At 41.9% G+C, this 534,107-nt stretch overlaps 6 protein-coding genes and 2 long non-coding RNA genes across 10 annotated transcripts; 5 read left to right on the forward strand and 3 right to left on the reverse strand.

Annotated features, from left to right (window-relative positions):
- Positions 1-38,331: 38,331 nt before the first annotated feature.
- On the forward strand, positions 38,332-53,762 carry CSRNP1 (cysteine and serine rich nuclear protein 1). Of its 2 annotated transcripts, none has more exons than XM_053960761.1 (5): positions 38,332-38,405; positions 45,372-45,567; positions 47,872-48,131; positions 48,610-48,906; positions 49,891-53,762. In XM_053960761.1, the coding sequence occupies exons 2-5, from the start codon at positions 45,396-45,398 to the stop codon at positions 50,872-50,874; spliced, it is 1,713 nt and encodes a 570-aa protein (XP_053816736.1). In that variant the 5' UTR covers positions 38,332-38,405; positions 45,372-45,395; the 3' UTR covers positions 50,875-53,762. The 2 variants fall into 2 exon arrangements, with proteins under 2 accessions (XP_053816736.1, XP_053816742.1); XM_053960767.1 differs by lacking the exon at positions 38,332-38,405 and adding an exon at positions 39,389-39,545.
- Positions 51,713-55,952, reverse strand: LOC128797872 (uncharacterized). Its single transcript, XR_008434261.1, has 3 exons — positions 55,686-55,952; positions 54,020-54,075; positions 51,713-51,799 (listed from the first exon to the last, which is right to left on the reverse strand). It is a non-coding gene; the product is annotated as an uncharacterized LOC128797872 (long non-coding RNA).
- A 31,207-nt stretch (positions 55,953-87,159) lies between these two features.
- Positions 87,160-95,983, forward strand: GORASP1 (golgi reassembly stacking protein 1). The gene is made up of 9 exons (XM_053960779.1): positions 87,160-87,327; positions 89,263-89,343; positions 90,375-90,578; positions 91,252-91,338; positions 91,681-91,811; positions 92,331-92,472; positions 92,980-93,124; positions 93,419-93,574; positions 93,854-95,983. The coding sequence occupies exons 1-9, from the start codon at positions 87,265-87,267 to the stop codon at positions 94,135-94,137; spliced, it is 1,293 nt and encodes a 430-aa protein (XP_053816754.1). The 5' UTR covers positions 87,160-87,264; the 3' UTR covers positions 94,138-95,983.
- Positions 95,984-99,125: 3,142 nt separating this feature from the next.
- Positions 99,126-126,500, reverse strand: WDR48 (WD repeat domain 48). Its single transcript, XM_053960750.1, has 19 exons — positions 126,089-126,500; positions 117,997-118,137; positions 117,609-117,687; positions 117,259-117,341; positions 117,014-117,143; positions 113,417-113,505; positions 112,456-112,557; positions 111,913-112,137; positions 110,489-110,563; positions 110,028-110,130; positions 109,630-109,727; positions 107,930-108,037; positions 107,469-107,565; positions 106,878-106,973; positions 104,735-104,840; positions 103,249-103,336; positions 102,633-102,709; positions 101,721-101,913; positions 99,126-101,153 (listed from the first exon to the last, which is right to left on the reverse strand). The coding sequence occupies exons 1-19, from the start codon at positions 126,134-126,136 to the stop codon at positions 101,058-101,060; spliced, it is 2,034 nt and encodes a 677-aa protein (XP_053816725.1). The 5' UTR covers positions 126,137-126,500; the 3' UTR covers positions 99,126-101,057.
- Positions 126,501-141,306: 14,806 nt separating this feature from the next.
- LOC128785727 (sodium channel protein type 5 subunit alpha-like) lies at positions 141,307-173,946 on the forward strand. The gene is made up of 25 exons (XM_053938521.1): positions 141,307-141,598; positions 143,002-143,120; positions 143,632-143,721; positions 144,785-144,913; positions 146,973-147,064; positions 147,906-148,148; positions 148,713-148,776; positions 149,393-149,537; positions 150,752-150,946; positions 152,038-152,229; positions 155,823-155,925; positions 156,344-156,573; positions 156,697-156,849; positions 157,155-157,508; positions 158,248-158,700; positions 160,553-160,667; positions 161,340-161,494; positions 163,361-163,599; positions 165,020-165,089; positions 165,228-165,482; positions 166,379-166,432; positions 167,336-167,477; positions 169,449-169,549; positions 170,346-170,610; positions 171,954-173,946. Exons 1-25 carry the CDS (start codon positions 141,326-141,328, stop codon positions 173,096-173,098), a joined length of 5,376 nt encoding a protein of 1,791 aa, XP_053794496.1. The 5' UTR covers positions 141,307-141,325; the 3' UTR covers positions 173,099-173,946.
- Positions 173,947-196,515: 22,569 nt separating this feature from the next.
- Positions 196,516-228,980, forward strand: LOC128784944 (sodium channel protein type 5 subunit alpha-like). Its single transcript, XM_053936897.1, has 27 exons — positions 196,516-196,770; positions 197,778-197,896; positions 199,953-200,057; positions 201,632-201,760; positions 202,531-202,622; positions 203,340-203,543; positions 206,115-206,172; positions 206,846-206,987; positions 207,436-207,633; positions 208,688-208,864; positions 209,408-209,809; positions 210,937-211,066; positions 212,869-213,107; positions 213,451-213,651; positions 214,413-214,766; positions 216,410-216,847; positions 217,721-217,867; positions 218,969-219,089; positions 220,169-220,323; positions 220,982-221,155; positions 221,384-221,491; positions 222,924-223,202; positions 223,799-223,852; positions 224,753-224,894; positions 225,429-225,529; positions 225,949-226,219; positions 227,782-228,980. Exons 1-27 carry the CDS (start codon positions 196,516-196,518, stop codon positions 228,978-228,980), a joined length of 5,994 nt encoding a protein of 1,997 aa, XP_053792872.1.
- Positions 228,981-235,265: 6,285 nt separating this feature from the next.
- On the reverse strand, positions 235,266-246,931 carry LOC128784951 (uncharacterized). Of its 2 annotated transcripts, XR_008429697.1 has the most exons (6): positions 246,863-246,931; positions 244,662-244,725; positions 244,287-244,481; positions 242,915-243,035; positions 240,485-240,694; positions 235,266-235,531 (listed from the first exon to the last, which is right to left on the reverse strand). It is a non-coding gene; the product is annotated as an uncharacterized LOC128784951 (long non-coding RNA). The 2 variants fall into 2 exon arrangements; XR_008429694.1 differs by lacking the exons at positions 235,266-235,531; positions 240,485-240,694 and having other exon boundaries at positions 242,733-243,035.
- Positions 246,932-249,760: 2,829 nt separating this feature from the next.
- LOC128786511 (sodium channel protein type 5 subunit alpha-like) lies at positions 249,761-456,789 on the forward strand. Its single transcript, XM_053939812.1, has 29 exons — positions 249,761-249,802; positions 287,129-287,447; positions 289,146-289,264; positions 294,520-294,609; positions 298,110-298,238; positions 303,029-303,120; positions 311,347-311,577; positions 324,919-324,982; positions 338,005-338,146; positions 339,800-339,997; positions 343,655-343,828; positions 346,246-346,647; positions 354,702-354,809; positions 355,220-355,352; positions 358,913-359,151; positions 364,008-364,181; positions 365,592-365,948; positions 386,569-387,036; positions 401,594-401,752; positions 408,559-408,679; positions 417,787-417,941; positions 421,818-421,991; positions 438,292-438,414; positions 444,788-445,069; positions 449,990-450,043; positions 451,600-451,741; positions 452,186-452,286; positions 452,769-453,039; positions 454,711-456,789. Exons 2-29 carry the CDS (start codon positions 287,181-287,183, stop codon positions 455,943-455,945), a joined length of 6,204 nt encoding a protein of 2,067 aa, XP_053795787.1. The 5' UTR covers positions 249,761-249,802; positions 287,129-287,180; the 3' UTR covers positions 455,946-456,789.
- Positions 456,790-534,107: the final 77,318 nt, after the last annotated feature.

Here is a 534,107-nt window from a genome sequence, read left to right on the forward strand (position 1 = left end):
CCTTGAGCTCTTCACTCTGCCCAAGGCTGGCATGAGCTGCACGCTGGGTTTTGTTGTCCACAGAGAGCCAGGTTTAAGGGGAGTTGCCCTTATCTGACATCCATTGATTTAGGCCTTTAATCTGGGAAGGAATTTGCTGCAAGTCACAGGAAGCCAGTGGATAGTTCCACAATCCTCATGGTGTCCCAGTCTTGCAGAGTAAACCTCTCAGGCAGGTTTTTCACCAATGAAGATATTTGTGCACTTCTGGATGAGGAAACCAATCCTTCAACTCAGTCTCCTTACACCCTCTAACCCCTGCAACCTGGAATCTTTTTTGGAAAAAGCCAGGATTTCAATGCTAACAGCCAGAGGGCAGAAAGAAGAGCCCATCCCTAGCTCTGCTGGCACTGCTGGAATCAAGTGCCATGGAGTGAGAAGGATGAGATGGGGAAACCCAAGATAAACAGGCTCATATTAGTTCTGGTATCCCAAGCCAGCAGTGGCTCTGCTCCCACATGAGAGCAACCCTCGCTGAGCTGGGGAGCTGGACTGCTTGTGGAGCTACAACAAAGGATTCAGACGTGTTTCCTCTTGGAACAGGATGAAGCAAACTGCCTGCAACCCCATCCAGTGGGCAGGTTGTCGTCCCCCCGCTCCCTGCCTCCCTCCAGAGAAGCAGCTCTGCTTCTCATCCACATCCACCCTCCCCTTTGAAAGCCAAGCTTCCTGCTCTGGGCTATTTCTGATCTCCAGAGCTGCCAAGTGCCCAAGGTTGGGCTGGCCAAGGGGGGGCTGGTGGGGCAGGGCAGGGACCTGAGGTGCTGGGGGGTCATTGAAACAACTTTTCTCATTGAAACAAGGCAAGATCACAGAATCATAGAATGGTTTGGGTAGGAATGGACTTTAAAGATCACCTACTTCCAGCTCTCAAGATGCTTTCCTGGTCAGCTGTGTCCAAGCAAAGTTCTCCCACCCCCATCCCAAGGCAAACAAGGAATTGCTATATTTTTGCCCTCATTTTCAGATGTTCTGGTGTTCCTGCATGTGCATTTATTCCCTCCTATTCACACGGATGTATAACCAGGCAGCAGCTGTAATGTAATACCAGAGTCCTGTATATAACTCTGAAAACACCACTGGAGCAGCCCTATTATCGTGAGACCAATCTGAGCAGGAAATATTATCATTACCAGGGGGCATTATTTTTTCCAATCACACTTCATATCAGTTGTCATCAAACCCTGTGTTTTATATAGTGTTACAATAGCCACAGTTGCCATGAATTGTCTCTGGATGGACTGTAAGTATTAAAAACAAAATAAGAAGCATATGTTGGAATGTCTGAAACTAGCAGACAAAACTCAAGGCTTTGACAACGTTACGGGTTTTTTGGAAGGAGCCAGATTTTAGCAATAACATTCCACTTTTGTGAGTCTACCCACCAGCATCTAACCTGCCCTATAACATCTCACTCGAGTTTACAATTTCCTTCACCTCCTGTTCCTCTCTAATGTAAACTCTCTGGCTTTTCTCGAAAAGTGTGGCTTGGAAGAGGAATAGCTCCAGCCTCCCAGGTGCCAACTGGAAATCTTCCTTCGCAGTGGACAAGCAAGAAAAAATGTACAATCTAAGGAAAGTGCTCATCCATAGCTCATTTTCCTCCCCCCCCACTCCTGTTCTAGCTGTAGCAAAATGTCAAAGGCATGATGCACACATTCCTTTGAAGCCATTCCATCGCCTGATGATCCATTTTGCTTATGAAAGGAATGTACACTCGGTGCTGGGATTTTTGTTGGAAGGCCTCAGCAGCCATGGAATAACTGCAAGGAACCCTGCCAGGTTTCCCCCCCCCCTTCCCTACACATTCCAAAACATCCATCCAGCGAGCAATAAATAGCAAAAAAATATTAATTACCCAAAGGAAGAATTCTCTCCTGAACAAATATTGGCTTTGTGACAAGAAGGAGCTTGTGAAATGTGTGTTTGCCTACCAAGCCCACTCAGTCTATTTCTGATTCCCAAAGAACATAATGACCTGTGTGCCAGATTTTAGTTGGGCTTTTTTTTTTTTTTTTAATTTTTTTTTTGCATGGCCAGCAAGAACTGTAACAAACATTCAGGAGGGAAAACACCCCATTGTTTCTTTTGGTCTTATGGTGGGTTTTGTTCTGTGCTTTTAACTGTGCTTCACTTCTGGAGCTGCACAGGAAAAAAACCCCGTTATTCATTTTTAACTTTTTCACCAGTTCTCCCAGTTTTCCTGAATTCATTTACTGCTTAAAATTGTTCAGGAAATGAGCTTGAAAGAAATCAGTTTTGAACTACACAAACACAGAAGCACATGCATACTTTATATATATATATGTATATATATATACGCACTCTCATATATATATAAAATAGATATATTCATATAGATAGATAGATAGATGGATAGATAGATAGATAGATAGATTCACAGATACATGGGTAGGGGCTTGATCCTGGGGCTACATGGGTTGATTTAAAAAGTATAAATATACAAAAGCCTCCAATCCACACTCCAAAGCAAAACTGATGGTCTCCATCCTGTGCAAAGCGCTGTGCACGAGGGTCAGTCTTTGGAGAACTTGTTGCAAATGAAGGTGAGCAGCTGATTTCTTTGATCCTGTGGCAAACCCCACCCACCCTCATCCCTGCCACCCGGCCTGCAGGAGCTCAGCTCTTGGAGCTGTGGTGAGCATGAGAGTGGCTGGACTGGACCGGAGAAAAGATCCAGCCTGCCTAGAACCCAGCAGAGCCAAGCAGAGATGCCTGGGGATTGTGGGAGGGATGCAAGATGCTGTCCCCAGGGTCTCCCCCAGCCTTTCTCAGCTCAGGGGCTGCCTGAGCTGATTGTGGGGTTTCTGTGTTTAAAAACCCTTTGCCTTTGACTTCTCCAATCTCCCTTGAGCCTGCAAACTGAGAAGTTTCCTGCAGACTGGGAGGGAAAGGGAACTGGGAAAAGGGGATGTTTCTGCTCCCACTTTGGCTTGCTGGATGGAACTCCCTTCTGCCAAAAGGAGTGTAGGTCACCATGCTGCAAAATTCCCATGGCATTCCCCCAGCAGGTCCCACAACCTTCACAGGCTACTTCCCTTTGAAACAGGCTCCAATCTTGTGGTCTAACAGGAGCTAAAATACCATGTTGGCATTTGCTCCTTGCTTCATTTGTTTCGAGGCTATTCTTTTGGGAAAACAAACATACAAAAAAACATCACCTGGACAGGCACTTGGAGGGAACCAGGAGGGAGTTCAGGTCTGTGTAGCCCCAGGGCTTGGTAACCACAGTCCCAGGACATGGAATGCCAGCCCTCTCCTGCAGAACAGCACGGCAGTGACATTTGGAGTTTAAGTAAAATGATGGCAGCCCTCCTGAAAGCAAAGCCTCCTTCAAAACACTCAGAGGAGACCACCCAGAGAAGACATGCCTGGAGTTCCCTGTGAGCAAATCTCTTACATCCTAAGCTATCCCTCATCTAAGTTGCCCAAGGCAGGACAAGATCCATTCATAGGTTGTGCCCTTCCCTGCTCCAGGGAGCCGGTTGTATTGTAAAGGCAGTCAGCAGTTAGGAGCAGTTACATAGAATTATTTATCCACATAGAGATCTTTTCATGAACAGAATAGTAAATCTTTTCATTCAAGAATTTTTAGACAAAAGCTATTTGTTAATGTGACATTTTTCAGCTGTATCAGCGCAAACATCCATCCACTTAGTTTTTCACACACAGAAAACTTCTTTCTTGCTGTTTGCAAGGAAAAGAAAAGAGAGGGAGGGTGAATGAAAACTGAACGTATTTTTGTTGTTGTTGTTGCTGTTGTTGTTTGGGGTATGTTTTGCTGGAAAATAAAAAAAACAAAGGTTAAAAAGTAAGATAATGCTGTGAGTCTTTAATTTAGGGGAAAGGTCATTTTTAAGCATCTAAAATCACTTGATTCAATAAGTGCTGCCCAGATCCAGTGTCATGCTTTGCTAATCAAATTTCAGGAGGCATTCAGCACAGTAAATCACGCTGCCTTGTCTTATCATCCAAACTAAACGCTGTGGTTCCACCATGAGGAATATCACAACTGGCTCTCCACAGCTGGCCCTCGTAGGACCCTGAGCAATGCTGATGGGCTTTGGGGATGTGCAGAAAAGAGGGGCAAAAAGACAGGGAGACCAGGAAAGGGATTGCAATGGTCAGTAGCATTCACTGGGATTCTTCAGGGCTGAGATCCACCTAGCTTTATCTTCCCTTCCTCCCCTTCCCCACAGCGACTCTAATGGGAGGGATGCCATCCTCTCTGCTTGTCATGTTTGCTTTGAATCTGTGCTGTGGAGTTACAATTTCTGATCACTGTCTTTCCCCCCAGTGCTTGTCTACCCTTTCAACAGGATTCTTTTCCCCTCCACCAGCAGACGTGAGAGTGGATTACAAAGTGATTCAGCTGGAAAAACTACCAGGAAATGAAACAAACAATTGATTAAATTGTTTTCTGCACAAAAATCCAAATTCTGGCTTGAATTTCTGCAGCTGGAATACCACCCAGGGGATTATGTGCAGTTATCTCCAACTGCTGGGTATTCATCTTTCCTCCTAGAGTGTTTCTGTGATCATCAGTGGGTTGTAGCAGAAGATAAATTTCTTTCAGTTTGATGCTATTCCTGGGGCCTCTGTGGCGTTCCCACACAAAACTTTAATTGTCATAAACACCTTGAGATTTGCTGCACATAAAGAAATGAACTGATTTGATAAACAACACTCATCGCACCAAAGTAAGCACAGGCTTGATTTCTATCATGCAAAATCAGATGTGGTGTCAGAGTCAGAATAGCAAACAGGAGGTTTCATGGGAAAGGCTGCTTGTTTGCAGCAGGTAAGATGCCTTTGAATATTTCGGGCATGACTCATTCGGCGAGAGGAGACACCCAAATTGCCCATCTGAGCAAGTCTCCCCAGTCTCCCTTTGCAGTCACTGGAGATCTCATCAAGGGAGACTGGGACTCCTTCACAAACAGGCTCCTAAACCTGGCTTGATGTCCTGTGCTCTCAAGCCTGACCATGCCAGTGTCCCTGTGGTGATGCCTTGTGAAGGCTGACCTGGAACAGAGGCTGGACAGAGCTAAAGGATAAAGTAGGGATTTATTAAAAGGCCTCAATGGATCCACCTTGGGCAGCACAAGAGCCCAGCCAGGGCTGCACCCAAGGTGAACCAAAATGCACAACCGGTCATGGGGTCTCTCACCTTTAAAAGTTCTGCTCCATTTGCATATTGGAATTCATTGTCCAGTTCCAGCTTTAGCCCATGCAGTCCTATCCTTCTTGTTTTTCTCTCTCCAGACCACGTTGTTTGTGCTTTTGGGCCTGAGATTTGGATCATTTGTCCTTGGTCCCCAGCTAGAGCAGGAATTGTGTTGTCTCCCTTCTCTGTGAAGAGAGCTCACCATCCCATAATATGAAGCCCAGACTCACACACTAAAGCAGCACAGAATCTGAAAATATAAAAGCTAAAACCTGAGGCATCAGTGGTTGGCAGAGGTGTTGGGCTGTAACACGTGATGAGGTGAATGGTATTTTTTTGTGTTGGAGCATATTCTAGAGTTCTGGCGTGCTGCAGGGCATGTTAACAGCAGAAATGATAAACCCAGACCTTGTGCCTCTGCAGGAACAAACCTCTTGGTTCTCTGTCAGGTTTAACCCCACCCAGATCTGTGTTCAGTGTGAACTTTCTCATTTGATGCAATGCATTTGTGAGCACCTGGTGGTTTTTCATGTTCCCATCATTCAAGAGGTTGCACCCTCAGCTTGCTCGGGCTGCATGCAAAGCCTTCAATTTGCAAGGAAGATTTGGCCAAAATCTCACTGTCCTTGGCCAAACCTTGTGTTGGCAGCTGGGTCTCTTTGGGGTAAGATATTCCCCTCCCTAGTGCTGGTGTCCAGCTGAGTGGGGATCAGAGATTGTCTTAGCACAGCTTGGGCACTGGGGGAAGGACAGACCTCCTAAAATACAGACTCATGAAACCATACAATGGTTTAGGTTGGAAAAGACCTTTAAGATTGTCAAGTCCAGCAGTGCCAAGTCCACCATTAAACCCTGTCCCTCAGCATCACAGCTACACATCTTTTATGCCCCTTCAGGGATGATTATTCCACCACTACTCTGGGCAGCCCCTTATGATACCTGACAATACTTTCAGCAAAGAATTTTTCCTTTTATCCGATCTACACCTCCCCTGGTGCAACTTGAGGCCATTTCCTTCTTCTATCAGACATCCATGGCCATGGGGAAGGTGAGGACATGGAGCCAAGGCCAGATGGATCTCTACCAAAGGATTAATTCCTCTGCTCCATGAGCTTCAAAGGGAGTAACCTCCTGTCTTGCCAGCAGGAAAACATCTCATTTTGGCCAAGGCAGTCCTGTGAACCTCTTGGAGTAGTCAGGAGTTGCAAGGAGGAGCAGGTCTGGTTTAGCTGAAAGATAAATCACCATTCCCAGCTGGCCCCTGGAGCTGTCACTAGCCTGACCACACCTGGGCATTTCCAACAAAATGTCCAGTTTTCACCCATGCACTGCTTTGAAATCCACCAAAATGGATCCACCACAATTTCCACCTCCTGCTCTTCTCGTGTGGTGATAAACTGTGTTTGAGCTGCACAAAGACCTCAGCTGTGGCATGTATTTTCTCCTGCTAAGGCAGAGCCATCCTCTCTATCCCTGTGTCCTACAACCTCTAACACAATGTGGTGTCACTAATAATGAACCTGAAATTAATGTAGCATCAGACTTTCTAAAATCCAATCTTGGCCCAGCCTTGTATTCTGAATAGATTAGGGGTTATTTTGCTGTTGGACTTTTTTGTTTGGTTGGTTTTTGTTTGTTTGTTTGTTTTTGTTTTTTAAGCAAAAGAAACCCTAACCCATTGAAAAATGTTAGAGGGAAATTGCAAATGTTATGCTTGTCTGAACAGGAGTCACTCTGGGAAACACACTACAGACAAACTAATTTCTGAGCAGTTCCCCCCCACCTCCCCCCCATCCTGTGTGTAACTCAGACAAGGAATGTTCTGGTTTAGCTTATTCCCATCTTCTAATGCACACTCGCTGCTTATCAGAGATGCACTAGTTAAGGTGGAGGAAATTAAGGTGACCTCTACTAGTTCAGGTCTTTATGCAATTTGAGATGGTCATTAGTCACATATCTTGGCATGCAGTGAATTAAGGCCTCTGACTTACAGAGCATCTCACTCCTTTTGTTTTGTATTTTGCTCTCCTTTGTGTGACTGAACACCCAAGAAGGTTATTTTCTTCATCTGACTTAAAACTGATTGTTTTATATAATCTAAAACAATAATATACAATTTAAAAACCTGTGTGTCTTCTCTGGCTCTTTTAGCTAATTATGTGTGAAAAGTCCTTCCAGACTTGGTGGGAAAAATGTTTCTCAGCTATTAATCAAGCCACTGATTTAGGAATTTTGCTCAGGGAAAGAACTTAGCCCTCATGCAGGGAAAGGACCATAAATCTGAGAGAGGAAGAACTTCTGGGGCTCTGTTACTCATCCTCTTCCTGCCTGTGTGAATGGAGTGACTTTTGCAGACCAGATGCAGCAGTCAGCACCACGAGAGTGGCAGGGAAATCCCTTCTTCCCTCTCAGCATGAAGGAGAGACAATTTGAACATGTTTAGCTGCAGCCAAGGAGGAAAAGGCAGAAGACAAGTTTAAAAAAAGGAAGATTTTTATCCAGAGGTAAAAATCACCTCTGGGCTCTGCAGTTGTGCTGACACACAGAAAATGGACAGCAGAAAATGCTGCTGTTCATAGAATATCCTGGGCTGGAAGGGACCCACAGGGATCATCGAGTCCAACTCCTGGCCCTGCACAGGGCACCCCCAAGGGTCACACCATGTGCCTGAGAGCATTTTCCAAACAATTCTTGAGCTCTGTCAGGCTTGGTGCTGTGACCACTGCCCTGGGGAGCCTCTTGCAGTGCCCAGCCACCTTCTGGGCGAAGAACCTTTCCCTAATAAAGTGCTGGGACACCCACACTTGCACCATACGTGGGTCTAAACGCTGCACAGGGAGATCCCACCACTCTTCCCTTTGCAACACACCTGGAGCCACACCACCTTCCTAATCCCAAGGCTTCACAGACCTCTTCCTCCTCCTCCACCCCTCACCCCACCCTGGCCAGTGCTTTCATCAAGGCTGAGGTGCCCCTGGGGACAAAAGCCCTGCAGAAAAGCTCAGTAAGTGCAAAAAGGAGCAGCCAGGAGTTGTGGGGAAGGTCCTGAATTTGTGCCTTTACGGCTAAAAAGGGCTGTGCACAGCTGATTTGGGTGAGTTATCTCGCTGTTAAACAAATCTTCCTGTTTGGGGAAACGTTGCTCAAGAGCAAAGGGGTCAGTAAGTGCTTTTAGAAGCTGATTTTTTGCGTGGGCTTACACACTTTTTGCCTCTGTCCTAAGAAGCACAACTCCCACTGACTTACTAGAAATATTAAGAACTAGTGACTCAATTTCTAAGAATAATTTTGGGTGTTTCTATTTATAGGTATCAGCCCTAAGCTCAAAAGCACTGGCAACACCCAATCATCTATTTTTCCATTATGCTTTGATATCTCACTGAAATAGCCTGGAAATCAACACTTTCCACTGTTCCTTGTCTCTGGATATCTGCACTTTCCAAACCAGATAGCTCACAGCACTCGATTGCTCAGGAAGGGACACGAGCCATCAACTATTTTCAGGAAGTGCCTGGAAGCCCAGATTAAAATAGAAATGGAGATGCTGGTGGACAGATGCAAAATTGTCCTTCTGTGGTGGATTAAAGCCATTAAAGAGCATTTCTGAGGGGCAGTTGGAGGGCTGGAAGTGTCACTGGTGGAAAGGGTGTGGGTAAAGGAAGTTCTTTTGTGGGGCTGATGATGGAGAGGCAGAAGATGGAGAAGGAAAGGATGGAGGGGCAAGGCAGGGCATGCAGAGGTAGAGGCTGGAAAGGCAGGGGATGGATAAGCAAACTTGAAATTATTTCAACTCGTGGCAACCAAAGTACCTTCAAAAACGTCCCCAAAGATGAATAATCAGACCCACTCGAATCACTTTTGACTGCAATTTTCAAATGTAACACATGATTTTTAGAGGAAAGACAGACTCATAGAATTTTTCCAGCTAAGGTTGGAAAAGCTCTCTGAGATCACTGAGTCCCACCCTTAACCCATCACTGCCAGGGTCACCACTAAACCCTGTCCCCAAGTTCCACATCTACATGTCCTTTAAATCTCTCCAGGGATGGTGACTCCACCCCTGGCAGCATCAATAGTCACCACATACCAAAAAATTTGGGCTAGAAAGTCACTCTTGAGCATTTATACCAAAGAAATCAGTAGTGCATGCCTGTAACCAAATAATGAAAACAGACACCTACAGGATTTAAAAACTCTGCAGAAAGAAGAGATATCTACTTGTTACAGGAATCTCCCAAGCCAGTTAGTGTCCTTTTTTTAGGATTATAGCACACCTATTGCTTTAGGGCAAAAAAAAACCCCTGCTTGCTCATGTTTATTATGTAGAGGGATGGGAAGGTGTGAGGGGAGGGATGGGCTGCACTCCCCCCGCCGTGCTCAGCACGGCATCCCCACGCCCCCAGCCGTTCCCAGCTCACCGAGGTGAGCTTGCAGAAGAAACCCTGAACGTTCTCTTCCCTTCCTCCCTGCTGCCCCGGGCTCGGGGTGAGAGGCAGGATGCCGGATGTCAGCCGTGACTCATTCTCTGGGAAACAGAGCGTGGTGTGGCTTTCTGAGGAAAGAACCCATGAGTAAGGGCTTTTTTCTTTTTTCCCCTCGCTTTTTTCCCCCTCATATTTTTTTTCTTTTATCACTTTTTTTTTTTTTTTTTAATTTTCAAGGGGAATTGGGCAATGAGGAACAGGTTACATAAGTTTTTCAGGGAAGAAGGGCACTGCAAGAGCCACAGTGCTTCCCCCTTGCTCAGAAGCCACACAGTTTAATACTGTGGTTAGCAGGGGTTGTTGCTTTCACAGGTTATAAAAGCTCATTTTGAGCAAAAAGAAATAATACAAAATAAAACACAGTTGAGTTGTTTCTCAGAAGTTGTTGTCTCTCCTGAAAGGGTGGATTTGAACAATATTATTTTAATCAAGTGTTTGGCTGCTGCAGGATGTCGTAAGGGGATTGGGATACACATGGATCAAAACAGGTTTGAACCAGCTTTGCAAAACCAATGATGTGTATTTCCTTATATGGCTTCAATATTTATTTTTTCTTACCAGTTCTGCTTAATTACTGGTTTAGATGGCAAAACCAGTCCACCTCTGATTTTTAGGAGAGGTGAAACAAGCCTTCCACCAGTAACAGCACCTCCCTGCCACACCAGGTGCTGTGAACCTGCTGCTATTAGGAATTATTAGTCACGTAGAGACTGCCCGTAGCCCTGACATGCCTGGATGGGTTGTGCTTTTTGTGGGGTGTCCTCTGCTCAACAGCATCCTCCTGCCATCAGCCAGCCAGCCTGACCCAGGGGCTGCTTGCTGACTGCTCCTGGGCAGGGTGACACGAGCTAGCACTGTCCTAAACCTCGCACAAGCTCATTTTGGTGAGCCAACAGCCCCAAAGTTGGGAGGAAAGTGGACTCCAAGAGGGGCTGTGCTTGGTGTCATGGGGAAAGCTGGTGGGACCTGGCACCTTCTGCCAGCAGGGAGGGTCTCAGAGGTGCTGTGAGCCCACAGCCCTGTCCACGGTGAGTTGGGGTCCTGCCAAAGAGCCCTCCCAGTGGCATTTCCCAGAAACAAAGCAGAGAGACAAGAAAAAGTCAACTAAGTTTTCTAATAGGTGCAGGAAGGCTGGGGTAGCTATTCCACCTACTCACATAATGCCCAAAGAAAGGGTTAAAAGTAAAAGGGAAGGAGTCAGGGCCAGGGGGACATCCCTGGGACAGGACAGCTTCAGTTAATGGGTCTGAGGAGGGGGATTGTGACAATATCCCCCCCAAAAACTACCCAGATTTGCAGGAGAGGTCACCCCACTGGCAGGGCTGGCACAGAGGTGGTTAAGGTTGGCGCAGGTGTTTCCCTGTAATAGGCACTGTCAGGTGCCTTTGCAGCCTTGATTACCATCTGGTTACCATAAAGAATGGTTTATGGGATCTCATCCTGGCTTCTGATGACTATAACATAAGTATTGAGGGCCTGCAAGGTACAGCTTCATAAAAATAACAGCTTAATAATGAGAATTACTTTCTCCTTCCAGAACAGGGCAAATTCAGGTGTATTTTCCCCTTTCATTAGGATTGTAAAATGAGACAAAAGAGACCCAGTCATCTAGGACGGGAAAAAAAGCCACAATCCCACAAACTTCTCAGAACTTAAGCAAGGTGCAAGCACATCTCGCAGCTGTCTGTAGGGCAGGACTAAATCCCAGCTTCTGACATGAAGAAGGGGAAACTAAGGCACAGAGGTGTGAAACAGCTGGAACAGCATCATCCAGGCAGCCAGTGGTCAGCACAGGAACCTCAGCTCTCACTCACTCCTGCACTCCTGTAATTAAAGACATCAGCACAGCTACCCAAGGGTTGTCACCTTTTATCACAGCTCTATCTTGATCCTTCAAACTCTTTTTTTGTGTTTCCAAAAAGCACTGATTCTCTTCAGTTCCAGTTTCTCACTGGTTTATAGAATATCAGGGCAGTTTGTAAAGATATTACTTTCTCTTTTCAATAAATGTCTGGCCCAAAATTCTTTTATTTTCTCACAAAGCTATGGAGGACCTTCTGCTATGCTTTTCTTCAGGACACTGCAATCTTGTGTAAAATCAATGGTTTAGAGGTTTTCCTTGAGCATTCGTCTCAAAAATATTTTCTGAATTTGCTCTTGCAAAAAAAAAAAAAACAACCCGAAAACCAAACCAGAACAGAAAACAAACCAAACTAAAACAAGACAAACAAAAAAAGCTCTGGAAGTTTTTCATGCAAGTGTTTTGAAGGAAAGATTGGAACTGGCTATTTACAGGCAACAGAGACAGCAATTTCACCTGCAGACAGGGGTCTAGGACCATCCTTTGGAGGCACCTATCCCTACAGAGTGGTGGGCTGGACAGACAGGCCAGAGGCTGATCCTTGGAGAAGTGAGATCAGCTGGAACTGAAGCCTCCCATGGAGCAGGGACATCCTGGTCCTCTCCTCACCCTTCTTTTGCAAACCAATCATCAAAGAGTGGAACCACCACCACGGAATGACACCTGACCAAGGGCCAGGGTGGGCTGGGGACTCCAGCCTGACCCTCACAGCACCCACACCCTGCTTGGATAGCAGAGAGAATAGCCCCTTGCATGGGGGGTTTGGTGGTCCCAGAGGCAGGGAGGGCATCATTCCCATCCTTCATCTGCCAGAGAAAACTCCCTCTCTTCTTCCTTTTTGGAGCCAAGCCACCTCCTGATGTCCTGAAGATGGGCTAGGGGAGCTCTGGAGTGGGCCAGGCCACTGGAGACCATTGGCTGCACGTCTGGGAGGAGGTAGGGGTGGGATAATCTTTCTTATGCCTCGGGTTTGACCTCTCTGCCAGCAGATTGTTCTGATTTTCCACATGGCGGGATCTAGGGACCCTCTCGAAAGTTCAAACTCCCGGCGTCTTCCCGGCCAGCAGCAGCAGAGCTCTGGGCTCAGCCCTCACAGGGAGCTGGGCTGCACAGCAGCGTCACTGACCCAGATTGCTTCATGCACAAATTTGGACATTTCATGACTTTTTTTACTCTGGGCCATGAGGTCTTTCTGCTAGTCAGAAATTTCCATGGAAAAGTAGGAATTCGGGTTTGCATTTTTTTGTTGTTGTTGTTGTTTTTTACCACCTCGCCAAAAGACCTGAGGGAAATTGCTGAGATGATTTCAAGTCGAAACAATTCCATTTTTTCTTATTGCAACAGAATTTTCTTGCAAAATTTGCGAGCAGTTAGCAACCAAAAAGCTTAACAAGTGAAAAACAAGAAACAGGGTTGTTTCTTTCAGATTTTTCCTCAACTCAAAAAAGCAAAACATTTCCATCTTTAGTCAACCTGAATTCATAAATTTTTTTTTTTTTTTTTTTTAATTTGCTTGAGTCAGCCAGCAAACCTGAAAGATCAGCTCTTTGCACAGCTTCATCTGACAACGTCCTTGACTTCCTCTGTGCTGGTGCAAAACCCTGGGCTTGGCTTAGCCAAGTATTGTCCATCAGTGCAGCACAACACAAAGCTAAAAAACACGAGGGAATATCAAGCACTGTCCTTCTGCCCTTTCCAGCTCAAAGGAAGCACTGGGGCATCTAAAACCAGAATTTCCCAGCCCGTGGCTGGAGCACAGAGTCTCCACAATATCTTAATACCAGGTCTGACCCAGCACAGGAGTGCTCTGTGGCACGCATGTTATTGCTCCATCTGCCCTGGCTGCAAACATTGATTATTCTCTGTGACACACGTTGTAAAATTGCACTGAGGGAACCACGTCTAGTTAGTAATTTCCATTCAGATGAGCTGAAGGAATTAATGAATTTGGAAGATCTCAGATCTTTGGAGATAGGGACAGGCGATGGCAGGCTTGGAAATAATCACCCTGGACTGTGCACAAGCTTGAAACCACGCTACGAATCACAGGCAGCCGGAGTGCTTATCGGGGCAGAGGGAGAGCTCAAGCACCATTCAAACTCTCTAATAATGGTAAATGATTCCACAAACGCACGTGCTCGGGGCTCGGACTGCTTCCAGAGCTAAGTGCTTATGAAAACTTGAAGTGCTCCACTGGTTTTAAATCACTGTGCAGGGTTGACTGATTTAAACTACCAGAGCACTTCTCTTTTCCTTGCATTTTTTTTTCTTCCCCCCTCACCACCCTCCCCTTTCCCTTTATTTATTTATTTATTTATTTTTTTAATGAACACTTCGATTTGGAAGCAAGTCAAACACTCCAGTTTAGCGGTTCGAGACCATATTGAACCGATTTAGAAATATGTCAAAAAAAAAACCCCAGTAAATTACAGTTTAAAACCTTGTGTTTCAGAGCATTTAAGAAGCAGGGACTGCAGCTAGAGCTGAGACGTGTTAGCAGGGGCTGGAAAACAGGGCTGGTTGAAGGCATGGACACTTACTTGTTTGATCACATACCTACTGCAGGACAGATCTGCCCATGTGCTGCTCCCTGCCCTGCACCTTTGATGTGCTGACTTTTTCCTCTGATCCTCAGTGGCCTCTTGCTGCAACTGGAAAAATTCCTCTGTGGTAGGTGCAGTGCTAAAAAGGGCCTGAAATTGAAGTGCTGTGCATGGAAATGGGAAAGGATGCATCCCTGATACAGGGTTTCTAAAGGAGCAGTGATGGAGTGTTGGCAGCCTCCAACACCAACAGCACCACAACCCGAAAATGAAACTTTCTGGTGGATTCATAACTCTCAAAAGACAGAATAAAACTGAAGAAGACAGCATAAATAATGGAAAAGTGAATTAGACTTTAAAAATTCTGTCCTGTTTAATAATTCAGAATGATTGTAACATGCTGAAAGGAACTTTTTTTTTTTTAATTACTTCTAGCCTGGCAATCTCCCATTAGTGCACACACATCTCCATCAAAAATCATCAGCTAACAAGAGCTGCATTAGTGTGAGACAAGTGGCAAAGTACATCCCTCTGGAAGTTTATTCACACCAAGGACGTGCCCTGCGCAGCCTTCCCACACCTACAGACGTGTTCGGGGTGGAGGAGATGCCAGAGCCCCCAGGAGCACAGCCCTGCCCTGGCTGCATAAAACATTCAAATAGAACTCCCTGGGAGCCTGTGAATCGAAGCTGCTTGTCACCCTGGCTGGGACACGAGCGCACGGTGCAGGCGTGAGCTGAGGTTTCCCTCTCATGTCATGTGGCGAGCTTGAGGCACGGATAGAGCCACGGCCCGTGGGGGAGCTGAGGACATGGGAGCACACCAGGCTGAGTACTGAAGGCAATGTCAGCAGAGCCTGAACAATGAGTCCTCCATCCCTAAGGTGACAGCAATCCTTGTTTAGTGACTCAGGCTGTGCGCCCTCCCTGAGGATGCTGTAGGTAGAGAGAGGTGTTGACTTGAGAGTGGAGGCTGAAACACAGGCAGCATTCCCTCCACCCAGAGCCACATTTGCTGAAACACAGGCAGCATTCCCTCCACCCAGAGCCACGTTTGCTGAAACACAGGCAGCATTCCCACCACCCAGAGCCACATTTGCTGAAACACAGGCAGCATTCCCACCACCCAGAGCCACGTTTTCCTCCTCCCAGAGCACGGAGCTCCCGTGGTGAGAGCAGGGAAGCATTGCCCGGGCGATGCTTTCCACGAGCCGTGGAAGCAAATGGCACGTGGGTGAGGAGCAAAGCTCTGGAGATGTCAGAAGGGACGAGAGCAGATGGCAGGAGACGAGAGGTAGGTGTTATGATTGATAGCTAAGAGCTCTAGGTGCCTGGGTCCAGCTGAGTCACAAGCCCTGGCACGGCTGGAGGCCGTGGGACAGCGGAGCAGCCTGAGGAACGGGAGAAAAAGCACAAAGGACTCTTTTGTAGTGGGAGGTGAGCATGGCTCCGCTTGCACCACTCAAACCTGTGGTCACAGGAGCCAGGCTCTGCTCTGAGGCTGCAGCAGACTCATTTAGCATTTTGAGGGCTGTAATTTACAAGCAAATATAAATACTGGCCACCCACAGAATATGCCCAGCTCCCGTGGCAAAGCTGGCGGGTGGGGAAGCACGGCCACCCCTCAGCCACTGCCCTCCCTGTGCCATCTGGCTTGCTGTTGCCAGGCCCGTGATGGCCATCTGCCTTTGGGCTGCCATGGAGAAAGTTAATTATATTTTTTTGTAGAGTCTCCATGGCAGCTGGAGATGCCAACCCAGCATAAGTGAATAAATCACACCCAAATTCCATTGCCAGAACTCAAAGGGAAGTTGTTTCTGTGTTAGCCATGCTTCAGCCCCACCACACCAGCAAGGACAAGGCTTTCCAAGGAGCTGCTTGGCTGTTTAGGAGCTGCTGCTGTGTCATGCTCAGGCTTTGCCATGGTGCCTCAGAGAGAGGGAAGCTCTCCTCTCTCAGAGGATGTGTGGTGGGGCATCCTGCTTCAAACCCTGCCTGGACTTGCTGGGGGACAGGAGGAAACACTCCTTCACCTGATCTCCCAGTTCCCACATCCATTAAGAGAACACAGCCATTCCCACTTCCTTTGCAAAATGCCTCCAGCAGGAAAACATAGTGTAAGGACAAAGTACAAGAAAAACAGAGCATTCTTTGGCTCTGCTAAAACGCCTGTGAGACAAGGCAGCTGTGCAGGGGCACTGAACAAATTTTCTTTGCCAAACCTCACCTTTCTGTAGCAACCGATATTCATTAGCCTAATCAGAACTCACAGACATCCTCACTGTCACCCCTGGTACATTAGCACAGTCCTGAGCCCAAACTAAGCATCTTTCCTTTGCTCCTGGGGGGCACAGAGGCAATGCCACACTCCTGCACTGAGGCCATTCCAGGCTGGCATCCCTGCACTCCCCATCCTCTGCTGTGCTGACAGAACTCTGCACCTTTTCATTTTGCTTCATAGGTGAGCCTCCAGGGATCAGACCTTTCCTCCCCTGTGATTTTCAGGGCACCAAACATATTCTGACAGACACTCAAGGGTCCTGTTTTCATTTAGCTCTGGAGGAAGCTGCGTTGTCCTCACACAAAAGAAGCACCAGGGCATGGATTAAACCCTCTCAAGAGACGGGAGTTTTCCAAACTGCCTCATAAAGGGAGCAGCACGTTGTGAGAGAGAAAGCTCCTTTGTTTTGGACAGCAGCTGTAATCTCCACATCAAGCACGTTGGAATTCGTAAGTGGCCATTTAGCCATATTCTGACAGCAGAACAAGGAACCTCGGGGCAGCAGCCAGGCCTATTTATAGCGAGGAGGTTTGAGGTAATATCCTTACCTTGGATGCACTGTCTGCACTTAAGAGCCCAGCTTAGGAGGGAAAGTGATGCCAGACAGGCAGCCAGCGAGGAAGGAAAAGAGTCACAGCTCACTCTGCCTGGCTTGCTCTGCAGCAGAGCAAATTGCGTTTTACAGCAACAATAGAATTCTCTGAAAACTCAGTTTCTTCCCAGGCCTAACAAGAAAAGGAGTGGCAGAAGATAAACAGCTGGAGAGATTCCTCAGGCCAAACCTGCACAAGCTCATCCAGTTAATGCATCACTGTTGTCACAGCACGGGAGCGTTGGGAAATCATGAGCTGCCCAGGAGGTCAGAGATCTGCCCACAAAATGTGCTGACCTTTTCCTTGTTGACGTTGCTGATGACACCCAACGGCTTAGGAAAGCTCTTGGGACACTCACTGAGTGACATCACTAATCGGGGCTGTCCCCCCTTACTGTGCCAAATATCGACGCTTTGGGCCCTCTAAGGCCAAGGTATTTGGTGAAGCTCAAGCAGTGCCAGCTTAGGAGTCCCATGCAGATGGGCTGGGATCCAAGCCCAGCTGAAATCACACCTGGCACACCTGAGAAATGTGGATTTTTCCAAAACAAACAGGAATCGGGAACCCATGGAAAGCACGAGAAGGGGAGAGGACACCAAGGTGGTGGTGAGACACCTTTGGTTAGCAGAGATCTTTGTACTCACAATAACAGGGTGTAGATATGACAATTCAAGGGTAAACTGTGGCTGGAAACAAGGCATGGTGGGAAGAGATTCAGCTCACAGACAAAAAATATCGAAATGTAGCCATTTCATTTAAATTGATTGCTGCACTACCCTAGGTCAGCTACAGGTGTTGCCTGGAGGGGGATCCCAGTGGCCCCAGGTGAGTGGTCACCTTCACCTTCAGGGATGTTGCACAGATGAGGTCTTTATTCAACACTGGCCAGCCCAGCACTGCTTTTTCCAAAGGAAGGATGGTCCTTTATCCTGACTCTTGAAACCATGCCAATGCACCTTGAACCTTTAGGTCATACCTGTCATTAACTTGCTCTCCTTCTGAAGCTCCTCCTCCATGGAAGTAAGATGCTTTCCCAGTCATGGAACAAATATTTGATTCTTCAGGTAAGGAAAAGAGGAATATGTATAGGAAGAGGAATGTGTATATTTACATATACATATGTATATGCAAATATATTGCTCTATATTTATAGGAATATCAATTCTAACATCAAAGTCGCTCTAAGGAGTTTTAAGAAGTTGCCAGCAGCACATGGGAATGGGGGGAATGCCCCTCTGAGACACCTCTGAGTCCTTCTGCTCTCCTCCAAGTTAAAGTTGCTGCTACTGCTGCTGCTGCAGGGACAGCTGAAAAAAAAATCCTGGTGTGGGAAAGCAGGAGAAGCTGGCAGGTATCCAGCACCAGCTTCTGCCATGGGGGGAGTGTCCTGCTTTCCAGCAGATGTTTGGCTTTTACAGCTCCTGAGCCCAGCTCCTTTATCTTCCTAGGACATCTCCAGCTACTCCTTTACTGCCTGAATTAAACAGAAGCAGGGATTGAACTGGGAGTATGCAGATTGTCTACTGTGCACACAAAAAGCAGCGGATTGAGGAGAAAATCCACATGCATGTACACACACACACGTGTGGGCACACTACTTGCACACTGAGCTGCTAAAAATGGCCAGCTTCCTGAGGCTGATATCAGTTACAGGCCAAAAAAGTTAAAATAAATAATTTAAGGAAAAATGTGACTGACAATTACAAGTTGAGTGAAGCATATTTTGCCTTTGCCCCAAAATGCATATGCACTACCTATAGGGTAATGTCTGCGTGACCACTGACAGAGTCAAACATCCAGAGGAAAGAAAAGGTTATTTTAACAATAAGTGAAAAGGAGGAGTAAGAAATTGTAGGATATTGATAAAGGAGGCAAAGGGACAGAGGGAAGAATTTCAGTGACTACCTCTGTGCTGTATTGGTGAAACAGCCCAGTGACAGAGTCTTATTGTGTGTTGAAAATTAAATACCTCCGCTCCACCAATACTTGTTGTGGTCATTAAGCAGCAAGTGACTCAAGCTAAATGGATAACTTGAACCCCAGGATTTTCACCAAGCTGCCTGAGGGCTATTAGTATTGAATTTCATTATTTCCAGAGTGTCTGCGAGTTACAATTGGAGACTGTATCAATTCTAGCACAATAATAAACTGCTGATAAGTACATCAGTTCAAATGTACCAGATTAATAAAGACACTAATGTAGTCAATACCAATCAGCACTGGTTCATGGAAAGGAGATCCTGTCAAAGTAAACTTACCTTTTCCCTGTTGATAGGGACAACAGTGCTAATAGAGTTGGCACTTTATAAAGGTATCAGTAGCACAAGGTATTTTAAGCTGATTAAATCCACTTGGCATACGTAAAATCTGTTAAGAACTGGACATTTGATAGATCTCAAACTCTAATTGCCACAGGAGACAGTTCATTGAGCTCCTGTGCTTCTAGTGGTGTTTTGCAGAGTTGTTTGGGTCTTATACTTCAACCTCTTTTACTGATATTCTGGAGAAAAACATGTTATTACTGTCTGCAAGTGATGGGGAAATCTGGGAACTGCCAAGGAAAGAAGAGATTGTGGTAGTGGCACCCTGGATTGGTTGCTGTGCTCATTGCAGGCAATCAATATTTGATATATATTGTACATCTATCTTCTGAGCAATGAAGATTTTCTGTTCACATTTACTGTGCAGCACAGCATCCCAGGAAACAAAAATTTTGGAGAATACCTTCCAGGGGTTTAGAGGGCAAATTGAAGAAGTGTTAATAAATTGGAGGGAGTCACAGCACTGATGAAAGGATTTAAATATATATCTGGCTTCCACTGAAAGGCTTAAAGGGCCCTCAAGATGTATAGGAAAGCAAGGAAACAGCTAAAGGGTGGCTTGATTCTGGTAGGGCATCAAAAGATGACAAAAGGATATTCTGACATGGGCATAATAAGATTGGACATCAAAAAATTGAGACAGACAAATTTGTATTAGAAACAATATTTATTTATTTGTTTGTTTATTTTTACTACATTAAGAACTGTCAATCCAAAAAAAGCAATTTCTAAGGTTAGTGTTTGATTTTCCACCTATAGAATTATTTTCTTAATGACATGTTTTTCCTTTTTTTCATAAATTATATACATTTAAGTGATAAACCCAAGAATTATTTCCTCCAGGTCATGCAATGAATAAATCCAAATAAAATGTAGATCTATTAGGTTTATATTTGCCCAGATTCCAGGAGATACCTAAGGGACCATGAAGTAACCTACTCTGCCTCTTGGACCTGGGATGGAAAGCCAGGACCAAAGTGATCACCTGATGGAAAATTCACAGCAAAATCAGTTCTTCTGCAGGTCAGTCTTTATCTGCCAGGCCATGGACATTGTCTCCACTGTTTTTTGTCATTCTGCCTTTCAGGTTCTGCAGGATTTACCTGGATTCTGTGGTGTGCCTGAACCCCTGGATGTGTTCATACAAATGGAATAATAGAGGAAATAAATCTGGAGTGTTTCTGCCTTGTCCTCTAGTCTGGCTCTTCTGAGTCATCACTTAATGACATATTTAATCACATTAATGCTTTCCCTAGTCCTGGTGAGACTTACTTGTGTGCTTAACTTTATACTTTACCAGGTTGACCTACTATTTAATGCAAACCAGGTACAACCTGGAACTTCCTCCCTCTGAACTCAGATAAATTTATCTGCTAATGCCTTAATGGTTACTGTGTCACATGCAAGAGGAGAACATGATAGCTGGATTTTTAAAATTAATTAGTTTGTCAAGCTTATTTTAAAAAGGAGAAACCCGAGCCTAAGTTTGCCTGTCAAGCAAAAAAATACTATGGCTAGGTAGGTTTTCCAAAGCATGAAATTCAAGAGGAGTTAGGTTTCCTTTTGTGCCTTTGAAGAACTCTCCTTAGTGCCCAAGAGCTTCATCATGGCTAAAATGCTCCAGGCACTTCCCCACAGCCATTCCTGGGATGTTTGGCTGTTTCCAGGAGGCCCCAAAGCACTGCCATGCTGCCAAAATGTCACGGTGCTTTTTGCAGCATCCCTAAAGTTCATCCCCATTTCCCCCCCTCCATATTTAAAGACTCAGTCACAGAAATGCCTTTGGCTACACACTGGGAATCAGACCACAGCATGATGACTCTGACCTATTTTCCTGTCACAGCACATGTCTGCTTGACAGCACTGCCTCCAGAGCCCTGGAGTTTTCCAGCCAGCTGGGCTTGGAGCAAGGAGAGTGGCCTTCCCAGCCTCTTCAGTCAGTCCCAAGCAAGACCTGAATAAAAGCTGCTGTGGTTTTAATTTATTTTTGTATTTTCTCATTCTCAGCAGAGATTCCAACAAAGCTGCTTTGCTGCGGGAGAAAAGGGAAATTCTCCACGTCACCAGAGCGTCCAAAGATGAAGGGGAACTAATTGCAATACCAGCTCAGTTTTTGGTGTGAAGTTCAGCTGAATGGTAGAAAAAAATAGATATTTATATTTGCTGTTTAAACTAATTTTATTAAATAAGTGACTCATTATGGGCAAATTATGCAAACAGACTTACATGAAAATGTTAGAATAAAGTCTGGAAACATCTTATGAGAGATTTATCATAGAATCATCTCATGGTTTGGGTTGGAAGGGACCTTAGAGATCATCTCTTTCCAATCCACTGCCATGGGCAGGGACACCTTCTACTATCCCAGGTTACTCCAAACTCCATCCAGCCTGGCCTTGGATACTTCCAGGGATGGGGCAACCACAGCTTCCCTGGGCACCTGTGCCAGGGCTTCCCTCACCCTCACAGAGAAGAATTTATTCCAGAAAGCCAATCTAAGCCTTAGTTTTAATTTCTTCCACTGCTGCTGCTGGGGAGGACTCTAATTTGCTTTCCAATCTCAATGAGCCTTGCCTTGTATATGTGTCTTAAAGCCTTCTATTGTCCTTCTGAAAGGGCATTTTCAATGTCAATGCTCCTTAAAACATGAAAATTAGCCTCCAAAATAAGCCTGATGAATCCAGATGCTCCTCATGTAGCACATCCTCCCTGATGTGCTCCATTTATGTTCCTTCTCCCTTTTTCCTAGCATGCTTTGCCCTTATGGAAATTGAAGTGCAAAATCCAGCCTGGAAGCACAGGAGCCACATTTTTGCCATCTTAAATTAAATCTCCAATCCCTCTGCAGAGAGCCCAGCCAGCTTCAGTGGGGTCAGGTGACAACCAAAAAATACCCCCAAACTGGGAATTCCAAAGCACCCTTCAAACATTACAGACTCAGGAGCACACCCCATGTCCTAAGGAGTTTCCAGCCAGGACAGAGGAAGAGGAAGAAGTGAGATGAAGAGCAGCAAAGGCTAATCCGTTCAGTGAACACTGATGTATCATGTATATTTTATTATTCCCGCTTTGTAGGATTCTCATAGGATTTCCTGGGAAAAAACATTATGCAGCACATGAATATCCCAGGCTTGTCAGACTGCTGCAAATGCTCTGTATGGATGGGCTGAGCACACAGAACATCTGTGGCTGGGGCAGGCTGAAATCCCAGGCAAGTGTCTGACATCCCAAACACACGGAGCCTTGATCTCCGCGCTGAGACACACACACGGGCTGCCTGAGAAAACCTGGGGAAATATTAACCTCCCCCATTCCTCTCTCCTTTTTATTTCCTCACTTTGAAGTTTTATAAGGAACCAAGACATCAGTTTTTAAAGATTGTTGGGGGGGATGGGAGTTCATTGTGGCTGGCCATAGCTCAAGGAAGGCTTTAGGCACTAGGAGCCATATCTGATGCTTTGACTAAATGTCATCCTAATTTAGCTGCCTCTTTTCCTTTTAATATGGTTTTTTTTTTTTTTTTGGCCTTTAGGGGCCATCTTTAACCCCAGTCAGAGAGCTTGTTTGTGGCTACAGCACCAAACCAAGCAGGGCCAGATTGATCCAGACCCACCTGGCCCTAGAGATAAAGACGAGAACATGGCTCTTATCTACAGAGTTACCTCCTCCCTGACCCTTCAAAACTCCCCACAGAGTGCTCTTGCCTATGAGGTCACACCCCCTGGCCCTTGCAGTGCCCTGAACAGTGCCCAGATGAGAGCCTGAGCATGGGCCAGAAGCCATGCCAGGCAATGAGAAGCGTCTTGGTGCTCTTGGGAGGGTTTTTGATCCCATGCCCAGGCTCTGGGGAGCTACCAGAGCGTTCAGACCACCTACTACCAACTCATTCAAGTGCTGCCATCACCTCTCCCCAGGAGGAAGCAGGAGCCCCTTGGATCTCTGCAGAGAAGGTGACCACACGTGTGGGCAGCCTGCGTGCGACCCGAGTTCATCTACCCTCAGCCTCTGCTGATAAGCTGTACCTGGGCCAGGGAAGTGTTACTGCCCTGTTTGTACCTGATGGGGATCACCTGGGAAGGCAGACAAAGCCATCCTACACGTCTCTGCAGCTCCCTGCCTCCCCAGCTGGGCTCAGTCCTGCTCTGCCCCCCTCTGCAGGTTAATCTGGGGGTGCCCATCAGTGACAATGCAAACATTGTGCCTTGAGGCTCAGCCTACTACTTCTTCATGGTATTTTCTAGTGAGAATATTTATTAATATGCCACCACTGCCTCTATTGTATTCTGGAGTGGGGAGATGGTTGTTGTGTTTTCATTTTCAGTTAGACATGAAGACTCAGCATGAAAAGCTTCAGACTTTTCATCTCTAATGCCACAGGAGCACACAGAGGGCTGTTTTTCAGAGCCAGGCTGGCTAGGAAGCCCTGGGAATACATGAAGCTATTTCAATACTTAGTCAAGCAACTTTCAGATAATAAGGAGAATTTCTTTACCAGACCTTAAACTACGTTTTCCACCAGACATCTAAGAAACCTGAACCCCTCTATTTTTAGATTTTAAATTTTGATTTTTTAAGAGCTCTGTCTAGTAGGATGTGCAATGTAGAAATAACTTGCATGGCTTCTAATGATGCCAGTGTTATATGTTAGGTTTTAGGGCCCTTTTCTTATTTAATGACAAAATAGGGGTTCCAGCCCCAGTTTTATCCTGCCCATTTGCACCCTGCTGCAGCAGCAGAGTGTGGTTGTTGATGCATTAATGGGCTACTGGCAATTTGGATATCTGTGCTCTTACTGCCTTTTTTTTTTTTTTGTGCTCCATAAGATTTTGGGAACTTTATGTTTTATTGATTTTTTTTTTTTTTTTGCCTTTCTGAATCTGGAGAAAAGCTCCTTAACCTACCAGGGAGTCATCTGCAGATTCAAAAACCAGAAGGCATAAGCAGAACTTACAAAGCTGAAGATTTTCCATTAAAACATTGTGATTCACAAGTCAAACTTTTCCTTTCTGGGGGGCTCATGAGGCTGAGACCTGACAAAACCACAGGTGGATTTTGCTTTCAGTGGAGAAGGTGTAAGGCATAAACTGAGTACCTGCAAAGGGGTACTGCTCACAGCTCTCCCAAACTCACTGCTGAGGGACTGAAAAACTCAGTTCTGGCTCATTATGGACTTGATGGTATCTGCCTTGTAAGTTACTAAACCCCTTTTCTCCATTTTGCAACACATCAATTTTATGGCTGAGGTTGAAGTATTTACTCGTCCTTGGGGTTTGCAGTTGTTGAGATACAGGCTGGAAAAGCAGCCTGCATGTAAAATGTGGCTGAACTCTGCTATCCATTCAACAGAGAGTCAATAGTTCAGGAGTTAATTCATGAGAAGAAGGGAGTAAAAACACACCAAGGTCAGGATCTCATGACCCACAGGCTGTCTTATAGCTCCATCTGAAAGACCCTGTAATAGATAGGTATGTGCCTTGGAAAACGCAGAATATTGTGGTTAAGAGAGGCATTTCACAAGTTCTGTAACATCACACTCCTGGCAAACCTTCTCGAGTGCATATCATATTCAGATCAGAGCTCTCTGCAGGATGGGAAACGTGAGGGTGATGAAGGTTTTAAATCTCATGACGCACAAATTGATACGCCAGAAAAATATTTACAAGCCACTGAGTGTCCCATAAACTCCCACCAAAGATTTTTCTCTTCAGGAGCTGTGCTGATTTACACCAGAGCTCTGCTCCTCTCCGTACCATATCCAGGAGCCAGGCAGTGCCAAGCCCAGGTAGTTTCTCCCAGTTTCCCACTTGCTGCTCCTCACAGCGCAGTGAGATTTGTGTAGTGTCAGCACTGACAGCCAATTTCCTGCCTTTCCCTCGGCTCATCGCTGCTGTGGTGCAGATAAGGTTCAGGTTTCCAGCTCTGCAGATCCCAAAGTGCAACAGGCTCACCTCCAAGTAGGATTTCAAGGCATCCTCCTTCCTGCCTTGCCTTTAAAACATCAAACTGTCCCAGCCCAGGAGAAGACTGCAGAGAGCAAGCACCTCTATAGTGAAACACAGACCAAGTGAGGCAGGAGAGCAGAGCTGAGATCAGCAGGGCTCAGGGTTTCCTGTCCAGCTGGCCCTTAGCCTGGAGACCTTGGGATTCCTGGCACCAGCCTTGCTCCATCACTTGCAAGCTGGAAGGGGCTGGAAATGCTCTAAGGGCTGGAACACCTTTGCAGTGTGGACAGTGGGTTTGATCCTTAAAGGATGCAGTGGTGGCACCCAAGGGGTTGATGGCATGGTCACACTTGGCCAGCCTCTCTCTGCCACCTCTGACCTGGATCCACTCTCCTAACTGGCCTCAGGAGATGACCTAGCTTCAAAAAAAGAAAGGGAAGGGAATGGAAGACCAAGTTTCCAAAATCTGGGCCCTTGAACAAGAAGGGAGCAGGGGTGCCATGGCAGGGGAGGTGTCAGGGAGCAGGGAGGATGGGAAGGGGGGCTGCTCTCAGCCACCGCGGCCTCAAGCACTTGTTTCATGATTCCTGAGGCTGCCACCAGCATCGTGTGTGAACTGGGGGAAAATCTCTGACTTTCTGTTCCTCTTGTGCAGGACGAGGCTTTTTAACTTCCCTTCAGACCTGTCCTGTTTGCTTGCAGCGTGGGACAGATGTGGCAGAGGTGTCCCTTGCTGCGTGCAAGTGCACAGCACCACAAGCTCCCTTTGGGGCCCGGAGCCGCTGCTGGAGAATTCATTCAGAGGAAGATTTGCACCCCAGCCCTCAACGTAGCCTGTGCCCATGGAGGGCCCCTCCTCTTCCACTTGTAGGTTTTTCTTGCAGCAATTTGAAAAGCAGGGGGTAGGAGGAGGGAGGGAGAGAGCATTAATGGAACAAATGCTCCAAAAGCGGTTCCAAAAACATTTCCATCTTCCGGCAGAACAGCAGCTGTGGCATGTCCTACGCTGTGCTCGGTGTAATGGTCACCAGCTGTGAGGAACTGCTCTTTTATTGACCAGAGCATTTCCTTGGGGCTGCAGTGAATACCAGACACCTCCAGCTCCAAGTTTTGCAGGTGCCCGGAGCTGGCTGTGCCTTCCTCGTGCTTTGCCAAGGAACTCCTGGGGCTGAATTTCCCCCGTGCCACTCCTCTGCCCGTGCTGCCCTCCAGCCTCCAAGCAGCAACAATCTCACCCAGGATGGGAGAGCTGGTGCTGAGCTCTCCTTGCCCAATGCTCCCCAAAGCCAAATGCACACCAGCCCTAAAGCCACAGTAATTAAAGGACATTTAATGAGGTAATACCCAAGATAAATCATATGGCAATAATAATTTAAAAATAATAAAAGCTAAGGCTTTTATTTCAGGAAGATCTTTTGAGGAGGGGGGCTGGATATAATCTTTTTGAGTGCTCTATTATAGGCTCTGAGTTATAAATAAATCCATATTTTAACATCTGGGATTCATAACATCTTGCTGACAGTCAAATCTCATAAAAGATGTGGTGACTTCTACAGATGTGGGAAACCTCATTCAATGAGCTGCGTAACAAAGGAAATCTAGTTCTTTTTCATTATTTACTGTTCAATCTGTGTCTCTCTGGCTCCAGAGAGGGAGCAAAGCTGTGGGGTCACCCGTTTTTAAACATACCCTTGCTAAGAAACTCAAGCATTGCCTGAAAGCCAGGGGTGAAAGCAGCACTCTGTGCATCGTGGGCTGCCTGCAAAGCCCAGGATTTTGATCCCTCCCTGATGCTCCAGGCTGGGTGTTCATGCAATAACAAGCAGTCCCTGGGAAGCTGGCAAATGGTGGGGGATGAGAAGGTAAGCACTGCCTGGGCATCAAAGACATGAAGATTGGCATGAATCCCTTCAGTCTCAGCTTGGGATTTTAACAAAGTGAAAACAGAGGAAAGGTAAAAGAAGAGGAGAGAAAAGGCAGGACACCCCATCTCCACACTCTCACAAGCAACTGACTCCTCAGTGAGGATGTAGCAAATCAAGGCTACAGCTCCAACACTTTACAATTAGCTACATTTCCAAAGGAAGGAGGGGAAAATATTGAAGTATTTTCCAGCTAAACTTAGTAACAGCAACCATATCCCCACAATCTGCACCCAACACTCGCACTGGCACAGGCATTACAGCAAACTGGAATCTCCCTTCTACTGGGTAAACCCAAAGAAAGTAAACACTTTATTATGGTCACATTTAATTTGGGTTTATACCAACTGGATCCCTGTAGCCTATGTTTAATGCACTTGTGGTGGTGGGGATTTGTTTTTCTCCCTCCCCAAATAGCTTGCTATTGATTTTCCTCTTAACAGGTGCTCTTGTTCTGACAGTCCATCTCACCCTCTGTGTTCAGACTGAGGTTGTAATCTCCGTGTTGGTGATACCTGAATCCTCTGGCCATGGGCATGTTATGTTTTCACTAAAATAGGATTATGACCTCTTAATCAATAAAGATGAAGTGGGTTAGCCGAGCTGACAAAGACGTCATTATTTTGCACGGTCCTGGAGAAGCAGGCAGGTGTCAGGCATGAAAGAAAACAGCACTTCAGCAGCCTCATCCTGGGTTTTCTGTGTCCAACAGAAATGGGTGGTGTAAAGAAAAGAGTCACACAAAGAGCTGCTGTTTGTCTTTGAGTGATCAATCTGCTCTTTTGCAGGGACCCACTCAGGGGGAGATGCTTCCCTGATCTTCTCGGTGCCAAATCTCAAAGCACTTTACAGCAGAGAATAGAAATCTCTGTATTTGACAGAGGGGGAAACCGAGGCAGGCAAAGGTGCTGGGATTTGTTGGTGAGCCTATAGGAAATGGGAACCAGGGCTGGATAACAGAAAATAGGCTTTGTGTGTTTAGTGAGTCCAGCCCAGCTGGCTGCACTGTGTGACTTGCACTAAGGGCCTGGCAGGACTCTAGAGCTGAGCTAAAGCACTGGAACTATGAACTTTCAAGCTTTCAAATATTTGGATAGCCTATAAAAATAATTTTAAGCTCCTAATCCCTCCCTGTCAAATGGTATAATTTTTTTTTCCTTCTTTTTGGTTTCAACCTTCCTTCTCTTTTGGTTTTGCTAAAGCAGCCTCAGCTCTGACATCATCTGAGAATTTCATTTAACAAAATGTTTTGAATCATTTGTGCTGGTTCTGGCAACTTTGCCAATGGAAACATCCCCTGCAGCAAGTGATTTTAAACCTTGAATATGGATTTCTTTTTCCCCTCCTGTAGCTCTATTCAGAGCAATACTGTTCCCTTGACTCCTGGCCAAATGACCCTGAGGAAAGGATCGCTCTGGGATGTCAGGAGAACATGGTTTGCACAAGCTGGGAGAGCCCATCTGATGACAGGGCAGCTTCCACCCATGTCCCTGTTCCCTCTCAGTCCTCCTGGGTGGGTAAGAGGAGGACGAGGGTGGGCTGAGGGAATGTTTGGGCATTTTTGGGGCTGCATCACAAAGTGATGGTGAAACTCACAACTGGTAAAGGGAGAGGGCACAGCTGGGAATGAAAGCTGTGACCAAAGCACACTCTGTACCCACCAATATTATGTTTTATTATTATGGCAGTGTTTGCACGTTCTGCTAACCAATGCTGCTCCAGAAATTGATGTTCTTGTATTGGGTTCTCCTTCACCCTCTTTTCAATGGTCATGGAACATCATGTCCTGGGGCCAAGCAAGGCAGCGATGCAGGGTTCCATCCTGGGGGCCACATTTAATACTCAACAGCCTTCAGATATCCAAAACAACCCAAAAACCCAATGTGGCCCTCAGATATCCCTGATGCACAACTGCCAGATCTCCTCCTTGACATGATGCACAAATATTTGGTGCTTGAGGTCGTCTTTAAGAAGCAGGAATGCACTTTGCAGATCCTTGACCCTCCACAACGTATCTCTGACCTACCAAACCCAAAAGACACACATTAAAAACCTGGTACTAAAAGATCAGGACTGGGGGAGTGAAGTTATAGGTTAATTAAAAAAAAATGCTCCCTGAGTCCTTCTGCACCCCAGAACGACCCCATGAAACCTGTGGGTGAGGTGACACCTCTCTTCCAAGAGCAAAAGAGATTCCAAAAGGGGAGATGAGGGAGATTTTATGGCACCATTGTGGCTCTAGTGACATTATTTGAAGAAAATGCAAACACACTCAGGCGTATAATAAGAGGGTGTAATAGATAGTAAGTGCAAATGACTCATTCACTGAGATTTTCCAGGATTAGACAGCAGCAGAAGGACAACAGCTGTGTAAAACGGACTTTAAAAAATAATCTTCTAATAAGATTTTAATAAACCTGTTAGTAAATTATAATGCTTGATTTCAAGAACTATTTCTCCCCTGCAGTGTTTCTCTGTGGAGTTGAAGCTGTGGTGTTTTCCAAGTGTGCATGATACAACCTCAGCCGGGCAGGGATTCCTTAGGTCCATGGATGAACAGAAAATCACACCTGTGGGGAGAAGCTGAACCCTGAAAAGCTACTTCAGGCCTCCTGCAACATTAACTTTCTGAATTAAATTCAACCTCAGTTTTTATACTATTCTTGCCACCTTTTTCTTTCTGTTGACCCAAGTGGAATAATTTCAAAAAATAAAATAAATAATGTTTTATGAAACAAAAAGCCTGCTCTTTTCACTGCACTCCAGACTGCATGTAGTCAGTGCTGGCTTACCAAAGCCTTCCCCTAAATCCCATGTCTGGACACACATGTGCACATTGCCATGCAGGGAAACTGCCACAGTTTTGGTCCTTTTCTCAGCAGTCTGTCTCCTGGGGTCACGTCATTACATGGCAATCTTGGCTTTTCCTTGGAGGAGAGAACTCGTTTTTGCAGCTGCCACAGTTTAGGAGAAAATCCTATATGTGCAAAGGTTTAGGAACTCAAAAACCAGAATGGAAACCAAACGGACTCAGGTTTATTTCCCTTCCTTAATCCTCTCTGAATTGCAGCATGGTGGGGTTTAAGCTGGACTGGCCAAGCTGCTCCTATTTCCTGTGAGTTTTTGGGTGTTTCAGCCTCAACAGAACAGTGTTCATCTCCATTTCCCCCTGTCTCTTGTTGAGTGAGGTGTCAATCATTCATCCTGTTGTCTTACAGAGGTTTCCACCAACCACAGATGTCACCACAATGTACACATTATGCTAATAAGTGTACCTGTAAGTGTGTGTACTACAACTCACATCTTCATTTTTGCTCTTTGGGAGGGTTAAGGGGCAGAAGCATAAATGCAGCTCCTCAGTTTTACAGGATGATTGGGGAAAATAATCTTCCTGTGGGGTGAGATGCATCAAACCCCAAATCATCCATCCTCCTGCATGGGGGCAGGTTGTGTTGTGGGGATCTCTGGCTCCCTAAGACCTTGGCAGGGTTAATGGGGCACAGTGTGAACCAGAAAGTTTTGTCCTCTAGGACTTGAGCACTGCAGATTTAGGAGATGCTCATAACCCTGATGGAGTGTCCCAAAAAGTGAGATGTCCCTTCATGCAGGGGCATGAGGCCAGCTTAGCCCAGCACTGCCTGCCAGACGAGACCTGAGTCTCACTGCCACCACCACTGTAATGTTTGCCACCCCTTTTGTGGGTTTTCACTTACAGCAAAGAGTGTAATGGCTCACACAGAGCAGCCCCAGTGAGGCAGGAGCTCTCCCTGTGCCCCAATTTCTGCCTTTTGCACCCCACATGAGGTCGGGGGTGCTGAGATGGTGCCCCATGGTGGGGCACAGCCCCACTCCACGCTGGCTGTGCAGCAGGAATCACCTCCTTCAGACTCAGCAGCAGCAGCTGAGGGCTGTGTAACCTTTCAGAGCACAGCAGCCACTGCTCCGTGGAGAGGAGCCAGAGCTGAACAGCATCTCGAGGTAAGTGCAGCGTGCCAGGGGGGCAGCACTTGCAGGGAAGCTGGAGAGGAAAAACCCAGATAAATCACAAATTACTTAAGCAAAACTGATGCAAGTGGCTCCTGGCTGCGGGTGGGAGGAGAGGTGGATGCTCCCAGGTCCTCTGAGGTCTGGCCTCCAGGTTTTGAAGGTCATCTCTTTTGTCTGGCAATGAAATTACCAAAGGCTCAATATTTTGCCAGAAAATATGCGGGGGGGGGGGGGGGTTTTCTCCTGCAGCTTCCACCTCACAGAGTGGGGCTTGTCCTACCTGAGTACCTGTGCTCAGTAGGTGCCTGCAGTGAGGGTTTAGGATTACTACAGAAACCCCTGAGCTCCTGCATGGGGTAATCCAGAGTTCCTGCTTTTCCCCTGCACTGATATCAGAGCAGCTTGGCAACAGCTGCTTTAGGCTCAGCCTCAAAACCTCGGGTCTGTGCCCACCCTTCTGCCTCAGTTTCCCACTGGTAAAAGTGGGGTAAGACCCAGGATCCTGTCCCCAGGGAACAATGAGGGTGGCACAGTTACACTGGGAACACCAAGACCCCTGGACAGGGCAGCCCTGTCAGTGGCCTTGCTGGGAGTTAAAGAGCTTTATAGCACATGAGAATTTGGCTCAGAAGTCCCACCATTGACCACAAAGACTTTGGGAGCATGACCTGCCACCAAACCCCTATAAAACATGCCAAGACAAATAATAATTAGCTCTCTGTACTTAATTCCACACAGCTGACCTTTTCAGAGTAAGTTTTTCATGCCACCAGGATCTGCCTCTGAAACCCAGTGACTCTGGGCAAGCTGCAAGTGTCAGGATAATGACAGCTCACAGATAAAACCAGCACACAAATGTGTTGGTGGCTCCCAGTTTTAAACATGCACCATCATCTAGAACTGAGTAAAAAGCACTGAGGCATCACTTGTAGCCACTGTGGCCACCAAACACTGCTCCAGCTCTTGGTGATGCAGAAGAAGCATTTTTATCTAGCTGGGAAATCTGCTGTGAGTTCTGTCCATCAAGTAAAATATAAAGAGATGCACACACATCTACCTGTATATATAATTTTCACGTGGATTTTACTGCTGTTTCAGTCCAGCTCAAGCATCATAAGAGCTGCTCAGGGGAAGCAGTGACATTGCCCTGTACTGTGGGCTTGTAAAAGGAGAAAATGGAGAGAGGAGAGAAGAAAATTGAGCTTTAGTCATACTGTTATTTTGAATGGATTTGGATCCTGACTTCTCTGCTCTGAAGCTCTGAAGCTCTTAAGGAGCCACTGCTCCTGTGCTGGAGGCTTCACCAGCACTCATGGGGGCAGGTGTGCAGCACCCCAGATGTTCCCATTCACAGTCCAGCCCATTTTCTCCGACTTTGCATCAAAATAGGATCATGCTGAGACCCCGGATTCAACTCATCAGCCTTTGCTGGAGGCAGGGGGGTAGTAACTTTTTCAGAGAGCTCAGGTATTTCCTCCAGAGCTTGTCTATCACACCACTGCAGATACGTCTGCTCTGGATGGTTTTTGCTGGTTAAGAATGGGCTATGATGAAGGTCTAGGGTGCTCTTTGCAAGGAGGGCAGGGGCTGGTGGGAGCTGGCAGGCAAAAGCCAGACAAAGCAAGGGAGACTGGAGTTGTGATGTTGCCATTGTGAGCCACCAAAGTGACAGGGCAGGGGCTTACCAAAGCTCACAGGGACACACTGGCAAGGGTAGAAAATGAGCCCCAGTGGCATCTGGCCAACCCCATCACCCCACACAGCTTGGGGTCTAGAGCAGCTTCACTTCAAAGTGACAAACAGACAACCAAAATTGCTTTTTCTCTCTAAATGCTGTCCCCAGCCAGCCCAGCATTAGTGAAATAACCCTCTCACCCAGTCTCCCCCATAGCTTACGATAAAGAGCCTTTTGTTGCAATTTAATTTGCAAACTTTCTCTTCTCTGCCATTCTCATGTGCCACGGTTCTGGAGACTCATATAAGTATTTTTACAAGAAACTCTTTCAGACAAATAAGTCTGGGGAGGTTTGTAATTTCTATTACCTCATGGTGACTCCATTGATAGACAGCAGCACACCTTGGGAGAATTAGAGAGCATAAAGTAATGGAGGTTTTTGTCCTCTCAAGAAAGAGCTGTGAGTGCTGCCTGGCTCACAGCCAACACCACCAATTACCAACCTGGAGCAGGAGACAGGTCCTAGTGCTGAAAAATTGCATTTTTCCAACAGGCCTGGTAATGATGGAGCTGTGCTGTGAGCTACCATTTCCTCCTGGGCCTGTTAGGCATCCAGGACTGTGCAGGTTTTGGGCCACCTCAATGTTTAGGGACAGTTGCTGTCCTTTGCGGGGAAAAGGATGGAGTTTGTGTTGCTTCCTCTTGCCTTTGCTGCCACTCACAACTCTTCCGGCTTATTTTTACAGAAGCCCTTTCTGCCAGGAGACAGAACAGTCGAGCATAAAGAAGCAATTTCGGAGGCACTGTCATTGGCAATTATGCTTGAAAGCCAGAGATTTAATTATTGTGTGAGAGCGATACCCTTGAAAGAGAAATTGCAGCGGTCCCATCACTTGAGAGGTTTCAGCGCTAAAACAGACAACTCACGAAATGTCAAGGAGTGAAGAGCGCAGCACTCCTGTGCTTCCCACCTCCAAACCCTGGTGTGAGGCTTTCTGATGGCACCAAAGTTAACTGTGAGCTGGGTTAATTGAGGACACAGGTGCCCCACTTGAATGCAGCTGCCTGCAGAACGTGGGGTTTTGTCATACTCATTTTCCCTGCCCGCTAACCATCGCTGGCGAGCGGCTGAAGCGACGTGGCACTTTCACAATTCCCATTTCATGCCTGCATTTTAAATTAACACTTATTCACTCAGAGTGACGATTTTTGTGTGTTTGTTGGGAATCTAACAGTAATACTGGCGCTCACCAGCAAACAGGTCACATTCTGCATCTCTCTCAAGCTGACAGGGTGCCTGTAGATTACTGTAGGAGAGCACTGAACTACCCCATCCTGATCTCCACCAAGGGCTGACAGCATCAAGAAAGCACATTTTGGTAAATGCATAAATAATAGCCCAGCAGGTCTATAACAGCACAGCACACAGGGCTTTAAATCCTATAGATGTGACTGCCTTAGAGCATTAGCTCAAAACAGGAGCAATTTTGCAGAAGATGGTGGAGCTGTGTTGGTGCAAAATCAGTCAGGGCCAGGGTCAGAAGAAAAGCTGGGGACACGGGGATGATGCTGGACATCTGACTGCTCAAGCTGGGTTGCTTTAGCCACGATTTCTTTTCCCACGTCCCCGTGTTGTCGCTCTGGAATGGGTTGTTACAGTACCCAGCAACACAACCACAGCCAGATACACCTGATAAGCTTTTTTAGAACTGCAGTAGGGATGTGACATAAACCCAGGAAAAAAATTCCTACCTCCAAGCCCAGATATTCCTGATTTATCCATCCTTAAGCACCAAGAGGCTTTTAACCCCAGGAAAAAGCGCTTCTCCTGCTGCAGGGCAAGCACAAAACCGGCAGCGAGGGGCTTGACATCCCGAGCTTGTCCAGCTCACACCTCTTATCTCACTGCTCGTGTATCACGAATCCTCCCCCGGTCCTTCCCCGCTGGGCTCCCCGCTCCCTCCGCTTGCTCTGCGGCCGCTGCTCCGTGCCAGGGCACTTATCCCTGCCGCGGCCGGTCAGCAGGGAATTTCCGCCGGAGCAGCGCTCCCGTGGCGCCCAGCCAGGGAAACCAGCTCCAGGCCACTGCTGCCAGCAGCCCTTGCCAAAGCAGAGAGGGTTTTCCTGGGCGCAGGGGCTGCGAGCCGCTCCAGCTTCGCAGGGAAAGGAGGATGCTTCTTGAGAGGTGAAAAAACCGCGTTAAAAACCTCACCAATCTGGCTCGGGGTAAAGAGAAACTGATTTTTTTTTCCTCTCTCTCTCTCTCTCCTTCTCATGAATTAATTTGTTGGAGGAATGAGGCTCAGAAAAGAAACAACAAAATATACGTTGAGTCAAACTGAGATATTGCATTTAACCTATTTCTTTCAACAGAGGAAAACATCTTAGATTGGTTGAGGGCTATTTATCCTCCAGTGTAAGCTTCCAGTTATTGATAGTAGTGCTTTTAGGTTGATTTTAAAAAAAAAAAAAAATTGTTTCAACTCCCCCTTCTCTTTCAAACACACACAACTACAGGCAGCATGGAGGCAGAATTGTTCATAAACTGAATTGCTAAATAATTTCTGACCTGTATGGGACTCCTATCTCAGAGTGGCTTTACTTTCATTAAAACTATTGGAAGCAAAAGAGAAAATGGGTTAGCTGGGGGTTGCTGGCAGCCTTTCCGGCTGATTTCCAGGATATCCCCTTTCCCCCATACCCTGGGTTCCATGCCAAACTCAGCTCGGGGAGGGCAGCAAGAGACCCCCCCTTCATCCCACAGACACTGTGCAGAGCCAGGTGACATTACACCCTGATCTAGTCCCATCGAAGCTCTCTGGATCCCCAGGGGCTGTGTGGTGACACCTCCCTGGCGCCAGGAGCCGTTTTGGGCTGAGCCCAGGGCGACTGCGGGGTTGGCAGGGAGGGTGCAGCCTGTGAGGTGGAGGAAGTGAGGAGCCAGTGTACAACCTGAACTTGGCCACCCTCGACCCAAACCCCGAAGAGGAAAGCCTGCATGCATGACACCTTCCTGTCAGGAAATATTAATCACAGCCATGTCCAAACATGGTAAGTGAAACCTCAGGGAAACCGCTCCTTTGGCCATCGAGGGCTGTGTGCTGGTAAATTCAGGAAGGCCCCTGTGCCTCAAAGACAGGACCCACCCGTCATCAGGGCACCACTTCCAATTATGGATTGCCTCCCTGACATCTGAAGCAAAATCTCAGCTCGTGCCTCCCGTGCCTCTGTACCCAGCTGTTGTTTCATGGGCTCGGGAGAGAGCCACGGGGTGAGCCAGGTAGAGGGGTGAAGCACCTGGAGAGGAGAAGAACCAACCAGCAGGAAAATCAGCTTGAGGGTGTTCTCAGCTCACCCTCGCCCTTGCAGTGGTGTTGTTGGGGTGACCAGCAGGGTTGGCACACCCACAGGAATCACTGACACACACTGGGGCAAGACCAGAAGTGAAAATTCTGATGCCACCACTTCCCATGAGACACCTGTATTAAAAAAAAAAAAAAAAAAAAAATCAAACAACAACAACAACAAGAAGCCAAAACAAGCAAACAAAAAACCCATGAGAGGCATCCCAAGAGGTTTACAAGTAAAATAATGTTCCTGGAAAGAAGTGTCAGCATTCTGGCTTGCAGCACTGTGGAGGCAGCCTCTTGGAACTAAGGAGCTCACAATAGAGCATGAGAATAATCCCACATAACCCAATCCAGCCTCATCCACCTTCTTAGGCCAGGCAAATCCAACCTGACTCCCAGGTCTGGATCCCAACCACCAGGGGTCAAAACTCTTTTTGGGGCCAATTCTTGCTTGAGGGCCAAGCCCTGCTTTTGGACCTCAACCCAGTGTGGAGGCCAAGCTTCTCCTGTGGAACTCATCATAGGGCTCAAATTCCTTCTGGGGGCTACATCCTGCTTGTGGATTCCTAATCCCTGTGGGACCAATCATCTTGTGAGGCTCAAATTTGCTCCAGGCTCCAAGCCTTTCTCAGGGGTCCCAAATTACATGTGGTGTCTGTTCTGCGATCCAAGCCTTGCCTGTGGGTCCCCATCCATCCGTGGGGTCCAGACATTTTCCAGGGGTCAAGTCTGCTTGTGGGTCCCAAACCATTGTGGGGTTCAAAGCCCTTGTGATGCCCAAATCTCTTTTGGGGTCTGAGCTTTGCCTGTGAGTCCCCAGCCCCTTGTGGGCCCCAAGCCCTTTGAAACAGCCACATCCATTCTGGGGTCCAAGCTGTGCCTGTGGGTCCCAAATCCCAGGCAGAGATCCAAGCCATCCGTGGGGTCCAAATCCCTTTCAGAGCCCAAGTCTATTTGTGGGTCCCAAGCTCCCCGTGGGACTCAAATCTGTTTGGAGTCCAACCCTTGTGTGGGTCACCAAACCTTTGCATGGCTCAAACCCTCAGTGGGACCCAAATGTGGGTCAGGGTCCAGGCTTTGCCTGTGGGTACCCAGTCCTTCATGGGCTCCAAAGCCCTTGAAGCACCCAAACCCTTTTTGGGGTTCACACCTGCTTCAGGTTCCCAAGCCCCCTGTGGTATTTAAATGCATTCTGGGGTCCAAGTTGTGCCCGTGGGTCCCAAATTCCAAACCTTTTCAGGGACCCAAACCCTCTGAAAGGTCCAAATCCCTTTCAGGTCCCAAGCCTGCTTGGGGGTCCCCAGCCTCCTGTGGTGCCTGAATCCATTTTAGGGTTCAACCTTTGCCATGCAGGTGTTCAACTCCTTGTAAGACCCAAAGTCCCTGTGGTACCCAAATTTGTTTCGAGGTCCAAGTTTTCCCTGTGGATTCACAACCCTTTGTGGGCTCTGAAGCAGCCAACACCCCCTTGCTTTGGGGTCCCCAGACTCCTGTGTGCCCAAATGCGTTTAGGGGTCTTAGGCGTTGTGCCTGTGGCTCCCCAGCTTCTTGAGGGACACAGCTTCCCCAAGGGACTCAAATCCATTTTGGGGGTCCCAGCACTCCATGACCACTTGGGGTTCCAAGTGGTACCCATGGCTTCCCAAGCCCTTGTAGTATAGACACCCCTCTTTGCAACCTAAATCCATTGTATTCTCACTTGGGGTCCCCAGCCCTCTGTGCTACTCAGACCCACTTTGGGCTCCACGCTGAGCCTGTGGCTCCCCAACCCCTTGTGGGACGCAACTTCCCCGTGGGACCCAAATCCATTTTGGGGTCCCCAGCCTTCCGTGCTACTCAGACCCGCTTTGGGGTCCAACCTCTCTCTGTGGCTCCTCAACTTCTTGTGGGACACAGCTCCCCCGCAGCGGTGCGCGGCGGTCCGGAGCGATGCGGGAAGATGCGGGGCGGTGCGGAGGGATGCGGGGCGGTGCGGGAAGATGCGGGGCGGTGCCTCCCGCCGCTCCTGACTCAGCGCCCCGCCCGGCGGGGGCAGGAAGCCGGGCGGGCCGGCCGGCCCCGCTACTGTCACCGCCTGCGTCAGAGCCCGGAGTTTTCCACTGACGGAAAAGGGCAGCGCGGGGCGGCGCAGCCCGGCCCGGCCCCGGCAGCGGAGCGGGAGGCGCCGCGCCAGGCACCGCCGCTGCAGCCGGAGCCGCCGCGCCGACACCGCCGCCGCAGGTAGGGACCGCCGCGGGCAGCCGGCGCCGGGATGGGGATGGGGGGGAGACGGCGTGGGCGCCGAGGGGGAGGCTCGCCTTTCACCACCGGGGGCTGCGGCTGCGGGGTCCGCTCGGTGCCTGCCCAGCGCGGGGTTCGGCCGCCGGGAGCCGGCTCGGAGCCGTCCCGCCGGCCGGGGGTCGCTGCCGGTGCCCGGCGCCCGTTGCCGGCGGTCGCGCCGCCCCGGCGCCGTCTGGCCGCGCTGCTCCTGCCCGCGGGCGAGCGGAGCCCGGCGGGGCTGCGGCTGGGGCTGAGCCGCCGGGAAGCTCCGGGAGCCGCCGGGGCAGCGGGACGGCGTTCCTTGGGGGAAGGGGTGCGGGTTTGCTGCGCCCCCGACCCACCCCCCCCGCACTTTGCCATCGGCTGTGCCGTACAGACAGCCGAACACCTTTATAATATTTATTAGGAGTAGCGCGGAGTTCCCCCCTCACCCCCGCCCCGGTAAGTCCAGGCTCCGCTCCATCCCCACGGCCGCGGTTCCAATTTTTTGATGTTGAGAGAAAGGCTGGGGGGGGGGGGGGGGGCGGGGGGAGCCTTGCCGGCTCGCTCTTCCCCAAATCCGCCCGGCTGGGGATGCTTTCCCGTCGCTACAGCAACACCTACCGACGGGCGCACGGAGGGACCGACGGGCGGACAGACGGAGCGGGGCACCCCCCCACACACCCCCCGCCTCCCGAAATAAGACATCGCGGCTTTTACAGCCCACCTGAAAAAAAGTGGGAAAAAAAAAAAAAAAAAACAAAAAGGATACTCCGTGTCCCGCCCCCAACTACTAAGTTTTATCAGGTTTTTGTAATTTTTTTTTTGTCTGCTTCCCCCCTCCCCCCCCCACTCCCTCCTCTATCCCCGGCATCCTCAAAAGTGTCTGTCACCTCCGAGTTACATAATGTCGCTGTAGGAAGAGGCTGACACACAGGGACAGCCCTTTCCCAAAGCAGCTCAGCCTTACTAACGCCTGAAATGCCAGCGCCTGGGTGGGATGGATGGAGAGAAAACCCTCGCGGCCGTTTACAAACCTCGAAGTCACAGAATGAGGGAGTCCTTAAGGCTGGAAAAGCCCTCTAAGATCCCCGAGTCCAACCCTTAACCCAGCACTGCCAGGTTAAGTCTTATCATTTGTTATCAGGAATTGATCACCAATTATTAATTGATTTTATTACTTTATTTTTCTCATGAAAATTATTTTAGTTTTGCTCTGCTGAGCAGTTTGCAGATGTAGCCCGTCAAGGTGTGTGTGGGGTGGGGGGGGCGGGGTTATTTTCAGGATGGTTGGGTTTGTTCTCCTCCCGGAGAGACTCCGCAGCTCCCGGCAAAGGCTTTAATAATTCAGCGCAGGAAATGCGTGCGTATATATAGCAGGGAAGGTAACGCACAGCGTGTACCTACAGGAGGACAAATATGGAAACCTGGTGTGAATTATTCATGAGGTGTGATCAAATAGAGGATTTTCCTAGACAAAGCACACTTCGCTGTTTTCCTGTTTGTTACAACACAATCTGCGCCGAGTACATCTGAACCTCCTTTCATTTCGGGCCGTGTCAGATAACCTTTAATGTATTTGCTGAAATTTTTTATTTACCTTTCAAGCTGTCGGTAAGAAGTGAGGGCTTGGTAGAAAAATCTGACAAGCCTTTTTTTTTTTTTTTTTTTTTTTTTTTCCCTTTCTCTATTTCTTTTTTCTTTGTGGCCTTCCAAAAATTAGTAGATGGAGTAAACACTTCTGCTGCTCCTTCCGGGGAAGGTGTTTTGCTTGTTCAGTCTCTGACAGGAGCATAAACTCATGGTGCTACGGACTGATTCATGCTCCCACTCCGCAGCACGACGTACTTCGGGTTTTGCTGTTGCATAGTAGGCAGAGGCTATTTTTAACCGGAGCAAGGTTATGAAACCTTAGACCCAGCTGGGTGAAAATAATCTGGTCTGAACTGGAAAGCACAGCTTTATGTGGCTGGGAACACGCGTGGGACTGTCCCCTGGAGGCTCCTGGTGGGATGATCCCGCTCCCCTTGGCTCCAGTCAGCTCCGAAATTGAGAAGTGTTGTCATCGGGAGGCTGGCACGGTGGCACAGGGGAAACCACTTAAGTAAATATGCAAAGAATTAAAATAGTTAAATGATTGAGCAATGAATTAGTGCTGATAGCGTGGCGATTATTAAATAACCCTGAGGTGTTACTGGGATCACCACTGCTGTTAGACACCGGGTTTCTGGGATAGCTGAGCGGGAAGCTCAGCTCCGCAGCACTTTTTGGGGATTCTCACACCGAGGTCTCTCTTTGCCCACAAGAAACGGCAGCGTGCAAACAAACACCAACCCCAGCAGCTCCCCCAGCGCTGCTCCATGAGCTGCCCTCGGAGCCGTACCTGGCTAAAATATGCGGTGATGTTTTTTAAACTAATATTTACTCCTGCTAGACCTGCACAGCCACTGCGGCTCTGGGGGAGGGAGCGGGAGCCGCTCTGACTCACGGCTCAGCACGGTCCTGAGCTCGCTCCCAGCACCTGAGCCCTCGTCCCGAGCTGGGAAGAGTCCACCTTGGTGTGCTGGAATAAGTCCACTTTGTCTTCCTGGGCTGCAAACAGATGGCTGAGCTTTAAAGTCAGCAAACCAGCTCAAAAAGTCACCAGAAATCAAATATTTTTAGTGCACTGTGCTGAGTTTTGGGGGGTCGGAGGGGTTGTTGTTTCCCTGGTGTTCCCTAAATCGCTTGGCAAAAGAAACTTTGGTTTCAATAACTCATGCACAGATCGGGATCCTTCCATTCTTTAGGATGCTCCACCGACCAAGCCCCAGAATTTGAAATATTCTTGCTCCCCGGGTGTTCTCCTGCAATACCATGGGAATTGTGGCACAAGCAAAGGCAGCTGCTGGAGTCGCTGTGAGGAGTTTCCTTTGCTTTGCCTGCACTGCTGCGATCGCCCGACGCTTCAAAGCACATCTACAGCCCCAAAATACAACACTGAAACATCTTCTCATAATTCTGCCCAAAGCCACGGTGCCTCTTTGTTCAGTCTCCTGGAGACTGGACACTGCTAGGGTTTTTTATTGCCTTCCTCTGCACTTGGCTAAACAAATGCCAAACCTTCTTAAATCTAAATTACTCAAAAATATTTACTGTTGAGACGTCGTCCAAGAGGAGGATAGTTAAAACATTAATTCCTTGCATTCCAGTGTATTAGGGCTTTACCCTGCAACTTGCTGGGTGCCAGAAATGGGACTTTGCAGATTGGATTCCCTTCCCCCCCAGCTGGACTGCCCCCTCCTATTCCCCCCACCCAAACTTTAATGCTTAAAAAAAAAAAAAAAAAAAAAAAAAAGAAAAAAAAAAAAGGAGGGAGAGAGAAAGAAAGGAATGCACATCTGGGCTAAATATTTGTTAGAAAGTATTCCCAGGATAGTGGGAGTTCTGGTGCCAGAGAGGAATTCCTGCGGGTTTGATCCATTGCATTATGTACTTGTTCCAAAAGCTGTTTTCAGTAAAATAGATGAGTAAGAAGTCTTAGCCAAGAACAGAATGTCTTTTTTGGCAACTGAAAGGAAGATAGGATTATTTTATTTCAGGTTATGTAAAAAAAAAAAAAAAGAGAAGGTGGTAAAATCCTGCACTCAGTGGTGCCTGCAGAGATTTGTAATGGCAAACTCAGATATTTGTTTTTTCCATGCTGCTGTGGACATTTTTGGGACTTGCTTTTAAGACACCACTGTGGGTTTAAGGTTCTTTGCAAAATTACTGCAATTAAAATATCCTCATTGTGCCTGAATGGGCCTCTGGGCTTTTTTGGCTGAGTGACCAGTGGCCTTGGTGACATGGCTTTAAAGGCAGCATCCAAATTGCTGGTGTGAATTCTGTCTCCACATGCCAGGGTGAGGAGGGGAGCAGAGGATCATCCTGGCTTTGACAGTAAAATGCCCATCCTGAGGATTTTTTGGAGTAGGGTAGAAGCAGACACTGATGGGTGAATCTCCACTACATCTCTCCTGAGAAGGATTTGAAAATTTGGCTTGGAAAACCTCACAGCCGTAAATCAGCGCTAAGGGGGAAGGTGTAACAGGAGAAAATCACTATATTTTGGCTGGTGGGCAGCAGGTTCACCAGCTTTTTCCCATTAGCTGGCAATCCTGTTTGCACAACGCCTCCTTTGCATTAACAAAACAATAGGTGTCTTAAAGAAGACAACGTGCCAAAAGTGGTTTTTTTTTTCCCCTATCCATTTGGCTCATTCTCATAGATGGGGAGCTGCACAAACCACCCTCCTGGCTGGTGATAGTATTTAAAAAATAAATAAATAGAATTGCACCATCTTATGCACAGCTTGCCTTGGCTCTGGCTTGGTGTTTGTGTTAGCTGGGTTCTCTGGCTGCAGGAGAGCGCTCTGGTTTCCCTGTGGGGTTGGTTTGGGGGGATGTGGTGCAGCCCCTGATGGGCTGTTGGGTTGCCAGGTGACCTGAGCATCAGGGCTGCTGCACCTTTGGTCCAGCCCTGGGAGTTATCCCTGTCTCAGCAGCATGACCTTGGCTGCTCCAGCAGCCTCCACTGTCTCCCACGGGACTTGGATGTGGTCAGGATCACATCTCTGAGGGTGTTTGCTGTTGGAAATGTGTCCTACAGGCATTTTAGGGAGCTGGTTCCTCCCTCCCTTGGCTATAGTGGCATCCCTCACTGTCATCCCTCTCTGTCCTGTGGAGCATTCTCTCTGCAGCAGGAACTGAGGCTCTTTCAAGCCACATGTGGGATTTTTTTTTTTTTTTTGCAATTTTTTTGCGCATTCCAGGTGGACAGTGAGGTCTGCAAACCTCTGCAAACAAAAAGCAGCCCAGGCTTTGATTTGGACCCCTGACATGGATTTGGAGAGTTTCTTTGCTCCTGGTTGTTTCTTAAAGCAAACATGAGACAGAGCAGGAGGCACATACACAAAAATAAGGCAAATAAAAAGTTTGTTTTTTGCTGTTTTGTGGCCACCTGCGAGCTCAGCTTTGCCATGGAGCAGGCAGGAAGGGGGTTAATCCAGGTGTCAGGTAGGACATGTGCTGCTGGGGCTGGAGGGTGGCCAAATCCACCTTCTCTGCATCTATTTTGGATTAAGGCCAACAAAACAACAACCCCTCTGTGGCAAAACCACCTGCAGCTCCAGGTCTGTTGAGGAGGAGGAGGAGGGATGGAGGGATCACTTCTCCCCAGGTTCAGGGGGACCTACTGGCCCTGTAAGCACGCCTTGCAGCGAATGATTAACTCCTCCAGGCCAGAGAAGTGCTTCAGCCAGGGACTTTTTTGACCTTTAAGGTGACTATTGTCTCCTGGGAAGCTGGTGGTAAACACAATTAGGGAGGGTTGGTGCAGGACTTGGAAGGAACTGTGTGCTCCTGTCCTGCAACGTGATACTGCTTGGTGCTGTCAGGACACTGAAAATCCCACGGTGGGGAGGTTCTGCAGCTGATGTGGTGTCTGTGCTGCCTCCTCAGGTCTGTCAGAAGGGCAGCTTTTGTGCTTTTTTTGTTTTGTTTTTTTTCTTTTTCAGAGACTTAAATTAACTTCAGACATGCAAAGCAGGGTGAGAAAGTGTTTGGGTTGCGAAGAATGAATTTGGCTGGTGGAGAGGTTTCGTGTGGTGGGAGGGGATGTGGACTGGGTGTCTGGCACCCCTGTATCTGCACTGTCACCATCCCAGGGCTGTCTACTGTCCCAGATTATCCAGGTTCTAGGGATGCTTTAGCTTTTGTGTATTATGGGGTGGCTGGTAGCATCCCACATTGCTGGGGCTTGCTGGAAGGAGTTCCTGGGCTGGTGCTGCCTCCTTCCCACCGTGGTTGTGCCTTACAGCCTGGTGGGATGGGGTCATGGCAAGCCACCCCTCAGGCAGCAGCCTGGCTCTCAGCTCTGGGGGTGGCTCACTGGCTCTCAAATAAGCTGGCAGTGCCTTCTGCAGGAGCAGGGGGAGCTGGGGTGGTGTTGCCGGAGTCTCAAAGGTGGAATAATCCATCATCAGTGCAGGAGCACCCGAGGCTGAGTGATGTCCATTAGAATCATAGAATATCCTGAGCTGAAGGGACCTACAAGGATCTTCAAGTCCCAGCTCCTGGCCATACACAGGACCAACCCAAGAATCCCACCTAAACGTACTGTGGGCAAAGTCTGTAGCTTTTGTGGGTTTTTTTTTTCATCTCCCAGATTTACACAAACTTTATAAAAGCAATGTTTAAAAGATGCAACACAGTTATTTTTGGCTTTCTTTTATTTTTTTTTTCCTTTAAGATGAGCAGGGGCAAAGCATGCAGGAAATTTAGGAATCTAGGCAAGTACAGAGCTCCTTTGTTTTTAATTAGCTGCGTTGTTTTTAATTGCTTCTATGCTTGATACATAACCCAGCCTAAACAAGAATAGCTTATTGAATGGGGGACTGACTATGAAAGGCACTGTGAGGAGAAGGGCTGTTCTTCACAGTTGATATATTTGTATTTCAGTGCTTCATTTAATAAGTCTGTTTCCCCGGGGGGCTGTAGCAAGTAAATCATGCCAACAGATTGTTTTCTGCAAACTGGCTTATTTTTGTAATTAGCAAGACGTTAAAGCTGTAACTGCATAGAAAGCGATCTGGGTGAGGAGTGAACATAAAAGAATTAGTAAGCAAAATGTAATACTTACTGTTTGATGACATTTGTGTTGATTGGATTGGTTTCTGGGCAGTTTGTTTTCTGGGATAGTCAATTTCTTCTGCAGTGTTGTGAAATGGGCGAGAAATTCATAGGTGTGCACAGCGAGTGTAGCAAGACGAGGTGTTTTAGGAGCAGCATTTTTTGGGAGTCACATCTGCATGGCCACGTGGATCTGATGGGGAAGCCTTGCTGGGGGTTACAGCTGTCCTGCTCATCACCAGAAACTGCCACGATTTCCCTGGCTTCATGTTGTTTTTTTTTTCCCTTTGTTTTCCAGTTATATGACAAAAACGGCGTCACCATGAGCGGAGTATTGAAAAGGAAGTATGAAGAGCTGGGGGATGACAGCACCTACTGCTCCTCCTCCTCCTGCTCCCCCCTCTCCTCCTCAGCATCCTCAGGCTGGGACACTGATGAGGAGAATTCCCGTGGAGAGCCCAAGCCCAGCTCTGCCTTAATGTCCAGCTTCACCCGTGAGTACCTCTGGCTTTCCCAGGACCAGCTGTGCCTCTGCACGGGTTTTTTGTAGGGTGGTGGTGGGTCATCACCACACACAGATCCCCTTGGGGTACACCTTTATGGCTAGAAGTGATTGTGGCACCTGCTGCCTGTCATGACACTGATTTATAATCATCCATCCTCCTCACAGTGGTCTTCCTCAGCACTTCCTTCCAGTATTTATTATTCCTTTGGAATATTTTTGCTGAAGTCCAGGTTTGCAGGAATCGAAACCCAAGGATGGGTGTGCAGAGGCATGTGAGTGCCTCCAAGCCTGTGCTGCAGGACCATCCCACCAACCCTCAACTCCCTGTCAAGCTGTTTCACAGGCAAAACCTAATCAGACAGCGAAGGCCCGTAATGCTGTTTTTTAAAAATGATTAACCAGTAGTGTAATTACCATTTCAGAACTTGTTTCCTACGTAGATTGGGTACTTTGCCAAAGAACATGACACGTTTGACATTGCCTCTGCTGCTAGTACAGATAAAAGCTATTTTGTTTTCCCAGCAATGTAAGTTTTGAGAGCTTTTAGGAAAACACACAGAAGGCAGTGTTGTAAAGCCCTTTATCTGCCATGTGAAGGGAAAAGTAAAAAGTACAATAGAAGAACATCTTCATGGAGGAGAAATAGTCCAACCTAGTAAATTATACTGAACACCCACTGTATATAGCAGTTAAGGTCCACTTAGCAGACATACACAAACACGCAGTGGTCTGAAAAGGCTTTAGAAGTCTTGTAATAATAAAGAGTCTCATTCTTGCTTGTCTTCCCAGGTTTTGTGACAAAACAATGAACTTTTTGTATTCTCTGGCTCAATTGGAAAAGGGTCAGGAATGGGAAAACAATTTCAGAGGAGGGGTGCAGGGAGAGAGAAGCAAATGCCAAAGTGCAGCAGCTCGGCCGATAGATGATTGTGGTGGTTAACTTGCCTTCTGATAAAGAGCTCATGTTTTAGGAGATTGAGTCAAGGTTATTGTGAAAATGCAACGCACAGTGCAAAGATATGATCAGAGTGACTGCAGGACCCAGTGTGAACCCCCAGCTATTGAGCAGAAGCTGCTGACACAGCTGGGTGAACACTTCTTTTTTATCTTTTTCTTTTTTTTTTCACATGAAACCGAAACACTGTATTGTGGCAAGTGAGACCTGTGAAGTGTGGGTGCAGTTAACTGTCCAGTCTTGCACTTTCACACCCTTTGGGGCCCGCCAAACCAGCCGAGCCCCTCGGGTTGTTGCAGTCTTTACCTTGGGTCCCACTGTAGGGCTGCTTGTGGCTTTGCCTCCCAAAGAGCAGGGCTTGATCCCAGCTCTGCAGCAGTCCCCATCCTTTCTGGGTTATTTTTTTCCATTGAGGCAACCAAGGCACCCCTGCACTAGCAGAGAATGGGACCAGAAATACCTCCCCACCACAAATTCGGGTGTAGCTGGCTCTTGTTCCTGCCACACTCACGCGGCTGTGCCTGGCTTTACTTTCTTGGCAAGCCACACTCGTGGAAACTCACTGACTCTGAACCTGCCCTGACTAATTAGTCATTAGTCCCCCTCCATCTCCTGTGTGTGCACGTGCAGCTGTGCAGGGCCAGCTATCTCTGGAGAGGCTCTGCTCTAAGTGATGTGTAGCATGTTTCAGCAGTTTAAGATAAACCAGAGTCGTGTATTGCCATGTTTACCCGGGGATCACCTGCGCAAAGATTAACATCTTTGCAGCTGCTCTCAAATGAGTCTCTTGAGAAAAAACCATAGATTCAGAGTTCCTCCCAGTGGATGGTGAAACGAAGCACCAGAAAAAACAGCCGTTTGGGCTATTTTCTGCCATGCCACAAAAGCTGGAGCCATGAAGAGCCAGGAGTACCAATGCCTTGGCCTGCCAGGTGCAGACCAGGGGCTCCTGAGCGTGGGGCAGAGTGGATTTAGAAGAGACAGATGTGTAGGATGGCTGGTTGCTTGTTCATTATGCTCTGCCACACGTGAAGAATAAGCAAATGGATGTTCCTGGGGGAAGTCAAGCGGGAAGGAGAAGCAGCAGCCACCTCGTAGGGTGAATCTCGTCGGTGACTCTGATGCAGCAGGGCTTGGCTTAGCTTCCTCTCCATCCTCATCCCACCTCTGAAGTGTTAGCTCCTAAAACAACACCAAGTGATGCTGTAGCCTTGTCCCAGCGTGTTCCTCTTGTGAGAGTAATTACAAGTCCTGCCTGTTTGTAGTATTTCTATTCCATCTGCAGCATGGCAGCACCGACTTAGTGCTTTTTCTTTTTTTCATTTCTCCCCTTTTTAGCCACGTCAATCCTGAAGAAATCCAAGCGACTAAAGAAGAACAATGTGGAGTTTGACCGGGTCACTGTGTTTTACTTCCCACGCTGCCAGGGCTTCACGAGCGTGCCTAGCCGTGGGGGCTGTACCCTGGGGATGGTGAGCAAACACAGCTCCTCCCGGCAGTTCACGCTGGCAGAGTTTTCAAAGGAGCAGGAAAACGTCCGTCGGGGCAAGCTCGAAGAGAAATTAAAAGAGGAGAAGTTGGAAGCGTTGAAATGGAAAGTGAGTGAGGAGCGTGGGGCTGGGTTGATGAGGAGCTGGTGGATGCTGTTGGTTAATTGGCCAGTTTTTAAGTAAAAGCCTCTGAGACCTGTAGGCATCAATCCTTAGCTCTCAGTTTGGGTCTCCAATAAAACACAGGCTCCAGTGGGGGATTTTCATTTAGTTCTCCACTTTTGAAAAGTGAGAAGACACAGAAGACATTTTTGCTCTTTTGGTAGTACCTCTCTGTCCTGGGATCCACTTGAGACTCTTCTTGGTGTCTCCCAAAGTATTTTCATTTCTGATTTAGACACTTGATATGCCAGGATGCATCCCCAGTCAGGTGTCAGATCTTTGTGGGCTCTGACTTAGATGTTGATCCTGAGGTTGGCCACCATGGGGTAGAGGTCATTCCTTTCTTGTTTCCCCTCAGCTGGGGGCTCCAATGGCTCTGAGTCCCAAACAAGCCCCTAATGCTTCATCCATTTTTTGCCCTCAGCTCACCATGAACGGCACCAAGGAGTCCGAAGAGGCCAACCAGCTCACCATCGAGGACATCTCCGACGACGACATCGACGTAAGCAACGTGGACCTGGAGGACGGCTTCTTCCTGCAGCCCTACCCCGCCAAGAAGAGGCGCGCGCTGCTGAAGGCCGTGGGGGTGAAGAAGATCGACAAGGAGGAGAAGCGGGAGCTGCACAACATCCGCCTGTCCCGGGAGGACTGCGGCTGCGACTGCCGCGAGGTCTGCGACCCCGAGACCTGCAGCTGCAGCTTGGCAGGCATTAAATGTCAGGTACAGCCTCACCCCTGGGCACGGGGGAAATGCCGTGGCTCAGAGCAAGGGGGTGTGAGCAAGTTGGACAGAGTTGGGGCAGCCTGTAAATCCATCTGCTCCCACCTGCGCTTGGCGGTGAGGAAAGCTCTTGGAGCATCCCTCAGGCTGCAAGGCAGTCACTGCTCGAAAGCAAATCCTCTTCCCAAATCACACGCACTGCCATCCCCACACTGCAGTGAGAATGTCCCCGCTGTACGTCCCCACGAGATCCATACCTGCTTGGTCTCCTGTTGGAGGTGGGCCACATGGCAGTGTCTGCAAGGAAGAGCTCCTTGCTCCTCACACGAGGCTGCTCTTTCTCCCCCTCCCCCAGGTTTTATTTTTAATTCCTTTTTCTTCTGGTGTGTGTCACAAATCACAGTGCGCTCAGGGAACGTGGGAGTGTCAGCTGAGCGTCAGCCCACAGCGGAGCTGTGCAGGCCACCTTCACAGAGGGATAATCCCCTTGTATTCAATTAGTGAGTTATATTTTACAAGGTATTTTTTGCGGGTGCCTGCCCAGCTGTATTTAGGGAGCCTCATTCCCTATTTCGGGCGCTGCTTTCTCCCTCTGTGCCGTGTTTGGAGGCTGGGGGTGGCGGAGGTGGGTGCACACGGGTGCTCCACGTGTGTGTCACAGCCCCCCTCTAGTGGCTGCTGCAGATCAGATAGCATTAAATAGCAATAAAGAAAAAACTCACTTTTGCTCCCTTACCTCTCCTTTTGGACCATTATATTTTGCTTTTTTTTTTTTTTTGGAATCTTTTTTCTTCACTTGTACTGAAATCCAGCTTATTATGACAAATCTTCAAAAGAGCAGGGTGTCGGTTTATTTTTTTTTTCCTGCTTTTAAACCCCTCAGCTGTTACTTGGTTTCTCAGGGCAGACAAGTCACTGGAAGTTTTGGTTTTATGCCACTGGGTTCAATCCTAACCCTCCCCCTCTGCTTCTCCCTGTTGCCAGATGGATCACACCTCCTTCCCCTGTGGCTGCACCAAGGACGGCTGTGGCAACACCGAGGGCAGGATCGAGTTCAACCAGGCCCGTGTGCAGACGCATTTCATCCACACCATCATGAAGCTGGAGCTGGAGAAGCAGCAGCAGAGCAGCGAGAAGGTGGCGGAGGCCGAGCCCCCTTTCCGGGAGCGGCTCCCTCCGCTGGGATGCGCGGCAGGGAAGGGCTCGCTGGAGGAGCGTGCGGTGCCGCTGGCACCTGCCTTCCAGTTCAGCCCTGACCTGGAGGCCCTGGGGGAGAACAGCTGCAGCAGTGACATGACAGACTCCTCCATCTCCTCCCACCCCAGCGAGGACCTGGAGGAGCCCTACGAGAGCCTCCCCTCCGACAAATCCCAGTCGGACGTGGACGACGACGGCTTGGCGCGCATCCTCCATTTCAACGACTCGGATGCCGAGGAAGAGAGCAGGCGTGGCCAGGATGACCTCGGCTGCTTCCATCCCACCGACTTCTTCATCGAGGACCACGGCAGCGAGGCCAAGCCTGTCCCTGGCCACTTGTCCCACCTCTCGGAGTGCCTGGATGAGAATGCCAACCAGGACAGCGGGGGTTTGCTGGAGGATGCAGCCCACGTGAGGTGCGATGGGCTGTCCTGCTGCGCCTCCTCCTCCACTGAGCCCTGCTCCAAGAGCTACGCTGACCTCAGCCTTTCCTCTGATTCCTTGGATTTCTTCCAGTCCTTCTCGGACTATAACTTGGGACCCCTTTACAACTCCTTAAAGGAGTATGAGAACCTGGATAACTTCTCAGCGTTACAGTTTCAGTTGCCTAATTTCCCTGGCTTCCCACAAGCTGGAGATCAGGGCTCCTGTTTCTTGGAGTCCCTCATTGGTTTGTCCGAATCCGTCCCTGAAACCCCGGCCCCTTTCACAGACAATCAACTTTTGGAGGATGCCATCAAGTCATCGCTGATGGAGACAGTGAAAGTGTGAAACACCAGTGTGGCTTGGGCAAGGACTCATGCAGAAAGGAAAAACAGAGGAACAGTTGGACAGGCAAACTTTCACTGAAAGGGTGGTGTGCTACTCAAATATAAGGAGGAAAAAACAGCAACAGCAGAAGACTTTCTAAGCAAATTAACTATTTTTGGTCTTTATATAACGTGGACATTTTGACATACTGCAGCTACAATCAGTTCTCTTGCTGTTTGTGCAAAAATTTCTAAACTTTCATGACGGGGTGGGGAAGGGAGGGAGGGAGAAAGACTTTCACATGAGAATTTCCTTGTGTTTTGTACGAAAAGACCTGTTGAGAAGAACTCCTCGCTAACGTTGCCAGTCATCCATACAGCCCCTTCTAGAAATGTTTCAGTGTTGCAGGAACTTTTTAAGGCAACTTTTTGAAGCTGTATTTATTGTGAAAATTTGTGGTTTGCGTAAGAGTTGGCCCAACGCACTCTTACGTTTAAATCTGATGAGGTTTACAGAAGAGATCCATACACTATATACATAATCATTCTTCATCTATTTATTGCAAATTCCAGAATTTAACTAGCCACTGAAGCTTGAACTAGCATGAAACCTTATTTAAATTGGTAATACCTCAGATGTATTATGTGTACAATCATATTTTTTTGCATAATATATCTGTATTTATTTATTTTCTACCTGTAGTACGTGAATAGCACTGTGGTTTGTCGATGACCTGGAAGGGCAATAAGGTCTTCAAGAGGAAGATGACCCTGATTTTTCTGAGTCTGAATGATGTTAGCTGTTTGGTCTTCACTTCACATTTCTATAAACACTGAACAGAAGTGGTGTGGGAGGGGAGGGATGAGGGAAGAGTTCATGCAACATCCCTTGGTTTCTCCCAGCCTTGTCGTAGACATGAGAACGGTGTCTGGTCTCCATAATGTCACTGTGGAGAGCAAAGAAAGTAAAACCTTCAACTATTTAAGAAGTAACATTAATACTAGCACGAAACAAAACCCAAACCCTTTTTGTAAATTATTTTATAATTTATTTAATTTCCTAGGGATTTGGCCATGAGATCTTTCCCCATCAGTTATGGTGCCTGAATATGCAGAGGAACTGTCAGCAGCGGTGGGGAGGTATAACCATAAGGACCTTGGCTGCCCTCATGGGGGGCTGTGGGAGAGCAAAGCCAAAACAGCAACAGTGCTCAAGCTCCTCAGCAATGCTCCTTAGGACTCCCCAGCACCGAGGATGTCGCAGCTCCAAAATCCAGTGGGTCACACTGGTTGTACTATATTTTTATATAGGTGAATCGAGTAATTCAAGCAAAACAGATGGATATGAAGTTTATTGGGTTATTTGTCCTGTGAGTACAGTTTTTGAAGACCTGAAGACCAAGCTGAAAAACTGAAGGCTTTTGGTTTTTAAAATGAGAGAAATATTTGTGTTTAGGAAGGATACTGGAGGCTGCCTTTTGGTATTTAAGTCAGTCTGAGAGCATGACACTGTTTGGCCACGAGATGTAACTGGACAAAAAATCTGTGCATCAGTGATACACTAAGTGCCTACACCAGTGGTATGGAAAAAGCAAAACGGATTTAAAACCTACTGGCTTTAAATTCCCCCTTGGAAAATTTGGTGATGGGAGTGATTCCTGGCATTACCAGCACAGGAGGAGGAGACAGTTCTGGTGTCCCCAGCTCTGCTGCCCTGGGAGCAGCTGGAGGGAACTTCTGGGGGTGCAGAGACACACAGACAAGGGAACCAACCCTGAAACATGGATTTGAGGATTTTTCTATTGGCTGAACTGTTTCTATCCCCAACCACAGGGATGGTGCTCTTGGATACCTGCTCTTCGACAGGTGCCTCACTGCAAACCTGCCGGCAATTTAGGAAACTTGTGGCGTACGAAACGTGGGTTGCTTGGGGTTTTTTAAAATCCTTATTATTGCTATTTAATTGTACATCTTCTCTGGTATTGAGCCGGTCAACTTGGAGGTGGAGCTGACCCCCCACGGCCACGAGCGGGTCCTGAGCCCGCGTCGCCGCCGCTTCCTCCTGCAAGGCATCGCCCCCGGGGCGACTGTAGGAATACTACTGGCAGATGGAGGATTTCCTGGATATATCTATTATTATTGTTATTATTATTATTATTATTATTTTTATTATTATTTTTCATTGTCGTCATTGTTTCTTTAGACTGAAAAAAATCCCCTTTTCGGTTATCTCCTAGGTGGTAGTTCCTTATCCTTCAGACTGCATCAAAAATACTGACAGTTGGAAGTCTGGTAGCGTTCTGTATTTATTGGCACTAATATATTTTGTAACATTCCTAGGTTTCTCTGCATATATATATTTATATATAAAATATATGCCTGTATTTTATATATATATATATATATATATATATATATACACACTTTTTTTAAATGAATGATTGGGATTGACTCCTGCCTTGTGGATTTTTTTTCAATAATTTATTCTTTTTATTTGTGTTGGTGCCAAAAAAGAAAAAAAATATTTTTTTTCTCTTTTTTTTTTTTTTTTTTCCCAGGGCACTGAATTGTAAATATATAATTTTTTTTTTCTTCTCGGTATCTGTGTAAAAAGTTGCCTGTTAAACAGTTTAAAAACTGGGTATTTATTGACACAATCTGTAATTATCTAATGTATTGGTTGAAACACTTTGGTTTCAACATAGCTTTATTTTAGCTTTCTTTGTGTATATATTGTGATTATGTTGCTTAAAGGTACAAGTTAAAAAAATGCTTTATTTTTACCTTATCCATTTGCATTTGTTTATAAAAAAAAAGCATATTTGTCTACAGCTGCTGTCTCTCATTTCATCAAAGCAATATGAAGAAATTTCCATTACACTTTCAATAAAAGAATTTTGTTTGAATACGGCAGTGTCTTCACTAATGTCCTTTGTGTGACACAATAACCTTTTCTGTTTTCTCTAAATAAAGTAAAAAATCAGTGCATGGGATGTGGTTTTCCCAAACTTTTTGGCCTTGTGGATGGTGGCTGCTTGTCTCTAAGGGAATGATGGAATAGACAACAGTCATGGCAGCATCCACATCACCAAGGAGAAATCTTGGGAAACCTTGGAAACCACTTTCCCTCCTGGGTTACAAACCATTTCTCATTGCCCCATGCCTACCCCATGGGACCTGGAAGGATGCAGCTGGACAGAAGCATCACCATGGTCCCGTGCCCCTGGGGAAAAACAGAAAAAATACTCTTGGTCATGGCAACAGCACGGAAAGAAGAGAGTAGCATGTGAAGCAACCCATGGTACAAACAGAAAAAGATGAATAAATCCCAGGAATCTAGATGGGGAAAAGCACACCTCTCCCATGGGTCTGTGGCTGTCAGCACAGGCATAAATCATAACCACTGCCATTGACCTGAAAGCAAGGGAAATTGGCCAAAGAATGCCATTGTCTAGTTTTCCATTGGGAATCCATTTTTAAAGGTTGCCATCTGCCCCCAGAGCAGAGAAGCTCAATTAATTGAATAAACTATTTGTTACAAATTATTTGCTGAGCTGTAAAAGCAGAAATACTGAAAAGAGGCTCATCCATGGAGGCTCTACAACACACAGTGAAGCTCAGCCTGTTTCCCCACCCAGAGGGATGTGTTTGGTTGTGTTTTATTTTGTTATGGAGTTTATGTCTGTAATTCCCTCTTACATTACCTATTTTCTGACTGGGAGCAGAATAGTCCCCAGCATACAGCTCCAGCTGCAGCACTGGTGGGTTTTTGGCTCACGGTGATGACTTTGTGTCGTGCCTTGGCACAAGACATCATCACCAGGGGACCCAACAGCCCCAAGGTGCTGCATCCCATCAACCAGCCTCTGGCATGGACATCCCCACAAGGAATGACAGAGTCCTGGAATGCTTTTGGGTTGGAAGGGATTATATTAAAGACCACCTAGTTCAACCCCTCTCCTAATGTCTTTCACTTCACCATGTGGTTCTAAGCCTCATTCAGCGTGGTTTTGAGCACTTCCAGGGATGGGGCATTCACAGCTTCTCTGGGCAACCTGTGCCAGGGCCTCACTACCCTCAGAGTAATTAATTTCCTCCTAATATCTAATGTAAACTTGCCCTCTGTCACTTTAAAGCCAGCTTCCCTGTCCTATCACTTTGTGCCCTTGTCCAAAGTTCCTCTCCAGCTCCTTTAGGCATGCTGCTTTGGATGCAGCCCACAATGTGGCTGGGGCTTCCTGGGCTGCCAGTGCACTTTGCCAGATTGTGTCCAGCCTTTCATCAATCCCCTGCCTCAAGTCCTTCTCCCCAGGGCTGCTCTCGAGCCATTCTCCGCCAAACCAATGTTTGTGTTTGGGATTGCCCTGACCCAGGTGCAGGACCTTGGTTTTTTTTTCCCATCCCATCCCAGTGACAGACTAAAACTCAAATGGGAACACGGCAATAATTGGCGATTCTGCAGTGCCCTTTCCCTGGGAAAGCCAAGCTGACCTCTGGTCTGAGTTAAAGCTTCAGCTCTGGGAAACTTCTGCTGAATTCCATGGAAAATGCTCTTGGATGGGCAGAGGAAGTCCCTGTTGCAGTAACACGGGGCTCGAAGCCCCAGGAATGCATCACCTGGGATGCTTTTATTGCCTCTGCAGAAGATCTAAGACTCCCTTACCCACTGCAGTGTCACGCTGCTCAGACACGCTTTACAAACCTGCCCTTTTTCCTTCTATCAGCCAGACAAACGACGAAAAAAAGATTTCCCCCCAAATCTCCAGCCTCCAGGGCAAGCATAAGACCCTATGGATGCCCTCAGTGCTGCAGAGCCAACACCCCTGCCCTCACCTTGCCCTGCAGCTCCTGGCTTGTTTGGTTTGGTTGGTTGGTTTGTTTGTTTTAAAGTTTCCTCTGACGGAGTTAAAGTCCATCCTATCCGTCAATTTTGTAGCTGCTCTCGACGAGAAAAGTCCTCGGAACTCTCATTGCCGCTCGGCGCCAGGTCTGGAGTCACCGAGGCTGGCGTCACAGCCTGTTCCCGTCCCCGGCGGCCCCGGGTCGCCAAGTGACTCATCCCTGTTCCGGAGGCAGCTCCGCCACCCGGGGACAAAATGCTTTCTAGTCTGGTGGCTGCACGCACAGCCCGACCCGTGCTGGCACCTCGGGACGAAACGAAAGCAGGCGATGAGTAATGCTGAGCCTCCGGGTGCTGCGAGCAGGGCTGCGCGCCGGGAAAGAAAAGGGAAAGAAATGGAAATAAAGAGGGTGGTGAAGCCCTAAGCGAGGTGGGGAGTGCACGGACGGGTTTGTTTGGGGTCGGTGAATCACCGATCGCCAGGTTTGGGAAGGAGAAGCGCTGCTTGGTGCCAAATGGGGTGGGAGTGGCAGCTGGGGTCACCGGGCTGGGACAGGTCTGTGTGCAGGCAGCTGGCTGGTTTCAGCCCTGCCAAGGAGAGTTGTGGGTTGCAGCTGGTTTAACCCCTTCCAAGGTGCAGCTCTGTAAAAGCAGAGTGGCTTTTAACAGCTTCAACAGCAGCACCTCACAGAGGGACCATCTCCAACCAGCCCAGAAACTCCTCCAGGGCTTCTCTGGCCTCACACTTCAAGGGAAATGTAAACTCCTCTTGGCAGAGAAGCTGTGATAAGCTGCTGCTTCCAGGCCATGAGGATGCTCTGAGAGCTGGAGGTGTTCATCTGGAGAAGGGAAGGCTCCAGGGAGACCTTAGAGCCCCTTCCAGAGCCTGAAGGTGCTACAGGAGAGCTGGAGAGGTACCTGGGACAAGAGCATGAAGTGATGGGTCAATGGCTTTAAAATGAAAAGGGAGAATGGCTTTCAACTGAAAGAGGGAAGGTTTGGGTTAGATATTGGAAAGAAATTCGTCCCTGTGAGGGTGGTGAGACGCTGCCCAGAGCAGTTCTGGATTCCCCATCCCTGGAAGTGTCCAAGGTCAGGTTGGACAAGGGTCTGAGCAACCTGGTCTAGTGGAAGGTGTCCCTGCTCATGGCAGAGGGTGGATGATCTTTAAGGTCCCTTTCAACCCAAACCAGGAGATGATTCTATGATTCTCCTCCACAGCTACGACCATTAGGAATTTTCAGGGCTGCTTAATCCACACACTCCCATCAGTTTGTTTTACCCCTCCCAGCCTGCTGCTGAATAAATGGCAGTATTGCCATCTACTGGGCAGCTGCCTCCTTCTCCCAACCTCCCAGCTGGCCAAATTGCTCCTGGGCAATGCTTGTCTCTGTGGGACCACGTGCACCACGTATCTCACTAAGATATCATAGTAAAAGAAAACAAAATACAGCTTCAATGGCCCACTGGGGTTTGGAGGAGAGATGGGGGTGTCCCGGGGCTTGGCTGGCCTGGCACACACATCCTCAGCTGGGTGAAACCATCTCCAGAAGGAAAATGGCTCAGACCCCCTCACCCCCATGGATGCACGTCAATTTTGACCAGGGAAGCTGAGTGAGGACAAAATGTGCCGGACATGCCTGACTCCATTACATCAGTAGGTGCATGAAACCCACCAAAATTGGAATATCTGTAACCACAGAGCTGAAATATTCTGTCACAAGCACACAGGCTTTTAGTCAGCCCAGCTGAGAAGGCTGAAAGGCTTGAGATTCCCTGCCGACCACATGAGCCACACACTGGGCTAAAACATAACAGACTTAATAACATTCAAGGATCTCCCTCCAAAATAAACCTGCTCCCCTGAGATCCTCTGCAAAGGAAACTATTATCTATTACATTACCTTGGAAATAAATACTTGGCTACTACTTTGGAGTAAATAGAGATGGGAACTTAATGGTACCTAAGTGCTTTTCATAGTCAGAGCATCCCAAAGCACTCTCTGGTAATTAAGGCTGAATGGCTGTCAGGAGGCAACAGGGCCCCTTGTAGCCACACTCCCAAATATCCATCACTTTTTGCCTGTGAGTGAGCAAGAATTGATTGGTGAAGGAGTGGTATAAGTTCAGCTGCAGAGATTTTGGGGTTATCCTGATAAAGGACAGCAGTGCCAGGGTAGGATTTGGGTGAGGAGATGTCTGTAAACAGAACATTTTTTGCAGCCATGGTGTGGCTGAGGCCCTATTGCTGAGCTTAGCTCTGTGTGACTCGAAAGCTCCCCAGCTCTGTTGTATTTTGGGCCAGCTGAGGTCCTCGAGGGTAGGGAGACATCCCCATGGGGGTGGTGAGATGACAAGGGACCTCGGGAGAGCTGTGCCCCTTTGACACAGAAGGATGGGATGGGATGGGATGGGATGGGATGGGATGGGATGTTCTCAGACATTTCTAATGGCACTGACCCCTATATTTGATCTGTCCATCCCCTGTTTCACAGCATCTTCAGCCTCCCCTCCCAAAATATCCCAAGGTGTTGCAGACAGCCTTACACCTCACCAGAGCACCCTACACCTGGTAGAGCCAGCCCCCCAGGAGCTAATTCTCCTGTTGCCATGGTTATCTCCTTTTTCTGCTCTCCATAAACACATGGGCAGCACCAATTTTCCAAAATCTAGTTAATTCCCTGCTTCAGCTGCACCCTTACTGTAAAATGCAGGCCAACCCGGTGGGAAGAAATGATGTCCGACTCCAGTTCAGAAGGCTGAATGATTTCTTTATTATAACTATGCTATAATACATTAATACACTATTTAAAGGAAGATACTAAAATTACAAACCTACTTGTTCTAACTACCATATCTAACTCTCTCACAGCTCGTGACCCTCTCTGAAGAGTCCAGCCACAGGTGGATTGGATTGGCCATCAGGCTCAAACAATCCTCACCAGAATCCAATCAAGCAATCACCCAGGTAAACAATTCTCCAAACACATTCCACATGGGAAAAACAAGGAGCAGAAATAGAAATTGTTTTCTCTTTCTTTCTCTCTGTGCTCCTCTATGAAAAATCCTGAGAGAGAGAGAAATGTGCTTGCCACAGCACCCTCAGCACTCAGCTCTGGGGAAAAGGACGTGGACATTCCCTATGAGCGTTATCACACTGTGCCCAGCTGTGTTTTCCCAGTACCACTGGATATTACATTGCTGTTAAATCTATCCTCTCCACACAGTAAATCCCGTCGAGCTCTGCATTTTCCACAGGCTTTCCAAGGTGGGCTCCTGGGATCAGTTTTGCCCAGCAGAGCTGAGGAACACGCAGCTCTAGCCAAGCACTTGGAGAGTGAGAAGGAAAGGAAGCACGGGAGAGGCACACATGCCCTGACCATGTGCTGCCAGCTCCTGCCTCCCTTTTATCCTACACAATAAATGATGGCTGAGCAGCACAAGCTGTTCCTGTCAGCAAAACACAGAAAGAAAACTCTGCTCTTGGCACTGGGGACGTGATAATGACCCTGAATTAGAGCTGTGTGTCTCCAGCACCTGATTCTCCTGCTTCTGTGGGCACAGCCTGAGGTTTCTCCTCCTGGCAGTTGTAGGAACAGGTCCAGGACTTGTTTAGGTAGAGGAAGGATTTAAAGGAGCAATGTCCAGCCTGGATTTCAGGACAGCTTGTGACCAGAGGTTTCAAGCATCTGATGCCCTGTGGAGACCACAGGGGTAGTTGCACAACTGTGGGCAGAAGCAGGGACAGCCTGTCACTGCTGTCACATCAGGGGACAAACAGGGGATGGCTGTGGTGGTTTGGGTTGTGGCAAGGCACGTGCACACTCACTAAATTCCTGGTGTGGTCCCAGTAGCAGCAACATCCCCAGTGATTCCCAGCTCTGCTCAGCCTCAGGGATGGAGGCTGATGAGAAACTGGGATGCCCTGGGACATCCCCAAACCCCCCTTACACCAAGAACACAGGGTTAGACCCCCAGCCCAGGCAGCAGGCACAGTAATACTTCACTTCTCAGCCTCTGAGTAATTTTTGGAAGTAGTTTGAGAGGCTCCCTTTGTAAGCTGTCATTTCTCAGAGCCTTTGATCCTGTGTCTTTTTAATTCCTTCTTTTTGAAGGAAAAACTTGAATACAGCCAGGCAAGATCTCAGGTGCCACTGAGCTCCTCACAGATGGCTGCTGAGTGCTCTTGGAAGGGACATTCCTGGGACAGAGCACACCCAGGCTCTTTCAGAAGTGTCCCTGGCCATGGCAGGGGGTCTAGAATTAGATAATAACTTTAAGATCCCTTCCAAACCAAACCATTATGGGATTCTGTGATGTAGTGCAGAAATCACACATGCTGTCTTAAAAGGAGCAAGAACCATTCAGTACCATTAAGGGGTGGAAAAACTGAGATTCAGGGGTTTTTAATTTGTCAGAAGAGGAGAGCTGCCAAACTACTGAGCACCCAGGAGACACTGCCAAGTGCAGCATAATAAAGTTGAGAGCCAAGAATACAACCAGGACTTTGCTCCTTCACAAGCCTCACAGAAAACACCCCTGCTTTCATTTTCATTTGCCATAATAAGGAAGATTTAACTGTTTGCAGAGCAGAGCTCTGGGAAACAGAGGTGAAAAGCAGCTCCTGTGTGCCATTGCTTATCTGTGGGTCTGCAAGCAAACACAGAGGGCAGAGTGCAAGGCTGAGACATGGCACGTTATCAGTCTTGGCCCAAAAAAACTCCTTTAGCTGTCGGTGATAACCGTGTGTGACATTCCCCTGGTTGGCCAATGCCCTCTGGTGGCTTCTGGAGAGGAGAATTGTGCATTCCCCAAAGAGAGAGGATTTTGAGTGCTGTGCCCCAGGTGTGTGCAGGTTTTAGGAGATATAGGACTTAGGTGGTTTAAAATTATGAAAGAGCTAAATCAAAATCCTTCATCCATAAATGTCCATCTCACACACAGCAAAAGGGAGAGAGGGGAGGTTGTGGGATTCCCTGTGTTTTCCAGGAGGTTGGTTTTGTGGTTTATAGAAACATAAAATGATTTGGGTTGGAAGACACCCTAAAGGTCACCTCATTCCAACCCCCTGCCCCCTTCCGCTCTCTCAGATTGCTCCAAGCCCTGTCCAACCTGGCCTTGAACTCTTCCAGGGATGGAGAAGGGATGGTTTTGCAGATCATCAAAAGACAAATCCTGCTTTATTATTCACATACATATTTTCCTTCCTCATTTTCCCCCTTGCCTCCCTTTACCAGCTGTGCTGTGTGTCTAATATTTGCAAATATTATTCACTGCAGACAGGCTTGCCCAGCTGACTGAATAAGGGCCTCTGCACACCTAACAGCACAGGGGACTGTTTTACATGGAATTTATTGCTTCCTGCCTAGAAGAGCACACACCAGAAATGCCCTTTTCTATGTTCTCAAAAAATCATCCTGTGCAGAGTGAATTTAAGAACAAGTTGGATGGATTGTGCTTTCTATGGGTTGAGTTTGCCAATATACTTGAGGAAAATGCTCTCTTCAGGAGCATCTTTATGATTGAAGCTGTTTGTTTGGGAATATGAAGAGAACCCAGCTCTGCAAGCAAAACCTCTGCTGGCTGCTGTGAGAACAGATCAGGACAGGAGTGTTTGCACTTGTGCCCAGCAGCATCACACACTGCTCTGCTCCCACTGACCTGGAAGCACCGAGCTGACCACCTCTGCCTCTGGTGGGGTTATCCCTAAGGAACCCCTCAAGGAGAAAAATCCACCATGACCATTTTCTGCAGGTTTGGTGCCAAAATGACAGCCTTGCCCAGCCCCAGGTTAAGGGCACTGTCACAGACTGGGAATTCCCTGAGCCTCCTTCCCTGCTGACAGGGCTGGACCCAGTGCCTAAGGCAGAGCAAACACACCACCAGGTCACTGGCTGCACTCACTGAGACTTCATTACACCAAAAATTAGCCAAATCTTGCTGTTAATAACCCAGAGAGGTGCAGAAGGGATGAGAGAAGAGTTAAAGAGTGCAGGTCCTTAATTTCATCTCATATATTCATGCACCAAGTGATCCTTCCCTAGAAACCTCCATTTTTCTCCATAGTCTGGAAAGCAAAAACCAGATTAATTCAACAGAGAGGCAGAATAAGGCATGTCTCCATGCCAGGGAATGGTCTGAAGAAGGGTTTATTCCCAGCTGAGCCAGGGGACTGCTCTATCAACCTATTCCCACCCAAAAAGGTTTACGGACAGCAGTGGCCTCCCTCTACCCCACATTGATTTAAAATACCTCTCCCCACCTTTCTTTCCAGCAGGACCCACAATTTACAGAGGCTTTTCCACAAAACCCTCCTCTATACCTGGGGAAAGGCTGCTCCTTGTGCCAGTCATTATTTAGGACTGAGAAAAGAACTCGTTGTTCATTCCCAAATGTAAAGCTGAGTGTGGATAGTGTAGCACTGCAGGATTTGCACTTCTAGAGATGCTTTATGTTTGCTGCATTTCTCATCCAGCTAATTCCTCCCACGGTTTCCTGCAGCAAGGTTTTGTCTGGGTGAATGGTGATGATAATTTTTTGGACACGGAGCCCAGTTCCTGCCTGGCTTGAATTTTGTCTGTGGCCCTCAGCAGAGCATTTCAGCTCTGAGGCAGCAGCTGCTTCCTTAAAATTGTTTGACTACACCAAAAGTGGCATCAAATTTCCTGATTTTAGACCTTCCTGTTCTGCTCCTAATGGTTTAATTAAAAAAAAAAAAAAAAAAAAAAAAAAAAAAACCCAAAAAAAACCCAAAAACCCCCAAACAAACAAACAAAAAAACCTACTCTGAAAGAAAAATAAATGAAAAATTCCTCTGGCCAACTCCTTGCTTTCAGGGGGGATGCACAGGCATGAAGCAACTCATGCTGTAGATCCAGTCCATGTAGGCTGACACACGTGTGGAAACTGTGGGCTGCTGGTAGGTGTTAGAGTGGGGAACTAACCCAAAACTCACTATCCCATGGAATTCCCAGTGATCATCCCTGTAGCAGTAGAGAGGGTCCCCAGACTCCCCCTGGATTGGAGGAAGGAAAGGAAATATTCAGCCAAATTATCTGGATAGGATTAAGGAGCACTAAAGACTTAAAATATGTGAGAAGATAAAGGCTCTTCCTGGGCTCACAACCTGCCACACACACAAAAAAATTACACTAAATATCTACAGACCTATAATTATCCCATATCTATAACTGCATTATGCATAATTGTACAACCTGCTTTATTTCTATATGTTCCTATATTATATTCCAGTATTGAATCACACATTATGTATTTTTCCACAATTTTTTAAGGTTTCTGCATGGCTGCTTTTGTTAGAAGCCACCTTTGCAGAGAAGAGAATAGAGAAAGAGGTATCAAGTGTTTCTTGACTTCACGTGCCAAACCTCCTTGCCATGATGCTGAGGCCACCTGGATCCTCTGGGATATTGGGAACCTCACAATATCTTCCTTTTCCACCTAATCTGGGCCAGAGGGAGCTGTTGGACATAGCCCAAACTTGCAGCAAGCTCAGCTGTAAACAGAGTGGATGGGAAGGAGCAGGGTGACAAGCAGGAGGCAGCAATGCCTGGCTCAGGGTGCAACAACACAGCAGCACTGGAAGAGTGGACAAACTTCCTTGTAGCTTCACCCTTTGGGTCAGAGGCAACTGCCAAAGTTTCACCCTTGTCCCCAGGATCTGGTCCTTGGGACAGGCTGCTGAGGAGACAGGGCCAATCTACTCTCCAAAATCAGATGGGAGAGGTGCATCCTGAGGGTCTAGATGTTTTTTCCTCTGGAGGAATGTGGAGAAAGCCTGGTTCAGAAGATACTCAGCAGAAAGCAGCAAAGGGGCCAGGATTTGCAGGAGAACTACTGCAGGTGGAGAAATGCCAAAACTAGAACCTGAGTTCTGGTTTTCTTCTGGTTTTCTGGTTTTCAAAACCAGAACTTCAGTTCTGGCAAAACCAGAACCTGAGGCACTGCAAGGTGAGAGAAGAAGGAAAAAGAAAGAGAGTAGCTTGAAACCCCTCTGATTATAGGAGCTCTTTCACTGCATCCTGCCCTCATGCCATCTCCACCTGCACAGAGCATGGTGCCCTCTGCCTGGGATCCCCACCAGTCCTCCTGGGAGCAGATCTCATGGTCCACCACTGGCAGCATCCCCTCCTGCAGCCTGTCCGTGCTGTGCCACCCCTGCACAGGAGAGGGGACACAAGGAAGGGTGACACCTTGGCCCAGCAGCTCCAGGGGCTGAGGAAAGAAGCTTTATCTGTATGGTGGTCCCCCCTGGACACTCCTCCTTCCCCCTCACTCACCACTGACCCCTCCCCAGGCAGTGCCATAGCAGGGATATTCATTGGGCAAAATTTCTGCCTTAGGTGGAAGTGCTCCCAGCTCAACGAATCTGTTTGCATTGGCAGGAGATTCAAAGTGCATCAGGGCAATGTGAGAGCTGAAACAAGGCACAGGTGAAAGATTCCTCTCTGAAAATCCTGGATGAGGCATGAACCACACATCTTCACTCCCGTTTCATCACTCACACAAGGCTCCAGCCTCGGCGTGATGATAGACAAGCACCTTGCAAATATAATTAATTATTCCTTGCAGCTATCACAGGTGACAGCAAAATTAGAGAAATTAAGAGAGAAAAGGCCAAAGTACAGACTGATAAAGGGATAACATTCCCCAAAAGTCTCCTACAGGTTTGGGGTGAATTTTGGTGGACCCTGGGTGGACAGGCATGTCTCTGAGGGGGGTTTGAGACAGTCCTTCACCTTTTTCCTGCTGGCTTTCCTTCATCCTTGAGCACACAGGGCTGTGACTGCAGGCAAGCCCCTGAATCTTCTGCACATCCTGGATCCATCTCTTTTTTTTCCCAAAATGGGGAAAACAGGCCCATCTTGGGTAAAACAGGACTGAGATCATCCACATGGACACCATGGAACACCTCCAAGAGACAAAACCATCTGGGAAATGTCCTTTGCAGCGTCTTCCAGTGCTTCCCACAAATCCAGCCTCACTGGGAGTTGGACTGAACATACACATAAATGCTGGGGAGAGAGGATGCTCAGTATCCTGCAGCTATCTGACAGTAAAAATAATTACCTGTTGGCAGTGTCATTCGGATTCCATCCACCATGGATGAAGATTGCATCCACACCAACGTAGTACTCAGTGCCATCCACCTCCAGGAGGTTGTGCTCACCCAGAGCCACCCAGTAGGATGTCTTGGGGGCCTAGAAATGAATCACAGAGTAATTGGTGCAAAATCTATTCCGCACTGAGCGCTTTGCCATGCAATTCCTGCACAACACAGACCTTCCACCCATGTCACCATTTCCAAAGCGCCCTCCACCACAGGATTTTCCATACACTGTAGCCAAATTTGCTGTGAGTGGGTCTGGAGAAGGGCAGGGAAGCTGGCGAATTAGCAGCTGAGGGAGCTGGGGGTGTTTAGCCTGGAAAAAAAGATGCTCAGAGGGGACCTTGTTGCTCTCTGCAACTGCCTGAAAAGAGAGTTCTAGCAAGGCGGGAGTTGGTCTCTTCTCCAACGTAGCAAGTACAGAATGAGAGGAAATGGCCAATGGATATTGGGAAAATTTTCTTCACTGAAAGGGTGGTCAGGTCTTGGAACAGGCTGTCCAGGGCAGTGGTGAAGTCAGCATCCCTGGAGGTGTTTAAAAGATGTATAGATGTGGCACCTGGGGACAAGGGTTTAGTGGTGGGCTTGGCAGTGCTGGGTTAATGACTGGACTCAATGATTTTAGAGGACTTTTCTAACCTAAATTTTGTTTCTACGTTTTGTTTTTTGTTTTGTTTTCTGAATCAGGCACGTGCTGCCTGCAGTTTGCTGGTGAAGAACCTGAAGGTGCAGCATCAGCTACTGCAGTGCTGAGCTTGGTCTTGAACAAGAAGGTTCATTTTTCCATTTCTGCACCTTTCTGGAGCAGAGTGTGAAGGGCCAGCTGGTTACACTTTATTTTAAGTGCAATCACTAAAGGCAGGAGCAATTAAAGGGGAGTGTTGGCTTGCTGGTGTCCCATGGCATTGACACTTTGTGCAGCATGGCCTGAGAGCAAGCAAACACCCCTTTTGTTCCACCTTTCCATCTCTGTGCAGGTCTCTCAGGATGCACACCCATGAGGAATGCTCACACTCATGCAAATGCACCTCCTCTTATGCAAATCAGCAATCAGCTTGATTTCCACTCCCAGGAAGTCAGCGATTAGTATGTGAAATCAAGGCTGAAGCCAGCAGAGGTTTCCAGCTCCCCTGATTAAGTCAGCAGGGAGATGTCCAGCTGTGCAACGCATGGCACCAGTGGGGAGCTCTGAGGAGGAAAAGGGTCTGGCTCCCACCTGCAGCAAGAATGAGGAGCAGAATGGGAGTTTTAACTGTTTTTATCCTACTCACATACTGTAATAATGCGGTGACCCCAGAAAGGGGAAGAAATGCTGATGTCGGGCTCCAGCTCAGAAGGCTGAAGGATAGTTTTATTAAAACTATACTATATTACATTAATATATCATTTAAAGAGAGTCTATCCTATTCTACATAATTACTTCTTACTTACCTATCAACTAACAAACAAACTTGTGACTCTCTGCTGAGAGTCTGAGCCACAGCTGGATCCCATTGGTCACTGAACCCAAACAACCTTCACCAGAATCCAACCCAGCAATCACTGCAGGTAAACAATCTCCACACCACATTCCACGTGGGGAAAACAAAGGAGCAGAGATAAAGATTGCTTTCTCTTCTTCTCTCTGTGCTTCTTCTGAGAGACAGAATTGTGTCTCTCTGTCCAGAGAATGTGAATGCCACACTCACACACTGAGGCAGTGTGCTGCAGTCATGACCCATTTGCTGCTGAAAAGGGCTCCACCACAAATGTGGGTGTAGTACTCTGGGTCGTTGGGGTAGGAAATCTGAAGTGATACCTGGATCTAAAAACAACATATATTACACCCAAGCCATGCCATGCCTCTGCAGAAACTGTGTGGTTTTGGACAGTGGAGGATGTTATTTTTCTCACTGTTTGTTTTTTTGCAGCTGTTTGGTTGGGCTCTGTGGCCTCCAGTCACTCACCCTGCCAGCACATCCTTCTGAAGAGCATCCCTCAGGGCAGTCCCAGAGATTGCCCCTAACACAATAAAGCAAGGAGAGCAGTTTGTTGTGTACTAAAGAGCAATGGTCACCACAGCCAGCCAGGTCTGGAAGATGGAGTGGCTGAGGCTTGCACGTGGTGACACTGTGGTCACTCTCCATCCTGGAGTAAATTTTTCATCCTCCCTAAGTGAAAAAGACCGTAAGAGTTCTACAAGATACAAAGCTCTCGTAGAAATTTATTTGTTTCCCACACTCCAACCCCACATTTTTGCACCATGCTACATCCCCTTTTCTTTTGGGTTGCAGGTTTTTGCTCCCTCAGAAAACTCCCAAATCTTTCTCGTGGAGATAATGCTCCCACAATGGAGGAAAACCCTTCCACATTGGGTTTTGGCCTAGCACAGAAACAGAAGAGAAAAAAAATTCAATATGCTCTAATCTTCACCACTTAGAAGCTGAGAGCTTCACCCTTTCCCAGCTCAAATAAATTGCAACTTACCCAGGCAACTGAGAAGAACCAGAAACTGAAACATCTTTAATGAAATGGTTGCAATTTTTTCCAAGAAAATGTCTTTTTATACTAAAATATCTGCCAAGAAGCTGTGTCTAAATCTGGGATCAATGCAGTTCATCTATACCCATAACTCATTAAGCTGATCAAAAATGTTCTCTCTGTGGAAAAAACCCAACTGCTCAATGTAGAGCCCAAGGCTACACAAACACCTCCACACTGTATGGTTCCCACAGAGACACGAGGCAGAAAAATCCTGAGAAATTTGGAGTTCTCTCAGATCAAGTCAAAAACAAGGCAGGGCAGACCCAGGCTCGAGAGGCCGTGGGTGCACATGTTGTATTATTATGCAGATGTTGTGTCATCTCTCTTGTAAGAGATTTGTTTGTCAGTCCAGCTTTCTGCTGCTCCATGTGACGTGAACTGATCTTTGTCAGAAACCACAGCTTTTTTTTTATATCCCCATTAACTGCAGTTTTTTATATTTTGTGCTTGTGGAATGTTATTATTTATATCCATGTAATGGTTGAGGGTGCAATCAGGGAGCATAGTAGATGCATTAGTTCTTCACTTAAATATAGATATAGATATAAATGTAGATAATATAAATATAAACACAGCCCTACTTTTTGTTTCCAAAGAGGAAGGAAACAAGAAATGCCTGCAGCTGATGGAAATCAGACTGGCTTCCATGGTCAAGGGAAATCCTCTTGGGACACAGAGGCCATGGATGAGTGGGAAGTAAAGCTCACCTTGAACTGCAGTCAGAGAGCAGCTGTCAAGTAAAAAAAGGGAAATGTAAGAAATGAACTGGAGAAGACAGCAAGGGTCACCTAGCCAGGTGTGCTAATGGGATCCACTCTCCAAGGAATGGATGATCCAGGACCTTTCCCATATAGACCCTACAGTTCTCTTTCACAAATCATTTTTATTTTAGTGGGAGCCATAAAAAGTTCAGGGTGGTATTTCAGCACTGAGACCCCTTTTTAGTCCTTGAGCACATTTTCCCCCTTACATCACAGGTCATTTTTAGCTCCCAGTCAGTTTTGGTAGGAGGTCAGAAAGTGGCCTCCTACCCAAGCAGTCTCTTCCCTCACCTTCACTGCATTCATCATCCCTGTTAGGCCTGGCCAACTCACTCATTTCTTACCACTAATTTATTTTTCCAAAGGCTTTCTGTGTTCCCTACAAACAGCCATGTTTAAGAATGCAGTTGTTTATTCTCCTTTTGGACATCAGGCATTTATCTTGAGCAGTTGTTTGTCCATAATCTGTCCTCCACAGCCATGCACACGCCATCCTCGCCGTGGCTTTGATGCTGGGCTGTGTTGTAATGCCCAAAGGAGAAATAAATTACACTGGGGATGATGAATTGCAGCTGTTTTCAGAATTCCTCCACTCCAGGCATTGTTTTAGTGCAGAGCTCTTGAGGGATGTCTGCACTTCCTCCTGAGACCCACAATGATCATCACATCCAACTCCAACACCACAAAACCAACTCAAGCAGCCCTGTTTGAGTCCACAGGGCAAAAACCTTTTATCTCTGAAACAGAAAGGTCTCATCCATGCTGCCTGTGGGGCCTTGGCCACAGTGGCTTTCCAAACCATGTGTAAAAGTTGCTATGAGGAGCACAGGCTGGTGCAAACCAGTGTTAAGCCAGTGTGTTAACAGTTTTCTGTCCAGAAAAAGCAGAATATCTGAGTTGGTGCTCTAGCACTGTTTAGTTAATTGGACCTCTGGCATTGTTTCAGTAATTAGTGACCTAGCACACTTTAATTGGTACACAGCCTTTTGTCCTCGTTCACAGAGGATCAGGATTAAATATTTTGATGGCAGAAGCATTTTCTAGGTGAGCAGAATATTTTAGGAGGGATAGGAAGCATAAGGAAGGGTCTTGGGGAAAGATTCCAGAACTGTACAAGCAAATAGGGATATTTGGGTGGACTTGATCAGATCCAGTGCGAGTTATTGAGCACAGAAATGAGGATGAAATAATCTTTTAGGGAGGCCTTAAAGCACAAACTGAATTCCAGACATACATATATATATATATATATATATATATATATATACATACTCACTTCAATGTTTAAAACGTTTATCATATTTAAAGTTGCTCTCATGAAATACAGACACTTACTCCATATTTACTGATGGTTCACAAGGGGATGTTTGATGGAGAGGAAAATGGGCTGAATAACATCCCAGTTCAGCACACCCTGGGCACACACATTCATGAGAAATGCTACCTGATCAATTTATTAGGCAGCTGAAGTTCAGAACTGCTGCCTGATAAATTTATAGGGCAGCTGAGGTGCAGGGAAGTTCTAATGCACACAGAAACTGCTCTGAGAGTTATTTTTTAAACAAGTTTGGGGGACAGACTGTTGAAGGCACATGGGACACGGTAAAGTTACAAGATCAAGGGATCCCCTGTTCACAGGGGATAACAAGTAAAAGGGAAAGGGATAAACAAAACACAGGGACACAGGTCTGGCAGACAAGGAATGAACAGGGTGGGGATTAACAAAAGTGTCTAAACCAGCACTAATGGGACATAAAGGAATTAACTACAGGCAGAGCTTTGGAGAGAGCTAATTGGGAAGGTGCAACTGGTAAGAAGGAAAAAAGAAGGTGAACTTGAGAATTTGGGGTACTCAAGGGGGCTATGCAGGACAAGTGGTTGGACTTGGTGATCTTAGAGGTCTTTTCCAACCTTAATGATTCCATGATTCTGTGACTTGGAGGCAAGGAGGAGATCACCCAGCAGGTGTGAGGGTCTTGTGTTCCCACTGGGGGCAGCCCAGGCTGGGTCCCAGGAGCTGGGCAGCAGAAATCCCAGGTTCTGGGGGTTGCTGGAGATGTCAGGCCTCGTATAATGTTCTTAACATGGACCACTGCATATGGCAGAGTTACTGGTTTTATTTAAAGCCTTTTCTGCACCATCTGGGGAGGTGATGGATTCAGGACTGCTCTGGCACATGTTCTACACAGAGAGTAAACCAGTGCATAAGGCTCAGTGAGTGGGGAGATGAGTAACAGCAACTAACACCCCACTTTTTATCATCAGCAGCGTGTGACAACACCCAGTTTACTTTTGCTAATTGTTTCAGTTGAATTCTGGCCTTGCAACTCTGTTTTAAGTATCACATGGACTCGGGTCACTGTGAAAATAATTTGAATGTTTTCTTTGCAAGAAAAGAGCAGCTTAGAGCCCCCTCCAGCACCTAAAGGAGCTACAAGTGAGCTGGAGAGGGACTTCTGACAAGGGCATGGAGTGTTGGGTCAAGGGGAAATGGCTTCAAACTGACAGAGGGCAGGTTTGGATTAGATATTTAGGAAGAAATTCTTCCCCATGAGGGTGGTGAGGCAGTGGCACAGCTGTGCACCTGAATCCTTACAGACAGATATCTCTTAAAAAATAAATTTATATATTAAATAAAAAAATCGATATGGTAAATATTTATATCAGGGCAACATATTATTGGCAAATTGGATGGAATAGATGAATCAAACGTTCTTATCATTAAACCCCCATAAAAGATTTCAGCTTGTCTGAGAGTAGAAGATACAAAAAGAAAACCATCTCCCCTGGTACAGGCAATGATACAATTTTCAGGAATAACATTTTACAGCTGGGTGCTGTAGGAAGATTAAGGATGGTTAGACTCTTAATTATCCAAAACACTGCTCATCAAATCAAGGTCAAAGGGCTCCTTTAAGCAGCAAAACTTGCTACCTGCTTTAATATGTTTAATGATTGATGATTAATTTTGAGCATCCATAAAGCTCCATTGAAATCATTAACTGTTCATTTGCAGCTTGTAATGAAATGTTTTGTTGAGTCAGACCAAAGTGCTCAGTTAGTTGTAATTTCACAGTGTTATTTCTTAATATTGATTTGATTACACTGAAAATTCTAAAGAGAGGAGCAAAACATCAATAATTCAAATTATTTAAGCATCACACAGAACTGAAAGAAAAGTCTTGAGAAATAATGTCTTATTTATTTACTTCTAATAGCAGAGTAACTTGATCTTGCTCCGAATTCTGCAGAACCTTCAGTCTATAACTCAATCTCCTGTTTCAGTATTTAAGTAACCACTGCACTAGAAAGCAGTTTACTGAAATCCACAGTTTTCATAACTCTTAAGAGTTATGGGTGTGATTTTTCTACAAGCAAATAAATTGTATACTTTATAAAAGTTAGTCTGTGGAACGTTATAAACACTCCTAACTCCACTGAATTAAAGGAAAAGTTTAGTATTTATGACATCAGAATCTCACCCACTGTGCTTACTGGAAAATCTCATTTTGACTTTAAGTAAAGAGGAAAAAGTACAAGATAAACAGCTTACATTCTGTCTCTGAGTCCTTACTCAACATGGAAAAAGTAGTAAAAAACATTAATATATAGTGTTTCAATATGCTTATTAATTTAATTTCAGTGCTTTTCATTTAAAGTGAAAAAGAAAATGCTATTCACTGAAGGAAAAAAAAGGTGGAAAAGCAAATCAGGAGCTTATGTGCAATTTGTAACAGGAAGGAATGTACATTAAAAGATCTAAAGGCTATTTTAACTATTTTTTTTTTAATTTCTACAGGTAGACTGAGAGCTTTTCCAACATCTTCTCTGTCTGTAGTAGCCATTACACAGTATTCCTGTAATGTCTTTAGGTATTTGAGCCCTCTTGCAAACAAGGACAAAACTCCTTTAATCACTTTTCTGCTGCTCTTACACCCTGTTGCCCCTCTTCCTTCTCTTTATCTCAATGACAACAACATTAAATTCTCACTAGCATTTCCCATTTTCTCAAATAGTGACTAATACAAAGCAAAATGCAGTTTTTGTTTATAAATCCTGACTTCCCCACGTGTAAACAGGGTGGTTACTCATTTAGTTTTCTAATTATCTCATAAATCACATCTCGCCCCAGACTAGAAATTCATCACCTTAAATTGCTACAACCTGCTCTGTAGCTGATGCCATCCTACTCTTGCAGCATAGAGGATTTTAAAAGTTCTGCAATTTAATTTATTTTTTTTTAAATGAAAAGAGTTGGTTTTTTTTTTAATAATGTCTAAAAATTAATATTCTGTATCTAAGCGGGTTGTCAGTATGTACGTTTGTGCTTTTCCTACATGTGTATTCATGCACTCAAGACTGACAAGTTTTTATCTCAGTTGAATGCTCAGGGAATAGCATCAAGGCACTTTTTTCTTATCTTCCCTCCTTTCTTCTTTTTGACATCACACACAATCTCTGCCATACCTGTTCTTCTCAACATCAGAATTTCTGGCAAAAAACCCCAAACCAGCTTGTGGCCTCAAAGCGATGGACACAGGCAGGAATAGACACACAAAAACATATCTGAAAGAACAGGATTTCAGCCAATGTCAGGAAGCTCAACATAAAGAGCAGAAAAGGGCTGAGTGCTTCCATGTGTGGATGTGGCTCAGTTTTCTCTGGTTGGGGTAGTTTAGCTGCAGATTCTCTCTGTTTGCAGTGTCACATGTTCCAGCCAAACCAACAAGAGCCCCTGAGAAGACTGCAGCTGAAGAACACGTGTACCTGGATGCACAGCAAATTATTTTTGCCCAAGGATAAGGATTTCCCTTGCTGGGAATTCAGAGAATTCACAAAATATGAAGAGGTTGGAAGAGACCTCAAGATCATCGAGTCCAACCCAGCCCCAACACCTCAACTCAACCCTGGCACCCAGTGCCACATCCAGGCTCTGTTAAACACACCCAGGGATGGGGACTCCACCACCTCCCTGGGCAGCCATTCCAGAACTTTGTTGCTGCAGGCCCCCAGCTGGGTAACAATTAGCATTGACTCCATGATTCCAGAAGGCTGATCAATCACTTTATTATACTGTACTCGTTAAGAAACCCATCGCCCTTACAGAGAGTCACGATACAGGTGAACCCAATTGGTCCTTGAATCTAAACATCATCACCATTGGCCAATTAAGAAACCACCCTTTGGTAAACAAATCTCCATAACACATCCCACATGTTCACAACAACAGGTGCAGCAAGTGAAGATAAGAATTGTTTCTCATTCTTTTCTCTGAGCTTCTCTCAGCCTTCCCCAGGACAATGCCTGGGAAAGTTGTGCATTGCACGCTGTGGCCAGAGAGCTGCTGCCACAAAACTTTATCACAAAACTTCCTGATATCCAACCTATATACACTTGGTGCAGCTTGAGACTGTGTCCTCTGGTTCTGTCAGTTCCTGGAGAAAGAGCCCAAGCCCAGCTGAGCACAGCCACCTTTCAGGAGCTGTGGAGAGTGCTGAGGTCAGCCCTGAGTCTCCTTTTCTCCAGGCTGAGCACCCCCAGCTCCCTCAGCTGTTCTTCACAGGGTTTGTGTTCCCAGCCTCTCTCCAGCCTTGTTGCCTCCTCTGGACATGCTCAGCAAGGGAAATTGCAGGTGTGCTCTCATCCAGCAGGAAAACCAACACCAGCACATTGAACAGGGATGGCAGAGCCAGAGATGACAGGCCTGGCCTGAAACGAGTACAGGAAGGGCTGGAAGGAAGGACAAGGCTCTTGGACTCACTGGGTACCTCCAAACCTGAAGGAGATCCTTGGCCAGACTAGGACCAGTGGAATCCCTGCTGGCAAACCCCACTTGGTAAGGGTGTGTGTGCACCAGGGAGTGCTGCAGCCCTGCCCTCCCATCCCTGGGCACTCAGCTGTCTGTGCTCGGGGCCAGCTCTGACACAGTGGAGCTGAGAGCTTGGGTCAGACTGCTCTGGAAACTGCTCCACTGGAGGAAATGCCAAATGAGAAGGAAAAGCACCTGAGAAGCCCCATCTGGGGCTGTACCCTGGGAGAGCTTCTCTGGCCCTTGCACTTGGTTCTGCTTGAGCTGTGTTGTTTAGGGTGCAGCTCCCCATCCCTTCTTCCCCCACTCCCCATTTCATGGCCAGCACTTTAATTCAGCATTTTCACTGTGTTTGGAGCACGTGGAAAATGAGTTCCTTGCTGTTAAACTTGATGGTAAGTGCTTGTTGGCACAGAAGATGGGAACCTTGCAGGATCTTACCTGTTGATGTCACAGCAGTGGGATTCCCTGTTACTGTGTGGGGTTCATGTATTTTCTCTATGTAAACCCTTGGGATATTCCCAAACATGACAAACTTTGAGCTTTCAGATCATTGGGATGAGCCTTCCAACCAGGCAGAGAGGCAAACATGACTGTTAACTAGAGTAGCAAAGATAATATGAAAGGCATCCTGATATCCTTTCTCTGTGTTTGCCACGGAGAAGTAAAAGCCCAGGACTTTGTACAAAGAGGGATATTCATGCTGATGAAGTGCTCAGAGAGCTGGTGCACTGACCAACTCCATGCTCAACACTTTCAAGATCACCAATCCCAAACCAAAGGTTTAATCCAGAGGTTTTGTTGGCTCCAAGGGAACTTTTCCACACATATCTTCAGACTCAGATCTCTTTCTACACTGAAAACTAAACTGCTCCAGAGCCCAAGACTTGGCATTTCCTTCTGCTGCCTATGTTGTGAAGCTGTTTGCACAGTTCCTGGTGTGGTTTTGCCCCACGTCAGCCCCCACAGTCCCAGACAATACTTGCTCATATTTTAAAGCATAATATGGGCCAGGAATGATTCCAGTGGGCAATTGGGTTGCCCACACTCTTGTTTAGAGATAAAAGAGTTGAACCACATGGATGTGAGATGTATCTTGCCATCTGGACTGAGGAATAAATAATGTGTGTCACCCATTTGGTCACTAATAATTGACTCAGGCTGATTTATTCATCAGCTGAAACCCTGTTCAGATGCCTCCTTTTTAAGGCTGATGCAAAGTGTTGCAATTAATCTTTTCACCCTCAAGTGTGTGATGAGCAATATCACATTTTAAAATAATCTGGATGTTGCAAAGCAGTTGAGCATCAGAGTTCTCTACTCATGGTCATGGTTCTGACCCATGGTAAACAACATGATTCAACCTGACTGAGACCAGAAGACAGTAAACCAATATCCTAATGAGGATTTTCAATGGCAAACTTTAATAACAGTGTTTAAATTACTGTGTTCAAGTTCCTCAAACCCTCAGTGGTTTCCCAGCCTCCTCTATTCTATAAAAATACCAAACAGCTATTAGGAACTCCGCCCTTGAAACATTTTTAGACGGGTTTGGGTATTTTAGGGTAAGACGTTCACCTGCAGCAGTGGCAGGTCCTGACTGGGATCTCCTTTCTGCCCTGAGAAATCCAAGGAAAAGGACTCCAGGAGAACTGAACTGTGCAACTCCAGGGAAGGATGCTGAACACTTTTGGCTCTGGGGTAACAAAGCTGACAGCTTTGCACTGAACATGTGCTGATGCAGAAAGGTGGGAATGAAAAGGAAAGAGAAAATGGTTTTCACACCTGGAACACGAACTCAAAATGCCTGTTTGGGTGTTAAAGGCCATGCCAAGGTCCTCAAACACAAAGCACAGGGTACTGTCAGTACTGCCAGCTTCATGCTGTTCTTGAAGAGCTCACAGTGACTGAAGCAAAGAGAACATTGTGAGTTTAAAGGAGCTGAGGACACAGTGGCACATTGTTCTCTCCCTGGAGAATAACAGGATAACTCCTTGGAAGAGGTGAATCAAATTAGTCCTTTTCAAAGTATCAGAACTTGGTTGAAGAGCTGAAAAAGGACTTCACAAATTAGTTCTGTACTTGACACTTAAATGAAAATGCACAGGAAAATCTCAGGATAGCAGCCAACCTTCCTTACAGACAGCCCTACGTGTACAAATGTTGGATTTGATAGAGACAAAACTTGGGAATAGAGCCTTATCCCAAACAATGGAAGGAGTGGTTAAGTTCACCAGAGCAGAAAAATCACATCCAGAAGTTATAAACAATCTGTCTGAGAAGTTGTGGTCCTGTTCCACATGAAGAGCCAAAGCCCCAGAGGATCAGGACAAATCTGAAGCATACTGTTCATAGCTCTCTGTCCTTTGCAGCTTTCCCAAATTATCCCAAAGCTTGATTAGATTGTCCATGTTCCTATTTGGAAAAAAACAGAGGCTGACCAATCTTCTCACCATGAAGTTTCCATATTTACCTATATAAAGCACCATGAAATAGAAAAGTTGTTTTACAAAAAAAGAGATTTTTGAAATATTTGCAGTAAGCACAGGTCTGCATATAAATTTATAAACAATAAGTGCATGGTTTTCTTTCAGATAAATGTCTCATTTTTAACAATATATTGATGAATACACAGGTTTTCTCATACATATGCCATCCTTCACATGCCACTTATAGCTTCACAGTTCTTACAAGTTTTACAGATCGTGTGCTTGCCAGTTCTGATGCACAGATTAATGGAAAATCAACCACTTAAAAAAGAGACAAATCAGGCACTAAGCATATAAACTCTGCCAAGGAAGAAGTCAGCCTCGGAGGAAAATTAGTTTGTTTGCTTTTCCCCAAGTACCACAACTCTTCCATCGAATCATGACAGCTTAAGTACCTTGTTTCTGATTATATGCTTAGACAAGGAGTGCTTCTGCAATTAATGAAGTACTTCTGTCAGGCACTAAATAAATTTAAACTCTGCCAATGGCATGTGTTGCTGGAAAGCTGCCAATTCAAATCTCTCCCTGGGACACAGATGCCTGCATTTCTCCAAACTTCTCCCTTAACTCCCCAGGCTGATGCTCCCACTCTCACCCTGAAATCGCAGCACACCCCTGCACTCTGCTAAATGCACAAAGCCCCCTTTGTTGAGCAGGAGATTTTTAGGGTCGTTCCAGGTGTTAACTGAGCAGTTTAACACCATCCACAGAGACACCTGCACGGCGGTGATGATGACAAATAAAATCAAGCTCAGTGTTGCTAAAGAACAGCGTTTCCTTTAACAGCAGTGCTGGGGAAGGAGCAATCCCATGGAGCAGCTGGGGAGGATAATTTATTTATCAGGGGAGCACTGGGGCACTGGCTGGTGGCTCTCCCTTTCCAGGTACTGACACAGCTCAGAAATGATGATCAGCTGTGCTGGGGGTGATGTTACAGGCACGGCTGAGCTGCTCCAACAGCTTGTTGCTGCAAAAAGAAGTGACTTGTTATCACTCTATTCCTGGCAACAGATCCCTCACTTGCCTTGAGCTCTGGAGCCTTTCCTCTCACGGGGTGAAAGGATTTGATTCACTAAGCCAGGGAAAATGTATTCCTATTTTTGCTGGTTGTTTCCCTGTTGTTTTAGAAAGCCGAATCAGGTGCAGAATTAGAGGCAGGTGAGACCTTGTGGTGAGAATTAAGGCTGGAGAAGGAGCAGGACCTCCCCATTTCAGCACAGCAAGCTCTTGAGGGGCTTTTTAGTTGGATATCAGTGTTTACAGAAGTAAAAAAGATGTACATCTAAATAATGAACATTTTACTGTGCTTTTCATCCAGTGCTGCCAGTCCCATGCAGGATAAAAGATCTGTGCCATCCGCTCTCACACAAATCCCAGCCTGTAGGGAGCTACCCTGGGCAAACACGAGGAAATCACTAAAGATGGGAACAGATTCCAGTCACAATCTGGGTTACAAACTGAGCCTTAGAGCCATCACACAAACTGCACAGAGGTGTTCCTCTGAAAATCCCAAATCCACAAACATCCCCTCGCATCCCTTACCAGCAGTAGAGTCCTTTGAAGTAGTTATAGCCCGATTCCAAAATTTATTTTTTCTTCAACATTCCAAAGATTTTTTTTAAATTTTTAAATTCCTTTCCAGTTTTATTAAGATTAATACTTCTCAGAAATTTTAATATTTCCAGGGCTGAAAAGTTGCCTAAAAAATATTAAAGTACATTTTATCACTACCTTACAATAACTTGTAAGATTATATCAGATTATATCAGATCTGGAAAAATTTAAATATTGACTTAAATAATGCAGACTTAATTTTGTTTTGTTTTGTGTCTGTAACTAATCAGATAGAGCAATACTGCTTTTCTCTTGGGAAAAGAGTAAGGTTTTTAAAGAAATAATGGTAGAGCTACAGAGCCAACAGGAATTCAGATGCTGCTGACATCTCCAGATTCTAGAAGTAGAAAGCTCTTCCAAAACTGTCAAATCTATTAATTCTCCATGTCACACTACAGAAATGCCTGTGAAATCCTGGATTTTACCCAGAAGGGGAACATTTTGTAGGTGAAATTAAGATAACAGAGTTTTCATCTTTTCATAAGTTGTTTTTTTAAAACTTGGAGTGGAAATCTGACTAAAATCACATTCTTCAAGCTTATTTAATGTTATATATTTATGATTTCTATACAACATTCTGGTAAAGGTTTATTGCCTGTTCATATTCCTGTTTCTTAAACATGAGATCTCTCCTCATCCAGAATACAAAAACTTGTGAAAATAAAAGGAAATCAACAAATAAAAAGCCCTACACATGAATTGCCATTAATCAATATTCCAAATTTGTTTACTTTAAATTTATCAGAATAGGTAATAAAAGAACAAGTATTACCATCCCGAGAAGCATGTAGGACATTTCTCCTTTTTAGAAAGAGTTCCAAACCCATCATTAGGTGTCACATTAATGGATGGATGGATCAGTGTCACCACTTTGGTGACAATTACCTGCAAAACACAAACATTTCTTCTATTTTTAGATGTGTGTATGGAATGATTTTTTTTTTTTTTTGTATTACAGAGACAGCTTTTAGTGGATTCAGATTTCTCATTTCCATAATTTTATTTCTTTACTCCTTTTCTATGACTTTCTCTGGAAAAAAAATTTGAGTGATGCCAACCTATTTCATGGAGCAATTTCCTGCTTGGTGCTTTTATGTAAAAACAGTGTGCTGGTGTGTAGACTGGAGAAACAGTTATTGCATCTTGACAATCAATCACCCAAATTAAAATTAGCCAACTTCATTATTGTCTGAGAAAATAAGAAATAATTAAAAATGAAGTATTTAGATAACAATTGTAATAAGTATCAAGAGCCTCTTATTTTCTCTCTACTAAGTTCTATCATAAAAGACAGAAACAGAGCAGATCAATTTTTTTTTTCCAAAACAATTTCAATCTAGTTTTATAATTAAATCAAAGATAGATTTCCCCATTAGCACAACTATTGCAGTATCTGAGTAATTATGAATAATCAGCCAAGGGTATTCTTTACTGATTTTCCTTGTGCATCGTTAATTATCTGAAGTGACAGGCCTAACATAATTTCTATCATGAATAAACAAGTAGAGGAAACACAGAGGAAGTCAAGTACAAATAACAAGGAGATGGCCTCTCTTTGAAAATCAGAGCAATCCTGCAAAATGTTAATGGCTGTTCTATTTAAATCAAGCTGCAAGACATTAAAGCTTGTGATATGTTGCATACCATTAATTCTCAGTAAAAGTGTAGATGGAATTCATACTTAATTCAATGCAATTTTCTGCCAGTTAATGGCCCTGAGAATCAAGCATTCACAAATGTAAATGGGAGTTTTTCCATACCAATACTTTATGGGCATTAAGAACTGGCTTTTACTTTAAGTAGAAAACTATACCTGAGCAATTTTCCCTTTTCTTCAGTGTGACCTGATTTTCATATTTGTAATATGATGCTCTCTTCTGATGATGTACTGTATTACATGTGAATTTAAAAATATTTTTCAATTTGATACATTTTATTTAATGGATAAATAAGTAAAAAAATTGCTAATGTGGCTGGATTTCCTTTTTAAGTTTGTGTTCCTTTTTTTTATTAATAGTTAACGGTTGTTATTCCATTTCAATGCCAGAAATACCATTTAGGAATGCCCCCATGATAATTCCATGGTTTTGAAAAAATAAAGCAATATTTCCTTTTCTATATTTTTGAAGCTGTGACACCAAAAGAACAATTTCTCTCATCTTGTATAGTGAGATACTGATTGAGATTTTTAAAAATACTTTCTTTCCTATCTGTTGGAGTGGAGATTGCTGCATCTTCATAGCTTTCAGCAGCTTGCACTCAGTCCTGGTGCTGGTGGTGCTGGGCATTAATCAGTGCTGCCAAATTCTGGTGGGAAAAAAATTGGTCCTGGCTGCTTTGAAGGGTCAGGGCTCTGTGTCCTCTGCTGTGTTTCAAAAACCTGCAGCAACGATGAAAAGTGCAAGAAAATGAAGTAACAACCACAACAACTCCTGAAAGCTTTTCAGAGCAGTTTCATTTGTGTCTGTGTGAAGGGAAGGAAACCTTGAAATCTCCTTTTCCTGATCCAAACCAGAGCACTCCATTCAACAACTGGCTGGAAACTTCACCTTCACTCCCAAAGCTCTGAGGTGACTTATCCCAAAATCCCGGTTTCCCCAGGGTGCTGATGGCTGCATCACTGGCTGCTGCATCCAGCAGTGCTGCTTAAATGCTGGAACATTTCCAAGGGCTCTGTTTGCACAGGGAATACCTCTGCCTACCAACCCAAGCAGCTCTGATAGCACCAGAACAGTAAAGGAGACTAAAGAATGAGCTGGGGAATCTCTGCAAGGCTTTGCCATAAGAAAAATCAGACTGTTAAACTCATGTAATGCTCTATACAACTGTGCTGAGTGTAGCTGCACTCTAGAGATTTGGAAGCACCACAACTTCCTTTACCATCAACACCTTATTTATATGAAATGGAAATTCTGTTTTGTGAATACCAGAGGGAGCTTGAAACACACCAGAACAACAAAATCCACAAAACTGGACATGGCTGAACACTTGCCTCTGCCTGGCAACACTTAAATGTCGAATTATCTTTCTTTATGCTTCTCCAAGGTTAAAAGATTCAGTGCTTTACAAGTTCTGAAGAGGTGATATTGTTAACGAGGTGATATTGTTAACAAGGTGATGATAATTTAAATTCTTTATGTATGATGCATATATGAAAATGTTGTCTAATCACTGTTAGAATTCCCATTCATGAGCATCCTGTGCAAGCCTTCCAAGAGGTATGAATAAATATGACTGAGGATCGTGACAGATTTATTAATATTTACCAGTGAAGTGGATAATTCCATCAGATACATAATTGTTCAGGACTAAATTCGCTTGTTCACATGATAAAGGTCCTGAAAATCATCTGCACAAGTGGAAGATGAAATGAATCTCCTTAAGAAAATGCAGTTTAAACTGGTTTGATCTAAGAGGTGCTCTTCCTTTTAATTTTGAATAATGACTTTCTATAAACATTATTGTCCTCTGTAATGTTGAGTTCCTATTCCCAATTATTTTGAGCACAACATTGTTTAGGGTCAACTTCTTTCTTAATCTTAAAATTCATTATAGGTGTATTACTGCATACGTATTTTGCATTGATAATGAGGGAATAACTAATATTCTATTAATATTTTCAGCATTCTTAACTAATGAAACTCATTCACAGAATTTCCTCTGCATTGCAAGCTTACTTCTGAAGCCTACTGATTTTAGACAGTCAATATTTGAAAACATGAATCCTCTGAGATTTTGCATGTTATTCCTTTATAATTTCTGATGAGTTCAACAGTGAAACAGTTCTGAAAGAAACCAAAATCTTTCTACTACACAAACCTTCTGCCATACTGAAAAATTACTTGTACAACAGGCTTGAGAAATCTTTAATAACAGCTCCTGTCAAGAATTGCCTGTTTTTCTCCATGGACTGAAAAAAGAAACCTACAGCTAGCTCAGCTGCAGCTTTTTATACTGTATCTACAGATCCAAATGTAGAGCAGTCAGCACACATTTCACATTTACACAGGAACCTTTGGAAAAGACTGATATTGCAGGCAAGCTGTAAGTGCTAAGCACACAAAGAGCTTTGAGAAATAAGCATTTAAAGTGTACAGCTCTCTGCAGGATCTGCCAGCTCTGTGTGACATTGTTTTAGTTCCATTGCCGTGGATGATAAATGACATTTCTTTCAAAATTCAGTATCTGCAAAAGCAAAGCCCCGATGCAGATACCATTGTGTGCAAATGCCACAACACTGCAGTATTTGTAGTGGCTTAAAGCCCTGTAACAACCACAATATATTTCTCATTTTTTTGCCACTTGTTATGGCTTTAACCTTGCATTACCTATTACCCGGTTTTTATCATGGACTGATTTTATTATAAAAGGAAAGTTTTCTGTGGACAAACTGTATTGGAGAATGCCTAAAATATTAATCTTAGCTATTTATTACCAATAATACAATCCTGTTTTCATTGTCTAATACACAATTAACAGAATAAAATTTTAAAAACTTAAATTTCAAAAAGTGTTTACTAAGAAATTTGGCAAAAATTTTCACCAACCAGTTAAGGATTTACCAGTTTTTATCTGACATGAATGTGCCACCTTTGTTCAGTGTCACATGGGACCAAAAAGTCTCCTTTGCCTGTTTTCAGAAACTCTTTTAGATGCAAAAACTTGAACTTTTAAATGCAGACTGTTTCCTGTAGAGCACAAACAACGAGGAAAGAATAATTACACAAAAAAAAAACTAAAAAAAACCAAAAAACAACAATAACAAAAAAACCCAAAACAAAACAAAAACCAAAAAAACAAAAACCCACAGGAAGAAGAGGCTGAAAATCTTAAAGTTCTTGTACTTTTTTTGTCACTAAGTCAGGATTTGCCTCTTAGTGGAACACTCAGTAAGACCTATTGAGAAAGCTCTTTAATTCCAGCTTCCTTGCCTCTGGCACATAATGACATCAAAGTAATTCCAAAGTTACAACCAAATATAAGTAGACACGATGAAATAGTGTTATCCCCAACTATTATTTTAGTTTCCCCTCTGTAGAAACAAATAAACTTTCTTCCCTGTCTGAAAAAGTTTTGGAATAATATGGAAATATTCACAAAAAAAACCCCAAAAAACAACCAAACTTCAATGAATTATCCCAGATTTTTTAGTAAACAAGAAATGTAATCTAGATAATTATAAACTAAGGTACAGTATACATTAGTGTTTGCATATTTATACTTATTCATATTTGGCTAGAAGTCTAATGATCTCATTTTACTTTTTAAATAGTGAGGCCTTCTGCCTTGCTATGGGTGAAATACCATTGATACACTCCCTCTCAAGATTCAGGAGTCATTTTCAGCCTCCTGTCAAGTCCTTCATCATTTTTATCCATTAGCTATAAAAACATTCTTGTATAATAGAATTAATTAGTCCCCACATTCTTCCTGTTTCTTTGATTTTCCAGCTCTAAGCCAGTCTCAAAATCTAAATACGGAAATATTCAAATTCTAAAGACTAAACCAAAAATTTTCTAAGTGTGTAAAATTTTGAAAAGTGACTTAAGAGAACAACACTCAAACAAACAAACAAACAAAAAAATCCTCCTAATGCTTGAAACACACGTGCAGGGCTTCCCAGATTGTGGTGCTGAAAGCAAAATTTTCATCATTTGCCAGATTGGAAAGTAAAGCAGTAAGTTTTCTCCTTTAGAAAGTATATTTTTAAAAAATTAAATATTTTTGCAAGAAATGTCACACCGAATATACAACGTATATATTCAAATACATATTATATATATAATTCTCCACTGACAGATCTTTGTTTTCCTAAAATTTATTACCTCTAATGGAATAAATAACTTTCTTCTCTAGTGTCTGAAACACTCTCGTGCTGATGTTCCAGAAACACCCATTTAAAATAAATCCTCAGTGCAGCCCAGAATCACCCTCGAGGGAGCCACATGAAAATAAAACCTGATTTCTCTCTGTGAGAAGACACAATGTGTCACTACAAATCCTGCTATGCAATGCTGCTCTTTCATAATTCCTTGGAGTCTCTGGGCCCTGGCTAAGCTGACAAATTTAATATGGAAGTGCTGCTAAAATGTTGAATAAACATGAGCTAAAGTATTTTTCCAAACAAACAAAACTGCTGCAAAGGAGTGGCACGGGGCAGATTAGGTTTTCTTCCAGTAATTTATTGACAGCAGCACTATTTTTGGTGCTAGTTTCTTTAGTAAATTAGATAAAATACTACTTAAAATTGCCTACATTTAACAAATCACCCCTGGATTTCTTTTCTTCTACAGCTCCTTATTTAACCTGCACAGGTGGATGAAACATTGGGCTAATGGATCATCAAATTTCAGACTGCTGGAACTTGTGACAGGCAAAATGTAAAAGCAGAAGCTGAAAAAAAGGACCACCTTATCCATATTTTTACACCTTTTGTCATCTCAGCGTGTATCTCTCTTCCCAGGCTTTTAGATTAGGAGGAAAATCAGTGTTTGGGTTTTTTGATAATGCTTTGAATGATCTTTCAGTGATCATTCACTCTCATAATCTATTATCTTTTAGCCACTCATTGATATAAATATAACTCAAAGCATTGCTGCTTAGTTTCCTTAAAAAAAAAAAAAAAACTTTGATAAAGCTTTGATGAGGGAGTTTTTGAAATCCAAGGCAGCAGATTGCTCCTTTCTATGTATTTCCAGATGTGTGAGACAGGATATTCCTTTACCAGAGCCATGTTGGCTCTTCCCAAGAATATAATATGTGGCAGGCACGTTCTTCTCTCTCTCAGGATCTTTTCATAGAGGAGCACAGAGAGAAAACAATTTCTATTTCTGCCCCTTGTTTTTCCCATGTGGAATGTGTTTGGAGAATTGTTTACCTGGGGTGATTGCTTGGTTGGATTCTGGTGAGGATTGTTTGAGCCTGATGGCCAATCCAATCCACCTGTGGCTGGACTCTCAGAGAGGGTCACGAGTTGTGAGTGAGTTAGATTTGGTAGTTAGAAAAGTAAATATGTAGTTTTAGTATCTCCTTTAAATAGTATATGAATGTATTATAGCATAGTTATAATAAAGAAATCATTCAGCCTTCTGAGCTGGAGTCAGACATCAGCATTTCTTCCCACCAAGTTCACCTGCATTTACAATAATAATACTCAGGTACCCACAAAAAATGTTACTTATTGGAGTTTCCCTTATTTTATTAAGGCTTGCAGACCTCCCCTTCAGATCTCTGCTAGAATTCCTTGTTAAAAATTTGGATGTTTAGCACTTCCCTGTGGCCAAAGTGCTTGAAGTGAGCAGTACAAAACCTCTGCTTGTGGTGTGCCAGCTCATTCCCCTGCTCCTCCAGAGAGATGGGATAAGTGCCACCTATCCCTGAAAAGTTCCTGCTTATTTTCTCTCTTCATGGGCTCTTTCACCTCCACCTTAACACAAGACAATGCAAAAAAAGGTTTGGGGATGGGAACCTCCTCACTGCCTTCTGTGATAAGCAAAACACAAATGCAAAAATGCAAATAATTCTTCTAGATTTTCTTTTGTTGTTGTTATTGTTGTTGTTGTCTTTTATTTCCTAAGTACTAATTTAGTACTGGAATCAGACTCTCTCCTCTGGCATCTACTTTTGGTAAGTCTGAAGAAATATTTCTGATTTCTGTTGTTTATAAAAATACAATTACAGGGCCAGCACTGCAGCTCCTCATTGGCTCACCCATTACAAAAGACTGAAAAAAAGCAGTTTAATACAAAATAAACCTATGAGATAAGGTTCCTAAATATACACAGCAAAAGAATCCCACAGATAAATGTTAGGAATATTTTCTTTTTCTGAATACTTTTATTTCCCATCTGCTCAATGAATGTGATGCACAGATCTGCAGCCACAGCTTAGAGACAACTCCAGGGAAAAGTTACTTAAAAAGGCTCCTGAGAATATCCTGTGCTTTCTTTGGATAAATATGAACCGAAGTGTGTGGATCTCCAAGCATAAATAGCTCCTGAAGTGACAGGGAATGTAAGAATTTCACTTGGAAGCAAAGGCACAGAATGGAAAAAGCAGCTTTTTTTTTTTTCTTCCTTTTTTTTTTTTTCTCTGTTTTTATGCATCACACTTGAACCACAGAGATAATGTGGATAGATCCTTTGAAAAATGAAATCTTGGAGGTGACAGCAGTATTACCAAGGAGTTTTAATGAAATCAGTACTTCTATCCTGAAATGAAAATGTTCACGCAGGAAATACAACTAACATTTTAACAAGATTAATAGAATAACACTTGCAATTAATTCTGCTACTTTGAAAATTTTCAGAGCTTTTCCATTCATGAGTTAAAGGCAGAATCAGAAGGACCAACCCTAAGTAGAACACAGCGGGGCAGACATGAAATTTCAGGGGGGTGCAAATAGCACAACCTCTTAGAAATAGAAATACCTACCTAATTAGAAATAAACTTGTAAAACAAATATTGAACTATTGATTTACCTCTTCAGCTATTAATACCAAAAGTTATCTCAGCTGGTAGAAATACTGTTCTTGAGCACAATTCTCTGCCGACAGAGAGGAGCAGAAACACAAAATTAGTAAAAAATTAGCAATAACCTCCTTCTGGATTGTACTAACAGGGGGATGATTTTTAAAGGCTGTTGGAATGAGAACAGTAGTGGGCGAGTTTGGGGTTTTTTTCATAGTCTTAAGCTGTGCCGGGGAGGTTTAGGTGGGACATCAGGAGGAATTTCTTCACAGAAAGGCTTGACCGGACATTGGAAGGGGCTGCCCAGGGAGGTGGCGGAGCCGCCGTGCCTGGAGGTGCTTGAGGGAAGATTGAGGCGCCATGGTCTGTCCCCACGGTGGTGTTCGTTCATGGGTTGGGTTAAGTTTTATCCCAACCTAAAAAACTCCACGATTCCGCGATTTGGTGATTCCGGGACTCCAGCGCTGGCCCCGCCCCTCGGGTCTGGCCACGCCCCTAACACAGACCACGCCTCCTCTACATTAACCACGCCCCTTTCCCCGCCCCCAGCAACGCCTCGCTTCTCCCGCCCCGCCCCCGTCGCTAGGGGGCGTTCCCCGCCGGTCACGCGCCAGGCCGCGGAGTAGAGCCGAGCTCCCGCATCGCTCCGCCGTGTCCCGGCGCTGCGCTCGGCGCTCGGCTGCCCGCGCCTGCGGGAGCGGCGTGAGGGCGATGCTGGGGGCCGCGGCCGCCTGAGGGCCGGCTCCGCTCGGGTCCCGGCGGAGCGGTGCCGGGGCGGCCGCCATGGGGCTGGGATCCAGCTCCGAGGGCCCCGGCGGCGGCGCCGAGGGCTTCCACGTGCACGGGGTGAGGCGGCGGCCGCCGGGCCCGCGGGGAGACGGAGGGAGGGAGGTTGGGAGGGCCGCGAGGGGTGGCGGGCGCTGGGGCGGCTCCGGCGGGGTCGCGCTGCCGCATCCCGCCCGTGGCGGCCGGGCCGCCCCGGCTCCCGGCTCTCGGCTCCTTCCCGGAGCTGCCACGCCGGCAGGGGCGGGGCGGCCGCGCCGCTCCCGGTACCTGCGGGTGCCCGTCCCGGCGGCTGCAGCGAGCTCGGGGCCGCGACCTGGCGGGACTTGGGTGCCGAACAGCCTGGGGGAGCCTGCGGGGCTGCTCTCGGGGAGCTTGAAGTAGTTCAAGAGTAGAACAGCGCTTCTCCCATCCCTGTTCCCCTCCTTTTCCCCCGGCTCCCCTCCATCGCTCTCTGTTCTCTCTCTCTGCTCTTCTCCTTCTCTCTCCCTATTCCCCTGCTTCCCTCCTCTCCCTGCTGCCTTCTCCGTGGATCTCCACAGCAGCGCGTTATGGGGTTAATTCCCGCTCCAGCCGTGCTTTCCCCCGTGGCTGCCTCTCCCAGATGCAAGTTTGTTGTAACTCCTCTCTTTAGCAGATTACACCACGTACAGTGGTGTAAATGCGTATCTGGAGGTTTAAGGATGGGCAGATAACAGCTGTTTGCATGAGTTATCGTTTCTTTTAGTGGGTATTTCCCCTCCCTGGAATAAGAATGGGAGCGTTGCTGCCACGTGCAGTTTCCATTTCATCTGCATTCTGTGTTTCTCAGCGTCAGTATAAATGCCTGTTTGATTTTGATGCCGTTCGGGGTTCTGGTGAAAGTTAATACTTCTACTCCAGCTGTGGTTACAGTGCTCAGTCTTGACTGTTTAAAAATAAAGCATGATTTTTATTCTTATTTTTGCTTTAGAAGCTTTTGCTGAAGTAACTATGCTATTAAATATATCTTATAACTTCTATAAACAGTTCTGCCAGCAAAAGCCCCAATACCAATACAAGTTTATTTATTAAAAAAAAAAAAAAAAAAACAACGTATCTAGCATTTTGGTAACACCAGACCAAATATAAAATGTTGGAGTTTTAACTTTCCTAGCAATGAACTTCCCAGTTTAGGTGATGAGTGGGTTGTAATTTTGTGCTTAAATTGTGAGGTGGCCCTCAGGAGTCAAATATATCTCAGGTTAAGGGCTGCTGAGTTAACAAAAAGTGAAGTCAAGAGCAAACTGTCAGTAGGTTTGCAGTGATTCCTTAACACCATCTTGCTTTGTCAGTGCACTTTGAAGTGGGTGGACTTTAATGTAATTGCAAATTTTTGGTGGGGTTTTTCCTGGTATGAATGTGTTTTATGAGTGTTCTCTCTGTTGATGGCATCTCTTCTATGACAGCTTTGCTTCTAGTGAAATTGAGATGTCCCAACTCTTATTTCTTAGGAATCTTTTGTAAGAGGTGGCACTTTTCTTGACCAGAACTTGTGGGAAGGTGTGTGCTTGTGTAAATATTCCTGTTCCAATGGGCTGGAAATGTGGGAACCCAGCTGTCCCTTGTGTTCAGGGAAATGGCTCTGATGCAAGTGGGGACTCTCACTGTGCTCAGGTTGTTAGAACCATGGAAGAACATTCTGCAGAAAATCCTGCAGAAAACTCTGCAAATCATGGCAGAAAACCAAGCCTTTCTCCAAACTTCAGTATTTAATAATTCCAGGCTGTGAACTCTGAATCTCAACATTTGTGTCATATATGGGGTTCAAAACCTGCTTTTTACAGCTTGATTGGGATATCTGTTCATAGTTACATAAAAGTAAGAGCCTAATTATGCACTGCTGCTTGAGGGTGGTCATTTGGTGCCTTATCTCTGGCTCAGCTGAAAAGTAAATATTGAAACAAGTGTAAAGATTAACACTCTCACTTATGTAACTGGAGGTCAGTGTGGAATAACAATAAAATCTGTGTTCTGCAGGTTCAGGAGAACTCCCCAGCCCAACAAGGAGGACTGGAACCTTTCTTTGATTTCATCATAGCCATAGGACACACGAGGCTTGTAAGTCTCAGATGATTTCAGTGTTGTTGTTTTCCACCCTACATGAGCTGTGGGTGCTGCAGTGATGATGAAAGGTGAAAGCCATAACTGTCACAAGCAGAGAAACTTTTCACATTGGACATTAAAAGTAATGGAAAACTTGCAGGGGTTCAGTTTCTTTGGCTGGACCCAAGTTTGAAGGAAAGGTTTTGTTTATGCCTTTGCTCACCTTAACTTCTTAACAGGTTGATACAATGTTTATGTTATTGCTCATTTGTACATATTTTCCACCACAAGGTGAATAATGAACTGGTGATTCAATAGAGCTCAACATTTGTTTAAACAAACTTGTTTCAACATTTGATAAAACATGAAAAAGAATCAGTGTGTCTACTTACACTTCTGAGACCAAGAACACAGTTCCTGTGTGTTGAGTTATGAGAGAGTTGAGTTTTGGTTTGATGGTTTTTTTTTTTGGGTTTTGGTTGGGGTTTTGTAAGTTTACTTAAAAGGCTCAGAGCTTTGCCATGTATGCTCCACCCTAACCACGTTCAAGCTGAATTCATTAAGTTTGTCTTGGTTTTATGAGGGGAGATGTCTTTTTTGGAAGTGATCATTATAAGGGCAGATTTTGGGGGAAGATAATTTAATCTTCTAACATGACAGAAATGAAGATATTCTTTCACAGTCAGTGTGCAGTGACTTTGAAGGGCTGTTGAAGAGGGATGAAGCTCAGAGACTTGAAGTGAAATGTTGCTGCTCATTGTTAGGACTACACAGTTGGCATCTGATACTACTGGTATTATTTAATAGCAGTTGTGAAGGACAGGAATGCCAGTGATGAAATGGAGCAACAGGAAGTACTTATGTAAAGGGATGTGTGTTGACAGTACTGACTGCTTTCTAGTAAAAGAAAATCGAACTGGAAATTGCTGGGATTGTTTGTGAGCCACAGAGACTAAACTTTTAGTTTTGGTTCTTTGTATTCAAATTCTGCCACAGATATTACAGGTGCAACTGGAAATAATGTTAATCCTGTATCTGCTTTACAGAACAAAGAGAACAATATGTTGAAAGATCTGCTGAAGGCAAATGCTGAGAAAGCAGTGAAGCTGGAGGTGTACAACATCAAAACGATGAAAATCCGAGAGGTGGAGGTGATCCCCAGTAACATGTGGGGAGGACAGGGCCTCCTTGGAGCCAGCGTGAGGTTCTGCAGCTTCCAGGGAGCCAATGAGCACGTCTGGCACGTTCTGGTGAGGAGCAGTTCCTGCCTGGCCCGTTACTGTTCCTGTAGCCCTGTTTTACAGTGGGATGTTTAGCAGTAATGGCAAGTACTGGGATGCAGTCACACAGAGGAAGGGAACAGAGTCTTGAAGGTTTGTCTGAGCTGTTTGAGTAGGGACAAGGAGTGGGTGGCTGTCAGAGCTCCCAGTGACAGTGACAAAAATAACTCCATCCCAACCAGACCAAACAGTATAGGTGAGAAGGGTTTTTTTATTTTATGTTGAAGAATAGATGGCAAAAGCAAAAAGATTCTGCCCTGATTGATGTCGCTGTGTTGGCTAAATTCACTGAAGTAATATTAATGTTACAAAAAGCACCACAAATTTATTTTAAAATTAAGAGCTAAAAGACTAGAACTGAAGAGGAAAGAACATTTATGTTTCTGGTTGTTTAAGTCAATGCAATTTCTCAGCATCTTCAGAGGATGTAATTTTAAATTGGTAAGATTTTCTTACTCATCATGTTCTACATCTTTCTTGCTCAGAATGTTTTACAGGATGTTACTGGTGGATGTATCCGAGAACTTCTTTTTTACCCCATTAACAAAATGTTCTTTCCTTCCTTGCTCTGGGAGTTAGTTCTTTTTGATCTTGGTAGTTTATCCTGCTGTGGGTGCAGATGACTTGTGTCATTCTTTCACAGGACGTTGAGCCTTCGTCTCCTGCGGCTCTGGCTGGTCTCCAGCCATACACTGACTACGTTGTTGGATCTGATCAGATTCTCCAGGAGGTAGGGTGCACGTTCCTTCCAGCAGCCAGTGATTGTCTTTGTGCCTGCCAAGTGTTTATTGTAGGATTTGGTTTTGTATAAATCTCATCAAACACATGGGGGTGGCATTGAGGGATTTTGGAGCATTGGTGTTTATGACAGAAGCTTTATTGTTAAGGTAAACATTATCTTTCTTCTTAATCTGACAATAAAAAGAAATTGCCACTAAAGATCAAACTACATTGGTGATTTTTCTGTCTCTGGGTGTTAAATATCTCACATTGAGTAAATAACTATGTAAAATGTTGACTTGCATGTATGGTTTATTAACTACTACTTTCTATCTTTTTTTTTTTTTCATAGTCAGAGGATTTCTTTTCCCTGATTGAATCCCACGAGGGGAAGCCACTGAAGCTGATGGTTTATAACACTGAGGCAGATTCCATCCGAGAGGTAGTTGTGACTCCCAATGGAGCTTGGGGTGGAGAAGGAAGGTACTGATCTCTCTTGATGACAGGTTTTACACTTGCTGTAAATGAGCTCCTCTTAGGAGTATGACTATCAGTTATTGGTGTTTCCAAGTTTAGCCTTCTTTCCTCACACTTGTCACTGAAAACTGTTAATCTTTATGTTGAAAAAAATCAGTTTAGAACTAGGAATTGGGCACATTCAGGATCTAATCCTGCTCAAGTTGAAACAATTGGCAGAACTCCTATTAGCAGATTCATTATCTGCATTCTCATAGTCAAAACATTCAGCTAAAGCAAGAACAAAACCCACATCAGGTTAGATTAAATATTTTGTAAAGATATAAAGTAATTCACTGACAGCTAAGCTGTCAGCATGTCTCAAAGTTGATTGCAGAGTGTTCCTTGACTACTCTTAAGTGGAAATTCTTGCAGGTAGGTATTTCCTGCTATAGATAAAAGACACAAACTATTCTTGTTTTAAAAAGTCAAAATTTAAAATATTACTTTGTTGAGAGCACCTTTTTTGTGTCTTGATTTGTACAGTTTAGGATGTGGTATTGGATATGGCTATTTGCACAGAATTCCAACACAGTCCACAACATCAAGGAAAAAGCCAGAAAGCAAATCACCTTCACCCTCACCAGAAGCTGGAACTCCTATGCCATCCACTAATGGTTACACAGAGGTAGGAAAAAAATAAATTCCAATCTCTGCCACATTCTCTGGAGTTTCAAAATTTTCTGCTGTTTGGGACAGTGGTCATACAGAATGTTTGAGTACAGCATTCAATTTTGTTGAATGAAGTGGAGGTGGGTGAAGGAAAAGGGAGAGCTGATGCTGCTGAGCAGGTGCCAGATCACCAGTGTCAGCTGATATAAATTCTTGCCTGATATTTTCTCCCTATTTTCAAGTCTTGCATCCTACAGCTGTGCCACTCAATGAGGATCATGTTAGAGCACCTATTTCACTAGGAGAAAGATACACCTCCAGGAACCAAGTTCTGAGAACAGATTGGCTTTAAAAGGCTGAGCTGGAACATGTCCAGAGTGGTGTTTGTCTTTCAGTTTCAGCGTCACAGCTTCTCTCTGAACTGATGCACATGGAGACAGGCAGGATCTTTCATGGGAAGTTTGGCTACAGGTGAAGCTTTTGATGTAAAACAGTGTTTTTACTTCTTGCTGTCTTATTCCAGACTCCATTGTTGGCACCTACCTCTCAGAATGACAGCTCTGAAGCAGTTATGAACGTGGATCATTCCACAGAGCAAGAAATGAGTGGTTACTCACCAGAAAGCTCCCTTTCTCCTCCTCCCCCTCTCCAGAGAGTTATGGATCCAGGTATATTTTTTTGGGTGCTTTTTTTCACCAATTTTTTAGAGTACATCTACATAAATTAATATGGTCTTAAACAAGGTAGAGATTTAAATTCAGAACTCTGAGCACTGGTGGTGGTTTTCCTTGAGGTTTTTGACTTCCCTGGATTTCAGAGCTATAGAATTTGGGTACCAGGTAAGCTAAATTTATTTGCATTTAGTAGGAAGGGGACTTCACTGACTTCAGTCTGGATAGAACACGTCCTTTTGAATCTAGAATTTTGTGTTGCATCTAACTAATACTTGCTTTCTCCTTCAGGATTTCTAGATATGTCTGGAATTTCAGTTTCTGAGTTCACAAGCTTTACAGAAGTGTCCAACTTGTCCCCATCTGCCTCCTTCAACGTGCCAGCAGCAGGGGCTTCTGTAGGCTCTGAAACATTAATGCCAAATAGTGAAGCCTCTGCTTATTTTGGTAAGTTCACTCAATATTTCCTTTGGGTCTTCTTTCTGGAATGGCACAAACTCATGCTGGCTTAACATTACAGTTTTTGGAAATAGGCAAATTTTAATAAAATTCAGCAAGAATGGCAAAAATGGGATGGAAGAAGTAGCAGAAATCAGGATTAGAAATGGAAAAATCTAATGTGCTTTTCCTTAAGTTTATACCATGTGGGTCTCTTTCTTTAAATGAAAATGCTGAGAACACTGTCTGATATGTTTTGTTTTTTTACAAACTCTCTCAATTTCCCAGAAAATGCCTCAACTTTGGACCCTGAAGGTTTAACCCTGTATCCTGAAGGATCAGGCAAACAGCCCACACTGGATGACCTCCTGCCTTCAATTCCATCTTTACCTTCTCTCAATCTTCCTCATGACATTTCTTTAAAGACAACACTAGGAACTGATGCTGATAGCCAGGAGTCCAAGCTGCTTGTGAACAGCATTGAGAGCTCGTTAACCACTGCTCCAGAGGCACCAGAGCATGAAGCAGCAAGTGAGCAGAAAGGAGAAGCAGCTGCACAAGATCCTGAGTGAAATGGACCCTGCTGCTGTTTACAGACTGCTGAATGCTGCAGTGCTACAGCTTGGAATATTTTTCTGATCTTGAAAGAATTACAGTTACTCTATTTTGTCAGTGTAGACAATACTAGAAAAGAAATCACATGAAGTACATATCCTGTTGTCTTTTCCAATCATTGTTTAATGGATTGATCTATGCTCAGAATTTGAATGCTGTCCAAAATCACCCAATCAATAGAGAAATTGATGCAGAAACAAGTTGGACACTGGCAGAATGTCAAGTTCTGGAGTTCACATTTGCCTAGAAGTGCTCCTGAATGTATTTACAAAGGCACTGTGCCTGAACAGTGATACTTAGTGATGATTTTTATCAGTATGTTTGATGGCATTAAAAAATATTTATAGTTTTGATTTGTTAGAAAACTTTTCTAATGGTACATCTTGGTTAGACTCTTCTTGTGACTTGCAAGGCATTTCTTAAACTAAGATACTTTTACTTACTACTCTAGTACTCTTACTAGACTATTTTTCTTGGTTTAATTCCCTTCTCTGCAACAGTCATTTGTGTACCTTCTTTATCCCTCCTTGGGCAGGAAAGAAATACAATGGGGCCTGAAATTCCAGCCTCAGATGGGACAAAGCCATGGTGGTGGGTCCTGTCATTCACTTCTGCTCTTGAGTGGAGCTGGTGGTGGCCTTGCAGTTAAATAAACAGTGAGGAGGGAGGGAATGATGGTGGTTACTTGAAACAAATTGAAGATGATTTTAAAGTAGGGGTGAAGACTGAATGTCTTGGCTCCTGTAGAGACCAAGAAATAGCTTTTCTTTGTGCTTTTCTATTTACTCATTACTATTTTTATACAAATTGTTTTAAGTCTAAAACAGGGCTGTTGTGCAGCACCAGCAATTGATTTTTGTAGCTTTTTATTTGTTTGCCTTTGTCCCCAAATCACTTCTGAATGTAACGGCAAACATGACATAAACAAGAGAAGACATGGATGGTTTTATAATCCTCAGGGCAGTGATTTATCATGGAATTTCAAAGCTGCTGGTAGGCAATAATACAGCTACTGCAGTGCAAATCCTTTGTAAATGAAGAGAATGGGGTACAAGGCTGGTGTGTGTTTAGGCTATAAACTAAAGTACACTTATTTAGCACAATAGTGCCTGATTTCCTTTGCCCTGGCTCCTGCTCTCTTTCTGCTCTGTCAGTAAGTGACAGCTGACCAGGCTGAAATCTGGTACTGATGAGGGGACTCAGGCTCCCACAGCTCTGCCTGTGACAGCTCAGCTTCAGCCAAAGGGTGCAGGCAAAGTCACAGCACATGAGGGATTCAGATGAGTCCACCCTGACAACAAAGTCTGTCCCTGATCTGTTGTTAGTCTGAAAGACTGCAAGTACAATAGTTCTGAGGAGGACTGTTAAAGTATCTGTTGCTTTAAAGAATGTATTAAGCTCTAAATAAAGGCATAGAATTGATAGTGGATTCTAGTCTGCTAAAGGGTCTGTTCATTATAAGCCAGTTTTATTTCCTATGTTGCTAAAATAAATTTCCTATTTTGTTCCCCCAGCTGACTGTTACAAGGGTGATCAGCCAAACACTAAAAATAAATGTAATTTAAACTATTCCTAGCTTTGTTTGATCTTGGAGCCTGATGCCTGAAGACACCTAGGTGGTGTTTTATTCATGTTGTTTATTTAGAACTGTTTCTATTCCTTTACCTTTCTCAAAAATGGCCATTGGAGGGTAATAGCTTATTTAAGTGACTGTACCGTAAACACCTTTTAGAAATCTAAGAGCAGGGAATGTCAAAACTCATGCTAGATTTCAAATGTCACCATAATAAAAAACTTACTTCAGTCTGTGTCCAGCCTCTGTGTGTTATGTTAACTGGCTCTGGGAAAGGGTTTGGAAAACCAAGTAGTTAAACCTTGAGCCAGAGAATGTTGTGTTCTCCAAACCTGAAACCGGATCATTCAAGTGCTAAATGAGGTGAAGAGTTGGACCTCCTCATCAAATTTCTCTTACCAACTTGGATACTCCCTCACAGCTGCAGCCCAGCAAGTGCAGAGTACTCCTGTTTGTGGGTGCAAAAGTGAGGAAAGTGACTGGAATTTTAGTTTTAAAATAAAACCTAAAAAGAATGGGAGAAGCACCTGAGGGTGGCTGGATTCAGAGCCAATACCAAACAGCCACTCAGCCTGCTGCTGTCCCAAACACCTGTTTCCAGGTAAGCAGGAGCTGGATGTGACCTTTCTCCCACTTTAAACCTGACAGCAGCAGCTCTTCTGCAGACACAAGAAGGATTATCTGGGCAGCATCAGGAGAAGGGTAAAACAAAGGGAGGAGGAGGAGGAGGAGGTCACCTCAGATGTCACAGCAGCAGGGTGATTTATATGGCCAGACACAACAGGATGAGCTGCCAGACCTAAAATTACCAGCTGAGCCTGAGGACACAGGTCTGGCAGACATTAAACCCACAGAGGCTCCCAGCAGCTCAAGCATTAGAGTGAGGATTAGGCAAAGCCCATCTCCACGGAGCCCTGCTCCTGCCAATGCCACAGAACCCAGGGCTGATGGGGCTGAGCCAGGAGGAGCCCTCAGAGCCACGAGACCTCCTCTCACCTGGGTGCTCAAACCTCTGTTCAACAAAGGCCAAGCCCTGCCCCAGCTGAGGCTGACTTGATCCATGGGAACTTTCCATAGAGCATAACCCTCTACTAGGAATGACTGTAAACCCCCAAGATCATTATAAGGAAATAAACATGCAAACCTCATTATTAACAGAATATGGATGCTGAACTCATTCTGGCTGAACTTGAATGAGTGAATGTGGATGTATTTATTGTCTTTCAGTTGAATACCTACTAGTAGAACTATTTTAACACTAAATTCAGGCAGTGATGATTTAATTTTACCTCTTAAACTTCCACAGCAGGCCTGACAATCTACTGAACCTCCTACTGTACTGCTCTAGGCTCTGTGTAGAGGCTGCTCAGCCACACTTGGCTGAACTTCTCTGAGCTGCAACTCAGAAAAGCTGCAGGAAAAATGGATCTCTGCAATGCTGAGCAGAGATCACACCACTCACACGAACTGGGCTTGTGTACTTCCACATGCATTCTCCATCTTCCCCCAAAACTGGGCACGTATTTTCACCTGCAAGCAGTTACACAAGAACAGGCTCTTAAGAGAAAGCGGCTACGGGTTACTCATTGCATTGAGTGTTCCATTTCCTGGGCACTGCCCACACAACCTCCTTCGTGGCTTTTGCCTTAAGCAAACACTAATTGGCATTGCTTCTGCTGTAGCAGAATTTCAACTGTTTGCTCAAAGTTACATTTTGAAGCTACAATATGTAATTAATATGTAATTATTACATATTACATATGTAATTAATCAGTCAGAGTCCCCTGAAAAAGACATTTAGAATAGTGTCACAATATCCTCAGATTGAGAATCAGCCATGTCCCACCCAGGCTCTAGTCAGCACCTCTGCTCTGCACGGTGTTTGCACAGCTCTGTACAGAAAAACTTCCACTGTAGTACAGGGAGCTCTTTCCATCAACCACTTTCCTGTTAAGCGTGTGTGTGCTCCCAGCAGCTCTGTTATCCAGCTGGGAGGTGATTCTACCTGGCTCTGATCAGGAGCCAGCACCACATCCACAGTGTAAGACCACGTGCTTAAAGATTGATTCTAAATGACAAGTTCAATAAATTTCTAGGGATAAACCTTGCATCAAACAGGACCTCTGTGAAAGGAAAAATAATACCTTGGTGTAATGTCTCTATACCAGTAACTGCCCTGCAAGTCCCTGGCTGCCCCACTCCTGAGGAATACATGGACAATCCAGCTAATAAATCTCAAGACCAAGAGGTAGAACTACACTAAGGCCCCTTCCAACCCAAACCATTTATGATTCTGTAATAAAGCTCATCCAGTTCCAACCCCCTGCCACAGGCAGGGACACCTTCCACTAGAACAGGATGCTCAGAGCCCCATCCAGCCTGGCCAAGAACGCTTCCAGGGAAGGGGAGTCCACAATCTTTCTGCCCAGAACTTATTTTGAATACTTTTTCAGTGTTTCTTAAAGTTACTGGTAAATCCTTCAAGCAGTTCCTTCTCATCCTAAAATGATACTTACACTTCAGCTACAAGTTCTGAGTCAGGTTCTCCTGTTCTCAGCCCCAACCCATCGAAAGAGAATAAAAAGTTACCTGTCATACAAAAATTAATGCTTTTCTGGGAGACAGGCTGCACTACTAAACACTAGATTTGCAACTCCTTCCCATCACAAACTTGGAAATTAGGTAACTTCTGCAAATCTGCAGCCTTCTCTATGATTCTGGCAATCTGGAACTCTGTTCACAATGTTCCCAGGAGCTGTGACTCCCATATTAACTCAATGCTCTCCTACTTCTGCCTTCAGGACTCTTATGGACAGCACAACTCCAGAAAAGGTGACAGAATTTAAAAGGTAGTAGCAAAAGACCCTTTCTCTCACTTTATATACACCATGTAAGTCAGAGCTGGGAATCTGGGAGCACACTTGGGCACTGAATTACTGTGTGCTCAGACAGTAGCTCAGCTGACAATTCCCACAGCAAAAGCTCTGAGCATTCTTTCCTGGCATTTTCAACATCAGGAAACCCAGCCTGATTTCCCATGTGCCTCTTACAACCTTTCCACACCCAGACAGCTCAGCAGCAACTGGGATGGGTCACTTGTCAGAACAAAATACTTTCATGGTACAAAAGCAGCACTGCCCACGTGACATTCTCCCCTCAACAGGACTCAGAGCTCACATCAGAAGGTCTGCTCACCTCAGAAATTCTTACATTCAACCACAAGATTATCTTCACAGATATACATTATCTGCTAAGGCATTGCCATTTCTTCAGCCATTGCATCACTTGAGGCTTCAAAGCACTCTGAAGCCCTTTGTTAAATTCAAGCTCCAAAATTGCACAATTTATCTAGCACACAAAACAACTTGAAAATATTTTAACTAAAGCCGTTTATTCTATACAACTGTGAAACATCATTTACCCTTCTGGCATTGCAGACTCTTCCATTAATCTTGCCTGTTACTGTGTTTCGGGATGGTTAGAAAGAAAAAAACAGAAGGAAAGTTACAACCTTGGGCTGATTTCAAACAAAAAAATTACTGTGAGCAACTCCAATGTATACAATAGAACAGGAAGACAACCAGGAAACAAAACAGAACCCAAACAGTGCCTATTGGAACAGACAAAGACCCTTGCTATTAATAAATACAAGTCAGGACAGTTTACCAATGGAAGTTACAGTTCTGTTTAACCATTTAATTCACAAATAGCACTAAAAATGTGCAGTTAAAGCACAATTGTGTCAAACTAAGCACACACAGAAATGGGGATAAAAAAATGAACCTGATTCTTGAAAGATGGGAAAAGACATGCTAACTTAATTCTGAACCATGGTTTTGTCTAAGCAATGAACTTGTTTTGCTGAGTTTAAAGTGCAGAAGGGAATGACTACTTTGACTACATTTTGACTATTTTTTTCAAATAAAACATGATGAAAAATACTTTACTTTTTGTCTGACCAATACAATCCCAGTAATATAATTTATTGGGACTTTCCTTAGGCCTCAACCTAAATCTTGATCACAAGATACAGGAAGGGCTACAGCATGTGTCTCCTGAAGAAACTCCAATAATAGACTGCCCCTTGAAGGCACTTGTGCTTCTGCTTCAGACAAGAGTAATTTTTAAACCATTTCTCTATGAGGATTTGTAATTTGCTCTGGCTACAAATGGTTTTCTGGGATATCCCCACATTTTCTCACAAAAAGCTGAAAGGCCCTTACCCCTCCCTCCCCCCAATAAGTTAAACTTCTATAAAAGATTACCATGAGCCTATGACAGTCACAGATTTTTAGAAATAGCAGTGAAAACAAGATCTGCATAAATCTCTAACAAAAGAACAATTGCATATAAAACCTTGGAAAAGAAGAATCAGTATTTTGATCTCATGAATATGAAATCTGCTGAGAAGTTTTTAAAGTTTAACATTAAACATATGAAGTTATAATCAGAATGATTTGAAGTTTTAACAAAATGTCACATACTTTTGGAGCACAGTTACCAAAAATTAGACTAGCGTGTCTTTAGAACACCTAGGACACAGTGCAGGAAGTAGTTATATATATTCAGAAAAGAAAAAAATCTCTAAGTTGCTGCAAAGCATGTTCACTCTATTATGATGCACAGCATCACTGGACTCACATCGCTCTGATATTTTTCTAGTGTTCTTATCTTGCATGTCAACAGCTCTCTAAAGCAATTAAAACAATTCTCATGTTAACTCTTGGTTTGCAATTAAATGGGCCCATTCATTCAAGTATGCAATACCTATTTTCTGGTGTTTTCTTTTCCAAATTTCTTTTAGTGGTAGAAATGCTTAAGTAACCTGTGAGAAATCACTGCTGGAACTTTATGAATGGAATGTACTAAAAATACCTTGTGTGCAGTTCTTAATTACATTGTGAACAGTGACTAATACAGCCAAACCTGTTTGATACCGAGCACGAGCAGATGAGGGGATTATGTTCTGGAAAAAAACCAAAAGCAAAAAGGAGGAAGCAAAAGTCTGCACTGGGTTATCATCCACTCTTTGTTCACCTCACACAACACAAACCACTCAGGGACCTCCCATCTCATTGACTGAGACTAGGACAGACTTTAGTTTAAGTCATATAGATTTTTTTTTTTTCTTTTTCCTCTATATTACAGGTCTATTAGTCACTTCAGTTAAATGTTTACTTCCCATCCATTCTGAGGCATTAGAAGTCTCATCTACCTTAGGGGTTCAGGGCTGCTCTAGAACTACTCTTGGAACCAGCACAGCAAGGTCAAGTCAGTAATGACCGCTCTGGGTCCGCGCTGCCCTCACGTCGATTTCTGGCGGTAGTGAAGCGTCAGGTCCCCACCACTCTTCCAGATGAAGTGCTTTACAGTCCGAAGGTCCATGTTGGGGTCCAAAACCTACACAGCAAAAAGGCAGCTTTTACTCAACAAGTCTGCTAGGCTGGCAGAAATTGAAAAAAAACAAAGCAAACCAAACTGAAAACTGATAGCAAGATAAGCCATGCAAAAGCTCAGATTTTTTCTATTAGCAACTGAGCCTGATGCATTACTGAAAGATTTCAGCAGAGTAACATGTAACTTCAGATTACAACTACCTCCTCAGTACCTAATCTCCATTGCACTTATTAGGCAGCTAGTGGTTTAGGACCAATTTCGAAAACTGCCAAAGAAGCAGAACTCAAAACATTCCAGAAATGCTAAAAATACAACTCTGGAATTGTATTAAACCCATTTGTTGACTATGAGTAAGTAAGCCTGTAAGGACTCCATGCCAGACCAAATTGAACAGGTTTATTATGAAAATTCTATCTGCCTATCTGGAACTGTCAGTACTAATTTAATAATGTCAAAACATTTACTTAGTTTTAAAGGTAACAGATAATCTATAGCGTATTTCAAGCTCAGAACTCAAAAGTTCACAACCGATTTACTGCTAGAGCTTGGTTTTGATTACAGGGAACTTACCTGGTCCTGGCACAGAAGTTCAATCTTCTCCTCTGCTAGCACAGCAATGTCCTCCTCCTTTTCTTGTTCTCCTGCCTTCTCATTGTTGGAGGAGCTTGTTGTCTGAGACTCGTTGTCCAAGTTGATGATTTTCTCATACACGTGTTCCATCACCTTTCTCACCTGAAGCATGTCACTGGCTGACAGCCGGTCTCTATAGGAGTTAGAGAAGGTTTTGTCAGGAAAAACCTTGAGAAACAAACTGTGTTTCTTATCCTCACAACACCTTCCTTAGCTGTAGCAAGCTATGCAACTACACAAAGATCATCTTTATGTTGTCTAGTAGTAAATTATCAGGATCATCCAGAATGCCATGACCATAACAGCAACTTATCCAAAGACTCACACAGCAAAAAACTCAGAAAAGAAGTTGAGATATTCAAAAGACCAGATAAAAATCTGCATTGTTTTCTAACCAACCTAGCTCATGTGATTAGCAAACTAGTTTGTATTCCCTACTTGTCCCTTCTCCTTTCAAAAAGCAATTATTCATCTCTGTTAGCAACAGGAAACAAAGCTGTGGTTCTGAACAGAGCAACAATCTATAAATTCATCTGTTTCCTGATTAAATACCACAAAAGACAAAGTCCCATTTCAGTAGTTAGTTCTTGGACATTTCTTAGCATAAACTTGAACAACTGCCTGTTGAACCCAAAACCATAGTTCTTTTAAGTATTCTGGTATAACTTAGTGCTTTATAGCAACGCTGCTAAACGACTAAGAACTTCTACAAATTCATCAAGCACAAAACAATTCTCTAGAAAATCAGTGAATTGGGTTTTTTTTTTTGTTTGATTTTTTTTTTTATTGAGCTTGCAGGATTTTTCCTGAATTTGGATATTCCATGATCATAGTCATATTTGCATTACTTACTTTTTTAGAGTTTTTGCCCCTGATGATGAATGAGGTTGGAGGTAGAAGGGAATCTTATTGAACTTGGGCATATTTTTCTAGAAGAAAACAATTTTCAGAAGTGTTAATTTAGGATGAACCATTATCAGCTCCTATTTGCAGCAGCTGCTATGTTAAGTATATTCAGCTCCTAATTATTAAAAGTCATGAGAGATTCCTAATCAACACCCCCACCACAGCCAACTTCCAAATTACTCATACTCCTGAGGCACAGATCATCTAGCTTTTGAATATAAATTATTTATTTCAAAGGCAATTAGACAGTAGCAAAAGACAGCAGCAATATGAAGTGTAGTCTCTATTCCTGAGTCCTTTGCTTGGAAAGGATATACCAATTATGCACAGGACTTTGAATTCTTTATCCAAAAAAACTGAGCAAAAAGTACTTTAACTAGACACATCAAAAAATGATACATCTCAAAGAGTCTTGATTACAGACCTTAAGACCACTTATTTTAAATACAAACACAGCAAAAATTTAAAATGTCATTTTAAATTAATCAAAGTTAATTGCAGTGCATCTTAAAAAAAAAACAAACAAACATAAAAAAGCCAAACTAATACACCCAATACTTACATCCACAGTGATGTCAATTACCCATTGTGGCACTGTTTCATTAAGAAGCATGGATTCAGTTTCACCACCTGAATCCCGACATAGCAACCTGAGACACACAGAAATAACCTTTATTGTAACAACAATTATTGCCATTTGCATTGAAAAGCTTTCAGGAGAGCTTCTGCCCTTTTAATGGGCAGGGAGCCTGAACTCTGTTCAGATCATGAAGTGATTATTTTCTGTAAACAGCAGAAGGAGCTGTAGGAAGACAGATCCCAGAAACAGGGAGTAGGATCTCAGGAGACTACAGCTATGACACAGAAAATGTATAAAATGTATAAAATGTATAAAATGTATATACTTTGCTCTGGATTCTGTTATGTTTGTGTGCTGAAGTACAGAATTGTCAGGAGAAGGGGAAAAGCATCTGGCATAAAGCAATTCTCTCCTTGAGAAAAATGAGCTTTGCATACAAAGCATCTGCTGAGCCCTCACTTAAAGGAAAGAATAAAACCACTTTCAGGAAATGTGCACATGCAATGATGCAAAAAAGTCACATTTCATTTTATAAATTGCAATAAATTTTGTCAGAGTCCTGCAAGCCACCTTTTATGTCCCATAAACATAGCTTGCTCCCTCCAATGGGGTCTTTCCAGTGTTCTCTTGAGAAGCAGGAGCAGCTGCATAAGAGGGAAGATCCACCAGAACAGAATACAGGCAAATATTAAGCCCCAGGTACAAAATAAATACATTGATACTGTAGGAAAAAAAAAGTTTTCCAAGCTGAAAATGGTTTCCCTATTTCACTGACTAAAAGTTACATCATTTTGGGGCCTGTTCAGCCTGGGAAACAAAGCCAACATATCAAACATGCCCCACCCCTTACATTTAAAATCCACTATATCAGTAAATATCAAACAATTCATAGTGTTTGCAAGCTCAGCACTTGTTTTGCAGCATTATTAAACTGTCTCTGATGTACCACATATCTCAGTTGGGTTTTTCAATGTAGAAAAAGAAGAAATAGAAGGGTAACCAGTACACACATTGCAATACAGGATCTGTGTTCCTCCCTGCCAGAGATTAGGCCCTTCTACTGGATCATCAGCTAATTTTGGGAGCAGAAGCCAATTCTCTAGTGAGTAGCAGCTCCTGAGTAATTAATGCTCAGAGATCAGCACAACACCCAAAAATCTAAAGCAGCACAATTTCATTCTAAAACACAGTTTAATTTATCAGTTTGCAGAAAGAGGTCACCCAAAAATATCACACACAACTAAGGACTATACACAACTCTTACTGCTTTCAAACCCTACACCTTGCTGATGTTCAAACTCACATGCTCAGTTGGACAATGACAATCATTAACAGCTGCTTATTTTGCCTGTCAAGGGTGTGTGTTAAATGTACAGAACAGACCCAAAGAACATTTTTGATAACATTTCTGCTTGCACTAAGAAAGGGATTGTTCAGCCAATGAACTTGTATTTTAAAGTTTTTATACCTGAACAAAGTGCGTCCTCCAGCCTCACCAAAAATAACTGGTGTATGTGGTGGCACTTGGAAGTATCCATTTCCTTTTTGGACTCTGTTCTCCTGCTCCCCATTCACTGTTGGAAAAAACACATAAAACAGCAGTGAGATTGCACTAGGCCTTAAAATTGGGCACACATTCCCAATCTATCTACAGCAGATACATTTTGTAAATTAATAAGATAAGTCTCATGAAAACCAAGAAAATCTCCATTTCCAAGATACAACACGTAAAAAAAAAACCACTACAGAGTAACAAGATCAATACAGGTTTGTGGAAGGCCTATTTCAAAAGCCTGTGCAAAAAGGAAAATAAAGTCCAGGAGTCAAAACCTGATTATGAGTTTTTTTTCCCCTGTTTGTTTTGTCAAACTGAACAATACTAAAATTAGGCATCAACTAAAGAGACTCTGCTGAGACAAGACTGTTCTTCCCTCTAGAGTGACAGTACAGAACTCTGAAGGGTTGTTTGCACTGCTCTTCTACCTGGATTTGCCAGATGTCAAAACAATGTGCTAGGAAAACTCGGGCACAGAGTGCCTTGAACTTCCTCTGTTATAAATTCAATTTATTACAGTTAATTCCAGCAGTATGGCTCTTCAAAGACTGAAGAACCTGATTCCATATCAGGTGGATAGGACAAGATTAAAGAAAAATCAGCATTATTTATACACCTCTTGAACAGTGCAGCTTCTAATCAGTAGGTATCTTGAAACAATGTAGAAGAATTTGGATGCCTGACTTGCACGTGGGGAAAATCATCTCCATTACACTGTAGCACCTCATTACTGCATTTGAAGAGATGTTGAATTCAAGCAACATTAAGAAATTTAAATAGTACAGACTGATAAGATAAATGATTCCTCAGCTTTCTAATCAGAAACATATGTAGGCAAAGAAAGGTCAGAAATTGTAACAAGCAAAGAAACAAAAAAAGAAAACCTGTATTGGAAGGGGTAAACATGATACTAAAGTTACAGCAAGTGAAAAATCCTATAGTTTGAAAGATTTTTTTCATAACACTTCTCTGAACAATTGAGAAGAACACTGCACGTAATTTGTGTTTATTTAAATTGGTATCTCTATAAAAATATAAGTGTCCAACAGGCAGACTTCACCTTCTCAAGTCACTGCTCAGTGCCAGTCTCCTAATTTTTTTCTTTTGGAAAGGCAATGAAAACATTCCACTACTCCACAACTCTACAAAGGAATAAGCAGTGTAGCATCAATAATCCAACACTACAGAAGCCTGTGAGTTACACTTCTCAAACCTTGTCTGGCTCTTAGCTGTAAATTGCCAATACACAACAGTCAGAATCAGCAACTGGATCCAGAAGAGTCTGCCAAGAGCTCTAAACCTCCAAGGAGGCCAGTTTTGAAAGAAGAAAGCAACTAAATCTTGGCACAGTCTTGTCACAAAGCAGTGAGATATGCTGAATGTACAGTTTTCTTAATTGCATCATCTAGCTATAGAAAGTAATTTCTTAATCACCAAATATGAGACATCAGTCAACTCTGACCTGGGTTGAATTGATTTCCAGCTCAGGAGTTACAGAGTCTCTTATTTTGCCAAATTCAGCCTCTACCTTACATTTCACATGGCTTTCCTCTAAGGCCTGATTAGACTTAGCATTATTACCCGAAACACCACTTTAAGGAGTTTTCTATGTATTATTACACTGAAGGTATTTTTTCCAATAAAGCTTTTATTTTGTTCACAATACCTAGAAGAAAACTGGAATCATGTCAAGAAGATACTTGCTAATGTTGGCTAACTGAATACAACTGAATTATTGCTATTTACTGTCATTACCTAGTGTTTCTTTTCCAAGTCAAGCCTCAGTTTGCCAGTAATTGTTTTTCATCATGTTTCTGTAACTTCAGAATCTTTTTTTTTTTTTACAGACAGACCAAAGATTTTTGCTGATACTTTCAGAAGTACAATATACTTTTTAGTGTAAAGCAAATTTAGAAGTGCTAAAAAACATGAAAAACAGAGTGCTAAAAACAGAGAGAGAGGTGTAAGACAACAAATGTTGTATCTGTTTAAGGAACACATATAAGCAAACAATGCATGGACAAGTAATAAAAAAGGAAAATATTAAAAAACTAACCATGGTTTATCTCATTTTCTTCTTCATCCATTGGATTGATATGTGTTCTAGGCCAATACTCCAGAAGTGCTTGCAGCAGAAGCCCTCCAAGGTTTACTGTCAACACACAGTGAGGCACAACTTAAAAAACATGGGCAACAAAATATTGTCCATTTGATCCACAGTTGAAAATTCCCCATGAGTTTGAGCAGGTCTGTTCCCAAAGCAAACTATTTATGGGCACAGAAATCTGCTTGCCACAATCTGAGAGCTGCATGTTACAATCCTTCAGGAAAAGCTGATTTTAGAATCCCTGCTGTTGGATCACTCTTGTGCTTTAGCATTCTCTACATTAGGTTATAATTACTTTTTCCCTTTTGCATCTTGAAGGTTTAAAACAAAATTAAATGTAAACCCTGAACATGACTGTTGCAGAAAAAAAGGGAAGACTTTCTTTGGAGAATATGCTACAGAATTTAGTATTAAGAAATTAAGCCCCAAAATCCAACCAGATACTGACATAGGTGGCACTGGAATACTTCAAAACATATATACTGGAATTTATTCTGACTTCTTTGTTAAAATAAAACACTAATATTAGTTAAAACTTACATTTTGGATCAGAACCATCGGGACTGCTAAATCCAGCATCCTTTGCTGAAACCCAGGCTGCAAAGCAGTCACTTTCATCCAAAGTAATTGTCAACATCTGTTGGCAAAAGACCATGAGGAATGTAGTAGTTTTTTGGGATTAACTAAGTCTATAAATTTCTAACTTTGCCCCTACAAACCAAAGAATTTCTGAAAACATGATAGCACACTTTGTTTACCAAACTGTATTAATTCATAATTGGTATTAGTGGATTATACCACAAGCAAAATTTAATTAAAAATCTGTTATTCAGATTATTAAGAGATAAAATTTGCTGTTTTACTTGAAAATAAATTTAATCCATTACATAAGCAATGAATGTTCTTCTAAAGTTAACAAACTAAAACCTTTTTGAACAAACAATACATGAAAAAATGTGAAACATGACATTAAAACAACAGATGTAGGAGCTGTATCTCACCCCGGTTTTCAAGTCCACTGAGAACCAGTTTGGCACATAAACCATTTTAAATCTCTTCTTAATTTCTTCTTCAAAATCTACTTTCCCAAGGTCTTCAACTTTACATGCCTGTTCACCAAAGGAATCATACAAGGACTGAGTCATATCAACACAAGTCTTTTCCTTGATTTTCATATACACTTGGAATAATTGTGACTTATCTCCCCCTGAGCACTGCAGTCCAAAAACATAGAAGTTAAAGGTTAAATCTTTTTAAAAAGTCAAACAGTGATTTATATGGCAAGTAATTTTTATTCTTCATTTATCTCCAAGGTAGTAGCATCAACCCAGTACAGAGGTCTGGAAATATTACTTCAGATTCCTTGAAAATATTTTCCCTACACAGAGTAGACTGCTGTCTTCTAATACCCTGTCATTTTTCTCCCCATCAGTACCAATATTTCAGTACTACATCCAACACCAGTACTTCCTGCACATTAAGCAACAAATTCAGCTCAACAACTGCAATGGGAACAGCAGTAAGTGAATTTCTGTGCAGATGCTTTATTTCTGTTTTTTTCATACTTTTACTTTAAAAGTCCTTCAAATAATTTGGCTAAAATCCAAATTATTATAATCCACTTGCAAAGTCATCCTGAAATACTTGTTTTAGGCAAACACTAAGGATTGCAACCTTGGAATTTATTCCCTCAAAATCCAGGAAAAGTTACAGGAAGCAAAGACTGAAGGGTGCAGCTTCAGGTAGGAAAACCTCCCTCTCTTCTTCCAGCATCCTCAATAAAGTCTCAGCTTTTGAGTGCAGGGAGCAACAGTCTGACCTGGCAAATCATCTCACCTCTACAGTGAATATATATTTACACATATATCAAATTACACTTTTCACAGCCTTACTAAGAAAAAAAAAACTGAATGAAAGTAAAAATTAACATTAGCATTTGACTTTGGTCCTGAGATCTAACATTGCACACTTAAATACACACTGAAATAAAGAAAACTTTTCCAAAAATAATCTAGATAATTTTTAGTATAAATCTATATCCTCCAACTTAATTTCTTTCTCATTTCAGTCAACAACTCAGTAAGTTGGCTGAGCATACTTTACCTCATTACTGATCTTGGCTGCTGCACTGCATAGTTCAAGAAGAAAATATTTAGAATTTAAACAGGCTTTTGCCAGAGAAGAAATTGCTGACCATCTCACTGATGTGGGATTTGATTCCTTTCTCTCTGCACTCTTTCCCCTCTCCTCTGAGCAATCACTGGGTAAAGCAACATGAAGAAATGTCACACCAAGTCTCCCCAGGCAACACCAGGCAGGAGCCAGGCTTCCTTCTGTTCATTTTCCTGCCATTCCTGACTTACCAGCAAACACAAGCCCTCTTTGAAACAAAACCCCATCAAAACACACATTACTATTTCCTGGAAAAAATGCAAGGGTCTGAACTTCAGGAGAATGCAGATGTCAATACTGGATTGAATTCAGGTGAATGCAGATATCAGCCTTGCATCAGGGAAAGCTACAAAAAAAGCTCAGAAATGCCTCCTCCTTTTCCAAAAGGCAAACTCTGCATGATATCCTGAGACAGAAAGATGATTTACTTTCTACCACAGAAATCTCAAACACTAAAAATGTATATGCAAAAAAGTGGCACAAAATAATTAATCATCCAACAGTAGAAAATCCGAAATTAGATCCTTACCTTCAAGACATCCCAGTATGCCACATTATTATTTGTGTCTTTGGTTAATATGTGCCTCTTGTCATTAAGAATGTGGCACTGAATAATACTAGCACCCCCTGGCAAACAAGGAAGAATTAAGGTTACTACTGTCATTATTTTTTTTCTAATATCACATTAAATTAAATTGCATGACATGACATATGCTGTTCATTGGTTTCAATTTTTATGTAAACCTTGGATACTGCCAAGGTTTCAACATGATTTTAACTGTAACCAACAGTGGATAGACAATGACCACAGTGTTCCGGTTGAAATCATAGTATCAATTTTTTAAAAAACTGAGCCCATCTTAAAGATCTATCACTTGTGCTAAAGATAACAGATTTTACAAGGTGCTCTGCAGAACACCTGCTTACCTTTTATAACTTGGTCAGGCTGTGTACACAGGGGTGGTATGGGATTGGTACAATCATTATCATAATCTCCTGATGCTCTAAAATTATGGATTCCCTTCAAAGTCTAAAGAAAGAAAAAATAATGACATATTCATAATAATCTATAAACTCTGCTTTTATCTGCAAGTAACAGCTGCTAATTCATGCTGCTATTTAGATGTTAACTCTCCAGTTCCAAGGAATATAATTTATTTCTAAATGTCATAAATACAGAGCAAAGGAAGTAATTCAAAACTTCCAAATTCAAATCCGCCTTTTGAGCAATTTCAATATTAGTATTTTATGATTTATTCTAAAGAAAGCTTACAAATCACAGCACATCCCAGTCAAATTGAAAGCAACAGCTCAATAGTTCCCAAACCAAGACTGCAAATCCCACGACTACTTAACTGTATTCATAGACTGTAAAATGTATCACTTACCCATTTATTCACAGAGGATTTAGTTGTTGCTACCCAAAGTGCTGGAGGAGGATCAGCTGATCTATCTAGTTCCATCTAAATAATGAAACAAAATTTCAGTCATGCTTAACTTAGTTTTCCTTTGATAATTAGTATTGTCTTGTGTAGACCTGCTCCCATAATTGAAAGCATCTCAGAACAGCCCTACTTTCAGCTTACTGCAGAAATAGAAAGTTTAAATGAAAAGTAGCTAAAATAAAACTTTTGAAAATCCAGAGGAATTACTACAAATATTCAACAAATGAACTGTAGACATGTGCAAGAATAGATGCAATGTGTATTAACACAGTAGTTAGAGTTCATTCCAGCATGATGCAATCCTGTCTGATGGACAGTTTCCTAAGTACAGTATTTCCTCAATTACTTTGTGTTCAGGCACTTCATATGGTTAAAATAACAATGTAAGAAGTCCTATACTAAAGAAAAAGCAGAATTTTATACATTTGGCTCTGACATTACATTTCTCAGATTAATAAATCACTGTAGCCAAGATTAGAGGCCACTTCTGACCTTTGTACAGCTGACCAGCTCTTTCATTTTCCATTTTGAACAGAAATCTCACATCCTGACTTTTCCAAAACTAAATTAACATATCCAGGATTTTATCTTAACACATTAAGCTAGAATTCAACTCCCAAGGAAAGACAGGCTGCTCATATCTATTAGTATGGGTTTCAATTGCACACTCCTTATACACCTGCAGGTTCCAAAGTCGTGCCACTAAAGTTAAGACAGCAAAAAAAAAAGTCAAAAACCAGCCTCTTTGAAAGATTCAGACTTGTGCATGCAAATATCATACTTAGGTGTTCAAAAAAATCCCCCACACAACTTTACTCCTGGTTCCCATGAGTATGTAACAGATTCTAAAACAATCCTGTGCACATATGCTGCTGCTAAGAAAAATCCACTTTTGCAAAAAGTCTTGGCAATGCCAGCTCAGTTTCTTAAAACTGTACTAGAGCCTGATAAACCCAACTTCTCATGTGTAAAGCATATTCATTTTCAGTAATATTCAAATTTGCACATTTTCAGTAGCTGCCAGGCATCCATCTTCTTCACACAATTCAACTTCAGATGCAATTTAGGAGACAGAGCCAATCTGCTGAAGATGTGGTACAGTAAACACTTGTTAGCCAATGTGAATTCTTTAAGCAATTTATACCTCAAGCTACTGTTTCATGAGAAAACATGCAATTATCCTTTTATATTGTGAGAGTGACAGAACACTGGCACAAGTTGTGAATTCTCCATTCTTGGAGATACTCAAAACCCATCTTGATGTGGTTCCAGTGCTCTTGGGCAGGGGAGAGGACTGGACCAGATGACCTTCAGACATCACTCCTAACCTCAGACATGCTATGATTCTCTGAATTAAACTCAATTACCTTAAGAACTGGCGCCTTTTCTTCACAGATCAGCACCCGGATATCGGGATTTCGTAAATCTGTACAATAAATCTTCCTGTCTCTTCCTCCTGAATAAACATGAGTGAAGGCTTCATTGACCTGCAGAGCCCAAACACCCTCATCATGGACTCGATACGTGGCTATGCACCTTTGCTGCCCAAGGGACCACAGGCGGATCGTCCCGTCAGAGCTGCCTGAAAGACACTGAGCAACAACCAGCACACTTCAGTCAGATATTTCAGTATTTCAAAATATTTTTCCCCATAAAAAGATTTGATAATTCATATATCTTTCCTCTAAAATGGGGCTAAACAGGTACCAACTCTAGTCATGATTTCCAGTATTTAATGCAAACCCACTGCACATCTAGATGAACATGCAATAAAAACAGCTTTCATCCATCAGCCTCCCCCCTTAACCACTAAATATCTGTAAACTACGACAATAAATAATTACATTGAAATGGACTAATGACATTTCTGCTCTCTGTAAAATGCTTTTATCTCAGGTTAAAGCACATACCTGGGTGCCATCTCTGTTCAACAACAAAGCTTTGACATTGTCCGTATGCCCTTTGAGTTTCATTAGTTTTGCACAAGTTCTTGGATCCCACACCCTTAGAACCTATGGAAACAGACACTAGATAAACGACATTATCACCATTCTTCCCACCAATGTGCTACCTCTGCAGAAATTAAACATTTCCAAATGAATCAACCCTTATTCCAAACATGTGGACATCCATCACTGAAAATATGTTAGAACAAGACAGACATAACCATATCTTATGCAGCTCTAATAATCAGATGTGCTCTTCTCCTGATTTTAATTTAATTTGTTCTGTCTTCTTCTGTCAAAGAAATTAAAGAATGGAAGTGACTGGAAACAGGACAGCTTGATATGGGCAAAAAATGTGCTTCTGAGAATCCTCTCAGATGCTTCACTGGGTTACCCTATTTGCTCTTTCATATTGTCCTGGAAACAAAATTCTCTCAAGGCTAGATTAGGTAAAAAAAACTCAGAGACTTAAGCCTGTTTTACCTTCCTTAACAAAGAGCAAGGGCTGTCTCTTGGGAACACCTGAGCTTCATTAGCTCACTTCATTTCCCACCTCCTGCAGGGATCTTGCAAATTGCTGGCACCTTCTCTCCTACCTGCAGCAACTGCTTCAGTCTTGATAATCATCTGACTCATGTGCCCTCAAAATCAGAGCTCTTGTGGGGCAATGTAATGATCCCTGACAAAGAGTTACAAAAGATGATCTGATTGTCTCCCCTATGTATTAAAGTCCTATGGATACATCACATCTCCAGACTGAGGCAGGATTTGTATCCTACACTTGTACTCCCACTTAAGAGAAGTATCTGCCCTCACTATTGAAAACACAAAAGATGCTACAGACATGACATTGAAAATTAATAAAACTGTCTCTTTTTACTGAAATTGAACTGAAGTGAAATGAACCCCACCAAATTTTGCTTACCTTTTCAGTGGACCCTGATACAATAACTGTTCCCATTTGATTCATTGCAAGGCTGTAGATTGAGTCTTTGTTCCCACTCAGGGAAGAAGCTATTTCAAAATAAAATTCACATGTTCAATTTGAATGCTGTTATTTGAAAAACATACTTATTCACTCAAAACAGGTATTTTAATACTCCTTGACTCATGAAAATAGTGCCACTCTGCCCCATGTATAGAGTTGCTTTAAGAAAGACTATAGTCAGTATAGTGCTGGGAAAACCCCATTCCAATTCTTAATCTACTGCTGCATAAAAACAAAGTAACCCCTCAGATTTATGGTCATTACAATTTTGGTGACCTTTTGGCACCACAGTACTGTGCCAGGGCCATCAAGCTGCTCTTGCTCAACTATGTCATTGGAATATGACATTTTGTGATCTTGTAACACACAGCATTTGGATTTAAGTGCAGAGATTTTTTTTTTTCCAAACCAAGGAACAGTAAAATTCTGCATTTTGTATTAAAGGCTCTTCTCCTAGTACAGCAGAAATGCAGAGAAATTACATTGCAGCACTGAAATCTGTTATTTAAGCAGGGATGCTACCTCTGCACTTGTGAAAACCATATGGCAGCTCCTTAGCACCACACCTACCATCAGAGCTGAGGAATTCTATACCAACCAGCCTAACCCCTTTTTGGAGATTAAAGTACCAGTCCCTCAACTCAGAAAAGCACAGACACAGCAAATTAAAATCATCTATTTGGAGAGCACAATCAGGCATTTCATCAAGCCTCAAATCCATACCATCAGTATGCCAAGAAGGCTGAGAATAGCAACAAACTGCATGGCCAGATGTAACTTCACACAATGATTTATTTATATGATGGAGCTAAGTTTCCAACACAGGATTTGTAACCTAATCTCATAATTTAATATCACATTTTGTCACAGTGGAGAAACCTGTGTCAGGGGGGTTTAGGCTGGAAATCATGAAGAGGTTCTTCCCCCAGAGGGTGGTGGGACACTGAACAGGCTCCCCAGGGCATTGTCATGGTCCCAAGGCTATCAGAGCCCCAGGAGCATTTGGACAGTCTCAGGCATATGGTGAGATTTTTGGGGTTGTCCCATGTAGGGCCAGGAATGGGACTCAATGATCCTTGAAGGTCCTTTACAATTCAGGATATTCTATAACCCTATTATAGAATTATGCAGCTTTACTTCAGAGTCCTCTTAGTCACTGGTTATAGCATCCAAATGCAAACTGTCAAATGAAATCTATTATTTGGAAGTAAAATAAAGTGAGAGTTTTCCACTGTCCCCAGAGAACAGCTGAAAGCAAAACACAAAACTGAAAACTCTTGAAGGTTGGCACACTGTTCAACAATCATAATAACTTAGGGGAGGATAATACACAGAGTTATGAAAAGCTGGATAGCAGGAATAGGAGAGTCTTAAATGTACAGAAGCAGAATTTATGCCAGAACAAAAACAAAGCTTAACTCCACTGTCTTCTGGAAGGGACTACCTCTCAAAAGCTGAATCTCTCCACTTAATTTGAATTATAGCTCTGCTGACTGAGTGACTCTTGAAAAATAGGCTTCCTCTTAATGCTGGTTTGTGTACACTGCTTCCAGGTAAGCAGATAGAAAACTAATGCACAAGCACAAGTTTCACTTGTACTCTGAAAAAATCCATGCTGCTTGAAAGGACTCAGGAAAACAGGTTCTATGAGGACATACATTGAGTTCTTTCCAACAGAAACAGTTACTGGGGAGCACTAAAATGAAAGGAAAAACTCCTCTGCTTCCCCCCCCTTATGAAATATTTGCATTCTACTCCAGAAATGCAAATTTCTCCCTGTAACCTTAGAGGTAATGTCTCCACTTCCATTTGATCTTGGGTTCAAAACAAGCACCAGCTCCTCAGCACTCCCCATCTCCCATTTCTGATTCACTTCAATCATTTAGGTTCTGTATCACTGTTACAGTGTATAATAAATGTTTTTATGTTTCTTTATTATCCCATAACTGAGTTTTCCTGTGACCACACAAATTCTTCCTTCAAAAACTCTTTTGAAGTAGAAGACAGCAAAACTTACAGTTATCAGCAAAGTTTGGCTATAAAGTAATTGTACTTTCAGTGAAAAAAGGAAGAAATAGAAGGATTTTATGTTTCTGGGAAATACAAAGTAAATCTCTCTAGTCATGTGCCATCCCAATAGCATTCTGCAGTGCAACACAGCTCTCTAAAGCCATGTCTCCTCCAAGGCTACTCAGACATGTCAGCACAAGGCTATACTTGAATTAAAAAGTTCTTTAGACAACAAATGCAAAACTGACAGTTCTGTCCAGCAGATGCAGATGGTTTTAGAAGCTACCAAAGGTATAAAATTAAATACACCTTTTGAAATCAGCCCAATACAGCAAATAAAAACCCCCACACCAACTGCCTCTCACTTACAGAATCACATATTCCTGAAATGTCTTAAGAATATGTGTGCCAATTCCAAATTTTAGTTTTGCAGATTTTCCTTGAGTCATTACTAACCTATGACTGAGGAAGCCACTAGGCTTATTTAGAAAATTAACATATGGCACTGTGCAAAATGGTTCTGTTCTTTCCAAATGCTATTGTTTAAATATCCATCAAACTAACTAAAAAATGACAGATCAATCATTGGGAACACAATTTTTCCAACCTACCTAACAAGCAGCAATGTACACTGTAGTCACACTAGACTTTTTCCTCAAAATATCAAATGTAAAAACAGCCAAAACAAACCAGATGCCATGACCCAGACCTATGCTATTCACTTAAATCCAACTGAACCTAAAGACTGGTATGACACTCCCCAGAAGAGCAACTTAACCAGCTCTACCCTGACCATTCTAAAAAAGGCGGTGTTGGAATTGCTGTGTGAAGGAAAGATTTCACAATTTATATAATGCCTTTCTGGGAGAGAGAAGCAGGACAGGTGACTTCCTAAAAGATGAGGGTGACATTGAGAATTAACCCTGATGAGTAGAATCTAGTTTCCCCTTGCCTTTCAATCTCAAGTGAGTTAGATCACACCAGTCTGTTATCCTTATATGTAATCAGTGCTTTGTGTTACTCTGTGTGGTTTTTAGTCTAGCTTATCTAGTAACTATTCTTCTGACAGATTTGACAAATGTAAAGTCCTGCTTTAGGAGCTGTACTTTCTGGTTTTTTTTCAGCATCTGTACAACCAAAAAAACCAGCCCCAAATTATAAAACACAGAAAATGTTGGAACAAATAAGCTAACAGAAAACTTCTATAAAAGGCTGGTTGAGAGGTCAAAATCTTCCCAAGTTAAAGCTTTATCAACTTTCAGAGAAACCAGCATGTCACAGTTCAGGAGAAACAGTTCAAAGAGACTTGTCCTCTATTCTAAATGCCATGACTGTTGGCTGCTCTAGATTTCTAGCTATTACATAACACAACAAATGGACTGAATGCATACAAACCCTCCTTCAAATTTCTTGCCCATTTTTTATGTACAGACAGAAAAAGGCATCCATAGTTTTAAACTGACTTCACAGATTATGCTACTCAATAAAATGCATTGCATTTGCCTCCCCTCCCCAGGTACCTACTTGTGACAGTATTATTTGAGGCAGTCAGTGCTGTGAGAGTATTTACATCCCAGAGGAATATCTGTCTGTCCAGCCCAGCAGATGCTACCAGCTCCTTATCTTTTGCATATGCTAAGGCTTTCACATAGTCCTACAATAAAATAAATGTAGCAATATGAATCAATGTTATCCTTTTGAAGTCTGCATCTTAATAATTGTAAGAATGGCATTGACCACACACAGTATTTACAGATAATGTTTTTCACCTTATGCGTCCTTAGTGTTGACATGCAAAATCCCTTATGTGCATTCCACACTTTAACAGTAGTATCTGAAGAAGCAGATATCACTAAATTGGAAAGAATAAAGACTAAATTTTAATGGCTTATATATTACTTTAGAGCATATTCATACTACTTTAATTTGTTTTTCAAAAGAGATTAAAATAATAATGTATATAATATTCCAATTTTCATTAAAACAGCTGCTTACACTATTTACCAAAGTTACAATACACATCACAAATTAATTTTACATGCTAAGATGGATAAAAAGCAGATAATTTACTTGTATATAGTTTCTGAATACTGCTGTTCTGAAACTTTAAAGTACTTACATGTTTTGCCATTGCAGCAGAGCACAATGTCATTTACCCAATCTGTGTGATGTTCCATAGATGCTATATAAGGGTCTTGCTGCAAATTAAGAAAAAATAAGCTCATCACCAATGGAGAAGATTGCAACTATCACATCCTGTATATTCTTCATCCTGCATATGGATCCAAAGTTTCCTAGTGCAGAGTTGTTTGAAATCCCAGAACCCTTTTTGTGAGAACTCCAGAGTTATGCAAGATATCACAGTATGAACAGTATCAAAAGGAATCTGTGATCACAATAACTGGCAGCTGTTAAAAAACAGCATCAGGTACAGCCCTGGAGGAGCTTACCAGCAGGATAACTTGGGAAAAAGTAAATTTAGACCCAGGAAGGCTCTCCTGACTGACCTTGTGCTGATTGACACTCCATATCCTTATGATGGAGTCCCGCCCTGCTGTGAAGAGTCTGTTTAACGCTGGGTCCAGCTGAAGTGCATTTACCCCGTTCCGGTTGTACTTCTCCACTTCATCTCTAATCACATAGGAAACCTAAAACACATTTGCACAAATCCAATCATGGTATTAAGATATTGACATGGCCATAAAAGCTGAACATCTAATTCCATCTTTGTAAGGTTCTTGAGTAGAAAATATGAAGAGTTTTACAAGCATTGTCTGTTAGTTTGAGAGTTACCAGCACCACCAAAGTCATTTGCCCCCAAAAATGGAAAACAGTGATAGAGAAGATTCAGCAGTGATAGAACTGGAGCCCAGAAGATTCTTTTAATCACTACAACTTAAGCTGAGTTAGACCCAGAGAATCCTCAGTTCAATTCCCTGCTGTGTGTGCATATTCTGGGTGATCTCAGGCAACACACTGAGTCTGGGTATCACTTCCCAAGTGGGTTCCAGAGTTCCCACAGCTGCAATGCCAGTATTTCCTCACAAAGCCTCACAAAGGAGAGGATATGTTCACCATGGCTTACAAAGCACTGAAAGACTGCAGATACAAATTCAATAGGTGTCACTACTGCTTTTAAACCAATTTTTTAAGAACTACCTACCTGCCAATATAATAAGAAACTCAAAACTGCTCTTTCAGATAAATTATCCCATTAGTTTCTTTCCTTCCATGTTTGACAGTACTGTGTGTAAAGGTTATTTCACAGATTTGTTCAGAAAAACTAAAAGGAAATTTCAGGAGACCCTGAAAGGCCACAGCAGTCTCCATTATTGGTGTTCAGTAAATACAATTACAAGACACTGCAGTTTCTTCAGAGCTCCTGTACTCACTTTCCTGATCCCTGCGTTTACACACTGCTCTTGAGGAAAGCCCTCACACTGAGGGAGAAGGAGGGGAAGATGCCAGTTATGCATCTTCCCAGATTCTATAAAATATAATCAGAACAAGGTAAAATTTCATGCTTGGTGTAATCAAACCTGCTCAAAACAGGAAACCTCTGGATACACAAGCACCAGTGTTTTGAAAATGCTTATAAGGAATAGTCTTGGGCTAGAGATCTGAAAGCAATTTTTCACTCCAGTAACTGTGTTACAGTATAAAGAAAATGTTTTCCAGATCAGATCTCAGTGACACAAAATAAATCTAACAAATTAAGATGTTCAGCGGTCCTTATCACAGAAGAAGTATTTTACAGCAGCTCAGATTCTGCACCATGAGAACTGACAGGTCCATTGGTGAATGTGGGAAACACCTCTCCCATCCTCAGGCAGCACAGCCAGAGCACTGATGCCTCCAGAAAACACATGTCCAGTGCTATTCTCTGTTTGAGAAACAGCTGCAGCAGCTCTGCAAACCAACACTGAAGGATCAAAATTAAGAGCCTCCTGAATCCTTGTCTCAATACTCTCCATTACCATTGCACAAGTCCTTCACTACACTTATTAATGTGATGTACATAATACATAAATGTATATGTAAAATACATGTACATAAGTGTATTATTATATCCCCAATGCTCTTAAAGACCTTCTGTCAGCCACTCTCAGCCCTTTTAGTATCACAGCTCTTCCTCCCAGTTTTAGATTATGTCCTCATTTCCAATACTTTCAGCTTCTCTCAGCCATTCCAGACTCATCCATAACATTCTTGCTATCTGTGCTCAAGTTTCCACCTACACACAGCTCCAGAGATGCTGCTGAAAGGAGACACCATCAGCCACACAGAAGTGTTATGTTAAAGCACTTCAAGCACTTGAGGTATTATTTCTTTGTGAGATGCAGGGAGCCAGATCTATGTGCCACTTCTTACCTGGGCTTAATCATATCATGGCTGTATTGCTGAAAGACCCACACAGATTATGTGTACAAAAGTCAAGGTTTAGCATGATTCAAACACAAGGCAAAGGGATGCCCATCAAATTCACATTGTTGTCAAACTCTTTGAATAAAACCAATGAAAACACACAGTTAAAAACTAAATGTGAGCAGCTAAGACACAAACCTAGAAGACGGTAGATCAAATTTACTGTTATTCTTTTGAGAGAACAATATTTTCCTGGCACAGTATCAGGCTCAAGATCAGCAGGGTCCTCCACCTCTTGTTTTCCCAAATGCTACCAGGATATTCTTTGAGAAATCCTTAATTTTTGGATTTGTCCCTCCTCTGTCAGTCACGTCCCATTTGTTATATTTTCAGGTATAATTTAAGAGCTCTTCATTCCACTCATAAGTTAGATTGTCAAACTATGTTAGTCACCTAAGCACAATAACGCAGATGCTTTTTGCACATAGTGATGTTACTTCTTTTTAGTTTAAAGGAAGTCAAGAAAAACACTGCCATAAATATTTAAAAATGCAAAAAAAAATCCCCAAATGTTGACGTACTTTAGTAAATAAGGTACTTCTCATATATAATTAAAACTTTCAGAGGACTTTGGCAATTGAGTCATATTTCTACATTAATCTTGATGAAATTAAAGTCAGCTCAACCAAATGCTGTTTTCCCTCACACAAAGACATGATCAGAGGAGACTGACAACCATTTCTCGTTATCACAAGTACTGAAATAGTCAAAGATATTTTGCCCTCTATTGCTTTTAATGACTTCCACATATTAATTTAGTCAAACATCTCTTGGCAAGCATTGTTTGTATTTTAAAAGAACTGGGATAAAGAGAGGGGTTATATTGTTTCAGTGTTACTGTTCCCTGGTAGATCTGAACTGGATCTCAGCAGAAGCTGAGCAGGAAACCCAACATCATCCTTCTTTCTCCTGTGACAAACTTAAGAAATTAACTCTGTGTAAGTGTAACAACTGAATTAAACAAGATTAAAATCTTATGTTTCCTTTTTTTTTTTTTTTTGGTGTAAATACAAGAGATCTTTGATGTACAAAAATATTGCAAAACAACAAAAAGACCTTGATACAAAATTCCCCATCAGTGACTGCTACTGTGCACAGAATCCAACCAGTTACTTTTGTCTCTTCTCAGAATTTTACAAGGTGTTATTTATTGCCCACAGAAGGAATAGTATACTTGTCCTGATAAACTGTCTTAAAAATTAAAGGAGTAACAGCAAGAAGAAAAAGAAATCCCTATTTTATTAGGTAATGATAAGTTCCTCCATGTCATGGGAACAAACTGTGTCACAAACTGTGACAGGTATTTTTCAATCATATTTCTAATCCAAATTAAATATGGACTCCTTAATTATATTTTTTAAAAATTTCTGATACTAAAAAGACAAAGAAAATTATTCCGTAGTCAGCAATTTGATGGGACACCACACCAACACTTCACACAAACACTGCAATTTGAGCAGCTGGCAAAGGACAAGGCAAACAATTTGTCCTGAAAACAGTATGAGCTGAAAAGGACTACAGCAAAAAAATGCACTCTCCAACTCATTTTGGAAACCTAATGATAGCCTAGTAACTGTCAGCTGTTTACACTGAAAATACTTAATAAATTTATTTGCTCATCCAAAATATTGGCTGGTCCACTCCTGCTAAACTTGGGTAAGAGGTGGTGCACACTCAGCCAAGTCCACAAAACCAAAACATTCACTAGTAAGAACAGAGAAAGACTGCTGATAACCCACATGTGGCTCTCCATTATGTTCTTATTTGGAGAGAAAAAGGTGAGAAAGTGCTTTTTAGTTTGGTTAGGGTTTTGAGTGACACTTAGCATAGACTTAAATATTAGAAGATTTAATAAGTACACAAAACAAATACAAAACATAGTCTATTTTCAAGCCTGTGTGTACACAAACACATCTCAACAATATAAATGCAGTAAAGTTCTGGTTGAGGAGAAACTGCAGTGATAAAATTCACCTCTGCTCCTGAAGCACACAGACCTTATCACTGAAGATAAAGCACTGTGTTCTGCCTGGAAAGGGGTGTGGGAACTCCCAGGAAGGGAGGGCTCCAAGACCTCAGTGGCATTTGCTGCATGCAGGACAGGCTGGAGCACATCCCTGCTGAGCCCTTTCCAGCACAGCACAGAGCCAGGGGCAAAGCACAGACACAAAAATTGGGATATAGACCACCTTTACTGACACTGCTGGATGGGAGGAGCAGGGCCTGGGGGATGTGAAATATTTTAGTAACAACCATCAACACTGCTGCACCTTTTATAAGCTCTCAGAATGAGGAAGAACCTTCCACAGCAGCAGTGCATAAACATCCACTCATTACAAAGGGTTTATGGGATTCAGTAGCCTAAATGGATCAGGACTAATCATTTTAATGACTACCTAAGAGCTCCAGAGATAAAGCTACTGCCAACAGATACATTTTGGCACACAAAGCCAAATGAATTTCTTGCAGGCCCTATAAGTGTTTCCTGCATGGATAAGTGTATCAGCTGATGTGGGATCATGTTACCCTTGTTACATTACATGCATTATAACAGACTTTTTCTTCACAGTTGGGTAAAATCTGCTTTTAAAACATCCCACCAAACCATGTGGAGGAAACAGTAACCAGCTGAGCTCTGAGGATACTCATTCCTTGTTTCTAAGTGAGCAATTAAAAAACAAAATGTATTTCTCAAAATCACAGGAGGGTTCCATGAGATCTGAATTGCATCAAGAATGAGATAAGAAGCAGTGAAGTACCAAGGGGGGAAAAATAACAACATTGTTTTACTATCTCAGTGCAGCATATGTATCCCTAAAAACGTGGCTTTAAATTAAGGAGACTATTTGAATTTTTACCTAGGCTCCAGAATAAAAGTAATGGAAGGCTTTAAGAAGCTCATTTTATCCTTTTACAATGGAATCAACATACTGGCAATCTATTTGCTTCAGCATTATATATGAAATAAATATATTTGTAATTATAACTTTTACATTTATTATATATGAAACATAAAAATAACATAAATATCACATCTAGTAAGCTGCAGTATTAGTGCACAAATATGACAAAGTCAGTTTAAAAAGATCACAATTGTTTGGGTTGGAAGGGACCTTAAAGACCATCTCATTCCAACCACTGCCACAGGCAGGGACATCTTCCACTAGACCAAATTGCTCAAACCCCCATCCAGCCTGGCCCCAAACAATTCCAGGGATGGAGAATGAGATTTTTCTTATTCTGTACAAGACTTAAAGCTAAAAAGTGCTTAAAATTAATGCAATCATATTATAAGGATGCTGATCCTTGTACACCAAAATTCTCATGTGTTGTTTTGAGTTTGGGGGTAAATTTACTCTGGCCAGGGAGCAAGTTTGGGAGAGCAGTTACAGTGCAACTCCTCCAGGGCAGCTCCTTCAAGGCACCTGCTGGGAAAGCTTCACCTTGACTTGACTGCCAGGACAACATCTGAAAGCTGCAGCACACGGCCAACAGCAGTGTCTGACACACCCCTGCATCCTCCCTCCCTTCCCAAATCAGTGTCTGACACACCCCTGCATCCTCCCTCCCTTCCCAAATCAGCGTCTGTCACACCCCTGCATCCTCCCTCCCTTCCCAAATCAGCGTCTGTCACACCCCTGCATCCTCCCTCCCTTCCCAAATCAGTGTCTGACACACCCCTGCATCCTCCCTCCCTTCCCAAATCACTCAACCTCACCCCTGCAGCCTTCAAAGAGGCAGGGCTAAGCTTCATGAACACCTGCCATCAGACACTTCAAATGCCTGACTCCCACTTAAAGAGTTTAACTAGTTTCCTTTTTCTATGCATGGAATTCATTTTGAGGCCTAAAACTCTGATTAAACCATTAGAAACTAAAATTATATGCAAAAGCACCCTAAACTGACTATTTTGGATGGCTTTGCTTACCAGTAAAACAGGTGCATCCAAGCTAATAATAGTTCTGATTTCCATAAACTTCAACCAGCTCTCCCGCCATGTAAGGAATCAAGTTCCTCCTCGCTTAAGAAATGTCTTTTGTAAAAGCTTCTTCTTCCAGCCTCATAGGTTTGGAATAAATTTCTCCAACTCTGTCTCTCTCTCAAAAACTCTATGTAGAAGCACCCTAAATGCTTCAGCATTGGGAATTAAAATAAATCATGAGTAGTTTTATTTTTCCATTAGCAGCTGATGAATAAAACAATCACTTGAAACTCCTTTACTTGAACAAAGTCCTGTTGCAAACCAAGCAGGTGAAATAGTAAGAGTCAAGAAAAAAACCCTAGCTGCTAGTCAAGCTTTATAAAAGTTTGTCATGGAATGGTTTGGGTTGGAAGATGCTCTCATTCCACCCCCTGCAATGGGCAGGGACACCTTCCACTATGCCAGGTTGCTCCCAGCCCTGTCCAAGCTGGTCTTGAACACTTCCAGGGCTGGGAAGCTTCTCTGGGAAGCACAGCCAATCTGGATGTAAACTCACAGTGCACTGCTGAGACACTGTGGGGTCATTACCAGGGTCATGTACATCACACGCCATTAGTACATGAGGTGAAAAAATACCACACAGCACAATGAGAACAGACAAAACATCAGAAACCAGCACAAAACCATCTGTAAAAACAAGCTTTTGAGCTAAGCAATGCTTGGAGAACAAAAGTAGTAGTAAAAAATGAGCTCTTTGATGCATGCTGCTGTCAGGCAAATACCACTCCATAAATAGGAGTGCATCAAACAAATATCAAGGTATAATCAAAGCCCCCTCCTTAAGGGTATAACCTGCAAAAACTTGTTCATAGCAGAGATATTCTTTATATTTTAAAGCATGTCCCATTTTTATTTCTGGGAAGGCAAGGGGATTCTTTATATAGAACTGAAAGAGTGCTTCCCTTAACCACAGAAAACACTAAATGCTCTGTAAGATGCCCATTTCCTCTGTGTGATAAATGATAAGTCCAAATGATAAACCAAACCCACCTCTGTTTTGAAAAAAAGCTCCTAATGCTATTTCAAGCCTAATCAATATTTCATTTGATCACACTGTATAGCTACAGCTGAAACTGGCACTTGCCACTAGGCAGCTTTGCACATTGATAAAGCATTAAATCTTTTCCATAATGAAAGCTGTAAAAACGTCTAAAGGGCAGGCAGTATCAAAAACAAGAAGAAAAACACTGAGAACCATAAAATAAAACTATTTTAATGACTTTTACTGTAAAAGAGTCTTGACTTTTTATACACACTTTGGTAACTCCAGTCTCCACCAAGGCTACAACAATCCACATGTGAGCCCAAACAACCACAGGGTTTAATTCTTCCTCAAGTGTGCTGAGAAAGTCTACACCCATCTGACTGCCTGTGCCACGGGTTTCCTTCAACAAATGCTGCCTGGAGCTGGCAAGGAATACTTCTGAAATTTGAGAAGAAAAAACCCTGCTCCTCGCTCACGTGTGTGAAGGGACAGAGTGTTTTACAGAAACTAAGCAGAAATATGATGCAAAACAGATCACAGGATCATGGAATGGTTTGGGTTGGAAGGGACCTTGAAGATCACCTAGTTCCAAGCTCTGGGCAGGGACAGCTTCCTCTAGACCAGGCTGCTCAGAGCCCTGTCCAACCCGGCCTTGAAAAATTCCAGGGATGAGGCATCCACAGCTCCACTAGGAAAACTATTGCAGTGTCTCACCATGCTCGCAGTAGAGAATTTCTTCCTAATACCTAACCTAAATCTACTCCAGCACCGGACGCAGCCGAGACAGCCGCGGCAGGAATCTGCAGCTCTGTCGCTGCTGGGAATTCACGTTACACCAAAGCAGGTCGGGGGGCACCGTTAGCTCGGTCTCGGCTCACCTCCCCCCGCGCTCCGCCGCTTTTGACCTGAGCTGCTTCAGCTCTGCCTCCTGCGGGCTGCGGAACCCGACCCCGTTCGGCAGCGAGCAGCAGCTCATCCCCCGCGGCGCCTCAGGCGGCCGCTCGCCCCCGCCACGGCGGCCAGAGGAGGCGGGGGAGAGACCCCGGGGGCGTGCGGCGCTGCCTCCCCTCACCGCAGCGCTGCAGCGGGAGAGTGGGGCGACTGCGCTGCCATAGAAACCCCCAAGGCCTAACACCCTGCAGCCGCTGGCGTGGCCGGCGAGGCTCCGGGCTCTCCTTGAGCCGTGCCGGCCCCGCCGCGCCCTCACCTGCACTTTCCGCCGCCCCGCCGTGTTCTGCCGGTGATGCGCCGCCATCTTGCATGTTGACACTGTGGCGTCATGTCCGACCGGAAGTGCCGGCCCGTCGCCGGCCCGCGCGAGGCTTTTATACGCGAGCTGCCAGGTGGGCGTGGCCAAACGAGGCGTGACCAATAGGGGCGTGGCCACGCTCCTCCCTCACGCGGTGCCCGCCATGTTGCCGCCTCATGAGGTGCCGCCTCAGCCCGGCCCCAGGGCGGGTCGGGTCTCGTCTCTTCGCTGTCCTGCTGCTTTTGCTTCGGTCCTGTTCGCCTTCTGGTGCTCCAGCGGTGTCTTCATCCTGCTTTGCTTCGTCTCGAGTGGTGGTGAAAGGCCTGTGTTGAAATAAGAAAGGGCCCACTTGAATAAACAAAATCAGTGGTTTCAGCTGCCGGTAATAGTCCGACGGTCTTTTATCAGTAGTTTTGTACTTCAATAATAATAGCCAGCGATTCCTCTGTGTGGGATATTCTTGTCGATTAAGAAGTAGAGATGTTGGGTAAAGCACGGTGCTGATAACTCACCATGGGTTTGATCCCCATATGGGCATTCTCTTAAAAAGTTGGACTCAGTCATCTTTGTGAGCCTCTTCCAACTCAGAATATTTTGTATCTGCTTCTGTATCTTCTGGGTGAGGAGCTGTATGAAACTGTGTGTGAGACTCTATTCTCAGCACACCATTTCTTGGTTACTTCTTTGTGGTGCATCAGTAAAGGTGCTAATCAATGAAAAAAGAATACTGTGAGAGAGAAAATGTAAGGGGTTAGGGATGAAATGAAGTATTCAGGTATTCCTATTCTTCAATCCTGGCTGCAAGGCTAAGTAGAAGATAAGGATATTTATTACTTCTGATTTAAACTTTGCTTGTTTTGATACAGATCACTTTTTCTAGCAGTGAAGAACTGTATGTCCTCATTGCAGTTGGAGGTGGAGCGTGTGGTTTGTGAAATGACACCTGCCTTGGCCAAAGTCTTCCTTCACTGCAGTGTTTCACAGAATCACAGAATGGTTTGGGTTGGAAAAGACCTTGAAGCTCATCCAGAGCCATCCTCTGCCATCCCAGCTTTCTCCACTATCCCAGGGAGCTCCAAGCCTTGTCCAACCTGACCTTGGACAATTCCAGGGATTCAGGGGCAGCCACTGCTTCTCTGGGCACCCTGTGCCAGGGCCTCCCCATCCTCACAGTGAAGAATTTATTCCTAATAACTGAACTAGAACCCAGTATTTACTGGTTAGATAAGCAAATTTAAGTCAAAGTTAATGCTGCAGTAGTAATTTCTCTCTAATCCAGCAGCAAGAGTTGCAGTTACAGACACGCCACTTCCAGAGAAGTATTTTTGTGGCTTTTACAGCAGATTTTGGACATGATGGAGTCTAAAACTGTGGGTTGTTTTACTCAAATGCCTTGCTTATGCAGACGTAGAATGTGATATCTCAGGAGATTTGAGTCACACAAAACATTAAAATCGTATTTTAGATCACCAAGTTTCACATCCCATAAAGCACAGCCCAAATACAGTATTTTCAAACAGTTGCATCTGAGTCATGCCCATAAATTATATATAGCCTACAACGCTTTTGGTTTCAAGCTACGTAGAATCTACCATGTCCTTTGGGTATTTTTTTCTGTGATTATCTGATCTTAAAATGCATGTATTTATATTTTGAATTTGTGTCGCTCTTATCCCGAGCAGAGAACCTATTACAGCTTTTCCTGGAGGATTAGGGAGGCCTTTTTTATGCAAAATATTTTCTACTTGTAGTTGTATAATTATATCTTTTAAAAATGGCTTTGGGAGTGATGTCCTAAAACAAATTAGTTCATTTATCCCAAAACAGCATCAATTCCACTGATGTAATTCTTGGAGATATCTGTTTAGTCCCTAGTTGCAACAGATGGTGATTCCAATACCTTCATCTGCAACATATTCTGCTGCTTCACTGTTCTCACTTCCAAAAATGGGTTTTCTTGTGTTTCATCTGAATTTCAGCCTCAGCCTGTTACTGCTTGGTTCACTCCTCGTGGACATGAAGATGAGTTTGTTCCACATTTCTTCTTGACTATTTGTCATGCTGTCATGTTTCCTTCCATCTTCTCTCCACTGGACAAAATCATACTTCTCAGGCTGCAAATCATTCTTACAGTGTATTTCTAAAATCTTTTAACATTTTAATTCTGTGACTCTCAAGCTTTATGAGAGAGAATGCAGCAGCACACCGAGGGAGCTGGGAAATTCCACAGTGTTCTAGAAGTCACTGTTATTAAGGAAATATAATCTCTAAACTCTTACTTACATTACTTGCTCTTCATTACAATGTTTATTCACTCAATGCTTACATTCTGGGCATTTCCATTCTTCCTTCTCTCTCTGTCTCAACATCCTGGCTTCACTCCTGAGACCTGTTTGGTTCTCCACCACTTCCTTTTTGGCTCAGCAGCAGTTTGCTCACTGCAGTGTTCTCAGAAATTCACAATCTAGCCTAAGAAGATCAGATTTTCATGGAAATTGAAAAATAATCCCTAGGCTCATATAAACATCATATTCTTTCTCTTGAAAAGCCTAAAGCAAACAGCTAATGTTACAGACAAGCTCATCTTACCACTTTCCTACTAGGAAATGACACAAACTTGATGAAAGGCTGGAAGGTTTCCTGCATAACAAAGAAATCATTGCCTACCATATTTTTTATGTAATATTGCCTTTAGTTCAGGTTTGGTAAACATACACACAGAAACCAGAAAATTATCACTATTATGATACTCATATTTTTAGCTGCCCTCAGTAAATGTGATCTATGTTGGACCAGGCAATCTCCAGAGATCTCTTCTGACCACAATGGTTCTGTGATACAAAGGCATCGCTGTGCATTTTTTTCACCTTAAATTTAATGGCCTGACAAGTTGAACAAACACTGCATTATATACACTAATAGCAGCCACAAATGCACAAAAAAAAAAAAAAAATAAAAAAAAATAAAAAGAGGAAACTCCATTTTTAAATTGTGTAGAAATGTAAAAAGCAAACTTCTATGTCTACAAACAAAGTCAATTTCAAATCAAATGTACAAAAGATGCTGACTGCTCCTAAAGACACAGTAGTATTCTCTCTTAAATGAATAATCTGCTGGTGATTATGGATAATGAAGTGATGGCTGGGGTTTATGAATGAAATTAGTACTTCATTTTATCAAATAATAACACAAAACTAACATCAGAATTTCACTATCTCTGAGACAAGACAAGAAATCACTTAAGTGTATGCATGAAAATGACTGTGTTATGAGAAGAAGTAATCTGCTTCTTAATGGACTAATGTATAGTGAAATGTAGTCAGGCACTTTGCTCAGTATTTACTTACAGGGAAAACTTCACTTTGCCTCATTCTTTTCCAACCCAGAATCCAATAAACTTCTATACTGTGTGCATGACAGCATCTGAAACACCTCAGCAATTACCATTAGCCTGAAGCCAGCATGCAACTAAACTGAAAAAAACAAGCCTTCATTTTATGTTTGAAACAAAATAAACAATAAACACATTTCAAATTTGTCTTAGGAGATACCTTAAATCATAATCTTCCCACTGCTGTAACAAAAATGCTTCCCAGTGTGAGTAACAATCAGGTTCACAACAGGTGAATGTACATAAGTCTATGGAACCTGATGAGATACATCCTAAAGCCTGGGATGAGGGATTTGTCTGATGTAGCTGCCAAACCTCTCTCTAAGTGTTTGAAGAGTCCTGGCAGTCAGGTGAAGTCCCAGGTAACTGGGAAAAGGGAAACATTTTTGCCCATCTTTAAGGAGGGTAGAAAGGAGGCTGCTGGAACTCCCACCCTGTCAGCCTTCCCTCTGTGCCTGAGGAGATCACAGAACATCCTCCTGGAAGCTGCAATGGGGCACACAGAGGACAGGGAGGTGACTCAGGACAGCCAGCACAACTTCACCAAAGGCAAGTCCTGCCTGACCACCCCAGTGGCTTTCTGTGATGGAGTGACCACATTAGAGGACAAGGGAAGGGCTCTGGATGTCATTTCTGTAAAGCCCTTGGCATGGTCTCCACAACATAACTCTCTGTTATGCCTCAGGTTTTAGCTTTTATATTTTTCAGTTTCTGTACTGCTTTAGTCTGTACGCTGCTTTAGTCTGAGCTTCATATTATGGGATGGTGAGCTCTCTTCACAGAGTAGGGAGACAGACAATTCTTTCTCTAGCTGGGGACCGAAGACAAATGATCCAAATCTCAGGCCTAAGAGCATAAACAACCAAAGAGAGAAAAACAAGAAGGACGGGACTTCATGGGCTGGAGCTGTAATTGGACAATTAATTCCAATATGCAAATGGACCAAAACTTATAAAAGTGTGGGACCTCGTGACCAGTCATCCATTTTGTGACTATTTTGGTTCATCTTGGGTGTAGCCCTGGCTGGGCTCTTGTGCTGCCTGAGGTGGATCCATTGAGGCCTCTTAATAAATCCCTACTTTATTCTTTATCTCTGTCTAGCCTCTGTTCTAGGTCAGCCTTCACAAGGCATCATCTGAACTGGAGAGAGATGGATTCAGTGGGTGGAGTGTTTGGTGAATAAGGAATTGTGGTTTCACCCCAGCCAACAGCCAAAGCCCCTCAGAGCCACTCATTCACTCCCCCACCAGTGGGATCAGGGAGAGAATCAGAAGGGTAAAAGCTGGAAAACTCTGGGTTGAGTTAAAGACAGTCTAACAGGGAAAGCAAAAGCCATGAACACAAGCAAGGAAAACCAAAGTGTTAATTTCCTGCTTCCCATGGTTGGGCAGGTGTTCAGCCATCTCCAAGAGAGAGGTGCCCCATCATGTGGAACAGTGACTGGGAAGACAAGTGCCAACACTCCGAATGTTCCCCCCTTCCTTCTTCTTTCCTCCACTTTTTCCTGAGCATGATGTCACATGGTCTGGAGTATCCCTTTGGTCACTTTGGGTCACCTGTCCTGGATGTGTCTCCTCCCAACCTCCCATGCACCCCCAGCCTCTTTTGCCAGTGTGGCAATAGGAAAAGCAGGCTCTGTGTAAGCCTTGCACAGCAATAACAAAAACATCTCCATTTTAGTTTTTTTATGAGTTGCATTCTTGACATGTTGAAGTTTAGACTTTAATCATACAGGGAGGTACAGTAAGAAATAGGTGTGAAAACAAATATCTCAACCTTTGCTGGGCTATTGGCATTTCTCATTTCATGGTTGTATTTGGAGGCCCATGCAATAGAATGGGAGACTTCATAAACTGTGTTAACGAGACTGCATCAGAAATGCTGGAAATCTTTCAGAGACTGTAACAGCAGTATTTTGCTCTTAGCATCTGACTCTGGAGAAATGTAAAATGTTTCAAAAATGCTAATACTGTTTTTCAGCACACTAAGAAGAAACAGATGGAATAACTTGAACTTCAGGCACTGAGATCATTTTCAGGCTTCTTCAGTGTACATTAGGTCATTAGGCAGAAAGCTATTTTGTGTAACAATGCCTTTAATGTGTACTTACCATAAAAGCTATTTCCTGTTGTTCTGTAAAGTCAATTAGCCATTTACCAAATACCAAATTTCATGTCTGTCAATTTCTTATTTCATTGTGCAGCATGAAAAAAGGGAAGTGGCAATCATGCAAATTACTGTCTTGATAAATACAGCATGTCCTTTACAGTCTTAGATTCTTTTCTAAGAAAGATTGAGTTGCACATTTTGTTTATCTCACAGATAATTTGCAAAAACCCTTCCTTTTTTCTGGACTTTTGCCTTTGGAGATTTTGTATGTTACTTTCTCTGTGTATTGTTTTGGTTTTACTATATATGTAATATTTAGTTATTCTGTGTTCAAGTGTAACAAAGCAGATGAATTTCTGTATTTTCCCACCCCCTTTTTTTTTTTTCCCTGATGTCCCCTATTACTTTTGTTCTTATTCCAGGGTTATGATATTTTATAAGACATTCCAGGAATCTCCTCTACGTCTTGCAATTAGTCACCCTCAAAATTAAGGGGAATCCTGAAGCTTCTGGCCAGCAGCTGAATTAGTTCAGCCCACAAAGGATGCATTTGAGTTTACATTGTAATAAATGTGTCTGCATTACTTAGAGATCACTCTTAATGTGATATTCCAGAGGTTATAGTGCTTCCCAAATTGTGGGCACTGCATTCCCTGTGTGCCAGTTTCAATTACAGACAGGAAGGAGGATGGCAAATTCTCTGAAGCTACAATCGGAGTAAACAGAAATCTCTGCAAATAATTTTCATTGCAAGTGTCTCCAGTGCAAATCCTTGAATTACCAAGGAGTATAAAAGTTTATTGCTGAGCAGTGAAGGACCTTTTAAACATAAATTTGTAAGAAATATAATTTATGAGCTGTTAGCATCAGAGTTAGCAACTGTTACACTTGATGCCTAAAGAGGCTACCTAAAACAGAGGCTAGACAGAGTTAAAGGAATAAAGTAGAGATTTATTAAAAGGCCTTCAAAGGATACACCTTGGGCAGTACAAGAGCCCAGCCATGGCTCCACCCAAGGTGGACTACAAGTCATGAGTTTTCTCACTTTTATAAGTTTTGGTCCATTTCCATATTGGGGTTAATTGCCCAATTACAGCTTCAGGTTTTGCAGTCCCATCCTCCCAGATTGCTCTCCTCAATTCACTGTTGTTTGTACTTTTTGGGCCTGGAGCTGCATCGGTGTCCTTGGTTCTCAGGCTGGAAAAGGATTGTTTTGTGTGACTGAACTGTGAGGAGAACTTGCTACACTTTATATGAAGTTCAGAGTTACATATCAATGCAGTACAGAAAATATGAAAGCTAAAACTTAAGGTATTACACTGCTCAAGATCTCTGTTATAACGAATTATTGCCCTATGAAAATCAGCTGTGAATTCCTTGGGTACATAAAGCAAGGTGGGGATGCAAAAACAAAGGTCTACTGACATGATCAGACACTAATTATTTTGAGTATTTGAGAAGGCCACAGGTGCTCACAAGCTGTTTTGGTAGGAAATGATCCATCCTGTTAAATACTGGTGCCATTTTATTGGTCTGCATTTGATAAGTTTTAACTTCAACTTGAAGAGCCATCCAGTATTAAAACTCTCATTCATCTGCAAAGCTTTATGATTTTCTGTTGAGAAATTCTGTCATGCAATCACTTGTTCAGGTTTACAACATTTAAACAGTTCCTCCTCATTTGTGGAACTTTCTGATTTTTACTTCTAAAGTTACTTGGAAAACGTTTTTCTTTGCATATTGTAAGGAGACAAAAATAACATCTGATTTTTGTTAATAAAAGCTTTTCTGTATGATTATGATTTGTGTTTATTTTCATTATATCCAAAAAAGACAACCTCTATTCCTGTGGTGCATCTATCTTTAACAAAACTCAAAATCTGCCCGTGCTCCCTTTGACATGATTTCCATTCCCTGCTCTCCAGAGTCGGAGATTTTGCTTTCAGCAGACTATTTTGGTGTCTGTGTTCACACCTCTTTGCTGTTACATGCACAGCTGAATTTTCTGTGTTTTGTGGGGTGTTCTGTGTGAAGAGTGATTTGCATTTGCTGATTCTAATGGAGATCATTGGCATCATTGTGTTTGTCTCAGACTCACTTGTGGTTGGTGCTGGCTAATGGACAGTGAACCATAACCATAAACTCTGTAATTAACAGTCGTGATTAGCCTCTGTTAGAATCTTGACCTAAATTAAAACACTCAAAATGATACTTTAAATCAAATTCAATAGCATTCTTTGTCAGTGGATGACATTATCTAGTTATGGATTGTAAGATTTTGTTTTGCAGGAGCCATTTCTTGAAAATATGAAATATCTTTCTCAGGCTCAAGTAATTTTCCTTCCAACTGTTATGGTCAAAGTTGCTGGACATTCTTAGCTTCTAAGTAAATTTTTAGTAAATGTATTTATTTTGTCTCTTAAAACACTTCTTTACTCAAACTTTCTGTGCTTGTATGAATCATACAGAGAGACTGCTGGAGAGGTCAGTGCACAGATTTCAGGATTAGATTTACAGATACATCAACTTATGGCAATGATTTGTTTGTTTCAAATTCTTGTTCCATTCCCTCTTGTGACTATCTGGGATCTTGTGTCCAGCTTGTGATTTTAGCCAGTTTGAGACACAGTATATTAATAATACAGATGCATCTTGAAGGATAATGTTGTGAGAAAGAGATTTTTGGTGATCTTAATTTCAGGTGTCCACGGCAGGGCTTCCATGGTCAGCAAGTTATTGAGGGAAAGTCTGAGTCACACAGGAAAAGGATGGAGGTGTCTGGATGGAACCTGAGGATGAGAGGGTCATGCAGTGTGCATGAGTTGTCAGATGCCTTGATGTCGTTCATGACTTCATTTCTGATCTGTAATTTAAAGCAGCATCTAATGTTTAGAGTTATGGCACAGTTACAAGATACATTTAATTATGCAAAAATCTGGGTTTTTCAACTCTTGACATCTGTACACTCTTAGTCATTAAACTAATGGTGGTGTGCTAATGCTACCAACAAGAAATATTTGTCTTGTGCTCTGGCAATAAAAAGGAAAAAGAAAAGTGTTGTACTTTGCAGTTAATGGAGGAAACATCCACGTCAAGAGCATGGTGAATAAATTAACAGTAATTTCTGTAATGAATTTAATTTTAGTAATTTATATAACGAACATTATGTTTTTGTTGTTAAACGTCAGCTTTTTTATTTCCTCAATTTTCCTCCTCCTATTTCCGCAGGAATAATGAATGAAAAAGGGAAGAAGAGACTGTTGTTACTCTGGGGCTGGTTTTCTGCCCTCTCCCCCCTCTAAGAAACTGTCTTCCTAATGGGAGAAAGGAAATTTTCCACTGTAGCACAAGAGGAGTAACTTGTCTAAGTGTTTTGTGGTTAGCTGCAAGTCCTAAGATGCTGAAGATAAAAAATCTTGTTCTCTGAGCGCTCGCTTTTTGGATTTTAAACATTAGTGTCCAGGAGGAGTGCAATTCTTTTTGCTGTGTTGAGGTCTGTGTTGATCCCCTGTGCCCCATTTTTCACAGGGACAGATGGATGGAGAAGATACAGCAGAATAAATACGTGCAGGTAGGGATCTTTATTGCATTTAGTGGTATTAGCTGGTACAGCATTGTAAATGTAGCAGCTATAGTGCCTTTATAGTGTGATGCATGAGTGATCTTTAAAATTCTGCTCTCTTAATTGAACTTGTCTTGAGAACATAATCTTGCTTTCTAGAAAAATAACTTACACTGGGACTTAAAATGTCCTGTTGCTGCTTGCACCACAGAACACTTAGAGTTTCATTTCTTTTAAAACCATCTGCAGTTGTACGTATCCAGAAAAATGTTTAATCACTGTTTGTTCTTTGTGTGCATTAGTGCTGCCTGGCTTTTAAGGACAGCGTAGTTCCTTCAGTAGAATTCTTCCAGCAAAACCCAGAGTAACTCTCTTATCATCAGGAAAGTTGATAGGAAAGATTTATATTCTACTTAATAAAGAAGAAAAGAAATTTCATACAGTAATGGGTTCTGTTGATGTAATTAAGAGAAATAACTGTACTTATCATTAGGGCTTACCATGAATGTGGGTGTATGTTACTGTCCAGCACCTGTTGCTAGCAGGCTTTATATATCACTTTTTAAAGAATAAGTAATTTCAGATATGAGGATAAATGCTATGATTTTCATTTTGCTCAAACAAGGTTTGTATGTTTTACTGGAGGTTATGATATGATATTGAATGTATTTTGGGCTCTGGTCTTGTGTATAACAGATAGTATATTTGAGTTTCAGCTTTTGTCTGTGTAAGATATAATGAACATATGTCAGAGCCTGGGAATAATAACAAGCAGAAAATAATGAATGAAAAATAATAATATATACTCTAATTTCTAACCAGAAGCTTTTAATGAAAGGCAAATTTTGTGCCAATATTTAATGCATGTCTGCATGTTTAAAAGTTTAGAATGAAACGTGAAATAGGAAACCTTTTGTTTTCTTACCATTTTACACATATATTTCCAATTGAACAAAAATACATCTTTGCTTTTAATAAATGTAGCTATGATTCCAGCAGAAAGAAAAGAATTAATTCATATTTAGGTGATTATTCCTCAAAAGTATCACCCAAGCACTTTTCCCTTTCTTACAGTGTTGTCATTGAGAGCACAAAATTTCATTTGCTGTTTTCAGAAATGCAACCAAGCTCCTCCCTCCATCCCTCCCACAGGCATCCCACTACAAAGAAAACTTTCTGCATGGGAGCTGGCTCAGGAGAAATGTTGTTGTTGGGAATGGAAAGGTGAAGGTGAGAAAACCAAGACTTTCTGTCTCCTTGGACATAAGAGCCAGCCAACATTACCTTCAGAAATCTGTGTGCAGGCTTTTCTAGTTTGAAGAGGATATTGTAAGTATTTTGTTTTTGCTAAATATGCGTATACTAGAGAAAACTCAGTTGCTGATTATCTTAGTTTAATTCTATGTCTATTTGATCAAAATATTTGGGGATATATGTATACAAGTGTGTGTGTCTGTATATAAATAAAATATGTTTTCAAGTATTAGATGTGGTTTTATTTTAGGTACAGGGAGCATCTCTGTAAGAAAATCTGTCATTAGTGTAAAACCACTACATTGCTGTAAACATATAGCTCTTCCTATAATTTACCTGTGTCAGTGAAACATTTTGCTGAACATTGATGTATTTGCCATATTAATTACTATTTATTATTATATTAATTATTATCATATTAATTACTGACTGGTCTGTTTTGTTCTATCACCTCATGCAGAGTATTCATCAAATTTGCTTTATTATTAAGCAAACTATCTAATCTTAGTAACACTGAACTTGACATACTAAAATTTCTTTACCTACACAACTCTGGGATGTTTTTCTCACAAAAATACTGGTGAGTAATTTTTTTTTCAGGATGTTTAAGTAATGCACAGTCTAGCCCATTGCATAGATTTCTGGATTTGGAAGTAATGAGTGAGTATGTTATGTTATGTTATGTTATGTTATGTTATGTTATGTTATGTTATGTTATATAATATTGTGAATAGCTTTATCTATTACATGTGTTGAAAAATCAAATCAAACAACACAAAAAAAAATCAAAACAAAACAAACAAACAAACAAACAAACAAAAAAAACACCAAAAAAAACCAAACCAAAAACACTCCCCCCAGAAAACCCCCGAGAAACAGCACTGGTAGGGGAAAAAATCCCAAAAAGCTGCACTTGTAGATATTTATCCAACCCATCCAAACACAAACTTTTCCTTGAGATGGAGTTACAAGTGAGAAGTGGAGAATACGGGACAAAGTGCTGTGTGGAAGAAATGGCCTTGCATTTTAGAAACAGCAGTAGTCCTCTAAAATGTCCAAGTTGGATTTTACTAAGGACTAAAATCTGTTAGACCTTTTCACCATCAATGGCAGTTAAATATGAGAAAATGGTGATCAGAAACAGAAATTCTTTTCTGCTTATTGAAACTGAGTAGGTGATAGCAGAAGCTTTTGGCAAGGTACAGGACAGAAAAGAGGGGATTCCTGTCCTGTTTCATAAGGTGTTGCTGTGAGCTGCTTTCTCTTTTTTTTTCTTATTTCAGGTGAAGAGGTGAACACATCTTTATTCTTTATTCCCATGTGAAAGACTATACTAAATGCACACTAAAACCAAACTACAGTTGGTTTACTCTTTATTTTTTTTTTCCAGATCCAGGTGCTCACAGGAAATATTCAGTTGATGGCCCTTGACAAAGGAGTTGATATGAGTAATTTGGCACTCAGAATTGGTTATAATCATTCTAAAACTAGATTGAAACACAAATAAGGACATTTTTATATTTACCTTCTTACTAGTTTTCCTATTTTGAGAAACATCTCATAAATGCTCCTTACTGACTTTTATAGTATTTTCCTGAGCAGTTTTATCAGTTTCAATTCTACTTTTGTGGATTGTTGATTTCTTATCATCAATAGCTTGATGGCTATCACTTCGCTGCATTTAAAAGGAGCTCTGTGCTTTTAGGGAGCTGAAAAGAATTCTGAAATTCATACAAATGGAGCCAAATCAAGGAGTTGTACATAAGGCTTGAATTTGTATTTTGCTTTTCAGTCTAAAAGTCTAAATTTGTTAGTTATCATCTCTAATGATTAGTCAGTACCCCAGAAAGCATTTTGTAATTCATATCTCTGAAACATGGTATTAATAGACTCATTTTTTGGCATTGCTTTGCTATTCTAGAAAAACTCTTCATCTTAAGAAATTTTAGTAGCAAATTGTACTTTAGTATTGCCCAATATCTGTTTCACTTAATGACTCTTTGTTGATCTCTTTCTAGTTGCTTGCAGATCATTTGTTCAGTAAATTTCATCAGTGTATCTGGAATTCCTTGGGTTTTGACATAAAATTTTTCTGTGTCATTTTCGCAGCACCCTTAAACCAGCTAGATTAACCTCAATGTTTAGCTTTGTACACTGAATGCAATTCCTCTCATGATGAGAAAACCAAGTCATTTCCACTTTAATTAAAAATAAAAATGTGTTAATGCATCCCTGTTCCTGTAGAAAGTGGTACTTTAGTAACTGAAGGTACCAGTGCATTTGTACCTGTTACTGATGGACTGGTCTCTGCTACAGGACCAGAGATATCAAAATCTGTTGTAGGATTTCCAACCCTTAATTTAATTTAAATGCAAATTTCTTTCATTTGCTATACTGGAAATTAACAGATCTGAACTGTAGTCTTGCATCTGCCTTCAGCAGCATATTGACATTGTACATATTGACCTACAATTTCTTTGCACTAATTTGTAGTCACACACCCAAGTTTCTTCTCTCAAGTTTCTAGAATAAATCTTGTGCTTAGCCTACTACTAAGAAAACTTGTTCTGTATCTTCCCTCCCAGAATCAGTTACTGGGGAAGCTTTTGTGTCCCACGCAAAAATTGAAATTATTTCTCAGGGTAACACTTTACCTCAGTGTCTTGCCTTAAAAATTCAACTAATTCAGCAGTATATGGTGAGGTGGCTGAGTTTAGCTGAGCTTCAGGAATTCCAAGTAGTCACTTGTTGCCCTGTTCTTTTAAAAGTTTTAAAGTTCTTTTAAAAGAATAGGGCGACAGTCATTCTGTCTTTTTAATATAATTTTAGTCCTTTGTATTTGAAGGATTTTTCAGTCACATCTTCTTAGCTTCCTTTTTCCTAACCAAGTAACAATCTATAAGCTCTGAAATCCTTAATACAAAAAATGATGTTTGCATTTGCTAAAACCATTTTCTTTGCTTCATTTATTTCAGTTGACGTAGTTCTCTAAAAGCTGAGTTTCTGTGTGGTCCTTGAAACTGCTTTGAAGATAAAATTGATTTTATTAGAATTATTAAAAATTAAAATAAAAAAAAGAATATCTTGATTTTCAATTTATCTTTTGAGCTTTCCATTGGAAATGGGTCTGTGTGGTCTTTTGATTGGAAATGGGTCTGTGTGGTTTGGCCAAAGTAACAGTTCTTTGGTTATATACTTCCATTTTGTTACCATGGTAAATTCTGATCTCTGAGTTGCGGTTCCTGATCAGATCTGAACATGCTTGGAAAGTCCCAGAGGAGAAAAAAAAACCCTCCCAAGTCCCATAAACCCCAACAAAATCACTGCAGAATCATTCTTGCTTGCATATCCTTTTGAAATAAATATATCTGCATCTAAAGATGAGGGCTGTAATTGCAAGAAAGTATTGATTCTCTGACATGGTCCTCATGTGAGCTTAAAAGAAGTAGCAGCACAGCTGGAGCTCAGCAATCAAAACTGCAGAGTGTTTTAAAGACTTGGCAGTGACCAAAAGTGTTTATTAAATGGAAGTAATCGGTTTTGACATGAGTCACAAAGGATAAATCAGCCTGTAATGGGTCAAAATGTTCTTCATCTTCTGTGGATGAGAACTGGTGTCATGTAAATTGCTGCATCTACAGTAGTGTGGTAAATTCGGGCATTAGTAACTGAATACTTACAGTGATTTGCCTTGTCACCTCAGTGCTTCTCATTGCCACCCTTCCCCTTTGTCAGGGATTTCAGCCTCAAGCAGAGTAATTGAAAATGCAGCTGGACAAAGCCTTGAGCTGAACTTGGTGTTGGCCTTGCTCTGTGGAGGGGATGGATCTAATGAGCCTTAGAGGTGGGACATGTGAAGCTAAATTCTGTTTTCAGGAAGAACAGAGGAGCAGTAGCTGAGGTGCAAGGCTGCTGATACTTTAATCTACAGTGAGAAACAATTAGATGATTGTCAGAGTTTTGATAGAGGTGTGATTTTGACACTTCCAAGCTGGAAAGACAAAGGAAAAAAATATCTCTTCTGTAACTTGAATCACACAGGGTAGATCCAGATGAAGTAGTTGATCTTCATTTGCTCTGTTTTTCATGGCTCATTCTTCTAAATCAACGTACTTCTGGTTGCTTTTGCCTTAAATCCTGGGTGCCTCAAACACAGCAGGACCAGCTGGCCAGAAGAGGTGATTGTCCTGCTGTGTCCATTGTTGGTGTGGCCTCATCTGGAGTACTGTGCACAGTTTGGGCCCTGCAATTTAGGAAGGATGAGAAGGTCCTTGAGTGTGTCTGGAGGAGAGCACCAAAGCTGGTGAAAGGGCTGGAAGGAATGCCCTGCGAGGAGCTGCTGAGGGCTTGGGCTTGTCTGCTTTGGGGAAAAGGAGGCTGAGGGGTGACCTCATCGCTGTCAGTGACCTCATGTATGGCTTCCAGAGGAGGGAAAGTGGAGAATGAGGTGCTGAGCTCTTCTCCCTGGGATGCAGTGATAGGACATGTGGGAATGGTCCAAAGCCACACTGCAGGGTTTTTACATGGGACATGAAGAAGCGTTTCTTTGCCAAAGGGTGGTCAAACACTGGAACAGGTTTCCTAGGTGGATGCTTGATGCCCCAGCCTTGTCAGTGTTTGAGAGTTAAGCACTTGTCAGTGTTACAATGGCAGTTGGGTAGGATGGTCATTGTAGATTCTTTTCAATTGAAATAGTCTATTCATATTCTACTCTATTTTATTCTATTTTATTCTATTTTGATGCAGAGTTTCAGAGAAGTAAAAAATCATTTATCTAATAGATATTAAAGCTGTGTGTTATTTCTGGTATTCTGTAACTCTCAAGAGCTTTCTTTCTTAAGTTACCTCTAGTACTGGAAACAAACCCTCAGAAGGAAAAATGGATCCCTTGTTTTGGCCATCAGAAGCTAACAGATTTCGACGATTCACCCCCGAGTCCTTGGCAGCAATTGAGGAAAGGATTGCCAAAAAAAAAAAGGAACAAGTCAAAGTTGAAGAGAAGAATAAGGAACAAGGAGTTGAAGAAGATAAACTTACTCCTCAGCTTGACCTGAAAATTTGCAAAACGTTGCCATCTCTGTATGGGGACATTCCTGCAGAGCTGGTTGGGGAACCCCTGGAGGATTTTGATCCATACTACAGTGATCACAAGGTTAAAACTTCCCAAAGCTTTTTTTTCTTTTTTAATTTTTGCCTGCTGAGCTCTTAAGGGATAGTAAAAGCTCTATTCAGGAGGTGCTGGGGTTTGATTGCTCTGTAGACAGAGCTTTGAACATTACTGACAACTTTTGGGGGGAGCTCTAAGGTATGTTCTGCATTATGGAATGAAGAGGTATTTTAAGTTCCGGTCAAAAATCAAAATTAACTATGAAAACATGATTTGTGATTGGTGCACTTTAATAGTAAATATATTCTGGGATTAGTGATGCTTTGTTTTCCAGAGCAGTTTCTCTGATGCCTGTGGGGCTGAGCTCCCTGTTGTATAAACAGTGCCTGTCCAACAGTCAGTCACACTGGAATTGCAGATGCTTTCACTGAATTACAAATACTATACAAATTAAGAGAGGAAAATTTGAGATATTTCCATTACTTTGTGTAGCAAACAATGTATTTTCATTGTCTTAAATTCATTTTCTGTAACTTTATGTCTCACTGGCTTTGTTTATTGTTCCATATTTATATTGCACATAGTTCATGCTATTCCAAAGTGGTTGGTGATGCTGACTATAACAGTGTAAAAAGCAGATAGTCTAGGAATCCCTTCTAAATTAAATACTTCTATTAAATTATTACTACTGTCAAGGAAGAGTTGATCCGAAGAGCAGAAGGTTCCACCCAGTCCCAGCTGCTGTTTTAATGTATGCCAACAAGGTATTGGAGTGTAATCATTTTATCAGAGGACATGCTTTAGACTTTGATCTTCCAGATACTTTTTTCTCAAAGCCATCAAAGTGATTCTACTGATGAAGAGGAACTAAGGTTGATTGAGTGGAAGAAATTTATATTAAAGTTAGGAAACTGTGTTTTTCATTCAAGAGATTTCAGTTTTACTATATGGCAAAAGTGCTGAGCTGCATGGACCTTAAGGTAGCTTAGAGGGAATTTACCGTGTTATGTGACAATATGGATATATTTCAAAATTTAAAAATTTGCTTTGACTGTCCAGGATTTTGGCAGTACTACACAATCTGCATCTTGTAAATAATCTCTTGTAGCCTGTAACACTAAGAGTAAGGTATTAAGACCATTGTTACAGTCCCAGAGTAGTAATTTAATTACTTTGACCAAATGAGTATGATTACTTGCTCTTCATATTCATTCCCATTATGGCTTCTTCCTTTCAGGCAATAATGAACTTAAATAGAGCTGCTCTTTTTCCTTCAAAATGTGTATAATCAGGTCACAGCTCCAAATAAGAATAAAGGAAAGCTGTACTCCTAACTGCAGTTAGATATAGCTCTAGATGCATACTTGAAAAACTGAACATGTATTTTTGCAGACATTTTAAATTCATTCAAATGTTTCATGTACAATGAATATTTTTTTTTTTAATAGACTTTTATGGTGTTAAATAAAAGGAGGACTATTTTCCGGTTTACTGCCACACCTGCCTTGTTTATATTTGGTCCTTTTAATCCTGTCAGAAAAAAGGCAATTAAAATTCTCATCCATTCATATCCTTTCATTGGTTTCCCTGATGTGAATCTTAAAATAGTCTGTGCCATTTTCTGTCATTCTCTTCCTCCGTTTCTGCTTTTTCTGCTTTATTTGGAGTTATTAATTAGTGGATATAGGTCTTTTTAGGTTAACATGTCTGAACATGTCAAACATGTTATGTCCCACTAGTGTCCTAACTTCCAAAACCGTCTCCACGTGCAGATAATTCATTTTCACATTTAAAACATGAATTTCAGCCAGCTGAGAAGGTTTCATCTTGATAGGGGATTCTTGGGATGGTCCTTTGCAAGGGTAGGAGCTGGATTTTGGTGATCCTTGTGGGTCCCTTCTAACTCAGGATAATTTGTGATTCTAAGTTTCCTTGGAAAACCCATGAAAAGTTCTGAGCATATTCAAATGAAAAGTTATTATTTGAATGCTTGCGTGGTTTTTGTGTGTGGAAATCAGCAACTTGCATGAGCTTTGTTTTGTATAATATAGAGGTTTTTTCCTTGACTTACTATTCACAGTTTTTCTTGGCATTATTACATGTACTGTGTTACTCAATTGTATGGCTATGACTATCCCTCACCTTCTTGGAGAAGCCTACTGGACTGAGTAAGTACCTCAGTGGCCATGTTCTTACTATTTTTCCAAGGATACTGACATGCAGGACTGAAAATTTTCAATAATGCGATGGTCTAATTCTGGGGCTTGAAAATTCTCAGCTAGACAGACCCCTGAGGAAGGCTGAGGATTGTTATGATATCACCCAGTCTTTTGTGAAGATTCAGTGCCTTTTCTTAGAGGCTCTCACCATATGCCCTTTTTTCTGTCTTGCCTAATTTTGCCATCTGGTGTAACGTAGGAGGTTGGCCCATTTTTCTTTTTGAGGATTAAATCTTTCAGAGACTGTGCAGCAAGATTTTAACTTAATATCTCTCATTCTACAGCAATAACCTGAATGTCTGTTGTAGCTGCCTCATGCAAAAGCTATAAATGAATAAATCTTCATTCTGTGCTTTCCTCTGTTTCCTCTCCTAAGTCAGTTGTTCCCACTAGGAAGCCATTTATTTGTAATGTCTTGCTTCCTTTGGTACTTGTGCACTGTATCCAGTGTAACTTGAGTTCATATTCCAGAATTAAATCTGGAAAATATGCCTGGAGCCTCAGAAGGTCTATAATTTTAATTCCTTTTTTTTGGGGGGTAAGCATAGTGATAACTTAATTTTCTGTAGGATTTCTTTCAGTTATAGTGTATTTTTCAGAATAAATATATAAAATGTGCAAATTTTACAGGCTGAAATAAATCTTTGTTGTTATTGTTCTGCCAGAATGGTGAGGCTTTGAAATTTTCCAGCCTGCTTTAGAACATAAACACAGTTTTGAAAATGTTTTCCTAAGGAAATGTGAGCTGTCTTTCATCCAGAAATAGCATCATATGCTTATGTGAATGTTTGTGTTTGTAGATTTATATGGAAAATTTACTAAAATTCAGGAAGACATCTTGTCCCCACGATGCTTCTGAAAGTGATGCAACCTGTCCCATTTTGCTTCACATTTTCTACCTTTATCTCCATGCAGGAACTAAATCAGAGAAAAGATAGAAATGTGCCTGAATGTGTATGAATCTCAGTTATATTTTTATTTCTGTAACTTTAATATACAATTTCCTCCTCAGACATGTTTTCACTGTTGTATATACTACTGAAATATTGATTAAAGTAGTAGCGAGAGGATTTGTTTGGAATGAATTTACTTTTCTTCGAGATCCATGGAACTGCTTGGATTTTTCTATTATTATTGTAATGTAAGTCAAACTCAGTTTTTCTTTTACACTTAGGGGACAAAACCACAGAGAAAATAACGTTTGGTGTTGCTGAAATTCCTTACAGTTGTTGGCATCCTCCCTGCTAAACTGTGCTTGAATCACATTTTGCATGTCTGCACTGAGAAAAACAGACTTTAAAGTAAGACCTAAATTAAAAGCTCATCATAAAACTGCATGATTGTTCTCAATTTAGTCTATATTTGAATTTTGTCAGGGGGTAATTGCATTAACAGCCCAAACCAAGCCTGCCTCTTTATGGTGTCTTAGCAGTACTCTGATGAAACTCATTTGAGAAGGGTCCAAAATGGGTCACAAGGTGTTGAATGACTTGGTGGTAAATAACTGATGAAATCCCAGTGCCAAAGGGTGCTCAAGGAAGAACGCACCTTGCTTTACATACAAATTCCTGGGCTCTGGAATAGCCTCCACTTGTTGGGAAGATGATGTTGGAGTTTAAACAGACAGTTTTGTAAAAGCACCACTCCAGTATTCAGTCACAGTCAGAGAGGGAGGTAGAAAATGAAGACATTGTGAGTAAGAAGCAAAGAAGCAGAGCGCACATTATTTCTCTGTGTAGCCTGTATTTTAATTCAGGACTTTGTGTAGTTTTGCTCCTCACATGTCAAAAGATGTCAGAATTAAAAAAGATCCAGTGAATATATATATCTGTAACTCCACATACCAAAAAAACTAAATAGAGTAAAATTTGCATGAAAAGACAATTGCAGTGCAAGAACACAGCTGAAATGTACAGCACAGAGACAAAAAGAGAATAAATAATATTTTTCTTCCTACAATGAGAGCTAAAGGCACCAAATGAAGTTGTCAGGTGGCAGAATAAAAAAGAAGGGAGTAGTTTGTAACATTACATGTAGGTTTTTCCTCATTTGTAAATAATAGATTATATGTACACAGGTGTCATCACACACATCTATGTGTATGTGAACAATTACTCTTAAGGGCAATAATGAACTGCTAAGGAGCTCAAATATTGTTGATCTGCAGCATCTATCACTAGGTAGTTACTGATAGTTGCAACTATCACAAGACAGTGCAAGAGCTGCATGAAAAATTTAAGTTATGGTCCTTTTTCCCTACCTGCATCCCTAATTAATTAGTGTTCAACTTTACAATATAATAACTCCACCTGGTTTTTTCCATGTCTTACAGTACAACAAAAAAAAAAACCTATTTAGAAATTACCTCAACTGCTAACTCAAGTGTAATTATTGCTTAGGGTACTTGATAATTATTCAATCTTACAGACTAGGCAAAGCCAATGTGCTCTGATCTGCTGCTGACAAAGTCATGCTTTGAGGGGGAGGTTGCCTTTTCAACCATTGTTGTCTCAGATTTTATTATTGAGACTTTACTTTTTAAGGAATTCTGTTACCAGTTACACCCTTGTCATGAGATGAGTCACAATTCATGTCCTTTCTGACATGAAAGAAGTCTTAGAAAATTTGGGGTAACCTGTTAAAGTCTCTTTAGACTATGCAATGCTTTAAAATACTGATTTGATGAAATTTTCTAATTGTTCAAATGTTAAAATTGAAACAAGTTGCAATACTCAAATTCTCACTGACTGTTAAAGGTTAGAAAGACCTATGTGGTACAGAATAAGCACATTATAAATCTCCTGCTGCTCAAATTCCTTCTCCTGAAGTGTGTATTTTGTTTTGAGATAGCTGCAACATGTACTTTCATGAGAGAAGTCCCAGTGTAAGAGTGTGGTTATGACGTTGGCAGCTTTATATTTATTTGACATTTTGATGGGTAAACTCTTCCAAAGTTAAAGCATCCAAATCCACACTAAGTAGGAACTTACTGTATTTCTTTTCAGAGGCACTGCTCCAAAGCCCCTTTACTTTATATCCATGCCTAGAAATGGACTTAGATTCCTAATTTTAGGTGTGTATCTTAGGACATATTTGACCTGTTTATTTTCTGCAGTGTATTCATTACTGCCTGCTCCATAGGCAAATGCTTTGAGAAGCTCTATCTTTGTCATTCAGTTGAGTGTGGGTTAATTTTACAGGTACCTTACTGCATTTCATAGTGTTGGCAATGTTTCAATTCTCCGAACTTTCAGAGTACTGAGGACTTTAAAAGCTATTTCAGTAATACCAGGTAAGGAACAGCACATCTTACTGATTTTCTCTCTGCTTCACCAGAATGCAAATTCTAATTCCACTCCTGTTGTTGTCTTCCAGTTCTCTGGTCACTTTTTGTGACCCCAAGGTGTGACTGTTTTGCACCCACAGCAGCACCCTAACACAACTTTTTAAATCATCTTTCCTTCAAATGGTTTTGACAAAGGCAAATTTATATTCTGCATTTTTTTTTTATCCCTTCACTGATGTACATTTTTATTTAGCCCAGTGCCTTTGTCTCTTTAATTTGTCTTCCTGGAGCAGCCCACTGTATGTAATATATTTTCCTAACATAATAGATCTGAACCACCATGTTTCTGGTTCCATGTTCTATCTCATTAGCTAAACCTTGTCTGGTTTATTTCCCAGAGTGCTGATTTCACAATTTGAGAGACTTTCATTTGTTTCCTTACTGACCACAGCCACTGTCTAGATTGTGTGTAATACTTTCAACAGTATGTTGCATATGCCATCCAGATATTCAATATTTTTGTAAGTTGTGTCCTTAATTAGGGTACCAAAGAATGGTTTCAGAGTCCAACTGCAAAAATACACCTGAAAATCTATAAATTACTATATATCTCATGGTCATAATTATATTAACTATATCATTTCCATGTAATTGCAAATATATTTTGATTTTTTGATGAAATTATAGCATTAATGAAGCATTGAAGGTGTTTAATTTTAGTGTAAAAGCCACACATCAATACTTTTCCTTTGTCTTTAACAAATTTGCAGCTGTCGTGTCTTGTCACATAGGAACATCACTGCATTCCTTTTCTCACTTTCTATGTTATTGGATCTTATTTTCCTAGGTCTGAAAGTCATTGTAAATTCACTTGTTGAGTCTGTTAAGAAGCTCTTGGATGTGCTGATCCTGACTGTATTTTGCTTGAGTGTATTTGCACTGATAGGCCTCCAGCTTTTTATGGGCAATTTAAAATCCAAATGTGTCCTCAACGTAACTCAGTACAATGACTCATTATGTAAGGATCCCAAGATATATGTACCAAATGATAAAGGTAAATGTTTTTATTTTCTCCCTTTACATAATCCGTGTATCTTTCTAGGTATGTATTGATTTTTCACAGGGATATTAATATATAGTTGCATGTATTTCTTCCAAGAAGGTTTGTCCTTCCATATGCACAAGTAGTAGTGTGAAGTCTCTGGGACAACTGACTATCAGATCAGTGAATCTTGGATTTGGAGAAAGATCAACAGTCTGTGGGATAGAAGGGACTGAGTTTTCTATAAGCATTTTCTTCTTTATCTGTTCATTGCACAGGGATATTAATTTTAGGGGTATGGCACAGAGAATTATTTTTTCCATCACTTACTCAGTATTTAATGGATTTTGTCTACTTTTCACAGAGATTCTTATTTTTATCAAAGATCAAATAAAACCTTACATTGTTAGTTGTGCAGCAAATTGTTACTATTTATTTTAAATTGCCAGAGAGAGATCTGCTGAGACTCACTCCTGTTGGGAAAGGATCTTTCACAGAGGTTTGATCCATCTGAGTGTTTATGAAGTGCAGTAATGTTTGGTTTACTGTCAGAAAGCTGTAGAAACTGAAAACTTCTCATTTTATGATTCTTTGATATTTATTTGTCATTAGATTTCTGCTACAGATTGAAAGACTCTTCTGAAATATTGCTTTGTGGGTACAGTGCAGATCCCAAGTAAGTGAACAAAGCAGTTTCAGTACTTAATTTTTTTCCTCCAGATGAACTATGGTTTTATTTTTGGTCTAAAAGAATGGTGATGATTTTTCAGGAGGAGGAAATTGATCAGTGGGTGTGTTATTAAATTAAAAACCACATATTTCACACCAGAAAAGGAATGAAGGACAAGAATGCAGCCAATTTTAAATGTACTTTGTTGCTAACCACTGGGAGTACAGTGGTAAGGTAGAATGATATAAATGAGAAGGGAAACAGATCACTAAAGACTTTTTAGATGTTAATAAATTCTCCTCTCTTTATCTTGGTGAATTATTTAAAAATGAAGATATTTCCTTTTTTCCCCACTCTCTGTATTTGTTTGGACATATCCTACATCAATGAGAGTTTTTGCCTAGTCCCAAACTAAGGTTTCTGTCTAGTTTTCTTTACTAGACAAATGGTTTTCTGGGATGGTCAGATATGAATCAGCCCTTCTGGCAGGAATATTTTGAGGAATAATGAAACCTCTTTTAAGACAAAATGAACAAATCTTTTTTTGTCACTGTGTATTGGATGCTTTCAGATTCAATTGAATCTCCACATAAGTATTGTTTAACATTTCCTTTGTGGTTAGAAAGGAGTGTCCAGAAAACTACACCTGTGAGAAGATTGGGAGCAATCCTGACTTTGGTTATACAAGTTTTGACCATTTTGGCTGGGCCTTCCTCTCTGTGTTCCGTCTGATGACCCAGGACTACTGGGAGCGTCTCTACAGACAAGTGGGTACTGTTTTTACCTGCTGGAATGACTTTAGATGTGCAAGTCAGAGCTTTATGTCCACTAGAAAAGTCTGTATTGGTTTTAACATTACTGACACCAGTTTTCTTCTAAAATCAATGTAAAAGTTAAAGAAGTAGAGTCAAGAGACTGAGCTGTAACACCTTCTGCAAGTGGTATTGGGTGGGAGCAGCCCGGCTGTGAATGCTCATAGTTTTGTTGGAGAACACACTGGGGTCAGTGGTTAAGAGCTAAAATAAGAGTTAAATATTTGTATGTAACCACCCAAGGACTGGGATATGGAGCAGATCCAGCCAGGGAGCTCCCTGCTGCTGCAGGGAATGTGAGGATTTGTCGTATTTGCTGTTTGTCTTTTAAGTCCTGACTACTAAACAAACCTTTGGGTTCAACACACACACTTTCATTTTTGACAACATGGTACTAAAAAAATTGAAGACTTTATGTTTTGATTCTGAGAATTGAATGTAACTTCTCAATTCTGTGATTTTTTTGAAAAAAATGATGTAAAAATACCTGTAGAGAACTTCCTGGATCCCTTATGTCTATACAGTGCCTTTGCCAGACAGGAACAATACTCTCTGCCTTGTTCTGTACCTTTCATATTGCTCCATTTTCAATCTTTTTTCCATCAGCCTTTATTAACTAGGACTTTTTAAAATGGATGCAACGTCTTTTGCCATTTGAAGGTCATGCTACTTTTAGTTTTTAATGTCTCAGAGCTTAATTTTGAACCATCTCCTCTACTACCATTTAAAAAAAATATAAGAATAAGATGATCAGTCTAAATGCTGCCTCTGATTCTGTAATTAAAACATCTTTCATGATTGTGTAGATAATCCTAGCTTTCATCTTTATTACTGAGTTTCATTCATTTCTTCCACAGTCACCTGTTTATGTCTTTGCAGATGAGGTTGTTTCTCAAAGCTTAAATGCTGATGATCATTTGCCTGCTTTGCTGGAAGATATTTGATTTAATTTTAAGAATGGGAAATGTCAATTCTTTTCTGCAATATGTGACATTTTTATCTATAACTAAGACCAGAAGCAGATCCTACAGTTGTTCATTCAAAACACTGCAGTACATTAACCTTTTGTATTGCATAGGGAAATAAACTGTTTATAAAGTTTTTTTTATATTGTTTTGTAAATGTTAGTTTGTTAAGATTTTATTACCACCTTTACCTTTTCCTCATAGACCATCCGTACATCTGGAGTGTCCTGCATCTTTTTTTTTATGGCAGTCATTTTCTTCTGCTCATTTTATCTCTTCAATCTGATCTTGGCTGTGGTAACTATGGCATATGAAGAGGAAAACAGAGCTACCCGTGCTGAAACAGAGGCAAAGGAAAAACTGCTTCAGAATGCCAGACAAATCATAGAGAAGGAGCAGGTTTGTAAATTATCATATATAATCTGTAGTTCCTTTTGTTTTCTCCTGTTTGTGAATTAGGGAAATAATTCACAAATTATTTGAATTATTTTGAATTCATGTTTTGAATTAAATATGGGCTTCTTACAATACTTTCTGACACTTCATTTCTCTTTATGTCTTTACAAATGCATATATGCATGTATATATATGTTTAAATACATAAACATTCCTGTGATACAAAAAACCATCATGACTCCAAGTTAAAGCTTACTAAGTTTTAGGATTTGCAGACCTGACATTGTACAGGAATGGCTTTCTGGCCAGAAAGTAACTTTCATGGTATTGCATGAGTGCTGCACTCCATAGTTTGCCCTATTCTTGTTCAGTATCATTATTGCTGTGCCCAAAAATTCCTTTCTCTGGGTATTACTGCAGGAAGGAAGCATAAGTGGATACATTTTATCTTCTACCTTAAATAAAATATATCTCTGGTTTACTGCTAGCAGTCAGAAAAGTCAGACTTGTAAGAAGACAAAGAAATATTCTCTAGCAACTATCAAATTTCACCATTAAAGTGTTAAGCATCACCATTTTACCAAGTTCCTCCTCTACAGTTGTTGAGAGATCTGTTATGTTTCTGTGCCTGGCATTCATTCCACCTTGCCAAGCTTTGCTTAGGCTTTTCTTCCTTCTGTTTTTCTTTTTTCTTCTTTCTATTTTTCTTTCAACAGGATTAGGTTCTAGGAAAATTTGACATTTTAGCATTTAGTTTGAGCCCTTAGTCTTCTGCTGTCTTGGACTCAAGGTCCTTTTCAAATCAAGAAAAGGAAAGTGAAAGGATAAGCCATAATACTTTGTAAATCAGATATAAAATACAATATTTAAAGTGACAAGGGCAGACTTTAATTAGAGTAGCTCACAGGTAACCCTGCTTGGTCTTTCAGAATTGTGAATAGCATTTTGTATTCCTGTCTTTTGGTGGAAATTTAACATTTGAAACCTACGAATTGTCAGTGCAAATAATTCAGATAGCATAATAATTACAGGTATATGATCCTAGTCCATTCTTCTTGAATTAACAGACAGATGTTTTGCTTTCCCCGTTACAGATGTTGGCTGTGGAAGAAAGCAGTAAGGCCTTGCATGCTGAGCCTGAAATGTCAGTTGCTGACTTGAAAAATTCAGAAGGAAAAGAGAGTAATAAAGAAACACCTACTTCAAGGCAAAACTTAATTTCAGATGGCCAGGAAAATGAGGAGCAAATATTTCGTTCGCAGCCTGATCGCTGCCACAAGAAGCTTGTAAGTATTTGAAATAGAAAATGCATTCATTAGATTTGCATATGATATGACGATTCAAGGATGAGATTTTGGGACCAGGGGGAGCCAGCATTACTTGCACCTGAAGGGGAAGTTGGAAGTGGCTGTCACTGGTACACTTGTGGCACATCATAGACCTGTGCTCTGAGAGCTGTGGTAAGATCTGTCAACATCTCTGTTTGTACTGCAGAAATAAATGTACACAATTCTTAAGTTTTTAGAGTTTCCCTAAAGACCTAACTATTTCTTTACATTTTATTTTTTTAATTATTATTCTTTTCTACAGACAGCTCATTCTCTGACCTAAATATTTAGGATAGAGTTTAGTTCAGTAGGAAGATTTCTGATCTTAGGGGTGTGATTCACTTGCTGACTTGAAGATTTCTGATCTTAGGGGTGTGATTCACTTGCTGACTTTAAGCATCTGGTGCCAGTTTAGATGCTCTTGCATGTGGTGGATGTTCTAGATACCTTTGATATCTGTGGCACATCTTCCAGCACTTCTCTCATAAACCCTGCAGCATCTCAAATGTTGCTAAATTCCTACATTTAGGCAACTAGATTGTGTCCAGGGTTTGAATTTTTGGGGCGTTTAAGCTTTTTACATGTGTTTTAGGTTCTAAACTCCCAGAGTGAAGTGGAGATTTAATTTTTCAGGTCACAAATTGATACCTAGTGACATTAGAGCTTTTCTAGTGTCTTACTTGGCTTTCACCTCCTCTATGGAAGGGCACAGATCCCATGTCTGCTACTGTGGATGTTTCAACTACCAAATGTCTCAACAGACCATCTCAAATGGCTTCAGAAACATTTATTTATGTGAATTAAACTTATCAGAAACATATGTATCCCATTTACTGGGATTTTAAGTGCATTGCACACATGGATAAATTAAAGATGGATATCTAAAACATTAGGCTGAATCTTACATCTATTGTTCCACATCTTTACAGCAGTGATTTTTGGCTCCTCTGCTGACCACTCATTTTTAAGTCCATTAAGAAACTTCTATTAAGACTCATTATTCTTTCTTTGCTTAATTTTTGAGATGTTTTTCCGCAGTACCTTTGCCACTGACAAAATACTGCATCTTCTAGAAGACCATCCCAACTTTAATCTTTCTCTGGCTCTTTGTCAACATCTTCATTTAGGTATTTTAATCTTGAGCTGAATCTTTCAAAATAATTCTCAGGCAATTATTCATATCCCTTAATTATTTTCAACAATATCTAAAAAAGAAAGCTTCTAATGCCCTTATGCTGGTTTCATCCTCCAAGAGATTCTCTTTTGCTTCTGAGAGAACATCAGAATTGTTCCACACATCTCACTGAAAATGAAAATTTTCCCATAGCAGAGCTAAGAGAAATAATGCTCCAACTTCCATCTGTTTGAAAAGTATCCTTGAGGGGCAGTCTTTCTCAGACATATAATCCTAGCTAAAATTGATTAAATTCTCATTCTGACAGTCATCATAGTCAGAATTTCTAAATTCCATAATCCTAGCTATAATAAATTCTGTATTTGAGCTGAAGGAATCCAAATCACTCACTTGGCAGCCACCTGTCATCTACTTGAGTAAAGCATTTGCTTCTTGTAGTGTCATTAATGTTTCCCCTGCTGTGTTAAGAATATCATTCAATTTTGTGACCTAGTTTGGTTCTGCTGCACTTAAAGGAAGTGCTGTACCACAGCCCATGGTAGTGTTTTATTGTAGCTATTAAAAAAAAAAGTATTTTCATAATAGGTGTCATATCTTCTGTATAAAAATCATTTTTATGGCTGATTATTCCTATTTAACTTCATTCTTGTAAGTCTGTGACTGTGTTGCAAGAGATGTATGAGACACGAGATGAATTTGGATTATTTGCTAGACCTTACTTCTGCAAGGCTACAAAGTCTGCACAGGAGGATGCCAAATGTATTCTGGATTTTTATATCTCAAAAATAACATCTTCAGACCTTTCCAAGGTCTTTTCCCCTCTCTCTGTCCAGGGAATGACAAAGTTCTGGAGATATCTAGGAGAACCTAAAGCATGATCCAAGCAGTGTGAGCTGCTCTAATGCAGATTTTTACCTTTAGTCAAATAAGAATAATCTGCAACAAATGTGGCAGTTTATTTATTTTGTGACAACTACTGGTCATACAAGCTCTGCTGCAACTGAGGACTCCTCAAACAATGTCCTCTCTACTTTCATCATAAAAAGAGGCTAAAGGTGCTAAGTCAAAGAAAAGAGCATTTTGGGTTGAAGATTTTTGTAGGACAGAACGAGTTTATAAACATTATTTCTCTAGTGCACATCCCTATTTTAATCCCGGTTTGTCAAAGGACTTCTCCTGCCCAGTCATTTCCTTCAGCTAAAGATCAGCAGTAGTAACCAGTTCAGTGTGGGTACATGTCCTTGTCCTTTCCAAAAACACAGCTCTGAAGGTTCCTTAACAGCTGTGAATTTCAACAAGAAGACTGAGCACTTTAGTCAGGCTGGCACACAAATTATTCTGGGTTTCTGTTTTCTGAGACATCAAATCTTAGAGAAAGGAATGAAGGGTGACTTGCACTGGCCATGATTAAAAAAGTCTTTGGAGCCTTTTGGATTCATAAAAAACAAACAAACAAACAAACAAACAAAAAAAACCCACAAAAAAAAAAAAAACAGAGGGGAAAATGAGCATTTTAGCACTGTACTATAAATTCATTTTATAGGTCTGTTCTCTGACAGCTCTATCAGCTAAGTTTTGCTTAGATTTTCATGAAAATATCAATGACAATGAGAAGTAATTATTATTAAACCTTTAAGGCCAAGGATATCAGTTTCATTCCCTGAATAACAGTTTTACAAAATATGTTAATAAAATTCATAATAGCATAAGAGTTTGAGGTAACATTATGATATATTTTTTATTCATTTATCCTTCTCAAAAAAAGGAAATTATGCAAATCCAGTTGTGCTGAGAGGGAATACTAAAGTACAGTGCATTGTGATGTGGTCAGCCTACCCATGCCCAGTCTCTCAGGTTCCTTGTTTTAGGCAGTTCAATATTAGTTAGATCTTGATAGGCTTAATAGAAAAATCCGAATAATTTTTATTAACTATGTGACTATTTTTCATATTAACACATGATTATTTATTACTAATCAGTAATTAATAGTTAAATAGCCAATGGTTTATTCAAACTGATGGCCAGTGTTGTTTTTGTATGTTGTTCTTATCATTCACTGTAAAGACAGACAGATTCTTTTCCCTTGCCCCCTGTAAATGTTTCTATACTTCTTTTTTAATGGAATTATAACTGCTAATTAAATATCCTCAAAAATAAAAAAAATCTTGAAATATTGTACTGATTTTGATGAAATGTCCTTTGCTTTCAAACACCTGATATGTTTATATTTTTATATTTGTTTTGTTCTATGTTTTTTCAGCAAGTAAAAGCTTCACTATAATGTATATTTGAAAAGGCGTATTTATCTCATGCTGGATATAATTTTTGTATTGCAATTATTGTAATATTTGTGTTGTAATTATTATATCTTCATGTTCCCCTGTTATATTATCATCTGCTGTCTTCCTAACCAAAGAGGCAGATCCTGCTGTCCTATGAGGTCTCAATGGATGCTATCAATGATCCTGTCCGAAGACAGAGGTTAATGAGTGCAGCCACAATTCTCACAGATAATTCAAGTAAGTCATTCTTTCCTCTTTTTCCTGTGGTGATTGCGTAACTCAACCTGAGAGATCAAACTATCACAAACACCATTATTTTAAAAGCAACTAGAGGAAATTATGTAGATAGATGTAATATTGTAATATTTTAACACCATTATTTTAAAAGCAACTAGAGGAAATTATGCTGCCAAATGTAAATTTCAGTAAAATAAATATTCTCATATCTCACAATTACCAAGGGTAAATTTTGCCTGACCTTTATAAGTTTGTGATTAGTTTGTGCAGAATGAGCTAAACAATGTTTTTCAATGATGCCATTCTGCTCATATGAGATTGACTTCTCAATCTTTTCAATGAATTATTGTCTTTTTCTTCATTCTGTGATATTCTACAAAGGATTATTCATATGTCATTTTCCCTCTTTGTCCGACAGAGTCAAAACTGAACTGTCCTACATTTTGGAAAAATTTCCCTCAAAAGTATCTAATTTGGAATTGTTGTCCATTCTGGACAGCAGTCAAAGAGAAGATGAAATTGGTAATTTTGAATCCATTTGTTGATCTCTTAATCATGGTTTGCATTATCTTGAATACCTTGTTCCTGGCTATGGAGTACCCTGGCATGCACCCAGATTACCAACAACTCATTTCTCTAAGTGACAGGGTAAGTTAAGTCTATGTTAGAGTGAAAATGGAGTTATAACCCTGTATTTATACTGGGACACTCCCATAAGGAGACAGACCTTTTCAGTGACTTCTTTTCTGGATTTCATTATTGTCTTTCCAGGTCTTCACCCTGATTTTTACTGTAGAAATGATCTTGAAAATCATTGCTCTAGATCCTTACTACTACTTCCAGGAAAAGTGGAATGTTTTTGATAGCTTGGTTGTTTTGATTGGCCTAGCGAGCTTTGGAACAAATCTGTCACCTTTCAGGCTGGTAATTATTTATTTTTAAAAAATTAATTTTTATAAGTACATGTGTTGTACAGTAAAATACCCTCATATGATTTTACTGATGAATATGTTAAATCTGTTTTCTTTATTGGCAAGTAGTAAGACAACATGAGCTTTTAATTGGAGTGATTTTAATTTCATCAAAACATTTAAAAGGCTTTCTTGTGGAAAAAAAATAGTAATAATACTGCAGTAAAGACATCCTGGTAAATGTGGGGTCTGGCTTTCTTGTGTGCTGTGCTCTCTGGGCTGTTTTAACTTTCTTTTTATCTTGTGTTTCATTTACAGCTCAGGATCTTCAAACTGGCAAAGTCCTGGCCAGCCTTAAATACTCTTATGAAAATAATTCTACACTCATTTGGTGCACTGAGTAACCTCACTCTGGTTTTGGCAATCACTATATTTATTTTTGCTGTAGTAGGAATGCAGATTTTGGGCAGTGATTATTGCACAAATTCCGAAAAAATAAACCCCCGTGGCGAATTACGCTGGCATATGATAGATTTTAGTCATTCAGTCCTCATTATATTCCGAATATTATGTGGAGAATGGATTGAAACTATGTGGGAATGCATGGAAGTGGCTGGAAAAAGGAAATGTCTCATCATTTTCTTGCTTGTCCTGGTGCTAGGAAACCTGGTGGTGAGTTTGAAGTCAATTTTCAGTCCCTACTGAATGCATCCAGTTACTTTTTTCTTTGGAGGAAAACTTTACTGTTTGAAAAGTATTCACTTTGTTCTCTTTTCTGGGTGTCACTTGACATGTGGGTTTGTTCTGTCTCCTTTTTCCCTTTTCCCCTTTCTTTCTCTTTCTCACACAAGACATAGAAGCAAAATAAAATTATTCCTTCTAGCCAGAGTTTAGAAATGGAGAGCTGATCATAATTTGGTGTCAGATGTCTTCATCTTTTGTGTTGATGGGACCAAATAACCAAACTGTTGAGTGCCTTTAATGATTAACACGTTGCCCCTATGTTATCAAAAGTTTACAGAACCCAGATTTTTTGGTTTATTCTAGATCTAATATAAATTTACTGGCAGATGAAATCTTTTTCATCTGCTTGCTTTGTTGGTCTATACCAGATCCTTTTTGATGGTAATGTAATTCAAATTCATCTTTGCATGCTGTTTTTCTACGTCTGCCTCCTCGTACACTATGGACATCAAAGTATGTGAAAATATATTTGATATACCCAAACTCTCACTTCCCTCCTTTTTTCTCCTGCCAGTCCTTCCAGAAGGAACTATATCATGCTATGACAATATTCCAGTTTATTAGTAAATAATTTTATTGTTTATTAGTGGTTAATAAAAGCGAGTTTGAGGGTCTCTGAAGTGTCTCTTCTGTTAGCAATAGTGTCTCCAACTTACTTTATTTTAAGGTGCTCAACCTGTTCATTGCTTTGCTGCTGAGTTCATTCAACCTTGATGGCCCAGAGGGACAAGAGGAGCCTGGAGAAGGGACTAAATACCAGATTGCCATTGCACAGATTCACAAGAGCCTGAAGGCTGTGAAAGACAGAATTTGGGATCACTGCTGCAAAAGAATGAGGGGAAGCCTCAGAAGAGCAGACAAAAAGAAGACTTTGGCAGAAGTTTCTGGGAAGGGCATAGAGGTTACTAATTATGCCATGACAGATGTCAGGAAATATATAGACAACGGCTCCTTTGATATAGAGCATTGCCACATGGAAGAGAGTTCCTCACTGGCAAGGAAATATGAAGAAATTCTGACCAGCCACAGTACCTGTGTTCCCATTGCAGCAGCAGAGGCTTACACCAATGAAGGTGGTGATGGGCACATTTTGCACACAGCTGCAGAAAGCAGGAAACAGGTAAAGAATATTTGAATCTTTGAAAAAGTATTGTGACTTGCCTCTGTAAATGCAATCTCAAAGATTCATCAGTAAATATTATCCTTTCTGTCATTTCTGCAATTTTGCTTTCTTTGTTCTTCTAGTACAAGGGCTATCAAATAAGTCTTGGTTATTCAATGATATGTTGAATATTCACTTTTTCATCATTCTCCTCAATGACAGCCAAAAATTTTGCATCTGACTCTTTTGTTTCCATTTGTTACTGTCAATTGATAAACAAAGTTAAATCAGGACAGACATTCTTTCTTTTTGTCTCCTTTGCCTTATACCTGGAGTGTTTGGAAGGCAGGCCTCTTGTGTTGATTATATGTTGCTCCTCAGTTGCATGGAATCCAATGGGAATGTAAACAAAAGCTATACCTTAAAAAATAAATTCTTAGTATTGTTTGGGGTTTTTTAATCACCTGTTCACTTCCATGGTACTTTTGCCTCCCCTTTATATCTCTTGATTTTGTTATGTCGGGTGGGATAAAGCTCAAGTCTTTCTGCATGTGAGTGAGACATTTTTACTGCCATGACAACTGTACAGAGGCAGTTAGGAATATTGGAGATATTTCAGGCATCTGTCGCATCCACACAGGATTGTCAAATATGGCACAGGAGCTATAGGAACTCTTTTCACGGAATCACAGAATTGTTAGTGTTGGAGGGATCTTTTTTGGGATGGATGAGCACATGGTCAGTGTCTAGGTGGACTACCAGGATCCATTTTGTGTAGTTTTGGTCATATTAGGAAGCATTATCAGTGCACAAATGGACAAATTCTCAAAGAAGCTTTGGACAAAATTCTCAAATTTCTCTTTGGACAAATTCTCAAAGCAGCAAAAATTGTTGATCACCTTAGAATCATCCGTGGCTGTTTCAAATGTCTTGCCCATAAGCATTTGATGTCACAAATTCCTTCCCTGCTGCAGTGGAGTCTGGTATTTCTTGGAATTTGTAGTGTCAGAAGGACTGAGGACTGATTCTGATCACTTAAATCTTCTGCCTATAACTGGAAGCATAAATCTTTTAGATGCATTTTAGGGAAACTATTTAATTATTTGTAAAAAGAAAAACTTGCTAGTGAAAGATTCTCTTCTCTTGGCAGAGGGGCTGAACCTACATGATCTTTAAGGCCCCTTCCAAACCAAACACCCAAATCATTCTGTGATTATATGAGTCTAAACTTCACAGATGTTTTACATTCTGTTAAATAATTTTGCCTTTCAAGAATGACTGTCAGGAAAAAAAAAAAAGTGGGAAATCAACTGATTTGCATAATTTCATGCAGGGAGACAAATTAAAACACAGAGAACAGTGGCGGAATTCAATCAGCTTCAATCAGAGTTCTGGGACTTCTGAAACTGCAAATGTTTTCACAGTAACACACCCAAAGAAAGATCAAAAAGAGGTAATTATAACTTTTATCATTTTGTGGAATATGCTGGACCTTCCCCTCTTCAAGCCTTTTGCGACATGATTTGTATGTCTAAAAATTGATTGGCATGAAGAAAGCAGAGTTTTCTCTAAAACTGTAGCATAATATAATCTTTTCTAAACATTTCCCTTCCTTCAAGTCCACTGTAGATAATGAAAAGAAACAAAGAAATTGGTTAAAATAAAGTGATGGAAACAAAATGTAGGGATTGGCTATTTCTATCCTATTATTTATAATTTATTTTGGTAGTTCAGCAACATAAAGATAATTTACACACTTCAAATTTCTTTTGGGGAGGGAGAGAAGATGATAATTTTCATTTATTTTAGGTTTGTTAACTATATTAATGAAAAGCAAATAAATTATTTTCTTACTCCTTCTCCTCTACAGAAATATCATTCTGTTCGTAGCTTTTCTGAAGCCAGCACTGTGGATCCAGTTGTTCTTCTGGAGATGTTTTCCCACACTAAAAACTCTCAGCTGCCTAAGGACTGCTTTGTAGAAAGTAGGAATCCTTTTTTGGTTTTTTTTTTTTTTTTTTTGGTATTGCACTAATGCCAAATGAACCAGTGTTCAAAAAAATCCATATGGAGCATGTCCAGATTAGCAGGAACTGTTTGTCTGCTCATCCCAGTGTGGATATCTGCCTTTGATCACCTGAACTTCTCCTTAGACTCTATTGGTTCAATCCTGCTGCCTTTGCAGATTAATGAAGAGTGCTTCTGGCACAGGGCAGTGAAGAGAGTCCAAATGTGATGTCTCTGCAGTTCAATAAAGTGAAATAATTAGAAAAAATAATAATTTACTGACCTGCTAGTAAGGTAATATCCCTTTTCAAAATTAAAAAAAAAAAAAAAAGATAAAAAAATGCAGAAAATAAACACATCTTTAGATAGAAGTAAAAGCTTCTTTTGTGCCCACAAACCTTTCTGCAGAAGGACACAAAAAGATGTCTGTTATTCCATGGATGTGTTGCTTTATTAAAAGAGATTATTTTGGCATAAAAAATTTTACTTTTCTTTAGCTTCTGATCATTTCAGTAACAGCATCACCTCATAGATAAAAGAGCACATTCTTCCTATAATATGTAAAAGGCCTTTTTAAGATGTTTTATACCTTTTAAATCCATTTCTCAGCATTTTCCATTGAACCAATATGCTGTTCTCTCTCTTTTCAGGTTGTATTGAGTGTTTCCCATGTTGTGTAGTGGATATCACAAAGTTTCCAGGCAGAACTTGGTGGAACTTTAGAAAAACCTGCTACAGAATCGTGAACCATAGCGGGTTTGAATATTTTATGGTTTTTATGATTGTATTGAGCAGTGCAGCACTGGTAAATTTCATTTAATTTCTCCACATTTGAATTAATTGTTGTCAGTAAAGGAATAGTATTGAATTGATTTCTTCTGCTATGACATTCCTTTCCCCAGAGGGAGACAGGAGTGTAATAAATATAACCTTTAGAAGTTATAATGCTTTCCTCCACTTGGATAAGATATTTAAATAGATAGATTTAAATATATGGAATCATAGTTCTTCATTGAACATAGTTCTTTACACTTTTGTGTTAATTACAAACCTAAACCAGAGTCTGATATTGCTTGGGAAAGCTTGAAAAAAATAATAGCACTTCTAAATTTGTAAAGCAAATTAGCTACTCAGTAAAAATATAGATTGAAAATCATCCAAATATTCTGATGAGAAGCTAAAAGTGAAGATGCATGTAAATTGGTAGGTGAGGTAATTTTTCATTGCTACTCTGATCATATCCATTTCTACTGAAGAACAAGGAAAGAATTATTTTATTTATTTATTTGAAAGTATATTCACTGTCTACTGAGAGTAACTTGTTAAATAAAATATTATATAATGCAGAAGGAACAAAACCAAATAGTCTGAAGATGATCTATGTGGTAGATGTCAGAATAATAATTTTAATATTAAATAATAATATTTTTAATAGTAAATAAAATATTATATAATGCAGAAGGAACAAAACCAAATAGTCTGAAGATGATCTATGTGGTAGATGTCAGAATTTCCAACAAAAGTCAGTACCTTACATTCAGGTTGTTCCCTAAACAGTAGGTTTGAACTCTCTGCTTTAAAATTCTGCTGACAAAACCTCCAGGGGAACTCCCTGGGATTCCAGTGAGGGCTCTTCTGTGTTCATGGGGAATCAAACTGAAGTAAGGAAGGAAACTGAATCATTTTTCATGTCCTGTTGAACAAAAAGTTAGTTGGTACCCAGGTGCAAAATAACAAACCAATAACAATTTCTTGTCATCAAAGATGATTTTCAGTGTTGGGAACTTTCCCATTTCTAAGATACACTTGTCCTCTTGCAGAAAGGGACTTGTCTATTTTTTGCTTGTTTATAAAGTTTACTGGTATGAAAATTTCTGAATGAGTATGAATAGCACCAGACCATCACACATGTCCATGGCTTGTAGTGAAATTAAATGTAATGGTGATCACAGAAAGAATGCTCAGAAAAGCAGGGGAGAAGTGGCTGAAAGGAAAATTACAGACATTGCCAGAAGCTCAGTGAGGAAATAATGCAAGGTGTTAAAAGCAATTGGGAATACATTGGCAATATAAAAAAATCTAAAATAAATTTGCAAGGCAGCAAATACTTTAAACATGAGCAAACACTGATGTGAATGACAGCAATCAGTGAAACATTTTCCTAAAACCTCAAGGTCAACGTTTAGGTGAAAAAACGTGCAACTTCAGGAATGAGCAGTTCCAGATGAGGTGTTTGTCACATTTTTCATGTCCGTATTACAACTCTGCAGGATGACTCAAGATGACTCATTTGGAAGGTCAGAATCTGACAGACACTGGATAATGTATTCAATTCAGGCTTTTTTGTGAAGAATTTTAGATCAGCCCCTTCAAAATTGTCAACTACCTTGGGAAGCCAAAATTTTTTAGCCACAACTGGCCCTCGTCAGACATTTTTTGAAGTGTTGAACATAAAAACTTGAAAGTATGAGATTTTTCAATCAGTGTGAAAATGACATTTTACTTATTTTAAAATTTGCCTTTTTACTTTTAAGTATAAAAATAAGTGGTGGTTGTCCATAATTTAATATGAAATGGTTATAATAAGCCAAACTATTTATTCTTATGCAATTTGAAAAGAATCTCCCATAAAATTATTGACCTGTTTTAAAACTGAATTCTGAAATTCCAGGCATTTGAAGATGTTCACCTGCAGAAGAGGAAAAAAGTTAAAATTATCCTAGATTATGCTGATATCATATTTACCTACACCTTTTTTACGGAGATGCTTCTGAAATGGGTAGCTTTTGGTTTGCACAGTTATTTCACAAATTCTTGGTGTTTGCTTGACTTCATCATTGTGTGTGTAAGTATTATACTCAGCTTGTCATACATTTTAATTTTTGATATTTTCTATACAGAGAACTACCTGTAAATTGTGATTATGAATTAATACAAGTCTTAAAGACAGTTACCAAAGGCTAAAAAACCTTCAATCCAAAAGAGGCTTTAGGACTTTAAATGGAAATTGTCAGCAATAGTCAAGAAGTTGCTGAAGGAAATTTCATTAGGTATCACCATCATTGAGGACCATGATGGTTCTAAAAACCTTTTCAATTGTAGAGAGAGAGTTCAATTAGTGATCGGAAATAAAATTAAAATAAATTGATTAAGACAATAGAAAATGTGAAGCTACTGACAGTTCTGGAATAGATGCTTTTAAAGGTTCCTTCCAACCCAAGCCAAATCTGTGATTTTGGCAGTTAGAAAAAAAAGAAAGAGTTCCTTCCTTGAAGGAGAAGGAATTTGAATGGCAAAGACAGCTGAAAAGCATGCTTGGAAAAATAATTTACCAGGGAGTTAAAGATAGGGAAGTAACTTTTGCTTTGCACAGCCCCAAAGAGAAATGCTGGAATCACCAAGAGTGAGATAAGTGCAGTGTTCAATACATACACATTTGCTCTGAATGTAGAAAATGTTAAATATTATAATCTTGCTGTATAAAAATGAAACATTTTTCTTGTCAACATCACACTGGGACTGTTCTGAAGTTAAATATTTTTAAGTGAGGATGTCTAAACTGCTGACTTGTGACATCAGAGTAGCTTTTGATAGACTCAGGATAGTCAACATTGAAAGTTGTGAAGTACTAGGAAATTTCAACTGAAAAATCTAATATTATGACTATTTGTAAAGAATACTTGAGCAGTTACAGTTTTCTAATGTAAATAACAGTCCAAAACAGGAAAAACATGGAAATATCCAATGGCTGAACACTGAGGCAGCAAATTCAAATGAGAAGAGACAAATCATGAACAGTGAAAATACCTAATTATTGAAATTATTTTTAATGTCTTCTCTCATAGAAATATCTAAAATGAAACAGATATATTAAAAAAAATTGTTTCCACATCCCCATCCTCAGTTATGATAATAAATTCCTGTGTACACTTTTGAGAATATTTTGGGAGTATTTTATCTGAATAAACCTTTCTGGTCTGGTAGTGTATGGAAGTATGATAGCTACCAATTTGATTGTTATACTAGTACTAAACAAAACTATATGAACTGTTTTTTAAAAAAATCAACTTAGAATTAATTCCATTTTTTTTCATGTGTTAGGAAAGAATGAAGTAAAATTATATTATGATAACTTTAAATGTATATTTTCTTCATTTGACTTAGTGGTGAAATAACTTTCATCTCAGGATTGTCTACAAATATAGATAAAATAAAATTTTGTATGCCAATTAATGATCCCAGTTCCAATTCAATGAACACAGCTGTCCTTTGTTTCCTGGGGACGAAATTCTGTTTCTGAAAACTCCTCACCTTGTTCCTCTGGGACCAGCCTGAAATCTCTCAGGACTTTTAGAGCACTGCGGCCTCTACGAGCTTTGTCAAGATTTGAAGGGATAAAGGTAAAGGTATTGGGGGATCTGGGTTTTTATATGGGTGAGAATTTTCAATAGATACAGAAGAAGGAAAAAGCAGTGGCTTTCTGGGAAAAGTGATCTATTGAATGCAGATAATGAATTCTTTTCAATCATTTCATTCAGGTTGTTGTGAATGCACTCTTTGGAGCCATCCCCTCCATCTTCAATGTTCTGCTCGTCTGTGTTGTCTTTTGGCTCCTCTTTAATGTTCTAGGAGTAAAATGGCTTGGAAGCAGATTTTGGAAGTGCACACTCAAAAAAGAAAGTGCTGATTTCATTAATGGCAAAACTGATTGTATTTCCAACAATGGGACATGGACAAATAGTGTTGTAAATTTTGACAATGTTGGCATGGGATACTTGGCTCTTCTCCAAGTGGTAAGTTCCATAAAAACATGCTCATTTTTGTTTTTCTCAAGGAATGGGTTGAGCAGCCCAACCAAGGCACACCACTGTGGTTCTGTTTATCTCACTGAAACTGGGAATTTTTTAGCTCCCATTAATATTCTCCTCATCTATAAGCTGCTCACCTCCTCCTAAAGAGCACTTGGGCTCATGCAGCCTTTTGTTAAAATCAAGAACTCTTTCACAGCTTTTCAGTCTTGTTTTGAATTTCACTTCTGTTTTAATTTTGATTGACAAACTAAGCCTGAAATAGCCTGCCTGTTACTGTATTTAAAGTTATTCTTGTTTTCTCTAGTTCAGAGTGGATAAGAAAGAAAACTCATGGACCAATTTATTTAGAATTCTATGTCTTCTTTTGCTGTAAAAGTCCTGAAGTGCTGGGATGCTAATTCACTGAGCTCCCTAGTACCACAACAAAGGAGAGAAAGGCATTTTTTAAAAGTCTCTGTTATCCCTGTATATTTTATAGATGAAGCTATTTGCTCTGGATCCTCCAAAATGTTCTATGATTGATAAAAATTGCAGGATGGAACCATCTGCTGTTTTGTTAGAAGTTGTTTTCTTCCTTTTAAGTTATATTTGCTAGTTAACCTGAAACTTTTAGTGTTCTTTTGTTTTTACAAAAATTTCAATTTAACAAGAGTTAGCATTAAAGCATTTGACATGAATCATGACTTTTCATTTGTTTTCTTTTCAGGATTTTTTTTTTCTCTGTAATAAACTCCAGTGAATCATACTTCCAAGCATATCTTAGAATTGATGCATATTTTTTACAGCACACTTCTTATTTTTTCCACAACTATTAACACATTTATATTAGCAATAGCTATTTTTTCTTAGTTATAATAAACAATGCTTTTTTTTATCAGGCAACTTTTAAAGGTTGGATGGATATTATGTATGCAGCAGTGGACTCACGTGAGGTATGTCACTGAAATGAAACTTTAGTTCTTTTCTCCTTCCTTCTTCCTATTTATATCAATTTTTCAGCTTTGTTTGCAACATCAGGTCAAAAATACAAGTGGATGAATGCATCCAGCTACACAGTGAAACAATAATCCTTGGAGTACCAAATATCTCAACTTAGATAAAATAAACTGGTCACAATAGAAGGATAGCACACAAAAAGAGGGCAAGATCATATACAATTTTGTACAAATCTGATTTGGAAACAGAATATGACTGTGTCTCTGAAGCAAATTCTCTTCCTTTTTAAAGATGTGCAGTAGAACTGAAACAGCCTGCAGCTTTATCAGTTATTTGAGAAGGTTTTCTTCCCTACATTTGACACCCTCACTATTTCTTTCCCATTTTCATGTCCTGTTTCTCACTCTCATACTAGCACAGTGAGTTTGAACTTTTCTATATTTAGTTGACTTTGCATTTTCCCCCACCCATTCCATCCCACTACTCTTGACTGTAGTTAAATAGCTGCTAAATAACAATATTGTTCCTTGTACAGCTAGTTTAAATTGCTTCTTGCCTGGGATGGCATCTCAAAGGATGGAATTCACCATTAGGTTTAGTCTGAGCTGTTTTTCTAATCAGGGCATTCACAGGATCTCTTCTAATTGGAACTGTTTATTTATTACTAAAAAAATTGCTAGAGCAGGATTTGTCTTTGTTTTTCATTGTCTTTACAAACAGTAACAAGACAGAGCGAGACAGTTCTACTTGTACATCTAGATAAAGGTATAAATGTGCAGAAATAATTTATCCCTCACGACAATAAAAAGATCTGCTATAATAAATTGGAAATGCTAAAGCTGAGATTATCTCATTTTTACCAATATTATTTTTCTGGTTTGATTTTTTTTTTTTCACAGATTGATCAACAGCCACAGTTTGAAGCACGCTTACGCATGTATGCGTTCTTTGTGGTTTTCATTATTTTTGGATCTTTCTTCATGCTGAACCTTTTCATTGGAGTGGTTATCAGCAATTTTAACCAGCAAAGGAAAAAGATAAGTACTACATGAACTAACCCATGGTCTCCTGTAATCCCAATTTGATTAAGTGAATGCTGGCTTGACATCTAGAAATCTAACATTTTGAAATAAGTGTCTGACTAGATAAATTTAAAATGATAACATTTCAAACCAAGTTTTGAAAACAGGAATCCCTTCTTCCTCAAGGTTTTTACCTGTGAATTCTATTTTCCTGCCAAGTCCTGAATTTTTTCTAAGTAGAGAATGAGGAGGAAGGAGTGAGTAGCTTTAGAAATGAGAAGTCAAAAAAGTTACCTAGACTTTGCTACAGAAGAATGAAATTCTTTTCTTTGAAGATTTGCTTTGGGGAACAGAAAAACCCTTTTTGCTGAGAGTGAGCACCTCACGAATGTGAGCAGGGTAATCAATTATGGAAGAAACAGTCATGGAGGGAGTAACCTTTGCTTTCCTGGCAAAGAACCTTGAAAAGGTCCTGTCAATAGAACATCTTGTCAAACTAGCTATATTTAAAAAAAGCCATTCATCTCCAAAATAAACCTAAAGATTAATTTAGTGAGGTTTTAAAAAAAAATTCTGCATTGGGATCCAAGCCATGACCCCTGGAGGAGACTGTGTAGAAATTTAAAGGCTGTTTAAAGCCCATGAAGCAATGACTTCATGCTTCAAGCACTTTTCTCCTCATAGTTGTTACATCCCCTGTTCTTGTTATTCAGTAAGAAATGGAAGGCAAAATCTTAGAATGGAAAATGCAGCAAAGAAAAGCAACAGTTATATCTGTCTGGAATACTTCACCTTCCTTGTGTGAAGCTTATTTATCAATTGAATCCTGACTCATTTAAGGGTTTAAAGTATCCAGAATATTGAGGGGAATTGTGTCAATTTATCCACTTGGGAGTCTTACAACAAATAAGCATCTTGCTCATTGAAAACATACCAGAAAAGCAGACCCCAACAGGAGGTTGACAATTTCAAGGTTCCCATTTGGAAGGCAGAATTTCTACTGGAATCATTTATTATTTCCATAGGCTGACTTACAAACCAAGTGTCAAAGTATTACTGCCTTTGGTAGAGAAAGATAGAAATAAAACCCACAAGAAATTCTTCTGTTCTCTGAATTTGGACAGAGAAAATATGCATAAGGATTGAGGAACAGCAGTCCAACTTCACTGTAAGAATTTCTTTTTATAACAAAGTCCCAGTTACAATAATCCCAATAGATAAAAAAGTTAAATAGTTTTATAAGCTTGAACATTTGCTAGAAGTTATGTAGATGTAACACTTTTTTTCTTTTCTTAGCACATGCGGCAACTAACATTTTTTTATTTTTAATTTTTCTCTTTCATTTCTTTTCTGCTTCTTTGGGCTTTTCACCGAGAGTCCATGTAGTGAAGTTAAGCAGAATTTTCAGAGGTTTTGCTGGAGTGATTCCAATTGCAGATGCTCTGCTGAGCGTTGTTATGTGTTTGTTGTACAAAATGCTGATCACTCAGTGCTTTTATGATAAGTGATTTCTGATTATTGGGTTCCACGTGATTGCTCAATAATACAGGTGGTGTGGATGCTAATAAGAAATTCATTGCCAGGAATTTCCCATAGAACTTGGTCCCAAAATTCTTATTCATCATCCTCTATTTACTTGCTAGTCCAGCAATCTACTTCTGCTTCTGCCTTTCCAAAAATATAAAATACTCCACTTCTTGATGAATCTTACGTAATTTAAAAAAATAGGAAATAGATTTGCAAAACTTTGAAAAGGCTTTCACACTTGAGGGAACTGACTTGGGATCACTGCCTGGACTTGACTTTCATGATCAACCCAGATCAGACCAAAGATCAAGGGGAAAAGGAGAAATGGTGAAGACACATTTGGTCTCTGTGCTCTCTTAGGTCCTACTCATGACAACTGTAACTTACTGTCTTTAACATAAATTTGTTAAAGACAAATTTATTTGACTTCATCTGAACAACAATGTTTTTTCTCTTTACTTAGGTGGGAAAGATCTATTTTTGACTGAGGAGCAGAAAAAGTACTATAATGCCCTAAAAAAACTTGGATCTAAGAAACCCCAAAAACCCATCCCAAGACCATCGGTGAGGCCACCTTAAGAAGAATATGACAGAGGATATAAAGATGATGATATTTAAACTCAGCAGCCAGGAATTGGGAAATAAGCCTCGCATTAGAGACCCTCATCTTCCTCAGTCAATATAGAATTTAGATTTTACTCTCTTTTGTTTAAAAATTCCATCCAACACAATCATCTTTGAGGGTATTAATTAAGGAAATTTACAACCTATTTATCACCTACTCAAATGTACAAACTTTTTAAACCAGTTCATATTAAGTATTTGATATTCATAACATGGTCTTGGTTATTTTAGTTGCATGATGTTGCTTCTGCAACTAGATTGGATTATTGCAGGTGAGAATGAATAGAGAGCAGTACATGCCCCGTGGCTGTTATTTGCTTTTAAATGATCTTATCCTTTATTCCTTACATTTTCTTAAATTTAATTCCAGGCCTGGCTTTACACAGTAACTACTGAGAGTTTTTCCTGCTTATGACATTTTAATTAGAATTGCTTATCCTAAAATATCTGCTTCAACAAGTATTTCTATTAAAGGAGCAATCACAATCACAATGTACTCTGAATGTTTTCCTGCTATATATTTTTTTCTAAGCCAATGTGCTTGCATGATGCCTGAAAATACTGAACGTATGGTGAGTTTTCTTTGAGGGTCTAAAGAAATCACCAAAAAAAGCTTCTAGTAGCTTGTTGTTAATTTATGTTATCTTAAATTTCCTTTCTAAGCACAAATTACTGATTAATATTTGAATGCAGGCTGGGTCTCAGAAGTGGCATTAAGTAGTTCTCCTTTCCACAGAATGCATTCCTGGGATTGCTGTTTGACATCGTATCTCACAAAGCTTTTGACATCACCATTGTGATTTTCATCTGCCTAAATATGGTCGTTATGATGGCAGAAAACAACCACAAAGGCACCAAGGAAGTTCTGAATAAAATCAACTATTTTTTTGTGGCTGTATTCACTGCAGAATGTGTCATAAAAATACTGGCCTTAAGGCACTACTACTTTGGAAGTGGCTGGAACGTGTTTGACTTCAGTGTTGTGATCCTTTCAATAGTGAGTGAGTATCAATCACTAGGTCAGGTAAAGTGTCTTACCAGTATTAAGCCAAATTCCAGTTTGAAGTAACCACCTACATATTATGTTTCATAAACAAATTCCAGATCCACTGTACTATTTCAAACTAATCACTGCTAAGTGATTCCTTCTAAAAGGATACATTTTTGTTTTCCCTTATATTTTTGCAGAGTACTAAAAGGTAAATGGAGTTTTCAAAACTTTAAGTATGATTTTTATTGAGGAATTAACAGAATATTAATTTAATTCAGCAACATCTTTTTAAAGTTAATGTACTTAAACTGTTGTCTAATGTTTTATGCTTTCAATTCACATGTTGTCATATTAGCTGTTGTTTTCACAGTAAAAGAAAATTCAGGTTAAAAATACATTTCCATCAAAAATGGGGATTAATTTACTTTTCCAGGACTTCCTCTTAAGAAAGCAAAGCCCAGTTGTAGATTTGGAAAGCTCAGGAAAATTTGGTTGCTCAACACCATACTAAACCTGGACCACTATTTATGACTGAAAAAAAAATATTAAAATTGGCTTGTATTTTTTTTTTTGACTCTTAAAATAAGACTAGATGCTGATCAGTGACTCTGCAAAGGATCATATACAGCTCTAGTTTCTTGTACAGTTTATTTTCTCTGTTCTTCCTACTCAGGCTCAGGTCTTATCATCTAATAAAGGATGGGACATAAAAACTGCTCTGAGTTCTCTGCTTCTTGCCTAAGCATCGTAGGCTTTTGCCATCCTGTACAACCCAGAAAAATTATGACTTCTTAACTCTTCTGTTTGTAATCATTTGCATTGCTGCTGTGTCATTACTGTGATAGCAGGGTCATAGAATGAGGTGTTATGGGAGATAAACACTGACAGACAATTTTCCTTTATTTTCTTCTTGCTCTTCTCTGATCTCATTTGAGTGCCAAGCATTAGTCAAAGCCTCACGTGTAGGCTTTGGCCTAAAGAAGAAGCAGCACTCAGACAGTGGCTCAGAGACAGTCCCAGAGCTTCCAGCACAAGACCTGAATGGATTTAAAAGTATTTTTTAGGTACTTGAGCAATGAATGCGTAAATTCACTCCCCAGATTAGAGAAACTTGGAAGAATTAAGCTTCCAAACTATGCAGTAATCTTGATGCCTCTTTTATATTGAAAGATATTACAATTTTTCTTTCTTTACCGAAGCAGCTTTTATCTGAGCAGTTCAGAATTGATGATGTTTATATTGAGAGCAGCGTGATGTGTTACTGCTGACACCTAAAGCACAGAATATAACAAAACAGACATTAAGTTGACTAACTTGACCTGACAACATTTTGTTTTCCTTTTCCTTTCAAAGGTCTTGGAGTTTCTGAAGTGTTTCAATCTTTCTTCTCCCCTACGGTTTTGAGAACTCTTCGTTTGGCGCGGGTTGGCCGAATCCTGAGAATAGTTCGCAAAGCCAAAGGAATTCGAACTCTTCTCTTTGCACTGCTGATGTCTCTTCCTGCACTGGTCAACATTGGCCTTTTGCTTTTCCTGATCATGTTCATTTATGCCATCGTGGGCATGGCAAACTTTGCCTGTCTCCCCCCGCAGGGTGGGATTGATGATATTTTTAACTTCCAAACATTTTGTGGTAGCATTCTCTGCCTCTTCCAAATTACCACATCAGCTGGCTGGGATGGTCTTCTGGCCCCTGTGCTAAAAGAATCTGATTTATGTGCTCAACAATTAAACGTAACAGGGACAGTGAAAAATAATTGCATAAATAAGGGCTTTGGTATTTTATATTTTGTAAGCTATGTCATTATATCGTTTCTCATTGTTGTAAATATGTACATAGCTGTCATTTTAGAGAACTTCAGTGTTGCCACTGAGGAAAGCACAGATCCTCTTTGTGAGGATGACTTTGATATGTTTTATGAGACATGGGGAAAGTTTGACCCTCTGGCAACACAGTTTATAGATTATTCTGCCCTTTCAGACTTTGCAGATGCACTGGCAGACCCCTTGCGTATCCCAAAGCCCAATAAAATCCAGCTCATAGCCATGGACATCCCTATAGTGAGTGGAGATAAGATCCACTGCTTGGATATCTTGCTGGCTTTCACTAAAAGGGTCTTGGGAGAATCTGGAGATCTGGAGAGTCTTGAATTAAACATGGAAGAAAAGATTGCAGCTGACAATCCATCTAAAAGTTGTTACAGCCCAATTTCTTCTACTCTTAGAAGAAAACAAGAAGAAGTGTCAGCTCTTGTTATTCAAAGGGCCTTCAGGAGGTATTTGAGACAACGTTCTCTTGAAAATATGTCCTTATACCATTGTAAACATAACAGTGCTGTCTTTGAACGAGAAATGCAGGACAAGCAAAGGCTTCTTGAATCACTGCTTAATGAAAATCATGGTAGGAAGGCAGATAAGTTACGTCCTACTTCTTCCATATCCCTCCCTTTATTTTATGATGGCTTTGCTGAGACAGACAGGAATAGGCTTGACACATGAGCTTGCCCCTGGCTGCAGCATTTTCAATTAAACCAATGTCACTTATTTTCAGATGGAGGCCATATTTTGATCCCACAAATACTCTAAATTTAGAATAATAATGGCAGTCTTCAAGTATTGTAATTGTTCAGATTTGCTAATGCTCCTTAAAGCACTTAAGATTTTAACAACTATGTCATAAATATTAGAGGAAAAACAAACCATGGAATTTTTTTCCTCAGCTACTGGAGTTGGTGAGTTAATTTTTTCAGCTGTCATTTTTATATTAGTTCACATGTTTACAGAAGAAGTCTGTAAAAGATCAGTTGTTAGCACTTATTTATAAACATACAAGGATATAGAATAAGGTACATGTCTTTAGGGAGAACCAATTTTTCCAAACAGGTTTTATTGTAGAAAAGTTAAGTAATAACTGCACTTCTGTAAAAGAGCTCACTCAAGACACTTGGGTATAATTTTGATGGTTTTGGGACCATCCTCCTCCTAATATCTTTGAATGGATTTGTTTATGTCTAAGAATTTTTGAAGTGTCTTTACACAAACTCCTAAAGGGATTTAACAGATCATCCTCAGTTGCCTGTGCCTGAAAGTTGTACATAATTTGTTCTTGGTATCATTCAGTGTATGAAAATTGTTGTAATCATAATTAAAATCAAATAAAGTTGTGCAAGAGATACTGTTTCCAGAAAGGAATAATTGTACATAAAATCCCATCATTATACCTTTTCCCTAGAAAGTACTACTTAGTAATCTGAAAAGAATTTCATGGTGTATCTTGTGAGGTAGCATTTATTAAATTTAGAGAAAGCATTTATTTCATTGATTCTGAAAAAAAAAATGTATGAACAATGTGTATTATTTTACTGATTTTTTTTTTATTTTGCAGTTTGGAATATGACTGATTTAGATTCTTCAATAAAGACTTCAGATGCTTAACATGTTTTCGTCTATTTCTAAGAAGTATCTTCAATTTCATTTATTACAAGACAATCTATTATTGAGTGGTAGAACAACAATAATGTAATTTTCCCAAAGCAGCTACCTATTAGCACAAGAAAGCTGAAAATATTTTGCTATTCACAGGGAGTCAGAAAAGATTTAGCATTTTCAGGCCAAGAATATAAAGAACAGTAAGGTAGTGAATTTTTAATGTTGCTTACCTTGTTAAAGACTATTAAAATAGGACAGATTTAGTCAAAACTAAGCTATTTTCAGGACAAATAAAGACACAGGCAAGCTAAGAGTTAAAGAGCTCAGATACAGTCTAGTCTGAACTAGATTTATTATGGTCAAACACTGGAACAGCCTCCCCAGGGAAGTGGTGGAGTCCCTGTCCCTGGAAGCATTTAAAAAATGAGTGGATGTGGCACTTGGTGCTGTGGCTAAGTGGGCATGGAGGTGTTCAAAGGGTTGTTGATGATCTTGGGGGTCTTTCCCAACCTTAATGATTCTCTGCTTGCTTTCAGAACCAGCTTCTGGTCATAAAAAGAGATCTGCAGAGCTCTCAGGAGAGCTCGGGGTCAGTGGGATGCAGAGATGCCAAGTGGGTCTGTCTCCTGTCCAGCCTGGATTGTTTCATGCACAGTGATGCTGGTCAGGTGAAACTATAAATTTTATTCATTGTGAGCTGGAATGAGCTCTGGAATGAGCCAACAGCTTTTGTTCAACGATCAGGCTCCATTAGATGGCAGCATTTACTGTGGTTTAGGATGTGGCCAGTCTTCAGTGAAACAGGTGAAACTCGCACACTTCAGCACAGAGGTTCTAAATTAATTCTAAATTGTTCAGAAGAAAATTGTCACAAGTCTCTTGTTTTCCTGTCCTAGGCTTTCAAGTTAGCCACAGGTCTGAGTAAGTGCTTGTTTGCTGACTGTTCTGGTGTCTGATAGACCTTAATGGTGGTGAAAAAAAAAAAAAATTGCTCTCCTGTGCTTGGACTTTCCAGAGGGGTAGTTCAAGCATTTCTCTATTGCACTTTAAAAGGAAATGTTTCTTAGAGAAGAGGTAAGACTGCTTTGTTCTTGCATATTGGAAAAGAAGGAAAGACTGGAAAAGCCATGTAAGAGAAATTTAAACATTAATCACTCTGATCTTTGCAATTAAAAAATATTTGTTTGAATGCTACACCAAGTTCTCTGTCCATACCTAGAAATACTTCAAAGATGAACACTTCATTTCTGTTGCAGGGGGCAGAAATTTTGGGGAAAATCACACCTGGCCTGTACACATCCTTAGTGATTATGTCACCTCAGCAATGTACAAAACCACCTGAATTCACCATGGGGCTAATTTAAAAGTCTGACTAATTCTTTAATATTGCTTAAGCATTAAAATTGGCTTAGCAGGCTGTTGCAGGAGAATGGTGATATTCAGCTGCTGCAGCTTCTTCCTGCTGGATTTGTCCAAAAGCCAGTTCAGCTCCTGAAGCAATATAGAGATTATTTTATAAGTCTGTAAATGGTGATGAGTTAAAGCAGTGAACAGGTGGGAGCTTTTAACAATTCTGGTAATCTGGAACTGTGAATTCCTCCAGGTAAAACTGCCTGGATTTCTGTGAACTCCGTGAGAAATTCAGGAATGCTTGGAACACAGAGGAAGAATATTCCTTTCTGTTTGTGAAGTTTGACACTTGAATCAGAGAACAGCAGAAACAAAGGAATATTGGATCCCTCCAGTGAGGAAATACTGTGACCGTAGAGCTCCCAGGGAATTTCTGAGGGTCAGCAGCAGAGTACAAACCAGCATTTACTCTTTAGTGGTGGTGCAGATCTCTGTTTTACATTTCCATGTGTTACTGATCCTGTGTAGAAATAGAATGAAACAGACCCTTGGGAAATAAGAGTTTTTTTCACTTTTGTGTAGCTTTGTATCCCTCAGAGCAGGATCCCCAAAGGTTTTGTGGAAATTATCCTTTTACTTTTTGGAGTTCCTCTGTTACTGCTCACCTTGCAATGTTTGCACTACCTACTGTTTCCTCAGAACTCAAAAGAGGCCCCATGTGTAAATAAGTTATTTGAAAAGAAATATCTTCTAGTAGAAGGTCCCTGCCCATGGCAGGGAGGTGGGAACTGGTTGATCTTTAAAATCCCTTTCAATCCAAATCATTCTGTGATTCTATGAAAGGTACCAGAAAGAGAATCTCATCATTTCATCTTATCCCTGAACCTACCAGGTTTACCTGTGCTTGACAAGTGTGTCATCTGCAATGCCACTGTCCTAAACATTCTCTCTCAACATGAGAAATCCTCACAACTTAGGTGGTGCAGGAAGACATCCCAAAAGAATATTTTATAATTCATGTTTAGAATGAATATTCCCATAAGATGAGCACACCAAACAACCTGAGCAGCTTTAGGCAGAGGTCAGGGTTATGGCTAGAAGTGGTGAGGAAGAGATCTCTTGTGTTGGGACCAAGTAGAAGAACTTATTCAATATTTATGGTAAAAGTTTCAAAGATGCAGGAACTGTGTTTAAATACTTTCATTAGCTACCACTAGCTAAAAGCAAGCCTGACAGCAGTCAGATGCTTTTCAAACTTAAATATTATGGCTAAATAGACACTTTAATCAACAACCTGAGGGGTTATCAATTGATTCTATTTGGACATGCACTTCTTGTCTCTAGTCTAGGGCAAATTAACAAGAGATTTCTCACCTGCCCACCCCTGGAAATTAAATTATGAATCTTCTGTGACATGTACAACATGTCAGATTTCTTTCTGCAAGTCTCTTCAGTACCCTCATCCATTAAATATATTTCAATGAAGGTACTGAGTGGTGTCAGAGCTGAATGTGGTGGCACAAGTTGTGACTCTTTGCCCTGCCAGTTCCAGGGAAAATATGTGAAGGCATCAACTTAGTAAGTGGTTTTATTGATCTTCAGACACTTTTGAAAGAGCAATAGAGATGTTTTGGCAACTCCTCAGGAAAAAATAGCTGTTTGGGCAAATCTGTTGCAGTTATCTGCTTTGTGGCTCCATGGAGTTAAGGTAAGACAGGCCAAGTTGATTTTAATGACAGTCTTTACCTTAATGCAGAGCTGTTTGAGTCCTGGGCAGACTGAGAGCAATTGAAGTTTCCTCTCCAGTTTCCAGGGAAGCTGGGTTTATGCAGGAGCATTCCAAAGTTAGATATCCATAGGTTAGATTTCAGACAACAGCCATACTACCTTGCTGCCCAAACATTTGGAAGAATTTGTCCTTAGGGAAAATTTAAAGTGGTCACCAGAAAGAGCAGCTCTTTCCTAAGTTTTCTTTTATATATTCATACCTTTCTTGAAATGAAGAGGGTAGAAATGGAGGTAGTATTTTAGTAATGCTACCAGTCTCAGCAGTCTCTGCAGAATTTATCAGCCAAGATTTCATAGCCTTACTCCAATTATCTATTTTTTGTGCTTGTGGCTGAAGTAATAACACAGACATGATGAGGCAAATAAAAAGCCATCCTTGTGTTCTTCACTTGCTATATTTTTTGCTGCTGCTACAGTGAAGCCTGTAACTGCTGCAGCCAGAAGTCTGTGTTTGCATGAGAAGACAGATTCTCCAACATCTGTGCACAGAAATTCACCAGAATATTTCAGCTGTTCCTTTCTCCTGACCCCATCCTGAACAGAGAGAACAGAAAATTTCTCCCCCTTTCAATGAGATAACAGTAAGCTTCAATGGAAACAACAGCAACAGGATTCCACCACAGCATCTTTAGAGAATGACATTTCCTTCCTAAACATACCTGGTGCCCATCACTCATTTATCAGGCTCTCTGACATCCCATTCAATAAAACACTTGTGCTTATGTCCATTATGTCCATTGCACTTATCTTCAGCTTCCTCCTATAAATTATTTTGTCTGCCAGCTCTGCACAAGACAAATCCCATGGCTCCCAGAACATCAAATATGATGGGTAGTAGTTAATGTCTCTTACTTTCCTAAATGGGGGGCTCACCCCTTAACAAGCAGCCAATAATACAGACCTCCAAAAAATCCAGATAGGAAAGAAAGAATTCATGCACAAGATTGGGTAAAATCAGTGCAAGACTGGGTAAAATCTTGGGCAATGGAGCTCACAGGTATTCTGATTTAAACCTTATGTTGCTGTATTTTGCTAAGTGTAGCCTTATATGTGTATAGTGAGTTTGCCATAGATGAGGTTTAGGTTGCTCAAAGAATCACTGGCTAAGTCAGGTCCAATATGAAACTGAAAGCACGATGAAGTTCATTAGCAAGGTTTTCTCTACTACTTACTAGGTGGCTAAAGCACACAGAGAAAAAAACAGGCTAAAATCTAAAATCAATCAGTCTAAAACTAAAATCAGCCTAAAAGGACCTGTGTGGATGGAAAAAGAGTAAGGCTGGGAAAGCATAAGGATAAAAAGGAGTCACAAGGTTCACAGTGGCTCATCCTGCCAAACTTAGCCTGGGACTTGACCACCAGTTTAGGCCTAAAGGTTTTAACAATATTTGAATCTAGCAGGGTTTAATTGATAACCTAATTTAAACAATTTAACAAAAGAGTCTATAGAATTTATATTGCATATTGGAAAAGGAGGAAAGACTGTTGGGCTCTAAGCACAACAGTAACTCCCTCATGGGCCTACTCAGGACTCTAATGAATCCAAGAGAGCACCATTCCTGGTACATTTCTGTCTCATATTCACACACACACACACATAAAACCTAAAGGAATCTGTGCAAGGAGAAAATTCCCACTCGGGTTCAGTGAAGTGCTCAGGGCAGATGCCTTTGCATCTTCCCAGTGGATAAAATGTTGAGCTTTGAGGAGTGGGAATGTCAACCCAGGCCCCATCATCAGCTTTCAGCAGTGATCCTCTGAGCACAGAACCTTGAGAGTTCACAAGCTCCAGAGGGAGATTCTGGTCACAGCCCTCTCTGACCAGGAGAGCTCAAAGGGTCTCACTTTGGGTGCTGCTTATAGGGTTGCAAGAGGTCTTCAGTCATAATGATTTTCCACCCTGGACAAAATTTGGGTTGGTAACTTTCTTTGCAAGTTCAGTAGCAAACATGTTGTTCCACTTGGGCTGCTATCCAGACAAGATAAATAAGTTTCCGAGGCTGTTGGTTAAAAAGCAGGAGCTCATTAGACAGCCCAAATTCCTGGGAGCCCAACAGTGTTCCTGATAAGCTCAGCCCAGGAGCTCTTTGTCAAGGCTGAGCCCTAACGAGCATTTCTGAGATCTCAGCGCAGCCTGAGGGAGTGGGAGGGAAGCAATCTTACCACCACAGAGTTCTGTATATTATGTATCATTTGGCTGAATCAAAATCCCATGTAAAATCAAATATATTGAAATAAATCAATTTGACATTAAACATCTCATGCTCCATGCTTGAAACAGCTGAAAGAATCTGCTTGGATTATTGGACTCTGAGAACCAGGCATGGCTGTTCTTCTTTCTGCAATTATCTGGGCTCAAGAGTACAAATGAGCAGACATTTAGAGAAAAGCTTTTCTATTTGTTAAAGACAGGGCAATGGTAAAAGCAAAAATTATTATTTTAGAACCTATTTCCTCATCTCAATGCTTATAGAAACAGCGACAACAACCATCTTCATTTAAGATTTTAAATTTTGCATGTTTACCTATGTACACAGAAGCAGGTATTTTAATTGCAGTGCAATTAAATTAACTCCACAATATTTCATAGCACACCATGAATAATATATAAGAAGTAAATTGAAATCTGTCTCCATATTTCCAGTTTTGGTGATGTGAATTAATGGCTTTGAATGCCATACTCAGCTGTAGTAAAGGGAAAACAATGGGCTGGGTTGGCAGAGGTTTTCATTTCCAGGTGCCACCTCATTGCCCCACTCATCTCATGCCAGTGCTCAGTGCCCAGTGGGCCGTTCCTCACTGGAAAATGCACATTTTCAAACCTGCCTTTGTGGCCACAGTGCCCATCTCTCATGGATCAAAGCAGAGGATCATTGCAAATGGCCAAGGAGCAATAGCCATTTTCTCACAAACACTTTCTGGTTTTCTGAAGGTGACTTAGAAAACCTGCTTCTCTGCATAACCAAATGTTATTCCATCCTGCTTGCAAGGCTTCTGTCTAATTCCATCTTTCCATGGTGTGGAAGAGCACAGAGCAATTTCCTGGGTTTATAAGGCTGGTGGTCTGTTCCTGGTGCCAGTTCTGCTAAATTCAAAGTAGAATTTTCAAGCCCTTTACCCCAGTAGAGAGGAAAGGCTTTGACTGGCCTCAGACTCCAGGCAGTAAAGTAAATCCCAGGAATCTTGTAAAGTCTGCCCTTCCCAAACACTTAGGAATCACATGATTATATATCATGTACCCAAAAAATTAATAGAGTCCTAAAGCTGCCCAGTTCTATAAGTGAAAGGTGGGAGCATGCTTGCATGTTCCCATAAATCCCAATAATTTTGAGATTTTTGGATGTAATCAAACCCAGCTATTAAGACCATACCTTTAGCTTTTGTTTGAATTTTAGACCAAAGACTATTGATGGCCCTAACATCTCACAAATAACAGTTTTTATGTACTAACAATGTACTAACATTGCTGTAAAGATTCCTATGGACCCTCTTTTTTTTTTTTTTTTTTTTTTTTTTTTTTTTTTTTTTTTTCTTGTGTGTGTGTGAAAACTACCAGATTTCACTGCCTTAAAAAGTAATTCCTGATGCATCAGGTCTGGTGTTGTGAACTGATGATTTATTTGGAAAGGAAAAGATCTTTATGTCAAAAGTCAGCCTCACACCCAGAGAAAAAGAGACTGAATCCAGCTTCAGCAGAACTGAGTGGGTCCAGTAACCGAGTGGGATGTTGTATGAAGCTTGTAGATAAATACAGGCATTTCCTTCCCTTTCCCTTTCCCTTTTTCCCTTTCCCTTTCCCTCTCACCTTTTTCCATATTTTTCCCTTTCCAGCCTTAATTTCTTTATATTTTATGTGTTGTAAGAAATTGCATGATGAAAACCTGATGGACAAGATATGACAATCAAACCAAGCTCTACAAATCTTTTCTTGAATGTGTGTCATGTCTGGCACCCAGGAAATTCCTGTATTCATGTAAGCATATGTGTTCATAACATAAAACTGTGCCCACAACTGCACAACCTTTATTTGGGAAGAAAACCCCCAATTTTGGCATTTATAGGTGTAAAAAGGCTCGTGTGTCCATAATATTTTATACCAGGTATTGACAACAGGAGGCTTGAAATTTCTTTTCTGTAGGACAGTGAAGTTCAAATCTTGCAATAAATATTAGGATGACTTACACAGCTGAGACACTGATGTTATTTCAGATCATTGCTTCCTCCTGCTTTTATATTATTTTGACACAAAAACACTTGTGGCAGGTGATTTGAGCATTACATATTTCAGAGCAGGAGAAAATCCCTTTGACCCTCAAGTTGCATGTTCCTGTTGCCACAGACTCAAAGCTCCAGTTTCAGCATGAAAAGGTGAGAGTGAGATGAGTGATGAAACAAATTGTAGACATTTTTTTTCCCACTCTGTTTGCTGAATTTGATAGACTTTTAAAGCCTGGCTTCTGAGAGGCAATTTCAGACACTTCTCTTAGCATCATCCAATTATGCATTGGCTGCAGCTCACTGCATCTATCAAAGTGTCACGGATGCTTTCATGTAGGCAATATATTGCTTTTTCAGACCCAAGAGAGGGGAAAAATCAGGCACCCCAGCATCTTCTCCTTAAGTAGGTGTTGAACAAATTAGCCCCATTACAATCCAGCCTGCATTAGTCCATTAAAGAGCTGGAGGAAGATTCCTTTGTGTAAATGACTGGATGGTTTCACTGTATATTTGTATTAGTCATTTCCTGCTATTCTTTAAAGAAGGTTCTTGATCACTGATGTTTAAAAGGTCTTAATTTCCATATAAGCATTGCTTCAAAAAAAAAAAGAAAAAAAAAAAAAGAAGACAGGAAACATTCTCATATATTTTAAAAGGTACTTAATTATTTTTTAATATCATAAATTAAACTTTGTGGCTCAAAGGACACAACAGTTTGCAAATACCCAGAGAATTATCCTTTGATTAGGGTGGCTTCTTGTGCACAAATGTTTTCTCCTTTCCCAAACCATTTATGCTGCTGTTCCCATATTTAATGGTAGACTATGCACAGGAGGTACCTGGGGTCTCATTTAGAGGATTTACACATCCCACCTGGAATAAACCTGCTGAATTCAAACCAGCAGGACTGGCTGGGGCTCTTCAGCTGTTTTGAGACACTGGATTGGAAAGGTTTGTGATAATGAACTGATGCCTTGGCCATGAATTTGGCCCCATTTCACACTCTTGTTACACAAGAAGTTTAAAGACAGACTGAAAATATACAAAAATAAAAAAATCTTTAAAAAATATATAGGCTCATTTCTGTTTTACCACAGACTACAGGAGCCAGCAAGGTCACAACTGGACAGGAAACCACAAAACCAGAGGTGGAGATGCTGAAAAAAAAGACCTCACAGAAACATGTCACAGTTGTGGAATTACAGTATCAAGATTACTAAGGAAAAAGTGAAAATTCCTGCAGAAAACTGTTGAAAAGAGCAGGCAGGGAGAAACTCCTCTGTTCCAGGTAAAGTGGAAAGAATAAAGGGTGTGGTTCCTAGTGCATCACCTGGCACACTGATCTGTTGGGGATTGTGCAGTTTAGATTTTCCTTTACAATTCTTTTGTGTTGTGAAAGAGAAAACCTCATTTTCTAGACAATGCTCGACACTCAGGTGTTTTTCAGCTCTTCCTGTCTGATAAATAATACAATCTCTAAATTACCACACACTGCCAAACAGATGCTTTAGTCAATCATCTTATTATGTATTAAATAGCTCATCCACTGTACTCTGTGTTTAGGTCCTTAAAATCTGCTTCTCCTGAAGGCTGTGGTTTATTCTGACCCGTATGGACCTTAATTCCAGAGTGTGATATCTTCAAGTACCTAAAGCTGCCTCTGGCTTACCTCAGATAATGAAATTTTTGTGTTTTGCTTCTTCATTAAATACATATATATATATATATATATATGTATTTATATGTATATATATATAGGATATAAAAAAAAAAAGGTTTTTCAACATGTAAATATCCAGTGTCTGGGACAGTGAGGGAAATTTCTAGATACAGCTAATGATCCTTGATGAAGCAATATTAGGAATATTAATATTACAACTTTATTTCCTTCACTACTCTAATTCTCTTAGTATTATTCTGATAGGCCACTGAGGAGAGAGAGAAGAGCAATCCATATTTTTCCATTTGAGTAGGTGATAAGCAAATTTTCCTGATGGAAACGTGCATCGGACCATTTAGCAAGCTGGAGATTACTGTATGTAACAGAATGATTTTAATACATCCTTACAGAAAAAGCAATTTCCTCTTACTCTGTAATAACAATTATCCATACAAAAGAGTCTGAATTTTACATCATCATGGTGGGTTTTTTTAAAAATATAATTTCATCCTCTGATAAAAGGAAATGAGATTCCTTTATCCTAGGTCTTTTATTTTGACAAAAATGCCAATTAGCTACTTCATACCATTTAAGACTTCACTATTATGTGGGTCAGAAAATGGCTTCAACTATTATTTTGAAGCAAAGTAGCAATATAATGTATGATAAAAGCTATTCTAATCTCTGTGCAGTAAACAGCCTTCATAAATCACTGGGAGCTCTCTGCAGCATCATTCCCTCAGTTTCACACTGGGCCACAAATCCCACATATGTTAATACTCATCCCATAAACAGCAATTTATGGGGATTTCCCCTCTTGGCCAGGAGGTCTCAGTTTCTCTTGTGTTATAAAAAAATCCCAAAACACTGAAAAGCTTCAACATGCACAGGTGAACATAACTCCTGAGCTGACAGGCAGCATTTGGGAGGTGAATTTTCATACCATAATTTCATTAACCAAATAAAATCAACAATACATCTCCAAAAAATGGGAAATTTATTATATAAACCTCATCCTAATGAGGGAAAAAAAGCATAAGGTTCTTTATCTTATCTGTGTAAAACTGTGTCAGTTAAGCAATTCTAAATTTTCTATAATTTTTATACTGAAATATTACTTGCACCGAATTTGCAAAATAATTTGTTCCAGTCTGTGCTGGTTGGCATTGGAAATTACAATGCTTTCAATTGAAAAGCTATAATTTATTATTTTAGTTAGAGGGGTGCTGTTCAGAATGTGAAAGATTCCTTTTGATTAAGGACTATATAATTCTACATTATCCCAAATAGCCAACAGTGAAGGAAAGACATCACAACACTGATATTTTTCCTTTTCCAGATGAAGAATTCAGATCTGCTTTTACAATCTAGACATTAACGCTTCCTATTTGGTTTTCATCTCCTTTCTCCCACATCATGCAGTTGAAATGGTTCTGATTGATGAATCCTTATGCCATGAAAAATGAGGATCAGTTACCAAACAAAGCCCTCTATCCTTACAAGAAGGGGACTGTGAAATGTAAAAGGATTTTACAGCTGAGATTTCCAAATCATATCTAACTTCTCAGGAAAAGCCAGAAATTAATCCTTACCAAATTTGGTGATGTTGTGAGAGTTCAGAAATATGTTAAATGTATTTCACTCATGAAACTGATCCTGTTTCTCCCAGTTAAAGCTGCCATTGTGTTCACCATTGTGTTTCTGTTACTATAGTGATGAAATCTATGTAGAAACCTGGAGAGATACTGATTGCTGCATTTCATATTTAATTTTTCATGATCTACATTCCATTCCTTATTTCCTAAATGGCCATAAAATAGCACCATTTATCATAACACATGGGTGTGTGCACACATATCAATTACAGCATCATCAGGAATCACACAGAAATAAGTTGGTAATTATTTTTAAAAGAGACAAAAAATGAAATTATTTTGTATTGGTTTTAAGTAACCATTCCTTACCTCAAAGTTATTGCTAAGCTGTGGAGGGTAAAACTGAAGGGCAATTTGACTGTCACTTGAAGCTGACCAGCTTTATTTTAGATAAAACTGCTTTATACTTAATGAATATTATTGTTTTCTAATAGCAAACATACATCACATGAACGTTTCATTTGTCTTTAGGTATTGTTTTTCTTAAGTTCAAATGGATATTACTATCAAATATTTGTTTCCTTCCATTAAGCCATTTCTGTATCATTTGTGAATGCAGATATCTCTCAGCTCTTTAAATACCTCTCATATTTTCCCCTCTAAACACCTTAATTTTTATGGACTATTTCCATATTTTTTCTTTACAAATGGGGAATGCTTTTTGGTTTTCTTCTTCATTTAGCAAGGTTTATATTTTGTGATGTCAGCATTCACATTTCTACTTTTTAAAGTTTCTTTTAGCTTGAGGTTTATTCCCCTCCAGCTGCTCTCTAGCCTTGAAGTTGCTGGGAGTGGAGATTCTTCACTTTTCCTACTGATGGGGTAGAGGGGACTCAAACAGCTTTGCCCTGAGTCCAGTGGGAAAAAATAAGGATTTAATTTTGGACAGGGAAGGAAAAGTCAATGCCAAAGGCTTCTTACCCTTCCCTGCCCAGCAGGGATTGTCTATTTTCTCCCCACACACTTAAGAGGAGATGGAACACATGTAAATTCCAGTTTGCTCCCAAGGGAGATTTCATCAGCGCAGCCAGGGCAGCCCAGGATGCTGCTCCTCTCACCTTCAACTAAATTTTTTTCCGCTCCTGCAATTCAACAATTCTGCATTTTCCATGCATTTGCTGCATTTTGCAGGGAGCTGTGACCCAAAGCTACTTTGCCTCACAGAGAACAAGAAACACATGCTTTTTTCAGGCAGCCACTGGGATAAACCAGGCTGACTGCCAGAGAGGATTTAGTGACCTCCTCACCACGAGCAGTCAGTGGGCTTGGATGGCTCAGTGCACACAAGGATGTGCCTGGCAAGGAACCTGTAAAAGAAAGTTCTGCTCAGAAACACCCTGGGATGGTTTTAATTACTGAGAGCTAATCTTATCTCTGATTCAGTCTGGGCCATCTCGAGGTTAGCACAAGGATCTGGGGAATCCAGAGATAAACATGAGAAGCCTTCCTGCTCTCTTCACCCATGGGTGACAATAATTATTTCTTGCCTCTTGAAAGTGCAGGTTCTATTTCCCCCTCAAGTACAGAAGATTAACTCATAGGGAGGCAGCCAAGTCCAGCTGCTGCTTCAAGTCTGCTATTCATCTCTAACTTTGGATGAAATGTAAGGAACTTTGGGTGAAATCTCTAAATTTATGTTAAATGTAATTTGAAATTAGCACTTGAGATGGATAGGAAAGCTGTCTATGTAACTGGTGCTAGACCCTTTATGGTGTCATTCTTAAGAGTGTTTAGGAGCTTAAATCACATTGATTGCAATGCCATTCTCACTTAAAATCCAATCTAGCATCTATATATTTCTTTGGGCGGCATAAATCTATTTTCAAATCTACTCTTATTATTTGTCTGTTCATTCCCTATGACTGGAAGGTGCAGATATGTGTACAAAGGAGGTGAACTTTACCCACCTTCAAACAGCTCACACTTCATAAAATTAATGTCAGGTGGTTTAAAAGCTCTATTGGATGTATGACAGACAGCTTGGAGGCAGCAAGAGAAAATAAGAATTGAATTTGTTCTGTACCTGATATTCCACTTTGAAGTGAGATAGTGGTGACAATTCTGAAGTCAGAAGGACTAATAAATCTTTTATCTCTTTAACCTAACATGAAATTTCCTAATTTAATTTGTGGATAGTCTTCCTCACCATCTCACACATGCATCTTCCAATTAAATCAAACTTTCTGTACAGTGCCCTGCCCAAAGCCTCCAAGACAGAGTTTAACTTTCTACAGCAGCACTCATTAAATTTAGAGCCTAATGAAGCAAAGCTCTGGACAAAAGACAGCAATTTTCCACCAGCACATCAAAGGTAGAGATCTGGTGTTCTACCATGAATTCTTTCCCCCATCCCTCACAGCCCTGTGTGTTTTGAAAGAAGGTGACTTTAAAGATTTGGCAACAAACCGAAATTCAACAGAAAAAAATAGAATTTTTCTCGGGATATTGCAGGACTATTATTCCCTTGAAAGTTTCTCTTCTACCTCAACCTCTACCTCAAAGCTGCCAAGGATTAAATAAGAAAGGATTATCAAATTATTTTATTGATCCTGAGAGTATCTGTTGTAGGGAAGGATCCAGCACCATGATCTTCTTTGTCAGAACTGTGCTCACATTTTTAGTGCGTTCTCTTGCTGGAGAGGCACCATCACAAATTCCACCCAAAGGTCAGTTGGCTTTCCTTGGATTCATCTCATTTTAACTAGTGCTGACATCCTGAAAGGGAAGTACTATCTGTAATGATTGTATCATTTTTTTGCTTCTCTCTTTAGTGTCTAATCATTAATCCTTTTCTTGTGCAGCCAATGCTTAATGCAGAGACATCTTTCTGTCTTAAAAGTTCATCAGCCAGGGTAATTCAGAAATACTGATCCTTTGGAGCAGACTAATCATGAGATCACACTCTCTGTCCCTAAGCAAACCACATGGAAAAACGAGAAGAGAAACCCTGGTTCCCCTACAGGAGAGGGAGGATCCTCTAAAATTGCTGGAGTTCCTCGTTAGAGAGGTGGGTTCTTGCTTTCCCTCCCTGTTTTTGAAGGATAAGAAAACTTACTTTTATGGGCAGAAGTTTACTGTGCTATTTAGCTTCAAGGCCAGGTAATGAGCCCCGTCCCATTTTTCTAGGGGAGCAGGCACAGCTGTAAAGACATCTCTCCCATCCTACCCAACAGTGCCTTCAGTCAGGGAGGAGTTGCAGGTCTCAGGAGTGAGTGAATTCTCCCAGGATTTTGACCTACTTCTTGTTAAAATCATCATCTGTATAAAATTAATATGAATCTCAGAATGCTAGAATGGTTTGGGCCTTAGAGGTCACTCAATTCCAAGCCCCTGTCATGGGCAGGGACTCCTTCCACTAGACCAGGTTGCTCTGAGCCCAATCCAGCTGGCCTTGAATGCTTCCAGGGATGGGGCAGCCACAGCTTGTCTGGATAATCTTTTCCAGTTTCTTATCACCCTCACAGTAAAGAGTGTCATCCTAATATCTCACCTAAACCTGCCCCTTCTCGGTGTGAAGCCATTTCCCCTTGTCCCATCTCTCCATGCCCTTGTCCCAAGTCCTTCTCCTGCTCTCTTTAGTCACTGGAGAGGCTCTGAATCTCCCTGAAGTCATCTCCAGGCTGAGCAACCCCAGAACAATCATATACACCCTAAACAACCCATATATATGCATCTTACATACACACTGACATTTTGTTCATGTATATGTGCCTGTTCATGCAAACACACATAAATTTACACATACACACACACAGAAAGGTAACAGCCACCAGGTTTCCAGTCTTCACTCAGCCTCAGTCATAGTTTTAGTTCACTTTATAGATCCACCCTTGGTTTTTTTGGACTGTACTAAAGCAGAGAATCGAAACTGAGATAATCACAGAAAATATTAAGGCCAACACCTTTTCTAGACAATCTGTTAAAGTGCAGACATCTCCCACTGTGAGGGTGACAAACACATTTTCCTCCGTGTTTCCCATCCACTTTGTTCAGCCCCACTCCTGATTTTCTGTGAAAGACTCTCAGAAATCCAGGGATGAAACAAGATCACGGAGAAACGCTCTGTGAGCTTGGAGCCTCCCCAGCTGAGGTTTCTGCCTTTCCCAGGAGATCCTGTGTAATCACTTCAGCTCCTTCCATGGCTCACACAAACACCTCCCTCAACACCCCCATGTACAAATAGCACAGTTCCTGGAGGAGCAGCATCTCCAGAGTGGTGAGGGATCGCTGCAAGGGGACACAGGGATGGTAAAGGCAGTGAGGAGGTTTTTCCAACTATTTCTGGAGAGACAACTGGGCTGAGATAATGCTCCTCTTGCACAGAAAGAAGTGACTCCTTGAACCTTCACTTAGAGGGATGGAAAATAATGTAAGTCCTGTGGTTTACTGCGCTTTCTCTTCTTAGGAAAAAAAAAAAAAAGGTGGTTTGTGGTAAACTCTTCTATAGGATTCAGCGACCTTTTATTTGCCTAAAAATCATTAAAAAACATGAGCAGCAAATTTTTCTTCCTGAGAGGCATGAAAAAAAATGGAAGTGGGGAGGAATGAATATCTATTTATTCCTTTGCACAGGAGTTTCCCCAGTGTTTTTGACTTGTTTTACTGAAATAAGTTAACTAGGGTCAAAAATAGAATCCTAAAAAAGTGAATAGGCATATAAGGAAGTTTTTTTTTCTGAGCATGAAGATTGCAAATATGTATATTTAATCTACAAACATCAGATTTTCTGGTTATAATATTTATTTCAAAACAAAGACAGAAAAATTCCAATAACCTTAAGCTTTATAACATTGCTCCCTCTTACATAGGTTTAGGCTTAGTAATATTGTTCTGATACAGACTAACATTTGGTTTTTTGAGACTTAAGAATGGATCTTATTTTAAATAGATTTTTTGTGTGTGTGTGAATAAGGCATCTGTTTTATTTGTGGAATGTGCTGTACTGTGCCTGGAGAATGCTTTTATCATGATAAACTGTGGGGCAAAATAAACTAATAAGTGAGACCTGGGAAAACTAGATGCTCTGGAGGTTCCTCCTGTGGTACAGCTGCTGCTCCTTTTCCATGTCTCAAAGGTTTTAATTTTTTTGATGTATTACATTTTGGGTTTCTTTGTAATTATTTGACTTGATCTGAGATTATTTTCCATATCCACAAGAAAAGTTTTTTGAAATTCGAGTTTTCAAAATTAGAAAAGGGCAAATAGTGAATTTAATGAAGAAAAGTGAGGAACCTAATGACATTATGTATGTCCTTATTAAGTGACACTATTAAATGAAATACTTAATGAAAACAGTCTGTTCAGAATTAACTTCTGATTAGATACATTTTCATATATTTAGAAAGCTGTGTCAGACAAAAGACCACGTAATTTGAAAATGTCAATAAATTATGGAACTACTAAATCTTTGGCAATTCAAGTCAAAATTGAGATTGTGCATTCAAATTAATTTTTTTCAAAACTTATAGCTCAAAGTTTTTTTCACTGTGTTTTAGTGACAGATGAGGGGTTTTCTTCCAGATTTTCTTTCATGGACCAGATAAATTTTGTTATGGTCTCAGGAGAAATGTTTCTCTTGCATTTTGTCCTAAGTTTTTTCCTCTATGTATTTAGCTGCTGAGAGACCTTCCTGTATCAAAATGTACACAATTAAAGGAATCTTCAGAATGACAAAATGGCAAGTCTGTGATACTTTTGGTGCATTTAGTACTTTCTGTTAATGGTAACAGTTCAAAATCCAAACCATTACTATCTACAGCTTTTGTGTGTTGTAATCAAGTCATGTTAATATGAGTTATAAGTTTATAGAGCTATTAATCACATCAACCACTTTTGAAACATTGCTTACATGTGGAAAGACAAAAAATCTGACATATTGTCAGCCTGACCTTAACTTAAGTCTCAAATGCAAAAAAACTTAAGTTAACAACTACAATTCTCACATGGATGTCCTTAAGCTCTTGGATGTTAGAGGCAGTGAGAGCACAGCTCTCATTCCTTAGTGGTGAAGACAACTCAGATTCCCCCTGTTTGCTTCAAAGCTTGAGTATCCATAAAATCTGCAGATGGTTCAGTACAGCACTGTAGAAAATATATTGTTAAAAATCACCTGTTCTGCATGTTCTCCTTCTTTCCACTGTCGTCCTGTCGTACTTGGGCAGGACTCTTTCAAGCTTGGTGAAATGAATGAGTTTCCCTTTCTCCTTCTCCTTTTCCTCCTCCTCTTTCCCACTTCAGAGTGATGAAACTGAGTGATTCACAGTGTCTTATTTCTTGAATCTGTCATATTTCTTAAATTTGCTCCCAGACCTACAGATACTTCTTGGTATGGCACTTCTAAACCAAGATATATTCCATTTCTTATTCAAGTTAGGAGAGGGCTGAGTCCTGACCTGTCTCTTCTCTTTGTTTTGTAAAACCTCATGCCTGAGGTTTATTTCCTTGTCACCTGACCAGCACCTGACCAATTTCCTTGATAACAGCAGAGGAAAGAGACTATAATCTCAATTCTTTGTGCAGTTGCCACCGCATAAAGCCGCAGTGTGGAGGATCAGTGGATTCAGATACTATCACACTAAAACCACAAACACATGCAATTTTAGAAGTTAACTTTCCTATAGGACAGCTCCAACCATAGTCCTGAGCTGTGGGGGTTCCTTGGGGTCTTCTCCACTCCCTGGGCTCCTCAGAGGCTGGAGAGATAATTCCGTATCCTGTCGTTGGCTCATGGACTTTCCAACCAATCTTTCCTCGTCTTCTGGTTTCACCCACTATCCTTAGGGACAGGGATGGGCTGGGAATGCCGGGATGATGATGACTCAGTGCAAACCACATTACCACATTTGCTGTTGGCTTTTACAATCTTGTTCTGGCCACTTTTGGAGGCTTTTGTGCTTCTTGATGACCAACAGGTTGTTTCCATGCTTTGGCTATTTCCTTGGGGACACCAAAGCTACCAGTTAAAGTTCATGGGCAGATGTTAATGACCAAGTAATTACACCTAACTCCAGCAGCAATGGACTCATCCATGGTCATTAACAGCTTTCCAGCTCTTTTCTCTCAGGTTCACTCCTGTGCTGCCACAGAGTTTCTGTGCTTCCTCAGTGCTTGCAACTGGCCATTTGACAACTTGTCAATTGACTGCTCCAGCACTTACAGAAAGTAATCTCTGCACAGATTTAAATTATTTATGATGGCAAAGTAGCTGAAAATTAGTGGCCCCTTACCAGGCAAAAGAAAATGTGACTTAATGCTTCACTAATTGCTAAGAAGGTTTGTGCTGGAAGTAATCATTAACGAGACAATTCAATATTAGGCAATCATAGAATTTTTATGTGTTCACAGTCTGCTGGTGACTAATGATGTTTGCCCAGTCCCACCAGTGACTGCAGAGTCACCAATCTTTGAAAGTTTAGCCACTGTCCATTAGTAGGGGCAGTGAGAAGAGTAGGTGTAATGGATGCAAAGAGTTGAATTTATCTCATCTCACTTGAAACATCTCAGGTCATCAGTTGTAGTCAACTGGCATTTCTTTCCTGAAGTAAATGTGAAAAGGGGTCTCAGCAGGCAGCGTGGGAGCTCGTGGAGGTGTAGCTGTGTAACTCCAAGATGTCTGCACTGAAGTGAAATGAACCCCACCCAGAGGGGCTTTCTGGATGAATGCTAACTGGCTTTATCAGGTGAATTATTTTGTGAATCCCCACACTGTTTGCTACCTTCATTCTCCAGCACTGAGAACAGTAAACTGTAAGTCCCAGTTTGAAGAGCAGGGATTTATCTCACACTAGTGAGAAAAATCTGTTGCTTTTTTTTTTTTTTGGTACTCTCCACGTGTCTATGTTAATCTCTGTGTTTAGTCATCATTAGCTGCTCTGAATTCACAGTTTTGCTGATTTCAAGGAGGGTGTAGGCTCTGCCTCCCTTGGCAATCTCAGTGGAGCTGCACAGGATGGTGGCAATCAGACCTGGGAGAAGCTCCTTGTCCTTGTAGGCTGCAATGGAGGAGTAACTAAATGGGCTGAAGAAGGGGTAATGTGTGCTTCTCCTTACAGAGAGGCATTTTGGGAGTTGCCTTTTACCTTTCAAATGAGAGACAGACTGAGAGAGCTGAGGCTGTTCAGCCTGGAGAACAGCTGAAGAGAAGGCTCCAGGGAGATCTTTGAGCTCCTTCCAGTGCCTAAAGGTGCTCCAGGAGAGCTGGGGAGGGACTGGGACAAGAGAATGGAGTGACAGGACAGTGGTTTCCAACACAAACCATTCAATTATTCTATTAATACAGTATTTTCTTTCTTTTTTTATTGTGACACTTTTGTATAGTGGGAAGACAAAAGGCATACATTAAAACAAGGGGGATCCAAATAGGCTGAGGCAGTCAAGTATTGGAACAGGTTACTCCAAAAGGTTTTGCCGACTCTGCTCTTGGAGATTTGTCTGGGTAAAGCCCCCACCTCATGACTTACCCATTTTGAGGAACCTCCTAAATTCCCTTTCAACCCAAATTATTCTCTGATTAAAAAGTTACACGTGTTAAGATAGAAGTGTTATTTTAATATGTATCTTAAGAGCCATTAAGAAAATGTCAGTTTGGTTTGATTAAATTATCTGCCTCAAAACACAGAAATGTTTTTGGGGAAAGAGTAGAACAGTTCTACAGAAATTTTGATCTCCTGTTAGTTACATATTTTTTTTTTTTATTTAGTTCTTGAAAAATTTGACTTCTCTTCTGGAAGTTCAGGTGTAGAAAGATGCAACACAGCCCAAGTGAAGCAGAGTAACAATCTGCCAAGTTAAAAAGCCAACCAAACAAAAAGAAATCCTGGATAATCCTGGCCACTCTGATCATACTAATTATTTTGGTCATGATGAACACAGGAATAGTCAACATTTTTTACCTCTTTTTATAACAGATGATGAAGCCATAAAAGCAAATAGTTGAGAACAATTTTATTCAATAACTGGGATTGAACTGGGGTGATTGTTATCACAATTAAAGGAGAGAAAATATCTTTGACAATAACCTTGTTTCCCAGTCTATTCACAAAGAGTATTCCTAAAGAGGAAAACAAATTTTGAAGAAGACATCCTTACTTTGGAACTGTATCCAGCTACACATTCTGGTATTTGAGAAATAATTCATAGAGAGTATGTTTGACAGCTGATAAAACAAATCATAAATGCTTTTTTGTTTCCTTCTTTGTGCTTTTTAATTCAAATCATTATTCTTTGATCATGGTGATTTTCTTATCGGTGTTTGGTTTTCAAGAATTCCAAGGATAAGAAAAAAATTAATTTTCAAGAGATATTAAATATCACTTTGTTTTGTAGGTATTTCAAGTCTTGAGAAAAGGCCAAAATGGTACTTTGTTTCTTCTGTGACAAGGGAGAAAATGGTTTTGCATTAACATTTTTTTCTACTTTAGGTCAAATTGCTCCATTGATACCTGCTCACATAAAAACTAAATACATCTCAACTGTCTTCTGTGTGCCACTCTCCCTGAGACTATGAGTAACAGAAATTAGTTTGGCGATATTTTTAAAGACGCTTGAATGAATCAGGGACATTTTGTCCCCAATTACTCAATTTCTAACAATTGTTAGATTTTATTCAGCATTAGGCTGATTTGCTCAGAATTGCCCATGGATGAAAAGTGTAGTTTTAGCATTTTGCTCCATGGCTTGCAGCTGTTCTCATGGAAATTTTGCTGCTGACATGTGAGACAACAAGCTCAAGGCTTGATTTCCTTCCCTTAATGTTTGAAAAATTAATTTTTCCATAACTGTTTGAAGCAATTTATAAAACCACCAGGAAAGATATCCCTGCCTGCTCTCCAGCTCTGGCAAAGGACTCCAGGCTATATGTACCCTCCTGCTTCCTTCTAATTCCCCATCCTTGGCTTTAGGCAGCAAACCTCTTGTTTTCCTAGAATCTCCTCTGCCCTGGAATAGTCTTGAGGGAAAATGGTGTGAGAATCAAAGTTTGTTTTCTGGAAGGTTGCAAGATGGTTTCTTGGAAGGGAAGACATAAAACTGCAATGAAATCTGCAACAAACACAGAATTTTAATGGTGAACTTTTGAGATCAGGTAAACTTTTATGGAAGTGGAGGGATGGGTATGTTTGGAAATCTGGCATGAAGTCTAATAAAGTAATTACTGTATTCCCTCCGTGCATTCCACAGAAATTGCATCTTTTCATGCATCAGTCACAGCTCCCATTACTGATACCACAACCTCTGAATTACTCTGAACATCAACAAAACAAACACCACTTTGTCCAGATGAAGGCTTGAAATCTTGTGAGTGGATGTTGTAGTTTTTGTTTTTGCTGTAATACTACACACAGCTTCCAGACTGTTAACCTGATGTTGCAAAGTGTAGAATAATGAGTATTCTTGCCTGACTGTCCCATTTCTCTTCCAGAAATGATGTTAATTTGTGCTGGGAGCAAGGGTTACTTCTCATATTCATAATTCCATGTGCTGCTTTAATGGGAGAGGCAGGCAGACTGCAAAAATGGAGCAATTTCACTGCAGTTAGTTTGTCACTGGCCTCCAGCTGTTGTTCTCACAGCAATGGTTTCCTATAGCTCAGCAATGTGAGGTCAACTGAAATCATGCTGTATCTGGGGAGAAATGAAAAGGCATTGCTTGGCAGGGGAAGATACAGGCAGTCAGCACATACAGAAAAATTGTTTGCAAAGTAAAACAAAGCCTCTTGGTTCAGCCTGTGTTTTCCTGGGGTGTTCCATGTAGAGTCTGGAATGGAAAGGTGGAAGAACAGGTTGTGTAGCAGGAGGACTTAAATTTCAAGATTAATCTCTCACTGCTGTTAAGGAGTCAAATTTGAAGCACACTTGAAGGGATGGTGGCAGCTTCTGAATGAAAAAACCTGACTGTGTGCCTCTAAGGTGATCTTCTGTGCCTGCTCAGCCCTGATCCACCCCAGGGAGAGCCCTCGACCAGGTGGGATCATTGCACAGTGTGCATCTGGGGCTGCACTGGCTCGAGAGTTCCCTGACCCCTTACTGAATTAACAATGTCTTCCCAGAGGTCATAATCAAAGAAAATATTTTGGAGAAATCTCCTTGCAGAGCATGCACTCATGTTATGTTTAGTGGATGGATTCTATCCAAAACCTGGCCAGATTTCTTAATCAAAAATGCAAAGTGTTTTTCTAGCTTATTCTCAATAATTTTGTTCTGAGAGGAAGGCATAAAATATAAACTTTGTCACTTTAACTATTTCTGTGCTCCATGCTCTGTGGGTCACAAATTAAATCCTCTTGGATGCTGCTTGTTCCTGTGCAGGGTCCACCAGGATGGACTTTCCCTCTGAGTATTCCCCTCTGCATTAATTAATTCAATACTTGATCCTCCTCTTGCTGACAACTTCCACATGCTTGATGTTGCAGTTGGATGGCTTTTACTGTCCCATTTCCAAATATTGGGCTGAACCAGAAGAATAGGGTTTTTTTTTTCTGAGCAGCTCAAGAGCATTTAGGATAATATGTATCTTATATGAGGTGCTCCAAATATACTCTTAAGTTTGCAGAGGTTTGCTCACATCCTATCTGTGCATATAATTTAAAAAAAAATACTGAGAAGACATCTCACTGAAAAAGGTATTTATCATATATTTTCTTCTTTTATTTTTTTCCTTCTCTGTAGAAGCTGATGGCTTAGAAAGTTGATGTTCTTAGCCATGCATGGGCAAACAGTTGTTTCATTTCCATAACTTGCCTGTTTTGGAGTTACTTGACTTCCTTTCTACTTGTTTCTATTGTTTGGACAGAATCAGTGACAGGAAGAGAAGCATGAAAAATGGCTGAATTCTTGCTACCAGGTACCAACAACTTCCGCAGGTTCACTCAGGAATCCTTGGCAGCCATCAAAAAGAGAATTGTTGCCAAAAAGAATTGTCAAAAAAATACCATAGAGCAGAAACCTGAGGAGAAACCACGTCCTCAGCTTGACCTAAAAGCTTTCCAGAAATTGCCAGCTCTCTATGGAAATCCTCCTCCAGAGCTCATTGGGGAACCGCTGGAGGATCTCGACCCGTATTACAAAGATCATAAGGTTAGAGCCAACCAAGATACTTGGATTTTATTTTTAATTAATTTAATTCAATTTAATTTATTGTATTGCCAAAAGTTTCTGTGGGCAATCTGTCAAAGGGTTTTGCTTACACCGCTTTATACAAATTCTCAACCCTTTCTCTGTTAAACAATGCATGCAGTTGGCACAGCTGAGTAATGTAATCTTTTTTGAAAAAGCTTAACTTTAAATTTTAAGAATGAAATAATATGAAATCAATTAACAATTGAATCAGAATTGAAGCTGAAAAAATAAACTGGATAAAGAAAGAAAAGGGGAGTTTAAAAAGAAGTTATAATAATTAGGGGTTATAGTACTTTTGTACATTTTGTACATAATTTTGTCCATTTTCGTAAATTCCATAGTTTTGAACAATGTGTTTCACTCCATCTCAATACTTTTGTTCCACTTACATGTACAATAAACGATACTTAAGCATAAAGATTATTTTAAAATGATTGCTGATGAATCCTTACAACCTCCTGACTCAAGCTCCATATTCCAGTTGTGACATATTGAAGAATATGATTTTCAATAACAGAGAAATGGAAATGAATCCATTGGGAATTATGCTTTTTGCTTGAGAGGAGGTTAGACACTGAACTAATTTCTACAGTCTAGGAGCTAGAGGATCACTGTCAAAAATAGCAAATAATGAAAAAGGCTGCAGTTCTTCCTTGCATCTCTTCTGCATCTTGACTCAGTGAGGGGTTCATTCTATTTTAAGAGAATAATCATAAGCAAGATTAGTTCTGTTCATGGCTCTTTGCAAATCACAAGGTTGAAAAAGAAGTTTGTGCTAAGGAATATTTTGCAGCCTGAGAGTTAAAGTTTCTGATGAAAGGATAGCAAATTTATTCAGCCTTTTCACTTAACCAGGCTAAAGTGAAATTCCAGCTCTTGGTCATGACTGACACAACAGGATATAGCACAAAAATAAGTTCTATGTTCAACTTGCTGACAGATTCTTGTTTGTTTATTTTTAAAAGATTTTCATAGTGCTAAACAAGCAGAAAACAATCTACAGATTTACTGCTACACGTGCCCTGTGGATCTTCAGTCCCTTCCATCCAATACGAAGAAGAGCAATTAAAATTTTAGTACATTCATATCCTTTTATTGGCTTTATTCACTCTTTTTGATTATAAAACTCTACATAATCTTGTGCTTTTGTATTTTACAGCATTGATTTAGTCTGGTCTTTTCCTCACTACAGACAGATTCTAATTATTAATCACCTTAGATATTATTTGTGTTTTGGTGCTCTTGTGATATTTAGAAATAAGTTTTGTGAGTATTTGGCTTATTAAGCCTGATTTTCTACAGATTTGTGTTTTGAGCTCTGATATTGATTTCTTGATGTGTCACAAACAAGTATCTCATTCTGAAGCCTTTTACAGTGAGAAGATTGATAAGATCTCTATCCTCTTTTTCATCTTCTGCTTCCCCAAATGTGGGAATTAAATTCAACTCATGTGCCAAAGCTGATCAACCATTGGCCAGCTTTGAGAGAAAAGGTTGAGATAGGCAAGCACACACAGGAAAACACATAGGAAGAACCCATGTAAGCTTAGTTTCTCTGGGAAATGAGATTCAAAAAGTATACATGTGGTATATGAAAGTAAATATTTCCAGGAATGCTTTTGCAGGGAATGCCTTGGGAATATAAAGGTAATATAGTTCCCACCTCATATATCAAATTTAGGAGGTGGGAATCACAAGTGTATTGCTCCAGTTTGGCACTGGGGAAGGACACCTGAGCTGTGGCTTCAGACTGAATCAGACCCAGAATGGAGTCTGTGATGCCCCTGTGTGGATTTCAGATTCCTGGCCATCTCCTGGCTCTGTGGTGTGAGGTAACTTCAATAACTCGAGGTTGTCATCGCAGCAGCGTGCAGACATCCCTGGAAGAGGCACTCCTCTCATCTGGGGCTTTCTCTGGGCAGAAGCTGGCTGACATTGGCATTTCCATGAGTGTCTCAGCTCCTTCTAACAGCTGGACCATGCCTAGAGCTAAAGCCAGGACTTGCTTTTTGTAGGGATGGAGAGGATGGAAAATGGCAAAGAAAGATGTCTTTCCCATACTCTTCTACCCTATGGATTGCCCACATGTGTGGTACAGCAAGGCATGAGATCCAGTTCCAGAGTCATTTGCTTGATCTTAGGTGTCCACATATGAGGGAGCTGCCCAAGCTCCTGTTCTCTGGGCCAGCAGGTCCCAGACAGCACCTGGGAAGCCCCTAGAGCTGGCTAAACATGGGCATCACAATTTTAAAACCCCATTAATCTATTAGAGAGCACCCAAAGAAGGGCTGTGAAGATGGTGAATGGTCTGGAGGGGAAACCACATGAGGAGTGGCTGAGGGCATTTGGTCTGTTCAGCCTGGTGAAGACTGAGGGGAGACTCACTGTGGTCTTCAACTTCCTTGTGAGGGGCAGTGGAGGGGCAGACCCTGATTTCTTTGCTCTGGTGACAAGTGACAGGACTCGAGGAAGCAGCTGGAGCCAAGGCAGAGGAGGTTTAGGTTGGATATCAGGAAAAGGTTCTCCACCCAGGGGTGGCTGGGCACTGAACAGGCTCCCCAAGACAGTGGTCACAGCACCAGCCTGACAGAGCTCAAGCAGCACTGAAGCAAAGCGCTCAAGCACATGATGTGACTCTTGGGATATCCTGAAAAGGGCCAGGAGCTGGCCTTGGTGATCCTGATGGGTCCCTTCAAACTCAGCATATCCTGTGATTCTATGATCTAGAGTTGTTTGAGACTCCTGCAATCACCCTGTCAGATTTCGTGCTGTCCTTTGGAAGAGAACAGCTTTGCCAGGTCAGAGGTAGGTTTGGGCTCCACCTGTGTGATTTGGGCAATGGTTTAACTTGTATGCCATAAAATGAAACTAAAATTGCATCCTTCCACCCAATCCTAAAGTGGTTGAGGGTCCCTTTTCCAGGCTGGAAATGCTTAGAGCAGCAGATCTGTAATCAGTACAGAATGACAGCAGTAGTGTGCTGTCACCTAGCATGGCTCAAAATCAGTGAATACCTGTGCATGTTGTTCTTGCATGTGCTTTAAACAAAAAGCCAGATAATATCAGCCAGTGACTGATGCAATATTTAGTTACATTTCTGAATCCATGTCATATTCTTTGCCTTCACTCCCGTGACTTACATTGTTCACCTGGTTTATCATGTGCACCATTATAACCAATTGTGTATTCATGGCTCTGACTGAGTCATCTAAGTCTTCATCATCTTCATGGAACACATATGTTGAGTAAGTATCTGTGGGTATGTATATTTTTTATTTAGGTACATGTATTGAGTTGTTGAGACTTGCCACTTTCACTCAAGATAATTTGTGGGAGATTTGAAAGGAAAGTTGCTTGTCTTAAGGGGTTTTTTAAATTTAGATTTTATTTGAGGAAGTAGTTTTGTCTTTAAGCCCAAAATATACAATAATTTTGATGTTATAGGAGAGAGTAAGTGCAGATTCAGTTCCACTGTTAAACTGGCTTTATGTCTGTTCTGCTGCTCCAGTTTTCCCACTTTCTGAAATTACTCAGTAATTATTTGCTCTCTATCAAGATGTATTTCCTGTTGTTACTGATGCTGATTGAGCACATGGGAGTTGCTGTCTTTCAAAATTTTGGCTAATTATATTGAAATGCTGAGTTTTGCTCTAATAAAATGTTCTGTCAGAAGCACTTGGCCTGCACAGTGCTGTTAGACTGGAAAGCTTTTATCTTCAGTGCTGCCAACACCTGCAATGTTAAATCACAATAAATCCATGTTTTGCAGTCAGTCTTGAAATGCATAATGCCATATTTGTTGATTTGGTTTTGGGTTTGTTGGTTTTGGTGTTTTTTTAGAGACTATTTCATCTGTCACTTTTTCACTTTGGCAAAACGCTAGAGTATGAATACTGATGATTCTAACACCTAACACAAAGGAGAAGATTCCCAAATACTTAGTATTAAAAACAGGTTTTAAAATATTTTTTACTATATCATGTTAAATGACACTGAAACAGCTTGGAATGGCAAACTCTCATGCAAGCAGGAACAAGATTGTGCATGGTCTTAAAAGACCAGAAGATGCTGAGGTTCTTCTCTGCCTTTGAGAGAGTTAAAGGTTGGATCAGAGTTCTATCTGCTGTTGACATCAGCTACCATTCAAATGCATTTCAAGAATAATTTCAGAATACTTCTTTCCAAATAAAAAGGGAAGCATTACATCCATATAATTTCTTAGTGCATTTACTGACTACCAAATGAAAGCCTTTTGAATTCTGTAGGGATATCGCTGCCTCCTTGAAATTATAAGTGCACTCAGTTAAGTCCAGAAGAGCTTTTACTGATAATTTTCCATTAATAAGAATAATTGCCATCTTAAATTGAAAACCCTCTACTCTTGTATTCCTCTAAGTGTTTTAAATATTCTACACAGAAATGGTTGCTGTGTGCCCAAAGGAAATAACACAACATATCACATGTTCTCTTGGCCACTTGAAACTGGAGGAAGATACAAATTTGGTTCTTTATTTTAGCAAGTAACTGGGAGTTTAGTGTTTATGAAATTATGGGGTCTCACATGAAAGAATTTGGAAAAAAATTGTCGAATGCCAAAAAGTGTGTCATGGGTTGCACATTAATAGCCATGTCCGGGTTGCAGGCAGCTACAGCTCCAGTGAACCAGATACTGATGGAATACACTGAAATCCAGCAGAAATCCTAGTTCTCTCCAGCAGTGTCTCACTTTGCTGGCCCAGACATTAAATAGTCTGACCGTGCCTCTTCTGTTGAGTGCTAACACTGCTCTTTCCCTTTGGCTCTTCTCTCCCCTCCTTAGATTTACTTTCACTGGCATTTACACTTTTGAATCATTGATAAAAATATTGGCAACAGGATTCTGTCTAAATGAATTCACTTTCCTTCGGGATCCTTGGAACTGGTTGGATTTCACCGTTATCGTCATGGCGTAAGTGGGAACAAATAAAATATGGATTACCTGCCTCCTCTCTCTGTGCTAGAAATTCTCATTGCTGTGGTGCAAAAGGCTGTCTGTGGTTTAAAAACCAACCCATGGCTCCTAATTGCACCTGAAACCACCTAGAACATTGACTTTTCCCCTCGTTTAGCACTCAACTGTATTACAATAATGTTTTAGTCCTTCAAGAAGGGACTAGAGCTGTGCAGAGCAAGATATTGCCAGTGGTGGGTATATGTGAATGGATGTGTTTAGACTGGTGAAATGTAAGAGCTGGGTATAAATACAGGCTTGCTGACCCCATGAGTGAAAGTATAATTTTGCAGTTAGGGTGATGGGTATAGACACCAGGATAGTGGATTAAATTACGGCTCCATCTCCAAAAATCGTACTTAAATCCTGATTTTCTGGTAATTAGCAAGCTTCTATATACTGGTTAAATGCAGCTACAGAAGGAAGATCAAAACAGCTCAGCCAGCATTTGTAAATTCATAATATTGAGTGGTACTTTTGTATTTTAAATGAATGATGTTTAAAGATGCTGTGCACAAGCCAGGAGCCACCTCAGAGGGAAACTCTAATAATGAAGAAATGCATTTCTATTTTATAAGTTTTCAGACAAATCCTTGATATGTAGCTTTTGGTAGCTTTTCAATGTTTAAAATACTCTTGGAAAGATTGACATCCAGGAATGACCACTGTAAATAACTGCCCTGTTAACTCTGTTCAACCACTTGGTATTTCACATCTGCTCTTTACAGGTATGTGGGAGCATTTAGTGACTTGGGGAGTGTGTCAGTCCTCCGGACTTTCAGGGTTCTCAGGGCTTTAAAAACCATTTCTATAGTCCCAGGTAAGAAATCTTACTTGCTGAGTACTTTCTCCTCCTTACATTCTTTGCTTCATTCAAAATGTTGGCTTTTGCCTTTTATTTTTTCCCCTGTATCTTTCACAAGTTGCAGACACAGCTGAATTTGTGCACACAAAAGGTGTCTCAGTTCAACTGTCCCAGTCAGAATGAATCAGGTGTTAGAATACTGAATACAATTTGTTTTCATTACGTTTTTAAAGATACTGCTCAGGGTTTATAGTGTCAGTTTTACAGAATGTGCTTTTGGTTGATGTGTGTGTTATAGTTCCACAGAAATAATTCTGGATATTGAAGGGTCTTTACCACTAATGATTTTACATCATCAATCCATGCCAGGAGAGGTTCAGATTGGATATTATCATCACAAATTACAGGTGTTGGAAGTATAATTTGAATTATGCATATTACTTTTCATGGATAAAGAAAACTAGACTATCTCTGGTTCATCACCTTTGCATGAATATTTTTCAGAGATTAAAGGAACCTCTAAAAATTGTAGGGTCAACGAAAGGAGGAAAAAGTATTTCTCTCATATTAGTCACTCTCATCCTAAATATACTTGTATTGCAAATATATTTGCCACATATTATCCTGTAATTCTTATACTTTGGCTTTTATACATTGTTTTAATTCTAATCAAGTATTATATTTGAATCTCAGGTTTTCATCCTGTTTTTCCTTTTTATATTGTCTTTTTAGGGCTCAAGATCATTGTAGGGGCCCTTATCCAGTCTGTTAAGAAACTTGCTGATGTGATGATCCTGACTGTTTTCTGCCTCAGTGTTTTTGCCCTCATAGGCCTCCAGCTTTTTAAGGGCAATCTCAGGCAAAAGTGTATCAGGAACACTACAGAGTCTTGTAATAAAACATGGGAAAGTTATGAAAAGTTTCTTAATGATTCAGGTAATTTTTTCTCCTTAGTTCTTCTTTAGATGATGCTTTAGACACCTATGCACACGTGTATAACCACTGCTGTGAATTAGGATGTTTTGATTGATGTTTTGATGAGTAACTACCTGAAAATGGTCTTCTGATTGCCAGAGCAGCTTGCAGGCATCCAGGAATGCACTCCTTCCCCTCATTATAAGAAAAAGCACTCCCAAATTTTCCAGTAACATCCAGATCTGTTTCCCTGAATGATAAGACAATAACTGAAACATGCATTAGCTCGTTCTCTGTTGTAATTCCCCAAAGTTCACCTTTTACTACAGGCTGAAGAGCCCATGCATCTTCATTTTCCTGCTCAGTGAGAACTGCTCCTCAACTTAAAACAGAGGAATTTTTTTAAAAGGCAAATTACTTACTTCTTGACACCAAATATATCTTATTTTATGTCTTATATGAGATATATACAATACATATGTTTCATGTTTACAGCTTGGCTGAGGCTGGTGATGGAACTGTGGAGCAGAGATCTGAAAATGCATCAAAGCATTCTCAGTGGAACAATTTTAAGATGCAATTCAGAATAGCAAAGCAAAGCCTTGTGTTAAAGGAGAAGACTCAATATATATGAAAAAAACAGACTCAGAATAATCAACGTCTGTGCCAGAAATATGGAGAAAGCTTAATCACTGAAGGAAATCTCTCCCAGTGAGTTCAGACATAGCAGCAGTTGCACAGGGAGAGAAGAATTTTCCCAGGGGAACCCATGAAATACATGAAAAGTCACCCAGAACTGCTGTTTGTCCACACTCTATGTGGGAGACTTGTTCAGACAGGATTTTTTCAGTAATTTCACCAGCCAGGGGAAGAAAGTGTAGAAAAGATTTTTGAGGAAAACCTTTTTTTTTTTTTCCTTGTTCCTACCAAAAGACCACACATAAGAAGCAAGTAATTTACATGTACAGAAACTGTAATAGCCATAATTGAAAGCAAACTTGAAAAGGAATCAATCAGTGACAAGAACACCATAGCAGAGGTCATGGATGAGACAAAGCTGGGCTAAAAATGCTAATTTTCTGTGCTGAAGAACAAAAAGCAAAAGGATCTGTACTTTAGTATATGCAGAACATTGAAGCTGTATAAAGGCAATGGTGTGGAGAAAACAGAGCTCGAGAAATATAAAATCTGTGTTGCTCCAAAATTTTTGTGAAAATCCTATGCCAAAAGGAATGGGAGAGCCCAGACAGGTTTAATGCTTGGTAGATGACTTTTTTATAGGATTTAGGATGTACAGCCCTATAAGCCCAGTTTTCTATAAAACTATTTTTATATATTTTTATGGACTGCTTTCTTCCTGATTTTGTGGGAAGTTCCCAGCTCCCACATGGAGAGCTATATTTTATTATGATTCCCTGAAATTCAACCACTGAATCTTCTTAAAAAACCTTTTCTTTATTTCAGTTTGCAGGAGTGGAGCTGAGCAAAATTCCAGTGGAAAGTAGCCCAGATAGGGATTCATTCCTTTATGGGGTATTTACATGGTATGGCAGAGCTGATATCAAAGGCTCCTGGTGGCTCTGAATCATGCTGACTTATCTGATGAGCACAGGAGAGGTTTGAGAAGCACCAGGGAGATGTGAGACCTCCTTTACATCTGGGATAATAAATCCACACCTTAATGGAGATAATTAGCTATTAGCTAGAGCTTTTATTTGATTCTGCTGATAACAGAGATAATGCTAAGAGAAATAGGGGAAGAGTTCAAAAAGGGCACAGCTCCAGCATCCTAATGGAAAAATCTGCATTTCTCAGCTGAGCAGGGTTAGGAGCTGCTGTTGGGCTCAGTAGTGGTGGATATTCACACAATCAAATACTCTTTCTTCCCCCTCAGAACTGGACTTTTTTATTGCTCACTGGAAACAGAACTGGTCTATTCTACTCCTAGCAACTTTTGCACACATTCTTGGAGAGGGGTAATTGCTATGGGCCAGAACTCTGCCAGCTTCTGTCAACATTTACCAAATATTGCATTGGTTTAACATTTCTATTATATGTTAGGGAGAAATTCTTTATTTAGAGAGTGGTGAGACCCTGGCACAGGTTGCCCAGAGAAGCTGTGGCTGCCCCTGGATCCCTGGAAGTGTCCAAGGCTGGGCTGGATGGGGCTTGGAGCAACCTGGGATAGTGGAAGGTGTCCCTGCCATGGCTGGGGTTGGAATGAGATGAGCTTTGCAGTCCCTTCCAACCCGAACCACTCTGGGTTTCTGTGACTGCATTTGAGCCTATGTCTTCCAATTCTTCATTTCCTTTATACAGATGTAGTGTAAAGTGATAATAACTGTAAAAATTCTTCAGAAGGACTGCCTTCAGTCTGAAATTCATGCACACACATATGCATGTTTATAAATGAGGCCAGGGCATCCTGCAATCTGGTGCAGTTAATGTGAGCATGGGAAACCTGTGCACTTGCTCTTACAGGTCACTGGTTACTCATCACTACTAATATTAAATGATAGAGGATTCAGGTTAGAAAGTGTAGAAAGTGCTCTGGGTTTAATTTTTTTTCCCTTTTTTTTTTTTTTGTAATAGATGACTTCGCTAGGAAAAATGGTACTGTGGATATTTTGCTGTGTGGTCCGGGTGCTGGGTGAGTGACTTAAGATTATTTCTTCCTTGGAAGTTTTCTCTGCCTCAGTGCTCCTATATTTGCTCAGTCATGCGAGACAAAAGCAGAAATTCCAAGCTTTCCTTGAATGCAGAAACAGGAACACAGAAAACAAAGTATAGCAAACAATCAGAAAATTTAAGTCATGTAGGGAATGAAGTATGAACCTGCAGCTGGCTTATTCAGATCTAGTTAGTCTTTTAGACTTTCCTGAAGTGTTGTCTTCCTTTTTCCCATGGATGTATGAGAGAACTGAAAATGTGAAAGATCTGGGTCATATCACAGGACAGACGCTCCTCTCTGTGAAGGCTCATGAGCCTTAAACTGGAAAAACAAAACACAAATTTTGGAAGGCAGGGTTGGGCAAGGAGGGAGATGTGGCTGCTTTGCAGTGAGGGGTAGGGGATGAGGATTGGTGATGAGCGGGCTGTCCTGGGATGGTGATCTACTCCAGCCTGTCTTTTTCCTTTGCTTCTGGATTGTGGGTGCTGCTTTTTCCATCCCTCCTTCCAGCCAATACTACCTGGAGTAGAAAATTGTTCTGCACTCTAATGGACTGCAGAGCTGAAACATAATCGGAACTCTTACAGCAAGCTGAAGTTCTCCTTGAAATCTGCACATTTACAAGAGCTCCACTTTTTGTTATTAATTCTAGGGACTGTCCTCCTGGCTATAAATGCTGTAAAATTGGGCCAAATCCTGACTATGGTTTCACCAGCTTTGATACTTTTGGCTGGGCTTTTCTTTCCTTATTCCGCCTGATGACCCAGGACTACTGGGAGCGTCTGTACCAACAGGTACCAGTTTTGTGCATGGCTCAGAGCTGATCTTCATTAGTTGAAGCAGAAATATGTAGAGAGGACAAGAAACCTCAAATAAAAGCAAAAGCTGCAAGTCATCAAGCCCATGTCTTCCCTTCTGCCTGTGACTCCTAGGAAAGGGATGCTGAAGTGCTTCCCAGCCCTTTCGCCCTGCTCTTGGAAAAAAAGTCCTAAAAGGGTTCTGTACTTTCCTTCAAAAATGTAAAAATGCCTCCTCCATTGTCTTCATGGCATTTACAATGTGAGGGTATCAGAGGAGGAAGGAAGACAGGGAAGAATAGCAAAGAAATGTATAATTCCATTTAAGCTTCCTGAAGCATTGTGTCTAGGAAGCTCAGTGCTTTTAAAGAATTTCAGAGACACATTGAAAGCCTACCTGGTATTTTTTGTGGTAATGTTTATCTCTGGGGTGTGTTGCTTGCAGACCCTCAGAGCTTCTGGGAAGGTGTATGTAGTCTTCTTCATGATGGTCATCTTTCTGGGCTCATTTTATCTAGTCAACTTGATTCTGGCTGTAGTAACAATGGCATACGAGGACCAGAACAAGGCCACCATTGCTGAAACCGAGGCAAAGGAAAGGAAATTTCGGGAAGCTATGGAATTACTGCAGAAGGAGCAAGAGGTAGGTAAATTATTCACTTCCAAGTGTTTGTCTCACTGTTCTATTTTTTTGGTCAGGTTTAGGTTGGAAGGGACCTTAAAGATCATCTCATTCCAAGCCCCTGTCATGCCAGGGACACCTTCCACTAGACCAGGTTGCTCAGAGCCCCATCCAGACATAAGAAAAAGCATCACTCCCTTCTGTATAGAAAAACCATTCATGGAAATAGGAGCAAGTCATAGCTTATTGAAATTAGTGATTCCTGGAGCTGCAGAACAGCTCCTTGTTCAGCTGTGTATGTTTCCTGGGAAACAATGACTGTTATTCTGGATAAAAAGCATTAAAGGTTGATGTTACTTTAAGAAAAGCAGTATTCTTAAATTGGGAAAACATAAAATTCCATCAACCAGCAGCTTCCAAAAGAAAGTTTAGTTGTTTTTTTTTTTAATTCTTTTTTTATTCTATTTTGTCATTTGGGCTGCTGAGCAAAGAAACTCACAGTAATTCTGCTGCATTAACATCTGAGCCAAAACCTATTGTAGTTGAATGAAAAGTCTCTTGGTAACTTAAATAGCATAGAAGCTTCTGGAATAAGATACTCCCGTGCTTTAAAAATATCACCCTAAATTCAGCATTGGAAGGAAAATCATCCACACTGTGAATATAGTCCCAAGGATCCCCAATGAAAAGAAGGACTTTTATTATGGTTTGAACATTTATTTTGGGGAAAGAATATATTCTACTGCATTATTTTCAAACTGAGCATTTTTATTGTAAGCAAATTTGCCATATGGAGGAGTAGGAGCTATAATGTGATTATTTTGCCTCTGGCAGGCCCAGTACTTGTAATCATATAACACACTGCAAATAGCAAATTGTTCAGTGCTCCATATGTTGGGGAAATTCTCTCCTCTTTCATTTAGCATTATTATATATTTGAAGATTTTTAGTGAGTTTTGTGAAACACAAATTGTTATCAGGAAATAATAATATAGAGCACAGAAGTGTTTTCTTTCTGCTTTTACTCAAAGCACCCAGCAAAAATATCATCAATTTTTTTTTTTTTTAATTACAGTCACTGGGTATTAAAGGGATTGATATCCTCTCACTTAGCTCCTTTGAAGCCTCTTCTCTGTCACCCAAAGAAATCAAAGAAAGGAGCAATAGGGAAAGGAGAAATAAGTCACTGGGGAGAGAAGAAAATGAAGAAGAACTTCCCAAGTCACAGCTCCCAGACAGTCAACGAAAGTTGGTAATCTATTATCTGAATCTGAGATCCTTACAGCTCTTCTAATTTTAATTTATAATTAATGGCTTGAAAGCATAAGCAAAATCCCATTACAAACACAGATTACTTTTAAATCTTTAAAATAAACAAATGTTGGGATAAAGAAGAATTAGATCAAAAAATTAATTTGAAAAGCAAGTGTTATAAATGAAGGATGAAAGCAAAGTTAAAATAGTTAAATAAATTTTCTATAACAAAGAGAAATAAAAAAAATGTGAATGACTATCGGCACTTAGCTTTTATACCATCATTCTCTGTGAAAAATTTCATATTTAAAATGTAAGTATAAAGCTTATCTCAAAAATAGCTGGTACAGCTCATAAAGTTTTATTATCTGCCACTGACAATCTAAACATAATCCTTCCCGAAAAATCTAAATCAAATAGGAGTTTTGCACTTGCAGTGGTTGATAGCAGACGCTACGAAGCTCTAATAATTTAGAGCTTCCCCAGATTCCCTCTGTGATGTTACGCTGTTCTCTCTGTTTTGCTTTTCCTGGGCTCCCAGCCTCTCCTGGGCCTGGCGTACGGCACCAGCTCCAGCCAGGCCAAGCGCCGGCTGAGCCACGGCAGCGTCTTCAACTTCCAAATCCCCGCCGTGGAGGTGGATTCCAGAGTGGACCCCGGTGCCGAGGACGCCCCGGGCGCCGGGGGACGCAAACCCCGCTGCCGGTCCTTGTCGGGAGCGCAGGTGGGAAGGCGCCCCAGCCTGCAGAGCCAACGGGGCCACAGCTCCCACCCCGCCACCCCGAACTGTGCGCGGAGCAGCGAGGGGGGCACCCTGGGTGACCACCTCGGGGTGGGCTCGGGGCTGGCAGGAGGGAGCAGCAGGGTGCACAGCCAAGATCTCGTGTCCTCTGAAGGAGCCGCGCTCCCACCAGTCATGGAAGATGCGGGAAAGGGGGATCTGGTAAGGAAAAATATAATATTTTAAATATATGCTTTATACTGTGGTTTATCAATCAGTGGCAGGGTTGTTTTTTTTTGTTGTTGTTGTTTTTGTTGTTGTTGTTGTTGTTGTTGTTGTTGTTGTTTTAAGAGTTTCACCTTAATGGCAAACAGTGATGTGAACTCGAGTGTCGCTCTTGGACACGAAGTGAGTACTCAGACACTTGGTAAGTTTAAAGGAGAAAAAAGAGAAAGTTTTATTCGAACATCTTGTATTTATAGAATTCTAGAGGTGACCGTGGATTGGAGGATGGAATTACCACCTCTCCAGCCACACTGGTCAAACCAACAGTCTATTAATTCTCTCTCCCCACAAAGAAGAAGCAAAACAATCATTATTTACATGAACAGTGCATGAGTACTCTAGTAGAAATATGCAAACAGATCAGAAGGCTGAATAAGTTTTATGAGAACTATAAAACTTTCAAAAGAACTATAAAAGAAAACTTAACACTTTTAAAAATCAAGGCAACACTCAAGCATGCTGATGTGGGAATTTTTCAGTGGTCTGTAGAAACAGGTTTTTAATAATCTGATGCTTCCTGAAAATTAGATTTTGGCCTTCCTGTTGTAGACCTTATGTTTCTGCTATTCATTAATTGCACTAACAATTAGTTAGTGCAAACAAAAGTTTGAAAGGTTCCTAGTGCTGAAATTACAAGTCACCCTTTTCATCCTAAATGCTGCTCAGAGGTGTAATTTTGAATAATACCCGTGATTTTTTTTTTTTTTGTTCATAACCCCTTTTGCATCATGCAGCAGCTTTGCCTGTAAGTTCCTCAATTTCCCCTGTTTATCCTTCACCTCTCTCCTATTCCATTAGTTTCTTGAATAATTCCTAGGCCTGTTTCCCCTCAGACACTCATTTCCAAGGCTGTACTTGCCCTGTGTTACGTGCTTGCAGGATCCATGCACTGCAGCCCCATAACAGAGTAGGACCTTCAATCTCAGCATCTATTACATCTTGTAAAAATGTACATTTATTTGGCTGCCTGTCACTGTTCCTGTTAACTCTCACAGTTACCCATCATCACATCCTTGCTCATTTCACTCCCGTGGTATCTCCCTAATCGTGTTTACTTCCCTGAGCAGCCAGCTGTGCATGATGAGAGCAGCATGATGCATTTACCTCCTCATCTGTCAGCGGAGTACTTTAATGAGGCTCTTCAGAGACAAAGGGCAGCAAGTGTAGTCAGCATAATTACCAGTGTCTTGGAGGGTAAGTGGTTCCTCATTAAGTTTATTTCAACCCTAAAGTTATGCTGCCATGAAAGAACAAAACATATTTCTTAAAGGTTAGCAGAGATTTGTGGGCGTGTTGTTAGGAATTTCATTGTTAATTTGGACTTCTTTTTGAAAAAAAGGTGTTACACAGTCTCTCTGTACTGGAACACATTCTTTGCTTATTGTAAAAGCTCGTTGTGTAGGACAGAAAGTGAAGGGGGTTGGGGTGAGAGTGGATGGAAGATATTTCTGATCATCTGACCTACAGGATTGGGACACTTTTCTCCTCCTGATCCTCTGATTTCTGTTGTGTCAGTGGCAGAATTCAGAGGATTCACAAACATACAAAATTCAACAATTAATAAGATTATGCAAGTTAAATTAGTTGTGGCAATTCTTGAATATTGAATACTTAACTTTAAAATTTTATTCCTTTAATTTACCTTCCCATGAGAATTTTTGGTGGGAGTTAATCAGTGACAATGATTTTGTTGACTGATAGTTTCATTGCAGATCTTGCTGAAAAATTTCAGTCCAAGTTATTCAGGATGAGGAACTTTTGTTTTCTTTTGGCCCTTTTGAGGAGCTCTACTACCAGTTCTTGGACCACAAGTATGGAATTGAATAGGAGGGTACCTGTGGCAGGAAGGTCCCTTTTCTTAATTTTTTAAAAGATTTTTTTTCCTGGGAGAATCCCAGTTGCAACACATCTGGTTGAGCTTTGCATTGCAGTGTAATTCATCAAAGATCTGGGTTTTGTTGCAGTTTCAGCTGTGAGCTGGAGTAGGACAGGACTTGTCCTGTCCTCTAGAGGAAGACAAGAGCTAGACCTGGAGTGAGGATTGAGTCAAAGTGATCACTCTGGAATAAGTGGTGTAGGGTGCAGATGTAGGTATTGAGCCTGGGGGAGAAGAAATGAAAATTAAACAGAGGGAAGAAATAAGGACAGGTCCAATTAAGAGAAGGATGTGAGTCAGACCCAGCTCATCTATTTCTGAAAAGCTTCCAGGTCCCTGAAAACCAGATGAGTAATTCCTACTGTGCTTGTATTTAAAGCTAGTTCCAGTTAGTCAAGGAATTTGCGCAGGACTTAAGCTGGGTCAAAAGTATTTTGAAGGGCTGATTAATATTAATGGTGAAGAAAGAAAAGCTATGAGATTTAGATTTGATTAAAAAGATGAAAATGACAAAGACAAAACAGCTTCTGTCTCAAGTTCTACTTGAGGAAAATGGGGATGTGTTGAACTTGCATCAGCTGGGAAATGGTGGGTGTGGCCTTTCCCATAGAAAAGGCCAAATTTCAGGCAATTTGGACTTGCCAGAGTCAGAATTCCCATGTCTATTCTTTAAACTGCCTTGAGGGTCAAGGAAGGCAAAAAGTTGTTGGGTGTGACACGGCCGTTGTCCCTCACCCGTGTGAGGACAAGGTGGGAAGTGCTGCAGCTTCTCTGTTGTCCTGCAAGATCATCAGAAGTTGTGGTGAGGCCCCTGCATCACAAATATCTGCATTGCCAGATGGTTGAAGGACCAGTCTGAGACAAATAAAACCCTTTCCAAAGGCTTTTGAAGGAGGTGCTCACAAAAGAATTTGGCATTTTCTCTGGATTTTTATTTTCGTGTTTATCAGCTGATGTAAGAACCACATGGATGGTAAAAATTGCAAGGAGGCTCTGTGAGAGATGAGAGATTTCCTTTTTCTTCTCTGGTCTTTTGAATGCTTGAAGTTGTTATTTCACCATCTTGCTCAGATAACTAATCTTGATAACTAATGATAGAAGGATTTTCTTTTTCATTTAGAACATGAAGAAGCTCAGCAGAAATGCCCACCACGCCTGAAGAAATTGGCCTTAAAGTATCTAATTTGGGACTGTTGCCCACTTTGGTTGAGAATCAAGGAAAAAGTGGCTGCTTTCATAAAGGATCCTTTTTTTGAACTCTCCATCACGGTTTGCATTGTGATGAACACTTTGTTCATGGCACTGGAGCACAATAATATGTCACCTACTTTTAAATTCATGCTTAAAATAGGAAACTTGGTAAGCAAATTCTCAGCTATGTGGGTTTTTATAGAATTAATTAATTGGTTGATGTGTGTTTTCACTTGAAACATAAAAAGTGACCATAAAAATTAAAAATTAGCAGACCCTGCATTTATAAACTTTGTTTCTAACACAGACAATTCCCAGATATTTTTATGCACTTTGTCATGCTCCTGAGAATGCAGAAAACAATCCTCCCATTTTAATTGAAAGTGCATTAGGACTTCATGAATATGGGTTTTATTTACCTGTCTATGAATGTTATTTGAGGGGAAATGACCTAGAGATAAGATAAATTCATGGCTACTTTCAGGCTGATGCTACTGTTTCCTTGTCACAGGTTTTTACAGGAATCTTCACTGCAGAAATGATCTTAAAAATCATCGCTCTAGATCCCTATTACTATTTTCAGCAGCCCTGGAATATTTTTGACAGTGTCATTGTCACACTGAGTTTAATTGAACTGAGTTTCCCCAGACACAAAAGCAAGAAAGAAAGGAGAAAAGGAGGAACCCTGTCAGTTTTACGATCCTTCAGACTGGTAATGCTTCACACATGCTCAGTTGTATGAAACTTTATCTTGTGAATTTAATAGAGAATACTTCTGCAGTTAGGAGGCAAGAAATTATTTTTTTTTTTACCCCAATTATTTTTACTACCTCATCTTGGCTTTAAGAAACACACTCAAACTCCTCCTTGTGATGTTAGAGTCAGAGTTTAAGAAGTATATTTCTTTCGGATTCACTGAGAAATATTCAAAAGAAAAAATATTTCAGACTGGACATGTTATAAAACTGACACAAACAATTAAAAACTAGCACAGGAAATTAGGAAAAAAGTGACGGAGTGCAAACAGAAATAAACAATATTTAAAGAGAGATGTGAAATTATGTTAAGGTATCCACTTCATATACTGGGGGCTGATTTAAATTGCTTTATCAAAATATAGACTCTTTTCATAGTGCTACAGCAGCAGTCCCTGAGCTTTTGGTCTTTTGTTTTGCATGTAAATTAGGCACAATAATCTACACCAAGAGAATTGCATGGACAGCTGCCTGCATTTATCAGGGTCTCAAGTTAGTTTGGTCCTTTACGAGGTGATTAGTTTATGTTTGCAGTGTTGCCCAGTCAAAAGAAAAAAAAATATCTATAAATACTTTTTTAAAAGTATTAATGTGCCACAAATGTTGCATTGCTGGATTAGTTCAGAATATCAGTAATTTGGTTGTTGTGGGATTTGCATGGTGCAAAGATGAGTTCTCTCTACCGATGTCTAACACTATGTTTTATGTCGCTACGCAGCTGAGGGTCTTCAAACTGGCAAAGTCCTGGCCAACTTTAAACACTCTAATTAAAATAATTTGTAACTCCCTGGGAGCACTGAGTAATCTGACCCTCGTCCTGGCAATCATCATTTTCATTTTTGCTATAGTAGGGGTGCAACTTTTTGGGAGAAGTTATGCGTTCAACTGCACTAAAATAAGCAAAGACTGCAACCCACGCTGGCACATGAAGGACTTTTTCCATTCATTCCTCGTCATTTTCCGAATTCTGTGTGGAGAATGGATTGAGACCATGTGGGACTGCATGGTGGTTGCTGAACCATCACTGTGTCTTGTTGTCTTTCTGCTGGTCATGGTGATAGGAAATTTAGTGGTAAGTTTCACAATGTGTTCTTCTCTTCATCCTGTCTGTGGTGGACTCCAGTTAATGGCTGTTCTGACAACAAAAGGTAGCTTCCCAAAAAACAGGTGGAAAAGTTACCCATGTATGTTATAGTCTGTGAAATCCTCTTTTTCCTTTCACCTTTGGGCCGTGGTCTGTATTTTCCCATTTTTGTGAGCTTTGCACGCAGCATCACTTGACCTTTTCATGTGGCAATGTGACAAGAAATACCTTTGCAGTAAATACACTACAGGCAGGTACATTCCTCTGCATCTTGGGATTTGGATGTAAATAATCAGTGAGGCTTATGGCTTACCTGCTTGAATTAATTAGGCCAAGTGCTTAAGTCCCTCTCTAAATCAATTTTTTTTATTTTATTAAGACCTCATACGAGTACTGAATTCTTTATCAGCAAATGGCAGAATCTACAGTGCTACCACAGAAATCAGGACTATTTTTAGGCATCTCAAAATACATTTATATCCAAGATCTTGCAATGGCATAACCTACACAGCCTCAACACACTATGCTGGGACACAAGGGACAGCCTGCCTTCCTTGGTCCTGAGCTGTCCCTTCTTGATGCCCAAATCATAAATATCTTCTTTTAGTAACTTTGTTCCTTCATTCACATGCCAAGCTTCTCTTAATTGCAAAAAATATTTGAACATATTTAACTCTAGGCAGACCTTTATGGGAAATCTCTGCTCTGTGGCTGAATCCTGAATATGTATTTTATATCCTGTCTGTTCCACACCTCAATGATTGATGTCAGTGATGAAATGCTGTGAGTGAGATTTATATCACATCATGTTAACTGTCAAGCAATGAAGTGTTTAGCTCCTACTTTTTGTCCAGGCTTTCTTATGGTCCAAGGAAGCAGAGAGAAGTACTGAGATTTATTCCAGCCTAAAGTCAATAACTAAGACAGATGGGATGAATTGATCTCTGGAGGGCTGATATTCTCCATTGCCCGAGGTCCTTGGATGGCTCAGAGGTGTTATTTGCCCAGTTCTGCCATGACAAAAATTAAGATACACAGATCCCCTTAGTAACCAAAATACTAGTGAAAAAATTAAATTCTCATATTCCCTTAAAAGCAAACAAACAAAAAACAAATGGAGGTTTAAAAATTCCTTTATTTCAAGGTATTTATAAATGAGAAATTTGAGCTTCTCTTGGTTTCGATTTTTGTGATAATGTGGCAGATTTGAGGAAATTTCTGGGCCTGAATCTGATCTCACAGAATTTTGGAAATAACTCTACAGAGGCCTGATTTAATTCTAATTTGAAGAATGAAGATAGAATTATTAAACTGACAGGATGTGAGTCGCTGTTGCTGCTTTAACCTTTGAAAAGTTGCTTTCACGAAATAATGCATTTGGCACACAGCTCTGTTTTCTCTTGTAGTTTAAATTACATTTTTTGAGAAGAGAGGAATGGGAACATTGAAATTTCTGATAGAGTAGTTGATTTAATCAACCACCTTTCCTTATCACCTTGTTTTGGTTTGCTCAGGAGAGACTGAACTTTGGTAGCATCTGTGCTCTTCAGAGTTAGAATTCAAATTTTCAAATGCTAGTCTCCAGACTTTAACTTTTTTATTATTATTATTATTATTTCAATTGCTTTCAGGTTCTCAACCTTTTCATTGCACTGCTGCTGAGTTCTTTTAGTGCTGACAGTCTCCAGACAACAGAGGATGATGGAGAGATGAACAATCTTCGGATTGCCTTCGCTCGGATCCGCAAGGGATTCCGCTTTGTCAAGAGCGTGACCTGGGACACCTGCTGTAGGAAGCTCAGGCATATAAAGAAAGTGCACAAGAAGAAAATCAAATTGACTGCACAGAACTCACTTGGGCTCAAGAGTGAAGAGCCAAAAAGTTGTAAAGAGAATTACAATAATGAATGGATTGAGAAAAACAGGGACAAATGCCCAGGTCTTGAAGATTTTGTTAGAAACCCCAACATATTTGTTTGTGTCCCTATTGCTGAGGCAGAGAATACAAGTGAGGGTTTCGAAGATGATGATAAACTGAGCACATTTACTGACACAGAATGCAGCAAACAGGTAATGGATCTCTTAATTTGTGTTGGAACAGTGGAATTGTGGAGAGAGGTGAAAGGAGGGAGGGATGTGCGGGAGAAGAGTCTCTAGCAGAACAGGGTGGGAGATGTTGATCCATTTCCAGAGAGTTACAAAGTTCTGAACTAGAACCAAATGTAAAAATATTTACAGCAAGGGTAAATCATCTTTTGGAGCCTTTTAAAATCAAGATTCTTTCATGGTTTTAAAAGAAAATTTTTGCAGGAATTCTAGCTGATGTGCTGTGGTGCACACAGGTAATTGTGGCAGTCCTTGGTGAGCTCGGATTTTTTAATGTAAATATTTATGCATAATATTAGCTATTTTGGTATTATTTGCACAAAAGAACAAAAATACATGTTCTGCATACAGAACATTATCATGGATTCAGAATATGAATTGATAGCTCTGATCCTTACTTGGTGTTTTCCTTTGCTGTTTGTAGTAATTATTAGAAATGGATGGGATTAAGTATGGAGTGGCTCTACTAAGGACATATTTTTGATACTACATCATATATTTACCCTATTTCTTTGTGCTCTATGAATTTTTCAGTTCTGTTTCGATCACAATTGTCATTCTGGTATCACAATTTCCCATTTAAATTTCCCTCTTAATTCCTATGCAAGAATTCTCATTTAAGTTTTGAATTGATCACTAAAATGCCTTCATTAACTCTGCTGGGGAGAAGTTCTGTCCTTAGGTAAAATCAGAGACTCAAAATGATCCCTTTTTATAACTCTTGTTTGGAGATTCCCACTTTAAATGAAACTTATAGCTTATTGGTTTTTCACCTCTGACTTGTACACTCCCTAAAAAGGCAAAAGAAAGCCCCGCTAATCGACAGTTTAATTTCAGGATGAAAATCACCTGAGGCAAAGGGGAGACAGAGCAAAAAATTCAGGCAGCTCGAGTAAAGGATCAGGATTTTCCTCTGAAGAATTCAGTGTGCTTTATCTAGGAAATGACATGAAGAGTGAACTCTCATCACCAGAAGAAAAAGAGGTAACAATTTTTATTTTTTTTTTAGTGATGTTAATTTTCCAATACTGGTCAAACACAGGTATATTTCTGTTCAGGAATTTACCAAGAGAGAAATTTAGTGCCAGAAGCAGCTCTGAACTTGCAATACTTGGTCTGTCAGGTCAAGAGGCAATACTGGAGCTGGAATTCTGTGAGCAAAATCAAAGGTTTTCTAGGTATTTATTTTAAAGAAAAATATAAGAATAGGAAATAGAGCATATAGAAATGGGAAAACTATGATGTAACTTTGGTAGTAATTATGAATAATTTATAAAATACTCTGATAGCTTCCATTTATTAAATTTTGACCCCACAAAAAAGGAGAAGTAAAAAAAAAAAAAAAAAAAAAGAATAATTAAAGAGAGATAAGCTTCCATGTGGGAAATTCCATCAGGTCTGCCTGTGTCCTAAGTATCTTGGATTCAAGAAACATAATGTTTGGAATGAGTTTCTCTCTGTGTCATTAAAGATCGTTGTTACCAGTTTACAGTGCTTTTAAAATAATTTTGAATGTAGAATACATTCAAAGAAGTAAAAACCAGCATTATGGAAACATGAAAGAACAAAAGCATAAAGTAAGCAATTGCTAACAAACTGCTGATTCCTAACATTGTCTTTGGTTTAATGGGATGGCAAAAAGCTTTGTAACCCTGATGAACACAGGGTATGATTCCAATTTCTACTTCCTAAATATTGTCATGGATGCTCAGTTCCTGGCATGATAATGGATTTATTTATCTGGGTCTCCTCTGTGAATACATCTTTCCATGATTTCATGGTTTTAACCCAAGTAATTTCTCCTCTTTTGAGAACTACGTTCACTAATATGTAATTTAAAAGCTCCTCAATTTCCCAGCTGATTAGACAGTTACATCTGGTTCATGTAGATAGATATTGCAATTATAGAGTTTTGGCCTCTATTTGAATGCACCTATTGGTACTTCTAAGCTTATATATTTTAAAATCAAAAAGTTTATTCCATTAACAACAATACTTGTAATATTAGTACATAACAAAGCTTTAATTTATTTATTTGAATCCAAATTAGAAAGAATCAATAACTGATATTACTGTGCTTGGTAGATGGACAGGGTCAGCTCTTCTGAAGTCAGCACAGTGGATCTGACAAATCCTGAAGATGTTTTAAAACAGATTCCAGAATTTTCTGAAGACTTCAAGACTCCAGAACAGTGTTTTCCAGAAGGTAAGACTCTCATGGTTTCACCACTGGGAAGTGAGAAGAGGGAAAATTCAACTTGTTTCTCCTGTGAGGCTGAGCCAATAGGGTCAGATTATTTTCAGTTCATTTTAGTTATCTGAAAAAAAGCTAAATAGTTGTCCCTATCTAGTCAACACAGAGACTGAGACATCTGAAAAATAAAACCCTTTCCCTAAAAGCCAGTTGCTTCCAAGGGGACGTGGGCAATGGCATAGACCCCATTCTGAAAAATAGGATTGTGAGGTGAGATGAATTTCACTCAGTTCAAAAGCCACCAAGTCAATCTGGGGGCTTAACATAAGAGAAGCGTGTGGGATCAGGTCTCACATGGCAATGGTCACCTGGCACACCAAATTTATTAACACTTTGCAGCAGTAAAAGTATTCCTTGAATAACATTTCATGAACAATCTCAAACAAAGGAGTGAAATAAGCAGAAGAAGCTGCTAAGATAAATTGAATCTCTATAGGGTGATGATTAGAGAATCATAGAATTACTTGGGTTGGAAAGGACCTTAAATATCATCCAGTAATCTGAGGACTCTTTTCAAATTGTCAGACAATATCTAGCTTTGCAACTAGTTCTAGGGTGTGTTCAGTACTTTTATGATTTCTTCCTACCCTAATTTGTAACAGCACTGGCTTTCACATCGGTCCTGACAAATTTGGTGGCTTTCTGTGCTGGGGTTACAGCACCTCATCTCTGCCTTCCAAAGAGTGTGCAGAAACTGAGGAGGACTTTTGTAGCATCAAGACTTTTTCCCATGGCCTTTAAGTTTTGTGTGCCCAACAGCAGGTCAGTGAGAGCCTGTCTCAGAAATGTCTGGAAGTAATGGAAAGTCGTCCAAAGAGGCTCTACCTACTGTGTATATAAATAGGACCTACAAGGCAGATTAAACTAGATGTATCCCAATTATTTTCCCTCTTGGTAAAACAGGGAAAACCAACAACCACAACGCAGTAACTGTGACCATTGACTTTGTCCTATCCCCAGAAGTTTCCAGGCCATGTCTTGACATTCACCTGCCTTCCTTCCATGCACTCACTGCTGTCTCTCACTTTCAGGTTGTGCTCGGTACTTCCATCGTTGCCTGGGTGCTGCTGCAAAGTGTGGAGGAGAAACCTGGTGGAATCTGAGAAAAACCTGCTACCAGATTGTGGAACATTCTTGGTTTGAATCCTTCATCGTGTTCATGATTCTTCTGAGCAGTGGAGCCCTGGTTGGTGTAGCACAGTTTCATGTATTCATGAAGGATTTTTTGCTTTAATTTGCACCCAGAGAAGTTGTTTTTACCAACAAACTGAATATCTTTGAACTCATAAAGAGGGCAGAGTCTTCAAATAGCAGTCATTTATTCATAATTTTAATTATTGCAAATCTATTATTGATATTATTAAAAATTATAAGAGAGCATGAGCTAAGTTAAGAATATATGAATCTCAAAAGCTGTTTCTCTTCTGGCTGTATACTGGATTTTTCTCAGGAAGTTGTCATAATTGTGAAATATTAAGGACATTTTATACCATTAAAGCAAACAAGTGACTCTTAATACTTGGGGAAAAAAAGCTTAATTCTCTTCAATATATAAACTTCACTATATAAATTTCTAAATATATGTGTGTATTTTTATCCTGTCCTCCCAGGATTTCATTGTGCAGGAAGGATGCATCTACAGGGCTGTTACATAGAGAAAAATAAAGAGAAGGCATGGGGAGAATTACACTTTTATCAGCTGGCATAGATTTGAGTAACAAATGGTGTTCAGATCTGTATTAAAACAAACTGAATGATGAAGGGGGTCTCAGTGTTGTGTGACTTTAAATGTACAAGGTTAATTTCTGATTTTTGCCATTTATCTGTATCTATTATGATTTCAGGCATTTGAAGACATCCATATACATAAGAGAGAAAGAATTCAAGCGATATTGGGATTTCTTGACAAAATGTTCACTTTCATCTTTGTTCTGGAGATGCTCCTGAAGTGGGTGGCTTATGGGTTCAAGAAGTATTTCACCAATGCCTGGTGCTGGCTGGACTTCCTCATTGTAGATGTGAGTTCTGCCCTTGCTGTTCCTACACAGCATTAGCAGCAGAATCCCTGATTATTTTCTGGCTGTAAATTTCAGACCTTAACCCCTGGAGCAATGGTGTCAGGATATTGTACTCCTGGCACTGAAAGCATGGTTTTGTTTGTTGGTTGCATTTTTTTTTTTTTAACAGAAATAAAGGCAACATTTGGCAGGATGTTGTTAATACATTTCCTTTGTCTTCCCACTCAGGTCTCTTTGATAAACCTCTTTGGCAGTACCTTTGGCCCCATGAAATCTCTCAGGACTCTGCGAGCTCTGAGACCCTTGAGAGCACTGTCACGGTTTGAGGGAATGAGGGTAAGACTGATTGCAAACCAAAGCTTGTCAGAACTGATGAGCACAAAACAGGTTTGTGACTCATCACTGTGTCTTTATGAAGTTCACATGTTCACCCTGAACTCAGTTTAGAAAATATAAAGTGAATTTTTAAAGAGATCCTTGGTTGTGTTCTACTTGGGCATTCCTTATAGACTTTCCTGGAGTGAGTGATCCAAGTACTGTTGAAATTAAAACTGGCTTAGGTGGAACTTTGTTCCATTGCTGCTCAGACATTCTTGTGTTCCTGTCTTACTGAGATAGGAAAAATAAAATAGGGAATAAGAACTGTGAGCACAATTATAATTTTTGAAATCTGATAGCAAGCTAACTCAGAGGAAAGAGTCACTTCAATTTTGAAAGATTTTACTGGATTGATTTACAAAAACTGTAGCCTATTAAAAAGTACTTTGCTCAAATTATTGTTTCAAATATAGTTCTTTCAGAAAACAAAAGTGTTTGTCTGTAGAGCATTAGATTTCTTTTCCCATCAAAAGAGCACATTTATTTATTATTTTTTATTCTGGAACTGAGACTGAAAATTCTGTGGTGGCAGTCCTGAGACTGTGAAGACAGAGAGAAATGTCATTACATTAATTAGTAGAATGTATCAAAATTTCCATGTCTGGGACAAATTTTCATATTGAAACAGGTGATGTCATATTTTCTATCTTGCTATGAAGAATGTGTGTGGCAGTCTCCAAAAAAAACTCCACAAAGCCTTTTAATTTTTCTGCTGGTCCATCAAGTTTTTCTTTGCTACCTCACAGATGAGTTCACTGCCTTCACTGTGAAACTCAAAGAAATATTCCCACCATTCCCTTACCCAGTTTTTTCAAAGCAATCTCTTATGTCTTAGCATACATTTAAAATCTGCATGGATAGTTTTCTCTGGTTTTACAGCACCTAGCACAAGAAATGTACCTGGCTCACGGTTATAGACCCCAAACACAATCATAACCCACTAAAAACTAATTAAGCCAATTACTAGTGGAGAATTATTACTGGTCCTTCTAAGAACTACTTTTGACAGTCTTTAAAATAGTTCTCTGCACTAGTGCTCATGGATGAACACTTCAGAAATGTTATGTTAATAAAGTCTAAAACAAAGAAACAAATGGGCACTGTCCTATTCAAAAAACAAGAGAAAGTCAAAAAATAAAGGGTGGTCTTACATTTTAGTAGTGGTAAGGTCTCACAGCAGACCAAGAAATATCAACTATTGCTTTGGAAGTGTAATAGATACTAAATGTATTGTTCAAGGTCCCCCTGTCAGCTGTGACTAGTGTGGCTATGACTGTTTACATAGAAAACATCAGGTTTTTGTTTGCAGAGATCTGTAAGTGACTGCTTACAGATACCTGAGCTCATGCTTTTTTCTGAAGCGTGTTTTTCCTCTCCCTTTTCATCCAAGGTTGTGGTCAACGCCCTCCTGGGAGCCATCCCTTCCATCATGAATGTTCTGCTTGTCTGCCTCATCTTCTGGCTCATCTTCAGCATCATGGGAGTGAACCTCTTTGCTGGGAAGTTTGGGAAATGTGTCAATATGACAGATGAAAATTCCGTATTAGATAACAACATCAAGAACAAAACAGACTGTGGGATGTATAACAACACTGGAAAAATATTCTGGGTCAACGTTAAAGTCAATTTTGATAATGTTGGCTCTGGCTACCTGGCTCTTCTTCAGGTGGTAAGTGCTGCTTGTCCTCAGTAGCCAGCACTTGTCAGATGGGCTTGACCTTTTGTCGATTCCTAACTCATCTCTGAGGGTGATGCAAGGAGTGAAATATCCTACAGAATATCCTGCAGTTTGCTCCCCCCATGTAGCTGGATGTTCATGCACACAAATGGGAAAAGGGGGACAGATGAGACCCTGGCCTGATTTTCCAGGTGATAAAGGAACATCTGGTGGGCAAGTGCTGTTGCAGCCTCCAGCAGTTTAATGATCCTGAGAGCTGGAGTCCATCTCAGAAGGAATTCTGGGGCAAATAGTGACCTTTTCTGTCAAAACATATGGATTTTTTCAGCTACGAGGGTTGTATGGCCTTTAGTGCCATGCTGATGAAGGTTTGCTCTGTCAGAATCCTAGGATAAAGTGTTCTGTCTCCCCCTTGAGAGCTTTCATAGCCTAATGAGGCTGAGAATGCCACACAGAGCAGCCAGAGCTGGGTGCTTTGTGAACATAGCAAAGGCTCTTGCTCGAGTCGGTGTCATTTGGATATTGCAAATTATGTGAAGACTTTTAAGGTCAAAGTTTAACACATTTTCCATAATCTCTCATTCCAGGCAACATTTAAGGGTTGGATGGACATCATGTATGCAGCAGTAGACTCACGAGAGGTCAGTCATTGCATTCCAACCATATTTTTGGTGAATGCTGCTGCTTTCTGCAAATGCAGTATTCATTTCACACTTCTACATCTGCTGTTTGTCTGTGCTAAATACTACCAGTAATTATTTTTTGCCAGATGATGTAAACATTTAATCTGCAAATGACTCATCATATCCTAAAGCTCCTCTATTGCAATGGGGAAAGGGTTCCAGCTCTTGATCCACCCACTTAAACAGAACAAAGTGGTGTGACTTAGTAAGGAAAGAAATTGAAATGTAGAGGATGTCTTAATTTCATCAGGAGTTCAAAAGAATAAAAGAATTTTTAAAGTATTTTAATATTATAATATTAGCAATTTTATATATGAAAATATAAATAATATATAAAATATGAAAATACTAATAATAGTATTTTCATATATTGATAATTTTTTTGTGTGTTTAAATGTTTTTCATCTTTGTTCTTCCACTTGAAAAGTTATTTTTCTTCTTCCATTTTTTTTAATCATAATAGCCATCACAGAAGTTTTTTGCTAAGAAGAGAAAAAAGAGCAGCAACATATCTAGGCCAAGAATTTTAATGGAAAGAGCTTGGAATTTGACTTCTACGTAGTTTGTTTGATTTTTCATGTACTGAAAAATTTACAGCTCCTGTTCTTATTGGAAGGAACTGAACTGGTGCTTCTGCAATGTCTGTGAAAATCATGTCAAGAATATTCAAACAAAATTTTGTGTTACACACTATTGGTAGTTTTAAACTATACCACTTTTGTCACAATTAGCAGTAAGGCTGTAAATCTTAGTTCCTCCTGGAATCAATTTTTGAGAGGAGCTTCAATATGAAGATTATTCTCAATTGGGCCCATTTTGCTGTATTGTTATTTCTCAAGCTGCTTCTCATTCTTGCAGAAAGATGATCAGCCAGAGATGGAGAACAGTCTCTATATGTATCTCTACTTTGTGAGCTTCATCATCTTTGGGTCTTTTTTCACCCTGAACCTCTTTGTTGGTGTAATCATTGACAACTTCAACCAGCAAAAGAAAAAGATAAGTGTATTGGTTGTGTTTTAGAGAACAAGGTCCTATATACACAATTTAAAACTTCTATTGGCATTTACCTTTAATAATTAAGTTACAAGAAATAACTTTCTCCTTTATTTTTCCCTGTAACCTGAACAGCTAGATCATCCCTAACATTTCAAAGCCTCTTAAAATTTCATTCCTTTTGGGAAACTCAACATGACAGGAGACCCCTTATTTAGAAAGTGGTCTGCTACAGATGCTCTGAGTGATTTGGATATTCAGCAAGCCCAGCACGTGGGAAGCCAGGGAAAGATCTGATCCTGTCCATGTTTTTTGTTTGCATGCCTTTTGAGTGAGCTGAGTTTCACACCAAGGCTTCTACTCTGTGAATGGCTAGTTTGTGCCACTAATTTTTTTGGACACAGTTACATGATATGAAATAAGAGCCAGTAACAGCAAAGTGTGGAAAAGGAAGGAATGCCAGTTTCCAGCATTTTAGACATTTTAAGTACAGTAGTTTTGCTCTTCACCAAATAACAGTGACATTTCTTTGTATACTTAGGTGGGGAAGATATCTTTATGACAGAAGAACAGAAAAAATACTACAATGCAATGAAAAAGTTGGGATCCAAGAAACCTCAAAAACCCATTCCAAGACCCTTGGTAAACTGAATTCTTCACTGGGAAAATGCATTGCAAAAATGCAATTTAATTCACTGGAAAGTGCATATATTTATATGTGGCATATAAAATATTCTTATTGTCTTTAAATTGATACTCACACAGTGCTCTAAAGTTAGTTCCACACCAAAAAGTTGACTGAATTATTTTACAGGTTAAATATTTATAAAGTTCTCTGCATAAATGTTATTGGGTTTTATATTCTTCTTGGAAGTGATAAAACTTCAGGATGGGAAGGGATTTTTAATGTAATTTTTGTACTCTGCCTTTCTCCAATTTCTCCGACTTTGTTGTAGCTGAATGACTTTGCGACATAAAAATTGGAAATGTTGGAAACATGTATGGATGGGTACTCCTTACTTTCATAACTGATGTCAGAAGTATTTTTTTTTTCCCTCTAGAACAGATACCAAGGTTTCCTTTTCAACATTGTAACATCCCAAATGTTCGATGTTGTCATCATGGGTCTCATCTGCCTCAACATGATCACAATGATGGTGGAAACCTATGAGCAAAGTGAAACGAAGACAAACATCCTCAGCAAAATCAATATCCTCTTCGTTACCATCTTTACTGCAGAATGTGTGCTGAAATTGCTGGCTCTGAGGCAGTACTATTTCTCAAATGCCTGGAACATATTTGATTTAGTTGTTGTTATTATGTCACTTGTTGGTAAGTAAAATTGTCTTGAAAGTTCTTTACTATATCAATTTTTATTCTTTTTAGAAAGAAAAAAAATTAGTTAAAATTTATTAACTGTAAATAGTCATTGAAATGTAAGTCATAATACAATAAGGTCTTAAGGAAAAAATAAGCAAGCCCCATCAAAATTATATTAAATAATATTAAATAAGATTCAAGCATATTGAACAGGTAAACTTTTGGTGTTTTCTTAATAACTCTATAAGCTTTAGAACTTTATTTTTACTTTTGGCTGGTTTGTTAAAAATTTGTCTAACAGCTTTTATCCTTAAATAATATGTCTGCACAATATAAATATATACACTTTATAATGTATATATATTTATAATGGTTCTTTAACTTTTTTTTTTCTCATCTGAAATACAGAATAAATAACTCATCATAGCAGTATCACATTACATGATAATTTCCATTGTCATGGATTTACTACCAACTAAGATCAATTATTGGGTTTTGTCATCTGTGTTTCTGACAGATGACTGAAATATATAGAAAAATAGGAATATAGTATATAGAAAATAGGAATATTCTATACATATTCCAGGCATACTGGAATATGTATAGAATAGGAAGACTGGAATTATATTATAGCCTGTAGAATTCTGTTTCTATAAATGGTATTGCTGACTGAAAATAAGGGTTCTCACTTTGTACCATGATAGAAAACGTCACCAAAAATGTATTAGTTTTTACTTGAAGGGATTGCAATGGAAGAATAGGGTAAAGAACTCTGTTGCAAATTTGAGCTTCCAATTTAACTATTCCCAGGGCTAGTACTGCCCTAGCACCAGGCATTTAGGGCAAGAAGGATATTTCAGTTCTTTATTATGACTCGTGTCTTGGGTAAGTAGGATTACAGTAAGACTATGGCTCTTTCTTGAGAAATTATGTTTCTGGATTGTAAATACAGAAAAATTTATCCAAAACAGCTGCACTTAGAAACGATAAGCCTCTTCTAGTGCTACTAGGTGTCATTTATTTCATTCAAACAAAGAAAAAATAACATCCATGTGTAGCTCTGTCCCTGAATGAACCAAAAGCCATTGTAGAGTGGCATGTACAGCTTCTATGTTCATCACTCTGTTTGCTTCTACGTATCATGCTTATATTATCTAAATGATAACCATGACATTGCATTATATCATGTTTTCTTAGTTTAGCTTTGTAGTGTCAGTATTTGAAGACAAATGTAGAAGGTGATTTGAATCTGCTGAAATATTCATGCAACCAGAGTCAAAGAAAACCATCAGTCATCAAGTGTCAGCTGATACAGATATTTGAAGTTGTGCACAGAAAGTTCCTTGTCATCTTTTGTGCAACAAGGACTGTCCTCAGATGGCTGAAGAATGTAGCTCATAATTGCTGATATCAATAACTATTATTTCAATTCAGCTTCTCCTAAAAGTTATTCTGGTAGGGCTTAGCAAACACACATCAGATTTTTTGAGCTGTGAATATATTATCATTCCAGCCTCTTTACTAGTTAAGAAAAAATGCGATATTCTAATGAGTTGTTATCCTCTCCTTTTCAGCCTTACTGCTTTCCAGCATTGGCAAAGCCTTTGAACATTTCTTACCACCCACACTCTTCAGGGTCATTCGCTTGGCCCGGATTGGCCGGATCCTGAGACTCATCCGGGGAGCCAAAGGAATTCGAACTCTCCTCTTTGCCTTAATGATGTCCCTTCCTGCTCTGTTCAACATTGGCCTCTTGCTGTTTCTGGTCATGTTCATTTATGCCATTTTTGGCATGGCTAACTTTGCCTATGTGAAGATGGAAGGTGGCATTGACGATATGTTCAACTTCCAAACCTTTGCTAACAGCATGCTCTGTCTCTTCCAAATCACCACGTCAGCTGGCTGGGATGGTCTTCTCAGTCCTATTTTAAACACTGGGCCACCATACTGTGATCCAAACATAAATGGTACAGTGGGTGAATGTGGTAAACCTGCCATAGGTATTATTTATTTTGTAAGTTACATCATTATATCATTTCTAATTGTTGTAAACATGTATATAGCCATTATTCTGGAGAATTTCAATGCTGCCACTGAGGAAAGTGCAGAACCTTTAGGGGAAGATGACTTTGATATCTTTTATGAAATCTGGGAGAAGTTTGATCCTGAGGCAACTCAGTTTATAACTTTCTCTAAGCTTTCAGACTTTGCAGATGCTCTGCCCAAGCCCTTGTGTGTACCAAAACCAAACAAAGTTGAACTCACAGCAATGGACCTGCCTGTGGTCAGTGGGGACAAGATACACTGCTTGGATATCTTGTTTGCTTTCACCAAGAGGGTGTTGGGAGATTCTGGGGACCTGGATACTCTGAAAGTACAAATGGAGGAGAAATTCATGGCTGCCAATCCGTCAAAGCAATCCTATGAGCCAATATCGACTACGCTCAGCCACAGGCAAGAGGAAGCGTCGGCCACGGTGATCCAGCGTGCCTACAGGAGTCACCTGCTCCAGCGCTCCCTCAAACAGGCTTCCTACCTGTACCAGCACAGAACTGGCAGCTCTGACACTCTGGGAGATGCCGCTCCAGAAAACGAAGGACTCATTGCATCTATGCTGCATGCAAATTATGGTAGGAGTCCTAACAGGTCTGAAACGTCGTCCTCAGTGTCCATCCCTCCGTCGTATGACAGTGTCACAAGAGAGAGTAGTGGCAATCTTGTGGTTGAGAATGGAGAAGTAACAAGCAATCAACAATCTCCAGACATGAAGTAGTTAATTGGTGTCAAAGCTGTTAAGAATATTTTTACATTTTCACAGAAGAGAATATTGTAAATACATGTCAGCAGAGGCAGCCTCCCTATGAAACCAGGTCTGTTGGTGGTGATCAGTTAATAATGGCAGCTGAGAATCATGGCCTTTGGCTCTGCTCTGTTCATATTTCTTCAATATTTTCCTATTCAGAGAAAGGTTTTGGATCTGTTTGATCAATGGCATCTCACTGCACAGCGGGTCCCACAGTACCTGGGTGCTGTGACATGTTCACAGGCAAACTCAGCTGATATTTCCCCTGTACAGGAAGCAGAGAAAAGTCCAAGCACCAATGGATCTACTGGAGAACAGAAAATGAACGTCAATATGAGTATAAATTGAGGAATGGAAAGGAGCTAAAATTTATTCAATTTCTAATTGCTACTATCAATATAAACCTGTTTAGCAAATTGCTGATGATTTTTTAAATATTTTTTTTATGTTTGGGGACAGATGTGCCACAAACATAGACCCTGCATGATCCACAGATATTCCACAGTGTAGTGGACTTCTTCCCATATGATTGATTTACAGAATAAACCATGGCATGTATGTTATCATAGTTGTCTTAATGACGTTTAATGAAATAATAAATACAACTCTTAGTATTACAGAAGTCATACTGAGCAGAGCAAAACCTTACTTTATTTTTTGCCTGTGAGGATTATTTTTTTTTAACCCAGTTTCCTCTGGCAGTGAGGTGAAGGCAGCTGTACCATCAATCACTCCATAAAAATTTGTATTTGTTGCATACTTTTCTCAAACTTCTCCTAACAGCTGAGTTTTGTGTTCAAGTTCATCCTTGACAATGTGGCAGAGAGGAGAAACATAAATAACAGTGGCTGGAAATTGGTGATATCACTTCAGCCACTCCCTTAGACACCAGAAACCAAGGCTGGGGAGCTCCACATGGGACCCATCAGAGGCATCCTTGGTCACGGTGATGAACATCATCTGTGGCCATGGATGTGTCCCTTTGGGAGGTAGGAGCCTTTCTCCCTCCTGCCTGTGTTTTTCTGATGGGAGAACCAGCCTTCTCTCTCCTGCAAAGGTTAGAAGAGAACAAATTATGAGTAACATAGGCAATTATGAAATCTGGGTTGAAATACTTGGGTCTAGGGTTAACATAAGCCTAAGGATGTAATCACAAATTCTACTTGTGGAACTACGTGTGCAGATGGGCTCTTATGATTTCTCATCTCACCACATTTTCCTTATGAAGTCCTTTATCTTCATGTCCTCATACTTTGGGCTTCTCAGAAAAACACACGCCCAAACACTACTTACTCTTTTGTCCTGTGTACGTTTACTTTGGAGATACGTCCAGCTGATGCACTTTGCTGTCTAAGGACTGCTGTGTTTCCCTTTGTCACATACTAGATGTAGTCACAAATTACCCCTGACATTTTAATTTCTTATGTACACTAATGTCTTTAGGGTTTAAGATGCTTTTTATTTTTCTTAGTTGCAAGGTTGCAGCTCTGTGATCACTGTTGGGTTTGGCAGGTTCTGGCAAGGCTCAGGTGAGCTTTTCCCTCCACACTGATTTCAGCCAGAAAAGAACCCAGTGCTTGAGTGGGACCTGCTGTGCACTTGTTTGCAACCTGCAGCAAGTTTTCTTCTCTCTCTTTAATGTCCCTTCTCTCTGGTAGCAGCTATATTCTTATGTCTTGTGTTGCTTTCTTCTCCTGTCTTTTCCACCTCTGCAGATTGTGAGCTTTTTGGACAGAAATTCTCTTTTACTATGGATGGTAAATTACACCTAATAACGAGACTTTGTTTTCAGTTAATAATGTCTGAAGACTGATGCAAATAAATAATATTTATAGTACCTTTTAGTTTCATCTGTGGTATTCCCTTAACTTCTCCCTAGCCATTCCTGAAATGGTTTAATTAGTTTTGACTAATACTTCCTCAGATTTTAATGTAGATGCACAATGAATCTGTGTTATATCAGAAAAGTCAACAGCTATGTGCCTTTAGGACCCAGGGGCTCTATTCCTTCAAATAAAAAATAAATCTAACAACTGTAAAAGAATTAATGAAATTAAATGGATGTATCTGGCTAAAATTATTTTTAACCACTTTCTTAGCATATGAGCAACCCCAGCTCAGGAGCTGACTACATGGCACTGGTGGGATGGTGTTTCCCAGCTCCAGCCTGTTCAGTGTCAGCTCCCCAAGATGTGCAGGATGCATTGAGGAGCAGTAATGAGCCACATGCATCATTCTCATGGATTTGGGTGTGCACTGAACAGCCCTGGTGTCACATCCTCCCAGGAGATTGTGTTAAACACATCCATACCTAAATGTGGTGTGATTTATCTTTGCCAGTTTGTGTGCCAGGAAGAAGTAATTTTTTATTGTAAGAGCAGTTAATTGTTGGTCAGATATATACAAGCATCACTGATGTCCTTCTCTCTAGAATGGCCACCCTGAAACAGAGCCAGAGCTCCACCAATGTAGGAGATCAGATGCCAAAGTTCATTTGGTACCCTAAGTGAATTGTTTGTTGGTGTAAGAAATTATAAATACCTTCTGGGGTGACTTTTATCTTCTGCAGAAACTTTGAGTCAAGGTGGTACTATTTTAGGGAAGACAGTTCCCTTGCCATATTCTTTAATCACAGAATCAAAGAATGGGTTGGATTGGAAGGGACTAAAAGACCATTCAGTTCCACCCCTGCCATGGCAGGGATGCCTTCCACTATCCCAGGCTACTCCAAGCCCTGTCCAACCTGGCCTTGAACACTTCCAGGGATCCAGGAGCAGCCACAGCTTCTCTGGGAACCTGTGCCAGGGCATCACCATCCTTTTAGAAAAATATTTTATCTCAATGATGAACCTACCCTCTTTCAGTCTAAAACCCTGATAAAAAGTCTCCCTCCATCTTTCTTATAAACCCTCTTTATGTAATGAAAGGCCACAAGAAAATCTTTCAAGCCACAAGGAGGCCCCAGTCATTTGGGAGATAAAATTCTGAATATAAGCATGGCAGTTATAAAATGTGTCCTTGGAAATAAATAATCTTCAAAATCCTTCTGGTTCACCTCTAAGCCTCTTAATTTTGGATTCTACTGATGTCTTTACAAACATCATGTTTTTCTGTGGTGGCAGTGTGACATACAGCCTTATTTCCAGATGAATTGCTTTCCTTTTTTGGTCATTCAGAGCAATATTTCATGTGATTTTAGTCATTTAATCCAGGCTGCATTAGCAGCCTGGTCTCTTTAAGAGTTACATCTTCCATAAACTATATATCACTTAAAATTTTACCCCAAATTATTTAATTTTAAAGAAGTTATTAATGCAGACAAAAAAAAAATTGAGGCCTGAGAGCTTTTCCCTTTGACAGCCCAAGAGAAATATGAGCTCAACACTGTGATGTATCAGTTTGTTCCTTTGATAGTGATGAGGAAAAATAAATATATGAATGAATGTCATGAGAACTCAAGAACATCTGTACCTCTCTGTAGTGGGCTTCATTTTACCCCCTAAAGCACGCACATTTTTCACAGGAAATCAAAGTAATGGAAAATCCTTGAATAATTGCAAACCAGTCAGAAGTGTTAAAGGAGGTGGGAAAAAAAAAAAGGAACTAATGAATAAAAAGCTATTTTCTTCAGAAATATTTTCTTCAGGACCTGTAGCATAAGCTAAACTGTCTTTACCATTGAGACTATCATTAACTGAACCACGTGAATAATTTAGTTCTCGGCTCTTGGGCAAATTGATGGAGCTACATGAAACTCCACTTGTGCTTGAAAGAAAAGCAACATTTTTTCCTCCTGTTCACCAGAGATCTTTGCAATTCAACAGTTGTGAATTAAAACTAGATCATGTGCTGGGAAGCAATGCTAGGATGAATAATAATGTGTGATATGAGAAGTTTAGTGTTTTCAGCCTAGAAATAACAGCTGAGAGGAGGCATCATAACTCTCAGTAAATAAAGCAGGTAGGAAGATATGAGGAAGGGAGAAAAACGTTTAGAAGACAAATAGAATAGTCAGGGGGGAATTAACTTGTAAATTAGAGGTGGTTTCTGTTCTTCAGAGGATGGAGTCACAAAACTGATTTTAGCAGGAACAGAGAAGCCAGTTTGACTGGAAGGTAAATAGTTACAGGTGTTTTCAAGGGGTTATGTGCCACAGCACTTTCAAGGGGATCTGTGATCCAGCAGGCCACTTAGTTCCTGCTCAAAACTATCTGAATTTAATAAAATTAAGACTGGGATCTACATCTGGACAGGGAAACTTGTTGAATGCTTCCTCCTAGTGGTTTTCGATCAAAATGACATTTTCAATGAAAACAAAAAAAGTGGGACCTCTGTCTCAATTATAGAGAGTGAAACCTGAACAGATAAATAACTGTTAATACTGAAAAAGTATTAGCAGGAAGTAGAGAGCTTCGAGGGAGGAGGAGAAGGGTTGTGCTTAAAGAAAGCTGCAGTTTAAAGGTCAGAAAACAAAATGAGTGAGAATTTCCAGTGTAAAAGAGAATTACACCATGAATAGGAAGCTGAAACAATAAAAAGTAAATCATTGGCTATATAAGAAAGAAGAAGAAAAAGTAAAGAAGATGTGAGTTTGGTTTAAAAAGGGGCAGGGATGAGGGTTTGGATAGCTTTAAAATTTATCTATATATATTATAAATATCAGGTAAATATCTCCTTAATTTTTGGTGAACACTATTTTCAATATGGGATCATATTTTCCTTGGCAGACAAAAAGTGTTTGAAGGCAAATGTGAGTAAATCCATGGATGGACACAGAAGGGAATTAAAACAATGGAGCTGGGGTCCAGAACAACCCCTTTGAAAAAATCCTGTTGAGAACTGGCACACGAACCTGCAGATCTCTCTCTCTAAGGATTTTATGAGAACCTGTCAAATCAGAAAAGGTTGCAGGAGAGAAAGAATCCACAAAATCCAACCTAAATGTAATATTTGCATTAGAAAAGGAGGCAACAAGCAGCTCAAGCAGAGACTTGCTGATCTGAATTAAGTACGTTGCAGAGCTGCGGGACACATTTTGGAGAGGAAACAATCAAAGATTTGAAGGAAAGAGGAAAATTGAATTTAAAATGTTTGAAATGTATTTTCTAGGAAATAAGAATGTGGCAAATCTTATCCCCTGATATCCTGAGAGGATGCAATGGGGCAGAGCATGAAGTGCTCTACTGGGGGCCAAATGGGGACATGTGCTTTCAGGGGATGGGAACAGCAGATCCCTGTGGAGACCTGGATCAGCTACTGGAACGGAAAGGCTGGGATGTGAAACATGGTGCAATCCTGAAACAGAGAAAGGGAAGTGAAGCTCTGGCAGCTGAGACACAGCCTGTGGGGGGCAGGTGGTGCTGAGGCAAAGAGGAAGCACTGGTGAGGCTGCAACTCTGCACACGCTGGTATGAGATACCTAAGGAAGATTCATATGAACCAAACAAGATTTAAAGGGTTTCTACAATGGACAGGAAATTAGAAAGCCTTTAGAAAGAAAATTGGAATCCTGGTTTCTTCAATCCTGCAAAACAAAAGTCGAGAGATGTGATTGTGCCTGAGAGAGGAATAAATGTGAGGGTTAAACCAGAGTATTGAGCAATGTTTGTTTTGAACAGTCTGCATCAACTACGCTCCCTCCAAAGTCCATAAGAGCATGCAGTTTTCCTGTGGTGAGTCTTCCCTGTGGAAGCTTGCCATGATCCCACGGCTATGGACCAGGCCTTTTGCACACAGGAACATGCACGTGGAAAATTTGTCATTTGTACCCTGTTGGTTGCAAAGCACAAGTTTCCCCAGAACAGTAAGATCCAATACTCCAATATGTGTTTGCTTATGCTATCAAGTTGATTGAGATGGTTACTAACTGAGATTTTAAATATATATATATATATATATATATATATATAGGGAGAGTAACACCAGAAAGTGGAAAGGGATTTTCCACATTTTCACTGAAAAGAAATGGAAAGGCAGCTCAGTGCTGACAAATATCTTAAAGGTGGGTTTGGCTTTATTTGACTAATGCCATTTGTTCTGCTGGGGTTCCAGCTCTTGACTTGAGAACATCAAAGAGAATGTTTTCCACCTGGTAATTTGTTTCACAGTTAATCAGCCTCACAGTTAAAGCTTACCTCTTCACTTAAATTAGCTTGACTTTAGTCACTGGTTCTTGATACACCTTTAATGCTACAATAAAATTTTATTTAGTACCTTCAGTGAAAATGCTACTCACTATCACCTCTGTATTTATTATTTTCATGTGAGTGGAAGGAGCTCTTAAAACCTTTCACACAGGCATTTTCTCAACAATCAAGCAACATTTTGGCTCTTGTCAACATCTGCCTGTATCTGATAAACCAATAACACAGCTGAGTTTGGCATGGTCGTTATGGCCAGGATGGCATGCAGCCAATATTCATTCACCTCCTTGGGTGGAGCTGAAGAGCAGGAACCAACAGCTGGGAGCTTAATTGGATGTGCCAAGGAATGGGTTAACATCTTCATCCATCAGGCAACAGCTGAAAGGGATAAACAATTAGGAAACAAACTATTTATAAGGCAGGAGACGTGTGGGTAGGTGGGGAGCATTTGAGTGGTGGTGAGTTTTTTGTTGGGTTTTTTTTTTTTAATTTGAGTTTTTGGCTTGTGGTTTGTTTTTGGGGTTGTTTTTGGAAGGGGGTTGTTGAGTTTTCTGTTTGTTTTTGGGGAGGTGGTGGGATTTTTTTTTTTTGATGTTTAGGTTTTGGGCTGGTTGGGGTTTTTTTTGTTGAGTGCATTTTTTGTTGTTTGTTTGGTTTTTTTTTGGGGGGGAAGCTTTAGTATTATCTGTTCGGTTGTTGTTGTTGGAGTAAGGATTAGGGTTTGTTGGTACCTTTCTCTAAAGTCTATGGATGTCAGTAGTAGCAGTCATATCTAACAAGATAGTAATGCAGATATGGGTATATTTCTCTGTTTTTGTAGAGAAGTTTTTGTTGTGATTGTTGTTCCAGCCAGGTTTTCTATGTCTGTGGTCTTGGAGAGTTTAGCCTTGATTTTTTTAAATTTTTTTTTCTAAAGGCAGGACTGCATTTGTTTGCCTGTCTGTTTTATGGGATGTACTTTTCTTTGCCTTTAATGTTCTGTTTGAGGTGTGAAAGGAGACTTCACTTGGAGTTGTGGTATGTTTTTGGAGTGGGACTGACAGGAGGGATTTACCTGTTCCCATTTTTACTTGAAAAGTAGTTAAGTAGTTACCCCACATGTAAAAGAAAATGGGACCCATTGTCATTGCATTCAGAAGTTCCTGCCTGTGTCTTACTTATGTTTGCTGTTCAACTTTTTTTTTTTTTTACTTTAAACAATGTGGAAATTAGCTTTCATTTGTCCTTTTTGTTTTATCTATATGAACATGAGTACAGAAAGGGCTAAGGAGTGAAAATCCGTTAGAAAAAGCAACACGTGAGAATTAAGAGGTGGTGGGAAGTTCTTCTCCAGCTTCCATTCTTGCTGTTGGACTTCAAAATGCCCTGAAAAGAGGGGGCTGTTGTAGTCTCCCAACTCTTTTGGAGACCAAAGTCAAATGTTAGGATTTTGTGCTATTTTCTGTGTTTGTGCTGAGTAGAGAGCAATTCCCCCCAAAAATCTGGCAGAAGCCCCAGCCCTATCCCTTTTGCAGCCACTCCCAAATCATGATGAAAGAGTAAATAAAAGAAATTCTCTGAGAGAGCACTCAAATATTGCAAAGGAGGAAAAAAAATTTGGACTTTGCTTGATGCTGAGGAGCAGATTCAGCACCCAGTCAGGGTCTGACCCTGCACTCAGAGGGATCAGCTTGGAAAAGCAGGATGTGGTGGTTCAGTGTGGCACTGATGTGCTTTAATGGAACATTTCCAGTCAAGGGCATCTGATTCTTAAGGGCTCTGTTTGTCAAAGGAAGGATCTTGCATTAAAGATGAAATATGAACAGCTTGAGTAGTTATAGGCTTGTATAAAATCTTCTCCAAAGAGGTAAAACAAATATTTGAAAGACTCCATTTTTAACAGGTTGAATTTCTAAATGCTTGGAGACCTTGATGTGTTCAATGTAATTTTTCTCAGGAGGTAACTGGGCCTGCTGCATTAGCTGCCATTAGCCTAGTCTAAACCTACTTTCTGCATAGAGATGAGGGAGAAATTGGTGGTGAGATGTGATGGAAATATAAAAATAGGCGTTGGGAGTAAGCAGGAGAGGGTGAGAAGTTTTCAGGCTGCTGGCAAACAGACCAAAGAGAGAAGAAAACCCAAAGATGTGATGGTTAATACTTGACTCTTCACCTCTCAGAACACATAGCTGGTGAATTGTGCTGATTTTTGCTTGGGGAGAGTTGATTTTCTTCACAGTAACCAGTATGGGACTAAGTTTTAGATTTAGTTTTAGTTTTAGATGTGCTGAACAAAGTGTTGGCAATCTAGAGATGTTTTGGATATTGCTGAGCAGCACTTGCACAGCATCAAAGCCTTCTCTGCTTCTTGTGCTGCCACACTGCAAAGGGGTCTGGGGGTGCATGAGAAGTTGGGAGGAGACACAGTTGGGACATCTGACCCCAACTGACCAAAGAGATATTCTACACCACATGGCATTATGCTCACTAAATAAAATGGGGGGGTGTTTGGGGTGATGGCATTTGTCTTCCCAAGTCACCACTATGTGTGATGGGCCCCTGCTCTCCTGAAGGTGGCTGAACACCTGCCTGCCTGTGGAAGTGCCAAATTAATTATTTTTTTTTTGCTTTGTTTATGTGTGTGGCTTTTGCTTCATCTTTTCAACTGTCTTTATCTCCACCCATGAGTTTTCTCACTTTTCCTCTTCTGATTCTCTCCCTGATCCTGCTGGTGGTGAGGTGGCTGCCTGGGATTAAACCACAACAGACTTTTTGTCATTCTCAATGTGCAGCTCGAAGGGTTAGAGATGATGAGAGATTTGATTGATTTAATAGCTGTTATTGCTGTTTAGCTATTAATTGGCAGGCTCCTGCGCCCTCTGGGGGGCTCACTTGCCTGGCTGTGTATTAGAGCCTCGTTAGTGGCTCCTTTTTGCAATTGCTGGTCAAGATACTCTGTTGTACCTGAGCACATATTGATAACAGCCCTGGTGATAACAGCCCTGCCTGGGCTGGCACATGGCCAGGGCATCACTGGTGTGTCTGTGCTGCTGAGCTGGACAGGCTGGGACTCCAAGTGTGGACTCCTGCCAAAGGGACTGTGAACTGTGGATGAGCCCATGAATGGAGCAGGTTAATGCCTGAAGGAGGCTGTGATCCTGTGGAGATCATCACATGTGTGAAGAACTGCAGCCTGTGGGAAGGATCTCTGTTGGAGAAGTTTGTGGGGAGCTGTTTCCCATGGGTGGAACAACACTTTGGAGGAAGGGGAGCAAAGATGCCCGTGAAACCTGTGGTGAAGATGATGATGAGGAGCAGCTCCCTGCAGCCATGGAGGACTATGCATGTTACAGGATTCATTGTACCAGGAGCCAGGTGGACCAGTGGAGGAAAAACATTAAAACAAGCACTGAAAGAGCAGAGTGACCTGGTCTGAGATGGGTTTGGTGCTCAGTAACTCATGCAACACACCATTCCTCCCGTCCTGAGTGGCCACTGTGACGGATGGAGCCAAAGTTGTGGACTAAATGAACACATTTTGGTGTAGACCTTGTTAAGAAAACTAGTCTGACCATTGATGAGACTCTCTGGCCCACATTCCCACTGCCAGAGGCTTTTACTGCTGGGATTGAAGCCTCTTCACAGCAGAGAGCTCCAGTGAGACGATGGGGGCTCTGCTTGGCTCCCTACATACCCTTCTCATGTGCGTTCAGACCAGGTTTCATGCCCCTTGTGTGAAGGACTGGAAGTTCATGGCCTCTTGTCTTGGGCTTTGGTCATTAGACACCTCATCTGTTTATTGCTTTGAAGGATGGGAAGGGGTGTCATGGTTAATTAAGTTGTGTTGGGTATTTTATCACCTGACTATGATGCCAATGATCTGGAACAAGGGGTGGAATGTGCTGTGCTTGCCTGGGATAAATTTTCTTCATGGTAACTAGTATGGGACTATTTGGATTTGTGCTGGAAGCAGGTTTTGTAATATGGAGGTGTTCTTGTTATTGCTGAGCAGGGCTTGCACAGACCCAAGGCCTTTTCTGCTTCTTACAGTGCCTTGCTGGTGAGGGAAGTGGGAAAACTGGGAGGTGACACAGCCAGGACAGTTGACCCTAACTGACCAAGGGGTTCCAGACCATGTGATGTCATGCTCAGTGTATAAAGTAAGGGGGAATAAAGAATAATGGGGGGGATAGTGAGCAGGATGGTTTTTATCTTCCCAAGTGACCATTACATGTGATGGAGCCCTGCTTTCCTGGGGATCACTGAACACCTGCCTGCCCAGGGGGGTGTAGAATTAATTCCTTGTTCTGCTTTGCTTGTGTGTGTGGCTCTTGCTTTTTCTCTTAAATTGTCTTTATCTCAACCCATGAACTTTCTCACTTCTGTTCTTCCAATTCTCTCCCCGATGCCACTGGTAGGGGAGTGAGCAAGTGGCTGTGTGATGCTTAATTACTGTCTGGGCTTAAACTAAGACATGCATGTATTAGGCAATTAGTTTTCATTGTGCAGAATTCACTCAAAGGTGGAGGGTGGAGCTCTGCTCAAGACTGGGTCTCTTGGCACTGCCAAGAAGAGCCTGGTCCATCCTTGACACCTCCATTCAGATACTGATACACATGTGTGAGATTCCCCCCTCAACCACCTTTTCTTAAGGCTGAACAGGCCCAGGTCTCTCAGCCTTGTGAGAGAGATGCTTCAGCCCCTTAATCAATTTTGTAGCCTCCACTGGGCCTGTTCTAGGAGCTCTGTGTCCCTCCTGCCCTGAGGAAATCCAAACTGGACACAGCATCCAGATGTGCCTCGCTGGGGCTGGGTTGAGGGGCAGGATCCCAACCTGCTGCCAGTGCTCTGCCTTAAAGGAGGCTGTAGACAGCTAGGGGTTTGTCTCCTCTCCCTGATAACAAGCAGCAAGCTAAGAGGAGATGGCCTCAGCTTGCATTAGGGTAGGTTTAGATTGTATATTCAGAGAAATTCCTTCACAAAAGGGGCATTCAGGTTGGAACACATTGCCCAGAGAAGTGAAGTAATTATCTTTTGGAAGGGTTTGAAAAATATGTGGGTATGTCATGTAGGGACAGGGTTTAGTGGTGGACTGAGCAGTATTAGGTTAATGGCTGTGGGGCTTGATGATCCTGGAGGTCTTTTCCCACCTAAATTATTCTTTGTGGTATCAGGCTAAGAGTTTCAGAGTTAAAAGAGCTTAAGGGCAAGCCTCATGTCCACCAGGAGCTCCTTAGGCTGATCAGCTTGAAGATGCTGAAAAAATAATAATTATAATCCCTGAATTCAGTCATAGAATCACAGAACCATTAATGTTGGGAAAGCCCTCTAAGATCATGGAGTCCAACTGACCTGTGGTCATTTCCCTGGCTGTCCTCATGTTGTCCTCTTCTCAGAAGAAAATATTTATGCTCTGTGGGCACTTTTGCAAATAACATGGATAGTCAGAGCTGAGTGGACTACAATCTGTGAATTTAATACTTGAGGATGAAAGAATCAATGGGGAGTACCAGAGAAAGGTTTCTACATCATCTTTGTCCTTCAGTGCCCTTACAGGAAACTCTACAAGAAAAGGAATAGGAGAAGAGCACAGTTCAATTTGCCTCAGATTGGTCAAGTTTCTTTAGAAATTCTGAGTCACTTAACCACTTGTGACCACAATTTGCCCAAGATCTGACCTATGTGAGCACCAACAGGCCTAGAGCAGTCTTAAGGAAGTCCTCAGGACTGTTTCTGTGCTGGAAAACAATGTGGTCATTATTGCTTAGGTCTTTGTACTCTAAGCACTTCCCAGAAGCTGAAATGGTGGAGTCTGAATACAAACTAATAGGCATTGAAATTAATAAGGAGATTCAAATTAATAAAAAGGAAATGGTTCATGACTCATGTAAAATATTAAGTAAATGTAGTGGAAGGAAGCTTGCCTTTAATTAATGCTAAAATGGAGCATGGAGGGCATGATGGACTGCAGTGAAAAAAAAGAGGGTTCAGGGTACTAAATGCAGAAAATTATCACTTGGAATTTCCTTGCAGTCCTTGTGAGGATTTTCTTGTCAGCTGTGCCTCAAAAATGCTTTTCAAGGCTTGTTTCTAACTACAGGTTGCAGGTGTTTGAAACCAATCAACCAGCTTACTCTGACTCTGTCAGAGATGGTTTTAGTTCTGATGTTCTCTTACAGAAGTGGAAGGGATAAAAAGATTTTTGTGTCTTGAAGTCATGCTTTTGATACAAAAAGAAGGGAACAAATTTTGACTTTGCAAAGGCTCAGAATGTGACCATCCCTGTTTTAGGAGGCTTTATCTGATGTAGGGAAAGGGGGTGCTTGGGTATCTTTACTTCCTCCAAAAAGCAGAGAAAGCTTTTCTGGAAACTCAAGCTCTGCCTTTCTGAGCTTGCTAATTGGGAAATCCTATGTAAATGATTTTCCCTTCTTAGTGAAGCTGTGTTCCTCTGCTCTCTGAACTGCCTAATCACCAAATATTTGTGCTGTCCACAGGTGGCAAAAGCATGGTAATGGGTCATAATTCAGCCCAGCATAACCTTCTTCCCCCTATAAATTAAAATGCAGCTGTCTTCTGGTTAGACATAAAGTGGCCTAATTTTGGAGGGATTGAGAGGTGAGACATTTCAGGGAGAGGAAAATTAATTTTACTTTAATGATGTGAGCTGTTATGTCTATCAGAGCACTGAATGCTTTCTTTACACTTGGACACAGCCGTTAACAGAGGCACTGCCAGCCTGTAATTTTTTTTCCCCCCATTAAATTAGACAAGCTCACTTTAGGGTTATATCTTTGAGTCTGATTGAACAAATGTAGCAATTTATCCAGGCGTTACAGGATTTCCCCATGGATGCTTGATGAGAGCTGCTCCATGAGGATGATACACTTAATTAAAAGACAGAAGCTGAAGACTGATACAGATGTATCCTGACACAGCAGCTGGGTTTGTGTCAGGGGCTCTTTGCTTATTGGAAGTGAAGTGGGGGGGATGAGGAGGAATCAGGCCTCTCATTAGAGGGAGGAATAAGCCCAGATCCCAGAGTGTGTTATACAATGAAACTTTAACATCATCCCTGCTGTGATTCAGTGTGGGATCCACACAGGGCATTTCACACAGTGGGCTGGCCTTGTTTATTCCTTAGCATGGTGTGGTGGGGTTGTGGGGGCGTCCCAGACCTGCTGGTTTGGTTATTCCCTCTCAGTGGGGCTGGGAAACCATCAGTGAAGGGAATTTGTGGGAATCCTCCTTTGTTGGGGAAGATGAAACAGGAAAGCCTTATAAATATGATTGCTTGGCAAAAGATTTTGAGAGTATGGAAACTATAAGCAAGATTGAAATGAAAGTAAGCTTTGAGATACCAAGCCTTGGTTACTGAACAACTGGAAAACAATGGTATGGCCAGCTGAAAGTAATCCCCTTTTAATGAAACAACACCCTCTGCTTGCAGACAGGTCCAAGGGTCAGAGCAGACCCTTCTAGCTTGGCAGAAAGGGTCTGAAGAGTAGATTTTAGGGTTTAAAATGTAACACAGCATGGTAATGTAATGATTCTTATAGGCTGTAGGTAAATGCTATAGGATTTGTATCTTGTACTAGACTGGTTAGTGAAAATTAGAATATTTAGCACAAAAGAAGATTTATTGTATTGTAACAGGAACTTCTCTCTCTTGCCCTCAGCTCTGGGCTCTCTAAGCTTTGCTCAAGCTCCCAGGCCTCTGCCCCTCTGCTCCCCCCGGCATGGGGTGGAATAAAACAGACTCCCCTACTAAACAACAGAGACTTGTCTCATCTGTTTTCCCTGCTGCTGCTGGCGGCCTCCCTGGATCACGGTCGGCACTGCTGCCACACGCTGCTACACTCCTTGAAGGGCAATCAATACGGGGTCTCCAAATCTCTTTTGCCTGGTTAATAAAAGAGAAGTGTATTGGTGATTGCCCTTTTTTCATCCCACATGCCCCCAAATCGCCCATCTTTGGGCAGGAAAACCCCTTGATACCCTGGCCTCTCCCTTTATTTCAAAGGGAATTAAAACAAATGACAGTATTTTTCTTTCCCAGTAGAGGGAAGTGTTGGCTAAACTGAATTTTATGCACTACAGCCTCATGGCACTTCGTGCTAAAGGAGCTTCTCACAGCACTTATCCCAGGTAGTAAAAGGGTTTATAAAAAGTCGAGGTCCGTGGAAAGCAAAAGCATTTCACTGAGTGCTAGCAAGGTGGGAGGGCATGGAGAAACCTTTCAAATTGTGAAGGAAAATACTTCTTTTTCTTTTTTTCCAAATTGAATTTCACAAGAGAAGAGCACTTTTAACCTTTTTTTTTTCTGCTTGTTTGTTTTAAGAAAAAAAAAGACAGAATACATTTTAAACTAAAACCTTTTTCCAAACTCAGGCTTTCAGGAACTGCATATTTTTCAGACTCTTTATTTCCTTGAAAAGGCAGTGACAAATGTCACTGAGCTAAAAGAAAGGCTCTATGAGCATCTTTGGGAGAACAAATGGATCTTTGCAACCAGGCACTGCTGTCTATAACCCCTTTAAGAATGCAGTGCTCACTTTGTGGGGAAAAAGGTATTTTTTTGAAGAGAAGAGAAAGATGACACCAACTGATCTCCCATAGTATTTTTTTTTTTTTTTTTTTGCTGCTGGTACTTACTTCCACCTGATGTGTACATTTACTAGGTTTCAGCTGACTTGCCTGAACTTTTTCAGACATTCAGAAAGCCAGCATTACCTGACTGCTTCTTGCAGAGAGGAATATTTTGACAAGGCAGCACAGGTTTAATACATTTTTCTCTCTCTGATCAGCATGTCTATGGGGCTCCAGTTAGCATGGCTACCTCGTGATTAGTGTTTGCACTATGAGGTCTCCTGTGCCAAAGGTGTTTCCCACTTGCTGTGGGATTTGGAGATGCTGCTTTCATTGTGTGAAATGCTTTCATTGTGTGACAAAGCTCCTGGGTGACATTTCTGTGTCTTCTGAAGGGAGGCAATTTAAAAAGAAGAACCCAAATAGCACATAAATGCTTGAAAAGTGAGGGAAAGGATTCTTTTTTTTGGGGGGGGGGGTGGAAAATGGGGGAACCACATCAGTCCTGCTCCTGGCATGGAAAAAAATTTAAACATAGTTTTCCTTCTCTTGTACTTATTCCTACCTTTTATTAATCTGATTTATTCCCTTTGTAAATATTGCTGTTTTTTTCTATAAGCTGAGTTCAGATTGAGCTGATTTCATTACCACAGGATTGAGGATTTTCTAGTATTATGAGTAATTTCTGTATTTGTAAAGACACATGAAACAGATGGGTCATCCTGGTGCTTCAACAAGGTTTTAACAGTGTTTCCTCCCTCTGTAAAAAAGCAGTAGAGTTAAAAATTTACAGAAGAATTTGCTTATGGACTGCAAAAGAAAGACAAAAAAATTATTCAGGACCAGGAGATGGGACATTAGGTGAAATTTTGTGGCTTTTCCCTCCTTTCCCTGGCTGTGCTACTAAATCTGTGACACTGAGATGCTGCTTGCTCTTCACCTTGAGATCACTGCTGGTGCAGCTCTGAAGGAAGAAGGCAGGACAGAGGACCTTCATTCATAAACTGTGAGTGGAATAAGAATGGGATGGAACAGAATATTAAAAAATATTTTAATATATAATAGTATACAATATATAAAATAAAAATTCCCTCAAACTTTCTATTCAGCCCCAAAACACACACCAACACCTGTTGTGCCATCAGCACAGAGCACTCTGCTGCAGTCTATGAATCATAGAATCACTGAGGCTGGAAAAGAGCTCCAAGATCATTGAGTCCAACCATTACATTTACTCCTCCTTCATAGGAAGCAGCAGTAGGTTCATGTGTCTCCTCTCTGTATAAGCCTAACTACCTCATGCTAATATTTTTTAGCTGTTTGGGGCAAGAAATGCCATTTTTTGACTTCATGGCTCGATGCTAGGAGTTTCTGAAAGTCTGAGTACCCCCCACCAGGGATGCTGGTTCTGCTGCCCAAGAACTGGCAGTGTTTCTGGGCGCAGAGAGCACTGATAGGGTGGGACCACACTGTGAGCATCCCAGTGTGGAGGATTTCCAGCAGAGCTCTGCTGCTGGGATGAGCAGTGTGATCCCAGCAGCCATCCTTGCACATCTTTCTCGCTCTGGTGTGAACTCTTTTTTTGGTTGAATTTAAAAAAGATGTTGGAAATCCACTAAATATCACTGAAAAGATGATGTTGCTCTTGTAATTTAGAGATGTCCTGCAGAGATGTGTTGGCACAGTGGCTGAGATGCCAAGGACTCATCATCTGCCTTTATGGGGTCGAAGATGTGCCCATCCCATAATCTCTTTGGGTCCTCATGAGAACCTGCTTCCCTTTGAGCAGCCACTCTTCAGCCTCATGTTGAGAGGTTAACATTTGAGGATTTGTCTTTGTCTTCTGCCTCACATATCCTGCAGTGCCAGCTTTCACAGGCTCTGTTCCCCAGGTCCATCTTTTTCTGCCTTTTTTGGTCTTCATTCCCCTCCATCTCCCATTGTTTGTAAGCTTTTTCCAGTCTCTGACATCCACTCCTTCTTCTCAGCTCCTTCTCTCTTCTTCCTCACCCAGCTTTTCCCTATGATACAATCCATAATTTCCTGCATTTCCACATCTTTGAACATTTTGAATCCCTCAGTCAATAATTCCCTTGAGCATGAGCTCGTCCTTGAGCAGACACCTGCTCTTCCTCAGTTGTCCACTCTTTTGGAGTGAACAACTGCCTTCCCAGAGCCACTGCAGCCCCTCAGTTTTTTTCCTCAATGATCTGCTCTTCTCCCAGCACCTTTCCCCACCCTGAGCTGCTGTCACAGCTCCACACTCTCTTTCCAGAGTGGCAGCAGACACTTCCCAAAACATTGAGGCAATGAAGCTATGCCAGCCTCCCATTTGTCCTGTTTTACCTCAGTAATTTGAGGTGTTTTTTTTTTTCAATTTTTCAGAAGTTTCTTTCACTTTTACTACCTTGAATACTTCACGTGGCTGGAAGATCTTTACCACTCCTCTCTTCATCTACATCTATCCATCTGTGATCTTCCCAGTCACTGCTGGGCAGCTTATTTTGGGTGAAAGCTGCTGTTCTCACTCATCAGAGTTGCTGTGCTGTAACCACGATCCACAGAGCTGTTCCTTGAGGCTGGGGGCTCTGGGTCAGGCAGCTGCAGGCACTCGCTCCCACCTGACATGCACATTTATTAGGTTTTGGGAGGGTCGGGGTTTGGTTGGGGTGATGAGAGGCTCGGCCTTTGGCTCTGTTCACACCTCCCTCTGTGTGCTGAGGGACCCCTTGCTGCGTCCTGCTGCCAGTGCCTCTCCTCCATCCCCTCAGCCCTGATTAAACCTCCTGTCTCCAAGGTCCCTGTGGTACCCCCAGCTTCCATTGCAGCTTTCCCCTCTCCTTCCCCACCCCAACTTTCTTCTCCTCAGTCGCGTTCATCCCGCCTCGCTCCCTAGAGCATGGCACTAGATGTGGCAGCTGGGGACAGGGCTTCGTGGCGGACTTGGCCATGCTGGTTTAAGAGTTGGACTTGATGCTCTTGGAGGCATTTTCCAAACTAAACGAGTCTATGACTCTAGCACTCCATCATCCCGTTTCACGGTGCCTTTTTCATCCTCCTCTTCCCCCTCAGCCCTTCTCATCCTTCCTTCCTTCCACCACACCACTTCTCTGCCGTAATTTCTCCTTCCCCGCCGCTTACCTCTGCCTGTTCCTGCGCTCCCCGGCCTGCTCCGCTCCCTCCCCGCCATTTCCCCTCACGGGCTGCCCCCACCGGCGGCAGGGGGCGCTGCGGGGCCGCCCCGGCCGCGCTCGGCGGGGCGGGCGGCGCCTCCGTCCCTCCATCCCTCCCTCCTTCCATCCCTCTATCCCTCCCTCCATCCCTCCCCACTCCCCCCCGCCGCCCGGCCGGGGCTGCGCTGGCTCCGCTCCGCTCCCGCGGCAGCCGCACAGACGGCGCGGCGGCTCCGAGCCATGCGCGCTCGGCGGCGGGCGGGCAGCGCGCTCCGCGCACGGCAGCCGGGCCCTTCCTCCCCGCGGGACGGGACCGCTCGCGGACTAAAACTCTGTGGATACAATGAAGTGGCTCTGGGACTCTTGGTTTAGCGGGGGAAATTAAATAAACCAATGTAAGTTTCTCTCTTTTTATTTTGTTCGCTTGTTTGTTTGCTCGTTAATAAAATGATAATAAAAAGAAAGAAACGGAAAGGATGCCCGGTTCGGAGCGTGTCGCGGAGGAGGAATGAGTAGTGCCGGGGTTTTCCCTTCCCCAAAGTTTCCCTGGAGGCGGGAGGAGCGGCGGCACCGGCACCGCGACCGTCCCGTCCGAGCAGGGCGGCAGAGAGGGAGCGGGGGCTGGAGCAGAGGGAAGTTGACGCAGCAAAGCTTGCGCTGGGCTGTGGAAGCAGAGGATATAGGATCATGCAGATAAAGATGCATATTGCTGTTCAAAGGTAGTTCTGGCAGCCATTCAGTTTAGTTTCCATCTTGCTTCCGCACCCAGAAGTGCCGGGAAGAACAAACAACGCAGAAAATACTCTGCAATTGTTCAGTTGATGTTATCTGGTGTCAGATGTGTTGGAGTGGAAATCTAGTGGCAGGTGTTGATGGGAAGAAATGAGCTGGACCCGTCATTTCTGTAGTGACAGAGAAAATATATCATTCTTCTGTACAGCAAGCAAGGGTGTTACTGGTATTACTTGTTGTAAGAGCTGATGTATTTTAAGTCTGCTTTTTAACGGCACCAAGCACCCCAAAGCTGTTTGTAGAACACCTTTGCTTAACACATTTGGAGTTTTTACCGGCACAAATTAAAATCTTGACTTGGCTCATGTAAATAAAAGCAAATCGGGGAGAGCTCTGCTGCACTCCAGCAAGGTGATCATGATTTTATCAAGGCAGCCCTGAGGGAAACAGTGACATACTGGGAGCACCGTGAGAGAGAACAAAAGCTAAATTAAAGCAAAACTTATGCAACCGAAATGTGGCTGCAATGGGAATAAATCAGACCTTTCAATTTTATTTTTATTGGAGATTTGGGCGAGGAGGTGGAGATGAGCTTCTAAAAAGTGAATAAGCACACGAGCCAGGCACATCTACGGCAACAGGTCTCGTTTTGCCATGCAAAGGGTGAGCTGAGCCTTGCGAGTGCTTGAGCCAAGCTTTTCCCGTCACAGCCGGGGCAGCGGCTGCTCCTGCAGGGGAGCCTTGGATCCGGAGTTGGTGGCCCCGATCTCTCCCACTGCCGGGCTAGCGAGCAGCTCTTCCCAAAACACAGGGTGGATGGTGGAATAAACACGGTGATTCAAAGAGGATTTGTCAATACTAAAAATAAACAGGCCCGCAGATGTGTCCTATAGGGTCATGTCCAGACACAGCATTTTCGGGACCAATGAGCCGATTTCGGCGATTTTCCTGTGTCCTGTCCAAGGTGCTGAAGTTCATTTTGCTGCAATTTCCCAGGATTTCGGGGTTTGGCAGAAGTGGTCTTGGAGGCTTCCTGTTGTCTTAAACCGGCGAGGGGGTTCCCCCCCGGCTGGTATGAAGAAAAAGCAGGGATGTGTTTTCAGACACGTATATTTGATCCGTGCTTTTGGCGTGGGGAAGCAGACCAGGTGGAGACGCAGATGGATCCGGCAGATCCCATAAGCTTGTGGTGGCAGAGAATTGGAAAGGTCAGAGCTGTGAGGCAGTGAGGAGTGAAACCCTCTTATTTGAATGGAACAAGAAAGTGGTGGTTTTGGAAGTGCTGCTTCTGCTGGTTTGGGTGCATTGCCTTGATGAAACGGTTCCAAAAAAGTTGAGGGAAGCCCAGCGTCAGGATGGGATGGGAATGATACAGCTGGATTTGGAGTGATGTCCACTAGTTTTATTATTTTTTTTTTAATCTGATGTAGCCTTTTCAAGTGGCAAATGTGGTTGACAGAGAGCTTCAGAGACAGAGGGTCCTTAATAAAAAATATCTTGTCTTTTTGGGGCAAATGTCTCAACATATAAGCAATGGATATTGTGGTATTTTTAGATTAATGTGCCAAAAGGACTCAGCCTTGAGGAGTGGAGTTTATGTAACTTTGGTAGGGGGCAGATCACAGTATTGCCAGAAATAATCATAGATTAATATTTTGCTGAACTTGCTCATGATTGGAGTTGGATGTTGTAACGTGGCTTTTCTCAGCTCTTGCCGCTCATCCTGAATCATCCATAGTGCAGCTTTGCTCTTCTGTCTGAGGCTCTGAGGGTTTTACAGGCATGAAGGGTCAGCTTCTAAAGCCAGAGTTCTCACACAGAAGTGGTTTGTGCTGCAAGGAGCCCTGCAGATTTAAAGCATGCCAGGGCTCTGTACAGTGTGGCAGGGAACGGATCCTGTTTCATGCCTTCAATCATTCGTCAGAGGTCACAAAGGTATTCAGTTGCATCACTGGGTATGTAGCCTAAATACCTTGACCATGAAGGGGGTATGTAGACCACGAGACTTTGTGACTCTGAATGACAGCTCATGGGTACAGACTTTAAAACTGCAGCAGAGTTGAGAGCATTTTATTCCTGGCTTGAATCAGAAAGTGGCCTCGGTTCTCAGTGTGATGGACTAACACCTGTGGCACCAGCTACTGCCTCCCAGGACCTTTACACGTGACAGGAAAAGGTTGAGTAGTTGTTGTGTTCTTGATTTAAGCACGCTGTCAAAATTATGTTTAAAAATTTACTGATAGGAAATGTCATCCTGAGTGGGAGATTAATGAAATACTGCGACTTTTAATTTCTTTAAATATCCTATTTATGATGTTAGATAGGGATTGGTTTAACTTCTCATTACCCTTGAAGGAATCCTTTGTGCATGTATGGGAGTAAAGAACATTTTGGGTTGCATATTAAACCATGTTGGTGGTCATTTGCAAATCCTAGTCCTGCTTTTCAGAAGGAACTTGTCATCTGTTATCACCTTTAGTACGTTAGGTTTTAAAAGCTCAAATTGAAAAATCATAAAAGGGACCTGTTGTTTTTGGAGATTGGGTGCTCAGTTCTTCTTGAAAACTGCTACCTCGTAAGTTGTCTCTGATGATTTACTCTGGAAAATTATAGCCCTGATTGTTAAAAGGTGACATCAACTAATTTCTCAGTTCTCTTAAATAGAACTTTGGTAACTTAGAAGCAGTATCACTCTTAAATATCCACTTGAATTTCTGCTTTGGGTTTACACATTGTCTTGAGGTAGGGCCTTAATCACGGTATAAAGCAATTTATAGTTGGAGTTCTGTCATTGCTTTTCCCTCCTTCCACCATCTAACCTGGAGCAAAATACATGAAGTCTGTGGGGTATATTTCTGTTTGCTTGCAGTGAATATCTCTTCCATGGTGTCATGGATGACTGCAATCAGTTCAGATAAACATGTGTTTATTTATCCTTTAAATAGGATCGTCCTTATGAACACCTACCAAAAGGAAACCCTGGTTATATTTCTATTGATCTTGGTTTATTATTTACTCTGCAGACCAAACTGAGGAGCCCACTTTGACCTGGCTCTGTCTCTTTGGGTTTCTCTTGCAAAGTGACAGTTTCTAAATCAGGAAGGAAATCAGGTCACATTTCTGGCTCTACAGGATTTATCTCATTGCTCTTCTTTCAAAGTAATTAGAGTTACTAATAATGAGGAAAAGAAAACTTTTCCAGAACTGGAATGTCCCTAACTCCTCTCTCCTTCTGGCAGTTTTTGTGTCACGGAAGAGACCCAGGTAGTTCAGAAACTTTGTTGTGTAGGAGGATCCTTTTGCTCTGTTACAGACACGGTGTCTTCCTTTCAGCGCAGCTGCAGGTGATCTGCTCACCTTTATAAATGTATCTTCTTTCCCTTAGAATTGTGTTTCCTTATTTATTTCCTAATAATTCTGGAGCTGGTGTTACTAGCTCTGGGCTGTCCATTTGTAGTGAGTGAGATCCCAGATTTCAGCTTCGGAGAAGAATAAGAACACATTTATTACAGTTATCCCCTGTCCCAGTCCCTCAGCTGGCTCAGGACAGAGTGATTTTGTTAAATTCGTGCAGTACCAGCTGTCACGACCACTGTTTGTACCCCTCCTTTTCTGGTTTCTAATCAGTCTGAGTTCACAGAGGCAACTTCCCATGAAAGATGGCAAAAGAACCACAAAAACTTCCCTCTCTTCTCACACCCCCGCCTTTGAGGAGGTGTAGCTTGGGCTCCCACCAGGAGGTCACCTTGTGAATGATTACAGTGCAAAATTTTGTCAAAAGATCCCTTATCTTTCATGGCAAAAACATGCCTCACTGCTCTTTGTATTGAACAAAGCCTTTGTTAATCACTGTTCTGCATAATAAGAATGGTCTGAGTTTTATTTTTATCATCATATTGCAAGAGCTTTTTGAATGTAGAGATTTGACACATCAAATAATACTGTTGTACCAAAACATGCAGAAAAAATTAACAATTCTGCTATGCTCCAAGTTTCTCTTCACCTTTTTTTATTTAATTATAAAATTAGAAGTTTACTTTTATTTCGTGGAAAAAATAAGTCCATACTTCACTGGACTATTTATTTCATCTCTCATCTTGAATTGAGTTTTCCCAGCTTGCTAAACTTTTGCTTTTTACTACAATGCTGAGAGCCCTGCCAACAGGTTGTAGATGCTTTTTAAAGCCTGCTGAATTCCTAAGGTACTAAAACTGCTCTGCATTCAAGTTATTGTTTGAAAGGTATCTGCAACTTGTACTTTATTAGTTTTTAATCCAACTCTAGTATTGAATAACTAAAAATGTTTTACTGATTTTATTTGCAAGTGTATAAGAGTTAGGTGACTGAATGCAGACCATGGGCACAATTAAGGTGTGTTGGAAGAAATGAGTCTTTTTCAATATTCATGGCACTTGAAGGCTGATTGTGAACACTAAGCTTGGTTTTAGGGTTTTCAAGGGGTCTTGGGAGGTGGGAGTTATGCCTGAGTTTTTTTTTTCCCCTGCTGATTTTAAGTCTTTAGTGAAAACAAAAAAAAATCTGTGTCATACAAAGTTATAGCAAAGCTGTTCATGGGCAAGTTTTTTTTTAAGACCCAATAGCTGAAGATAGATTAGAGACTAACTTTTTAAAGCCAAAATCCCTTCTTAATTACTGAATTAGTTCTAAGTTATTTTTCTATGTTTCTTTTCCTTATCATAATGAAATGGTCGCTTTTACCCCCTAAAATGGACAGTTTTGTTAGAGGCTGAGTACGCCACTGGTGCTCCTGACAGGCTTGCAGCACACTGGGTCTAACAAGCTTTGCTTCAGGCTTAACAGACCAGGTCTTGGGAAACCAAAACAGGACAGCACAGAGGGATCACTTCTGGTTATTTCCAGTGAGAAAAAATCCCCCCCTGTAGGAGCCAGCTCAGATTTTGTGCCCCACTGCCAGCCCATTCCAGCCCTCCGAGGAGCGTCCCTGCTGCAAGGTCAGACACTGCCCTGGGAAACGAACTTTAAAGAAAGTGAAGATGAGAGAAAAAAAGCCCCCTCCCCATGGTGTAAAGCTCATAAAGAAGAGCACCTCTGTCATGAAATTTTTGTTTTGACCTGTCATGCAGCCACCAGAAGTGGGCAGAGGTTTAGGGAGAGCAATGTTAGCGGGAGGCTTTTGGGGAGAGGAGAAAGGAGCATCATTAAAGTGTTACAGCCTGACCTGTAGACAGGCACTTAGTGTTGTCTGAGGCCTGACACGCTGCTAGCACGTTACATAATGCACAATTATAAAATCACACTAAAGCCTCTTTCAAATACCTGCCTGATTATAACAGGGTAATTATGCCGCGTTTAATAGAGCTGAGTGCTGCGGGGAAGGGACCCCCCTGCACCAAACTTGTTCCTGTGCCTGCCACCCCGGATGCAGCCGGCGGTGCCATCCCCTCGGAAGCCCTAGACCCTCCAAAAGCCCCTCGGGTGTGTGCCTGTGCCCCGTTTCGCTCTCGTGTTACAGGGGTTGTCCTTTCCTTCCGGACGCATTTCTGGCTGTCGCTGCTCCCCATATTAGTCCAGCCAGCGCGGCGTGACGCGGCCGCCCTCTCTCCCTCCCCGGGGCCGAGCACATCGCCTCCGGTGCATTCCCTAGCCCGGTCCCCAGCCTCCGCCACGGCACATCGCCACCGGTGCGTCCCCAGCCCGGTCCCCAGCCTCCGCCACCGCGCATCGCCTCCGGCGCGTCCCCAGCCGGGTCCCCAGCCTCCGCCACCGCGCTGTGCCCCGCAGCTCCCGCGCTGCCGGAGGGGCGAAAGGCCAGCCGTGTCTGCAGCGAGAGGGTCTGCAAAGCACTGCAAGTATCTTAACAACTTCTTAAATTTATTTTTTTCGCCCCCTCTTTATCTCTTTTCAGCAGTGTCTCACGTCGGGAGGTCTGGTCTGGCTCGATGCGCGCGTGTAGTTCCCATTCAGCCGCTCCGTGGTGAGCTCTGGGACCCTCGGGAAATCGCCCCTCCGGCAAAGTTCCCCGGGTTTGCCGCGGTTCTCGCAGCTCTTCCCTTCCCCGAGTCCATCAAACGGAAGGATGAGTCCTCTCCTCGTCTCTGCCGGCGTAAATCCAGATCGATTTGTTCGACTTCAGCAGAGCTAATCCAGATTTACACAGCCCTTTCCCCGAGGACTTCCCCCGTTTTTCGCTCTGGGTGACCGTCAGTGGGCCAATGTCAAAATACATCTGATCTAGGCAGATTCCCTGTCTACAGATATTAATTATTCCCTGGCAAAAGTTTCTGAGGAAGAGCAGTTGCATTTGAAAACAATATACAAATTCTGTTACTAATTTTAGAAAGTAAGGGGGATTTTTCCCCCTCCTGTTGAAACTAAATATAATTTGAAAGATAATGTACAAAGACTTAAATATAGCCTGCAATTATACATGGCATATGAATAGTTTCTCTTGGTTTCAACACGTTTGGTTTATTTTTCCATCTTTCTCAGCAGACAGCTGTTAGATAAAGGGAGAAAAGTAAATAGTTGTTATGAAACCATACGTCATAGCTACAAGGAATAATTTAAAAAAAGGAATTATCATAATTATAAGGGAAGATAAAGACTAAACAAACCCTTTCTGTGCTTCATCCCCTTGCCCTCCCCTTGCCCCATCATTTTATGACACCTCTGTAGAAGTACTTTAGCTAAAGAAGTACTTGAGTGCTTCTAGAACAAATCACCTGTAGGTCCATCATGTTCCTGTTCCTGCTGGATTCAGACAGTTTTGCACTGAGGCTCTGGATCCTCCTTCACAGGAGGATGAAATTGGGGTAGAAATTTTCCTAGGAAAATCACTGGGTTCTTGAGTTCCCTTGCCCTCAGAGAAAATTTTGCTTGAGTTATACTGAGTTTGCTTTCCTATGAATTTGTTCAACTTGACAACCCCCAAAAGTTTTGTTGCGTCCGCACAGTGTCTGAGCAAGCACCTGCAAGGTGTACAGATGTCCTGGCATGAACAACTTGATTTTTCTGGCAGTTGTGAAACACAGTTCTGCTCCTCAAGTGGTGTTACATCTGGAAAAAATTGTTCTTTTGATTAAAAGTTTCTTGGGCTTTTCCCTGTCTTTTGAAACCTGAGCAGTGCTGGGCTGGCGGGTCTTGCTGTGAGTGTTGTGTGCTCAAGAGTCAGGACCCAGTAAAGCTTTTTAGCTGCTTCTAAGGACAGACCAGAAAGAACCTGGGAACACTGCACTGGGTCACACATCGCCTTTTTTTTTACACAGATATGGAGAATGGCATAAAAGACCCTCAAAATAATAACAACAATACTAAAAAGACACCCCAAAATGATGGTTGTAGACTCCTGGGAACAAGGCAAGTGGCTGCGTCTGAGGCTGTGATCCAAAAACATTGAAATATTCTGGGCTGTGGTTTTCTTTTATTAATTAGTCTAAGTGATGTTCAGAACCTGAAACCAAGGCTTTTAGACACATCTCTGGTGCCTAATTCTGCTCAGTGTCTCATAACAGGGTGAATCAGGAGACTGTTTATTGAAGTCAGTGATGCAGTGTCGATGTAAAAGCGACAGAAGGGAGATGGAGGATTTGTTTACGAGCAGAAAAGTCCCCTGGACAGTTTAACACTAACAGAGAAAATTACTGAATAGCTGCAAAGCGCAGAGCTTAAATGTAGCTGAAATAAGTCTTCTGGAGCATTTCCAGAACTATTTTAAGGGCCTGATCCAGACCCTGATGAAGCCAAAGGTAAAGCTCTTTTTGACTTCTTCAGATCTGACATTACATTTCAAAACATCATTCCCTCTCTGGAATTCTCTAAAGCTGTCTCCTAGGTGGTTTTTAATTAACTATTATGCCAGATATAATGTCTTTCATATCCCTTTAGTACTTGGATTTGTTAACTATAAGAAATAATAGGATAATGCCTTTGTTGCACAGGAAATTCTGATTTTCTATGTAGTTATTAGTTGCACAAGCCATTGAAACTCATCTTTTGTTGCTTGGCTTGTCCATTGGTTTACCAGTGTGCATCTGTCTTATTCTGTAGCTTGTGAACCTATTGGACAACTTGGTTCAGAGGTTCAGGACTAAGGGATGTTTGGCTTTTGCAAGTGCTGTTTAAGGATGTTGTTGGGTAGAGAGTAGAGAGGCTCAAAGGAGCATCATATGTAAGAAAGTGACTGTGTGGTGACCCAGCCACATACATTAAAGAATTTTTATTGTGTTATTCCATATTATATTCTATTTTATGTTTAGTGTCACATTGTTAGGCCAGTAACTGCTTCACCTCCACCACCCACGTCCGTGAGATCAGGTAATGCCAGGTGTAGGTTATAATTACATCATTTTAAAGTGAGCTTGCAAACAAAGCCCTGGGGTCTCAGTGCATTTTGAAATAATCTGAAGAGGCTCCATCATGTGTATTCAGCACTGCATCCAAGCCTGCTGAAGACCCTCTTTGGCTTCAGGAGGTTGTGGACAGGTCTTTGTGTCTGAGGAGGAGCAGGTATCAGAGGTCAGGTACCAAGGGTGCTTCGAGCTGTGAGAGAGCCTACTCCTGTTGAAAGACTGGAGGAGGTGACAGAGGGACAAAGATGATTGTCCCCTCCTTCTTTAAACCCGCCCCACGACTTCGCAGCTGAGTCTCCCTCTGTGCAGGGGGGATGTTTGTATTGGCACTGCTGCCCACTTATGTGCATCAGATAGGGATTAATAACTATATATAAAAGACAACTTTTATTTGTATAAAAAAAAATCATGAATAAAGCAAGGATATTGAAAATGCAATTTCCAGCTCCATCAGTCGAGTACTCCCCATTTTGCTGGGAACTGGCCTGTCTGTTGCGGTGTCAGATGGGACACGTGTGCCCAGCTATTGCAGGAAGCAGGGGCAAACCAGGATGAGAGGCAGCAGGGATCACGCTGGGGATCCCCTGCCCTGTGTGCACCCATGCAGTGAGGCTGTGGCTGTTTCTCCCCCAGCCCTTGCCCTGCCCATCGCTGCGAGGAAGGGAAAATGGAGGGTGTCCCTGACCCCGGTAATCTCCAGCTGCCACCGAGCCTCCCGGGAGGCACCCGTGGCCAGCACAGATTAACACAGCCCACAGCAGGGACTGGCCTGCAGCCAGCATGGCCCTGGGATCAAAGGAGCATGGAGGTGGCTGAGAGCCACCTTCGGGCCCCTCCTCCTCGCCTCGCTCTGCAGCAGCTTTTGCCTTCCCTGGTAAATCAAACCCACCCTCTGCAGATCAAAATGCTTCTTTCCCTGTGTCTTGCGTAGGGTGTTGGTGTCCAAGGTGTGGTTTCAGAGCTGACAAATGGATTAAGTCTTCAGGATCTTGCTTGGGGAGTGACATGGATGTGTGCTGGCTGCCTTTTTTTCTTGATGGGCAGGAACAGGGTGTTCTGACCCCAAAGGATAAAGGATGGTGGTGCAAAGCAGGGAACCATCATGAGGATGTCACAGGCAGACCCAGTGCAGAAGCTTGGAAGCATCATGAGGTTGTCACAAGCAGACCCAGTGCAGAGGCACATAATGAGCTGTGCCCTGTTCCCTACAGCATCCTTGATCTAGGAGGAAAGGAGCAGGAGGGAACTTCATGCAGCATTGTTTTAGTGTTTCAAAGGTCACAAGGAGCCAGGGAAAGCACAGGAATTGGCATCACAGCACTGAAAATGGTGTATTTGAGTGGCAAGCTGGTGCCTTGATTTGGTTTGCAGTGGATGGTCTAAGAAGCTTTATTTCTGTTAGAGAGGTTATTTTTGAGGGCTGTTTATTTTTTGCCAGAATTAGGAGGAAGGTGGTTTAAAACACATTTTGGAGGGATTATCAGTGTTGTCCCCATCAGTTCCAGCAGCCCTCATGCCCCAAAACACAGAGGCTATTTCATGGCTGAGCCCTTTCAGGGAGGTCCCTCATCCCATGCACTCCCTTTGGACACCTTGATTTTCAGCTTTTCATCCCTGGGCCGATAGCTGCTTTGTGCTGACCAGCACTGCACAGCCACACAGCTGCCAACAACCAGCCCTGGGCTTGAGAGGTTTGTTTTCCAAGGTGGGGCTGGTGCCAGCTGCACTGTTTTTACGGTGTGACAGTCCCTGGGATCAACCCAGCCTTAACTTCTGTGAGCCTGTTGTGTTATCCCTTCCCAACAGTAACCCAAAGTCCTGCTCAGGCAGCAAACAACCTGAGCAGCAACCTGGAGGAATGGCCTTGCAAGGGAATTTTCTCCTCTCACTTCAGTGGTCCAGAGTCCCACCCTGAATGCAGAGCACGATCACTTCATGCTCATTTTAAGTTGTGCCAGCTGAACATGTATGCTGGTTTGCAGGACCATGTGGCCCAGGGCAGGACTCAAAAAGCAGCATCTTGCACATTTGGGTCTGTGGAATGTCAAATACATTGAATATTTTCTTCCCAATGCCAGTTTGAAAGCTAGTTTTATAGTCACAGCTAACATTGCAAATGTTTGAGTCGTTCCCTGGTACATGATTTCTTCCAGGAGGCTCCTACAACTTTAATGAATGTGAAAGTTGTGATTAGCATGGGAGATCATTGCTTATAGCAACTACACGATGTATTAGGCTACCCATCAGTCTTGCTGTTAGAGCACTCTGCAGAATTCAATAAGCAATATTATTTACTCTGTTGTCTTTAGGAGCTTGAGAAACTTCCCAAAATGTCTTATAATCCAGGAAAAAGCTTTGTTACAGAGCAAGTTTGCTTCATTGATTGCATTTCTTCACTTTGGTTACTGAATGGCAGGCTAAAAATAAATTAAAAAAAAAAAAAAAACAAACCAGTATTGAGATCAATCGCTAATTGATTTTGACTTGTCATATCCAGTTAAAAGCAGAACCAATGTTTTCTGAAATGTTACTGATGTTCTGGAGCTTTGTAAAGCTGCATATGAGAGAATACATCAATAGCAGAGTGTAAGATCTCTTAATTTGGGCTTCATGCAGAGTTTTAGGCACATAAATGTCAGACTAAAGTTCAAGGGTTTATCAAAGTCCTGTGAGGATCTCCAATGCCAATGAAATTCCTAATAAAAACTGTCCTGTGAGGCTTTGCTGCCTGCAAATGCTGGTTTATTGAAACAAAAGTTGCATGGATTGTTGAAGAAAAGGCCTTCACAGGGTAAAGTTGTGGCTGAAGAGAGTTTCTGAGCAGGAAACAATGAAGGAGCTGCTGTGGGATCTGCCACAAGACCAAGCTCAGCTGCTTTGCTCCAGCCGTGAGTCAGCTGGGGACACCATCCTGGAGGGCAGGGACAGTCTGTGTGGCTGTCCCCACACCTCCAGTGGGACTGAGGGCTTGGGTTGCATCCCCACTGCTAGAGGTGTTGGAAATCACTCTTTCCCAGAAGCAGGAGGGCAGGCAGGGACCAGCCCCCCTGTGCTGTGCTTGGCATCACGCTGACAGCTCCCCATCCTCACCCTCCCTCTCCAGAAGCACCTCCTGGCTCACTCTGCTGGGCCTGCTGCTTTTCTGGATGGTTTTCCCTGGACCGCCAGCCTTGTGCCGTTGAGGGGGAATGGAGGGAGGGGAGAGCCAAAACAGAGGACAGCCTATTTTTAGGCTGACTATCTCCCACTCCCTGGAAGGCCGGGTGCCAATTAGGTGGTGAGGCGGGGTGACGCTCTCCTGTCTGTAATGCAGAAAGGGAGCAGAGCTTCGAGACATCTTTCTGTACCAAGGGACCCCGAGCCTGTCTAGGTTTTTGCAGTCATGTTTATTTTGTGCTGTTGCGTCTGCTCATTTTTATCTGGAGAGTTTCCTCCTCCCTCCCATTACATTTTATAACAGAGCTCCGTGCACACCGTGTTGTGCGGTGTTTTGAAGCCCAAGTACATGATTTTGGCTTGTGCCTTTCTGTTCCTTTTGTAGTGGGATAAGAAAGAAAAGACTGGAAAATTTAGGCTCAACTCCATAATTTAGAGATTATAAAGCCATGAAATAAAACTGTGATCATCTACTCTGTCTCCAGAATAGCAGAGGGCTCCTCATAATTAGTATTTTTTCAGCTACAGCATGTACTGTCAAGAAAAGAGGAATTGAGCAGGATGGATTTTTCATCCTTCAGTCTTTGGTATGTTATTAGTCTTTGGTAACGCATGGTTAAATGATTTTCTTTAAAGTGTGCACATTATGCCTAATTAATATTTCTTTTGTTCCAGTTCTTGACCACTGGATTTCTCCTATATTATTCTGATGGAGTGCAAAGTACTCTGTAATAAGGAGAGAAGTAGTAATGTTTTAGCTGTGTTTGTCCAAGGGTGCTGATACTGTGATTAATTAATCCCTTTCCATTTCCTTTGGTGTTATCGAGCTCTTTGCAGCGTTTACTATGAGCCTGATTTCCAGTCCATAATTGTCTTTAATGATACTTCCCTAAACCTTTCTAATTTATCAGCACAACCCTTGTGCTTTGGACATCAGAACCAAAATAGGGTAGTGTTCCCATCAGTTTCTGTCACTGTCCCCTGAGCCCTGATTAACCAAACCCTGCATCAGCTCTTTTGCTCTTTCCCCCAGAAAGCAGAAATGTTTTCAGTCCCTCACATCTTTCTGTGATAAAACACTGCTGCAATTGTGGTTTTCTTCTGGTGCTTCACCACGGTGTCCCAGTACTTTGGAAAGCAGCACTGACATTCAGAGTACATGTTGGCCAAATCTGTAGGAACTCTTGGGTTCAATTATCATAACTTGTTGATATAGAGAGTCTAGCTAAAGAAACCAGGGTATTTTAGACTCCTTTTGTACATCTTTATCGCTCTTAAACACGAAATGACATTCTCAGCATATTATCGCTCCATTGCATGGATTTTTCCCCAGTACAGAACAGAAATAGTTATTGAACATTTCTGCCCTTTCTGTGCTGTTGTGTCTGACGGTACTTAAAGGATACATTTTGTTCCTTATGTGTTTGAAAAGTTCCTTCTTGCCCTTAAAAAGGCCAGCAATTTCTCTAGCTGCAGTTTTGTCACTGATTCTTTCTATTCTAACACAAGAACCTGTGTTACGTGTTACCATGTTATTCTTGACTTCCTTTCTTTTTTCTTTTTTTAAGAAAGCATTTTGCACTCTGGAGTGTGTGCACCATTTTGATTGTCATAGGATAGGAGGTAAAAACTTTTTTGAGCTCTTTCAGTGTCCAGGAACAGTGACTGCACAGGCTCTGCACAACATGGCCAACACAGGATTGGAAGGATGAAGCTGATATTTGGAGAGAACTGGGGAAATGGGAAAGGGAAAATTCCCCTACATCTCATTAAGGGTGCAATTCTTTCTCTGCAGAAACCCTCAGCAAAACAGGTCTGCTTCACATCACCAAAGCTCAAAACATCCCTTTTATTAAGGGACAGACTAAGGGGGTTTTAAGCCTCCAGATATTGATATGTGACATGTTCCCACATTGTGTCATATGATGGCAACTACAAATACCCTTTTTTTCCCCCACAAAACATGGTTGTGATATCATGCTACCTTCTTATTTGTTTCTGCTGGCAGCCCACACATAACTGGGGCTTAGAAAAGTGACACTAGGGTCAAAACCTGAATCATCATCCTACAACCACTGTCCTTCTGCAGCTGAGCAGTGAAGTGCTCCTCTTTGACTTCATCCTTAGCTGGAGACTGCAACAAAACAGCACCATTGGGACACTCTGTCCTCAGCACACTCGTGCTGGGCTGAAACACTCAGGACTTTGGGAGAAGTTCTCTGCTTTGTGGGTAAACTCAGGTTGGGAGGTGAGCTACAGCCCTGGATCACTGAGCTGAACGCCAAGGTGTGTGAGGAGGAAGGATAACTTCCCAAATCACAGTTGAAGCCCTGCAGAGCGGTGAGGTTTTCTTTCATTTGCTGGGAAGTATCAGAATTCAGTCTTTCAGACCTCCTGATGTTGGGGTCCATTATCAAGACACACAAGTCTTGGCTTTGACTGAACATGAACTCTGGGCTGATGCATATTTATTTATTAATATTTTCTTTTTCGTGCTGCTGATTGTCCCAGATGCAGGGGAGGGAAATGACTTTCAAATGAGAAGATTTTTCTTAAGCCTAGAGCATAGCTGTACTTGGAATGCAAACTTTAATCAGTTGCTTGATGGAGAAATATGCAATAAAAGTGCAATGTCTGCTGGGTTCCCTTTCATCCCAGTATCAGCTGTAGGGTTGTGTCCCTTGGAAGAAATATGAATTGTGTGAAAAAATAATTTAATGTCTTTGTAAGAGTCCTGTTGCAGAGACCATCTACCTTTCTTGTGTGCTTATTTATCTTATTTATCACAGCAGTGGTAAATATTAATAATAGTGGTAAACGTGGCTTGGTGGGAAAGCTGTGCTTCACTGACTCTTTTGGGGGAAGTTGAGTATTTATAGTTTGGAGATTTTCTAGGTCTTACTCTTGCATTCCAGTGTCTGCTTCTTCAGTTCAGCAGCAGCTGGGCTCTCAGACACAGGAGTGTCCTTAACCCCAAGGAGGCATCACTTCTTCCAGCAGCCCAAACCCTCTTGCCCCTTGCACCTTGCAGGCAGTCACAACCCAAGCATGAGAAAACTCCACTCAGGAGCAGCAGTATCTCTCTGTGGCTGATTTCATGAGTTGTTGAGGGTCCATATCATCCTTCCCATCCCACTGTGCCCAAGGGGCAGCCCAAACCCTGAGAGTTTTTGCTGTGCACCTAAAAAAGAATCCTGGGTGCTCCTGTAAATGGTTGCAGTAAAGATCTACTGGAGGAGGCTATTTTTTTTTCAGGGCAAAACCAGAGAGGCTACTTAGCATACTTTTACATGCTGCTAATGTGGTTTTATTGCTTCTAGGACCTGACCTACTATCACTGTGTGCTGCTGTGGATGCTTTTACTCATTTGGAGCTGGTCCAGGGACCTCTAATGGGGCTCTGCACTGCATGACCTAGGTGTGCTCAGCATGACACCATCCCCTGCACTGGAAGAGCTGATTTATCACACTGCTGAGGTCTGGGAAGATTGGGAAATTGGGCCAGCAGCATGCTCTACCTTGTGCTGGAGTTTGGATCCTGTGGAGTACTGGGTGATGGAGGCAGGGACACCCCTGTTGTCCCCATCAGCACACAGGCCATGGGTTTCTTAATGCTCTGTTGTGGACTTGCTTTGTGCACACAAAGCACTTCAGTCCAAGCACTGGTATGTGGGGATGTGGTGAGCTGTGAGTCGTTCCCCACTGCTCCTAATGAGGAACCCAACATATTCCAAATTAGAAATGGACAAAGAATGGCTTTTGGGATTCACCTTTCCCTGCACTGCTGAGCCTGGGAGTCTTGCAGCCAAAATAATGAATCTTAACATTATCCCTGTAGCCCTATAAGCGTTTCCCTCAGTGGTATATTTAGCAACATAAATTATGTTTTGTGTGTATTTGGTGCTCCTAGTTTTGGCCTTCCTTCCCACTCTACAGCCTCAAATTGCTGAAGTGATTGTGTGCTGTTGTGCTTTACAAGGTTTCTTGACAGCTATCAGCATTTTACATTTTGTACAGCTTTCTACTTTTTTTTTCCCCCTCCATGTATATAAAGCTGATCCAGGTAATAACATCTTGGCTGCAAGGGCAGTTTCCTTCTGAAATGCTTAAATACAGACTGAGAAAACCTTATTTTGATGAGCAGCAATTTCTATGCCTGAATAACTCATAGGGACCTAATCTGTATTTTGAAAATCTGAATGCCTCTCCTTTGTCACCAAAGTAGCAATTTTATATTGGAATTGGCAAAAAAATTTGTATCATAGAGGTGAAATCTTTGGATGACAATGTGATTTTACTGTTGGGTGCTGTGACCAACAGCACATGTCTTTAGATTCAGGCTAAAGGAGAGATTCACACCTTGTGTTACTTGCCATGATTTTTAAGTGTTATTTTTTTAAGGGCAGGGCATTGATTGTTGAGACAGTGTTCCTGGGTTTTATTGTCTGTGAGACTTCACTTGTTTCTCCAGGAGAAAGGAATGGGTGAAGTCACAACAGAGTGATCACAGAGCTGGAGTGAGGGTCAGACAGTCCTTGGAGACTGATCCACTTGGGCTGGGAAGCTCTGCAGTTGCTCCCAGTTCAGCCAGCCTTGAGGAAGCTTGGGCTGGCCTGAGATAATCTCCAAAGGAAGGGCTGCAGCAGCTGAGGCAAAAGGAATAATAATTTTGGAGGAGAGGAATAGCAATCCAGGGCCAGGAATAGCAATCCAGACACAGGAGAGCCTGTGTCTTCCTAAGAATGGGAGATCACCCTGAGAGTTGTGTTTGCCTTGGGTACTCTTGAGCTGTCTGAGTGAGGTACCTGGGCTTTCGATGACACTGCCAAACTGGGCTGGAAAAATGAGGCACTGGATTTCAAAGAAGAGAAAATGAGATCTCAGGAAAGAGAAAACCCAAACCAATGGAGCAAAACAAATGAAAAAAACCCTCACCAAAAGGTATTTAATTGGACAAAAATAATTTAAACATCCTTTCACCACATGGAGCACAGTTTTTCTTACTTTGCAGAGGTAAAACTGAGGGCAAATTGCGTGTCCAAAGTGTTGTAGGAATGACACTGCCAGAGGGCTGCCCCTACACCATACACTAGCAAACAATTTTTTTTTGTCCATTTCTTCAAACCTTCACAGAGAGCCCCTTCCAGACCCAGGGATCCAGTGAAGGATCTCTCTACCCATATCTTTCCAGAATTTCTCTCTTCACCACCATTCATTTATTTTTCCCAAATCCTTCCCACTCCTGCCTCGAATTCTGCTTAGGTGAACATTCCCCATTGCCTTGCTTTTGTTTCCTTCCAAGCAGAAGCACCTCCCACCCCGAGAGACAGCACTGGATTCAGTGTTTTCACAGACAGGAGCAGTGTGAGCATTCCTTACGTGCTTAATCAGGTGTAGAGAACGAGCACCACGTGTGTGGCCTTGGGTGACCCCAGGCACTGCCAGGAGGTGCCTCTGCCTCTGCTTTGGTGCTGTGTGAACTTGGAGCATCTGTGCTCTCACCGTGTGCTTTGCTGATGCAGGATGGCTAAAGTGTGCTGCTTAGGTGATGAAACACAGAAAAGCTTTTGTCTTCCAAGGTCTGTGCTGCTCTCCAGCCCTCCAAACATACCTCTTCTGGGGTCTGCCCAGCATTTTGTCTGCATGGAGTTTGCTGTGCATGTCAAGACTGTGCTGCAGGAGCATGAGAGCATTCAAAGCATGTTGGCATGAGTGGTTCTAACCGTGATCCTACCCCCATATAGGCTCTGAAAATGCACGCTCAGCAAAACTGCTGAAATTGTGCCGGAGAGCTCAGCCACAAGGGTACATCTGTGAAATATTTAAAAAGTAGTCAGAGGGGGAAAAGTGAAGAGCAAATGGAGAAGAAAGTATGCTGCTAGTTCAGCAGAAACGACAATTGTACCTGCTGGTAGCAAGAACAACTTCATCATCTGATGCATGGAACCCTTCCAGCTTGTCACAACCAATGCTGCACACCCAAGGCTATTTGTTGCATTAGCAATGGACCAGGGAGTGCAGGGAGCTGCAGCTCCTCTTGGCACATGGGCTGGGCACCAGCTCCTGCCTGTGCAGGTGCTGCTGCTGCTGGGACAGGAGAGGAAAAGGTGGGGATGTGAAATGCCATCGGGGTCACGCTGTTTTTTCCCACCTACTCTGAACTGGGTGTTGATCAAGCCCGAGTGCAAAGTCAAGCCTCAAGTGTTATCTGCTATTTTGTGAGGAGGACTTAAAAGACACCTATCACCCTACAGTTGAGGTTTGTTTTGCTGTGGCTAAGAGAGGACCAGTTTTTATTCTTTGGCTGAGGAGGACACAGGAGCAGCTGTCTCCAGATCCCAAATGGCAGCTCAAAAGTTGAGCTAAGGAGAAATCTGAATTCAGCTGTAAATGAATAGGAAGACATTAATTATCCTACTCTGAATTCAGCCAAGATTGAGGGGAGATATTTTTCACAGTATGTGTGAATTCCAGAGGTAGGGTCTGTCTTATGGACACAGCTCAGCTCCATCCATACTGGAATAAATGAGGCTAAAATCTTTCTTGGAGTTTGTTGCTAAGGACTTTCCTGCTGAATGATGCACGTGAGTGAATCAGCAGTGAGATGTGTATTTCATGTGTAATGTGCTTGAGTGGTGTGATTTCTTCAGAAGGCAGATTGCCTCACTATATTCTTGACAAAAGAGTCTTGAAAGTTGGACTCAGTTGAATGTGTTGCAATAATGCAGCCTTGCAGTGCCAGAGACCTGAATGAACTTGGTGTGATCTCCATTTCCTATCTTCTGTATGCCTGAAAGAAACTCCTCTACAGGCAGAAATAATCCTCCAGGTCACAACTGACCCACAGGACACATGCCAGGTAAGATGACAAAGAAAAAAGCCCACAAAACTTCTGTTTAAATCACATGGAGGTAGCTCTGTGTTGGACTTCAGTCTGTTTTATCTTATTGGAGGTAAAATCTTCTGACTTTTGTCAAGGTTCCTGTCAGTTCCAGGAGAGACAAGCAAGCTGCACCTTCTGGAAAAGGATTGCAAAGTAGAGTCATTGGCTTTCATGGTGGAACTATATAACCAACCATACTGGACTTTGCAATCCAGATTTTTCTCAGCATCTTGACCTGAACAGATCTGTTCACAGGATGAAGAAATACAGAAGTGACAGTAATGAGGAAAGAGCAAATAGATGAGCTCTCCTGTGGGGAAAAAGTTTGTACTAACTTGCCTCCTGACAGCAGCTGCCTTCAAGACGAGACTTGTAGGAAATGCAGACAGTAAATCCTGAATCCTAGAGATGGGTGAGCATATGTAGCCTTGAAAATCACAAGCTGGTTAATAATTATGGAGTTTGCTGTTGTTTGTTGTGTATACAGGCTGCATGGGAAGTGCTCATGAAAGCAGGAAAAAGAAATAGAGCACAAGGTTCCTAGAGATCATGGAAACTGACCTTTCACATCTGCACTTACCAACCCAGGAAAACCAATTCCAAGTGTGATTTGGCCTTCTTGACACCTGAAGACTTGTCCTTCCAATTTTCAAAGCCAGCAGCTTGAGTTTGCCTGTCAGGTGCTGATTTTGAGGTGAGAGCTGTCTCCAGAATCAGAGCTGACTGATGGGAAAGCAGCTTGGCTGTTGAGCAGGGAGATGATCTCCCATTGTGGGCATAATTGCTGCATTCCTTAACTGGGAGAGGAGTGCAGCAAGCCTGCCTCAGTAGGACTTACATGGAAATGGCATTTTTAGGGGAATGTTTGAAATGCATCTTACAGGCACCCAGTTAAACACTCCTCTCAGTCTGGCCACAGGCCAGTTTAGAGTCCTTTGAACTTCTTGACCTCCAGGCAGAACCCAGGGTTGAGTTTTCCTACCGACTTCCAGGATGCCAGGTCATTGCTCTCCACAGCGAAGAGAGCCCAGCTGCCTAAAGTCTCGCCCCCAGCTCTGTTTGTCTCCTTGGCCCTGATCGTGGTTTCTCAGGCTCATCCAAAGGCAGGCATTGTTTTCTGCAGCTTCTGTGGCACTGTGTCCACTGGCAGACCTCTGTTTTTAGCAGGGTTAGGAGTCAGACCACAGCTGGTAGCCAGGCAGTCTGCCAGTGTGCTGGGCACATCAGCCATTTCTCATGATATAGAGCAGCTGAGCTAGATTTTTTTTTTTTTTTTTTTGTGTATGTGTAAGCTTTGAAACACGTTGAGCTTGCCATGTGGGAAAAAGTTCTGTTAGTCTCGTGCTTGCCTGCATCCAATTGTGGCAAGGGCACAAGAGTTTAGGAGCATATTTCTGCTCCTGGCTTAAAACTTGCTCTCATCATATTGTGCCTGCATGCACAAAACCTCCTGGTGAGACACCAGGGTTCTGTTTCTAGCTGCAGATCCTCAGTGTGGTGCGTGTAGGCAGGGAAATAAAACTGAAAGTGTGTGTAAATTCAGAGGCTGCTTCTGCAGCTCTCGTGCACCATATGCTGCTCTCGGGAGAGCAGGATTTCAGCCCGACCATCAGGCTCCTGTGGGAGTGTTTCACTGCTGCTTTGCTGCCCTGGACAGAAGCTTTGCATGAAGTTATTGCCCCTGAACCAAAGGCAGAGCTGAGTGGCTTTCATGGTCTCGTTTTTCTGTGTGGTCCTGCTTTAAGGGGTTGATTCATGTTATCAGTGTTGGTTTCCTCATCTTTCTTCAGGAGCTAAGTTTTAGACTTTACTTTTTCAAGGCAGAAAAGGATGAGAGAGGAAGCCACAATATTAATCCCTGCACAGACACACTGATTCTGCTTTTTTGAGGTATTATCCTAAGACAGGAAAAATAAAGCTGCCATTGCTTTGAGAGTGGCAAAATTAATTCAACATGATTTCCTATGGGTCTAGTTCGTTTACCTTTAACTCACCCTTCCAAGCCCATGGTTTCTTCCTGACCACTTGTGGGGCTAAATGGCAATTTGGGCAATGGCTTTTGAAGATTCCTTTGCATCCCTAAACTGATGGACATGCTGACTTCCAGCTCTCAGGATGGATAAGGGGTTGAAGGTACACCACAGAGGAGGCACAAACTCCCACTGATTTATATTACTCAGCTCTCCATTTCTATACCATGAGTTTAGTATGTCTGAAACATCTACATCTGTCTCAAGTGTGGTTGAAATTGGCCAATGGATTCAAAAGTTATTAGAAGGGATTAAAAGACAGACAGCATGACCAGATAAGCCTTTTTGCCTCAGGAAACTAGGCTAAAAAGGGAAAAAAAAAACCAACAAACTAGTGCAAGGACTCCTGTGATGTCCTCTCTTCATCCTGCTTTTTTTCACTGTCTGGGGTAGTTAATACTAAAAGCTCTGAGTATTTACAAAGGATTGATGCAGCATAAAGAGAAATGGTGCTCTCCTTTCCTCTGACTTTTTATTTATATTACACCTGCAATATTGAATGTCATCAGTCACTCATGTGAACCCTCCCACCGAGCCCCCTGTCTCAGCAGCTAAAATCTGGTGGGTGTGAGACATGGCTTGGAGTTACCCACATCTGAACCCCCCTACCTAGAACAGGATTGAGCTTCCAGGAGACAAGCCCCATGGATTTGTCCATGTTGAGGGGCTGTGAGACAAGCCAAGTAATTTTTTTTATCCTTGAGCAGCTCATGAAGACTCTGCTGCTTCTTCTCAGTCAAGCTGTGAAGGTGGAAATATTTGAGTTGAGTAGGTAAAATAGGCTGTGCCTATCTCAGCCTCAAATACACCCTTGGCTGGAACCTTTCACAATGGACAATGTTTTGCAGCCTAGAATCTGCCAGTGGTTGCAGACCCTGGGAGGTGGGGAAGCCCACGAGGTGCTGTGCTTGGGCTCTGGGGAAGAGGATGCCACTTTGCATGCACAGCAAAGCTGGCGACCCTTTGATCCCTGTGCACATCTCAGAGCAAACTCAGTTGACTGGGATCCCATGATCCCAGAGGAGTGCTGGGGAGGGGTTGGATTTGATGGAGCCTTTCATCTGAGAGAAGAGGGCTGGGGAAATATTTAGCCTCAGCTGCAAGAAGGAAAAGAGTTAAAGCCTGTGCAGGTATTAAGACTTGGAATTTAATTTCAAGCTAAAGATAGATATGTTCCTGGAGATGAATCTTGAAATGTGAAGAAAAAGTATGAAGTTATGATTTGGTGTTCTGGTTGTCTTGGCATTTCTAGCCCAATTTTCCATGTTCCTGGTTACATAGCAAAGCTGGTACAGCTTTTCAAACAGACACAGAAATCCAGAAATAAAAGGAATAGCTGTCAGTGAACCTGCCACCCCCATACACAAGTCCAGTGAGGCAGCTGGGCTGTAGTGTTCCTCCCTCCCTTCCTGCTCTTGTGACATCCCTTCAAAGCATTGCTGGGGCCCACGAGGTGGCTTTGAAGAGCAGGATGGGGAGTGACCTCCAGCTGACAGCCTGGAGAGATTGTCTTGTCCCCCTGCACCAGCAGGGCTGGGGTTCTAGTATTTTCTGAGCAGTCTCAAGGACAAGAGGTTTGATGGCTCAGAATCAGTGCCTTGAACTCTTATTTGGAGGAATCTGGTGGTGGAGGTGATGGGTAAAGGGGTTGCTTGAGGTGCTGGATGCCAGATTAAGTTCAGACCTGCCAAAGAAAAGGTTTCACCTGGTGCTGTTTGGGCTTTCAGACCTTCTGAACGCGTCCCACCCTAGCTCAGGGTGCAGCTGCACTTTATATATGGGGAGGCAGAGGATGATTGGCTGCAAGGAAAAAAGCTTTGGAAAGATGGGATGCCTTCATCTGGCTGGTGGAAGAGGTAAATAACCTCACACTTTTCTGCCTTTTGTCAATCCACAGTGTGTTTGTCCAGTGCAAAATCATTTCATCTGGTGCTCCTGTCAAAGAACAAAAAATAGCAACAGGAATTTTTGGGGTTGGGCTTCAATTTAGAGGCTAAAAATGTTTGTGCAGAGTTGGAAATCCTTCCTTGCCCTTCCCCCTCAGCTGGGCACTTAACATGGTGAAGGAATGCATGATACCCTGCCTAGTCCTCGGGATTAGTAATTTACTTTGTTGTCTGAGTTAATCTAAAGCCCTGACGATGCAGCAGAACTTCAGCCAAGTTCCTCCTTGGAGGAGTTTGGGAGGAGAGAATTTATGTGGTGTGTGAAACAAAGCTCTGTGTTGAGAAGGGCCATTGTCTGTGACCCTGCTGTCCTGGAGGGACCAAGCTGCCCTTGCCCTTGGGTAAGGTGTGCAGCTGGGGGGAACCCCCTGTCCCCCTGCAGCCAGGAAAAGCTCTGAAAGCAGCTCTGTGTCGAAAAGCAGCTTCCCAGCTGAAGTCTGGCTTTCCCTCTGCTTCTGGGCACTGCAAAGCTGCTGCCTTTTTGTGGCTTGCTCTCCAGAGGCTGAGAAGAGAGACTTGCTGGGCTGGCTTATGGGAGATGTGGGTCTGTGCTCCAGGAGTGGCTCACTCCCCTGCCTGAAGATTGCAGGGTCCCTTACAAAGCACTTTATGCCTCTACCCAGGCCCTCATCCCTTGGCAATGTTTATCCTGCTCACGGTTCTGCCAAGTGCTTCTCCCACCCCAACCCCCTGCTGGAACAAGCTCACACCCATTGTTTTCCTTTGCTGCTAATTTGTGGTGATTTATCAGGTACTGCCTGACATAACCTAACCCTGACAGACTCCTGATAGCAGCTCCCTCCCACCCTCCTCATTCCCGTTCATCTTGTGGCTCATTTTGAAATTGCTATTATTTCATCCCTCTGGGGCACCAGCTAAGGCTACCCTGATGATGGATGCTGCCAGACCAGATGCATAAATATTAAGAAAGTGGAAAGAGCCAGACCTGCAATTTCTTTGTGCAGAGCAGTGATGAAGATGCTCTTCTTACAGCTGACCAGCACAACTGCAGTCTGAGCTCCAGGTTTAGAAGGCTGTAAATGCTGGCTAAAATGAAGATTTAAGTGTGGTTAACCAGCTTGTGGTCGGGCAGAGAAGCAAGGATGCTGGTTATACTGGAAAGTTTTACTAGACTGCTACTGGGTTTGTCCAGCACCCTGGGCTGGTCTCAGTTGTACCTTGTCTGAATTCTGATGCTGGTATTGCAAGACATTTTTGTGAGTAGATGATTTTTTCACAGTTTTCTGGATTTTGACATGAAAATATTGGACCCTAGAAATGATTATTCTATCAGTCTGGTGTGTAATGCTTGTAGTGCAGTGTCACAACTCACCTATGTGCCCCTCTTAATAAATCAGTATGGGTTTGCCTGCAATTGCCAGAGGTTTGGTGCTATCAGAAATATTCAGATATTGCAAGAAAAAAAAAAATCATGATTAATGCTGAGTTAGCTGTCTCCCCTCTAATGCTGTTTCCAGTTCAATGGATGTCTTGATAATGGTGTTTGATCTGAAGGCCACAGACTTATTGATGGTCACAGATCAAAATACCATCCCTGCTAATAAATTATGCTCCTCTCTGCTACGAAGCACAGCAAGAAACAACATCTGTAAAAGCAAGGGGAAAATGTGAGCAGTCCCAACAAAGACTCATAGCAGCACTACTCAGGGCAAGAACCAACACAACTGAAGTACATTTCCAGAAGGGAAATTTGGGAAATGCAAACTGGATGCTGGTGCTGCATCTGTTTTGGACCCCACAGCACAGCAAGGCTCATGGTGTTTCTTTTCCTTCCTGTCCACATCCTTCTGCCCATCTATCCCACCTTAGAGCGGCTATAGCTTTGGGAATTTGAGGATATATAGCTCAGAAACAGTGTTGAAAAGACACAGGAGATTCTTCTTATGGCTGACGTGCAAAATAGTGCAAAGAGTTTTTGATTGACTAACATCAGCTTAATGCTCACAGTCTCCAAAACATCATCTCTTTGTTATTATCTATGAGCACTGAGAGCAAGGGCTCTTGGTGTGGTCACACAAAGATCTCAACAATCCTGCACCCAATCCCAACTGAGAAAGCTGGCATTTTTTAAAATCAGGAACTATGAATAAAAAATAACCCCCACCTTGCTAGAGGTGATCTCCCAAGATTTGCATGGAGTATCCTGGTGATATTACTGTGCTTCCAAGGATCTCATTTTGTCACTTCTTATGCTCATCAGGAAAAAAAAAGAAGTTAATCAATTTAATATTTTCCAAGACTATTAACTTTCACTTACAAAAAATGTGCAAATTACCTTTCTCTATTTAAAACTAGCAGTCAGGACCCATTATATTCCCTGTAGCAGGAAGACTGAAAGACATCACATTCCAGACCATACAAATAAAAAGTCTGAAATTCCAAATTTCCTCACTTCAGTCTACACACACCACCAAATCCTAGCATCCAGCTCTTTGTAGAGCTCACATGCTTCCTGAAGATGAAAACTTTTGCTTTGTGGCAACCTTTGAGCATCCATTAAAGCTCAGATGATGGATCAGAGCAGACTGTGTGGTGCTGCCCATCTGCCCATCGGATGCCCAGGCTTACTTTTTAATAAGAGCAAGGAGCTGGTTGTAATGTCATGCAGTCATAATTCTTGGCAGTTGCTATAGTTCATATGTTTATTGGAAGCTGAAGCTTTGGAGCATTTTTCACATGTCTTTGCACTTCCTGCTTCAGTGCTTGGGATTTTTTTTCTCAGCTGAGCTCTCAGGGTCCCAAAGCTCTGTTTATTAGGGAAGGAACCATGTGTCCAGTGGAGTGTTTCATGGAGGGAGTGACTATACTGAAAAAAGGTGAACAAATCCAGGAGCACCTGCCTGAGCAGTGCATGTTTGTAAACTTAGAGGGGTTTTAGGTGTTTTGGAAAGGACAGGGAGATAACTTTTCCTGTAAAAGAGCTGAGTATGAAATTTTGGGGCTAATCTGAGAGATGATGGACTCTCCCTTATAGAGAAGGTGAGTTGTGTCAGACTGACCGAGGAGAAGGCAGCACTTTCTGCTGTCTGAAGTGGACTGCAATTAAATAATCTCTCAGGCATTTAGGGGTTGCACTGAGGCTTGGAAGCACAGTTTGAAACAGAGGAGATTATAGGGCAGCTGGAGTCGGGAGAGTTTCTAGCTGGTTCATCCACAACATTTCCTTTTACCACATGCTGTCTCAGCCACATGGACAACTTAGGAGAAGGCTGGAGAAGTTCTGAAGGAAGTATGTCCCTCTCCAGTCCTGTTCTCCACCCCCTGTGCCATGGCACTGAATGTTCAGCACCCCTGTTCACCTAAGTCAGGCTGGCATGTGCTCCCAGCCATGTCATGAGGGCAGTGCTCCTTGCTGTGCAGTGATGAGGGAGAGGAGATGCTCCTGGGGCTTTGCAGCCCTTGATATGGGCTTTGGAACCTGCAGGGAAGATGATTTCCAGGCCTTTCTGGGGCAGCCCTGAAATGCAAGAGACAAGACTCACAAGCCTCCCTCATTTCTTCTTTTCCCATTGCTTCCATCTCAATTTAGGATGCAGGAGAGCAATAAGAGAGGATGCTTGGAATCCCCACTCTTACAGCCCCAGCCTCCTGAATAAGCAGAGTAACGCTGGAGTTTCCCCTCAGGAAGGTGACATGGTATAAAATTTCTTCTAGGACAAAATTCCTTCCCTTAATAAGACCCCCATTTAAATAATCCAAGTCCCAGAGCTGAGATGCAGCTGGCCCATGTGCCCAGGAGAGCATTTCAGAATACTTTTACCCAACAGTTGGTCTGAGATCAAACAGACTTGGCATTGCGCTGTTTCCTGGATAACACGCCGTCATTATTTATTCATCTGAATCAAAGTGCTTGATGTTTTCATGCTATCAGTTAGACAGAGCCGTATCGTCTGCCTCCCCCTTTTTTTTTTATTAATTTGTTGTGTTTCAAGAAAGTTTTGAAGCTGTTGCAGTGGGAAATCCATAGCTTAAGTGGCAGCTTGCTCATCTTTTATTTATTTTTGTAATAATCCCGTTGTTACTCATTCAAAGCTCCAAAAGATCCTTGTCCTCAATCAAAAGTTTTGGATGAGGCTGTAATGGTGACTTCTAGAAAGCATATTTTCCTGGCTTTGAATAGGTACTGTTATTCTTTTTCCCCCTTTGAGATTTAAAGAGATATAATATGTTTTGTCAAAAGCAAGTAATTTTAAAATTGATTTTTATGTTCAGATTAAGGTGACCATATAAAATTCCCAACTTTTTCATATATTTTAAAAACACAATCACAGGAATGTCAAGCTAGTGGGAGAACCAGCAAAAGGATGTGATTAGGGTGATTTCTGGCCTGTTTCCCATCATTCTTGGAGAGAAAGTGGTTTTTTCCTCCCTATGAAAAATGGTGATTTTCTCTGATAAATCTGTTCCCTTTTCAGTCTGGAGGCTTCTTTGTTGCAGAAAGAAATTTGTAACTCAAAGTAGATGCTCTTTACTTAAACGCTTCTCTATTGGAAAAGCATTTTCCCATTGAAATACAGTTTCAATAGGAAAATTTGCAGTCAGCTGTTCCACACTACAGGCAATGCTGCTCCCCCTTCCCCTCCATAGGGTGGTTTCATACAGAACCTGCCCTTCTGCATATCCATACCAGTGCTGTGGTTTCATAAGCACATTTCCCTATTTTGAAATGTTTTCCTGTCTCCTGTTTTTGTGTAAAACATCCTCACAAAGAGGGAGGATGATTAATTGGAAACTCCAGAGGAAACTACAAAATCAATTGCACTCAAAGAACTGTCTAATGCAGAAACTAAACAAATAAAAACCCCCAGAGCATTATATGGGTTTTTTCCCCATCCTTATTCCGTCATCAGGCTTTTAACTGTTACTTAGAAGATTTTTCTGACATTGAACTATAACCTTTTATATTTCACCTTATTAGTGCTCTGCTGCACATTATCTGTGAACACAACAAACAGTATTACAAAAAATAGCTGAAAACTGTCTTTATGGACTGCAGTTATTGGGACCATTTACACCAAAAGGAGTTCTGATCTGCAAACTCATTGTTTTATTCTTTATAAAATTAATCCACAAAATTTTCTGCTCATAAATAACTGTGAAATGACTGAACTTTAAAACATAAGACATCTTATGTGCTAAACCTCATGGAAGAATAATCTCTTGATAAATTTAGTTTTAAAGTAACGGAAGCATAGATGATTGCAATTCTATTTTCAGACATGCACGGTAAAACTTTTCTATTTTGTTTGTAGCAAAGCCAGTTTAAGCCAGGACCTCCAAATTAAGATGGGGGTGTGAGAACAAGCAGGGTTGGTGGGGTGAACAGCCCTGGCCCTGGGTTTGGAGGCAGTTTTGTGAAGATGAACCCGGATTGTGTGAGATTAAATGTGAGATTTCAGCTGGTTGGTGCTGATGGCATCACCAGTCGTGTCAGAAAGTCTGGAAGAGCAGGGCCTGTGTCTCTGCTCTCCATCTGAGCCACCAGAAGCAGAGCACACTGAAACCATGAGATCTGGGATCATTCTGTGTGCATTGGGTCAAACAGAGGCAGTGATGTCTGTGTTATCCAGGCAATACCTAAATAACAGATACAGCAGGCCAGGCACTGAGATGTGCTTTGAGTATGGTAAGGAGAAAGGAGACAAGATAAATCAGCAAAACTATTTTTCAGCCACTGTGAGGCTAAATGTGAAGCATGTGAACTGGGATTTCCCATTACTTTGTTAATATGAGTATTCAATTTAATTTTGATTCATCTGGGAGAATCATAAATTGTAAGAATTGAGAGGATCAGTAATGCTTTTAATGGTCTGATCTTCCAGGCTTGATGTTCTTCTTGCTTGGGCCTCAGGGCTGGCTTGCAGGCTCTCCTGGGAGTTTTGTGATGGTGTTTTACACAGCTCCCTTTGCCAGCAACATCCCCTCAGGGGACAAAAAGGTGAGGCAGAAGTCAGACTTGAAGACCTTAGGGGTCTTTTCCAGCCTAAATGATTCTGTGATTCTAAGTCATGCTGAAGCCCAAGGCTGCAGTGCAAACCACCAATCTGCTCTGCTGTGACCGTGTCTTGCAGGACATCCTTCAACTTCTTTGCAGCTCAGTGACTTGGAGAAAAGGGACAGCACAATTTCCATAAAGGATGGTGTGGATTAACCTTGTCTGGCTGCCAGGTGCCCACCAAGCTGCTCTCTAACTCCATCCTCCTCAGACTGGATTAACCCACCCTAGATGGCTATTAAGCAGTCTGATACAAAAAAGATGGCTAATAGGCTCTTGGGGGGTGTGAAATATATCCTGGAGACAGGGACAAGGGGAATCTGTGAAATGCCATCCAAATTTGATTTTTTTCTTTCCTCCACTTCATTTCTTCTTCTTTGTCTGACAGTAGAGATGGGCTAGAGAGAGCTGGGGTCTAAGACAGTTCTTGTGGAATTAGAAGCTTTGGGAATAATTTTGAAAGGAAAGTAGAGACAGGGAAGAGTATTTTGGAACCAGGCTAAACATGTGGGGAGAGAGGAACAGTGCCATGCCACTTGTTCTGCTTTTAAAATCATTGTATGCTTTGTTACATTCTGCAAGACAAGCCCAAGACTAGAATAGGAAAGTGGCTGTGAGCTAGGACAGATGTGCACTTTCAGCTCTTTTGGATTGTTTGACTCCCCCAGGAGTCATGGGTGCCACTAGCCCACATTTCACTCTACTTTTAAAAATATTGCCTCAAAACCACTTCTGCCCATGTAATTGCACAGTCCAGACCTCAAACACCCCTTTAATTTGTAGAAACAAAATGTAAGGCATTAAATGTTTTCTAGATTTGAGAGTCTGTAGTGAGTCTGAGAGTACCAGGACAACCTGCGTGACCCCGTTTCTGGGAACAGCGTGGTGGTCATTGACTAATTAAATGTATCCCATTTGTTAGAACTGAAGATCTATATTATGTTCCAAAGTAATTGTGTGCCCTGGAAAGCTGTTGTAGAAGTGTTGGGGTTTGCCATGCACTGGAATGGAACAGCCCCTTGGTCCATTCCTCTGCCATCATGTGGTTGGAGGTGGCTGGTCTCTGTTTTTGAAAAGAGTCAAGGCAGAAGAAAAACTAACACCCCTCCCACACCTTGCATCATATTCCACAATGGTCTGAATTTTGGGTGGGGGGACGTCTCTCAGTCCAGACACCCCTGTTCTGTCAGAGAAAAGCAAAGAGGCAAATGTAGACACAGCGTCCACAGGTACCTACAGGCACATATCAATACCAGAATTTTGGCATCACAATAAACAAATGGAATCATCAGAAGCTTTGCTAGGGTCTAAAGCATAGTTTGTCTCTCTGAAGTAGACACTGAAAACAGGAGAAATGACTCATGCCCTTGCAGTGCCTATTTCTCCCTGAATGTGTAACATCCTGCGCTTCTTTGGTTTGGCTAATCTATTCCAATCCATCAGAGAAGCTAAATTTTAGTTGATTCATTCTATTCTGAGAATATGAGGCTATTTCACAAGAGTTGCATGTCCAATATATATATATATATATTTTTTTTTTTTTTTAGACCAAAATATCTAGAATATATTATTTGCCCTGTCTAAGTTTAGGAACTAAGCTTTAGGATGGATAAAGATGCAGGTGGATGTAGAGAGGAGCAGGCAGTACTTGAATCATTAGACTCATACATGGCAGATTAAAAATTAACAGATCTGATCAAAATCTTCCATTGACTTGTCAAATTTGTATTTTTAGTTGAAATTGTCTTGAAAAAGCAAAAAAAAAAAAAAATCGGAATGTTCAAACAGTACATTCTGCATCATTTTAGGACCCTGTCAGGGTAGGTGATGTTATAACTTGTAGACATAATGTCATCTGGGGACTCTTAACCCCAGTATTTATATGTATATAGGAAGAGGTTAGGTCAAATATTGGATGATCTCTCAGTGGAATTGCTGTTTATCACTGCTATTAGTAATCACACAATCATATCACGGAAGATCACAGGCTTGATTTGGAAGGGACCTTAAGGATGATTTTTTTCCAACCCCCCCTGCCATGGGCCATGACATCTTCCACTAAACCAGGTTGTTCAAAATCTGTCCAACCTGGCCTTGAACACTTCCAGGGATGGGGTGTCCACAGCTTCTCTGGGTGACCTGTGCCAGGGCCTCCCCACCCTCACAGGGAAGAATTTCTTCCTAATATCAAATCTAAACCTACTCATTTTCACTTTACATCCAATCCTCCTTGTTCTATCTCTCATGTGCTTGTCTAAAGCTGCTCTCCAGCTCTCTTGGAGCTGCTTTAGGCACTGGGAAGTTCTGTCAGTTCTCCCTGGAGCCTCTTCTCTTCTCTTCTCTTCTCTTCTCTTCTCTTCTCTTCTCTTCTCTTCTCTTCTCTTCTCTTCTCTCTTCTCTCTTCTCTCTTCTCTCTTCTCTCTTCTCTCTTCTCTCTTCTCTCTTCTCTCTTCTCTCTTCTCTCTTCTCTCTTCTCTCTTCTCTCTTCTCTCTTCTCTCTTCTCTCTTCTCTCTTCTCTCTTCTCTCTTCTCTCTATTGCAGCCTGTCTTCATAAGAGAAGTGCTTCAGTTCTCTGACCATCTTTGTGTCCCTCCTTTGGACCTGCTCCAACAGGTCCAAGTTTTTCCTGTGTTGGGGGTCCCAGATGTGGCTGCAGCATTCCAGGCAGGGTCTCACCAGAGCTGAGCACCTTTTTCCACTTGCTGGTCACACTTCTCATGGTGCAGCCCGGGACATGGTTGGCTTTCTGGGCGAGCTAAGTAATGAAAAAGTTATTTTTAGGAATAATATTCTTTGGGTTCTTTTGGTTTTTTTCCTTACAGGAAGTGCAAACAAGTTCCCAAAATATGGAGCTAGTGCATTTTCCATTTATAAAACACCATGCATTGATACCATTATTAGATATTTCCCTTTCACAGGCCACTTGATGTATTATTTTCTGGTTTGCTCATTGACTGTTTGGTCCCATAAGCTAAATTAAGCAAGGAGTCACAGCAGGATTTGCAATACTGGGTCTCTATTGTATCCTTCCAGTGCATTGTGCCTCAGGCCCATTTGAGAATTGCCAACCACTCGAGCATGCACCAGTGACACATAAATGCATGTTTGGATGTAGCCTGTTAGTAAATGCAATGTCCCCAGCAGTTTTATTTGGGTGATTATATTATTGCTAATTAACAGAAAATGTCATGACTTTTGGAATATAATTGTTTGTGCAATGAGTTATTTACTCTGAAAAATCCTCCCATGTGAAAAGATGAGGAAATTGTACAGGGGAGAATGGGAGGGATGCTTGGGCTTGCCATGGGGCTCTCAGAAGCAGGAGTCTCATTGACATCAGTGGGACGTGGCCAAAACCACTCCTGGTAATGTGACTCACTCATATACCTCTAAAATCATCCACGTTCTTTAAATGCTTTAAAAATCCACACACTCTTTAAATGCTCCTCATCATTTGCTCAGATGCACTTTGGGTTTTAGTTAGTGTCAGGAGAAATAAAGTTTAATTCAGCTAAACTACCAGCAAAATGTAGTAGCTGGAAGGCGGCAATCTTGGTGATAACATTAAAAGGCCACTAGATATTAAAAAAAAAATAACAATGAAAAATCCCTGGCTGCTCTGCCTCCATGTTTCTGTCAGACTAATTTACATAATGGTTTAGAACATTATGTAATTCAAATCAAATCACTGTCAGTCAGCACCAGCATCCATTGCATCTTTTCCATGGAAAAGTGGCTGAAGTAAACTTCTTTGAAAGGAACAGCAGAAGACAAATAACTCAGTCTCTCCGACGCCAGGGGTCTGACCCACTGCCTGTTGCAGTCACACAAAATATTCCCCTTGACTGACATGAGCTGAGGATTGCACCCCCAGAACCCATGTAAGCTCTTAACTCTGATTCCTAAACTTGGCAAACAAACCCAGGCGGTTTTCAATCGCAAACAGGCAGAATATCCCTCCTCTCTGGACAGCAATAATCCCTCTCTGTCTCTCGGGGGGGGGAAGGGGGTCGAAATCTCTTCCATCAGAGTAAAAGAACCACCAGCTTTATCCAAATAGTATTGTCAAATTTACAGTACACTGAATAATGAATCAAATCTTCAATATATTCCAGCAAGCACCAACTCCCTGATAGATTCCGTTATCCTTCCTGAGTCTCCATCACCATTACCTGAAAAGATAATTTTGCCAGTGCACTTCTAAATCTGTGCCTTTTTATTTTTTTCTCTTTTGTATTTTGTTGCCAAAGCAGTGAAAATGTTTGCCAGTAGCTGGGGCTCCATTAACACCAAAAATTATCCAAAAACCACAGACAGAGACCCTGCATCCTTGTCCAGAGTCGCCCACCGTCATAGAGATGCTTTGCATGGAACAAAGAGGAGAATAAAGTAGCAGTGACAAAATCTCACAAAACTGGTGTGAATGTCACTTGAGAGTTATTGCTGTGGGCAAGGACAGGTTTATGAAAAAGTTATGTTTGCCTGGAATAAAGTAGGTGGGAGGAAGAGAGAATTTTCTTGGCTAAGGCATAAGAAAAGGATAGAGGTAGAGAAGGATGGGAAGCTGGCTATGTTGGAGGTGTATGGACAGGGTGGAGTTTAGTGAAGAAAGTGATTTTGGAGTGAAGTGCTGTTGCAGACTTGCAGGATCTACTGTTTCACCTCATATCATGGTTTGAGTCTCTCTCCCCCCGCCTTTCACATCCAATTTTTTCTTGACCCTTCACCTCAGCCTCTTTTTTTTTTTTTTTTTTTGCTGTCCCTTGAAAGAAGGAAAACCTAAATAACTTTATTCACTATTAAAAATGAAGTTTAGTTGTTATGTCATGTTTGTCTCTTAATTCAGTGCTACCATTGTGAAAGAGGCCCTGGCTTTGCTTACAGAGTTTCATCCATCTCTCTTAATGTAAACATGTCAGTTCTGATGATTGGCTTTTATGAGTCTGTTTGTTTTCTGCTGATGAAATGTGTCTCCATAACTCAGATGGGAGGGGATCAGGAAAGCCTTACCTATAACTGTGGTAATATATCAGACAGCTTTCCAGACGTGGCTCCTTCTTCCCTAGAAGCATGCAGCCAAGATTTTGCTGTCTAGCCTAAAGCTGCCTTCTTTCTCTGGCATAGCCATCCCATAATGGCACCAGAATATATTTTAATAGCTGTTTTACAGCTTCCTTTATCCGTCTTTATGTCTTTACAAAACGCTCTGTGAATAAAATGGACCAGATTAGATATATTTTATTCATGTGAGCATTCAAAGCACCTAGTGGTGTGAGCACTGTGTATTATGTTTGGCACAACATGGAGTTTTCCTGTAGATTTCTTATTTCTTGTTCAAAAGCCAGTCACTGCATCCTGAGCTGAAAACATCCCTCTTTCTTGGTAGCTCTTTCCAAGCTCTGTTGGTTCAGAGTAGCAGAGAAATCTTTCCCTGGATCTGAAGGCTGTGTAGTTTATAGTAAAATAACTCTGAGGCCAATTTCTAGTTAATTAAAATAGACATGAAAACCTATTGGGTGCAAAGAATTACAATTCTCAGCAAAATATAGAGAGCTGCATTGGTAACTATAATGTGCTGTTTCCCTCTTGCTTATTTATGTCATTTGGTTGCAGAGTAATTTGAAATAAAGACACCTGCAAAGAAAGCAGAATATTTTTAGCTAACTAAAAATATTTATTTTATCATAAGAGAAGACTTAGTGCCAGCATTTAATTCTTGGCAAAAAAATTTATGATCCCCAAATACCCTTTCAATATCAGGATGAAATATTCTGAATTCATTTCCTTTAGCACATGTTGGCTTTCTGAGGACTCTATTTTTTCAGTAAGTCATTGGCAATGTCAGGATGCCATGATTCTGATGAGTGAGCAGCCAGCAAAACCCATTAAACTGGATTTAAAAGAAGATTCTGCGTAGGCAGAGCTGGTTGTGACAAAAGTCCTGTGGGTCAGAGACTCTGAAGTTTTGTTTTGGACATCTTGTGCTGTTTTGGTTTGCTATTTCCCAACAATCTGAATGCAATGAGTTCTCTTACATATTTATTTCTGCCCCTGGTCAGCATCCATGGTGAGCAAGAGGTCTTGTTTTGGGAAATGTGTTATGCAATGTCATATCAACCTGCAGGCTGGCCTTGTGACACGGGCAGCAAGAGGAACTCAGCCTCACATCTCCTCCTGTGTCGGCTTGGACAGGTTTCAAAATTGGGCTTTGCCTAGGAGAGCTCCAAGAGCGAAGCATTTCAGCCATTTCTATCAGATTTTTGTGGAATACCATAGTTTTCCCCTGCAGACCAGCCATGGGAGCCTGCCTGGTCCCCACCAAGCACTGGATTCTCCAGCAGCCCTTTTTGCACCTTCACCTTGGAGCTCACCCAGCAAGATGTTTCTGGATGAACAAGCATTTGCAGATTACCTTCACAGGGTGCAAAAAGCTCAGAGTTTTCCAGTTCCCTGCAAGCTTGGTTACCTTCTAGGCCATTAGTTTAATACCTCAATTACACACTATCTGGTGTTCATGCTCTGGTGTGAAGGTGCTCTTTTTAAAGGAAACATTTCTAGCCAAATATTCTGGGTCCTGAGAGATCAGTTCCCCAGGTGTGACTTCCTTGGGCAGAGCTGTGCTGATTTATGGCAGCTGGAGACGTGGCTGATTATATGTGTTAAGAACATGTGCTGCAAAAACAAGCATTGTTTGTGGTCTTGAAAAAATTATGCCTGTTGGAGAAAAAAGAAACAAACCAAATATCTACTTAAGCAGAAGTAATGAGTGTGCTGTGTAAATTTTTGAGGACTGTCTTAACGTGAGCACACAGACCCTCAAAGTGTGTTCTAACAGCAACTGAAATTTTTCAGTTAAAAGAGAATTTCCCATGATACCTACTCACTGTAAAATGTGAACTGTATAAGAATAAGTGGATTAAGTATCAAAAGGTTGTTTATTTATTTGTTTATTTGTTTGTTGTCAAAACAAACAAAAATTATGAAGTGTGTCTCAGTTACCTAGACTCCTTTAGCTTCTTCATCTTTTTACAAAAAGTCTTTATTTGATCTGAGTTAAAAACAGTACTCCATGAAGCCATTACTTCATGGCTGGAATAAAATTTCCATGGGATTCCATATCAACTTGTACTCTTTTTAAATCTTATTAGGTGTTTGTGTTCATGTGTAAATTTATGCATATGAATTTATTAATCTAGACCAGTGACATTAAATTAGATGTGTCATTGCTCTGTTCTTTATTTCCCTAGCCTACAATTCTCATGTTTTGCTGTGCTCTGCAGGTCAAAGAAAAATGCCAAAGAGATTACACGGAAAAGGAGTGTGTGGGGGGAAAAGATGACTGTGCTCCATGTAGCCTCAGACATTGAAAAAAAACCCCATCCACATGACTGTTCTTGTTACCACAGCAGTTAGGAACACAAAATCTTTATTTAATCACAAACATTTCTTCAACAAAAGGAGAATTTAGGGCTCTGGGATTAGTATTTTGTAAGAGTTTGGACAAGCAGAACTGCAGTGCAAACATCCCTCTCCCCAGCCCCTGGTCTGCAGTCGCTTCCTGAGTGGCATCGCAGAAATCAGCAGATGAGGACAGTCCTGCTCAAGATAAGCATGTCTGATGCCTTTAGCCTGTGACACTTTCACAGCCTTGATCTTCCAGTTTGGTTCCTTTATTACCATTGCCAAGGGCCTGAAATATAAGCTCATGAGTCCCTGATACAACAGAGGGACTTGCAGGGCATGCAGGTGATGTTCTGAGAACCTGAAAGCCATTTTGGAGTGCCTGAAGCCCATGACAGTAAGGTTAAAACTGCAATGGAAAACAGTATTTATCTTTCTGAATAAATACAAGTGCTAGCAATGCCTAATTTGTTTGCTCTCACTTCTTGCCACACCAAAGAAAGAATTCTTCTTGGGGCTTTATTTTCATATGCACATTTTGTTTACACAACCATTTTATCAGCAACAAGCGATGCTAACTGACCAAGCAAGAGGGAAATTTTCATTCTGTGTGAGGTGATATCACAGAAACAATGTGTTTGAAGCCTTGTACTTCAAAAATATGCCTGTGAGGAATGGAAAAATCCAGGCTCATATTGTAAACACGTGAGTCACAACAGCTATTATCTCTTAAGAAATGGCATTCCAGCTCTTTGATTCAGTCATTGATGATTTCCCTTTTTAACTTGTGGTGCTTTCTTACCCTTTCAAGAAACATGTGGGCTAACCCAGGCTATTTGTAGAAATGTTTGCAATTCACAGATTAAAAGAAATTAGACATAGAAAGGACCCATGAAATTATCTTGTCCATTTCCTGAAAGCATATGAAATTGAAAAAGAATTGTGCTAAATATATATATATATTAAAATGTGGAAGTTTAGCTTATATACAATATGAAGACAAAACATGTCACAAATTTTCAATTGTAAAGATGCTGAAATGTACTTTTTTTAGAAAGAAAAATTAAATAGACGACTAGCAAAAACTCTAATGAAGTTTGTGTAGGATTTTCCAGCTCTTTCTAGGCAGCTACCTTTCTGGAAATTGTAGATAAAACTGAAAAGATCTGGTTTTGACCAGTTTGAATTTGATTCAATTTTCTAATGAGAGAGAGCTTTAAGCAAAAATAATTGCCTTTAGAAAAAAATAGTTAAAACTTCTAATGCCAATTAGGTTTTTTGGGCTATTTTATCTCCCTCACCATCCCCTATCCGTTTGTTTCTCTTTTGAGGAAAAAAAATTGAGTAGTTCTGTTGCCAGAATGACTTCTCTTGGAAGTCTTTAAGGAAGTCTGAGACTGTGTGGACAAAGCACACATTTAGGTTTCTTTAGACTGGGAAGAGTCTTAACACAGGACAAGCATAAGTAGCTTTCCTTGCTTGCACCCAGGTTCCTGAGTCAGAGGCAGCAACTTGTGTTTCAAATCATTTATGGACCTTTTGCCTCTGCTCTGTGACTTCATTCGAAGTTTCTTTGTTCTCATATTATTAGAAAAAGCAAACAGTCATTCCCCATTCACTGCCTTGACAGAGCTCATGATCATCTGGACCTCAACCTAACAATGTTCTCATCTCCAGTTTAGAGACCTCCTCTCTGCCCTTCCAGCAGTCCTGATCAGCCACTGGCTTTTGTTGTCCCCCTTCAGCACTGTGGCAGTTTTTATTCTGGAGCAACAAAAATGGAAAGGACAAAAAAAAAAATCTCAGAGAATTCTCTGACCACCTGTATTGATGTCATTTGTAGTGAAAGTGAAATTCTATTTGCTGAGTCACAAAGCGTTGGGCGTAGGAAACTTGACTTGTGGGAAAGCTTCTAATTTCCTGTTTTTCAGGAGGAAGGGGATAAAAAAAATGACATAGAGGGGAGAGGGGAAAGGTAAAAGGAGAATAAATCTAACAAAAGAAGAATGCCCCAAACTCCAGGAAGGATAATTCATGTTAGCCCTGCTTGTTCAAACCAGCTGTAATTCAGAGCATAATGTACAAGCTTCAGTAAATCATTCCTGTGTGATAGACTGTGATCAATGACAATTTAATGAATTCATTTTAAAATGAAGTCAGAATAGGAGAGACAGTAGTTATTTGAAAGCTTCCTTTACTCAGAGAAATTGAGTCAATAAATATGCTATTTGTCATGCAGAGTCCAGTTAGAGTCTTGTTTGCTAACAAAAATGCTGTCATCACAGAGCCTAATAGACGCAAACTATCTGGAACTATCCATTGTAAATAGACAAATTCCACCTGAAAGCAGAAAACAAACGTTGTGGCTGAACAAAGAGAGGGATCCTGCACGCGTTGCTGAATGAAATAGGGTAGCCCACCTCAAAATCTACTATTTTGTTTGTCACCAGAGTGTATTCTGATTGCGTATGAATGGCCTGGTGGTGGCAAAAATACAAGGTCTGTGTTTCTTCTGTGAAATGAGTTTTAATTGTTGCGGAGTGAGGGCTTCTCTCGCTGGAAAAACATGCCTCTAAAGTGACTTTAAATTGCAAAATGCGGCTTCAGTGGATGGATTTGTGCAGGCTGCTAGAACAGGGATAAGCTTCATCCTTTTTCAAACTGTAGTTTTACATTAATTTTCACAGTTATCCGTGTTGTTTAGTGCAGATACAAGAAGGCTTTTTGTTCGGCTGTGCTTTTCACGCTTGGTTTTATTCATGTAAATTGAAGAGATGGGACAATTCTTACTTGTTTTCATTCAAGCAGAGACTGGAAGTGTTAACATTGAAGTACCATCAGGACAAGATGTTCAAACTTTACAGGTTTGGCTTAGAATCATAGAGTAAAAGAATGTCTTGAGCTGGAAAGCACAAGGATCATCGAGTCCAACTCCTGGATATTCAAATTGGTCTTGGATGAAAGGAGCCTGGTTTTCAGATATGACAAACTGGCAGCAGTGGCTGTTCGGCATCTTGGAAGCTTTGTGTGCTTTCATGGAGGTCCCAGAGCTTTTCCAGGCACATTTGAGCTTCTATCATCCTTCAGATTTCAGGGTGTGGAGGAAAAGAAAATGCTCAAAAGTCCTGAGGAGATATCTTGAAGATGGTATTTCCTATCCCAAAGGAAAATTAAAATTATATTACAGAAGCCTAAGACAGAGATTATGAAGATTTTTTTAATGGGATTTAAAAATCTAAACTTGACCCTTCGCTCTTTAAATTTGGAATAGAACAGCTGGGGCATTTTTAGATTTTGCATCATGCGGCCAGACATCGGCTGATTTCAGTCTGCCTTGCAGTCATCTTAGGAACATTGTTCATCCACTCCCAGAGCTGCATTTTCAAAAATGAGTTAGGAATCTGAATCTCTGTGGCTTTCAATGAAATTTAAGCTTGTGTGAATCTAAGTTACTTCTTAGTTTGGACTTAGGATCCCAAATGACTGTAGAATTGAAGAATATTCCACAGTCTATCTATAAAGTCTGTTTAGATTTGATCATGTGTGATTTCTTATTGAAATTACGATTTCAGTCATTTTTGTTTTCCTTGATGTTCTATTAACCACACAAAAACAGATGAAGAGCTTCCTGATAAGATATAACAAGATACTTGGGGGTTGAGTTTGGTGGGGTTTTTTTATTCTGCTGGCTTTGTTCTTTTCCTCACACTGCTAACTTTTGATAACTTCTTTTATTTCAGCTGTTTCCACTACTAGGAGTAAAGACCAGTAAAGACAAAGCAGGATGAAAAGATGGCTGACTTCTTGTTACCACCGGGTACTAACAGCTTCCACCGGTTCACGCCCGAGTCCTTGGCTGCCATCGAGAAGCGAATCGCAGAGAAGCTCGCCAGGAATGCCAAGCAGGAATACAGAGAGCAGCTGGGCGAGGAAGAGAAACCTCAGCCTCAGTTTGACTTGCAAGCTTGCAAGAAGCTGCCTGATATCTATGGGACTGTTTCTCCAGAGCTCATTGGGGAGCCCTTGGAGGACATCGACCCTTTCTACAATGATCGTAAGGTGAGCACCAACCTGCTCCTCTGCCTTTGCTAAAGCATGACCTCTTCTATGAGTGCTCTGCTTGTTATCTTTCTACAAAAAGTAAAAATACTTCTTTCCCAGATTAAGGATCAGAATGTTGGCATGAGCAGGTCTCCCAGAAAACATCTAAGCAGGAAGGCAAAGAGGGATAAAAAGCATATTTTTATAAATTGCGTGTTTTCAGATAACCCTGAGAATGAATATACAATATCGGAAACGAGCAAAGCAGTAGCTGAGTTAATTTAAGCCAGAGGTTTTATCTGCCCTATCTTGCCTTCTGCATGAGCTGTGACTTCACAGGTCTGTTGTTTATCACTTAAGCCCCTTAATGTTAAGGGCTTCTGGGTGACTTGAGCCTTGTGCAAGCACTCTGCACAAGAGCAGGAGGCACCTTCACAACCGTTCCTGGAGAGCAGCAGTTCTGTTCCTGCTGAGGAAGAGCAAAACTCCATTTAAGATGACCAAAATAGAGCAGAAGGGAGGTGTGAGCAGCATGTGCAGTGCTGGCACTTTGCAGAATGGTGAACTTTGTCCCAAAGTGAGCATCACCTGATGAGGGATCACGTGCAGGCTGGACCAAAGCCACAGCGGTGCAAACAGCTTCTGTCAAAAGGCTGTTGACAGCAGAGCTGGGCTGGTTGCTTACTACAGTTCATTCCCCTTTCCAAGCATTTCACAAACCAGAGGACAAAATAAAGCTTGGAAACCCTTTGTATTTTTAGGCAGCTTCCAGTTTTTTCAGGTACTGCTGTTACTGATTTTGTTCCTATGCTATTTCCTGTAAACAATGCATTAATATGACCATAATGGTACTTCTATTAAAACAGTGTAGAGGTAGGTGCTAGAGCTGCAGAATAAAAGTTAAATAGATAAAGACAAACAGATTACTTACCTGGAAGGGCCAGAATTAAATTACCTTTTAATTTGCCAGCTATCCCTGGGCATAAGCAACAGGATATAGATTTGCAATTTTAGTGCCATGAAGTCTTTAGACTCAAGGTGTGTGAACTGCTTAGATTTTATATATTGCGTGTCTCAATTCTGTCTCTGAGTGAATATTAGTTCCTCAGTGCCTGGTGGGGCATCTTCAGAGCTCTACAATTTGGGTCAGCATCCAATTCACTTTTGTTTTGGGTTTAAGATAGCTCAGAGAATTGTTTTCTCTGGCCATATTAATCTGAACACAATGAGAGTGCTCCAGTGCCAAGGTCAGATCCTAGTGTGGAACTGTGCCTCCTACAACTTTTTACTTGGTGAGACAAAATTGAGAGCAATAAAGTGTTCAAAGTAGAGAAGTTGAATCAACAACATAATGAGATCTGCAACACCTGGGAAGAAGAGCATAACATAATTTCTTCCACCACATTTTCCTCTCCAGGTAATTTTTTATTTTTAAAGGTGATTCTGCTCTCTTCCCAGCCCCATGGTGGAGGTGATGGCACAGGACCCCCTAAGGATTGCAGAAAGAAAAAAATACTTGGGATATTACAACAGGACAGTCAGTTCTGTAGGGAAAGCCTTGAACAAAACTTTTCACCAAGAGAGAAGGATTTTGGGGGTCTTGGGAGGGGGGAAAAGTATGGGATGCTGGCAGGAGTTTCCCAGTGGGATGTGGGCTGGAAAAGCTGAGCATAAATGCAAATACTGAATGTTCTCATTTCCTGTTTTGTTTTCCAGACATTTATAGTACTGAACAAAGGGAAGACAATCTTTCGATTTAGTGCCACTCCTGCCTTGTATATACTTAGTCCTTTCCATCCAATCAGAAGAGCAGCAATTAAAATTTTGGTACATTCATATCCTTTCTGTTGATTTTCCTCCTCATGTATTTTATATGGGTTTTAAACACAGATGGATGGAAGTCAGAAACCATTTTATTTCATTAAGCTGTTTTAAATCTTTTGGCTGAATTTGCCTGCACAAGCAGAAATGCACTTGGATTTTCGGTTTGTTTCATTTTATATTGTTATGTGAGCTATAAAAATGACTGTATCTTACTGCTGGCATCAGATAATGTGAATGGCAGTGGAGAGTCTGGGGAGTTTAATCAGGATTAAAAGATGGGAAGGGACTGGTCATCTTTACTGAAGGGAAAGTGGGTGTAGTACCTCAGAAAGGAAGGCTACCAGGGGAAATCTGCACTGTGGAGATTCCAAGCACTTCAGCAATCCCTCCCAGAGGTAAAACTCTGTGATACTGTCTGCAGACACGATTTAATTTTGAACTGCTTCAGATCAGAACTTTTTTTTTTTTTCCTGAAACAGAATATTTCAAAAATTGTCTTGTTGATTCTTTTCTAGTTTGTTTATTTGGATATGTTATCCAACAAAGAAAAAAAGCACAGGCTGTCCTGCTGGACCTTCCAATGGAAGGGCAGTGCCTGATTTCCTGTAGCTCTGGTTCTGAAGTCATGCAAGACACACTGCAGTGGTTGGTTTTGGCTTGGTTTTTTCACACAACCCCAGAAACATTATATTCTGACATAGTCCCATCTCTCTGGAAGGCCAAACTGACCCAAATGTTCAGCTTTGTGTGAACATTACTGAAAACACACCTTTTTTCATTACTTGGCTGCTTTCTCTAGGGTGCACATGGCAGACCAGGCAGTGATAATTCAAAGACTTCCCATGCTGCTCTGATCATTCTGTGATGTTTTAGTGATGGAAATCCCTCATCTGCAATGCTCATGTCCATCACAGAGAATGAATAAATATTAAGTAGGTAGCATCTTAGAAACATTGGTTAATTATCAAATTTCAGGGAAAACAAATAAGGAAATAAATTAGATTCCCACTCCACACAGAGAGGAGGAAAAAAAAAAAAAAGGTGATACTATAGATATTCCATCAAAAGGAAAAACAGGTGGAGCTTCTGATTGTAATAATTCTATGCAAAAATGAATATGTGTTATCAGCCAAGATATTATTATGGTTACTAAGAATACACTATAGAATTCTGCAGAGAGATGAGCTGGTGGATCAGATTATGTGTGCACACAATGCAGCACATGCTGCTGCATACCTAGAGCCCAACCAAGTTTTTTAGGCACAGTTACCTCAGCACAGCCTTGCTGAAGTTAATCAAGGTCAATGCATTTGCCCAGGTATGGCTAAGGGAAGAATCTGAAAACTGAGCTTCTTAGAAAGAAATTGAGAATATTGCCTCCAGCTTTGGAGGTTTGTTCTGTCTTTTCCTCCCTTTTTTCTACATTGTCTGGTGAAGTCAAGAGGTCACAGGAATGTGTAGCACAGGAGCTACATGCCCTTGGTAGCAGCTGAACAGAAGATAAATAAGCAAGAAATCCTGACCACATTACTTCCAAGGATAAAGACCACAGAGGAGAGCATTTAAAATATCTGTCGGGAAACATGGTCAGATAAGGAGTGTAAGATTTTGGGAGTGGCAGGTCTCAATGCAAGCATAAGTTTAGCTCCAGAAAGAGAGAAATTATCACCTTGTGTTGATAATGTCCAGAGATCCCACAGCTCAATCTTTGGCAGGCACAGGCAGGAGGCAACAACTCCAGTCCCAGTGAGGCAACAAAGATCCTGCATTAGGCACTGATTTGTTTTCTGTCAATAAAGACCTTTTGTATCAACCTGAAATACAAAGGCCAAGTGGCTGAGCAGGCAGTCAATATTCCAGGCAGAAAGGAGCCCGAACCCGCAGGTACTCAAGCAGATAATATCACAGACATGGACCTGGGAACCAGATCTATCCTCTTGCGTGACTGTAATCAAGCAATCTTTATTTTCCCCAGGGCAAAAGCCTGAAAGGAGCATTAGCAAATGGTGCCCTGTCACGTAAATATCTGTAGCAGCTTCTTTAGTGGATGCCATATTTCAATTTCCAGCCATTGAGTGCACCATGAAGGCCAACAGTGGAACAGAATAGAGAGGACAGAGTAAAATATAAAGAAGCTGTGGGGGGTCACATTTCTTGGTTAAGTAGCTGTATGTGGAGTTCTTCCTCTGAGATGTCTGGCAGGATAGATGCTATGTGTTCACTGCTCATCTAGCCAAGACTGAGAATTCCAGTCTTTCAAAAGTACACCCTTCCAAGGGGAAAACCTTCCACAGCCTCCTAGTATTGTTTATTACAAATATATAATGTATCTTTAAACCCCTTCTAGGTATTTCTCCTCTTATTCAGAATCTGTGAAGCCTCATGGATGGTCCAGGGCCCACATGGCTGCCCAGAAGGTGGCCCTGCTCCACTCCTGTCCCAGAGCACATGGGGAGTGCAGGATTGTAGCCCCAATGGGATGAACACTTTTTTTATTCTGCATCATTATTAGCTGTTATTAACATTTTTATTAATTATCTTCACCTTTTAATGAGATGAAATCACTGGCAACATTTCTTTGATGCCTTGTCTTTAAAAGACTCCCCTTAGTTCTTCTTGCCTGCAAGCCAAGGACCATTCTGTGGTGTCCTTAGTTTCTCTGAGCAGTTTGCTAGCCTGTATAGAATCTGTAGCAATTGTAATTTCTAGTTTTTCTAGGTTTTATAGCTACTTTTTCTCACTTTGCCGCTGATCCAGGCTGGAGGTTTGGCAAAAAATCACCTTCCTTGGTGCTAGAATTGTGGATTCTGGTGCATCAGAAAAAGAAAAATAATCTTCTTACAGAAGTTCCAATCTTAGTTCATATTTTCTGCTTGCAGCTTTCCTCTCATCTTATTTTGCACACTTTCCATAAGGCAAAATGAGATCTTGTGAAGCACCAATTATACATTCTATTCATTGGGACTAACCTTTGCTTGCACATATTATGTGTAATTTGGCAATGATCACCTGAAGAGCCTCTAGTATTCAGTCTGCTAATTAACAATTATCCATCATAATGAAGTCTAGAATAGAAGTATGCTGCGTTGGACTCGATATCTTTGTGCTAGGAGATAAAATTTATAAATTTTAGAATCGGTTTGTGCAAAGGCTATTCTGTAACCTCAAATTGGAAATAATAGGTTTAATTTATTGCAGAAAGGATCTTGATGAGTAGCTTAGTATATTTAGTTTGTAGGCTTTGGAAAATTTGATTTAATAGCTGTTCTAAGATAGGGAATGGACAATGCTGCTAATACAGCTTATCTCAGTTTTATCTTCTTTGCTTTGTCCTTTCTGAGTAGATCATCATCATGGGCTTTTTCTAATGCAAACAATTGCATTCGATTTCAGGTAGGAATGCTAATTTTCATTCTGTGGGGATTTCTGTTTTCTCTTTCTAATTTAACACAGACCACTAACTTTGGTGCATAACCAGCTGAATTGTTTCATTCTTTTATGTTCTTTGTAGTTTTCAGCTTGGTCATGAAACCCAGATTGAATTTGTAGTGTGTTTGTTGTCCCAGAGCTGACCCTTAATATTTTTAACCTGTGTTCTCTGGTTTGTTCTCTTTCGTGCTTGAATAAGGAGGTGACAACACCTGCCCATAAGTGAGCATTTGGGAAAGCTGTTAGATTCAGTTTATATCACAAAGAAACAGGCATGTAGAGATCAAACCAGTGATTCTAAATTCCAACACAGGAGTTTATTTGCTTGGAATTGAAGTATGCTATTTGTTTGACATGGTCTGAAGATAGCTCTCTGGTTTCCTGGGCTTCATCCACAGCATTTCACTGGAGTTGAAAACGTAATCCAGTGTTTTCTAGGCCAGCTGGAACTTAATAATTATGTTAACAAGAATGACAAAACTTACAGAAATATATCTGAAGCTGATTTGAGCAAATTTGAGCGGGTATCAGACATCCTTCCCAGTCCTTCAGTAGGAGGTGTTGGCCCAGAAGTGGAAGATGTTTGTGAGATGAGCAGTCCCTGTGAGTTCAATTACTGCCTTCTGGGATGGCCCTGGGGAATCTGCAGGTTGGTTACTGCCAATTTAACCTTGCAGTTGCTTATGTGGCCCATTGGAAAACGTTCCACTCTGTATTCAGCAGAGACTTTGGCTCTGCAAGAGGATAAATTTAAAGCAAACATTTCAGGATGTAGGTTTGGAACTAAATCCTTCAATCACTGTTCTCAGACAAAAAATAACACAAACAGAATCAACTACAGAGGTGAAAAAAAAAAACCCAAACCAAACCATATTTTTTTTTTTCTTTTCAAAAAAAGGCAAAATAATTTTTTTGGGGTTTTATTTATATTCCCTGGGAAAGGTCCCTGCCTGTTGACTGGGTTGTAGGCTGTTTGCCTTATCTTCTGTAGTTAGATTTTCCTGGTTGCATGCAGTTATTGATGCAGGAGAATCCCATCATATTTTGTAATTTTTTTACAGAAAGCAGCATGTGCTTTTAGGAGAGCCATCCAGTGAATTATGTTTTCAATTTCAGGAATTTGATTTAGGGTGCTTTTTATGTTTATGGTTTCAGCTTAGCAGCAAAGTGTGTGAACTGTGCACTTGGGAAGTTTGTTTTAGCCTCCAAGTAGGGAATCTGGTCCCTCAGCAGAGACAGAGAGCCCTGCAGACCAAGGCTGGGCCTCTTTTCCCAGCAGGTTTGCAGAACAAATCTTAAAATTAGTACTCTGAAACTCATACTTGCTTTTGGTGAAACTTTATACTGAAAGCAAGACCTCAAGCCCATTAAAAAGATTAAAAAGACCAGATTTGTAACTTTCCCCTACTGCCTGAGAAATGTTTCAGGATAAAAAATGAAGTGGGAATTTGCAGACACAGGTTTTTCTGTGGATACTTAAATGAGACTAATCCCTCTTTTCATACAAAGTTGTGCACCTATGCACATTGTCATCTGACCAACACAGCTGTAAATTTGGGGTATTGTGCTTTCAAAGGACTGCAGAGTCAGTGCATTTGTTTACATCATTATAAAGAATGATTAAAAGATGTAGGAAAAGAGAAAAAAAGGCATGGAAGGTTCTCTCATTTTTCTATGTTCATATAATTATTTATCTCCTTATGCACCTGCAAACAAATGCTTATAGTTCTTGAAGCAACTTGCAAATTGTGATTGAGCTGTCACATCTTGTGTGAAAAGACAAAAATTTATGAAATCTTGTATCAAATACGTTGTTTTCCTTAATTTGCCTATTTACATTGTTCAGTATGTTTATTATGTGCACTATTTTAACTAATTGTGTGTTCATGGCACAATCAGAGACTCCGTCATGGAATAAATATGTTGAGTAAGTATCCTTGCTGCTTTACAGCTGTCCCATCCTCACCTCATCCTTCCCCTTCCTTTTGTTGTGTTCTTATTTGCACATTGTTTGTTGTTGTCTGATTTCTTTCCAGTAGTACTGACTTTGGTCTCTGCCCTCACAAAATGGTTTTCCAGGTAGTTGTTTCAGCCTGTGAAAACTCCCTTAGTAAGCAAACTAAACATTTTTAGTCCATGAATCTCATGCTTATTGCCAGAGGCACCTTTTATGCTACATCTGGATGAAATCACATATTGAGGACAACCCTGTTTGAAACTTGTCAGCCTTCCACAGTTCTCATGCAAGAGATTTGATAGTTGGACACATCAGAATAGGTTGATGGAGCTTAAGTTGAATTATTTCAGAGAATAGTTCCTGAACTGACTTACCTCTATCCTTGATCTGAAACTTAATGGAACCAAAAATTTCTTTTTGGACTGAGCACAGCATGAGAAGTGCTCCCCTGTAATCATTGGCAGGAATACTTTATGAACATCAAATTATCTGGGAACACCTCTATGAGAATTCCTGTCTTTTTAGCTTGACAAGCCTTCAGGAAAAATAGCAAAGGCACTGCTTGAAGTGAGTTATTTTTTTGTTGTTGTGGGTTTTTAAATTAATTTTAAAAGAGGTTAAGGGGCTTCAGTGAAATGAAAACCCATTTCATTTCTTTAAGTTGCTTAAAAATATTCCTTTTAGAAACAGATACCAGATGCACAAGCTAATCAACCTACAGTGCATTAAACAATTATTTTGGCTCATTGAACCAATCAGAACACACTTTTTATTTTTGACTGACATATGATAAATGCCATCTGCTGCTTCATAGCCTGGTGGTTGGTCTACTCAGGGCTGTAAGAAAAGACAGTAAAATGCCCTTATTTAGGTTCCATAAAATCATGCAGGACACATCTTCTAGGCCATAAATTGCTAATTATAGGCAGCAATTATGATCCAAATATTTCATCCCATCACAATAACATCCTAATCCCAGGATGTTTCATGTATAGTGTGGTACCCTCAAGTATGTCTGTGGCTGTCCTTTCCCCTGATGTTGTCCTTCTCCTATTGAAAACTTTCATAACCATTGCCATGGTGTTTTCTGCTGAGTCATGGACATCCCATCCACGTGATCATCTCATCAAAATTTGGTCAGTTGGTGTACAGCTGGAAATTCGAACATTCTGGAGGAAAAACCCAAAAATTATAATATTGTGTCTTTTGCAAGCAGGAGAATGTGGATGGTTTTATCAATGCATCATGCAGAAAACACAGAGCAGAAATGCAGATGGACTCATGCGGCATGGAGTGAATCCTTCCACATTTCCTCTTCTCCTCTGTCCCCTCATATCTCTCAGCTTTTCCTCCTCAAGTGCATGGAATGAAACCAAAGTCAAGTACTTTGGAGGAGCAAAATAACCCAATGAACTGTAATTCAAATTGATTAATATTGGATTTGGAGAAGAGATACATTTAATCCATTTTGTTCTGCTGTTTCAGAGACTCACAGGGGATAGAAGAATAACCTTGTTCAAATATTTGTCCTAGATCTTCCTTTAAAGCATTTCCTTACCATTTTGAAAAAAAAAATCAACTTCCCCCCACTAAATTTTTTTAAGAACCCTGACTTTCATTGTTAAAGAAGCTGTTCAGTTGCTGGAGGACTTCACCCCATCCATTTAGAATGAGATGATGATTATACAATCAATTAAACCCATCTGACATGCAGAATAAATACAAGTGCTTTATCATTTTAATGAGCTTATGTACTGTTAAGTATTTTTTTTTAGTTCTTTGCATGTGTTTTCTGTGTTTATTACTAAATACACATGCTTAAAGAGACTGTCACATGGGTGACCTATATTCGAAATACCAGAGCAAAGCTAAATAGGAGCTGTGAAAAAGTTGGGTACCAGATAATGCTCAGGTATATGGTCAAAGAGGAGCTGTGAGACACATTTAATGCCCACTGCTGCACCCAAACTCTCCTGGTAATCCCCATTTTAAGATGAAACACACTGAGATTTTATAACATGTGAGTAGCACTACAGTGTGACTTGATGGCAGGGGGCAGGATATCTGTGTATTTGACCAGTTGCAGTTCAGTGTAATACAGCTAAATATATTTTATGCATAATGTTCTTCCTTATATTGCCACCTTCAATTGCTCACACTTTTTTTCTACCAAACAGGAATCTGAACAGTTACAATTTTTTTTAATGTGTGATGGCACCAATTGATGTTTAGGCACTGAATAGAAAACACAAGCCAGTGTTTCCAGTGACAGCCCTTCACACCATGACTTATGAGATTTGTGTTTTAGTGGACTTGAGGTGTTTGAGGTTTTTTAATAGGCTTTGGTGTGATCTACATCTTCATTAGGAGAAAAGGGGTAGGAAATGCCCATGGTAGACACTAAACATTTATTTCTTTTGTTAAGATATGGCCTAGAATACCCAGTCCATTGGGCTAGGTGTCTCAGGTAGCAACATTAAAAAAGAGCTGCTGTATGCCCTGAACTCTGTCTCTGATGGCAGGTAGAGCCCTGGGTGAGTACAGATCTGAGAGTTATAAATCAGAGCCAATTCTGTCCTCCACAGAGATTTTGCTAAATTTTATTACAAATGTCATCTTTATTATGAAAGGTAAGATCTATGTTCTAGCCCAGATCGTCACAGCCAACAGCCAAGAGGCTGTTGGTAATAACTTAATTTACTGGGGGATAAAAAACTGACTTGTGTCTCCTTTACTGTCAGGCAGGTTAAAATTACTACATACAGTAGTCAGGTGGGAGTTTTTCAATTCTTTTTCAGAGAGGGAATTTTGTTGTTTAATTCTTAAGGCTGGTGAGATTTGCCAGGGATAGTGAAACACAAGGAAAGTTGCAGGACAATTACCCTTTCTAGCTGATAAAAACATTTTTTTACTCTCCAAAATGTCTTGGTCAGGAAGAGATGAGAGGTATGAGGGGAACAACACAAAGACAAGGAACGTGGCATACTGTTGCCCAGAGAGGATGTGGGCTTCCCATCCCTGGGAATGCTCAAGACCAGGTTGGATGGGTCTCTGATATTGTGGTCTAGCAGAAGTTTTCCTGCTCATGGCAGGGGGGTTGGAAGGAGATGATTTTTAAGATCCCTTCCCACCCAAACCATTCCATGATTCCCTAACCCACTCTTTGCCCACTGGAGATGGCAGAGGTTCAGAAGCCCCATGGCCCAGCTTAGCAGCGTGGTGTCTGTGCTTGACTTAATGAGTGAGGATTCATCAGGGGACAACCCATGCTGGAAATTATCTTCCTTCTGAGACTGTCCCAAGTATTTTGCTGTTCCTTACCTGTTCCTTGGTCCACACACAAGGCTGTTCATGCACAGCCCAGCGCTGCAGCTGGGACTCACATGAGCAACCCCAGAGTTGTGCCCCTGCAGTTTCAGTTGTCTACAGCTTGCTAATTCTTTTTCTTCCTTGGCCACTCTGTTCCCCAGGTACACTTTCACTGGCATTTACACTTTTGAGTCATTGATAAAAATATTGGCGAGAGGATTTTGCATGACAGAATTCACCTTCCTTCGGGATCCATGGAACTGGCTGGATTTCAGTGTTATTGTTATGGCGTAAGTAGCACTCCTTTATATTTTTCAAGAGATTTATATGCAATAGAACTTTTTAAATGGTTGTCTGGATTTTTTTTTTCACTCAAATTTTACTAAAAATGAGAAAAGACTGAAGTGTATTAGGAAGGAGGATTTTTATCCTCAGTGGTTTCAGAGGAAGAAGTCAGAGGAATTCTCAGTTCTGTTCTCTGAATTCACTACACAGTTTTGGAGAAATTATTTACTCTCTCTGTGCTCCATAGAGAGAGCTATTTGTAAAATACCTGTAATAATATCTGCCTATCTAATGTAGTTTTGGGAAGCTTCAGACCCCTGAATAGAAAGTGTTGTAAGTGTGACTGAATACCCACGTATTTAAATCCCTATTTATACTCTATCTATCCATCACATCACCAGAGCTGTTTTCACGTCCCTCTTTTCACAAACCCTTTTCACCTGGAAAATAATTACTATTTTACTATAGAGAATTAATTTGTAGTCCTCTGAAACTTGTTGTATATCTTGGAAATAGAAATTTGGCCCCCACTATTATATTCCCCTTCAGCTGTATGCTTCTGCCTAGGTTGTTAGAGTTCATTGAGGACACGTGGGGTTCTGGTGCTGTGAAGAAGGTGATGGATTTGCAACATCCAGACAGCTAAAAATACACAGGGGTAGAGAAACAGTCAGCCAGCACTCACAGGGGACTCAGGGTCAGCCTAAGCTCTAGCCAAAGGCAGAGGTCTGACACTGTCAGTACTCCAGCTAAGACAGAATTCATAGATTTCTTCATAGTCACAAAAGACAAAAAATTGTGCAAAGAATGAGTGCCATCTTGAACTGAAAGATGGTATAGATGTCTGAAAGGCTCAGCTTCCTAAATAAGGAAGGATCTGATCTGATTTCCTTGGTTTTTTTTCTGCTTAATGATACCTGTATTCAGTTCTGGGTTTAGGTTAGTTCTTGCTGCCATCTTTAAACTCCATAATTCACAGCATTAGGTGAGATTCAAGTGTGTTAACACCAACATCTGAGCTGAGCTCCAGGGGCTGTGAAATTTGAATGGAACCAAAATCAGGAAAAAATATAACCAAAGTTAGCTAAAACACTGAAGTTGAAAGCACAACTCTATTAGGGTGCAGAGATAAAGGCCAGTATTCAAGGAGACTCTGGATGATGCTCTTGGTCATATGGTTTAGTTTTAGGCAGTCCTGTGAGGAGCAGGAAATTGCACTCTTGATCCTTATGGGTCCCTTCACATAGCTTGAGATATTTTATAATTCTGTGGTTCTTAGCAGTAGAACAGCATGAAGGTGTGTAAAACCTAAGTGAACTTCCTCAGGATCACTCCCAGTTATTTCAGTAGGCTTTGGATCTAAGCCAGCCCTAGGCCAGGTCCTGGTATCTGTTGCTGCATTCCTATGGATTTGGCTGAACTGACATCTGGCCACTATGATAAGCCTTTAAAAAAACAAATCAGTGCAGATGGGGAGAATCTTTTGGAGGTCAGCACATACTGGGTATTTTTCTCAGCTAAACTTTTCCTCAAGCATCGCTTAAGTGCAATTCTCCTGCAACATTTAGTGGCAGGACAAAAACACGGAGTCACCATCCTGCTCTCCTGTCTCCTGTCCGTCAGGCAGGTGGTAAAAGCAGGGTATAATCATCCATCTGTTTGTGAGTTAGGATGTGAGTTTATTTGTAGGTCTCAGAATTCAGCACAACATGGAGAATTTCTGTGCATGGATTCTCACTTTTCTAGAAGGAAGGAGGATTCTGACAGTAAGGTAGAAAGGAGCAGAGAAAAGGACAAGAGGACCCACAGCTTCCAGCTTTGATCATGAATCTACTCTTCCTCATCTTGTCACCTTGGGCTGAGGTTGAGGCATCACCCCCAGCTCTGGAGACATCTCAGACTGAAACTCAAGTCTGAACAGTCAGTGGGGTACACGGTCTGAATACCCCTTAAATTGTCTCTGCATCATCTCTGGATTTTTGGGATTTAGGGAGCAGGAAAGATGAGAATGTTTGCTCAGACCTTGAGGTGGACAGTAACCCACAGGGGAATCATTCACTCCATGTTGGTAGGAACCAGGATTTGGGGCCCATAGGCTGTGGGTTTTCCCCTCTTTTTTCTTTTCTATTTCTAGACTTGAATGGCCACTCAGTGCTCCAGCCCAAGGATCATGACAAATCCTTAAAGCTTTTCTTATGAGAGGCTTGAGATTCTGTGCTTTCTTTCTTAACTACCTCTTGATTTTCTTTCCAAATTATATTTCAAATCTTATTTAGAACATCCCTAAAACAGGGGACCTACAACTGTGAACTATCAAACTTCTTAATATCAAACTATTTTCTTAATACCAAACTATCTCTTCAGAACCAGAATCCATTCCTATTGTTTCTTGCTTTAAGGCGTATTATACAAAGCCTTTAAGAATGGAAAAATAAATGGAATTCTGGAATAAAAAAAGAAATGGAAAAGTGTTTCCTTGAGCCCATGGGCAGCAGTGAGAGAGTTAAAAGTGCTGCAATATGATCTTCATATGTACAATGAAACCTCCTTCCCAAGTATGCAAGCAGCAGATAGTACAGAGACTTGGATAATGGAATCTATTCTGATATGATTTAGCCTTCATACAAATCCAATTTGCAAGTAATTTAAAGTAAGATGGATCACACAGGTAACTCTGGTGTTGTCTTTGCTCGTAGCCTGTGTACTGCCAGAGGTATTTCTGTATCTGCAAACAAAGATGGGCTGGGAATTCAAAATGGAGGAGCCCAATAAGGGGCCATGAGAGTCAGATGGACCAAGGGTTTTGAGCTAACAGAAAATACAATTATTTCACTGATGGTGTTACAGTGGGAAGGCCATCATTTGCTTTAGAGTTGTTGCAAAATAGATTCTTGTCTTCTCTTTTGGGCAGAACCAGCGCAGATTGGGCCACAGAGAGTTGTTTTAAATAGCACATTGGAGAAAAGGAAGTGCTGCAGGTCTCTGGGGCTTTTCTCCTGTCCTGTGCCAGCAGACACAGCCATGGCTTGTGACTCTCTCTGGGGTCAGGATGGGTTCAAAGGAAATTATGAAACTGCCCTTGTTTAGAGCTCTCTCTCTCAGACTAGTGAGTTCCTCTTTCCAGGACAGGTGAGGGAGAGGAAGCTGTAGCTCTGGGTTGGGAAGTGCCCTGTCAAAATCTTAAAGACAATAAGGAATTCCCTGGCTAATGGGAAAATTCAGGATAGGAATTCCAGTTACTTCTCACTCCCTGGTACAAAAGAGCTGGTCAGCAGCATTTTCACTGAAAAAATGATCAAAATAAATCCTAATTGACTATTACAAGCAGCAGTATTATCAACTTCATATGCTTGTTCACATATTTGTAATGTGTTTTTACAAATCTCTGGTTGGCAAAACCATATTCCCATCCTAGTACTTCTCCCCAGAATATTTTTTTCCTCTACCTTTCATGCTGAAGAAGAATTTGGGAGAGAAGCACAGGGTAAAGATGGGGAGGAAACAGGTAAATTGTTGCCCAGACTCCCCTGGGAGATTATGAAGAGAAGCAATGTTGTTCTTCCAGGCTATAATCTGGATTAGTAGATATGGAGAGGATGCTTTGTCCTCCCCAGGGGCCTTTGGACAAAGCCCACTTAAGCAGGCTTTTTCAAATAACCAGGTGAGTTTTTTTCTGTAGCATTTAGAAACAAAGGCCGCAAAGAAGTAGAGCAGTTGAATGAAATTTGGTAGAATTTTAGAAGTAAAATTCAAGGGTCCAAGATCTCTTTTGTTTCGAAAATACAGTGGTGACTATGGTTTTTCTGCATACTGACTGGGAGGAAATAATTTTGTACAACACTGATTAAATGAAACTCATTCCATGACTGGAATGCTCCCTCCTGGGAGCATTTAGCTCGGATGTGATGAGTCTCCAGGATGACCAAGAGAGGCATGGCAGGGAACAGCTGGGACTGGTATTTTAATAATAAAGAGTTTTTAATAGGATGGCAGTTATATTCATTTAGACTCCATCTTCCCACACCCAAAGGGCATGAAATTGAAATATAAAACAAAATACAATTTAAAGCATCTCTTGAAACCAAAATTTGCTTTACCACAGAAATACAGCATCTTAAACTAAATAACCCAGTTGAAATGTTCGAACTATTTTGCTATGTTGTCCTATATGTAGTTTTCATAAGCTATTATGTGAAAATTGCTAGAGTATTTGAAGCAGCAAAATAACTCTTAATATTTCCAATAATATAAAGAATTTTTTTTTTTTTTGTTCAACTACATGATGGTAAAATCTTTAAAGTATTTATGGCTGAACAACACAATAACAGAGTTCACCCAGTAGGTTTAAAGGATGGATGCCTAATAGAAAAGTTTAATAGTTCAAGTAGCATTTGAAATGATGTGCACTAATAAAAACCTGAGGCAAATGGCATCAAAGAGCAGCCTGAAAAGTGGATTCACCTTTCATTTGGCTGTGTTCACTCCACTGTGTATGAATGCTTTCTACATTCAGACAAGTCTCATACTCTATTGTATAATTCCAAATAACTGTGACTTAATTCTACAGGTATGTAGGAGAATTTGTGAATGTAGGCAGTGTTTCACCTCTTCGGACTTTCAGGGTATTGAGAGCTTTAAAAACTATTTCAGTAATCCCAGGTAAGACGCCCTGATCCTTACGTTTTGGCTCTCAGCTACAAGTGATTCTTTCTCTGTCTCTCTTTGTCCCTTTGATTGTTGTTTTTTTTTGGCTGGTGTTTTGTCATTGTCTGTGTGTGACTTTCCCTTGTTACAGATACATAACTGAATTTGTGGACCTGGGCAATGTCTCAGCCTTACGAACGTTCAGAGTACTGCGGGCGCTGAAAACAATCTCAGTCATTTCAGGTGAAAATCAGGTTAAACACTCGGGCTACAGTTAAAGCCTACATGCCATTTCCAGTAGCAAACACTGTAATTACAGAAGACTTAACCATAGATACTGATCAGGAAATGGAGGAATGTAGGGAATGTGACCTGTCAATAGAATACACTTTTTCTTACACGTTTTTCCAAAATGGTTTTTGTGGGCAGGAGGAATAAGAGTGCCTCCAAAACTGCAGAGCTCACAAGTGCTGCAGTAAGAACAGTGGCTCGTGAGTCACATACAGAAAGTGCTCATCTGTGAACCCTATGAGGATGGCAATGAAAATCTTTTAAAACCTTTGGATATTGATTTTTAGAAATGGAAGGTTAATGACCTCAAAATGCATATTCATGTTTAAGAGCACATCGATAGAGGAATCTAAATCTGTGCTATGAGCTGAGGTTTCAAGACTGCAGGCACAGATAGCCTAATTTGTCATGGTGTTTATCCATTTGCATGTGATAGAAACACTGCTGAAATTTTGGGCCTTGAAGAGATTGGAAAACATTTCAGTGTTTATTTTGGTAGGTTCAGCATTTCATCGACGCATGTTTTCTCGTATTTTCAAGAATATGATTTCTCCCCTCTTCGCCCCCTCAAAAAAAAAGAAAAATCAGTTTTACTACACATCTGGTAGTGAAAGAAGCTCTTTATATATTCTCTTACTATTAAAAAAATATAAAGCAATTTATGCAGAGATGAGTCCACTGAGGACTAACAATGCAACAAAACTTTACTGCTGAGCATTATCTATGGACAGGTCTCATTCAGCCTCAGTGTTTAACATCTCCAACCTGCATGACAAGGTAGAGAAGATAGCAAAAACCATGCATGGTAGATCCTATCTGTGATAATCCTGAACAGATGTTGGCAATTACATGTTAAAAATATTCAAAAGATTGAGAGAACTGCTCAGATTCTCACTCACAGATCTTTAAGGTTAGAAAGGCTTTTCCATCCACTCTATTATACACTATAATATCAATCTAAACAAATTATGTGTAGTAAACTTACAGGGATATGTATTAAAACTCATCACCGCATGGAACTAGAAATGGGAATTCAGGAATGGAAGTGTTAAGAAAAAATATATATCTGGGCCTAGAGTTTGGTTCCTCATTCCAATACCACAGTAATTAAAATCAGCGAAATTACTGGGAAAGCAAGGTACTTTTCACTGGAAATGTGTGTCCCAATACAGATTTTAGAGATTCACTAGGTCCTTGAAACCAGTACCTATCTTAATTTTTGTCTTTAAGTTTTAAAGAATAATCTATTAGCAGAGATTTGTGGGGATTTTAAAGTTTTGTCTAACAGCATTTCCATTGAGATAGGATTTTTATTTTCCTTTGGAAGAAGAGCTGAGCTTTACAGATCCTGTGAGATGGTAGTGGCTACTCAGAGAGAAAGCCAGTTTGTTTCCTAGATTCCTTTGATAGCAATTTGAAGACTTAACTTGGAGGGACATCCATCTCTAGGGGACACCTTTCACCTTATATCTTGTCTCAGGCTTGAGCCTATTCAGAGCAGAGCATGTCCATTTTTCTGAGTTATATATATAACAATTTTCTGCTGTCCTATATCAGAGGAGGAGCTGAAGCTTGTTTTACATCAAATGATAAGATATGACTTAGTGGGGAAAAAGCTGAGTACTGAGATTCAAAATATCCAGATTCAAATACACCAAAACCCTTCAGTCATATTAAACACTGAGTTGTTACATTTGTTGATTAATAGAAGGAAAAAAAAAAAAAAAAAGAGAAGTGTTATTTATTAAAGTAATGCATAATAACTCACATTCTCTTTTTTCATTCTGACTGAATATTTGATTAGTTTTTTTGATAACTGCATTTTTATGTACAAGTTCCCAAATTATTTGGTGACATAACTGCATGTAGATATGCTAATAGAATATCTGGCCTTTGATTTTATCATCAAGATTACCTGTGCCCTGAGTATTAAATTACAAATGTGAAGAGCTACAAATTGCTATAGCTGCCAGTGAAAAACAGACAAGGTGGGTTTTTTTTAATATTAGCAGATCATTTCAGAGGAGTCAGCTCATCTTATTGCTAGGCATATATATTTTAAAAGATATATTGGACATGATGCTGTGGTTTCTCTGGAGATCAGTCTGAGTTTTTAATGATAACATAGGCTTATTATGCTGAGGCAAAATATTTTCCCCTAGCAGGATTAAAAATGAAAAGATCATGGGCATTAACATCTTTCATGAGATTTTTGGGGTTAATTGCCATAGAGAGGAGAGATGCTTGTTATTTTTGCTCCCTCTTTCACATCTCAGGTGAAAACCACCAAATTGTATTCTCCTTTGGAAATATCTGAGCTTTCCCTCAATAAAATTGATCACTTTTCCATCAGGTACTTCTATTTGCACAAACATGCTTGGACTCACCGTGCTCAGTGAAATTGCTTACAGAAAGCCACGGGCCAAGTCCTCCGCGGTGCGAGGCTTCTGTCCAGCAAAGCACTTAGAGGCTGCTTTTCAAAGGCATTCTGCTTCACTTGGAATCAATGGGTTTCTCTATTGACTCCAGAGGGAGTCAGTAAAGCTGACAATTAGTGCTTTTAAAAATCTCACCTTCCTTTAATGCCTGGCTCTAAGTGCTCAGGCAGGCACAGGGATCTTTAGAGGGACACTGGCTCACAGGGCTGAAAAAGATCTCCTAAATTCAGAGTCCATTCCCCTGGCCTAAGGCTGCATTTAGCACAGCTCAAGCATGGCATGGTATTTATTGCCTGACTTCTTTGACACCTTTTTCAAAGGTGGACGTCCCAGGGTCTTCCTGAGAAGTCCAGGAACTGTTCCAGCAACCCACTGTTTTTGTCCCATTAGAAGATTTGTCCAAGATGCACAGTTCAGATCCAGACCCAACAACACAAATGTTGGCATCAACCAGCCAGCTTCCCTCTCACTGGAGAGCTGGGGCTCAGTTTGAGTGCCAGAGTGCCAATATCTCCTGATCCAAATGTGCATGGACCTGTAGATCCTGTCTCTGAATGCAGCCTCCCTCCCTCTTGCTTCATCAGATCTCTCTTTTTTTCCCCTGGAGCTGTGTAAAACATCAGGTCAGTGCCTTATCTCCTGTGGCAGCCCTTAATGTGCCAGAAGACCTCCATGGAACCCCTCCATTTTCCCTTTTCTGCACTGAGCACACCCATTTCTTCCTGTTTTCCAGTTGCCCATGATATTGAGAGGAAAACAAGCTTTGTGCAGGTTCAGGTACTTAGAAATAGGTAACATTTTCTCTATGGGAGCATTTTAAAACCCTTAACTCTCGGTGATTTGATTTACTAATTGGCGTCTTGCATGTTCCCATGGCAACTGGATTCATTTGTTTTTCTAGCCAGATAAGAACCATGGTCAGCAGCAGAACAACCCACTGAAGCCATTCATTTGTCTCCCATTAGCATCCCATTACCAGAATATCCAAATCCCAGTGGGCTCAATAGGAATAACAACAGAGGGTCTTGAATCATATTTTATCCTCATGGAAATCACCCATGTTTTTGATAAGTACTAACTGAGATAATATAAACCCTGAGGTACACCCTCTCCATCAACAGACCACAAAAAGCAGGCCACCATCATCATCATCATCATCATCATCATCATCCTCATCATCATCCCCAGGATTTTGAAAACTGCCTGCATGCAGCTGTATGCAGAGAAGCTCCCCTGCTCTTTCTGGAGCAGGCGTGTACACCACGGACATCTCACACAAAACGACAGGGTACCGGGGAAAGGTGACCTCATAGAAAATTGGGCCAAGGCACTTTGGGGCCTGATCCAGCTCCCATTTAAGTTAGTGTGAGACTAAAGGCTATAAATAGTGCTGTGAATGTTATCCAGTGCCTCTGTGATAGCCAGAACAGAGCTTGGAGAACAAGAATTAAGACTGTGTGGAGGAGACTGACCCCCGTTCACTGCTTCAGTCTCGCTGAAATCCTGCTGCAGGGAAATAAGTGTCACCCTTTTGGTGGGTAAATCACTTAACTCAGGAAGTAACTATCCCAGAGGTGAGAAACACATGGCATATTTGTGTTTTCCTTGGAGACTGGCATGTCAGTCACTTTCCCACACTAAGCCAGCCTGCAGGAATGCTGACATCAATTCAAGTTTGCCAGCATGTTGTTAAACTCTTTGGTGCCCCATGTCCCAGTAAGTAATGACAAAATACACTCATCAAGGGTGAGCCCTCCTCTCCCTACATGCCTGTGACTCATGCAGACATTTACAGGACACAGGTGTATCTTCAGGGAAAGGAATGGGCTCGATGAGGATAACCCTACTGCAAGTCACACTCTTTGTTTCTTTTTATTATTTTTATTTTTTTTTTCTTCTTCTTCCCACTTATTTCCAGACTGTGCATGAACGTGTCTGGTGTTCTGTAGGTGATTGCCAACATCTGGTATGGATGTCATACTGAATTATGCTAATACTTCCTCACATCTCGCATAAGGAATGGATGGTGTTTTGGGATCTTGCCATTTCTCATTGTTTGCTGTTGCTTGCATTTTCTATGGTTTCTGATTTGCATTTGAAAAATGATTATTTGATTAACCTCTGAATGTGATAATTTCTACCTACCTTAACAGGAACATTTGGGCCAAATTCTTCTTGCTCTCTGCAGATGTCAGGCTGCCTATACAGCCCTCATTCCACTGATTTTGGATCTCGTGGGTTTTTTCATGTCATGCAAGCAGGATTTGGCCCAGAGGTGTGGAAAGAAGTCAGTGATTCAGAAAAAGCCTGCTATTGATTTACTCCACAGGGAGTAATCTATAGACCCATTGTCATTAACAGCTGTAGATGTTACTCAGCTTTGGATCAGATCCTCAGGTTTTTTTCCTGCATGCTGCCTGGTTTGATGTTTGACTTGCAAGAATTAAGTAAATGCCTTTAATGCCCCATAAATAATATCTTCTGTTAAGCTATATTGCAGTGCTCTCATTGGCACTATTTCAAAGAAGGATTATTTCTCCAGAAGATTTAACTGTGCTTTAAATTTGAATACATCTAGCATTGCTTTGACAAAACATGGGATTGATTCAGAGAGATGCAGAGCACCTGCAAGAAGTCCTGAGTGTCCTTAATTCCCCTCAGCCCTTCTGTTTTAGAGGCACAGATAGTTTAAATGAGCAATGAATTAAATATTTTCCTTAGCCTTGACACTTAGTTGTGTCAACCACCTTGATGGATGCTACTTAATTTTCTGAGAAAATTTTGGTTTTAAAGGGTGAGAAAAAAACAGTTCAGCTCTAAGCATAACACTCTCCAAATGGTTTTCCTGGAAAGTTTTAACAGAGGTCCAGGAGGCAGAGTACAAGTTATTTTTAAATGGTCTTTAATTACAGAAATTGTATTACTAAAGAATCATCCTCTTAAATTGTTCAGAAGCTTGTAAGCTATGAAAACAAAACAAAAAATATTAGCAAGGAAGTAAAGCAGAAAACCCTCTAATAAAGAAATTATTTGATACCTGCAAGGAATGAACTTGTAAAATGAAGAGTATAGAATTGCTATTCTATTTAAAACTCCAGTAAGTAATCTGGGAAAAACATGTTTCATTAAATGACCTTGAAATTGGCAATACTGAGGCCTGATTTTGAAAACAGAGTGTCTTTATTGGTGACTAGAATTTTGTAGGGTTTTTTCTCTAATATTATCCCTAACCATATTAGGACTCCCATTGTCCCTGCCCATATGAGTAAGATTAATTAGTGCACTTAGATGGTACAAATACAGACTCCAATTTGCATTTGCATTACAAACAAATAAATGTTCTGTGGGGATTTCACAGGGAGTATGACAGTAAAAGAATTTGTAGTATTTTTTCCTCGAGACTCAGTTTGCATTTGGATTTCCCAAGTTTAACCAACTTCAGTGAAGCAACATCTGTGCATTCAAAGGACAACCAATGATAAGAATCACTGAAAATATTTCAGAATATTAGATTAAAAAAATTGAATATTCTAGTTTATTTGCAAATCTTTTTCCTCACCTCACCACTTGTGTAGGACTTGGCTGTCTTAAAGGTCTTAAAATGCTGGACAAGGGTGACAATTCCTTTCAGAATTGGGCTGCATCTAAGATTACTTCCCATTCAGGTAAAAAATTTACTCAAGGCTAGGTTAGCAGAAGAGGTTTCATTTTTATTTAGGCATGAAAACAGGCAGCCAAGCCTACAGATAGGTTCAAAAATTCAAAGTCAGCCTTTTTCTAAGTATCTGAGAAGAATTGACCTCATTTGTAAAACCTCTTTCTGGTGAGGAAGAAAGGTTGCAGGATAATCCAGGTTTTGCCTGATGTTTGTCCTGCAATAATTTATGCTTTATTTTTGAGCAGAGCAGGGAGCTTTCTAACCTCACCCTCTTTGTCATGCCACAAACTAATTTTGGAGAGGCAAACAGAATTTAGTGGGGAGAGCAGCAACTGACAGAAGGAGAGGACACAGTCTCAAGCTGCATCAAGGGAAATATGGATATTTGGAAAGAGTTTTTCACAGTAAGGGTGATAAAGTTCTGGAATGGCTGCCCAGGGAGGTGGTGCAGTCCCCATCCCTGGATGTGTTTAACAAAGCCTGGATGTGGCACTGGGTGCCAGAGTTTAGTTGAGGTGTTGGGGCTGGGGTGGACTCGATGATCTTGAAGGTCTCTTCCATCCTGGTCATTCTGGGAATTCTGTGAGCTCCCCACACCTGGTGGATCAGTGCCTTTTGGTTAAATGGGCCATTTTACAGACGTTAATATCACTCACAGATTAGCAATATCCTATGCAGGAGTGGAGTATTTTAGGGATTGCTGCAGCTGTTCATTCCAGCAGCTCATCCTCATCTGAGAAACCCCTCACTCTAACCAGAGATTTTTAAGCAAAGCCAAAAGCTAATTTTGCTTTCCTATGAGTCCTGAAGTACATTTTCACATTATTTCCAATTTCACAGCGCTAGCTCAGCCTTTGTGGCTGCCAAACTCTTGGGGTGGAATTCCAAGGAACTGAGATTTAATGTGTATGTTCATATTCAGTGAGCAAATCAATGTGCTTCTGAATATTGCCCAGGAGAATTCCTCCTGTTTCCTCTTTGCATTTTCTTTTTTTCTATTTAAATCAATTTCTCTTATTGCTGCCATACTGGTGACACAGATTATCAGAAACACTTATTAGTACTTGCCAGTATTAATTAAATATAAATAGGAAAGAAATTACAAAATTGCCACCAATGTGCAGCTGATATTAATGTCCAGCTGCAGCACACCAGTTTAGAAGAGAAGGGTATTTTTTAAAAAAAGGAATGGGGCTTTCTGTTGTATCATGTAATATTCAATCAGCTCAAACAGTGCTGATCTCCAGGAACACTTCAAAAGCAAGAACTATCACTTGAGAAAACTGTATAACTATTTATATCTGAATATTTAAGGAGGAATAAACTGAAGCTAGTGTTACAGGGTGAAATAATAGAAGAGAAGCTAATTTGTGTAACCCAAGCCTTTGGTGTTATGCAATGGGATTATTTATCTACTTTGGCAGCATACTATAAAACTATTAACTTTGCCCAGGTAGTGTTGGAGCCTCAGGTTGTTTTACTCAAATAATTTCCACTGCATTTATTTGATTGCCTGTATTTGGCTTTTTCCTAATCCCAAATTCTTGTTGTCTTAAGCAAATTAATTGAAGGCCGAGGAATTATTCATATGAGGACAACATGTTGGATTTGGCACTAAAATATGTAAAATTATCAGGGGATAAACAGCATTTCCATACATCTTCATCTGTTTATGTGAGGGATAAAGTTATCAGAATCACCTGAGAGATTTAAAAGCAATTCACGTTCTCAAAATTCAATGGGATTTAGGCTTTATCGCCTTTACTGCAGCTCCATGAAAATATAAAACATTCCATATTTCCTTTATCCATGGATAGTTTCATATCTCACTGTCCCTCCATCCAGTTCTTCTCCTTCATTTTTAAATCAGTGTTTGTGCAATTCCAGAACTTTTGTCCAAAAGCAGGCCAAACTAGACATTCATAGTGATCACTTGTCTCTCGTTTCCGACGTCCAGTTGCAAACACATACTCAAAGCCCTACAGATTTCCCTTTCCATGGAGATTTTCATCATGAAAAGCAGCTGTCTGCAGACACATTTCAGTCTCTCAGTCTATAAACTCTTGGCTTTTATCTCCCTAGGACTGAAGACCATTGTAGGGGCACTTATCCAGTCTGTTAAGAAACTTGCAGATGTGATGATCCTGACCGTTTTCTGCTTGAGTGTCTTTGCCCTCATAGGCCTCCAGCTCTTCATGGGCAACCTGAGACACAAATGTGTCAGGGATTACACCATGTTTAACTTCACCAATGGCTCCTTGTACTTGGATGGCAGGACGTGGAACAACTCAGAGGAATTTCTTAGTGATCCAGGTAAGCTCCTCTTTGCCCTCTAATCCAGTTCCTAGTCATTTGAGGTTTGGGATTTTTTGTTTGTTTGTTTGTTCTGAGGTGTTTTTTTTGTTTTGTTTTGTTGGGTTGTTTGTTTGGTTGGGTTTTTTTTTGTTTTTTTTTTTTTTTTTGGTGATGGGTTTTTTGTTTTGCTTTGTTTTTTTGGTTTTTTTTTTAAATTAAATTATATTGATGAAGATCTGTACATGAATCAGCAAAATGTGACTACTGGCTCATCATGGTGTCAATGTGGTTTTGAAAGACCTCGGTACCTTTCTCTGAATCTCTATGGTGCCTTCACAGTTCATGCTGAAAATACTTCTGGTGCTTTCCTCTGAAGTCCTAGCTGCCTCACTGTTGATTTTCACCTGTTTAGGGGATCTTATATATTTTTAAAACTCCGTTTTTTGGAATTGAGCAATCACATGAAAATTTCAACCGTGTGTGTGTGGGTCTGGTTTGCATGTTGTTTCTCTGAAGACAGCTTATAGCTCTTGCATTTTCTAGAAAAACTTCAATATTTGAGTTTCTGGCCTTAAAAAAATTCAAAAAGTAAAGCAAAGCAATTCAGTCTTTATTAATCTGAAAACCCCAAGAGAATTTTTTTAAGGAAATCTTTTGCTGTTTGAGCCTAACTCATTATTTGGGTCAGGCCATCCTGTACAAACTCATGACCAATGACCTTTTGTATTTTATTTATTTTAAGGAGAAAAATTAACCCCTTCGTCAACCCATTAACTGGAGTTTTGGTTGAGAGGGAGCGTCATACTATCATGGGGTAGCTCTGCTCTGACTCTGTGGACCCTACAGTCCTACATCTCCAGCCACCTGCATTTTAAAACCCCCAAATCTGACTCGTGGGAGTTGCCTGGCTTGACCCAAGGCAGGGATTTGGCCAAGGGCAGTCCCTCCATTCTCCACTGGCGACTTCTGGCCTTTCTGCTCAGTTCCTCTCCCTATGCTCTGAGAACCCTGGAAGCAGTGGTGTTAAGGAGGTTTCCTTCAAGGAATAGAAAGCTCACCATGGGTGTCTTTAGGACACGATGTGGTCGATGCAGCGTTAAGGAAGGACAGGTGACAAAGCTCTGGCTGAGTGAGGGTCATATTTGGAACTGGTCCTGACCATCAGCTTATGTGTCCTCTCCATGTCCCCCCTGTATCAGAGCCCCTTATCAGCTGAAAGGGGAAAAAGCTCTTGGAATTCTGTTGGATGGTGTGGAACCTGCTGAAGTGTTATCCCATCCATGCTACCCCTGCTTCCAGTGAGGAACTAATAAAGATATTTGTGCACCTGTGCTGGATTAAGGCACCTCAGGGCTCCTCTACCCACAGATAACTGAGTGCTGTGTGAGGAGCTGCTTTCCCTCTCTCACAGAGGCATTGAGGGATAAAACAGTGATGGCTGGAAGCATAAAGCCCTGCAAGAAAGGTGAAAGGAAGAAATGGGGCCGTGAAGACAGTCTGGCTCTCTGGAAATGGAAATAGGGTAAATGTGATACAGGATAGTCTGTTAACATACAGATAATGTCAGGGCCAGCTGCAGCATTGCTTTAAATGTGAGGAATTGTACAGCTGCTCCAGCATACCATGAGCAAGTTTATTTATGTAGTCCTGTTATGGGGAGGAGGGCAGACACTCCCAGAAATCCATATAGGAAATCCAGCAATGGTTAATAAGGTCATGAAAATATACATGCTATCACTAGAGGAGATTTGCCTATTACAAAGATAACCAACTTGGTGAGATAATGGATTAAAGTAAATTAAATTTTGACCACTTGGTATTACTAGGAAGTAATAATAATAATATTAATTAGTATTTTCATAATATCTGAAGATAAAGACATGGTGCATTATGGCAAACAGTTGTCACTTACTTTGGATAGACAGAAATCATTAAAACTGTGAAAATGTTGAGGCAATGCAGCAGGCCCCTGAACACCTAGAAGAATAGTAGATTTATAAGAAAGAAGTAGTGACCTCTGAATAAGAATAATGAAGCCTACCTCAAAATGCTGAAGAAGGAGGCTTAGCTATTAGGCAAGAGAGAACAGTATTAAGTAGGATTTTCATTTAACATCCCCTATTGCACTAAAGTGATTCAGAAATAGAAGGACTGGCTCATTTTGTGACTAGGTGGGATAGTGCTTTGTATTTCATTTTGCTTAAGTATTATGGTGAAATGAAGTGACCGTTTAAAGGAGAGGCACTGACCACAATTTAATAACAGTCCGAATTTCAAGTACTGCAGGGAATTAAGCAATACATACAGTTAGATTAAAGTGTAGGTAGACAAAATTAGATAAAAAGAGGAATGTATTAAGAAACAGAATCACACCAGTGTTTATTCTGAAGAAGAACTAGAGAAGAAAATTGGCCAACATGTTGAGATAGTAGAGTTCACTCGAATGGAGAACAGACAATTACAAGAGCTCTTTGGAGATTTCAAAACCAATGTGGCTGAGTCATTTAGTTTGGAGCAGGGATACTAATCTAAAAAACCCAGAAAACAGAAACCTGAAGTACTGTCAGAGATCCATAATAATACTTTATAGAAAAAGAGGGATGTAAAGAAATAAAGGAGTGCAAACCACTGAAAATTACATTGGAGAAATTCTTAACTCTGTTCATCAGGACACCAAAACAGAGAATTAAAATGGGGTGATGTGACTGTTCTGCTCTTCTTGAAGAGCAAAAATTTGCTTTGGATTCTTTAAGAACATTTTAATATTTAAAAAGGCAGCAGGGAGCCTCTGAAATGGCATCAGCCTCCTCCTGTGCCTTATAACCATTTTTTGCATGAATGAAAAAACAGAAATCAGTAAAACCCCTTAAAAGGGTAATAGAGGGAAGAATTGCTTGGTGCTGCAGAGGAAATAGTTGAGAGATTTAGTCAGGAGGTGTGAAGGAAGATAAGAACTTGGTTTTGAGTCTTTCAGAGCCCTTTTTAGTTCGAGATAACTGTGTGCTGTGGGCATTTGCTACAGGGGACATTTTGGTTGTGTCTCTGGGATGGCCTGGGATAGCTCCAGGTCTACTTTTTTATTCAAAACTTACTTCATATCTGGACAAAGTTCTGTAATCTTTCCTTATCTTATCTGCTTTCAGCCTCCAGGCAGGAAATTTTTTTTTCTCATCTGTCTTCTCGATCCTTTCGTTTTGGTTTCATATACAGGGAAAAATACAGTTTATAAACTTTATGCCATCACTGGCTTAACCAGAGTTATGTGGTAGCTCTTGATTTTTGGTTTATCCCTGAGGAAATAACAACCACAACCCCAGATTTCTGGAACTCCTTCCCTTAACTCCATACTCTATACCCATGGGTTCTTTCCTGTTCTGCCAGTGTGTTCAAGAAAAGTCTTTTTTCTATAAATATTGTCAATATTGTATTGCAAGGTTGCTAATGTTGTTGAGAATTGTTAGGTTTTCCCTTCCATCTGCCATGAGATGATCACACACTAAATCCCTTGAGGAATTCCTGCCTGTCCACCCAACATTTTGCTTGTTCTTGCCATCATTTCAATGGCTTCTGCAGCTGGAGGAAGTGCCAGGTAACTTGGGAAGAAAGAGGCAAAATTATAAGCATGGAGGGAGATCCAGTGGGAAAATTCAAACTGGCTCCTATTTATGTTCACTAAATTCTAGACTAAAAAGTCCTAGAATATAAAAGTGTGAGCAAATATTCCTGATTAGACTATCAAGAAGGGAAGTGTCCAGGCACTGTCATTAAAAGCTTAACTCTGTGGAAGAAACTTCTGCTAAATTACTGTGGGTGCTTCTGGTGTCTCAGATTAATTACTGGGCACAGCAGCCATGGTAAGATGAGACCAATTTTTAGTCTTTCCTCAACTCACAGTGGAGATTCAGGTCTAAAATCTGCCTTTAGCTGGGCACCTCTCTTCAGCATGAACTAGAGAACTTTTATATTCTTTCTAGCCATTGAAATGGCTCAAAATTTAAACAGGAAACTCTAAGAGGAAGGCTTATAAAAAAAAATTATTCCATTCTGGCTTTTTCTCCAATGAGTAATGCTTACCACTGAAAACCTAGAGAAGGGGAAAAATTAAGATTAAGGGAGAAGTAGCTCATCAGGTCTCCCAGTTTCCTCTGTGCGACTACTCTTTGAATGAATGGATTGTGGGATGAGAGACAGCTGAGCATCAGATAAAATCAGGCTAAAAAATTCTTCATGTCAAGTGCCAGTGGTAAAATTACAATCATTCATCTGGGAAAATGGTGACTACTGATAGGTAATTATTTTCCTACCTGCAGTTCTAGATTTGGTAAGAGATTGCGATCAATACGCCCAAGGAGGATTATTTTTAGACATTAATAATAACAAACCTGGAAGACTGGAGTTTTAGATGCAGCAGTGATTGTATATAAAAAATGGAATACAGGAGGAAAAAAGGTTGAAAATAATGATAGTTTACATCCACAGCATTATGAAAATTATGAGATCAATATATCAATATCAAAGTCATTGTGCTGTTGGTTATCATTAGGAGAGTTAATAGTTTAGAAATACCAACTAAAAAACCATAAATACTTGTAAAGATTTCTAGGAAAGCAGCTCCAAATAAGAGTCTTGAAAGCCTGTCTTGGGTTGTGGTGTTTAAATTAAAGACATTTTTGATGAAGTGAAGCTTCATGAACATGCGAGTTAGAACGGATTAAAAGATAAAGGATGTCAGATATGTCACTGGCTTAGAGAAGTACCAATGGACTGCATGTAGTTGGTTCATGTAGCTCGTGATTTTAGAATCTTTAACGACATTTATGTATTCCATTATGAAAATGGATTATTGACTAGTCAGTAAGTAGAAATCTGAGTCCTTTTGTTGAGTAGGGTTTAATGTAAGGGCTGAAAGCATAAGAAAAAATGCTTCAGAGAAGAACCTTAAAACTATAATTAAATTATATAAAGTCACTTATGGAATGATAGACTTGAACCCCAGCATTTTCTCTAACTTTACACTAAATATCTTGTTTAAGACACTGTGAAAGAGTCTTGTTTTTAAATTGTTCTATATATGTTTTCCTCTCAAAATCAGACTCTTTTAAGGTAAAAAAGAGCAACCCTGTAATTTCCGTTAGATAGTCTTGTCCAAGCAACTGACATTAAAAAAATTTAACAAGTAAAATAAATGAATGTTCAAGCTTTATGAGCCTTTTAGTGGGAGGAATCAGCTACTATTCTTTTAGCTTAAAACAGGTATCTCAGGGTTGTTATTTTTTTTCTTCTAGAGGAGTTTCTGGCATTCATTTCATGGCAGTGATTTTTCTCTTTTGCTGGAGTCAAATTGTGTGGTTAACAGTGATCTGGGGGAAAAAAACAAAACAACTTTTAAAAGAAAAAAATCCAGATCAAGATTAACATAATATTTTTTTCACCTCCAGTTAGACCCAGAAGACTTAGGGTTGCTTCAGGTTCTATATTCAGGGAGATGTATAGAGTATGTGAAGTTTTGGGGATACCCATCCAGATCATGCTATTGGGCACTTGAGAAGGGATCAAAGGCTTGTGTGGAACAGATGCTGAAGCATAGATGTGTGAATATATAGAAATGTACATCTGCATGTAGATGAGGCTGTGGGTATCTTCTCTAAGCTCTATTCCTGATTGTTATCTCTGCCTGGTGGAATAATTTTTGTTTCCAGAAACACTGAAATGGAGCTTTATGAACAGATACTTTGAATCTGTATGGGAATTGTGGAGAAAAGAATTTTGTCCAAGTCAGATAATAAATGTAGCCAGTTTGGGGAGAGCTGAAGTGTTTGAGGTGTTGTCTGAGGTGGTAAGAGAAGACAGTGAGTGTTTGATGAATAATTATGAAGGTGGGAGGAAAGAGAGAAGCAATAAATCAAGTTGGGACTGGAATAGGTGTTTTTTTATGTATGATTGTGAATGAACCAGTGATTAAAACAAGGAACCTCTCTGGGCTTTCAGATGGTGCTTGTCAGCATGGAATTTATTGACATTACTCTAACTGTAAATATTGTGGCTTTGTTAAAGTACTGTGGGTATTTTGATAAATAGCTTCATCAATGCTCAAAACTTAATGCTGTGATGTGTTATTAACATGGGAATTGTACCTGCGCACTTTAATTTTTTGAGCTAAATAGAAAAAGAAAACCCCATCATAAGTGCAAGGATCAGAAAAACATAGGAATTGATAATGCTGAATCCAATACAGTCTCTTCCTGACCATCCAGTAAGATTTTTTTCAGCCTTGTGGTGAAAAGATGTTCTTATATTGTGAATATTTGAAATATTTTGTGAATCAGGAGGATTGATACCTCAGTTACACCTTTTGTTCTCATCACTGCTCATAGAAAGGAGAGATCTACTTGAGGAAAGGTCTGCCATGGAAAATTCAGACTAAACATTTTCAGTTTCCCTGCACCATCAAATTGTTCATAAAATACAGAATTAAAACACCACCTGGCTTGAACAGTGATGTGCATTTACAAGGACTTTCTATGTGCCCATTAAGGTCTGTCCATGGACTGCTCCATGCTCCAGGTTCTGTGATAAAGTTCATTGCAAAGGCAAGAGCATCTTCTGCTTTTTCCTCTGAGCACTCAGCCCAGGTGCACAGTGAGCAGAGTAAAGATTGCATTGCTGCTTGCTCTTATTGCACTGCTTTTAAGGAATAAGTAAAGATATATTTTCTCCTGATGATTTCCATCAGTGCTGAACTCCCCCACGTGAGGTAGAGATAAAATATGGGAATTCCCAGGCTCAATCTGGCCTTGGCATACCTAGAGCAGCATCCCTCTGTGCCACTGAACAGTCCCATTTGCTCCAGAAAATGATTAGCAGACCTCAAAGTATAGATATTTTTCTCATTTTCTATTAACAATAACTGTTGTAACTCAGTATATCCTTATCTACACAGGCAACAAATCTTTCTTTGAATGTTTTGTCCACAGGGGCAGCCCACAGCAGCAACTTCAGCAGTTCAAATGGGAAATACAGTGAAGAATATTTCCTTTAGTTTTGAAAAGTCTTCTTTTCTTTTTCCCCTTCCATTTTCTTAAGGCAAAAAGCATTGTTATCATGTTCTTGTCACTAGGAGCACACAAAGCTCACTGTTCTCTTTTTCCAGAATACATGCTATTTTCTACTGTGATAGTCACCTTTTTTCCTAGGATAAAAGATGCCCATTTTTACAATTGCTGCTCTTCCTAAATTTTCCCAGTCATTCTCATTACTTCTCAATACTTTCCAGTCTGGCAGGTACCCTATTGAAAGCATTGAAAGTGGTCTTTCTTTCTTGAGACCATCAAGACCAACCATTACCCCAGCACTGCCAAGTCCACCAATAAACCAATAAGTCCCCATGTGTCACATCCACACATCTTTTAAACACCTGCACCACCTCCCTGGTCTGATAACCCTTCCCATGAGGAAATATTTCCTAATATCCAATCCAAACCTCCTCATGTGCAACCTGAGGTCATTTCTCCCAGTCCTGTCATAGCTTTTTCCCTGGGACAAGACTGACCCTGACCTGGCTGCACGCTCCTGTCAGGGATTTGTAGAGAGAGAGAGAAACCTTTCCTGCCCTCCAGGAGATCAGCACTCCCACCCAGCTTGGTGTCATCTGCAAATTGGCTGAGGCTGCACTGGATCCCCTTGTCCATATTGCTCCATCCTTGCCCTCCTCTATGCCAATATTACACTTTCCTCTGATCACAGCTTCCTGTTACATAAAAGTGTTGACTAAGAAACCCTACCAAAATAAGAATCCATCTCTCTTATCTGAACTTATACAGGAAATTTAAGGGCTGACAAGGTTATGAATAGGTGAGATTTTCTCCTTCTCTGCTTTACTTCACTTTCTGACAGCTTAATATTCCATTTTGCATTTCTCCACTCCTTTTTTTAGTGGAGTAGGTGTCTCTAGTGCTCCTCATTCAATCCATGTCTCAGACTTTATTTACCTGGAAAATACAGTGTATAGGAGACGTTGTTACCTCTCTGCTCACCTTCTCTTTCCTTTGTACTTATAAATGTAACAAAGAAGTGAAGGTACAGCCCTCTGTTAGCCCACAGAGATGCTGCGTGCTGACTTTTCATCTTAACCTATGTTTTCTGTCTCCCAGCCATTTTTTGATCCAATTTATTTGTTTTCTTTATCACAGTAAGTGCAGAAGTTGGGGTTTTTTTTCTATTTTTTCCATCATCTGTCTGTAATCACAAATGCATTTGATCTCTGTAGCGGCTTTTGATTTTAATTCTTTTGTGCGAAACATATGAAAAAATTCCACAAAACACAAAACCTCTACAAAACTTCCAGAGAGCACACTTCAGCACTTTGCTGCCTATTCATGTGGAGCATGTGTCTAAACAAGTGGTACTAAATGTGCTTTTAGTTACATGCTATGCACCCTACAGCCCTAAGAGTGGGGATCTGAGTGACTGGTGAGGCACAGAGGCATAGAAGGAGGTTATTTGAAGATGTTTCAAAGCCAACACGTGTGTTTATTGCTAGTCATTGTCTCCTGTCTTGTCTTCCTGGGGATGCTCCTGGGCTTGACAAGGTCCTGAAGCCAATTTGAGAGCATCTAAATTCTCTGCTCTCCCCTAGTGCACACCTCCAAAAGCTCCTGATGTGCTTTTCCTCCTCTCCTGATGTGCTTTTTGTTCCCTCAGACCATGTGAGCAGCACAAACCAGGTACTGTGGATCTCTGAGGCTTTCAGAGCCTCTTCCTAGTGCACGGGAGCCATCTAGCTCAAGAGGGCTTGATGGATATTTTTAGTGGCTTTTTCACAAAGGGGGGAAAAAGCTCTACTATCAAAATTGGAGACATTTTCTGTGCTGTGGCGACTGCTGAGCCTGGCAGGGAAATTGTTTCTTTGACTCGTCTGGAGAGTGGGGAGAAGCACTAACAGGAGCCTACTCAAACTGAAGGAGACCACTTTCCTCTCACCACCTGGTTGTATGATTTTCTACAACCTCCTCCCAGCCCCTCCATATCTCCTGCAGGACAACTCATGCCCAGAATTCCACAAAATTCTTTGTGTTTATCACAAAGCCGTGCAGTTGCCAGTGCTGTACATAAAGTAGTCCCCTTGATCTCTGCTCCCTCTACCCACCCAACCATCTTGGCCATAAGTCCTCCTGTTCCTTTTTGAACTGAAGTTTTGGAAATGTACTTCCAAATGTGGTATGGAGGCATCAGAGAGCTGGGCTGGAAGAGATTTCCCAGGGAAAGAGGGAGGAGGGGAAGGAAGGACAGGAGAGCACCCAAGAGCCTCTGAAACTCAGCAGAAGGGTCAGCAGCAGCAAATGCCAGGGGACAGCAAAAGAGACCCAGATCTCCTGTCAGGGGCTGAGCAACAGGAGAGTAACTGATTATTATAATTATTTACAACCCCTTTTAGCTGGGAAGAACTAACCGGCAGTTCCATTTTTTCCCCAAGCATTCTCTCCTAATAACACCCTTAATACAGCCTGTTCCATGGCTTTTGTGAGGCATGTTTTTCATCTTCAAACTCAATTTCATTTATTAGAGGCTTCGCCGTGTGTGACACAGTGTGCACACAGCAAGTGCAGCGAGGATTCGTTTTAATTATTGTGTATTACCAGGAGGCAAAGCGCGTTTGCGCCAGCGGGCGAAAGGGCGAGGAGGGGGTGTTGTCTATTTCCTCTCCATGCCACATATCACAACTGTAAGGAGATGGAGCTTTCTGAACTGCATTTTAAATTTGGAATGGGGACGTTGGGTGGCTGTCAGTCCTCTGTGCCAGCCCCAGCACTGGGAGAAAGTCTCCAAGCAGTGAGTGCCCGTGTGGCTGCAATAAATAGTCTGAGATAACAAACACCTCTCTGAAGTTTTTGTTAGAAAGTCAGCCAGAGGACTCTCCTCTGGGCAGTGACTAATGATATTTGAATGTTGCTCTTTATGCAAGTGTGATAATATATAGGGTTGTTGTGGTGGTTTTAACTGGAATTAATTTGTTGTAAGATGAGTCAAAATAACATTTCAGGAGGGCCTTCAAAGGAGGAGCAGAAACTGGAGGCAGAAAGCTGTGTTTTCTAAGCTGACTCCAAACCTTTTTCAGTTTTCTGAATGAGAAAAATTTCCTTTCCTTCACACAGAAATGAGGAAGGTTTCTACTCTGCAGTCTGTGTACCCAGCTGGCTTTCTGCTCAGTTGTATGATAAAGGTGTGGAAAGCACAAGCTGGAGCATATTTTTAATTGGAATAATTTTTTTTAAGTAGTTTGCTTTTTTTTTTCCCTCCCTGTTAATTTGACAAGTGGAGACATTGTGAAGGTTAACTCTGTTAGAATCACCATGTGTGGGAGGGAGCAATGCAGAAGGATATTGAGAAATCAGAAAAAGTGTAGAATGAAACAGACAAAATGATGAGGAACTGACTTTGGGAAGAAGATATTGCAAGAATAGACATGGAAAATATGTGGTTTTACCCACTTACATATAGTGACTTTAAAATTATGGCCATTGTTATTTGCTTTGAGAAGTGCAGTAGGCAGAACATGGACTTGAAGAAGACCTTGTTATTCCGACCATTTTTACTTCTTTCAATATGACCAGGTAGTTACCTTACTCTGGAAATTCCTGTAGAAAAAATTCCAAAAAAGCAACATGTGCCCTATGACTGTGCCACCAACATTTTAGTAAAGCTGGTAAAAAAAAAAAAAGTAAATTAGCATTACCTTTGGAAAGGATGGCACATTGCATAAAGTTTATGTACATACACACAGGTGCTACAAATATAATGGTTGTGGCTTAATTTTACTTAAAAAAAATAAGAAAAAGCCTCAAAAGTAAGTACCTAAAATAGAGGTTTTCAGTTTTATTTTCCATATTTGTTTTCCTATTTTTTTCCCTACTCACAAGCTGATATTTTTCAGTGAAAAACAAAACAAAAATTAATTGCAGTCTTCCAAGGCAATGAAAAATTACTGTGTTTTCATGCAGCATTGCTCAGTTTGAGCAGTTTTCAGAGAGAAAATCCTGCTCTGCATGAAAAAGGAGTTCCTAGTTCTTTGCCCACGTTAGAGTTAACTGATGGGAAGCTGAGGCCATGGGTCAATATGGTACCAAGGGTGTTCATTCTTTAAAGCAAGAGTGACGCCTGTTTGCTTCTTGCAGCTCTCTGATTGCCCAGCAGGCTTGATTGAAACCCAAACCAACGGGCTTTGAAGCAAAGATTGATTGTTGTGCACATTTTTGATAATACAGCAATTTGTCTCCTTGGGTGTAAAGCTCTAATCCCCCTTTCATTTATCAGTGGGGAATCGGGAGCTCGCCTCTTCCTCAGCCTGAGGTTTGTCACAGCGGCGGTGGCACTCCCTTGCACAGACCCCATGGTGAAGGTGTGCCCTCCCAGCAGCACCTACACACCAGTTCCTCAGCCTGCATCTCATGGGGCTCTTTGGCGCCTGCTTTGCTGCTTGTTTTAGAAATGTAAATGCTTAAGTCAACAGCAGACAACAGTATTTTGTTTGCTCTCAAGATTTCAGATTTCTTGTTCACACACAGAGAAACCTTGTCCTCCTTAATCTTGTGCTCAGACTCTGTTCTCATCTTCTGATTTGGCTGACTGAGAGGTGTTGTTCTGGTTTTCAACAAACACTGTGCTCCAGAATTTCAATCAAACCTGGAATCATAGAATTATGCAATGGTTTGTGTTGCATAGGACCTTAAAGACAATCTATCTCAGAGAGAAAGTGGTCTGGTGTGTTTGTGTCACTGACTCTGTGCATCCCATATAAGATGCCACCTGTCCTGAGAAAAGCACGAGTCCTTGCCTGGCAGAACTGGAGGGTGAAAGGTGATGCAGATGTGGCATCTTTCCCTGTTTAGTGGTGATTGACCACCAATCCTCAACCATACCCAGTCCCGAGTGCTGTTGTCACACAAGGTGTTTCTGTAAAAAGCCCACGTGACCAAGTGGAAGACAAAGTGGAAAAGCACCCAATCTGAGCAGGATCTGTGCTCTGATAACTTGTGAACACCATCACGTGCCCCTGTAACCACAAGCTCCTGGGCAGTAATTCCCTCTTGGCATGCAGCAGAGCAGGGCTTTTCCACTGCTCGCAGCTTACTGAGAAAGCCACAGCACATCTGTTCAGTGGTTGAGCCACTGAGCATTCTCTGCATAGCCCGCCTGGATAAGCTGTCACTCTTGATTTTTAAAACATTTCACAACAGAGGGTTAGCCTGGAATGGGGAACCTCTTGTGAGCAGCATCTGCAGAGGCCCCTCTGCTCACAAAGCCTTACCAGGCAAGGCTGCCACCATCATCTCTTGGCCAAGAGGGGATCACATCCTCTCTGCTGCAGCAAAGCACACCAGATTATTTACCCCTCCTCAGTGACCTGCACACCTCTGTTTTGCTTTCTTTATGTTTCTAGAGCAATGCTTTTGTCTGTTCTTCCCTGCCACCATCCAGGTTTTAGAAATGCTCCTTAGAACATCTTTTCTTCACGCTCCCTCCAGAACACTGATTTTGCTTATCCTTTTGAGAAGAGATTGGCCTCCTGTTCTGTTACTCTGCATGTTAGACTGGGTTGGCTGGGGAGAGAAGAAGTGTGTATGCAAAATCTCTCATTAGCCTGGAGGTGCTAATTTCCTTAAGCCTTATTGATAGTCAACCTGGGAATGATCCACAGCACTTAAATTTAGCTTGCTCTTCTGAGGCTCCCTTGAGAAGATTCTGCCTCTCTCCATTGCCATTACAGATGATGACAGTGATAAATATTTGTCTTTGTGAATACTTCCTTGTTTGTTTGATCTTTAACAGGGTGCATTTTTGTTTCTTTTGCTTTATGCTGTGTGTTTCCCATGCTGAGCAGAATCCACCAGACTGAGGGAGTGGGCTGCTTTGTTAATATTATTACATTCTGAGTTATATCTGGTTACGTTTTTAACCTATGAGTCAAACTTCAATTAATATGTGTCTCATCAGTGTAGAGACTAAAAGTTACAGGCATATGGTTTGGCTTCATTACATTTACAGAATTTAGTAACAATGTCCTTGGTTTTAACAGAGAGACATGGCTCAACAGAATTTCCTAAAAACATTGCCCACAGCCCATCGTCACCTTATTCAACAGGTCAGATTTGGAATACACACAGCAAGTACTTGCAGAGATTTGAAAAAAATAGATAGATTTTTCCAATTTATAGAAGTTAAAATTAGCAAAACAAAGCAAAAGCCTGCCATTCACCTCTCAGTTGCTGTCCCAGTTGAATATGCTGGTTGGTGGATGATATTTTTGAATGTTGTCATTCTGGAATGTGTTTATTAAAAAGCATTTCTCTATTTCTGTTGCAGTGAACTATTTCATAAAAAACGGTACAGAAGATGTGTTACTATGTGGCAACAGCAGTGATGCTGGGTAAGTGCTTTAAAAATATCTTCAATTCTGGTCTGGTTTTGTTGCCATTATTATTATTATTATTTATTACTACATTTTCCTCTAGGTCTGTCCACTTTTCACCAGCATGAAGTAGCTATTTCAACTTCCTTGGGTCTAGGCATAATAGTAGAGAGGATAATGACAATATTGTGCATAGTAATACAATTTTCTCAACTGCAGGGAGAAGTTTCTATGTGTCACTTCCTCAGGTTTAAAATCTTTAGGGGCCTTATTACAGTTCTTTTTCAATACATTTGAATTTCTCAGTAAAAAATAGTGTAAACTAAGTAAAATTTTGACTGAGTGGAGAGTATTTTAATGGAAATGAAACAGAACACCTGGAGGGATTTAAACTGATGATGAATTCCTGGCTTTTGGCAAAGGAAGGTAAACAAATCAACAAATGTCCCAAAAATAGCATGTTTTGGAAGTGGGAAAGTATTCAGGGTTGAATTGTGATCTACATTTGCACTTGATTTGCTTATGGACTGTATGTATTTCATTTTCTCACTGTACAGTGAAGCAATCCAGGGGTGTACTAACATCCTCTGCATAAAGGACTTTATTCATATCCCTGCCATCTATAGATGCCAATGGTTCCTCCTGCATCCCATCCCCAGGGTCCAAGTGCACTGTCAGAGTGTGTGATTTTATTTGACAGCTTCTCATGATCTTGATGGAAGTGGAAGAGTTCAGACAGAATGGAAAGAGATGGGATCTTCTGTGGTCAGAGGAAATGATCAGCCATGCAAAGACTGCAGGCTGTTAGGAGTTGTAGGAAGAGGTGGCAAACACCTTGGAGTAGTGGGACAGAGGAGCTTCTGAGCCAAATACATGAGAGCATTTGAACCAGGAAGGTGGGTGTCTTAGGCCAAGGGGGGAGGTGAGATGATCTAATTCTGAAGGAAGATGTTCTGAGCTGGTAGAACCAAATGTGGAAGACTGAAAGAAAAAAAAAAGGTTTAATTTAGGAGGAATTTAATGATTTAATGAGAAAAAAAAAAAAAAAAAAAAAAAGCCTGTGTGTGCAGGGAGATGAAGGGAAGATAAAATCTGAACTTACTTGTGGACAAAAAGGCAAGAAAAGCCCTCAGGTCCCAGGGAGGGTTGTTTTGCTTTCTGCTGCCACTGCCTGTATCTGTATTGACATGAGACAAAGGGAAAGCTCAGTGTCAGCCTTCCCTCTGCAGGCCTGGTGTGTCTGATCCGTGTTGCCAGCCTGAGTTAGACTCCAAGATCCTTGGGCAGAGGGCCATGCTTTCCCCTTTGTTTGTTCCTCAGGAGGTACAATGTCAGCATCCATTAATTAAGGCCTTTGTTGATTGTAATACATTGTGTTTATCCAGGCTCAGGCAGAACTCCAAGACTATTGGGATGTTTCCCGGGAATCCCAGGATCTGGCAATCTCCATTGTGCTGGAGAACCTCAGCCTTTGAAAACCAATATTGGGAAAAACAAGTGCTCTGCATAGCCAACAATATTTTGTGTGTCATGGAATATTCATTGTTCTCGCTGATGACCTGAGCCGTGGCTGCTCATGGGCAATGCTGAAAGAGTTGATTGCTACTGCTTTGGAATTGTTCAACTGGTGGGAAGTTAAATACCAATCCAATATCCGTGGAGTGTTTATATATTGGCAGCCTGTGTGGATTTAAGGGTTAGTTTGTAGCAAGGCAAATGAGCAAACCCACCCTCTTTCCTCCCCCGAAAAGTTAATGAATTGCAGCGTGTCAGCAAAAAGCCATGACTGGAGAAAACCTCTGGTGGAGGCACTATGCCCACGAGAGAGTTACAGCCTGAAATAGCCAGGGGAGAACTTGCAGCTCTTGAGTACAAGAGGACAAAAATTACACCTTCAAACTGAGTGTTCTTGTACTCGTTTTGATAAATACATCAAAACTGTCAGTGTTTGTGACATCAAGGGAAACCAACTTTGCCTTTATGCCTCGTTTCTTTCTTCTTCAGCCTTTTGCTGTTTTAGTTAAGTATTTAATAGCACTGGGTAAGGTTTGAGTTTAAATGCCTAAAAATGGGTGACAAATATTCCTACTTACTCTGGGTTTTTTTAGCTCAGGATTAGCAAGTGTTGTCTCATCTGCTATACATTGCACAGAGCTGCTGCTAGTCATCCACTGCTGTTGTTTAAAGGCATGAAGATAATTAGAAAAATGATCCTCAGGCCCCGGGGGATGTGCAAAGTCGTGTATTCCCACCTGTTGGGACAGGGAGAGCATCATTTACAGGCTGACGTATCGAACGAGTAGATTTGTTTTCTCTCACCCTTCAGTGATTGAAGCCAAGAGCAAGAGTGGTCAACAGTAAACCAAAATCTGCATGCTTGGGACCTTCTGGGGCAGGTTTCACCACGGGAGCAAGGGACGGGACTTCAGAGGAAGTAGATGCATGAGGTTGTGGTTCCCTCATTTATTAGTAATGAAATTCATGACAAGCGAGGACTCTTGCATTGGGAACCCATCAAGGCATCAGGAAGGTGTGATAAGGAAAGAGAGCTGGCAAGGCCATGTCTGAGTGTTCACAGCATTTGTGGAATGTGCTTTTGCTCACAGTTTGAATTCATCAGCCTCTGGGACGCACTGAGGACCCAAAGGAAATTCAGGGAAGGGCGGTGTCATGTGTTCTCTCCTGGAAGGATTTGTTGTTAGAGTGAGGGATATCTGTGTTGTGGCCAGGATATTAAATCTTGAGGTAATTGAAAAAGCCATTTCAGTGCATTTTTAAAAGCATGTTAATGACACTCTGAGGTTTGTCTGGTTGCTGTTATTATGGAAGAGTTAAAAAAAAATCCAAATAAATCTGCTATGGCAATTGTTAGGTGATGAGACTCAAGTGGTCTAATGTAAGAGCGTGTAGTGATGGAGACTGCAACCTGAGCTGGAGTAGCAAGCCAAAATCAGCAGGGAAATGATCATCAGTGGGTTCTATATCACAGGCAATCTAATTATCTCCAAGGTGGGGGCTTTATTACATTACTAGGAGGGACTGTTTTCTGAACAAGCACCCAAGCTGCCAATAAAGCAGGAGGTAATGGATCTAGGTAATATTGATTCCAGTTCAGAAGGGATTTGAAGAGATGGATGTCACTCAGCTGCAGCAAACATGTCTCTAGTACTTGACCTGGCAGAGAGGCAGGAAAAAAACCCATTTATTTGCATTTCTAGATATGCTCAAGCAACTTCAAGAATCTACTTTAAAAGCCATGCTGCAGAGACATGGTAGGAATCAGGGAGGTAGGTCAGGGAGATGGCAAATTTCTTAGGTGCACAAGGGCAAATCTGTCTGTGGGGTTTCCCGTGTGATGCCTCAGAAACCTTCCTGAATGCTGAAATCTGACTTTTCTTCCTTTAATCAAACAGAACTTTTTTGTTGCTTTTCATTTTGTTTATCTGACTGCATTTCCCCCCTTGATGTACTGCAAGAATTTGTTTTGTGCTTACAAGGAACAGAGTACAATAGAAACAAGAAGTAACTTCTGGAGAAAAGAGAAAATCAAATGTTTGTGATCAAAGATATTCTTTGGCTCAAAGTGACACCTGCTTGGTGTTTCACAGCAAGCACATTCAGAAAACTACACTGATAAAAAAATGCTTTGCTCTGTGTGTCAGAGATTGGTCAGACTGGGAGCAGTGCTAACAGTAAGGCTCTCTTGACAAAAAAAAAAAAAAAAAAAAAGTAGTGCATTTACAGTTGTTGATGTCTTTAGATGCGTTTGGAGGTTAAATTTAGTAGTTCTTTTGAATGTTGCTGCACTGGGATATACAGAGAAATTGTTTCTCTTTGCAATTTCAGCATCTTCTATTTTATTTGTTTAAAATAAATGGAGGAAGCTCAGATAGTCTGATTTAAAAAAAAAGGATTACAAATTGTATAAATTTGCTTTTCAATTTAATCCCCAGTATATATCTTATCCAATGTTGAACACCTTGTTTCCACCTCAAGGAAGGTGCAGTAAAGACCCAGTAAAATGGTTAAATATTTGGGCGATCTTAGATGGAAGCAGAAGGTGGAAACTGCTCTTTCCTCAGTGAAATCTAGTCCTGGCATCAAGTGGAGCATGATTTGTGAAGGCTGCAGAGCAGCAGGTAACAGTAGGCACCACCACATACTTCCTATAAAAATAGATATATTTTATATCTCTCTCATATATCTCTTTATATATTTTTTTTCAATATATCTCTTTATATATATTTTTATCTCTCTCACATCTCCCAGTCTGCCCTCCTGGTCCCACCTTCAGATCCAAGGAGGCATCCTGCTGGAGCACACCACCACCAGAGCAGATTCCCAGGGTGGAACACATCCCTGTCAGGCCACACCAATCCTCCCGTGCAATTCCAGCTTGTCCCTTCTTGGTGACATTTAACCACTCACTCTGGTGAGGTGACCAGCACTGCAGGGTCCCCTGCTTCTCCACAGAGTAAAGACTTTTATGGGGGCTGCAGCAGCATGGAATTATCTGTCTGTGAGAAAGGAAGGTACATTTCAGCTCGAAAGCATTTTCATTTTCACCCTGCTGTAATTTCACAGGGATGTTTTTTCTGCTGTGTTTAGGCTGCTGTTTTTATTTCCCCTCCTGTCTGAAGGTTTGGTTGAGCAATAGAAACAGCGAGGAAATTTGTCCATTAGGAGAAAGAGACAAGATGCCGTCAATGTACAAAGTAAACAAACAGACACAAAAGAGAAACTTAAATTCTTTCTTTTCACTTTTTCATTTGCAATTTAAAAAATGAGCTAGCTTTTCGGAAAAGTGTACATGTTTTAAGTCAGTTGTGCCCCCTTTGGATCAGACTGTTTATTTTTTTTTTTTTCCCCTTACACACGATAAGTCCTGTGTATTCAGCTCATGGGCAGGAATAGTCTACAAAATCATCCTGAAATGAAAGCACATTTGCATCATGTCTGCACTGATATTACCAAAAAAGACTAGTGAACAGGAAGGAAAAAGCAGCCAGTAAATCTACTTCAGGAACAACAAGAAAACACCTTTGGCAACTGCATCCTAGTAATTGTTGCTATAGAAACTTTAGCTACCTTTAGTCTTACTATGACCTTGATTTTTCTTAACAGGATACATTAAAATAACATACACTGTGGGGCAAGATTCTCTATGGTTTGGTAAATTCTATCACTGAGCTCACTGCAAATAAGGGATGAAAGAATGACCATGTACTGTAGTGCTCCTCAAAGTCTTTGTGTCAGTCCTAACTCTTTCTGAGGCATTATCAGGAAAAAAAAACAAACCCAAAAACAAAAACAAAAAAAAAAACCAACGAACACCCTTTTGCTTTCTTCTGTGTTGTGGTATTTTACTAAGGTAATTAATACCCACATGTAGAATTGCATCAGATGCCTGTTTGCATAGTCTCCATGAGCACCAAAAGCAGTGTTTTTGTGGCAGTTTCTCCACATCCACCCTCCTGTCAGCACGCTCGTTACCCGTGCGGCGATGCAGCACTTTGATCTCTCTGAGCTGTAGTAACATTCCTTTGCCTTTATGCATCCTCCACGCAGTGATTTAAAGCCCCTTGTAAAGGCTTATCACACCCCTGAAGGGTAGAGAAGAAACATGCTCCGTGCTGAGGAGGAGAGCTGCTCACCAGTGCTACTGCAGCTCTCACCCAGAACTTGGCAGGGAGAGCCTGGAAAAATGTGTGTCTGCCAGAACATGTCCAACAGCATCCAGCAGCACAGCCCCAGCTGCACCAGAAACTGGGGAGCTGCACCAGGGGAAAGGGCACACAGCTGACTCTGTTATTCTGCTGCTGGCAATTAGGGCTATTGCAGCTCTAAGTTGCCTTAACTTACATCTGTGTTATTATTATTATTGCTGTTGATGTTGCTGTTGTTATTAATTATTTTCCATAAGACAGCCCTAGATTCAGGTCATATTGTGCTGGATGCTGGATAAATAGGGTGAGAAGAGCTCTTTTGGCTTGGAGGTTTGGCATTTCAGAGGTGCAGTCTGTGGATGAATGGGGGGGAGCTGTTGCACATAGACACTCCTGGGGAGCAACAGCAACACCTGTTTGACTTTTCTTCTTTAATCAGACAGAACTTAGACTTTTCTTCATTTAATCAGACAGAACTTTTCACTTTGTTTATCCAACTGCATTTTCCCCCTTGATGTATGGCAAGAATTTGTTTTGTGCTTACAAGGAACAGAGTACAATAGAAACAAGAAGTAATTTTGGAGAAGAGGGAAAATCTTCAGTTCAGGAGAAAGCCCTGGTTGCAAGTCATGTCAGGACTACCCAGCTTTGTCAGGCAGGTCATGGTCTGCCAGTGTTTAACTTGCTGCAGAATGGGTCCATTCCAGGAAATGGGATACTGGGAGCTTTGGCATGTGCCTAATGGGATTGTTGTGTGCATTACCCTCACCAAATGCAGCCTGATGTGGTACAGCTGGGATGACAAGTAGGAGAGTCTGTAAAGTTTGCTTGAGTGAAGAAGGGGACACAATTTCCAAATGTGTCCTCTTCAAATGCCACCAAAGCAAGGGTATTTTGGCAATAACTGTGTTTTTAAAACTACTAGAGCTAAAAATGTAATTACATCCCAGATTATCAAGCAATACTAGTGCATTTGTTTCAAACCTTCAGGCTATGCAGTGCACCTTAAATGAATTTACCTAAATCCTGATGTAAATCACAAAAGATTTTCCATTTACTCTGAGCTGGTTACAGTGACAGGAGAATAAAAATTATCTGCTCATGGTGAGAAAACCTCTTGCTTGAGTATGTTAAACAAACAGGAAGCAAGTATGGCACCTCAAAGGCGCTACAGGGGCCATGGGCATGACTTGCGGAATTATACAGGTTTAGGAACAATAATAACAGTCCCCATTCCTAGGGATCAGTGGTGTGTTTGGAAGATCATGTCTCTGGTCAAAGAGCAGCAGTAGGGATTAAATCCAAATCCACTCAATTCTTAAGGAGGGGTAATATTACCTCTTAGTCAAAGCTGTAATAAGCTCATCAGCCACATGAGAGGAGCAGACTTACTAGAGTCTACAGCCTTCATTAGGCAGTAATCTACTGTTATGTTTATGATGATAAATTATTGCCCTACATTTTGTTTGGTGGGTTAGACAGAAGCTCTGGTGTCTGGCCACTGGATTGAGCCAGAAGAAATAAGATCTTGCTTGCCTGGCTGCAGTGTGGAGCCTGAGGAAGGCAGGTTGCAGGAGAGGGAGTTGTTCCCCTCTCTGCTCATGGGCTGAACCCATGGCTTCTCCATCTGCCTGAGTGAGCAACCAGTGGGGGAGGCTCAGGCTTTTCCTAGGTTCGAGTCAGCAGCATGCACAGGTCAGTGGATGCTCTGAGCCTGTGAGCAAGCCTGCTCATGGGCACCTCCCTCTCTTTTCTCCTCCAGTTTCAACTCTTGGTTGATGTTGCTCTTTATTCTGAGCATTTCTTCACTTCTTTGTCATCATCGCTTTTTTTCCCCCTCCATTTCCCAGCAGTATGGCTCCATTTGCTTGCACTTCCATCATTTCAGACAATTGGCACCCCTTCCCTTGCTTTTAAAAATGTCCTTCGTGTTCTCTCTGTCCATTTGGGTGCTTGGAGTGAGAGCTGCTGGGAGCTCCTGGTCAGACCTATCCAAGACAAAGCATGGCACTGCAAGTCAGATTTTGGCTTTTAGATGGTAATTAGTGGGGAATTGTAAGTCAGACACTCTAACCATGATTAGTCTTTAATATTACAAAACAAGAAAGAGCAGGGGAAGGAAAAAACCTGTGACTTTCCAGCACATCAAGCACCCACTGACATCAATGGCTTTGCCTGAGGTGCTGCTGGCTTTTGGCCCCTTTCTCCTACATGCCCAGTTACCCTTACAACATTCATTTTTTAAAAATATTTTTCTGTTTTAGAATGGGTAATTTCATTTTTTTGCGTTAAGCGCAAATGTTAGTCTAAGGGTCTTTGTTCCCCACAGTATGATCTTCTATTTTGACTGCTGTCTCCTCCCTCAGAGTCCAGGGAAAGGAGAAAATATTCAAAGTGCAGGGAAAAATACTCAGGTCTGTGGTCTAAAGGAAATCTAAGCCTCTCTTTTGTGGTCTGTGGACTTTAGCAGGATGAGGCAGGTTGAGGAAGACTCTACTGTGCACATCAACCAGCCATGGAGGCCATGGACATTGTCTGTCCTTCAAAGGCTGCCAGGCTTTCAAACCCCACCTTGGGGGTTCCATTTTCAACCACCAGAGTGATTTCCATTCCCCAGGAATTAGCATGTGTCAAAGACATCAGCTATAAACCTTTCAGCTCGATTTCTGCATTCTTAGGCTTAAGGCGTGACCTAAGCAGGAACACTAAGGGACTCTTACCAAAATAGGGGTTTGGATTTTTAATTTTTCCTGTGTCTGTGGTATGTGCTTCACTGCTTCTGCAGTGAGCAAGCCAGAGTGTCCCTTTGTAACCTAAACCCAAGGAAAGTGCAGCCTTCACCTCACAGATGTCATTGATGTTGACTCCTGGTAGCACATGGAAAACCCTCCCTGCATTTTCAGGATCTGGATGTTACAATCCAGCGCATGGATGTTTTACAAATCTTCCTTCATTGCCCGACCCCATTGGCCACTGTAGCCTGGATCAGCAGGTTGCTTGGCTTGCCTAGATTAAACTCTTGAGACAGAGCATTTTGTAATTATGCCCCTCAGCTACAGCTCTCTGGCATTCCCAGCCTGTGTTATTTAAACCAAAGCTGTTTCTTATGTCCTTTAATTTCCTGTACCAATGCCAGCTTGCAGTGGTGATTACAGCCTGATGGATAGGTAGGTAGGCTGCTGCTTTTAACTTTTCTGAATCAATGACACTAATTTTATTGTGATCAATTGAACAGCATCCTGTGACACTCCTGTGGAGGATGGTATATTTAATGTAGCTTGTTTTTGTTGCATCAGAGGAGAGTACAGTCCTCTCAAATGCTTCCCTGAGGTAAAAGAAGCTGAAGAGTTTGCTAAAAAATCCAAAGGGGGTAGGCTTAATGTCATACATGGTGGAAGGTTCAGTAAAATCTTGAGGCTCCTTAAAAAAATCCTCAGAGGAAATCGTGTCAGTTGCAGAATAATATTCTCATGTGAGAGCCTTACACCTAAATTTCTGTGGTGTTTTTCTGGGAAGCAACATTTTGTTTTCCTCTCAGTGTTTTTAACACGTTCCCATACCCTGTGGGTTATCTCTCTGTTGGCCAGGAAAGAGGGTGAGTCGGAATAAGGAGTTGACAAGGAGGAAATTCTGTCTCAAGGGTCTGGTTGCCATAATAAGGGTGTAAGCTAACATTAACAACATTTTTGGGCCGGGTTCATGGTTTTCATGCTGCAACACCTCGTTTGAATGCTCTTAAAGCTGAAAAAAAAAAAGTAGAGAAGTGTGATTTCCACGTTTCAGCTGGGATGGAGTTAATTTTCTTCTTCCTGGCTGCTACAGTGCTGTATTTTGAATTTAGGATCAGAATGATGTTGGTAACACACTGATGTTTCCAGTTTTTGCTAAGAAGTGCTTCTACTAAGTGAAAGACTTCTCAGCTTCTCATGCTCTGCCAGTGAGGAGGCTGGGGGGACACAGGGAGCTGGGAGGGGACACAGCCAGGACAGCTGAGAACAAGAGGCCAGAGGAATTTTCCAGACCATACACTCAGTACATGAACAGTGGGGGAAAGCTGGCTGGGGGACACTGCTTGGGACCTGGCTGTGGTCAGCAAGGGGTGAGCAGTTGCACTGAGCATCACTTGTGTAGTTCAATCCTTTTATTATTGTAATTATTAGTATTATTATTATTTTCTTCCTTTTCTGCCCTATTAAGCTGTCTTTATGTCAGCACACAAGATTTCTCACTGTTACTCATCCGATTTTGTCCCCCATCCCACTGGGGCTGGGGTGGGCAAGCAGCTCTGTGGGGTTTGGCTGCCAGCTGGGGTTAAACCATTCACTGTGGTGTCAGACAGTGGGAAATTACCCATAAGGACAGAATGAAATTGAAAAAAATTGTATTATATGTGTATAATACTAATTGTAGTATAAACAGAAAATACTCCTCTGAGGTACTACTGCTCACTTTCACAGTCAGAGGGGTTACATCTCTCGGTCCTACAGATTTCCAAGCAAAGTAAAATGCTTTGAGCACTTGCTCAAAAATTTTTCTTCACCCAAAGTTTCCCTAGAAAGCAACATTGGCAGCGAACTTGACTGACTTTATATCCTCTAATATGTGCTCAGAAATTCCTATGAAAATTCAGCTCAATGCTCCTAAACCCCCTTTCTCCCAGGCTTTTGTTCAAAAGGGTGAAGAGATTAAGAGGAAATTCTCCCTACTAACTGAGATTCAGAGGAAAATCTCACTCTTCTCAATAATTTATATTAATGGCAAAATTTCCATTTTGCCTAAGATTTTAGGTAACTTCTTCTAGAAGAAGCCTGATTTCCAAATGACTGCCCTGCCTAGGCTGAAGTCCACCATTAAAGTAACCACCAGCAAAGTTTTTCTCAGCTGCATTGGGTTGTTTTAGCCATTAGCAATAATGTTAAAATAAGAACAAAGAGACCAGATCAATGGAGCCATTTGGGATTTCTCTTTAGGGAGAGATTAAGGAAAGGGCTCTGCTCCTTTGGCCATGATCACGAAGTTTCCAACCAAACCCAGTGTGGGAGCGAAGTCATTTTCTCATGGCAGAAATAATCAGCCTTACAGAAATGGTCGTGTCTTGTGTAGACATGATGTCTTAGAGCCAGCAAAGGGAATTTCCTTCTCAGGAGCCTTCTCAGAGCTCCTGAGCAGCTGAGTGGCACATCACAGGCGATGAAGGCTCTTTGCTCCAGCAGATCACAGGCAGAAATCTCACATCTCTACAGCAGAGTGACAGCAGATGCTGCCTTTGGGAGAGAGGAGGTTTAGTGAAAAAGTCTGCCTCAAAAAAAAGGACCTGGGTATACTAGAGACTTTCAATGTGCATCTGCATATTTGGGGGGGGGGGGGGGGGAATATGAGATTTATGCATTTTATTATCTTCTAACTCAGTATTGTTACTGTATTTTTTATTGAAATGTGGCTCTTATTAGGAAAAAAAAAATAGGAAATATATCTTTCAAACTAGGAAAGATCTAGAAGGAGGCATTTCTAGACTGGTAGGGAAAAAAATAGGAGTGACTCTTTCTTTGTGAGATATAATTATTATTATCTGAATTCTCAACTAGTATAAGCTAACTTGGCTCTACCCAAGGTGACAGAATCACTTATTATACCCCCACTTGTGTGTAACATTTAATTCACTAAACATCAGCTGTTCATTTTTTATTGCTTTTTCTGAAAACCAATGTAAACAAGGATCTGCACACATTTTGCAATGCTTCAGCACTCCTTTTATCAACGTTCAAAGCAGACGTACTTTAAAATTTATGATTCACTACCGATATTAAGTTAAGATTCTAAAAGTGCTGTTGAATGTCTAATGGTGGTGGCGGACAACAGAGATTTGTATAAAAACATATTCTTATTTTGACATGCAATAGACATTGTATAAATTTTATTTTATATCTATGCTGTAAAATTTATTTTATATCTGTATAAAAATTATAGTTTTTAAAGAAAAGAGCACTGGTTTTCACACTGACACACACACTCTGCTTTCTCGGGGATCAATTTTTTTTGTCTGGAATTTTAAAAATTAGTTTGCTTTATTTGTATTTCTGCTTTGCATTTCAATTTCTGGCAATATTCTGCTTTGGTAAAAAAAGTAGCAGTGATTGAGAAACTCTAAGATATTTTTCTGGGAGAAAATGAAATTTAAAGCTATACAATCTATGTGACTGGTGACATGTCCAAAATCCCTCATGTTCCAACCATCCCCAGTTGTGGCAGCTGGAATTTGCAGGGAATTGTACCAGGTTCCTCTCTATCTGAAGGACTAGGAGAACAGGGAGAGCTGGTGTAACTGCACATTCTGCTGAGATCTGCTTCTCCAGATATTAGACAGTTTTCACCTAAAAAATTCCCAAATACTATATGGCTCCAAGGCACTTGATGTCCTACTCTCTTCCTAGGATACATGCAGAAGAAAGCCTTTGCATGTTTCTATGTGTTCAGTTTCTAGTGGGTCATACCTTATTTTTTGGATAGTGTCTTCTGATGTGCAAGAGCTGTGGGGGTTTTTGACTAATCTGTTCTGAGAGAAAGGCTGGCACCTCAACCCAGGATCTCTTCTACCTTGTGTTTCACTTGATAATGCAGTTTAGTGCTTACACAGTACCACTGAGAGCACCTTTTATCTCTTCTGGCATATGGGACTAGAAAATTACTTGTAAAGAGCCTCAAAGGTTAATGAGAGCCAGCAAAATTCGTGCTATCTGCATACCATTTAATACAGTAATCTACAAGACACACAAGGAAAGCATTTCCTGGCAGAAATAGAAAAAAATGTCATGACCCCAGACTGTGGCGGTGAGTGGAACAAAGGGCTGGGTTTCTTAGATTAAACATTTAATCCTTTTGTGGGGTGAATGAGGTCAGGCAAAGGAAGCAATCAGGAAGGTGCTCCAATAACAGAGGCTGGTGGTGCCTAGCCACTGTCAGACTGTGCAACCAAAAGAGCAGGTTCACCATCACAGTGTTACCTGCAACTGCAACAGGAGACACCAGGTTTTTGATTCTTAATTAGGAATATAAGTGCCAAGAGAAATCATATATAAGCACCTAATTCCAATCTATTCAAAATTTGTGAAATTCTGGGTGATTATTTGCCATTGCAGCTCCTGCTATGGTTTTTATTTTCCTATTTGTCCTTTCAAAGAAAAATTAAGGTAGCCAAAACCTTGGATATTGTGAAGTAGCATCATCTCTTTCCTGTGGTTTTACGCAGTGAAGGAGCTTACCATGGATGACCTGTGCTCTTAACCAAGAGCATTGGATGTGTTTCCCTGGAAATCAGTTTCTCCATGTTGGAGCCATCTAAGATGCATCTCACAGATTGCATTTCATGTTTTGCAGCACATGCCCTGAGGGATATATATGTCTGAAGGCTGGGGAAAATCCTGACCATGGTTACACAAGCTTTGATACTTTTGGCTGGGCCTTTCTCTCCTTGTTCCGTCTTATGACTCAGGATTACTGGGAACGTCTTTACCAACAGGTATGAGGTCATTTCAGTACTGTTAAAAAATGCAAATAAAGACATCATCTTGTTACAGTGGCATATACAACAGTTAAAGACAAGAAAGAATTGCTGGTTATTAGGTAAACTGTGCTTTGTGTATGTTCTAGAGAAGAGTAATCAGATGTTGTGGAGAAGGACAATCAGTCCTTCACTCTTATTTTCTTAAGAGTGATCATGTCTGAAGACATTAGGCCAGGTGTTTGGGGAAACTGAGAAAAAGTGGTACTGAGAGAAAGACCCTTCTTTCACCTGAGTCCAAATGAAGTACATCACTTAAGGAAGATCACCACATCACCACTTGGTGATTTTTTTGGTGGATGGTGTAACACAAGTTAATCTTTTGAGTCCAGCTCAAGAAAAGGCTAGAGAAGCACCTGTGTTCTTGTTCACTTGGATATCTGGTTTTGCACGGCATGGTGATGAACACAAATTCAAAACTACGTGATGCATTTCAGTTCTCTCTGCTGCAAGCTCTTCATCATAGACCCCTGACAGACAGAGGCATAAACAGATCCAGACTCAACTCGCAGTCACATGCAAAGTGGTCCCTGAGTAAATGCTCATTTCAGCATGCATTTCCTGAAATGTGTGCAAACCCCAAAGAGCTACATCTGCCAGTTTGGTACTGAATTACATTCTCTGTCCATGAAGCCACTGATGATTTGCTGCTGCATCTCAAACCTGCCAAAACTGGAAGGTGATCATATGGAAATCAGGGGATGACTTTGACAGAACTACTCTGAAGGTGCTGAGGTAAACATTGCTGAAGATTTGGGGGATTTCAGCTTCACATACAGCCAGTTATGCAATTTCACTTCAGGAAAATGTAAAACAACGAAACTGAAGATCCTTTGAACAGCTGTATTCACTTGCTTGACAAAGAACTATGTGTACAACTCTGGAAGACAGAAACTGTCACGGCAAATAAGGGTGAACATCACTCCGTTTTATTATTTGACCTTATACTATCACACAGTGTTTTCTGTCAGTAGTATCAACTCACTGAGCATGGGACATATCTGTTACATATCTGTTACACATAAGCTGTCCCCCTAAATTTTGATTATGCCAATAAATCTGGTGAAGAACCAGGGCATACACGCAACAGAGCCTAAGGTTTGGTTCTTCTCGTCCTGACACCAATGTCTCAATGGTATTTGGGTGAGTTGCACCCTAAACATATATTTTTCTCCCTGAAAAAGGACCAGGATTGTAGACATCTGAAAGGATCCAACATGAATCCCACTTGGGTGGTTTCTACACACTAGACAAAACTAGATTGAACTGTGGGGGAATTTTTCACTGCAACTGACTCTAATATCTATTCTAAAATAAAACCAGCAGAGATATTTGGTACAGGAGGAAAGCATTGAAAGCAATATTCTTTCAGAAATTAATTCACTGCAAGGCACACAATTTTTGATTAAGGTACAAAAATTTATTGGTGAAGAGATTATTTCCTTGTATGTGGTTGTCATTTCTCATCAAAGGCTTTCTGTTTGAACTATTAATAAAGGCTGAATTCAATTATATTATAAATCTCATTTTAAAAGAAACCCCTTCCTTTATTTTTTTTTTTCTTTTTAAAAACATGGTAAAGCAGTCTTAATTTTATTTTTGCACGTACAGACCCTCAGATCTGCTGGGAAGATCTACATGCTGTTTTTCATGCTGGTCATCTTTCTGGGCTCGTTTTACCTGATCAACCTGATTCTGGCTGTTGTGGCCATGGCATATGAGGAGCAGAACCAAGCCACTATTGCTGAAACAGAGGAGAAGGAAAGAAAGTTTCGGGAAGCCATGGAGATGTTGAAGAAAGAGCAGGAGGTCAGTGAACTATGTGACATGATTAGCCTTGAGTGACTTGAACAAATGTTACCTTGGGATTCACGTCCTCTTTATTTTACATTTGTATGATAACCAAAGTAAGAGTTTGCTTGAAAGCAGTTTAATGTTTATTGTACTGGACAAAGTTATTGCAATTTTTGTGTGTGTGAAAGAAAAATTATAGTTCTCCCTGTCAGGAGTGGGGCCATTTGGGGTTTGCATATCCAGAAGAGTACTGGTTTAACCATGCCATGTATGCCAGCAGAGAAATTTAATATAGTTTGGCATGTGAGATGTTTTAATGATGGTAAAACTACATCTGCATTTGAGCACAACCCAGCTGTTTTGGTAGCTCAGCCAGAGCCCCAGCTGAACCTCCTTCCACCACCACTTTAGCATACATTGTTTTCTTCACTGTCTTGCTCAACCTGCTGTAAATATCCAATTGTTTGATAATCAAGGTAAAGTTGCAGATTAACCTCTTTGAAGCACATACAGCTTCATTCCTGGAAAAGTAAACAGGCAGACTTTGAGGTTAAGATCTGCAAATTATGCAGAGGGTATGGATTTAATGTTATGTCATAAATTTAAACAAACCAGAAAGGCCAAATGGTGGATGTAGCCTTATAGCCTTAATAACAGTATTTAATTTGCATGTGGTTTGTGTGGGGTAGAAAGCTTTTATTAAACAGCAGAAGAGAACATTTTAGGTGCTGTGAACAAAGAGACAATAAGAAAATTAGTCTGAAATAACACGTAGCACTGTTGTTCAGAGAAATAAATCCCTGAAACACAATATAAACTAATATACATAATTTTCTTTTGGGTATATATGGCTTCAGGACCTAATCCAAAGCCCATTTAAATCCTTGGAAAGAAAATAGAAAATGCAATTCACTCTTGACAAAGTGCTAGTAGTGGCTTATGAATCATTTAAGTCCTTTTAAAGATCCTCTTTGATAGTTTAAGTAATAGGTAAATGCAATTTAGTCCATATACAGCCACTTTGAACAGAGTAACTCTGCCATAACCTAAGGGAACAAACTGAGCTCCAGCTCGTACCTATTTTGTACAAATTTTCATGTGTATTGACTCCAGCTGAGCTCTTCCTAATAACAGTCAACTTTGGTAGCCCCAACTATAATTAAAGATATTTAAGAATTTCATTTTGAAGGCTTTGATTTCAATTAAGCCTGTGGGTACACAAAAAAAAAAAAAGAAACATTAAGCCCGGGAAGCATAATGTGTTAAAAAACAAAGTTACCCCTGAAAATCTGATTTTTTCCCATTTGTTTATATGCTTTATAATAGAGTCATTTCTTTAGCCAACCATTTCTCATCTTCCCTGTGCCCTATTGAGTGCAAAGGGTGGATAGTACATGACTCGAGAGCAGCTCTTTGCTTTCTCATCCTTTGTGCTGTTGCCTTAGGCCAGCTCAAACAGAATTCCTGGCTCAGACAGGAATTCTTCTTTCAGGAAGAGGAAGTGACTAATGTCCTCCAAGGTTTTTCACAACCTCTTGCCATTGCTCAGACTCCATGTGCTTCAAAAATGCTCCTTTCTATTTCCAGTACTCCTGGAGCATTATCCTGGTTTTATGGGAAGGAAGTTGAGGAGTGGAGTGATTTGGGTCCGTGATGTTCACTAATGAAGTTCAGTAATTCTGCAAATCAACTCCTGGCATCTCAAAGTAGACATTTGGAAGAAGAGGCTCAGGAAAGGGAATTGGGTGGCTGCACCATGGGGCTTTCAGATGTCCTACTGAGATATCTCACCCCAGTCAGAGCTACTCAGTTTTAATCTGGTTCTCCAAACCTCAGTCAAGATTTTGGCTTTTACTTTATCTCTGTACCACTAAGTTCTTGCCTCAAGAGCTGTCTTTTGCATAATCCTCATATCAGGGCTCGTGTGAACCAAGCTTTCCTCCCATCCTTCAGCCATCACATGTCCTTGCCAGGTGTTCCTGGTTCCACACACCTTTCCTGCCCCTGGGGTTGTTGCAGTGGGTTAGAGCCTGCAGTGCCTGAGGAACAGGACATGGTCCAGCCACAGGAACCCAAACACAAATGGGTAGATAGGCAGGACATGGGGACATCCTCGAGCCCAGGCTGGATGGAGCACAGAGGAAATTGGTAAGGTGCCCATGGCAGGAGGGTTGGATGAACTCTAAGCTCCCTTCCAACACAAGCTGTACTGTGCTTCTATGGTCCTCCATGCCATGAGGAGCAATTCAGTCCAAATCCTTTTTTAACATCTGAGAGAGGTATTGACTGCAGAAACAATTCAAGCAATAGGTAAGAAAATGATAAGAAACTAAAAATTAGCTTATTTTGCAGTATGAGTGCAGCATGCTTAGTAGCACAACCTGCAATATTTTCTAGATCAACAAATTATGACAGCAATCAAAAAGGAAAACCAAAACTGTTCAGGCCAGCTTTTATAATGTGCAGTATAAAGGGAGCAGAAACATAATTGATAGACCTGCTTGGGGACTATCAGTCAATTTATACAATTGGTCTAACACATTCCTAAATCTGAGCTTAACACCAAACGACTTGCCAAATCTTTATGAAGAGAAAGCACTTCAGCATAGCAATTAAATCAATTGACTAAAAAAAAAAAAAAAAAAAGCCAAGAAACCAACCAAAACAACCTAGACCAATGTCTGAGCCCTCCTCCTCTCTGCTCTAAGCAGCTTGCTTATGAAAGATATTTCCCATAGGAATTAAGTTTTGTTGTGCTCTCAGCTTGATAGAGCTACCGCTACTCCTTGAAATACATGATTGATTCTTTACACGGCTGTTAAGTGCCTTCACTTTCCTTGGACTGATGCCTGTGGGAGGAAGGGAGTATTTTGCAGTGGAGAGATGATTGCCTGTTTGATTCTAGTGGCTTACAGACAATAGCACTGAGGATTCATCTGTTTCTCCTGTTCTGGGGAACCGGGAGAGGCTTTTTTTAACAATTCACTCTCTTCAGGTGTTTCAGCTGGGGGGTCTGCATTGGGCTGGTCTGCAGGCCACTGATGTGGCCACCACTGGTTCTCCAGAGCCTCCAGCACCTCCAAACCTGACCCTTGTGCCCAGAGTCCCCTCACTCCTCCTGCCTGGGCTGGGAACAGGGCCCCAGCTCCCCCAGCTCCTATCGATCCCTCCTCTAGTTAAGCCCATGGCTCTTTCTTTGCATCTCTGGTCGCAGCTGCCTGCGCTGCGATCGGGATAAGTGTTTACAGAAACGTGCCAGCTGAGCTGCCTGCTGCTCCTGGCATCCCTCTGTGCAAGGGAGGGAAGATCCCAGCAACCAGCTGGCTGCCCCTCCTGCCCAGCCCTTCAAGGGGCTGAAGTCCAGGGGGACTTTAATCTGAGGTTCCCCAGCTTGAGATTTTTCTTTGCCTGGCACCAGAAGTGTTAGTTCAGAGATGTGTGCATGGCTGTTCCTTCATGATATGTCAAACAGTCTTGTGTGGGAATTCCACATAAAAACCATCCTTTTATGCAGCCATTCCTAAGTTTTATGATTATTTATCTCCAGAAATTGTTAATATCTCACCTATACAACCTTAAAATTTAAAATGAAAAATAATTTCTGAGCGGTGGTAGTTTTCACTGGAATCCTGAAATAATAATAATTATGCCTTCTACAATCTTCTGATTTAGGCACTAGCAGCTAAAGGAATTGATTCAATGTCCCTCAGCTCATTGGAAATGTCACCTAAAAGTGCAAAAGAAAGAAGAAACAAGAGAAAGAAAAAGAAATCTTTGGGGGCAGATGAATATGGGGAAGACCAAAGGAATCCCAAGTGTGACTATGATGATGGTCAAAGGAGGATGGTAAGTCATGGTCTGAAACATCACTTGTTCCACACTGTACTTTCCTGGACAGGCCAGGCTCTGAGCAAGGCAATTTAAACTGAAACTTTCAGGAGAAATAGGTATTTAATATCTTAACTGATATTAACATAGCAGATACAACATGCAGTCTGTGCTAGAACAGTGGAAGGAAACATATTACCACTTTATTTTTTTAAATGAATTTAAAATGCCCTTTAAACATTTTTAGAAACCTGGTTTTTTCAGTTTTTTTTCCTTTTTTCTTTTTTTTTGCTTCAAGATTACCCTTGATCTGGTTTATTTTTTTTCATTCATCTGATTATATCTCTCCTATTCCTCATAGAGATAAAAAAAATCTTAGTGGAAACCTACAAGGCTTAAAAATAAAAGAGAGGAGGAGAAAAGGAGGAAACTTGTCTCTGAGGGCTTTTTAAATATTATACAAAGACATTATTAACATTTTTATATTCTTTTGCTAGTTGCCTCCAAGTCAAAACTTTGTGGCACTTGTTTCTACTTTCTATTGCAGGGAAGAAAAACAGAGTGACAGTGTTATTAAACAAGGTTTTATGTAAATATTCCTGACATGCATGAATATGAATCTGCCCATGCTGTATGTATCAAGGGATCATAAATAGCTCCAGATAATTTCTCTTTGTTTAACTGAGGGCAAAGTTGAAATCAGTTTGTTTTGTTGTTTTGAATAGCCATGTAATGGGCTAAGTCCTTTTCTATTTTGTTGTCAGTGAATTTAGGGATACTTGGCAGCCATAAAAATCTCATAGAAAACATGTAAGTGGTGTAAGTAAATGTGACCAATTAATGACTCCCCAGCTCACAAAATTTACCCAGAGCTGGATTTCTGTAGATGACATGCATTTTTTAATCCAATTGTTAATGTTGTTGTCTCATTGGTCAAGAGGATTGCGTAACAAATTGCACCTTCTCTAAACCAAAATTGCTCTTTAGCTTCATTCTGGATGGGTTTCAGGACACCACGTGTCAGAAGCACCATGGATTGGAGCTGTGCATTTTCAGTTTATTTCTCAGATTAATATTCCTTGTTTTCACTTTTCGCCCCTGGATGTCATATGCACGAGAAGCATGGGAGACACATTTCAAAGCTTATAGTAAATCTTCTCTGCAAGGCTGTGTCTGGCATGGTTGGAGGGAATAAGGCTGAGTCATCATTCAGATGCTATCTTAGCAGCTGGAAGTGTGTTGCCATCAGAAATCAGTCTCAATGACTGTGCCATGGAAACCCAGGCATGGATTTCTGACCAGCTGAAATTTGGTAGCAATCCAAAAGCGTTGATTTTAGTTAGAAAGAGCCTGGGTTTTGTACTCCTCCATGTACCAGTGTCACTAAATAGCATCATTAATAACTCAGTGGTGTAAGCTACAGCACAGAATGAAATCAGGCTTCATTTGATTTGTCTGGTTTGTGGGTGCTGTGGCAATCTGACCTCTCTTCATAGGTACTTGGCTCATGGGAAAGTTCTGAAGAAGCTGGTAATTCTGTGCAGGCATAAATTCAAAAATATGTTCTGCCTAAATGCTCTTACTCCAGTAATTTCCTCTTTAGAAAAAAAAAAAGAAAGGGATAGACTTGAATTCCTTAGACATTTTCTGAAGATCCTTTTTGCTCTGCCGGATTTTAGGTGTGTTTAGTCCTTGGCTACATCTTGCTGATGCTCTGGCAGAGTTGCAGTCTCACTAACTGACGTCAGAGTGGATCGTCAAGGCTGATATTTAAGTGAGGGAGACTGCTGTGTACTGAGGTTACCTAGCCCTTAAGCAGCCATGTGCATTGAGATAATCATTTTACAAACTAATAAACCATATCCCTCTTCTTGCTCTTGGTTTGTTTTTTGTTTTTTTTTCTTTTTCTTTTATCACCTTCTTCCGTCGTATTCTGCTTCTTCTTCTTCCCTCTTCTTCTCATTTTCCCTGCAGTTCATTTCCTGCCCTATTTCTTTATCTATTCTTCTCCCACTGCACTGTTCCTTCCCTAGCTGTAATGAAGATGTGTGATGATGCAGTAGATTGGAGCTGGATCCCCTTCCCTGCTCCTGTCTTCCACTCCTTGTGCTGCCTTCCCAGCTCCTCTGGCACTTGTCCCATGGGGGGGAGTAGAAGCAAAGGAAGTATCACACTGTGAGCTGAATGCCACCTTGACCCTTCCTATTTCAGTACATCTTTAATTGCCAAGTGTTAGACAAATGCCTAAAGGCTAGGAATGACTGTCCAACCTCTTAACTTTGCGGAGTCTGAATACCTGTAATTAAGTCTCTCTTTCTCTGAAGCGCTTGGTTTAAAATGGAACTTACTGCTCTCCCCCAGAACTTCCTCGCTCCTGAAAACGTGTTGCAAAATGTTGTTTCTCTTTCCCCTTTTTCCTTTCTGGGGGTTTCCAGACTCTCCTTGGCATTAGTTATGGTCCCAGTGCAAACTTGGTGAAGCGCAGAACCAGCCACGGAAGCGTTTTCAGTTTCCGACTCCGTGGCAGAGACACTTGCTCCGAGACAGATTTTGCCGATGATGAGATCAGCATCGCTGGGGAAAATGAAAGCCACCGGGGCTCTCTCTTAATTCCAAGATCTGGGAGGCGTCCAAGCGTGCAAAGTCAAGTGAGCCATAGTTCTCACCCTACTACTCCCAACTACACCCAGACGGGCAAAAGGAACAGCTCAGTGGATTGCAATGGTGTGGTTTCCCTGATAGGAGGAGGCACCGGGGCACTCAACCCAGACCCTACTTCTCCTGCAGGGTTACTGCTCCCCCCAGTTATTATGGAAAAGCCTGGGACAGGCAACCTGGTGAGTACTTTATAACTTTTGTATGTGATTCGCGCTCACGTTTCCTTCTAAATGTTGTTGGAGATTGCTTTAATTTATTTGCACCATATGGAGTCTGCAGTGAGAAACCCAGACCCACCATTCCAGTCAGGGTGGGAAGACCATGAGTTAATTCACAGAGAAATATGTGCCTAGTGCCTCATCAGGGAGGTTCATGCCTTCTGGTGAGATTTTCTCTTCAGAGCTGTCAGGAGGCAAATACCTAAATCTTGAGTTTGACAGAGACTTTCTTTTCTTGAAGGGACAGTTTTAAACTTGATTTCTTTTGACTTTTGAATACCTGACATTGTCTGGTGGATAGAAAATTATGGTTTTTAAATGATTCTGTGAATCTTGCCGTCTTGAGACTGTGTTTTCTCTTGCTGGTTGGTCTCTGTTTGCATCTGACCTCTGGCCTTCTCTTGGGCTACTTGAGGAGGGCTGTTCCTTCAGTCCAAAGGTAGTTCCCAGAAAGGTTTAGCATCCAGTTCAAATAACAGCCAGGAAATATGAGCAGATGATCAACAGATTTCAGCCCTTTTGCAGATTGCCAGCATCTTTGTTGCAGAGCAGCACCATGAGATGGTGTTTTTGGAAATAGCTGCTACACAGGCAGAGCAATCTGGACAGGTTGCTAATTTGAGATAGTGGGAATTTGTCTTATGTAGATAATCTGCATTGAAGCTCATCACTCTCACAGTCTTTAAAATGATGGAGGTCACTACTACAGTCAGTGTGGGCAGGATTCATTTCATTTCAGGGATCAAAACAGACCAGAATAATCTCTCTCCTTGGAAATGCCTTTTGCTGTTCACTTTAACCACAAGTCTTAAGTTAGGTGAGATAAAGCCACTCAGGGCAACAAGGTGCCAAAACCAGGTTACGTTTGTGGGGTGAAAAAAGCAAGTGTGATTATAACATGAATTAGGCAAGGTATCTCCTAAAGAGAAAGGTGAGTGTGATGGATCCCAGCTGTGGTGTCAGATTATCAGTAAATTGAGAAGCTGTTTTTTCCTCTGGAGCCAAGCAGTTTTAGTCCTTTCAGGGTTTGGACTGAATTTTTTTCCTCACCTCTCTGGGCATTCCCTGTAGTTCTGGAAATAGACTCTCACACCACCTATGAGAGAAGGGGCCAAGCTACATGTGGGAAACTGGTTGGTGTGAGAATTATCTGTTTTGTTGACAGTTTCGAGACTGTTGGTGCTTTTTTGGATGTTCACATCTTATTTCATTTAGGACTTTGGTAATCCCACTTTTACTCTCTGTGGACAAGGATGATCAGTCCTGAGACAATTCTGTAAAGAGCTGAGCAACAGAAATGCTGTTTGTAGATATGGAGGTTTTACTGGATTTATCTTTGTGCAAAACAAAACAAAAAACAAAAAAAAAACAAAAAAAAAAAAAAAAAAAAAAACCAAACCAAAAAAAAAAAAAAGTGTGTATTAAAGGAGCTGGGGAAGAAAATTTATGCATCTGTTAAAAAAAAAAAAATTCGGAACCAAAGTTATAAGACCTCAGTAGATGAGTAGAGGATGTCCCGTTTTTCTCTGTAAGGAAAGCAGCTCTGCAGGCTGCTGAGGCTGTCCCAGCTGTCAGAAAAAGCTTAGCAAAGCACAAGAGCACTCAACCCTTCACAGAAAATATCAGTGTTTTACAGGAGTGGGTCCTGAGGTGACAGGGAGGCTCTGAGCTCTGCTGGCATTTATTTTCATTTGTCGGCTTCCTGCCTTTTGAATAAATGGATGTTGGAAATTGAATGGCCAGGGTGGGTGAGCTCACTTGGCGGTTCCCTGGCCATCCAGGAAATAACACCCAGGCACTACAGTAACAGATGCTCATCCAGTGATGCAATGTGAAGGATGTTGTGTCTTTTGCAAAACAGGTTTGGTATCTAATGTATCCAGAAAATGTGAGCTGGAGTTAAAGGCTGATTGGCAAGGGGCCCGTTGCTGTACAGATGTATTCACTGCAGGAGCCATAAGCACTGGGCACAAACGTGCAGCCTCAGCTGTGGCTCAGGCAGAAGGAAATAGCAAATCTGACCCCTCAGCGTGCTTGGAGATAAATCAGCATGTTTCTTGGCTTTGCACTTGATGATTTTCACCTTTTTCATGTTAAAATTTGTAGGTGAATTTGTTCTTTGTTAGCAGTTCTGGTTTATTTTTACAATCTCTTGATATGTTTGAGGAAGGTAGAAGAAAGGTGTTGCAGTTGCCTCATTAACCTCTCTGACCCTTCTGCTGTTATGTATTTTGAGCAAGGGTGAGCCCATGGTGGAAAAGGACCCACTTGGGCTATCTGTTGTATCTTTCATGAGCAAGAAATTAAGGGACAGTCCATGAAAATGCATCACTGTAACATGGCTTAAGCCCTGACTTGCAGCTTCCCAAGGTGTAGCTGTGGCTTTGCTCATGCAAATGGAACACCTGGGTAGATGGAGCTGGAAAAAAAACACAATTTACAGCTTTAGATTTTTGAAGATGCATTTTTTTAGGTCACTTCATGATGCTGAGTAGTATCAGTTGAACATAACATAGACCCATCAGACTGCTACTAAGGGGGGAGATCACTGAATTCTGATTTGGGGAAAGCTCGGAGGAGTGCTTCTGATTTAAAAGAAAGAGCAAACATCAAACAAGATCTGACCATCTCTGGGTTTGCATTTTCAACCTGTAGGCCTTCAGTCACAAATAGTGACTTAGCCCATAGCTGTCACAAATTATTCCAAAGTGGGTCCTCCTCAGGTTTCTCCAGGAAAGCACAGCCACTAACCACTTTTGAGCATTTTAGCCTGATCAGCTTTAGCAATATTCACCCTGAACAGTTTACCCCAGGCAAAGTGGTTGGGTTGGGACCACAAGGAACAATTTCCATGCCTTTGTGTCATTGCAACTGCTATCCCCCGTCCTAGCCAAGGGCCATTTCCCCACAGGAATGGCTGCAGGTGGCAGCTGAAATGACATGGAAAACATCTGTGTAGTTCAGCTGCCCTCTCCCAAGAGAGAAGTGGCTGCAGCAGTTTATCCCACTGTTCAGGCTGGTGACTCAGAGGAGTGACATGCTGGCACTTGGCTGCAGAAAAGCATGTAAGATAAAAAATCCAGTTTCAAATGCTCTTCAGATGGCCTTGAATGCTTGGCACAAACAGATGAGTGGGTTTCCATGAGAAACCAAGTGGGTTTGCACTGTCCATCTCCTCCCTCTAATTCCTAAATCCAGCTGAGGAAAAAGGGAGGATTTTAGGTTCTCCCAATGGACGGTGCTAGAGCCCATCAGTCTCATCAGCTGGGGCAGTCTTGATGGCCATCAGGTTTGCTGACCATGGTCAGCATGGTCCATGCTGAGCAGTCACCTGCCCATGGGCTCATCTGCATCAAGGCAGTCCTGAAAATCCCCAGGGGTTTCAGTGCACAGCCCGAGCAAGAGGGGGACATCCTACCTTCTACAGGGAGCCCGGGAATCTCTGCACACTTTGCTACACCCATGGGTGTCCCCTTGCCACAAGGAAGTTCCCACAAGGAGTGTCTGGGGAGCTGCACAGAGGGTTCAGTGCCATGAGGGCTCCAGCCAGAGAGCCTGCAGAGGTCATAGGAAGAGTAAAGTAGTGCAATATGAAAGGGTGGTCTGCAAAAAACCCTTCACAAAACCAGGTCTGGGTCCAGCAGTCGTCGCCTGGAGGGGAAGAGCGACAGGTGGTCACGTCTGAGGGGTGCAGGGAGTGTGTCCCAGGAAACCCATGGCAAGTCCTGGTCACTCTTCTGAAAATGCAGGGGCTCAGTCAGGGCTGTCCTGTTCTCCCATCAGCTTTCTTCAAATGGTGCAGCTGCTGATTTTATTAAACTTACCCCAGTGTAAATGACATAAGCAGGACCTGGTGACCATGCTAGAAGTCCTAATTGGTTTAGTCTTGACCTGAAACTGAGAGTTTTGAAAAATGATACATTTTTACACTCCTGCTGATTGCTGGGTGGGATTTTGGCTTTTGGGTTATTTAGAGGAAGTCTATATATTATGTAAGTAACTTCAGGGTACACAACAACCTAAAGATTCTGCACCTTCCTGCAGTATTTATTTGTGGCTTTGCATTGCTCTGTTGTGTCTTGGTGTTTCTTAGTTAAGAGGTTAGAATAACACCTCCCTTCACAAGGTATTGACGTGCTTGAGCAGAATTTGATTTAGTTTATGAGCTCTTACCCAGAGCTCAATTTATCCATGGATTCTGATGAGGCTGAGTGAGATCTCACCTGTGGCTGACAAGAACTTCTAGAGGGTTAAGGAACACACAAAACACCATCCCTTCTTACCTCGTAAATCCAGCTGGAGCCTTTTCTGTAGCACTTCTAGGAAATCACACGATTTTCAGTTTAACCTGACTTTACAATTGTTCCAGAGGTTGGAAGTGGAAGAGAAATGGATGCAGGACTGAAAGAGTGGTGTTTTCCAAATGGGCCCTGGCTGTTAGGTTGTGATCCCCACGGCTTTGCTCTCCCTGGGGCACCTCCTCACCAGAGCTTCCCATCAGTCCAGGAGCCAGGCAGGGCAGCCTGTGACATGGTTTTGGGATGGGCAATGAGGCTGGAGTAACCTGGGGTCACCCTCTTGCACAAATAGCCTTTCCTGAATTTCCTCTTGGTCACACTTATGCTTTCTTTTCTAGGAAACTTAAAATTCTGAACATTACTAGATTGGCAGGAGGGAAAACACCTGGAGAGTGGCCAAGGTGTTTATAAAGGGACTGAGATAAAGATTAAGAAATGTATCTTTAGATTATATTGTTTTTTGTGATATTATTTTTAAAAGAAAAGCAAACAAACAAACAAAAAAAAGACCTTGCTTTTTGTTTCAGCTAAGCATAAAAAGCTTTTGCTGACCACATTGGTTTGAGGTTTTCATGTTCATCCTAAAATCAGCCTGAGGTAAAATTTTTCTCTTTCGCTTCTTGCTGGTGGAAAGGGAAAGTGTTAGCAGTTTCCATGTCCAGAAATAAAGGTCAACAGAATAAGTCATCCAAAAATCCACCAATAAGTTATGTGGATAAAAGCTACCAAGCCCTCTGATGCTGTCACATGGAGTCATCACCACAGCTCTGGTTTCTGCTCATTTCAAACTTTGCTTTTGTACATCCTAAGTGTAAATCACTTAGATTTGGTACAAATATTTCAAACTGCTTTAGTTTAGTTTAAGCATCTCTTTAAATAGTCAAGCATCTCCAAAATTAGGTGGTTTGTTTTTAATGCTGTGCTCTATTATGGCCACCTCCAATTTCATTTAAATATTTGTGCTGGTGCCTTACTGGGTCCATTGGTCATGGTGTGGCCTGCCCACCTTTTTCTGCTTGAAAAATTTTGAAGTGTACAAGGAAAATTAAACCTGTCCCGGTGCCCAGAAATGGTCTTTAAAAATGCTGCTATGTTTAAGCCAATCTTCACATAATCGTGTTGACATAGTTCAAAACTGTAGGCAGTGAGAAGAAAATATCTCTGTTATGCATCCTCATTTACATGTAAATTACTGGATAGTATATTTGTCTCTATAGAATTTAGCTAATCCAAAGAAGGAGCATTTCCAGTCAGTCAGGGGGCAACACAAATAATCTTATCCTGCTGGAGGTGCCTATGTTTAACTCCATTGTGATTTCTCATCTGGATCCTAGGGAGACTCCTTGCATAACTGTGGGGACAGCTGTTATTTTAGGCTTAATTTCTATAGAAATATAAGTACAATGAGCAACTGTGCCTGTGTGTGTTCTCTCAGGGATGATAATAGCCTTTATGCTGCCTGCTTGTCCAGTTCCTGGAATTGTTTCTGTCTCACAGTTCAAAAGCTGCCAGTTCCTTGTGTGACTATCAGCTATCTCTATTCTAAAATAAATAATAATAATATAAACCCAAACCCACATATATCTGCTCTTTACATAGGGCGAAATCTTATGACCTTCCTTAAGCAGCTTTAATCATTTTAAGCAATTCACCTGGAGGGAAACTTTCTTTCCTGGAAAAATTCTTCCTAGTAAGGGACAAAGTGACTACGTGATGGGTTTACTGCTCTCTTTGCAAATCTTTGCCCAGTGGCATTGCCTGCCACACACTGTGTCCTGGCTCTGGGGGTGAACTTCTGCTGTGTGCTGGGTGCCAGGGGGCTGGCAGGGAACAGGGGCTTGGTTTAGTTAAATAAATTATTGAAAAATTGGAAGAATGAACCTCTGAATGTTTTTCCTTTGAGTCTCTACTGCTTTGCAATTGTGAATAAAAGGTGGCTTTCAGATAAAGGACTCTTGGGAATGAGGTTGTCTGATGACATGTCACTGGTACACCCTATGCTTTAGGTCAGACAGGATGGGAAGATATTAGAACTTAAAAAGACTGAAATAATCCACAGAGATTTGAAATTTGAGGTTTTCTTATGGTTCATTTTACAGAGGCAAACTTGTGGTTGGGTTTTTTTTTTTCCTCTTTTTCTTTACTTTTACATTTCCTTTTTTTTTTTATTTTTTTTATTTATTCTACATAAAAGTTTGTCTCCCTCCTGTTTTTCTTCACTCTGTCTAGCTATTTCTTTTTGGTACCATGTATTTGTTATGTATTCAAAACTGCTGTGAATGATTATGCAATTTTGTAGATGCTTTCTTCATTAATAAAACATTTGTTGTTTCATTGGTTTTTATTGGATGTTTTTGAGGTGAAGGAAATCAAGCAAACTAATGCATCTGAAACACCATTTCTGGTATTCCCTGGCTCCTAAACCAAGGAGAGAGTGTTTTCTTGCTGTGCACGACTCTTTTTGAAGAATTTCTGATTATAACTTTCCTTTTGAGATGACTTTGCCAGTAACTCAATGGGCAATGAGCAGATTCAGTTGAGTTTTTCTTTAATAGGACATTTTGGGGGTTGGGGGGGGAAGGCCATTTTGGAGCATTACTGCTTTTCTGGCCCAGCTAATGTTTTAAGTGCTTGCTTTCAAAGTCCTTACTCTTCTCTGGCCTTGCAGTTATTGGTGTTTTTAACTGCAGTACTTGGAGTGACCTGGACCAGCATCCTGGTTATAATTTTCATTGTCAGCCAGTGGCCAAACGTCTTTGCCCTTTGCTGGGGATATCCCCAGCTCTGAAGAGGTCACTGAGCTTGTAAAGGTTCAGCACTTTTATTTCTTTATTTTCCCATGGAATTGCCTTTCTTGAAGAGCATTTTTGGTAGAGAAATGGTGAAGAGGAGGGATCCTGGGTCCCTGGGCACAAACAGCAGAGCTTTGGAGCTGCTGCTTTTGGCACATCTCAGCTGGCATTCCAGGTGCTGATCGGGGGGGTCAGGGCCATTTCAGACCCAAGTGATGAGAAGATCCAGAAGACTGAATCTAATTCCTGTAGCTCATTTGTCTATGGAGAAACTAAAGCAGCTACTCTGATATCTGAATAAACCAGAGGTTCTCATCTTTGTAGGGATTTTTTCTCATTTCCTGTTTCCTTGAGCTATAACACAAAAGCCATCAGGATCCATCCATCTACACCTGTCTTGTTCCACAGTGTCTCAGACCTCACAGCCTGGATGCTTGAGGACCAGGGCAGGGGCTGTTAAACATTTATTTTGGGAAACTGAGGGTCTCAACCAGGAGGTCTATGACAGAAAATTATGTTGAACCTGGCTTTCCCAGATTCTTGCACCTCAACCACTTTTCTTTGCACTTGAATGGGATCTGGAGGAGGAAACCAAGTGGGATTTGTTCTCTATATGAAATAGGAGCTTGTAATAATAAAAGCCTTAACATCTTGCTCCTCTGAGCTGACAATATAAAGTGTTTAATGCAGTGTGTGTCTTCAGCTATGCTGTATTTTTGTCTGACTTCAGAAACCCAAGCCTACAGAAAGAATAAAACTAATTTAAAATGAGACATTAAACAAAGGCAGTTTGGGAGTTCTGTTTTTCTGGTATTTGATTTCTTTGGGATTTTTTTTATGTTTTTCCTTGAGAAACATGAGAACAAGGGTTAGGTTATTTATCTTTTCCTGAGAAAAAGAAGTTAAGTCTCTCCCCTAATTACAGAGCTTCAGAATCCATAACACCAAAGATCACCACAATGACAATATGTTCCTGAGATTTGGCAGTGTTTCAGAACAAGGAAAAACATGTGTTGGGGAGTCAGTTTGCTTGGTATGATATCAGAGGTCTGCAATGGAGCTGTTACCCACGCCCTTTTCCTTTTCTAGCTGTGTAATTAAATACTTAACACATTTCAGAAATAATGGATTAATTAATGTAATTAAGCTGGCCTTCTTTCACAAGTGAAGAGCATGGGAAAGCAGCACTGCTATTCCTCTGGCATCGAAAGCCTTCCTTTATTTCACCCACAGTTTACATGAAGGTGAAGGGCAGAACAAATTTTCCAAAATTGCTCAAAGTGCCATTTCCAAAAGCTGTGCCCCACCAGCATGCCTTTAACTCAGAAGTCAGTGAGCTTTAGACTCTTCAGATGACAAAATTAATGCTTAGGCAGTTTTGAAATCTCTACCCAGTATCTGCCTTGGTTTTACTGTGCTGATCCAGTGTGTTCCTTTAAACAGACCTCCCCCTCGGACGAGGCAAGCAAGAAACAGCTTTTAATGCCCCACCGACCCTCAGTGGACCACTCAGATGAGCCCTTTCAGAGGCAGAGGGCAGTGAGTGCCGTCAGCATCATCACCAGTGCCCTGGAAGGTAAGAGACATCCTCAGTTTCCCAGCTCAAAACCACATCTGTGTTAAAAGACAGCAAAAAAGTGACACAAAATGCCCTGATATCATTTTGAGAGAAGACACTAAGGATACTTATTGCAACCCCTATAACAGAGGCAACACAATCCTTATCTTACCCATGGGCTTGTGAAAATCCAGAGAAAATGCCATATAATCAGAATTGGAGCTGTAAGATTTAAGATTATATGCTGTCATGGTGTTAGATGTGCACAGGGCTCACTGGAGTGCAGGGTAGCAGAGCACCAGCCTGGTTTTGGGTGACTGACTGTACATGTGCTGGTGTCCCATCTCTCTGGAAAGAGAGATGGAAAGCCTGGCACATGCAGAACCTCCAGATTGTGGGGGAGGAAAGGCTCAAAGTCTCTAAGTCTTTCTCACAAGAGGAACACTGCATTGTGGTGCATGTTTGAGTCCCACTGTGAAATCTGAGGATGCTCAAAGGACGGCTTTAACCGTGCAAACATTTCTCAACAATTTTTTCCACTGCTCTTCTCATGAGGTGCAGGAGCATTTTCCTCCTCTGGGTTTCCATAGGCAGGAACTTTGCATGTTCCTCTGGCAAATTTATTGAGAGCAAGACAACTCAGAGCAAGACCCCCACATGCCCAGTCTTTTGACTTGTAGCATGAAAGGGCTTCCTACACTTTCTCGTGTCTCCTACACCGCAAACAGGGATGAGAGAGGAGGCAGCACCTAAGAGCACAGAAAAATGTCAGTCAAGAGCACAATAGCAAGGGAAATTGTGGGTTCTCCTGCAGCCTAATTCCCTGTGTGACTGATGGATAGGGACTCACCTTACAGACAGGAACTGGACATTGCCCAGTGTGAAACCACAGAGCCCTTCCTCAGTTTTTTACCCTCCCCATGGTTATATACAGCAGTATTGTGGCCAGAAGATATATTTGTGTTTGAATGAGTGAAGAGCTGTGTTCTTAATAGGGAAATAATTGCTTTGGTGTATTCCAGTGTTTAATGTACTCTGCAAAGGTTTTATTTGTTTTCTGTGGGGTTTTTAGCAATTAGCTTTGTGACTGATTTGCTCTCTTGTAATGTGTTAAGAATGCTTAAAAGGCCTGGACATCTGGACTTCTTGTTTATTTAATGGTATTTTTCTATTCCTTTATATCACAGAAATAGTGACCATCCAGGCTAGGATAACTCAGAGAACACGGCACTCAGGAATGTGGTTTAGTGGTGAACTTGGCAGTCAAGGGATAACAGCTGGAATCAGTGATCTTAGCTGTCTTCTCCAACCTAAATGATTCTATGATTCTATGTAGAAAAATCCTTATCAAAGGTTTCCTAACTCCCAGACTTTGAGTGGACATTGAAATTGAATACTTGTTAACAAGGAACATCAGATCAGAATAAAATATATCACAGGATTTAACCATATTCATGGCTGTAAGATTTGTGCCAAACTTTGAAACAGCCAGACCAGAAATCCCTTCCCCTTTACTTGGTTTCTACTCTTAACTCTTGGGCAGTCAAGAACTGTCTGTTTTTTTTCCAGACATTACAAAGCCTTGCAGAAAAGAAAGGACCTATTTCTTTTTGAATTTTAAAATTTAAAAATAAGAGGAAAAACATCACAATGTGGATTGTATTTTTCTGATAATTTTTTACAGTAGCAGAAAAAAACAGGCTAATTTTACTTTTTGTTTTGCAGATATTAAAAAAGAAAAATCTTGTATTTTGTAAAGATCATATTTACTGGGAAAGGATGTAGATTCTTAATTAATTTAAACCACTTTAATGCCACATGACTGCCAAAAGATGACAGTCATACCCTCCTCCTTCCCTTGTTGTGTTCCTGCACTTTGTATGATTGGTTTTCAGCTGGATCAAGTAGAACCAGCTCACCCAGAAGGTCCAGGAGCACAAAAGCTGGCAAAAGGACAGAGAAATAACATGTGGCTGAGGCTGAAGAGGGTGAAACCAAACCTTTTAGCAGCAACCTGGACTTAAAGGGGCTTATGTTGTGAAGAATAAGGATATAGATCAATGTGTTCTAGATTTACCTAGAAAATTAGATCCTTAAGGAATTGACTGCCCTAACCCACTTATTGCTTTCAGAGGCAAGTTTCAAAAAAAAGGGATTTTGCATTGAAATCCAAAGTTCTCAAATCATTTTAGGGTTTACCTGTACACTCTCATTTTGGAGGCTGGAAAAAGTAATTCCTTGGGAGCAATTTGATTTCCCAAAGATCTCAGAACAGTGTAGATGTGTGTGCAAAACTGTGCAGGTAGGACACCATATGGCATTTTGAAAGCTTGATGGAAGACACCTAATGCCACAGTTCTGTTGTCTTTTGAAGAAAAGTGGATAAAGAATCAGAGAAACTCAGGAAAAATTCTCCAAGATCAGCAGGTCCAACCTGCGACTGAATACCCCCGTGCCACCAAACCATATTGCAAAGTGCCACGTCCACTCAGTTTTTGAACATTTCCAGGGATGGTGACTCCATCTGTGCTTAACCACTCTTTCAGTGAAGAGATCTTTTCCCAATATCCAATCTGAAGCTCCCCTGGCACAGCCTGGGCCCATTTCTCCTTGTCCCAAATGCTTCCTGCCTTGGGAGAGGAGGCTGTTTATGAACTGATTGGAATAACAGCCTTGGCTGAAGTTTTCCTGTTATCAGTGCAGCTTCTAATTATATAGACTAAAACCATAATACAGCATTCCATGCCCATAAAGGAATCAGAAAAGGAAGGCATTAAGCAATTCTGCTGATCATTGTCATTTAGCCATTAACTGTCTTTTTGGACTTTTCTTTATTCACCATTTAACACAAATTGTACTTATGAAGCTATTTCAATTCTTTTGTGCATAGGTAAGATGAGCATGTAAAAGTGGTATTACAAGCAATGTTTTAAGAGCACCTTTAAAAAGCACATTTTTAGTAGCGTTTTGAAACTGGCTTGTGTGCTCCCTGATTTTGTCTGTGGGCCTTTCAGAAAAATCAGATATTTAATGCCTTTTTGGATTGCACATCAAGGACAGAAACTCTGTTGACAACCAGTGGTACTCTGATCCTCAAGTACTTAGATCAGCTTTAAATCTTGGATTTAAGCTCTTTCATCTCTTATCTGCTTTAAAAGGTATTACTTAAGATATTTGAAAATGTGCCTGGGGAATGAAAAATAATATAGTCCAATCTAAGTTAAATGAAGATAGTGTGTTCTTATCCATTTGAAATTGGCAAAATGGAAAATAGAGTAAGAATCCAAGCCTATATATAATTATAGACTTTACATATTTAGTGTGATTCTCACTTTTTGCCTGTGACACTTTTAAGAGGTTTTTACTTTCAGTACAGGTCACTGTCTGCTAAGTGCAGGTCAACTGGCTAAAACCCCAAAGTGTGTAATTTGCCAGACTGTTAGGACAGGAATATTTTTATCTTTGAAAAAAGTTTGGGGTAATTTGTGGGCCTTCCTCTGTGTAATGAGTAATTTTAAGTGTTCTCTCGTGGTATAACTCAGTGTGAATTGACTGTGACTTTGCTGCTTGTGACTTAGAGCTTGAGGAATCGCACCAGAAATGTCCTCCCTGCTGGAACCACTTTGCTGTTAAATTCCTCGTTTGGGATTGCTGCCCACTTTGGCTTTTAATCAAGAAATGTGTCAAGTTTGTGGTAATGGACCCATTTACCGACCTCACCATCACCCTGTGCATTGTGCTGAACACGCTCTTCATGGCCCTGGAGCATTACAAGATGACCAAGGAGTTTGAGCACATGCTGTACATAGGCAATTTGGTAAGTCAGCCTGAACTTGAAGTGCCACCTGAGGGGTGAATTTCCTGCTTTTTAAAGTTTTGGCCATGGCTTGGGAACGTCCCATTTTGATAACTGCCAGTATTGCCTTGCATTTGTCAAGCAAGTCCTCACAGCCACCTCTTTCTGAAGAGAACTGAATGAAGTGTCTGTTTTTATCAAGCTAACATATTCTGATGTTATTAGCCATGGTTTTGCGCTGTTCCTGGTAGAGATCAGTTTAAGGAAATGAGATAAGAGAAAGGTTAATGAGCTTTATTCAGGATTTCTGGTAAAGCACCCATAAGGCAGCAGTTCTTGGTGACTAATAGTGACTTTTATGTTAAAACAGAAACTTACAGGAAAAAAAGCAAGGCAAGATCTTGGAGGAAAATGGAGTTGTGTTTGATCATGGGTTGATATCTCTGCTGGAAGGTGCCTGTAGTGCATCTTCTACATGTGCTGGGTCCTATGAAAACCCCGGGGCAGAGGGGACAGGGAGCAAAGCGCAGCCAATGCTTTGAGGGGAAACTTAATGTGCAAGCCAGAGCAGGTGAGTGCAGAGATGCAAAGCAAGCAGAGACCACACTTGTCCAAAGAAAAGCAGGGGGACAGTCCACAGTCAAGCTGCAGGGAGAGCAGAAAAGACTTTCCAAGGGCAATGTGATACAATTTGTAGCCCAGGGGGCCACTCAAAATGGAATTTTTTTCTTTAACCATCTTTCTCTGAGTTATGTTTAAAAGTTGCCATGTGTTACTGCTTTAAAACTTAATGTTTAGAATCTTTTTAATTGTAGAAGAGTCTGAATTAGAAAAGGCACAGGCCATCTAGCTACGGCATGGTGGGATTGCCCCTAAAATGTAGTGGTGGCAGCAGAGATATCCTATAGGAACATAAGTGATCTGGAGAATCTGGAAGGTGGATACTGCTAAGTTTGCATTTGAAGAGCTCACAGCAGAGGTTAAAAAAGCTCTTTAGTTCTGTAAAAACAGAGGCTGCAGTATCTCAAAGCTGGATTAATGTCACCTGATTTTAGGTATTTACAGCATGGGAGTCTGTGCCAGTTGACTTTGTCTCTTTTTAAAGTCAATGGAAAATGATGGACAGTTTCAAGCCCCGTTAATGTGATGTTGTAGTGACATTTGCTTTTGGATAAGGTGAACAGTGGCCTGTAGGGCTGTGACTGTAGTAGCCACTGACCACAGTTGGAGCACACAGAGACCCTGCAGATGTCAGACCTGCCTTTAGTGAGAAGCCTCCCATGCTGGCAGGTTTGGGCAGGTAGTAGCAATAATCAGGCATTTTGTATCAGTCCATTTTGTATCAGTCCTAGAATATGGGATATAACATATAGATTTTTTTTTCTTTACCCTGGTGCTTGTTATTTCTAGCTCTGGCCTTCCATGAGCAGGTTGAGGTTATTCCCTTAGGCTTTGGGACCTGTCTCCAGCTTTTCAGCTGATGTGTCTTGGCAAATCTCCCTCTGTTGTTGTGCTAAGCAGAAATCTGTTTGGGTCTCTCTTGCTCTAAACCCGTGCTCTTGCCCACCACAGAAAGCAGTAGATAAGGATAGCTTGGAAATCACCTTACAGGACTGTACCCAGCTTCACTTTGCAGCCAACATTCCTTCTTGTTGCTCAACAATTTGTGGCCTTCTAAGATGACTTGAAAAAATTCCTTTGCGTCCATCAAAGCAGGTGGCAAAGCTCAAAGCTGCCACTTCCCTCTCTGGCACTTGGGATAGTCAAGGTGTCTGCTCCTCACTCTGCTTTTGGCAGATCAGCTTCCCCCTTTGCAGGCCACAGGCAGTGAAACTTTAGCCCTTGGCTTCCCTCCTGCCAACACAGCTCCTGTAGACCTGCCAGGGCTGAGCAGGGCTGTGCCAGGTGCCATCAGGAAATTAGACAATCAGTAGAGACAGGAATTTTTGCAAACAGGGAAATTTTGCAGAAAGACAACTTTTTTTTTTTTTTTTTTTTTTTTTTTTTTTCCCCAGAGAGAGAAATTTTACAGAGCAAATATTTGCAAAATTTTGCCAAAAAAAGAGAAGAAAAGTCTCACTGTGGGTTTCTTAGCACTGCCTAGAGCTGTTTCTCTTCTTTGTGCTAAAGTGTAAAGTAAGCAAAACATCCTGCCTGCATTTTTTGTAGCAGGCTGATGGCTTGGGGCTCCCCTTCTCCTGAGATCCCAGCTTGGGTCTGTGAGAGCCCAGCCTGTCTCAGCTCACCCTCACCAGCTTTACTAAACCCCCGCATAACTGGATTAATTGTGAGCAGAGCAGGTCAGAGAAAGGTAACTCCATTTTGTGGAAGATTTTGCAAAGTCATTTGTAATGAAAATTGACATTTTTTGCAATTCCCTGTGAAAGGGAAGGGAGTCCCAGCTCCAGGGCAGGCTGCCAGGTGGCTGCATCCCCTGAGCTGCAGACTGGCAGCCCCCCCTCTGCCCCCTCTCTGGCTGGCTGGCTGTCTTCCCATTACATCTAACCCTCTTTGAGTGATTATGCTAGCATTAAACAGGGGAAATATTAAAGAGGGCAGGTCTTTGGCTTTTTTTTTTTTTTTTCATTCTGAGAGAAATGAAAGAATGAAAATGGAATATAGATTTTCTTTCTCTGGATCTGCCAGTCACTGGGGCTCTCCCGCTGTGACTGTCCATCATTCAGCATCTGCTACTTGCAGGCATCCCCTACAGGAATGAACATTTTCAAATGTGATCAGAAGGCCAGCTGAGCACGTGTACAGAGTTCATCTGCCCACGCAGTGCCACCGCTTAAAAAATGAGTGGAGAGAGCAAGACTCCCTCAATTTCTGTTTTCCTTTAGAAGCTGAGGTACCATTATGCAACATTAAAGCCTAAATGGCTGAAACGACAGATAAAAGGGTTTGGTTTTTTGGTTTTTTTTTTTTTTTTTTTTTTTTTTTTTTTAAGACAAAGTGCTCCACATCAGCAGCGTCATATTTAGCACCAGTGGGATATTAAGCTACTTGTTTTCTTTCCAAACTTTATCACAAGAAACACCCAGCCCCTTGTGCAGGTGCAGTGGACCAGGTGCTGTGTGGAATTTGTGGCTGGTACACACACACACACACAAAACTCCTGATGCCTCCAGGAAGGCTCAGACATTTTGCTGCCTTGCTGTGACATTTCCTTCTCAGAAGGCTATTGATTAAAATGATTCAGGCAAGGAAAGTGATCCTCCTGAGTCATTTGCTCAGCAAGAGGGTTGCATAATGTGTGCAGCGTGGTCTCGTAGTTTTTTAAAGCAGTCCCCTGGATACAATTTCACAGGCATCCAGTTTTGTCTTGCTCTCTGTCCCAGGAAAAATTTGAGCATTATGGTGGGAATCTTTGGTATCTCTAACCCCTGTGACTCAGAAGTTCTTTGCTAATTAGAAATATGAGACAGGTTGTTTGTTGTGTTCTTGGTATGAGGTGGTGATGGGAAGTTGCTCCGTCCCAAGGTAGTGCTGCAATCCAAGATATCATTTTCCTGAGGGGAAACAGAAGGTATTTTCCATAAGGAATTGTGTAAAATGGCCACTTGGAAGAATTAATTCCTGAAATATTACAGAACAAAGCCAAGCACTCCTCAAATTCAGGCTATGATAATTTATTTTTATTCTTTAATATCATAATTGTATGATTTTATTCTTTGCCTTTCATGTCTTAGTGGGTGTCTCATCTCTGTTGATCAGTTTTGCTGGGCTGATGTTGCAAATATTCAACTTCTTGAAGGAAAACATTTCTTCTTGACTGTATATTAGTGATACATGACCTCTGGATTTGCCCCCCTGTTTTGACCAACAAAGTGCAATAATGTTGATTGTTTCACAGAAAACTATGTATTTTAATTTTACAGATATCCATTTCTGCAAATGTATCCATTTCTATTTTAGAAATTTCAGAATTTTCCAGAAACACAAAGCTCTGGGCAGCTTGTACTAGGATGTGACATTAAAATAAAACATTATATGACAAACTTGGTGCCCACATTTTGTCATTTTAAATTGATTGCATTTAAGTCATTTTAAGTAGCATTGCACTATGCATTTAAAACACTACTTAAGCAGGGCATGCAAAAGTACAAAGTCTGATTCTCTGGGATACTTTACAGGAATCTATTAAAAGTGAATTTGCTATCAGCAGCCTTCCTTTCCCTGCTCCCTCTGCCTCATAGGTAATATTTATATGTTGTTTTAAAGAAAAATGTTCCAATTAGAAGCTCCAACATATGACATTTGAACTGGGTCATAAATAACCAGTGTGTTCCCAAGATACAGTGAGAAGAAAATTGCTGTGACTATTTGTAAAAATAAAGAAAACAAACCCACCAAGACTCAAATTAGAGTTTCTAATAGTCTTTGCTGCCAGCAATAACCTCAGAATAACTGGAGGCGTGTATTGCCCTTCTACTGATAATAAGAACAAAATTAAAAGGGATAATACACCAGCTACACTGCAACCTAAATAGCCCTTAACACCCTCCATTCACTTAACTTTCTCCACTGAAATATATAGATTTAACCTTTATAAAAGACATCTCTGCACCTTTTCTTTTCTTTTTTTTTTTTTTTACTACTGTGATTATTCAGATGATGGAAGGAGATGGAATTTTATGTTCCAATCCAGATCCCGAAGTCAGATGTCATTATAAGTTTACAGCAGTATCAGGTATTATTGTGAAAAGACTAGACAAAATTGTAATAGAGATAAAGAGTCAGCCACAAAAAAAAGCAAGTATTTGTTTGTAGAATGTGTCTGGCTTTCTGCTGGCTTCACCTGTGTGAGTGGAAACTCCACAAAAAAAGCAGTTGTGCTTAAAAGGTTAGTTTGACTTCATATTTTCTTTCTGCAGGTCTTCACTGGGATTTTTACAGCAGAAATGATCTTCAAAGTAATTGCCCTTGACCCTTACTACTATTTCCAACAGGGCTGGAATATTTTTGACAGCATAATTGTTATTCTAAGCCTGATGGAACTGGGTTTGTCCAGCATGGGAAACCTGTCTGTTTTACGCTCCTTTCGACTGGTAATGGTCTTATTCTGTTCTTAACCATCTTTTTTTAATTACATATAAACTCTGACATGAATGCAATGTATTTTCTTAAAAATGCATCTGCCTATAATTGCTGCAAGCTGGTGAGCAGTATGTGACACTAATTACTGTGGGATAAATGGAATTGTTCCAGATTTACATCAGGGTAAATGAGAACATAATTTGATTCCTTCTAGCTGTGCCAGGTACTTGTAGCACACTTAAAATATTTGAATTCCAATTTGTAATAAAGATCTGCCATTTTATACCTGTACACCTGTTAGCACAGACAGTAGAAAATTGATAGCCCAAGAAATGCAAGAGCTGATAACTTGTTGTTTTAGGAGCTGTTATTCCTAAATTATGTTATAAACATGCCACTGTTCTTTTAGATGTTGTCAAAAGAAAATGTCTTTGAATTATTCAGAGAGAGATTTTTTTTTCTAGAACTGATCAGCATAACATAGCATCTGTCTTTCACAGGAACTCCTTAGCTGTCAGCTCCTTTGTTAAGCAGGGGACAGTGGTGTTCTATTAATGAGAGACTGGCAACATGCTGGAACAGAAAAGTGCTTTCCTTGCCAGCTTGACATTTGTGTTGCACTTCATGTACCAGGATGTCCATGCTAATAATTCTGGCCATAATATGGCTTCAAAATTTTAAAGATCAAGAAAATAAGCCCTTGTACTTACATTTACCAGAAGAAAATATTTTTTTTTTTTAACCCAAAATTCTCTGCATTGCTCAAAATAGTAAATTTTCCATCACTGTCCTAAGTGTCTCCCTCCAGTTTTTGGAGCAATCCTGCTTCAATAGGGCTTAATTTAAACCTTCAGCTGAAAACACAGCACAAGGGCTAGGCACCATTTACATCCTTAAAATAGGTCTTAAGTGGGCCGTGGGCTGTGCACAGACTGCGTGATCCTCGGCACAGAGGTGATTTTCACCCTGGGAGCCAACAGCTAACAACGTCTGACTGAGACTTGCTCTGAAGCACAGAGGAATTCCTTCTCTCATTGTGAGACCAAACCTGAAACCCCTTCCTCCAGATGCCTGCCAGGCTGTTTATTTTGAGGAAGAAAAGCAGCATAAAAGAAAATACTAATAAATAGATTTCATCCTTCCATCCTTTCCTTTCACCAGTGGGGTAATGTGCCATTAAAACCATGTCTATCTAACCAGGCAGAGCATAGCTCAGGAAAACTTAATTCTCATTTGGGAAGCCCAACTGATGTTTTATTAATAGAAGTAATGAGGTTAACAGGAAGTATGGCTAAAATCACCTTGTACCACACGCACTGCGGCATTTAACATCTTTCACGTTTTACTCACTTTAATAATTCATTGGCTGAAATGGCTGATGCTTCTGTGAGCTGACACTGTTGTTTATGTTCTGTTCACAGCTGCGAGTCTTCAAGTTGGCAAAGTCCTGGCCCACCTTAAATACTCTCATTAAAATCATTGGTAACTCAGTGGGTGCCCTCGGTAACCTCACTCTCGTGCTGGCCATCATCGTCTTTATTTTTGCTGTGGTAGGAATGCAGCTTTTTGGGAAAAGCTACTTGGACAATGTGAAGAAGATAAGCACGACTGGCAATCTGCCACGGTGGCACATGAACGACTTCTTCCACTCGTTCCTCATCATCTTCCGAATTTTGTGTGGAGAGTGGATCGAGACCATGTGGGACTGTATGGAAGTAGCTGGGCAGCCACTGTGCCTTCTCGTCTTCTTGCTGGTCATGGTGATAGGAAACCTGGTGGTGAGTTCTCAAGATGTTTTGGGTTTTTTTCTTCTTTTCCTGGTGGGCTTGTGCAAATGTCTGGATTTTTTAATCCAGAAATGGCAAATCTCACACTGCTCCACAATTTAATTCAATGAACCAAGTTGTCAGCAAGACAAATTTGCTCCTAGCCCAAATACAAAGCTGCATTACTAGTTGGCTAGCTGGGAATGAGGACTTGCTGGGTTTTTTTCAGAAGAGCAGATGTTTTACTAGAAGCAAGGCACATGGGTTGATCACAGTGACTTTATTTCTTTTGCTGTACATGGGGCTGAAGGCTTTCCTGATCTCTTTTCTATACAGGTGTATCACCTCAACTATCCCTGCTTAGGGACGTATTTATGTTTCCCTTCACTTCTGGCCCAGAACACACAAACCATACTACAGCACAGTGTCTTTGAGAGGAGTTTTGAATGTCTTTAGCCTGCATGTTTTAGGAAGCTGCATGTTTTGTTTACAGTAATGTCACTGGCTCACTTGCTGGTTTTTTAATAGACCGTCCCATAAGCCTGGCTTACATAAGCTCTGAACCTATTAAGACTGAATTATATTTCCCTGTTGACATCTTAAGGAGCGCTTTGCTGGCTTTCAGTCATTGTGGAAATGTTTTGCCTGTTCAGCTTACAGAGCATCTTTGACATTGTGGCTCTAATGGCCTTACTGTTTATGTAGTGAGTTATTTAATAGTAGATGCTGCTGTAAAAAAAAATATTGGCTTTTTGCTACCGATTGCTTTTAGTGGTTGTTTTACTTTTAAGTACCCAATGTTTTGGTTCTCGGTTGCTGGGTTAGAAAAGTTCTTGAAAGAGCTTGTAGAAAAGCAAAGTGTGTTGCTTTGTTTACATTAACTTAAATTTTAACAGTTATTTTCACACGAAAATGTTGATTGCAAAAGCAAAGTATATTTTTAGGTTTTTTTTTTAATAAAAGTCAAAAGATTAAACTGTAATTACTCAGAAAGTGAGAAATTATTTGCCCTTTTTTTCTATGACTTACCATTTCTATAAATTTTTCTTGGAATTAAATTTGATTAGAAGAGCTGGGCAGAATATTACTTTCTTTATTTATGAAAAAACATTATTTATTATATCTTTTAGGAGAGTTTAGCCTGAGATCTAGAAAGTTAATTTCCCCCTGCCATTAAGCACTGTGTTCTGTGTATGATGATGAAAGCTGGAAATAATATGTGTTAAATTCTGGGGAAAATGTTAACATTTGAAATATTCATGGATTATTAAAAGATGTGAATTAGCAACATCTGATACCCTTAGATATTAACACTCATTAGTGTGCACAAGTTCTGCTAAGTATGAAATCTGTCTCAGCAGTGACTGCATTAACATTATCTACGTATATTTAACCTTCAGTGCTAAAAAAACACCAAAAAACACTGTCCCAAATGTAAAACCAGATATTGAAAAGCTCTGTCTGCATGGAGAAGCTGAAGTTATTGGTCAGCTGAAAGAGAAAATTGCTAGCTTTACTCTTTTCAGCCAACAGTTCTGTAAGGATGTGGCAAAGACTGATAAAGAGGAATAATTCTTGTGTTTGGGTCACTCATAGAAAGAAAAAAAAATGAAGGAAATTATTTACAGGTGATGAGGTGGTGAAAAGAACAACAGATTCTGATTTATGAGACTCATCCAGTGCCAACGTGGAGATATCAAGATGTCGATTAGCAGGTAGAGAGGAGGTCATCTTACACCTCTGGCACCAGCAAAATTGTTGCTTTCTTCAGTAAAAGTGGATTGAACTCACCAACTCACTCCCATAACATCATCAGACCCAAAAGTTCTGGTAGCTTAAAAGCACCATAAGCCCTTTCAAATAAAAATACTCATGTGCAAAAACTTTAACCTGTAACTCCATTGCCATCTGTGCCAGCAAAGTCTCTCTTTTAACTCACTGGGGTCCTTTTTCCTCCTCTGAGTTTCAAGAGTCAGTTTGGACTCTAAATGCTTCCATTGTATCTGGAGGCTTGGAGAAAATCTTGGTGTAGCATATCTGTACATGCATCTAAATTTAGTACTTTTATCTGTCACATCTACCTTATGGTGATGTCTTTGGTCACTTTCCCAACTGCAAGGCTGAGGATAATGGAGCAAACTTGCACCTGAACTCCTCTAAAGTCTGCAAGATGCTGTTGAAATTGTTACAACCACTGCAATTCTGTGGTATGTTCAGTGATTCAGTTTGCAGGTCTTATCCAGCCTCACTAACATAAAAATTCAAAGGAATGGTGAAGAAAAGCCGGGAAACGTAGAAAGTGCCCTGGGCAACATTGTGTTATAGAGCAGTCCGGTTGTTGAAAGGAATTTTAGTATATCCTTAGACTTTGGGTTGTATGCATATATCCTGAAAATGTCTGGGACAATTTGTGTGCAATGCCACATGAAACTATATTTAAGGCTGGTCAGCTGATGAGTGAATCATCTTCAGGGAGCTAAACTTCACAATATAGTTGGAAAACGATCTGCTGTGTAACTGCCTTTTGCACAATAAAGCTGTGCTGCTACTGCCAGGTGGCATTTTAGAGTCATTGAGACTGCTTTAGAAGGTAAAGCCAAACCAGACACATCATAAGAATTTCTTCATCATTTGTAAGAGAGAGCTTCTGAAATAGCCAAGTGAATAATTACACTTTTTGTTAAGTTTTCAAAAGGGCTTAACGTATTTTTAATGTATATTTATGTTACTGAGGTGAACAAGGAAAATCACCAAGACAGGAATTATTGAGATGACGTAGGAGAATTAGGGTCACGAGGCAGGTCCTGGTGCCCCCTGCTCTGGTGAGAGTCGATGTGACACCAGCCACTTCTCAGGGGACAGCTGTGTGTGCTGGGTGCTAACAACATGCATGAATAAAAGTGACATTTCCATCACGGGCAGGACAGCCTCCCAACCTCGTTGGGTGTGTGTGACACACATTGGCCAAGCCACACTTTCATCCTCTGATGGCCACCAGGATGAAGTATGGATCCTGCCAGCATCTCCTGAAGTGCCACCAAGGGAAGGACAGCCTGAAATGCACTCGCTGTCTCTGCTCCTGCTCCAGCTGGGCTGTATGAGCCACAAAGCATCTCTTAGTGTTAAAGCCACAGAGCTGCAGTGCATTTACTGGCCCTCAGGGCTGAGTTTTGGGCTGCTGTTGTCTCACTTCAGTCCCATTCACACATCCCAGTACATCCATGGCACATCCAGCCCTGTTCCCCAATCCACCACAAGCTGGCAAATCACTGCTGCATTTCTGTGGTGGATCCTGCATTATTGGAGTCACAAGCATGTAAACATGTAGGGTCTGTAACCAGGAAAGTGGCACCTTAAGAATTTTCCTTAAAAGCAGAATATAAGAATGGAATTCCTGCTTTAGGATCAGTCCTAGCCTTTTTTTTTCCCTGCTGTCCATTCACTCAGGAAAATATTGATGACATTTTCTGAGAACACTAAGGTAGAAAGCACCACCAATTTCTAGGGTATAACACTATCCTGTAGGCAGGATTGCATAACCATTATTGAATTAATGCATGATGCATGGAATTATGAAATACAAAGTGTAAGGTCATGCACTCAGCCCTGTTTAAATATTTATGTTATGATCCAGTAGCTTACCAACAGAAAATGTTTGAGAGTATATGTATCAGTCACTGTGAACATCTACATCTGAAATTATTACATGGAGGCACCTTTATAGTCAGATCTGGTTAATGGAGTCTGTGAAGTCATAAAATATCTAACTACCCAAAAAAATCTAAATATATCAGACTAAATAGCCCCTAAAACTACCTCTTTCTGTCCCTGCCATCCTAGGAGGCAAACAGCTGTAGAAATCCCCATGTGGCTTAATATATTGACCCAAGAGGACCTTCTGGTCCTGTGTTTTCCTATGGTAATTTCAGTGCCTGGCAGCAGAGCTGCTCAGCAGCATTTGGATGAGATTTGAAGTGACCACTTTGGTTAAACTCAGTGGAAACTTTTCTCTGAAAAAGTCAAATGTGCCTGAAACCCATCTTTCTATTCTGCTTCCACATCTCAGGAAGTCTTTATGGATTTTTTTTCTGTTGTAATTTGGCTCATGAGACAGGCAGAAATATGGAAATGTCACATTCTTGGGTGGAAGAGGATTGTGCCTGCCTACATGCATTTCCTACAATTCCATGTAGGAAAGGATTCTTGAAGAGGTGTTCTGGGAAAGTCCCACTAAACCTCCATCAGGTTAAAAGCAGTGGATTTTCAAACTAGTCAGACACAAACAGAACCTCATTACGAGTCATTCACCACCATTTCCCTCTTGGACAGACAAAGTCTGTTTATAAAATTAGTTACCAGAGCTGTTCTGACAGACACACAGTTCTGCAGCCAGGCAAGAAAGAAAAATCAAGTTACAGGGTTTTGAGCAGCCTGGTCTAGTGGAAGGTTTTGTGCCCATGGCAGAGGGGGTGAAAATAGGTGATTTTTCAGGTCCCTTCCAACCCAAAGCAGGAGATGATTCTATGAATGGGAGCAATGCAGAACTTCTTAGTGCTTCCACTTCATCCTGTTCTTTTACAAGAGTCTCCCTCCTGACCATGAGAACATTGTCCTGAGCACCACCAATGCAACCTGGATGGGAATAATGGCCTAGAAGGAGGAGAAAGGCAAGAAAGATGAAGGGTCATTTAGCGTGGATCCTGGCCTGACAGATGTGCAAGAGAAATATTTGGGATTGGGACTGGGAGGATTGTTTGGGTGGGGAAGAGAAATGACTATAGCTTTATGTGAAGCTTAATCTATGAAAAGAAATTCACAGCAATTCCCTGCCCTGAACCACTTTCCTAAATAACAGAGCCTAAGAAATATAAGGGGTCACTGGGTCCCATGTGTCTAATACTTTTTTTTTTTTTTGCTTTGTTTGCTAAAGTTGCCTTTAGTTCAATGTTTAGAGTCAAGAAAACAGATAAAAAACTACAAAAGAGGCAGCTGTAATGTGTAGTGTGTAAATGTGTGAAACAGGGCTGATATTTGGATTGCATGGTCTTCAACATGGGGCCTTTGCTTCTGTATAAACCGTTTTCCAGAATTAATTACTGAGTGCCACTAATTGAGCACCACGATCTCTCATTGAGGAACATAAGAGTGAGTCTCTGTGGCCACCTGTGAAGGAGAACTGGTAGCCCACCCTGTGGGAATCCATCAGCTGGCTGGCTGTATGGGAGCTGCACAGGTCTATCCCAGCTGGAATATTGTGGTCAGGGCAGAGTATGAAGAAGTTTAATAACACAGATTGAGATGTTCTTTTGCATTTGCCCTCAGTGCCAGAAAACATCCCTGAGCACATTTAATTTATTAGTGTAGGAGTATCCATAAAGTCCTGTCTCACTCAATGCTGATGCTTCTCCATCACTGCAAATTTCTCAGCAGATCACGTCTGGGCTTGAAAGAGGCTTATGGTAATGTCAGATTTTCTCTTTGTTTAAATGAAATGGGTACAGAGAACGATCATTATCCCTTGCAGTAAAACCAGAAGTAATAGCAAAATAGCATCTTACAGGCCTGGGTAAAAGTGGATTACAATTTTACATTTCAAGAGCTCAGACGACCAAAGCATATTAGGATGGTCAAAGGTGGTCTTCAGATGGAGATTTGTATTTCTGCCTGACATGATAGGGCTGTCACTGAGGGAAGATACATCAAAACCCCAACGCTTTTAAAAGACAGGAAGCATTAAACCAGGGAATTTCAAGACTATAAAACTTTTTAAAGGGTGGTGAAGGGCTGTTTTACCCCAAAAAGTACAAGGCCTCTTTAATTCAGACAACCTTTGTCAATAAATGAATGCGAATGGAACTCTGATGACATATGATAGCACTTTTCCAGCTATCTCCTTATTTTCTTTTCAAATTATATACAAATATAGAATACCAAAGCCCCATTTTTGTGGGTTTTGAGAGAGAAAGGGTCTGTCCCTAGAGAAAGGGTTAAAGCAAGACTTGCTGCCCTGAATCAAGTAATTATTTTTGCATTTTATGACAAACATGACTTACTCATGGGGGCCACTGAAGACATCCACTGTGTGAGTAAAGGTTAATCTCCTTGGAGGAAAATGTAGTATTTGTATTGCATCTAATTATTAATACAAATGAAGTGGAATTTTAAAATATTCTGTGCCTTCTAATTGCAAATCTAACTAGGTTAGATCTGCTTGCTGGAAATTAAAGCAGGTTTGGGAAGAAGGTATGACAGCCCAAAATACAACATTTAGGGTTTAGATTTTTAATTTTTGAATCACAGTAGAGGTCTGCAGTGTCCTCAGGCTTTACATGTTGTACTTCTGCCTCTAAGCACATACTCTCCTTGGGATCCATTGGTTCCACTTCTTGCACAATGGAAGGAAGAGAGAATAAGATGCAACTACGTGAAACTTGTGGAAAAACAGCTTTTTGCAAGGAGCAGGGAAGCCATAAGAGATTTGAAGAGAGTTCAGGTTGTCCCAAGTCTCACATTAACACTCCCTTCCCTCCCCTCTCTCTGCACCCCAATGCTCATGTCCTGGATGTTGCTATTCACCTTATCTGCTCTTTCAGCAGCTCCCAACATTCTGGCAATATGCATTTGTGTTTTGGTTACATCAGCTGAGAGGGCCAGCAGATAAACAGGCAGGAATAGGCATGTCAGGAACAGTCATCGTCAGGACAGACAAAATCTGCAACGCGGCGAGCGAAGGGCACGTGGGACACCGGGGAGGAGCAGGATTGATCAGAAAGCTGCAGGAGCCATAATGAGAGCTGGGAAATACTGGCAACAAAGGCTGGAGAGTTTGAGGGTCCAGAAGAAGCCAGGGAGCCCAAGGGATCATTAGCGAGAAGTGGAAGTGTCATTTGAGTCTGTCTCATCAGCTCGGGCACTTATGTAAGGGAGGCGAGTTTCCTTTCCCGAGTCACATGTGGCTCTGCAGGAGAGCAGCCCAGAATCCATCAATAAGCTCAGCTGGGGATACAAAGAAAGTGGTGTCAGAACAACTGTCAGCATGTCACTGCTGTCCTTCTTGCTTCTACTCATCTGTTCTCACGTCTGGCAGCGGGAATATTTGGTGTGATGCTGCAGAGATCAAACCTCCAAGGGAGGCAGCTAAACCCCAGCACATTCCCAGCTTCTCCCTTCATTATTTCCATGCCAGCTACCTGAACACTCCATGTGTCCCAAAGCAATTTTAGCTATTTGTATTCCCCATTATCCATCCTTTCTTGAGAAGCGCTTGGGAAGAGGAGCACTCAGGTAGTTGCTGCTTTTGGGCAAGTATTTGGCTATATCTGCTTAAGTATTAAACATCCTCAGGGTTAAAGAAATGTCCACCAGAAACAGATGGCATCATCTGATGCTTCAAAAAAATAAATCCTGACACCAGGCATCAATCAGTCCAGTTGCCTCTGATGGCTCCTAGTAGAGATGGAAAGCCTCCATCCTCTTGTGGGTTGCTTTAAATACAAAGCTTTTGCCTGACACTCCAGGCTTTAAAAGCTGTGTGATTTATCAGTACCCACATAAATAACTATAATTTATTTTATTGGGTAGATATATCCCACCCCCATGTGTAACACCAGATGCTGGTGCTAAAAAGTCTGGGGAAATTAACATCACTGTATTTATGATGAGCCATCAAAGACTGCTGGGTTTCAAAAATGCCATTCTATGGTAGATTGAGTGGAGTCTATTCAAATCTGGGAGGTTTAGGTCTGCTTCCCCCAAGATATGTGAGGGAAATGCACTTGAAAATAGATGGGAGGAGTGACTACTTTCAAAACCTACTTCTAAAAAGTAATCTGCTTCTTTCTGTCACTTCAGATTTATGAGAGTCTGTATCTGCTACAGGCTCAGTTGCTGCTTCTGAAGAGTTGAGTCTTGGCACTTGGTGACTAAATCTGAGCTTGCATCTTCTGTTAGGGGACAAGTGTGTTTTCAAGGTATTATATGGTGTTCTTGTTGAATATATGCTAAAATTTGCCAATTTTTTTCCCTGCAATATTCATGCACAGAAAGGTAGATATTTGAAAATACAGCTAGCTCAAATCCCCATAGAAGTTGGCATACAGAAGAGGAGTGAGCTTTTGCTTCTGATGAAGCTGAAAGGAGGCTGAAAACAAAAAGAGGACTAAGTTTTTGGGTGTTTTTTTTTGTTTGTTTGTTTGGTTGGTTGGTTGTTTTTTTTTTAATTTATTTTTGACATAAGGAATTCCCAAAGCAATAATCCAAAGCAGATTCTTTAGTGGACTTTAACAGATTTTGGCATTTGGTGCAGATTTTCATTGGTAGAATTATAAATATTGCTTCTTGATCTATAAATGAGTCACTGGGATATATCAGAGAGAAATAAAATCTGTTAACAATGCTAGTGCCCTTCCTTAGGCATGTATATAAGGGAATACAAAACTATCTTCCATTAGCATTTATGGGTATGAGGTGTCTTGGTAATATGAAGGAGGAAGAATGGTAATACATAAATTCAATTAACCCAACCCCTTGGAAACCATCCTCATGCATTTTGTTCTAATTGTGTTTCCAAATCAAAGATATTTCTCTAAAAATATTGTTTAAGCATTGACTCCGTTATATGAACTACTGACAAGATGAAATATTTTTAATAAGATACACCATATGTATGCTTTATGTTGTCATAGATATTTTACTTGTGAAGATTCTAGTGGATTATTTGCTGAATTCCAGGAGGTTGAAGGGGAGCTAAGTTATTATTTGGAAAACTGCAGCCCTGTTCATGTAGTAGGCATCAGTAGGATAAACCTGCCCACTTTTTGTACTACAAGTGTCCTTGATTAATAGTGTAAGTAGGGGTTTGTCAGTGGTTAAGTTCTTGCTAATAACTGGGTAGTTATTAAAATCTAGAAGGCACTGAGACAAATTTAATTGGGCAAGAGTGTGCAAAGGTAGGTACAACTAAATGTGTCTCTTTTTATTAATGTCACAGTGCAAGTTGTCTGGATGTCATTGAAAGGGTAATGACAACAGAATTATTCTTAACATGTCCTGAGGGAAAGGCAAGGTTTTAATGCTAAAATAGACCAGGTGGTACAAAATTAATACATTATTCACTACTCTTAAACATCTTATTGTTTTTTTTTTTTAAATCTGTTACAAATATTATTTTTCTTCACCAAAAATAAGCAGTGAACTGTTCATTCTAACAGTTGCCTCTAGAAATATCTTGTTAAAAAGAATATGTGAAACAACCAGTGAGTCATGACAGACTTAACCTTCTTAGCAGGTGTATGATATTTAAGAGACACTGGAATTTATCTTTTCCATGTACAATGCACATTCATATCTGGATTTCTCCACCCAGCACCCATATGGTCTGTGGCTTCCCAAGGAAAAATGCTGAATAATGTATTTGGAAAATAAGTGTAGTAGATCAAATACCAATTTCCTGCCTTTTGAGGTCTTATTGAACAGTGAGAAATTCCTGCAAAGGGGTCCTGCCTTTGGTCTCCTGCTACCATTCCACATTTCTTCATCTTTCTGAAATTCCACTCATCTGTGCCTTACTGTGTTAAACTTCTCTAAATTCAATAAACCCCCTGACCCACACTTACTGAGGAGAATCTCCAACAGATAGAGATCTATTCTATCAATTTTATATTACTGCAAACAATACAAGGGAAAGGAGAACCAAACCTATTGATTTTTCATCTCTCTTATAATTTTTGTTTCTTTGCTACTATTTCAGTCCCTTTTATTCTATTTCCTTGACTCCAGATTCATGTGTTAATATTTTTTTTCCTGTTTTATTTGGGTCATCCTTAGCCAGAATCTTGTTTAGATTAATTCTAAGTGAATATGAACCAAATCTGCCATTCCTTTAATTATCTTCTACCTAAAATGTATTTTCTTCCATTTTGGTCAGTTCTGGCCTTCATTGTCCTAGAATCAAAGAGTGGTTTATGTTGGAAGGGACCTCAAAGATCATCTCATTCCAAATCCCCTGCCATGGCAGGGACACCTTCACTAGACCAGGTTGCTCCAAGGCCCTTCCAACCTGGCCTTGAATTCTTCCAGGGATGGGAAACCTTTTCCAGTGCCTCACCACCCTCACAGTGTAAAATTTCTTTCTTGTATCTAATCTAAATCTCTCTTTTTTTCAGTTTAAAGCCATTATCCCTTGTCTTATCACTCCATGCCCTTGTCCCAAGTCCCTCTCCAGCTCTCTTGTAACACTTTTAGCACTGGAAGGTGCTCTAAGGTCTTCCCAGAACCTTCTTTCTTCAGGCTGAAGTCCCTTAACCCTCTCAGCCTATCTCCAAAGGAGAGGTGATTATAATTCTCATTTTCACATTGCCTCACATCTCTGCTCTACTCTTCCTCATCTCACCCTTAGATCAAACCTCCTCCTGTTTCCACGTTGCTTTGGGTTTCTGCTTTCCATGACATCTTCTCCAAGCTTCATCTCACTGTGTGTCTTGAATTCACCCTTCCCAATACACAAGCAAGCTCCAAGATGCTGTCCTGAAGCCATTTGAAATTCTTGCAATTAATTAAATGCAAAAGGGATTTTATGTTTTGACCAAGTTTTGCCATCTGTAGGTCATAGTCATATTTTCTCTTGAAAAGGGCACATGCCGAGTGACCTTAGCATTTGGATGGAAATATACCTGATGTTTTCCATGCTGAATTTTCATGGAAAGTTCCAAAATCTTTGGGCATGGAAGGTTTTCAAGCAGCTCTACTTGCAGTTCATGCCCTTTTTCCTCTGTTTGCAGCCTCCTCCCCAGCACAAGTTCCCTTCTCTTTCTGGCCCCCCTCATGCAGACTCATTCATTGAAAATGTACAACTAAGAGCACTCTCTTGCTCCTTGTGTTACAAACTCTTTTGTACAGGTGTTTCTTCCAGGAAGACTTCCATGTCCCTTCTCCCCTCCTGTCGTTCTCTTGTCTCCACATTTGGATGTTGTTCCATCCCATTTCTGGGAGATTCAGCAAGTGCAAAATGCCTGCTGAGGGATCTCTGTTTGAAAACATAGGCAGGTGGCTTCCTCTAGAAACTGAGGCATGAAAACAAACATTATGAGTGTCCCTCCCTGTCTTGGTTAGCACATTCCCTGGCCACCCCATCCCAGCTGGTGCCTGGGCATTCAGGGAACAGCCCTGGCTGGGGAGAGCAGGCACAAATCCATCCTGCCTGGGGGAAGAGAAGTCAGCTGCTTGCCCTCAGGGATGGGGAGCAGGTCTTTGTTTGCTACTGAGGTGCAATTTTTAGGTCATAAAATGGCCAAGGTTCTTGGCTCACAGTTCCTGATTTCTCTCTAGCACACTGGCAGTGAGAATAAACCCACAGAAATGTTCTTAAGGACAACTGATACCATCAAATTTCTCCTTTGCTTACCCATCTTGCACTAAAAGTTTTTAGTAACCGCAGCTGCTAGACCGACACCCAAGATACAATTAATAATTGAAATGATTTTCAAATTTCCACATCAGCAAAATGCCTTTGTGTTTTCTGATATAAGAAGGAAGTCAGAGATGAAGTTATTTTGCCTGGAAAGATGAGTTTACTTTGATCATGTGGTGGAGCACAGATTTGGATTGAAGGATGCTGGTAGCCAATCCTCCTTGGAGTGTTTTTCTTATGTTTCTAGTAAGTTTTCTCTGAAAAGCACAGCTCAGAGCCAGCTATATCCTGTAGGGTAAGGACATCCTTCCCTTCCTACCCATGGATATCTCCCTGGGAATTTAGGAAGCATTAAGAAATGTGCAGAATTAGCCACAGCTGAGCCAGAGACCCAAGGGGATGAGCTGACACTGAGGACACTGTGGGACCCAGGAGCAGGTGCTGGAAGATGAATTGGGTCACTTTTTAGGACAGCAGTGAGGTGTGTGTGTGTGTGTCAGCACCTCCCACTTTGCAGGGCATGGCTTTCATTTTGGAGATGTAACTGGCACCACTGCTGCTAAATCCTCCCATTTCTTTATTGAAATGTGGGGCTTTGTCCCACTTCTGAGTCATGGGGCTTCTCCAACAGAAGTCTGTGAAAGCCACAAGCCCAGCCATGTGCTGTGAAGGCAGGAGATGTCATACTGTGCAAAATTACTGGTAGAAATCTATTTTGAAGATTTTCTGAAAGAAGGCCTCCTGGCTGGCAGGCAGCTCTGTCACTTTGTTCTACCCTTCCAGGAATCTGCACTTCCAAAATGCACAAAAATCAGAACCTCCTTACACCTCCCAAATTCACTGTAGAGGTATCCTTTTTGCATTTCACTTAATAGGAAAGTATGATTTTGTGATGGAACCCAAATTATAATGTTAAACCTGGGAAATGAATTAGAAAGTAAGATTTTTAAAGGAAACCATGATCTCCTTGAAATTAAAAAAAAAAATAAAGGGGGGGGAAAGATAATATTAATTATTTCTTGACTCTCTGATTTAATTTTTGAGTCTCTGGGCCTACCCTCATGCTGATTTTTCTTTGTTGTAATATATTGGCCACAGGGAGCCATTACTTACTGCTTTTCTTACTTGTTAAAATTACTTACTGATTTTCTTTAAATTTTACTCTGTTTCCATGTGGGGTTTTTTATCCTTTTGGTTCTCTGTGCCTTACCTTTCCCCAGCTGTTTTCTGCCATGTGTGAATGAGAATTACCTCTTTCTCTTGATCTCCAGTCCTGACTGGCCAAGGGACACGATGACTAAGGGCAAAACTTAGCACAGTCCTTGGTCACGACTGAGTGTCCCCCTCTCTGTGGAGGTGTAGGATCTGAATTGTAAAAGGATGACTCCAGGGATCCCACTCTGCCTGGACTGGGCAGTGTCCTCCACGTGAGCCCCCTAGGGTTAGGTTTGGTGTGGTCTTCAGGTAAAAACTGCAGAGCTTAAGCATCCAAAATTAGAGGGTTTTTTTTTTTCCTATTAGTCATTGTATAATTGGTAGAGCAGCTGTTATTTGCATGCAGCCAGTGAAAATATTCCAGGAGTAATGCAGGTGTTTTTCACTGACCATCGATCCTTGCAGGGAGCAGCAACAGCAAAGACTCCCCAGACTGTGCAGCCTGTCTTGCTCTCTGATTATCCTGACATCCTCCCAGCAGGACAGCCAAACACTTTTGTTGACTTAGTAGAAGGGTAATTGTCTCTTGGTTTGCAAACAATAAACTTTCCACAGTTTCCCTGATGTTTTTGGGGTACGCTGAGCCTTTAACATCACAAACACAGCTGGTTTTGCTGGGAGGAGTTTTGAACTGGACTTGTCTCACAGCACGTTTTGTCTGTCTAGACACTGGTTTGAGAAGTCCACAGCAGCTCTGATGGAGCCCTTGCTACTCTGGTGAATTAATGTTGTTTTGCTATCTGATGAAAAACCTGCAGGAACATGTTTGTTTGTATGCCATGGCTCCAGTAGTGGGAAGAATTTATCTGACTCCACTCACCATCTCTTCCTCCTCACATATAACATTGGGAGACTTGGAATTTCAGATCAGAAAACACTTGGTTTCCAAAGACTCATCTTCTAATACTTCTAAGGAACATAGAAAAAAAACACTGAAAGTCATCAGCTACAAAAGAAATCTAAATTCAATAATTCTTGACCAGATTTGGAGTGGTACAATCTGTCTGCACAGTTATATGCACGTAGGTGAATAACAAAAGAAAAAGTCTTGGCAAAATGAGGCAACCACCAGGTTGTGGTAAGAAATGTCACGGGTTGCCTCAGATTTATGTTTCCAGGACTGTGTTTCAAGGGACAAGGACACAGGCACCTCGCTCTTCCAGCTTGTGGGGTGCTGCAGGACCTGGGGATGAGGAGAGGCAGAGGCTAGAGGCTGGTCCCTCCTCTGCAAAGTGATGAGAACAGAACTGAGGAATCTGCCCCATTAATTACAGGTACCCCTTTAAACTCTGAAGTGAGAAACTGGGTGATCATTCCCCACCCCATCAAACACAGGTGAGCACAGCTGCCATGCAGCATCACTTGCCCTGCACTGCTCAGAGAGACAAACAGCTGCACCAGACACACCAAAACTGTGGGGAAATATAAAGTTCAATACCTGAAAGGAAGAATGGGCAGTAAAACCCCCAGCTTTATTGTAAATACCACAAAAACATTCAGGATAGGAGGAACACCCTCAACTCACCCCGTTCCTAGAGTTGCCTCCCTACTTATTCTTCATAGGCCAGAGGTAAAATTAAGCCTTGTTCTTTCCCTTTTCTGGTAAATAGAAATCATTCACATGAAATCTCCAAAATTACGGCCACTTTTTGCATATGAAATAATTATTTTTACCATATAACTTACATTTTTTCTTTCCTAAGGAGAACATCCACTCTCATTACTATCATGAAGTAGTTCAGAGATTTTACTTAGGAAATTGACTGTATTTGCTGCATAGTTCTTATTAAAATTAATTTTCTTATATTTAAATAGACACACCAGCTATTTCACCTAAGAGACTAATACAGAGTTGATGAGAAAAAATTCCTGTTGGAAGAATTGGTATTACAGGGGTACTACAGTGCCCCACAACCTTCCCACCTGCAGCTGCTGTCCTGTTTGTGGGTTCAAACACTTTCCACATGGGAAGTTGTGTGGCTGCAAGGCAAGAAATTTATATCCCCATTTCCATGTGCTTTCCTAGCTGGTCTTGGGCAAGAAAAATGAAGGAGATTGATGGTGCTGCAACCTATGCTCTCCCTCACTTGCCCCAGGCCACAGGGACCTCTTGCCAATCTTGTGGCACCATGATCATTTTGACAACAAGAAACTAAGATACCAGAAGAATGGGATTATGAGATTGACTGCAGGATAGAGAGAAACTGGGCTGGGAGGATATAAGCTTCTTATCCAAGCACAAATAGCTGAAAGAATAAGGAAGGGAATATAGAAAATAACTGATCATGTAAATTGCTTTCTGCGGGAATACTCTCTCTTAGTAGATGTTGCCCTGGGATGAAAATGTACAAAGGATTGGAAAATACACTTCCAAGGAAAGAAATAATCCTCCAGAGAGACTGACTACATTACTGACCTATCACTGCAGATCTCTAACTTAGATCTAACACTTACTCAGTGCAATGAAAGCCCCTTTCTTAACAGTTTTTCTTTGCAGCTTAGTGGATTTTGCTACACTAAACAAAATATAATAATTGGCACCTATTTTGTTAGGCTTGCTAGAAGGTCTCCAAAGAACAAACTGCATCTCTCCCATCTGTGCTAGCCAAAGAACAGTGCAGATGTCCACTGCCATCCATCAACATGAAGGAAGAAAATCAGATATTTTCACTAGTCAGAGAGTGCCTGAAGAGCTTCTTGCTGGTCTGTATCTACCAGGCACTGCAGGTGTATGGGCCCTGGTTTATCCACAATAAAAAAGTATTAAATGAGTAGCTGGCAATCCTGGCAGGTATTTCACATGCACTGTCTGGCCTTTCCTATGCTGCTGAGTGACAGAAGTGACAATGAGCTGCCACAGGGTTACAATTTGGATTAATGGCTTGTTTTTCTCCTGGTAGATTTCACTGATGGGGGTATTTTCTGCTCTGGACCCTGTTGTTACAGCAAACTCTGCTTGGCTAGCTCCTAGGAGGTTTCTCTTCCCCAGGGAAGCAAGGTGTCAAATCCCTTCCCCTCCTCCTGGGTGACACCAGTGAGGGTCCAGGGCAGTGAGTGCAGTGCTGAGTTAATTCACAGGAGCTCAGGAGGTCTGCACACTGACTGAATGACAGATGGAAGGTTAAATACATAAAGATTTATGTTGCTCCACTTTTGCCAAATCAAGGCAAACAAAAAGGTGGAAGGGAAAGGAAGAAGTAGCCTCATGCTTTTGTTCCAAAAGTATTCTAACTTCAACAGCAGTGCTTGCAGATATATCTTCAAACAGGACTTGATGAGAAGGTGTCATCTGAATAGAAATTGTCTGATTTTGCCCTGTGTTGACACAAAAGGAGCTGAGATATTTAGACTGCAGCCTACCACAGCAGCATATGTGTCTCCCTGCCTAGAGCTTTTTGGGGAGGATGGGTGCTTCCAGCAGCCTGTTTCTCCCCCATAGATGGGGAGCTTGGAATCAGCCTGACAGCTCCAGGCCCCTGTGCTTTTCACTTTTCACTGTGTGCTGCCAGCACAGAATTGGTGCAGCACTTTGCACAGAACCTGGCTTGTTGCCCTGTGCTGCTGCTCAGGGTGAGGCTGGAACACCCTGAGCTCCGCTCTGCCCTGGGGAAGGCTGTCTGGTTGTAAAGGCTGGTCACCCCTGTCCTGGAGTGTGATTGTCACCAAGATGGGCTGCCAGGGCACCTGCTGGGTGTGACAATGGACAACGTTGTTAGTCATATGATTTCATTTAAGATAGGCCTGCGGGGAGGTGCGCTTGATGATTCTGTGGGTCCTTCCAGCTTGAGATACTCAGTGATTCTGTGTGGCTTATTTCAGCTGCATCTACCTTTAATCCAGCTCTGAGATGCAAAATCCAAGCTTGCTTAGTCTTGGGTGGGCATTGCTCAGCTCCTCAGCATCCCCTGGGATGCCAGACTGTCTCCATTGTCTACAGACATCTTGGGAAAAGTCCAGTTTAAGCACCTCGGGGAGGCACCTGACATAAGGCTGGATTCATCTGATCGTTTGTGCCTTACCCTGGCACAACCAGAGTCGCGAGCTTTGGAAAAGGCATTAAAAGTGAGAATGTAAACGAAAGCATGCTGGATTGTCATTAGGCTAAAAGCTTAACATAATTATACCAAAAGAATTTGGGGTTCTTTGAGTGCATCTGTCATTTGATTCCCAGCCTCAAAGACCAAAAAAGCGACCTGCTTTCACAGTCTGGCTGCTCAGTGTCACTGGAAAGCAAATTTCTTTTTAAGGGGATCCACATGGACATAAAAATCTGCCATTGCTTTTGGAAACTGAGGTAATCTTTAGTTTGCTTTTGCTTAAACTGAAAGCACTGTGTTAGCAGCCAGGGGAACTGGGTATTATTAATAACCTTTTACAGGAAATGTGGGTGTCATGGGTTAGGCATATATTTTTTTCTGGAAAATGCAGTGTACAGTAAAATGTGGGAATAAGTAAACATAAAGTGCTTACTCAGCAGTTCATTCTGTTTGAATGCCCAGCAATGCAACTCTGAGATTACCTGCTCATGAAGGAAGCAGGGAATGATATCTGAGATTTATTTTTGGTTAAAATCATGAAGTGCAAATAGGTCTTTGTGCAAAATGTCAGCTGCATTTCTGGGAAGAAAATTTAATTGAAAATTGCTTTAATAATCCATGGTAAATAACAACACTGAGGATGCTACCACCTATTACATGTGCCTGCAGGTGCATCTAGACAAACATATCTAATGTATATATGTAGCTTGATGTCTGAAATGAATACAGAAAAGTGAATCAAGGTGTTTCAAACCTTTAGTGAAGAGCAGAGTTAATGAAGTACAGGATGAAATTCAGCTTCAGATAACGAAATTCCTGCACATACAAGGAGATATTCATGTATGGAGATGTCTGAGCTATCACTACTCTGCAGAGGTCTAGGGCTTGACTCAGTTTTGCCTGAGGACCACTGGGGGTACTGCAAGGTATCCATCCTGGCCTCCAGCTGGACACAGATCTCCCAGAACAGCGTGTCCTTCTGGGCAATTGCCTGAGGATGACTCGGGCATGGAAGGGTCAGTTGGCACTAGACATTGGCAGATAGACGTAGCCCTGGTGTGGTCACCTGTGCTTGGTCAGTCTCTGTTGTCCACAAGATGAATTTCTGATTGAAACGAGGCTTAGATGCACCATTAGATCCTCAGGGTTTGGTGTCTGAGGCTGGAGGCAGCTGCCATCCTTGATGAGCAATTCAGCCCCCTAAATTTGGCCAATCTGTCCCCTCCTGCAACACCCTGGGATGCCCTGGTTGGGTGTCAGCTGGAGCTCTGGGAGGACCCAGACCTCCTGTAGGTCAGGTGCAGATATCTCAGATACCCTCCAACATCATCAGACACCTCTGTTAAGGTAGTTGAATTGTACCTACAGAGTCCAGAAGATTTTTATTCTGGATTCCTTTATCCCCTCCCTTCCTCCAGCTGTTCCCTCTTACATACACACGTGCTTATTTTCAGGACACTTGTAGCAGTGTGGTTATCTCTGAGACCTCATCCTGCTGTCAAACTGGGTTGAAAATGGCTAAAGGGGATCCATCAGTGCCTCCTTCCCTGATGGGCTCCCACCTGCTTGGCTGCACATCCACTGCTCTGGTTTCACACAGCATCACTTGCAATCCCTGCGAGTGGGGTGTGAAAGGAAAAACTGATTCCCACCAGGCCACCACAGTGCTGAGGAGACCCACACAAGCCGTCAGTGTGGTGGACCAGCTAAGAAACAATTAGCTTTAATCTCACTTTACTTTAGAGCAGGGCAGTGCTCGGGGCAGTGATGGTTTATTCAGTGGTTCATAATGGACGGGGGTATCTGCTGTGCCACCAACTGCTTTTGTTTTCAATCACAGTGATTGCAAAGGGTACTTTACAAAACAGCTCTGGCAGGGCACTTCAAACACAGTGTCATCGGAGTGATTAGGACCAGGTTTTCAGAATTTTATCCCATATATTCTGAATATTTGAAATAAGAGGGAACAGAGTAAGGGGATGATAGCAAAAGATTGTGGCTCTTTGGTAAGGCCCAGTTAAATAGAAGTGCTTTTTATGCTGTTTATGTTGGTCTAGCAGGTGTTATCAACTTAGAGTCGTATCAGAAAGAGAAATCAGGAGGCTTACAGGTATTTCTGGCAGCATTAAGAGATCACCGAGAAAATACCTGCACAAAGTCCATTTTATTGCTGTAAATGGCAGGAGTGCTGCAGCACTGACCTCTCCGTGGCAGTACCCAGAGCTGTCACCCACCCACTTGGTACAGGCAGCAGTTGAGTTGATACCAGGCAATTTGGGATTGGTTTGTTTTGGGGTAAATATATTTTAGCAGATATTGGTTTGAGTCACCTTTGCCCTATTCCTGTCATCCCAAGCATCCACCTCCAGTGTGAACTTTTTGCCCTGATAAATACAGCACAAAAGGTGTAATTTATTTCTTCTCAGACCATGAGCAGATGTAATGTTCAATATACAGCAACTGGTGACCAGGTTGTGAGATATATTACTGGGGATGGCCTTCGAGAAGAAGCTGGTTTTATTTATTTGAAATAATGGTATTTATTTGGGGCAGGGGTGTAAAAAGAGGTTTAAACCATCAAATATATCACTTAAATTCCTAGTTGTGTCTCACTGCCAGCAAAAGTATAGAGTTCTGAAGTGACAAGAACAAGAGGAAGGTAACACACAATCTCAAGTTCAGTTTGGATCTTTTCATAGACCTGTGAGAATCTTCAAATAGTTTGTTGTTTTGTTTTGTTTTGTTATTTTTTTTTTTCCTGACTAGTAACAGCATTTTCAGAACCAAACCTGCTTTGGGAGTGAGTCTTGCTCAGATTTGGCCATAGATATCTGGTTGTGATGGCTTGTTTTAGCCTGGAGGGAGAAGTTTTTGAAGCTATATGACCTCAGAGGTGTTTATTCACAGTCACAATAGATTTCCTTCAGGGCCCAGAGGATATTTAAAACAAGACTGTCTGTGAAAATGTATACAAATGTTTAGAAATGTTTCCAAATGTACAGTGTGGTTGAAGTGCCTTGCCTATGTACATCATTGTCATAGAATCATAGAAGAATTTGGGTTGGAAGGGACCTTTAAAGGGCACCCTGCAGTGAGCAGGGACATTTTTAACTAGATCAGGTTGTTCAGAGCCCCATCCAACCTGACTTTGAATTCTTCCAGTGATGGGAACCTGTACCTCACCATCCTCATCTTCAAAAATTTCTTCCCTAAATCTAGTCTGAGACTCCCCTCTTTTAGTTTAAGCCATTTACCCTTGTCCTATTACAACAATCCTACAAGAAAGTTTGTCCCCATTTTTCCTGTAGACCCTGTTTAAGCACTGAAAGGCCACAGTGAGGTCTTCCCAGAGCTTTTTGGGGTTTTTTTTTTTTTTTGTATTCTGTTTCTGAGCTTTACATTTTATTTTCTGTGTTTTGGGGTTTGGGGGTGGAGAGGGAGGAAGGGAATGTCACTGTGTGTTATTGTCCATGCTAAACTTTTGCACCTGAGGTCAATGTGTCTGAAAATGCCTGCAGACTCCTTTTCCTGCTGAAACCACCTGTAATTAGGCACCATAGATGAGGTGAAACTCAGACCCTCCTGTTTCCAGGACCAAACATACCGTAGTTGAGATGGTCACAATACAAAGCAACACATTTTCAGAAGGCTTCAAACTTGCCTTTATTATAGCATGCATGCTTTTTACACATTCTTTTTATGCAAAACTCGTAAGTTTGCACTTTACTCATTGGTCACAAAAGACAAAGTGCTTTTTGGAATAGGCAGTTGCAGGTTTCTCTTATTTATCTTCCTTTCTTTCTTGGTTTCTATGTCAACGACCCTGGTAGGAAATTCATTCAGGGCTAAACATGGATCCTCTTATCAAACTTCTCTCTGGCTCACAGAAATCGCTGTAAAACCTCTTCCACACAAACACGTGGCCCCCCACGTTTAAAGTTCACCGATTTCCTTTTGACCTCACTCCTTTCAGGTGCTCAACCTGTTCCTTGCCTTGCTGCTGAGCTCCTTCAGTGCCGACAACCTCTCAGCCCCGGACGAGGACGGGGAGATGAACAACCTGCAGCTCGCTTTCGCCCGCATCAACAGGGGCCTGCAGTACGCCAAAAAAGCCGCCTGGAGCTTCTGCTGCCACGTCCTCCGGCACCCCAAGACCACAGCTGAGAAGAAGGCCATGATGAAACTCGTTGCCCAGAACCCAGGAGCCCTCAACAACTGCGTGAACAGCCACACCGCGGCCGAGCTCGGCAAAGACACGGAGAACCACAAGGAGAACCGTGCTGAGGATGGAGTGACTAGAAATGGAGAGAAACACCCAGCAATTACGGATGATGATTTTATGACCAATCCTGACCTGTCCATTTGTGTTCCTATTGCTGTGGGTGAGTCAGATATCGAGGAGGAGGATGAGGAGCAGAGCACCTTTACAGAAATGGAGCAGGTAAGCAAGTAAAATATTTGTTAATTTCAGCTTATTAAATGCCCTTTGTTCCCACCCCTGGTCTGGATCCATGGCTAGTGATGCAAATGTCCTATGGCTTAATCCTGCCTTTGATATGCTGCTAACTTCAGAAGAAGTTACAGATGCATATCCAAGAGCAAAATTCAGTTTCCAACAAGAGAAATTTCCTTTCTTTGTATTCTTTGCGCTTGTCTAGATTAATTCTTCTAACCAGAGCAATTAAATCCTTTCTCACACAGCAGACTGGTTCTTTTCCCTTTCAGCTGAATCATGGGAATGCTACAGAACAAATCTTAGGTTAGTGAAGGATTTTTTTCAAAATGGGCACTGTCTTGGTTTGATTTGTGTAACAAGAATTGAGGGCCAGGTAATTCTCTTTAAAATACAATAAGACAGAGGATGATATAACAAGGTACCAGAGAAAAAGAGAAGATGTGTTATCATTTGTATTCTGACAAGAGGAAGTTACTTGCCTCCTCTTTGGTGTGACATGGCAGATTTTCAATTCTTTTTCAGACCACTCAGTAGTAAAGACTGAAAAATCCTGTGCAGTTTGAAGTGTTGTGTGAAATGAAAAAGAAACATCTTCAGGGGAATGCTTTTCTTTCTCTCCTTCTCCCTCTCTCCCTTTTCTACCAGCTTTATCTCTCAGCTCCACACACCATATCCAGTTAATGTTTTCCAGACCCTCCAGCCTTGATCCAGCACCTTCTGACGCTGGCTGAAACCAATGGAGTTCAGCAGGCACTGGATCAAAGCTCCTGCTTCAGACCCAGCAGTCAGGAGGGATCCTCGATCTCATGGTTGAGAAGAAGAAAGTTTGAAAACAAAATAGTTGTTTTCAATAGAGGGAAGGATGTCGTAAAAAAGCTCCAAGGAAGGACTCTGTGTGTCAGGAGCTGGGCACAAATCAGCTGCTTAAGGTTAATTTCTGCTGCTGTGTTGTGGAAATCTCTTCAGTGTCAATGTGTCACCAAAAAGTCTTTCACAGTGATCATCTCACTGGGGAGTGGAACAGCAAGAGGTCAAAAAACTTAATCACAAGCTCCACTGTCCAAATAGAAACCTAGGTAACAAAAAGACAAGCCTGCAATTTTTGGTAAACCCTTTTAGGGGGGATTTTTTGTGTCTGTGTAGGGACTATTTTATTGAAACAATCTGTGGATCAGTGTGGTAGTATGAATAACATCTAGTTTTCCTCTTTGAAGTCCTTCTCTATTCCCCGGCTGTATTTGAACCAACAGCAGAGAACATTAGAAAAGTGAAATAGGAATGCAGTAGATGATGAAGAGAATTGGAAAAAAAAAAGTAAACTTCATGAATTCAGATAAAGAGAGTTTAATAGGAAAGAAAAGAAAGATATTCTAATAATAGTGGGACCAGAATATGCAAAACAAGTGATGCTCAAGGCATTTGCTCACCACTTGTTGATCGATGCCCAGGCAGTTCCTGAGCAGTGGCCCCTGGCCAGCTTTCCCTCCAGTTTATATACTGAGCATTTATTGTCATTCTCAATCCAAAACATGGCCCTGTACCAGCTACTGGGAAGAAAAGTAACTTTATCCCAGCTTAAACCAGGACTGTTCCTTAGTATCAGGTGAGCTGTAAATATTGCCTAGTGTATATGTGGATAATAATGTATAAATATGCTTAATTATGGAATTCTGGGTTTGGTGATTTTTTTTTTTTTTTCTTTTTGGTCTTTAAAGATGCCCACAGCTTTCTGCTATGTCTGACAGATGGTAACAATCTCAAACAATCTCAGATTTTTTTCTTCACACTGAAAGCAAAAGTTCATTGAAACTTTGCACTCGAGTGTCCATGAGGTCTGGAAGTGTGTGCCTGTGCATGCTCAGGGGTGGGTGTTGCACCACTCTATCATTGCTCTCTCAAGATAAATAGTAACATTCACGAGATAAGTCCCAGCATAGGGCATGGAGGGTTTGGGATTTTTATGTCTTAATGTGCTTTAGAAGTGTAGAAATGCAGATTTCTCTTTAGCTGCACTCTGTAAATTAGTGCAAGAAACAGGTTATCATTATTTTATACTGTATATGTGGAATTAGAGCTTTTCTAAGATCTATTAGAGTCATGAGAGAAAGAGCTGATGTAGAAAAATAGGCATTTCACTGAAACAATATTATGAATAAAAGTTGATTTGGAAATATTAAGAAAACTCCTAACAGTCTCAATAATATTGAAACATCATCACGTGTAATAGAAACATCGGGGATTCAGAGTGAAACCAAATAGGGGGAAACAAAACCCAGTAGGAGAAACAAACCAAGATTCTGCTTTCCCAATGTATCTTTTAATGAAATTCTCAACAAACATTAGAGGAACATTGTCGCATTACCACGAGATATTTGGATTGCAGTGAAATAATGTGGTTCACTGCTGGCATGTGCATTAAACAGAAGGCATGGAGTAGAGAAATGAATTAATTAGCTTTGTCATTAGTGTTTTCCAGGCTTGGAAAAACAGCTGCTGCAGGTCACTGCTGTTCCCCTGTGCAGAGCCCTGATCAATGGTTTGCAGTTTTTATCTGCAGGTCTGAGAGGTCTTACTGCTGAAAAGGTCCAAACAAGCAGCAAGTTCATATATCCAGAAAGCAATTTTAACAAATTCCTAGAGGGGAAAATGTGTGTGTACGAGGCTGTTCCAACTCAAAAACTCAAAATACATTGGCATAATAAATAAACAAAAATAGGAAGAAGCTTAGCAGCAGAAATTATAATTGTGTGATGAGCTTTGCATTTGCTTTTCTGCAAAACCCTAATACATTTGCACAGCTGTAAATATCTCCAAAAGGAGCAGAGCCATGAGAAAGCAGATGCCAACAAATTCAAAGATCTGTCATTTTTACTGGTACCCATTCCAAAGATGTATGATCTCTGGACTCAGAGAAAATTTCACTTGATCAACATGTGGGTTACTGCAGAAGAAATTATTGGATCTGAAGGCTGATATGAAATCCCAATTCCCTGGATATTGCATTGTGGGATGTTACAGTGGGCTGAGCCTTTTACCAAGGACATCCCTGTGGGACTGTGGGGAATAAATTTCCTCACTCACTGCCGGAAGCTTTAATCCTGCAAGCCCCAACTCCATGGGTGTCCTTACCTCCTCCCCTCCAGGATGTCCAGGATAATGAGATTAGAGCTCCCAAAGGAAGAACAACTTGAACAAGAGCAAAATTTACATGATTTTTACATTATTACACTGAGAGGGCACAATTAGGGTGAAGTATCATTTTGTGCAGAGGGCATCACGCAGAAACCAAACAAGAAATACCAAGGGTATGCTAAACATTCAAATCTATTCCAACTTTCCCCTAATTACAATCCATATTTTTGCATATTTCAATATTTTAGTATGTACAAAGGGAATGTGTATGTGCATTTACTTCTGAGGAGAAGACAATGTACCCTGCTTCTCTTTAAAGTTGTTGGCTGACCTGGAACTGAGCAGCCCTTTGGCAGCATTGCCAGAACGTGTTTTCCTGCTCCTGCAAGTGGATTTTGGTGCAAGAGCATGGAAAAGGAAGTGACAGGAGATGCATAAAAAGGAATAATGTGGATGAATGACTCTGCAGTGCACAGCTAGTAAACCTACACGACTCTTACACACCTTTTACACATTCTCTGTATGTTGAAGGCCCCAGACCAGATATCCTGTGCTTCCATCAGTCTGACTTGTCCAGTCTAAAAGAGAGAGGCTAAAGGGATGCTGGTCTCAGGCAGAACCACAAAGTTATTGATCTCAATGGTTTTAGGGTGAGGATCATCTCAGCTTACAGGTCCTATTACCAGAAAGGGTAATTCCCAGGTTCTTCCCAGAAAGTCACAAAACTACTCTAAAATAAACCATTGTGGCTATGGGAAATGAGCCCCAGAGCATTGCACACGGCAGCTTGAAATTTCAGATGATGAGAAAACCTTCTGTGACTGCACATTTTCCTCTGAGTAATAGAAATGTCTAAGTTTAAATTTCAGCTGCCATTTCTATTATCAAAGCTTGCACTGGCAGCAGCCGTCTTCCTGAAAGCTGCCAATTTGTGGCACTGTCATTGGGAGAGTTTTGAAGGGGTGAGCCCACCTGGTGGCTCCCAAATCTCCTTTGATTGCTGAGATGCAAGTGGGGTGCTCTGCCAGCTCAGAGAGCCAGGGGACATGTACCTGTACCTGTAGCACACACATCCCACAGTGAAAGGATCCAAACAAAAAGCAGAACAATGAAAGTCAGAACTGGCACAAGAAATGGGAAGTGAGGCTGAGAAAGAGCTGCCTTGAGCTAAATTAATTTGTCACTGCTGTGTGATATGTGTGTTGCTGCTGGTCATTGCAGCATTTTAGTTTGTGTCTTTATCTAACCCCTTCTCCTTTGCCTGTTCATAGTGCTGGGGAAGTCTCTCCCTGTCAGTCCACAAGATTTCTTAAGGATTTAATGATTTTCACCTCATAATGAGAAAAAAGAATAACGCTCTTTCAATTTTTTATCTGTATTTGACATGCAAAATATGGGTTTTCCCAGGAGGAAAACAGCTCCCAAGAGCTCAGTAGCAACCACAGTAATCTACTGGCTGCATCTTCTCGAGGTTTTTTTTGGGTTCTCATTTTGCCTTCCTAGATGATTAAAATGTGGATATTACCATCTTGAGCCTCCACAGAGTGTCTTGTAATTGCTTTATGACCATTTTTCATTTGTGGCACCACCTTTCAGTCCCCAGAAGAAGAAATAAATAGATTATGGGGACAGCAAGGTGATGAGATGTGGATACAGTGGATACAGTCCAGCCCAACTAATGCAATGGATTCTACAACAACATATCTGCAATTTAGCTACATTGAAAGTTTCAGACATCAGAGGGGTTTGTACCATTTACATTTGATATCTAAGTGCAAAGCTTTTATCTTTAAAAATTTCTGCTTTAGTTTTGCTTCCCTTTCAAGTGGCCCACAGCTGTAGCCCAGAACAGTGTGTGCCTTTTTCACAGTGACATCACTTTTTGGTTCAGAGGAATCCTGATAAATGGGCCTAAAGGAGCTTCCAGATGAGTAATGCTGAGTGTCCTAAATCAGCCCCCAAAATACAACATCCTGCACTTACAGTTAACCCTACCTTGTACCTATTACCACAGCCTCAGTGAGGTTCAGGTTTTTGGGCTCACTGTCTGGATCCTTTTGTTCATCTGTGAGTTCCTACAGTCAGGAAATTTTAGTAGTACTACCTAAAGAAATGGCTCTTCCCTTTCCTCCTCATTTGAGTCAGTCCAGCAGTGTTGTTACATCTTTCTGCCCTTCCTTAAATTGAGTTACTACATGTGCTGCCTTACTCAAACCTCTTGTTCCTGGCCACCCAGCATGCCACTGAGGAGAAAACCCACGCTGCAGTGGCTAGTGGCCCTGTGGCTCGTGGCCACATCTCACACTGAGCCTCTCTGCAGTGACAGAACCCGGCCAGGACGCCAATTTTCCGCAGAGATCACACCTTTGTGCCTTCGCTTGCAGCGCCGTGCCGAGCCAGCAGCACTTGCCTGCTTGTCTCCAGAAAATGCCATTATTGATTTGTTCCGAGGCAGTGGCTAATTGGGTCACACACAAAGTGCTGCCTGCCTGCTGCCGGCACCCAGCGCTCCCCGCTGCCCAGCCCGGCCTCGGCTCCAGGCACGCACGCCCCGGGAGCCCTGCCTTGTCTTTCTGCGCTCCCAGTTCCCCCCACAGCCAGTTTGTGCCATCCCGAGGAGGACTGGCCCGTTCTCTTGCCTCAGGCTCACCCCTGGCTCTAGGAATCCTTAACTGCAGAGTTGCTGCTGTGTCTCCTGGGGCTCACCTTTCCCTGACCTGGCAGGGAATATTGCCTGCAGGGCTGTGTTTGTCACGGCCTCTCAGGCTTTCCCAGTTTCCCACCTGCTCAGCTCCACTTCTCAGTGGGATTTCCCTAGACCACTCTGGGCACAGCAGCAGCTCTGCTGTCATTTTCGGGATGTTTGGATCTGGGTCTGCACAGAGGACCCAAGGGCTGGGCAGTACCTGGATTTTGCACTCTGGATGGGTATTCTTTGCTCCAGAGCACACTTTGCTCTCTCAATCATAAGTTTTTTTTTTCTCAATTGACAGTTCTCCCCCCTTGTATACCTTTGTCTGGACTTCACCAAACACATTTCCCAGGGAAAATAGGTTTCCAGCTGTAGATGAGTAACTGTCTCTGTACACATCAAAGATAGAGCTAGCTGCTCTCAGTCTCTATTCCATTGGTGCAGTCTCTGTACTGCCCTGAAATTGATCAAAAGCCCAAGTTTTTATTCTCTTCTTCCCCTTATATATTTCAGAATTACTAACTCATTTCATTTGACAAGGTGAAACTATTTCTGATGGCTTTTCTTCCAAGTTTCTACCAGTAAGAGATTCATATTTTGATGTCGCAGAGGACCATTAAAGTATGATGGTTTTGCTTTCTCATAGCACTGAGTCAAGGACTACAGCTAAATTCTGCAGGGAGCCTGTAAGTTTATTTTAGCTATGATGCATCATTTGTAAGATGGGAAAAAAAAAAAGAATTAAATTTCTCAGGTAACAGAAAGTTCACCATCTGTATGTGGACCCACATCTGTTTCCTTTGTATACAGTGGAAATTTTATTGTACCGTTCCTGTTCATTACAAACCTGCTTCTAAACCTGAAGGGATTCTGTAAAAGCCAATGGAAATATTCCAGGTTGATGTAAGTTAGCAGAAATTATTGAAAATTAGTATAAAAATGCCAGTGCACAAAGATTTTGTTATAAAAATGTTTGTGACAATATCTTATGCTCCTAATAATTCTAACACCTATAAATCAGAGATACCATGAAGCCATGTGTTTATTTGACAGGGTACATTAATTTCAGCATTTACTGCAGGAAATATACTTTGCTGTCAGGAACCCTAATACCCTTTTCAAACAGTATTTATATTCTGTCTGTTTGCAGTTCCAGTCTGTGGGACACGTTCTCTCTGAGTGTAACTGGATAAAATACCATTGAATCCTGTTGATGACTCCCCAGTTCTCACTGGGAGGAGAGTGAGCCCACGTGTGTACATGCATGATGCACACAATAAATCTTACAGCATCCTTCTTGTCACCTTTATTTGGGCCAATATTTTTCTGATCATTAAGTAAGATAACAGGGGGGTTTCCTTATTTTTCTGTACATAGTTTGCCTGTATATATCACTTCTTAAGCCGTATGTTTTGCTTTCTGTTTCTTGAAAACTGTGTAGAACTAATTATTTTTGGCAATAAAAGAGAACATTTCTGGATTTATTGTCTTCAGAAGAATAGCAGCAAGGGCATTAGAAAAAAAGAAATGGGACTGTAAATCCCAGCAGCAGATTTAAAGCACCTATGTCCTCATCTTGGCTTCTACATGTAGAAAGGAGCCTGTGGTTATTTTGTGGCAGCAGAGTGGGGCAGAAACTCCCGTGTCAGATCTCTGCTGACGTGACTGGAGCAGTCACACCACAAACAGAGGTTTTAGGGTGCTTATTCAGTTCTCGGTGCCAGGCAAACATATTTGTCCACAGCATAATGCCTAAGGTGCAGGAAACACAGGGAGCTGATGGAGGAGAGAAAGGAAGGAGGGGGGAAAAAGCCAGGCTGGCATTGAAAGAGCCGATATCAGGCGCAGCAGAGTTGACAACACGCGTTTGGACAAGTGCCCGGACCCGGGACTGCGTGTCAGTCAGTCACAGCTTGCTGGATGCCATTTCCCAGTATCCATGTCCCTCCCCGGAGCAAAAGGCTGACCAGAAATGAGCATTTCTCACTGTTTCTCCCTTTGATAAAGAAAATGCTGACATTTAGCATTTTGGACAAAAAGAGCAGCAGCCAGTTGCCCAACAGCTCCCGTGCCATGTGAGGCAGTGTGTTGGAGGGGTAAAACTGCTCCCATTAATTATACTCCAAAATAACACTTCAAATAATTATTATTTTGTTGCTGTTGCCTGTAATAATATGAAATTTTCTTAATGATCAAAATATTAACATCTTAATTGGGTGAAAGGTTCTGGGTTATTTCAGGCACTCGCACTGACTGCACTCCAAGGCAAATTTCCAAAATTTAAACTTCCATCAGAGAAGCCCATTAGTTTGAGTTTTTCATATTATACTGTGGAGAAATCCCAATTACCGAAAGAAACATAAAGTAGATTGTGATTAAACTTCAAAATGCAATTTAGCAGAAGGTATTAGCTTGAACTCTGAACAATGAACACTTACGAAACGCTTTCACTGCCTATTTAAGCCTATTGAATTGATAACAGTATAAATTAACTTTGGCAGTCCATCTTTTTGCCAAGCTCTTCCTCTCAGACAAGTTTTAAGAGTCGACCCTTGGAATAATGAATTTCTGTTTTATTATGGGCAGTGTGTTGCTCAGTGTGGTAAAAGATCTAGGGCCAGGAAGGCAGAAGCCATTAGAAAAAATAAGCCTTACTCTTCTGCAGCCAGAGTTCAAAGGCTTAAATATTCTGGATTAATCCAAGAAGGAACACTGCTGAACTGCTGCTTCTGAGGGATGACATTTTGCAAAGCATCCAACACTCATGCAGAGACCAGCAGTTAGTGGCTGTGATGAGGCTTGTCTGGCAAAGTTTTAGTTCACCTTTATTCAAAATAGAAGAAAATACCAGGTCAGGCTGGTTCCAGGGGAGTTTTTGCTGTTAACATCCTCTGCTGAGAAGCTGTGGTTTCTGGCCAGCCCTAGCCTTGGACATCCTGAATTGTAATTGCCAGTTTCTGTTAATTTTATCCAGCTAAGTGCTCACAGGTGCATTATTTTTCTAGAGCAGGTACTGGAGTTTTCTTTACAAATACCTTGTGACATTTTTGGGGAAAAATGTCTTTCTTAGGTCAAGCAGGAGGATAAGATCTGTGTTTAACTCACATAGGTGTACTTCAGACTTCCATGCCCTTATCTCTGACAGGTGACAGCACACACAAAAATCACCTGGGACCTAAAAACATCCAAGTTAGAGGCATCATCTACCCAGGGGCTGGGCAACAAACTCTGCTTTTTCTGAACTCAGGGATTATTGTGTTTAATCTGTTTTGCCCACGTGGCTCTTATGCATGTGTTAGTGATTTGGATTTTTATAAGTGTGGTTCCTATAAAGGCTGAGTCTTAAAGAAAGTGAAAAATAAAAAGCACATGGATTCACAGAGCAAATGCGAGCAGCACCTTCTAATTCTGATGTTTTACTACTCACTTTGCACCATTTTGTTTCTGGCTTATGCATAGATGACAAGAGAAATGACAGGGAGGGGTGGATAAATGCTGCAAAATGGAACAAAAATCAGTGTACTAAGCTGTGCTGTCTGGCTGTTCCTGCTGAAGTGGAATGATGGACCAAGTGCCAAAGGATGGAGAGAGGGCATCACCAGTCTCAAATAATCAGGTTTAGGCTGTCCTGGCTTTGTCCCCTCTATGAGGAATTTGTAGGTCTTAAATGATACATGTGTGTGTCAGCCTTAAGGTAGGACTTGACACACTTTACACTGGTATTGCAAATGTTGTAGTGTGCCAATAAAATGCTCTTGTAAATGAACACAGTGTAGCACAAGTCCTTTTGTGTCTCAGCTATAATCCTAGCGCTGTGATGTGGTATTGCTGCAGGTTTTCCTGTGATTTCCCATTAAACTGAGTAGTGGCAACTCTGCATTACAGAAGCAATTATTCAAAGCAGGTTCGAGAGATCCTTAAATGTGCACATTTAAAATTGACAGCTGCACTCCAGCCTTCTTTTTTTCCTAGCAGAATAAGTGATACTAATCTTCCCCTTCTCATATTATGGTAGTAAGGGAATTTTCCTGATATATTTGGTGATCTTTCTTCATGCAGAAAGATAAATGCACTGATTTTGTTGGTGCTACAAGGATTTACATTTATTTGTGAAAGAGAAGAACCATGATCATAAATGTTCTGTTCTGGTAATAAGAACCAACTATTCATTTCTCCAGTTTGTGGTTATTTATTTCTCTCCCATTTCAGCTCAGATTTTTCAAGGCTTTTCAGAAAGACTGAATTCAGCATATCTGAGAGTTGTCAGCCCGACAGCTCCGCAGACTGCAGTCTCCTGTTTACTTTACACACGAAACAAGTGCCACCAAGGCAGTAATGCAAGCTCACCATCTTTCAGCAGCTCTGCAATCTGCTTGCTTCTCCACTTATGTGGAGGTAGTATATAAACAGTTCAGTTTTCACCATCATTTACTTGTTGGCTTCTTTGCAGAGGAAGGGTGCCAGTTACTAGATGCAAACTGTTGCTGAGAAAGGGTGCCAATTGCTACCAGGCACAGCAATTTTGTGAAATCCATAGTTGTCTGCAAGGAGAAACACAAACATCAACAACCACCTTACAGAGTAAACAGCCCTCTTGTAACAATCCCTGTCACACTGCTGAACAGGGTTTACTACACATGAAAAGCTCTGCAGATTCCCTTTATGGTATCCAAAATTTGGGTATAGGAAACTTTGCAGGTTAAAATGTGTTGTCATCTGTTAAAGGAGCTGGATTTCTTGAGGAGACTCAGTGTCATAGCATCACTCGTTAATGAATGGCTGAAGCAGAGACTCTTCTGTTGTCATACTCCTGCTGCTCCTCTGATCCCAAGGTAAAGGAGGATTCCCCTGGCATGGCCCAGTGTGTGCAGGCATGTATGTGGGGACCAGGACAAGCCTCCACTCTTGAGTCTGGAAATGTCCTGAGCAGGTCATTCCTGGAATGTGACTGCAGAACTCAGACACCCCTGAATTCCTATTAGTGTCTCAAAAGTGGTCTTCAAGGAGGCAGCTGGATGCATGAGTATGGTGGGGAGTGGATACATGGCATCAAAGCTTCCCAATGCATTGTGACTGAGTTAAAGGCAGTTTGCATTTGCACTGTCTCACCAGACAAAGGGAAAACCCTTATCCTTCTCATAAAATAGTAAAATAATTAGCTTCATCCATCCACATCATTTTTGCTCTCTGGCTCTGCAGTAACAATGGCAAAGAAGGAGGGCCCCAGAGCCAATTCCCATCTCTTTCCTCCCCACCTGCTTGGGACAGGAAGCTTCCTGCTATCAAAGGATTTGCACATCTTTCTCACAACAGCCACAGCCAGGGAATCAGGGAACAAATGTCACAAGATAGGGTCATGATCTGGGGCGTGAGAGAAGCATCAGGAGAACCCATTTGAACTGATCACCATCCGAAAGGCAAGTCCTGGGATCCTCTTTCTAAATTTGTTTGCACAGAATGGAAAAAATGATATTTCCATGGGGAAGGAATAAAGTGAAGCCATGCTGATGACAGGTATTTGCCTTGTTTTGCCAGCAGCAAGTCCTCTTTCCAGAGGAGCGGCATTTGCACTAATCCCCGTTTGAGCCTGGAACAATTAGCTGATCTGTGCTTTTCAGACACACAACGCAGTGTGGAGCTTTTGCATTTATTTGTGTCAGCAAACAACTATGTGGGTCCGTGCACCAGCACTCTTGAGATGTCACCCAGATTATGCCCTGTTTCCAATCTGGTAGCTGCTTTCCTGGTGCTGCAGCTGGCCTGCAGCGTGAGAGGGGACAGCACTGTCCACCCCCCTCCATGTGCTAATCACTGGTATGGTGTTGGCAGATCACCTCTTTTTAGGGCCCATGTCAGGGCAGAGGTGAGCAAACTTTTCGTTTATGCTGAGGTCAGTCCTGGGCTCCGCACCCTCCCTTTGCATGCACAAAGTTTTAGTACCATTCAATGGTTTTACTTTACAAATGAAAAAAGAGACTGAATTGATAAATATTAACATAATGTGTATTGCCTTGGCAACGTGGCACTTGATACAAAAATTAAACATAAATTATGTAAACCACCCACGGTGGGAAGCTGTACAGGAGATAGACCTGCTGCCGTTGCTGCCAGAAGAACAAATCATCTGGAATAAGGACAAAGGCAAACAGCCCGAAGTTAAACAACATAAACCAAAGGCACTTTTCCCCAGACAGGTCTCTGCTCTCAGGTTTTCAGGTGCTGTGTGCTGGAATTGAGACTATTGCATCTCAAGAGAATTGTTCACCAGGACTGCCATTGGCTGCTTGCAAAAACTCCATTGAATCCCTAACACTCCTTTTGGGATCAGTCTACACTACCAGATTCTTTGGAACAGTCTATTTCTCTTACTCATTTCCTCCCAGCTTATAAATTTAGAAGACGAGTCTGAAAACACACGTTGATGAACCAAATTGTTGTCTGAGCACATGTGCGTGATGCCCCCATTGGATATTTTGCCAGGATATATTAATCAGTTTTAATTAACGTTAACTCATTGGATACTTGGTACAAGTGTGATTTCTGGGAAGAAGCCAGGACCACATTTCCTGGACTTGAGTCTCTATGAAAGTGTTGCTAAGTCCTGGTACCACACAGAGGGATTAGTAAATAGAGAATTGGTGTAAGTTTGGCATTTGACTCTAGCTTAACACAATAATTTGCTTAACAATTAGAATATTATCAGATCAGCTGAGTTACAGGGTCTGTCCTCTTACAGTGCACGGTTTCCAGTGAATCTGAGTGCACAACCTTTCTGAATAAATGAACTTGAGACGCCACCTCAGATTGTGTTGCACTTTCAACATGAAACGATTGTTTCTGCTGTTCCAGTGCTATAACCAATATCATGCCATTAAGATTACTTGGTACTAAGTTGAATGCACATTGCATTAAAAAAAAAAAAAAGAACGTTTTATGGCTGAGTGCCTTAGTTTTGTGTACTGTGCCTTCCACATTGACTTCTCTCCTGAATATTAAACTATTTCCAAAGACAAAGACTGCTGAAAAGCCTTAAAAAGTGTTACTTTTTGTCAGAGACACACCTGTTACCCTGTGGTTATTGGCCTATGAAGATCAATGCTAATGTGTGACAAAAAAATTTGTAAAAATTGTATGTAGTACCTTCCTATGCAGAGGGTATAAGTTTGGACATGCATAATTTGATTTACTAAAGTTAGAATATATTTTAGACCACATGCCCTCCAAAGCAGGAAACAAGTAATTTGATTTTAAATTAATTTCCTAGAAACACACAACGACATTTGAAAATACTGTTAGAAACCCAACAGTCCAAAAATATTTATACAGAGAGCAATTTGCTTAACCAACTGCTTCCTTTGTGTCATTTGGTCTTTCAGATGGTTACATTTGGAATAAAGTGTTTTTCTGCTCTGGGTACCTCTTGAGGGACTTCCTGTGGTGATGTGGCTTTAAAACTGAGGCAGGTAGTCTGGGACTCCCTGGGGAAGGGAAATTTGCTTAATACCTGAATAACACTGAATGTCAGTCAAGCCGAGGGAAAGGGAAGAAAAAAGCTGGACAAATGAAAGATAAATAGGTTTAAATAATTACTATTGAAATCTGGTTATGCTTGTAATTTTTTTCTCAGCATGGAAGTCCCTCTGTAAGCAATTCAGCACAGCCCTTTGAATCCTGCTGGAGTTTTATTAATATTTTAGTAGCTGCCTTAGTAATGGCATGAACAGTGGTAGTGCTGTGATGAGCTGTGGAGTTTTCAGTGAAGTCCCCGCCTTAGGTGGATCAATAAAGCCACACAAACAGAGAACCTGGGCCTCCAGAGGGAGGGACTAACCCTGCAAACATCCTTTCCTCTGCCATTAGTCCTGGGAGAACTTCTTGAGAGCTCAGCAGCAATAATCACCGCTCCAGGAAGAAGCGGCTGGATTTAATGGCACCACGCTTTCTAGCAAGCACAAGGTCCAGTCAAATGTGTTTACTGAGAGAAAAAATTATTGCAGTGCTTCCAGAGTCCATCCCCTTTCAGGGAAGTGCTTCAGAGTGTGCTCTCCTTTCAGCCTGTGGTTGAGCCCCATGTGCTTCAGTGGGTGCAAAGTAGCCTTAAGTGTTTTGCTGAATAGGAGCCTCGTACATTTGCGTGTTTACCTGCAGTTTCTCCATATCTATTTTCAGATATCTTTTATCTTTTCCAGTGAACTTTGCATTTTCTTCCCCTTCAATGTGTATCTTTTCTTCTCTGGGCGTGGGGATTTTTCACACAGTTTCAAGCAGACTTGTAGAACAATATTGGGTTTCACCCTTGTGCCTTTCTCCAGCTTTTACATTGAGTGTCACCACCTGATTCTGAATTTTCAGGGTACACTCCTTGGTTATTTGGCAGCCACCTCTCTCTGCGCCTCAGGTCACTGGAGGAAGTTTGTGTCTCAAAATCAGGCTCAAAATGGAGATGGCAAGGGAATTTCCTCCCACCTCAGCAACAAAAGCTCAGAAAAAAAAGTTGGTCTATTTCTAGGTCTATTTTCTACAGCCATATATCTTGGCATATCCAAATTGCTAAAGCTCAAAATTTGCAACATAAACTTGTGTTATCTCATTTCTTGCCATTTTCTTTAAGATGTCGTCCCCTGATGAGAATAGTACAGGCTGTTTTCTCTTCTAGCTGGAGAGTTCTCCTTAAGAAATAAGCATGCTATCAAAGAAAAAGAAAATAAACCCATCTAGGATTATTTCCAGCAGGAAAAGCAGCTGCAGCTGAGGGGGCAGCGATGCCAAAGCCCAGGCGTCCGGAGTCAGAACTCTGAGATTTATGAAGAGTTAAGTGAGTTGCACGTGGATAAGCAGTTGAAGGCTGAGCCACCACCTCCAGTAGGGCAAAAAGAGGTAACACAAACAACTTTCCTACCTGATACTGCATGAAATTCATTGCACCAGCTCCGTAGTGCATGCCACTGGTTTATGTGGGGTTTATGTGTGTAAAAATACATGTTTGTCAAGGGGTAGGAAAGCAATAGTGTGTAATAGGTATTACAGTCTTAGTAAAGAAGAGAGAGGATTTTGTTGTTATAAAAATAATTGGAAAGCTTGGAAAACGTGCATTATAAATTAAGATGGAATTGTAAGAGGCTTTTTGGGAAAAAAAAAAAAAACAAACAACCACAAAATCATCCATAATGCTACTGTCTCATTTTAGGAGAAAATGCGCGTGTGATTTCCCACTGAAAAGCAGCTCTAGGAATGGCATCTGCTGACTTGGCAGACCTGAATGTTGAGTTCACTGGAGGGCATCTGCTCTCTGTCACAGATTAAAATTTCTTTTCTTGTCACACGCAAGAAAGGTGTGACAATTTAAGTAGCTGATGTGAAGGTACTAAATAAAAAGCAAGCCTTGGTATTATTTAGTTGATTTGGCCAAAGTGCTGCTCATTAATTGTTTCTTGATGTGTACACATTGACATTTATTTTCAAGTTGTAGGATGATGTTGTCCTTATAAACATAAATATCAAAAATAACGTGTTTGTACTGTACACTGAGTGACTCCAGGCTGTGTAATTGCCTGTATTCTCCTTGCTGACTTGTTAGGGGTTCTTCCCCTTCAGATTTAGAATTTATTGATATAGCATTGCCTTTATTACTAGAGATTGATGGATTCCTCTCTTTGAAATCAAGAAATTGAGGTTTGGAATGTCCTGGGAGTTTGGAGAACTCCACAGCTGCTTGAGATTGGAACCAGGGATTGTTGTGTGGGACAAAAATTGATGAAAAGGAAAGGATGGCACAGTACTCACACACATCACACCTTTCCCAGTTCTGCTGTAAAATTGCCAGCAAGTTTGTGTCCAGCAGGAGCAATCCCTTGAAGAAATTTTGACAGGATAAGAGGAAAAAGACCCATTCCAGAGCCAGGGCTCCCCTTCTCCAAGCCTGCTGATTCATGTTGTCATATGAGTGGAATTTACTGAACTAAATGTAGACAATCTTCATCTGGACTTGTCATCTGAGGCCTCTGTTTAGACAATGTAGGCAGGTAAATGTGTCTCCAGCTAAAATCAGCATTTACATTAGGTCAGATCTCATAAAAGTGCCCATTTCTCTCCATTAACTATAAAGGGAGCACTTAGGTTGCACACTTAGGTGAGATAAATTCCACTCACAGGAACCAGAAATCCTCCAGCCATGAAGCCTTTCTTTAAAGGGCAATCCTTGCCAGAGTACTTCTTGGCATATTCGTATTCAGAAAGAAAACATCCTGAATTTAGAGGAAGGAGACTTAAATATTTGATATCCTGGTCTCAAGAAAAAAAAAAAAAAAAAAAAAAAAAAAAAAAAAAAAAAAAAAAAAAAAAAAATTATGTATATTTAGCAAAGAAGTACAAAATTTTCGAACAATGTAAAGAAGCATTATAACTAGAAGGAATTAGAAGACCATGTCAGGCATTTTTCTCTCGGGGGATTAGATATCCTTCATGTTTAAATATCTTTTCAAGACAAATGGACCCTGTGATCCTAACAGGGAAGCCAGAAAACTATGTCCTTCTTTAGTGCTATAACAAAATGTCATGATAAGTCAGGAACATTCTAGCCTCGATATATTCAGCAACATCGTGATAAAGAAATAATCCCCATTTCCTCCCTCAGCTTTCAAAGGGTCCTGAGACACAAATGCCACCTCTCTATAGCAGAGTATAATTGATTCTATTTGCAGCTGCTTAGAAAGAGGTGGAGGAACATGGCAATAATCCAGGGATGACTTGAAATCAAACGGAAGTTCACACGAGGCTATGAATGCCAACACAAAAGAGCAAAGCCCAAAGGATGCTATTTTGGAAGATCTCGTGTGGACATTACATACCCACGGTCCCCCTGTGCAGAAGTGATCTTTGTGCCAGCACGCAAGGACGCGCTCGTCATATTTTTGATGAATGTCCCAAGAAGTTGCAACTGGCCAAATAAAGCCAACAACTGCAAGGGAGTAACAGATTTGGTATGCCCAAGAGGCAGGGCTTTCAGTGATTGCCAGTGACAGGAAATGCTGATGTGTCTGAGTGAAACACTGCTGGTGTCAGTAAAGGATAGATTATAGGATTAAAAATTCATTCAATATCAATCATCAGAAAGGCACCGTAGAAATAAAATCATTGGTGTCACAGACAGAGAAGACTCTGGAGTACAAACTGGTTGCTTTCTCTGCCAAAATGCTGACCCATAAAATATTCACACAACTTTGTGGAATCTGGCTTTAAATGGATCAGGCAAGTTAGATTTCTTCATTTACCAAAAATAATTCACTTGCTAAAAAGAAATATCTCATGCCTGGGTATATTTCCTTAAATACCAGCCTTTTCTCACCTTTTTTTCTTCCCTTTCAAAGTGCCATTTCATTACAGTCTTTTACCAGTTTTATCCATCAGTCTCTTTGTATGAATTAATATAATTTACTTTAATAGACTGTTGCTTGCTTCCTATTGTCTGGGGTTTACCCCCTGAAGTCATGCACCATTGTTCTTTCATTTCATCAGTTATTGTAAATTAATATCTCTGAGCCATTTATCTGCCTTTTTTTACCTCTTTCTTTGCAACTCCCTCAACTGTTCCTTTTCGGGGTTTTTTTGCCAAGAAGGAAGCACAGTATTCCAGAACTGTAAAAGAAGAAATAATATCTCAGTATCTAGACATGATGCTTTCATACGGTTTTCTACATTATTATATCCCACTGCAAAAACACATCTATTTTTTTGTAATATTACTCCAGGTTTCCAAAATGTCCATTGAAATTTTCCTGTAACTTGCCCATTTGTACTTTTTAAAATCATGTCCCATTTTGTTATATTCTGTCCATGTTTCCATTCTCTTTTCCCTTCTGCTTCCTCGATTTCAATACTCTCTCCAATTTAATATTATCACCTAACATGAGGATTGTATCAGTCAAGACCCCTTCTGTATGTTTAGTGAAGATAATGCTGACCCTAATCCCCACAGATTTCCTCCTCTGAAGGGAAAGTTTGTGCTATATTTGGGTCCTTAGAATGGCTTTGCTCCACACAGCAATGGGTGAACCTGAGCCAATTACAATTTATTTTAAAAGTAGGCTTTTCTATAACATTCATCCAACTGTTTTCTTAAGGTTTATATATCATATGTCAATTTGATAGATTAAGGCTCTGATTTTCAGAGGTGAGGCAGAGAAGAAGGGAGGTAAGAGGGCTAAGCCTTGAGCAAACATCAGCTTTCGATGAGATTTCAGCATCTCACTGCTAAAGGCTTTTTGAAAAACACTTTCAGATCAATTTGCTGCTATTACAGGCACAAGCAGTGGGTGTGGAAGCCCTGTCCGGGTACTTAAAACAGTCACTCCATCAACAAACACTTTAAAAATTGCCTTCTGCAGCATGAATTTATGCACCAGGGGAAGACCTTCCAAAGGGGTCTCTGATAGATCCCTTGCCTCTGCCTGGCACACTTCCTCCACTCACCTATTCCAAGAAAGAAGGAGGACATTCTGTATTTGTCCTTTTTGCCTTCTTTTTGAGCTCTTTTCACCCTGTTTGTGCAAAGTTCTCTTAGCACACAGGAGAATCACCTCACTGCCTTTATGTCTATGACATTTCACTCCGAGTAAGCTCTCTCCTCCTCTCTGTCTTTATTTAATTTACTTTAATCACAGGCTGCAGCAAGTGTTTAGTGATCTGTGATTCCCATGATTATTCCCTTTTCCTCCTCTCTCAGCTCAGTGTTGTGTTTACTTATTGCTGCTCTCCTGGGCCGTTTCCAGTTTTCCATGAGCATTCACTATTGATTGCTAATGATGTGTTAACTGGGTGTATTGGATCCCTTTATGCTCTGCAGCGTGCCTTGCCTGGATCTGCTGGTTTGTGTATTTATAGGCTTTCTGGCTATTTCTCTACTTACATTTATATTAATTCCAACAGGCTCTCCCCCTTCTTGTTATTGATCCCCTTGTTGGATGATTTTAAGAAGTGTTTATTTTCTTAGACAACTGAATTTTGATCAGCTACTTTCCCCTCATCAATTGCTCTTGTGTCCCTGACTCTTCCCTGAGTTCATGAAAACCTTCTTAATTACTTTAACCTTTCTGGCAAAGAGTAACCTTTGCTTTCTTCCCAGAATCTTCCCTAATCTTTTCCTTCTCTCTCATATGTCTGGCTCCTTTTTCTAGTCCCTGTTCAGACCCTCAAACCTTCATCTACTGTTTTCTGAATCCATGTTCATTGTCTCTTCTTCTTTGAAGGCTTTTCAGAAGAAAACCTGTCTGTTTGCCTTGCATGTTCCCCACCTCCCTTTGACACTGATGGATTCTAATATTTCCTGGAAACTCCTGATAAATAACTAAATAGTCTATGATAATTTCATTGTATTTTGTTCTGTGAATTTCCTAACCTGTCTCTGCTAAATCCAGCTCTCTAGTTGAAAATGTTATCAAGCTGACATTGCTCTCACTTTTTTTTTTTTTTTTTTTATTTCTGGCTACTGCTAAGAATTACACCCAACAAAGCTTCTCTTCTCATTGGAACCCCTATTTTCTACATCCTACAGCTGCATATGATTTAGGACTATTTCAGTGATCTCTGTTTTGACATCTTCATAACAGAACACGTAATGACTAAATGCGTTCCCTGATGAACAGTATCATAAAGTTCCGACTGTGCTAGAACTTGGGATGACATTTTTTCCACCATCATACACTGTTGTGAGTCTGTAGGAAATGGGCTCTATACAACAGCTGCATTCTGAATATGGCTTTTCAGAAGCTTTATCCGTATCTTGGACCTGTTCTGTTCTTTCTGTTCTCTCTTTTTAAAAGGTCTCTTCTCAGTTGTTTGCAGATCTTTTGTGTACAGCATTAAAAACCCTAGCCAAGACTATGACCTTCTGGATGCTGCAGCTAATTGCAAACAAGTAGCTTCCACCCCCTCTTGCAAGCACTGCTGGAATGTTCAGTCTTGCCCATTTTACCCCAGGTTCAGCATTTCTCTGAATTCAGCTATAAATTTTGCATTGACTGTGTATGCTGGAAAACAGAGGACCCATTTTCACATTAATAATAAATATATAAAGCTGTGCCTAGTCTCTTACTCCATCACTATCATGCTTATGAAAATAATACTTTATCTGTACGTGCCATCTCTCATATAACTATCTCACAGGCTGTTTAAAAGCGTGGGTAAGTATTATTGCCCTCATTTTTTAAAATGAAGGCAATAGTATTGCAAGATAAAGCACAAAAGCTTTTAAGTGGGAACTCAGAGAAGAGAGTAAACCAGTTCAGAAATGACACACTCTCCTGCTTGGAGCTATTTGTCATTGCCATGACCCATACCAGCTTTGGTATTACCTACTTACACCAGATAATGCTCTAATACATTCAGAAACAAACTGGATGCATTAGAGCATTATCTGGTGTAAATATCAGGTCTTTCACTTTACTGGCCAAGCTATTTAGCTTGTAAAATTTAAAAGTAAATCAAGTAAAATTTAATTTTGGATTAACAAAAAATATAAATCCTTTATTTTAGCTAGCAAAATAAAATAGGGGAAGACATTTCCTCTTTTTTTCTAAATAAAGTGTCTTGATTCTGTTAAAGGAAAGTTTAACCTGAAATTAAATTTCTATTTCATATTTGGGTGACTTACTGAATAGTCTATCATATGTCTTTTAATCATGAGTTCATCCTTCAAAACAGATTTTGAAAATAATATATTCCCCTGAATTTTTTTTTACCCAGATCTGCTTGAGAGCTCCTGCTCTAAATAGATGAGACAACCAATGCTTCAGGGAGTGGGAATATTCTTGCCCCATTTTGCAGAGGAGGATCTGAGAAACACTGAATTTAAACAATGCACCTAAGATGATGGTGTCAAATATTTCAGGAAAGTGGTAGAGCCCTTGAAACACTTCTAAAAGCCATGTGCCCCTCCTCCTACATCACCTGGAGATCACAATGGTGTGGCAGAAAGACAAGGGGCCATGTCATGTGCTGAGAAGAAGTTAGGTGAGGGGTGAGACAGGAGGAAGAGCCCTCTCAAGATATTTGTACTTCAGCTTCCTGTGGCTGGACGCTGGAGGAGAGGCTGTCAGCAGGACCAGAGCATGGTCCTGACTGAGCAGGTGCAGATTTCACCCACCAGCTGTGGGCGAGGAACCTGAGGAATGAGGCCCAAAAGACAGGAACCCAAGGCAGGTCATCCAATTCATCCTTCAGCATTTCAGGAGATAGGTCCCACCCAAAGGTATGAGCCTTCAGGATGTCAAACTGATGAAATCCATCACTCCAAGGTTCCACCTACCATTAATTAGAGCAGCTTGGTCTAGTGGAAGGTGTCTTGGCCCATGGCAGGGGGGCTGGAACTGGATGATCTTGAAGGTCCCTTCCAGCCCAAACCATTCTAAGATTCTGTGATTAATATTCAACGGCTGCTCACTCCCTTTCTGTGGTTTGCTTCTCTTTTGTCTCAAAAAGTAAGTTGTGTATGTTAAGTTGTTGTTGTTGACGGGTCAGCCCCTGGTCTCAGGGTGTCACCAAGGAGTGGCACCTTGGGAAGTGCATGGCAATGTCTCTGTTGTGGTGGCTTCAGCTGGGGTGCTCATTAGTGGAATGACAACCCAGATACTTCCTTCGGGGCAACTGATCAATTTGTTTTCCACATCTTTGCTCTTGTTGGCAACAAGCTTGATGAAATCAGTCTTTCTGAAGGCAGCACAGTGGATTTGACAAACCCTGCAGAACTGCTGGAGCAGATCCCCGAGTTTGCTGAGGAGCTGATGGAGCCTGAAGATTGCTTCCCTGAAGGTAAGAACCTGCATGTTTCACTGCAATGCTGGGGCAAGAAACCTTCTTTTCTCTTATTGAACATCCCCTGACCTTCTCACCATGTTGCTCTGATTGCTTGCAGTAGTATTTCACTGGATGCACTTTGTTTCTTAGGCACTATAAGGCTGCAAACACACACTCACAGTCCCTTGTTACCATTAGTCTTTGGATTTCCAAGGTGAGATAAGCCAGGAGCATACTCTAAAATGCTCCACAGCTTCTAAAGCCTTAGGCTTTTAAAATTGTAATTTGTGCCATAAAGGGTGGTTTATTTGTTTCTTTGTTTTTTTAAATGCTGATTTTTGTCATTTGGCCAATGAAGATTTTTGACTTCCAATATATGTGAATGATCAAATTTGGCAAAGAGCTGACCAGATCAGGATGTTTCCATTGCTTAAATGTATCCAGGCAGTTCATAGAATCTGTCTGGAGAGTTCATGAGACTCAGGGACTCTCTTCCATTTATTTTAAAGGGTGTCAAGATTAGCACATCCCGTAACTTTCATCTAGTCAGAGAACTGCTATGTAAAGGGTATTTAACATAATTATCTTAGATAACAACAGACCACATTTACATATCTCTTTTAATACTGAAATTCACCATAATTTTATTAATATTTTAACACCAGCCTGCTCCAAAACACAGATGTAAAACCCAGCTACATCAGAAGATCTATGTTAAAATAAATATATAAAGTAAATAGCATCCTGAGTTATTTCTTCTCAGAGTGAGTTCTATTCCAAATATTATCTCAGTCAAATTTTTTGTTTTCCTATAAGTCTGTGTTGGGAAAAACAGGGTTAGCTGAATGTAAGAATAGTCCCTTGAAAATTCAAGCATTATTATAAACAAAAACAGAGCAGCTCAGATGGGATCAGACAGAGATGATTTGCTGGGTATATGAATGCCCCTGAAGTCAGCAAAAATGTGCATCTCTATCTCTGTGAGAAAGATGATTGAATGAGGTAAGGGAGCCCTGCAGGGCTTACAAATGTCCCTAGGATCTAAACATTTTTTTGGCAGCTCTGCTTAAAAGCAGTAGCCAAAAATTAATGCAGTTGACAGAAGAAAGCATGGTGTAACTATTCAGGCCTGTGCAATAACATTTTGAAATTAGATCTGGTGTTTTCATTCTTTCACAATATATTTCTTAATGGGGCTGGTGAGCAGCAATCTCTGTTGTGCCCTGCAAAGTGATTATGTTGTAGATGCTTAAACAAGCCAGTGCTGTTCAGATGCCAGTTTAGAAATTCTGAAACTGTGGTTGGCCACTACCACCATGCAGTTTTCTAAAAGAAATGAGGCAGACACCACACAACAAGTTCCCAGTGCAGCAGCACTCTGTATTTTGATCTCTCTTAAAATAACCAGACCTACCTGAAATTCCACGGTGCAGGACCACAATGGAACCAACCCAGTTTGTCATATCTTCCTCAGTGCTGTCTGTGAGATGCAGGGTAGCAAGCAGGGCTCTTCTAGATGGATCACTGGAAGTATTTAACCAGCTTTGAAGCCTGCTGATCATCCTGGCAGCAGAGAAATGCAGAAATGAAGGCACTGTGGCCTGAACCCCAAGCTTGCTGTGGGTTACTTCCACCCAGGTTCTGGCTCCTGCCCTCTTCCTCCTGAGCACCCCTGGTCCTGCATTTTGTTTTTACTCCTAATCTCTCTTAGTTCCTCACCAGTGCATGTGCAAGTCAAAGCATTTTTCTCTTCTCCCAGGATGCAGCCAGCTGAGCCTTAAGCTCTAAATGGGAATTGAAGGAGAGCCTGCTCCCAGCCCTCAGCCCAGTGCATGGTGTCCAGGGACACCTGCAGGTTCAGGTGACATCCTCCTCAACACATCTATTTCCTTTCCTGTGCAGTGCATATTATCCATGCACATTTTTCAGGCTTTACTGTTTTGGCTAAGTGTGATCACATTGCTCGTGGATTTGGCAAAAATGCACAAACACAACGTGATTATTCGCTCATAAAATTTCAAGTCAAATTGCCATAAACTGAAAGTCCAAATGATTCTTACAGCAACGACATTAACATTAGGTTTAATTTATGCAGGGAAACAAAGTGTTTTCCTGTAATCAACTGCTAATAAATATTTCCAATATTTTTGCCCAAACTTACTATTGCAATTAAACCTCATGCAGCTGTCACTTCAGTCTAGTTTAAAACCAAGTAAGCCAACAAACAGCAGTCTAAGTCTAGCTGAGATGACAAGACTTTAAACTACTAAAATGAAAATATATAAAGGCGTGCACTGGGCAGGTTTATCTAGTCCTGCCTTTACTGACTTTTTATAAAGAGATACAACAATATTTGGTATATTTGGGAGTATGAGAGTTAATATTAGTGAAAGAAGGGGACTATGTGAAAAAAAAGAGGGAGAGGGGGAGGGTTATTTTCTTAACTTCTTTAGCTATCTAAATTCAAACTATGACATTTCTCAACACATCCAGCGTAGGTTATGTCCTGAACAAATATGTTCCAGATTCAGGCCCTTTTTTTTCAGATAACAAAGGCAACAAAGATAATGCATGTTCTTGAAATAGTTGCTGAAAGTTTGCTGAGGTCACAGTTTTCCGGGAGTTGGGTGACCCAGATAAGCCATAGGTCGTTTTTCTTGGGGAGCCTTGTTAATGTGTTATCATCTCAAAATAGCTTTGATTAGGGTCAACAGGGAACATTCTTGGGTCAGGAAATGTGAAGGCAAGGTAGGGTCACAGGCCTGGCAGCTAGCAAGTATTGCTGGGAAGAACCTGATAGAAATGGAGAGACCATTTCTGGTTGCCAGTTGATGGGAAAGGGACATTTATCCAATGCCAGCTATTTGGGTACTTTTTCCTCCAGATGCCTTGCAACACTCCAGTCCTGTTACCTCCATTGGTATGCGCTCTCTGCCGCAAAATTTACTCCCTGTTTGGACATTATCTTCTGTGTCTCACAGAAGGTCGTCCAAAGAGAGCCCTCGGGCCGCAGTGCTCTCCTCTCTCCCAGACCCTAATAGGAGAAAGATTCCACCAAGTCCTTAGGCGTAATTCCCCGGACACAGACCGCTGGCAGAGGTCTCAAGGGAATATCACCAGAGGGTCATGCGAGAATGAACAACCTCGCTCAACGCGTGGTTGGTCACAACTCGTGACACCAAGGACGCCCGGAACCATCTTTCCATGTGACCATGGCAGGAGCCATTATCGCTCCTAAAACGCCCAAATGTCAGCTGGAAAATGCCACGTGCCCAAGTGAAGTTGCTGTGATTAGTGGTGGGATCTGTGTCCTGCCCTTCCCAGCCGTGGAGAGCGGCTGTTTATAAGCAAGAAAGGGAAGAGAAGAAAAAAATAGACCATTAAACGGAATAAGTCTAAAGAGAGTTATGGGGACTGCCACTGGATGAGTTTTAAAGGCTGTGTAAAACCAAGCCAAGCTCAACAAAATGTGCTTATTGGCATCCTAGGAAAAATCATGGATCAAACCCAAGTTTTAAAGTATTGCTTCCCTCTGGCTGTCATACCTGAGATACTCTGTGTTTCACCAGGAACAGCATGCTGGCATTATGTTGGACACAATTTTCAGGCATCGTAAGACTCTTAGAGCCCTATTATGCTTTCAGAATTAAATTAATTCAGGTTGGACAGGACCTCTAGATTTAAAACTCATCCACCCCCTCACTCAGAGCACGGATGACATCAGTGGTAGGCCAGGCTGCCCACTGCCTTTGCTCCAAGGCATCACACTCCTATTTCTTGTGACCTCCTAGATGATGTGCTTTGAGGAGGGCAGCAGCAGATAAACAAGAAATGTACCCTTGTAAAGCCCTTGGAAGGGTAAAAACACCTGGCTTTGGTTTTGTCAGATGCCCTCTTGGCAGCCCCCAGTTTAGCACACAAGTAAGATCTCAGATCTCCTGATGTGTCTCAGGTACCCAAATGCTGGAAACAGTGATCATAAATCTCTCTTTCACACTATAAAATGCAGCTCTGCAGTCACAGAATCATAGAATGCTTCAGGTTGCAAGGGACCTTAAAGGTCATGCTGTTCCAACCCCCCTGAGTGAGTTAGTAGCAGGGCCAGAAGATGAGGAAAGGGTTAAATAAGAAGAGTCTGCTGAGCTCATGTTCCCTCCAGCACAGGGAGACAGTTGGGGTCTTTCAAAGGGGGTACAATTGGGTTTGCTCTCTTATTTGTGTATACCCAGATAGCCAGACTGGTCATTAGAAACCCAGCTTGGGTTTTATATAAATATATTTATATATATATAAAACCCATGTTATGAATACCTACCTGTTTGAGCTCATGCTTAGGAAGTTGTATTTTGTGTCAAACCAAGCAATGCTGTAACCAGCGTTCAAAGCTAAGAAAAATACTGTTTTGTTCTAAAAATGAATGTCCCAATAATTGAGAACTCTTGTGTAAAGGCACTCACAAAATTGCTGTGGTTTGAACGCAAGGTACCACACTTGCTGGACAACAGAATGGAAAAAATGAATTGGTGTTCCTGGTTTATTGAAAGAGCCAGCAGCCCAATCCATCCAAAGCAAAAATAATAATTTTATGAAAATTTAAATATATATATATTGGTGCGAACAAGCAGTGGATTTGTAAATTCTTTGCCCATAAGCCTAAAATCAGAAGGCTTGGCTGCCAGGCATTGAGGAGGAAGGTTTTGCAGTATAACTCCCACATTTACAAAGAGGTTTTTTTCCCCATGCACCAAGGTAATGCAATCAGATCTAAAAGCTCCACGATTAGAGTGCACCAGGCTAGAAAATGTGAATATGGAACAAAAGGGATATTTACACAGACTGCATTGTATATTAAATTCCTTCTCCTTCTTTTTTTTATAAGATATATTTTAATCTTCAGTTTGTGCTATAGGACACCCTAATGACTGAAGGGACTATTTCCCTTGTTATGAAATATGACTGAAAAGTAAATAACATCATGGTATATTAATGCATTTGGAAAAGTTTCTTGGTAAATAGGACTCTGTTTTATGAGAAATGGTATGAAATATCTAAATGTCAATTGAAAACAGACTTTGTTCTTGGACAACTTGGCCACAGATGCAGCTTAGAACAGCTTCACAGATTTACCACTAAATAATTCAACCCTTTGGGGGGACTTCTTCTGCTCTTCTGTGTTCTGATGAGCAGTAATCTACCAACCAAAAGACCATGGTGGAAGTGAGTCTGTTTTCTCTCAAAAACAATGCAGCCCAACACGAATTACAGTGGGAAAACTAAGCCCTGGCAAAATCACAAGGTGGTCAGAGTCTTCTGCACAACCTATCCCCTCCCAGCACTGATTTCAGTGGGATAGCACAAATCTGTTGGACCAGGCAAGATGAGTAACTGTCATAAGAAATGCCAGAGGTTTTATTCCTGCCTTGACACTTGCTGTGGTAAAAGGTGTTAATGAATATTCTCCTTCGTGTGGATAAAAATGCACCAAAGCTGGGCTTTGCTGACCACCCGCCATGTTACAGGAACAGCTGGAGTTAGGATTGACCAGACCCTCTCCAGGTCATGCCTTAGACACATCAAAATTATTTTGATATTTTGATTTCACAGAAATGGGAAAAAAAAAAAAAAAAAAAAGTTTTAGACTACAAACCAAGGCCAAGTAAACTTTTTCTGTTTGATTAAGTGAAGTTTCTAACTCAACATGTAAGCTTAGGTCAAGATGACCAGAGCAGTAGGCTACCAGCATTAGAAAGAGTCCAGAAAGCATGAAAGTACAATCAGGAAGGAAAAATCACAAAATTTAAATAGAAACAGGTTTCTACTAATTCATTAAAAGACCTGTTTGGGGTCAGTGTTTTTTTTTTTTTTTTTTCTTTCTTTTTTCTCTTCATGAATAGTTAAAGGCAGCATTTCATCTGAATTGCAGACAGCACAATTATTCACGGAAGTACTGCTTGACATTAGCAATTGTAGCAGAATCTGGTCTAAACATTTCTGCATTGGGCCCAATCAAAAGTATGGGATTTAATAGCACTGTGATTTTAGGCTGACTCATCTGATAAGCTATTTTGGATTTTTCAAGGTATTACTGTCAGTAACTAGGACTCTTTTTTCAGATTGAAATTGCATGAAAGTAATCAAAGAGCATTAAAAAAAAAAAAAATTAGTGGGGCTACCTGGCTTTCTGTCTTTAAAAATACCTCTCTGTACTTGTAGACTATCAGATGGAAGCCAGCTGAATCAGTAATAACCTGGTCTAACTGTGTTGTAAGTATTTCCCATCACAAATGAAGTGACTTTGGAACCCACAGTGCCCTGCTCATTAGTTTCTAATATGAAGGTGATCCCTAATTTTAGCAGTGCCTGGGCTCAGGTAATCATGTAGGCTCCCTGTGTAGTGGAACTCCTCCAGGGAATGATTCATCCAATTATCTTACAGTGGGGAAAACCACTTCCTGGGAGATTCTAACCTTTTCCAACAGTATTTACAGAGCATTTATACTCTGTAGGAGCATGGCAGAGCATGTCATGCTTGTTAGTGGCTGGTCCTAAGCATTTGTCTAAAAGATAAAAAAGCCAAGTAATCATCTAGGTAGAAACTTATGAGAAAAGAGAGAAATGTTTCTGTATAAATGTTTTAAGTAAGAAAAAAAAGCTGATTTTTTTACCAAACTGAAATTAGTTTTGGGAAGGAGATAGATGCAGGGATGGATGCAAGCAGTGGCTACTTCCAGTACAAAGGGGGATTTCTGCTTAACACAAAAAATCCCAACTTACAGAGTGAACAACCTGCTCATTAGGCCGCTCATTTGATAAGTGAGGGATTTCAGCCCAAGCCTTTGATCTTCCTGATTCAAAGCCGGGGTGACAATGAGGTGGGCAGTCTCCCTGAATTATAAGCACAGAGGGTGAGCCAGACACCTGAAAGGTGGTGATGACCATGTGGGCTGTGGGGTGAGAAGTAGCGCAGGAGTTTTCTGGCAGCGCTGCTGAGAGATGCAGCTGATAGTGCCCTCGGTCATGTTGTGCTGGTGGGATTCTCCTGATGGGCCTCTCTCAGCAGAGAATCTGCTTTGTGAAGTCTGTTCTGTGTACCTACTTCCTAAAATACACCCAAACCCACATGCACTGCCAGCTGTGAGCATTGTACTGGTTTTAGCAAAAAGCAGTGACTAATATGATGTCCTTTTATCGCTTGCCTTGATTCTTTAGTGTTTGGGATTGAAGTGCTTAGGAGGATAATTCTTGCCTTTGCTGAAGTGGTACCTGACCTACAAAGGGACAGAGAGCTGGTTCTTACTTTTCCATCTTCTCCCAGTATTATGCTTTTCTAAAAAAGTTTGAACAATTTTGTGTATTTCAATGGAGTCCAGAATTTCTCTGAGTTCCAGAATACAGTGGTAAATTGGGAGAAGTTGTGGGTCTGTGTGATGCAGGCATTTAGAGAACAAGTAATTACATGCTATGATTATCTTTACATAATTGGTTTATTGTCCTTTTAGTCCCACACCAAAACCTAGCACAGCCAAGAGCCTACACCTAACCAAAATCTCAGAAATGTAAGGGGGAAAGTTCTGGGAGTAGTTCCCTCTGCGAAGGATCCTACAGTTCTGCTGCTGCATAGGAGGGATCTGGGATAATAAAAACTCACAGAAAATGCCAGGAGCACCACAGCAGCTCTCTTCCTCCTGGCAGAGCCCTGTGCCACCACATTCCAGCTGTTTGGGAATCCTGACATCCCAGGAGCTGCACTTGAGCTCCTTCCATATCACAGGCAGCTCAGGCGCCTCAGTTGTGCCACCTTGAATTAGCAACATCTGCTCTCTCTGTAACCTTGGCACTCACCCTCTTTCCTCCCCAAGCTGCCTCCCCTAAATATTATTTCTACTCACAAAAACCCTGCATTGCATCACCGTGGTGAGACGCCCTCCCCTGTCACTTCTGAGCACTGTCTGTGTGTTTCAAGTCATGTTGGTGACCTTGGCCACCTTCCAGCTATAGAAGCAGCTGGCCTGTGGCTTTTCTTCTCATGATGGAGTCAATAAACCTGCACAGTTAAGTCTCTTCCTATGCAACACATGGAATAAATGTAGGGTAAGGAGCTTGCTCTTTGAAAATAAAATAGTTTTTGAGGGTCATTCTCATCAGCAAATGTGACATTTGGGTCAGATTATCTGATGTAAGACTGATTGACCAGGACAATTCCTGGCTCCCAGGGCCCTCTCACACCATTTTAAGTTCTTGCCCAGCATTAGGCAATGCACATGGTGTTTTTGAAGTGGGAGAGATGGATCTGTCTGTTACCAATGACAATATCTTTTTGCTACACAAATGAGTGTTGCTAAGGAAACTGAAAATGGCCATGGTCTTGCCTATCAGAAATCCTTATGTGGGCCCCACTACCAGCACAGCACTTATCTATCACACACTATTTGTCACTGAGGTCAGAAAGTGCTACAAAGCATCATTGGGGATCCTGCTATAGAGCAGATATCTAAATTTCTGTGACATCAAAGGGGATTTAACTGCCTCAGTATAATTCCAAGATTGTCCTAATGCCTTATTTAAGCTAATGAGAGTCCAAGAGATCAAAATCTGCTCCTGCTTTTGCTGCCTGAGTCTCTTCAGCACATTGGTCCCATCTGCACTGTAGCACCTCCTCTCATCATCTCTCTTTCATCAGATTGCCACTTTTAATCAGTAATTCCAGTGGTATTATCCTAGCAAGAAAATAACCTTCCTCCATTCAAAAGGATGTGGAAGCTATCACTAATAGCCTCCTAGAGTTATTAGTCCTGATCAGAAGTGCTGCCTGAGCTCAGCTAACACTTTTTGAATGACCTAGGGCACTGGTGACTCATGGCCAATATATTCTGTATCACAAAAATCATTGGGAGAACTCCCTGGAACACATTTTAAGTGATTTTGAATGTTTTTAATAGAGGAGTGAGAGAGGGAAAAGGAAGGCAGAGCAGAGAGGTCTTGTGAGAAACAAGAGGGAGGAAAGACACTGCGCAGCAGTCTATTGCTAAAAGAAATGCTCCTTAGCAGCTTCTTATTGCAGCTTTAAGAATTAAATAGGCTTTTTTTTAACAATTCCTTTGTTTTTGATTTATTTCTTACAGTCTGTGTGCGATTCTTCCCATGCTGTTCAGTGGACATCACAAAATTTCCAGGCAAAATTTGGTGGAGGCTGAGAAAGACCTGCTACAGAATTGTGGAGCACAACTGGTTTGAAACATTCATCATCTTCATGATCCTGCTGAGCAGTGGAGCCCTGGTAAATGTGACAACATTTCCTAACTGTTTAAAAATGGGCATGGGTCTGCAGTGTTCTCCAGTTTAGCTGTCTCTAAGATCTTATGAGCCCTTAGTGGTCATTTCTCAAAGCAAAGCATTTTGTCTGGGGCTAAAACAGGTTGTCAGCTCTTCTGGTTTCACCTGTCATTACCATATGGTGGGGAACTTCCTTCTGCTGTGACATAAAATTCTGACTTGCACATGTTTTGAAAAGAAAATCCTTGAGGAAGTCTGTGTGAGGAAGTTTGCCAGCACTGCTGCTTCATCATCCCATAGCTGCTTCTCCATGAGAGTTCCCATCTGGAGGCTTGCATTTTGCTCCAGGGGTGGCTTTGTGTTTTTTTCCTTTTCTTCTCTTTTTTTTTTTTTTTTTTTTTTTTTTAATAGCACATTCTGTAACCAGCAAATCAAAATTATAAAAGACACAGAAGGCACTGAATCAGTGCTGCTCATGGAGCTAGTGGGTGCCTGTATTCCTGTTTTGAATATACCTTAGGTTAACACTCAGTACCTTCCCTGCACAGGCCCTGTTTGTGTCCAGGTGAACGTGTCTATGGACACTGGTTGGTCATTGCCCAGGACTCTGATAGAGGATCCTCTCCTCCTGAGATCCCATTGCATTCTGCAATTATCCTCTGTGTATTTTCAGCCCTGGGCTCTTCACAGGGGTGTATTTATATTTCTCTTTTGCATGTCAGGAATGTCCCTGGAATTGGTGAGATTTCTCCCAGGTTTTCATCCTGACCTAGAGCAGAGATGTGTATCAAGAGTTCTCCAGGCTTTAGTCTGGTGGTCATCTCCTTTATGACGGAGTAAGAAATTCACTTATTAAATTTGCAGGCAGTGCCATGTTTGGACAGGTTATCCATGCATTTCCAGAGGTCAGGATTGTCTCCAGCCAAGTGGGTGGATCTGCCTTAAGCAGTAAGGCAAACACCATCTTCCTGCTTCCCCTCACTGGGAATAATCACAACAGGAAGGTGTGATGAAGGATGGCTGTAAGGGGGCAGATTTACTAAAAAGAACTGGAGGAGGAGCAGGCAACAAACAGAATAAACTCCATCAGAGCCCTGCACAAAAGCCCACCACCCCACTGGGCTGCATAAATTATCCTGTTCTTCCACTCCAGTTGGCATCAAGGAGGCCTCAGCTGGAACACTGGCTTCAGCTCTGGGCGCTGCACTTTGGGAAAGACATGGGCTAATTGAAGAAACTCCAGAGAAGAGCATCACAAATTATCAGTGGCCTAAAAAAAAAGAGGAAAAAACACAGAAATCCTGAGTTTATGTAGCTCAAAGAAAGTCTCTAAAGGGAGAGAGGAAAGTGGAAATACATAAATGTTGATGCAAATAATGAAAGAAATGGACTGTTCTCCTGGTGCACCAGGGATTGGCTGAAATGTCACCCAGGGGGTTTTATTTCATTATGAAAAATAAGAGGCTGAAAAACTTGGGTAAATAGTAGGCTTCTGAAAATTGTCACAGCTTTGCTGAAATGAATGGACTCTGACAGTTTTTGCACCAGCTTGAGCATCAGAATGTTAATTTTTGAATACATTTTAGAGGGGGAATGTCAGTTGCTATAATATGCTTTAGATGAATACACTTCCTTACATATGTAATTAAAAGTGCCTTAGATAACTGAAGACTGCAATATAAAGCTCATTTAATTTAAATTGCATGCATTCATTTAGTTTTTGCAGCTTTCAATTTAGCCAATGCAGTTCTGTATAAGGGCAAATTATCCTGCATTTTCTCACATATAAGCACCGTGCTTCAGTATTTGGACTGGAGATGTTGGAGGCAACACACAAATTTTTTTTTCCTGGTGTTCTGGGTTGCTCTCTTCCAAAAACAGAGCTCATCTGGCTGCATCTCTGGGACACCCTAAGTTCTTAAGAGAAAAGAGCTATATATACCTTTAAGCCAATATATATATATATATATATTTATATATGTATGTATGTGGTTAAACCATCAAAATATATCTTTAGCTTACTGCAGAAGATCCAAAAACCTCTCTTAAGATTTTAAGCCATAAGCACCCAAACTAGAAGCCTACTTTTTAATAGTATTTTTGGATAACACTGCAGGTATCCTGCTTTACTCTTTTTTAACACACAAAGCAAAACAGAAAAAAAAAAAAAAAAGTGATATTTTATATGGCAGAGGTTTCATCAGTTGTCACCGTGAAAAAATGCAAAGCACCAGAATTTTGTCATTTGGGTCCATAGCTTGTCCAGAAGTACAGAAGTGTCCAGGTAGCACATTCTTCATCCCTTAATAAGTTGCTTCCTCACTGACAGTGTGCTTTTAGTAGACAAAACAAAATGTACTTTTGGACAAGTTAGTAGAAAGTAGGGAGAGCAAAGGAGGGAGAGGAGGAAATCACTTTAAATGGTTTGTTGTTATTTTTGCAGTAATTGCAAAGTACAGCAAGTCATCTGACAAAGTGAGTGAGCCCCTACGAGAAGTGATAAACTCCAATCTGTGCATTGTTTTCAGGCTTTCTCCAACAGCTCTTTCACACCCTTGAAATATCATTTTTGAAGGCAAGATAGGAGACAGGGTTGCAGCGAAAACGTCACCCCAAAGTGTGGGGACAAATGGACAAGCTTTGGCACGGGCTGCCAAAGCTTTCTTGTCAGTTTAATTACTGTTCCCTGGCAGGCAAAAGAGCAGTGTGACTGCCTGAGTGACAAGTACCACACTTCTTGTATCTCCAGGCACTGGGTGTTTGCTAACTTTTCGAAGCTTCTCAGAAAGTAGCTACAGATCTGGAAATATGTAAATGCAGATAATTCAGATGATTAGCACAGACCCTCTCAAATTATGTTTCTTGCTGCCAAGTGCTCTGGGTCACACGATGGGATGAGAGTAATATGTCACAGCTTGGGTTTTCCAGGTTACAGGGACTTGGGAGCAGCTTGTGTAACAGCAGTGGCAAAAGTAGCCGGGGAAGCAGACCATAATTTGACTTAGAAACCCCAAAACAGGCTGCATATTGGCAAAGCTGACACCAGGATCTTGCCTTTTTTCTGCCTTGTGTTATAAAGTGAAGGCTAAACTAGGAGACATCTTTATTTTCTTTCTTTTGGGAGGCATATTGGTTTAGATCTTAAATATTTTAAAGGGGTTACTCAGTTGCTCGTATTTGATACAGACACTGAAACTCTTTTCATAATGCTATGCATGAGATTAGGTGGAGAGACAGATGAGATGGGGAGATAGATACCTTGACCTTTAAAATATTATTGTTCTGCTAAGTGAATAATAATGAGCATTTCTTGAGGCAGAGAGCTGTAGCCACCTGAAATGTGATGGCTGAACAGAAGCCAGGGAACTCCAGTACTCCATAACACAGGCAGGTTAATAACCCAATTTGTCATCATTAGCAATAAGATCTATCTGGCTAAATGCAAGGGTCATATTCTGCCTCCTAAATATAGTCATCCTGTGCCCTGGGACATCTGAGGTGCCTGGGTAGCATTGGCACAGCCAACAGGAGATGAGGCAGGATAAATCTGGGCATTTTGGGGTAGCATTCTGCTCATGGGTTCACATTCCAAATTCAGGGTGCAGAAGCTCTTCCTATACTCAAAGGATGTCCAGCCAGTACAGTCAGAGGCTGGAGAGAGGTAACCGAGCCTGTGTCCTTTATAGGGGAAAGCTGAACAGATCTCTCTTATGTCAGGGTCAGTCCTATTTGTTCTGAACACTCTTTTTAATTGTAATGTTAAAATACATTAGAAATCACAGACTGTACGTGATAAAATCAAATATAGACCTGCAGTGCAACACCCATGCTTTCCAACAGGGATCAGGAGCAGTTATTAACCAATCCTTTCTACTTCCAGGCCTTTGAAGATATTTACCTTGAAGATCGAAAAAACATAAAAACCATGCTGGAATATGCTGACAAAGTATTCACTTACATCTTTGTTCTGGAGATGCTCCTGAAGTGGGTGGCTTATGGCTTCAAGAAGTATTTCACCAACGCCTGGTGCTGGCTGGACTTCCTCATTGTAGATGTGAGTATCATTTTGGAACTACAACGTTTCTCGTGTTGGATTTTTGCAGTGGGTGGGAAAGGGCCTTTAAGTTTGGCAGCTTTGCATCTGTGAAATGACAGCTGCCACTCTGATTCTGAGCACCAACCCCAGGCAGAGCTCAGAGGAGGTTTGGATGTGTAGCTGTGCATCCCCAGGACCCAAAGCAAACAGGAACGCCGTCCGCAGTGACGTAGATGTGTCACCCTGCTAATCCAAGGCACATCCCCAGGAATTCTCCCTTTCCTTCAGCATTTAACATCTCATTCTATTGCCGGCCAGGGGTCTGTGTACAAAATCACAAACGGGATGGGGCTGCTGAGGAATGTGCCTTGAACTGTTTATTTTCCGGCATCAGCCTCATTACGTGGTTATGACAATGGGAAGATGCCAGCAGCTCACATCCCTAGCAGCAGTCAAAGAACTCAATGACACAACTTACTTTAAAAGTTTTTGACCAATCACACAAAGCAAAAGCATATTGACAGTAGTTCTAGCCAACCACTACAAGCACACATACCTTCAGTTAAAACAATGCTTGTTTATTTTGAATACAATATCTGCTTGTAAGCCTTAAGACACAATGCACAGAACTCCATTATTAAGCTTAGAACTTCCTAATATCTCACTAGATATACTTTTCTGTAGTTTAAGGAGTTATTCTAGCCAAGCATTAATACACAGACCATTGTTTTTTTTTGTTCTTACTTTCTACTTCTCATATAACTTTTATAGCTCTAATCGGAGTTCTGCTGTGTCTGAGGCCTGCCTTTTGCAGCTTTCCCAAAACCCTCTGATTTTAAGGATTCCCACAATTCCCCCTCTCAGTACAACTAAAAAGAAACTTTTGTAATTGTGTCATTTATTAACTACCTTGCATTTCATAGCTTCACTATAGTATATCTGTTTATTACTTGCTCAAAGGATCTTTTATTTTTGCTGTGGAGAGGTGAGCTTACTTTTAAGGATTGATTGCACCATTTTTTGCCACATTAAATTACATTTAAGGATCCCCACATTCCACACTCCCAGCTAGCACAAGGCCCAGCTACCTCAGCCTGCTCTGCACGTGACCTGGGCACACCAGTTTTCAGCAGATTAGAGGAGCTGTCCTTGGCGGAGCTCCTCGGCGAGGCTGCCAGCAGTGTGTGACAGTATGTTCAGTTCTGGCTCCCAAGTATTTACCAGTGCAGGAGTCCAGGAGAAGGTGTGAAAAGTCCTCTTGGCAAAGTGTCTTCACTACTACAAAACATTGCAAAATACTCCAAATCCTTGAAATACCGCCACGCTTACTTCTACTGATTTAAGGATAATCCTTAGAAGTCTGAACAAAAGGAAGCTCATGCCCCAGGAGTGTTGCTAGTACCAGATTTGGCTCCTTCAAAGATTCACTTTGAATTGATGTGGGATCTGCCAAATCTGGGAAAAGTCAGCAGCGCCACGTCCTCCAGATGAAGTCTCACATTTCATCTCAGTGTATCAATGAGGAGGCAATAATCTCCCTGAGGCTATTTCTTATTAGCTTGAGGTATTAATGTGGGAGGCTGGCACAGCTTTGCCATGATTATGTAATTTATTAAACTTCAGAGAAATTATTTTTCCCCCATTTTACATCTGAACCTTTAACTCCAGGGAAGAACTGCACTTTCTTTGGCTCCAGCCCAGGAGAGCACTTCAATGGGACAATTTGCTTGTTTGAAGTTATGGTCATGTTTAAGTGCACTGCTGGATCAGAGCCTTTGGAAACTTCTCCAGAGCTTTAATAAATTGATTTATGAAAAGGAAATTCTTTACATAAATTGTAGGTCATAAATTCTTCTTTGCATATATGCTTAGAAACCTTTTAAAGGGAAGGCAGTCATTTTTCTCAGATTAACTCCAGCAGAAGAGGAAGGTTTGGTTTAATTATTTAACCACAAAATTGGAATCTACCTGTTCCTAAGTTATAGCCCAGCTCTGAAAACTGTTCTTACTGTGATTTAGGTGACATAGCTTTTCTTTTCTTGTTTCTCCATCCCCAAAACAGGATTAATAGGACTCACCTAAAGTACTGGATGAGCTTCCAGGAATTTGTTGTTCGAGTTACTGTTTCAGTGAGCTTCTGAAGACTAGAAGGGCTGGATGAGGGATGAATACTGGCACAACCATTAGTAGAGGTGCTCCTGATGGGAGCAACCCTGTGCAGGATCAATTCACTGAGGCAGTTTGGAACTCTGTTGCAGTTTGAAATTACTTACACACCTGTAGGATAATATCTCACTAACACTGAAGAGAGTAAACCACAAACTAAGCTAAATTCTGTCTCTAAGAATTTGTTTAGCTAACTAAGCTAAACTCTGTGTGCAAACCCCCCTTGGAACAGGAGCCAGACAAGAACACAAAGTCCAAATGTAAATTAGGTGCATGTTTGCCTTTTAATGGTGGAGTTTATAATGGCAGATTGGAGAAGCAGCCACAGATGGCCTGGAAAAGGGTCTGCACTGTTCCCTGTCACACATCCTATGGCATAAAGCAGGAGGGACACCAGCCCTGGGACTCCCCTTGTCCCCAGAAAATAAACCCCAAAGCCTTCTTAGTGACCCAGAGTGTTTTATTTTCTCAACCCACATTTAAATGTTCCACACACATTTAAATGTTCACTCTGCAAGCTCCCAGTCCAACCAAAAAGTTGCTCCACCCTTGAGTTGTTTTGGTTGCTGGTTGACTCTAGGCCATCACTTGTTCTTTAAATTCTCAGTGAAAAAATCTTTTCCCCCTGCACTATTCTTTTCTTAAAAATATTTTCCCAGTGCAGATAATGAGAACCTGGCGCTATATTTTTAGCAGGTTTAACAGATGCTTTTCTCCTACCCTATTGCTAACCCTGCCACTCTGAATTGGCACAGTAATATCCCATAATTTTTCCAGCACACTTTTTATTTCAATTTACATTTTCTTTTTGGTGCTTTGAGAACCAAATCACTGCAACTGAGCTGCAGAAGGCAGTGAATGGGTGAATTAGCTGCTCCAAAAGAAGCAGATGAACCACTTGTCTGATTTTCTCAAATTTATTTGTTTAAAATTATTCACTTAAAAATTCCTGATCTGCAAATTATTCATTAGTGGTTTGGTATCAGTATTCAAAATTCAAGCTGCAATGGTCGATTTTTGATTGGACATGTGAAACCATCTCTCATCTGTGTTTTCTCATTGTACAAATGCAACTCTGAATCTATTTTCTATTTTGAATAATTCATAAAACCAGCTCAAAATTTGCAAGTATTCACTATTTCTAAATAGGATTTTAACCCAGAGGGGTTATAAGCATATTGCTGCTGAATTTTTTTTTTTTTTTTCTGTATATCCTGCCTTGTGAAAGACCTTTGTCACTGATTTGGGCCTGTGGAACAGCAGAGTCTCCATCTGACAGTTGTGGATTACAAAGAAAATTCTGTTTTGCAATGCCTAAACATCAAAACCAGAGTAATCCACAAACTGAGCTATTTTTGCTGGGTGTAGAATCCCTAAAGGATGATCTCTGGTAATGGGCTTCTCAGCATCTCAAAGAAGTGTGCTAGTGTAGCAGAGAGTGCTTTCACATGCATTGCAATACAATAATGTCCTATCAGCAGCTCTGCTACCGAATTCTTTGGGAGGAAAGAGAAAGGGTTAATCAAACCACAAATGCAGGCTCATTTCAGCTCAGGGTACCTGGGAAAGATGCCTTAGATGTCTGCTGGAAGTTGAGCATACTGAACAAACATCATCAGTGTACATCTATACCAGTTACCCTGTGAAAAAATGTACTGCTAAAAGTAACACCCTTCTACACTGCAAATATCAGCTCTCTGTGCTCATGAACTGCAGTGGTGAGCCCTCAATCCACAGCTCTTTCCACATGAGGGAAAGGCAGATTGTAGTGTATCTGTGCAGACTGATACAAGTGTAGACAGACATCAACATCACCATCAGGAATGACATTTATGCACAATCCTCTTTCCTAGGATGCATGGGCGAGTATTTCCACAAAGAACAGATCTTTTCCAAGTATCCATGCAATCAAGACCTCTTTGGACAAAGCAGATTGAGCAAGGAGCCTGAACTTGGCCAGGGCTGGAGGCGAGTGGCACCCAAAGTGAATGTTTTTGGGAACTGCTTTCCACCAGGCCTGTCCTGCAAAAGCAGACAGAGCTGGGCTTTGAAATAAGGAGCAGAGAGACTCCACCAGCTGTGCATGCTGGTGTCATGCTTGATGTTCCTTTCAATTGTTTCCTCTGACCTATAAATATTATCTTGAGCTTATCTAGCTTGAGCTTCAGCCAATTAATTCTGAGCTATGTCCCAGTCTCTGCTGACAGCAGATGGATTATTCCATTGCATGGGCAGTTTGGGAAAGACATCAGTCTGGGGCTTAGCATCATTCAGAGTCAGGAGGTGTTGCAGTCAACAGCTTCTTCACTAGCTGCTCATGCACTGAAGGCAGAGGTGAGAGCCTGGAACCCCAGAGAAGCTGTCACAGAAAGCTCATGGGAAAGAGGTGTGAACTCCCAACTCATTAGTAAGAACGCTCAGGGAAAAAAGTCACTGCCAAGTTTCATTGCCTGTGGCATTCACAGAAAAATCCTCTTAAACCTGGACTAATGTCATCACTCCACAAAAGTCCATTATCACAAATCCATCATCTCCATTGCAGCTTTTGTGTTCAATTTAATTGACCAAATTAGTCCCAATCCAGGCTTACAAAAACCCAGCCTGATTGTCGCGTTCTGATTTCAGAGATGAGGGGAGATGAGGGTTTCTCCATCAATTCTTTCTAAGATTATCCCGTCTTTCAAGTCTTCACACGAAGAGAAAGCTATTTTCTTAAACAATTGCTTTGTTAGGGACGCTGGCAGCCTCCTTCCCCTCCAGCCATCTCCAGCGATGGGTGGCCCTCGCACTGTGTCCTGCAGCAGGGAGGGGAGAACATCTCTAATTCTCGGGTTTTGCCCTGATGCCCTACTAGTTTGTCTCCAGCTGGGTCACCAGCGATGAAGATTGTTCTTTCCATCCCTTTTCCATCTCCCCTGCCATGGAGGGAGGGGCTCACAAGAGTTTTGGGTAGTAGATCTGTCTGCAAAATAGTTCAAACACTGCTCAGCAATGGATTTGAAGGCCAGGCATCTCCAAAAAGTTATTCCAGAAATCCACTAGGCAGGATTTTGTAGATGCTTTTATGGAAATGAAATTATATGTATTTTTCACTCTCCTCAATAACTGTTGTGAGGTTCTAACACAGCATGTTTCTGGTGCTTGCCTGGAGCTGCTCAGTTGGTAACGAGAGATTTGTATTCCCCACTGAGCAGCTTTCCAAATTTCCTGTTTGCTGCCAAATTTCCTGTTTGCTTGTTTGAGATCTGCTCATGGATGTTCAGGCATTAAATGCACCATCACTTTCCCTGAACACTAAAACAAAAAAAAAAGGTATTACATTTTCCAAGATAGTTCCTGGAAAGCATTTCCTCTAAGATTTCTGCTTCAAATATTTCACTGTCAGACAAGCTAAGAAGCAGCTAATAATCCTTGAATCTGAGATGAACATTTTAAAGCAGTCTTTCTCTCCCTAGTTAAAATTGAATTGAATTAAATTATGCCCTTGTGTTGTTGGATTGTCTTTAAGTGACAATTAAAAACTTGCTGTGTGAAGTAAATATTGATGGTTTATGATTACTTTAATTGTTTTTTTCCATCTGTATTCCCTGTTGATTAACAAGGTGATTTCTGTTTGCTGTACCAGTAATTACACAATCTGCTGTAATGAGTCCTTCCCAAACAGCACTGAAATCCAATTTGTATTCTTGGGACATTGCTCTAAGAACATGTGAATTTTGTCTAGTTTGTGTTCAGAAAAGCACACAGGAGCCGAATGACAAGAATACAGTCAAGGCAAATTAAAGATAATATGTCTTGTCACTTGGAGCAGCATCTTAGAAGAGAACTTATTAGTGTTCTCTGTGAGCTGTCAAAAGTCCATGGGTACAACAGGGTATTATAACTTCAGTGTTCAGTTTTTGACTAGCTTTTTCCCAGTTCCTCACAGCAAATGCTCATGTGGGGTTTTTGAAGTTGTCTCAGTGCACATTCTTCTGAGCCTCTCTGATGGCATAAACCTCCCAGACAACCAATAGGAGTGAGATTCCCTCTCCAGAAGCCAGGGAGCCTGGTTTTGAAGAGAAAAATAAAAAAGAAAAAGAAAGAAGGAAAGAGAAAAAAAAATGCTCTTCTAGTACATATTGAGGTGCTCAGATAGAGGCAAGTTTCTTTCTGGACAGGATTAGGATCAACCCTACTTAGATATGACACAATGAAAACAACAAAAAAAGCAAACAAAAAACCCTAACAAAAGTCCCAAACCTAACAAAAAACTCAAAGAAAACCAAAACACCAAAACAAACAAACCAAAACATACCAGCTAGCAAACAAAACAAAACAAAACAAAACAAAAAATATCCCATTCAGGATAAATGAAAAGAAAAATCTACATGAAGATAGGTGGTTTTAATGTGTGTTAGCAGGTCAGCCGAGGCTGTAAATCTCCCTTCTGCCACCCCACACTTTATCTCAACACAGCACATGCAAAAACATCCAAATGTCTGGTCTTATCTTGGTTTGCACCTCATGTTCATTACCACATGGATGCTAAAAGGGGAGAACCCAAGCTTTGCCAAGAGGAAGCACAAGCTGAGTTTCAGACAAGGCACAGCAGGACAAAACATGCTGCAGCTGCAGGAGCAGGGGTGAAAAACAGAGGTGAGGAGAAAAGTCCACAGTAAGCCTAGTTCACCATCTGCCTGCACCTTGCAAAGTGGCTGGGAGATGAATAATTACTGCAAATGCTGAAGAATTTCAATTACTGAAGCAGATTTTCAACTCTTGAAAGTGCTGTGAAAAACTCATCTCCACTCAGATTTCGCTGAGCTAGATTTACCAAACATTTTTATTTCTCAAAGTAATTTAAAGATGGAGCACTTTTCAGTGTCCTTTTTTGGAAGACTATGCTTAAAATGAAAATAATTAATAAAATTCTGGAGTTCTTGCATGCAGCTTGCTTGTCCCTTTCCATCACTGGGAGTGGAGCTGCCAAATTCTATACACAGGGATGTTCTCCCTTGCATGGAAGAGCTGAGCTGGGAGAGACACATTGGCTGTATTTAACAGTCCAGAGGCTCACAAACTCTCCAGGGACAGAGGAGGATGAGGGATTGTCCCACAGCTCCTCTCCCTGATGACCAGCACCTTTGAAACCCCAGCTTGCAGACCACAAAAACATCTTCCCATTATCCAGGATGGTCAGGAGCAGCTCAAGAGACTCCTCCTGAGGAGGAGGGAAAAGGGAGAAATAAAGAGATAAAAGCAGCCTGCAGAGGGACAGGGATTCTTTATTAGTGAGGGAGAGATGAGAGGAATTGGGATGAAACTTGAAAGCTGTGAATTGGTGGTGTAGAGACTTTGTGCAGATCCCCCACCTTGACTTTGGGACGTTTGTGCTAAGGCAAATGAAGATTAACATTCCTACTTTTGGTATGTACTCCTACTTGTACCATTCTCCTTCCTGGCAGAAGTCAGGGATCCTACAATTCTTCAGAGTCCCTCTCCATTCAGGCATATTTAATACAATATGGACATATTCAATACACTTCAGGATCAATCAGGTTCAAGAACCCAACTAAACTGAGCTGATTTTCAAGCTAAGACTTTCCTGTTTCCCACAACAATTTGGTATTTTTTCATATTGATTTGGAATATCTGATTAAATAAATGCTTTAGGGAAACAAGCAAATCCAGAACAGCACTTTGAGACTTTGAGGAGGCAACACAAACAGATTTTTCTCTTTTTTTTTTTTTTTTTTAATTTTTTTTTTTTTTTGTTTTATTTTGTTTTGTTTTTGTTTTTGTTTGCTAGTTGGTTTGGTTTGTTTGTTTTGGTGTTTTGGTTTTCTTTGAGTTTTTTTGTTTGGTTTGGGGCTTTTGTTGGGGTTTTTTGTTTGCTTTTGTTGTTGTTTTCATTGTGTCATATCTAAGTAGGGCTGATCATAAGCCTGTCCAGGAAGAAACTTGCCTTTACCTGAGCACCTCAAATCCCACCAGCTGGGATGGAAATGCAGCAGAGTCTATGGGGCTGATTCTCTCAGGAATCACTGTGTCCACCCCTGGCATGGTAACTCTGTCTTCACATAATAAATAATGACCAAGTGCACTCCTGCCTACAGCATTCAGCATCAGGAAGGCTCTCTGGGATGGAACATGAGGTGGCTTTGGAGATCTTTTTTTAGTGGAGAAAGTCTTTTCTCTCCAGCTGCCCTGAATCCAGGCTGTCTCCACACAGCATCTGGATGAGAAGCAGAACACAGCTGATGATGAAGAAATTGTTTTGCTCTAAATCATAACAGGAGCACCAGACTTTTCAGGGCATCTGCACCTGCACAGCCATTGCAGAGGGAGCCCTTGGGACTTGGCCAGGCTTTGTCTGATCAAGTTACATCATGTGATCCCCAAAATTCACAGCAGTCCCTAGCAGGCTGCCTAAGGAAGTGGTCCCAGCACCAATCCTGACAGAGTTTAGACAATGCACTCAGGCACAAGGTGTGATTTTTTGGGTGTTCTGTGCAGGGCAGGAGCTGGACTCCACGATCTTTGTGCGTCCCTTCCAACTCAGCAGATCCTGTCATTCTGTGATCCCTACCCAGTGCTAATAAACTGGATGTCAAGGTGTGGCAAAGGTGCCTGTTTGCAGTAAAAAGGTGAATTGAGACAAGCTGAAAATCCATTTGTAAATGGTGATGGGGGAGAAAACTGCAGATCAATAAGTCAGTTTGCTGCCTCGCTGGATGAAAGCTCGCAGCCGACTCGCCCTCGGAAATTAGCTGAGGTTTAATTCTTGATTCTCAGCCATCTGCCCTGGGAATTGACTGGAGCTGTAAGAAAAGCCTGAGCAGGTGTAGGGGAGGTGACAGATTAAGAGAACAGCAAGACATAAAGAGGTTCTTCTGGAAACCGCCAGGAAGCAATTAGGATGCAGGAATGATTTATTTAAAAGCATTTAACCCAACAAGAGTGACACATGCTGTTTGCAACAAGGCTGCCCTCTGAAAAGGAAACATTGCCTTGAAAAGCTTGGACATGAGGACCTGGAGACAAGCTGAGAGCATGGAATATCAACAGAATTTTATAGCCATAAGTCTGAGTAGTAGATGGAGGAAAAAAGAATTAAAAGGTGGAAAAGTCCTGGAGAAACAAACAAACAAAAAAAAAAAAAAAAAGTGGATGAGGTAAATGAGTTTTTAAACCTGAGTAATAGGAAGTAGCACTGGGCTTTCCAGGAGATAATTTTTGTTTATAATTAATCTAGGCACTCATGTAGCCCATCATGTTATAATACATGAGAGCACTCCACGAGCAGTAATGAACTGCTGCAGTGAGGGAAGCCCTTTGATAGCTCATTTCCAGACACATTTCACCTCCAGGCCATGGACCAACCCCAGAGCAGCCTTAAGGAGTTTTTAGTCTTTACCTGAACATGAGAGCTGTGATTCAAGGAAACAGGGAACAGAGATGGGAATTTAGGTCACCTCAGTGTCTCTCTAGTGTCCTATTTTTAAGACTTTCCTTTAACTTTATGCCTTTCTTTCATAATGTGCAATTTCTGGATTGGCAGGTGCAATCATACAGTTTGGCATCTGTATGGCAGAAAATGCAGTGTCAGAATGAAAGGGCAACGGCATATTTTAAAAAAATAAAATGACAATAAAAGTCTGCTCAGAAAGGGTGGATGCTGAAAGGAATACCAACCTCATTACAATCTCCCTTTTCCCAACCATATTTCCAAAGAGAAGCCAAAAGAAGGTCCATGTATTTCAGTTTATTTGCAAGGTCCTGTTTCCCTGTAGGTTCTCCAGCTTATATCTGGGGTAAAGACTGAATTTTGTTCCTTTTCAAATCAGGGGGAGAAATTAGTAACTTCAGACATGGCTCTGAAAGATGTTGGACAGTGAAGAGGCTGACTGAATTTTGTTCCTTTTCAAATCAGGGGGAGAAATTAGTAACTTCAGACATGGCTCTGAAAGATGTTGGACAGTGAAGAGGTCTTTGAGTGATCCTATCCTTGGCAGAACAGACAGGAGAGGCCAGGCTGGATTGAAAAGAGGCACCCACAGCAATCCAAACACTATTTATTCTATTTTTTTTTTTTTTTAAGGCACAATTAGAGAGGGAGAGACAGGTGTTTCTGGGGCACACAAAAAGCTATTTGAAAGCACCAGGGGCCTGCATTAGCTGGAACTGCTTATTTAAATAAGTGGCCAGAGCTTTCAGCTCAGCTGCTGTGCTTCCATTCAGATGTCTTTTTTTTTTTATTTTTTTTTTTCCTGCTGTTCCTTCCCCTCTAATTTGAACAAGCAGGTTAATTTGATGAAATCCCTGGCTGCATAAAGCATATGCTGTTGCCCATACCAGGAAGGAGGTCTCCCCTTCTCCCTGAGACAGAGACTCACAGGGTTTCAGATGTGCACAGCAGCAAGCATTTAGTGGAGTTTCTGGTTGGTTTTAGGATTTATATGATTATCCAAGGATGATTTTTGCTGTTGTTTAGGCAGAATTCCTTGTTTTCAGGGCTCTGCTATAAATTCACCTCAGTGGTGGTCAGGGGTTAATTAAAACATGTAATCTGTGCTGGGCAGTGCCTGCCTTGGAATGGTGCTGCTCAGGTCTCTCTGCTTCCAGCCTGGTCCAGTGGATGCTCCCAGGTTATCTGAAACCATGTGCTTTTAGGAATGGAAAAAAAAAAAAAAAAAAAAAAAGAGAGAGAGAGAGACAGAGGATTAGCCTTTATTCCAGCTCAAACAGTTTATTCCAGTTTCTCCTTTGCTGTAGGAATCTCCACCAGCCCTGGGTGAAACACTGCTCCCAGACTCTGTGCCCTTGACTCCCTGTAACCCCCTGTGGACTGGGAGTCTGTGGAGGCTGTTAATATGATATCAAAATGTGTTCCTGTAGGGAGGAACCCACTGCTGTTCTAAATGCAATCAATCCTTGGGGAAAAAAAAAAACCTCTATGATCTTCTAATCAAAGGCTTTTTTCCCTCCTTGTGCTGCATTATCACACTCCCTACTTTGTAATTGGTTTTTTGCCATCTTAAAATTCTGTTCTGGTGGATTTACTGGGTTTACATTGGTTTACAACACTGATTGCTTAGGTCACTGTCAGATAATGAAGACACATAAAATTATTGTAAAAATTTATCTCTGTGTGCTCATGGTGAATAATTTAAATAGTCAGAAAATGCTGCACATCTGTAACTGGTGAATGGCTGTGAGACCAGCATGAGCACACTGGGAATTTAACACTACTCCAGTTACAACCTGGACACACACACAAGTCATATTCCTTACCTTAAGAATGACAGAAATTCTGCAAAATAGTGAAATTGTGACAAGAAATTGGAAACTACTGAAAAAATGTTCTGTTTCCTGGACAAGACTTTGAAGTGGATTGTAAAATTATTAAGGCATTCAGAAATTGCTCTCATTAGAGTTACATTATGTATGTATTTATGTAATTTATACAGCTATCAGTGAGGCTAAGCTTTTATCAGAGATCCTTCCCTGTGTTCTAGCCCTCTAAATTCATTGATTCTTCTTGATTTTGCCCTGGAAACACATGAATGTCATACAGTGGGACACTCCAGATCCAAGCTAATGCCACCAAGGCACATAGATAACAGGAGACTGGCTTTCAAAACACCAGCCACAGGCTTGTTTAACCCCCATGGCTGGTATTTCTAGTGCCCAGAATTAAAAGCTCTCTTTTTTCCCCTTGATCATGAGACTGAAAATGGCAACCATAAAAGCTGTGGGGGTTCGTTTATCTCTCCCTTCACCCAGCTCCAGGCATCTGTCATGCAAATTATTGTAAAATCTATACAGATAAACTTTTGTGTAGATATATGTGGGGATATAGAAATAACATGGGGATATAGAAATAATGTGGGAATAGAGAAATAATGTGGGAATATAGAAATACAGGTCTATATTTCTTGACACAATATTCCTATAGATACAAAGATAAAACTATCTCTGGGCAAAAAAAGTTGGGAACAGTGGCAAAAATCTTCCCTGAATTCCAGGATCAGAGAGAGCTCCACACTCTCTGCCTGTCTGTGACAGCAAGAAGATGAATTGTCTAGGTAGGCTCTACAAGGCTTTGGCAGGAACCTGAGCTTTGCTGGGAAGCTCTGCCATTGAGCTGGGCAGTAAATGCTGACTCTCTCAGGATTTCCACTCTTTTGGGCTGGAATAAATTTTGGGAAGTGTCTGACAGCGCTGAGGCTGGGCTCTTGGCTGTGCTGAGATGATCCAGGGAATGCAAAAGGGAAAAGTTAATGTAGGAAATGAATTGAATGACATCCTAGTGCATGAGATTAGTGAGACCTGTGTGTCACAGACTGAAGTCTGTGGAGGCAGGATTGCACACACTGATTTATGAGGACCTCTCCCCCCCTTGGGGACCCTCATTGCTGGCCAGGTTGTGCACTGGACTTCAGGTTAGGCAGAAAATTCCAGTGGCAGCATTGTGCTGGAGACTTCAGGGACACCAAATGAGCAGCAAGTCAAGGGGATAAGGAACAGTCTAGAACCAACATGGGGAAACTATTCCCTGATTAAGTTAAATGGAAAGCTGTGAAAACTTCTTAGATCTAGCAAGCCCTGGAAAGACCTGCAAGGGAAATGCTGGAGGGAAATGGGAGCTGTGATAAATCTGCTTGGCTCAGGAGAAGTGCACAGGAGGATGAGAAATTCCACAGCTTACCTGTAACCTGCTGTGAAAAAGGTGAAGTTGAGGTGAATGGTCAAGGTCAACAGCAAATTGGGTGTTTTATGGGAAATGGTTCCAAGCAATCCTTAGGATTCACTTTGTCTCCACCACATTACAGTGCTGCTTCAGGGGTAGGTTTTTACAAAAAACCTACAAAACTATTTGCAAACAGGTACTGAAAAGATTAGAAATGTGTGTGTGTGACTTATTCTGAATCCAAAGGTTACATTGACCCTAGAGGTGTTTTCTGGGTGCCAGCACATTTTTGATTCTGAGCATAGCACAGAGCAGAACTTTAGAGCAGCTCTGGGCTGCATAGCCTTGCAACAGTAAAAAAAAAAAAAAAAAAAAAAAAAAAAAAAAAAAAAAAAAAAAACCAGAAAGAGCTGACTTCACCTTTTGCTGTGATTATGTGGGGCAGTCAGCACCAATTTTGAAAACTGCTTGACTTTTTTCCTAAAAATAACCTTCTGGGTCACTTTTAATCAAGTCCAAATGGCCAAGTCCCTGCGTTGGTAATTTTCCTATAAATAAAATTTGACAGGGATACCTTCAAAACCAACATCCAAGCATTTAAAGAAGTTGTCTCAAACTCTGTTCTGACTCCAGCCTTGTAAATCATTGCCAAATATCACACAGCTTCATGACCTAATCCTCTGCAGAGATATCTAATGCTGTGTAAATCTGTGTCAGGAGGACAACACCACCTGTGATGTGTTTCAGGGTGACATTTGTGGCTCTCAAAAGAAAATAGGAACCCACTCAGATCCATTCAAAAGGAAATGAGAACCCACTCAGATCCAAGTCTGGTCTTGCAGGATTTGAACCAAAAACCTTCTGCCTTGGGAGAAAGGGCAGTTATGGGACACAAATTCAGGATGAGGGAGGAATTGTGCAGATGCTTCAACCAAAGCAGTTTGAAAACCTTGATAAAATCTGACTTTCAGTCATCATGGGTGAAACTAGCAAAGAAGGGTGTTGGATACCCTGTATTTAATTTTCATTTAAATATCTACATTCATGTTACAGATCAATTTTCCAAATTAGATCACAGATTAGTGAGTTTCCCTTGGTATGTGAGTGTATGGATCTTTGTTTCTAGCTCAGAGCATACAATCATTGAGCTGCTCTTCTCATACCTTCAGCCTCTCTGGATAGAAACCTCCAAGGCTTTGTGAGGTTAAGGCTATTTTCAGCACTAAACTTTCCACCAAAGACAGAAATATGTGGCACAGTGCTACTCCTATCATGATTTCTCCTTAATGCCAGTTACTTTTTAGACTTTTAAGATGACTTAATTGAATGGCTTTAGTATAAAACTATGGTGCTCATTTGCTTACTGCTGCTAGACAAATCCTCAGCCCTTTACCATTATTTAGGCAACATTAAGTTAGTGGGAAGAGTGAGTAAAAGGAGGATTTGAAGTCTGTGTTAATGCAGCTCCAGAGTACAGGATGTAAACCAGGTTGGTGAGAAACAGGAAGGCAGAAAATTGGTGTGTTGGTGAGCTGAAGATGGTTTTTAAGTTAAACCCATATTTTTTTCTTTAACTGTGAGCGTCAGGTGAGCAGGATTGAAATCCCATCACTCCTCCAGGTGAAAGGAGCATGTCAAACCTATGGCATTGCTTACTCTAAAATGACTTAGGCATCATGCTCAAGTCACAGGTTCAGATCTGCTTTCCTAGAGAGGGAAGCAAAGGCTTTGCTGGTGATTTTTACCTCCTCAGTTTCTATGAGGCCCAAGACATCAGACCTGGAACCCAGTCTGCCTGTCTGCTGTGATGTTCTTACAGGGCACTCAGCACCAAAAGGCAGAAGTGTTTATTAAGCCCTTTGTTCTGCCCCAGCTGCTGGGTCTGTACACAGGAGGTGAGTCTGTGTCACACCTTGTTGAAGAATGACATGTTAAAGGGTGACAGCCAGCCTCTGTGCCACTTAGTCATCTGCAGGAGGGAGGTTGACTTATCCTGGCAGAAACCCCAGCTCAGGCTTGGTTTCTCTGAGACCTCCTGCCCTCAGTGACACAATAAAGTCATCAGCAGGTAAATAATTTAACAAATCCAGCAGGTTTTACAAAGTGCTTAGCTGTGCTGACAGCACTGGTGTGTAAATAAATGCATATTCAGGAGAAAGGCTGCTCCACAGGGGACACTGTCTTGGGACTTAAGGACCAGACTGGTCTTGCCCTAATTTATCCCAGACCTCATGGGTGATGCTGAGCTGGTCAGCCAGCAATGGGCTTCAGAGTAAAAATCATCCCATCCTAAAATTAAAAGGAAAGTTTCCCTCCAGAGCTGTCAGTGTTTAAGGAGGTGCTGGAGTTTCCTAGCACTATTTTTTATGATGTAGAGGAGTCCCTGCTTTTAGGCTTAGCTGCTATTTTGAAAATGGCAACTGCACCCACTGCTCACAGATGAGTTTTGCACACTCCCATTGGTGAGTATGAGATATCCAATACTGTGATAACTGGGGCTGTGAGAATGGTAAGTAAGAAAAACCAACAAATTAAAAAGGAAGAAGAGGAACTGTGATAAGCAATATACACAGATTTCTCCTTCTAAAAAGATAGTATTTTATAGTATGTGGTATTTTATAGTATGTGGGGTTTTTTTGGTTGTTTTGGGTTTTTTCAATATATGCAAATTGGCATAATACCTACAGTGTTGGAGAGCTGTTTGTTTTCAGTCTTTGCCCAGTAAGATTTTAGGCTGTGAACACTGATTTGAGCATGCAGAACCCTATTGCTCCATATGTTCATAACCTCCATTGCCACTCAGTTCATTCAGAATCCAGTCCTGTGCCTGATACCACCACATTTCTGACCTAGCAGGGCACTGTAAAGGCTCTAAGAACATGAAGAGCATGGGAAACCCTCCATGCTCTTTCCAGATTCAGGATGTTCATTTCAAAGAAATAGTCTCTGAAAGGTGTGAACCTCAAAACTGAGCACCTCTCAAATTTCCATCTCCTCTAGAGACAGTGCAGAAACCAGAAAAAATGAATAAGAGCAGAATGGAAGAACCATGCACATCATTCTTTTAAGGTCTGTGGCATAGCCATGTCTGCCAGCAATGTAGAAGACTTATTTCTGATCACTTAGTTGAAGATTAATGATTAAAAGTAAATAGCAAAATCCTTTATCTTTGCTGGAAAGCGTTTCTTCCAAAAAGCTCTACATTGTAACACTTACCTGACTCATATTTTGGGTAGTGGAACTTACACACACCTCGGGGAGTGCATAGAAAACAGCACAGAGTGGTGGGTCTGTTATGGTGATCTTTTTTTCATCCCCTTTGTGAAGGATCATCCTTTCTTCTGTGTGGATCCAATGTAATGGCTCCCATTTAGGACTTTTTTTCCCCACTGTTTCTCCAGGGAGGAAAGCCAGAAGAGAAGGAAAATGGCAGGAGTGTTCTAACAGGTTGAATTTTCACTTTGTGTCTCCATCCAGGTCTCTTTAATCAGCCTGGTTGCCAGCACTCTTGGATACTCCGAGATGGGTCCCATCAAATCCCTGCGGACCCTCCGTGCCCTGCGGCCACTGAGAGCCTTGTCACGGTTTGAGGGGATGAGGGTAAGAGGACACAAAGCATCCTTCAAAGCCCAACTTTGTGTGGATCAAAGTGTAACGGGGCATTGCTGCACATGGTTTTGTCAGCCAAAGGAAATTAATGACAGTTCGTTATCATGGCAACAAAGAAATCCCTCCTGGGTCTTGGTTGTATCATTGCATCTTTATCCTCGGGTGGATTTAGTGATAAACTAATCCTGCTGCCTAACTTGTCACACTACACCTTAAAAAAAACCAGCTTTTTGGATGAGGAAGCATCTGGCTATCAACTACCTCTCAATTATAAGGTGTATCGGGGGAGCAACCAAGCTAAAGTTTGCTCCCTGTTTTGACATGCATTAAAATGAGAGTGATTAGAAAGTTCTTAAGGACGTTTTCACTAATAATTAAAGCAAAAATTAGAAATGCTAAAGATAGGGAAAGCAAATGAATGAATGATTTTTTTTTCGCCTTTGAACAGATTGCAGTTTTAATGAGGAATGTTGGGATTAACATTAAAATCATGCAGCTCGTGCTTGTTGCTCCATCTTATGCATCCATCTCTTTCTTTTCTGCATTCCTTTGCCACTGTGGCTATATTCCCACAGCATACCTGTTTATTTGTTAAGCCTACCTGCTAACAAGAATCAATTATTGTTTGGATAAACACTTTATTTAATTCCTCACACCATGCATGAATTGCAGGTGGTGACAGCTGTGTTCTGTATGAGCTGGGGTTACTGCCAACCTTGCAGATTGCATAGCAAGGTAAAGCAAATCTGTGACAAAATTCTGTGTCGGATTATATTGAGGATCCCAAATCTCTGCTAGGTCAAGGAAAATGCTACATATTTCACTGTGATGTATATTCAGGGTAAAGCTTTCCTGTAGACCAAATTTTGGTCCAAATCATCAATGACTAAATGTGTACTTCACGCACTGATCTCCCAGCAATGAATTATTCTCATTGCAATGCTCTCACAGCAAGAGACTGAAGGCTGGAGAACCTAACAACTGAGAAGAGCCAGGAAATTTCACCGTACAGCACTGTAGCAAAACCCCACATGCATTCTTTTCCTCTTCTGTGGATGACCAGATTTGGCAATATAATGCTTTGTTCCAAAGATTTTATGATTAGTTAAATCATATTATTTCTGTGGATGAAGATGAGGCAAGTATTGTTGCAGACCACCTCGGTGTTAGAACTAAGGCAAAAATATTCAAAAGGCTCTGTTTATCCACCCAAACATGAATTGCTTTGGTCACCACAATCTTTCCAGCAATCAGGCAATATTTTGCAGGTAATTGACCAAACAAAACAGAACCAGAGTGCAAAGACACAAAGTGAGGTTGCACTACTGGTAATAATTAAAGCTCTCTCTCCTGTCATTTGATGACCTCACTCTAAATCTTTATTAAACATTCACACATTGAACTGTTTCAGCATTCAGTATTAGCAAAAGCAGTAGCTTAAATATCAGAGTGATTTGTGCAGAGATTCTCTCAAATCAGTTTAGACTTGGCTTATGAAGGCTTAGCTTTTACTGGTGGATTTGCAAGCCCAAGCAAAAGTCAGTGTGTTCTAAGCTGACATACAATTGTTTACTCATGATTTCACATCAGTTTAACTAAATTGGATTCAAACCTGAATAGCAGTGGGGAAATGAGCCAAAAACATCAGAAAAGTATTAACAGAATAGAGAAAAAGTAACATGAACATGTCATTTTTCTCTGAGCATAGCAAGAGGCTGGCTTGGTGAAGATCTTAACATGGATTAGCCCAGCAAATTTCCTTGCCAGCATGCTCATTCTTACAGGCCCCTCAGTCCCTGACTCAATATCCCCTTTTCTTTCCTGTACAGCTGCAGCTGAAATATATTCAGTCATTCTGAGCTATCAGAGGTGGTGAATTAGCTTGTAAACCATGATAAAGTATAATTGAGAATACGTGCTACTGGAAAAGCAAATCATTTTAGTTTTAGTTTGTCTAACCACACTTAACAAGACTAGGGACAGTTAGACCTTTCATTATTAGGAGTTCATATGCTCCAAAATGCACAGGAAAATTGCCAGCACAGTGATGGATTAAATAATGATAATGTTTGAGAAGCAAACACTGACAGTGAGAAAATAATAATAGTTTGTTCTATTATAATGCCTCTTTCTTGAATAACTGAAACATCTCTGCAGGGTGAGAACAGGAGCAAGAAAGTTCTCATTTACTGCAGTAAGAGACTTACTTCATCAATGTTGTGGCTGAATTTTGGAAGCAACTTTCCCTGAGACAAAGGCACGGAGTAGCAGTTGGGTGGCCAAGAGAACTGGTTGCCATCAGACCTCAGTTCTCTCCCTTTCTTCAAACAGCCTGGGACCTGTGCAAGTTTGACACAAGTCTCAGCAGCTCCTGTGCCATGAGAGGTCTGCAAAATAAGGATGAACTGGTGCCATCCTGCCCCTCAATCCTCAGAAAAAGACCCCAGAAAGACCAGGATCCCACCTGACAGGACTGTAGACCCAGAGGCTTTACACTCATGAGCCCAGAATAAAGTACCTTAGATCTTCCTGTCCCAAATAATGACATCTCTCATGTCTCCTCATTTGTTGTCCATCAGGGAATTATTTCAGAGGTAGCACTTCCCTGCAAGGGAAGTTATTTTAGAAGGATATACTTACAGTATTTTAGGCAGTATTTTAGAAGGATGAGGGGGATGATGCGAGACCATTTAATGTGAAAATGATACTGGGCGAAGTCATGGTGAGACTGCTACAAGATGCATGCAGGAAAGAAACAGCATAATTAATGCTAGTTAGCATGATTTCATGGGAATAGTTCTTGCAAAATTGATATGGGCCTTTGATTTGATTACAAATTATGCTGATGACAGTAACTGTGCTGATACAGAATCCTTGGATTTCAGAGAGGAATCTGATACCATGAGATATTGTGATGAAAACATGAGCTTTGTACCAAGACAAGTAAACACATTTTAAAATAGGTGATGGATGTCAAAAAGTAATTGTAAGCAGTGACCACTCTGTAAATTTGGTGATGAACATCTCAGGGTGAGGGATTGTTCAGAATGAGAACTATCTTTAATCTGCACTTTAACAGCATCTGGAAGAAAATATAAAATCTTTGCTGACAGCACTCAAAATCAGTGTAAGTGAAATTACAGATAAGGGAATTACGCTGCCTGATCTGGATCACAGTGAAAAATAGATCTGTTGTACAGCACACATTTTAATAAACCCACATACATCGACTACCTCAGGAGGAGGAATGTAGGTCACTCTGGGGGATGTTTCTTGGAAAACAGCAGCTGAGAAGGACACAGGGATCAGGATGACTGTTCAACAGGACATAAGCTTTGGGGCCAGTCTGACAAATGAGGTGACTGTTAGAATTCCTGAATATGCAGGGCAATAACCCAGGGAACACAGGGACAGTGCAGTGCTTCAACACTGGAATTTCATGTAAGTGCTGGAAAGGGGGGAATTAAAAATGGGAAAGTCTCTGCAGGGAACTATGAGTGTGATTAAAAATATGAAGAAAAACCATGATAGCTACAAGGAAGCTCTGATTTTTTAATTACCCAGAGCAACGTGCAGTGGTAACACCCCCATAGTGAAGATGGGAATGATAGGAGAAGACATCTAAGAGCAGATGCGTCGAGTTCAACGAATTCCACCCAAAAATGCAGCGACTGTTTCTAAAACTGAGGACAAAGGGCACCAGGAACAGATTATCTAATAATACATTTTTTCCTCCATTATTTGACATCATGACACTGTAAATTAGATGTCTTTGCAAAAGCTGTGCCTGAGCTTCGCTGGGACTTATAGTCTGGGTCTGAAATCACTGTGGGGAGTCTGATGGGCTCTATCAGAGCAAAGAGAGGATTAACTCATCATGCAAGTCTATTTCTGGATTAAAATTCTGAATCAGCTTTGGTTGAGGAGGTGGCCTGTGAGGATAGCTGGGGACCAAACACGGGTTTTAGATTGCACCACTCTGAGTTAGGGCAGAGGGTGGCTCAGTTTCTAGGCTGTCCCTAAAGAAGTCACCTGGAAGGTGGTTTCACCTGTACAGGTATTGAAGGAAACCAACAAGTATGAAACTTTTTGTTACACATGGATATATGTGTTGCTATTCCAAAGTGCAGCAGAAATTCCTCCCTTTCCATGGCAAGGTGTGCACCTGAACTCTTAATATGAATTTATGATAATAACCTACATTTATGTATCCAGGTCTTCCTCTCACATGTCTCAGTGCAAAACAAGAATGCTTCCACCAGAACAAATGGCATCACAGTGGTGTAAGAGCAGAAGCAGCGAGGGAAGAATGAACCCCCCTGTTAATAATTCATTCAGAGAGGTGTTGCAGGATTTGCTCCAGCCTCGTGTCGTGTTTTGTTATCTACAGGCCATTGAACACAATCAGCAGAAGGGAAAAAGCAGGATGTGGGCATGGCCATCACTTGTACTGCTGAAACCTGGATGGCTGTGTCCTGTCACTGGGACCTGGGTTCAGCAGCACATGTAACACAAATGCATTTGTTTTTGCTGACACAGGTTAAAACTGAAGAAAAATATTGTTGTGCAGAGAAGCAAATGAAAACTACTTTGACAAGAGCCAAGGCTATATCCAAACAAGCACTTGATTTGGAAATTATTTGGCATTTTGGTTAACATGGTAAATTTGGTCTAAAAATGATGAGGTTAGAAATTGATTGACATCCAAAACTGAAAGATAAAATTAGCAAACAAACAAAACAAAACAAAACAATCCAAACAAGAAAAGTCATCAGGAATGGGCTTATACAGAAAAACAAAACAAAACAATTGGTCAAACTGCTTTTCCTGTGTGAAAATCAGCTTCATTCATAAATGCCCAAAATATAAATCTGAGTTTTGGAAGATCTACATAATTTTGTATTGTGTGCTGTAGAGGAAGCTGCTGCTATACATGCATGAAAAGCATTTCACTCCTCCGGGTATTTTTCTTCCACAGCAATGCAAAAATGATGGAGAAGTGAATGTTACTTTATTAGCTTGTCAGAAAATTGGACACTAACCCAAGAGAAAAGAAGAGCTGACATTTTCCATAATCAGATTCACCAGTTGAATAAAGTTTAATTTTTATGGATCAATATCACCTTGTCTCAGTTTCAGAAATGTAGATGGACAAGAAGAAGAGCTGAGTGGCCACCTATCAGATTTTAATCTCCAAAGCATGAGACAGGGATGGGGACAAACTCATGCTGTGGGGCTGGTGTGTGCACCTATCTGGGAGGCAGCATTGCCTGGACCATGCAAAGGCAGCATCTCCAAAAGCTGTGAACGTGGAGAAATCTAATTGGCATAGGAAAGGGGAAAACTACATTTTGTGATAGAGTTCTTCTCTCAGAAAATGCCTTGCATGGTGTGACTCTTGGGGTGTCCCATGCAGGATTGGGAACTGGGACCCTTCCAGCTCAGGATATTCTGTGATTGATTCTTCAGTGATCTCTGATTCTTCAGTGTAAGGTTTGACAAGCACAGATGCCTTAACCACCTTAAACCCCAAGAGTGCTCAAAACAGTAAATGATGTGCACCTTGCCTGGGTGATGTGGTGGTATCACAATGCTGCATTCAAACCTGGCAGCTGTGGAGGGTCTGCAGATGGTCTGAACTTTGTTTTTTTTTTTGCTTGGCTTCAGCATGGTGTCCACTTCCAGTGCCATTGTTCACACACCTTAAAAGCTCCTTCTGCTTTTTGTTTTAATGTATGATTTTAAGCAGGGGTTTACAGCCCTGCCTGGGTGAATGTGTAGGAATTTTACAGCATTACACAGGAAAGAAAAATTATTTTTTGTTAAATTAGAATGATTTTGCTCTTTTAATCATGCATACTTATCAGATAGGGGAAGCTGGCTTAGTACAGTATGTCTCAATCTGTTATTATTTAATTAAGCAAAATTTATCACAGCTATAGTTCACAACCCACTGGCTACAGAGGCCTGAGTGGATTCAAATATTTCAGAACTCTTTTTTTCTCTATTTTGAGCCACTGTAGTGCACCCCAGCCATTTCCAATTAATCACATTATTATTATAGTTTGACTGAAGTGTACTGTCCAGAAAGATTTGAGAGGTCAAGATGACTTCTGAATTCAGAGATTCCTCTTGAAAAAGCATCATCCCTTGGGTGAGATGCCAAGAGATTCCTTCTTTGATTACCAAAAGGAAAAAATAATCAAGTTTGAAGCCTTTAGAGGTGGTCTGGCTCTTTAGGTAGTGTCAGTGCTTGTCCACCATGTGACCATGTGAGGGTTCAGATGTTAATGAGCCGTTGTTAATGAAGTGTCCATACAAGAGCTGCCATTAATTCTGTTTTCCCTTTCCTGTTTCCCCCAAGGTGGTGGTCAATGCCCTTGTGGGAGCCATCCCTTCCATCATGAATGTTCTGCTCGTCTGCCTCATCTTCTGGCTCATTTTCAGCATCATGGGAGTGAACCTCTTTGCTGGGAAGTTTGGGAAGTGCATTAATAAGACAGAAGGAGATATGCCTTTGGACTCTAAGATTATTAACAACATGAGTGACTGCATACTTTACAACGTGTCAGGCAACTTTTACTGGACAAAAGTTAAAGTTAACTTCGATAATGTTGGTGCTGGGTACCTGGCTCTGCTGCAAGTGGTAAGTGTGACCACCACAAACTCATGGGCAGATGTTGCTGGTTCTCACTGAAACCATCAGTTTAAAAGCTCAGGTTAACCTCTGGGCTTTTCTGGGGTTTTCAGCCTTACCCATCAGGACAATAACTTTTCTTAAGTGTAAATAAATCACATTTTGCATATTAACTTGGACTAGAGATATTATGGGAGTTTATGGTTTTAATTTGGGTTTCTGCTGCTATATCACTAATACAGTTCTCTGGGAGGTGATTGACCTACTGAGGTGAATTAAAGACCATTTTGTCAATATTGTAATCCAGAGCAAAGTTCACTTCCAGAAAGAAATCTATACAAGAAGGACTGCCCATGCAGACAGAGTGCACTGGCCTTCCTGAACAGCCTGGGATTTCACTATATCCTGCTGGGGAAAAAAATGAACTTCTAGTGCCTTCAGTTTCCCAGCTGATGTTACTGCATGGAGCTGAAGTCTTACTTTCTGTCCCTCTGCTCACTTTCCATTTTTGAGGACACTGGTGCCTCTCATTCAGGTTCCTCACATCATGTCCACCTGATAAAGTAATGATTCAGACTGAATCTATCTATGGGTCAGGATGGGGATCAGGTTGCTGCCCTCAGCCCAGCCTCTCTGGACAGGTGGCAAGAGCATAGCAGAAAGGAGACTGCTGAGCTTCAAAGATGATGGCAATATCTGAGCTATAAAGGCAGAAGGAAGCCACTTCTACAACCTTTTTCACCACCAAATGTGAAATATAGATAAATGGGTTGTATGCACTGAGATTCACTGTGTTTTGACACAGGACAACCTAACAGAAAGAACCACTGAACAAACTGATTTTAGCAGGAAACAAGCTCAACTTCGACGACAGGTGGCAGCTATTTCTTCACAGAGGAAGAGCAGGAGCCAATTTCCATTAGGGGATTGATTTTGGCTTTAATCCTGCACCTGGAGCTCTGTTTGCTGCTGACCACAGGCAATAAAGTGAAAAGGTGACACACACGAAGAAGGGGCCCAAACATCTGGGTGTCCTTTGCCAGGACTGTCGATTACAGGTGCCCCTTGCCAAATATTCTCCATAAGGGCTCACATTTCATGGGCAAACCCCCGTGGGAAGTGCAGGGGCTCAGATGACAGCTCAGCTCTCCTGGAGAGAGAGACACCTCCATGCACCCCTGTGCACAGCAGGGCAAGGAGGAGATAAGCATTTGGGTCACAACCCGCCAGGATCCAAAACATGAGCGTTAAAGTGCGACTTGTCTCTTGGCTGCTGACACTTTCAGCTGGCACAGCACGGATCTGAGTGGCTCTGAAGTTCCTCTGGAAAGCCTGCAAATCCAAATGGAAACGTGTGAAACAAATCTGCTCGATGTTCTGTCTTCTTCAGCAGCGTATTTGAAAGAAATGAAAGTTGCTTCTATGGAAACTTCAGGACGTGTGTCTACCCAGAGGAAAGCTTTCTGCATGAAATTTGCCCCAAATATCTTCTGCTCTTTTCCTACCTTGATTGGGATCCATTGTGCTGCCCTGAAGTTGCCACTTTGGGTTAATGAGTGTGAGAAAACATTCATGCATAGTGTCAAGCTCTTCCAACTAACAAACAGGCTGTCCCAAAGCAGGTTAATAAAATAACAGAGGTAACTGCTCTGCTCAGTCTACAAGCAAGAGGAATGCCTCATTCATGGGGAGGGAAAGATCTTTGTCATCACAACTTTTTGACTTCCTTTCCTGGTGATTTACTTTCCTGGTGATTTAACACTCCTAAAACCCCAATCTAGCAGGGAAAAGGCCTTGCTACAACCCAGTGCTTCAGGAATAGTTTTTCCTGTATTCCAAATTTCCTCAAAGTATCACAGCACCTGTGTTTTATAAATCTGTATTTGAGCTGATCAAAGAAATATATTAAATTTCCAGTAGCAGTTTTGCATTTCCCTTGTGTAACCCCACGCTTCCACTCTGTGATCACCTCTGCATATTTTTTTTTTTTGCAACGTATTTTGAAATTTCAGCAATCTATTGAAGAATAACCAGGAAATAAGTGGTCTTTCATGCAGCATCTGGCTTGTTTGGAAAAGTACTTCTTGGACAGAATGGACTTAGATTGACTATATCCTACTTATCTTTGAATTTGTCCTGTTAACTCTGTCACTTTGGGACTCCAGATGAGGAGTGGGGAGATAACAGAAGCACTTCTAGACCAGCACAGCAAGCAGGAGCTGCAGAGTTAAAGCAATCCCTCATGCCAGGCTTGAAGTCCTGACTGAGCCCATAAATCAGACACAAAATGGTCGTGAGTCTAAAGTTACTGCATTACACCATCTCTTGCACTTCTGTGAACTGCAATGATTGATTTTACTGTCACTGTGGATGCAAAACCTGCAAAAAAAATCTCTGATTTAGCTTTCAGATATTTCTCTCATCCACAGTAATGTCCAAAGAAACATTTCAGCAGTGTGAAGATCAGTGTTTCAGCCATGAAAAGCAGATGTTTTTATTGAACAATTTCCTTTCCTAGGAAAAAAAAAAGAGAAAAGAAAAAAAAAAAGAAAAAGAAAAAGAAAAGAAAAAGAAAAGAAAAAGAAAAAGAAAAAGAAAAAGAAAAGAAAAAGAAAAAAAGAAAAAGAAAAAGAAAAAGAAAAAGAAAAAGAAAAAGAAAGAAAAAAGAAGTAACCTCCAAAAGCTTACAGATTTAAAGATTTGCTTTACTTCAAGGCACCATTTGGTCTGAGGGTAGCCAGTGCTATCCCACCTTTCCTCCTCCCCACTAATTTGCTGCACTGCAGCTCTGACCACCAGTGAAATAATGAAATGTAATCCCATCCCAGGATGAGTTTATCAGTAGATAATCTCATCACATGACAGTTTCAGTAGAAAATGGTGCTTCTCTGGATAGCTTCCAGGCAGGATAATATCACAAACACTCAAACACAGATTTTGTCACTTCCTTATCCAGAGTGTAAGTGGTTACTAATTCCAGATAAATAATTTCTTTTCTCAGTGTTGTATTTCTTTCATTCTCAGTATCATTTACCCTCTGCAGGTGAAGTGTCCAGGGAAGCTTTCCAGATGTCCCACAGATTTTTAATTCTCTTGCTTCTCGACAACTGTGGGAAACAGAAAATCACAGCACTTCACTCTCTTAATATTTATTTTTTTTGTCAGATCACTTCATCATCCTTTATCACTACAAACCACCGTGCCTTGCAGGAGAGTTGCTCGAGTCTGTGGTACACATTGAGGGGTAAAATAGCTGCTCAAGAGAAAAGATTTCCTCCCAAGTGGGAGAAAAGTACAGGCTAAGATCATATCATTTTGTGCCACAGGGAAAGAATTTCGTGTTTCATCCCAGCCACCCTTCCTGGACAGCACTTTGAGCTGAAAGCTCTAATGGCAGCACAAAGTCTTTCATCAAATTAGAAAGAGAATGGCAAAAAATGAAACTATTAGAATATTTAAGCAGTATCAGCATGACAGGTTCAAATAATTATTTGTTTTGATAAAAATTCTGATCATTCCTGTAGATACTTCATCTAAAGTGATTTTTGACACACAGAACCATGGAAGAGATTTTCTAAAAGGTTCTGATTTGGGTGAATGGGTTAATCTCTTTCAAGCAGTAGATAAGAATAGGTACAACCTTTCAAATACTATTTTATGTATACTTTTGTCAGAAATATCATTGATCTCTTGTACATTTTCCTTTGGCCCAGTAGCATTCAGAAGGAATTGGGAAAGCAGCATTACCTCCAGGACTTAATATAATAATAGAGAGCTCTAAAACCACTGAATGTACCCACCTCAGCCCAAATGCCTGGGTTTCTCTTGGTAACCTCTGGCCAAAATCCTACTGGCATTATCTGGAATTGAATGCCTACACAACAGGGCAAAATTCAGCTTAAGTGTCAGTAGGATGTGAAACAATATTGGATGTGGGTCTTACATGCATGCCAGTGTAAATCTGATGAAATTAATAAATCTAAAAATGCCTCATTATCTGCTCGCTCTGACTTAGGCCAGGGTAAATCTAAGTAGGTCAGAAGTCAAATGAGAAACAACTCTAGAGAACCCAAATGAAGTCAGTGGGGCTTAGGCCAGAGTCAGCCCTAATGCCAGGTGTGCTTGGCATCAGGCTGTGCCTAATAAGAGGCATATATTGAGATCAGAGTCGTGGGTTTGCTACAGAATAGTAAAAAAATCCCTTCCCTGTGTTTCTCTAGGAGTGCTGTCACTGCCCTTCTGCATTGAACATTCCAATAAGAGACACTGACTTCTGTGGAATCTTTTCTCCTTTAAACAATTATTAAAAAAAAAAAATTAAAACTACTGACTTCATAAAGCTTAATAAAAAGGAAATCTGAACAGTGAAGCAGACTGAGTTTCCAGGGCCAGGCTCACAGCAGGTGCTGATTGCCTTTGCTTCTTTCAAGTCAGCTGTGATTTATGCAGCTCCCTGGGGTTTAATATTGTCATGATTTGCCCTGGTTTAGAAGAGGGCAGAATCCAAGCTTCAGCAGGAAATGGATGGGATCCATCTCACCTGTGCAAGGCTTGTGCAAGACAACATTCTTTAATGTTATGTGTAGCCATATCTCTTCATTACTTGAAAATTTTCAGGTCAGAACTTCCAAAGATTTGTTATGTTTTCTTTCCTTCTTAAAATCTCTACTAAAAACCTCTCTTTCATCCCTGCAAGTGCAGAAAGTCAAAAAACAGAAATGAGAAAATCCAGGAGAAAACCGTACTGGAATTCATTTAAATATCTAAACGAGCATAAATTCAAGGACACATGTTAAATTGCAAGGCAGGCAATGTATTAATTGTGAAGTACATGCTCAACATTGCATTTTGAAAGTTCATCACAGAGATTATATCATTTCAGGGTGTACTTGTTTAATATGTTTATGTCTTATGTGGGATTTTTTTCAGGCCACATTTAAGGGCTGGATGGATATTATGTATGCAGCAGTGGATTCAAGAGAGGTAAGTCTCTGCAAGGAAATTAATAATTTCCTGTTCCATTGCCTTTTGCAGCACTGATGATGCTCAACAACAAACACAACAAAATAAAACACACGCAGGGTGCCAGTCCCTGTGTCACTCTCCTGGGACAGTTGCAGACCCTCATTGCTGGTAGCTGTACTGGAGCAGGATGACCCTGAAATTAAAGTAAATGTGGCCCTTGCTCCTACACAACTGATTTATCTATTCCTGCTGCAGAGCTCCCAGCACCTTAAGAATTAGTCTGAGTCCATCAAAGACCTAAATTGCTGTCTATATTTCTTCCCCTTTCCCTGCTTACTGCCTTATTTTCCAACTTCTGTTGATAATATGTATTTAAAATTGCTGGGTTTAAGTTGACTTGCTCTGTGAGACAAATATTTAACCCTGCCTACACCTTCACTTTGAGTAAGTGTCTTTTCTGCAGCCAGCAGCTCCACTGGAGGAGTGTGGAGAAGCTCCTGGCAGACAAAGAGGGTGGTGTGAACTTCCAGCTCTGACTTGAGATGTGCTGGTGACTGGTGACAGCTCAGTTCTTACCTGCATCCTGTTCAGCTTTCAGGTTTCCATAAAAACAAACAAACAAAAAAAGCATTTCCCTTGCTACACCATGTGTGGTTTGTTTATCTTTTTATTCAAAGATTTACAGTATTCTTTCCTTCTTTTAATTGTATTAGAGGAACAAGTTTACACTTACTGTTAATTTTTGAGGCAGCTGTCTGGTACTAGGAATTTGACAGGCTGAATTTAGGGCAAAAGTTGAGGCCTAAGGGGAGGAATAAAAGGTGGAAAAACTTCATGGCACCACAGGAGCAGAGAAGTACCTTTGTATAACATAGCTAATGATGGTGATTTATTCTGGTACTACATGTGCACAGGTATTCTCCCTGCTGCTGAATAAAACTCATTAATTACCCACAAGAAAATATGACATTTAGGGAATGCACCTTGTTTATACACCAGGAGCTGATGGGGCAAATCTGGGCACAACAAATCTGTTGCCAAACACGGCAGAGGTGACTTGAGGTTATCAGACTCAAGTCACCTCTTTCTCAGATCTTCAGCAATAGCCCTTAATTCATTCCACCCCTCGCTAAAAAAAAAAAAAAACAAAAACAAAAAACAAAAACAAAAAAAAAAAAACAGTTAAAAATGCAGTGTTTTTCGTTAGGATTCAATTATACTGTTTTATTGTAAGTACCATTAGTTCATACAGGCACTAGGATAATCAGAAAATTGATTTTTTTTCCCCCTTCTGGGTTCAGACTGAGAACATTTGGTTGGATTTATTCTGGAGTTGCACTTTCTGGAGCAGTGTGATTGCTGTGACAGTGTTGTGAAGTGTTGCTGAAATGACTGTGGCATGGCAGATACCAGTAGTAAACTTCAGAGGAGACCTGACTGCTTACAGGAGTTACAATATTTTTCTCATGTTTCATGAGTTTTATTTCCAATGGACAGCTTTGTTTTGACTGCATCAATATTTTGATATGTGCAGAGGTGGTGTCATTTTCACACTTGCCCTTTTCCCTTTGCAGTGCGAGGAGCAGCCTGAATGGGAATGTAATTTATACATGTACCTTTACTTTGTGATTTTCATCATCTTCGGGTCTTTCTTCACATTGAACCTCTTCATTGGTGTCATCATTGACAATTTTAACCAACAAAAGAAAAAGATAAGTAGTGCATATGCTACACATCATCTTGTGACTGCTGCAGGGACCGAGGCCAGGAACAGATTTATCAGCAAAGGCTTTGCCACAGCAGCCTTGAGATCAGCAGTGGCAGAGCATCTGCAGAAACCACCTTGCAGGACTTCTACAAAGGCACAGCTGTAGCAGTCCCTAGTGCCCCCAGAGCATGAACATCCTGGAAATACAGGTTGGGGGACCTGAATGCAGCAAAGCAGCTCAGGCAGAGGGGATCTCTGGCACAAAATTTGACACAGGGGCACAGACTGGCCTGGTGTCCTCTGTGCAACAACACCACTGTCCCTCTGAGCAGTCCAACCTGATGAAAGCTACATTAAAAGGGAAATGAAATAGGAAAGGATTCATCCTTGAAGGGGGCAGAGGCGAGCTCTCTTCATCAAAAGTAATAGTGTTGTTCTCACCCTATACTTAGGTGGCCAGGACATCTTCATGACAGAAGAACAGAAGAAATATTATAATGCAATGAAAAAGTTGGGATCTAAGAAACCTCAAAAGCCAATCCCAAGGCCACTGGTAAGAACAGCATAATTCACTTGAACTTTGTGTAATAGCTGAATGTTCATTTACTACAGTAAGCACCATTCCACTCTTCAGCACAGGAAGATTTATTGCTCCCAGATGAAAGGCACTTAATAATTATATGTTTTGATTCTGGATGATATTTACAAGTCCAGTGACCTGTGGTACAAAATTCCCTCTTTTGTAACATTGACTAACATTGCAATTTACATGTGCCATTTAGATATGCCAGTGGCCACCTGCCTGCACTGAATAAATTCATGGCCACAGTCCAGAGTCTTGTTTACATTAGTTTCAAAAAACATTAGGAACAAAATGGGTTTGAAAACTCTATCCAAAAAATATTCATCATCACTTTTAAGTTTATGAAGTTCCATATATTGTCTGTTTTCCTCTACTTTCTGATCAATCAGGAGACAATTACATCATTTTTACACGGCTCAAATTTCCCAACTAAACCTTTTCCTTTCCCCCAGAACAAATACCAAGGTTTTATTTTCGACGTCGTCTCAAAACAAGCCTTCGATGTCTCCATCATGATTCTCATCTGCCTTAACATGGTTACCATGATGGTGGAAACAGATGACCAAAGTCAAGAAAAAGTGAACATCCTCCACAAAATCAACATGCTCTTTGTTGCCATCTTCACCGGAGAGTGCATCTTCAAAATGCTGGCTCTGCGGCACTACTACTTCACCAACGGCTGGAACATTTTTGACTTTGTGGTTGTGATTCTGTCCATTGTAGGTAGGTGACCCTGGATTTTCACCCAGACTCCAAGGTTAGAAAGGCAGATGTAAAATTAATTGGTAAAGTTGAAGGTTTTGTGCAATAATATATGCTTTCAACTCAGAGAATTGAATCCTAAACACAATTTTAAAATGTAATTATAACTAGCATACAACTGCTAACAAAAACTGGTTTGATCAGAAAAAATGGGAGGTTTATCAATCACACTTTACAGGTCCTGGTGATGAAACATGAACAGGCCACCACATACATTTAACACCAGTTCTACATAACAGCCAGTGACAGAGAAATAAAAAAGCCAGATGAAAGTGGCACATGTGGATTGCTATTGCTTTACTATTTGCTTTTTATTACAAAAGTTTGAAATAGTCCTTCAGGGCAGGTTTTGGGCAGCGCTGTGAATCTGACTTTCTTCAGCCTTGTTACTAGAACTCTGCACCCTCATATAGCCAAGGGAGGAAACAGAAGGACACAGTTTTATTGTAAGCTTGTGCATTTGCTGTCCTGCAACCCCAAACAGAGACGTATTTAGATGTTAAAGAAGTGCAGGTCAAGTGAATCTGAAATCCTACCAAAAGAGTTTTCACTAAAATTGGAAGTAGCAGCAACTGGAAGGTCATCAACTGATCCAGTGAGCAAAAGGAGCTCAGAAAGTCAACTTTTCTGAAGAAAAGTTTCCATTTTGAGGGAGGGAATAGGTGAATGAAAAAGTGCTGTGTTAGGAAAACATCAGCTGATGCTCCTGCTGCTCTGAACACCCTGTAGTGGACTGGGGAAGCTACAAGACCACAGTGCAGGTCTCTGGTGCTCAGACACCCACCTGTGCTTTGGGGGCATTGAACAGCCTGGATTTCACAGGTTTGGGTCACCCAGGGAACGTGTCCGCCACACAGCTGTCACCAGAACCTTGAGGTCAGATGCTCTGGATATGCCCGTAGCACACAGTTAACCAGAGCTGTCCTGCTGCTCACAGTGCTGTCCCATAACCAGCCAGGTTGTTTCAGTGTCAGAGGCCTTGGGCCATGCCAGTTTTCCTGTGAGAGACAGGAGCTCAGCAGGGCTCCGTGCAGCCAGGGACTTGGCACTACACTTTCTGGAGCAAGTGCTCTACTCCTGAAGGAAGAGTTTAGCACAGGGGTGCAAGCTCATTTCCTTGCTAGCACAGCCTTAGCCCTTAGTTCCCTCCCAGCCCATCAGGGAAACTGGAAACCAACCAAGTTGGATACACAGTAGAAACCTGCAGTGTTCTGGTGGTAGCTCAAGAAAACCAGGCCAAACACACCAGCATTTCTGACTCATTATTTTACAGACAAAAATGTTGTCATATCAGACCAATTCTGACATCTGCACTCAAGACGAATTTATCAGGTGGGTCATGGCCAAAACCCTGCAGTTATCTGTGTCTTGACTTCATCTTGGTTTCTCATTACCAACAGAAAAGCTTTCCCTTAATAAAACTGCCACTACCATTCTTTGCTTACAGTATCACAAGTTCTTATGGATTAAATGGGCATGAAAAAGCAACAATGCCTTTCCCTTCATTGTGAGCCTTCCAATCTGGGCAGCTTTCCATTTATTTTCTCAATAATCCTGACTGATTGCTTTAAAAGGAAAGCCTGGGATTATTTCCCATGTACTAACTTGCTGTCTGTCTCTTTTCTTTTCAAGGCACCGTACTTTCTGACATCATCCAGAAATATTTCTTCTCTCCCACACTCTTCAGAGTCATTCGTTTGGCTCGGATTGGCCGGATCCTGAGACTCATCCGGGGAGCCAAAGGAATTCGAACTCTCCTCTTTGCCTTAATGATGTCCCTTCCTGCTCTGTTCAACATTGGCCTCTTGCTTTTTCTGGTCATGTTCATTTATGCCATTTTTGGCATGGCTAACTTTGCCTATGTGAAGAAGGAGTATGGGATTGATGACATGTTCAACTTCCAAACCTTTGCTAACAGCATGCTCTGTCTCTTCCAAATCACCACGTCAGCTGGCTGGGATGGTCTTCTCAACCCTATTTTAAACACTGGACCACCGTATTGCGACCCAAACCTTCCCAATGCAAATGGTTCAAAGGGAGACTGCGGGAGCCCTGCCGTAGGGATTTTATTCTTTGTCACATATATCATTATATCATTTCTCATTGTTGTAAACATGTATATAGCCATTATTTTAGAGAACTTCAGTGTAGCCACTGAGGAAAGTACAGAGCCTCTAAGCGAGGATGATTTTGATATGTTCTATGAAATCTGGGAGAAGTTTGACCCCGAAGCCACTCAGTTTATTGAGTATTCTGCACTTTCAGACTTTGCAGACGCGCTGTCAGAACCTTTGCGCATAGCGAAACCAAACAAAATCAAACTCATAGCGATGGACCTGCCCATGGTCAGCGGAGACAGGATCCATTGCTTGGATATTTTGTTTGCTTTTACAAAAAGGGTGCTAGGAGAATCCGGAGAGATGGATGCCCTTAAAATACAGATGGAAGAGAAGTTCATGGCAGCCAATCCCTCTAAGATCTCCTACGAGCCGATAACAACGACGCTCAGGCGGAAACAAGAAGAGGTCTCCGCCATCGTCATCCAGAGGGCCTACAGGAGACATTTGTTCCGGCGCTCCCTGAAGCAGGCATCCTACTTGTACCGGCACAGAACTTTGGAGAGCAGCATCCTGGAGGACGATGCGCCCGAGAAGGAGGGTCTTATTGCGTTCATGATGAACGAAAACTACGGCAGGCCAATAGACAAATCAGAAACTCTGTCCTCCACCTCTTTCCCTCCATCCTACGACAGCGTCACCAGAGGCACGAGCGAAAACCTCCAGCTGAAGATAACGGACGTGAGCAAAAGTGATGAGGCTATAGATTGTCTTCTCTCACCCGACAAGGATAAAGAATCAATTGTTTAAATGTTTGTTTAGAATGCTTTAAAACATTGTTTACAGAATGTAATGCTGTAACTACACAACGATTGAAGCAGCCTTCTTATTAAAAATTAGTTGCAAAAGAAACAGTGGAGTTTTTACCCTTAACTACAGGAGTCGAACAAGTCATATAACATTTGACCCTGCTCTTTTTGACTTGGCTCAATATTTATATTTATATATGCACAGGAAGATTCTCTGCAGGGTCATAGCTGTTATATCAATGGTGTGAATAAGAATAGGCTAGACTGTAAAACAGTAAACACAGTGTATATCTATCCACAGATAAAGCCTGGCTGTATACATTCATTTAAGGTCTTACTCATATTAGTGTGTTTACTTATGGCGATGTATGACCTTGCATTCTAAAAAGAAAAAAAAAAAAATCACAGCTGCTGTAGCAAAATGTAACACTTACTGTATATGTTGTGAATGGTCTTTCATAAATTTATTATATTTGATATTTTTTTACTTAAAAAAAAAAAGAAGTCTCTTTTTCCATGGAGATAAATGATCATTACACTCTTCATGACGAACTCTGAGTCAAGGTAACAGAAACTTGTGGGATCCCCATCACTTGAAGAGGAAAGTTGTTGCAAATTGAAGTATCAAATTAGCAACATTTAAACTGTTGGTTATACTAAGCCCTCCCTCTCGGGACTTGCAACTGCACATCAGCAGAAACACACACAAAAGAAAAAAAAAAAAAACCAAAAAAAACAAAACAACAAAAAACAGAGAAGCAAATGATGTCAAAATAATGAGAGAATGGCTTGTTCTATCCTTCAGGAAACTAGACAATAATGGATTCTGTTTGTAAAACTGTTAATAAAAGCACTAATTTTTTAGTATGTTTCAAGAATCTGCTTTGAAATCCGCAATCAAACTCGCCATAGAAGTAGCACATCACGTTTGTGTGTAGTGATCCAAAGCACCATCTAGGCTGGCAGAATTTCTGTTAAGGTAGTGGGATAGGTTACATTTTCCCCAGGAACACTGAGCTAAGCAGCCTTATTTGGAACTAAAAAAAAAAAAAAAAAAATTACTAATACTACTAATAGTAATAAATCTATGCCAACTGGGCCGTGCAGAACGGCTGTGACAGTGTGATCAAGAAGGTGGGAGGGGAATTACCTCCAGATCTGTACACAAATTTTGAGGGTTTGAATCCTTTTTACTCAAGGTCCATCTTTCATTTTCTCAGAGAGCGCAGTTAGATTTCTAGGGAAGGACAAGAAATACAGGAACCGATTAAAAAAAATCTACTAGATAATAGCTATATCCTCATTCCTGGAGGCAAAGTAATATTTACAGTTGATGTGTCCTTCAGCTTCAGGCCAAAGAAATGACAATGCGGTGAAAGGTGGATGTGTGGCTGTAGAAACGTATTAGAGGTTTTTACGTGCTAACATAGGTTATTATTTATTATCTTTCAGCCTCGATAGAATGTGAGAAATTATTTATGGGATATAGAGACATGTCCATCATTACAGACAAGTTCATTCTTTTTCACCTTCAGACTGATTGTACTTGGGTTTGGTTGGACTTCATGGAAAATCTTGAGATTTCTGTAATGAGCCATTGCACTTTAAAGGAAGAGTAATTGTGCTTTTTCACCTTGGAGAAGCAAAGTTATCAAGAATGTATTTAAGGTGTATTGTCATTAACATTTAGCTACATCCCAGGTTGTGAAGGAGTCAAAAAAACCACATGGGGTTGGCAACAAGAATTAAAGCAACATGTTACAGTCAAGTTTATCTAGGCCATTGTTATCTGTCCTCTAAATAAGTCAGAATATGTACGACAACATGTCAAAAGGATGACAATGTATCTGTGTAAATATGGGCTAATATATTCTCTCCATTCATTGAGAGGTGTCTCAGGCATTCACTTGAGAGTGGTCTATCGGTTAATTCAGAGGATTTGCCATCAGGATTCCTGGGGTCTATTCCTGATTCTTACTACATGATTTTTAGGCAAATAATTTAACCTATCTGTGCCTCAGTTTACCCATCTGTAAAATGGGAATAATAATACTTACCTACCTCACAGGGGTGTTGTAAGACTTTCTGATTGCAAAGTGCTATAAGGGAATGAACCATACTATATAAGTATTATTATAATCATGCTCTCTTGCCCTTTTAACCCCATGTCTATGGTGTATAACATAGGGCTGTTCCTCTGGGCATTTTGTTGCCTTTAAATCTTGTATGTAATTAGATTCTAACTTAAGGGGACTACTCGTCGTTCCTTGAAGTAAAAACATTCTTTATTCCTTCCCCCCTCCCTACTCCTCACCTCCCCCAAAAACTCAGAATCGCTCAAGGCTTCTCAAATTAGAGAAACTTTATATTCCCTGTGTATTTATGCTGTAATGTTATTCTGACTGTACATATCACCCAGAAAGAGTATGCGATTTTTATATTTATATGCATATATATATATACACACACACACACGTATATCTATACATATATATGTATCTTGTGAGTTTATAGAGTGGCTGACACTCGGAGGACACGACTTACTGATTAAAATGTTTTCTCCTCAATGGGATTTATCGATCATTAGCAACAAGCTGCTGCCTATAATGAAACTGTTTAATTAGAAAATAGTACATTCATTACTTGCTGAACAAGCATTTATTGGCTGACAAGTAGCAAAATTATTTTCCTTTCAAAGCTTTAGGATTAAAAAAAAAAAAATAAAGAGGGAAAAATACTAAGGAAAAGGAGCATTTCTCACATGATTTCTTTTAATGTATGATGTAAACTGTCTGAAACCCAAGGAAAACGCCAGCCTGCACTCAGAAGTGAGTTGTTGGTTATGCTGCTTTAACAATATTTTAGTTATTTGCAACTTATATTAGAAAATATTCAACAGCTGTTTTTATTAAGAGTCAGGCCCAGTAATGAATGGAATGTAAAGAGACAATTAGGTGGTCACTGATTTTATTAGAGAAGAGCCCTTCCTTTGGTCATTTCACTCTTGAGTCGAACATTTTAGCGTCATTGCTGTGAGACCCTATAGTACTGATGCAATTACAAATGTTTCTTTTACCTAAAACCTGTAAAAAAAAAAAAAAAAGTAATGCAAAAAAACAAATCTGAAAGAGGGTCTTAACTCTAGATGTTTACAGTGCAACTTTCTAAAACTGAATTGTAAATTACTTTCAAAAACCTTTGTAACTGGAAGGTCGGTTTTCTATTGGGTTTTCTATTGTTCCGTGGTGTGTTTCTTTAGGGATGAAGAGGGAATGGTATCTTTGTATGGTATGCAGAACTCCCCCCAAAAATGTCAAATAACCTCACTTGTAGATCTTTGTTACTGGAGATGCCGATCCGAATCGAGCCATGATACAACCTCCCAGTGCAGTGATTTAGTTTAAGACACAAACTCAATAGTTGGCCCACACTGTCTATAAGCATGGTGAGTGCTACCATTTTTTTCTGTTGATTTGTTCAATAAAGGCTACCACATGAATCACTCAAGCTACAAAAAGAGCAAGGAAAATATCAGCCAATATCATAGGACATATTAAGCTGTTTGTACCTGGAAAAATTCAAGTTTATTATGTTTCTTTATTAAATAAATAAGGATAACAAATACTTCCTCTGTTTTTTTTTTTAATTATTTTGTTGTCAACATTTATGTTATTATTTCTCTGACACTTTTCAACATATTTGTTTGGGAAATGCATGGTGACTTTTGTTAAGAGGCTTGTTGATGAAAACCCCTCCAGTTCATCTTACATTGGAAGGCAACCTACAGAGGATTAAAGGCTTGATCCAAAGCTTCTTGAAATCAGTGGAGAATTTCTGGTTACATCAGATGAATCCAAAACAGATTTGAAAGTCTCTCTTCAAACAGAATCATTTGTAGGATGAACCCAACACTGATATTTCAACCCATCTTGCCCAGTAGAATTAGCTGGAGGAGGAAAACTAGTTTGAACTGCAATGAAAAAATTCAATCAGACCTTTGAATTAGTTTAATAAAAATCAGTTTATAATTATGTTTTATATTAACCTGGGGCAGTCTGACTTGTGGAGAAGAGGGGTTTTTTTTAATAAGTATTTGCTAAAATATGTCACACAATAATTTGACTTCTGAGTCAATGTGTATAGAATGAATCTGTTTGAAATTCAGGAATATATTTTTTGTTTGGAAGGAGCACTTTGCTGACATGAGAATTCTCCATGGAGACATGTCAGGTTAGCTAAGGAAATTCCTGGTTAGAATTTGTGGTCAAAATTCCCATGTAGAGGAAATTCAGTGTCATGATCCACACTAGGAAGATTTTCACATCTAGATTTTTACTATACTTGCCTAACTTCTACAGATGTATTCCTATCACTGTGCTAGGGGCTGCTTTGGGTTACAGAACTTTCCTTATTTTCATGCAGGTCTTGGGAAAGTTTCTGAAGGATTTCAGATTTTTTAATTTTCAGGATGAAATTTTTAAAACCCCAAAATTTGCCAATTTGTTTTCTTGTTTTCCAGCCCTAGCAAGGAACTTGGAGGACTGTCTCCTCAGAAGAATGTGGATTTTTATACTTGTTTTTTTTAAAACATGGAATTATTTGGGTTGGAATGAGCCTAAAATATCACCTAGTTCCAAATCCCCCCCGACATGGGCAGGGACACTTTCCACTGGACCAGGTTGCTCCAAGCCCAGTGCAAGCTCGTCTTGAACTCTTCCAGGATAGGGCAGCAGTAACTTCTCTGGAAAACCTGGCGTCTCACCACCCTCACAATGAATAATTTCTTCCTAATATCCAATTTAAATCTCTTGCAGCTACTCTCTTGTAGCTTAACTACATTAATAAGTAAAATAAAGTTGATTTTACAAAGCAGCAGATCCATTAAATCAAGCCTAGGTGCAATCCATGAGGTTGGAGTCAGGGCCTGCAATTTCTAGATTCATTTTGACATATTTTTCTTTAGTGGTTTCTGTTCCTTTTTACTTTTGATGCAATTTGTCTTATTAAATATCAAGACCCCTTTGAAAAAAAGTCAGTGTTAAGAGAGAGAATTAACAGCAGCACAGGCAACCCAGTAAGTTTTCTTAGGAAAAGACACATATTAGTAATTTGCTTGAGGTTGAAAAAGGCTTTTTAAAGTCAGAAAACATTGCTGTAGGAAGAGGAGAAGTAAAGAATAAATGCTCTGCAGTGCAAAGCCTCGGCTGGGCTCTAAAGGACGCCCAAGTAGGATGGCAGTGTTGTGTTTCTGGCACCAGGAATGCATTTTCCTGCTGTGTGCCAGGGGTGTGGAGAGTGGAGCAGAACTGGATTTATAACTGGAGAAAAGAGACAGGAGCACAGCACACGGAGAGAAAGCGCCGGACGCCCGCGGAGCGGCTGCTCCTTCGTGTCAATTCTCCCACTGAGCCGTGAAAGACCGTCCATGCTGGGCGAAGAACAAACATGGAAATCCTTCTGAGTGTTTACATATTGCAAAGAAATAGCAGCCGTGTCAAAGGGAAAGCATGTGAAAGCAAATAGTCCTCGGGGAATAGCTATTGGCAGCCAGCAAAAAAATGCTTCGCAGTCAAACGTCACCGATAACCCCGCGAGGGCCGGAGGTGTTGGGCTGCAGCACAGGCATGGGTTTGTCAGCACCTCCGCCTGAGCTATTTTAGCCAGCTGACAAACAGGGCTTTGGGCAGCTCCTGGCCCACGTGCCTTTGCCATGGCAAAGTTTCTGAGACTGCTGCTGCAGTTGTTTTTTTCTCTGGAATTTCATTGCTTGTGAGTCCCAGCCGGGTCAGAGCATTACAGGTGGTTTTTCCCTAGAAAATAACTGCAGTCCTAGAAACCTCTAAGCAGTGTTCAAACATCAGCAGAGTGGCTTAAATAATGAGATTTTAATTCAAAAGTATTGTCTCTTCTTCTTCTTCTCATTATTACTATTGCTACTACCATTACTTTATTTTTAAAACCCCAAAACTTCAAGTTTATTTGATCTGGTCATATTTTCAAGCTTTTTGGTTTCTATGTTAGTCAAAAAAATGGGGCTTCAAGAGAAAAAAAAAAAAAAAAAACCAAAAGACACAGACAGTTATGATAAAACCATGCATAGTTCTAAAAGAAGTTTAAAGGTCACTTGAAACTCTCTCTACTTTAGAACCTCTGTGGCTTCTGTAGAATCTCAGTTTCTCTAAAGCTAAAGGGAATTTAGTAATTCCCATAGGGAAGCCAGGTTTTTAACACTTTTTTTTTTTTTAATCTAGATAGACAGTCCCAGTTGCACAAGTTTGTCTTAATTCTGTTTCAAAACTTGCAGACGAAGCAAAAATGAAATAATTTTCATTTTTAGCTCAGGGACAAGCTGTGTTCATTATAACAATTGCTACAGAGGATACAAACCCAGAGTGACAGGGGTCAGTGCAATATGGGACAGTTCAGCCCTTGGTGACATAGATTCATTGAATCTTGGAAGAGTTTGGGTTTGAAAGGACCTTTAAAAGCCATCCAATCCCACTGCCCTGCAGTGAGCAGGGACACCTTCCACTAGACCAATTTGCTCAGAGCCCCTTTCAATCTGGCCTTGACCACTTTCAAGGACAGGGCAGCCACAGCTCCTCTTGTTCCAGTGCCTCACCACCCTCCTTGTAAAAAATTTGTTCCCTATACTAGTCTGAATCTCCTATCTTTTAGTTTAGAACCATTACTTCTTGTCCTATCACAACAGAACTCCCCTAAAACATTTATCCCCATCTTCCTTATAGGTTCCCTTTAAATCATCAAAAAAGCCATCGTTTGCAGTCACAGCCATGCTAAACCTTAAATAGGAGAGGACATCACCTCCCCCTGTCCTTGCCTTACCCCACAGGCCAGACAAGGCAGAGAAAGAGCCAGTGGGAGCTTCAATCAAATTCCTGTCTCTTACCACAGGAGTGGGGACTGAAGGGATGCTCTGGGGCTTGGCTGGGTTTGTTGGAGTCTGGATTTGCTGGCAGGTTTGCTGAAAGATCTTTGATGGAGGGAGAAGAGAAGGTCCTCCCTGTGAGGAAGTGGGATGCTGTGGTTTGAGGATGGGTCACTCTGGATGTTGCAGGAGGAGTTTTGTAGCTGTGCCAAGAGCTTCAGCAGTGCTGTGCTGCATGTGTGCAGGGTCTTCTCTAAAGCCTGTGGTTGCAATGGGGTAAAGATGGTTGAAATTGAGTGAAGAAAACTGAAATGGGGTAAAGATAGCTGTTTCTCCTGTGTATCTTACCCAGGCAGGGAAGATACCAGCCCTCAAAGGAGGGCAGGTGCCTCTCAGGACCTACCTGGCTACCAGTATAACAATGACAGTCACAGGGTCCGGTCCATTCAGCTCTGCCTGTGTCTCTCCCTTGGCCTTTTTCAGTCTGGTTTGGTTGGGGGATGGAAGTCTCAGAGATAAATGAATTCCTATATGTTTTGCAAAAATAATCAGCTGAGGAGGATGTGAAAATCTGGCAAGCAGGAAAGGTTGTAGAAAGAGGTCAGGTCTTAAGGAAAGATAAAACATTCTCACACAGAGGCACAGGTACGTCATATAAATGCCTTACACAAGCAGGTCATATAAATGTCTCATATTGTAGGGTGAACAATCAATTTGCATTTGTTTTGCCACCAAGGACCACCAATTCCATGGCACAAAACACAGAAAAACAGGTGGATTTAGTTCTGGTGCCCTGAGCTCTGTTTGGATTGCCTCCATTCTCCAATGGGAAGGTACCTGAGATGGAAGGTATTTTACTTTTTGTTTTCCAGGAGGAGCTGGGAGGACAGCTATGCACCTTAGAGGTAAGATCCTCCCTGTACCACTCTCCATGGCTGTACAGCTGTGAAGTGCTTGTCAGAAAAAGCTGGAGTTGAGAAAATAATGGGAGCAGCAAGGTGGGGATTAGAAGTTTGCAAGTACCTTGATTTTCAGCAGCTGCTGAATAGTGTGATGGGCAGGTGAGGGGGGTAAGCTCAGTGGTGATGACACTGGCATAAATCTCTCACAGTAGGTGACAGTCACCTGGGTAGCATCAGCAGTGATGCAGCTTGTGAGCAGCTCGGGCTGCACGGACACCTCTGTGTGTGCAGAGCACAGATAACTGCTTATCTGCAAGCCTGCTGCTCCAGGAGTCATTTATCTCCACAGAAATGCTGCAGGGCTGAGCTGGGCAAGCTCTGCAGCCCCAGGGTTTCGCTGCACTCTCCTCTCCAGGCAGTGAGAAGGTGCAGAGGGCAGCAATCTCCATGTGCTCCTGTCAGTGGAGCTCCAGCAGTTGGATTCCCCTCCCAGAAAGTTCACCACAAAGCACCGTGATACAGTAAGTCAAAAGAAAAGATGTGGTGGGCTAGAAAATACGCCCACTGGAAATAAGATTTCGTTATTTGTTTTTTAAAACTCATGGCTGTGTTGGGAACTTGGACTCATGTCTTCTTTCTCCTGTTAGAGGAAAGCCCCTCTGGAACCCTGTAATATTCAACCCCAGTGATGCTACTCCTTTGAGCAATTATTAGCCAAACTGCTTCTCTCCTTTCCTTACAGGAGGGCACACTGCAGAGCTGGATGTTAGTACAAGATACAAAACCTCCCCCCAAACCACCACAACTAAATTGCCCTGGTTTAAGGCCAAAGTTTTTTGCCATTCAAGCCATGGTGATATTTTTTTTTTTTTTTTTTTTTTTGCCAGGAGTGGCCACCTGGGAATAAAGCAGCTCCTTGCAATGGCATTTGCAGTAGAGCTGGGCTGAGTGAATTATCCTACTGTCCACTGAGAAGACAACAGAGGCCAGAAAACACCTGACTTCTCACTCACAGAGGCTTTCTAGGCTTCAAGGAGGACATCTTCCCTTCCAGAAAGGGAAATGCTCATCTGAAATCATGTTTCTGACCCTATTCTGAGCCTGACATTAGACTGCCTTAGTGCAGCCAACGATACATTGTCCCCCTTGAAAACAGGAGTGCCTGGTCAGGGGTGCACAGGTCAGGTGTGACCACCAAGGATAAAGCCCCAATTTTTCACCCCATCTTGTCCTAGCCTATTGCACCATAAGAAAATCTTGCCTTTCACATATTGTGTGCATATGCCAGGAACCCTAAACCCACAAAGGCTGCAAATCTCACTTTTGGGTAAGGACTTAACAGCTCCAGGAGCCAGAGTGTGATCCTGCCACCCAGCAGCTGTGATCCCCTCTCACCTCAGCCTCCCTAGGAAGGATGGGAAGATCAGCCTGAAGATTAGTCAGCCTTCACATTCTTGGAGTGTTTGGCATAGAAACACTCCTGGACACTGACAGGGGGAAGGTGGAGAACTACCCAGGCCCCAGAAGGTGGTAAACATGGCCCCAGTCCAAATCTAACAGGGCTGGTAAGGCTGTTGCTTTATAAGGATGCAGAGACACAGGGAGGGATGACTTGCTGCTTCACCCCTCTCAAGTCAGTTCAGTGTTGCAACTTGTATTGAGAAGGGTGGACAAAGCACACTTCTTCGTGCTCATGCTGGACTCCCCTCCTTAGTTTCCTCTGAAAGGAAATTAGTTCAAGTGCTCAGAACTGCTGGGGGGTGGGGGATTTTCAGAAAAACTATATTGTCACCTCCATGTAGGCAAGGAGGACATATCTTCCTCAGCATTCTGTCCTGAAGTAAACTTCATTAGGAGTTAAAAGAATCTTCCCAGAGTAAAGAATGAGATGAAACATGATCCTGTAGCAATCTTTTTTCTGATGATGTTTGCAATTATCAATCTGAGCTTCTTTAATCCTCTCCATTCTTGGTGTAGGCAGTTGATGCTTGCAAGTATCACAGTTCTGATCTCAGAGCTGTGTCCAAATCCCTGAAGCCTGAAGCTTAAGGTCCTTACCCAGCTCTAATTTGAGAGCTTTGACTCTCACACCAGCTGACTGTGTGGATTAAATGCATGTAAATACCTTCATAGTGACTGGCAAAACATACTCGTGATGCTATCCTAAATTGGGATGCTCTCCCTCCAGGGGTGTCAGTTTGATGTTATCACCTACTCAGTGAATAAATCCCTTTATTAATGGAGGGAGAATTCCTGCTCTCCATCAGGCCCATGAACAGCTTCTTTACCTTGTAAGTCTGTTTTCTCCCCTGCCTTGGGATCACCAAAGCTGGTTTTCCTATGACTGAAGATGCTGTTCAATATCATCTCTACTTCATCTCAGCTTGCTGTGAGTCACTCCCATGTTTGCACCTTGGTGTTCTGTTTCATTGGGCTATGAAAGATCCAGGATGAGAGTTTTCCATTCCAAAGACTACTCTCCTTCCCAGGCTAATGGGGCCAGACAGGTCTGTCTGCAAGGCTCAGATTTCCTTAAGGGCATTATGTCGCTGACAAAAGCGAAGAGAAGGTGGTCGCTTCAATGTGAATAAAGTCTTCCCTGGCTTACAGCTCTGTCTATAAACCTGGGCACAAGGCAGTACCTCACATCCAGAATGAGACATGCTGTGTTCCCTCCCACCTCCAAAGTGCTTGAGATGCCCTATGCTGTTTCCAAACACTAGTTTTCTGCTAATTTTCCTCTTTGTAATGATATACTTTAACTTCCAGCTATTGGATTTGGGTTTTTTTTTATTCTGTCTTTAGCTTTTAAGTGAGCCAAATAAAAGTATGCCCTCTGTTAACTCAGTCATCAGTAGTTTTGGGGCACTGAGACAGCTTTGTTAATCTGCATGAACCACATCTTGGCCTGTGTTTCCAGCTCATGTAGGTTACATTCCTGCTGGATACCAAAATCAGTCACAGGTTGCTTTTCTTGCCCAGAGGCTTAATAGGATGGCAGGACTAAACTCTGATCCTTCTGAGTGGGGTCTCACCTTCCAACCTGCTTAGCTGAAGCAGTCCTTAGTCTGAACCCTGAAAATTATGTCTGGGAGACTCACCTAGATCAGAGCCATCCCAGGGATCTTTCCCTGTTCTCCTGTCAGTGCCTCCCAAAACCTCCTGACCTTCCTGGAGGGGAAATGGCTGCTGGAAACAGAAATATTGGTAGAACAGGCAGCTGGAGATGGGAGATAATCAGAAATTGGGAAGGGTATGAGGGTGCAGAGGGATGAAATATGGGTGGCATGGGATGACCTGGGCACAGCAGCAAACTGTTAACACGACCACAGAGAGCAAGTGCTGCAGTGCTCAGAGCAACTTTGTAATCTGGATGATGGTGTGGCAGCACTGAATTCTGCATCTGGCTGTGCCTTGTTCAGTGGCATAGGAATAATCACTTTGACAAAGGGCTCTTCCAGCCAGGGAGAAGCCTGGGAAGTTCCCTAGGACAGGCTGCTTCTCCATCTGTTCAGTCCCAGTGAGAAACCTGACTCGCTTGTCAAGCTACCAAAAAGTGTGATAAATGCTTTTTGAGAGTTTGAGAGTTCTCCTTGCTAGGCTCCTCGAAACTGGGGACTTTGGGGAAAGGATGTCTGATGATTTTTTTTCCCCCCTAAGGCTAACCAATCTCATAATATTTTTAAAAATAAAACCAGAAAAGCAGAGCTCTGCATTCATGTGTGTGCATACGTGGAAATATATGGTTTCAGGAGGAATTTCCGAAAGCAATTCACCTGGAGAGGACTCTTCATCTCCATCCTGGGCTATTGAGGACATTTTGCTGGGTCAAAACCTGTTCTTCATTTTCTCAGGATAGAGAAGGTAGGCTATGTCATACTCTAAAAATGAGTGCAACCTTAATGAAGCCAAAGCCACAGAAGGGTTCAATTACGCTTGCATTACAAAGTAACCACAAAATCTAATGGTGGTGGGGTTCAAATGTCTGCTGGCTTGCAAGAAGATGACCACAGAGAATGCAAAGCACGAGCTGGCTACTGCTGTCACCACTCCTGGGGAGAAAACCTGCTGGGCCAGAATGCCATCCCAAGCAGACAATGGCCCAAGATGTGAGTGTAGTTTGGTGTTGCTGTTGATTCCTGCTTGTTAAATCTCTTTACTTTATGTTTATCAGGGATATCCCTTGTGCTAGAGACAGCTCACTTCACTGTGTGACAGCAACATCACCCCAGGACCCAAGGCCAGAGTGGGACAAATGCATCTGACTCAGCAGTAAATCCACTTTCCTTCTCTCCCCATGTGCAGCACGACTGCTGCTGAGCCACAAAGGGTGCTCTGGGCAGCTCTCCCAGCAGCAGCTGTCCCTCTGTGCCGAGCAAAGAGGCATCTAAGAAATCTTGGTATGTCTCCTGCCACACTCAGCACGAAGGCTCAAACTGCGCTGCAGGCTAGAAGTGATCTTGCAGCAGAGCCAAGAGGTTCAACACCCAGTCGTCCTTGTCATAGCACATTAGAAGCTGGTGATCACTCAGCTGTGAGCAAGCAAAGGCTCTTATGTAGAGCAAATGTAGTTTCTGCCACAGAGAAGCAGTGGGCAAGTTCCAGGAGTGAGCTTTCTGCTGACACTTGGAATCTCTATAAAGATTGCATGCTCAGACCTCTGAGAGGGGAAAACAAGTCGAGGATTCCCCTTTTGCTCTCAAGATGCTTTCTGAAGAGCAGTGGCAGTGGATGTCCCCCAGCCTTGGGGCAGACCCAGTCTGTCCTGTTGCCCATGGCTGGTGTTTGAAGCTCAGAGGGCCATGGGATGCTTCAAGGGAGGCCACGTGGCAGAGCAGGAGTATCAGCCATGCCAAGGTACTCTCAAGAAACACCACAGCTCCTCACCCCTTTCCCTCCCCCAGGCATGGAGGTCTGCAGCTTGTCACTGGTTAATTCTTGGCCCAGATTTTTCCTAACTTTCAGTGAGAGCAGTCAACAGATGGTTTACTTTCAATAGTTGAACAAAGTCCCAAATTCAGATCGTTTGGGCAACTTTATGTTAAACATTTTGACTGAACCAAAAACTATATTTATATTCATTAAGGGCAGCTTTGGCTGAAGACACAACATTGAAATATTGTGCTAAAGCATTTGGACTCCTCAGTTTTATCTCTGAATGTGCTATTCCTTTATCTGCTTTTTGTTTCATTAAGATTCAGGCTACAATTTCAAGCTTTGGTCAAGCTTGGGCATGCAGCTCACACCAGATCTCTCTGGCACTGCTGGCAGAATTTAATTCCTCTCTAGTAGCACTCTGAAGCTGTACCATGTCCTGGAGATGGGACATTTCCCACAGGGGTTTTTGTAGCACCTGAAACTGCCTCTCCACTGTTAATGCAGCAGTGAGCAGAGCTGGGAGCTGCTGCAGCACAGCACTTTGATTGCAGAGACAGAAAGCTGCCCCAGCTCTGCTAGATCCAGCCTGCTTCTCTAAAAATCCAATCAAGCCCAGCCCTGGCCTTGAGCAAAACCAGCCTTTGTCCCATGTGGCTGATGCTGTAAAGAACCAAGGTCATCCAATGTATATATTCTTAATATGCTATTGACAACTGAACGATGTCCAGCCTCATGCATATTTGAAAAAGGGGTTGAGAAGTATCCTGCTGTGCATCAGCAACTAAAAGCTGTTACCTGAAGCCTGCTTGATCTGCTGTAACTTTTTTTGCCTCCTCTGCTATGTTAGCTTTCCCTGGAACAGCCTAAAAAAATGACCGCTGTCCTCGAGGATTTTGGTGGCAATGGTGAAGTCAATAATCAATCGCTTGCACAGCTTCCTTCCAGCCACACAGTGAAATATTGCCTCTCTGGGTATTGCTGGGTCTGTGGGACTCAGCCTGTGGAGTCATGATGACTTGCAATCCCATCTCTTGTGCTTTCCCACAGAAGCACAGGAGCTGGGCTGGAGACACATGGCATGGACTGCCCAGTGCCAGCAACGCCATGGCACCGTGGAGCTGCCACTCTTCTGCTACTATCAGGTTCATTAAAAGGTCACTGTTCTTCCTCCTGTGGTTCAGCACCTCTTATATCCTTGATTAGGTGATTACTGAACCATTTGTGGTGGGATTCAGCTGGCAGCTGCTCTTAAACAGCAAATACATGATCACCTGCTCTTGTTCCTTCTGTATGAAGGAACAAACCCTGTGTGACCATCCAGCTCCACACTTACATCTCTCACTTTAAGGACACAAACCCCTAAGGACAGCCTGCCCACATGTCTCTGGTGGGTTAGAAAATATTTACATTGCAACAGCCATTGCTGAAGTGTGGTCACTTCTGGGAAGCAAAGCAGCTGCTGTTTACCAGGAGAAGGGAGGCTTTGTGGTTTGGACAGTGGCTGGAGCCCAAGATTTTATTCTGGTGGCATCCCTGCTAGGAGCTGCAGCATTGTGCAGACATGGCTTTGGGAAATGGGTATTGCACAGCTCAGGTACTGATGGCAGTGTGACCACAGACATGAGGCAGAGCCCTCTGTGCACTGATTCATCTGCTGGCCTGGGGACATGTTTCAGCCCATGCTGATCCCCATGCTGTTCTAACCTGATTGCTGGAAGTCAACAGGTTTAAAATGAACTCAGGTATTGCTTGTACCCAGCCCCAAACGCAACCAAAGGGTTACAATGCAGAACAGACCCTTGAAGAATCTGTCAGCATCCTCTGCCCTTTGTGATATGAGTGAATGGATGGAGTATGTGGACACAGATGAAGTGGAAGGGCAAAAAAAGGAATAATTACAGTGTTAATTAGAAGGTAACACATGTTTGCAGCGCAGCAAGGTCCAATCCTCCCTTGGTTGAGGCTCCATCTGACCTGTCACTGTTCAGGACTGTGAGCAGAGAGGTTGTTACCCAGATGAGACTGGAAAGTAGGAAGAATCTCCTGGGTAGACCTTCCCAAGGGACATTATGAGGCAAATTTTTCCCAGAAAAGTGGTGGTAACCCCAGCCCTGGAAGTGTTCAAGCTGGGTTAGGTGGGGCTTTGATCAGCCTGGTGGAGTGGAGGGTTCCCTGCCCAGGGGAGTAGGAACGAGGTGATCTTTAAGGTCCCTTCCAACCTGAAGGACTCTATGTGTCCATGATTCTATGAAGTCTAAGGCACTTGAAGAGCTTTCAGATCTCCTTTTAGTTCCTTTCTCAGAAATGCCCCTTCTCAGTGCAGATTTAGGAAATGAATGAGGTAAATTGGGAATTCTCCCACATGTCCATACGGAGAGACGGGATGTCCCATGGTGTAAGCCATGAGAATGCAGCTCTCCCTCTCATCTCCCTGCCTGTCCCAAGTGCAGGCAGAAACAGCAAAAGGCTGCTTTTGCCAGATATCAGAAAAAAAACAGAAGGTGTGAAGCTGGGATGGCCAAATGGGGATGAATAGGAGGTGGCCTGATAATTATTTTACTTAATGAGGAAAGGGATCCAGTTGGATCCCATCCCTAGTATTGGCTTAGCCTTTTCTGTAAAGGCAGCATAAGGTCACCACTGGTGGCACATATCTTAAACCAGACAACACCAGTGTTACCAGACATGTTTGTTCATTTAGTCTTACACCTGGATGAGCTTTATTTAGCAACCAGACTGGATAGGTTTTCTTTTAACGGGATCCAGATGTGAAGCAACCTTTAGGCACTAACAAGGAGAAGTTTGAATCCGCTGGGTAAAGCTCTTCCTCATCCATCACCTTAACGTGGTGTAGCAGCCCAGGATTTTGGAGGGATGTGCTGGGAGTCAGCAGACAGCAAAGGCTGTGTCTGTCAGACTGCAGGACACTTGGGAGGCTGCGTTTGCAGCCCCCTGGGGGTGGCAGGGACTGGCATTGATCAGTCAGACATAGAAAGGCTCTCGAGGGTGGGGACTGGGAGCAGCGCTGCTGTGGGCAACAGCTGGAAACCCTCCTGCTTCCCTCTTGTCTACCTGCCTGGAAAAATCTCACCCAGGGATGGCACATGAGATTTCCTGGATGGGAGACAGAGCAGATTGGGGCTGTTTAGGCAGCCTTTTGATAGTGAGGTGTGAGAGCCCCTCCCGGCGCTGTCCCCAGCCCGCTGATAAGGGCCCGCTGTCCCATCCCCGCCGTGGCAACCTGCTGCACATGCCACAGCGCCAAGTCACAGCGCTGGAAAAGGTGATGAGACACTCGATAGGCCAAACATGTGGTGAATCACAACGGGGCATGAAGAAATGCTCAATCAGACGCTCAGCCACAGGAACACCTCGACCATCCCGGGCGCAGGGATGATCTCCCCCAGATGAGACGCCCGTGTCTGACAGCCCTCAGCCACAGCCCGCACTGCTCCTCCAGCCAGCTCCTCCAGTGGCTTTAGCAGGATTTGCCGAGTTTGCTGAGGTGTTTTTTGTTTGTTTGTTTTTTGGGGTTTTTTTGGTGTTTTTTTTTTTTGTTTGTTTGTTTGGTTTTTTTTTCTTTTGTTATTCTTGTTGCTTTTGTCAGGAAAATTAATCCACAAACATCAGAGGATTATGTCCAAAAAGGAGCCAGAGGAGTCCTTTTACTTTATTCGAATAAAGGGAGAGGCCATGGGACATTCCCCTGGGGTCTCTCAAATTTTTGGAGGACACAGCCTCCTCTTTTATCCTAATTTCCCAGCTGCATTTCTCTTCTCTCTTTCCCCAATGGCTGAGGTACTTGAGAGGTACAGACTTCCTGATATGACTGATACTGAAGTTTTCCACCTAATGTATAACCCTCCCTTTTAATTTTTAATTCTTACAGAATTTAGGATTTTCCCCCATTGTTTCTTTCTTCTTTCAATGTCTAATTTCATTTATCAGCAAACCTAGAGCTTATTTGTAAAAGCAAATGTCTTTTTCCATTCATCAATCAGTGGAATCCTTCCCATTGTTTCTTTTATCTCTCAGAGCTAGTTTTATCTACCAGCAGACCCACAGCTTGTTTGTAAAGACAAATCCACCGTTCCTCTCACTTTTAAGGCTGTTTGCTCCCACTGCAGCCTCTGCTCCGGTCCCTGTGTCCATCCCAGCTGCACGGGACTGCAGGGAAGGGACACCCGGAGCTGCCTCGCTGCAATCCCTGCCCGACAGAGGCGGCTGCATTTGTCAGAAAGCTCCCATTAGTCGTGCGTGCCAGCTGTAATCTCCCAACCCGAACACAGCAGCATCTGCTCCAGAGCCAGTATTATATAACCACAACTGGCCTGGCCAGGGCATGTTAAAGCCACGGGCAAGAGAGAGCCACTGGCTCCACCGCAGAGCTTGTCTTTAGTAAGAGCGTTTCTGTGACTCTACAAACTTACTCTGGTGGTTTTTTATCTTGGTGGAATTTGGGGGCTGTGTCTCTTGTAATAATATTATTTAATATTTATAATATTAAATTCCCAGTCCTGGGCTACAAGAAATTAAGAAGAGTTTTTAAAAAAACACTTAGAAATGGTGACAGTGAGAACACACACGAGGGAAACTCCACTGTGTCAGATTTGTTGAGGCTAAAAATATGTCCCTTTTTTAGAGAGAAGGGAAAATAGAATTAATCTGAGACAGTCTGAGGCAGATAGAGGATTATACAGCAGCTCATTTAGGACTGCAGCATTCATTTTCAGGCACTCCTTTGCAAAATGCTCGGTGACTCCTGTGCACCCAAAAGAAGGTCTTTGAAAGCAGTGTGAGAAGCCCGGGGAGGGACTCCAGCCCCATTGTGCACAACTGCAAATCTCCGAGTGGAACATCATTAACTGTACCCAAGTGACAGCCAAGATTAACTTGGCTGAAAGCAAACATGGCATAGAAACATGTAAGACTAAATTCAAGGATGCCTCAGAAACTGTGGGGATAATCCATCACAACAACAGCTTTAGGCACGAGAAGCCAAAAGGTCCAGATGGACTTTTCTGCTGTCCTGTGGAACTGATGCACTGGTTTTAAATGGTTCTCTGTGTGCTTGTGCACAGCACACGTGCACAGATATGCACACAATCTCTCCTTTCCTCTGTGGGGTGGAGGAAAATCCTCTCAGTGTGTACATGGTCAACCACTCAGTGTTACCAACCCTCCTCCTGCACCCAGGGCTTTGTGAAGGAGAGCGAACATCTCAGGATTTCACACACCATCTCTCTCCAGGATGCTTCAAGCCTGAGACTGCAATGAAAGGTGGTTTTACACAGCCTACCATCACAGGAGAAAAGGCCAATCTGCCTGAAAACATGCAGGTCACTGCTCAGGAAAAAGAAGCCAGGGGAGAAGAGCACCTTTGGCTTCCAGCTTCCACATTGGCTCTTGGAGGGCACCAGCAGCACCTCTGGTGACCTGAGCTGTCCCAGACAACAGCAGCTACTGAGAAGAGATTGGACTCTGCAGGGCTTCTGCCATTACTGGAATAAATCATTCAAAACTCTGACAGTCTGCTGGGGGAGTTTAAGGTCATGGAAAAGTGGTAGGGTAAGAGAAGAAAGAACTGCATGCTGAGGCTCGTAGGAGATGGGTGAAGGTCACCTTTGTGTAGTCATCCTGTACCAAGGCTGCCCTAGAATGCAGAGCTAGCTGCTTAAGCAGGTCACAGTGATGAGGGCAGGAGAGCTGTTACTAGCTGCTGCCTGCCCCAATTTCTGCCTGCAAAGAGCTGTAAGAGGTTTTCAATGCTACAGCCTCTTGGAGGGTCAAATCTGTTGATGCCTTAGAGGTTCCTCAGGCATGAGGCAGTGTCCTACCATGAGTAACACCTGCTAAATGCATGAGCATCACCCAGAAATTCAGTCTTTCTATTCTCTCCTGCCCAAATATCCTTTTCTACTGACCAGAGAAGCTGTTTGCTTGTTAATGCTTCTTGTTACCTTTCAGGTAGCACAGTGCAACATGCCTGGCATGGGAAACCCCAGAGAGCAGTGAGCTGAGGGTCTCCCTGGTGGTATCAGCTCCTGCTCAGACATTAGGACTCCTGTGCTGCCCAGGGACTATCAGATCAAATTCACAGTCCTTAGTCCCTACCTTGCAAAGCATGTAAAGGATGGACCAAAGGTACCTGAAAAATCGCCTGTGGCAAAAGTAAAATTCCTGGTTTATAACTTTGATCACTGCTGGGTAAGTCAGTAATGTGCCATGAAATCATAAAACCTTTTAGGACCTTGGGAGGTCCAATGCCCTGCTCAAGCAGGGTTCGCTTCAAGCATTTGATGTTAAATCAGGTGGGTTAGAGTCCTGTCTACTCAGTTTCAAAACTCAGCAAGGACAGGGATGGCAAAGGCTCCCTGGGACCCTGTTCCAGGCTGCATCATTCTTCTAGGGATTTTTTCCTACTTTTATATGTAATCTTACCACAAATTGTGCCATTGCCTCTTAATGTTTTGCTGTGATCCTTGGGGAAAAAATATGGCTCTATATTCTCATTAATCCCACATCAGGCACGTGAAAAGAGCAGTGTGGTGTTGCTCAGTCAGGACTGCTGGTTTTGACTGACAGACCTGGTTTAGGGTGGGTTTAGCTGTCACCATGGGCAATGCACAGTGCAGTTTGCTGAAAAGATCTTAGCAAGATTGAGCTTAAGAAGATGGTGGTGTTGATTCTGTACTCTGAATTCCCTTTCTTTAGCCTTGTTTACTTTGGAAAAGGGAGCAAGAGGAGTGAATTTTACTCTTCCCTGCCTGCATTTAAAGCAGGATGTCTACTTTTTGGATTTTTATATCACTGGCTCTTACATATTTTGAATGTAATGAATCTTAGGCATAAAAGCACTGTCTGTTAACTTCTCTAATTGATTCATTTTATTGTGCCTCAATTTTTTTTGCTTAGTCTCTTAAAAGGACGACAAAGCTCTGTTTGTTTTCCACCGTCTTGTAGGCCTGGGGTAAACAGAAAATACTGAAAATACCTTGTCTGCATACACAAGTAGGAAAAAACTGCTCTTCCTTGTGCTCATCTCCAAAAGCAGACCCAAGGTGTGATGCAGGAAAGCTTGAATGGCTCCACTGGGTTGGCCAACATTTAGTGGAACTCATTCTTTTCCTAATGCCCATTAGAAGTCCTCTACCCAAGGCATGTGAAGTCAGTCTGAGGACCAGGCCACTCTAGAAAATGCACAAGCTGGTCACCCTAACTGAGATGAGACAAATTATTTTGCAGTTCAAATAATGCTTCATCCATTTTTATATCATCATTACCTAACCATAGAATCATTTGTGTTGGATCTCTAAGAACACAAACTCCAGTCATTAACCCAACACTGCCAAGTCCATCACTGATCCACATCCCTCAGGACCACATCTACAGGGCTTTGAAATTCCTCCAGAGATGGTGACTCCACCACTCCACTGGGAAGCTTGTTCCAGTGCTTGACAGCCTTTTCAATGAAGAAATTTTTCCTATATCCAATCTAAACTTCCCCTGGTACAACATTATACTTTTTTTCTTCTTGTCCTATCCCTTTTTACCTGGAAAAAGACACCAACCCCCACCTGGCTACAGCCTCCTTTCAGGGAGTTGTAGGGAGCAAGAAAGTCTCCCATAACCACATCAGCAGCTCTTGACACACTTGTGAGCAAGGCTGAGCTCTGAGTATGCTCTTCCTAAGGAAGATGTGCAGGAGGGATCATTCAGGGGCTGTGGCCAGGGTGGTGAAAATTTCAAGGAGAATGGGATTGACACAACGTGGGTGATGTTCTCTCCAAGTTTGGTTGTCTGTGGAAGAGAGGCTTTCACTCAGCTGAAGAAAGGTCTTTTGTTCCAATTATTAAGGAGCTGAAAAACTCAAATCTTCCTTTCAAGTGTGAATTACCTTCCATCTGCAGAGGGGTGTAGTCTGCTGCCAGGTCACCTACCTGTGGTGGGTGAACTGTGGGGGAGTTCTGCATGAGTCACTGCTGGACCAGCATCCCACTGATTGAAGTACTTCAGCAGAAAAGTTTCCTAGAAAAATGCAGGTTCTCTAGATGGGTATTCTGCTCCCTCCATGTGGGGAATCTTTAAAAAAGTGTTTTGAAGGGAGAAATTTTAAAAACAAAATGGGAAAATTTTGGGAAAAGACAATGATTGTGATGTGGACATTGCTTTCACATTGTTCTCCTCATTCACAAAGGGTGAAGTTAAAACCTGCTTTTAAGTTCTAACATTGAAAATATGACTAATTGGAACTGAAAATTTTGTTTAATTTTAACCCTAACCCTTTAATTCAGAGGCTGAAAAATCCTGTTGGAAGTCCCTAAAATGGTAAATCTTCTCTTCCAAATTCTCCATTTGGGGTTTCATGTGAGTTAAGAAGACTTTTGTTTTCATGCAGGTGTAATACTCCAAGTATAGATGAGAGTCACAGAGCTATACAATCTCTGCCCCAGAATAAATGTAGAAACCTGAACTCACAGTGCTTAGGTCAGCAGCCTACTTCTGCAGCTGGGGATGGGAGATTTTATTATTTTGAGTGTGCCATTATTATTTTTAGTTCACATTACCTTACCACCTTCCTCACCTGCTTAATCTGATTTCCAACTGCTTTTACAGATGGGGTGACACACAGAGTCCCAGAACTGAGCAAGAGCCAGCTTTACACTCTTTTATTTACCAGCCTCTCCTGACTGCTGAGCTGGCTCTTTGGGTGTCTGCTTTGCTTGGCCTGCAAGATGGAGCTACCCACATCACTGCTGGTACAGAGCTGCTCCCTCCTCGTGGAATATCTCATTCCTGACTGGGCCAGTCAGGGAGGTGGCTGGCCCAGCTCCCAGCACGAGGCTCTCAGAAGGAGCCAGAACTCCTGGTCAGCTCCATCAGGATGCTGCAGAGCCTGGCAGGTGTTCTCTGCAGGCAGTGCAAGACAAGGTGATCTTAACGCTTGTGACCCAGAGCCTGCCTCAATGAAAGCAATTTTCTTCTGGGTATGAAACAAGAAGAAAAGAAAGGAAACTATTTCCCAGCAGGTTTGAAGGAAGAGGGCAAAATAAAGCCCTGGTAGAGTGCAAGGCCTGGGGTTGGCTTCCTGTCCAGAGTCAAGTGATTTCCTATTTAAAAGCTGATTAATCCAAATGCTTTTCAATTTAGAAGGCAGAGATCAATCAATAATTATCCCATTTAATCCCAACATAAATCCTTTAATTTTTTTTTAATTAAAAGCAGCCAAGCACCACTGGCTGGGATACACTAAATTGCATTAAAACCCTAGAGTGCCAGGGGAGAGGCACAGGCAGCAAATTGTGCATGTGATTTTCTTCTTTCACTGCTGGGTTTAATGGCTGTTCTCTCTGCCTCCTGGTAGAAGATGATGAGCTTGGGATGTGCCTGGCAATGAGGAGGCAAATTAGACATTTCTTCCAAGCATTCAATGACTCACGAATCAGAGAAGTCTCCCTTTTCTGGAAGGAAAACCTGGAAGGGAAGAAATTCATCAGCACCTCCTTTCCTGCAACAGTGTCCTCCAACAGAGATTAAGGACTTCAACCATCCAGAATCCATGAGATTCAAATTTCCCAGCTTAATTTGAGCAAGATTCGGATATCTCCTAAACCTGCCTCTTGGTCTGAGAATTTCAAGGGAGCCTAATACTAAAGTACATCCTATTTATTACCTGCCTGCCTACAGCAGAGGCCTCTCTTCTTAGCAATTATCACAGTGTAATTGTAGGTCTGATCAATTGTTCCACCTAAACAAGGGCTGTATCTCAGCTGTCATGAAACTGCACAGGCACCATGCCAGTAAAGGCTGCAGGACAGCCACAGGATGTACAGCAAATGCCTTTGTTTGCAGCCTTAATTTGGTGCCAATTCTCAGATGCAACCACGTTCTACCTCCTCTGGTCTAAGTAATTAAGCTGAAGTCACACCTTTCTCCTTTGATGCCAAGGAAATCTTCATTATATTTTTATCTGAGCATGCTCCTGCTACAGCTTCAACGATAAAATTTAATTATAAGCGTCTCTAATTAAATCAAGCTGGGCTGTGTGACTGTACATGCGTTCCCTGCCCCTTACCTGCAGTAATGAGTCACGTGGGGGACACGACTATTGAAAGGGTCAGAGGCTCATGAGGTTGGGGGATCCTTTCTACAAACAAAAGCCTGTGTATAATCCTCCTCCTATTCTTCCAGCTTGATGTGAAAACCACTAGGGTTTTAAAAAATGTAGGACTTGGCTGAAAATGGTGATGCTGCCTTTTACTCAGCAGGATGGCAAGGTATCCCCAAGGCACTGTGCTGGAGGGGAAGACCTTCCCATTTGGTTCTTTGCAGAAGAAGCCTGGAAGGAACAGCAAACCCTCCATGACTGCCTGCAAGCCAGAAATGAAGAGTGAGGATCATAAAAGCAAATAGACTCAAACCCGTGACACATTCCCCCTGGCTTGTAGAGTAACTTTCAATGTAATCTGGCAACAATTTTTCTCAAACCCTAATCTGATGGCCTTTTAAAGACTTTGGATTTTAAAAGGCTGTTTATATTGAGTTAAAAAAGGGCTTTGTAGCATTGTCCAGTAACAGCAACTACAGAACAAAGGACCCTTATTTAAATGCCTCCTTTGTGCTCTGCTTTTGAAGTGTAGGTAATTTAGATTACTCTGTAAAAGCAACCCCTTCCTTCTTTTCTTGGAGTTTGGGGGTTTATTTTCTGCCAGCTGTTCTTTGAAAGCCTTTGAATAGAGCAAAGTTTAATTATCCACAGAAAAGAAAAAAAGAAATAAAAAGCCGAGTTATTTTGAAATGATTGAGGCTTTTCAGAAAATAAATTGTCAAATAGCTGTCACACCTGGGGAAACTGAAAGCTGTGGTAGAGCCACACTATTCAGGCATCCCCTAAAGAGTTAGGCTTTTCCTAAGCAGTACCCTGGGAATATTTTGGATTGCAGCACAGGCTACAGCATCACAGAGCTTTGCACCATGATCTATTAGGGGTATCTTGAAGATCAAATCCATTAATTTGAATATTATATGCTGGCCTGACTCTCATCTGTCTCAGCTCTGGAACATGACATTACTTAAGATGGCACCTGCTGGAGTGGCTCAGGGATGACGCTGTTTCAGCAACATTTCAGTGGGATGACCTGTGGGAACAGACATCTGACATCTCCACATGTGTCAGCTCCCTGAAAGGAAAGTGTTGAAGAAGAATTCAAAACTTGTTGGTGGTGTCTTGTGCAATCACCAACAGGTAGAAACAGAGCTGGGGATGTTGGGGGAGAGGTCAGGCATTTTGAGTTGGCATTTCAGCTGCCTGTGGAACTGCAGGCAGTGCCTGGGAACAGCAGAAGGTATCAAGACCTGTGGTCAAGATGCCAACCATGATCAACATCCAAATCTGCCTTCCCTAACCTTTGGGTCTGGGCATGTCTGGACATTCCCTGGACATCAGGATGCCTCGAGAAGGCTGACCTAGAACAGAGACTAGATGGAGCTAAAGAATAAAGTAGGTATTTATTAAGAGGCCTCAATGGATACACCTTGGGCAGCACAACCCAAAATGGCCACAAAAATGGACAATCAGCCACGGGGTCTCACACTTTTATAAGTTTTGCTCCATTTGCATATTGGAGTTAATTGTCCAATTCCAGCTCCAGGCCATGCAGTCCTATCCTTCTTGTTTTTCTCTTCAGCCCATGTTGTTTGTGCTCTTGGGCCTGAGATTTGGATCATTTGTCCTTGGTCCCCAGCTAGAGCAGGAATTGTTTTGTCTCCCCACTCTGTGAAGAGAGCTCACCATCCCCTGATATGAAGCCCAGACTCACACACTAAAGCAGAACAGAATGTGAAAAATATAAAAGCTAAAACCTGAGGCATCAATCCCACCTCCCTGGACCAGTCCTTTGCTTCATGAAACCTTCTCTTGGATCTGCCTGAGCAGCAAGTTCAGTGTTTGTAGTCACTCCACCCAAGTTTGCTGCACGTAGAGCCTCCATGGCTCCTGTTTTTGAGTTTTATCTTGAGGGTGGGAATGGGAGACACCCCCCACAATTCTGTCCAAGCAGCAGCCTGTGTCTCCTCCAGTTTCCTTCTCAGATCACTCCTGCTTCGGGATTAACCAGCTCTCTGGGTGGCTGGGGAATGTCCCTGGGATGGGCTGCACGTGCTGCTGTCATGCTGAGGGTACCCTGCAAACTCATGATCCCTTATCAGCACGGCAGCACCACAACAACGCCAGCACTGGCTTTTCTCAGCTGTGTTTTGATGACACCAAATGTGGGTTTGGGCACCTGCTGCTGTGGATAAGCAAGAAGAAGGAAGCCTGCCCTGCTCTGAGCAGAAGGCATTAGATTTGAGGTGACCATCAGCTCCTGGGTTATGTCCCTGCTGAACTTGGGCTTGGCCTCTGCTGCAGCTCTTCCTCGTGCTCTTGTGAGCTTCACCCTTATCACAGACAGCTCTGCAATGCCTCCAGAGCACAGCTGTCAACATCCAACCCTCGGACTTCTGAGAGGAGGAGGGACCTGCTGGTGTCTTGGAGATAAGGACGGAGAGCTTGGTGTGATTTGGTGCTCCCTAGGGATGCTGTGCAAGAGGGATTTTCCCCTGTGCAGGAGCAATCCCTGCAGACAAGATGTGCTATAACCTACTACCCACTAAATTCTCCAGATGAAATTCACCAAAGAGACAAATTTTAGTCCTTTTGCACAGTGTCTCTGAGCTGCAGAAGGGTTTGTCATGGAGAGACTTCAAGCAGTAAATCCACACTTCCAGGGAAACCCACCCGTGCTTTGGCTGGAGTCCACATCTTCAAACAAGGGTCATGTGAGTGGATGCTGGAGGAGAGGAGAACTTCACAGCACACTGTGAGACACCTGGAATTCTGTCCTCCAGACTGAGGCAGCAGCAGGGCGTTGCAAGAGACGTTGGCAGCACCTGTGTACAGTGGAAGTGGTGCAAACTCCAGGGCCACAAATGCTCTGGGAAGGTTCTCTGGGGTCTGTCAGAGGAACACCCTGAGTGAATGTCTATTATCCACACTGGCTGGCAGCCAGGGATCTGGGTTATGCTGCTGCACACCACCACTGACAGCTTCTCCCTACCCTTCCAGCCCAAGCATTAAGAATGACTGGGAAGAGCTACACAGCACAGGCCACAATTAAATATCAGCCCTGTCAGAGAACCCACATAGAAGGAGATGCCCAAACCCATTATTTATCCTTTAGCCTGAAGCCTATAGTTTAGGTTAGATATGAGGAAGAATATTTTCTTTTTTTTTTTTTTTTTTTAACTTTGAGGGAAGTGAGGCATTGGAACAGGTTGCCCAGAGAAGCTGTGACTGCCCCCACCCTGGAAGTGTCCAAAGCCAGGCTGGATGAGGTGCTCAGTATCCTCACCTAGGGAAAGGCATCCCAGCCCATGGCAGAGGATTTGGAACAAGATGATCTTTAAAGTCCCTTCCAACCCAAACCATGTGATGATTCTGTGTTTCTGTGTATTCTAAATGAGCTCCTTCTCCATGTATGTTATTATTAATGCTTTTTCCTGCCACTGTCCTGTGCTAAGACATACACAAGCTCTTACAAGGACAGAAAGGAACCCCCTGTTTCACAACCATGAGTATCCCTGGGGTGTATCACAGCATGAGGCAGCCTCAAGTTACCTTTGCCCTGGCAGTTCCAGAATCTTTTCGCTTTTTAGCATGTTTCATTAATCAGAGAAATCCTTCTACTGTGTGTGTGTGACCTAATCTGCAAGGACATCAGATAAGCTGATAGTGAATAATGACATTAATGAGTTATAGTTTCGCTGTTTCTGTCTTTGGATCCTTTCATTGCACCCCCTCAATATTTAACTTGTGCTGAGCTGAAGGAATATCCCTGGATATGAATAGTAAATTCACATTTTAATTTGCCTCTTGCCTCAGTATGGATTGTAAGCTTCAGAAATGGACTTTGAAAAAAAATTATAACATTTCTTGCTGTTGTGATCACACCTGCCTTCAGATTTTGTTCAATGGCTGACACATTGGCTGCATAGAAAATGAGAACAGGAGCTGATGGATTCTGGAAAACTGCCTTATTCCTTTGAAAACCTTATATTTTCATATTATTCAGAAAAAAATGTGCGGGAGTGAAGTTCAGAGCAAAATAGTATTTCTAAATCTGTGTGGCAGTATCAGGATTATGTTCTTCTGGCATATTCTTGGTACTTAGCTAGTGAAATCCCTGTCATTTATCATCCATCAGTAAAATTTGTCCAAGTCCTTCAGGTTGCTTCTTCCAAAGCACCGCCAGTATTTGATGTAAAGGACTCAGATTTGTGGGCAGAAAAACTCAGGGAAATGTCCTACTTTTGGATTTCTACACATGCAGCTGAGGGCAAAGCTTGTTCTGCCTCTTGGTCCTGGGGTCATCTCCGTTCCAGTCAAAATCCAGCTGCAGTGGGAGGGCTGCAGGGCACAGTCCTGTCCCCACGTGCCCCACTGGGCTTGTTAAAGCCAATCCCCCTGGGAGACAGGGATGTGGAGCTGCTCCTTGGTGGCATCTATGGCCAGGCCTCCCAAGCAGGGGCTCAGCCCAGAGAAGATTTTGGATGCTAATGGTGCATGCACCTCATTCAAGAGCCATTAGCAGCAGGGCTGTGGAAAGATTTTGACAGTGATAAATTGCTCAGCTGACAGGACGGGGTCTCAGATCTCCTAACCCTTCTTCACACTTGTTTCAGGTTTTGCTTTCTGCAGCAGATTTGGGCAGCAACAGACTTCTTTCTTTCCAGTCTTTTCCCTAGGACAGGTTTAACAGGATAGGGCTGGAAGACTCAACCTTGATGTTGCTCTTCAGGCTGACCCAAACACAGAGAAGGAAGCTGTGGATTCCCCATCCCTGGAAGTGTTCAAGGATAGTTTGGATGAAGCCCGGAGCAACCTGGTCTAGTGGAAGGTGGGAGTTGGAAAGAGATGATCTTTAAGGTCCATTCCAAACCCAAACCATTCTGTGAGTCAGTGATGATTCTATGAAATATTAATAAACTCAGTAAATGCCTTTCCACAAGAAAGCTGTTGATCAATGACCTCCCTTCTGCAGTCAAAGGTGCAGAGCACTGCAGGCAGGTGTGAGGGAAGCTCATGGAGACATCACCTAGCAAGGACTGGCTTTAGGTCCTGATGGAGACCCTACAGCTCAGCACCCCTGAAAGCACTGGCAGCCCAAAGCATGAGCATGGATTTTGCTGTAGATGTATTCAATGGACTAAAATCAGCTTGCACCCAAGCCCAGTGTCCACTCCAAGAAAGGCTTGCCTTGGGATGCAGCTCACACAGCTGAAATATTTCTGACCACGTAACCCTCATGCCAGTGCCCCTGTATGAAAGGGAGAGTTTAGGGAAAAGGAAAGCTGAGCACTGTCTGTCCATCAAAATCCCCTTTCACTGAGAAATTGACTCTGCAGTGAAGCCATCTGTTCTGAGAAGTGTTTGCTTGTGATTAACAAGTTTCAGTCTTGTAAGGAAACCAAGTCATTTTTTTAAAACAAAACCAAGCAAAACAAAATAAATCAAACACCAGAAATCAAACCAAATCAAACCAACTCTTTGAAAAAAAAAAAAAAAAACAAAAAAAAAAAAAAAAAAAAAAAAAAAAAAACAAAACAAAAAAAAAAAAAAAAAGAAAACAAACCAATAAATATCTTTTTGGGGAAAATCAAAATTATTTTTAACTTGTGTGTAATCCATATGTTTAGGAATTCCTTCTGCCCAGCCATGAGTGACTCCAGTCCGGGGCAGCATCCATCTCCATGGGATCATATTCCCCTTGGCTGCTGGAATTACAAATACAAATGCTCCTAAACCATGACTGGTTCCCCCTTTTTTCTCCCTTCCTTTCCCCAACAGCACAGTGGGAGAAGGAAACAGTATTAAATGAAAAAAAAAAAAAAAAAAAAAAAAAAATAAAAAAGAAAAATAAAAAGTTCAGATTCTCTGTTGTTTTTTTTTCTTTTGTTTCTGACATTTCAGCATCTGCAGGTCACATTTTCAGGCTACAACATGAACAGTATTGACAAAAGACTGTAAGACAAAATACTTGCTTTTTCAAAATCCTTCCAGAGGAAATTGTTTTAAACACCTCATCACTACATACCCAAAGCCAGGACTTTAAGGAAAACCCAGGCCACAGCAAAATAAGTAAATTTAAGACCAAGCACTAACAGACATCCTCCTTCATCTGTGGCTCTCACACAGGTTTTTATCACCTCTCCCCAAACTAGGACAGACCTCTTTTTGCTCACTGAAATAGTTTTATCCCTTTATTTGGTGTCTGAAAAGATTACTTTTAGCATGCAGTGCCAGTACAGCATGACCACACCCGCAGGCACTCTCTGCCCTTGGGCTGCCAGCATTTCAACAGGATGCAGAGGGAATTTTTCCCATTTTAACACTCGATACCCTGCTCCTGGTTTTGCAAACGTGTGCCAGTGCCGACACAAATATGATTTGCATCCAGTAACCTTTGTGCCTGAGCCTCCTGAGAATACATTTCTTGTCTCTGTATCGCCTTGTAAAATACTTACAGTGAATGGGCAGCAATACACAGATATTACTCCATGGAGCAACCATCTGATATGTAAAGTCAGGAGTTCAAAGAGGATTAAGGATTGCTGGCAATGAGCAAGCTGCATTGCTTGTGGATGTGGAAGCAGCCACAGCTGCTCTCACTTTTCAAGCACTGGAATTATTTCAGCGTCAGTAGAGGATTGCTCTGGAGTTTTTCCCTCTCCAAAAGCCATTGACCCATATTTGTTGTGTTTGGCAGAATGAAAGGTCGTGGGGTTAGGGGAGGTGTCCTGCCCAGCAGACATGAGGAATCTGTTAGCCACTCAGTGGGAGAAATCTCCCTGCATGGCTGCAAGGTGCAAGGCAGGCTTTCTCCATCTAGAAACATTCCTTGTGCTCCAATCAAAAAAGGTGAAGGATTTCCCATCCCATTCATGTCATCCTTCTCACAACCACTGGCTGCTAATTCTAGTATTTGGACTGTCACATCAGGCAGGGGGGTCTGGCTGGCTCATTTCAAATGCATGTCCATTTTTACAGCTAAGAATAATTAAGAGAACAGAGGTGATAGCACAAGAAAAAGGTACTACCTACAGAGTAATATTACTTGGACAGGTATGTGTACTCAAAAGAGCTGCTATTTGGGACTATTATAACAATCCTTTCCATGCTGGTAATAGAAAAGTAGACACAGGCAAAAACCTCTTGGTTGCCCTCTTCATACCCTGTCTTCAGAGCTCCATTAAAATGCTTGTGGATAAAATAGGGTGTCTGGAATTCAGACCACCTCACAAGACATGAGAGTTGCCTCTTTCAGAGCCCATAATTATGGGAACAGTGATATAGATCTTAATTAGCATGAGCAAGTATTACAAACACCCACTGGATGCTGAGGAGATGGGGGTGTGGTATCTCTCAGTGCCATTTGGTCTGGAGGAGCCTGGCTGGATGACAGCTGCCAAGGGAGGGTTCATTCCTGCATGGGTTGCCAGCTCTTCCCATCCTCCCTTCCCCAGCCCCAGGGATGTGCCCCCAGCTCCCAGCTGCACTGCACCTCTCACCCCTGAGCCAGGGAGAATGAGCTTTTCCAACCCAGAGATGCTCTTGGTGCCTGGACAACCTGCTCTGGCAGGGAGTGGGTGGCACAGAGTGACCCAGCAGCTCATCTGCAGCTGCCCCTCTGACATCTCTCTTTCAAATGCAGCCAGACAAGAGCTGGTGCTCCATGCAGCAGCTGCACACAGCAGCCCATTCTCCAGCTGGGACTTCCTGAGGGAAGGGTCAGCTATGCAAGTGAGGCCACACTGAGTGAGGCCACCTCTTGCTTTGGTTGTGTTTGTGATGTACAGGGCTACTGAACAGGAACGGGGTGAAATAAGCTCTGCCAATGTAATGCTCATTCCTGGATGTAGAACAGGGAGTGCAGCTGTGCTCATGAAGTATGGGACATTTTTTAAATTTAATCCTACTATTAAGCTTTGTGCCAATGTTTGTAATCTGGAAGTTTTTGACCCTCTTGTTACAACGCCTGCTGGAAAGCCCTTAACTGCCTTCATGAAATTAAGTTGTGGAAAATCTTAAAGGAATTAGAGAATTCACACATGGATCTTGTTTCTCTTTACTGCTCTTTTTAAGGCTGAATAGCTGAGTGCTTGCCTTCAGGGATGCTCACGGCTCATGGGTTATGTCACTGCAATGTAGCCTCTTCTCCTTTGGTGGTTTATTTGTGATTGAGATTCATGTAAATGTAAACTCAGAATATTTGATATAGGACAGTTTTGCCTCTAACTCTGCCAGTTTACTTGGCAACAAGGAGTAATGGTAGGAGGAAACCCTCTGGAAGGCAGGTAAACATTTTGTAGAACTGCTCAGAGTCTCCCCTGTGGAATATAATTTGGTTTAGCCATAGAGTTGGTTTGTAGAATACTCAATTTTAACCAGCTGCTTTGAGGCATGGGGGGATGTGCCCTGGGTACTGCAAAGCCATGGGAAAGGTTGCTCCAGGGGTGGTTGTCACTGGCAGAATCCAGGTCAGTTCCTCTCTCTGACTTTCTCACCTAAAATGAGGTTTCACTCAGAGACAGAATCTCTCAGCTCCACTGGAAGTCAATAGAACCAGGCAATTTCAGAGAGCAATTCCCCATGGGCAGCCGTATCAGGAGAAGATGGATCACTCTCCTAAGACACCTATTTCTCTCCATTAACTTAAAGACAGCCTGGAGCAATAGTTCAGATGAGGTCCCTTTGCAGAAGAGTCTCACCCTGGCTCTGTCCACCCTGTTATGCTCTTAGAGAGCAGACACAGCCACAGACTCAATGTCTGCTCCTCGTCCTTGAAGTGACAATTCACCACAGTCACCACAAGGACAGCCTGTCCACGTGGTCATGTCCAGAAACAGGAGGGTCTACACCTGTATACATCATGCCCAGAGTTTGTTATCTGCCCAGCTAAACTGCTCCACTGGGGCTTCAAAATTCCAGATTTATTCTTCCAGGTCTCAGCTTCCAGCAGGTAAAGTAGGAATGACTTCATCTCTGCTCCCTTTGGGGTTTTTGCAAGGACAAGCACAGTCGGGCCTTGAGAAAACCAGCTCCTACAGGAGTTGTGGGGAGAGATGGCAGAAAAACACCTGACTGGCATTTTCAGGAGGGCCTGTGACAGAAGCCACTGGCATTCTGTTATTTGGGAAAAGGTCGGCTCATACCCTAGGAAGACATTTCTTAAACAACTTCATTGGATGTTGAATTAAGTTTGTCATTCTGCTTTTTCAGATTATGTAAAGTTTAAACAAATTTTTAACAGAAGGAAAAGTTTTAAATCCCTGCATTCTTCTCTTGTTGTCTGTGAACATAATCTGAGCCCAGATAAGCCTCAGACAGATGTTTATCTTAAGTGCATTCTCATACAAGATAATACCAGAGGCTTGGAATGAAGATGTCAAGTGACCTTATAAAAAAAGCCTCAGTGTGGGTGTTCAGCTCTCTGATCCTGGTGCAAGATCCTTGGTAAGATAAAAACCAAAAATAAGCAATACAAAATGATGTGAAAAACCCACTGCAAGAGCATATCTATCTCTCTGGTGATGAAAGGAAACTGTGACCTCTTAGAACCATAGAATATTAGAACTGTTAATGTCAGAAATTACCTTTAAGGCCATCAAGTCCAACCATCAAGTTCACCATTAAACCATGTCCTCAAGTGTTGTATCTACACATTTTTGAACACTTCCAGGTACTGCTGCTCCAGGGATGGTGACTCCAGCACTCCCCTGGGGAATCTGTACCAATGCTTTACAATTCCTTCTGTGAAAAAAAAAATTCCTAATGTCTAATCTAAACCTCCCCTGGTGCAACTTGAGGCTGTTTCCTCTCATCCTGTCACTTGTTAACTGGGTGAGGGAAGAGACACACAACCACCTCACTATAACTCCTTTCAGGGAGGTTTAGGGCATGATTAGGTCCCCCCTGAACCTCTTTTTCTCCTGGCCAAACAACCCCACCTTCCTCAGCAACTGCTTGTTTAAACAAATTTTTAACAGAAGGAAAAGTTTTAAATCCCTGTATTCTTCTCTTGCTGTCTGTGAACATAATGTGAGCCCAGATAAGCCTCAGATTGCCCTTTCACCCCCAGTCACAGGAGGCTGTGGACCACAGGACCCCCAGAAGTGTCCTTGGCCATAGCAAAAGAAAGCCCTTGTGACTTTGGGGACTTCCTGGCATGTATGGATTTCTACAAACATTCAATAGCCAGAAGAGGGGGTAGATGATGGACAGGGAAGTATGAAAAAGTAGGAGACAGAAGGGCTAAAAATACACCAGGATTCAACTGATTTATGTAAGATGACAATACAGGTCTATACAGGTGTGCTGTGAAGAGACTAGGCAAGTGTAAAGAAAAGTGAGTTATGTTATGTTCTGTTGCACCCATGTCTAACCTCATGTTAGGTACTGAGGAACAGGTTTTGGCAGAACCTGATTCTTAGCTTGTAGTGGCTGGTAGGAATGGAGATTGCTTCAGTTAGGATAAAAGGACCTGGAAATTTTAAAGTACCATAATATAAGTGATGAAGGAAAGAAAAGAGAAAATCGTGGCTAAACTAAACTGATGACAAAATTAATGATGTTTTATGCTTGGTTTTCTGGTTACAGAGACACATCCCCAACAACACCTTTAATACCCAGGAGCATCACAGCACTGCTGGAGGGCCAGCACTGCCATCATGCCCCACTCCAAATCAAGCAGAATAACACAAAAATCAGCCCAAAGTGCAATATTTTAGCTCTCATGACTCTTCAGACCATTCATTTTCAGCTTTCATTCAGCCACTGGGTCCTTCACCATATCACACAAATGCCCCAAGACGAGCTTGGCAAACAATGGCTGCAAGCAGCAGCAAAGCAGGCTCAGAGATAGTGTTTGCAGCACCAAAATTACAAACATTCACCAAAAATTACATCTGCATTTAGGGGAAACAATGCTGGGAAGAAGGTTTGGGAAGCAATGGGAAGATGAACCCTTTACCCCTTGCAATCTTGTCCCCTCTGCTTGCAAACAAGTAGCCTTAGTCTCTGTTTTCAAGGCTGGTTGCTGTCAAGGGCCAAAAACGTTCCTTGCCCAGTCTGATCTTGACCACAGCTCTGTCTTGAACCAGCAGAGGAGGTGGGGGCATAATTAAACAGACCTGTCTTGTCCAAGCTGCAGAAGAGAGCGTGGAAAGCAGGAATCTGACGTCAGGCAGCATCTCTCACCATATGTGGGAGTTCACCTGCAGTTCACATCTGACTTTAACGTGAAGCTGGAGCTGATGCGTGGGCTCACATCCATCACATCCCTTGGCTGGAAGGAATTCAGTGGGGGAGCTTGTTTTGGTGGAGGAAGATCACAGGGATCTGCCAGCAGGAACTGAGCAGCAGCAAAGACTCCAGGCAGAGACAGGAAGGAGGAGGAGGAGTTTTAGGTAACACCATACATGTAGGTGTGAAACATATTGATTCTCCCAAGCCCAAATTGCAATGCCTGCATTTCAGTTTTAACTCCCTGACTGTACTCAAACAAAAGCCATGAGAAGAGACTTGTTGAATTTTTTTATTTTTTTAATAAGAGCTTATTTTGGTCTCTGGTGTTTTTGAGCTCTCAGAGTCACAGCAGTGGGATGATTTTTTACAAACTGCACAAGCACTCATGAATGTGCAGCAAGGACTGAGGCTAAGTTTATAATATTCAGTGCAGGCAGGTTTGAGCTTGCTTTGACAAAGCTGGGTCAAACCATAAGAGAAGCCCCATGGCCACGCTTGCACTGCCAGCCTGGTTTACCCTCTTCTGAGCAATGCAAAGTGAATGAGGGCTGCAGTCCAGCAGTGCAACAAACTCCTTCCCCAAATGCCATGCAATGCACCCTTTAAGCTGTGTGCAGGGAGCACAGGACTCAAAACTGTCTCACATTCCCCCCCTCTCACAATTTGAGTGGATGACCTGAGTTGCTTTTCTCTACCACCACCCCCGTGAGACAAGTGGCTGAGTTTTTTTTTTGCTGTAAAAGCACTCAGCAATATGAGGTTTGGCATCAATCTCTGCAAAGCTGGCTTTATTCAGCACTCTTCTGACAGCCCTGCAGAGCATTCCCTGTTAGAGCAGGATGGCAAGACAAAGAAAGAAGCAGCAAGAAAAACCTGCAGCCTCCAACGTGCTCTTCATGGCTGTTTGTGCACTCTGACTGTCTGGCCTGAAACGTGTATACAGGCTGCGTCCTAAGTGCCCTGATAAGATTGGGGCTCCAGAATGTGTTGCCCTGAGAACGTTTGCTGCTGTTTATCTGTGAGCTGAAAAACTTTCCAAAGTCCCCCGGCCATCAGCCCCGACACCCTGGCTCAGAGCAGATGACAGGCAGAGGCGATACCCAACAGCTTTCGTGCCATGGGGTGATACCGAAGTGGCTGAGAACCCAAAAGCTCAGCCTGAGCTGTTGAGTGGGGTCTGCTGACACCGTGCTGGCTGTTGATACCCAGCACTGCTGCTCTTATGGCATCCTGTGGGAAAGTGGGGGATCTCTCCCCGCCCCAGACCCGGGGCGCTCCTCATCCTCCTGGAGCCAGTAGTCAGGAGGTGACAGCCCCATCCTCCCTTCTGCTCCCATCCAGGCTGTCAGATCCAAGTTAGGGGTGAAAATATGCATCACCATCAGCTTATGAGTATATATATATATATATATATATATATATATATATATATTTCTCCAGCACAGATGTGTTTAATGTGCTGGATGTGGGAAAGGTGCCAGAGGCCTCCCATGTGGGCACCTCTGTTTTTCAAAGCGTAGGCACTTTGCAGTGCCAGTGGGCAGGGGCTGTTTTAAACTTGAGGGGGTTCACATCGAGCTGTGCCTACTTTCCTTCGATGTGCAGGATAGGGAAAATGTGGAGAAACATCCCAGTGTGGTCCCAAGACTACCCACCCACAACCTGCCTGTCTCTGATTTGCTGACGTTATCCCAATATATTAGATGTTTAAGTCACTTCTATAGAAAAATAGTTTCTGGATTTATTTTTCCATTTTTCAGTCAAAACCTCTCCCAAACTACTAGGAGTAAAACTTAATCTTCTTACTGTACACATCCCTATAAATCCTTCCAGACTCAGTGGGGTGTTGTATGGTTTAATGGCTTAATTAGTGAATGTTTATGAAGCACTTCTGATATCTTTGCATGAAAGATGCTGTAGAAGCACAAACTTACAATATTTTCATCACCCAATTAAGTTCAAGCAACATATAGGGAAGAGATTTATTTACATAACTTAAGGATTTTATAATTCTTACAGAGCTTGCAAAAAACTCAGAGAAGACTTCAGCTGCTCCAGCTACCACCTGCTGACAGTCCTGGAGGTTTCTGGTAACCTGTGTCCTGTGGGAAGGGAAAGCATTTTCTCTGAGAAGTTGTTTTTTTTCAATCCTGCACAGTCTGCAGGGTGGTGAAACATGTTTGGCACTGGGGCTTCCCCCCACAGTTTGAATTCCAGGCAGTAGTTGCACTAGAGAAACCCTGGGAAGACTCTGGAGTTAGGCACTATTTCTGGAAGTCCTCCTCATCAAACAAGCTAAAAATAACAATAAATGCCCCAAGTTTTTTGGCAGGAGGGCAGAAACCAGGGCCCATCATGCCTAGTTCCCACCTACACAGCTCTGGAGTAAAGGTCTACTTGGAGTTATTTGCTTTTTTCTCATCCACACCCCTGATGTCTGTTAGCAGCAGTGGTTTTAATTAGTGATTTACGTTCTTTTTGTATCCAGAGCAAACACAGAGACATTGATTTCCCCCCATAGGTGCTGCTTTTTTCGTGTGACTTGAAGTTTTGAAGTCTCTAATCTTCCCAGCTGAGCTGGGAATCTGGCTTGTGCCACCACCACACAGCTAATTCCAAACAGAGGTGGGCAAAAACCCTCTATTTTGGAGAAATAGCTGCAATGTAGGAAAGAAATCTGGGAGGTAAAACAGGTATTCTAAGAAAATGTCAGCTGAATGTGTGGTCTTGAGCAGCAAAACAACTTTTAGGCATTTCTGCTCCATAAATGTGGGGTTCACCATGTTCCCCCTTGCCCAAAAAATGCTGCTGAGCTGGTGCAGATAAGGGTGACAGGCAGGATCAAAGGTATGGAACAGCTCTTGTGTGGAGATGGATTTAATAGAGGACAGATAAAGTGAAGGAGGATGTGATAGAGGGGTATAAAATCATGACTAGCCTGGAAAAAAATGAATAGAGAATGAGACACTGGCTCCTCTGATCCAAGGACTAGGGAGGTGTCAAATAAAGCAGCAAATGGCATGTGGGATGGAAATAAAATGAGATATTCTGCACTGTTTGTGCAGTGCAGCTTTAGAGCTTGGACCAGGGGATGCTCTAGATACTCTGGGGATTTTTGGTGGTTTCAAGATGTGACAATGAATGAAAGATCCTCTAGGGACTGCCAAGCACTGAGAGTTTGCTGGGATGTCACAGGGCACTGCTCCTGTCTGCCCACCCTGCCCTTGCTCAAGGTGACACTGGGCAAGGCTTGGCACAGCACAGGTATTTTTATGTTTCTGTTATGTGACATTAATTTGTCAAAAATGAGCAGTTTCCTGTTGGGATCTGCAGACAACAGCTCTGTTTTAACACACCAGGATTCAGCCCAAGACACAGCATTCAGGGTGAAATCTGCCTGTTCTGGAAAACCTTCTCTGCTCTGGTTCTCACCCAGACATGTAAGGGGCCTCCAGCACATGACCAGCCAATTAAATTTCCATATTTTCTTTTCAAGGCTTTCTGAAAAGAGGTTTAGCCACAAAACCTGAGCAAATGCAGGAGCTCAACACTGATTTTTTCCTTCCTATTTCCTCCTAAACACGAAAGCTTCTTCCTCCTTTCAGTTTTGTGATCAAATCAAAGCTCATCCTTCATCATTATGAGGACATTACACAATCCTTACTGATGTGCTTCCTGACTCTGCACTTTCTAAAATAACCCCCAAAACCAGAGGACAGCATTCCCCTTCATGGTGATCAGACAGCACTCCCTTCTCTCTTTGTTCAGCTACAGTTCCATTTTGATGGACTTCTAGAATCATGGAACACCTCAAGCTGGAAGGGATCCATAAGGATCACTCATTCCAACTCCCTGCTCCTTGCAGGACCACCTAAAATTAACCCCATGACTAAGAGCACCATGCTGTGCATTTGGGCAGATTTGGTGCTGTGACCACTTCCCTGACCACGTTCTCAGTGAGGAACCTTGTCCTAATGTCCAAACTGAACTCCCCCTGGCACAGCTTCATTCCATGTCCTCACATCCTATCACTGGCCATGTCACGAGCCTGCTCTGATCTTCCTCCCACCTAAGCCCATGTAAATTTGAAACATTCCCTCTGCCTTTGATCCAGGTTGCCAGCGTGAAGAATCTGGCTCTGAAGTCTGGACAGAGGATGTAGCCAGAAGAGCTGATAGAATTCCAAACCCAAAGTTATCCACAGGACTGTCTTAGTCTTCTGGCTCACTGGAGACCTGGTCATGTGCAGCTCCACGTGTTTCTTCAGTGTTAGTGAAATTTGGAGAGATATAATGCACTGCTTTTAGCATAGGCAACATGCAGCAACTAAACAAATTATTTCAGTCTCATTTACAATGCATTAATGCCATATACCATCTATTCTTGCTCCTTCACTGGCTGTATTTTCACTTTTCCATAGAACAGGCCTCTCAAACATTGCAGTAATTCAGGATTGTTTCAGGCCCTTATATCCTGGTGTACACTGGGAGACCACAGGGCTCAGATAGCAAAATAAATCTTTGAGTCTTAAAGCCAATTTTTTTGTTTATCATTTCATTTGGAGATCTCTTAGGGTTTCCCTTCAGCTGTGGAATTACAGCCTGGACATTAGTAGTTATTTTGTCCCTCAAAACACCTTGTCACTGAATTATTTCATGCAGGAACCTTCTTATAACTTATCTCCTCCTCTGACTTTTTCACACTTAAAGGTCACAGTCCTCTGCCTCTGATATCACCAGCTCTCACTGCAGAAAGGGTAAGAGTCCCAACATGTGGCAGGAATTTGAGGGGGAGACAAAGCACTGCAGGAAAAAAAAAGCTTCTTCTTTTTTTTTTTTTTTTTTTTTTTTTTTTTTTTTTTTTTTTTTTTACCAGATAAATTATGGGCTGTTAGAGAGGACAGAAAAAGAGGTAAAAGGAAGGGGAAAAAAGCTTCTGGTTGGAGCCAGGGAAGACAGACACTGCCAACCAGAATTCATGGCTGCACACACATGTGGTCCCCAGCTCTCCCTTGCTCCCTGTATGGATTTTGCTGCCTATCTCACCACTTCTGAGTGATATTATTTTAAAAACCCCATCACCTGAGTGGCAACCACTCTCCTGCCTGCCCAGCAGCAGGGTGCCCTTGTAACAGACCTTATAAATACAGCCTGCAAAATGTTCAGTGGAGGATCTGTACTTACAACAGGAGCCCAGGGCAGGGGTGAAGTCAATGTGAAGTCACTTCAAACTGAATTTCCCCCAAAAAAGCCCTGATGGGGTCTCAAAACCTCTGATTTGGATTTTTTTGGGGGGGTAGAAAGCAGAACAGAAAGATCTCTTGGACAAAAGGAACAGGGACTTGCTGTGTGAGACCAAAGGAAGTAAAACAGGCTGGGGGTGGCTGTAGTTAACACTTCTCTCCTGGAGGGCTTTCAGCTGCTCAGACCCTGCAGCCAGGTGTGCTCAGAGACACCCACGTGTCCTGTTTCAAGGTCAGCACCAACTACAAAACTCCCAGTGTCCAGATTTAGACTGGAATCCAAAACACATGAGGGACAAGTTAATTTTGCCTCTGATAAAAGGGAGGGGGGGCTGGCCAGCAGATTTTGCTGTCATTTCAGTAGCAAGTGGAAAGGAAAGGCAAAGACTATCCCCAAAGGAGGCTTAGTCAGGCTACACCATTCGGGTTTCCATTTGGCAGGAAATATGTTAAAGCTAAATGGATTTCCTTTGGAAAAGCAGAAGCTTAGCTGAGACAACACACTGTCTTAACTCTTAACACACTTTAAGTAATTAAAACTGTTGTAGAGACTCTGCAAAAAGCCAGAGCACTAGGTTCTCCCAAACCAAACCATATTTCACCCCGACATGTTATGCAAGGAGCAGAAAACCAGACGATGACAGAGCAAAGGAAAAAGAGATGGAAGGACATTTATAGATAAATAGGAATTCGTAAATATTAAATTGAGTCTTAATGGACTGGCATTCTCTGCTAATATATTTACAATTAAAAAGGATTAACAAGGAGTTTGGCACAAAGACCTCCATCTACAGAGCAGTTTTTCAGGCAGACCTGTTCTTTGAGAAAAACATTTATGTGGGTAGTCTAAAACTGCTGTGGAAAAGTCCACAGATGCTGACCTGTAAAATGTTTGCTTTTTTGCTTTCCATGATGAGCAGAGTCTGAGATCTGCACCACTGCTCTGAGGTAGATTCTGCCTCTGGAAGATTAAATACCTTATTATGAAATTATACAGATGTGCTTGACTTTACTCTTGATATCCAACAGGTCTATGTGACTAATTGGCTTTGCTCTGTATTGACAAAGGAGAAAACTTAGAGAAGGAAGCAGAATATTAAATAAAAACTACTTTTCATGCTTCTTCTAACTCAAAGCCATGCTGTGCTTTGTTTAGTTTTATTTTTTCATCAGTGTTAGTCCACTGCAAATTCATTGGAAAAGTGAACGGCTCTGTTAATAATTGTGCACTTCTTGAGGAGGAGTCACTTGGATGCACTACATATGTACCAAACAGAAGGATGAATTGTGTGGGGCTGAGCTGCCCACTGGGGTTGAACCTTGACACTGGGAACTGTCACTTTTCCCACAGCACTCCTGGTTCTCCCCACCTCTGAAATAACTTGCCCATTACAATCCACCTGAACACAGTCGCCATCTCAGGTTGCTGTAGCAACTTCATTAATTTCAAGCTGAATTGAGCTGATTAGGTCCCAGGATAGCATCCACCTTAGCCTGCATTCCCACTGCCTGGCACAGCCATGACCTTTAAGCAAATTTTTGCTCTTCTCAGTGTGAGCAGAAGCAGCCACCCACGAGCCTCAGAAGATGAGAGTTTCCTGTCTTCATCACAATATATTACAGAAAAGTTCAGTCTTGACTTCTTCCCTGCACCATCTGAACCATTACTGCACTATTCAGGGGTATGAAATGCTCGTGCACCACAGTGGATTTGGTCTTTCTATACCATGTTCATCCATTCCTGTCTACCTGACAGATTCTGTCCATCCCAGGTAGGACTCTGCAGCACAAACACCTCCCCTGCAGGAACCATGTTAGGTATTTTCTTTATTTTTTTCTCCCCCAAAGTCTGTTTTTATTCTGATCGCAAATTAAAATTTACAATCTCAAATCAAATTTTAACAAGTCAAAGCCAAATACTTTGCAGCAAGAATTGCTGGTTTAAGTGTAGAAACCTGGGGAACAAGGAGTGAATGTGCTGCCATGTCTCAAACTCTGAGAGCTGGAGAAGGGGCCTGTGAGGAGATAGGACAGCATTTCCCTTGGGACCAGCTTCCATTTGCTGGTCCATGGAGACCACACAGCACAGAACTGCACAAGCACAGGAATGGGACTGCAGAGTGGGAAAGACAAATACAGGGGCATTAAGGCTATCAAGGACCCTCAAAGCCTTCTAACCCATTTCCAGGAGGATCCAGGGGAATGGACTGCATTTGCATATGCATTTGCATTTGCATTTTCATTTGCATTTGCATTTGCATGAGAAGTGAAAAACCTAATCCCAGAGCAGGGAAACCTTACCTGTGAAAAGGTACCCCCATGAAACCTGGGCAGTGCTCACAGGACCCTGGACACCCTGTTGGCTGCATCAGTGCTGGAGCCAGGACTTGTGATCTCCTTTCCTCTCCTACCTGATCTCCCTTTCATTTTTTCTTCCCTCTTTTCTTTCATACTTTTGTTCCTCTTATTAATAGAGGGTAGGGGCAAAAGTTACCATTTTCCATGCTGAGTGTGCAGTTTGCTAATAAAACTCTGTGAGCTTTGTTTTGGGACCATTTTGGTTTTTGCCTTTCTTTTTCAACCACAAACCTCTACCATTCTTGGGTTTCCTCTTCCACACAGGAATGGGACAAAACAGTAAGGGGAAGCTTCAGATCTGCCAAACTTAAACGTTTACATTTCTTTGGGCAGTTCATGAAGCCCTAGATGAGCACACCTGGAGTGTGTACAGTGAACAGATCACTACTTTACCCATCCACATTTACCAATGCAAAGCTCATGAAATAATTTTTTTTCATTTTTGTGGCTACGTGCTTTTTAAGAAACCTCTCAAACCAGAGTTTCAAAAACACCAGGTATCAGTTTGTTCCATTATATTAGGACATCATCGTCATTGCTCTGGTGCTGTGTTTGCTTGCTGCTGTTATTAAGTCCTCTGATGTTTGTGCAAGGAAAAAAATCACTGCACTTCAGATTATTTAACACCTAAATGAAACGGAGCTGGTTCATCCCACGGAGTTGCTAGGCAGCCATGGCAGAGCAGCAAGCAAGGACAAATAAACAGCTCAAGGAGCACGAGCTGCACCAGGGTAAACCCTACTCCTGCAAGCGTGTGCAAACCACACATTCTGTGAGCAGAAAATTATGCAATTAGGAGAGGAATAAAGCAAACTGCTTATGAAGTTGTTCTGAAAGTTTTCAGCATTTTTTTCCCCCTTCCAGAAATTTCAGGCAAGAACAAGTCAGTACACAGGTTCCCTCCTACTCTCCCCTGTGGAGCAGAGACACAAGGGACTGGTTCCTTTTCTGTCATAGGACACTCTCCAGGAGAAAACTTCAGCCTGGGAATTTCAGAAACTTCAGAGCAGTTCAGGTTATTCATTTTACAAAGAGCACCATCCTTGTAATTAACAATTAAATGGGGAAAATATTTCACACCGGCATAAGCTTTCCAGAGGCTCAAGAGGACACTGTCTCCACTGTCAGAAGAAACTTTAGTTTACCAATATCCCAGCCTGATGTCCTGACACCTGTTTTTTTTGCAAAAATGACCATACAAATCCTGATTCCACTCAAAAAATTACCAGTTGCTAAGATATCATTCCACAGCACCTTCTGACATATTTCATGTTGGTGCATGAGCAACAAGGTAGAGGTTATAGTCATGAAGGAACAGGGATCATGGAGAAAGGTGCATTCCTCTCCTGGGAAGAGGAGAATTTCTCCACTGGGAAATTGACACTGGGCCCTCTGAGTCTGGCTCCTTTGGTGGAGCACCATGGGCTTTATGAAGCTGGATAGATCCAGAGCTGTTCTTCAGCTGCACAGTGACAATAATAAAGTTCAAAAAGAGATGTATGTCAGAAAATGTAGCAACCAGTCACTTAGTTTTTTTTTTTTTTTTTTTTTGCTTTCAAATGCAAAATAGCTGTTTTGAGTTGAGTCTGACAAGGCTGGAATTTTGTCACAAATTTACAAGTTCTTGACTTGGAAAGAATAGTTCATATTTATTAAAAAATCTTTCAAGGAGCTTAGTGTTCTGGATACAAACAACATTCATGAACTGCCTTAACAACATGTCATTTTGTTCTGGAGTACTTACATGGAGTGCTTTTCATTTATTTGAAGATGAAAGAATGCATTTATTAAAACAAACAACAAAAAAGACTGAGTAATTATTTTCGAAGTGGGGGTCGGAAAAAGGTATCTAAAGATGTGCCAGGTTTCACATGCAACTGATGGGTTTGTTCGTCTAGGTGAGAATGTCTGGGTCTGGTGGGGGCGCCAGCTGGTACAGCCAGAGAGGAGTAAAACACTTCATGATCTCCATGGTCTGGTTCCAACCAGGGCAGAAAAACAGTGCTAGAAGTGCTCCTGTCTCTATAGTGACCTCAGTGGGAGTTTGCAGCATTTCTGCAGGTCTCTACATGGTAGACACCTTAACTGAAATGAGATTAATCCCCTCCCAAAGGTGGCTACAGGAGGCAGGGAGGCTGCACTGTTCTGGGATCAGCTTTTAAAGGGAGTGGTTGGAAGATGAGCTCTGTCACTGCGCTGGGGCTTTCTGCCTGCTGTCTGAGCCCTTACAGAGCTGCCTTATGCACCAGATATTTGGGAGATCTGAGCCTATCCAGCTCTGCCATATAAGGGATTTCACAGAGCGTGTCTCCACCATGCCTGTTGGGTATTATCTGTATAACCCCTTCGGGCTGGATTATCTCCTTTACTGAAATCTGTTCCATATAAGGGGCTGGGAAAGGGCTGTGCTTCTCCATCTGCTCGTGCCTTGGAGTGGCGAAAGGACTGTGTGCCTGCGAGGGTTTGGCTCCAGCCCCAAACCCCCCCATGCTGAGAGGGCTGGAGCAGTTGGCATGGCAGCTTGTTCTCCCTGTGATTTGCCACCCTCCAGACCCTCCTTGTGGAAGTTCTTCAGAAATTGGGTAGTTTGGTTAGATAATGGTCTTTAGTGCTGGGTAGGTGATGCCCAAATCCTGGTGCAGGGTATGAAATCAGCTCTGGAACATGTCATCCCTGGGAGAAGTCAGCACCCAAACCTTGTGCCAGCATCCAGGGAAGTGTGGTCAGTTTTGTTGTCATGAAGCTGCTACAATTCATTTTATTTGTGGCAAATGCACTGTCTAATCTCCTTTGTAAGTACTAAGATGCAGTAGCTTTAGGTAAGATTGATGTAGCAGAGCAAATGAGAGACTTTGTGAAGCAAAAAGGTTTTCCACCCATTCCTGGGATGCATAATAGTAAGTTAATGGCACAAAACAACCCATGGTCAAAGCAACTTTTGCATCCCCCCAACATGAATATGTGGTCTGTTTTGTATATGAGTGATTCTTCGTAGAATTTTACTCCCATAAAAGCTTTTCTTTCCTCATTTTGTCCATGTGCCAAGTGGCAAGGAAAGCCAGAGGCAATTAAAACAAATATGGCTTGAATTACAGGCCTGTTCTACACAAGACCATGTGATAAGTAAACTAGTTAAGATGTGCAACAAGGAAAAGTAGATGTTGTAGAGAATCTACTTTCCCAGAATTGGCATTGGCCTGGCTTTCTTGTGCTCACCCCTCTCCCTGTGAGCCAGGGTCTCTCCAGCACCACTCCATGCAAAGGGGATGAAAAGGGCTGCACCTCCATCCAGTGCCTGCTCCCCATCATCCTGCAGCGTGGAGCCACATCTGCTAAAAGGCCAAGTTTTACCTCCCCAGCCCAAATTCCAGCACCCAATTCCAATGTGTTTTTTCCTGTGGGTGAAAGCAAGTAAAGAGCTTCATGTTCCCAAAGAAAAAGAGTAAGAATATCAAAATACTGAAGGATGGGGGAAAATGAAAAAGGTTGTCCATCTTAGACCTCTGCTGTCATATCAGATCAGGGAAGGCAGAAAAGGTCAGAATATTTAGTATTTCAATCGTGCATTTCCTCTGGTGAACTCTTGGTAGTGCCACCTTCCTCACTGTGATAAGACAAAAGGATTGGGATGTGGGGGAATGCTGAGTCCTGCACTAACACTGAGGAAGGCATGGTCCAAGTGCAAGCTCAGTCACGTTCAAAGGGACGCTTTCAAGGTGTACTAAATCTTTCCATCCATTTTGACACAGATTTGAGAATGAAATTGAAGAAATGCTGTATGCAGAACGACTCCAATGCAAGTGTTGATCTGGAAAGTATCAATAGGTGTGGTCTGGTCTCTAGAGTAGGGCATGAGGCTCCCTCAAAAGGTCAATGAAAGAGAAATCATCTGGACATCACTGCAGTGCCCCTTTCTTAAGACAAATTTCTGTTCTGCACAACCTCAATCCTTTACACTGTTGAGATTGATACATTAAACCTTGTTCTCAGCCCTTTTCCATGAAATTCTCGGCTTAACCCTCCTTTGGCATTACATTTCTGGTAACTGGGATGGACATGGGCAGGTCTTGACATCACCAAGGGTTTGAGTCACAGGAATACTATTAATCACCAGGGAAAATGATGCTCCAGTAGAGATCTTTAAACAAAGCCACACTTCAATATCTTCAGATTGTTTAATGTCATCAAAAGCCAGGGCTTGGTCCACATTCCTTATGCTGATTGGTCTTGCACAGAACCATTTGAATGGATAACTGGTAATTCCCATCTGGCTTTTGGCCAAAACTCTCCATTAGAAATTTATATTCAGCTGACCTTTTTTTTTTTTTTTTTTTCTTTTTTTTTTTTTTTTTTAATGTTGGCAACATAATTTTGAAAACAAGGTAAAAATGGTGTCTTTGGAATAGTGCCTGTGCTTCCCTGAGCTGGGGGAGATTAAGAGAAAGAGAAATCTTTCCTGTTTCGCTATCAAGGAAAACTAACCAGACAGCTTAATTTGAAAATTCTATCTAAAATTATGCTATTTTAACAACTTTTGCAATTTTTTTCCTTAAGAAAATGTTTCTTGGAATTTTTCCTTCATTGTTCTATCACTTGTTCCATAGAGGAAGGAGTCTCTGGGTAGAACAAGTTGAGAAACTTGTTGCAAGGTAGAGGGGAGAGGTAGTAAGAGTAACAAGGTGAGTTTTTTTGTTTTGCTCTGCATTTTAAACTGCAGAAAAGAACATCCCAGACTTTAATCACAACCTCCACGTTGAGTTAAAGTGGAAAGGAGACCTTATAAACAGTGCAGCTTGAGATTGCAAGGCCTGGGTTCGGGGCTTTTTACCTTTCATGTTTCCATTGCATTCCCACTTAACACTCTTCCTTCTGCAGGTGAACCTTCCATGCACACTTTAGACCCAGTATTTGCTGATGTCAAACACCTACCAAGATCTGCCAAAGCTGGTGTAGGTGACACACTGCAAAGATCCAGCTGAATTCTTCAGTCTTGTGACCAGTGACAGGACTCGAGGAAATGGCACAAAGCGGAGTTGGGGAGGTTCAAGTTAAATATCAAGAAAATGTTTTTCACCCAGAGGGTGATTGGGAACTGGAACCCAGGGCAGTGGTCACAGCACCAAGCCTGACAGAGTTCAAGAAACATTTGGACAACATTCTCAGGGACATGGTGGGGTTTTTGGAGTGTCGTGCACAGGGCCAGGAGTTGGACTCCACGATGCCAATGGATCCCTTCCAACTCAGAATATTCTGTGAACAAAGAGGGAAGGAGGAAACATGTGAGTAGCTGAGTTAGTGCTTAAGTCTTAACACAGACCACAAATTTGGACAGCTAGGAAGAGATGAATAGGGTCAAAAACCAGTGAGAGCTATAGCTTAAATAGACAAACAAATATAACAACACTGCTCACCTGTTTGTCCTTGCCAGATCTCATTGCTCATTGAAAACAGTCACTAATGTTGAGAATTTGCAATACATACATCAATTTATGACCCTTCCTCCACCCAGGCTGCTGTGCCAGAAATGTTTTTAAAACTTTTGCTTACAGGGGAAATCTGTCCTAAAAGGGAATTTGTGAGCTGCTCAACAGATGCTGCAGGTCTGACCCCCCCATAAATTTGTGGCAGTATTATTGAGGGTGTAAACAGCCATAACGCAATTTCTATTAACCCAGAGCAAATAATTGTGCAATATTTTTCTGCCTAAGAGGTCAGACTGCCCTCACCTGGCTCCCTGCTTTGGCAAAATGGTCTGGCTTCGCCCTGTACCAAACCTGGGTGTGGCTCAAGTTGTTACAGTCTGCTCTTTAGGGACCCACCTCATCTCAACACTGTCCCTGTGCACTCTTCTTCCAGTCCAGCAAGAGGAAAGAAATAATCCCCCAGGAGCACAGGTCTGTCCAGGGCATAAACGGTGTGAACTTCCTGTCAATACAGCTCCCCATGATCTGGGGAAAAAACTTTTGCACGTGGCAAATCCTCTTGTAGTGATTAATACTCTTATTTTACCATATTTGTGCCTTTTAATGATCACGTTAAACTGAGCCCCCCAATTCTGCTTTAATCAGTCTCTAGGTCAGTAGTGGGTCATGTGTGGTTGAACACAAATTGCCCTGAGCCTCAGCCATACCTCCTACAACAGAGGTAAAACTGGGGAGGATGAGCACCAACTAGAATTATCATTATCATGACTGAATGAGCAGGCACAGCCCTTCAAAGAAGGTGGGAAACATTGATTTTTACCTGATTTATTGCTATTGATGCACATGCTTATCCTGTCTCCCGGAAATGGATACAAAGGCTTCTTCAACTGATCTACTCATGTGAGTTAAGTACTTCAGAATTTGCAGGCTTAGGACTTAAATCCATGAGAGCAAAGCATCTTGCTGCATGCCTTGAATTTATCTGGACCAGAAACCTTTATTTCAGCTTGAAACTTCCCAGACCCTCTGCCTGTGCTTTCATAAGAGGATGACCTTAAGCCCCCAATATATTCTGTTGAAATGGGATTTAAATTCTGGCAGAAAGGCAAAACTACTTATTCCCCACCCCACCCCCCACCCAAAAAAATAAAAGAAAAAAAAACCCACAATAAACAAACATAAGCTGCTGCCTTTCTCTGGCTCTTTACTTATTCTAGTAGATGGATTCCTCGGTCAGACAGGTAAGACACAATTGAATTTGTGAGCCTAATGCATATCAGTTCATGCACCCTAGACTAGCTCCCAAAACTGCACATCACACCATCTGTCGTGAATAGGTGGAGGGCAAATGACAAAAGAAAATCTGCCTTGCAACACAGAAGAAAATCATTAGCACTGGAGAGGGTGCTGTTACCTGAAAAAAAAAGGCAACACATGCCTCAGGGAATGAGAGCTCATTAGAGTGCTTGTCTCTGTTTCCTTTATTGTTAACCTTCATGGGTAAACATAAGCCCAAATGTTCATTTAAAGGATTCTAATGCTCAGTCACACGTAATTTTCAAGCACTTCCTAGATGTCTGTTCTTGCCACGAGCTGTTTTTTCTCTCCTTCACAGCATTTGGGCTTTCCCTCCACATTGCTCCACATCTCAGCCTGTGGAACTCCATAACAGCTTCTCTATGAAAATACTTCATTTTCTCAGTCCACCCCCTCACAAAACACCACCAGAAGCCATCAGCTTTCTCCCAGAGCTGCTCTCCATCGTGATGCAGTGCAAGGAACAGGCCAGACTTTACCAAGATGGTTTCAAGACAGTCTGTACAACCAAGGGTCCAAATTACATCAGTCAGGCATTTGTTAAACATCTTCACGTGCCCCAGTATTTCCCCTAATTCCAGGCTGACTCAAACAGTTGTGTGAATGGTTGTGCCTTCAGGGAGGTTTGGGCTATGGTCCTTCCACATGATACAGGGGCGATGCCACGCCAAAATCCCCGTTTTATTTTCACTCATCATCCTAGAGGATGACAGCATCCCCTTTTCATTTAAATGATTCAATTATGAACTTCTCCAGTGCTCGCTCTGTAATGAACTCCTTGATCAGAAATACTCGAGACGTTGCTAGTCCTGGGTATAATTGAATCTTTGTTCTGTGACTTGAACCTGCTATCAATACTTATTGAAGAACTGAACACACACTTGTCCACTGAGTGCTTAAAAGTGACTCAGGTTATTATGTTGTGGTTGATTTACAACGAAACCATCTGAATTATGAACTGCGTGAGGAAGAGCTAATTGAATTTGAAATGTTAAGGCTGATGGTGCTTCAGTCTGTGATTAATACCAAGTCAAAAGCCTTCCCCAGGGATGTTGGCATCAAGAGATGTTCAACAGCTCCACAGGCATGTTTTATAGTGGGACAAGGCTTTCATTGGCAAAATGAGATTTATCTTTTTAGAGGTGGTTAATCCACAAGTTAAACCAGTCTGAGCTGCAAAAGGCTGCAATGGGAAAGTTGTTGTTGAATTGTGAGAGAATTAAGAAAAACAATAAAATTCCACATCGGCCTGATTTTCTTTCTTTACATTTTAGCTCTCAAATTTATGGAGACAGTTTTAACCAGGTGCCTCCATGCAACTTAACTTGAAGATTTAAATGGCAAGTTTGCTGCTATTGCTACTGCTCAGCAAATGCCAAACTCTACGTTATTAATTGAACCTAATAAATAGTTGGTGCAGAGGAATAAATTCCTCCAGAGTCTGATTCATCCCACTTACCTATCTAATTTAAGAGGGGAATAATTGTCCTTTGAGAGACACCTGTGTCTCATCAGAGACTTCAAATAGACCTTTTCATACCTAACCTTGGGAGAAATTATATTAAAGGAAATGCTACTTGGAATGGCCAACTGAGACAGGAGACAGCCTCTTGTTCAGTTTGTGTGACCAGCCTTTGCTCCTGTTTTCCCTGCTGCACACATATTTTATCTTCTTCCCAGTGATAAGACCTGGGTGTATATTGTCTGGTCCATCAATGCAGAGAACAGAAAAACTACAGAGGCAAATGATATGCAAGATTAATATCCTCCAAATTCAGGCATCTGCCATCCAGGCTCCTACATGGCATCAGGCTTAGCTCTTGCTGCAGCCAGTGCAGAGAAACATTCACTTTGTGGACATCATTCATCTGACCAGCTTTAGAGGGCAAGGTGGACTGTGCTTCGAAACCCACGCACTCTTCTAACTCCCAAACTCCACTGTCTTTAAGAAAAGCAGATAAACAATTCATAAATGGGTGTTTTCAGCAGTGTAAGATGTTTAATCACATGTGACCCACTTTCACAGTCATTACCACTGGTGACTGGGAGGGATCCAAATCACAGACCAGAGCAGGAAAGGTTTGGGTGGCTGCTCCTTGAGCAAGGGAGCTGTTGAAATGTCCAGGATAAGTATTCAAATTAGATTGATGCACTTGATGTCACATATTTATTTTTAAGATCCACTACATGCCTTCTGAAGACATCTTCATGGGATTGCTTCCCTCAGTACACTTTAGTCCCTCCTCAAACAGGTGATGGATGAGACATTTCTTTCACTCATTTATTCTGTGTCTGTTTCTCCAAAAACAAGACAGCTTTTAGGGGAAGAAAGGTTTTTGCTCTGATTCTGGGTCCCAGAAGACTTATTCTCAGAAAAGATAAATTTTCAAGGTTTCTTTCAGCTCTGGGTTTTTTGTTTGTTTGTTTGCTTGCTTGCTTGTTTTCTGGTTTTTTTATGAATAGCTGATTTCTACTTTCTATGAAAAGGCACATTTGTCATAGACTTATCACACACAGTTGTCAAGATTGCAAGATCTGTTCCTACTGCTTTTGGTGTTGGCAAAAATAATTCCTAACTCCAGAAGAGTCAGTTATTTGTGGGCAGCTCTAAAGCACTGAAAAATTTGAGTCCTTAACCAATCCTACTTCTGCAAATACATAAACCAGATGTTCTTGTGATTTCTAAGCTGACATATATTCACTTCAGGGGAGTTAAAGGGATTTCCTGGGTGGATAAGGATTTAAGCCATTAACCCTGGTCATTCCCTCCTCCCAGCTTCCCAAAGTATCGGTTGTCCTCAGTGCCTGTCTCCTTGAGCCCCTCTGTGTTGTACCCTCTTCACCTCTGATCAGTTTTTCCAGCTACACATTTTGATGACTCTTACTGCAACACTTGTGCAGATGGCAAAATATATAATAAATATTTTATTCTCCAAGAACCCCATCATAAGAGCATTATCATGTGCCTGGGGAAGGGTTTGTCATGCACTGTTTCTGCCTTGCCTGGCTGTTAAAAAAAAATTGCTGAGCTTGCTGTGCATGGGATGACTGATGCCTTTTCTTCTGAAATACCAATATTACATGCCTGACTCAGGGTCCCCTTTGACTGTGAACTGATGCAGAGGAATGTGCCCATGTCTGCAGCCTCCCACACCATCAAAAGGGGGATTCCCCTCACTCTCTCAGTAATCAGATTGTGATATTGGCATTAAACTTTGGTGATGGCACAGCATTAACCATCTCATGTGTGATCCCAACAGGGAATAGAAAAAGGTTCAGACTGAGAAACAAGTTCAGGACAGAAATTTCGTGTCTGCTGCAAGAAAGCAAATATAGAAGAAAGAGCAGATCCAGGTGAGGGGGAAAGTGAGAATAAAGAGAAAGGAGAATAAAGAAGGCAAGAAAATGCAGTATCCTCAAGTGGATTGACACTAAAACCTTGAGCTCATGCCTCACCACACATTTTCTGGTGAAGGACACATTCTCCCACTGCTAAAAACCACTGGCCAACAGTGGTGATCACTCTGTCTGCATTATGAGATGGAGAAACCTTCCTTTAGCCTTGGCCTACAGGACGATAAATATAAAATCTGATCTTTTTCCACAGGCAAATCTGATGCTCCTTGACCAGACAATGATAGAAATAGTTTTCATTGATTTCCTAGACTAAACCACATCTACACTCTTTGGATATTCCTGCAAATTCAACCTCCCCTCTCTCCCTCCAGGCTTCAAGTTCCTGTCTAAATCAACTGCACAAATGGAGTTTTCTCTCTGCCCACGAGCAGCTGAGACAGGCTTTGCAATAAGGCTGAGAGGAGAGTAGACCTCTATTAAGAGAGGTGGCAGCAAAGAACAACAGAGTGATTAAATGCAAAATTGAAATCATAATGGAAATTGGGGCACTGAAAAGAAATTTTAATTAAGTAAGCAACTGCAAATCAAACAAATGTATTCATTATTTAATCAACTAGTGAGTGCAGAAATCTCAACTAATCAGGAAAGTCTCAGGGAGCAGATAAAGAAACAAATCAAGAAACCAATTTAAAAGCCATAAGAAAATAGCACACATCCTCACTACAAAAGTCTGTTTGTCTGAGAAGCAGAAAAGAAGCTTCTTTTTTTCCCCCAAACCTCATATTTCTTATCTTTGTAAGGCTCTATTTTTTATTTTTTGCTGCGATTTAGGAATGCTATTTTCTTGCGTAGTTGCTTTTAATCTGGTCCATCACAGAAAGATTGACTGTAAAGTGATGTATTTCTTTGCCTACTTCCACTCATTTTTCACCTGCTGTGCAGACCCCTTGAGGTGTCATGATAAATTAATTTTTACTACAGTAGATAAGACACTGGGTGCCCCGAGCTACTGCTCAGCTCCGTGTCTGAAGTGGGACACTGGCAGTGCAGAGCTCAAGGAGAGGTGGCTGGGCTGTCTCACAGATGTGAGCAGGGCCAGCAGAGGAATGTGATTTATTATTAACCAGAGCTTTGCCAGAAATCTGCCAACTTGCTCCTGCTTAAGGGAAAGAAGCGATGCTGAGAACCTCATCAGTGTGGTCCAGAGGAGGGACATGAAGGTGCTCGGAGGGCTGGGGCACTCTCCTGTGAGGAAAGGCTTGAGAGAGCAGGAGTTGTTCATCCTGGAGAAGAGAAGGCTCCAGGGAGACCTTAGAACCCTTTCCAATGCCTAAAGGGGGGTCCAAGAGAGCTGGAGAGGGACTTTGGACAAGGGGAAATGGCTTTGAACTGAAAGAGGGGACATTTCAATGAAAAATTAGGAAGAAATTCTTTACAATGAGGGTGGGGAGGCACTGGAACAGGTTATCCAGGAAAGCTGTGGCTGCCCCATCCCTGGAAGTGTCCAAGGCCAGGTTGTACAGGGCTTGGAGCAACCTGGGATAGGGGAAGGTGTCCCTGCACATGGCAGGGGAGTTGGAATGAGATGATCTTTCAAGTCCCTTCCAACCCAAACCATTCTGTGATTCTGTGATTCAGACCTGCATAAGGCTGTGCCCCTGGGCATGTTTCCACCCTGATTTTTTTCTGACTGACCTGTGTGAGTGCCAGAGCAGGTGTTCACTTCAATGAACTCCTTGCAAAGTCAGAAAACAGCTCAGCATGGGCACAGAGAGCCCTTTCAAGCATCAGAGCTACTTCAGGGTAACCAAATGAGTCACAAGCAGCCATGTAATTACTTTTCTGGGCTTCCTTACTTAAGAATGTGGATCTGATTACAAAAGCATGAATCCAGAGAGAATTTGCCATCACACCTTGTGAGTGTAGACATGTTTGCACTCAAAGCAGTTGGGTAGGGGCAGGAGATAAGTTAAAGAATAGTACAAACAAGTCATTTACTGCACCGTCTTTTAAGTATAGCCTGTCTACAGTCTAATAAAAAATCACATATTTAATTAGTGGCTTCATTCAGCATTGTGTGAACAGTGATTCACTGTGCCAAGCCAGAGGAAATGGGTAAAAAATAGACCTTGCATGAGATAGCTCAGGAAAAAAAAAAAATCTGTTTTATTCAAAGAGTAAAAATCAGCTATGTAACAAAGACATGTGAGAAAACATGGTGGGGCTTTTAAAACACAAGTGCAGCAAACTCTTATATAGAACAAGTGGAAATTGAGTCCACCTTTGCATCAAAGGGAAAGGAGTCTGATTTAATACCCAGACTCAGGGACTGGGACAGCAGATATCTGGTTTCTTATTCTTTCTCTGTGGCTGGAGCACAGCACAAACACTTTTTGTTTTTCTGCTTGTCTGCATTATTTGGTTGCTCCTACTGTCAAAAGAGCCAAGCCCTTCACACTAGCATTTTTCACCTGATCACATCCCTTTTGCAGATGAAAGTGCACATCCCTTCCTCTGCACTGAAGTCCCCATGGCCTCGCCAGCTGCTTGGGGCTGCAAGGTGAAAACCCCTTGTTCTGCAGAGGCAGGGCTCAGGAGGCTCTCAAGCTCAGAGCTGCTAATGTCTTTTGAAATTAGCATTTCCAGGTACTTCAGGGTCTGACAATAACACTTCCCAATGCACTCATCTTGGGAGAACCAAATATCCCAGCACCTTGCTCATTCCTCAGGCTGATCATACTGCAAAATTGGGAGCTTCCAGGTGCAGTTTGGGCTGCAGATGTTCTTTGAAGATGCCTGCAAGATCATACTTAGCCCTCTCCAAAATTCAACAGTTCCTCATGCTCCTCCTGAAGGTCCACAGCTGAGGAAGCTGATTATTTTATGGAAGACTAAATCATGGTCCAGCCTCCAAAAATAGGAGTGGAACCTCCCATGGTGAAAGGGGTCGGAACTAAATGATCTTTAAGGTCCCTTCTAACCCAAACCATTATGTAAGAACCAATTTCCTGGGCTCCGTGGCCACAGAATCATAGGGGATGCTGAAGGGGTGATGTGTGCTTCATTCCCTGGTGTTGATGCACTGTTGGTCTTTGAAATAATTACATTATAACAGGGCTGGGCTGGCAGGAAAGGAGAAGTGTGATCCTATAGCATTATGATTAGGGTGCTCCCCTAGGAAGAAGGGTAGCAGACTTCCAGTCCACTTAATATTTACTGCTTAATAAGGAAAAAGTTTTGGTTTTGTGCAGCTTTGCTGTGAGTTTGGTGTCCCAGCATAGGAGAGAAGAAGCATTGCAAGACCAATGGATGCCTACCACTCCTGTCCCTGGAGGGTCCTTGGGAGCTTCTGCCCATCAGGAGCTCCTGGACAGTCCTAGGGAAGCCCAGCTCAAGTTTCACATAGGTTTATTTTTTGCTGAATCAGAGTTGATTTGTGTTAAACTGCAGAAATCACGACAGAAAAGTAATTTTACACGGGTGTCACGCTGCTGCCTAACGCTGCTCAGAGCAATCTCATCACAGGATGTGCCTCAGTGCCCCAGCTCGAGCATTATTCCAATTTTATGGTCAGGGTCCCTGATTTTATGGTCAGCATCCCTGTCCCCTGCAAGCTGCAACTGCCCCCATAGCCCAGGGGTTTGCACACGTGCTCTGGTGCTGCTTCACCACCACCAGCCAGCATCCCAGAGCATCTCCTGCTCCCTCCTAACCACATTAGCAGGAGGTAATGACGTTGTTGGGACCGAAAGGAAGCAGCAAATTGGATTGTGACCCCCCTGGCAGGGTGGGTGTGATGGGTGTGCTGTCAGCCAGCACACGCACATGCCCACGGAGTGACCTATCCTCACACACACACCAGGGCTGGGCTCTGCAAACACACTCCCTGTTAATTAGGCAGAGATCAGAAACGAGCCTCTTAGTCTGCTATGGGAGGTAATGCCATTCGGGGCTAAAAATAAATCTATCAGCTGGAAACTGGATGAATAAGACTGGTTTTAAGGAGGGTGATGTAATTTTTAGGTTACATCATGCAGTTATGTTGCATCCCATTTGATATACCATGAGAGCATATAGCAATTTCAGCTCTGCTTTAAGACCATATTTGAGTGAGCAATCTCAGGAAAGAGGACAGAAATCTTTCTATGCCCAGAAAGCTGCTTTATGAACTTCTCCATCCTACAGCAAAGAAAGCATTATTATCCCCAGAAAATCCATTTCCCCAAAATCCCTGCTTATATGTGGAGCTGGAGGTCAGAATTGTGCTTGTTGGAGGGAAATCCCAGCCAGCACACACCTAATTATGCTGCTGTCTTCCAGATCCCACTTAGCAGCTCCTGATAAAAGAATGGACAGGAAAAGTTGAATCAGTTGCAGTCTGCTTTATGATTTTGCATTATTAAGCCATTGGGACTGCCAGACAAGCTGAGAGCTTAGTGAACTGAACTCTTTAAGACCTGCTAAGTACTCAGGAGGCACTATGCAAACCCACAAAACAGGAGCATTAATCTTCAGGCAGACTTGTCAGGATACTCAATACACAAGTGACAGATGAGAACGGAGTGGGAAAGAGGGAAGGGAAAACAAATAAGAATTAGGAGCTTTCCACAAACCCCTCTTAAAAATGTCACAGTTCTTCAGGACTTTCCTCTTTTTTTTTTTTTTTTTTTTTTTTTTTTTTTTTTTTCTTTTTTTAGCATTTTAGCAAGCCTTTGTTTTTCATGTCATAAGGGCATATCCATGCTTGCACTGATTTCACTGGAATTACTCCAGATTTACTGCGGTCTAGATGCAGAGCATTGGCTCTTTATAATAATGTGCCTCATTAGTAGCTACTTAGAGTGTAACTGAATTATAGCACATCTTATTCTGGGCAGTTGCTGCAAAATGGGGCACTGACGTGACACCTAATAAAGTACTTGTTAGAGCCTTCTGGGAGTTACAATGTTGTATTATTTACGAAGTGCCATTGTGTTTTAAAAACAGAAGACCAGATGTTAAAATCTGTTTCATTTACACACTGTCACCAAGGATTAAATCTCTTGTCTTGGCTGAGAATATCCCAATCTATGCAATGCATATGTTGGCGTGGAGCATCCCTGGAGGCACGGGGGTCAGGCACCCAGGGAACTCCAACACCATCTTTGGAGACAGAGCGGTTCAAAGGGGATGTGGCCTGGTTTGAGCACTGAGCCAGATGCTGAAAACTTGGGCAAAAATAAGTAGGGGATTGTGTTCTTCCCAGATCTGACTTTCCACAAAGCTTTCTTGTGGTAACTTGTGCAGCACTCCTGCTAGCTGAAGAGTGCTCTTCGACAGCGGGACACCTCCTAAACAAACAAGAGAGTTGCCCTTTGGGACTTTTGGGAACAGATTCTTAGCTGTTGCTTTTTGGTTTTTTGGGGTTTTTTTCCTAAGAAACAAACTTTTCTATACAAGCTCTGAGTGTACCCTAGAAGAGGCTTTTGCTGTGAGGAGATAAATGCAGTGTAAACTTCAATCTCTACAGCAGCAACATGCCATAACCACACTTGCTGCTCCTGCTGCTCGGTGCCTGAGGGCAGCACGTTGCCTGGAGTCCCAGAGCACGTAGGCAGAGGTGTCTCCCTCCACGTAGGAAGTTTAGCCTGGTCCTGCCCCGAGGCTGTGCCACCAGGCAGCTGCAGCTCCCACCCAGCTGTCACATCCCAGTGCTGCAGAGCCCTCCCTGCCCAGTGTCCCATGAAGGAGAGCCACGCCGAGCTGGCGTCAGAGTGCTGACAGCAGAGCAGGAGCCTCTCTTGGAAGGAAAAGAAAAATAAAAATAAATTTTTAAAAGGTGGATTTGGGAGCTCTGAGGAAATTCTCCTCCTTGAACTGAAGGGGATCCAGCTTTTCTGAAACCCACACATTGGTGAATGCCAGGCTGGTGCCCAAAGTGCTGCTGGGGCATTGCTGGGCAGGCAGCTCTTGTGAGCTCCCACACATCCTCAGCCGTGGGGCCCATCACTCCCCTGGGCTTATCTCCAGCTCTGAATATCAGATTGGGTGAAGTCACTCCAGTGGAGATATTTTCCTTTTTTTTTTTTCACCAACACATAGAAGCAAGAAACATCTTAACCTCGAAAATGCTGTGCCTTCCTGAGGTGATTTGAGCATTCCTGGAGCCCTCCCAACAGGTGTGACCAGCAGTGTCTGACAGTGTGAGCTTCTGTGTGACCATGGCAGCCCCAGCAACACAGATACAGAGGTTGTGCCACAAATGTTAGAATTCCCCTGCCTGAGGCTTTGCTGAATTTTTGAAGAACACCTGAAGTGGAAGCTTGACTGACCACAAATGTTGACAAGGAAGTGGGTTTGTCCCTGGGCTTGTCAGAGGAGTCTGGGACTTGTTCTTTTCTTGGGTCTTGCCTGTACAGTCATCCACCATCCTCACTTCCCACTGGCCTCCATGCTCCCACTGCCCCAGTGTTTTCCCCATGGAAGGGAAAACAATTTGCCCCAGGAAAGTACCACTGACCCCCTCCCCACCCTGCAGCCAAGTCCCACAAGTCTCTCCCAACCACCATCACTCTCTGAATTCATGCTGACTACTCCAGGGATTTTGAGAGATAGAAGTTTTGCTAAAATAACTCCATAGGCAAAAGGATTTAGTTCATTTTCAAGAGAGGATGAGTTTAAATTGTGAAATGCTTAAAATTTGAGACTGCTTTTACTTACACAACACTGAAGGAAGGCAAACTAGAAATCCTGAGATGGATTAACTGAAAAAGTTAATTTCTGTACAGGAGGCCACCAGGCTCAGATCTGCCTGTGAAGTTTTCCCTACAAAAAACCCAAAGAGGTGTGAAGGGGGCAAGGTTTTGGACAGGATTTCACAGAGGAAACCTCCAAAACTAGAAAGGTAATTAGGATGGCAAAGGCTGGGGTGGATGTGAGGGTGACGGGAAAGATGTGTGCTGACCTCTTTATAAACAATTCCATGGGTGAGGGGATGGCTGTTGATATCTTTGAAATGGGTCTTAATGTCTACCAACTTCAATCCACAGGGCTGTTACAGAACGCTGACAGTTTGACAAAGGGTCCGAACAAGCTCGAGTTTCTGAACTTTGGGGGAAAAGGACATGTTTAAAGGGGGAATATGTGGAAGGCTGTACCTTCCTGGAGCCTCAGCAATGGGGAAAGGAAGAGAGCAATGTGTGGCTGGGAGTTTGGGATAAAAGGAGGCTGCACCCTCCGAAACCCGAGAGAGAAAACCCCGTGGGCATGTGCCCCAGTGGACAATGTCCCCTTTATTAAAATAAAGTAGCAGGAGTCCTCTGTCTCCTTTGTGAACACTGACTTTTCAAAGTGGGATTTTCCATAGAAAGACTCTTGAACAAGGAGGCTGGAGCTCCAGGAAGCCATCATCCAGCACTAGGGCAGCAGCGGGCTTGTGCAGAGACATGGAGTGGCTGATGAGCTTTGGACAGGACCAAAACCAGCCTGTGCTGCAAAATGTCCCAAGGGAAATGCTGTATAAAATTAATTGCTTTCCTAGAACTCTTTCAGTCTCTAACAAAACACATCCCATGTGGGGTGAACCTAAGAGTGCATCGTTCTCCCCCTGTGGAGACACCTGAGTGTTTAAGAGGTTTGGGAGCTGGTCCCAGCTGTGCTCCATGAAGGTGGGATGGTCATCCTTTATTCAGGAGAGATGGAGGTGGTAAATAAGCTTTTTACAATGAAAAGAGCCGAGTTGCAAGACTGATGAGAGGAATATGTGAGGCTGATGAGAATTATACCATGCAAGAAGAGCCTGGCTTTAGGACTGGATCCAGAGCAGAAACTTGTGCACTGGTGCTGGAAGAGTGCTGTGTGTTTAGGAAAAAATGGGGGGGATATAATTTTTATTAAATTTATTATTTATTATATATTATATATAATTAAATATTAATTATATCATAATTATAATATATGGTTAATTATACTTGCATATTGGCATATAATATGCAATTATATGTTATAATATTTTTTTATTCATGTATTATCTGTTGTTTAAAATATTTAGAACAAAATTAGGAAAAATCATAGAGAAAGGTTGAGGCACCAACTGGAGGAGAGAACCTGGAAGAGGAGACATGTGATCTTATTTGGTTCCTGAAGCCCTGAGGCACCAAACATGTGCAAGATTAGAGGCAGTTCCCATCCCTCCTGGAAGCAGCCTGTGCGCCCCTCAGCATTCAGTATCTTCTTGGCTCAAACTGGGGAGCAGCAATTCCCACCCTTCAGCGAGAGCAGTGCCATGACTCCGATGGGTAGGAAAGGCTCAGAGATAATTTTGCATTTCTCAGGCCTGTGGCTGTGTCACACATCCCTTTACACGCCACCTGCTGCAGGGTTCTCCTCCCAGATCCTGCTCAGCTCAGAGCTGGGATGGTCAATCAGCTGTTGGAGTACACCGGGGCAGGGAGTGCATTTCTCCTCTATCGGTTTCTTTGCCCCAAGTTGGGCCCCTCCCTGGGGGTTCCCCTGTCAGGGGAAAACCCTCCTGGAGCAGTTCTGTGTCAGGAAAAGGAGACACACAGGACTTTTTCGGTCTTCAGCTTCTTGTTTATTGTTACCTTATCTAAAGTTTTGCACGCCATCTATACCAGACTCTGCACGCTGGAAAAGCACCGCAAAAATGGCCAACAATCTCTTGTTACAAGGTCTTTTAAGATCAAGCTATCAAATTAAGAAATGACACCTAGATTATTTTCCCTTTTAACCCAATAACTGATCCCTCGAAACCCGCAGTGAGGACTTTTTTTGCCCAGTTACAAGACATCACCCAAACACATGAAGAAGAAGGAAGAAGAAGGAAGAAGAAGGCGAAGAAGAACAACCTGCCTCTGCCCTAAAACCTCCATCTTGTTCCCATCTACAACATACTAAAAATCCCAAAACCTAAATTTCTCACCCAAGTGACATGCCATACTGCTCTCTATAATCTACTTCACACTTTTGTGGACTCTAGTCTATCTTGAAGTCTTGGAAGTTTTCTTCTTGAATGAGGGTCAAAATCAGTGCTTCTCTGGGGGTCAGGTCCCCTCAGAGCAGACAGAGAAATATTCCCTGTGCCCTGGGTTCCCACATCCTCTACTGAAAGCTCATGAGGACCTCATAAGCTATGTGGGATAAATTAAACCTTGACTCAGCTGCAGTGGCACAATGAAGCTAAAGCAAGGATGGATTTAATCGCAGGGTGGTTAGTATGGAGTGGCAGAAGGATCTCCCTTTGCTGTCTTTACCATAATGTGAAATGGTGCTGGAGAGGGGAAGCTGCCTCTTGCAGGTAACACCAAAAAGATGCCTGGGAAAGATTTATGTACTCCCTGTTCAGATGGATACAAACTGCAGTGGTCTCTGTAGGCACACACAAACTCCTTTTGTAGGAACAGCACTTCAGAGCTGTGATATTTTTCCCCTGAGGCTACCAGCAGGAAAATGTGACGTTCATTGGTTTCCTAAAGCAGCCCTGTTTGTAAACACAAACCGAGTTTTACCTTGGGAAAAGTTCTCCTTCCGTTTGCCAACACGTTTAGCCTTAGAGAGCGTTTTGTCCCAGGGAGCGTGCGGATGAGGCGGATCTGAGCGGTGACCCTGGCAAAGCTCGGCTCAGGAGGGGACGAGCAGGAGCAGGGGGCACAGGAAGCACAGGGGTATTGATTTCAGACTTGCAGACTCCTGCCAAAGGGAGGCTGCGAGTGCCCCGTCATGCCGTGAGCCGCTGTCATTTCCCAGAAGCGAGGCCGCGCCGTGGTCTCCCCTTGCTAATCCGCGAGGCACATTGCCACGCTGTAGGTTTGTTTTGAGGTGGCGGGCAGGGGGGAGGCAGGGAGGAGATCAAATTAGCCTCCTAGGCATCTACACAGGCACATTGTCCCCCTCCTGCCTCTCCAGGATCAGCTGCCTGCATTGGGCTAACATTAAGAGAGCCTCACTAAATGCAACCAGCAGGAGAACGCAGTGGGCGCTTTTCCCCTCTCCAGATCTGAGTGTGCCCCAGGGACAGCACCAAAGAGCTGAACCTGTGAGCAGCTGCCTCCTGTGAAGCCTGCAACATTTGTGACTCAGCTTCTGACTGCTCAGTGCAGGGCAATTCCCCCAGATGGGCAAAAAAACCCACAGGGGCTCCCTGATGCAGGTGTCCCATGGGAGGAGCTGTGACCATCACTCTCAAGGGGCTCCATGGGGACTTGTGGTGGTTTTTCACACCAGGTGAGCACGACAACCACCCCTACAACATTCCTCAGACACATCCAAGCTGACCTTTATCTCACTGAATCCACAGTGGACCACTACCCTCACCCCAAAAAGAACCCCACCACCCTCACCCCAAAGAGAACCCCACCTCCATCACCCCAAAGAGAGTCGTGGGGAGAACACCCGGGCTGAACTTGACCCGCTGGTGCTGCTAATGACTATGTGTGTGCAAACACTGCCCTCTGCCTCCTGCAGAAAGGCTTTATTGTTGGGTTGGGGATCTGATGGGTTTTTAATTTTCATCTCCTATGATTACAGAGATTCCTCCAGCCTGGCTGCAGGCCAGCACACAAAATGTTGAGAGCAAAGCGCCGGCGTGCCCAGCTTGGCACTGGTAGTGCCAGCCCAAATACCCAGAGCCATGTGGTGAGTGGGCTGTAAAATTCTTCAGCCCTACAATAAGGAAAACCTGGAGATTTTCTTATCTGTCTTATGAAAGGGAGAATATTGGGCTTGTTTTGTCCTTTAGGCTCATCTTGTCCAGCATTTTTCTCCTAGGGGAAAGTTTAGGAACATTTTTGTTTGTTTTAACTAAGTTGAATCTCTCAAGGGAAGGGGAAAATAAAATGCCATCAGACCTAAATACCCAACCAGAGATACCTGGCTCTGATTCCTAGAGCATTCCTGGAGGACCAGCAGTGTAGATAAGCACAGCAAAGCCAAAGTTGAGCAAGGGAATGTGGGAGCAGAGCAATGAAATGATGTTTCTCAAAGTGACAGCTGGCCCAGGGCATGTCCAGAAGTCAAATCTGTGCTTCTGTCTGGAGCACAGATGAAGCCCCCAAGCCTGCTCGGCTTGCAGGCTGTTTTCAGCTGGCCCCAGGAGGGTACATGAGCTGTGTCCCATTGTTGATGCCCCTGGACCTCTTGTGGGGCGCCCGTCACCCAAAACTCATCGCTTCCCTTCACCCCATGAAGGGCAGCACAGACAGAACCTCCCAGGGACTTCCAGCAGAAGGGAGGTGCCTGGCTTCTGTCACATTTTGGGAAAGCCCCTTGGCCTTTTGTCCACACTGTGTATGGCCCCAGATGGTGCCAGGCTGGAAGAGGCACAGAGGGCAGGGAGGCAGCAAACCAAATGCTGTGAGGAGAAGAAAATGCATGGAGGTTGCACTCAAACTGCTCACAAAAGAGCCCATAAGAAGAGCTGGATCTCCCAGCCATGGCCTGTCCTTCCCCAGCCCTTGTTTTCTCCTCTGAGGGGGCAGCTCTGCTCCCATTTCATGCTGTTTTGTCATGGAGGATATCACAGGGAACTCTCCTCTAAAGAATGCATCCTTTTTTTTTTCTTTCCCCTTTCTGGTCAATAAAAGTGCATTTTGACTTTAGGGTGAAGATTTGGATCAATTCTCATTTTCTACAAAATGATTCTCTCTTATACACCAAGGAATAAAATTGAAAATGTAATCTATCTTGTTGAGAGGTAGAGTCAGGGTCATGAAAATTAACCCCCAAGTGCCATTTAGTGTGTCTTTTCACATGCCAGCAAATAGCAAAGAACATCTTTGGACTGGTAAACAGTAATTTAGTAAAAAATACAATCAGTTTTGCCCAGGCCTCTGAAGGAATCCTGCCACTAAGTCACTTTTTCCCCACAGTGTAAAAATAACTTAAAACAACCACTTTCAGCCATGATTTGCTAGCAAATACTCTTGCCAGCTGAAAATTGGGATCTGGGTGACTTTGTCTCACAACATTATATTCTATTATTTTGCTATATAAATTGAAGAAGAACTGGACTCCTTTAATGAAACAATTACACTTTCAGAATCCACAGGATTAAAAATTGAAAAAATACAGAATAAAATGCTATGAGTGTTCTCATTCAGGGCCAGGAAAATGTGACATTTTAAAATGACTCAGACTGACAAAGAGAAAATGAGGTGTAGCCGGGCCAACAGAGAAAGCTTTGAGGAGACACTACCCTGATATTGCCTTTAGATTTATAATTTGGACTTTATACTGCAAGCAGAGGTACTGGAGGCAGACATTTAATTCATCATGTCACTTGGACAGTTGTTACTGCTGATCACCAGAGATGAAGCTCATAAAGAAGGCCTGGGCTGGATAAATGGGCAATGTGATCCACCAGGGTGTGCAAGAAATATTGGGGTTTGTGGATGAGGAAGGAGGATGTTAAAATCTTTCTTCACTGGAAGGGTGGTCAGGCATTGGAACAGGCTGCCAGGGAAATGGTGGAATCATCATCCCTGGAAATGCTCAGAAAATGTGCAGGTGTGATGCCTGGGGACATGGTTTAGTGTGGACCTGGCTGGGCTGGTTTAATGGTTGGACTTGATGATCTCAGAGGTCTTTTCCAACTTTATTACGCTATGAAATAGGACAAGACCTAGGAATGGCTCCTCCTGGTGCAAAGAGTTTGTGTCAGCACCAAGACACACCAATGGTCCAGCTCTGCAAAAAGCAGCTGGAATCTCATCTGGGTGTCAGGCTGACACAGGGTGGGGGCCCTCCTGTGAAATTCATTCAGCAATTGTCTGTCAGGGGCTTGACCCAGCACTTTATTCTCTTTAAACCAAGGAGAGTCTGCTTTCCATTGCTTTGTGCTTTCCATTTGGACTGAAAAGCAAGGGGAAAAAAAATGTTACTCAGGAGGTTTCTGGTGATGGATGGCAGCAGTTTATACTTCGTGAATCAGGCTTGGTCATGTCTCAATATGCTGTTTTCAGGATCTGCATGGTAACACAGGGACTGTGATGCACCACAGCAGCAATGTGGGGGGCAGGCAGGGAAAAGATTTTTGTTAAAACCTCAAGGCTTCGATTATTTGAAAAAAAAAAAAAAAAAAAAAAAAGGAAACAAAAGCAAACAAACAAACAAACCCAACAAAAGCAATCGAGCAAACAAAAAAACAACAACACAGCAAAGAAACAAACAAACAAAAAAACCCACCAGAAGGAAGGAATTTTCACAGCGGCACTGCAAACAAACTAGCCAAGCTGACAAAGAAAAGAGCTTTTGGATTCCATTCAAATGATGCATAAAGGAGAACATTTTGAAAGCAACTCAACCAATTTTTATCCTCAGCTCTGAACTACATAGAAGAGGTCAGCTCTAAATGACTATTCTTTTATTTGGCACTTAAGTTCCTACAGCACTTGAGAAAGTCCAGGATATCTTTGTTCCATGGTCTAAAAAACCCTCACAAGTTTCCAAGTTTCCAGGCTGAAGGAAAGAAAACATTTACTAACAGGTGCAATGGATTACTGGGAAATGATGAAGTGGTATCTGTCAGCATCGTGGCCATGGTACTCGTCCATCAAGGACTTAATTATCTCTTGCAGCAAGGCAAGTTCAAAGGAGGGCAATGAGGGCACTTTACAGATATTTCTAGGTGTCTATAGGAAAGCACAAAGTTGCTTGTTCAAAAATTGTATGAGTGACAAGGAGAAGGTGTGGGGCAGGTTAGAGCTGGGAATTAGAGGCAGAAAGAAACTGACAGGAGAGGTCTTGAAAACACAATCTGACTGCTCTGCCTGATGCAAAAGGAAGGCAAAGCAGGGGAAAGTGAAAAGCAGAAAGGTGTGCCAGCCAACACAAAGGGATGGTGAAATGCAGAGTAGGACTCTGCTTGTCCAAGGCCAGGGAAAATGCTGCTGGAAATTTGGATAATGTAAATTTGGAGCAAACTTTTGCCTTCTAGGCCAGTAGGAGCATAGGGGAGGTTGTGTCTGCTGGATGGTAGGAAGAACAAACCAGAAAGAACAAGAAACAACCTGTGTAGGGAGAGATTGGAGGGGTAGAAGAAGATTCTTATAAAGGGCATTGATAGGAACCCAGTTCATGCTGTCCGCAGAGATTTGCCAGGGATGGAGTCAGCAGCTGAGTTTGGATGCCCAAATGCCAGTGAGATAGCTCAGCCCCGAGAATCAGAGGAACACATTTGGACCCCTCCCTGCCTTTTTCTGCCATCTCCACACTCAGCAAGTGCAACTCTGTGGAACCAAAGCCTGCAGAGCTGCCAACGTGCCCGGGGGCAGAGGCGCCCGGGGGTGGGAGATGTTTGCCCAAAACCACCCACTGCCAGCCCCCACTGTGACACTCGTGGGTGACACGGAGTGATGCCACCCAGCACGAAGACATCACCCTCCCCACGCCCCTGGTGGCCGTGTCCCAGAGCAGTGCTGGTGTCAGCTTTTCCGCTCCCGCGGCCGCCGCTCGAGTGCTGCTCCAGCACTTCAAAAGGGGCTCTTGGAGTGGCACTGCTGCAGCCACCGAGCAAGACACGCTGTCTATCTTCAGGGATAAGATAAGACATCAAAGTGATTGATTCCCAGCTCTGCACGTCAAAGCAGAGTGTGGGGGCCGGTGACAGCCCACGCATCCCCCCATCCCGCAGGAGTGTGGCTGCATGTGTGGAGGGCTGTCAGATTCCCAGTGGCTTTTCTTTTTTTGTTGCTTTTTTTTCACCCCAACTTTATCTGTTTCCTGTTGGCAACCAAGCTTAATTTGTGCTTTTGAAAGTATTTCTTTACCTTTAAATAACAATAAGGAACACCCACGGAAAAATGTCTTGGTGCCCTGACAAGCGGATTTTCAATGGGAAATTGTGACCACCCAGCAGCAAAAAATGATCATTATAGGCACATAATCCATTCTATCAGTCCACCAATCACCACAGCATGAAATGGCCCCATTAACACCCCCCAAGACCTAATCATTCACCTTCCTCTAATACCCTGTCAAATAAACAGCTCATGGAAATGCCTGTTATTTCGCTGGATGCAAAAGCCTGCCTGCTAGCCAGTGGAAAAATGAAGGAAAGTTGCAGAAAAGAACTATTCCCTGATTTATTTTAAATTTCGTAGCAGATAGATGTTGATGGTTTACTTGAGAAGCAGCTGTCAGGCTGTTTTGCCCTCCCTCTCCACTCTCCTTGTTGCCTAATACCCGTGGTATCATCCCTCCTCAGCAGCACTGGGAGGAATACATTTGTCACACTGCGAACCCGAAGAGAATGAGGACATCTCTTATCAGAGCTGAGCCACCCTGAGAAGGTGCTGGCTGATGGGAGATAGGAAGAGGCTTGTTTGAGGGACCTCTGAAAGCTCCTCATGGCCTGTTGTGAGGTATCCAGATACGGGCTGCCAAAGGGTGGCTGAGGGTGTGTTTAATATGTGACTTTCAGAGTTTTTAACAGCAGAAAGGAAAATGCATTGTCCCTACTTCCCCCCAGAGTGACTTCTGGGCTGCCACAAAGTCCCAGGTTTATGGTACTCCTGGTTGATGGGTATTCTCACCAGGGACAACTCAGCTTGCTTTGTTGATGTGATGTTTTTAGGGATTTTTGCAGGCTGGTTTGTTCAGCCTGGAGATGGGGAGACTGAGGGGAGATCTCATCATGGTGTGCAGCTTCCTCACGAGGGGAAACAGAGGGACAGGCACAGATCTCTGTTCTCTATGACCAGTGAAGGGATCCAAGGCAACTGCATGAAGTTGTGTCAGGGGGAGTTTAGGTTGGATATTAGGAAAATGTTCTTCACCCAGAGGGTGGTTGGGCACTGGAACAGGCTCCCCAGGGCAGTGGTCACAGCACAAAACCTGACAGAGCTCAAGAAGCATTTGAAAAATGCTCTCAAGGCACGTGGTGTGAATCTTGGGGTGTCCTGTCAGGGCCAGGAGTTGAACTCAATGATTCTTGTGAGTCCCTTCCAACTCAGCTTATTCTGTGATTCTGCTCCTTGAGTGAAGGTCCCCAGCCAATGTTTCTTTCACATCCTTCACACTGTGAAGCCCCCATTCCCACAGCCCACCCATAGACTCATATGAAGCCATAAAATTAGGAAAGTACTTGGGAAAATGCAAGTCTTTGTGCAAAACAGAGTATAGAGGTGAATAGAATGGTCCTGGAAAGCCAGAGTTGAATAAATCCCACTTGTTTTTCATTGAAGAAAGACACTGTGCTGGGACAACATCAAGCTGCCTAACATATGGCATGGAGGAACAAGGATGTGCTGCCGACTGTCCTAAAATCACCTCCTGCTGCACAGCAGTGACCAAATAAATGTGAGAAATCGAGTCCTGAGGCTTCTGGACTGGCAGAAAAGGGAAGGAAAGGGAAAAAAAAATAAAAAGAATGGAAGAAGTGTTACAATCAGTTAAGCAACAGAATTCTTCTCCAAGGAGGCAGTCAATAAGGCAGGAACACGGGGATACAAATAGCCTGGAGGAACACGCTGGTGGCTTTAGCGCTGTTCCATTAGCGCGGAGGGACGGCTCAGCCGGACACGCGGCGTCACTTTCCCCTGGGGTTCCTCCCAGTCACCAGCTCAACCAACAGGTGCAACCCGGTGTTTAAATCTGCACAGGGCCGCTGGAGAGCTGCCAGCGCGGCGAGGAGAGCAACGGCGGCGGATGCCGGCGGAGATGAAAGTGGGGCCAGCGGCACACGGGCTCCAGGGAGGGACAGCGAGGAGCAGAGAGCTGCAGCCCTGCCCCAGCACCACGGCTGCTGGATATCCCCTGTAACATGAGTGGGGGAGCTGGACACAATCACAAGAGGTCAAATATCCGCATCAGGAAGCTGTGGAAACCACGGGAAGTGATTATTAATAGCCGTAGCAGAGAGGCTGAGGATTTGGCAGGTGGTCCTTTCACAAGAGGGATGTACCTGTTTTGCAGGGGAAAGCAAGGTCTTGCCCCTTGGTGCTGTCAATCAGGCCCTTTGTCTCTGGCAGAAAAGGTCTTTGCTGCAGGAAAAATACAATGGCAGTGGTTGGATGTGTGTCCTGCTCTGCCCCAGCCTTTATGTGAAACCATGGGCAAAGCCTCCCCATGCCATCCTGTTTCCCATCCCACATAAGCAAATAATTATTGATTATTTTCTCTCTTTCTCTTGTGGTCTGATGAGGCACATGGGAATCCTGAGGGAGATGGTTTTCAAAGAGGCCCAGGAGCTTTGGGTCATGCTTAATGCCCTGCCTCATGACTTCTCAGCTGTATGGGCAAAATTTGATTTTCTTACCCCTAAAGACGCAGATATGGGACATGCTTTGGGGTAGAGAGGATCTTCTCAGAAGAACTAGACTTCTACTTCTTCCAGCAGGCATGAGATCTAGCAGCAACTTCTGCTTTGGGCCGGGTGTCACACGTCACAGGAAACACCAGGTCACACGACAGCATTTTGTCACCAGTATCGGCAGTTTCAGAGCTTTCATCCAAACCAAGGCAGGAGCAAGGCCATTTTCTCTCTCTGGATGGGTGACTTCCCATGCAACAGCCTTGTTTCTGCCAATCCTGTCCTTGGTTTGCCTCCCTAACTTGGGCTTCTGCATTTAATATAGAATTCAGTTACCTGAAATACCCAATTTTGCAATAATTTCCTATCCTGGGAGACACCAGAATGTAACAGATTGATGCAGAATTCTCCCCAGTAGAACACAAATCATTTTCAAAAGGGTTTAGCTTTCAGGGGAAAGCGGGCATGGGACCAAACTCCATCCAGGAGCAACCCTGAGGATGATGCCAGATTTAGGGAAACCCCTGGGGATGATTCCAGATTTGGGACTAGTTAGTTCTCTGGCCAGAAAAATTCTTTCTCTCTGGGTGTAAGGATGAGAAAGGTGTGGTGTGCGTTCCTTCAAGGGGGTTGGGTGGCAGATGCATCCCTGATGCTTTCTTTGAAACAACTCTTTCTCCTCCACTCTTGTGGAAAAAGAGCTCACAGAATCTGCATTTCCAGGGCACCTTATGTCTGTTGTAGTCTGAAGCCCAGAACTGTTATCCTGATGCACAAAAAGATATGTAGATGTAAAATGATCAGAAAATCCCCCATTTGCTAGGCAATAAATATGATCAGTGCTGCTTTGTTTGCTCTGAGAATCTGCAAAAAAAAAAAAAAAAAAAGCTTAAAAATTTGAAAATGTAGATTACCAGCAAACCTTAAAGGTCATCTTGACACATAAGGTATTTAATGAATTCTGGATTGATCTTTTTCTTAGTTCTTCTGGAATTGGATTATAATAATTATATTTGCACAGTCTTTTTTTTGTTTTTGTTTTTGTTTTTGGAAACAAAGTGTTTGGTTTCATTAAATAAACTGGGGGCTTTGCTTAGGAAATGTTAATTGCAACCACAATATGGATGTAAATGTTGCAATAATCCAGCTCCATCATCGTTTCAGTAATTCAAGTAGTCTGGCATACAAGAAAAGAAAGTAAATTCAGCTTCAAATTGAAGGCTATGTAAATTTGGCATTTTTGACTTCAGAGGATATTTATCAGCAGATTATTTTTGGGGAATTTATGCAGGTATGACTAGGATTGCATTTTTAAAGAGATTGTGTACAGACACCAAAATAAATGGTCAGTGCTTGTGATAGCCCAGCCTGAAGATCCTCTAATAATGTAGGTCCAAGCACTTGAAAAAACTCTGATCCAGGGTTTCCTTATGCAGAGGGCATGACATTTTTATAAATGCTTAAATCTACACAGGAATTATCACTAATTCCAAATTCCAAGAGCTACATTGAAAATGTGCTTATTTAAAATTGCTATTCAGCAGTTCCTTAATTATAGTTTACAAAGCCTGAGTGTGCAGGAACTCCCACTGGAAGACCTGTAATTTTTGGCAAAGGGCAGAATTGAAGACGTGGCACCTTTTTTTCACGCTCCTGTAAGACAGCCTAGGGAACTTTCTGCCATTCAGCCCTCCTGGCCTTACACTAAGGCACCAAACCCCTCCAGATTCTGTGTGCAGCTCCCTCATGCCCAGCTCAAGGCTGCAGGGTGCGTGAGATGGCAGGAAAATAAAAAGTCAGGATGAATATTGTAGCATTTAACCCAAGTGAGCCAAGTTCTCAGGAGGATTTATGTCCTAGCACAAACTTCAGCAGTTAGTCCTGTAATAAGTGTGAAGCTTCTGAAGCCTTATCTTCTCTTTATCAGTTGAATAATACAGGCCTCTGTTTATCCAGACTAAATGGGATTATAATTGAACGTTTCCTTTAAAAAACCAGTGGCATGGAAATGACAGGGTCAGTGTTGCCTGAGCATGTGCTCCATCCTCCCAGATGATGGCATGCACCCCCACAAACACATCCATGTGAGCAGTGCAGCTCTAGAGTAATAATCCTTATTATTATTTTTCTGAAATCTGCATTCAGCTCTCGTTTCCTTGGGCTATGGGTACGCACACACTTGGGGAGCAGGTAGGGAATTATAATTTATATTTATAATATAAATTATAAATGGTGCCCATCACCTCACCCAAAAAGCCTGGGAATGCTGCAGGAATTGCTGAGCACATCCTCATGACCTTCCCTCACCATGCAGGAAGGCAAATCAGATGATCACTGTGGTGTCTTCTTGTTTCTGTCCTTGCTAAAATAAAAGTCACCCTGTTCCTCACCCCGTGATTGGTTCCCAAAGGCAAGGGCTGGCTCTCACATGGCTCCTCCAAAAACCCATGCACCGCAGTTTGGATGGGCTTTTGCCTGCCCTGATCTGATTGCAGGAGACAGCCAGCTGTGGATCTGCCTGGGATGGGGCTGTCTTTAAGGGCTGGCCTGGTCTTTGGTCTAAACAGAGAAAAAAATATCCCTCAAAATGAGTCTGAAGGGACTCGCTGTGAGCCCTCGGCTGGTTCGGTGCAAGCTTCACCCATCCACAAACAGAGCTGTGCCTCAGACTTGGCTTCAGGCACCCTTTGTCTCCCAGTTTCAGCCCTCCCTAGCACGAGGGGTGGCCTAAGCAGTAGTTTCATGGTGGTGGGGTCCCAGCACAACTTGGATGAACCACCAGAAAGGCTTCTGCTCCATTTCCCCTCCATGGATGGGATGGATATTCCCAGCTCAGCTTCTGCAGGTGGTTCATAGTGGCATCTGCAGCTACAGGGCTCTGTTCTCACATTTTTCTGCCCTTTCACATGCCCACAACCCATGTCCCTTTATCTGTCCCTTATCAGTAATTCCCTGTGCACTGCCTCAGGCCAAGGGGCTGATTCTGAGCGTGCGCTGTGTGCTGTAATTCCTTCTGGTTTTCCTTCCTGTGCCCCAAAAGGGACACATCATGTTGTTTCCCCAACCAAAACTGACTTTACTTTGCTATGCATGCTCTTGGCCCTTTGCTGGGTTTCCTGGCCCCTCTGATGCACCTCTGCAAATCTGTCCCCTCTTCCTACACATCCCCTTTGCTTTCCCCACATCATTCCCTTCACTGTGTCCAGACTTACCAAATTTTGAAGCTCTGGCTCAATCTTAAAATATTTTTAAGCTGTGTGAACACTCTAGAGTTAAATCCCTCTCCAGACTTCCCTGTTATTTTTTTTTTCTTTACCCAAAATAAGGATGTCTTTTTCTGGTTAACTCATAATGTCTGCATCCCTCTTTGCTCCCAGCTACATCTGAGCCACTTCCCAGTAGAAACAGACAGAGAAGAATTCTGTGCAGTGTGAGCAGGAGAGACAAGGGCTGCTGTGCAGCAGCATCTGCTTCTGGGGCCACTCCACATCTCCCCTGCCCCTTCTCACCTGAGCAGAGCTTGCATGGATGACACAGAGCTAAAAAAGGTGTGTGCCCAGTTCTGTCTGCACAGCAGAAATCCAACCCTGTGCTTGTGGAGCTGGAAACTAAAGAATTCATGCCAAGGTCAAAATGCAGTTATCCCTCTCAGATTTACTGCCAATTCAGTGAGGATGGATATCAGCCATCTTCCAGCCATTGCTTTCCAAGCTTTGTTTTCCCAGCCTGAGGTCCCAGGTATTTTCAAAATACTGCAGTAAGGCAGTTGCAGTTTCTGGGACATCAACTCCAGTTTAAGTAATATAATGAAGAAAACCTTTAATTTCTTTTCCTTTTTTTTTTTCAGTTGAAAACTCTGCTTTTCCCTTTATAAGAGCAGTAACTATTAAAATCAGATATTCTGTAGCCCTCATAGCTCTAGGATGGGCTACTATTGCCCTACCCATGTTACAGCACATCAACCTCAGCAGCATCAAGGCAATTTTTTTTCCCTTTCAGCTCCAGGCTTATGTTACCCATGAGCTGATGGAGGGAAATGCAAAAGCTGGTGTTTGACTTCGGGGTGAGCTTTTTGGGGGACTGTGTGCCACTTGCTTTGCCACTGAGCAAGGCCAAGCTGTGTCTCCACATCCCCTCCAGTTTTTTACTGGCTTGTACCTGTGATAACCCCACCAGCTGCCCAGGCTCCTTCAGACAGTGCCTTGGCTCAGCATCCATCCCCTGGGCTCTCCAGGAAAAGGGCTATTAGAGAGAACATGCTTCCCTTCAACTTCCCCTGGCTCACTCAGGCTTGGAAATTCTCCATTCACAGCTGGCTGTAGCAAAGGTCAGGGTTTTCTGTCAGCTTTTTTTTCTTCCCTCTATCCAGCCTGGGGAAAAGCAGCAGAACCACAGGTGATGCAGTTTGATTAGAAGGTCCTGAGGCTTAAATTAAACAGAATTATTTATCAAATGTCCCAGCCATTAGCCCTGTCTCTAGTAACAGCCATGCCAGGACCTCTCCCTCTCTCCTTCCATATATATTTCCCTTTCAAAGGCTCAGTGAGATAAATAAAATAAAATAAAATAAAATAAAATAAAATAAAATAAAATAAAATAAAATAAAATAAAATATAAAATAAATACCTCCCGTCCTTTTCAAAAAGAGGGAAATGACAATGGCAATAACAAACAAACAAGTGAGGGCAGAGCTGGATGCTGGATGCTTTGCATGGCTCTGACTGTGCTGCATCCCTGGGGGGCAGTGATGCCCCCCAAGCCCCTCCAGGGACCACAGGAGTCTTTTGAGGGTGGAAGTGCTGCCCACTGCCATTGACCTTTCCTTCATCTTCATCCTCAGCCTGCTAAAGCTAGCCAAGCCTTCATCTGTATGAACAAATCAGAGACCCAGGGGGGTGCAAGCTCACTGCCAGGTAAATTTGGGTGATGCAGACTGCTCTTAGCACTAATACATTCCCTCAATCCCCTTCCAAGGGCTGATACTCCCTATGCCACCACCAATATCCACCCCATCCTCACTGAGGAGCACCCTGAAGAACCAAGATCTCATGGCTGAGCCTGTGTGCATTTCATTTTTTTCCTTTTGGAATTTCTCTTTAGGGTTTTTTTTTTTTGTTCCTTAGTTGCTGAGAATCTAGGTTGCAGGAGAGATGGACTTGTGCATATTTCACCTCTGCCACTGCAGCTGGGCTTTATCTGGGGTGAGACCTTGCAATGAAAGCCAGACTCAGCTCTGCCCTGTTGCTGTGCTCGGAGCCCCAAGTCAATCATCAAGTTATTTTGCAATGTGAGGTAAATCTGTAGTAGCTGGTAATGTGGCAAATGATCTCTGTGCTGCTGAAAGAAAATCAATAAACTGGCTGAGCCTGGAAATTTTTACTTCTCTGGCTTTCACATTTTATCCCATAGGTTCTGTTTGTCTGATCGAGTTTTTTTCTCTGGGACAAAATCAGTGTGACAGACATGAAATTTCTGTTTACTCTGAGAAACTTTGTTCTTTCCTGTTTTCCTGCCTAAGCAAACTAAACACTTTAAATTGTAGTCATCTCCAGCATGCCTGCCCTGCAGGAATGTTACTTGTGCTATTTGCAGAGAAATGATGCTGCATAAAAGAGCACAACTCATCCCTTGGTATTTTACACTTCCCCTACCCTTGGCTGATTATCAGAGATTTCATTTCTATTTAGTACTTCTTCCCAGCTTTGTCCAAATTATTTGTCTTGAACATTTTTTGTCTTGAAAGCATTTTGAATTCAATCTCCCCTATGGGAATCCCAGGACTTCCACTCCAGCCAGGAAATGCTGTGAGTGCAGCCTGTTCCAAAGCAAATAAATCAGCTTGCAGAAGGAAAAGTGGCAGGAAAGTCTTCCCTCTAAAATATCATTCACCCTTTGGGCCAAAGTTTAGAACTGCTTCTGTTTGACTTGCAACAATTTATCTGTTCCCAAATGAAATCACCACCGAGTTAGATACAGTCCAAAGCTGTCAGAAAATGTGGAAAACGTGGGGATAAGAAACCCACAGAGCTTTTATGAAGCCTGTATACTTATTTGTTTATTTATATGTATAAAGACAAACTTTACAAATATAAAGAAGGTATGGGTTTACCATCTTTAAAGAAGAGAGGTCTGTGTTTCGTTTAATATTTAATTACAAAAATCACCCATAAAAGTTCTTTTAAGCTCTTGTTTTCTAACTGGAGACCTGTCATGATGCTTTGAAATGATATTCAAAGGGAACCTGTGTTGAAATAAATGAAGTAATATACATGATTAAGATAAACATAGCAATTGTCTGATTAGGTATACAAGTACTACAATAAATCTTATTTGAAAGTATGTTCTGACTGCCTCCTGAGCTGGGAGGCAATTAAAAATTAAAAAGCAATGAAAAATGCAACTCAAAATGTATCAGGCCGGAATTGTTCTTTAGATAAAGGGCAAAGAAAAGTCCCAAGGCTTAGTGGTCACTCCTAAAGAAAGGAGGAGTTCAGGCTTTCTGAGTGGACTCAACTTTTGACAAAACAAGTCATCCTATGTCTGCATTAAATCATAACCTGAAAATAAAGGGCATTTCAAATGCCACAATGATGTAGCTCTCTGACATGGCTGTATTTTGCTAAGAAACCTATCTTTAGCTAGATTTCTCTATAAAGTTTGTACAGGACTCAGCATCCTTTTGATGTTCTGCTGCAGTGCCACAGAGATAACCTCAATTCTGGCCTTTTTCCACTTGTCTGAGCTGGACTGCCCAGCCTCAAGCCCATTGTCTGTATGTGGCAAGTATTCACTTCAAGAAAGACATTGAGGGGCTGGAGCATGTCCAGAGAAGAGGGCAGCAGAGCTGGAGAAAATCTAGGGAGTGAGCCCTATGAGGAGCATCTGAGGGAGCTCAGCCTGGAGAAAAGGAGGCTCAGGGGAAACCTTTTCACTCCCTACAGCTCCTGACAGGAGGGTGCAGCCAGCTGGGGGTCAGGCTCTGCTCCTGGTGACAGGTGACAGGATCAGAGGACACAGCCACAAGCTGAGCCAGGGGAGGTTCAGGTTGGACACCAGGAAAAAATTTCTTCACAGAAGGGATGGTCAGGCACTGGAATGGGCTGCCCAGAGAGGTGATGGAGTCACCATCCCTCGAGGTCTCCAGGGAATGATTGGACTCAGCACTTTGGGCTTTGGTCCTGTTGACACAGTGGTGAGTGGTCAAACATTGGACTTGATCTTAGAAATCTTTTCCAACCTAAATGATTCTGTGATTATGTGAAATACAAATCCTATTTCTCCTTTTCCTTACTTTTGCTCTGGCCATTCAGACCCATGCAAAGCCAGTGCAAAATGTCACAACTGTGCTCACGCAGTCAGTCAATGCCAGTAATGCTGCCTCAAAGTTAATTACCCCCTACTTTTGGGAAGGGGGAGTAAAATTATGAATATAATCCTGAATTTAACAAACATAAAGGAGCATATCATTATTTTGGTTACATTGTTATCCCCAGACACTTTCTAGTTCTGGACAGGATCTGCTCCTCTAGGGCAGGAGGTAATTGCTTATTTCCTTGTACACTTCAGTGATGGTTCTGGAGTAGTTAATGATTTATTAGGAGAGCTGGGAATGTTCAGCTGCTCTTCAAGTCAGCCAGCATCGCTGTGCCCAGCACCTCTGATGCTGATAACAAAAAATCCAACAGCCCAGAATCAGGGTCACTAATCAGGAGTGCTGCCAGGCGGTGACACCGTGATGACACAGGCTCTCTGCAGAGATTCCCTCCTGCCATGAGTCAGGCTTTGGGAAGAAAAGATAATTCTGGTGTTTCAAGGGCTCTCCCACCCCTTGTTTACCTGCTCAAAAAACCTCCTCCAAGCCAGGGGAAGCCCAGCTGCGTTGGCACAAAGCCTGTGGTCAGGCTGGAACTCTCCCCAGACTTACAGGTTGTCAAATGAACATTTGCATCAATTTAATTTTCAGTGACTCATGATTGAGTGATTCAGTCTCTTTCTGGACGGCCTTCAAATGGATCTGACCTTTCTTTCAAAGCTTGACCTCAGGTAGGGATTTAGAGGAGGAACAGGAGAGTGATTCAAGCACACACGCCAGGGTCAGGAGACCTTAGCTTGACAAGGTGCAGCTCGCAGAGGAAGAGCTGTCACTGCCCAGATGCCCCTGATTCCTGCTTTCCTGCTGCCTGGGATCCATTTGCATGGACAGGGATAGGGCAGGGAAGCCACTGCAAGGCAGAACAGGAGCACTGAGACTGAAATGTGTCAGTGTGGAGAGACCTACCCCTCGTATGAGACTTACCCTGCTGAGCCTCCTTGCCCTGAGGTGTCTTTTTTGCCCAGGACAAGCTGGGGGACGCTAATGTTAAACATCAGTAGAAGGGAGTACGGAGAAGTATCTGTGGGAGACACACCAAATTCTCTGAAAGCACAAAGGTCCATCCCTTTTCAACCTCTGATACCTCCTGCCAGCTGCCTGTGCTGCCTCCAGACACCACTCTAGTGCACAGAAATAGTGATTTAACACCCAAGCAGTCAGGCAGGGGAGTTTGAAGACCAGTCCCTGTGCAGGGTACTTCCAGAGGGATTGTGGATCCATCGCTGCTGGGGAAGCAGAAGAGGCTGCAGCACATGGTTTGGAGGATGCAGAAATCAAACGTGGGGGTGATTTTTGTGCTTTGAGAGAGGGGGAAGGCAAAGCTCTGAGGGGAGACAAGCACCAGAGCAGGAGCCCACTGACACCTGGGTAAGATTGGCCAACCCACCCCTCTGGAGGCACCTCCTGCCCTCACAAAACCAGCAAGGGAGCAATCATCTAAAGTAGGTGGTCGGTCAGTCTGAACTCTCTCTATTGTCAATACTTGTCCAAAATTGCCAAAATGTGGTTGGACAAGGTTGGGCTCAGCCTGGCAGTCACCTCCTGAGTGCAGCATGTCACTCTTGCCATCACCAGCTAATGGACCACCAAACAGCAGCTTTTTGAGGATGCCCTGGGCAAAGACTTGTACAGGTCCAGGTCTACATTTAACCCATGATGATCACCCTTCACACCTCCCTGTCCTGCCTGCATCACATATTTTGTATCTACAAAGGTGCAGTATTAAATGGTTTCTCTTAAGCAACTACACCTTTACACCATCCCAAACGGTGCAGAGGGAAACTCAGGTTGGACAGGACCTGCTCCAGTCCTCCTGTGCTCTCCCAGTCTGTTTCTT

Source organism: Vidua chalybeata, chromosome 1, assembly GCF_026979565.1.
Source record: "Vidua chalybeata isolate OUT-0048 chromosome 1, bVidCha1 merged haplotype, whole genome shotgun sequence".
Lineage (NCBI taxonomy): Eukaryota > Metazoa > Chordata > Aves > Passeriformes > Viduidae > Vidua > Vidua chalybeata.

Bases quoted from the DNA above. Each gene is read 5' to 3' on its own strand.
- CSRNP1 (XM_053960761.1), top strand. From the start codon at position 45,396: ATGAGCGGAGTATTGAAAAGGAAGTATGAAGAGCTGGGGGATGACAGC. The intron at 45,568-47,871 runs GTGAGTACCTCT...TCCCCTTTTTAG, and splicing joins CTTAATGTCCAGCTTCACCC to CCACGTCAATCCTGAAGAAA. The intron at 48,907-49,890 runs GTACAGCCTCAC...CCCTGTTGCCAG, and splicing joins TGGCAGGCATTAAATGTCAG to ATGGATCACACCTCCTTCCC.
- GORASP1 (XM_053960779.1), top strand. From the start codon at position 87,265: ATGGGGCTGGGATCCAGCTCCGAGGGCCCCGGCGGCGGCGCCGAGGGC. The intron at 87,328-89,262 runs GTGAGGCGGCGG...TGTGTTCTGCAG, and splicing joins AGGGCTTCCACGTGCACGGG to GTTCAGGAGAACTCCCCAGC. The intron at 93,575-93,853 runs GTAAGTTCACTC...TCAATTTCCCAG, and splicing joins TGAAGCCTCTGCTTATTTTG to AAAATGCCTCAACTTTGGAC.
- WDR48 (XM_053960750.1), bottom strand. From the start codon at position 126,136: ATGGCGGCGCATCACCGGCAGAACACGGCGGGGCGGCGGAAAGTGCAG. The intron at 118,138-126,088 runs GTGAGGGCGCGG...AATGTGTTTTAG, and splicing joins CGGGGCGGCGGAAAGTGCAG to GTTTCCTATGTGATTAGAGA. The intron at 107,566-107,929 runs GTGAGATACAGC...TTTTGCCAACAG, and splicing joins CAGTGGACTTGAAAACCGGG to ATGTTGACAATTACTTTGGA.
- LOC128785727 (XM_053938521.1), top strand. From the start codon at position 141,326: ATGGATCCCTTGTTTTGGCCATCAGAAGCTAACAGATTTCGACGATTC. The intron at 149,538-150,751 runs GTGGGTACTGTT...TTTTCCTCATAG, and splicing joins GGGAGCGTCTCTACAGACAA to ACCATCCGTACATCTGGAGT. The intron at 152,230-155,822 runs GTAAGTATTTGA...TCCTAACCAAAG, and splicing joins ATCGCTGCCACAAGAAGCTT to AGGCAGATCCTGCTGTCCTA.
- LOC128784944 (XM_053936897.1), top strand. From the start codon at position 196,516: ATGGCTGAATTCTTGCTACCAGGTACCAACAACTTCCGCAGGTTCACT. The intron at 216,848-217,720 runs GTAATGGATCTC...GTTTAATTTCAG, and splicing joins ACACAGAATGCAGCAAACAG to GATGAAAATCACCTGAGGCA. The intron at 220,324-220,981 runs GTTGGTGTAGCA...TTATGATTTCAG, and splicing joins TTCTGAGCAGTGGAGCCCTG to GCATTTGAAGACATCCATAT.
- LOC128786511 (XM_053939812.1), top strand. From the start codon at position 287,181: ATGGCTGACTTCTTGTTACCACCGGGTACTAACAGCTTCCACCGGTTC. The intron at 289,265-294,519 runs ATATCCTTTCTG...TTGCCTATTTAC, and splicing joins ATTAAAATTTTGGTACATTC to ATTGTTCAGTATGTTTATTA. The intron at 365,949-386,568 runs GTGAGTTCTCAA...CACTCCTTTCAG, and splicing joins TGGTGATAGGAAACCTGGTG to GTGCTCAACCTGTTCCTTGC.